This window comes from Globicephala melas, chromosome 5, assembly GCF_963455315.2.
Source record: "Globicephala melas chromosome 5, mGloMel1.2, whole genome shotgun sequence".
Lineage (NCBI taxonomy): Eukaryota > Metazoa > Chordata > Mammalia > Artiodactyla > Delphinidae > Globicephala > Globicephala melas.
Window position 1 is genome coordinate 30419076 of NC_083318.1, and position 538720 is coordinate 30957795.

General features: G+C 37.9%; 2 protein-coding genes and 2 non-coding genes across 6 annotated transcripts; all 4 read left to right on the top strand.

Annotated features, from left to right (window-relative positions):
• The first annotated feature begins 2040 nt into the window (after nt 1–2040).
• Nucleotides 2041–460482, top strand: COL25A1 (collagen type XXV alpha 1 chain). 2 transcript variants are annotated; one of them, XM_070045559.1, is made up of 39 exons: nt 2041–3003; nt 4083–4152; nt 252281–252325; nt 253904–253911; nt 284524–284541; nt 306999–307025; nt 307167–307193; nt 337678–337737; nt 339291–339398; nt 340946–340981; nt 356057–356083; nt 358701–358745; nt 379440–379493; nt 381446–381472; nt 384098–384142; nt 391433–391465; nt 391894–391929; nt 396661–396705; nt 410118–410180; nt 414419–414487; nt 415289–415333; nt 416813–416857; nt 417834–417911; nt 423754–423777; nt 424410–424454; nt 428659–428703; nt 431166–431246; nt 432100–432162; nt 432793–432843; nt 434897–434923; nt 438317–438397; nt 441059–441094; nt 442699–442752; nt 448198–448251; nt 449632–449658; nt 450630–450683; nt 453948–454025; nt 455853–455891; nt 459533–460482. In XM_070045559.1, the coding sequence occupies exons 1-39, from the start codon at nt 2707–2709 to the stop codon at nt 459533–459535; spliced, it is 2070 nt and encodes a 689-aa protein (XP_069901660.1). In that variant the 5' UTR covers nt 2041–2706; the 3' UTR covers nt 459536–460482. The 2 variants fall into 2 exon arrangements, with proteins under 2 accessions (XP_069901660.1, XP_069901659.1); XM_070045558.1 differs by lacking the exons at nt 2041–3003; nt 4083–4152; nt 252281–252325; ... (1 more) ...; nt 337678–337737; nt 438317–438397 and adding an exon at nt 338474–338545 and having other exon boundaries at nt 284530–284541.
• A 6775-nt stretch (nt 460483–467257) lies between these two features.
• Nucleotides 467258–467392, top strand: LOC115857376 (small nucleolar RNA SNORA70). The gene has a single exon (XR_004041242.1). It is a non-coding gene; the product is annotated as a small nucleolar RNA SNORA70 (small nucleolar RNA).
• Nucleotides 467393–495162: 27770 nt separating this feature from the next.
• Nucleotides 495163–495268, top strand: LOC115857368 (U6 spliceosomal RNA). The gene has a single exon (XR_004041236.1). It is a non-coding gene; the product is annotated as a U6 spliceosomal RNA (small nuclear RNA).
• A 6244-nt stretch (nt 495269–501512) lies between these two features.
• Nucleotides 501513–519942, top strand: ETNPPL (ethanolamine-phosphate phospho-lyase). Of its 2 annotated transcripts, XM_060299105.1 has the most exons (14): nt 501513–501734; nt 502616–502777; nt 504419–504537; nt 504804–504963; nt 506166–506240; nt 510041–510131; nt 511062–511178; nt 512728–512810; nt 513642–513867; nt 514773–514927; nt 515611–515700; nt 515910–516040; nt 517304–517371; nt 518707–519942. In XM_060299105.1, exons 3-14 carry the CDS (start codon nt 504483–504485, stop codon nt 518833–518835), a joined length of 1380 nt encoding a protein of 459 aa, XP_060155088.1. In that variant the 5' UTR covers nt 501513–501734; nt 502616–502777; nt 504419–504482; the 3' UTR covers nt 518836–519942. The 2 variants fall into 2 exon arrangements, with proteins under 2 accessions (XP_060155088.1, XP_030720189.1); XM_030864329.2 differs by lacking the exon at nt 502616–502777 and having other exon boundaries at nt 518707–519939.
• The last annotated feature ends 18778 nt before the right edge of the window (nt 519943–538720 follow it).

Here is a 538720-nt window from a genome sequence, read left to right on the forward strand (position 1 = left end):
TGGTCCCCAACCTTTTTGGCACCAGGGACTGGTTTCCTGGAAGACAATTTTTCCACAGACCGGAGGGGTGGGGTGGGTGGTGGGTGGGTGGGGGTAGGGATGGTTTCGGGATGATTCAAGCTCATTACATTTATTGTGCACTTTATTTCTATTATTATTACATCAGCTCCACCTCAGATCATCAGGCGTTAGATCCCGGTGGGGGTTGGGGGCCCCGGAAGAGAAAATGGCGTTAAGATAGAGTCCCGAGGAACACCAACATCTAGCGGATAGGCAGAGGAAAAGCCTGCAAAGAAGACTAAGAAATGGTTGGCGAGGTAATTGAAAAATCTGAAAGAGTTGACATGTTAAAAAATTTGTACCCACACCTTGGGTGCTATTATTGGAAACACATTTAATCACAATTAAATGTGACTTGAAAATTGTTTCTTTACGTATAAGATGGGGCCAGTAATTCCTTACTTGCATCACAGGATTATGAGGTTCAAATGAAAAAGTGTATTTGAAAATATTTTGTGAAGTGTTACTCCAGTGGTCTCAAACTTTAGTGTGCCTCAAAATCATTAGGCGGATGTGTTAAAATACAGATTGCTGTGTTTCTGATTCATTAGTAATAGTAGTAGTTTCTGAGTCAGTAGATGTTGGGTGGGGTCCTAGAATCTGAATTTTGCATAAATTCTCAGAAGATATGGATCTTGCCGGTCTGGGGCCCCTCTGTGTAATACAAGTGTACGGAATTAGGCTTCTGATTTTATAGCAAAATTCACTGTTTTCCTCTGATTTGTGTCTGTTTCATCCCCTAATGTTTTCAAGCTTGTATCCTCCATCAACAACGTTGTTCAAACATCTTTACCCTGCTTCCTACCTAGCAATACCCGTTTGCATTTATGAAAGATCAGTTTAGTGTAGTATTTTGTTGGTTTACAGTAGTGAGCAGCAACCTGAGGTTAACTTGATTAAGAAGGATATGAAAAATATACGGTATTTCTCATGAGGAGAAGGAGATAGGAGGAACTTTTTGGAGTAAGAAGCGGGATTTTTTTTTTTTTCTTCAAAGTCAATTAGAAGTAGAATGCTACTTGTTACCTACTTTCAAAAATCCCCTTAGGGGACTTGTAATTTGATCCAGAGGGAGCAGCATGAGGAGAGTCAGGTAAGAGGAAAAACGGACATCATTCTTCAGTTCTTTCCGAAATCCTGAGAAACGTGTGTACCTTAACACTCCCTTCTTCAATCCCACAAAACAGGGAATCAGGAAAATGCATTAGCACCCGCGTACGGACTAGGAACACAGGGCGGGAAGGAGTCACAGCCCCGTCAAGACAGAAGGATACTGGGGGAGGGGAGAGAAAACTTCCCCTAGTCGGAGACCGCAGCGCGGCCGTGGGAAGATAAGTGAAGTGGGGAAAGGTATTAATACTTCAGGCGTCAGCCAGACACTTGGCCTCTGGGCATGTGGGAAGGTGAGGGAGGAGGGAAGAAGGCTGCACCAGAACGGGAGCGCTAGAGCTCCCGCCGTTGATTTAGAGGGAAGACCTAGAGCGCTAGAGCTTTCTGCTTCCCCTCTTTCCTCCTGGAGGCCATTTCTCCATATTTAACCGGGATAAAGAAGGGGCGCGGAGCCGAGTCAGAAAAAGCCAGAGTTGCCGCCTCTCCCCGCAGCAGACCTCTCTTCGGCCCCCGGCCTAGGCGGGAGAAGTGGCCTTAGGGGAAGCTGAAGTAACTCCGTAGAGGGGGGAGGGGTCGCCAAGCTCCTCTCCAATCGCCGTGGCCGCTCCAGCTATTTGCATATATTATGGGGGCTCAGCTCCCAACCGAGCTCCCCGCCCGCCCCTCGGGGGTTCTCCCCGGCCCCACCCGCGGGTTGGGCGAAGGTGAATACATTATGCTAATGAGGCGGGCTTCTGCCCGGGCTTGGGAAGGGGGCGCACTGCAGTAGAAGCGGCGGGCTGGAGGCCCCGCGCCGGGAGGGGGTCGGGGGAGGGACGCCGCTGTCGGAGCGCGCGCGCACTTACACGCTCACACACACACTCACACACGAGCATCCCGAAGGGTATTTAAGGCTCGCAAACGCGAGGCTGCGGAGATACTTCGGGCAGCCGCGACTTCGGCCTCGCGACTCGCATTTTCTCCTTGGGAATTTCGTTTTCCTCTCTCCTCTCTCCCTTGGCCACCCCTTTTGCACTGCACTCTCGTGGTCTCTCTCAGCCCTTTCACCTGGAACTGAATCCAGGTGGGAAGCAGGTCGGCGTGAGGAAAGACACCGAATAGGTAGAAATAAGGCAAACTAACAGAGGCGCAACAGGTCCGGTGCTCTGCGGCGAGGGCGAGCGGCGGCCCCTCGCAGCGCCTTGGCCGCTGTCTCTTGGACCCCGCGCGGCCGCTCTCCTCAGAGGAGGACCCCGTCCTTTGAGGGGCCAGGAGGGACACCCGGGTGGGTTTCATTCCGGATTTTAGCTTATTGCCACCAGTCACCGGACTGAGGGTGCTTTTCACTCGCAGCTGGGAGGGGAGAAGAAAGCGGAGGATGGTCCACGTCTGCGGGTCTCGGCGCTGATCCATCGCCGCGCCCCGGCTCCGACTCCGCCAACTAGTTGTGCAGCCACCGGGACTGAACTTTGGAGGAAACGTCCTTTTTCTTTCTTTTACGATTATTGGAGGTGGTAGAGGGTGGGAGGCAAAGCCGAGACAGCCGACCCCGCCACGATGCTGGTGAAGAAGCAAGCAGGGAAAGGAGGGGGGCGGGAGCCGGGCTCTGAGGACCGGAGCCCAGCCGGGCAGCGTTGTGCCCGGACCGTGTCCCCGTGCGCCGCCCTGGCCGCCCTCCTGTCAGTAGTGGCCGTGATATCTTGTCTGTACCTGGGGGTGAAAACCAACGACCTCCAGGCGAGGATCGCCGCCCTCGAATCCGCCAAAGGAGACCCTTCCATCCGTCTGCTGCCTGATTGTCTGGATCAGCTCAAAGCAATGGTGCAAGAGAAAGTGGAGCGACTTCTGGCTCAGGTGTGAAAGGCTGGGGTGTTTTGCACGTGGATAACATCTTGCACAGGCGTGATTCTGTGTACATGACCAACCTCTGCCTTACTGTATGCAGACGTGGTATGGCTGTGTGTACACATATATGCTAGGCCACCATCTCTGCTCACTGTAGCATATATTTGTATATGCACACACTTTGATATCACCCTCTCTGTCTCTATCATCTTCTCTTACTCTTCTTAATGTTTGCATGCTAAACATATATGGAGGTCTAAAGGGGGGAAGGGTGGCCAGAAGGGCAGGGTGGCATTTCAGCTCTTTTTAGTTTCTGGAGTTGCATGTGGATCTTTTCCAATGTTGTGGAGAATATTCCTTGCAGAGATAACATCTGTTATATCCTTTTTAAGGTATAAGAAGGTTAGGGCCATAGGTGTTATTAATATGCAAAAGGGAATCACTCTTAAAAGTGAAATAATTCTACATATGATTTGAGATCAATTATTTCACACATTGAATGTTTTCATATTAAATGTTTAAAAAGAAAAAAAAATACTAGCTTGATTTTTTTGTAAAGGATGCAGTGCCATGGGTGTTTGTGAATGCAGAGCCATTGGAGTTGAGAGTTGAAAGGAATCTGTGTTATGTTTATCAAAACCAGGGGTGTTTTAACTACAGTTAGGGGGTTTTCTGGAACTTGCTCTTCCAACGGAGAGGCTGTTTGGCCGTAGTAGCAGGACAACATGATAAGCAGTTGACCTTTATGTGTAAAATACTGGTTGTTTTAAAACCCCTAGCTTACCTAGAACTGCAACATGTTAATGCTGGTTTTTTGCACTGACTGAATATGCCTGAGCTGAGAGAGAGGGTGATGGTAGTTGAAGAATGGAGAAAGATGTTACACAAATCCAACAGTCTTGATACCATGTGAATGGTCATTTTCTTTTTTTAGGACTTGGGTACTGTTACCTTTTGACTAAAGTCCAAGTACATATGTAAACGTTAGTTATGCAGGCTGGTAAATCAGGCATATGGCCAGAGTTCCTAAAGAATCCATTTTTCTACAATACTACTGATGATTGTTAATACCTCTTCTTTTCCTACAGAAATCCTATGAACATATGGCTAAAATAAGAATCGCAAGAGAAGCACCTTCAGAGTGCAACTGCCCAGCAGGTAAAATGGAACTTATTTCACAAAGTTTCCTCCATAGCAGAGCATTTTAAAACAAAGGTCCTGTGTCTGTCAAGTCTACCTGTAATAATAGTAAAGAAAGAATGCAGACTCAACTTACTTTAATAAAATCAACATGTCTGGGTAAAAGGATGGCAAATAAAGCCCCAGATATTATTTTAAGCAGCATACCAAGGTCTGTTAAGGGAAAGCAAAGAAGATAGAGATAATCACCAAAGAAAATACAGGCAAGATGATGTCTAAAGACAAAGTTCTTAGATTCAAAGATGGAAAATTATTCTTCAGTTTTATTCAATTTTAATATCTATGGTGAAAAGGACTGCAGAACACGTTAGATTTGAATTCCTTAGTGGCTAATGTTGCATTAGTACAGGTTTCTGTTTGACAAACGATTATGTTAGTAGACCTTGCCTGCTTTTATTTTCTATCAGAAAGGTTCTCTCGCCTATCCTATAGGAATGAGGACTGAAAGGAAATTAGTTCTTTATCTTGAGCTGTTCATTACAAACTATTGCATTCTCAATGACTTCTCAGAAAAGGATCTTATATTTTTACCATTTTTCTGTGTGGCTTTAGGGAACTATATTAATTTAATGACAGCATATTAGTAGAAGGATGAAGAAGAGAGACATTGATGAATAAAACCCCCTGGGTAATCATTCAATCTTCCTTCACAGACCTCTGAGGCTTGGTAGTCAGTCATCTGTAGACCTAAAATTTAGAAGCCCTTGGAATATATCCATTGGAAAATATCTAGTGGATTCAACTGATAAAAGTCGTGAAAAACTTCATGAGTCTTGAGAATTTTGTTTCAGATAAATGGTGTTAATGTATTTATGAATATTTTAGTTTCTTTGATCATCATGTATAGAAAAGTGAGTCTCTTACATTGTTTTTCATGTTTAGGAACATGATACTTAGATACTTACACTGTATGGAAAGGCTAGTTCCTGAATTTTTTTCACATTCTGAGGTTTTTTTGCCTCATGCTAATTTGTTTTGACACAGCTAAACCAGGCCCAATGTTTAGAAATTTCAAATGTCAACTCCTGATTGAACATCATAAAATTTTTACTATTTATGTTCTGCTATATTGTTGACCATAATGGAGCTGTATTTTTTAAAACTGAAGCCCTTTCAATTGAGAAGACATACACATTAGGTAACAGGAAAACAAAGAGTTAATGTTTTACATTGTAGGTTTCATTCTTAGTTGTTTTAAGTTGGGAAAGACCTCAGAAGTCAGAAATGCAAAGAAGGCACTTTTCTAGTGCAGGAATTAACTCCTAACAACCTCACCGGCCTGTAGGGATTATTTAAATTCCCAAGACAGTTGGTACAGGACTTCACTGATCATACCACTCAGAATCCACTGTTTTCTGTATACAGTACTCTTGCTAGCTGTGTGAAAAATAACTGGTATTTAATTAATTGGATTCTTAGTGAACTTGGTAAAAAGTAGAAAAGTGACAACCACAGCACTGAGGTTTTTTTCTGGGTATTTTAACTGCTTCATGATGTCTGATGTAAGCTGGTGGTTGAGGTCTAATCTGTAATCTGGAAGAAAGTCATTACATTTAGAGTTCACCTTATATTATCTTGGAAGATCATTTTGAACCATTTTTCTTCTTAACATTAATTTAACAATAAATGGTGATTTCACCATGGTAACAAATAAATAAATAATACATGGTGATTTCCTTGGCGTTTTTGTTGGCTCTCCCTAATGGCTGCTTTACTTTCTTGCCACCACTAGAGCTCCACATTACACCAGTTTTCACCAGGTTACTTGCGAGGTAAACTTTTGAAGGTGCATATTCCAACACACAGAATTAAACAGGTTTCTTGCTGACAAATCGCCGTTACAGAAACACTCTCTTCTGCTTGTGGAATAATTAGACATCATCAAAATAAAGGCATTATGTTGAAAATAGTATCCTGGGGAAAACCAGCTATTTTGAATTATGGTCAGTGAGGTATTGTTTTAGGGAATGAATGGGCTGGCCAAGAGGATTAGAAAGTAGATACAGTACTTCCCACCTGGTTTGGCTTTTACCTTCCTTTACAGTGACTAAGAGTTGTTACCCAGACATCTGTTCATAGGGCAGAGTGAGACAAGTCTGTGACCTCAGCTCAGTTCCTGTGGACAGATGCCCACCCCTTGAAGTTAACACTCTTGTTGACAGTCTCCGTCACAGAGCCAAGGACTGATAGCAAAGGACTAAAGCTGTGTTGTTTACGTTCACTTTTGATAGAATTCAGTCCCAGTGAAGTTTATCCAGGTAGGCTACAAGAAATTATAGAATTGAAAGCTTTTTTTTTTTTTTTTTTTAGCACAAGAAGGAACTTTTGTGGGAGAGGCATGATAAAGACTGTTACCGAATGGTTTTTCATTGAATGGTTTTTCATTGAATGGTTTTTCATTGAATGGTTTTTCAAGGATTCTCTCATTTAATCTTCACAACAACCCCGAGAGTTAAGTATTGGTAATCTCATTTTGCAGATGGAGAAGCTGAACTCAGAGAAAGTGACTAACTTAACATAGTAAAGGCAAGGTCAGGATTCATGCCCACATCTGACAGAATCAAAACCCAAAGTCTAATGAGGAATTGAGAATGAGTATAGGTTTTGGAACTGGACAGTTCTGGATTGGAATCTTGCTACCTTCCTCATAGGTTGATAATTTACCTGAAGTCTGGTGTATTATTGGCCATTCATTAGATGATAGCAGTTACTATTCTTTTTAATATATTGTGTGTTACTTGACTCTAATGTGTCCATGGGGACACATGATATAGGTGGGAAAACTGAGACCTGAAGATGTATAACTTGCTCAAAGCCTCATGGCTAGTTAATGGCAGCTTTTGGACTAGAACACCATATGCTTAATTAAACAAATATATCTGTAGATCATTCATTATTCAGATAATCAAATGAGTCAGTATCTCTTGGTGCTATATCAGTGAAGATATCATATTAGTCTACTAAATTATTTTTACCAAAATTATAGGAAAAACTTTTGACCTTGAGGTAAGCCATGATTGAAGTAGGTAGAACCCGGGCTTAAAAGAGTATGGGGATAAAGAATGTACTTACAGTCTTCGTACCACATGTTTACAAAAAGAAGCACTTTATCTGACTCATTTTCACACTTATTTTTTAACAGCTTTATTGAAATATATTTTATAATATTTAAGTGTATGACTTAAAGATTAAAAAAAATTATGGAGCTGGGCAGCCATTACCACAGTCCAATTTTAGATCACTTCATCATTCTCCAAAATTCACATTTACTTTTTTCATGTGCTCAGGAGAAGCTCTATTTCTTGAACATTTGCTTTAAAGAAACCTTGAAATAAAAATTTAAAAACCGTACAAATTAGAGTTCTGTTTAGCAGCATATTTGATTTAACAGTAGCTGAACCATGGAAATTCAGCTGTCATCTGTGGCTTGGCCTCTGTAAAACTTGACCTTCATAGGAGAGAATAAATCGGCTCTTTCCTGTGGCTGTACAATTCCATTCGGGGTTCTGTTCTTAGAGTCCTACATAAAGTATGTACAAATCAGGCATATTTATGGGAAGGTTTTAAGTTCCAACTGATAAAGAACACTGGGAACCAGGCAGCCAACCAAAAGATGTTTCGATCACAAAGGTTTCTGTACCTTACTCATTAGTTGTGTTGCCTGCCCAGGGTGTTAGATGAAAGAACCTCTGGGACATAATGGACAGAGAACGTGAGTGGGCAATAAAGAATCCAGTGTTCTAGTCTGGATGACCGATAGTGGGCTTTCTTCCATGACAACATTTCTGGAGGAGCAATCAGGATCTGCCAGTAGGACTGCTTTAATGATAGACCCTGCTATATTCAGATAAAGAACGTTTCCTGATCAAGGGGTTGCTTTAGTGTCATTGGGGTCATGGAATATAGATCTGTAAATTAGTTCAACAAAAAATTCTGAAGATATTATGTCTGACAAATGAGAGAAATTTGGGGGAGTCCTAAAGAGTATATTTAGGTATTCTTAAATCTTATTTTTGAATGAGGTATATTGATTTTCTCTCATACCAAATAAAATTTTGATAAAAGTATAGCAAAAGAAAGAAAGAAAAAAAAAAGAATCCAGAGTTCTAACCCTGGCTTTGCCATTAACATGTTGTACAATCTTGGGGAAATCACTTCCAAGAATGACTTACAGACTCTGTTTTCATATCTTCCAAATAGGAGTGTTGGATTAGAGTGATTTTGAAGGGCATTGTCAATTCTCCAGGTATGAAGACACTGTGTGTGCTAAATATATAGATACAGGAAAAATGCTGATGAACAAGGCAGACTTGGTATCTGCCCTCATGGCGCTTACATTTCAATGAGGATGACAGGCATTTAAAAATGACATGAATTTACAGGCATGACAAGTACAACCAAGAAAAAGTACAGTGTGCTTTGGAGCACATGACCAGAGTTTCTTCCATACTGTTAATACTATGGATTTTTTTTTTCTTTTCTTTGGGGGTGGGGTGGGAAAGAGAAATTCACAGTAGGAGAAAATCATAATATGAGAAAATCTGGCTTCTGATTACACATAAGAGCTCTAGCAATGGAAAAAAAGCTGGTTTGCATAGCCTCACCTGGCTTTTGGCTTTCCAAGAATTTATGGCCAGATGAAGGTGCACTGATAGCTGGTTTACGCTGATAGCCAACTGAAACAGAAAGTGGCTTTAATATATAAAAGGTTGCGGTAGATAGCATGGTGATCTGTTTGTCTACATTTCTCCTGAAAGCAGTGAGATTTGGGCTGAATAAGAGTTGAAACTTCCTGCCTGGTGGTACTGAACAGTTCCACTGGACCTGGCTCCTCTATGTTCACAGATAATGATGAAATAATGTAACACGTCTAGTCATCTACTCAGAGAGTTTAGCTAGAAATAAAAAAGATATATTCCATAATTTCCGAGGTTCTTCCACGTCCTCCAAGTCTATGAAAATGGTTGGATACAAAGTAAGATTAAATGTAGGCAAGTAGAAGTACCTCCGATTCACAAATATGAGTGATACAGCCTCTGGTGACTGCTTTTGTGTCATCGTCTCAATTTGGGGAGGAAATAAAGGTTAACTGTAGCTTTAAGGTTGTGCACCCTTTCCCATCATATGAGAAGACCTTTAAATTACCTTGCTAACGTAAATCTACTTTATCATATAAAACTGAATTTCCTACTAGCATGGTTTTTCACTCATGCTGTACATTTTTCTTAACCAGCTACAAGATGAATGGAAAGAGTGCATCAAGTAAGGACATAATAATGTATAGATTTTCAATTATGTAAGGTAAAGAATAGTCAGAAATGGATTTGTAGAAAGAAAGCAAATTAAAATGCCATAAATGTTAAAATGCCATAAATAACAGGCATTCCCTTCCTCTCCTAAGGCCAAACAATACAATGTGACATCTGAGTGCCTTAAAGTCTTCATGTTAAATGGTTTCAGTCCTAATGAGTACAGCAGTTTGGGTGTAACATTTTTAGTTGGTCAGTAGTGACAGCTGGCAAAATGCCTCGGTCACCTGAAGGACCGAGGTCAAATTGCCTCTTGAAGCGGTGTTCTTGTTTCTTAGTAGCTTCTCCTCTGTTTCTCTTGTCTAAAAGTCATTAAGAAGCAGATCCTTCAAATATTCTTTTCTCTTTCTTACTTTAGTAATTCTGTTTTTCCATGAGCCGGGAATTATTTAAGAGAAGGATATGCATTCTGCATAAGTGTTAGTTCTTTCTAGCTCACTTGAAGAATGTGTAGGTACAAATAACCTCTCAGGATCTTAATAACCTGTAGTGCTTCTGATTGGTTTGTAACTATGTAAAGTCAACCACGTGGCGTTTTAAAAAACAGTATTTGAATGTCAAGATTAGGTCTAGGAATGAAGGAGGAGGGCATCCTCTCATCGACAAGATTAGGTGAATGGAGAGCTGGTGGGGAAACGTGTCAGAATCTGGACCGTTTTACAGTTCAGGGAGGCATTGTCTGCTGCGGGGGGAACCTCACTAGACACTCATCAAAATGACATCAATCTATGTTATCCTGAGTGGAAACCATCCAAAACCTATTATGAAAAAGTGTTTTTATTCCATCCTTCCACATTATAGATGCTACTTGGTGGTTTGTTGGAAGCTGAGAATGGGAAAACAATGTATGTGTCAGTCTGGGCTGCAGGCAAAAGCCCAGGATGTGACTGCTAAACACAGAAGCATCCCCACCCTCCCTGTTGGCCAATATGGGTGAAGTTCCACACAGTGGTTTAATGCACCATGATATTTAACACTTATTTTTTAGAATTTGTGTTAAAAATGACTGTGGCACACCTGCATACTGAATTCTTAGACATGCGTAGTTAGTTTCATTTGGGATGTGTTTAGCAACGTTGCAATTAAAAAATGTTTTATGGTCAACTTTTAAAAAGGAAGAGATGCAGAAGAGTGGGAAGCAGAAGTAAGTGGAAAGCACTTACAAATTAAAATTGAGCACTTTTCATTGGTATCATATATTCCTTCACTGGAGTATTCTATGCCCTTTAAATGATAGGATACCTTGAAGAAATGCCACCAGATGGCAGGCACCTTCCTTTCGTGACCACAAGGAGGGAGAACTGAGCTGAATAGTGGGACTTCCTCTGTTCTGTCAGCTCCTTCTCACTTAAATTCCTAGCAGACTTCTGTTTGCTATGGAAAAGTATAATGGAAGGAGCAAGTAATTTCTTCCATCTATGTTTGAAGACTAGACTGTCCTATCAACTTTAAGATATTTAGAATAACCTAGTAAATTTCACATTTGTATTAGTCAAAACGTTCAGTTGTTTAGTAGATAAATTCACGTATATGAACTTGAGACTTGTATTCTAATAGCTAGAATAAATGAACTAAATGTAATTGAATTTACCAGTTGGAGATTTTGTGCTTATATTTTGTAATTTCTCAGAATCAAGAATCATTTGGAATCACTATCGTGATTTTGACGTCACTTCATCTGGAGTCTGCATTTCAACTTCAGTCACCACATAATGTGATAGTTGGGATGCGTTCTTTATTTTTCTCCTACTGTGTCCCTTAGTCTGATCACTTCGTCTGATTTGCCAGGAATGCCAAAAACTGTCTGTTTATTTGTATATTCATAATTTAGATTTTAGGAGCTCTAGGCTTCTGAATTATGTACACAGAGTTTTTATTCTTATATTTTACATGTAGTCAGCACATATTTAAATACAGTTTTCATGTTTAGGCTAAGTGGCTGAGTAAATTGGATGAATCGTAGGCAGCGCTAGCTTGTGCATTATGGTAATATCAAGAGTCAGAATATATCTAACTAGAAGTAGGCCTGGTCGTGTCAAAGGTAAAACCTACTTTCCTTTTTTTTTTTTTATCAAAGAGTTCACATGTAACGGAGAGTGAAAAGGGGGAGGAAAAAGCCACCCTTATCTTGTAATCTCTTGGAATCATATCTCTTTACCATCACATTTATCAAGCTTGGTACTTTAGAGTTCCTGTTATAATGTAAATCTGGACAATTGTTAGAGAGTTGGAGCAATTCTCCATTATAGCTCTGTCCCCAGCACCCTCTTTTGCTCTCGTAGCAGCTAATTGCAGGGAGAAATCTCATAGGAGTCTCTCCGTCCAGTCTATAACAGGGCCAGAATCGTAGTATTACTTTTGATCCTTGAGATGCTAGAATTAAATAGGCCTGGAAAGTTGGCACAGTTCTTTCCCAATATTCCTGTATCTTAGGTCAATTCTGACAGTTATTAAAGGTAAGTTGTTTGTATTACGCTTCTAGGAATTGTGAAACTCCAATTTCTGTCCCAGGGGATCCAAAATCCTGCTGGCATTTTAAAAATGTACATGATATGATCATAAGATAAAATATTTCCATGAACCATGCATAAAAATCAACCATTTGACTTTAAAGTCATGCTAGAATTGCTGTCAAATTCGAGGGCTTTGCCAGTGAACTTTGGAATACTAAAAGTCGTTTTTCTACTAAAAAAATAGGGCTCAAGGTCAGAGCAGACGAAGTTCGAATGAACACAGGCACCTTAAATAGCTGCCTTTCTGAGGATGGTTATTAACCTGGTTGGGGGTCAAGTGAGTTAAGTGTGTCAAGGACCAGGTGTCCCTGTGGGCAGACCCTGATGCTAACTGCTAAGTGGTCTCACAGGGTAATTGCCTTCTACTTCCTGAGGGAGTGGGTTGTGATTCCATTTCTACCAATCTCATTTATGAGCTCCATGGCTGGGGTTCTGGTTTGTATCTGTGTACCTCTAGGGCTTATTGTAGAGTTCTCTACAGAAAGTTAGCTATAAAAATTCGTAATGATTATAATGAAGATCTGTCAACTTGATTTGGTTGAGAACTTTTATTGTGGCTTATCTCTTTACATACACTAATATCCTTATCCCCATGCCTTTTAACATTTTCCCTGAGGTCTTTGTGAGCCAAAACATATTAAAAATAATACAAACCTTAGAGTTCAAGTGGTTCAGGTGTTTTCTAGCATTTCTCAAGGAGGCTGAACCTTTAGAAAATATCTTAGGAGGAAATCCAGTATATGAAATTGGATACAATGTCAGCTACACACACAATGATTGACCTTGGAGGTCAGAGGGGACAGAGGCCAAAACCCTATATGGTTTTTCTTTCCGTTGCCCACCCCACTCCCTGCCTGATGGCCCCTGAGGATCTCCAAAGAACCTTAGGAATCCATTGGATACTGTTAGAAAATGACTGGAAGTCCAATCTCCACTGTGATCCCAGCTCCTCTGTCTAGGGATACCATATGTTGGTCAACACATAACTCATCTCCAAATTCTGTAACTACAAACATTACAAGGAATGATGGAAGCAAGATTACTTATTAAAATGAATAGAATCCAGAAATGACTGTTAATATAATACCGTTCTTTAATGGGTTTTAGTAGTATAGCAAAGGAGATGTAATAATAGAGGTAGTGCTGGAAAGCTAGAAAAGTGCATTGTGTAATTGAGCGTGGGACTGTGCATCAGGAAAGCAGCATCTCACCTCACCCCTTGTCTTCAAGTCACTTATTTTTTTAAGCTTTCAAGTCATTACATTGTTCTTGTTTTTTATGACAGTTTTTTTGTGTGTGTTTTTTTCCCATTTCTTCCTTTGTATTTTTGCTTATTCTTTAATTTTGGTTATTAATATGGGGCTTTCTCACCAAGTTACAGCAATCTATTGCCTCTTCTGTATATTTATTTAAAGCAATTGATTTTTTTCAACTAATAGTGAATACTTGGTTTGCAAAGTAGTGTACATAAAGTAACTATTCCCAAATTATATTATTTATACAAAATTTATATTGTGAGAAAGTTGTTATTAAAGATACTTCCAAGATCTTTGAGACTTATTGATTTGATTCTTATTTGTGTTAAACTGATGATGTTTATGTATTAAAATTTAAATTGACAGTACAATGTGAATATATGAATTGTGCATCTGTGTTTAAATAATAATAGGAAAAATCTTCAGGAATTAACAACATTTTAGCCAATACTGAAGGGTTATATGTAGTATATTTCAGAAAGAAAGTGTAGATCTGGGCACAACCATTCTGTAACAAGTACTGCAAAAAGAAGTTTGAAAGACAAAACTCTTCCTCCCATTGAGGTGAACGTCCAGCGTCATCAGCAATGCTGTTTACTGTATGAGTAGCTAGCTGTGGACAGTAGTTTGGTCAAGTGCAACACCTTGATTTTCTTATTGGGCAGATAGTAGAATGACAACTGTACAAGTTATTAAGTTTTGGTGAGCAGTTTATTTTCTCCTTAATACACAGTCTTTTTTTTTTTAATTAATTAATTAATTTTTGGCTGCCTTGGGTCTACGTTGCTGCTCGCAGGCGTTCTCTAGTTGCGGTGAGCAGGGACTACTCTTCGTTGCAGTGCACAGGCTTCTCATTGCGGTGGCTTCTCTCGTTGTGGAGCGCAGGCTCTAGGCGTGAGCTTCAGTAGTTGTGGCTCACAGGCTTCCGTAGTTGTGGCTCGCGGGATCTAGAGCCCAGGCTCAGTAGTTTTGGCGCACGGACTTAGTTGCTTCGCATTACGTGGGATCTTCCTGGACCTGTGTCCCCTGCATTGGCAGGCGGATTCTTAACCACTGTGCCACCAGGGAAGTCCCACAGCCTTAAACTCTGGACTTCCAGGAATTCTGGAAGAGAAAAATGACTTTTCTTTTTTAAGTTCCTTTGCCTTTTGAGAGAAGACAATTATTAGTAAAGCAGCAAAGGTAGACTGACCAAGTACTAACGGCTGGAAAGACCAAGTATACCAGCCAAAGCTATTGTGAGCTGCAAAAAAGAGGTCTAACCAAACAAACTGTATTCCCTAAATTTACTGTCAAAACCCTACGGTTATACGGACAACTTCCCAGGAGTTTAAGCAGCAAGCTTGACAGCGTGGCTTAGTACTACTTTACATGTTATGCATCTGGAAGTTTTTAATAAAAGAAAAGCTCTAGCGTTGAGAAACTACATCCGTAAAGAAACCAGGGCCTTTATGTCCTTCTGTGTAGTTTCCTTCCCTGCATAGTTACTTAATGCTTTAGATTTCAGCTACTTCTGATACTCTCCTGAACATTACTTTGGTTCTGCAATCAAGTTCTGTATGAGGAATGCTATGTGTTGGTGGTCAACTTTACGTTACCATTTTTGGAATGTTAAAAAGAAAGTTAACTTATTTTTATGGCCAAAAGTATCCTTGAATTGAGAGGTCTGAGGTATATTTTCTGTTTTCTGTGTGTGACCCCATGACACATTAGACTCAGAATGTATTTTATTCTTTTAAGCCTTCATCTGTTTGAGTAGAAAACCCTTGCTTCCAGCCCCAATCCTCAAGAAGAAATCCCAGATAGAGGAATTTTGTAATCGGTCACATTTATCCCCTAGATATGTATATCATACATCATTTTTCTCCTCATTTTCAATTTTTTAGTCTCCATTTTTGTTTAACTGTAGTCATATACCACTAGCATTTTGAACATTCACATGGCTTTATAGTTATAAGTTGTGATGAGATTAATAATGTTCATTGAACTTCTGAAAACCAAGAATGAACACAACAAACACACCCAGAGACAGAGATGAACAAGCATTGTCCTAAAGTGAGCTGTTGTTGGCAAACAGAGTGGACAAGGTTGTCTTTGGGATGTAGCCATGTACTACCTAGGAGACTACAAAAATAGAGGGTCTTCTATACTCTTGAATGAGAACTCCCATTCTAGTCAGGCCTCTCTCCTTTCCACCCTCTCTTCCTCCCCTTCTCTAGCATGAATATAAACTCTATTTTTGTCTCCATTCAATGGATGACACTCTGCCTGGCCTACAGTCCACCTCTAATTTGACCATTCAGGGACTTTGTCACCCTTAGGTCCCCAAACCTCTAGGCTTTTCCTGGGCAATAGCTATACTTGTGATTAAATCCAGCAGTATAACTGAGAAAACATCAGTGGTAAATATCAATATTTCTCCCAAATTTCAAAAAGTAACTAATTGTTTCTCCAAAACTACTGTTAAAAAATTTTCAAAAAAGGTAAAACCATGACTTTCCTACAGATAGAAAATGAACGTGTTAATGACTTCACTTAAATCATGAAAGAAGTAGGTGGTGAGATGTGATAACCAGTTCAAAGGAGAATTTAAAGATAGACACATTTATAGTTGTAGAATATTGAAATTGATGTCTAAATGGAGGCAAAACTGGACTTTGCCACAGGGAGGGAGGCAAGTCAATTGCACTCAGCCAGAAAGAATTTGCATGTCTATAGACAAGATTTGGCTTTGTTGTTAGTTATCTACAACTTACAGAGTTTTAAAATAGCTCCCAAAGAATCAGAATGGCATAAGTAGGAAGGGTGTGCTCTAGGCAAGGCAGAGTTTTCTGCTGGAGTGTGTATTTCCCCCCTACATTACACTAAAGCAGCTTTACAGGAAAAAATTCTTTAGGTAAGCATTTTTTTTTTCTCTTTAGTGTAGTAAGGGTTATTTATTTTTTGTCTTTATCCGTGTTCGTATCTTGTGGTGCTCAATTTTCTTATTGTTGCTAAAAGTACTTAAAGGACAGTTCCTTTCAGTTAGGCTTTATGTACTAGACCCATGGGGGGGGGGAGTGCTGATCGCTGTGCCTATATTACTGGCATGATGTATGTAAGTAGTCTTTAAAATGGTAACACTGAAAATTTGTTTAAGGTAGAGACCACTTTGGAAGACTCAGCTTCCTGTATTTGGGTATCCGTGAGTAGTTTCACTCATGTAAAAGAAGGAATTGCTGACCTTGCTCTTGCATTTTGGTACACTAGGCCCAGGCAATTACATTTACATAGGCCGTATTTGCCTGGTGTGAGCATGTGGTTGCCTCTGGGATTCTGTGCTGCTATTTTGGGCATCCTGGCTTTGACTTCAGTTACCTACTAGTTTGGCTTTCCGTTGGACACTCCATCCAATTCCCTTCGTATTCATTCATGCGTTGCTACTTCAGACAGCTTGTCTTTAGTCCATACTCTAAGATTCATTTCCTGTTCTTGGCCAGTCACCTCTCCTGTTGTCCCTGCATTGTTTGATCTCCCTCCCCTTCTGCCACTACCTGCCCACACTGTCCACTTACCAGCATCCCAAACAGCTCAGCCCTCAGCTGCCCAGGTGTATGGATGCTCTTCTTTTTTCCTACCTGTTTCAGTTGCTGCCACCTTTTGGCTGAACCCACTGGAATTTTGGCAGAAGAATGGCTGAAGCTAGATAACGGCACTGTGTATACATTCTAGGAAGAAAGTATGTTAGGATAGGGGCTGGGTGAGGGCCGATACGTTGAAAGTACACGGTGAGCGGTGGTTTTTTTGGTAGGGAAATATTTAGCTTCGTCAGAAGCAGCTTATGTTCTGGTGGTCCCATATTACTAGATGGAGGAGAGAGTTGATTATAAATATTAAATATTTTGGATATTAGTATGTCAAATTTCTATATTGTGGGTAGTAACTGACCTTTGGTATTACCTCACTCCAATCACCTCTGGCAAAGGTGGAGGGGTCATGTGTATAGTAGTCTTTAAACAGTTTTTAATTCAATTAATAAAATATTTATTGCTATTAACTATGAATGAGACCCAGTGCCATATGCTTTACTATTTAAAGAAATAAGTAGGCTGCTAAGCTCTTATGAAGGAACAATGGTGTCAGATATGTAGACTGGACTATAAGAGAAGTAAAAGCTACAAAAGTATAGCCTGTAGCCAACTGTATCCAATTTTAATGGATTTAAAACTATAATGATAATTGGTATTTGAACTCATAATTCCACTTCATTTACTTTTCATAACTTCAAAAATAGCAACATGTTGTTAGAGGAGTTGATATTTGAATTTCTAAAAGACTTTTTTCTAGAAAATGGAAAAGTTCTCTAATGAGTACTGTGATACTTTGCAGAAATGACGGTGACATACCAATTAGATGGTTTTTCTGAATATAAATTATATATTATAATTTAATATACATTTGTTATATATTATTATTAATATATATTTATATATATATAACTTAATATATAGTTTCTGAATATAAATGATCTCTGTGAGTTGTTAGGTCAAGTGTAACATTTTTAACCCCTCTCCAGTGTACTTTCCATGGCAGTTATCTTTAAGGAGACTTGCAGGGTTTCTTAAATGTCAGTTCAGATTCTATGGCCATGTTTTCTAGTGAGGAGAGCATCTCTGGGTCTTGGCTAGCCTCTCTTGGCTTTTCAAGGACAGAGGTCCATTCAGGTGGCCTTAAGTAACAGTGGTGCAGGGCCTCTCAGCTTTGTTCCCGCTGACATCTTGGACTGGATAATTCTTTGTTGTGGGGGGTGGTCCTGTGCATTGTAGAATGTTTAGCAGCATCCCTAGCCTCTCCTGACTCGATACCAGTTGCACTCAATTTCCATAATGAAACAGTGTCTCACCGTTACCAGATGTCCCCCAGCGGTCGAAATCACTGCTAGCGATTTCAGGATACCCAGTGAGTAAGGAAGGCAGGAATATCAACTCTGCAGCTGGCTCCTCTAGAACAGGGGTCCCCAACCCCTGGGCCATGGACTGGTACCCGTCCGTGGCCTGTTAGGAACTGGGCCGCACAGCAGGAGGGGAGCAGCCGGTGAGTGAGTGAAGCTTCACCTGTGTTTACAGCCGTTCCCCATCGCCGCTCCCCATCGCTCGCATTACCATCTGAGCTCCACCTCCTGTCAGATAAGCAGCGGCATTAGATCCTCATAGGAGCAGGAACCCTACTGTGAATTGCGAATATGAGGGATCTAGGTTGCATAATCCTTGTGAGAATCGAATGCCTGATGATATGAGGTGGAGCTGAGGTGGTGATGCTAGTGCTGGGGAGCGGCTGCAAATATAGATCATCATTAGCAGAGAGGTTTGACTGCACAGAGACCATAATAAATCAATTGCTGGCAGACTCATATCAAAACCCTGTCAGTAACTGGCAAGTGAAAACAAGCTCAGGGGTCCCACTGATTCTGCATTATGGTGAGTTGTATAATTATTTTATTATATATTACAATGTAATAATAATAGAAATAAAGTGCACAATAAATGTAATGCACTTGAACCATTCCAAAACCATTCCCCCAGCCCCCTGCCCCCCGATCCATGGAAAAATTGTTTTCCATGAAACTGGTCCCTGGTGCCAAAAAGGTTGGGGACCGCTGCCCTAGAAGAATAGGAGATGGGAGGTGGTCAGGACAGTCAGGACGTATTATCATCCCCTCAGCAGGAGGCGTCCAGTGCAGTGTCCTCTGAGCTTAAGAATTTTATCTCTGCTTCTACTGCTTTTGTCAAGGCCACTTCTCTTTTCTCCCTGTGGCTGCTTCTCTCTTTTTACCTGGTGGTCAAAGTATTGCCCAAGGTCGACCTCTTTCTTTGTGTGTGATTACAGCATTGTTGTTATTATTATTAAAATAATACATGCATATGACAAAAAAGCAAACATTTGTATTAAAAATGGTACACTCCTCGCTAGAGGAGTCTACTGTTATTAGTTTGTTGTGTATCTTCCCAACACAAATTGATTTACATCATTCTTTCTAAAGGCTGTAATCTGTTGTATAAATGTACCACAGTGTATTCAATAAAAAGGCAGATCACTTTTGAAAGTTCAGATATTGCTTCCTAGTTCTGGTTTTCCTGTTTCCTGAGGAAGATTGCTTTGATTTGTACTTCTATTTCACACAGCCTAAAGCTGTATGTGTGGGAGCTTAATAAATAGTTGTTGATGAAAGGTACTACTGATGTGATGTGCTGATGATAAATATTTAACAACTGCTCTCAAAAAAAAAAAGCCCCGATTTGTAGCATTTGTAGATTTCCAAGGTGTGACTATCCTACCAGAGTCAGAATTGAATTCCCTCAATTGCAAGTTAACAAAGTGGCATTAGAAAGTGATAAGTTTGGGTGTTTATTAGCTTTGTTTTTAATATAATTTACTTCATTGTAAGTTTATATAATTTAACTTTTAACAATGACTGTTTAATGATGGGCTTGCAAAATCCTGCAAAATGACAACTGGATCTCCTGAGTCAGCTTCTGGTACCCGTTGGCACTGGTGTCCTTGATTCCATATAGAGTGTACTGCGTGGTTCTTGGTAATATCTCCAAGTGGTAATGCTGTCTCTGATAGTATTTTAGAATCTCAATGCGGGGAGGGTCTTTAAGGGTTATCCAGACTTACATTTGCACCTGGTACTTGAATTCCCTCCGTGACATTCTGGTTAAATGGTCATTAACTTCTGATTGTCTCTTGAATAGACCATTCAATCTTTAGACTGGTTTATTAAAAAGTTTCTTCTGTTTGTTAGGTTAAAATTCATCTTCTTGTGGGCATTCATTTGATTCTGTACACCATCCCCACCCTGCATCATAAAAAATAAATCAAATACCTCTGTCCTATGACAACTCTTCAAATATTTGAAATCACCTATTGTATTTCTTATTGAGGTTTTTATTTTTGGAATAAATGCCCTTGACTCATTCAGGCATTTCGGGTTGTCTACTTCTTTCTTAAAGTGTTGCACATTGATTTGAATAAAACTCCAGATGGCCTGGCGGGCATATATACCGGAGGGAGAGAGAAGAAAACTTCCCTAGTTCTGGATACTGTTACTGCTGATTAATGCAGCCTAATATTACAGTAATTTTCTTGCTTGTTCCATAATTCTATTAACTGTCACTGAGCTTAGCATTGGTGAAAACCCCTAATTATTTTTCATTTATGCTGCTGTTACATCCTGTCTTTCTCACTCTTAATTTTATAGTTTTGGTTTTTTTTAGGGGGAGGGGGAGGCAAATCAAGCCTTTATATTATATTTATTCACTAAATTCTCATCTATTTTTATAGAATCCAACTTCAGCCTTGTCAGAATTTGTTAGGATCATGATTCTTTCAATACATTTCCAACTCATCTTGGCTTCATATGATTTGGAAATTTGATGAACCGACCAACATTGTTTTCTTCGGATTCTGTGATGAAATGCCTGAGCTTAAGAGAGCTCAGGACAGAACCAAGTGGCTTTCTAGTAGTCTTTCCCTTAGGTTGCCATTAATCTATTTATGAGTACCTTTGGAATTGTCTTTCTACCAGTGATCCATGCACTCAGTTGTCTTGTCTTTTGTTTATTGCAATGTGTCCAGCTGTGTTCCTCAGAACACCATTTCCTTTTCTTGTTAACAAACATTCTGAGGAAGGAAGTTTCAAGACAAATTAGAGATGCACGGGGTTAAACAAATATAAGCAGATTTATTTACTGTAGGATTTGTGTATTGTGAATCTCCAAAATGGGGAATATAATATATCGTGTTTTAACTGTTTATGGTCATGGAACATTTTTTTTCTGTTTAGATAAAAAATATGTCTAAGAGCAAATTGTTTTGTGGGTTGATAAATGTTTACATTAAACTAGTGTATCCTATCATCAAATTGGAGTGTAAGACCTACCTAAAAGCATTCACATAGCTTAAAAAATTCTTTTTATTGAAGTATAGTTGCTGTACAATATTACATAGGTTACAGGTATACAAAATAGTGATTTCTAATAGTGATTTTTAAAGGTTATAGTCCATTTATAGTTGTTATAAAATATTGGCTATATTCCCCGTGTTGTATAATATATCCTTGTAGCTTATTTTATACCTAATAATTTGTACCGCTTACTCCCCTACCCCTATGTTGCCCCTTGCTCCTTCCCTTTCCCCATTAACAATTTCTCTCTTTTTGTGCCTTTTAATTATTTTAATGCTTTTATAAATAACTTCACAGTGAATAATCTGATATATAAGTCTTTGTGTGGATCACTGGTAATTACCTATAAGTGGAATTGGTGATTCAAATATTATAAACATTTCTACAGCCCATAATGCATACAAATTGCACATTAGAAAGTGAATAGAAGTGCTGATCTCTTGGCATCCTCCCTGGCATGGTAGGGAACTTTTGAAGGCAGGGGGTAATACAACCATAGGATAAAGAATTAGCAAATGGTATTTAAAAATATTTTAAACTGTTCTTGATTCTATAGTTAAGTGAAATATTCTCACAATTCCTTCCAAAGTCTGTTCATTTTTTCACCATTTAGCTCTGGTTTAGTTTTCATGCTATAGAGGGAAAAATATTCTAGTGTTCTAAGTACAAAAGAGTATTCTGATTATAATAATCATTTCTGAAGCACTTGACTGTTCTTGAAGTTTTGTCCTGAAGGCTTTGCAGAAACTTTGGTTTCTTTTGCTCTTATTCAATGGAAAGATGGATTTAAAATGCAGTCAGTAATCTATCAACATTCTACTGTACTTTTGGAGTAGCTGAAGAATTGCTTAATATGAACTTTATTATTCATATAAAAACACGATTTCATGGAGAGGTGAACTAGTTTCTCAAACGTACTTGAAGCAAAAACAGAATGTAACGGCGTGACTCATCAGTTTCCCCATTAAGTTGGTTTTCTGCTGCCTGCAGGATGGGATACTGACATATTCTGTAAACTCAGCAAGAATTCATGATTATATTGACAGTGCATTTGTCTATAACTTAGAAAGAACAGTCCCTGTTCTAGGGGTTTTCAAGGAAGGGAAGTGTTTTCAAGGAAGAAAGTTTAGTAGAGTGACTAGCAAATGGGCTTATATAGTCTTAAAAAGGAAAACACCCACTGTTGTTTTCTTTACTTCAGTGTTGCTCCTTATTAAATAGCTGGACAAAATCTTTTAAACCAGTATTTTGGGGAAAAAACAGACTAATAACTGTTACATAACCATGAAGAGCTTGGAAGTGGCTTTTCCTATTCTTGAATGCGTACTGTAAAAACAAGAAATAAATAAAGGCAGCTTAAGGTGTGGAGTGCTAGTCCTTCCTTGCAAAGTTAGAATCTCTTCTGTTTGATTAAAAAGGAAGCTAAAATGTCAAAATAACTGTTCTTTCCGTCCCTCTTTTTTTTTTTTTTTTTTGCGGTACGCGGGCCTCTCACTGCTGTGGCCTCTCCCGTTGCGGAGCACAGGCTCCGGACGTGCAGGCTCAACGGCCATGGCTCACGGGACCAGCCGCTCCGCGGCATGTGGGATCCTCCCGGCCCGGGGCACGAACCCGTGTCCCCTGCATCGGCAGGCGGACTCTCTACTACTGCACCACCAGGGAAGCCCCCGTCCCTCTAACTTTTAAAAATACCGTATTTATTTGGAATCTACGTTTTCTAATGTTTTTGGAAAAGAGAAGAATTTAAAAAAATATAATAAGCTGATGTCAGGGATTTGTTCAAGACTGCAATTTTCAGCTCATGATATAAAGTCATTTCATAGCAAACTCACACTCTAGTTGCTTGAGTGCATTCTTAATCACAAAAGAAAAATTAAGCAACGTCTTGAAACTTTTTAGGTTTCTTTTAGTAAGTCTGCTGGTGCTTAGCAAAGAGGCCTTCTGACTCTGTTGAGACTTTTAGTAAAGCCGACACAGAACAGATGAGGTAAATAACCATCACTAGCCTTGACATCAACATGAACTTCAATCATGGTCTACCGTTTTTTTTTTGACCATAGAGTACATTTTTCATAAGTAAGATCCATGCCACGGAAGTTAGTCATGCAGTTTTTTTACCTGAACATCCTCAGTAATTATCTCGAATTTTCTAAATGCAACTTTATCATTCTGCAGATCAGCAAGGCTCATTTCGAAAACATGACCCTTGAGGTCATCAGGTCAACATTGGTTTCTTGAGTTCTTGTGACTAGTGTTTTTCCTATAGTTCTCAGAGCTAGTGGTTTTACATCCTACCAATCTTATTTAGAAAATAGATCAACCACTTTCTTCTTGGCTCCCTTTTTGCTGCCTTGCATAAGGCTCTTGTTCTTGCCGACCACCGTGGTGCTGCTTTGAGAGCCAAAAGGGTGTGTTTCCTATAAAATTGATAAAATTCAGGTTAAGCATTTTTGGCAAGAATATTTTATAGGTGATACTGTCTCATCCTTTGTTGCTTTAATGGCTAAATAGGATTCAATTGAATGGATGTGTAATTGAAACAGTACTGTCAATGGATAAACATTTGGGTTGTTTCTCATTTTAAAACATCTTTTAAACAGATAGTAATGCACTTTGGTGAAGAGAAGGGAATGCTTAAAATTTGCTCATATTTTCATCTTCTTTGTTCAGGCCTGTTGAAGTGCTTAATATTTTTATATTTTCTTTGGTCCTAAAGCAGACCCAGAGAGTTAGCATTCACTTGTGTGAAAGACACCAGTTTCAGACCGAGGCAAATACTTGAATCTCAGTGTGATTATTCAAGCTGTTAAAAGGATCATCACCAAATAGTGAAGTGTTTTTGCATTGGCTGTGCTCTGAAGGCTTCTGTGAGAATATGCTTGCTCTGAAACTGGGGGTGCAGGTCAGTTTTTTGGAAGAGCTCTAGGAACCCTAGCTTCCCCATAAGATGATGCAGATCCTTTGCTAGCTGCTAGACCCTGCCCCATCTTTCAGTACTCTTAGAATCATAGATTGGGATTTCTTTACTAGAGCTGATTATTCATGTTTGTACCCTTAATTGTAGGATTTTCAGAAGTGGTCTGTTCTACAGAAAACATGTTTTATAAAATATCTTTTATATTAGATTATTTGCTTTTATACACTGTTTTACTTTTCAAGAACGGGTAGTTTGCTTCTATTTATGAGAGAGGTATATTTTAAAAAAAATCATAAAGTTCCCTTCTTAATGGCTAAACACTAGATCAGTTGCATTCCTTGGTCCTTGACTATGAAAGTCTTATAACTACAATTAAAGCAGAATTTGAACTTGAATATTAAACCAGTTGTAACAAATTGGAGGATTAGTTTACTTTCTTAAAAAAATCATTCGTCGAGAGAGTTCTTCAAGGGAGGTGAACCTCTTGTCCAAGTCACCAAATTCTTCGTGAACAGAATTGAAACTGAAAGGTATTCCGTGGGGAAAATATTCTTATTTTAACCACATCATTAGCAGAAGGCAATTTCTCACAACTAGCCAGACCTAAGTACTCAGTGTAGCATATAGTAAATTTTCATAAGAACTACATTTCTTATATATATGGTTGTATATTTAATTCTTCAGAATACTGTAAGAGTTAGTAAGTGGTCGTTCAGCTCTACAAAGTAACTTTCATGGGAAAAACATAAAAAACATTTCCCAAGGAATTACAGGACTAAATTTAAAAAAAACTTAATAGTTTAAGCCGTCCAGCCTTTTTCTTTGCTGGAGCTGCCAAATGATTTCTTATTTCAGTATACCATTTCAGCATATATGAAATATGAATGCTAGACAGAGGATATAATCATTGTACATTTATAAAGGTCCATAGTTGCATGCTGTCTAACTAGTAGATTATACTGGGTTTGAAATTATATAGATCAAGTTCTGTTACTGTGCTGCAGAGAGGTGGCCTGAACTGATGTGCTGGTTCATCTCAAGTTCATTAAAATAATAACGCATATTGAGTTGAGAAAATATTCACGTGCAAGTCATGGTGTCACATAATGATAATAAGATACGTTAATTGGCCAGAAAACTCTAATATTGGTCTGTAGAAGTAGTGTCAGATACATGGAAATAATCTAAGTTCTATGAAAGATTCCCAAGGTATTTACTATTGAGTGAAATTTCTCTGTGAACTGTGTTAATATTTTCAGTAGACTCTTATTTGTTGTTTGAAGTGTAGGAAAACAGATTTTCTTGGGACATTGTTCTGATATTTACTTATAGGAAAAAATCCAAATTGGTTGCTAGTTACTTTGAGAAGAGAAATTTTTAAAAATTTTTGTTTCAAAACTGAAGAAATTAGTAAGATTGTCCCTCCTTCCTCTCTTGCGCCACTCCTGCCTCTTGTATTTCAATCAGGCTAATTACTTGAAGCAACTGCTTATAATCTTGGGCTTTTAAGAAAAGTTCTAAATTAGTACGAATGTATGGATGATGATGGACTTTACACCTGTCTGTTTGGTTAAATATATTGTCATTGAGAAAACAGGTCCTAATTCCACTGAAGTTTTCAGTCATCCCTTTCAGAAGCACGGATGGAAGGACACCAAGGAGAAGGCAAAGGGGGACACATAATGTTGTATCAATAACAGTATTGTGCCTGGAGCAAGTAGGTAGTAGTTCTACTGGGTGATATGCAGTTTGAACCACGCACGTAGCGTTTTGTTTAGTTTTAAGGGAAATACTGTCACATTAGAGCAGTTCTAGAGGAAAGCAATGAGGATGAAAAACAGCTAAATTTTTTTTTTTAAAGCATCTAAAATTTATCTTGTAGGAATAACAGCAGCAGAAAATGGGAACGTTTAGCTTTAAAGAGACAAGAGCTAGAGACGGTGGTAGTGATGTTAAGGAAAGCAGGGTGGCTGTCATCAGATGTGTGGTGGACTATACCTGCTTAGACCTGCAGGGCAGAACTTGGATCCAGGTGGAAGTTAACAAGGAATAAATCTTGCTATGCACCCCCCACCCCCCAACAGCAAGGTTGTTTAAAAATGGCTTCCTTTGTAACACAACATTGTAAATCAACTACAATTAAAAAAAAAAAATCTAAAAAAAAATGTCTTCCTTCTCATGTGCTGGGCTGTCCATCATGGGGGAGATTTCAAGAATTACAGTACAGATAGTTATTAATTGCCTTCCATGTGTCAAGCACTGTCTTAAGGCGTACACAATAACATGACACAATCTTTATCCTTGAGAGCTTATCATCTAGTAAGAAGAGACATGTAATAAACATTATTAAATGTTATCAGTTCTATGAGAGCAGTATATGTGGAGTGAGCCAGGGAAGACTATAGAAGAGATTGTCTTTGAGTTTAACATTGAACGATCTGTCGTGTTTGCCCAGTGGAGGGAGGATGAGAGGAAGAAAACACTCACATGACTTCCTGTCCAAGATTTTGAAGAAAGGCTTCTACCGCTTTGTCCTCAGGGTGGTGGGTAGAGAACCCCTAGGGCCTGTTAGAATTCTACAGCTCTACCAAGTGATTGCCTTCTAAAGAAAACTTTACAGAGAGAAACCTAACTTTGCACTATATTCTTAGTTTTGCCTGAGGTTGGATAAAATTGTCATTTCTATTAATATTTCTTATACAAAGAGACAGAATTATTAAAACTCTTTGGGAAGATGCCTGTTGGCCTTAAAGATCACTTGTTTCTAAGTGAAGACAGATTCCCTCTCCAGTCCTCTTTTCTTCTCCCTCAGGCGCCTCTGCATATTCTATAGTTGACTACCTCCACTGTTCTCTGTTCTGTGTGGCAAGATGTTACAAAGAGCGTCACTCATATCTCTATCTTGCTTTGTGCCCAGACACACTAATCTTTTTGTTAGGCCATGGTTGGTCACCTCATACTAAACCCTATGAAACCTCTGGGGAAAAGTGGCTTGCGATGAACTTTTGTGGCAGACAGACATCAGTTCAAAGCCTATGCAGTGTTAGGGTTGACGGAAACTATAATGGTCCATGAGAAGAGGCTCACAGGGGGTCCTTTTTCAGGGCAAAAGGACAGATGGTTTTCTCCACTTGAGATCATACACAATGCACAATAACTCCAGTACTTGCCTCCAGCCATGTTACATGCCCACCTTCTTCATGATGGGAAGGGACAGTTTTTATAGACCCAGAAGGGGGACATTTACTCTTTGCTACTGTTCTTTTCAGCTGTTTTGTTGGTAGGCTAAGGCTGCTCTTTTGTAGAGTGACAAAAAGGGACTTAGTAAAACACTGGCTCCATAAAGAGGGCCATTGTATATACATGTACCTTCTGTGTGAAAACTAATTTTGTATTTTAAACACAATCAAAGGAAAGTTCAACAATCAATAACTCTGGGTCTCAATTATTTATGATAAAATATAATCAATGGTTTTTACTGTGCTAACACATGCTGAAAACTTTCATAAAGTTAATCATCTGTGTATTATATGATACACAGTATAATGTTTCTAGACAATTTATAAGTATCATAACCATATGTATTGCACCAGGCTACTTAAATATCCATTATACCAGTTTTACTTGCTGAGTTTAGTAATTATTTTCCAGTTATGTATAGAATATGATTTTTCCGTTTATATTTTCAAGAATCTTAAGTACTTAACTTTACAAAGAAAGAGGTAGTTTCTCTGAATTCTTAAACTCTTTGTTTTAACAGAATTAATTGGCAAGATATTTTTTAGCATTTTTATGCGATTGCCTCTTTCTCTTAGGGCTTGGCGTATTTCCCATATATTCAACAATATTGACAAATATTAGATGAAAGATCTTTATATGTATTCACTATATGGAAGATAATACTTTACTTTCCACAGCTGTCAACTAATCTATGGAAAAGATTTCTCCCTCTGTAAATCAGTCTAAAGCTAAAAAGAATAGCTGCTTAATTTATTAGAATCTTATTAAATTATGTATTTTTCTTTTCATCTCTTTTTGCTATACCCAGAATTGGAAATTTGAGATGAAAGTAATCTGTACGCAGAAAATTAGGGTATTTTTAATTACAGAATCAGAAAAGCAGATTTTTGGATTGAGTTTTGATTATCAACTCTTTTAAAATTGAAAAAATAAACAGAACATTTGATTGACAGGAAAATAAAAGATGCTTTGAAAAATTTGGGATTGTGTAATGAATATGCAAAGAAAGATCACATAATACATGATTGATTTTTAAGGTGATTGGTACTGATTGTGTATTCTCTTTAGAGGAAAGAGGATTCAGGTCTGTGTCAGGCAGTCCTGCTTTTTGCCATGTAAAGAAGAAATGTCCTTTAAAAATTCTTCATTTTTATAGTCATTTGATCTCTATAGCAACCTGGACAGCAAATATGACAGACATTACTATCACAATTTGCATGGAAGAAAACTGAGACCCAGAGGTAATGCCACTTGCCCAAGATGGAGGTGTCAGCCTTTTCTTTTTCTAATGACTAGGATGGGTCTCTTTCTGATGCACAGAGTGATAATTTCCTTAAAATAGGATTGCTGACACACTGAGAAAGGTGGCCATTAGTACTTTTGATAATATTGGAAACCATTGGGTCAAACATAATTGCTTTCAATCAACTAAATATATCTATTCAGAAGTAATAATCATATGAAAACATTATTTTGAAAACTTGGCATTTTGTTATCTTCTGGCAAGCAAGAAATGCGAAGGTTACATTAATTTTCTGGATATAAATGATTATTCAGCAGCCCAATTTGCTGATGTAGTTCAGTGCCAGTTTGGTTCTTCCACAGGACTATATAAGATTCTGTGTGACACTTGGCTAATTTGAGGCAAATTTAAAATTTCAATTATTAGCATTTAGTTTAATAAAAATCGGGAATTTATTTCTTATACAATCAATTCACTTTTAGTTTAAAAAACTCTCATTGTAAGTCAGAAAGAGCAAAACAAATACCGTATGCTAACACATATATATGGAATATAAGGGGAAAAAAAAAAGGTCATGAAGAACCTAGGGATAAGATGGGAATAAAGACACAGACCTACTAGAGCATGGACTTGAGGATATGGGGAGGGGGAAGGGTAAGCTGTGACAAAGTGAGAGAGTGGCATGGACATATATACACTACCAAACATAAGGTAGATAGCTAGTGGGAAGCAGCCGCACAGCACAGGGAGATCAGCTCGGTGCTCTGTGACCACCTAGAGGGGTGGGATAGGGAGGGTGGGAGGGAGGGAGGGAGATGCGAGAGGGAAGAGATATGGGAACATATGTATATGTATAACTGATTCACTTTGTTATAAAGCAGAAACTAACACACCATTGTAAAGCAATTATACTCCAATAAAGACGTTAAAAAAAACCCCAAAAAAACCCTCTCATTACCTTTTGTTGAAAGACTTCTGCTTAGTAATTCAGACAGTCACAACAATCTTTGTTCTTGTATATATTGAGACTGGCAAGCTTGGAGTATTTTAGTGGGCTGATGGGTGTGAGGGGTTACAAAGGAAGTAATCCAAGGTGGCATCTGGTTTCTCTTCCTCCTCTCTGTCACGGACTTAGCTCAGATATCAGCCTCTCCTCTACCATCCTCTCTCCCACAGGTGATTCTCCGCAAGGCCATATAGGGACATTCCCAAAGTGCAAATCTTATGTCATGCGTAAATATCTCCACTCGCTCACCATTGCTTTTAGGATGAAGCCCACTTGATACAGTGCTTAGTACTCCGACATAGGAAGCCTTCATTTCCTCAGGCATGCTGGGTTCCTACTTTGTGTCTTTACTTCCTTATCTTTGCCTGGAATGTTCTCTATTCTCCTTCTCTGCTTGCTCATCCTTCAAGACCCGCTCAAATGTCAGTCCACATGTTATGCCTCCCTGCAAATCTTCCAGGCATAGTTAAAAGCTCTGCTGAGGACTCGACATAATCACTCTCGATTATTTATTTTTGGGCCTGTTTAGCCTACACAGTGCCTCCTTCATACTCGGTGCATACTCAGTGTGCATTTGATGGAAAACCTCTGCTTTTCAAAGAGCTTTATGAAGAGTTGGGAAACACAAATATCAATGAACTCATGTTACAAGAGATTATTTGGCTAATCCTAGGTAATGTTCTCATAATTACCTTTGTTTCTATATCCTTTAAATAATGGAGTTGGATTAAATGATTTCCAAAGTATATTCTTATCTTAAAATTTGGCTATGTAAGGAGAGTAACAATTTGGTGTATTTTAATAATGGGGTGTAGAAAGTGGTGGTTCATTTGCACACTGCTGCACACATTAATAGACAAACTTCAGCCCCCCCCCCCATGATTTTATTGTGATACAACTGGAAAGAAACTTCTTGATTCTTAACTCAACTTTTCAAAAATTTGCAAATATGCACTGCATGCTGAGTGAGGACTTCCAGAAAAAAGTGTTTAAAATGAAAACACTGATAGAATTTTGAGAGGATATGGGCTTTTTACCCCTGCCAATTCTTTGAAAAAGTTTAGCATGAATGCTGTAAAAATTAGATACTTTCTCCCTCGGTTCTCAGCCCCATCTTAAAAAATTTGAAGTAAAAAGGAACCCATCAGTGTGAAAAATAACTGTGGTGTCCAGGGTTGAAGTTTTTTATGTAGAATACTCCCTGGAAAGGTGCTGGTCAAATTTCTCTTCTGCATAGTTCATAGCATGTAACTGGTACTCAATAATATTTAATATAATGAATTACAGAGGCTTTGAAAATGTAGGCCTCTGAAGACCAAATCCAACATGGTAGATGGGATTTTCACATTACTGTGAACACAAGGTAGAAGTTGATATAGTTGGTCTCCTGGGGGTGTTTCATCACACAAGTGAAAGAGCTATATTCACCTAATTTATTTTAGCTAAAGAAAGACTATTCTCTTTAATAGCCACTTATTTAAGGCCATAGAGTAAAGAAGGCCAGAGGAAATAATGTCATTTCAGCTAGGTAAAATAGAACGAAATACACTATAAAATTTGTCATTTTCTCTCCCAGCTTCCTTTAGCAGCCAACATTATTTTATCTGCCTTCATTAAATTTACATTTTAGCTTTGCTTTTCTATGTTATTAGGAATTTTGCATTTAAGTGTTTTTGAGTAAAAATAATAATGACAAAGAAAAATGACACTATATTCTAAATTAATACAAAAAGGAAAGTTGCTTATTTTCCACTGAGGCAGCAGTGGTGTAGCCATCTTAGGTGTAGGAGAGCTTAGGCTTGGGAACCAGAGAGAGCTGGCTCTAATTTTGACCTAGCTACTTACCAACTGTTTGACCTTGGGCAAATGACTGAAATCCATCCAGCCTCAGTTTCCTCATCCATAAAATAGAAATATTAATATCCATTAAAAATTAGGAACAATGTATTGTGGGTATCTAGCATAATGCTGGCATGTAGGAAGGTGTCAAATAAATGGAATATAATAATTGTGCTGGGTAAGTCTTAGATACCTCTGGTCTTTATTTATTTATTTAAAAAGATTATTGTGATGTGGACCATTTTTAAAGGCTTTATTGAACTTGTTACAATACTGCTTCTGTTTTATGTTTTGTTTTTTTGGCCACGAGGCATGTGGGATCTTAGTTCCCAGACCAGGGGTCAAACCCACACCCCCTGCATTGGAAAGCAAAGTCGTAACCACTGGACTGCCAGGGAAGTCCCCTGCCTCTGGTCTTTTTTAAAATTTATTTTATTTTATTTATTTAGTTTTGGCTGTGTTAGGTCTTTGTTGCAGTGCGCGGGCTTCTCATTGCCGTGGCTTCTCTTGTTGAGGAGCATGGGCTCTAGGCGCACGGGCTTCAGTAGTTGTGGTGCACGGGCTTCGTTGCTCCATGGTACATGGGATCTTCCCAGACCAGGGCTCGAACCCATGTCCCCTGCATTGGCAGGCGGATTCTTAACACTGCACCACCAGGGAAGCCCATGGTCTTTAAATTCTAGTTTTTATTGAAAGAATTACATGCCATAAATTTTTCAGTGCCTAACACATGGCCCGACACATGACAGAGTCTTGGTAAATATTTACTGAGTAAATGAACTAGTGTAATTTTGTGCAAAAAGGGCCTGCTCACATATACCATTAGTGTTATATAGTATAAATATGAAATAAGGATAACTGAGAAAAAGCTCAAGAGTGGAGAAGTAGCTCTAAATGCCTGAGCTGTCATGAAGCAGGGCTGGACTGCATCCTCCAGGGGAAGGTTCCAGGAGAGGGTCCTGCCCCTTAAGGCTCTACAGGTTTATGTGGATGGGTGAAGGGGCAGCAATGGTGAGTCACCATGAAGGAGGGAACAAAGAGGGGGGGTTCTCCTTAGCAAGGGGTGCCTTCGGACCTGAGACTGGGTATCCTGTCCTTCTGTTGGGCCAACTCACACCTGTGAGGCCAGCTTTGTGCTGAGACCCGAACATCCGGATTTGTGTCCCCTGAGCAGTGGAAGTAGTCCCATTTAGCAAATACCTTTTATGGTTCATACATATTAGGTTATCATGATTGGCTTGTAATCTTTTTCTGTTTCATAAACAACAGTATTAAATTTGTGCATGTCTTTGGCTCCATTTGTTTCATTTTAGAATATTTTATTAATTTTGAAGGAGTTACACAGATTCATTGTTCAAGAATATAAAGATAAAAGAAGTCTTTTTCCCTAAAAAACTGCTCCTCTATCCAGAAGAAATCACAGTAACCTACTTTTTGTGTATCTTTCCAGAGGTGGTTTATGCATGCAAGTATATATGTTCCATATGCTTTATTAACTTGGACAACAGTCACCACAGCAGCAGTAATTAGCAATGTAAAATATATACAAGCATCGTGATTAAATGTGCATAAGTATGTCACCTAATTGCAACAGTCCTTTGAAAAGAAAACAAAACAAAGGGCAAAAAAAGCTCAACTAACTGCAGACAAACATCCTTTGGTCACTGAAACCTCTTAATGTATATGCTATTACCTGTGGCGACAATAATTGAGCTTTTTTTTTTTTTTTGGCTGCTGCAAGGCATGCGGGGTCTTAGTTCCTTGACCAGGGATTGAACCCTTGCTCCCTGCAGTGGAAGCTCAGAGTCCCAACCACTGGAGTGCCAGGGAATTCTCTAATTGAGCCCTGTTAAAACAGGGTTCTCTTTGTAATGTATTGTAGATATTCACACCTTTAAAAAAAAAAAATATTCAAAGGTGAGTTTCAATCAGTGTGATGATTTATTTGCAGTCCGGATTTTATGGTAAATTAAATTCAGCATTTGAAAGTTTTAGATTTTCCCCCCAAATAATCTCTCCCACAATGCACGATTTTTCCATACTAACAAAATGATCTTCATGAGTGGGTGTCATAAGTAAGATAAGACAATATGTGCTAAATCGTAACCTCAGATGCAGTCAGATTTGATTAAAGCTCTTTTAGGCTGTTTTATACTGTGTTATCCATAAGGAACATATACAAAGCTGTACTGACTAAATTAAAACAAAAAAACGAAGAGTTAAAATTTCTTGTTTGGTTATTATGCTGAAAACTGGCAAAGGAATTTTGTTCCATTGAATGGGGACATTGAACATTTTTTTAAAAATTGGCTTATTTCCTAGTTTCTTTGTTTTTTTCTTTTTTAGGTCCCTGGATCCTTATAAACAGAGTTGAATAGGAAAGAACATTTAATGTTTTGAATGTGAAAATATTTTTGTTTATTATGAGTTTGGAAAACTTTCATTCATATAATGGGTAAATATGGGATTTAACCTGGTGTATTAAGCCTTCTTATTTTATCAGTTATAGGAATGAGAATTTGTGCTTGTATTTGCCACCAGTAGGGCTAGATAAATGGGGGTTTCTGATAGTGTATTTGGAAAGGTGACTAAAAGGACAATTTTTACAAACCCATCAAAAACTCTGTAGATTTTTCCCATATGATTTTAAGAGCTATAGCTCAGCATATGGGTGCATTAGCTTCTCCACCATGTGATTTAGGATGATTTCAGATTCAAGTGATGCAGTTTAATCTAATTAAGACATAATGCAGAGTAAGCTTGAAGTACAATAGTGAAGGCTCTCGGAGGACTCCCAAAAGGCTGACACAATGAAAGTCATGGGTTCAGTTTATAACTATAATTGCTACTGGGTTTTTGCTTGAAAGAAACATGTAATTCAACTATACAGAAAAAGTTTTGTGCCCACATTTTTATGTCATTTTTCCTATGGTTAAGAATAATCTTTATCTTCTCTTCTACAGTGAATACCCATTTATTTATTTACTTATTTGTCTATCTTGTTCCCCAGAGAATACCTTTAAAAAAATTTTTTTTAATTAATTTTTTTTATTGGAGTGTAGTTGCTTTACACTGCTGTGTCAGTTTCTGCTGTACAGCAAAGTGAATGGGCCATACGTATACATATATCCCCTCTTTTTTGGATTTCCTTTCCATTTAGGTCACCACAGAGCACCGAGTAGAGTTCCCTGTGCTATATAGTAGGTTCTCATTAGTTATCTATTTTATACATAGTAGTGTATATATGTCAATCCCAATCTCCCAGTTCATCCCCACTCCCCCTTCCACCTTGGTATCCATACGTTTGTTCTCTATCTCTAAGTCTGTGTCTCTATTTCTGCTTTGCAGATAAGATCATCTATACCATTTCTCTAGATCCCACATATATGTGTTAATATATGATATTCATTTTCTCTTTCTGGCTTACTTCATTCTGTATGACAGTCTCTAGGTCCATCCATGTCTCTGCAAATGACACAGTTTCGCTCCTTTTCATGGCTGAGTAATATTCCATTGTATATATGTACCACATCTTCTTTATCCATTCCTCTGTTGATGGACATTTAGGTTGCATCCATGTCCTGGCTATTGTAAATAGTGCTGCAATGAACATTGGGGTATCTGTGTCTTTTTGAATTATGGTTTTCTCTGGGTATATGCCTAGGAGTAGGATCACTGTATCATATGGTAGTTCTATGTTTAGTTTTTTAAGGAACCTCCAAACTGTTCTCCATAGTGGCTACACCAATTTACCTTCTCACCAACAGTGTAGGAGGGTTCCCTTTTCTCCACACCCTCTCCAGCATTTATTGTTTGTAGATTTTTTATGATGGCCATTCTGACCGGTGTGAGAATGATACCTCATTGTATCATTGATACCTCATTGTAGTTTTGTACAATGTATCGTGATACATTCACACACATGTACACTTACATGTGTGTACATACATGTACATGCATGTACACACATGTATGATACTTTTTGTACAATGATACATGTTTTGTATCACTGATACCTCATTGTAGTTTTGATTTGCATTTCTCTAATAATTAGTGATGTTGAGCATCTTTTCATGTGTTTGTTGGCCATCTGTATATCTTCTTTGGAAAAATGTCTATTTAGGTCTTCCACCCATTTTTTTGGGGGGGTCCATGCTGCGCGGCTGGGCCCATGGCAATGAAAGCGCTGAGTCCTAACCACTGGACCACCAGGGAATTCCTGAGAATGCCTTTTCATTTATTTATTTAAATTAAAAAAATTTTATTTTTTGCTGCATTGGGTCTTTGTTGCTGTGCGTGGGCTTTCTCTAGTTGTGGAGAGCAGGAGCTACTCTTTGTTGCAGTGCACGGGCTTCTCATTGCGGTGGCTTCTCTTGTTGTGGAGCATGGGCTCTAGGCGTGTGGGCTTCAGTAGTTGTGGTATGTTGGCTCAGTAGTTGTGGCTTGCAGACTCTAGAGCACAGGCTCAGTAGTTGTGGTGCATGGGCTTAGTTGCTCCGAGGCATGTGGGATCTTCCCGGACCAGGGCTCGAACCCGTGTCCCCTGCATTAGCAGGCAGATTCCCAACCACTGTGCCACCAGGGAAACCCCAGAGCATTCCTTTTTAGATGGTAGTAAATGGGTGTAAACTTTATGGGCTGAGGAGGTCATGCTGACTGGTCAGGAAGCAACCATTTATGAATGTTAGTCCTAGATTATTAATATATTCTCTCCTGGCCTCCTTATCTTGACAGATTTAGTGCCAACAACATTAACAATCTATAAAGTATATTTGGGGGTGTATGGAATGTTTTTAGGATATTGGAAGTTATGTTTAAGGCAAAAGCTTGATATTAGCATTCTTTCTTTGAAATACTCCATTGTCATGTGTGGATTTCTGAAGGTCATTTCTCTTCACCTCTTTATTTCCAGAGAATAATTGTAGCTTGTCCACTTCCTCAGCTAATCTTCCATAGCCTTCCACAAATAATAAAGGTAATAGTTGATACTCATTATACCAAGTACCAAGCATTAAGTCTTTTTCACATAATATCTCAGTTAATCCTTACAATAAACTATTGTCCCAATTTTATTTTTTATTTTTTAAAAAATATTTATTTACTTATTGTTTGGCTGTGTTGGGTCTTAGTCACATCACACAGGCTCTTTGTTGTGGCGTGAGGGCTCAGTTGCCCCGTGGCATGTGGGATCTTAATTCCCCTACCTGGGATCGAACCGGCATCCTTTGCATTGCAAGGCAGATTCCACTGGACCACCAGGGAAGTCCCTATCCCAATTTTCTAGATGGGATAAATGAGCCCCAAAGAGGTTAAATAACTTTCACATATCATATAACTTTTAAAGTGGAAGTTAGTTCTGTCTTATTCTGGAGTGCAAGCTTTTAGCTTTTATCTATTATACGTATTACTCCAAGATAAGAGACTATTAAAAAAAGCTTTATCAAAGGAGATGTTTGGAGGTACTCCTAGTAGCAGGAAGTATGGGTAGGGAACAGAAAAGTACCTGGGAGAAGAGAAGGACTGTGCTGTGGAAAAGCATTATGTTAATGAGAGGAATGCAGAAAAAAGGCTGTATTCAGTGATATGGCTTGTTTGTAGTTTCAAACAAGTATACAAGTAAAATTTGATACACCATTTAATTCTTTAATTTTTTTTAGGTTGACTTTCTGAGTACTTATCCTCTAATGCTGGCTGTTTTTAATAGCCATTTAGTGAGTAGATAATCAGAAAAATCAGATCAGTTATTCTGAAAGTAAAATTTAAGAAGGTCTGGTGGTATGTAGCAAAGGCCACAAAAATGGCTATTCTAGAGAAGAATCCTGACATTCATTCATATTCTGTTGTTGTATCTTTAATTCCTTGTATGGTTCAAATGATTTAAAAACAAACACTTCCTGCTCCTCTTTAGTATATACTGTTATTACATTAAGAAAATACATGTTGGAATAGGTATCTATTGCCCTAATTATAAGTAATTTTAATTAAAAACATTAAAAATTTATTTCACTATTAATTGAAAAGAAATACTAAAGAGAAAGCATAGTTGGTCTACTTAAAGAAAGTGATGTCCTTTGGACCTTCAGCTCAGTGTTTTCTGCAGATATGATCATTAGTCCAAAGTTTTAGCCCATGCTGAATACTTTGCAGTGTCTCAGTTCTCTAACTTTAGGTTAATAGATTTGAGCAGGAGGGTTGAACCGGTATTGGTTTGCCCTGAAAACCTGAGGATTTTCTAATTAAATACTGGATGATCAGTCGGTGCTGCTCAGCTTACTAAATCATGAATTTTTCCATCTTAGTGACATGGTTAAAATTGGAAATGTCAAAAATGCCTGAACAAGAATGTGATTCATGGACTTGAACCTGAACTTGCTTTCAATTTTCTTTATTAAAAGAAGACATTATAAATAGATTAACTAGAAATTATGGCGTATACCTGTCTTTTACCAGACCGTGTTTCTAAGTTGGAAAACATTTACTTCCTTCAACAAAGGTGATGTTGGTCTCTATAAAATATAATACAATTAATTAATTACTCAACATCAGAGGCAAAAACCATGTGTTGCTGGATTTCATTTGAAATCCCTTAAAGGGACTTGATCAGCCTGATCTCTGATTGGGCATCTCAAACTCAAAGTAGCTCGGACTGAATTTATTATTCCCTAATAAATAACAAATAAATAAAAACCTAATTTGCTCCTCCCTTTGCACCTCTCTCTGTGAATGGTGCACATTGTCCAAACCAGACACTTGAGAACTATTCTTGGGTCCCCCTACGCTCTTTGTAATTTTTCATTCACTGAGTCCTGTCTGTCCTCCTAAATGTCTCAGGTCTGTCTGTTCCTCTTTGCTCTTTCTGCTACTGCTGTCGTCCCACCTACCGATATCTTTCCTCGGGTGACGGTAATAGCTTATTGCCTCGTTTCCCCTACTCCAGTCTATTTTCCACACCGAAGCCAGAGTGCTCTTCTAAAATGAAATCTGGCAAATCCTGAAACAACTCCAAACATGTGAGCATGTTCAACAGGACCTTTGATGGGGCCTCCGTCAGCCTTCCAGCCTCATCTGTCGCCCTTCTGGTTGTCCTTGCGCCATATTGCACTATCTTCTGTTCTCTCCTATTATGTGCTCCTTTTCAACCTCTGCACCTTCACCCATGATGTCATGGGAGACTCTTCACCCTCCTCAGCCTTCAGGTCCAGCTTAAACTTCCCTTTCTTCCTGGAGCTTAAGTTCTCCTGCTTATGTCTGGATTCCGTAGAACTCTTAACGTACTTAATTTTTTTGCACTTATAATCCTCTTTAGTTATTGCTTGTTAGATGGTTTGTCTGTTCCATTTGACTCTAAGGTACATGTAGGAAGGGACTGTCTCTTGCCCAGCATTGTATGCGAAGAGTTTCTCATGGTGCCTGGCCCATAGAGGACACTTAGCAAATATTTTATTTAATGAATGAATGATTCAGGTGTGCTATTTTTTTTTTTTGATAGAGCGCAGTAGCTCTTATGTTACTCTGCAAAGTACATTCTCAAGGTAGCATGAAAGAAGAAAATTTAGAAAATATAAGTGGTAGAATGCACAGGGCTCAGTGACAGAAAATGAGGCAGGAGTATAATATAAAATTCCAGAGGCAGAGAGAGCTTTGTTTTAAACAGCGTTCAGATTATCAGTCTATCTATCAACCTCGAAACAATTTTCACTGGAACAGAATTTGTAGTTTTCCACAGTAATGGATTGTAGGAACCACCAAATCTCAAATTAGACAAGTCTTTTAATATCTAACCTAAACTTCTTTTTGCTGTAATATAAACTCATTTCTGATCTTTCCTGGGTGAAATTAAGAGCTTTATACACCTGCTTATGTTATTACAAAGTTTTTCTGTTTTCCTCCAATAACCAGGATTTCTTTTTTCCTCTTCCTTTCATATTGTATCTTATTTTCTGATCTTTTAATTATTTTTATTGCTAGTATTTGAACCTTTCTGCATATGCCATCCTTTATGTCATAAACCAGGATAATCAAAACCTCATTAGTACTGAATACAGTGAAAGGATTACTACTCTTAAGGCTCATTATTGTGTTCTTTTGAAATATATCTCCAGCACATCTCTGCATGATATATTATAAAGGATTTCATAATTTGTGATTAAAAGAAATTATTGCCCTTAGTCTGAAAGGTTTTGATGGACAAATTGCTAGTAACTCATTCCTTCTAATAAAATGCTATTGTGCATAAAGAGCTTAAAAATATATACCTTTCTCAGCATTTTGTCCAGATTGGGCTTAAGTATGACCTTTCTGTCAAAGAAACTCTAAAGAAAGGAATATGCACTTTCTAAGTGGGATGACACTTTTTAAGAAAAATAACTTTTGCTAATGAACTGAGAGGAGTGGCTCTTTCTGGCCCACAGTGGTTATAGGTATATAGAATGATGCTGCATTATATAGTATAATCTTCTTTTTCAATAGGTAAACTTGGTTATGGCTAGGATGGGAGAATTTTAGAGCTTGAATTATATCATGCATTTAAGAATAGAGGAGGTAAATGTATGGGAAAATTGGGGAAATCCTCTGAAAATGAAAATGTACAGGCCAGAAATCCAGATCAGGCTGACCATAAAGGCCTTGCACTGATCAGCAGTGCCTTGTTATAGGAGAACAAAAAGGAAATAACACGGGCCAAAGACATTTAAAATGACTGTACATCAATATATTAGATGACTATATTACTATTACATCAGCAGTGATTTGCTATGAGAGCACCTTGATAGATGCTTCAGAGATGCTCAGGTGGGCAGTGCCACCTGTCAGAGGGGAACACAGTTAATTTCTTTATACTTACACGCTGATTTCCATTCAAGAAATATTTGCTTAGCACTTATAATGTGTCTAGCATTAAACTGTATACTGTGAGGAGAGCTATTTAAAAAATTTTTTTTCTTGTGATGAGAACTTTTAAGATCTATTCTCTTAACAACTTTCAAATATACAGTATAGTATTGTTAACTCTAGTCACCATCCAGTTAGCATCTTTAAACTAGTTTGCCCAATGGTTCAATCACAGTTGACCCTCAGATCCTACTTTAACAAACACTGCTTATTTTCCCCTTTCCCACCTCCCGAACGAAGCATTCCTGACAGATCCTATAGCTGTACTGATTTCTCCAACTCTGCTGTGGTATATTGACTTCTGATGTAGCCCTGAATAGTTTATCTTCTTGCATTGTTTATTTCATGTCCTTGTATCATGAGGAACCCCATGTCTTAAACAATGGTATAGTAACCATTAAATGATATTGGCACTGAGGAATGCTATTTTTGACTTTATGAAGTTAAAGATACTTTGAAATACTATAATTTGGAATAAGGCTGATTAAACATTTTTATGGTTTTTATTACCTCCCAGTTTTCATAGTAAATATCCCTTGGTTGCTTTATTTTTAAAATGATAATAGCTATAACAACAGTTTGTATCATCCTTTATAAATTTAAAGATTCCGTTTAGATATAGAAATGAGCTGGGTTAGCACATTCTGCTTGAACTAAATTTTGAAAATCTTTTTCTTTTAGTGTTGATTTTCCCTCCACCCCAATTTTAAAGGTAATGCTCTAAGCTTGTTGGGGAAAATGTAGAATATAAGAACTCATAGAAAAGATAGTTCTACCAACTGAAGGCAATGACTGTTAATGTTTTAACATTTCTTTTTTTAAAAAATGTTAAATATGTTTTTACATAGTTGAGATCATATGCTGTAGATATTTTATTCTATTTTTCACTTAATATTATTCAATAAACATTTTCCGTGTTCTTTTTTTTCATATTCTCAGAAATCTTTATAAACATCATTCTCAATATTTACATGGCAAAGATATTCCATGACTTCTATAATATTTCTACCTATTTCATATACATTTTTTCTTATAATCAGACATTAAAAAATAGTATAGTGTCAAGGTAAGACTTTTTGAAGGGGGTAAGATATGTTCAAAGCAACACTGGTTATCCATATAAGTAGAAATACTTCCTGTTTAAGTTCTAAAAACATTTTTCCTTCTCTATTTTACCTAATTCTTTAAATTGGATTGACTGTTTTCCCTGTTCACTTTGCTAGGTATAGTTCTCCAAATTAAGGAATCAACTTGTTATGAAAATGTCTCTTCTCTTGTCCTCTGTTGCCCCACACTCATTGAATAAAAGGATATTTCAAAGAGTTTACAGAATGATATCCAGCAGTTCAAAGAAAACATCTTCAAAATGTTGATGTTGACAATGCAGGAATCTTTGTAAAAGGAACTGGGTTAAATGAAGGAGAGTTTTCTCACCTGTTGTTGCTTTGTACTTGATGCAGCTGCACTTTGAGTCATAAATTTAAATTCTACCTCTCCAAGTAAAAATTTCAGAAAGAGTTCATTCATCTCTTGTTAGTCACACGCCAAATCTTTTTTTATTTTCAAGACTTTCCTTACAGTGCAAGCAATGCATGAATGATAAGGCAGCCTCTGGCTGTATCACTTGTATCTTTTCCTTTCTGTTTTCTTTTGTCAGTTGCTTTGCAACTAGCATGACTTTAATGGGGTTAAATGGAGAAAGATGCTAGAGATAGTTACAAAAAAATGGAAATAGGTAGTAACTCTCTGCCTGTGCACACATCAAAGATTGTTTATATGAATGTAAACAACTTGGCAGTATAAATATAAATATGTCTTATATTTGAATTGAGGCTTTTTGTAATCCTAACTGCAGTCCTTGGGGAATTGTTCAAAATCATTTGAAAGACCCTTCTTTTGTAATTTAATGTGGCATTCTTACTGCATCAGAATTAGGGCAATGCCTTATGTAGTTGAAATTAATCAACATAACCTTTGGGCTTTATATATTAGGTCAAAATAAAGATGAAGGAAATTAAAATGCCATTAGTTTCAGACATAATTGTAGTTCCTGTCTACAGACTTTTCTTTTAGTCACTATGGCAATGAAGCCTCATTTTTCTGTTAATTAAGAAGCATCAACAGTATATTTGGAAGAAACAGATGACAGTTTGCAGCAATAGACATTTTAAATGAAAATTAATTATTTTGAAATTAGAAAGTTATTTCTTAAAGAAAGACAGGATTTAGTCTCTGAACACCTGGATTGATTTTTCTCATTGTGAAAATTCGTTTTTTTTCTTTTTTTTCGATCACTCTGCTGAAACTGCTTGCACTTGGGTAACCACTGACCCCACACAGATGTCTGCAGGGATGTCCTCTTTGTAAGGCCCTGTACTAGGGAATGCTGAAGTGAATCAGAAGTGTTAAGTCCCCATCCCTGCCCTCGAGGGCCTTAGCCAGGGAAATATAACAGAAGGAGTTGATGTGTTTAAAAGTGATTTATATACTTTCAAGTAATATGAAAATATAGTGTGTTATAATTATAACTTAAAATATAAGTAACAATGAATCAATGTGTTACAAAAAATAAAGATAAAAGTGCAAATGGAATTCAAAATTGGTAGACCATTACTTTTGGCCGGAAAGCTCAGAGAAGATGTCTGGAAAAACAGTTTTAATTGGACTGGATTTTTGATGATTATATTTAAGAATTTGATAATTTGAGAATGGGAGGATCCTTCAGATAAAGGAAATAGCAAGAACACAGGCTTGGAGGTATGTTTTATCTGATCATTTCTTCATGGCATTGTAGCGTAGTGGTTAAAGCATAACTCTAGAGCAAAATTATATGTGTTCAAATTTTGGTGTCTCCATTGCTATTGTTATTTTCATTAATGTTAATAATATTTATGTTGTGGTGTTGTACAATATTTGGCTGAAAAGGTAATAAAAACAATAATTTAAAATGACAATAACGATTGTTAATGTTTATTGAGCATTTACTGAGCAGTACAGCCACTGTTCCGTGTTTTACATACATTAATTCATTTTATTCTCAAAATAATTGTATGAGACAAGTACTATAATTTATCCCCATTTTACATATGGTAAACTGAGGCACAGATAGACTAACTTGCCCAAAGTCCAACAGCTAGTATAATGGTCACAGAACTCATAAGGTTGACTAGGGCTATACTGGGGAGCATTTTATATATTTATGTATTTATTTATTTTTTTGACTCTTAAAATTTTTTATTTTTTCCAGTTTTATTGAGATGTAATTGACATGAGTTTAAGATGTACAGTATAATTGGGAGCAGTTAAATAGAACATGCATATGGTTAATGGAAAAGACCATGAGGATGAATGTTGTATGGTTAGTGGAAAACCATTTTGATTTCTGCACAGAAGAGTAATATGGTCAGACGGTGTTTTAGGGAGATTAAGCTAGAAAGTATAAAGAACACAGACTGGAAGAGGCATGAGACCAAGCTGCTGCAGTTCTCATCTGAAATGATAAGGGCCTGAGTTGGGTGGGGACAGGAAGAATGGAAAGGAAGTGCCAGGAAGGAGGATTCAGCTGGGCTCTGTTACTACTTGGTGAGGGAGAGGAAAGCGTCAGTGATGATTTACAGCTGTTTTACTTAGGTTAACGGTGATGTCATTAGGAGGTAGTCTGTCCTCACGGTTAACCAACTTCCGAATGCTTAACATTTCAACCAACCTTCTTTTGAAATTCTCTTTCCTTCTTTATGCTGGTGACTGTTGTTAAATCTTGGTTCTCCTCTTACCTGATTCCTCCTTCAGAGTTCTTTCCTGTAGTGTACAGTCTTCAAAGTCTCAATCTGGAACTCATTTCTCTTTCTTTTATTATACGTGACCACTTCATGGTAGCGTGTGTATGCTGTCCAATTACCTTTAATCCGGAGGCAGCATAACCTCTTGGAGGCAGACAGAGCTGGGCCTGAACCCCAGCTACACATTATTAGCTGTGGAATAACAATGCCTTTGACCTTAATTTGCTCATTTATAAATGGGAACGATACCTACCTTATGAGATTATTATGAGCACTAAATGAGTCTAGGGAAAAGGCCCAAAACACAGTAGTCCCTTCCCAAATTTCATTTGCTCCTTTTGTTCTCCTTACTCCTATTCACATATTTCCCTTCAGTTCCAGTTGGTTTCCTGATGGAGGCTGTTCCTACATTAGGAGGAACAGTCGTGATTTTCTTTTGCTTGCCAGATGTTAAGCTGTACTTTATCATCTTTCATGGATAAATAGCACAGTGGTTGTCTTTCTGTTTTAAAACACGGAGTGAGTTAATACTCTAAAAATATAAGATATGAACTACAAAGAGATGTAATAATAAACTGGTTTTATGTGAAATTGCATTTCAGACTGGGGGTGAAAATTTATCTTCAAATTGGATTCTTAAGTGCAGTCTGAGACAAGCTGTGGAAACATGATATATGAAATATAAAATTTTCCACACCCCTTACATATCTAGAAATTTTATTTGTACAGATGTTATGAATGATACAATGATTGATCTTTTATGTAGCAATTAGAATAGGAATTTCATTTGACTGAAAATGCTATTGTGAAGAGAATGTGTCTCAGCAAGATGCTGACTCAGATTAGTAGGAAGCACTATCTTTGTAGATAGGTGAGCCTGAATAATATTTGCTGTGCGGAAACTAGTCAATGAGGTCAAGTTAGCTAAGGACTTATTAGGGATTTGGAAATGACCCACAGAAGACTTTTCCCTGGTTCAGTTAACTTTTGTGGAGACTTCAGTGTCTCAAGGGTAAAATATTAAAAAAATCTCAGAACATAGAGTGGGAAGAGGTTTTTGATATGATCTAGTACACACCCTTTGTTTTAGAGAGAAAGAAATGGAGGCCTAGAGATTGAAACGGACTTGCCTGACTCCTCATAATAATGGCAAGTCAGAGGTCAAACTTAGGTCTCTTAATTCCCAGTTTTCTTGCCACTCTGCCACAAAAACCCCATGAGCATTAACATTATTTCAGGCAAACGCTGGTCTAGAAATGAGGCTTCTGAGAAATCAGAAAAAAAATTTTTTGGCATATTTAGAGACTTGGAACTAAAACTTCAATTGTTATACTTGATTGCTTTTTCTATTCCGTGTTTCTTTAAAAATAAATCAAAAAACCTAAGATCACAAAAATTCAGCTGTTCCTCAAATATTCACATGAACTGGATGCTCCAGGAGTATCCGTCATGTTGGTACCCTGTGCACTGACATCCCAATGGGGGACATGAACTCCAGTTGGAGAAGATGCCTCAAAAGTTGCTTTTGGTTAAGCTAGTTGCAATTGTACACATTCACCCAAGGTGAATTTGATCTGCAAAAATTAATTTAAACTGTCTACACATTTTCTGAATGAAAAAATCTTGCAATTTAGCTGTTGATCAAATTTTATTTTATTTTGAAAATTATTGGAAATATAGTGCCAGAAGACCACTTTAAAACAATGTGGTAAAATCATTTGCTTTCCTCCCTAGGTTAAATCCATGTCAGCGTGAGCACACGCAGGCACACACACACACGACAATGATTAACATGTTCATATCTGTGCGTAGTTTCTCTGTGTGGCTCTTTTCCGAAAGGCTTCAGGTTCCTGTGAGATTAACATTGATGAACAGACAGTGTGGGAACTTAATATGCTCTGTTCTAAAGCCAATTTTCTTGCTAACAAATGTTTTGTAGATAGAGGACGGTAGAAATCTTATTGGGCCTGCTTTAATGAACATATAAGACTCAAGTGTAATTAACGTTCTAGAGTACTTAAAAACAGTTCACTCGGAAGTTTTAAGTAGGTCATGCATATTTACTTTGGTAATTTTTTTCTTTTTAATAAGTACTTTATTTAATAGATGCAAAGGTGAAGTTAAATCTTATCTTGACCAAAGTGTGATAGATTCAGTGTCATTGGCATTAAAGTTATGATTATTACTGTATTACATACATATATATGAAACCTTTTTTTTGTTTATGTTGCCTCTCTGTCTAGATTTTAAGATAGTTTCTGGTTGTAGAGAATAAGACAATGTTTTCTCCCCAGATATCTAATAATTTGTGTGGGCCAAGGTGGACAGCAGGTAGCTTATTAATATATTCATTGTGCAACGAACTGCATTATGCCCTGAGGAATAAGAAGATGGTGACGATGTTAGGATGACATGACTCTTGGCTTCGAGTTACTTATAGTCTATTAGGAGGTGACATGGAGAAATAATTACAATGGGGGTTATCATGTCCCATAAAAGAAGTCCAAACAGAGTGCTCTGAGAATTTAAAGAAAAGAGTTGTTACTTTTGCCTGGGAGCCTCAAGGAAACCTTCCTATAGGGGCTGGTATTTGAGCTGGACTCTTAAAGATGAGGCTGGATTTGAACAAAAGGAAGATATTTCTGAAAGTTTCCACCATGTATATGAATTAGTTAAGGTGGTTAAAATATCTAGTGCTTACTACACTGTTTGACACCCAGTAGGCATTCAGTAATTGAGGCTGAATAAGTGCACGAACCAGGTTAATTGTGTGCCACTAGCTGTCGTCCTTATATGAACGCTGTCAGAAAAGTAATTGGAAAATTTTTGCCCAGGTGCTGACTTGAGCAGTGCCTCTGTGCCTACCAAGGGCCTTAACTGCTTAGTTGCCCTACATTCATCTTCATTAACCATCACGCTCTGTCCCTGAAACATGATGCAGCTGCTGGGCGGCTATTTCATCCACCCCTCACTAATCAGCTGTTCACCGGAGAGCTGGATTGAGGTCTGACAAACAGATGATTGTCTGCAAGGAAGGAGGGGAGGAGTAGCCCAGCAGCTGGGAGGTGGCCGGTGCTCTGATTTGGCTTTATTGTCATCTCATGGGTGGAGATTGATGGGTGCTTATTTTCAAACCAGTTATGAAGACAGGGAGATGCTGATAATTTTTGCTTGGGACAGCTCTGAAATGCTGCGTTCATGGACGCAAGCAGAGTGTAGAACCTAGTACGAGGCAGTTCTAGATTCGTGTGTCTTCACTGCTGCGAATCAGATGGGTAGCTGGGCAGAGGTCTTGTTCAGCACAACCGCCTGGGTAACAGATGCAGATTTCAACCTCCATGTAGGATCACGATCTATTCTGGACACACATGTCAGCAAAATAAACCTTTGCCATAGCTGAATATATACATGTTTATTGATAAAAATGATGAGAGTCTAAAAAAGAGAAATATTAATCACCCTGGACTAATCATAACTCTGAACAAGCTAGACGAAGAATAAAAAGTTTCAAATTACCCTGGATAAGGAATAGAGAATAATAGTAGTTATAATCATAAGAATAAATTTATATAGGGCTGTGTAGAAGGTAAAACATTTTCACATATTATCTTGACTGTGAAACAAGATGACCCGTTCTCAGTTCTCATTCTTTTGAGCCCTTTTAGCATTTGCTTATATCTCCTTCTGTAAACTTTCTTTCCCTTGGTTTCTGTGACAGACAACTCTTTTGATTCTTTTCTTTCTCTGATCTCTCTGTTCTAGATTCACTTATTTCTTCTGCTGGCTAAAAGTACCTCATGATTTTTTACTTGGATCTTCTCTCTTATGGCTCTGTATTCTTTCTCATGGCATCATCTGTTCAGGTGAATCCCATACCTTTACTTTCAACTCTGATCTTTTGTGCTGAAGCCCCATGTTCTTACCTACCTGGCGGTTATCCACACAGAACGCCTTAGCTTTACCTCACACTTAGCATATCTAAGATTAACTTAATCTGCTAAATCTGTTCCTGCTGTTATTACCTACTAGTTTTTTATTACTGACAACATCTAGGTCTTACTTTCTTGTGATTCTCCTATTTATTAGTTTTAAAATCTCTGCAGTTGTATCTAAACAGTATTACATCTGCCCTAATTCAGGCTCTTTCAATAGTCTCTTAGTAGGACTTCCCTGGTGGTGCAGTGGTTAAGAATCCACCTGCCAATGCAGGGAACACGGGTTCGAGCCCTGGTCTGGGAAGATCCCACATGCCGTGGAGCAACTAGGCTCATGTGCCACAACTACTGAGCCTGTACTCTAGAGCCCATGAGCCACAACTACTGAGCCTGTGTGCCGCAACTACTGAAGCCTGCGAGCCTAGAGCCCGTGCTTCACAAGAGAAGCCACCACAATGAGAAGCCTGCTCATTGCAATGAAGAGTAGCCCTCGCTCGCTGCGACTAGAGAAAGCCCATGCACAGCAATGAAGACCCAACGCGCCCCCCCGCAAAAAAAAATCTCTTAGCTGGTTCTGATCATTGTCTGCTTTGCCATACAAAAACATTAACTTCCTTCCCTGCATCATTCGTTCCCTGACATTCGGAGCCTCCCATGATCCGGCTCCTTTCCACCTTTCCTGGCTTCTCTCTCTTTACTTCCTTTCCTCTGTACCGTATGCTTCAGCTGTTCTGGATAGTTAACATTTCTCAAACATACGAACATCAGACCTTCTCATTTTAGGGCTTTGATTATGTTCTCCTTTATTTCCATCTTTTAGAGCCCATTTCAAATGCAGGTCTCCTAATTTAGAAATAATTTCTTCATCATCTGAATCTTCAGAGCACCTATTCTGCTTCTTTTCTTAAATTAATTTTTTTAAAATTGAGGTAACATTGGTTTATAACATTATATAACTTTCATGTGTACAACATTGTATTTTAACTTCTGTATACACTACAGTGTGTTAACTACCAAAAGTTTAGCTTCCATCCGTCACCATATAGTTGATCCCCTTTACCCATTTCGCCCTCACTCTCTCTTCCCCTCTGGTAATCACTACTCTGTTCTCTGTATCTACATGTTTGTTTGGTTTGGTTTGTTCATTTATTTAGGTTTTCTTTTTGTTTCTGTTTCTTTTTAATGGCAGTGATTATAATATGCCTCGTACTCCAGTGCTTATGTGGATTTTTTCGTATAAGCTTCTTAAAGGTAAGACTCATATGTGATATCATTTTTGTATCCCTCACAAACTCCAGAACAGAGGCCTCTTCCCAGATGACTTAACAGGTTTGTAAAATGCATAAATACATTAATGAAGAAGTTTAATGAGAGAGAGAAAGAATGAATAGGAGAAAGAGGATAGATTCATACATGGAGAAAAATGAGCACAGTAGAGTCAACTCTATAGAACAATGAAATGTAATCCTAAATATTTTATCCAATTTAATCCTAAATATTTATAAAATTTTAAGATTTGTTGAGTATTCAGACATATTTTGATTGAGCTCTAATGATACAGATATGAAGATATACTAATTATAATAAATATGTTAAGAAAGTTCACACAGTACGATCTCAAATCACTTCTGAGAAACTGAGTGCCTCGAGATATGATGGGATACTCACTCACTGCCAGTTAGAACACTGTTTACTTTCCTTACATTGTTTGAATATCCAGTGATCAGAATTTCATTCATGTAAAATGTTGCTTCTGAGCGGACTTAGGGAATTCAAAATATCTGCCTGTGATAATGTGTATCTTCCTACTTAAAAGATAATTTCCTGCTACTTTAGATGTCTTTATTGCTCTTAGTATTTTCATTTTGTGTATTACTAATGCTTTTTCAGCAAACTATTTTTTGTTACTTAATAAAACACAACTAGAGGATCACCTATTAAAAAAAAAGGCCCCAGTAGCTCGGGCCCAGCCTCTGCTAACCTAACCGCTCCCCGCTTGGGCATAGCTCTTTATATAAGGCTTCTTTATATTTTTCTTTAAGATTTAATCCTTACTTCATGCTGCGGTTTTGGTAATTATCATCTGCTGTGTTTTTGCCCTATACCCTGTCTTGGTAACCACCACTGTGCTCTAGTCCCTCAGTCAGGATGAATCTAGTCCATGTTCATTTAATATCTGCACAGTGATTGATGAATGGATGCAGTTCTTGAATTCCAATCAAACCTGCTGCTTGCTGATTGTGTTCCCTGCTTGTCTTGTGTCTTTTCTGCCTTTTCTTTGCCCATCACTATGCTCTACACATATGGTAGAACATCTCTGTTATTTCAGAGATGTTATTTCACTTCTCTGGAGTGACCTTTCAATAGATGCTTTGACCTTTGAAATAAACTTTCTTTCCACTCCTTCATACCAGTTAATTATCTCCTGCACACCAGTCCCAACCCAGAGGGCCAAATCCCTGGGGACCTTGCAGCCGTCTGTCTTTGGTTATAACAAACAGGATCATGTTGGTCTAGGAGACGGGTGTCACTATTTCCTGGTTTGCCTAGGACAGTTCTGGTTTTTGCCTGTTTTTCTGGTTTAATTATTAATAGAACCCCCTTTACTCTAAAACGTAAATTATGTAATATGGTCACCTAACCTCTTCCTAAGATATGACAGTAGCTGAACTTTAAAATTTTGTCTTACCTGTTTCAACTTTCGTCCCATATTGAGAAACTTTGAGGTTTAGTTTTTTAAATCAGATAATGTAAGCTGTCTAGTTTATGAAGTGATTTTGAGTTTATAGCTATTTGAAAAGAGATTATAAAATACAAAGACATAAAATGGACAAATCAAGACACAAAAATTTTTTCCTCGAGGCCCACACATTTATTGTGTATTACATTATTGTAGGCTTAAGAATTCCTGGGAAGCCAATTTTAAAAGATTTGTTTCATTCCCCTTATCAAATGTTCTGGGAAGCAACACACTGTCCAAGACACTTAATTTTGAGTGCCTATAATTGTATATGTTTAGTTATGTAAGCTCTTTTGGGGACCATATAGCAAGTACTGCAGTTATTGAATCACTTAAGTGAGGAATGATAACAATTCTAAAAATATAGCATCTCGAGATATATGTTTTTTAAGAAGTGATAGCATGCCTTTCATGTGCAGTGTAGCAGAAATGACTAGGCCCTGGTAATTATTCTCAGGGCTGCCGTCTGTGAATTAAGGCTTAAATGCCTTGAATTGCAGATGTTTCAGTTCCTTTTTATTCACTTTGTAAATTCCCCTAAAATTATTGCAAATTACTGCAACAGAAAGGGAACAGTGGGATCTTATGAGCACATTTTAATGAAACAATCATCGGAAGGCCCACAAGGTGACACAGCACTTTCTCTGATAAATTCTGTGAACTTTACAGATATTATTATCCTGCTTTTCCTAATATTTCAATGGATACTAAGATATTGGAGAAAAAGAAAAAGGTAATCCACAGTATGGACACTATGCTTTTCCATTGCACATGCCTAATTTACCTTGACTTAGGGAGTTCAATGTCTATGTTTGGGCCATTTTTATGATGAGGAAACAAATCTGCTTCTGTTTCTTTTCGTCTTATATCCTTCTGCCTATTCCAGGATAGGTAAAGAGGATAATGTTTTAGTATGATTGTAAAGTCAAAAAAGGGAGTTTACTGTAGTCTGGGGCTACCTTGGGTAAGTTCTGAGAACTCTATGTAGGAAAGAGGTTTTGTCTCCCAGACCCCCTTTTTTTTTTTTAACATCTTTATTGGAGTATAATTGCTTTACAATGTTGTGTTAGTTTCTGCTGTATAACAAAATGAATCAGCTATACATATACATATATCCCCATATCCCCTCCCTCTTGCGTCTCCCTCCCACCCTTCCTATCCTACCCTCTAGGTGGTCACAAAGCACCGAGCTGATCTCCCTGTGCTATGCGGCTACTTCCCATTAGCTATCTATTTTACATTTGGTAGTGTATATATGTCCATGCCACTCTCTCACTTCGTCCCAGCTTACCCTTCCCCCTCCCCACGTCCTCAAGTCCATTCTCTACGTCTGCGTCTTTATTCCTGTCCTGCCCCTAGGTTCATCAGAACCATTTTTTTTTAGATTCCATATATATGTGTTAGCATACGAAATTTGTTTTTCTCTTTCTGACTTACTTCACTCTGTATGACAGACTCTAGGTCCATCCATCTCACTACAAATAACTCAATTTCCTTTCTTTTTATGGCTGATTCCAGACCTCTTTTGACTTTGATTTCTAACTTCACCGCCTCCAGTAATTTTTTACATAATTCATTGTGTATTAAAATAGACATAAGAGACATAAGAGAATAGACATAAGAGAATCTGACTCAAAATCACAGGTTTATAGGTATAGAAGGGACATGATAGGATTTATCCTCCTAACTTTCCATTAACACCACAACTCCTAACCCCAGAGAGGGTCATCTATGTCAGACCTGAAGACTTTTAGAGGTGATAGCCCATTCCAATATTAAACAACCCCACTCTCTGAGACATCTTTTTTAGATCTGACCTAAGTCCTTTATATTGGAATTTAAGGTTATTTCCTTTGGTTCTGCCCTCATTGTAGATAGAGAACAGCTGGCCACTGGAATAACCGATCAAATACCTTAAGAATGTTATTAAATCATCCATCAGTCTTCCCTTCACCAGGCGCAATAATCTCTGTTCCTTTAATCTTTCCCCATAGATATTACTTTCCAACCCTTTAATCATCTTTGTGGCTCTTCTCCACTTTAGTATAGAGTTAAATTTGAACCCTACAAATTGGGTACAGGTTTTAAAAAACTGTTCCTTTTAGAATAAACAGCAACTATCTGGTCTTACGAAGCTTTTGGCAGCGTTACAGCTGTACCCAGAGACCCCTTTCATCCCAGAGGCAGAGTTGGTTTCTAGACCTTTTCCTTGCAAGTTCACAAAACAATTTCTTCCATGTGTGTTGATGGCATGAAGACTCATGGGGTCAAAAAGAGATGAAGCCTTTATATTAAGGTGACCCTCCTTCTACTCCTAGTTTCTTCCCCCTCCTACACTGAAAAATTTTATTTAGTTTATGAATATAACATTAGTTGAAGGGATAGTTTAAGTAAGCTAGTTAATATTGAAAACTTAAAGTTTTTAAAGATACCAAAAACTACTTAGAGAAAACTTTTTTTGGTTTAACGAAAGAGATACAAATATATTTGCTAAGTTAACAGTGAATAATCGTGTAAAGAATTTCTCAAACTGTGGAAGTAAAAGAGTGAAGAAAGTTTTCATGAAATAAAAAATTCAATGACTTTTGTTTGTTTTTTTAAAATTGTGAGTGTCTAAATGCAAATAATGGCAACATCAAGGGAACTTTTACATAGAATGAGTTTTAAGTAACAAAGGAGAATAATTCAAATATAGTATGTGACTGCTGGTCTACTGGGTTTATACTATAAGCCTTGTCCAGTTCGAGCTCCTCTTATGAACACTAATATTGGCTAGTCTCCCAGACCATAAAGCTACCATTCTTAATTTGACCTTCAACCCTACCCCCTCACCTCTTGACAAGCTTTGACAAATTGTGTGTTGGTGTGTGTGTTTATTACAGGGAGTGAAGTGGAGTGCATATGGGTTAAGAACATTCATTATTCCAAGGTTAGGGTTTGCCTTTAAAAAATGATGCTAAAGTCTTTCAAGCAGAATAGACTACTAGAAAGATTTTCGGTGGAAAATGACTTGTTACACAAATGATATAAAGCTGAGGAAATGTGGCTGTGAAACAGCAGCTCTTGGAGTTTTTGTAGGAAAAGCTGGATGACAAGCATACGAGCATGTGTGAAGCAAGCAGTGTTCCACTTTAGAAAGGCTCAGGACACTGATGTCACATTTAGAGAATGTGGCCTCTCTGAAAGATGAAGCCCATCAGCCATTGATATTCCAGACCCAGGGCTCTCGGCCTTTGTATTCAGCTCCCATTACAAGCTTGACACAACTTAGGGACACAAGACGGAAAAAAGTCAAGACTTGATATGGTGTCTTTATGTCACCTTTGTTTTTTGAGTTTAAGTGTAACAGAACAGAAGTGTATTATACTTGTAATAAAAATGACTTATGAACACATCAGGAATCTGTACAAATGAATTAAAGTCATGGCGGTAGTTGTCTGGGGTAAGATTGGGGTTACTAGGTTCCACTAACTCTACTTCAACAACAAATTCTAAACGTTTCCTGTGTTGTAAATTAGAAACTACTTGTTTTTAATTAAGACCATCTGTGAGCTCAAAAGGACTTGAGGACTAAAGGAGTGCTAAGGTGAAAACTGGTGGTGTTTATTCCTCAGGCCAAATATTTTCTGCTAGGTAAATATTTCATAGATTTGAGTTAGCACATGACCTGTTTCCTCTAAAGATCTCACATTAAGTAGCTAACAGGTGATTTAATGTTGGTGTGTTCAGAAACCATCTAGAAGACAAGACTGCCATCCCTGGTGTATATATGACTTAATACAATTTTTAGCAATAGATCTTGATGATTAAAACAAAGTGTCTGTTGTTTTAGGGATTGGACAAAGAAGGTGAAAATGAAGAAACATGGTACTCTAGAAATATCAACCATATAGACGATGTTTTGGAAAGAAAGAGGGCATTTAAGTGGGAAGACAAAGAATGCTGGCAAAGCTAAAAAGGAGTAACTTCAACGTAGAACAAGAATGATTTGGCTCTAATGGATATTACAGGTTTCTAGAATGTGAGGATTGAAAGGCACCTTAGAGATTGTATAGCTCAATCCTTTAAATTTATAAACTGAAAACAAACAAACAAACACCCTGAGTTGCAGAAAGTTCTTCCTTTCTTTTGTCTCTGTATTCAGCTGAAAGTCTTGTGGGATGAATACTAAGGTAGTTCAGTTATTCAACAAATAAATGTGGGAGGCATTGTGTGGTGTTCTGGAAGAATTAATCTTCATTCACATTAACACATAATAAATTAATTTTAGGAAAAGCAATTAAGTACTCTCAAGGAATTATTTATACTCTGTATTGTTTCAGAAAAGATTTATAATTTTATATGAGATAAGAAGTGCAAGTGATCACAATTCAGTAGCAGTGGTTGAACTCAATGAACTGCCAAACTCCTAGGCAGACAAATGTATTATCTCATTTAATTCTTGCATTGACCTTATAAGGTCAATACTAATATTGTTATCCTTCCTATTTTACAGCTTAATAAACTGAACCATAGAGAGGTTAAGCCACTAGCTCAAGTGACAGTCTCAGGATTTGAACTCAAGTCTGTCTTTCTGCAGAGTCTATTCATAACTGACCCTACTGTGCCTTTGACTATACAAGGCACTGCAAGAAAGATGTATATGGACTTATATGTGGAACTGAAAGATTGGAGAAAATCACCTGGACCAAGGTGGAGGGCAGGGTTGGAGGTAGGTTTACAGGAGATGACGGCCCTTGTAATGGCCTTTGAAAGGTGGTAGATTTTAGATGGATATTAGTGAGAAGTATGTTCCTGAAAGTTTAAGAATGCCATATTTTCTTTTAGCAATGATGGGATGGATTCCAGAATAGTTGGTTCAAAGATTGCCATTAAACCATTCCTTTACCACTGTACATTCTGTGCATTAATATGAGTGGAAATTCACCAATCTTCGCTTTAAATAATCGAAGTTTACTCATATAATTTTTATTTCTCTTTTTACTGCCTTGGTTGAAGGTTTATACCCTTGTAAACTTGCATTTGAAAAGTTCCATCTTGGTGAAACCTAATTTCCCCCCAAATATGTTGGATTCTGAAAGAGAATTTTTCAAAATGCCTCAGGCATGAGATGTTTTATTCATCTCCATTGACAGATGAATTGCCCTTGCTTTCCATTTTCCTGGTTGTACCATTTATTTGAGCAGTCATGTCTCAGCACTTATTTTTTGTAATGTGTAGATCACATTAGAAATGTTTTTATATTTCCTTTCTGGTTATCCACGAAGGAGAGCGAAGAACTGCTACTGGGATGCTGGGATAATATTTAGCATTTTAATAAAATTGAGCATATTGTAAATTACATCTCTTGTACATAATTGATTCAGATCACAGTCACTTAGCTTCTTAGCATGTTCAACTGACCAATGTAGTATAGCTGCTAGCCAAAAAATTTCTTGATCTACTTTAATATTACATGTTTCTAACACTTTGAAGCCATTCCTTCATTTTCAGTGATCATTCTACATAATATAAAACTATATAACAATGTTCCTAGAAAATTTTCCTTCTATACTTCAGAAAATTTTTTTGGAGGCGCACAAAAGAGCCCACTGCAGTCTGATTATCTTCCATATCAATTCCTGTTGAGAAACAAATATAATAAAAAGGATTAATATCTAATATGTATAGCTTTTTTTAAAAAAATAAATTTATTTATTTATTTTTGGCTGCATTGGGTCTTCGTTGCTGCCTGCAGGCTTTCTATAGTTACAGCGAGTAGGGGCTACTCTTCGTTGTGGCACGTGGGCTTCTCATTGCAGTGGCTTCTCTTGTTGCGGAGCATGGGCTCTAGGTGTGCGGGCTTCAGTAGTTGTGGCACACGGGCTCTGTAGTTGTGGCTTACGGGCTGTAGAGCGCAGGCTCAGTAGTTGTGGTGCATGGGCTTAGTTGCTCTGTGGCATGTGTGATCTTCCCGGGCCAGGGCTTGAACCCGTGTCCCCTGCATTGGCAGGCGATTCTTAACCACTGCTCTACCAGGGAAGTCCCTGTATAGCTTTTAACATGGTCTATAAATTGATATTTAGAAAATATAAATCATTAGAAATATTAAATCAAAGAGTGTTCTCAAAACAAACAAGATCATTTTAAAGTGTTGTAAAACAATAAATAACGAGGCATTTCTAGAAAATAGTTATTCAGAGGAGACTCAGAGTTAAAAATGCCTTTCTTGGATTAGGATACCTTTTTTAATATAAACAATATTTAGCAATCAACTATATTTGGTGCCAGGCTTATGGACTGAACATGATTTATTCATTTCCTGAAGTATTGAATAGAGGAAGTGGCCATTTATGGTTGTACCCATAAGTTTTATGAGAGCTTTTAAGAATGAACTGGAGAAGTTACAGGTGTTTGGGGAATGGCTTTGGGTTTCCTCCAATTCAGGACTAATGTTCTCTGCTAGGTTCTATTGCTTCTGATGCCTGGCAAACGAGAACATTCAAAAGAGCTCTTGTGTACACAAAGTCTACCTTAGTTTCTTAAGTGTATCTTGCTTTATTCAACAGATGTATTCTTGAAAAATTTTGTGTAACAAAGTTTTAGAAATTAGATGTTTTAAATACATACTGTAACTTCTCATTTAACTGATATTACAAAAGTGAAGAAATGTTTGGCAAAATTTCTCCTAAGTTTTATATTCCAAATTTTTGTACCCTGGTGAACTTTTTGAGCTGTTATTATCTTACAATAGGCTATAATGTTTTATCTTCAAGCAATTTTATGAAGAATACAAATGAAATAACCACTAAGTGTAAGCAGTATACAGGAAATCAGTGTTACATATTTAAGCACAAAGAGAAATTTGTGCCAAGTAGCAGGTTATACTTAGACATAACTTTGCCATAAATAAATAATAAATACCCTTGCCATAGAGGATGTTACATCTGTACTCAACTGCAAAACCTGTGCTACACGAGAGGGTGACATGGGACCTAACTGCACAGTCTGAGGCATACATTGAGTTTCACCTATATCTTGTTTGTTTCATGATTTTACTGAATGAATTCTGTGAGGTCTGTACTCTTTGTCAGGTGCTGCCACTGAAGTCTCTGGTCAGTTAGCCTAATTGTCAGACAATGACTGAGCAGAGATTTCCTTAAATGCTTCGAACCAATAAGTCTCTATTTTGGGACAAGTTTCTCTCATGATCTAAGAAGGCTGCTGGCAGCACCTGGGACAGCACGTTCCCTGGGGTGGGAGGGTGGGGAGAGAGAACTAGCTTCTCTGAGCAAATCAAATTGACATAGACTAACTCTTCCCTGAAACTAATGTTCATTGCTGACAAAGGGGAGGAAATGATCATAGTGGGCTCAATTTAAACATTCAGAGGTGGAATCGATGTTGGAGAGCCAACCACACTGCTAGCAGTTACTTCTGGAGAATAACCTTCAGTAGGAGGAAGGCACAGTCTTAAAAGATAAAAACAGCTCAAAAAGGGGAAGACTGCGAACAATGATTGAGAATTCTTGTGCAAGCCTTGTCTTTTGCTCTTGCCTTCATCTTTATTTATACAAAGATGCATTTTGTTGTGGGAAGAATATTTACTTTAGTCACACTCAGGTTAATTTTAAAATCTGTCTGCATAGACTTCTACTCACTTTTTTTTTTTTTTTTTTTTTTTGCGTTACGCGGGCCTCTCACTGTTGAGGCCTCTCCCGTTGCGGAGCACAGGCTCCGGACGCGAAGGCTCAGCGGCCATGGCTGACGGGCCCAGCCGCTCCGCGGCATGTGGGATCTTCCCGGACCGGGGCACGAACTCGCGTCCCCTGCATCGGCAGGCGGACCCTCAACCACTGCGCCACCAGGGAAGCCCTTCTACTCACTTTTTAATTTTCTGTAATGGAGTAAGATTTGAATGAGGTTGCTTTAAGAAATAGTGTGGGGCAATGGATGGAACATTGAGAAAACGTTTGTAAGGCGTAAATAAGTAGGAAATCAGAAAATATTTGGAGCTGAGAAGTATTCTATTGAATTTCTGTTACTCAAGCCAGGGGCCATTGTTATCTTTGGAAGCAGTAGCTATGATCTTCAGAGCATGGAATTATTCAGTAGCTGGAGAAGGGTGACATAGTTGTACCTATCAAGTGGTATTAAGTATGGTACATTATGTTCTTTGGCCCCTAGAAGCTTCTAATTACCCACTGCAGAACACTGCAGCGAGTAATGGAGCTTCATGTTCTATATAGTAATGTCAGATGGCTCATTTATTAGTCATTCTTCACAATATCTTTGTGAAGTGGATCAGTGTTATTATAATCATTACTTGTTTCCTACATGATGAATACATTGAATCTCAAAAATGTGAATAATATTACTAAAGATCACGCCCATAGCTTATAAGTGTTTCAATTATTTCTTCCAGTGTTTGTTCAATGCTCATTAAATGAACTTCCTTTGATAAATCGCCTTAAATATTATTTCTTCCAATAGTCAGGAAAAGAAAAATATCTGCATACTGTCTTTTAATATTCTCTGATTCCTGATGTTCATGAGGTGAGATAGTTTTGTATTAGTTGAACCAGAATGAACATGGCAGTCAGGGTACTGCAGAAAGAGACCCAGTGTAATTAATATGGAGGGACAAAGAAAGAACAAGAGAAAGAGAATACGGTTTAGCAGCCTCAAAATAAAATTGTAAGTAATACATGTATTAAGTACTTAATTATGAGAGTGATTATATTTTCATTAGACAGCACATTCCTCTGTCTTACTAAATGAATTGGAATGCTATACAGCTGATTAGCATTAAAAAGCTGTGACTGCCTTAAAGAAATAAAAACAGCCGCAAGTCCTTCAATTCATAATATGTAGGTTAATTCCATATTTGGTAGGAAGGAGGGAGGCAAAATTCATTAAGTACCCAAAGATAGTTGTTGCTAATGTTTGGTCTGAGGCCAACATTTTGGACTTCCTCTTTTCCACTGAAGATAGCAATTATCACTTTTTAATGTGGCTTTGAAATTTTAGAACTGAATCCTTGTGAAGTGCATCAAACATTCTTGAACTGTTTTCAGAACATTCTTTTCATGGAGCCATGAAACCAGCTGCACTTCTGCCTTAGTCAGTTAGCGTTTTGTCATTGATGCTTTTAAGAATGCGTGTATAATAAAACAGAATCTGAGACATTGATCCTGCTGCAGCTATTTTAAGGAGGCAATTATAACAGAATGAGACACTGATTTATAATGTATTGTTCTCTGGTCTAGACGAAATTACGTGATTTGTCACAGAGGTTACCTATGCATATCACTCAGGAAAAAAAATGCTATGGATGAAACTGCAGAACAATTGAATGGACTGTTTTCGTGCTAAAGGAGAATGCAGTCTTACTTTAGGGAATTGTTATGGGCTAAGGTTCTTGATGTCTTTCTTGATAGCTTCACAAGGGCATTGAAATGATGACATAACGATTAGGATAATTCAGTGCGAAAATCTTTCTGTTGAAGACAAAGTTTTATTCACTCTGTGTGTGTAAAAAAGTGAATCAAAATTCCAGCCAAAATTACAGGAGTGTTGCTTAGCACCAACATTTTCTGATCCAATATCTAAAGTCAGCTTGTAATTTTTATTGACTGAAACGGTAATATTTAACCGTCTCGCTTCTTTCCATGTGTGCCATGTTAGAAAATCAGTTGGTGTGATGAATTCTGAGTATATTGTGCCAGAGACCCAAAGGGAAAAACTGTCAGCATGGATTATGATATGTTTTTCTCTTGCTCATGGTGTGGCTTATTGGCAAAGTATTGTTGCTTGTACTTATGAGTTGAAAGTACATTTCTCTTTTTTTATCCACTTACTCTACAAATTGATTGTGTATACAACTGGGTGACTTCTGAAATCAATAGTAATCGTATCTGGATTTTTCATAACATCTGGTTAACCTAAGACATTGAGGTGATGACCTCAGAATTCTTTGACATTAATTATCCTGTGCCAAAGAACTATCATGTGTTGAGTAATTGTATATAACTAAGTTCTATGTTAGATGCTGTTTATACTTTAGCCTGTGTAGTTTTCACAACACAACCATTTGGTGTAAGGATGTAATTTCCTTATTTTGTGCTCGAGGAAACAATCTCAGCAAGTTTCTCACTTGCCTAATTGCACACTTAAGTAACTGGGAGAGCTGAGGTTTGCACCAGATCTGTCTGAATTGCAGGGCCACGTTTTTTCATTCTGTCACGTTGCCTCTCAGCCAGAGAGACATTTATTTCAATAAGCACTAATAAAGCGGCTTAGAAAATGCCATTTTGTTTCATTCTTCAGGATACAATTCATGGTATAAAAAAATAAAGTAAGCATAGCCATAGTACCCATCCAAATAGACTTATCACATCCCTGACCACACACCTCATGTCATGTAAAAAGAGCCACTGTCTCCCTGCAGTTGTCTTTCCTGGACTTCCCTGTGAAATTTTGCCCTCTTTGATATATAATATCACACACCACAAACAAGAATGTGGTGCAGCTTGAGATTGGCTTAAGCCGAACTGGTAGTTACTAAAGTCTTATATGTAAAATGAGGAAGTTGAATGAAATAATAGCTATATCTTGAAACTTCTAACTTGTAGAATTCCAAGATGTGTAGATTAGTTTGTCACATAACGTGGGACTTGACTATGAGTATTCAGTAGTTTTTGAAGGCTGAAATGTAATCCATATGTATTGGGTTGGCCAAAAAGTTTGTTCGGGTTTTCTGTTAAGGTGTTATGGGAAACCTGAAAGAACAAACATTTTGGCCAACCCAATAATAGCAGTTGTTATATCGAGTAACTCTCACTGACCATGAATAATTTTACTAACTTTTAATTTTTTTTTGTTTGTTTTTTTTTGTAATTTTTAATTTTTAACAAAACTTTTGAGTTTATATTTTTGGTAGTAGAAATGTATTTCTGTTTCTATGTCACCTAACCTCCATTTCTTCTCTGTGCCACTGATTTAAGTAATCTGCTTGAATGTACTTTCCATCTTTTTAATTTTTTTTAAGTGCTTTTGAAATAGAACTTTTGATTGGCAAAGATGCTCCCCTTTCTGACAGTTTAAACAGCCTGTCTGTGGTTATTAATGTACCCTTGGTAAACTTTATGGCATCTTCTGGGTCCTTAAACAATGTTAAACACACTTGTAATTAAGACTGTTTTAGAAACTTCTAATTAAATGCCACAACTGTTGATTGTCCTGAGGCAGGAAAGAAAAATCATTGAAAATGTTACAAACAACACCACTTATGGTACAATAATATATTTTGTTACTCTATTATATCACTGACAAAGGACTTTAGAAATATTGCTGTGTGTGTACATATCAAACTTAAGATAAGGACTTTCACCTTTAGTGAAAGTACAGTAGATCCTAATTATTCATAGATTCCATATTTACAATTCACCTACTCGCAAAAATTTATTTGTAACCCCCAAATCAATACCTGTGGCACTTTTGCAGTTACTCATGGATGTGCACAGAGTGATGAAAAATTTGAGTCACCCAAAGCTCACTTTTCCAGCTGAAGTCCAACAAGGCAATGATTGGCTTTCTTGGTTTAGCTCTCAAACAGCAAACAAGTTTTCTTTTGCAGTCTATTTAGTGCCACATGTTTGTGTGTGTTTTTTTGTTGGTTGTTTCACTGTTTAATATGGCTTCCAGGTATAGTGCTGAAGTGCTATCTAGTGTTCCTAAGCACAAGAAGGCTATGATGTACCTTATGGACAAATTATGTGTTAGACAAGCTTTATTTAGTCTTGAGTGCTAGTGGTGTTGCCCATGTGTTCAACATTAATGAATCAAAAATATCTATTAAATAAGGTATCTTTAAATAGAAACACTCATAAAACAAGGTTATATATTGAGCAGTTGACTAACATGATGTGAATCAAAGGCTCACAGGAACCTAACCCTATATTTCCATTAAGAGCAATGGTTCAGAATTTGCTAATTTAACATTTGTGCTGACTGTATAAAACTTAACTAGTGTAAATAACAAGAATAGATTATATTTAGAGTCACAATAAAATGCCTCCAAAATTATTAGGAAAAATTTTCAAAGGTAGCTATTTTGAAATCGGTTTTTCTTAGGGGAGGGGGGCAACCCCACAACTTAAAGCTATTTTATGTTTTTGTCAGATGCTTCTCCTGGGATTTCTCTTAAGATATTAGTATTACTCTTGTACAATTTTGTTCATTCTCACTTTCAAATTTTACTACTTCTTTAGGTCTATGCTGTAAATTATTGTATAATTGTACAAAAATGACATTTTAGTTAGTTATGCAGTTGGGCTTTTAAAAGAGATTTTGTTTAAAGAATGATGCAAGTCACCCCAAGATAGGCTATTCCTAAACAGAGAGATAGAAAACGTCTTCCTTACAACTTATTCAACTACTGAACTATTCCAATGCAGTAAACTTTAGTGGACCCTGCACATAAAGGGATGATGGTCCTACCATTTTTGGTATCTGGTTAAGAAAGGGATCTTTAGAATGCTATAGCAACTTTTCACATTATAGGAAAAGCCTTGGTAGAATTCACTCTGAGGGCCTAAGAAAGGAGAGACATCTTGAGATCTTCCCTTTGGATTGATACGAGATGAGGCTGGATTAATATTGAACCTATGAGTTTAGTATGTTATGTAGGGATTGAATGGTGCTTTTCATAAATCTCTGCTGTTTTTCTGTGGACAAGTTAATATTTAACATTTATTTTACTGCAAATAGTTCTGTTAGATTAATTAAAACAAGGTGTCTCTGATGCCGTGGGCAGCCTATGAAAACAACCCAAAATCTAAGCCCATAAATGTCTCAAGGTTATGGAATCGAAATGTAAGGACAGCCCGTCACAAACAGCTAACTAGGCTTTAAGCTGTAGTCAGTCAATAACTTCCTTTCTTTATTTCTTCCTTTTCTCTGTAAGTCTCTCCCGAGCTCCTGTGGGTGGAACGTTCCTAACCACTTCCAGTTTGGTTCAATTGGAATCGAGTTTTGCTCAAATAAACTCTTAAAAATTTTAATATGCCTTAGCTTATCTTTTAACAGTTCTTTGTGGATTATTTTAGAAACAGTTGTCAGACACCTACTGATACGGTCATATTATTGGAGCATGTAACCTTCCTGAGATCTCATTGCTGTGTTCCTCAAAGTCTGGTTCCAGGGTCACCTGCACCATGATCAGCTGAGGGATTATGACGTTTTCAGGTTCCTCAGGGACCCACTCCAGATTGATTAAATCAGATTTTCTGGGAGTATTGCCCATGTATCTGTACTTTTTTTTTTTTTTTTGCGGTACACGGGCCTCTCACCGCCGTGGCCCCTCCCGTTGCGGAGCACAGGCCCCGGACGCGCAGGCCCAGCGGCCATGGCTCACGGGCCCAGCCGCTCCGCAGCACGTAGGATCCTCCCGGACCGGGGCATGAACCCCCGTCCCCTGGACCGGCAGGCGGATTCTCAACCACTGCGCCACCAGGGAAGCCCTGTATCTGTATTTTTTAACAAACATGCTGGGTACACTACAGTTTGAGAGAATCACTCTTCTACTGACTTGGTAGAAAGCCAGAGTTTCTATTATATTTTATTTAGTCAAGTAATTTACATTCTTTGCCTAAAATAGATTTGGCTTTTTTTAAATCTCTAAGGAGTACGGATATAGCCGAAATTAAGTAAACCTAATATGTGAAAATACAGATAAACTCTAAGGTGATATGTTAAATTAAGGTGACTATTATTTAAATCTATATGTCAAACTTAGAAGTATGAAGTCTTGTTACTTTCAGTGCAGTCACTCGAGGGACCTCCATATATGGGTCTCCCACATGTCCTTCCACACATGTTTTCCCCACATATTTTAGTGGGCAATTCCAATGAGTTTTCTTTTTTTTTTTTTTTTTGATATTTCAGTTTTAGAACCTGATTGATTCTAAAAAAAGTCTGATCACTTTTTTCTCCTCCTCCTCCTTTCTTTTTAAATACAAATGATATTATCCATCAGGTTCATCACTGTTTTCACAAGACCTGTCTCAGAATAACTGTGACCTTTCTTAAAGGATAAGAAAACACTGAGGATATTAAAAATTCCAAAACAGGAGTTCAGAATATGTTTAGAAAAATGAAATAAATATCAATATAATGCCTTAAGGAAGAGGATGATATAAATTCTGAGAAGTATATTTCAAAATTGGTAGATATAGGTGTACTTCCTAGTTAGGTACTCATATATCCTTATTGATATAAACATCTTATATTCAGCACTAGTCATAGACTAGTTTGTATGCTATGCCTGGCTGTAACAGACATTAGTAATAAATGTGGAGGGCATCATCATTTAATACCTTTACTGAGACCCTACTAGATATAAGACATTTTGTTAAGCAATGGACTGATGAATAAGACTTAACTAGTAAACACGGTAGATAAGACACAGTTTCCTGAGTTCCATGGAGTTTTGAGTCTACTAGGAGCTTACAGTGTTATAGGAAGAGAATCATCATCTTTACCCAAATAAAGATACAATTTAATTTCCCTATTAATTAAGATCAAGGTGGGGATGGGAGAGATGAGCCCCACTCCTTTTCTCTCAGAACTCTTTTCTGACTTGGTTTTGGGTTCCACTAACTCTCACCAGCCAACTCCCCCCACTCCTAAACTTTGGGGATTTAGGGTTTTAAAGTCAGTATTTAGGACACAGAATCATCATTAGTGCAGTTTTGTTGGTGAACTTGTAATAATAATGCCAATGTTTTCATATAAAAATGCACCCCAAATTTCTAAGGGAAAATTTAAGAATAAGATTGAGGCCTGCTTGGTTGCGATTGATGTATTAGAATAGTAATGTTTATTCTGGGGTAAGGTCTGCTATGGTGACCTGATTAATAGGCTGATACAGATTAGAAAGGTGCAAATATCTATAACAACATAACATTTATATTTCTATAGATATCATAAAATAAAAAATTACAGCATAAGGAGATGGAGGCTGGAAATAAAGAAGCATTTCCTGATCATGTATGGACTTAAAGCATCGTTAAGATACAGAAATATCACTCCAAGAATCAATCCTTGGTCTGTTTGAGTTGGTTTATGTGTAATATCAACTGAAGACAATAGGACCAGCTTCTGTGGTACCATTTAGTCCTCTGAATACAACATGTTTGTACCTACATGCTCATATACGTGCAACCATTCATTTTTTAATTAGTTTATTAGTGCTAATGATTTTTATTTAATTAATGAAACTAATCACATTTCTTTCCAGTTGTATCCAAGACAGAGTTATTGAACAATAAAGTGGATTTATAGAGACTCTGTTTAGGGAGTTATTTAGAACACTGCGAAACAAAAAACGGAAAGCCACAGTGAGTGCAGCTTTTCCATTCAGCAATGTAGATTCGCTTCATCCTGAGCCCAGGACTGACAGCCTCCTTTGGGAACATGTCTGGTTTATAGCTGTGAAGACAGTATGACCTTTTAAAACTCTCTTGGGTTACTGAGGCAATAGTTGACTAGGTGTGTGAAGTAAGGCTTCTAAATTCTACATTTAGCATTAATCTAAAATGAGATGGAATTTATAAGTTAACATATTAAGGTGTTTATCTGTGTAGTAATTATTAAATTATTAGATAGCTTAATATTAATTATTGGGACATAAATTCTTTTTTAAATAAATTTTATTTATTTTTTGGCTGTGTTGGGTCTTCACTGCTGCAGGTGGGCTTTCTCTAGTTGCAGAGAGCGGGGGCTACTCTTTGTTGTGGTGCGTGGGCTTCTCATTGCGGTGGCTTCCCTTGTTGCGGAGCACGGGCTCTGGTGCGGGCTTCAGTAGTTGTGGCTCGTGGGCTCTAGGGTGCAGGCTCAGAACTTGTGGTACAGGGGCTTAGTTGCTCCTCTGCATGTGGGATCTTCCCGGACCGAGGCTTGAACCCATGTCCCCTGCATTGGTAGGCAGATTCTTAACCACTGCTCTTTCTTAATCATTGTGCCACCAGGGAAGTCCCAAGAAATTAATTCTTATAAGCACTTAGTAGAGGCCCAAAGCTTATAGAGTTCAGTTTATCAAGTTTCTCCGAAAATCAGCTTTTAAAAAATATAATTGTTTCAAATGTTGAGAAGTATTAGAATTGAGGTTAAAGAATAAAAACTTGTTTGGAACACTATGCTTGAATTGTAAACCATGGTAATAAGTATAATTTTGAAAACATAATTTATAGCTGGTTTTATTTTTAGATTTTTTAAGGTTCTCTTGAAGCTTTTATGTCTGTATGCTGACATTTGCACCCACTTTATCCCCCTACCACCTCTTTTAGGGGTTATAACAGCAGCAACATTGGCCCATGACTGTGCCCTTATGAGGGTTTTTTTTTTTTTTTGACATACAAAATCCTTAAAATTTATACCACTGAAGAAGACTGACATAAAAGGGGTATTAAGATATAGTTATTGAATAATAAAGTCTTTACATTTCAGATATGATCATGAGCCCATACATGTAGTAGGTGATCAGTGAAAGGAAGGCCACGACAGGCAGGTGTGTAGCAACACTGGTGCGGAGCCCTTTATACAGAAGGTATGGGTTGGGTCTCCAAACTGTTAACAGCATTGCAGTACCCTCAATCTGATATTCAAAAACAATATTGCTTAAAATAATAGAAGTTTTAAAGAGAGTTATTTTGTATTTATGTCTCAATTGCCTTTTAACCCCACATTCTTGTTATAACGGGAATGAATATATGTTTTGGGGTATTAAAAATGAAGCACTTATGTAATGTGTTTTAAGGACAGAAGAAGCCTGTTGGGTTCAGATATATTTCTGCAAATTCTGGAAAACATTAGCTGAGATTTCATCCATTACTATTTGAAACAAGTTTAGTAATTTGCTATGATCCCTAGAGGAATGTGACTGTGGCTTCTAAAGACACAAGTAGGTTTTAATTTTGGTTTGGTTGTAAGGAGTCCACTTTCTAGTTCATTGAAAAGAGTAAGAGAAGAAAATGTGCTATCAATTTTTGTCATGTTTTCAAGTGTAGGTTTTCCTTTTAGTTGAATACCAGACCTTTCTTGTGTGTGTGTGTAATTCTAAAAGATTGTATAAAATTATTTTAAGGGAGATTTTTTTTAACATCTTTATTGGAGTATAATTACTTTACAATGGTGTGTTAGTTTCTGCTTTATAACAAAGTGAATCAGCTATACATTTACATATATCCCCATATCTCATCCCTCTTGCGTCTCCCTCCCACCCTCCCTATCCCACGCCTCTAGGTGGTCACAAAGCACCGAGCTGATCTCCCTGTGCTATGCAGCTGCTTCCCACTAGCTATCTATTTTGCATTTGGTAGTGTATATACGTCCATGCCACTCTCTCACTTCGTCCCAGCTTACCCTTCCCCCTCCCCGTGTCCTCAAGTCCATCCTCTACGTCTGCATCTTTATTCCTGTACTTCCCCTAGGTTCTTCAGAACCACTTTTTTTTTTTTTAGGGTTCCATATATATGTGTTAGCCTACGGTATTTGTTTTTCTTTCTGACTTACTTCACTCTGTATGACAGACTCTAGGTCCACCCACCTCACTACAAATAACTCACTTTCGTTCCTTTTTATGGCTGAGTAATATTCCATTGTGTATATGTGCCGCATCTTCTTTATCCATTCATCTGTCGATGGACACTTAGGTTGCTTCCATGTCCTGGTTATTGTAAATAGAGCTGCAATGAACATTGTGGTACATGACTCTTTTTGAATTATGGTTTTCTCAGGGTATGTGCCCAATAGTGGGATGGCTGGGTCATATGGTAGTTCTATTTGTAGTTTATTAAGGAGTTCTCCATAGTGGCTGTTCAATTTACATTCCCACCAACAGTGCAAGAGGGTTCCCTTTTCTCCACACCCTCTTCAGCATTTAGTGTTTGTAGATGTTTTGATGATGGCCATTCTGACTGGTGTGAGGTGATACCACATTGTAGTTTTGATTTGCATTTCTCTAATGATTAGTGATGTTGAGCATCCTTTCATGTGTTTGTTGGCAATCTGTATATCTTCTTTGGAGAAATGTCTATTTAGGCCTTCTGCCCATTTTTGGATTGGGTTGTTTGTTTGATATTGAGCTGCATGAGCTGCTTGTAAATTTTGCAGATTAATCCTTTGTTGCTTCATTTGCAAATATTTTCTCCCATTCTGAGGGTTGATTTTCATCTTGTTTATGGTTTCCTTTGCTGTGCAGAAGCTTTTACGTTTCATTAGGTCCCATTTGTTTATTTTTGTTTTTATTTCCATTTCTCTAGGAGGTGGGTCAAAAGGATCTTGCTGTGATTTATGTGATTGTGTTCTGCCTATGTTTTCCTCTAAGAGTTTGATAGTGTCTGGCCTTATATTTAGGTCTTTAATCCATTTTGAGTTTATTTTTGCATATGGTGTTAGGGAGTGTTCTAATTTCATTCTTTTATATGTGGCTGTTCATTTTTCCCTGCACCACTTATTGAAGAGGCTGTCTCTCCTCCATTGTATATTCTTGCCTCCTTTATCAAAAATAAGGTGACCATATGTGCGTGGGTTTATCTCCGGGCTTTCTATCCTTCTCCATTGATCTATATTTCTGTTTTTGTGCCAGTACCATACTGTCTTGATTACTGTAGCTTTGTAGTATAGTCTGAAGTCAGGGAGCCTGATTCCTCCAGCTCCATTTTTCTTTCTCAAGATTGCTTTGGCTATTCAGGGTCTTTTTTGTTTCCATACAAATTGTGAAATTTTTTATTCTAGTTGTGTGAAAAATGCCATTGGTAGTTTGATAGGGATTGCATTGAATCTGTAGATTGCTTTGGGTAGTATAGTCATTTTCACAATGTTGATTCTTCCAGTCCACCAATGTGGTATATCTCTTCAGCTGTTTGTATCATCTTTAATTTCTTTCCTCAGTGTTCTATAGTTTTCTGCATACAGGTCTTTTGTCTCCTTAGGAAGGTTTATTCCTAGGTATATTATTCTTTTTGTTGCAATGGTAAATGGGAGTGTTTCCTTAATTTCTCTTTCAGTGTTTTCGTCATTAGTGTATAGGAATGCCAGAGATTTCTGTGCATTAATTTTGTATCCTGCTACTTTACCAAATTCACTGATTATCTCTAGTAGTTTTCTGGTAGCATCTTTAGGATTCTCTATGTATAGTATCATGTCATCTGCAAACAGTGACAGTGTTACTTCTTCTTTTCCGATTAGGATTACTTTTATTTCTTTTCCTTCTCTGATTGCTGTGTCTAAAACTTCCAAAACTATGTTGAATAATAGTGGTGAGAGTGGGCAACCTTGTCTTGTTCCTGATCTTAGAGGAAATGCTTTCAGTTTTTCACCATTGAGGACAATGTTGGCTGTGGGTTTGTCATATATGGCCTTTATTATGTTGAGGAAAGTTCCCTCTATGCCTACTTTCTGCAGGGTTTTTATCATGAATGGGTGTTGAATTTTGTCAAAAGCTTTCTCTGCATCTATTGAGATGATCATATGGTTTTTCTCCTTCAGTTTGTTAATATGCTTTATCACATTGGTTGATTTGTGTATATTGAAGAATCCTTGCATTCCTGGAATAAACCCCACTTGATCATGGTGTATGATCCTTTTAATGTGCTGTTGGATTCTGTTTGCTAGTATTTTGTTGAGGATTTTTACATCTATGTTCATCAGTGATATTGGCCTGTAGTTTTCTTTCTTTGTGACATCTTTGTCTGCTTTTGGTATCAGGGTGATGGTGGCCTTGTAGAATGAGTTTGGGAGTGTTCCTCCCTCTGCTATAATTTGGAAGAGTTGGAGAAGGATAGGTGTTAGCTATGTTCTAAATGTTTGATAGAATTCACCTGTGAAGCCATCTGGTCCTGGGCTTTTGTTTGTTGGAAGATTTTTAATCACAGTCTCAATTTCAATGCTTGTGATTGGTTTGTTTATGTTTTCTGTTTATTTCTGGTTCAGTCCCGGAGGTTGTGCTTTTCTAAGAGTTTGTCCATTTCTTCCAAGTTGTCCATTTTTTTGGTATATAGTTGCTTGTAGTAATCTCTCATGATCCTTTGTATTTATGCAGTGTTAGTTGTTACTTCTCTTTTTTCATTTCTAATTCTATTAGTTTGAATCTTCTCCCTTTTTTTCCTGATGAGTCTGGCTAATGGTTTATCAATTTTGTTTATCTTCTCAAAGAACCAGCTTTTAGTTTTATTGATCTTTGCTATTGTTTCCTTCATTTCTTTTATTTCTGATCTGAGCTTTATGATTTCTTTCCTTCTGCTAACTTTAGGGCATTTTTCTGCTTCTTTCTCTAATTGCTTTAGGTGTAAGTTTAGGTTGTTTATTTGAGATGCTTCTTGAAGTAGGATTGTATTGCTATAAACTTCCTTCTTAGAACTGCTTTTGCTGCATCCCATAGGTTTTTGGTTGTTGTGTTTTCATTGTCATTTGTTTCTAGGTATTTTTTGATTTCCTCTTTGATTTCTTCAGCAATCTCTTGGTTATTTAGTATTGTATCGTTTAGCCTCCATGTGTTTTTATTGTTACTGATTTTTTCCTGTAATTGATATCTAGTCTCATAGCGTTGTGGTCAGAAAAGATACTGGATATGATTTCAGTTTTCCTAAATTTACCAAGGCTTGATTTGTGACCCAAGATATGATCTATCCTAGAGAATGTTCCATGAGCACTTGAGAAGAAAGTATATTCTCTTGTTTTTGTGTGGAACGTCCTGTAACTATCAATTAAGTCCATCTTGTTTAATGTGTCATTTAAAGTTTGTGTTTCCTTATTTATTTTCATTTTGGATGATCTGTCCATTGGAGAAAGTGGGGTGTTAAAGTCCCCTACTATGATTGTGTTACTGTTGATTTCCCCTTTATGGCTGTTAGCTTTTGCCTTATGTATTGAGGTGCACCTATGTTGAGTGCGTAAATATTTACAATTGTTATATCTTCTTCTTGGATTGATCCCTTGATCATTATGTAGTGTCCTTCTTTGTCTCTTGTACTAGTCTTTATTTTAAAGTCTATTTTGTCTGATATGAGAATTGCTACTCCAGCTTTCTTTTGATTTCCATTTGCACGGACTGTCTTTTTCCATCCTCTCACTTTCAGTCTGTATGTGTCCCTAGGTCTGAAGTGGGTCTCTTGTAGAAAGCATATATATGGGTCGTGTTTTTGTATCCATTCAGCCAGTCTGTGTCTTTTGGTTGGAGCATGTAATCTATTTACATTTAGGGTAGTTATCGATATGTAAGTTCCTATTACCATTTTCTTAATTGTTTTGGATTTGTTATTGTAGGTCTTTTCCTTCTCTTGTGTTTCCTACCTAGAGAAGTTTCTTTAGCATTTGTTGTAAAGCTGGTTTGGTGGTGTTGAATCTTCTTAGCTTTTGCTTGCTGTAAAGGATTTAATTTCTCCATCGGATCTGAATGAGATCTTTTGCTGGGTAGAGTAATCTTGGTTGTAGGTTTTTCCCTTTCATCACTTTAAGTATGTCCTGCCACTCCCTTCTGGCTTGCAGAGTTTCTGCTGAAAGATCAGCTGTTAACCTTATGGGGATCCCTTGTATGTTACTTGTTGTTTTTCCCTTGCAGCTTTTAATATTTTTTCTCTGTATTTAATTTTTGATAGTTTGATTAATATGTGTCTTGGCATGTTTTTCCTTGGATTTATCCTGTATCGGACTCTCTGTGCTTCCTGGACTTGATTGACTATTTCCTTTCCCATATTAGGGAGGTTTTCAACTATAATCTCTTCAGATATTTTCTCAGGCCCTTTCTTTTTCTCTTCTTCTTCTGGGACCCCTGTAATTCGAATGTTGGTGTGTTTAATGTTGTCCCAGAGGTCTCTAAGACTGTCCTCAAGTCTTTTCATTGTTTTTTCTTTATTCTGCTCTGTGGTAGTTATTTCCACTATTTTATCTTCCAGGTCACTTATCCGTTCTTTTGCCTCAGTTATTCTGCCATTGATTTCCTCTAAAGAATTTTAAATTTCATTTATTGTGTGGTTCATCATTGTTTGTTTGCTCTTTAGTTCTTCTAGGTATTGTTAAATGTTTCTTGTATTTTCTCCATTCATTATCCAAGATTTTGGATCATCTTTACTATCATTACTCTGATTTTTTTTTTTTTTTTCCAGGTAGACTGCCTATTTCCTCTTCTTTTGTTTGGTCGGGTGGGTTTTTACCTTGCTGCTTCATCTGATGTGTGTTTCTCTGTCTTCTCATTTTTCTTAACTTACTGTGTTTGGGGTCTCCTTTTCGCAGGCTGCAGGTTCGTAATTCCCGTTATTTTTGGTGTCTGCCCCCAGTGGCTAAGGTTGGTGCAGTGGGTTGTATAGGCTTCCTGGGGGAGGGGACTGGTGCCTGTGTTCTGGTGGATGAGGCTGGATCTTGTCTTTCTGGTGGGCAGGACCGCATCCGGTGGTGTGTTTTGGGATGTCTGTGACCTTATTATGATTTTGGGTAGCCTCTCTGCTAATGGGTGGGGTTGTGATCCTGTCTTGCTAGTTGTTTGGCACAGGGTGTGCAGCACTGTAGCTCGCTGGTTGTTTACTGGAGCTGTGTCTTGGCGTTGAGATAGAGATCTCTGAGAGAGCTTTTGCCTTTTGATATTACGTGGAGCTGGGAGGTCTCTGGTGGACCAGTGCCCTGAACTCGGCTCTCCCACCTCAGAGGCACATGCCTGACATCCGACCAGAGCACCAAGACCCTGTGAGCCACAAAGCTCAGAAGAAAAGGGAGAAAAAATGAAAGAAATAGAGAAATAAAATAGTTATTAAAATAAAAAAATTATTAAAAATTAAAAAGTAATAAAAAAAAAGAAAAGAAAGAAAGAATAGACCAACCAAACCAAGAAACAAATCCCCCAATGATAACAAGCACTAAAAGCTATACTAAAAAAAAGAAACGGACTGACAGAACCCGAAAACAAACGGTAAACACAAAGCTATACAGACAAAATCACACAAAGAAGCATACACATATACAGTCCCAAAAAGAGAAAAAGGAAAAAAAAATATATGTATATATAGAAAAAAAAGGAAGAGAGCAACCAAATCAATAAACAAATCTACCAATGATAATAAACTCTAGATACTAAACTAAGATAAACATAAAACCAGAAACAAATTAGATGCAGAAAGCAAACCGCATGTCTACAGTTGCTCCCAAAGTCCACCGCCTCAGCTTTGGGATGATTCGTTGTCTATTCAGGTATTCCAGAGATGCAGGTACATCAAGGTGATTGTGGAGATTTAATCCGCTGCTCCTGAGGCTGCTGGGAGAGATTTCCCTTTCTCTTCTCTCTTTGCACAGCTCCCGGGTTTCAGCTTTGGATTTGGTCCCGCCTCTGCATGTAGGTCACCTGAGGGCGTCTGTTTTTCCGCTCAGACAGGACGGGGTTAAAGGAGCCGCTGATTGGGGGGCTCTGGCTCACTCAGGCTGGGGGGAGGGAGGGGTATGGAATGCGGGGTGAGCCTGCTGTGGCAGAGGCCGACGTGACGTTGCACCAGCCTAAGGAGCACCGTGTGTTCTCCCGGGGAAGTTGTCCCTGGATCACGGGACCCTGGCAATGGCGGGCTGCACAGGCTCCCCGGAAGGGGGGTGTGGAGAGTGACGTGTGCTTGCACACAGGCTTCTTGGTGGCTACAGCAGCAGCCTTAGCGTTTCATGCCTGTCTCTGGTGTCTGCACTGATAGCCATGGCTTGTGCCCGTTTCTGGAGCTCGTTTAGGTGGTGTTCTGAATCCCCTCTCCTCGTGCCACCCTGAAACAATGGTCTCTTGCTTTTAGGCAGGTCCAGACTTTTTCGCAGACTCCCACCCGGCTAGCTGTGGTGCTCTAGTCCCTTCAGGCTGTGTTCACGCAGCCAACCCCAGTCCTTTCCCTGGGATCTGACCTCCGAAGCCCGAGCCTCAGCTCCCAGCCCCCACCCGTCCCAGTGGGTGAGCAGACAAGCCTCTCAGGCTGGTGAGTGCCGCTCGGCATCGATCCTCTGTGCGGGAATCTCTCCACATTGCCCTCTGCACCCCTGTTGCTGCGCTCTCCTCCCTGGCTCCGAAGCGTCCCCCCCCCACCCCCCCGCCTCTGCCAGTGAAGGGGCTTCCTAGTGTGTGGAAACTTTTCCTCCTTCACAGCTCCCTCCCAGAGGTGCAGGTCCTGTCCCTATTCTTTTGTCTCTGTTTTTTCTTTTTTCTTTTGCCCTACCCAGGTACGTGGGGAGTTTGTTGCCTTTTGGGAGGTCTGAGGTCTTCTGCCAGCGTTCAGTAGGTGTTCTGTAGGAGTTGTTCCACATGTAGATGTGTTTTTGACGTATTTGTGGGGAGGAAGGTGATCTCCACCTCTTACTCCTCTGCCATCTTGAATGTCTCCTTAAGGGAGATTTAATACTTAAGTTTTTTTTTTTTTTTTAAAGGTATTGATTTTAAAAGTTGGGTTGATGCTTTCAGAACTCATCAGAGAAATTCGCATCAATTTTCATTCTACTCTGATTTAATGGAGATTAGGCAAACTCGAAAAATTTTAAAACTACCTCAGTTTTCACTGAAAATATATTCACACAAAGGGTAATATGGGTTTTTTCCCCTATAGGGTTTTATCAGTCATTCACCCCAAATTATTTAGTCCTTGATATGGACAAGACACTATGCTAGGTTGGGAAACTCTTGTTTCCTAGGAATTTTGGCTCTAAAGACCTACCCTCACATTCAGTTTGCACATTGCTAAGTCTTGGTTCTATATTTCAGCCATAAAATTTTCTGGAAAAATATTCACACATTCTAGTAAGATATTTGTCTGTTCTATATTTTTTCAGAAGAATCATAAATGTAGCAACCTCCTAAATTAATGTGACACTGAAAACAGTGAAATAATGATATTACTGGAAATAAATCATATTGTGTTTGGTTACTAAAAAGAAAGAAAATTGTTTCCATGTGCTTAAAGGAATTTGAATTTAGTTTCCAAAATTTAGATTTTAATAATGTACTTTTGAACTTTTTTCTATTATTATAATCTTAGTGATGTTATTCCTGTTAGGTTTGATTTGATCTTAATAGCAAAACACATTTCTATGTACTTATGAAAAAAATTCTACTCATTATAGGCAGTGTATGATAGTATATGATATTAAAAATATTATTACCATACTTGAAACGTGGTACAATGTATTCAATATTCAAATCTTCATTAAAAAATAACATTAAAATTCTCTGCATTTCATTGGAGTAACCACAGGGTGCTTGGTGAAAAACCTTTTCTGTAGTCTTTGTGTCCGGTTTGAGTTGCTTTTGTTCATAAAAATCTGTGATGTAGAGTTACTCCTGAGTATCTCATGAGTTGAGAAAAACCACAAGTACCTAAAGTGAACTAGATGCCTGCTTAATCTCAAGGAATCTTCAGGTTCAGAAATATGGGTTCACTGAAGAGCAAAATCAGTTAATCTTAATAATAAAATATAATGAACCCATAAAAGATCTACAGTTCAAGTCACTGACATCATACTAAATGGCTTCCAGAAAACAGAGATTTTCTCATAGTATGATTTTGATGAATTTTTCCCTTGTAGAATATACAAAGACTCAATTGATTGAGAACTCAGAACCATTGATGGCCATGATATGGGTCTATTGCCTTTATTAGATTAGAAGTAAGTCTACAAATGACATATGGCACTTTCTATCCTGCTTTCTAGTTAGAAAACTAATAGATACAGATTTTCTATTGCATGAATGAGCACAGATACAAATCAGCATGACTTGTTTTTCAGGAGATTATAACAGTATAGAAACAATTAACATTCACCATTTTTATTCTAATATGACTTTTTCAAAACAGGGTATCAAAAGAAGTTGATTTATTGGAAGGTAAATTGATATTTTGTAATTTTATAATGTTATATGGAAGATGATCTCAAGAAGAAACTAAATTTATAGCTATAGCTTAGACATCAAGGAAGTATTAGCCTTTTCCTTCAGGCTAAGCTAAAGTAAACTCTCCAAAGTCATGGGTGGCTGCTTATACTAAGATGTACAAGGATTCTCTCAAGCTCATTGAGAATGATAGACAGGAATTGGTGAAAATAAAGGCATGGCATAGGAGAGGTAAAAAGAGTAACTAAAACCTCACACCCAGGTTTATGTTTCCTTTTTGTGGGGATGGCACAGAGGGTGATGTTGCGGGAGGTTAAGGGTGGAGGGAAGGAGAATAGGAGGAAGAGGCAGGTAATATGGAATGGTGATTGAGGTTAAAACCTGGTAATTAGAAGACTTAAATTATTTGTTCTCAGTCTTTCTTGTACCTTAAAACCCCAGAAAACAAAACCTCATTCTTTTTGTGACCATTGATAGAAACTACCTCAAAATACAGGCTTCTGAGAAGTGGGAAGCAGTGTATTTGGTGGGAACCTTTTTGGTGAAGGATGTTATAAAGGAGGAAGAATGATCACTTTGGTCTTATTTTTTAAAAAATTTTTCTTTCTTACTTTTTTTTTTTTTTGATGATCACTTTGGTCTTAAATCAAATCTATTTTTAGATTTAAATTGTAGAGATCAGTATAATCTCAGTAGATCAAAAACTCCCATGAAAATGCTACTAATTTGGTCAGTTTAAAAAAATTTGGTCATTTTTGCCAGATGGATCCAGGGCTTATATATTCAGAATATGTGTTTAAAGGGTAATTTTTTTGAAGTGAAGAAGATGAAAATTAATTTTATATATATATATATATATATATATATATTAGGTTCAAACCAATAAAAGTTCAAAAACATTTCAATGGGTAAGAATATGTACCCAGCATTTTCCCAAAGTTAGGAGACTTATGTGGTTTCTGGCCTAAGAGCTGAGAGAATACAGACTGCATAATTTGAACAAGGACATGGCAGAATGACAAATTATATCAAAATCTGAAATGAGTGGAGGCAAAATCTAGACAGAGGCTGGATTGTCCTGAGTTTGGATAAAGTTTGGAAACTTCATGGGGCTTCTCTTATTTAGCTGCCATAAAGTGTAAGTTTAGTTCAATAGCCAAAAAAAAAAAAAAAAAAGAGTAGCAATTGATTCTGCAGAACTTTAGTATTTAGTAACACTTTCCACGGTAGTACAATAATAAATCATGTCTCCTAATCTGCAAAGTATTGTGGAGCCTCCAAATCACATCTTGTCAAGCAGAATAACCCATGTTACAGGATTTATCCTAAAGATGAGTGTCATTTTCATCATTATTGCCAACTGAGAAATGATTTTACTGTACAACTTTTCCTTGATCTATGGTACAACTGTCAATTATCTATATGGGTAAGCCAACTTTGGGAAAAACACATATGTCCAGAAAGAATACATGAGCATAGAATAGTGCATAAAGGCATAAGCTCTGGAGCCAGGTCACCTAAGTACAAAGCTGGCTCCACCACTTGCTGGCTGTGGGGAGGTAGACAGATTGCATGTGACTTTCACATGATTAAATTTCTGGCTTGTCAGATCCTACCGATAACCAAGCTGACGTCCTTGAGACCCACTGCATTATACATTTCAAAGCTTCAGTATTTCTATCTGCTAAATTAGGATATTAATTGTATCTTTCTCTTAAGGTTGTTTTTGAGATTTAATAGTTTTCAAGTGTGTCTAAATGCTTAAAAATATTAGTTATTATATTATTATAGTTGTACGTTTTAAAGAACTATTACATTAGCGGTTAGATAGCCAAAGGAACAAACAGAATTAGCCTTAAAATGTGGCCAAACAAAGAAAATCTTACGTCTCATTTCAAAGAAATGTAAATAGGACTGATTGTTACAATTATTTTATGTACAAGCCATACCAAATATTACTTTTTAAAAAATCATGGTGGAAATTATAGCAAGGAAGGCTGCTTCCAAGCACAAGAGAGAACTCCATATCAACTGTGATTATGTTGCTTGAAAGTAAGCAGAATTCTTTTGGTAGTGAGCATCTTTTCATGTACTTACTGGTTATTTGTATAATGTCTTTGGAGAAATGTCTATTTAAATTCTTTGCCCATTTTTAAATTGGATTATCTTTTTTGGTAAAACTTTGTCTTTTTATTGTTGAGTTCTACAAGTTCTTTATTCTAGGTACAAGTCTCTTATCAGATGCACGATGTGCAAATATTTTCTCCCATTCTGTGGGTTGTCTTTTCATTTTCTTATGATGTTCTTTGAATCACAGGTTTTTCATTTTAATGATGTCTAATTAATCTATTTTTTCTTTTGTCTTTTTTGCTTTTGGTATCATATTTTTAAAAAAATTGTCTAATCTAAGGTCATGAAGATTCACTTCTTTTTTTTTTCTTCTAAGAGTTTTATAGTTATTAGCTCTTACATTTAAGTCTATGAGCCATTTTGAGGTAATTTTTGTATATGGTGTGAGGTAGAAGTTCAATGTCATTATTTTGTTTGTGGATATCCAGTTGTCCCAGCACCATTTATTGAAAAGACTGTCATTTCTCTAGTAAATCGTCTTGGCACCCATGGCAAAAATTAGTTGACTATAAATGTAAGTCCCATATCCTTTTTTTAATTACAATTTAAAAAATTAATTTTTATTGGAGTATAGTTGCTTTACAATGTTGTGTTTCCACTGTACAGCAAAATGAATCAGCCATACATATACATATATCCCCTCCTTTTTGGACTACCTTCCCATTCAGGTCACCACAGTGCATTAAGTAGAGTTCCCTGTGCTGTACAGTATGTTCTCATTAGTTATCTATTTTATACATAGTATCAATAGTGTATATGTGTCAATCCCAGTCTCCCAATTCCTCCCCCCCCTTCCCTTCCCCCCGGTATCCATACATTTGTTCTCTACATCTGTGTCTCTATTTCTGCTTCCATATCCTTTTAAAAATCTAAACTTTATCTAATTTGTTCCAGTTAAATGGAAAACTGAGTGTGATTTTTCTTAAAAATATTTAATAATGAAGTCTCCTTTCCTTTCATTCAGTTGATAAATCATTTTTATTGGCAGTTTCTTTGTTATTACTATACCAAAATTTTTATGACTCAGCTGAAACTAATTTTCTTTTATTTTAATTAATTTTTATTGGAGTATAGTTGATTTACAATTTTGTGTTAGTTTCTGCTGTACAGCAAAGGAATCAGTGATACAAAGCTAATTTTCTTTTATTTCGGTAAGGCAAATAACCTTGTCTTCCTTGCAATACTTTACTAAATTAACCTTCTATTTAGATGTTACTTATATTCAGAGGAAAAATATTAATCTGAATGGAAGTTGTTTGTGTCTAGCAAAAGAAAGAATTTGAATCACACATCCATTATATTTCTACTTCTTTGATTCAATTGTTGGTAAACCAACTTAAAATTTCCACAAGTATCATATTCATTTGAAGTAGTATAGTTTTTGTTAGTTTAAATTCCTGAATTTTTTCTTTACTTGACATCTTTTCATACAACGTATTTTTCTTTTCTGATTAATATTTTGGTTACATGGGTTACACCATAACCTCACTCTACAAATCCCAAGCTTTTAAAATTGAATAATTAACATAGAAGGGTGAAATATTTGCTTGTAGAGGATTAGACAATTAAGATGTTAAATTTTGTAAGAAACAAAAAAGAACAAATAAACATTCCCGCTCTAACAACCAGCAACAATAAACACCTGGTATATATACTAACATTAAGATAAAAACTAACAGATATCTTTAGTAGCCAAAAACTAACAGATATTCCACATGCATAACTAAAGAGACATGTGGAATAATTCTAATATTAACAAAATTTGAGAGAGATTGGGAGCTTTCATAGCTCTCAGAAGAAAATTTATTTAAAAATCTAGTATAATTTCCAAAAGAAAAGTAAAACTTACATAAAGAAATCCTCCATTGCCCTTTCTATAAACCCCAGTACACTCAAAATACAAATTTACTATTATTTCCCAGAATCTCCTTTTTATGAAACACTGTCTTGTCTGGATCCTGCACAATCTACGAAATAAGCCACATCTGTCTGATTAACTCAGTTGCCAAAATTTATGTATCACCTTTGCAGTCTCCCACCTTTTCCCCCTCTGTCTTTTAGGCTTACTAAGATCATAGTGTCAATTACAAACTCTAACTTAACCTCTGATACTTTCATGTCATGACATGCTAATGCTACTGGCAAAATTCCATCAGGCATTCAGATTTTGTGTGGACTTGGAAAACGTGAAAATGGAATGCAAAGGTAAGTTAACATTTTCCTATTAGAAACATCAGTGAAAAATATAAGTAAAACAAAATTTGCACACTGCGGTGTCCCCTTTGTTAGCAATATCTTGGAACTATTAGATTATATGGGATTTTATTAACTAAGTTCATTTCTCCAAACACCCTCAATGGATTTGAAGAAGCTGATGATAAAAGTAAACTCAAGGACCTCATCAGCTAGGGCTAAATGGGCCCAGAAGCCTGGTTCTCTAGTCTCTTATTCAGTCTGATTTTCTCTTCATGAGCTCGTGTTACCTCTTCCATCTGCGTAATGGGTCTGGTAAGGGCTAAGCGACTGGCTTGAACATGTGTCCATTTCATGTTTGTACCTTACCACATACAGTAGTGATATTCCTGAAAATTGCAAATTAAATTTTTATAAATAGAATAATTTAAAATACATCAGAGGAGTTTACCACTCAGAGATTACCATTCTAAAATGAATCATCTTTTATAAAGCTAACCACCTCCTGATTTACCTGTTTAAGTTTATATTTTAGCTTTTAAAAAAATTGAAAGTAGAGACCAAATATTTTTACCAGCTAAGTAGTTTGCAAAATGATATTTGAATTTATTGGGTTGGCCAAAAATTCGTTCGGGTTTTTCTGTAAGACGTTATGGAAAAACCCGAATGAACATTTTGGCCAGCCCTATATTAGGCTGGGAAAAGCTTTTTAATGATTTAATTAAAAAGAATTTTAATGAAATATAAAGTATCTCCAAATTAGGGGTATCTTCTTTGAAATATTTATAATAGCAATGTAGTGAAATTAACAAAATAATAAAAGTAGCAATAATTATATATCTGCAGTCTGAAAAGTTACATTTTGCCATCTGAAATAAAATATTGACTCATTGATAAATTCAACTTTCAGACTTTCTATTTCTTAAGATCTTAGGAACCCCACATAAAGCATTTGTGAGGCAAACATTTACAGTAAAAATTAGATTTTTTTAACTAAGAGATTAAGTTGGTAAACCAAGAAAAATAACTAATTTTCTAAAAGGAATAACCTACCCTTTGGTCTCAGAATTGACTTTTTAAAACTCCTAGTACGTATTTTATTAGTTTTGCTTCAGTATAAAGGCAAATGTCTTAGGTAGGCAAAGTTTGCCTTCAGTGTCTTCTACTTCTCTTTAATATACCCAGTTGTATTAGTTTCTCAGGGTTGCTGTAACATCGCACCGCAAACTGTGGCCTTAAAAAAACAGAAATTTATTCTCTCACAGTTCTTTAGGCTAGAAATCAGAAATCAAGATACTGGCAGGACCATGCTCCCCCTGAAGTCTCTAGGGAAGGATACTTCCTTGCCCTTTTCAGCTTTTGGCCCCAGGTGTTCCTTGACATGTGGCAGCATAACCCAGTCAAGTGCCTCTGTCTTTACATGGATGTCTTCCCTCTTTGTGTATCAGTGTCTCTTCTTTCCTTTTTATAAGGACAATAGTCATATTGGATTAGGCCTCACTCTAATCCAGTATGACCTCATCTTCACTTGATTATATTTGTAAATACCCCATCCCCAAATAAGATTACCTGCACAGGTACAAGTGATTAGGACGTGAACATCTCTTTTGGGAGGACACGATTCAACCCATAACATCCATGTATTATCTTTAATTTCCTAAGCTCTTCTATGGAAGCCCACTCAGTTTGTTATTTTCTGTTATCCTTGAATCTTGTTTGTTCCATCCATCCATCCATTCATCCAACAAATGAAATGAGATGTGCTGTGTGCCAGCCATTGTGGTGGACACTGGGAATACAGGGTAGAATGAAATAAAGTCCGTACCCTCATGCACTTACATTCTGTTAGGAGTTGACAGACAATCAAGCCATGAAAAATATAAAACATTTTTCATAATAACTTACAAAGATAAAGCATAGAAAGAGGATCAAGAAATATGGGGGTGATAGGCATGGCATGTGTGTGGCAGCTCCGTCTCAGACAGGATGGTCAGTGCCAGCTATCTTCTCTGCTAAACAAATATATCTGAACCTGTTGCTGTTATCAGTAAACCAATGTGTTGACTTACTCATGTAATATATTAAGAACATCTTCCTAGGAATAATTCCTTAAGGTAGAGGAGTGATCGAATATAGATTTGATTCTACAAGGTAGGCAAAATGGCTTTGAGGAGTGTCTCTTGCTGTATTCATTCAACTAATATGTGTATTCTGTGTGGCAAAAACCGTGCCAGGTGCAGGAGAAGCAAAATGGTGAGAAAGAAAACGGCAGCTTCTGCCCTTATGGAACTCTATGTTATAGGGCTGCCCCTCAAAATCCTGATATAATGTGGAAATTCTTGGATAATGAAGAACCAGCTGCTGATTGGTATATGAAGAGGAGTCAATTTGAATCTGATTTTACTTGTGTATTTCCTGCTGATCTCTAAGCAAAAGAATGGAATGTAATTTCATTAGTTGTTTAAAAGACATCTCCTAAATAATCATAGCTTATTGACTAAAGGCCATGTATCAACATTTTCTGGAGTAAGAAAATTTTTAGTATGAGTGCTGATCGCTGACCCCAGATAAACTATATTGTTTTCCTTGGTTTAATATGTTTTAGGGTTATTTTTGCAGAAATATTATAATGGAAAATATTGTTGTGAGCTGCATAGCTCAGCTGTGAAATATGAACACTGGTAGAGACCAGATTTTATTTGACGATTTGTTTATTGACTTTTAGAATATAAAATAAAAAGAAATCATGTACTTTCATTCAAGAAAACAAATCCTTACAATGAAATATTACTCAGCCATAAAAAGAAATGAAATTGAGCTATTTGTAATGAGGTGGATAGACCTGGAGTCTGTCATACAGAGTGAAGTAAGTCAGAAAGAGAAAGACAAATACTGTATGCTAACACCTATATATGGAATCTAAGAAAAAAAAATATCATGAAGAACCTAGGGGTAAGACAGGAATAAAGACCCAGACCTACTAGAGAATGGACTTGAGGATATGGGGAGGGGGAAGGGTAAGCTGTGACAAAGCGAGAGAGTGGCATTGACATATATACACTACCAAACGTAAAATAGATAGCTAGTGGGAAGCAGCCGCATAGCACAGGGAGATCAGCTCGGTGCTTTGTGACCACCTAGAGGGGTGGGATAGGGAGGGTGGGAGGGAGGGAGACACAAGAGGGAAGAGATATGGGAACATATGTATATGTATAACTGATTCACTTTGTTATAAAGCAGAAACTAACACACCATTGTAAAGCAATTATACCCCAATAAAGATGTTAAAAAAAAAAAAAGAAAACAAATCTTCATTTCATAGAGGACAAATCAGAGTTTGCTGAGTAGCTAACCTAAAAAAATGACACAAGTGGTTACCCTGATTTCCTGTAGACTGTATATCCGCCAGCTATTGTTTTGCTAAGATGAATGAATCTCTGCCAGAGGATTTAAAAGCTCTTTTAGAACTATAAAATTCCTTAGTGTACAGAAATCAAATTTGCTGAGCTAAATGTTCATCAAAAGGTAACGCGTCAAGGTAAAGGAAAAACCGCAGACACACAGGCAGATTGTACATGTAGATTTCCTTGTATATCGTGTTAAAAATTATAGAATACATCTGTTAGTAGTCTGAAAACTGGGTTAAACCAGAATGGAACCTGACAAGCTCTTTCTCACCGGTGTTATGCCAGCCACGCTAGGATCCAAGGGCAGCCATGGCATTCACTGAGCGCTTAGTAAGGGTCCTATGTGGCATCTTTGATAAACTAACATCGCCAGTTCTGATGCTCTCCAGCTTTAATGAAGCTGAGGGTAGATGTGTCCTTGCCTCCCTTTTATGGTGTGTTTTATCTCAAGTTGATACTTTTTTTTTTTTTCTCCACTTGGCCCTCCTCCAACATGTAAGTTGTTTTACAGATTTTTTTATATCCAAGCTGAGACTGTCGAAGTCCTCTTGTTAGGAAATAAAATATATACATTTTAATAATTATAAAACTACTGTTTTTGGTTTTTTCTAACAAAATTGATAATCCAGGACTTTTCTTGGTCTTAGTGGTTTTATACACAAACAATGTAGATTCATTTCCTTGCTACTCCCAGTTTCCTATAGACTAAGTATATGCATTGTTAATTATAAAGTCAGGGAATAATACTATCTATATTCCCTCTAGAATTTCTTGGTTTACTACAATGGAATCTCATTTTAATGCTATTGTATGAAGCAGTGTAAGCAATATTATGAAATTTACAATATATTTTGCTGTTTTTTTTGGCTTGTGGTTAGGTTGGTTAAAATCCCAAAGAAACAAATTTGGTCCTTCTGAATCTGAAGTTTTATTCTCTTTCATGACCACACACTGTCCCTTTAATCACAGATCAGCAATCTCACCAATATGTGTCTTTGATTGCACAGAGAATCCAGGCGAAAGGGTGAGATGGCTTGAGGCGAATCCATCCTGACTATGAACACCAGCTTCTCGTGTGTGGCAGTAGGGTTACTTTCAGGGTTGAAGGTTATTGTGTAGAGTACACAATCCTATCTATGGGATAGAATGTCATGGTATAGCAGAGTTCTGTTGCATTACTTGTCATAAAATAAGATGGTGGGTTCTCATGTTAGATGAAACTCATTATCTTTAATTTATTGAGGAGCAAAGGCAGTATTAAAGTAAGCTTACACTTTGGACAGCTAAGGTTAGGACATTGTTCTGGTTTTCTATTTTGGTGGAATAAGCCATCCCCAAAATAGCAACAATCATTTAATTTGCTCACAAACATGCAGTTTGGACTGAGCTTGTCTTTGTTCTATGCGGAGTCAACTGGGGTAGCTCAAATGGGGCTTCAGAATCCATTTCAAAGATGACTCATCGCATGGCTCACAAGTTGGTACTGATTGTTGGCTGGGAGTTTAACTGGGGCTGTTGACGGGGGTTCTCAGTTCCTTTCCACATGGGCCTCCGTTCTGGGCTGTTTGGGCTTCCTCAACAGCATGGCCACTGGATTCCCAGAGCAAGCATTCTAAAAGACAGGAAATAGAAGCTGTCAGCAAATCAGGACACGGGTCTAGAAACTGGCTCAGTATCTCTCGTGCTATATTCCATTGGTCAGTTAGTCAGAAAGCCCACTCAGATTTAAGGTGAGGGAACATAGGCCTCACCCCTTGGTGGGAGGAGTATCAGATAATTTGCAGTTGTCTATAATCTATCACGGCATTTCTTATAGCGAGTAGGGAAGACTATCACTGTCTCAGTAAAAATATAGGCACTTGGGCACTTCTGTAATCTTAGATTGGAATCTTTCAGTCACACCCCAAAACAATGGAATGCAATTTGTTTTGCTGATAATTCTATTAGAGGGCTTTCAGCTCTTCCAGTGATTTTTTTTTTTTGAGGCTTCTCTCCTTTATCTTGGCTCCCTCTCTTTTCCCTTCCTGAAATTGGTTCATCACCAAACTATAACAAAATTAATATATAACAAAACACAAATATTACATTTTTATAGTTATTCTTGAAAGTAAGTATTTGTGTTGAAGGATTAGTATTAGTAAAGAGTGGGAACATCATATCTTTTCAGTGAGATAGATACATTATGTAGAAATGCTTGTAGTTTGTGTTGTAAAGATAATTGTGTTTTACTTACCAAAGGTTGTTGAAAGAAAGCAAAGGAAATTTATTAATGTTATTACTGATAACATTTTCTGTTCTATTTTATGGATTTATAAATGAAGTATTTTCCCCAAAGACATTAAAATTTACTGCCACGTATCTGGAAAGAGCTTATCAGTTAATCTTTTCTGTTTTATTTTACATTTTAATGCTGCCTTTATTTTTATTGTAAAATACTCTTAATGATTTGGATCAGATTTTATCTGTGAAGGAGTTCACTGGATCATCCAGTCAGATGTGAACATATCAGGACCTCTCATTTTTTTCCGGCATAATCTCCGATCAGCTGTTTGGTATAATCAAAATGAAGTCTTTACCATTCAGTATTATTATGTGATTAGCTTCACCTGCTTTTGGAACCAGAAATAGATACTAGCTTATTCTGAATATGTGTGGAACAATTCACACTCCTTGCTTTCTGGCCTTTCTGGCATAGAACTCTCACTTAGGTTGTAAAATTTACTTGAAAATATTTATGTCATCTTGCTTTAACCACAGGTATCTAGAGGAAGAGGATCTGCAAAAAGGATGCCTCTATTTAATATTCTTGATCATAAAAATGGAAGACCTATTCACTGAATATGATCAATAGTACAATAATAAAGTATATCATTCAGTTAACTACTGTTTATTGTACACTACCTAGTTTCTCAGGGCAGTGCTAAGAGCAGGAAGTAGAAAAGTACAAGAAATAATCTGGTTTGTGTTTGCGTGCTTAAATGAGGAGACAGAAGGTGGAGAAGGAAACGATCGTGCTCAGGGCACCTTGTGTTCTGGGTGAGAAGATTTGTCATGCCCATAGCTTCGTATTCAGGAAATCCGATGGTGGTCCGATGAAGGAAAGCCATACAGTCTCATGATATATGTGTGCCTCCTTCTCTCCAAAATGGAAGCAAAAATATTTGACTTAACATTTTCCTCCGTAATATGATTCTTTGTAGTGTCTTCGATAAAATTAATAGTCTTTTTTTACAAAACAGTATATTGGATTAAAAAAACAAACATATTAAAATCACTATGCTGATTACATTTGAGAAAAATTCCTGTTTTTAAACTACCTGAATGAGATCTAAAAATGTCAGTTTTTCTTATTGACTAATATTTTTTTTCTAGGAAAAAAAATTTTTCCTTCTGGGGTCTGCAAGGTCTGCTGGGCAGAATGAAGTAAAAGCTGCAGCTTCAGGGTGTGGAGCAGTGTCTACTAAAAAGAAAGGCCTTGGTAGATGTTTGTTGAATGAATGCAGGTAGTCCACAAGAACACAGTATACTAAGTGATTTTATTATTTTTGGTGTAGTGGGTTGCCTGCGTTCAGAAGCATAAGAGTCAGCTCCAGTCAAAGCAGTTTTTCCCAGACTGATGCATGGTGAATGGAAGGTTCGCTTCAGACTTGTTACTTATATTTTAGCTCTTCCAGTCATATGATGTTCGTGTTATTGCACGTTAAACCCTAACTAGCTGAGGGCACACAGAAAGGGTACACATGTCTGTCTCTATAATGCTCTTTTAAACCACAAGACACCTCGTTTATGATTCCTGGGAAAAGTGGTGATTCCAACGGGCCTGCTTTAGAAAGACTAGGCAAGACCTTTCAGTGATGTTAGGAAATTTAAGAATGTCTTAGCAACTGGGGTCATGGTGTCCCGTTGGAAAGCTGTTCTTTAATAGAGCATGCCTGCTACTGTTCCTTGTAGCTCTGTGTAGGTGAGACTGCTCTGCAAAACATAACTCTCCAGGTCTATTTAGATGAATTGTCAATTAAATATTCACTTCCTTTTGTTTCTAAACTTCTTCAACATCCTGAAGATTCTCTTCAATGAACAATAACAAATATGGTTAGTAATCACTAACTCCATGTAAATAAAATTAGGAACATTTCTTGAGTTACGGGGCAATGTTTAGTGCTTATTTCAAAACAACAGTTAGCCTGGTTTTTCTGTTATCTGCGTTATCTAAACAGATAAGCTGCATTCTCTAAACAGATAAGCTGCTGTTTGCTCACTAACATTTGCTTAAGGAAAAACCATGCACTAGAAAAGTAGCATTCTGAGAAATTTCAGTGAAAAGTGACATTTAGCACCTAAGCTGTATCCTAAGTGTTTTGTCAGTGATGAAAGCCTCAGGGACAAGCCATTAGGAGTGAGAACAGAACTGTACTGAGGACCTTGAATGATTCTCTCACAATTCACTTGGACTCTGATATTAGCTTACATCACTATAACCATGCTCCAGGATGACTGCCAAGATGTCCAAACTTCCCTCTCCACCCCCCAGAGCTAATTGATGATCTGATCTGGGATGCCTTGACTCAGGCATATCACATATACCCAGAGAGCTCCAGAGGCAGCTGGCATACTCATCGCTGATTTCTTTGTTTGGCAGCTTCCTGAAGCAGCATAGGGCATGCAGAAACACTTGGTACTTCACTGAAAAGCAAAGAGGCCTGTTAGTGAACCCCAGTGTGAGGATAAATGGGGTATTAACTAGGGTCACTAATGTGTTGGATTTCAGGTTAAGGGCTGTAAGTTATGGGTTGTATTGATAAAATTCTGGCTTTTTTGTTTGCAGTCATACATTTTATTTCTAAATTCTCTGCAGAAATTAGGTACCTAAAGCAGATTTTTGTACACAGCTAAGGAATTTCAACTAAAAGAACCCCATTTGGTTGAGTTGGAGGCCAAGTTCAGCTGATTGGATGGGTCCTTGGGGGTCACTGATGTATTATACCAGACAGTAGACATGAGGGAGTTGTCAGACTGCCACTGGGGCTTTCCTTTTCCCACTTATCCCCTCGCTGGTTCTTGCCAAATCTGCTTTGCATTTGAAGTTGATTGAAATGGGTCTCACTGTTAACCTGTCAACTGAAACCCCTGTGATTTAGAAGGCTTCTTGTTCATTTCATTGGTGCAAGAAATTGGGGAAATCTGGATCTTTTTAGTGCAATGGAGATGACCAAACAGAACAGCATCTGGACTTACCCCCAATTAATGGAAAAGTGTTGTCAGGTGCAGAGATGAATTTTTTTTTTAGAAAGGTAGTCCTTTGGTTCCAAAAGTTTGTTGTGGGTAATGACCTCTCTGGAGTTGTTCAGAAAATCCCTGGAAAACATTATGAAGAATTATACCATCTTGAATTTAGGTGCATTTATTTTTCCTAAGAGCACAAAAAAATGCTTTCATATATAGGTTATCTCATTTATCTTCATAACATCAGCATGAAATAGTTTGTGGCAGTGTAATTATCCACTCTTATGTAGAGAGAAATAATAGGGTGGCCAGGGAAACCAGAGTCACAGAATGTTTATGTTTTGTAGTGTTTTTCTTTCCAAATAGATGAAAATACTCTAAAATACTCCTTATTACACGAGGAAGCTATTTATTATGGGTGACTTGTGTACAGTAGAAGGATGTTAACCATTTTGTGCCATATGATAACTTTAGGGAAAAGTCATAAGTTGCTACCTATTAAATCACTTTATATATTAAATCTATTTTTGGTGAATTGGAAGGACTATGAATGAAAATGAATTTGTCTGGAAAATGGGTTAAAATAATCTTGTTCTTCGTCCTTGGAAACTGGAAAGTTAACTTGCCCGGTAGTAATGAAACAGAACCAGATGTTGTCTTCCAGGGTGGAAAGCAGCCTGACATGAACACCTTGGTCATGGAGTCTGGAGGTTGAACCGGATTTAAGCATTGTTTTGTATTACATCAGAGATGCTGTGAAGAAACATGATGTAAAATTATGGCAAGTGAACTGGACTCTTTAGAAAAAATAATGCTGCTTGGTAAATTAAGTATGTTGTCAAGAGCCCCTGAAGTATATTTGAGGAAAGTGTTAGGTGGAACTTTATTAGATAGGATACAAGATTTTCTAAGGCAACAGAGAATCTAAAAATATAGTGAAAATCAAGATAGAAGTTTTTATCTTTTGTAAGTCTGGGTAAGTGGTCGGGGTGGTCTGGCAGCTTGACAGTATCAGGAAGCCAGAATCCCTCTTTTTTTTTTTTTTTTTTTTTTTTTTTTTTGCGGTACGCGGGCCTCTCACTGTTGTGGCCTCTCCCGTTGCGGAGCACAGGCTCTGGACGCGCAGGCTCAGCGGCCATGGCTCACGGGCCCAGCCGCTCCGCGGCATCTGGGATCTTCCCGGACCGGGGCACGAACCCGTGTCCCCTGCAACGGCAGATGGACTCTCAACCACTGCGCCACCAGGGAAGCCCCCCTCTGTCTTTTATATTCAATGGGGAGCGTTTCATTTTATGGTCTAAGATGACTTATTTTCCTTACCATGTCAGTATCTCAATCAATAGGGAGGGGTAAAGGGGCAGCGTACAAACCAAAGTCCTACATATCAGTGTTTATCCACTATCCATTGTACGCTTTTGAGCGTACAAACCAGAAGTCCTACGTATCAGAGTCTATCCACGATCCATTGGTCAAAACTTAGTCCTCTGGACACATCTAGCTTCAGGAGAGCCTGGGACGTGCAGTCCTTAGCTAGGCAGCCATATGCTTAGCTAGAATGTGAGGGGCTGATAATAAATCAAGAAATGGAGAATGCGTATTGAGGAAAACCCAGCCGTCTCCAGCACAGAAACATATTGTGGCAAATTTTTAATCTGTTTTAACATACATCAACTCTACAATTATTTTAGAGTTAAATGCTATCCAATGTGCTTTCTAGACAATATTGCTGATGAATACATGTACTCCAATAGATGGTCCTTAACTCAACTGAGACTCATGATGTAGCTAAATCATTAGGATAATGAATTATGTATTTCTTATGTTAAAAGGGCAAATGTAAAGTTGTTTTTTATGCCATGCTCCTTAGTACTTTGCATTGGAGTCACCATAGTTTGGTAAAGAAATTCCTTAACACTCCCCTCCACCTCCAACACACACACTAAGATAGTAAAGTTTGGAAGAAGTACTAACAATTTACTTACTTATCCACTCTATATTACAAAATCAAATTTATCAGTCATGGTAGAGTCAGAAATACCATTTAGCTACAAGAGAAGGTTATGAGCAAAATCCCACTGGGCCAGAGTGCTAGGATTAATTTTGTAGGGTGTAGGTATGTATTTTCCTCTTTTGGTCTCTTATAAGTATTGCAACACCTTTAAAAAAACTTTTCTTTCAACATGCCTTAGAAAAGGTTTTCATTCACTGAATAGAACTTATGAAAATATCAAGTCTATTTCTGTTTGGTGTTGTCAAAGAAGTAGCCATATTGTGTCTATAAGCAGTCTATCTTTCTATAAAACAAAAGTTCTCTTTGGTTTCAGTTTCCTTAAATTTCATAACCCGTTGTATAACCCTAATGCAATATTTATATTATTTTCTAATACTCTGTTGCTTGTGATAGTTGTTTTTGTTTTGTTAATTTCTTTTACTGCATTTTGCTTTTCTGGCCCTAATAAAAGTATGTTAGGCCATTTTTCCAAATTATTCCTAAGGTGTGAAGGAAAAGACTTTCTGGTTGTGGTATTTCTCTTATTCCTTGGTACAGAATCTTTCAGAATTATTATGTCAAATTATAATGCAAATATTAACCTTTGTCAAATTCCAACTGGGAAAGATCCAACCACTTTGGGATTTGCTTTGGAATCCTTTGGGATCGAATGTTTTTCTTTAAATTTTTAAATGACACTAATATAGGCATTTAGTTTAAGAAATCTTAATGCTTGTGATAAAATAGTTTTTTTCTGCCCCACTCTCTTTCTACCTTTAATTTCTATTCCACAAAAGCAACAACTTGAAACTATTTAGCTGTTGTTTCTGTTATTTATCTCCCTATTTCTAAATAAAATGCTCGCAGGACTATTTTTTTTAAGTCTCTTTAAAGTAAAAAGCACACATTTCCCATTGATATATAGCTTTTTAAGATGAAGATTTTATTCTATTATGCCTGCAACTGCATATCCCCGGAATATGCACAGATCTTCCTGCCACCTTTTCAATAGAGCTGTTTTATTATTTGTAGTTCAGTCATGATTCCGTGGTTATTATATTATGATTATATAGAAATTGGTCACAACTGAACCATGGAGGATGCTATGATTACATTTTCTTTTGGAATTAAACACTGTTTTGTTTTTGTTTACTTCCTTATTTTTCTATGTTCATCTCACTATTCACTTCACCTTAAAACACTGCCAAAGCTATCAAGTTCATCTCACTGTGGTAAAAAGAAAAAAACAAAAATAAAAACAACTCAGACAGCCTATAGGGTTCTTTTTGTTTGCTTCCTTGGTGACGTTCTTCTTAGAGCTGCCAGTCTTCCTCCCTTCTGGACTGGTGTTTTCTAGGCCTGAGAAGCTGTTGTTCAGCATCATCCTATGAACTTCTTTTTCCTCTTCCTCCTCTCTTGAGCCCATATCCTCTTCCTTGGGTGAGTTTCTGGGTTGAGTGGACTGTAGCAGGCATTAATTCCTGAGAAAGAGTATATGGAAAGTAAATTTTTGAACCCCTTTATGTCTGAAGATGTCTTTATTTGATATTTAGTTAGTAAAGAATTCTAAGTTGGAAATCATTTTAGCTCAAAAATTGGAAGGCGTGGCCCCATTTGTCTTCCAGTTACCATTATTATATTAGAGAATTCTAGTGCCTTCCTGATTTGCTGTCCTTCATATGTGTCCTGTTTTTCTATCTGTATTTTATGGAACTTTTATTTATCTACAATTTTAGTATGATACGCTTTTGTGTGAGTATTTTCAGTCATTAAGATGGATACTCATGGGGAGCATTTTCAATCTATAATATCCTTTAGTTCTGGGATTTTAGGAGGAGGGAGTATTATTTCTTTGATTGTTTTTGTCCCTCTATTGCCACTGTTCATTCTCATTCTTTCTTTCTCCATCCTCCTCCTCTATCTGTCTCTGTCTCTCACTCCATATATGTATGTGCATATATATATTTATAATCTATAAAAATATAGATATATATATGTGTAGATATATACTTATATATGTATATCTATCTGTCTGCACACATATGTATAAAGGTACAGGTATGGATGGATGGATAGATAGATAGACAGATAGATAATGTGTTTTGCAAATGTTTTCTCCCAGTCTGTGACTTGTCTTTTCATTCTCTTAACAATGTCTTTTGCAGATCAAAAGTTTTAAATTTTAATGGTCTATTTTATCAATTTCTTTTCTTTCATGGATTGTGCTTTTGGTGCTGTATCTGAAAAGTCACTGCCAAATCTAAAGTCACATAGATTTTCTCCTCTGTTATCACTAGGAGTTTTATAGTTTTCTTTTTACATTTAGGTCTGCAATCGATTTTGAGTTAATTTTTGTGAAAGGTACAAGGTCTGTGTTTAGATTCTTTTTTGCATGTGGATGTCCAGTTGTACTAGCACCATTTGTTGAAAAAACTGTCTTTTCTCCATTGTATTGCCTTTGCTTCTCGGTCAAAGATCAGTTGACTATATTTGTGTGGGTCTATTTCTGGCATCTCTATTCTGTTTCATTTATCTGTATGTTTTCACCAATATCGTACTGTCTTGATTACTGTAGCTTTGCAGTAAGTCTTGAAGTTAGGTAGTGTCAGTCCTCCAACTTTGTTCTTCAACACTGTGTTGGCTATTCTGAGTCTTTTGTCTTTCCATTTACACTTTAAAATCAGTTTGTCAATATCCAAAAAAGAACTTGCTGGAATCTTGATCGGTATTGTGTTGAATCTATAGATGAAGTTAGGAAGAAGTGCCATTCTAACAATATTGAGTCTTCCTATCCATGATTGTGGAATATCTCTTCATTAATTTTGTTCTTTGATTTCTTTCATTAGAGTTTTGTAGTTTTCCTCACATGGATCTTGTACATATTTTGTTAGATTTATACCTATTTTATTTTTTGTTTTGGTAAATGTAAATGGTGTTTGTTTTAAATTTCAAATTCCAATTGCTCATTGCTGGTATATAGGAAAGCAATTGTGTTTGTTTATTAACCTGGTATCCTGTAGTCTTGCTATAATTGCTTATTAGTTCCAGGAGGTTTTTTTTTTTTTCCCAATTCTTTGGGATTTTCTACCTTAACAACTTGCCATCTGTGGAAAAGATAGTTTTATTTATTTTTTCTCAATCTATATATTTTTAATATCCTTTTCTTGTCTTGTTGCATTACTAGAGCTTTCAGTATGATGTTGAATGGGAGTGGTAAGAGGGGATATCCTTATGTTGTCCTAGTATTGGAGAGAGCTTCTAGTTTCTCACCATTAAGTATGTTAGTTTGTTCTTAGATGTTCTTTGTCGAGTTGAGGAAGTTCTCCTTTCTTCCTAGTTTTCTGGGAACTTTTATGATGAATATGTTTTGGATTTTGCCAGATGCTTTTTCTGTATCTATTGATATGATCATAGGAATTTTCTTCCTTAGCCTGTTGGTGTGTGGATTACATTAATTGATTTTTGAATATTGAACCAGTCTTGCCCAACTGGAATAAATCCTACGTGGTTGTGGCATATAGTTATTTTTTATACATAATAGGATTCAATTTCTCTATAATGTTTACTCTGTTCTTTATGATAAATTACTGAACCAAGTTATACCAACAGAAAATGTAGCCTTTTTTTCATAGTAGCCTTGTGTTAAATTGTACTAAATACAGATAGGATTTAGAAACTGATTATGGTTGGTGAGGAAGAGGAAATGATTGACGACTACTCTAGACTGTTGAGATTTGTCGAGCATATTAGTGGAGACGGAAAAGACAAGAGGAGAAATATATTCAAAAATACAATACTTTGAAAGATATTAAAGAATATTTATTTTTGTGGTTCTAGTGGTATGGCCAGAATGAGGTATATATCTAAGTAACTGAATAAGCAGAAAACAAGTTGAAGATAGAGAATTTGGGGAATTATCTATATATTAGTGACAGTTGAAGCTGTGTAAGTGGATGATATTGTTAAGGGGAGACGGAAAAGAGATGATATATTTGAAATGAACACTAGGGAATACTTATACATAGATAAATAGAAGAGTAAAAGAAACAAAAAAAGAGACTGAGAAGATGCATATCAGGGGAGAACCAAAAATATATAATATCACAGAAGTAAAAGGAGGAATTGCAAGGACAAGGGTTGTAATCAACATTGAATATGAAAGAAAAGTTGAAAAGATGGGGACCAATTGAAGAGCCATGTATTTGATAATTATAAGTTCATTGATAGAATTTTTTCCTTTAAAGTGTAAATAAGTTAGAATGCTGTTGACAGTGAAAAGAAAAGAGAAGAGAAGTTAACTCAAAGGCATAGCAAGATTGAAGGAGGTATGTCATCAGCAGTAAGGTTTTAGCATGTCTGATTGCTGTGTCAAAGGAGCCACTGGGGAGAGAGATTGAAGTTTCAAGATGGAAAGGGAATATTAGATAGAATGAAGTTACCATTTAATATATTGCTGCCTCAAAATAAGCCAACATTTGTGTGATTGGTTACTGAATGATTTAGATGTCTTTTAGAAAGCTTTATACTTTAATATATAAAGGCGTATATCAGTTAGTTTAGGTGAGGTTGTTCTTCAATAATCCACAACCCCCAAATCTCAGCAGCTTAAAACAACTAAGGTGTATTTCTTGCTGACACTCCATGTGTGTCATGTGACAGATCAGCTGGGGATTTTGCTGCAGTTCATTCTTACTCTAGGATCCAGGCTAATAGAGCACCTCTCTTCCTGAGCATTGCTAGTCACTCTGGCACAGGAAAAAAGAGACATAGTAAATTCAACACTGGCTTTTTAAGCTTCCAACTGTAAGTGACTTTTGGTCACTTTCAATCACAGTTCATTGGCCATATCAAGTCATATGGCCATGCTGTCTTCCCAGGAATGGGGAAGTACAATCTTAATATATGCCAGGAAGGAGAGCTAACTGGAGTGTTTGCAAACAGCCCTAATGACTACCACAAGCAGTATACTTACCTGCAGGACTATATGAGTTATAGTTATCCAAAATCTAACATTTATGATCATTTCTATAAAAAGTTGGGCAGTAGACTTTTCTTCAGGAAAATAATCCTGTATTACAACTTTGCTCCTAATGGGAAAATACGATTGAATTATACCTCATTTACGGTTACAATGTCATTTTCAGAAATGACATTCCAGCTGTGTCCCAGAAGTACACAATATAGTGATAGAAACATAAAAGGAATACTTTGGATTTTACCAATTATAACTTTAAAAATTGAAATAATGAACTTTGTTAAATAAAATTAACAAAATGTTTCTTAGAACTTGTTGACTAAAGACCCTTTTCATTCTTTAAAAATTCTAGGTAATTCTTTCAAATAATGTCAAGTCCTATAAAGGAAGAAAATGGAAGATGAAACAAAGATCTGAGCAAATTCTCAGGCTAATAGTTCAGCTCCCTCTAACTATCCTGCTATCCCAACAGGAAACATTTTCTTTGTGCAAGTGATCACGCACATTTGGTTTAGCATAGATTCAGTTCCCAATTGCAACTTATAAATGCTGTACAGGGAAGTATTTGATGTTCAAACAAGAACTATACTTTATTACCTAGTTACGAGTACCTGAATAATCTCATGAATCTGACAGATTCTTCACAAATGTACTTACTAGAAGTCTTCAGGGAAGCATCCTAGACACTTGTAGCATTAATAAGGATTTACATTGTAAACCATTTTAAGTATGGGCATGGCAGGTATAGTAATTTTATGGATTTTGAAACATTTTTCTCATCACAGCTGAAACAGATTTATCTGCAACACTTAGCAGTGTCTGTTAAAAAGTGAGGCTCCAGCGCCAGCATAGAATGCAATCAGGGTGTTTTTACTGTTGAGTGACATCCACTTCCTTGATGTCCTGTACAGTCTTGCAGCAGTCCTGCAGGACTTGATTGTTCGATGAGTTTTACCTGGCTATCAGTGAATTTAAGAGAGTAAAAGGAGGCTCTCTCTACAGTACTAATGAAGTTCCTTTGGAACATTTAAAAAGAGTGAAATCAGATGTCAAGAAGCCTGCCAGGGAGATAAAATGCAATGTGTTTGGAACATTGCTTTTCTCCTGATTAAATGCATAGTGTTAATAGCTACATATCAGTTTTGTGTGTGTGTATGAATAGGTAGAATCTGATGTAGTTAAAAAAAAAAGTAGACTTTACTGTTCAGGGAGCTGAGAAGAGATGAGTTATTTCTGAAAAGGGCCTTTTTGCATGTTGTGTCGAGTTAAAGAGTCTACAAAAGAAGGAAGCATCGGCTAGGGTCCCATACTCATTTTTGAGACAACTGGAGTAAGAAAAAAATGGAAAAAATTCAAAGTAAAAGGAAAATGGTTAAAGTAAAAATACAAGGAAAAATTAATTTTGAGCCATATACAAGCTAAGAAAAATTTATAAATCTTAGTTTTAAGGATCAGAGCTTGTTTAAAATAGATTTTTATTAATGAGAAAATGTATTGCATGGATATAACACTGGGAACATGTTAAAGTTTCATGTGCATTATGAATAATTTTAGTTAATACTAGAGTGGCCTTCCACTGATACATGTTATTAAATTTAAGGAAATATAAAATATTTTGACAGGATGAGTAACTTATTCATCTGTTGATCCGTCACCTTGAATCTATAATAGTATTCAGCATACTGTCAGGTATTAAGTCAGAACTTATTAGTTGATTTCAAACATTCTGAATTAAGATGTTGGCCTGGAATTTTAAATGGAATCAATATTTAGAAACTTCCTGAATAATATCAGTTTTATGAAACTAAGATGTAGTCTTTTGAATTTAGGTGTTTCCTCTGAGTACTTACAAATTTTAATGTGAAATTTAAAAATATTGTCATGTGACTTTTAATATTTGATCATACAGTTTGACTCAATATATGTGTTTGTATGATTTACATATATCTGGTTAATAGGTTTTAAATGGACCACGAGTAATAAGAAATAGCAGTACTATTCATCTAAAAGTCTTTGCATTTTAACATTACATGATAATTAGATTAAAGACTAGCCTCTTTAAAATAACTCTGGCACCTATCAGTATTTGCACACTGATAAAATGTCTCAGCAATTGATTGATTTTCTGTGCTGCTCAGGAGCACCGTAGTTTTCTTGTTAATTTCACTACAGAGGTAGTCTAGTAGTTTTGATGTATGAGATTTATAAGATGAAGTACATTTGTCTGCTCTTAGTTCCTCATGCACAGAAGGATGCTTTGAATTAGCTTCACTTTACCCAGGAGCCACACTAAATTTTTAATAGACTCCGTATTTCTGAGGACAAATTTAAAAAAAACCACCTTCTTCTGAAAGATTTGAAGTGGAGAGTGCTGTCGTACTCATTGTATAGAATCCTGGTAGAGATGCAAGTAAGGATACACGGTATGTTCTGTGATTACAGCTGTATTAGGGTAAGCACATTTAACAAATACAAAATGTTTGTACAATAATATGTATATATATGTATACACACACTTACACATACACATATATACATATATTATGGTACATATACTACTTTTATATTTACATATTCCTAACTATGAGAGAAATCTCTTGCTCTTTTTTTTTCTTTGTTTAGATAGCTAAGTTTAAATAGCCATCGAGACTGTGTACCTATCATCAAATGTTACTTTGGACGTAAAGAGGAAAGAAGGCAGTCTGACTGCGTTTCCTTTCAGCACTGTGATAGTGATTTGCCAGAGGTCTCGTCTGCCTGGAATGAAGGTACCTTATCTTCTCTCGAGTGGATCCCAGCAACCTGTGTACAATACACAGAGAACATCTTTGTATTAGACGTGGAATATGAGTCCAAACCCACTACACTAGGAAAGATACCACATTTACTCCTCGGTGGATTGCTTCCTTCACTGCTGTTGCTATTTCAGAGGCAGGACAGAGAGCAACACAGGGCTCTCTGTAAATATGAAATTAAAAAAAAATAGCTGGAAGTCTCTATGCTGGGAGCCAAGTACACTATACCACATTCACTTCCTTTTCAGAATACCAGAAAATGAAAAACATACGGGGTGACTTGTTGAGTTGATTTTGTTCTCTACTCTGTTCTTGTTATGGATTCGTTTTCAGAATCAAACATTCTGAGTGCTTCTTGGTGGATGCATGTGGGTTTGCAAACATCACAGCATGTGGGACCCAGTGAAACGCGAATTTCATTTGTTTTCCTTGGCTTCTGCGTATCATGATCTGTTCAATATGACAGTCTAGGAAACAGTAAATTTTAGCAAGGTCTTAGGGCTGAGTCGTGAACTTCACTTTGGTTAGGATAAGAAATCTGGTAATGAGAAGTGGGCTGATTCTTCCATTTATGCAGTTCATATTATTGGATCTTAATTTCTCATTGTTGAGATTGGAACACTTAATTATATGTCCAGGCACATCTTACTAGATGTTTTTACTCTGTGTATGGTTCTTATTCTATCCTATCAGATGAACAGAGTATTAGGATCTACCAAGATAAGTATATATAAATTTGTATCACTCAGTTATTGTTTCAATAATGCTACATAACAAGGAGCCACACTATCTCAATGACATACAACAAAAAGCATTTATTAAGTTTGTATGTCTGTGGAGGCCAGCAGATCTAGACTGGGCTCATCTAGGGCAACTGGCTGGGGCTACTGTGTTTCACATGTTCCTCTTTCTCCTCCTGAGACAGCGGGTTACACCTGACATGTTCTTCTTATAGCAATGGTAGAAGTATAAGAGGGCAAGTTCAATCATGCGTGTGCACATCAGTGTTTTAAAGGGGGAGGTCACATTATACCCACTAGTGTTCTATTGGTCAGAGCATGTCATATGGACAAATCCAAAGTCAAGGAGCAGAGAAATATTTTCATTCTGTCTACTGAAGAAATTAAAAAGTACATGGATATAAGGAGTGGGAAAGTATTGAGACCATTAACACAGCCTACTGCAAGGGCTATTGCATATTTTCATACTCTTAAGGAGAACAGAGCATAAAGATAGAATGGATTGAAGGAATCAAAGGAAGAAGTTTACAAAGTAATTCATCCCAGTCTATTGCTTGATTAGGTATATAATTGCCTGATTATATACCTTTCTCCTGCCTCTATATGCTTCATGGAATAATGATGACATCTTCTTTATTCATCATTTTATGCCCAGGGTCTAGAATAGTCCTTGGAATGAAAGCTCAGAATATATTATTGCAATGAATTAGTGAACTTTATCTAAAGTTAGGCTTCTCCCAAAATCAATTGGGATAATAGATTGATTGATCTTTTAATTGAAATATAATTGACATATAACATTGTATTAGTTTTAGGCATACAACGTAATCATATAGATAGATAACAAATTTAGTTAGCACCCATTACTACACGTTGTTCCAAATGTTTTTTCCTGTGATGAAAACTCGTAAGATCTACTCTCTTAGCAACTTTCAAATATCCAGTACGGTATTGTTAACTATATCCGCCATGCTGTACATTACACCCCCAGGAATTATTTACAACAGGAAGTTTGTACTTTTTGATGAACTTCACCAATTTCATCCATACTCCGCTTCTGGGAACTACCAGTCTGTTCTCTGTAGCTATGATTTTTTTTTCTTTTTTAAGATTCCACATATAAATGAGATCATAGAGTATTTGTCTTTCCCTGTCTGACTTATTTCACTTAGCATAAGATGCTTTGAAGGTCCGTCCATGTGGTCTCAAATGGCAGAATATCATTCTTTTTATGGCTGAATAATACTCCATTGTATACGTATGCCACATTTTCTTTATTCATTCATCAATTGATGGACACTTAGGTTGTTTCCATGTCTTGGTTATTGTAAATAATGCTGCAGTGAATATGGGGGTGCAGATATCTTTTGGAGATAGTGCTTTGGTTTCATTTTCACTCTGTTGGACCCAAACATTAAGCTGATAAGGGGCTATTTTACAAGAGGGCCTGCAACACAGATGACACAAAGTTTTTCTTAAGATGTGTCATCCTTTGCCTCTCTATAGCGGTGCCCACAAATTACTATTCCTTGGGCCTTTTTTCATTCTGCATATAATAAATTTATTAACCACTTGTGTCCTCAACGCTACGTAGGCTTCCTGGAATAAACAGATGTATAGAACACAGTGCTTGGTATACAAAGATTTGCATGACAACTAGTTTATTGGAGAGTCACAACTTTATAGGAGTACCACCATGGGACTTTAAAAATGTTTCCAGTCACTGCCTTTAATCTTCAGTTGAACTCTCTTTTTCCATTTCTTAATGATATCTTAAAAGATATAATTTTCTGGTCATTTTCATTTATTGAAAATTCAGCCCAGGTCAGAACTTTAATCTAAAACTTGATTTAAATCTTACTTCCTCTCCTCTGCCTGTGGCTGACTTGACCAGCTGCTCCCAGGACCTGAAGTGGGTGGAGACTGTCATCTGCTTTTCACTTCTCATCCCACTTCTTCATTCTTGGGTGGTGGTGACAGGGTGTGGTCTAAACCTTACCAGCACCCCCCTTCCCTCTCCTGCGGGCCTGCATAGCTCTCATCCTCAGTTTGTTGGTGTCACTGTTTCTCTGACCAACGCTGACTGACATTTGATGGCTAGGATTCAAATGTTGACTATCTCCTGGGGCAGGTATGAGTTTGTCCCACCACCTCACCTTAAGATGAAGGATACAAATAAATCAACCTCCTCCATTCCTTTTTAGTTTTCACTATCACAGCTCCTTGATGTTAAGTCCCCATATTTTTTGTTGGTATTCCCACAATGTCATGACTCCCAATAAACTAGTTGTTCATGCAAATCCTTGTATGCCAAACACTGTGTTCTACGTATCTCTTTATTCCAGGAAGTTTGCATAGTGTTGAGGACATAATAAATGTTGAAAAAATTTATATGCAAAATGAAAAAAGGTCCAAAGGATGGATCCCCTCATCCAGTAGGTAGCTCTCTGGGGTGGGAACCAGCAAGGTAGTAGCTCAAGCCCAGCCACCTTCTTCAATGTCCGTTAAACCTTAGAAAACACACTTCCTTTCCACCCTAGACGGTGGGTAGTTCAGTTGCCTTACTGGCTGCCACTCTCTGCCCTATATTCTTACTCTAGATCTCTTCAATCCTGCTTGGACAGGCACAGGTGAGGAAAATGGTAAAGTTCACTGCCTGAGTGGCTATCCATGTGGCGAACAGAACACCAGTATCCTTTTCCTATGGCATTCCCAACTTTATCCTATGGTGTACTGAACGGGGTGGGCAGGGAAGTACCTTTTTGCTCTCACCGCAAACACTGCACTCCCTAACAAGGTGGGTGACTCAGCTCTTTCAAACCCCCTGTCTCCCCCTCATTCTCAGTTTTCAATTTTTATAAATAGGAGGCGTGTGTTGGGGGATGTCTGTTGGGTGTAGCAGGGCTGGTTCTACAAATTCTGAGTAACCCCCCAGGGAAGACATTTAGCTCCAATTGTGGCGACTGTGCAGTGTGGCATGCTGAGTGCTTCTGGGGCTCAACAGTGGGTCTCATCAGGAGTGCCTGGAATTCCCACTCAGCATCCTGTTACTCAGCAACATGTGAGCAAAGACACTGCAATATTACAGGTCTCTGATGGAAGTTTACATATCAAGAGAACAAAGTATGAGGTAGAAATGGTGATTGAGTCACTCCTGTATTTTGCAGCTGTAAGACCAGACGACTTCTATGATCTTTGACCACTTCTTTCTGTCATTCTTTGTCTCTTCATTTCGCCTGCAAGATTGAGGTCCTCCTCCAAGTCGTCTTGAGTTTTCTATTCTCATTCTTCATAATCTTATTGAACAATCTTATCTATTTCTATGGCCTCAACTTCCACTTGCATCCGGATGGCTCCAAAATTTAGCACTTTCCTGAGCCCTTTGGTTACATTGGCAATTACTTAATTTACACATTAACATGGATGTCTTGTCAGAATTCACACTTTACACTTTGCAAACTGAATTATCAGTTTTCCTCAAAGCAGCTTCTTCCAGTTTCCTGAATTTCTACTATTTCTTGTACTTCCTGGCTGCCTGAACTCACATCTTGTCAACTTTTAGTCCTCTCCCTTTCCTCCTTCTGGTTTTTCCCATTGCTCTGAATTAGTCCTTCCCTAAATCTCTCTTATCTATTGCTGCCTGTATTAGTTTGCTAAGTCTGTCATAATAAAGTACCTCAGATTTCTTGGCTTAAGCAACAGAAACTTATTTTTTCACAATTCTGAAGTCTAGCAGTCCGAGATCAAGAGGTCGTTAGGATTGCTTCCTCCTGAGGCCTCTTTCCTTTGCTTGTAGATGGCCATCTTCTTCCTGTGTCTTCACATGGTCTTCCCTCTGTACGTCTGTTTCCAAACTTCCTCCTTTTGTGAGGATACCAGTCACAATGGATTAGGGCCCATACTAATGACCTCATTTTAACTGAATTCCCTCTTTAAAGACTCTATCTCCACATACAGTGACATTCTGAGGTATTGGGGATTATGACATCAACATATGATTTGGGGGAGCCATGTTACTCAACCTGTAACACTGCCCATTCCCACTAATAACCTTTAGTCAACTTATTTCTTCTTGCCTAGGCTTTTGCAAAGTTTATTTTACTACACCCCTTCACCCCCAACATTTCCTGCCTTTATTCTTTTACCACTTTACTACACTTGATCTCTGGGTTAATCTCTCTCTAAAGCAAAGATCTTTTTCATCGGGGACATCGTGATCACTCTTAGCCTGACATATATGGTCATCCACCACATGGCCACGTCTGCCTTTCCAGGATTGGGTGCCACTGTTCCTCAACATACCCTCTGTTCTAGTCAAGCTAAATTACTGCTGCGTCCCAAGCAGATTCTGCATTTCCCTTGGCTGTCCCTCTCTAGTTCTCATCCTACACGCCCTTTGAGAATCAGCTTGGGCTTCCCTGGTGGCACAGTGGTTGAGAGTCCGCCTGCCGATGCAGGGGACACGGGTTCGTGCTCCGGTCCGGGAAGATCCCACATGCCGCGTAGCGGCTGGGCCCATCAGCCATGGCCGCTGAGCCTGCGCGTCCGGAGCCTGTGCTCCGCAACGGGAGAGGCCACAACAGTGAGAGGCCCGCGTACCGCCAAAAAAAAAAATCAGCTTAAATTGTTACTTAACTTAGGTGGCTCTCCCTGTTTTTGTAACTAACTTCTCTCTGAGCAGTATTCCTGTTGCACTTAATTTTATTTTTCTTAGAAAAGTTGCCACATTCACCTTTGATTATAGTAATTTATATGACTCTCCTCTTTGGTACCAGTGTGTAAATTCCTTTAGCATAGAGACTGAATCCTGTGTTTCCCTCAGTGCTTTCATATAGGTGGTAGAATAGAAACTCACACTTAGGGGGTACTCAGGTGCTTAGTGTGATATCTTAGAGATTCAACAATTTGGGGTATAATCTTTTATTTTTTAAATTAAAAAAAATTTTTATTGGAGTATAGTTGATTTACAATGTTGTGTTAGTTTCAGGTATACAGCAAAGTGAATCAGTTATACATGTACATATATCCACTCTTTTTTAGAGCCTTTTCCCATATAGGCCATTACAGAGTATTGAGTAGAGTTTCCTGTGCTATACAGTAGGTCCTTATGAGTTATCAATTTTATATATAGTTAGTATGTATATGTCAATCCTAATCTTCCAATTTATCTCTCCCCACCGCCCATCCCCTGGTATTCTACATATAAGGTTTGTCTTTCTCTCTCTGACATAGTTCACTCAGTATGACAATTTCTAGGTCCACATTTCTCCAAAGAAGACATACAGTTGGCTAAAAAGCACATGAAAAGATGCTCAACATCACTAATTATTAGAAAAACGCAAATCAAAACCATAATGAAGTATCACCTCACACCAGTCAGAATGACTGTCATAAAAAAAATCTACAAACAGTAAATGCTGGAGAGGGTGTGGAGAAAAGAGAACCCTCCTACACTGTTGGTGGAAATGTAAACTGGTACAGCCACTATGGAGAACAGTATGGACAGTATGGAGAACAGTAAAAAACTGAAAATACAGCTACCATATGATCCAGCAATCCCACTCCTGGGCATATAGCTGGAGAAAGCCATAATTCAAAAAGATACATGCACCCCAGTGTTCATTGCAGCACTATTTACAATAGCCAAGACATGGAAACAACCTAAATGTCCATCAATAGAGGGATATAATGTTTTAAAAGTCAGAGTAGTACTGCACGTGTAAGTGCTTTTCATAGTTCTTATTGTTACAACACTCAATAAATGATTTAAACTGTAATATCCAGTTTCTGGATGATAAATATTGGATCTATTAACCCAAAATGTGTGGAGACTCTTAAGGCAGAATGCATTCCTCGTGGAGAGCAGGGGAGCCCTCAAAGCTGAAGGTGGTTGGTCCCAGGGAGTGGCTTTCAGGAACGTGGCTAAATGCAAGCGGCCTACTAACCCCTCGATCTTTTTGAGCAGCTGCTGAGGTTTCTGTGTTTCGTGTGTCCCTTTCTTGTGGGTGACAAGTACCAAATCTCTAAGGCACGCAGGGGATGAAAATGAGAGTTTGGGGTTCATGGCCTCAGCTGTTTGAGTTTGTCAACCTGGTCAAATAGCACAAATTCTCTTCTCCCTTTTGCATTGTCTTTCTTGCTTTCCCACAAGAATGTATTTTCCCCAACCTGATGGGCAGATGCATAATTTACTTCATCACTGAATTTACTATGAAACCTATTGTTTTCCTAGTGTGTGGAACCAATGTAAACAAAACCAAGAAGCATGGTTTGTGGCTTATATAAAACACTGCTTTCTGTATATTATTCCAACAAACTGTCTGCTTCAGGATATAGTGATCTGGTATGTATTAGCAACCTTGCAGGAAAATGCTGAAGCAATTTGCCATCGTTTCTTAAAAATAACACTACTATAGCCCAGAGGATGATACGCTTTATGCAACAAATATAATTTCAGAACTCATAAATTAAGGCCTTCTCCAAGTCTTATTTTGTCTCACCATTGTGCTTCCTTATGTGAAACAGCAGATGAAAGATGCCTCTCTCCAGCAGTCAGTGTCAGTTTTGATGTGTGTACCTGATGTTATTAGTTAGCATTCATATCTATGGGCTACTAAAAAGAACAAGAAATACGGATTATGAAACAGTAATGAAAGGGTGAGGTTTAGAATATTTAGGCTCTCCTAAATAACTCATCAACCCCTATTAAATCCATCTATTTCATAGTTTCTTCAAGAAGACACTGAATCAACGGATCAGATAATTTCAGGCCTATAAAAACATTCCTTAAAAAATTTCCATTGTACCCCCAATATCATTGTGTTAATATCACACATGACTTTCTCTTAGACACTGACCAACCTACTGTCCTACTTACAACTTCAGTCTCTCACTGGCATCTGCCAGAGTTGCATTGTTTATGTTCCAGAGAGAATCAGGTGATCTCCACGTTGGAATTGCCTAGATTATAAGGGTGTGGATATATATGTGTGCTGTGTATATGATCTTCCTCCCTCCCTCCCTCCCTTCCTCTCTTCCTCCCTTCCTCTCTATTTGAATGCTTAGTGAATATTTTCCTTATTCTTGTGATTAAAATATTTGTCAATATGTTTCTTGGCATTGTCTCTTTCCATAGATTTTGCCGGAAGCATGATGAGCCCATTCATTTGAATATCTGTGATTTCTTTCAGTCTAAGGAAGTTTTTCTTTGATTTGTCTTTTAGTATTGTTTCCATTCCAATTGATTTGGTGAAATACCACAACCACAATGGTTGTCTCTCCATTCTTTTGTCTACAAACATGTATGTCATCTTCTCTCTCATTTTTTTATTTGCTTTTCTGCATTAATAGAGAACATCCGAAGTTTTCCTTTCATATCACTGATTGTATTTTATGAAGCATAAATTTTGCTCTTTTTTGCCTTTATGCTCAATTTATTTTACCCTTGCCTTGTTAGTTTTTTTTAAACATGATATTTTGAAACATCATTTCTTTTTAGAACATCACAAATAAAATGAAATGCAAAGGACAAATATTTGCTGGAAGAAGAAATTCCACCAATATTAAGGTTTATAAACTTAATGCAAAAAAGCTCTTTTAACTGAAAAGAATATCAACACCTGTTTTAAAAAACCTGCAGTTCTTCCCTCCTGTGTTTTTCTCCTGTGTGTCTCCTTTACTATCACACAGAACATTTCACTTCTGACACTTCCGGTCACCAAATGTGTGGAGGTTTTCCTCACACCACCAAGTACTTCTCTGCAACACCAGCTGATTGTCCTGCAGCTTAATTCACTTCTGACACTATCTACCTGAGGCTAAGGGCTCAGTCCCCTGAGGCTGTACCCCACTTCAGATGCCAATCACAAGTCCAGGTTGTCGCCTGTGCTTCTGATCAACTGTAAGTCTGCTTCCCACGACCCCCTCCTTAGGTTTGACTGATTTGCTAGAGCAGCTCACAGACTCAGGGAAACACTTACTTATGTTTACCAGTTTATTAAAGGATACGATAAAGTATACAGATGAACAGCCAGATGAAGAAATACATAGGGTGAGGTCTAGGAGGGTCCTGAGCACAGCTCTGTCCTGGTGTCGGCCTGCATTATCCTTCTGGTATATAAATTTACCAACCTGGAATCTCTCTGAACCCCAGGCTATTAGGATTTTTATGGAGGATTGCTCACATAGGCATGATCAATCATTAACTCCATTTTCAGTCCTCCCTTCTCAAGAGAACAGGGGGCGAGGCTGAGAATTTCAAGCTCCTAATCATGTCTTGTTCTTTCCGGTGACCAGCTCCCAGCCAGGAGCCCACCCAGAGTCGTCTCTTTAGAACAAAAGACACTCCTATCAACCAGGAAATTGCAAGTATTTCAGGAGTCCTGTGTCAGGAACTGGGGTCAGAGACCAAATATGAGAACAAAAGTTGCTTCTAATACCCTTATCACTTAGGATATCACAAAGACTTCAGGGGTCTGTGCCATGAACTGGGGGCAGAGACCAATATATATTTTTTCTGTATTTTCACAGCACTCTAAGAGAAAAACTAGCAAAGGCAATTGCAAGCAACTGATGGAAGATGACAAATAGACGAATTCAGGACAAGTACTAAACCTAATTAGTAAAAATTTTTAACCAACATAATACTTTTTAAATATAAAATTTTAAGATTAAAAAGTAGACACAATGCTGAAGTAGATTTGGTAAACGGATAATTACAAACCTTGCTGATAGGAGAGCAAACTTCAATAAACTTATTGAAGCCAATTTGTTGATATGTGGCAAGAAACTTAAAAAGGAAAAAAATCCACTGATCCAGCAATCTTACTTGTGGAAATTTATCTTAAAGAAATAATCAAAGATCTTATGAAAATTATAATTACAGGGATGCTCATTATGCTTTAAAACTGGAAAATAAAAAAAACTAAACATCCAACAGTAAGAGAATCATACATGTTAGAGCACATACATGGTGTAATATTATGCATCTTTTTAAAAACCTGTTTAAAAGAGAATTTATTGATGTGGCAACAACATTCATTTTAATGTTAACTGAAAAAGAAGAAAAATTGTGTATGATATTCATTAAATAACCTCCTCTTTTTCTTTCTACACACACACACACACACACACATTCAATCTTCATTTATTTATCATCATTACTATTTAATTCATCCTTTGTTTTTTTAGATTTGAATTTTATTTTATTTATTTTTATACAGCAGGTTCTTATTAGTTATCTATTTTATACATATTAGTGAATACATGTCAATTCCAATCTCCCAGTTCATCCCACCACCACTACCAACAACCCCCACCCCCCACCCCCCGGCCCGCTTTCTCCCCTTGGTGTCCACACGTTTGTTCTCTACATCTGTGTTTCCATTTCTGCCTTGCAAACTGGTTCATTAGTACCATTTTTCTAGATTCCACACATATGCGTTAATATACAATATTTGTTTTTCTCTTTCTGACTTACTTCACTCTGTATGGCAGTCTCTAGGTCCATCCACGTCTCTACAAATGACCCAATTTCATCCTTTTTATGGCTGATTAATATTCCATTGTATATATGTACCACATCTTCTTTATCCATTCGTCTGTCGATGGGCATTTAGGTTGCTTCTGTGACCTGGCTATTGTAAATAGAGCTGCAACCAACATTGGGGTGCATGTGTCTTTTTGAATCATGGTTTTCTCAGGGTATATGCCCAGTAGTGGAATTGCTGGGTCATATGGTAATTCTATTTTTAGCTTTTTAAGGAAACTCCATACTGTTCTCCATAGTGGCTGTATTAGTTTACATCCCCATCAACAGTGCAAGAGGGTTCCCTTTTCTCCACACCCTCTGCAGCATTTGTTGTTTGTAGATTTTCTGATGATGCCCATACTAACTGGTGTGAGGTGATACCTCATTGTAGTTTTGATTTGCGTTTCTCTAATAATTAGTAATGTTGAGCAGCTTTTCATGTGCCTCTTGGCCATCTGTATGTCTTCCTTGGTGAAATGTCTATTTAGGTCTTCCGCCCATTTTTTAACTGGATTTTTGTTTTTTTGTTATTGAGCTCCATGAGCTGTTTATATACTTTGGAGATTAATCCTTTGTCTTTTGTTTCATTTGCAAATATTTTTCCCATTCTGAGGGTTGTCTTTTTGTCTTGTTTATGGTTTCCTTTGCTGTGCAAAAGCTTTTAAGTTTAATTCAGTCCCATTTGTTTATTTTTGTTTTTATTTCTGTAACTCTAGGAGGTGGTTCAAAAAAGGTTTTGCTGTGGATTATGTCAAAGTGTGTTTTTCGTATGTTTTCCTCTAAGAGTTTTATAGTGTCTGGTGTTACATTTAGGTCTTTAATCCATTTGGAGTTTATTTTTGTGTATGGTGTTAGGTAGTGTTCTACTTTCATTGTTTTACATGTGGCTGTCCAGTTTTACCAACACCACTTATTGAAGAGGCTGTCTTTTCTCCATTGTATGTTCTTGCCTCCTTTGTAATAAATTAGGTGCCCATATGAGTGTGGGGTTATCTCTGTTCTGCCCATTTAAAAAAATTTTTTTTTAACATCTTTATTGGAGTATAATTGCTTTACAGTGGTGTGTTAGTTTCTGCTTTATAACACAGTGAATCAGCTATACATATACATATATCCCCATATCTCCTCCCTCTTGCGTCTTCCTCCCACCCCTCTAGGTGATCACAGAGCACCGAGCTGGTCTCCCTGTGCTCTGTGGCTGCTTCCCACTAGCTATCTATTTTACATTTGGTAGTGTATATATGTCCATGCCACTCTCTCACTTCGTCCCAGCTTACCCTTCCCCCTCCCCGTGTCCTCAAGTCCATTCTCTACGTCTGCATCTTTATTCCTTTCCTGCCCCTAGGTTTTTCAGAAGCTTTTTTTTTTTAGATTCCATATATATGTGTTAGCATACGGTTTTGTTTTTCTCTTTCTGACTTACTTCACTCTGTATGACAGACTCTAGGTCCATCCACCTCACTACAAATAACTCAGTTTCATTTCTTTTTATGGCTGAGTAATATTCCATTGTATATATGTGCCACATCTTCTTTATCCATTCATCTGTCGATGGACACTTAGGTTGCTTCCATGTCCTAGCTATTGTAGATAGTGTTGCAGTGAACATTGTGGTACATGACGCTTTTTGAATTATGGTTTTCTCAGGGTGTATGCCTAGTAGTGGGATTGCTAGGTCGTGTGGTACTTCTATTTGTAGTTTTTAAAGGAAATTCTATACTGTTCTCCATAGAGGCTGTATCAATTTACACTTCCACCAACAGTGCAAGAGGGTACCCTTTTCTCCACACCATCTCCAGCATTTATTGTTTGTAGATATTTTGATGATGGCCATTCTGACTGGTGTGAGGTGATACCTCATTGTGGTTTGATTTGCATTTCTCTAATGATTAGTGATGTTGAGCATCCTTTCATGTGTTTGTTGGCACTCTGTATATCTTCTTTTGGGAAATGTTAGGTCTTCTACCCATTTTGGGATTGGGTTGTTTGTTTTTTTGATATTGAGCTGCATGAGCTGCTTGTAAATTTTGGAGATTAATCCTTTGTCAGTTGCTTCATTTGCAAATATTTTCTCCCATTCTGAGGGTTGTCTTTTGGTCTTGTTTATGGTTTCCTTTGCTGTGCAAAAGCTTTTAAGTTTCATTAGGTCCCATTGGTTTATTTCTGTCTTTATTTCCACTTCTCTGGAGGTGGGTCAAAAAGGATCTTGCTGTGATTTATGTCATAGAGTGTGCTGCCTATGATTTCCACTAAGAGTTTTATAGTGTCCAGTCTTACATTTAGGTCTCTAATCCATTTTTAGTTTATTTTTGTGTATAGTGTTTGGGAGTGTTCTAATTTCATTTTTTACATGTAGTTGGCCTGTTTTCCCCAGGACCACTTATTGAAGAGACTGTCTTTTCTCCATTGTATATCCTTATCCTTCGATTTTTTTAAATCACACCCTATTGTCTTCTGGATTCCTTTTCTTTCATGGAGGGCTTGCCATCTTGCATCCAATGGAGAATTTCCTATGGTAAATATGTTTAGATGTCCTTACTTTGTTTTGCAGTACCTTTCTTCCTAGGTTACACATTGAACTTTTCTTTATGCAGTCTTGAGGTGAGAGATCAGCCTATGATTGATGATTGCCAGTGAGTTGCCTTTGGCCCCTTTCTTAGACCACTTGGGTGCAGTCCCATTCTCAAATCCACAACCCACTGGAAGTTTGATACATATATCTTCTTGTTCAATTTTTCACGTCTGATTGACTTTCATCTAGTATAGCTCAGCTGGGTTGAAATGGTGCCTTCTCTTGTGTTTTCTTCTCACTCCACACCTCCCTGACACTGTGAACAAATGGAAACATGAAAGACTACAATATGGAGGGCGTTGCTTTTAGAGACAGTGCACCACCACATTTTCCCAATCTTTTTTTTTTTTTTTTTGCGGTATGCGGGCCTCTCACTGTCGTGGCCTCTCCCGTTGCAGAGCACAGGCTCCGGACGCACAGGCTCAGCGGCCATGGCTCACGGGCCCAGCCGCTCCGCGGCATGTGGGATCTTCCCAGACTGGGGCACGAACCCGTGTCCCCTGCATCGGCAGGCGGACTCTCAACCACTGCGCCACCAGGGGAGCCCTTTTCCCAATCTTGATGCCCAATTATTTCTAGCTCAGTCTCTGCGGAAGGAGAGTTAGTAAGGAGAGAACAGGATAGGGCAGTATGCTAGCTGTCTTGAGAAGCAAGCAGGAGAAAGCGGAGCTGGCCAGTTTTGTTTGTGGTAGCCCTTGTGTTTGTGAACCAAAGAAGAGATGGTAGGGGAGGAACATGGAGTCTATAGGCCCATATTAGAGTTGAAACTGCAGCTATGACCTGTTGATTTTGATTCCTGATTTGTTTCATTGGCTTTGTAATTAGTGGCAAATTATTCCAGATTCTTGTCATAGGTTTCCTGTTACTCCCATTTTTGATTATGTGTCTTTTCTCCTTTTGGGAGGCTGTCTTCATACTTATGAAGTTAGAAACTTTATCATGAAGTTGGAAAAGATTGCTTCAGGGGCTCCTTAACAAAATATAATTTTAAATAGGAAGAAGGAAAAAAGATATTTTCAATCCTTAAATTATTTTTCTTCAGTTGATATACTTTACTTGCTATAGTATGAAAGAGAAGACATCATACCTCTGTAGTTGGGGCAAGCGGTATAGCTTATTTTAACAAAATGACCACATTTCTCCATTGCACTTGGCTTTGCCACATTATATCACTATAATCAAATGAAACTGCCAATCACAGAGGGTAGAAAGAAACATAATTATATGGAATTATACAGTGGCTTCATTTTGAAGCTATGCCATGATGTAAATGTATGAATTCATAATGCTAGCTACCGTAGCTCTTATAGTGTGCTATGTACTGTTTTAAATATTTTGTATATATTAACTCATTTAATTCTTCCACAACTCTGAGGTAAGTATTCTTTTCAGAATCTTACAGATAAGGAAACTGAGGCACAGAGAAGTCAAGTAACTTTCCCTAAGTTTTATAGGTGGTAAGTGTCAGTGGTTACATTCTGAACTTTTTAATCCTAAAATTCCAAATTCAGGTTTTTTGAATTTTATTAATAATCCAAATACAAGGAAAAATACCTGGAGAAGTCTTTCACTGAGAAGTCTTTAACTGGATGGAAAAGTTTGGTGAATATCTATAATCTATATCTAATCTATATCTATATCTGGAAGAGAGAATACACATACACACAGAAGCACACAACTTTGTATGTTACTATTAAAAAAGGGTAGTATTCCAGTACAATAATTTCTTTCTATAGTTTCTCTTTTCTTTCAAGTAATTTGAAATTAATTTTTATAAATTTGCCTTTTTGGTATATAGAAATAACACCAGTGATTTCCCAGGATCAGATGCTTGAGTTTTTCCCAGTAACAATGATAAAATTGCATTGGCTCATTCTTTATTTTCTCATAACACTTTCCATCAATAGTTTGAATTTGTGAGATGGATGGACACAGTTTTGAGTCTAGGTTTTGGCCACAGAAGAGAGCAAATCATACAGTGATGTTGAATTCATGACTTTGTATCTTTTCAGAAACGTTCTTTAATCAAATCAGCTCCTGAGAGCAGATTATTTACATCTGGAAGTCAAGCATTATGTAAATGCTTCTTCTTCCCACATTTGTTTAGAGGGACTCAGAATTATCCCCAGGTGGGGAAGTCTACATTTTATTGTCTCCTGGGTGTAGTAATCACGTGTCATTTGTCAGACTATGGAGTGAGCTACCCTTCTGGAGAGGACCACTTGAAACGGCTACCACAGAAGGGCCTCAGTTGTCTTTGGTGAGCTTTTTTGTTTGTTTTGCATTTTCAAGAATTCATGAATCTACTAGAACATTCTTGGGATGCTTCCCAAAAAATTGTTTTGGGTTGTTTTTGTAGACATCATGTAGTAATATAAAAGATGAGGTATGGCATGCATTCACAAATAAAATTAACTTTAAAGCCAGAGGTCCTTTTCTTCCCCCTGAATATTTCTACCATTTATATCAAGTATTTCTTCAAAATTTTTTACCTTAAAAATCCAAAGACATAAGATGTATTTGAGAAAAGAGGAAATGGAATAAATATGCAAAAATGATCTGGAAATGAACAGAGATTAAAAATTTTTTGCTTTCATACATATAAGATAATGGAGTGTTAGAACGGAGATCTTTGAGTTTACTGAGAAGACTGAATCACAAAGAACTGATTTCTCTAAAGTGACATAGACAGTAAGTGGGCCGTGGGAAGGAGACTTCAATGTAGTTCTCTTTCATTCTACCAGATCACAGTCACTTGAAGGTTGGGAGAAAAACCAAAGTTCTGGTGAGAAAGATGCCTCATTGCTGTTCTTCTCTCATATGTTTGGTAAATTATGGCAAATGGAAGAAAGACCCTGCATTAGTCTGCTTGGGCTGCCATAACTAAATTCTATAGACTGATTGGCTTAAACAACAGAAATTAGTTTTCTCACCATTTTGGAGGCTAGCAGTCTCAGATCAAGGTCTCGCAGGGTTGGTTTCTGCCGAGAGCTGTCTTCCTGGCTTGCAGATGGTCCCCTTCTTGCTGTGTCCTCACATGATGACAGAGAGAGAATAAGCTCTCTGGTGTCTCTTCTTATAAGGACACTAATACTATTAGATTAGGGCCCCACCCTTATGACCTCATTTAACCTTAATTGCTTCCTTAGAGGTCCTATCCCCAAATAAAGCCACACTGGGGGGTTAGAGCTTCATATGAACTCTGGGGGGACACAAACATTCAATCCATAACAGACGTTTAGTATTTCCTAATCATAGTGGGGAACACTATATAACTTTATCTAAACCATAGGCAAGAGTGAAGAAACTTTGATCTGGTATCAGACAGATCTGGATTTGAACCTGTAGCTCCTTTATGTAGTACCTATGTGACAGTGGATGAATAATTTAATCTTTCTGAGCCTTAGTTTTCTCATTTGTAAAATGGGAATGATATGCTTCAGGATTACTGCATAATGCACTTATCACAGTGTTGTTCATATGGTTAAGTGCTCAATAAGTGAAAATGATTATTATTATTAGCTCACAGATTTAATATAGCTCAAGGACTCAATTTGCCTTGTCCAAGGAAAATTATCATAAGCAAGTATTTCCTAGTCTTTAGACTAACTTATGATATGAATAGTCTTATGAGAAGTAAAGCTGTTATTATGAAGTGTGTAATCAGGGAAGAAGCAAAGCTATGTATAACTTTCAAAAGACAGCTTTAAAAATTATTTTCTTTGGCCTTAAGATCCTTGATTGTTTATAACACTTTCTTTTTCTCTACAAATCTTTGAATTTCAAATCAGTTTATACCAGTGAAGATTTTCCATTGACTCACCTTCTTCTGGGGGCCCCAGGGGGCAGAATCAGGACCAAGAGATGGGATTTTGCAGGAGAAAGATTTTTTTTAAACATGTTTATTGGAGTATAATTGCTTTACAATGTTATGTTAGTTTCTGCTGTATAACAAAGTGAATCAGTTATATGTATACATATAACCCCATATCCCCTCCCTCTTGTGCCTCCCTCCCACCCTCCCTATCCTACCCCTCTAGGTGGTCACAAAGCACCCGAGCTGATCTCCTGGTGCTATGTGGCTGTTTCCCACTAGCTATCTATTTTACATTTGGTAGTGTATATATGTCAGTGCTATTCTTTCACTTCATCCCAGCTTACCCTTCCTCCTCCCCGTGTCCTCAAGTCCATTCTCTATGTCTGCATCTTTATCCATGTCCTGTTCCTAGGTTCATCAGAACCATTTTTTTTTTTTTAGATTCCATATATATGTGTTAGCATAAGGTATTTGTTTTTCTCTTTCTGACTTACTTCACTCTGTATGACAGGCTCTAGGTCCATCCACCTCACTACAGATAACTTCATTTCTTTTTATGTCCACTAAGTAGTATTCCATTGTATATATGTACCACATCTTCTTTATCCATTCATCTCTCAGTGGACACTTAGGTTGCTTCCATGTCCTAGCTATTGTAAATAGTGCTGCAATGAACATTGTGGTACATGTCTCTTTTTGAATTATGGTTTTCTCAGGGTATATGCCCAGTAGTGGGATTGCTGGGTCATATGGTAGTTCTATTTTTAGTTTTTTAAGGAAACCCCATACTGTTCTCCATAGTGACTGTATCAATTTACATTCCCACCAACAGTGCAAGAGGGTTCCCTTTTCTCCATGCCGTCTCCAGCATTTATTGTTTGTAGATATTTTGATGATGGCCATTCTGACTGGTGTGAAGTGATACCTCATTGTGGTTTTGATTTGCATTTTTCTAGTGATTAGTGATGTTGAGCATCCTTTCATGTGTTTGTTGGCAACCTGTATATCTTCTGTGGAGAAATGTCTATTTAGGTCTTCTGCCTATTTTTGGGTTGGGTTGTTTGTTTTTTTGATATTGAGCTGCATGAGCTGCTTGTAAATTTTGGAGATTAATCCTTTGTCAGTTGCTTCATTTGCAAATATTTTCTCCCATTCTGAGGGTTGTCTTTTCATCTTGTTTATGGCTTCCTTTGCTGTGCAGAAGCTTTTAAGTTTCATTAGGTCCCATTTGTTTATTTTTGTTTTTATTTCCATTTCTCTAGGAGGTGGGTCAAAAGGATCTTGCTGTGATTTATGTCATAGAGTGTTCTGCGTAGGTTTTCCTCTAAGAGTTTTATAGTGTCTGGCTTTACATTTAGGTCTTTAATCCATTTTGAGTTTATTTTTGTGTATGATTTTAGGTAGTGTTCTAATTTCATTCTTCTGCATGTAGCTGTCCAGTTTTCCCAGCACCATTATTGAAGAGGCAGTCTTTGCTCCATTGTATATTCTTACCTCCTTTGTCAAAGATAAGTTGACCATAGGTGCGTGGGTTTATCTCTGGGCTTTCTATCCTTCTCTGTTGATCTATATTTCTGGTTTTGTGCCAGTACCATATTGTCTTGACTACTGTAGCTTTGTAGTATAGTCTGAAGTCAGGGAGCCTGATTCCTCCAGCTCCTTTTTTCTTTCTCAAGATTGCTTTGGCTCTTCGGGGTCTTTTATGTTTCCATACAAATTGTAAAATTTTCTGTTCTAGTTCTGTGAAAAACGCCATTGGTAGTTTGATAGGGATTGCACTGAATCTGTAGATTGCTTTGTGTAGTATAGTCATTTTCACAATATTGATTCTTCCAATCCAAGAACATGGTATATCTCTCCATCTGTTTGTATCATCTTTAATTTCTTTCATCAGTGTCTTACAGTTTTCTGCATACAGGTCTTTTCTCTCCTTAGGTAGGTTTATTCCTAGGTATTTTAACCTTTTTGTTGCAATGGTAAATGGGAGTGTTTCCTTAATTTCTCTTTCAGATTTTTCGTCATTAGTGTATAGGGATGCAAGAGATTTCTGTGCATTAATTTTGTGTCCTGCTACTTTACCTAATTCATTGATTAGCTCTAATAGTTTTCTGGTAGCATCTTTAGGATTCTCTATGTACAGTATCATGTCAGCTGCAAACAGTGACAGGTTTACTTCTTCTTTTCCAATGTGGATTCCTTTTATTTCTTTTTCTTCTCTGACTGCTGTGTCTAAAACTTCCAAAACTATGTTGAATAATAGCAGTGAGAGTGGGCAACCTTGTCTTTTTCCCGATCTTAGAGGAAATGGTTTCAGCTTTTCACCATTCAGAACGATTTTGGCTGTGGCTTTGTCATATATGGCCTTCATTATGTTGAGGTAGGTTCCGGGAGAAAGATTTAATCTCCACTAAAGAAAGAACTGCAGAACAGTTTGAGCTGTTTGAATAAGGAATGAGTTTTCTCATGTGGTGGTGAGTTCCTCATCTCTGAACAAGGACCACTTAGTAGGAATATTCTAGGGTTTCAAGAAGAGGACAGGAATCTGCTATATGTGACCTCAGAGACCTCTTCCACTTTGAAATTCTGTGATTACATTCTGATTACAGAATGTCACTTTCAAGAAGTCTCTCACTTTATAAAAGGACGTACAAATGGAAATTACCTCAGTGTCTGGCTTATAACTTAGAAATTAGAACTCTGATTGGCCTGTTCAGGCAGTGCTGGAATTGAAGTTCTTTCAGATTGTGCCTTATGTCTTAGGGCTACTGACCATGACTTTGGAGCTAAATATAGCCTAGAAAGTACCATTGTATCTGCCACTATGAGCCAGTGCAGCATACTTGCTTCTTACCTTGGTGTCTAACACTTCATTAGACTCTGGACACGATCCTTTTGTTAGATGCCAGCACAAGCATTGCATTACAGATTCAGGAAATGATGGAGAGATAAATGTTAAAAAGAATGTTTCCAAGGATGATATTAATGGAGTGTTAATGTATCTCACTCTCTTCCCAGAGTACCATTCTCTAGAGGGTTTTGGGTTTACGAGAGTGAGTGTTAATTCACGCCAATAGAATCCTTAGCTTCATTTAGCAACAAGGTAAATATGAATATTAATTAAAATACCCGCTTTAGCACTTCCTTGTAAGCAAAATTCCTTGAAAACTTCTCTCTGGAACAAAGCCATATGCTTGCTCAGTCGTGGAAACCTAGAGCCAAAAAAACTAATATCTGCTTTTCCTAGCTCTGAAGTGCAAGACAATAACAACATTGTATTCTCCAAGCTGAAGAATTTAGACAGCATTTTCATGAAACGAGCTTCAAAGGAAACTTGTGAAAGAAACTTTGAAAGAGTTTCCGGAGCTTAGTCATTTTTTAAAGCTGCTGTGTGTTTTAAAGGTATTAGTAATATAGGCTTCATGAATACTTTAAGTTTAAAAATCAATTTAGTCTTTACCATTTCAGCTTGGACACTGTAAATCACAAGGTTATTTTGAATGTTCTAGCTGTCTTATTAAAATCCAGGAAGGGAAATGTACGTACAGGCATATGTGTTGTGACCTCCTTGAAATTTTTTGCTTTTAAGTACCGCATTTATTTCTAAAGAATGCTTTAAAGTGCACAGCATTTTTTCACGTTAGAGTTTCAGATGTTTTCGAGATGCCCTAGAGAATCTGAAATGCCTCATATAGTTTGATCAATGTAAAGATGAAAACTTGTGCTTGCTGTATCTCTGAGTTGTCCTTAAAATGACCTGTTATATTTGAAATCACTTGGGGTAGGAGAAAAAGAGAAAAGCATAGAAAAGCGAGGCTTGTAAAATGAAATAAAATTTTTTGCCTTTCTCCCACTAATTACCAAACAAATGCTTGTTCTTTGCTTCTGGGACTTGAGATGAAGTTGATGAATGGAAACCTATGAACTTGATTTTTTTTCACCATTTGCTATGGGTACAAACTTCATCATCAGTTTTTCTCCCTCACTCTTGCTTTACATTCTCTTCTCTTTTTCTCCTTTCTAGATTTATGGCAGGTGGGTATGGGAGCAAAGGCCTTGATACTGTACAATCACGATGCTCTGGAATGGAGAACAATCTGGTTGTTTTATTTTATTTTATTTTAAAGTCTCCTGTCATATGATAATAGGCATGAGAGGGGTCAGGACCTTTTCTCTCTGTCACCATATTACTTAGGATAATGGTCCTACAGGATTAATACATGGTATTTTTAATAGTTGCATGTAATGAAAGTAACTAGGCCAACCCTTGTTTTAAATATTCCTGACACCAGGTAAAAAGGTTGCAGTATAAAGAACAGTGAAATGGGGACAAAAATGATTTTGATAAAGCTAGGCTGGTTCTGCCTTTTTTTTTTCTTTTTAATGCTGTGACCTCTATTGTTCTCAAAAAAGCAGCTTGAAGCTTGAAGGGCTAATAGGAAACCTTTTCTATACTATAGTACAAAAAGTTCTCAGGCTGCAAGTTTGCAATTTATCCTAACACCTGCTGTGGTAGGCCCCAGGGCTCTGAATCTGCCCCTGATTCCAACGGCCTTATGGTGTGTGTGTGACTTTAGTCCCTTGCCCATGAAGTGAGAGAACTTTAAATCTCTATAATCCAAGTTTTGCTTAATAGGAAAGATTTTTATAAATTTTATGTAGGGTTATCTAAATGAATTTTTGTTTTCAGCTATTACCTGGGCATTCTTAGTGCTTTAGCGCTCTGTTAGAACTGTTGAGAAATGCCAGCAGCACTTATGCACCAGAAAAATTGCCCAAACTTTTACCTTGTTTATCAGATGTTTTACTTTCAAACAGTTATATTGTTCTTTTTTAATGAAGACTATCTTATTCAAACACTATTATATATAGCTGTTGGAATCAATATAATTATGCCATAGTTCACCATTTTGGGTTCCTTTTACTTAATATTGAACAAAACCTACCCTCTTGCCCATACCTTCTGCTCTGTACTTTATACAAACAATTTAAAATAATAACAAACCACCTTGAAGTAGTACAGTATATCCTGTTGGGACAATTAGCAACTGGTCTCTACTTTCAAAAGATAGCAATATCTTTAATATAGATGATAATATAATCTCCTTCCATAGAAATTAAATTTATATTAATTAATTTCATCCATATTTCATTTGGGTAAGTGATGTTTTTATGAATTATTAAATTTATTTAATTTCAGGGTAAAATCAAATAGTCACCACTAGGAGTGGGGAGTTTTACAGACGGAACTCTGGTCTGTGAAGCCTCTGAAATTGAATGTAAAATGATAATGTGTATGTGAACTTTTTGGGGAGAAGGTCCATAATTTTTGTCACATTCTCATGGAGGTTCTGTCCCTCACCCCCCCCATCAAACACATATAAAATTCAAGAATCAGAGGATTAATGTAAAGTAGAAGAGGCTAGCAAAAACTTGGTGGGCTGGTGAAAAGATTTAAGGATTTATTTCCAAGATTGCTGTGATTTAATGACCTGGAGCTCAGTGAGGAAGTGCTTCTGGTGTACAGAGCTTGCTACCTTCAATACAGACTTTCCGAAGACCTTCACAGAAACTGCATTGTATAGATGATAGTGTTAAGAGTTAAGATATTATACGTTCAGTTCTCTTTCCTTCTGAAAAAAAAAAACCTCTAGAAGTGTTACAAATGTATATCAAAGTATTATTTTAGTAGCATATTTTACAAATACGAAAATAACCAATTTGTTCACTGAAAATTTAAGTAGTTTGCAAAAACTGCTTTTATTTTCTAAAATTGCTGCCCTTTATGACGTTATTTCAAAGGGATCTTTAAACTTCAAAAATACAGATTTGAAGTTAGTTTTACAAACTTCTAAGTGGAAACCTTTTTAATATAAGAGGTTTAAAAAAGAATCTCCGAATTCTGAAAGTCCTATGTATAATCCTCACCATTGCCATCTGTTCCAGGCACTGTTCTAAGTACTTTTCATGTATTAATTCATTTAATTATATTGTTATATATATACAATTAATAATTTTGGGTCGACCAAAAAGTTCCTTCGGTTTTAAAGGGAAATTAAAGACACATTTTTTCATTTTCACCAAGAACTTTATTGAACAACGTATGTACCCTTTAGTTCCATTACCTTCTGCCATTTTTCAGGCAACTTCATAATTCCATCTTCCCAGAATTTTTTATCTTTTTGAGCAAAGAACTGTTCCAGGTGCCTTTTACAGGCTTCCAGGGAATTGAAATTTTTTCCATTAAGAGAATTTTGTAAAGACCGAAATAAATGGAAATCCAAAGGCGCAATGTCTGGTGAATATGGTGGATGAATCAGAACTTCCCAGCCAAGCTGTAACAGTTTTTGCCTGGTCATCAAAGAAACATGCAGTCTTGCGTTACCCTGATGGAAGATTATGCGTTTTCTGTTGACTAATTCCAGACGCTTTTTATCAAGTGCCGCTTTCACTTGGTCCAACTGGGAACAGTACTTTTTGGAATGGATCGTTTGGTTTTCTGGAAGGAGCTCACAATAGAGGACTCCCTTCCAATCCCACCATATACACAACATCACCTTCTTTGGACGAAGACCGGCCTTTGGGGTGATTGGTGGTGGTTCATTTCGCTTGCCCCATGATCTCTTCCATTTCACATTATTGTACAGTATCCACTTTTCATCGCCTGTCATAATTTGTTTTAAAAACGGAATGTTTTCATCACGTTTAAGTAGAGAATCGCATGTGGAAATATAGTCAAGAAGTTATTTTTCACTTATGTGGAACCTAAACATCAAAGCGATTAACATAACCAGGCTGTGGCAGATGATTTTCAACACTTGATTTGGATATTATGAGTATGTCGGCTCTCTCCCGCGTGGTATAATGTTGATTGTTCTCAATTACTGTCTCGATTTGGTCGCTATCAACCTCAGCTGGTCTACCTGACCATGGAGCATCGTCCAGCGAGAAATCTCCATCACAGAATTTCACAAAGCACTTTTGACATGTTCGATCAGTCACAGCACCTTCTCCATACACTGCACAAATCCTTTTTTGCATTGCAGTTGTGTGTGTTTTTACCTTTCTTGAAATAATAAAGCATAATATGATGAAAATGTTGCTTTTTTCCTTCCATCTTCAATATTAAAATGGCTACACAAAAATTCACCAATTTTGATGAGGTTTTCTTTTAAATGCATGCTGGTATGACAGCTGTCACAATACAATCTAACAAAATTGTTTTGAATGAAGCTAAAGACAACTAAGTGCTACTAGAGCCATCGAACGGAAAACACCGAATTTGACCTACCCATTAATAATCCTATGCAGTAAGTACTACCCCATTATACAGATAAGAAAACTGAAGGAAAGAGAGGTTAAGGAACTTGCCCAGCGTGCTTTCTCCATGTAATTTAAATGTGTGAAAAAATGTGGTTATATTTCACTATCCTGGTTTTTCTTTATATCTGGTTATCAGAGCCGGAGTGTTAAAAGCCTGAATGCTTATGCATTTGACCCCTTATCTGGGCTTCAAAGTCAAATTTATTTCAGAATTTAGCTTTGTATTTTGAGGCCGCTTTGACAGTGTCGCCAAAGATCTTATATTATGGTCATTTGTGTGTATTTACTAATTAACTTGAGATCTACAAGCAATTTATCAACATTTTAGTCATCCTAAATTTCCCATTCTCTAAATAAATTTTGAGAGCAAGATATTAAACATTTGCACTAAAGTGAAGACCTCACTCTAACCAGGCATATTCCTATCTTAACATATTTATCCTTCTAACAATGTATACTAAGAGCAGAAAGTTCACATTTTACCAAAACCGCATGGTGCTTACCGCATTACAGTATCTGTTTGACAAAAGCCTTAGAACACAGTAATTAAAGTATGCAAATCTCTTCATAATGGGCTGATTTTACAGTCATTGCTCATAGAAAATCCCAATTGATTTCAGATGCTAAGCATTTTGTTTTATTTTAATTGTTGATTAAAAAACAAGAAACATACAGAGAACTCTCTAAACCTCTGTTTAAAAATAAAGCAACATTCTGATAAACTTTTCTAGTAGTCTCCAAGTTTCCAAACTGTAGAAGAGACAGCATTAACAAAAATACAACTTTAAAAACTTAAACTTTGTTTTGCGGACGATCTGAAAAAAAAAAATGTATATATATATGTTTATAACTCAGAAAGTAATCAATAAGACAAGTGTTGCTTAAGTGCTTTTGTGACTGGTTATCTCAAATAATGAGATTTGTGAAACAAACCGAGATAAGTGATTTCATACTCAACATGGACGCTACCTTTCTCTTCCCTAGCCTGCAAGTTTTCTAACAGGGAGTCTGGTTTCTGAAATTCAGAGAAATTGAAGTGAGGAGCAAATGTTTAGGATCATGAGCACGTATCTGGAGTCTCAGATGACTGTGGTGTCATAGGATGGGATGGACATGCATAGTTGGACTGGACTGGCTTTGAAATCAGCAGCTCTTGCGGGAGCTCCCCAAACAGTTGCTGTGTCAGGTGCAGTGGGGTGGGGGGGAGGTGAGGACCGTCCAGGCAGGTTGCTTGGAAGGCTGTCTGTGACTCAGTAGAGGATGTGTGGCTTTTGCCAGTTCAGAGGCATCTCAGAGATGTTGATTTAATAGAGTGGGACACAGGTGGTGACTGTCACCTTGAAGGTCCTCCTGTCATTAGTGACAGATGATTTGCTGTGCCTTCAGAATAGGAAGCGAGGATATGATTTCCTGAATTCTTGTCCTCGGTGGCAGGTGGAACTTGGAAAAACATTTTCGGATAACTTTTTTTTCTCTTTTTAAAAATGGAAATCTAATATTGCTCCAATGAGTGTATTCCTTCATGTTACCCACTTGAGTGATATCCTACTGTCCTATTAAAGCCTCCTGTTACAGAAAAACTGTAAAATATTCCATTAGATTTGAAGCTCAAAGGTTGGCTAGGTATTATGAAATCTATTTTTCAGTTGAAGAAACTGAGGCCCAGAGAGATTCGTTCTAGTTATTGTTATTTTCCCCTTAATTCTACAATATTTAGGCTAAAGGACCATGTTTTAAAAAACAACCTGTGGGCCCATAGTTAATAAACTCTTAGCTAACATAGTTAAGAATGTTTTGGAGTTTCCTTTCCTTAGGAGAAAGGCGCTTGACAATTCCCTCTTTTAAGGAATGTTTCACATATTTGAATTTGTTATATTGCATTGGAATCACTGGCCCAGGGTTTGTATAAAGGAGGGAAGATAAACTGCCGGAATGGTAAAAAGAAACTTATTTAGATAGATAACTGAATTAGGGCAAGAAATTAAAATCAGTTCCCCAGAAACTGTAAGATTAGTCTATATGAAGCCTACTATATGGGATGAAAATAGATATTTTGCTGGTGTTTCAGTCACTTATCCATTTTAGAGTACTACATTTGAAATACTACTCAGTTCTTCATGAAGCAGCAGTTTGTGATAGCTTAGGTCACCTTCACCTACACTGTCTTCCTCACAAGATTAACATGTCTCTGCTCTTTTGCATTATTTATATAGTTAATTTTGATAAAGGGCAGTTTGTAGTCACTGATGTTTGCCGTAGAGGCACCCACAGAAGCAGATTTAACTGAGGCCATAATGACACAATGAATCACATTATCGGGCAGATCATGCTCTAAAGTTTTAAATTATTCAAAACTGTTTTTGTTGTAAGCTCTGGTACATCCTCATTAGCATGGAGCTGGTCAGCCAGGCTGAATCAGTCATGCAGGGAGAATTCGTGTCCTGCCAGGCTTGTCACGTCCTGTTAGCTCAGAAGATCAACTTGGCCTGGGACTCATCTTGGCTGGGAAGAGTGTCAGCTGTATTGATAGCAGATGGTGCCCGCTCCATTTGCCCTAAAGGTTCAGCATCAAGATGAAAGAATAGGGTCTGGAGGTGGGGGAAAGTTCTAGGAGGGAACCTGTGGGAATAAAGTTTTATAACCAACTTTGGTCCCTGGATCCTCCGTTTTATGTTTTGGGTTTACATTTTTACCAGCAATCTCCAAGTGCTGGGATGGGTGGGTGGCTCTCTAGGCTGTTGTTCAAGTTTTGTTTGCACTATATTTTTCTGCCTTTAAAATTTCCTTCCTCCATCTCACTCACTCTACAGACAATGAAATTGAAACTCTGAGAGGAATGTGTCCAAGCGACACAGCAAGGCAGTGACAGATGGGGCCCCTGATGCAGGGCAATACAGACTCCTCTCCCTTCCAGCTCTTGTCATTATACAGGAGAAAGTTATTGTCCAATTTAGACACTTAATTTTGTTTGTATATTTGTTTCTGCTATTTGTCCCCAGACCAGGAAGTCCGTCTACAGATATCCAACTTATATTAATTTCCTAGGGCAGTTGCAACAAATTACCACAAACTTGGTAGCTGAAAACAGAAATGTATTCTCTCATGGCTCTGGAGGCCAGCAGTCCAAAATCAAGGTGTCAGCAGGGCCATGCTTCCTCTGAATTCTGGGGGAAAATCCTACCTTGACTCTTCCAACTTCTAGGCGTTTCTTGGCTTGCGGCAGCGTAACTCCAGTCTCTGCCTCTGTCTTCACGTGGCCTTCTCTGTGTTTCTCCTCCTCTGCCTGTGTCTATAAGGACATTTGTCGTTGAATTTAGGGCCCACCTGGTTAATGCAGGATGATCTCAAGACCCTTCATTAATTATAGCTGCAAAATCCCTTTTTCCAAACAACGTCTCATTCATGGGTACTGGGGATAGGACTAGGACATATCTTTTGGGGGGGCCACAGTTCAACCTGCTGTGCCATTCGCTTTTTTTTTTCCACTTCAACCTGTATTTGTTAACCCTTTTTAGTCTCTGGGAGAAGCACTTTCCCTGGATCCTCTACTCTGATGAGTCAAGTCCCCTCTCTAGATTCTCTGTGAATTCCTTGAGGACAGGGACTATATATTTTATCTTTGTAGCTTCAGTGGATGGCCTTGGTAGGTGTCTAATAAGTGTTGAATAGATGAATGGCTGTATGACAATTAATAGAACTTTTCAAATGTTCGTGATCTGTTATTCTCTAATGCAATTCTATCAAACAACATTTTCAACATAGGGATTGACTCTTACTGGAAAAGACACTTGGTAGGTCATGAAATATAAGCTAAAAATAATTTTAAATGAGCTAGAAAATACTGATACCAAGGGGTCTCTACAAGGATGTAGGAAAAACTTACTAGATGCAACTGTACATCTGTATGTCTTCATTAACCAGTATTTGACCTGAATTTTCAGCTCTATACCACGGCATTTTGTGTGAATTTAGATCTGCCTATTGAATGACTACAAGTTCAATAGATGTTGAAGCATTTGTCTTTTCAATTTTAGAAAAATTGAGACAAATTATTTGTAAAAATTAAGTATCTTAGTATAAATAAATAAGTAAAATTTGTGTATATTTGGGTGGATTGACTTTATGTACCAGCAGGGAAATATTTAATCTTAAAAAGTAGGAGGAGGAAAAAAGTCACATGTTTTAAAGATATAATCACAATTGTGTATTTTGTATGAAGAACTCTTATTGGAATAATGTATATTCACCAATCTTGTGGTTCAGTTAGAAAAGATTTCCCTAACCTACACTAATATAAACTAGTCAAAGTTGGTTAATAATGATTATTTCATGGAATATTCATTGAGTGGTAAAGATTCATTCTCAGGGTGTCAATTTTCAAATTAAAATGTATTAGCTGCAGAACTGCCGTGGTGGCGCAGTGGTTAAGAATCCTCCTGCCAATGCAGGGTACACAGGTTCAAGCCCTGGTCTGGGAAGACCCCACATGCAGAGGAGAAACTAAGCACGTGAGCCACAACTACTGAGCCCGTGTGCCACAACTCTGAAGCCCGTGCACCTAGACCCCATGCTCCGCAACAAGAGAAGCCACCACAGTGAGAAGCCTGCGCACCGCAACGCAGATTAGCCTCCATTCACTGCAACTATAGAAAGCCCGCATGCAGCAACGAAGATGCAACACAGCCAAAAATAAATAAATAAATTTAAAAAAAAAGCTAAAAATAATTTTAAAAAATTGGAAAAATAAAATAGCAAATTTATTGTTTGTTCTAATGCAAAACAACAGACTTGTCTTTTTTTTATACAGACCATCCTTTTAATTGAGTGCTAAGCTTTATTACCAGAAAAGGATATGGAAACTTCCAGGGGCTTCTACTCATGGTCAAGGTCATGCAAAATGACATCAGGTTTCTAGCATTACAAAGCAAATAGTTTGTACCATTTCCAAATCTGGGTTTTTATGCAGCTAATATATTTTATTTATTTATTTATATTGATTTATTTTTAACCTATTTTTGGCCATGTTGGGTCTTCATTGCTGCATGTGGGCTTTCTCTAGTCGCTGCGAGCTGGGGCTACTCTTCATTGAGTGTGCGGGCTTCTCACTGCAGTGGCTTCTCTTGCTGCGGAGCACGGGCTCTAGGTGTGCAGGCTTCAGTAGTTGTGGCTCGTGGGCTCTAGAGCGCAGGCTCAGTAGTTGTGGTGCATGGGCTTAGATGCTCTGTGGCATGTGGGATCTTCCTGGACCAGGGATCAAACCCTTGTCCCCTGCATTGGCAGGCAGATTTTTAACCACTGCAGCACCAGGGAAGTCCCTAAAGTTGCTATTTTAATTGCCTTCTTTTCACCCTATTGGTGGAGGAAGGATTCCTGCCCAAGAGTTATAGGGATGGCTGAACTCACAACACCTGACATTGGACAGATGAGATGGACAACAGTTTACTGGTCACATATTCACATATCTGGAGGAGGAGAACACCACATGACATGCAGGGTCACACAGGGTTTGCATAACAGAAGGCTGTGAGAGGCAGGCTTCATAATATCAAGAGGGTGAGGTGCCCCTGGTTCCCATGGGAGGATGTGATTGGCTTGCTTGAAAAATTCTATAGATTGACAGGGAGCTGAAACTCACTGCTCAGGGATAAGCAGGAACTGTGCCTTTTCCCCGTGATAAAAAGGATTGTTTGGCTAGAGGACCTGTGGGAGCAGGGTAGGGAGGAGAACTTGCAATTAGGCCATCTGAGGCCCTCCCAGTTTCACCAGATGTCAAGGCAGCACATAATATTGGGCCTTAATTTTTGTCCTTATGCCTCACTTGTTACTTGTGTTTCACAACGTTTTAATATTTTTAGGTACAGAATTGTATTCATTTCTCATAAACAGCATGGACTAGGGGTGGGGGGGTGATAAGTTTTTACTTGTAGTCTACGGACAGAATTTAGAAAGTGGCCTAAGGGTTATGTTTTACAAGTTCTAGCACCTCTCTCAGCATTTAGCTTTTAATCCTTATAAAATTAGAAAATATAGCATATTCAGTATATGCCAGAATTGTATCTGACAATAATTATATTTTGAGTTTATGAATGATTATTTTAGGTATACTGTAATTATTGTTTTTGTAACTAACTGAATTCTTACTCTATGAGAATGTCTATACAGGTGGTCCCTGACTTAATGATGGCTCAACTTATGATTTTTCGACTTTATGATGGTGCGAAAACAATACACATTGAGTAGAAACTAGACTTTGAATTTTGATTTTTTTCTGAGCTAGGCTAGTGATATACAGTATGATATCAAGAGGGTAAACTTTCGATAAACTTAGAACCATTCTATACCCACATAACCATTCTATTTTTCACTTTCAGTACAGAATTCAATAAATTACTTGAGATATTCAACACTTTATTATAAAATAGGCTTTGTGTTAGATGATCTTACCCAACTGTAAATGTTCTGGGCATGTTTAAGGTAGGTGAGGCTAAGCTATGATGTTTGGTCTGTTAGGTGTATTAAATGCATTTTCAACTTAATGATATTTTCCATTTAACATGATTTTAGTAGGATGTAACCCCATCATCATAAGTTGAGGAAGATCTGTAATTGAATTTTTTTACACTAGTATTTTTGCCAGTTCAGGCTTGCCATTTGGCTTATAGAACAGGTTCACAGAGAAACAATCACTTCAGCTTTCTTACTAAAGAAGAGTATAACTTTTCTCTTTAGAGTATTTAAGAGCATGTCCTTAAATACAGTAAAATTATATATTTCTCTAATGAAGTTTGTTAATACACTCAATATTTCCTGTAATATATCAGTTAGATAGGACTTTAACTGAAGGACACTTATTCTATCAAAAACTATCTCACATCTCACTACATGTTTTTTTTTGCGGTACGCGGGCCTCTCACTGTTGTGGCCTCTCCCGTTGCGGAGCACAGGCTCCGGACGCGCAGGCTCAGCGGCCATGGCTCACGGGCCCAGCCGCTCCGCGGCATGTGGGATCTTCCCGTACCGGGGCACGAACCTGTGTCCCCTGCATCGGCAGGCGGACTCTCAACCACTGTGTCACCAGGGAAGCCCACACTGCATGGTTTTTACAATGTTCAATTTTTAAGAACCCCAGCAACTTCTAGCAGTGCCTTCTTTTTTTTTTTTCTTTTCAATAGTAGAAGACTTTATTTTATTTATTTAATTTTAAACTTTATTTATTTATTTATTTTACTTTTGGCTGCGTTGGGTCTTTGTTGCTGCATGCGGGCTTTCTCTAGTTGCGGTGAACAGGGGCTACTCTTGGGCTTCTCATTACGGTGGCTTCTCTTGTTGTGGAGCACGGGCTCTAGGCGCACAGGCTTCAGTAGTTGTAGCATGCAGGGTCAGTAGTTGCGGCTTGTGGGCTCTAGAAAACAGGCTCAGTAGTTGTGGCTCACGGGCTTAGTTGCCCCGGGGCATGTGGGATCTTCCTGGACCAGGGCTCGAACCCGTGTCCCCTGCATTGGCAGGTGGATTCTTAACCACTGAACCACCAGGGAAGCCCCTAGCAGTGCCTTCTTATGGAATAAGCTTTTCTACATTGAAAGCTACTAGATAGAGTGTTCATTTACTCTTAACACATCTTAAATGTTTAGGTATGACTTTTTATTTTAAGTATTTTCATAATATCTTGTATCTATAGATTGTTGACCAATCATGTTTACCGTTCACCCCATAATGATCTTTCCATGGTGTAGATTTGATTTATTTTCCTATTCAATGTAGGTACAGTGAGTGCTTGACAGAAGGAGGGGTAACTGGTTTAAAGGCCCACAAAACATTGTAGTGCTACTCTCAGCCTTAAGAGATCCTAGGATGCTGTTTACTCCACTGAATTGCATTAAAAAAAACTTTGAAATGTTGGTCTCAGAGAGGGAGTCTGGATTTTAGTGTTCTAATAGGACCAAAAGGAGTCCAGTCATTAGTTGGAGAATTGAAAGAGTTTGTGGCAAAGTCGTATAATCAAGATGGATTGTAATCAAGATGGATTACTGTCTTGCAGGCAGGACACTTAGACCCACAGGAGGCAAGAAGGATCAGATTGTGGTCAGGACATGTATTTGTAGAAAGGCTTAAATCAATCAAATTCATCTTCAGGTCCCAACTTAGACATTACTGCCTCAGGGTTGCCTTTCCCACCCTTTCCTCCCACCCCTTGGGGCTGTGTCCTTGCCAAGTGCCTTATTCTTCCTCTATTCTATTTTATAACATTTTATTGCATTTGCTTCCTGAAATATCTGTTTCCCTTGCTAGACTGTGAACTCTGTGATGGCAAAGACTGTAACTATATTGTTTACTGTTTTTATCCCTATCCCTTCACACATGCCTCACAGAATAAATATGTGCTGAACAGTGAATGGACGGAGAAGCAAAGGGAGGTTTAAGTACCAGAGAATGTTCTCAGCCAACTCAGTAAGCAAATGGCTTAGTCCTGCATAGTCTTAGGCTTCAGCCCTGGTGGTTCAGGTGACCCTGCAGGACATATTAGGCCTGCAAATGCCTGGAGCTATTTTGTCAGGTTCTAACCCCTTGAGGGGAAACTATTTTTATTTTCATTACCTCTACATAGTTAAGTGTGTGGCTGTGTTGAGAGGATTTAATTTTAAGATCTATCCTCTTAGCAAATTACAAGTATACAATACAGTATTGTTTACTACGGTCATTATGCTGTACATCAGATCTCCAGAAATTATTCATTTTGTATAACCGAAACTTTGTACCCTTTGACCTACATCACCCCATTTCCCCTTCCCCCAAGTCCCTGGCAACAGCAAAAATTCTCACCAGCAAAAGTTCAATATGGGTATTGAAACACCTAAAAAAGATATGTGAATTGCATAGCCTGCATTAAACTGTAGTAAATTCAGCTTTCTGCTTGAACTAAACAAAAGAGCTCATAAAAACTGCTTATTACAGAACGTTTTTAGAAGGACCTGGTATGGATTTTTTATTTCAAGAACTACACTTTTTAGCATATAAGTAAAATTTTATCTTTTCTATCATGAAATTGTTTCTTCTCCCTAATGAATAAAAGGTCAGAAAAAAATATATAAGACACTGTTTAATTTCCTCCTTACTTGCATTTTTTCCTATGGAAAATAAAGTATTGATTTAGAAAATGTTATGGAGTACACCCTCTGTTTAGATTAGTTCTATGACATTTATTTTCCTTTGAACTAATGTTCATAGCTGGAAACACCAAACCCTTTATTTTAAAATTTATTTTATTGATTTGTACAATTAATATGGAGGTTAATTCAATTATTATGTAATACACATTTATAGAAATTAATATATGAAATTACATTTTCAAATAAGTCATGGAATTTAAAATATTGAATTCTGTAACTCTTGTGGCTAATTTGACTATATCAGTATAACAATATATTGCCAAGAGACATGCTCTGTAGTACGAAAATATAAAATGTTTTGATTTGTCTCTTTTGTTCCTTGCCCTTTTGGAAGGAAAAAATATTCATATGACTTTGGGTAAATTTTTAAATATAAATCCAAACAAATAAGTTGAAGAAAAGCTGTGCTTCATTCTGTTTTTTTTTTTTTTTTTTTTGCGGTTCGCGGGCCTCTCACTGTTGTGGCCTCTCCCGTTGCAGAGCACAGGCTCCGGACGCACAGGCTCAGCAGCCATGTCTCACGGGCCCAGCCGCTCCGCAGCATGTGGGATCCTCCTGGACCGGGGCACGAACCCGTGTCCCCCGCATCGGCAGGCGGACTCGCAACCACTGCGCCACCAGGGAAGCCCTATACTTCATTCTATTAGGATGGAAATAAGTTGTTAACGTTGATTAATTTGGACTATTTCGTCTTAATTAAAGTCCTAAGAGCTGGAGTAGAATCTGATCAACTTAACCAAAATGATACAACTCAGTCTAAATATGCATTTAGAAAATTCATTTATTCACCTGTCATTGAGTGCTTATATTAAGCATCAGGTAGGTGATAGTTAGCTATAGATGTATATGTACACACACTAAGATAATCAAGACGTGATCTTTTGCCCTCAAAGAGTATAAAGGCTACAGCAAGTGAATAGAGACAAGTATGAGTAAGTGTCATAACAGAGGTGAACAGATTCCTGTGACAACGTTGCTAATCATTCCTGGCTAAATTAGAGAAGGCCGAGAATGAAGGGAAAGAAAATTTTAAGCAAAGTAAACAGTATGTACAGGACAGGATTTACTGAGGAGCACACATGGACAGAAGTGAGGTGTTGCATCTAGCTGGACATGCTGAGTGAATGAAGTGGAAGAGTACCTGAGGCCGGAAAGGTAGCGTGGGAATAAATGTGAATAAGGACATTCATGCCACATTAAAGAATTAAGATGTATCCTGTAGAGAGTGGGGAGCATGTAGAGGATTTTAAAAAGGAGGATGACATTACCAGATTTTTAGCAAGATGATTTTTAGAGTGGTGTGAGCAGGGAGAATTTGGGGAGGGTAGCCTAAGACACATGCAATAGCACAGGTGAGAGGTGCCGAGAGAGGTGCTAAGCCCCTGGGCATGGGGATGGAGAAGGGCAAACTTGGACCTTCCAGTGAATTCTCATCAAGAGACTCTAAAGAGATTTAAAGAAATTTAGTTTAAACCTATTTGATTCTCTCCACTATGGTTGATATTTCATCAGTTTTAGAAGCTTGTAATATTTCTGAGTCAAATTTTGGAGTACAGGTTGAATCACAGCTTGGTTTAGTTTCGTCTGGTTCCAGATTAAACCCTTGGCACAGCGCTGAAGCAGCATCCCCCACAAGGAAACTTTAATATGATGTATAACAGCTCCTGAGAGCCATCTATGTCAACAGGAACTGTAACTTCATCCGTATACTTTGAGTTTAGCAAAGGACATACTATAAATAATAATATAAATTTGTGAATCTTTTATGACTGAGCCTTGTTTATGTGTACGTTTGTGTGTAAGATGCATGCAGTAAAATGCGTTGGCATGATATAGTAATTATCTCTTCCTATTTGTAAGAAAGAACCATAACTTATAGAGAAATTGCAAAGCCAGAGAACAATGTTGCATTTGCAAAGTGAACTAGCAAAAAGTTCCAGTCTCTTGCTGGTACTTGCTTTTGATCTTTAATATTTATTTGCTAGTATTTCTTTAGTCCTTGATGGTGAGAGTGCTGTAGTAAATTCACTTAAAATCATCAGCATTTTAAAGCCAGAAGAGAAAGCAAGAATGTGGGGGAAGAGTTCAGAGAGAGATATCACTGAAATGTCACATAACCTTGAACACAATCTTGGTCAAGGGACTGTCATGTTTCATTTAATTTTTCATCAAGATGCAGAGCCACCTTCAGAAGAACTGATGAGCCATTATGGTAGAGTTGGAGTCTCAATTCTTCATTCATCTTTCTTTCTTAGGACCTTTGGAAATGGCAATCTGAAGTCTCAACTAGTTGCTGTTATCCATGTTCTCTCTGCCCAAATTTACTGGATTAAGGATTTAAGGATATATATGAATGGAAGGCAAGATGAACAGTTTTGACTAAATTGTTACTCTAGTTCTAGAAATCATGAATCCATCAACCTTCCACCTCCATCTATCCAAAATTATTGATAAGTTGTGTCACTATAAATAGCTCCTCTGTTATTTGCTCCAGAATATCTCTGACTTCTTTCACTTTTACTCTTTCAATGATGGTCTTTTCTACTAGACTGTAAGAGCCTGTATCCATGTTGTCTTGGGGTGCCCAGCCCCAAACTAATGCACATTAAATATGTCTCAAAAGAAAGGGAGACGGAGGTTTGGAAGGAGAGAGAAAAGAAGGCAAGCTAGTCTCAGAAAGTAGAGGATAAGGTAAAGTCTCATCACTTTAATTACTGTTGCAAGTATAATTAATTATACTGACACTTTTCTGAAAATGCTAAAAACATTATGATGATACATTTCAAGAACAGTGCCTGGCACAATAAATATTTGTTTTTCTTGAATGTTCTCAAACTTGTTCTTCTTCCATTCAATAAGCTGTAGGCAAAAAGACTTTATTTTGTGCTCCATAGGTGGAATTAGTGCTCGAAAATATATAGGAGTTATGGGGCGTAACTCAGAAAAAACTTGGCTCAACTCTTGCTGTGTCCCTTGCCTCACTTTGCAGCCATATATTGCCTCGGATTTGCACACATGTTATCGTGAATGGGACTCTTGAGAGAGAAAGATGAGTTTTATAAAATGTACTTCTGGTTCAATTTCAAGGATTATTTAAACCTACGAAAGATGTTATACAAATTCCTATAGGGTTTTTTTGTTCCCCCTTACAAACTTTTGTCTAAAGGACAAAGTTTTCATTTTCCTTCAAGTTTATGAAACTGAAGAAGAGCATACTTGTTAAAAAATTACCAACAAATTTGTTAAAAAATTACTGATAAAATTATTGACAAATTCATTGAACATATCCATTTTCTAGAAACTTGATTAAAATTCATTTTCCAGGGACTTCCCTCGTGGTGCAGTGGTAAAGAATCTGCCTTCCAATGCAGAGGACGAAGGTTCGATCCCTGGGCAGGGAACTAAGATCCCACATGCCGTGGGGCAACTAAGCCAGCGTGCCACAACTATTGAGCTCACACATCTCAATGAGAGAGCCCTTGTGCCGCAAATTACAGAGCCCCTGTGCTCTGGAGCCCACGCACCACAACTAGAGAGAAGCCCAAGCACTGCAACAAAGAGACCGCACGCCGCAATGAAAGATCCCACATGCCTCAACAAAGATCCCGCGTGCCGCAACTAAGACCCGACACAGCCAAAAAAAGAAATAAAATAAATAAATAAAATAAGTAATAAAAAAATTCCTTTTCCAATTTCAGAGGCACATTATTTACATGATTCTTCTCCACTACCTATCAATAACTTTCTTCTTGCAGATTTCCCAAACACTAACTAGAATGAAAAAAAACTGTCAGATATATCAAATTCAGTAGAAATGTCTAATATCACTCAGCAATGAAAAAAGAAAGGAATTCAGAATTCTTGAAAAAGCCATTAGACACAAACTATAATTTACATATTTGATTTATATTAATGAGTTCATTATTTGGCATTAATTTCCAGAGACAAAAACAATGGCATAGTGCAACGAGAACCTTAATATGACTTGTGTTCTCACAGTGCCGGGAAATCTTTTCGTTGGAAACATGCTTCACTGTAACTGACTTGATAAAGATCAACAGAGTGCAGAGCGCATTTCACAAATATTTTGATGTTTAGGCCCCAGGAAGAAATGGCACCTGTTCCAACTCTGAATGCAGAACCCAAATAAACAACAGAGTCAGAGCATCACTGGAAGATGGCTTAATTGTTTTTATTTGTGAGCCAAAAGTAATAGGGAAGATTGGAATTCTACATACCAGATTTGTTGGAAAGCTGATTCAGTTGAATTCCCAGCCAAAATGAAAGCAGGGAAATGGCACTTATTTGGTTGAGGACATAAAGAGAAAGAAGGAAAAGTGACAGAATGATAGGTAGATTGGCAGAAAGGAGCTAATGAGTCCCAGCTGTATTTAAAAGAAAAGCTTTAAGGTTTTTAAAGCATAAATAGTCATGGAAGGAAGGAGATTGGGATAATTGATGTAACAGACACGGCAAATGAAATAAATTTGTTGTTCGGCGGAGAATCTGGAATATGCCACTGAATACCTTTAGCTCATAAGTTGTAACTAAAAATACACACACTTTCACATACTCATAGATAACTCACATTGATTTGAACTGCACTGATTTGAAATTCAAGTACTATGTGTAGCACTCTTATTAAATAGAAAATTCGAGCTAATTTCATTCATTTACCAAGTTTTTTAAAAAGTAAAAATGGAAATCTAAACTTAAAATGTCATCTTTTTAAGGTAAGGGCTCAAGAAATCAGAGATTTTTTTGTTTTGTTTTGTTTTGTTGTTGTTGTTGCGGAGCACAGGCTCCGGACGCGCAGGCTCAGCGGCCATGGCTCACGGGCCCAGCCGCTCTGCGACATGTGGGATCCTACCGGACCGGGGCACGAACCCGTGTGCTCTGCATCGGCAGGCGGACTCTCAACCACTGCGCCACCAGGGAAGCCCGAGAAGTCAGCGATTTTTAGTATTGAAATTCCAGGTGCTTTCGGATGCTTCAGCTCAAGAAACATTTATATTGGAACACCTGTTTATGTACAAGCCCTCTTCTGGAAATAAACCCTATATTACACAATATTTACATTACATTTAATTTATTTTAAAGTTTCTAATGTTATGGAAATAGCACACGCTTACCATGAGTTGTAATTTTTCTCACTAGTTTACACCATTATGACTATTAATCTTTATTTTTTAGCAATGTAAAGTGTCTGAAATTCCATCTAAAAATCTTTAAAATGAATATGCATGCATTAATTTTAATTTTTCTCCATGTTTTCTTTTTTCATGTTGATGGTTGAAAATTATTAGAGATGACACTGATATCTGATTTGGGGTCTTTCCTGTTGTTAGAGTTGACAAGTTTTTTCTGACTCAGCCTAATGCATAGGGACTTTGTGACAACTGTACATACTCTGCTTGAAAGTTATGAAACTTTATTTAAAATTTTTAAAATTGCCATTTCTTATTTATTTATTCAATATTTAACTATTGAAGTTAAGACCTAAACTTAAGCTAATGTATATAGCTGAATTCTTATTTTTGTTAACTCAGAGAATATACAATCTAGTTCTAGGTGCAGATGGTGTTACATGACTGTCATATGTTGTTTTTCTACTTGAGGGTAATAGCTTTTGTTGCAGACATTTGAAAGATGCCTCTCTGAGTTCAGGTATGGAGTCTAAATTAAGTGGAGCTAAAGGGTTCAGGGATCACATTTCTCCAAGTCATCCAACCAGGCTTAGTAAGAAATGAATAATTAAAAAGCAGGAAGATACTAGTATGTCAAACTAGACCTAATTGTGATTATTCAGATAGAGACTGGGCTGAAAGTTTCATATTGATAGTATCATAAACCAAGTTGTGAAAATGTTTCGAATATTTAAGAGAACAAAAAGCATCCACATATGACAGAACTATTTATAGAAATTGATTTGCATAATTATTCATTAACACATGATTCCTATGGACCTGCTGAATAGATGAATGAATAAGGTGAATAATCCTTGTTAAGTAGATGATTAAATGAATGTTGTTAACCTAGTCTGAATCACAAATCTAAAATTGAACTAATCAGAGTAGACTCACTGTTTTAACAATTCCCCCAAATCCAGTCTCTTAACATACAAACGTATTTACATTTCTTGCTCAGGTCTGCTCCAGCAAGCCGGGTGGAGGTGTGTGAGGTTTGTCTCTGCTCTTGCATTCATTGAAGGATCCAGGACCCTTTCACTGTGTCTCTGGGCTAACATCCCTTCAGGGCCTGGTCTTCCTTTCTTAAACTCAGTGGTTAGGCAAAGAGGAAAATCTTAGAGGATTTGCATAGAGGGCTTTTTGCCCAAGCCAGGGCTAAAAGTGGTCCGTAGTATTTCTGTTCACATTCTGTTAGGCGCCCAAGCAAAAAAGGAAACAGAGTTTGGTGAATACACAACATTCTCCTCCACAAGCATTTCCTTAGAAAACATCTTGCAATTCATAATTTTCACTAATTAAAACTGAGTCACACCACTCGTAAATCCATATTACTTAGGTTTTACTACTTGGACTAGTTAATTACTTAGCATAAGTGTTGAAGGAATTTGCAATTCTGTGTTCATCAACATAGACCAATTTTACATTGGTTCCAAGCTGAAGAGTCAGGAAATCCCATGAATTATTTATTTTACTTTTATAATTAGAAATGACTCTTTGGTGTATTGCAACAGATCAGAACCGGAAACTGGTAGGATTTGATGAGCAGAGACACAGGTGTCTTCTCATAATGAACCTGATATGAGGAATTTGGAGCATTTCAAGAGATGAGCTGGCTTCCAGGTGTTCCTGTTCCCAAAGTCAGACTTGGGTTACCTGCCAAGGAAGTAAAGTCTATTCATCAGAAAACACCTTTAGCCATTTATGCTGTTCAGGTTTCCAAAGGCTGCCATGCAACAATCATAGCAGAATTTCCTGCAAAGGGGAAATGGCTGATCTTCTGCAATCAGTCTACGTCAATTTCCCCACTGCTTCCCTTCTGTATATTGTTAGCCCACCTCTCTCTCACCCTCAGTTCTTTCATATCCCATCTTGCATATCCTTTAGTCATATAAACAATACACTCTGGAGTGTTGATTGCTACATGGCTGCAACAAAGGCACCAGTAACTAGTGGAAACAGTTTGGGGCTGATGAACTGGCAATTTAAAGTCGATGCCACCAATTTAACATTTTCTACAGCTCTAAACCTTGCTGGATTTACTCAGATAGATTGGAAATCAATACAGCTAAGTGCTTGGGTTGTATTTCATTTACTAGAGAGGATAGCTTTTGTCTTAGCCTGGGATGCCCAGGAAACAGAGCCTAAGAAGCTTACACATTAGCACTTTATTGGGAGTGCAGACCCAGGGAAGCAGAAGTGAGGGGAAAAGTAGAACAAGGCAGGGAGGGTGGAAAGTACGAGAGAGTGAGTTTCCAACCTGGCCACAGCTTCTAACAAGCTTCCTGAAGATTGCTCAGTCTCATAGGACATTGTCAGAGAGGACATATGAGCTACTGCATGTCAGAATAGTCTCTTAGGGAGAGGAAGAGAGAAGAATTTATCCACTGGCTCCCTCCTGTTAAAATTAGTTTAAATTCTTATGAGTTAAAATTCACTCTCCTAGAGAGGGGGGTACTAACTGCTCTTCCCTTTCAGGTTGTGTCACTTGCATTTCCAGGCAGTTGCCATGGTACCAGTTCCCTATGATTCTGGCCCAACCAGTCTCTGTCAGACAGGGCTCCCCAGGGCCACTGTACCTGAGCCGGTGCATCTGCTGTGGCAGCAGTCTGGCTCCAAGACCTCAGCAATTGTGGCTGCCTTGGCCAGAAAGCAATGTTCAGATTGGGTGGGTGGGAAGAGAGGATGAGAGCACGTAAACCGAGTGCAGTAAACTGTGATCCTTTCATCTGATTCTTTTTAGCCATGCCTATTCTGATTTCCATAGCTTTCATACTAGTCCAGTTCATGTTAAAATGGTCTCCTTGACTCTAGACATTCCTCATTGCAATCCAAACTCTTAGTGCATTGAACTTACATTGTAGTTAGGGAGACCAAGAAAAGTCAGGTAAACAAATAAATATGATAATTTCATAGAGTAATAAGTGCTAAGTAGGAGACAAAACAGGGTGTTATACAGTAATTGCAGGTACCCGGAGAATCCATACAGCTTGGCGCTTAGAGGCTTTTGCCCATTTTTTTTCCTTCTCTCCGTTGCCTTGCTAATCTCAACAAATTCCTCTCTGATTCTTCTCCAACATGGTCTTCGTGATACAGAAACTTAAAACTGTTTGCAGTCCTCCGCATTTGACTTGCTAATTTCTATTTCTGGGCTTTTGCTTGTACCAGTACTTGAATAAAAATGCCCTCCACCTCTTCCTAGTTAATTTTTCTCCTGTTTATCCTTCAAAATCTGATTAAAAACTCACCTTCTACAGGAAGCCTTTCCGGATCGACTTTTCCCTTGTTATATCTTCAGTTGCCTGTATTTAGGTCAAGTGCACCATATTATGCTAATTTGAACTGAATTCTATAGTATCTTAAACATTTTCTCAAGTCCCTTTCAAAGTTCTTTATTCAACATTGCTTTCCTGGCCCCACGTGCAGAGCCTTGGATGAAAGTGTTGGAATGACTGGCAGACGTTCCTCAGGAAACTTCAGGGCTCTGTAGAGAGAAGATTCACTACATGGTACCTGTTGCCTGAGGTTTGGCGTGAACCACTTCATACTTTAAACTAGCTCACATAAGACCCCTGGTTATGTCACTAACTGGTTCTGTGATCTCAGGCACTTATCTTAATTTTCACATCTAAAAATGAGTTTTATAAAGGAACTGCAATATCTTTTCTAGCTTCAGTATAACTTTAAAATATTAAAGTAGTAACTGGAGTAATACATTTTTTCCTGAATTGTGTAAGGAAACAGACCATAAATTCTGGAATTTAAGTGTGGAAAAGAAACACTTTATTATAGAAAATGAGGAAAATATTTGACTGTAAAATTCAGGAGAAGCAGTAGGGTCTGGGTATAAATGTAAATTCCCTTATCGCTTCCCTAACAACTGAGATTCAATGTCAAGGATTCATGAAGCTTATATTTAAACAATCAATCCAGGTAATTCTATTATAAGTATTATTACTTGATGTAGGTAGCTCAGGGTAAAGAAAAAGGAGTTGATTTACTAGGTTATAAGGCAAATCAGTGACAAGAACTAATGTGATTTTCAATCAACAAGAACAATGTTGACTTTATAGACATTTTGGACCCGGTAATTCTTTGTTTTGGAAGGCTGTCCTGTGCACGGTAAAATGTTTATCAGGAGTCCTTGGTCTTTACCCACTAGAAGCCAGTAATACCCTCCATTCATGATAATCAATGTTTCCAGAGTATGTCAAATGTCCCCTGAGGGCAGAATTGCCCTGGTTGAGAAACACAGAACTAGAACATGTTGAAATCCATATAAAGGAATTGAAATATGTAAAGTATTAAAATATTTCTTGCATTGATTGCATAAAATGTCCAGAGTCTAACAATATTCAAATTTATAAAATATTGTAATGAAAGGAAATAAGCCAATTATATAGTATGTAGAATGGTAAAAGGATTTGGGGGTATGCTTATTTTAAAACTTCATTTTTTGAATTTGAAAAACAGTGAATCCTAATGAGAATTTTTAGTTCTTTCCTCACTTACAGGTCAGGCCAACAGGTCACTGGCTGTCCCTTGGGGTCAGTGGTTGGGTCATACAGCTCTTCCTGCTGACCTCTGGCTCACTGACAGTCTGTTGGAGCAACAATAAGCCACTCTTGCAGTAACTAGAGAAAATGTGTTAAGTTGTGCAGATGGACAGAGCCTGGTCACAAGAGAACTTTTGGGTGGTAGTTACTTATCCACAATCAATTGAAGCAAGGCAAGCTTAGTCATAAAAATATAAAATAAGCAAAAGTCTCCTCTGCTTTTCTTTACCTTCAATTTAAATAAAATTTGGCTTCTACGTCCTTAAAATTGAATAACATAAACTCATGATAATACTTATTATTTGGGGTTGATTATGGCCAATTTCCAAGGCAGTTTTATTTTCTTCTAACAGTTTGCTCTATTTATAAGCATAACTTAAAATTTTTGTTTGACTTCATTTTACTAATTCAAACATTTCTAAAAATGAACCAAAGAGCTGTTCTTTTCTTCCCTTTAACTTTTCACATATGCTCAATTTTCAGGAAGCTCTTATATGAGCAATGGAATTATATTTTTACTTAGACCTTTACTTATTCATGGACACATCTTGACCCTAATTTAAGAAAAAAAAGTAAATTTCTGTAATAGAACATAAGTTAGAAAAAGCAACATGGATTTTGGCGCTTGTGTTTAAACTGCGGTCATGATTTTATTACACTGTTCCTACCCAAGCATGATGCCTTTTTGGTTCTTTTATTTACATATTCTAAGAGAAATTGATTCAGTCAGTTACAGTTTTTTGTTATTTTACACTTTGACCTCTTGGAAAGTGCGTGGTTTTAAATATTTATTTTTTTCTATTTATACTTTGGTAATCAGTTTTATTTCCTACCTTGCTACCAATCTCTTTGTTCTGATTGCCTTGTTGTTTTATGTAGATTATTCTGTTTGTTTCTAATGCCTTCCTTTCATACTTTTGACCTTCTCAGTTAGTTCACAAATATTTCTTCTGTTCCTGAGGATTCCACTCCTCACTTTCAAAATGCTACACTGGTTCCCAATGTTGATTATACACCAAACCTGTAATCATTCCAACCCCAAATTCAGAGCCCTGTCTTGTGAGTTCGGAGTACCTAAGTGTGGGGCCTTTTCCTGATCCTTTTCTTCACAATTAATGCTCCCCATAGCTCTTTCTCTTTCAGTCATCTATTCTGTACTGCACACCCTGCTTCATACTATCCAGTTATTTAACTATTAACCATTGTAGTTCTTTGGAAGAAAGCCTGAGGGAAGCTAGTGCAGTGGAGGGAAGAACCCAACAAAGGATGATGGTGCTGATGGTGAGAGAAGCAGAAGAGGGTTCTCCATCATACTTAGTGGTCTCATGATGTCTTCATTATGAAGAAAAGTGAGAACTGACTCATTGTATAAATTATATTTTTATTTCCTTAAAAAACTGTCACCAGAATCACCACTATTAGCATTGGAGGCATTTGGTTAGATCGTAGTAAGAGCCACTCGAGTAGTATATTCAGCTGAACTTGTGACAGTATCTTTAGGTTTAATTAAAGCCTCATGTACTAGAGAATACTTTTTATGACATTCTTGCCATTTTCTTTTTTCATGTAGAATGAATCTTATATTTTCTTTTATTTTGTTTCTGTTCATTAGCTCCTCTATTTTGGAGTACTATAAGAAATTTTAGCATGTAATAAAGCTTTTTACTTGACATTTTATAACATTGGAAGTCTGTTTTTATGGATTGTTCCACTTACTAGAGTTGCTTTTTTTTTCTTTCAGTTTTATTGAGGTACAGTCAACAAATAAAATTGTAAGATATTTAAAGAGTACATCGTGATGATGTGTTATCCATATATATCATTATGAACAGGTTTCCTCCTATCTAGTGAAAACAACTACAGTGCTACTTTTAATCATACAATAAAATGTATATTACATCAATACATAATAAAATGCAATAGACTTATGAGAGTGTTGTTGGTAGCCAAAGTCTTTATCAAGCAGAGAAACAGTATTTGGGTGTTATAAGAAACTCACATGTTAATATTGGATGTTTATAGGGAGAGCAACTAGGTGTGACAAGGAAAGTTTTCACCATTTGTTCCTTTTGAATTTTGAACCAGGTGATGATATTACCTATTAAAAAATCACATTCAAACTTTAGAACTTAAGGTATTCTCTTTAAAATTCTGAAGCTCTTTCCCTGTAAAGCCTTCCATAAATCACAGAAGCACAACACCATGTACATACCTCTGTGAATCCACTGATAACATTTAATTCCAGTAATTGTCCATCTTTCTGTCTCCTTCGTAGATAGTTTTGAGGGTAGGGCCATGACTCATTCTTCTTTTTATCTGGAGCCAGATTTGCTCCTAGAACATTGTACTTACTTAAATAGGTATTTGTTTAATGACTGAATAAACATCTTGTTTGATGGTCTTTTATGTTTATTCTACATTGCCCTATTACCATTGTGCTGTATATTCAACATGTTTTGAATAAAAGACTATACAGTATAGTGTAATGCAGCTTTTGGATAGTATTTCCTAGAAACTTTTAGTGAGAGTGGGGAGAGTTAGAGGTGTCACTGAAAAAATGCTGTATCTGTTTTTATCATTAGCTTTAAAACACTGCCAATCATAGGAAAGCACACAGATTGGTAAATAACAAGGGTCGTTCCCCATGCCTCTCCCCCACCTCACCCTGCCAGCTTTAAAACATTTTGATAAGCTGAAACTTTTAAAACTAGTTTTCTCTCTTTCTTTCTTTCTTATTTTAAATGGTCATGACTTTCCATAGGCTAGATACTGCAAAACATTTAAAATACAATATACGCATTGAAAAAAAATCAAAGAACAAATTTTATAGGAGCATATAGGGAAAAGTGATGCACAATTTATTTTTTTCTTTAGTCCAACAGGTGGTTTGTCAACATCCATGTAATATTATATAGGAGTATTCAGGGGCTTTAGCGCTGTAGATGATGGCATGCCAGTTATGTGCATGCCTTTGGTCCTGTGTGTGCTTTGGTGTCGGGCATGGCACGGCACTCCACGCCACTCGGCAGCAGTGGTCGTGGGACTGTGTACTCAATGCCAACAGGCTGGTTTCTTGTGTCAACAACCACTCCTTCTGGGCAGGAACAGGCAGCTGTACCTGAAAAAGGTGTATTTTTTATATACTACATGGTTGTCTTGTTACCAATAGCCTTCAAAATTCTTACAAGACAGGATTGGTGATTTTAAAATAAATATGAAATAAAATTGCAGCAGTGGTTTTATTTTGCTTCATTTGATTATAACTAATAGTATATATTAGGAGCAGCAAGGGTATTAAAATGCTTTTGAATTTATTGTCATCTTTCTTTAGGGAAGCTAAAACATATTGTATGTACTGTCTTCAATGTTCCCTTGAGGAGTTATGAAATAGTACAGGTGAATATATTGGGGAAACCCCACAGGAAGCACCAGAACTTATTTTGTTGACTAAATTATGGAACAACTTAACTCTCTGCACTAGACTCTGGAGGTCATCTGTCAAGGATAGTTTCCTAAGCTGAATTAATTGAAAATGGTCATGATCTTAGTGGAGTACACTCTTTGGATTTTAGTTGTCTTAATTCATGTTTTTCAGTTGAGACTTGAGCTTGAAGATATGAGCTTTTAAAAATCCCAGTAATTTTGGTTGAGTCAAAATTCATTTTGTGCACTTTCATCTCAATTTCTTCAAATTCAGGAGCTACACGTAAGGCAACTGACTATCAGTTAAAAACTTGAATGTTGGTATAGGATCTCGCACTAGGTCTCGTGCACTTGCCTGCTAGATGCTTTTGCATTCGTCAAGCCTAGGTTGAAAATGAAAGAGGGGCTCCAGATGTTATCCCAGGTAGCTAGAATCCACATGCAAAATCATATAAATTTAGAACAGTGACTCCTGACTTTTACTGGGTTGCAGACTGCTTTGAGAATCTAATGAAAGCTACGATGCCTGTACACAGAAAAAAGTACATATGCAAAATTTTTTGCTTGTAATCTTAGGAGGATCGAAGACTTGCTGGAGTCGAAGTAAGAACCCTTGATCTGTGGTTCACTGGCAACAAGAACTGGATGAAATAGGGAGAATTTTTGTTTTGTTTCATGCTATTTTCTTGTTTCTGTGTGATTTACAGTTGAAATCCTAAATTATCCTTTTTTTTTCCTTTACCCCTTATCCTCTTAAGTCCCCAAACAGGCCCTAGTTTTTGTATCTCTACAGATAAGTTTACTGTAGTTGATGTAACACCAACATAGTATAGATTTGAGGCAATTCCAAAAGGAATTGTCATTGATGGCAAATTTAGTTGGGAAGCCAAATTTAAAATCACTTATAGATGAATACTCTTCCTACCTTGCTGCTTGACCATTTAGAATTAAACATTTTTAACTAGCTAATTTTGCTAGAATATGACATATAGCTTGCTGTTGGACTCCTCATTTTTTTTTTTTTTTACAAAGCACACCAGTAGGCATGAAAATAAAAAAAACAAGCCAGCTTTCAGTATTTTAGTTGTCCTCATTCTAGTCCAGGGAGGCCTACTTCAAAAACTGGGTCTCAAAGATCCTTAGCTTTTATCTAGAACAGACAACATGCTTGAGAAAGTTCCTTTAGTTTTTTTGTTTCGGTTGACATTGACACACGGGGTCAGACTTGTCCCAAGGCACCATGTCTAAAATGGCTTCCTTTATGTGTTTCTAATTGGGATTCTTTCTCAGGAGGGTCAAATTAGAGCTCCTGAGATTGGAACTACAGCACCAGCAGTTGACAGCATCAGCTCAATTCTACCTCTTGAGACATGTAAGACAGCCACTTAAGAGTTTGTTCCTACAAACTTTTGACAAATGGCCCTACTCTGACTGTGTACCTAATAGACACTTTTTGTTTTTCTTCTGGAGCAGTGCCAAAACCATGGTTTTTCCTTAAGCATCTTATTTCTGTTCTGTTCTCTTTGCTTTTGCTTTTTGTTTGCCATGGTTCAGTTTGTTCAAAAGCATTTGCAAAGTTTCTTGTTTTTGTATCATTACCTAGCATACTTACGTAATGGTGCCTGGCTTAACCAACCTCCTGGATGTATTAACCTCATGAAAAATCATTCTGCTTGGGTGAACAAAACAGAACTTTGAACACCTAAATTGTTCTGTTGGTCTGTTCATGAAGATAATGCATGATAGATTAGGTGGTAATAATTTATATTCAGCATTATCACAACCAAAATTAATTGATTAGCAAAGACACCTTCAAAAGATTCACTGATTATCTACCAGGTACCAAGACGTTTTTAGAGATATGTTTAGTGCATTAATTTTAGCCTTATTTCTGTAGCATTTTAGTACACAGATTTTCTGATTCCATTTTGGGTAATTTTGAAACAGGAAGTTTTTATGAAGATTTTAAATTGCCTTATACATCTGAGTTTAGTTACCGGAATTTAAGTACCTTACGGTGTCCTTTTAGAATCCTGTTGTTTTAAAGTCTGAGAAGTAATTTATACCTGTGAAAATAGAAATGATATATTGAAGACAGAGGTATGTGTTGCTTTTCCCCAATAGCCTCAGGGATAACAGGGGAGGTCAGACAACTTAAGTCTGTTTCTCTTTCTTGGGTTCTGTAGTGTTCTTGTAGAAGAAGGAGAGGAATTGTTTCTGAAAAGTGGAAATAAGAGGGCCAAGTGAAAAAAAAATAAAAAAGAGTGCCAAGTGACTCTTTAAGTATTGTAGAGTTTGATTAGCTTTATGCTCCCTTGACCAGAGTTGCTTAAAAAGGGAAACTTTAATGTTATGAATATACTTAATATCATAAGCATCTTTCCTGCCTTGCTTTAAATACTCTGAGTGATATCAGAGCTTCCTTTGTGGTCAGCAAGCTCTAAGTATATGGAGAAGGTATCGAAGGATCATCTTTTTTCCCCTTGCTAATGATGTATTTGCCAGGCCCTTCTTCTTCCTGTCCACTAAAGAAAGACAGTCTCTAAATGTTAGAAAGGACTTCACCTGATTGAAATCTTGAGAGTAGGGAAGTTAAATTAAACGAGAAACTTTCTGTATGCTTTGCTTCAGTTGACACACTTTGGGATTTTAATTTATCACTTCCTTTTGATTAAAAAGACAAGCTTTCTCTTGAAATTACCTGTTCACATAGAGAACTGGTAAACCTGAAGTTGCTGTTCTTCTAAACACTTATGTTTCATCTAGGAACAGCATTAGGGAATACTGGGCTAGATCTAGTCAAGCATCCAATTAAGCAGAAGTCTAGCACCTAGCGTAGAATTTTCAGCACAGACAATTCATTATAGTGAATACCTTTTTATGCAGGTCAAGTTAACATTATTTACTGGATAATAACCATTTCTTTAGTCTTAGTTTATATTGCCTGATGTAATCAGATCAGATAAAAGCTTAGTCATATATCCAGAACATCTTTAGAAACATAAAAGATTTTTCTAAGAATCGGTGAGAGATTAACCAGTTTTGGAGTCATTGAAAGCTCAAATAATGGTGGTTTGTGTATACCAAGAGTGTGAGATTTTATTTCCGATGCTTCTAGGATTCCTAGGGATAACCTGGAGGACTTCTCGGAACCCGCTGATACTCATTAAATAATTTTTGGTGTTGCTCGATTTTGTTTTTCAGGAAAATTAAGAAATTTTAAAAAATTAGGTTACTGGAGAAAAAATTCTATATCTATCTTACATAAATTACTTCTCCACCAACAAACTTTTGTAAAACAGTAATGCTGAAACTCTAAAGGATATAAAATTTTTTTTCTGTGGTTACTCAGTAGTTAATGTCAGTTATATTATTATGAGAGAGCTGATGAAGCGAATGCCAGCTAAGTCTAGTGTGTCTTAGAAGAGACAAGAAATGGTCAGCAATTCTAGAAGGTTCTTTGTATTTAGGAAGACATCGTTGATTAGAACCTTTATTTATTTGTAGGTAAATTTCAGTGGGATAGATATGACCTCTATTAACAATCATACTTCTTTTATTGAGGGGAAATACACATAAGAAAAAATTAATCATTTTAATTGCATGCAATTCAGTGGTAATATGTACATTCACAATGTGAAAACAATACATTATTTTTTACTGAGTGCTAAATAAGAATATCTATACATTCTTAGAAACTACTTATGCCAAGTTAAAAGCCTCTTTAAAATATTTCAAATTTGTCTGTTTGCAGGTCATAGCTAATTAATTTTCAACCAACCAAAATAGAAGTCAGGAAAACAGGGATTGATATCTAATAATAACTTTCCCTTGCATTTGCAGAGCTGATACAATTGGAAATATTAAATTAATAAATGAATAGAGAGTATAATTTCCAACTTCAAAGCTTCAGTCAAGGAATATAATCTCAAGGGTAAAACAGCTGCATGATTTCACTTACGTGTGAAATCTAAAAAACAGAACAAATGAACAAATATAACAAAACAGAAACAGACTCATAGATACAGAGAACAAACTGGTGGTTGCCAGTGGGGGTGGGGATGGGTGAAATGTATAAAGGGGATTGAGAGGTACAAACTTACAGTTATAAAGTAAATAAGTCACGGGGATGTAATGTACAGCGTAGAAAATTTAGTCAAGAATATTGTAATAACTTTGTACGGTGACAGATTGTAACTAGACTTATAGTGATGGAATCTAGTGATTACAAACTAGACATTTGTAATTTATAAAAATATTGAGTCACTATGTTGTATACCTGAAACTAATATAATATTTTAAGTCAATTATACTTCAATTTTAAGAAAAGGGTAAACAGTTTCACAAGGAATTCAGTGACATTTTGATATGTAGATCATTTTCAGATCTAAAATTATTCAGACAGCAGAATGATGAAGAATATGAATGTATATATAATATATTCCAGTATTGAAATTTGTCACTAGACATAAATTGACACTGGTGGTCCCAGTGTCAATTTTAATTCCCATAGAACAGTTGTTTTTCCCACTTTCACTCTAGATGCAGTTTTCCTATCTTACATAACTGTTGATTCTATTAATGATAATAATTATTTTTGAAATATGCTGTTAAAATAAATTAGATAGCTGCAAGAAACTTTTCACCACATCTCTAGATTTCTCCTTTTTTTTACCCCCTAGACTGAAATAGAACTGCTTGCTATGTAACATCCCTGGGGTTTATCCAAAGTATAAATTCCCATTTTCTTGACAGTTTAGAAATTATGACCACAGTTTTTACTCATCTCATAAGTACCCTTAGGAGGAATTACTTGATTAACTAGACAGGAGAGAACTGCCAAAGACCTTAGAAACTTAAGAAGCCTAATAGATTCTCATTTTAAGAATTGCAATGGGGCTAGACAACTTTTAGAAAAATCACAGAAAAATAGATCAGAATGTGATCATTCATAGTATTGCAATGGCCTCTGTATGGCTTTACTTTCTTTATCTCAAAGTAATAGTAACCAATGTTTTGGAAGTAGCTTAGATAAATTAGAGACCGTGTGTGTGTGTGTGTGTGTGTGTTTATGTTACGTGTTCATTAGACATTCATATAAAATTATTTCCAGGAAACAATCAATCCAGAAACTTTCATTAAGTGTGAAAACCAGAAATGGCCTCTTGATCATTTCTATGTTTCTACATTATCGTCTATCTAATCCCATACAGCAGCCAGCTATTATATGCTTCACATCATTTTTCATAAATATATATATTATATCCATTTAAAAAATCCTAATTATTTAAGAAGGAAGCTGCAAATAAAATAAAATATATGTAGCGCCGAGCCAGGTGTTTCACAATGATCTCAAGTCAATGTCCGTATTGATGTCTGCTTTTCTGTGTTTTGTAGACTCATTTATATTCAGCAACTCCCAACCTCAATGGCATAACATATATTATCCTTATGGCTTACAGTCAGAACTGTGTATGTTGCCAGTGTCATAATTTTTAGATTGTAAATTCCCATGGGCAGAGATTATATTTTACTAATGTTATTTAAAATCACTCAGTGCATAGCACTGCCATGCACTTCAGTAGGCTCAATTAATATTAATTGATGAACATCTAAGAATAGTGTAGTTTTCCATGTATTTACTTAATTGCTGAAATTTAATATATATTAAATTATTGAATAATTTTCAACTTTTCTTTCTTTTTTAAAAAATTAATGAATGAATTAATTTATTTTTGACTGTGTTGGGCCTTCGTTGCTGCGCGCGGGCTTTCTCTAGTTATGGTGAGCAGGGGCTACTCTTCATTGCAGTGTGTGGACTTCTCACTGGGGTAGCTTCTCTTGTTGCAGAGCATGGGCTCTAGGCGCATGGACTTCAGTAGTTGTGGCACGTGGGCTCAGTAGTTGTGGCTCACGGGCTCTAGAGCGCAGGCTCAGTAGTTGTGGTGCACGGGCTTAGTTGCTCCGTGGCATGTGGGATCTTCCCGGACCAGGGCTCGAACCCATGTCCCCCTGCACTGGCAGGCATATTCTTAACCACTGCACCACCAGGGAAGTTCCTCAACTTTTCTTTAATGATGGTAAATGATCCAGTAGGAAATCATTTCTGAAATGACTCTTGACCATTGACAGTTAATGGATTCATTGCCAAAGTGACTAGATTCCACATTTATAGGATGCTTTCTGTATACAAGCACTCTGCTGGAAAGTATGGTTGTAAAACTAAATAGGCAGCTCACAAGTTTGGAGTGTATATGGAAGTTGAGATTAAAGGTATTTCAGAGAGGCAGATACGATGATATAATGTGCTGTGATAAGAAACTGTTGTGGAGGAGTAATCAATTGATTTATTTTGTGTGTTTTTGGAGAAAGATTTCAAAGAGGAGATGAAGTGAAGACGTAAGAAAATGTGCAAGATAGAGGAGGGGGAGAATAAAAGTGGGTGGGCCAAGAGACTGAGAAGCATAAACTAAGACATGGAGGCGTAATCTTGTGCAATGGTGAAGATGGGTGCAGGTCCACTCTAAAATGTGGGTGGAGGAGGGGCTGCAGAGGAAACTGGTCAGAGTGTGAAAAGTCATTGAATACCATGCTACAGGGGGATGATGGGGAGCCACCAGGGCTTGGAAAGCAAGGGAATGACAAGATCAAAACTGTGGAGGAGAAGTAATTATTGCAACAGTATGGAGGATGCATTGGAACTGAGTAAGACTGATGCAGGGAGATAGATGATGAGCTCCTGGGAAGAGCAGGGACCAGTGTGAATGGAGACCAAGTGACAGACTCAGGACACATTTTATTAGTGGTGACAGATGAATAGGCATCGATGAGACTTTCATTTTTTCTGACTTGGGCACCTGGCAAGATGGTAGAATGGATATTTGCTTTGAATAAATTGATTTTTGAAGTTCTTTTATGAAGGTAAGAATAAGCTATTCTTTTCACATGTTAAGTAATACTTGAAATTAATTGCAAAATATGTATAAGTAATATCAACCTCTGCTAGAATTTTAAAATATTGTTATTAAAGCTTATTTCTGTAAGTTTAATTCTTTATCTGGAAAATCATGTGGCTTGGGTTAAGAATTAAATGATCATTAATCAATTAATCATTAAGATTTGCTAAAGTTCTAAATTCTGTGACTATAAATTTCTGTTGGTCTAGTTTATTTGAACTGAAACATTCCCAGAGTAGGGCAATAATAGTAAGACACTAGTATGAAATTCAAGTTCTTTATGTTTCCTGATACCTTATCTCTATAATATTTATTTTCACTTTACACTCCCCAGACTCTTTTCAAACAGCCTAGGAAGTAAGGAAGCTTGTCCTAACAACCAGTGTAAAAAGGATTAATCTCTCCTGACCTCTGTTAAAGAAAAAATTATTCATGACACAGTTAAAGAACAGTAAGGCAGACTTTGTTCAGGGAACAATTGAGATATAGGTATAAGGACCACTACAGTGGAGTTTTGCAGTGGGGGAGAGAGATTGGAGTCAACTCTAAATACAACAAGGAAAAGTGGGGACTTGTAGCCAAGGAGTAGGCGGGGGGTCAGCAGATGGAAAGTACTAAGAGGAAACCTCAGGCTTAAGAGGAGTTCTGGCTAAACTGAACTAACAGAATTCTTGCTGAAAGGCGGGCTTGAGTGATCACACATCACCTGGTGGATCAGACATTGAAGGTGATCGGATACAGAGGACGGGGGATTCTGGCTAAACCAACTTAGCAAGACTCTCACTAAAATTGGACAATGCAGAGAAGAACATGGGAGCCCCAAAGTCGAGGGCTAGTTGAAACAGAGATCAGAAGAGCTTGACTTAAGTTTGGTCATGAAGAGAATCTTTGTCAACTCTTAGCTCAGAGATCTGTCACCTCTTAGCTCAGTAGGTCTGCTATCTACTACGATAAAAATAACTTCTCTCAACCTGGGTAATCTTTCAAGTGGTCCATTAATAAAGGCAACACATTCTCATTTTTAAGACTGACTTTTAAATATACAAATGGAAATACCATTGTATTTTCAGTGGGTTATCAGTACAGATACAAAATAGGATGAATTGGGCAGGGGAAGGGGCAGAATCCCTGATTGCAAATACTTTCTGCAAGAAAACATTTGACAAGCAGTTTCTCCTTAACCAGCTTTCCTGGCCCAGGGTTCAGAGGAGTGAGCAGTTCCCTTGGGGTCACTTACAGGCTCACAGTAAGCAAAGTGAAGCCTCTTTTTCTAGTGCTAGTGGGTCTTTGATGGGGAAGCCCTGAGCCTCAAGTCAGGTGTCCTTAGGTTGAAAAAGAGGACTGGATTTCACTGATTTAGTGTTAATCTGTGAGTATGTTTGCAATTTAAAAGTCTGCATCTAAATTCTGTTAATCATTGGGCATTTAAAACTGAATAACAAGGAGACATGTTGACTCGGATTACTATTAGGAAAATGCAGGCAAGAAATGCAAATGTTGCCAAGGATCTCTAAGTTATTTTACCGCTTCTCTTGCCATGGCCTACGCTAATAAGAGAATACTGTGATCCTGTCTAGGGCCACACAGTTTAGGGTTTAACACAACTTTCATGGTCCTCATTCTAATCTGTGTCAGGCCCCTGTGAAGTTCTTTGTTTCCGGTATATACACAGGTTTGGTCTGAAGACATTAACAGATTCCAGAGACACTTCGGCTCAAGCTTCTTAAGCCCAGTAGTTATACAAGTATAAAATTTGGAGGTCATTAATTGAAATGAAATAATGGGAAATGAGAAAAGGAAACTCCATATTCTGCAAGAGTGGAAACCCACTTCTCTGTGTTGAAGGGAAATTGCTGCAGGGGGACATGGACTGCATCAAGGCTGCCTCTTGACAGCTTCACCTTGGAGAGACACAAATTAAATCCTTTCAGTTGCTGTTTTGAAGCTAAAAGTGTTTGACCGGTTCAGCCCCTGAATGGTGTTTAAGGAATAAAGAGAAAAGAGCAGGAAGTTCTAATTGGCAAATTACTCCTTGTTATTTAGTTTGGCTTCCAAGTTGGAAATTCCAATAATGAGGAGCTTTGTGGGACTTGCCCTTGAGCAGAACCAGGGGGCTTTTTGTTCAATTACTATTTAATGTGAAGATACTCAGAAACATATTGTAACATTTAAGCCATCACTTTCTATTATACAAATATTGTCATATAATGATTTTTAAATCTCTCTCCATGGATGCTATTATGATTCTGAACCATCTATGCGAAGTGTAAATTGCAGATAAGACATAAATGGATTTTTCTTGTTATGTGGTATTTATAGGGGTGTTATTACTTATCTCAAAATGTTAGAAAATATATGTTTACTTACCAGTTGTCTTAACTTCTTCATCATGGTTATTCTAATCCTGATTAGAAAAAAAAACTCAAAAGATTTTTTTTAAGCATTCTCAACTGACTTTACAGCAAGGTAAACATAAAAATTTCTGAATATTAGTGAATAATTTATTTTGATTGCTTGCTTAAGTTACAGAAGATTTTTTGACATTAATTTTGACTTACACAATTAAATTTTTTTGAAAAGGGTTTCAATTTGCAGAATTAGCTTACAGACTAATTAGTACTACTGTAGAATGGAGGGCTATTTCATATTTGGAAGTATATCATAGTGGTTTAAAAGAATATTTTTCACTTTCTACCTTGATGGTACCTCTGAACTTCAATATTTGACCTTGTCAAAAGTTATAAAAGCAATGACTAATGATGATTAGAGTTTTGCTCAATGAAAGCGATTTTAAGAATAGATGATTATGTGTAATTTTTCAGTAAACTTCACAGAATATGGCTACATCATTTATATAAATAAAAGCTAAGAGTTTAGTTGAACACTTCTGTTTACTTTTATTGCATAGATAGGGTTGTTGGCTTTTAGAAAAGAAAGAGACCTTTCCTTTCTTGATTATTGGAATTTTCCATATTCACTTCACAGTTTTGTAACTTGGCTAAAGGATTTTATGACATCAATATTGCTTGAAACAGCCATACAGTTGAAATGACCGCGATTAATTATCAGTTTCCTTTTTACAATTAAATGTCTCACACAGGAACAATTCATATAATGCTTTTGGAAATGCTAATGGTTCCTGAGGTACTAATCTTGCTTTGTTTCTGAATACTTACAAAGTTGTGTCTCCCCGAGTGGGCCATGGACTTATCCTGTGTTGTGAAGTGCTACGCAGAGGTGTCAAGCTGGTAAATGGAATAGTTTTCTGATGAGATGTGAGTCTGAAATTTTTTTCCCAAATGTGTTTGGCTTCATTGATCAAAAAGAATGAAATTTTTTTTTCTTTCCAGTATTTTAATTTCTCTAAATTGGAGCGTATATTTGAAAGCTGTGAGAACAATTGAAAATGCTTCCACATGTGGCTCCATCTTTGAGATTCATGTAGGACAAACTTACCTACTGATTAATGGGTTCAGCTCTTTCAATCTGATGAAAAATTATACTAAGCACTCTACAGATTGTTTTGAGAGCCTATTAAATTTGGAGTAGTGTAACAACTTGCAATTTGGGAGCTGATGCAGAAGAGGAAGGTGCCATGTCACTGACGTGTACGTATGACTCGCAGAGCAGATCAAATTGTTTCCTATAATCTGATGGAATAGAATGTGATTAGCCTTCCCTTTTACAGTTCCTTTAGATGACCTGCTTTGTTGGTAGTTGGGAATGGATTGGAAGGGCATCAGACTTTAGGTGGGGAAATGATTAGGAGGGTATTGCCAGTGAACTAGGTTGGAGATGATAGAGGCCTAAATGAAGACAGTGAGCCAGTAGACCTGAAGAGGAAGGGGGAAGTTCTATAGTTTTTAAGAAATTAATCAGGTTGACTGTTGACATTAATTTGAGTAGTGAGGTGGAAGTTTTATATAGGATACTGAACTTTAGAACTAGAATTTTGTAGCAGAAATTGTTACTTGTTTAAATGTTTATTTTCGTGGATGGTTCTAGGTTATCCTTTCAGCCTTATTGTGACAGCTTACAGAATGTCTAAAATTGCAAATAGGGACATGTTTATTGTTCTTTCCTGCTTAAAACCCTTTGACATATTCTCATTCCATTAGGTTAATGCTCAACCCAATTTTTTTCATGGTATATTAGCTATCTACTGCTGTGTTAGCAAGTTACTCCAAAACTTTGTGAGAGATCATGAAGTCACTCCTTGACACCTGACCCAGAGAAACTGTGAGATAATAAATGTGTGTTCCTTCTGGCCACTAAGCTGCAGTCAAGGTGTCAGCTAGGGCTGCAGTCATCTCAAGGCGCAACTTGGGGAGAATTTGCTTCCAGACTCACTCATGTGAACCTCGAAGGACACGTGGGCCTCTCCAAAGGATTGCCTCATGACATGGCACTTGGCCTCCCCCAGAGTGAGAGATGGATGAGTGATCCAGAAGGAGAGGCAACACCTAAAACAGAAGCCACAGTGTTTTTATAACCTAGTCTTGGAAGTGGCAGCCCCTCACTTTTGCTGTTCAGGCATATCTCATTGTATTGTGCTTCAAGATATTTTGTTTTTCACAAACTGAAGGTTTGTGGCAACCCTGCATCAAGCAAGTCTATCAGCACCATTTTTCCAACAGCATTTGCTTACTTTGTGTCTCTGTGTCACATTTTGGTAATGCTTGCAATATTTCAAACCCTCCACCAGCAAAAAGATTACGACTCCCTGAAGGCCCAGATGATGGTTAGTGTTTTTTTAGAAATAAACTATTTTAAAATTAAGTTATATACATTGTTTTTTTGACGTAATGCTATTGCACACTTAATACACTACAGTTTAATGTAAACATAACTTTTACATATGCTGAGAAACCAAAATTTTGTGTGATTTGCTTTATTGTGTATTCGCTTTATTGAGGTGGTCTGGAACCGAACATGCAGTATCTTTGAGCTATGCCTGTATACTCTTCATTAGGAGTGAGGCAATAATCCAGCCCACGCCCCAGAACTAAAGGTTACACAAGCTGGGGATCTTTCTGGCTTTCTCAGAGGCCGCCTACAACACGTGGCTTACATCATCTGGACCCTAACTACCCAGCTCTCCAGTTTCATGCCTTGCCAGGTTTCCATTCACACGAGACTCCAGCCAAATCAAACTTCCTTCAGCTCCTGAAATGCTCCATGCTCTCTTTTGCCTGCAGACTTTCTTCTCTTCACTTGGCTAACTCACTTGTGTCCTGTAGATTCCAGCTCAAGTACACTTCCTCAGGAAACATTTCCTATTTATTCTCACTTCCCCAAATTAAACTAAAAATTCTTGCTCCTTCTTCAATTTTAGCATGTGTCAGACTTTAAGATTACTGCTTTACAAATTTTATTGCCTTTTATGCCAACTGTAAGCTATATCCCTAACACTAGGACTTCTGCTTGGCGCAATACTAGATGCTTATTAATATTTGTTGAGTGAATAGCTGAATGAATACCAAGATGCATAATGTATGGTCAATGTAATCAACAAGCTTATGGTGTCATATGTATGGATGTCTCAGAGAGCCACTATGTGTAACTTCCTATGAATATACTTTATTGAGGAACGTCTCAATTTTGTTGCTTAAAAAAAAAGCCAGTTTCTATTTTATATAACTTTATTCTATTTTCTCCTCTCATTTTTATAACCTACTATGTAGACCTATGCTGCAGATTAAATTTGGAGCTTAGAGGATAAGATTAAGGGGGAAAAAGCTTCATTTAAGCAAAACTTCAATTGTTTGGCAGAAACCAGTCCTTGTTTTGATTTAAACTGTCCTCACTTGTTTTCCAAGTTGATAGCCAGGTTATGCCAAGAATCGAGAAGATTTTAGTTGGAGTGTACTTGCTTTCAATCCAGATGGAGTCTTCTTAAGTGGTTTTAGAATTTTTGCATTGAAAAAGTGGACATAATAGTTTGTATTTCCTGGCTTCACAATTGGGGAAACTTTATGTGATTATGCATTTCTTTTCTAATTAAGAAAATGAGGTGTCTGTGAACTTAGTATGATTTTAGACAGCCTCTCTGCTAATGGGTGGAGTTGTGTTCCCGTCTTGCTAGTTGTTTGGTTATGGGGCGTCCAGCCCTGGAGCTTGCTTGTCATTGAGTGGAGCTGGGTCGTAGTGTTGAGATGGAGATCTCTGAGAGAGCTCTTGCTGACTGATATTTCATGGGGCCGGAAGGTCTCTGGTGGTCCAATATCCTAGCTCTGCCACCTCAGAGGCTCAGGTCTGACACCTGGCTGCAGCACCAAGACCCTGTCACCACACAGCTCTGATGATTTTGACAGCCTCAGTACTTTAATGCTTAATTCTTCTTTAAAAAATGACATTGCCTGGAGGATGGGCAAGTCAGAAAGGAATAAGGTTTCTGGCCCTTGGATGGTGGCCGACTGGGGATCGGGGCTCCACAGCTCTGACTCAGTGGTTGGTGTAGCCGCCCTGGGAGCTTTGGGGCATTGGTTCTGGAAGGAGAGAGATTTGTGGTCCGCACTTGCACAATTCACTGTGGGAACTATGAACCTGCAGCCTGCGAAAAGGAGACCCAAAACACAGTTAGTTAAGCAAAATGAGAAGACAGAGAAATACGCAGCAGATGAAGGAGCAAAGTAAAAACCCACCAGACCAAACAAATGAAGAGGAAATAGGCAGTCTACCTGAAAAAGAATTCAGAGTAATGATAATAAATATGATCCAAAATCTTGGAAATAGAATGGAGAAAATACAAGAAACGTTTAACAAGGACCTAGAAGAACAAAAGAGCAAACAAACAATGATGAATGACACAATAAATGAAATTAAAAATTCTCTAGAAGGAATCAATAGCAGAATAACTGAGGCAGAAGAATGGATAAGTGACCTGGAAGATAAAATAGTGGAAATAACGACCACAGAGCAGAATAAAGATAAAAGAATGAAAAGAATTGAGGACAGTCTCAGAGACCTCTGGGACAACATTAAACGCACTAACATTTGAATTATAGGGGTCCCAGAAAAGAAGGGAAAAAAAAAGGGACTGAGAAAATATTTGAAGATATTATAGTTGAAAACTTCCCTAATATGGGAAAGGAAATAGTCAAGTCCAGGAAGCACAGAGAGTCCCATACAGGATAAATGCAAGGAGAAACATGCAAGACACATATTAATTGAACTATGGAAAATTAAATATGAAGAAAAAAATATTAAAAGCAGCAAGGGAAAAGCAACAAATGATATACAAGGGAATCCCCATAAGATTAACAGCTGATCTTTTAGCAGAAACTCTGCAAGCCAGAAGAGAGTGGCGAGAAATATTTAAAGTGACAAAAGGGAAAAACCTACAACCAAGATTACTCTACCCAGCAAGGATCTCGTTCAGATTTGATGGAGAAATTAAAATCTTTCCAGACAAGCAAAAGCTAAGAGAATTCAGCACCACCAAACCAGATTTGCAACAAATGCTAAAGGAACTTCTCTAGGCAGGAAACACAAGAGAAGGAAAAGACCTGCAAAAACAAACCTAAAACAATAAAGAAAATGGAATAGGAACATACATATCCATAATTACCTTAAGTGTAAATGGATTAAATGCTCCAGCTAAAAGACATAGACTGGCTTAATAGATACAAAAACAAGACCCATATATATGCTGTCACTTCAGACCTAGGGGCACATACAGACTGAAAGTGAGGGGATGGAAAAAGATATTCCATGCACATGGAAATCAGAAGAAAGCTGGAGTAGCAATTCTCATATCAGACAACATAGACTTTAAAATACAGACTTTTAGAAGAGACAAAGAAGGACACTACATAATGATCAAGGGATCAATCCAAGAAGAAGATATAACAATTGTAAGTATTTATGGACCCAACATAAGAGCACCTCAATACACAAGGCAAATGCTAACAGCCATAAAAGGAGAAATCGACAGTAACACAATCATAGTAGGGGACTTTAAAAGCCCACTTTCACCAATGGACAGATTATCCAAAATGCAAATAAATAAGGAAACACAAGCTTTAAATGACACATTAAACAAAATGGACTTAATTGATATTTATAAGACATGCCATCCAAATACAACAGAATACACTTTCTTCTCAAGTGCTCATGGAACATTCTCCAGGATAGATCATATCTTGGGTCACAAATCAAGCCTCAGTAAATTTGAGAAAATTGAAATCATATCAAGTGTCTTTTCCGACCACAATGCTATGAGACTAGATATCAGTTACAGGGAAAAAAATACAAACACATGGAGGCTAAACAATACACTACTAAATAACCAAGTAATCACTGAAGAAATCAAAGAGGAAACCAAAAAAATACCTAGAAACAAATAACAATGAAAACATAATGACCCAAAACCTATGGGATGCAGTAAAAGCAGTTCTAAAGGGGAAGTTTATAGCAATACAATCCTACCTCAAGAAACAAGAAGCATCTCAAATAAACAATCTAACCTTACACCTAAAGCAATTAGGGAAAGAATAACAAAAAAACCCTCAGAGTTAGCAGAAGTAGAGAAATCATAAAAATCAGATCAGAAATAAAAGAAAAAGAAATGAAGGAAACAATAGCAAAGATCAATAAAACTAAAGCTGGTTCTTTGAGAAGATAAACAAAATTGATAAACCATTATCCAGATTCATCAACCAAAAATGGGAGAAGACTCAAATCAACAGAATTAGAAATGAAAAGGGAGAAGTAACAACTGACACTGTAGAATTACAAAGGATCATGAGAGATTACTGTAAGCAACTCTATGCCAATAAAATGGACAACCTGGAAGAAATGGACAAACTCTTAGAAAAGCACAACCTTCTGAGACTGAACCAGGAAGAAACAGAAAATATAAACAGACCAATCACAAACACTGAACTTGAAACTGTGATTAAAAATCTTCCAACAAACAAAAGCCCAGGACCAGATAGCTACACAGGTGAATTCTATCAAACATTTAGAGAAGAGCTAACACCTATCCTTCTCAAACTCTTCCAAACTATAGCAGAGGGAGGAACACTCCCAAAGTCATTCTATGAGGACACAAACTCCCTGATACCAAAACCAAACAAAGATGCCACAAATAAAGAAAACTACAGGCCAATATTGTTGATGAACATAGACGCAAAATTCCTCAACAAAATACTAGCAAACAGAATACAACAGCACAGGGATCATACACCATGGTCAAGTGGGGTTTATCCCAGGAATGCAAGGATTCTTCAATATATGCAAGTCAATCAATGTGATACACCATATTAACAAATTGAAGGATAAAAACCGTGTGATAATCTCAATAGATGCAGAAAAAGCTTTTAACAAAATTCAACACCGATTTATGATAAAAACCCTCCAGAAAGTAGGCATGGAGGGAACTTACCTCAACATAATAAAGGCCATATATGACAAACCCACAGCCAACATCGTTTTCAATGGTGAAAGACTGAAACCATTTCCACTAAAATCAGGAACAAGACAAGGTTGCCCACTCTTATTCAACATAGTTTTGGAAGTTTTAGCCACAGCAATCAGAGAAGAAAAAGAAATAAGAGGAATCCAAACTGGAAAAGAAAAAGTAAAACTGTCACTGTTTGCAGATGACATGATACTATACATAGAGAGTCCTAAAGATGCTACCAGAAAACTACTAGAGCTAAACAATGATTTGGTAAAGTAGCAGGATACAAAATTAATGTACAGAAATCTCTTGCATTCCTATATACTAATGATGAAACACTCCCATTTACCATTGCAACAAAAAGAATAATATACCTGGGAATAAACCTACCTAAGGAGACAAAGACCTGTATGCAGAAAAGTATAAGACACTGATGAAAGAAATTAAAGATGATACAAACAGATGGAGAGATATACCATGCTCTTGGACTGGAAGAATCAACATTGTGAAAATGACTATACTACCCAAAGCAATCTACAGATTCAATGCAATCCCTATCAAACTACGAATGGCATTTTTCACAGAACTAGAACAAGAAATTTTACAATTTGTATGGAAACACAAAGGACCCCAAATAGCCAAAGCAATCTTGAGAAAGAAAAACGGAGCTGGAGGAATCAGGCTGCCTGACTTCAGACTATACTACAAAGCTACAGTAATCAAGACAGTATGGTGCTGGCACAAAAACAGAAATATAGATCAATGGAACAGGATAGAAAGCCCAGAGATAAACCCACGCATATATGGTCACCTTATCTTTGATAAAGGAAGCTAGAATATACAATGGAGAAAAGACAGCATCTTCTCTAAGTGATGCTGAGAAAACTGGACAGCTACATATAAAAGAATGAAATTAGAACACTCCCTAACACCATACACAAAAATAAACTCCAAATGGATTAAAGATCTAAATGTAAGGCCAGACAGTATAAAACTCTTAGAGGAAAAGACAGGAAGAACACTCTATGACATAAATCACAGCAAGATCCTTTTTTGACCCACCTCCTAGAGAAGTGGAAATAGAAGCAAAAATAAACAAATGGGACCTAGTGAAATTTAAAATCTTTTGCATAGCAAAGGAGACCATAAACAAGAGAAAAAGACAAACCTCAGAATGGGACAAAATATTTGCAAACAAAGCAACTGACAAAGGATTAATCTCCAAAATATACATGCAGCTCATGCAGCTCAATATCAATCCAAAAATGGGCAGAAGACCTAAACAGACATTTCTCCAAAGAAGATATACAGATTGCCAACAAACGCATGAAAGGATGCTCAACATCACTAATCTTTAGAGAAATGTAAATGAAAACTACAATGAGGTATCACCTCACACCGGTCAGAATGGCCATCATTAAAAAAATCTACAAACAATCAATGCTGGAGATTGTGTTGAGAAAAGGGAACCCTCTTGCACTGGTGGTGGGAATGTAAATTGATACAGCCACTATGGAGAACAGCATGGAGGTTCCTAAAAAACTAAAAGTAGAACTACCATATGACCCAGCAATCCTACTACTGGCACATACCCTGAGAAAACCATAATTCAAAAAGAGTCATTGTACCACAATGCTCATTGCAGCTCTGTTTATAGTAGCCAGGACATGGAAGCAACCTAAGTGTCCATCGATGGAAGATGTGGCACATATATACAATGGAATATTACTCAACCATAAAGAGTAATGAAATTTAGTTATTTGTAGTGAGGTGGATGGAACTAGAGGTTGTCATACAGAGTGAAGTAAGTCAGAAAGAGAAAAACAAATATTGTATGCTAATATGTATATATGGAATCTGAAAAAAAAAATAAAAAGCGTTCTGAAGAACCTAGGGCCAGGACAGCAGTAAAGATGCAGACGTAGACAATGAACTTGAGGACGTGGGGTGGGGTAAGTTTAAGCTGGGTCAAAGTGAGAGTGTGACATTGACATATATACACTACGAAATTTAAAATAGGTAGCTAGTGGGAAGCAGCTGCATAGCACAGGGAGATCAGCTTGATGCTTTGTGACCATCTAGAGGGGTGGGATAGGGAGGGTGGGAGGGAGACGCAAGAGGGAGGGGATATGGGGATATATGTATATGTATAGCTGATTCACTTTGTTAAAGCAGAAACTAACACAACATTGTAAAGCAATTATACTCCAATAAAGATGTGAAAAAAATAAAAACAAAGAAAGAAAATGAGAACAATTTCTTTTTAGTGAGTAAACACAATAATGAAGCAGTGCAGCAAGAAAGAATTAATGTATTCTAACTTCTCAAAGAATAGGCTCTTTGTGCCTTAGTCATTTCCTCAATTCCTACTCGCTCCTCAGTCTCATATAACCTGTCTCTTACCTCTAAGTCTCCATGGAATTTCTTCTGGCAAAGCTCAGGATACCAGCTTACTGCCCAAAGCAGGGGACTCCAGATGCTTATCTAGTTGAACTATTCTACTGCATTGCACTCTTGATCACCACCATTCTTTTAAAATTCATTAATTAATTAATTATTTTTGGCTGTGTTAGGTCTTAGTTTCTGTGCGAGGACTTTCTCCAGTTGCGGCGAGCGGGGGCCACTCTTCATTGCGGTGCACGGGCCTCTCACCGTCGTGGCCTCTCATTGCGGAGCATAGGCTCCAGACGCACAGGCTCAGTAGTTGTGGCTCACGGGCCCAGTTGCTCCGCGGCATGTGGGATCCTCCCAGACCAGGGCTCGAACCCGTGTCCCCTGCATTGGCAGACAGACTGTCAACCACTGTGCCACCAGGGAAGCCCCTCACCACTTATTTTTGAAACTCTTCTTACTTGGTGGTTTCAGAAGAGCCCCTCCAGGTGACAGTGGTGGTCCTCTTCCTCCTTCTTTTTTTCCTTTTTCTTCTTCACTTTTTTTTTTCCCTTGCAATTTCCTGTTAGCTGTCTTCTGGAGCTCCTCATTGCCCACTCCCTAAGGAGGACTCTACAGGTTCTCTTGGGTCTATTTTGACCCTCCATTTCTTCTTGGTCTACAAGAAATTCCTTTACTTGTATTTTAGCTGTCATTTATATCCTGATGACTTCAAGTCTACAGCTGAGATTTTTTCCCCAGTTCTCAGACTGTTACTTCCAACCTCTGTTGACCTTTCTACCCAAATGTTCTGCAAGCACTTAAGACTAAACTTGCTTCTTCTTTGCACCCTCTTGCTTATCTCAGTTGATGGCTCTGTCATATGCATCCAGTTCACACAATGATTCTAGACTTTAGAGTCCACTCTTCCATGAACTTATTTAATTACTAAGTCCGGGTGATTTTACCTTCTAAATCGTTTATGGTTTTCAACGTTTTTCTTCTCCAAACACCTGAGAACTATGACACACTTATAGATGTCATTAATAATAGGTCATGATGTCAGTGATTCTCATTGGAAATAGGGGTGCACTCCTTAGGGAAAATCCTTAGAGGGAGTGGAGGGGCCATGGGTAGTTTGAAACAAGCCTCTACATGGTTCTAATAGACTCCAGAGATTGAGAATTGCTGTGCTAAGCATGGTGGGAATGAGATGCTCTCTTGCTAGAAGATGCTACTGTTTTAGTTGAAGCCCTTATCAGCTCTACTTGATGACTGGAATATCATTTCACCTTCAGTCTAATCTATCTTTTACATGGTTGCCAGAGTAATTATCTAATATAAAAACCTATTATCTTCACTTAAGACTTTTAAAGGCTCGCCATTATCCGTAAGAAAAAGTTCAAAAACAAGTTCTACCATCTGGCCTCTGTCTTCCTTTCCAGCTCTCTGCCTTTCATCTAATCCACAGCCCCATGGAACTTGTCCTTTCTGAGCATCGCCTTCTTTTTCTCATCTTCCTGCTTCCCTCTGTCTGAGGTATTCTTCTCTTTCTTTTTTATTTGGTTGACAGTTGTTCATCATTTAATACTCATTTCTTTCAAGAAACATTTCCTGACCCACATCTCTCTCCCCACAGTCCTCACAAGATCAATGTGTTCCGTGTGTTCAAAGTGTGCACGTAGAATTTCGTGAAAATTGAAATCATTGTGCATGCATGTATTTACTAGTATTATCTGTTTTTATTTTTTTTCCATTGACTGAGAGTTTTTTCGAGGTTGAGGACCATGTCTTATTCATCTTTATCTCTAGTGTCTATATGGTAAATATTTCTGTATGTTCATAAATGTTTGTTGAAGGAAAAGGTGAATTAATAGATTTAAGCTGTTTATCCATTCTTTCACTTAAAACTTTTTATTGCATACCTACTCTGTGCCAATCATCACTTTGTACACAGATTGCTACAGTAATAATTTTTTAAAAAGGTAAAAAATTCCTATTCCCATAGGTCTTATATTATTTTGCGAATACGGGTTGATATAATAGCCATTGATAGTTACATGAACATTTTGATAAGAAGACACTTTTTTGATAAACATTAAAGAAGTTAGACTCTTTCTTGGTGAATAACTGAATCTCTGCTTAGTATTTTCTTAATTTGTTCTTAGGGTATTTCTTCCTCCAACATTTCCTCATGGGCAAACATTTATTAGGTAGAGTTATGAAAAAAAAAACCCCTGTAAATCATAATAGTAAATACTAAAAAGTACTGGACAGTAGTAAAAAGTAATATTAAAATAGGATCTAGTGTTTCAGTTAAATTTTAACCTCTGTTACTTGGGTCACAGGAGCAAACCTTTCTTTAATGTCATATAATTACAAAATGTGTTATTTCTCCAACACCTGCACAAATTAAAATTGTAAAGTTAGTTTCCTTACAGATATTTCATACTAAATATCATGTCAATAAAGAGAGGAATTATATCTTGTCTTTGAAACTGGGAGTGTAGAATAGACCTGTTGATAGGTCCATGGCTCTGGTCTAATGGTAGTAGATGCTTTACTAATTAATATTATAAATGGGCTCTTTATTAAAAGTTGTCATTCTAAACCACAGTGAATATAGTCATTTTCAGGAGGAAAAAGTCAGGTTCACAAATGAAGTATTTAATTAGGACAAATGTAAATGAACATGTAACACTAATGCTCCTATTTTTGTGGCATGGTATATCACCATGAATGAATCCTCACAGCTCTAAATACTACTATGCAGTATTTTCAGCTGAAAAAGTGAAAACAGAATGTATTTCCACAAAGTAATGGCAGACCCTGGAAGGTTTAAATAATTATGTTATTAGAAGAGGATTTGAATGTTATTGTTTCAAATCTTATGTCTCCTAAAAATGAAAAAAACAAAACAAAACTGTACCATTGATTCCTTATTTTCAGAGGATAATGCATAACCCCCCAAAACACACTTGAATATATCAAAAACTTTATTTTGGCTCAATAGGTTTTCCTAATTGCTGAGCAAAATTTCTTCTTTTACTTTAAAAAATAGTTTCTAGGGTTAAATTAATGTTGCAATATAGTTTACTTAAAATGTGGTTATTGAATCAAATTACTAAACTTTTTGAGATCTTATTTAAATTAAAACTCTTTTACATATTGTCAAGAATGAAAGTGGGCTGGGAGTTCCCTGAGGGTCCAGTGGTTATGACTCGGCTCTTTCACTGCCAGGACCCGGGTTCAATCCCTGGTCGGAGGGGGCGGGGGGAAGAATGAAAGTGGGTAATAGCAAATCTGAGATAAGACCCTTATTTCATACCTACCCATCATGGCCGATCTGGCAGTATTAGGTTCCAAGAAGTTAGTTCTTCAAAGGGTGTTGCAAGTAGCCTTTTTGAAAACTTTTCTTGAGAATCTGGGAGCAAAATTGCAATAAGAAACTAAAACTATATATAGAGAGAGACTCTAGACTATTTAAAGTCTAAAGGCTTTTCCTGCCTGATGTACTGCTGCTCAAATAAGCACCAACCACTGTTTATCCCGCTACCACTGTTTACTGATGCATTTGTGAACTAGCCATCCCTCTATCCCCGTTCATTTTTCTTTTCAAATCTAATATTTTTAATCTTAAAACCTCACTGACACTCTTCAGCAACCTGAGTCTCCAAATCTAGTTCTGATCAACTTAGCGACCTTTATCTCGTTCAAAGGATACTGCTCCTCCCTATCTGACTCCATGACAGCTTGATAATAGGGGAAGCTGGAGGCATCACTCTGCCCCTCTGTCTTCCGTTGAATGATGTCATTGGTGAGTGTGCTGACATTGTCCAGCAGTGACACATGCTCCCCATCTGTCACTGCAGCGTGTCTGGTCTTATACTGGCACTATTCACGTGCACTGGCTGAGCTCCTGGTGAAGGTGGGGGTGAGGAGGGCTGGCTTCGGTGATGATTTTGCCTTAGTAGGTACTGTCTTGCCTTTTTCTGTTCACCCCACTCTTCATCTCCCAAATACAGATTATATCTGGATCATGATGTGTAAGAGGAAGGATTTTGCTGTCCTGGTTGGCTGTATCTTTCAACTCCCTGTACCATTCTCATAGACTCCCCTTGTCTCTTTTCCTTGTATATTCCCACTGAATATTCACAGAATTTGTGATATGAAAAAACAAAATATATGCCCAGTGAAAGATAATCTGATTAAATCAGGCAGTGAATACAACAGTATATTTAAAACTTTATTCAGAATAATCTTGCTTTCAATCACCATTCACATTTCAGCCACTTCAGTGTCTAGAGCAGTACAATGAAAATACAATGCTATCCACCTGTGCAATTTAAAATTTTCTAATAGCTACACTTTAAAAAGTAAGAAGAAACAGGTGAAATTAATTGTCATGGTATATTTTATTTAACCTAGTGTATCCAAAACATTCTTTCCAACAAACAGTCAACAAAAACATTACTGAGATGTTTTTTGTTCTTTCTTTCTAAGTCTTGAAAAATGGCACAGCTATTTCTTTATCCCCTCTTAAGAGCGCTTTGTCATATAAGGTTAAATGTTAGATGTTAAATTGTTAAATGTTAAAGGTTAAATGTTAAATTGTTAGAAATATGAACTTTCATCACTTCTCAGCCTTCTGGCTAAGATCAAGTGAAATAAGGACTTTTATTTACTACCGTTATGCTGCAATGCACTCCCAGTAGCTACTGTGCCTTGAGATATTAAGTAGTGATAGTATGAAACTGTCATGATTAGCAAGATATTTAAAATTATTTTTATGTTTTTTATATTCTTTTAAAATCTCAACTCTTTGTATATGAATTATAAATTAGTGGTTCACTAATATATAATTTATAAATAAATATAAATACATTATGAATGCAGGTTCAAAATTGAAAGGGGTACATGTTCAAAAATATTTGGTGATTACTGGTGGTATACAGGGTAAAGTTCAAATATTTCAATTAGTTTTTAAGGTCCTTCTTCTTTGCCCACATATTAATATCATTGAAACTACCATGCTTTCCCCTATGGTTCCTCTAAATTAAGGCCACCAATGAAAGCCAGATTTTCCTTCTTAACCTATATGCTTGAACCCAACATCTTATTTCTCGTATCTATAATTTTTCTCAATCTTATTTTCTTGTTTGCTTCTCTCTTTCATCTTTTCAGCTATAAAAATTCATCTTTCAGGATTCGGCACAATTTCGACTTCCTGAAAATCATACTTAAATGAACACTCCATCCTATATTACTGTCTTTCTGGCCTGAATTCTTATATTTTTTTACCATTTATTTTGACATCTATCTATAGACTATCTTTTATTATTATTTACCTTTTTTAGTGTATGCTCTGTTTTCTCAACTAAATTTTAAGTATTTTAAAGCAAGGATGGTGCATGTCTTTTGTGTGACCTTTTAGGGCCTATTACAGTGTACAGTACAACATAATATTATATAAATAAACACTAGGCTGAAACAGAATTAAGATTAAAATGCTCCTGTTTTTAACTTTAATCATCCTCATCATTATGGCCTATCTTAGTCTCTATGATCTAAAGGGATTTTATTTATAAACGTGTATGTTCTATGGAAATATGGGTTTAATAAATAATTGCTTTGTGAAGCCAAGGAATTTTCTGTTATCTCATCTCAGAACTCCACAGTTTTTTATCCTTAAACAACTTTGTCTTTTAAGAGATAAGGATAATTTAGAGACTTTCCCTGAAGGGCTTAGTAAACTTGGCCAACTCTGTAATCTCCCATAACTTGTCATTTTAGTATGACAGTCCAGCAGGAATGGAAATATGGTGTGGTTTATTAGCAGAAATGTTGTCACATGATGTAGGTGAGACGATAACATTTGACATCTTTCAAGGGAATGGGACAAATTTCACAAATCAAAACCCAGCTTGGCCCAGATTTCTGTGTCATCAAATCAGATAATCACCATCTAACTCATATGTCACCTATGTTAATCGTAAATTGTCCTCTCTGAACATTTTTGTGTTATCTCTCTAGAACATTTTATTTTTGAAGAAAATGAAAAGTTTTATAATATATGTTAGATTTGATCACAGAAATTGCGATGAGTAAAAATTACACAAAAATTATAGAGATTATTTGACAAAATAAGATACATACATCTAAATAAAGGAAGGGGAAGTTATTATTTAATGGGTACAGAGTTTCAGTTTTACAAGATGAAAAGAGATCTGGACATGGATGGTGGTGATGATTGCACAAAAATGTGAATGTATTTAATGCCACTGAACATACACTTAAAAATGGTTAAGATGTTATATGTATTTCATCACAATTCAAAATAAAATAAAACGGGGGCGGGGGAGATACAACTAAATAAAAACATGCTTTATTTCAGTTATTCCAAAACTTGATTGTACATCAAAATCACCTGAAGAGTTTTCATAAAATGCACATCTCCAAGCCCCCTTAGCCTTGGAATATGTGTATTATATGCTCCCCAGTTTGGGAATCCCCTACTCTCCCTGCTCCCGGTTTCACATGTAGTTATAGCACAACGTACTTCTTACTATGGCTTTAATGTTCTAAAAGTAGTACTGGTCCTGGGCAGATAAGCTGGAAGGGAACTTGGGTACCAGTTTCTCTGATCCTCTCTTCTCCACAGGAGGCTTTGGTGATTAGATAGCAGACAGTCCCCTGAACTCACCACTGTGAGGTTTCCTCCAGTGTACCGTGGGCCCTTGTTCTAGTCCTACACTAATATAAAGTCCCTGACCTACTCTGGGATGCACAGCAAGATAACAGCTTCATCATGCTCAGTCCCCAGGACTAGGTTAACTCTCAATCTAGAGTAGATGTTCCCTGGCCAAGGCTAAGCTTTTTTTTTACTATTTTTAAAGTCTTTATTGAATTTGTTACAGTATTGCTTCTGTTTTATGTTTTGGTTTTTTGGCCAAGAGGCATGTGGGATCTTAGCTCCCCAACCAGGGATCAAACCCGCACCCCCTGCATTGGAAGGCGAAGTCTTAACCACTGGGCCGCCAGGGAAGTCCCACAAGGCCAAACTCTTAACCATAGATATTCAAGCATGTTTCAGGCACAGAGAAGCCAAGCACCATTTGGCATACAGATGACTGCAAAGCTAAGTCCCTACCATGATTTACTGGCAGAGATATTCCTTGGAGAGGTGGGTGGAACTCAGTTGCTAGAATAGAATACAGCAAATCTTTAGATACCAAAGGAGGCATATAAGGGAGTAATTTTGTCATTTCTCATTATTTTTGACAATGTCAATTCTATTTAAGTTTCTTTTACACAAGATTTAAAATCACTTAAACTGAATAACATTCAGTATGAGTGTTGCCATACCTACCTTTTGTTACACAGGTGCCTGGGAATTGTGTTTAAGTTCGGGGTGTGTACAGGATCAATCTACACTGTTTCCCACTCAAATGCTGATCGTGGCCACCACACCATCATCACATTCAATAGTATTTCTTTACTAATTAGATCCATGTTGTATCAATATATAGGTACATAATATAAATACACAATATCTCAAATAAAAAGAACTAACACTTACTGTTTACTGAGTACTAAGTGACGTTTAATTCATTTAGTCCTCATACCAGCCCTCTGAGGTTGGTTTTACTGTCTTTTTTTTTTTCTTTTACTCAATGAGGAATCTAAGGCTTAGAGAGTAACTTACCTGAGGTCACCCAACTAATAAATGATGGAGCTGTATTTCTGTGCCACATACTTCTGGATCCAAAATCAATGACTTTTCTACTTTAGCACACTGTTTCAACTATAACTTATTTAGGCATCAATAACTAACCTTCTCTTTGAGTATTGGAAGGAATGGTGGACCAAATATGACTAAGCAATGTTGAGGTTTCATTGTGCCTTATAAATGTTTAATTTGAGCAGCACATACTCAGGAATGAAGAACTGGCCCTAATACTCAAATGTATCAAAGCACTGTAAAATATTTTATGGCTAGGAAATTATATGCTGTACCAGTGAAATGTTCTGACTGATCGTGAGTGATTCTCATTCAGTATTTTGAAGCTTTTCTCTCTTTCTCCATTTCTCTTATCATGTTCATCTAATTCTTTAATGAATGAAAACATGACTTCAGAAAGTGAGAATGTAAAGAGAAATGAAGAGAGAAGTATCCTGTGAGGTAGAATCCCATAGCTTTTAAAATGAAAATTATCAGGTTATTTGGAATAAATGCAATAGACTTTGTGTTAGACTGTAGCAGATATCTGGTATAATTTAGTTTCTTTTGTCCTTAAAACAAGAAGAGCTGCTGTACTTTGGAATATTATTAAAACATGCACTAACTTGAGTTTATATTACAATCGAATGCCATTATTGTGTTTTGTTTTTGCTGTCAGTACTGGACATGGTGATATGGTAATGATATATTCTTGAATTCTTTTCTCAAATCAGAGCAGACCAGGTTAGGAAATTTTGTTTTACCTTCTTGTTTCCAGAGATAAATTTAAAATGTGTTTGCAAATATGTTCTGATTCCTTGAAAGCCTCAATTTAAAAGAAGGTGTACACAAAATGAAAGAATTTGGCCTCTAATGAGTCAGCTTATCTTGATTTAGAAAGAATGTCAACATGTATCAAGAAAGTATGTTTTTCATTTGTGTGCTTTACTTTCTTGTTTATCACAAGACTTATGAAAAAATTCTAGAGTTTTAAAACTTCTTTTCATTTCAATTAGCAAAATAATGAAACTTTCCCATATATACATTTTCTTCCTAAAAAAGAATACTACAGCACAGCAAAGCACATAGGAATTAATTATAGAGCTTGGTGAATGAGAACAAGACTCTGTGTTGGAATATGAATTGGAGTTATTATGTGCATCCCTTCCCACCTTTTTGGTTTCCTTCAAAAGAGGAACCGTTAATAGGTAGTGTAGACTGAACGAAAAAAAATGCACACTAAAAGTTGAGAGTTATGTTTTATTCGGGGACCTTACTGAGGACTATAGGCTGGGATAAAGCCTCTCAGATAACACTGAGGGACTTTTCCAGAGAGGTAAGGGAAGAGCCAGGATATAGGAGTTTTTGCTGGGAAAAAACAAACATGTAGTTGAACATCAAAAGATGACTGCTAATCACAAGAAACGGACATCTCAAGTTAATGATTTTAGTGCCTTTCTATGTGCGGGAAGATGCAAGAGTCTGGAGTATTGAAATTATTCCTTTGATATTCATCATAACTGTTTAGGGCCAGTATCCTGGTTTTCTCCATCCTGAATTCCCCTCAGGGCAAACTCTCTGGCTGCAGTGGCTGATGGCTTGATAGTGAGCAACATTTTGTTGTCCACAGTAGTATTTTTTTAAATAAATTTATTTATTTATTTATAGCTGCGTTGGGTCTTTGTTGCTGCGCATGGGCTTTCTCTAGTTGCAGCGAGTGGGGTCTCCTCTTCCTTGCGGTGCATGCCATGGGCTTCTCATTGCGGTGGCTTCTCTTGTTGTGGCGCATGGGCTCTAGGCACGTGGGCTTCAGTAGTTGCAGCACGCGGGCTCAGTCATTGTGGCACGCGGGCTCTAGAGCACAGGCTCAGTAGTTGTGGCGCACGGGCTTAGTTGCTCCGTGGCATGTGGGATCTTCCCAGACCAGGGCTCAAACCCATGTCCCCTGCATTGGCAGGTGGATTCTCAATGACTGCACCACCAGGGAAGCCCAACAGTATTATTATTATTTTTTTAAATAAATTTATTTATTTATTTATTTATTTATGGCTGCGTTGGGTCTTCATTGCTGCATAAGGGCTTTCTCTAGTTGCAGCGAGCAGGGTCTACTCTTCTTTGTGGTGCACAGGCTTCTCATTGCGGCAGCTTCTCTTGCTGCAGAGCACGGGCTCTAGGCACAGAGGCTTCAGTAGTTGTGGCATGCGGGCTCAGTAGTTGTGGCACACGTGCTCAGTAGTTGTGGGTTGTGGGCTCTAGAGTGCAGGCTCAGTAGTTGTGGTGCATGGGCTTAGTTGTTCTGCGGCATGTGGGATTTTCCCGGACCAGAGCTCGAACCCATGTCCCCTGCACTGGCAGGTAGATTCTTAACCACTGAGCCACCAGGGAAGTCCCCACAGTAGTTTTTTTTTTTTTTTTTGCGGTACGCGGGCCTCTCACTGTTGTGGCCTCTCCCGTTGCGGAGCACAGGCTCCGGACGCGCAGGTTCAGCGGCCATGGCTCACGGGCCCAGCCGCTCCGCGGCATGTGGGATCTTCCCGGACCGGGGCACGAACCCATGTCCCCTGCATCGGCAGGCGGACTCTCAACCACTGCGCCACCAGGGGAGCACCAGTAGTATTTTTAAAGTCACAAAATATTGCTTACTTAATAATCTTACCAGAAAAATGGCAAAAGTTGTTTTTATATGATATTGAAATCATGTTCAGTTAGTCATTCTTTCTATGTTTGTATCTACTATCAATTGCAGTTTTCATCTTATCAGCCCTCTGGGGCTTCCAAAGTGGGGCAGCTGTCACCTTTTTCCTACCGGAGCTGTTCCATCTCCAGTTAACTCTTTAATGGACATAGATTACTGATTCCAAGTGCTGAAAATTGATAACCATGACAGCAATAATAATGATGTTGAAATACCTGTTCTAACAACTACTAGCCTTCTCAGCCGATGATCATGGGCACAAAACCCATACGATTAATAATTTCATAGAGAAATGAAGTGAAACATCGAGTTTTATACTCCAGAAACACTTTGTTTAAGATGTATTGAAATTGCCTATTTAGTCTCAATTTTTTGAAGATTCATTCAGGGCAGCTTCAGACTGAGCATGAAAATATACCCATTGAAAGAAATTGGGTGTTCAGCACCCTGCCAGCTGTACTTAGCACAAAGTTCTTGTAATTTAGAAGTGTTACTTCCTGAGGAAGCTATTTTCCCTTTCACTGCGGATAAATCTGTATATTGAATGGACTACCTAGATTATAGCAACTGCCTTGAAAAAAATCCTTGTAACCATTAGTGATGTCATATCATCAAGATTTTTCCCCTGAGGGATAGCAATCTGCTACCTGCCTTCCTTCCACACATTCATGTAGGAATAAAGTTTACGTTTAAACATCCCCTTGATAGCTGTTAAGGAAGCAGTCTCCTATCTGTTGACATTGGCTCTATTGGAGAGCAGAGTCCTGTTTGGTGGAATTACATGTCAGAATCCTTTTGCTTGATTTGTTGTTGTTATTATTCTAGGGGGAAAATGGGGGTTTTCTTTGTTTTTAGAAATTCTGTAAGTATTAAGCAAGCACGATAAACAAATAGGCTACTTCAAGCTTTCAGGTCACTCAACCAAGTATCAAACACAGTTAAGTGTATTTATCAAGAAATTCCCAGTTACAGTAAAAGGGGGAATAAAAACAGTATTTTTAATCTTTTGTTATGTTTTTCTATCCAAAGAAGATAATGAATTAGTAGAACTGAATTATCTGGTTATGTAAGTCTGTGTTTTGCTTGTTCTATTTTGGGTAGAATTCTGTCTCTTTAGAAATTAGAGCAATTCAAGTTGAGATGGGCTATGCAGTTATTGTTGTGTCTACAGTAGAAGGAAAACTTTATTACTTTTCAACTGTTAACACACCGGTTTTTTTTTTTTAAAGTATAATAACTATTCATTCTCCACTAGCAATAAAAGATTAGACTCTGGAAGGAAAATAAAGAAAAATTTTCAATTTTTCAATTTCAATTTTCAAGTCTTTCTTTGTGAATTTATGTGATATTCCTTTAAAAATTGTTTTTAGAACAGGAAAATAAAAAGTTTATGTATCATTAAGGAAAGGTTGTAGCCAGAATGGAAAATTTCACAAAATCATATATTTTAGACTTTTATTTTAGTGAATGATTATAGCTAATAATGTCTAGACTCCACTGAGTACGTTGCCCACATAATTGCATGGTGTAATTTAACATTACATTTTAGGATGTTAATTAAAACCTTCAATTTAAGTCAGGATAAAATGCTGAGAAATATATGGGGGATGGGAGCAGGAGTGGAAGCTGAGTAACTATCTTCCTGTATGAAATTAAACACTGATTAAATAGGGAGCAGAGATTTAAAAAAGAACACCATTCTTACACAAAGTAAAATACTAATATGATATGTTTTAAAGTTCATGTCGATGCCTGAAACAGCATGATAAAAATGATCATAGAACATAGTGTGTTACCTGTTGTATGTCTAGTTTTGCATTTTGTGAATTTCTTTTTCTTCTTGAATCGAACATAATCTGAACATTTAGTATAAGGTCATCATTGTAAACTCTGGGGCTGAGGAGAGTGGGTTGAAGGAGCGTGTAGATTTTATACATCCTTCCCTCAACTTGTATAAACTTACCTTCCTGTTTGTTTGCATTTGTGTGTCAGAGGCCATGAACAACGACCAGGAGGTGCAGGGGTTTAAAGATGAAGTTGAAATCCTAGGGAGACAGAAGTAATCCACGGTGGCTTTAGGGCCCAGGCCCAGGTCCAAGAACAAGAGCTGGACCCATCAAATGCTTTAGAATAATTATAAATATATCATGGTTCTTTACGCAAATGTGGAAATAATTTCAGTTTTCAATTTCAATGTCATCAATAGAATATTTTTTCTTTGTCATTGTGAGATGCCTTATTTCTTAATCTTTGGCCCCCCAATAAAGGTAGTACTACATACATATTTTGTTAGGGAGAAGTTCAATATATTTAATTGTTTGTATTTCCATTAATTTACCTAAGCCCTATTTTGCCATAATTTAACCATAGCATCTTAATCATTTATTCATCCATTCAACAAACGTTATTAATATAAGCTAGTAAATTATTTGTTGGTTTTATATAAATCAGATTATGAAAATAACAAAAAATGAATTTTCATTTAGAAGGACACAATTAATAGAATGATATGGTTTTGCTATGTTAAGCAAAGATCTCTAGATTTAAATTTAAGGCAAAAAGTTTGTGGTTTGGGTCAGTAAATCTGGTATCACTAACATTGGTTCCTTATTTTTCTAGCTCCCAATTATTTTTTGTTCCATCCTTATTAAAGTTCTTGTTAACAGAGAAAAGTTAAACACTCCACACATCAGGCATTATACTCTGCCCTACACATGAAAGGTGTCAAATAAATATCATTGGGATCTTTGAGAAGTTTTGCAGCCTCTAAATAGTGGGCTTAAGAATATTTGATTCCTCTTGCATAGCCTTAGGGGGTCTGCAATGCTCACTGCAGATAACTAACTTCATCACCTGAGTGTAATGAATATAAGTAGTGATGAACAGCACAATGTGCTATTGTTGGATAAAGTAGACATCCATGGATGTCAATTATATTAAGCTGATTGATGGTGCTGTTAAATTCAACCATTTCCTTACTGATTTTCTCCCTGCTGGATCTGTCCATTTCAGATAGAGGGGTGTTGAAGTCTCCAGTTATAATAGTGGATTCATCTATTTCTCCTTGCAGTGCTATCAATTTTTGCCTCACATGATTTGATGCTCTTTTGTTAGATGCGTACACCTAAGGGTTGTTATGTCCTCTTGGAGTATTTGCCCCTTTATCATTGTATAATGCCCCTCCTTGTCCCTGATCACGTTCCTTGCTCTGAAGTCTGCTCTGTCTGAAATAAATATAGGTATTCCCGCTTTTTTTGATTAGTGTTAACAAGGTGTATCTATATCTTTTTCCATCCACTTACTTTTAATCTATGTGTCTTTTTATTAAAAGTGGGTTTCTTATAGATAACATACATTAACATATATTTGAGCCTTGTTTTATTATATGATCATTGGTGTGACTATATCATTGAAATTTAAAGTGGGTATTGATATAGTTGGATTCATATCTATCATATTTGTTACTGTTTTTGATTTTGTCTCCCTTGTTGGTTTTTTTTTTGTCTTTTGCAATTTTTCTGCTCTTTAGATTCGAATTGAGCATTTTATGATTCCATTTTCTCTCCTTTCTTAACATATCAATTATACTTAGTTTTTTCACTTTTTTTTTTTTTTTTTTTTAGTGTTTGCTCTAGAGTTCACAATATACATTTACAACTAATCCAAGTCTTTTTTCAAAGAACACTATACCACTTCATGGGTAGTGTGAATATCTTACGTTAACAAAATAATCTTAATTCCTTTCTCCCATCCCTTGTATCTTTGCTGTCATTCAATTCAGTTATACATAAGCATACATACTGTACATTGTACATAATCGTACATCATTGAATATATTATTGTCATTATCAGACCAGCAATCTTTTTTTAAACTACTGTCAATTTCACCAGTGTGTCTCAGTTTTCTTTCTTATTTTAACTAAGCTGTTATCTGCTAGATCAGTTAAGCATAAGAAAAATAAGTTTTTATTTAATCTGCACTTATTCCTTCTCTGATGCTCTTCCTTTTCCAAACAATTTAATTTTCCTTCTCTCTGTAGAACTTATTTTGCCATTTCTTGCAAGACAGGTCTACTGGTAACAAATTCCCTTAATTTCTTTTTCTGAGATTAGTCTTTATTTCTCTATCACTTTTGAAGGATAATTTCACAAAGTACAGAATTCTAAGTTGGTGAATTCAATTCTGAAGCATAATTTCAAAGGGTACAGACTTTTCAATACTTTAAGTATTTCACTCCACTTTCTTCTTGCATGTTTTCTGAGAAGTTGGATTAATTCTTATCATTGCTCCTCTATAGGTATGGTGTTTTCCTCACTCCCACCCCTTGGCTTTTTCAAGATTTAAAAAAATCTTTGATTTTCTGAAGTTTGAATATGGTATGTCTAAGTTTAGTTTTTTCCGCCATTTATTGTTTGGTGTTCTCTGAGCTTCCTGGACCTGTGCTTTGATGTCTGACATTAATTTGAGGAAATTCTCAGTCCTTATTACTTTAAATATTGCCTCTTTTCCTTTCTCTCTTGCTTCTCCTTTTAGTATTCTCATTAAGCATATGTTACAATTTTTTGTAATTGTCACAAAGTTCTTGGATATTTTGATCTTTTTAAAAAGTCTTTTCTTGATTTGCTTTTTAGTTTTGGAAATTTCCATTGTCATATTCTCAAGCTCAGAGATTTTTTTCCCCTCAGCCATGTCCAGTCTACTAATGAGCCCATCGAGGGCATTCTTCACTTCTGTTACAGTGGTTTTGATTTCTAGCATTTCTTTTTGATTCTTTCTTAGAATTTCCATCTCTCTCCTTATATTATCCATCTGTTCTTGCATGTTGTATACTTTTTCCATTAAAGTCCTTAGCATGTTAGTCATAGTTTAAAAACAGATTGCTGGTCTGATAATGCCAGCATCCCTGCCATTTCTGACTCTGGCTCTGATGCTTGCTTATTCTCTTCAAACTGCATTTTTTTGCCTTTTAGTATGCCTTGTAATTTTTTGTTGGAAGGTGGACATGTTGTATTGGGAAAAGGGAAGTGTGGTATTTAGGCTCTTAGTAATGTGGTAGCAGGGTGTTGGGGGAGAGGAAGTGTTCTATAGCCCTGTGATTAGATCTCAGTCTTTAGTGAGCCTCTGCCCCTGGACTGTCAATTTCACCAGTGTGTCTCAGTTTTCTTTCTCCTCTTAGATGGGACAGGATGGCTAAAGGGGTCCGGAGTTGGGTGTTTTCCTTTCTCTAGTTAGGCTCTGTTGTAACCCCAACAGGTTTTGCTTTGGTAAAATTGTTTCTCCTGAAGGCAGGCCTTATTAAGAAGAACAGAATGCTCTGGTATATGTCAAAATGGTTCCTTTTCCTCTCCCACTGCCAGAAGCATGAGAGGATTTTTCTTCAATATTCACTGTGAGGAACTGGTAGAGCTCCTGGAGATAAAACAGAAATATGTGGGTGTCCATATAACAGATTCCCTGTGGAGTTTTTAACTCTCAGACTTGTCCATACGGAGTCTCCAGCAATTCTTCAATGATACTTTAAGTTTCCCTACGCTGGCACTAGTTCTGGGGGTGGTTTCTGCTTGTGGTTTTCTGCTTCAGTAAATTGTGAAAGTTGTGATTCTCTTTATCTGCCTGTCTATCTCTCTAATTTGGGGTAGCTGTTTGCCCTGTGACCTGACATCACTGAAAGATTTTTAGAGTTGTTGATTTTTCTGTTTGTTTAAAGCTTTTTTACTTGTTGTGAAGACAGAGAGATAACTTTTAAGCTTCTTTATATGCTGGACTGAAAACTTAAAGTTACTTGTGTGCCTTGAAAGAACAGATTATGTCTAAGTCATCTTTTATATATCCCCTTATGTAATTATCATAGTGCCTCCCATGTAGTTGGTTCTCAATAAATACTTTCAAATGAATGACTAGATATGTGTCTACACTTCCATAAATTTTTCTGTGATGTCTTTCTACTGTTGAAATTCTGTGTTGTTTTGTTTTTTTCTTCTCTTTCTTAACGTGTGGCATCTCCATTGTTGCAAGTCTGGACAATCTACAACAATTGAAATATGTAACTGGAACTTGTCCCAACTTCAGTCAGGGCAACTATCCCTTTTTATATGTAACCCAAAGGTCACCTTCTCTAAGATACATGTTAAGCAGAGGGGGTTTCTGGGGTACTGTTGAGACATCATCTTGGCAGCAGCTTCTCTAGACCTCCTTTTGCAGATCTAAGTGCTGCTGGGGCTTCTTCTCACATTGATACATTAGGAGCTGGAATTCCAGAACTACTGATTCCTTGATGCACCTGAGGCTGGCCTCAGCAGAGGGGTTTTGTAAGAAAAGCTACAATTCTTTTTATTACCTAGAATCTTACCCTTCTCCCTGCTGGACCCCCCTCACATCTCCACAGCCTTTCTACAGTTTTCATCAACATCACCCAAGGAACAGGAATGATTAATGGTAGTTAGAACAGAAAAGATAGATATTAAATTGATATTATGACTATCCTCCTACTTCAAATGAAAAGAACTAAAAATGTTAAGCTCCACCCACTTCATTTTCTAGTTTTGGTCTGTGACTTGAAGCCTACTTTTTTTTTTTTTTTGTGGTCCGCGGGCCCCTCACCGCTATGGCCTCTCCCGTTGCGGAGCAAAGGCTCCGGACGCGCAGGCTCAGCGGCCGTGGCTCGTGAGCCCAGCTGCTCCGCGGCATGTGGGATCCTCCCGGACCGGGGCACGAACCTGCGTCCCCTGCATCGGCAGGCGGACTCTCAACCACTGCGCCACCAGGGAAGCCCCTTGAAGCCTACGTTTTGACTTTTGACGGAACTCTACGAAAACCTACATTTTGAGACTCTGCCTGCCCTCGCCCAATCCCACCCCATAGAGTTTGGTCTCCTTAGGATTTGTCTTTCTTTCTACACAAGAAAGTCTTTGATATCGTGAATCCTACAGCAGTTCCCACAGCCTGAAATACTCAATTTAGTATGGGAGAGGAAGTACTATGTGAAGTGGTAAAGCTCCAGCGGAAGGGTCTAGGTGGGCTTTTCTACCTTAATTCGATATCCTTTTTAAGTCTCCCTGATAATACAAAGTATTGTTCTGCTCCTTCATTCTTTATGATTGTCAAGTGGCCAAATATTGGATCAAACACTCTCATGTGCCCATACACATCCACACGCAGACACCTTTCCCAAATATGAAAGTGTTAAAGAACAGTAGAGATTCATACTAACTAAATACATTTCCCTAAATATAACCTAACCTGCTGATTCCCATGCCTGTAACCCTCCTACTACCATTTCATACTCAGAGGTCAATAGTGCACAAGGAATGGGTCCATTACCATGCTTTTTTCAAAGTAACAGTCTTATGGATTACCTGCCACTTGATGGCTGTCTTGGCATGGTCTTGAAGTTACACTTTCCTGTAGCTTATTCCATCTCAGATTCGGAGTTTAATCTGTCACCTACAGTAATCTCTGGAAATGGAAAGGAGAAAAATAAAGAGATCTGTTTTGTTTCTGTTCAAGCAAATCCCCCAGAAGTCAGGATGTAGATGTTCTTTCAGTTGCTGTTTAAAATCTACTGGGTAAGATAATTTATAAGAAAGCTTCTGATGTATGATTTTATGTTTCTAAGTGTTACAGAAATGTTATACCTTATTTTGAATCTTATTTAAACATGTGAATTTGATTTTGGACCAAAGCCATTTCAATGCATTTTGTTTCTCTTTTACAAGTATTTCATTGGATGCTATATTCATAAATTTTTAATAACTTCTTAGTGTTCTAACAATTAGTGGTCTAGCTGTCTAATTTGAGTGCAGTTTGATTTTACCTGAACAAATACTTTATTGAAGTTGTTCTTTACTATGCTGGTAATTTTCTTATGTCTTAAATATATAGCCACTCCTTCCTTCAAAAGACCAAAAATTGGGTGGTCCTGATGATGTAGTACTGCCAATTTTAGCATTCAGATTGCCACTTTTATTTGCTACCAGTACTGCACATGCCTTGCATAAAGAACAGACCCTGTTACCTAGCATTGGCAACTTCCCACTCTAGTACCTGCCGGAAATGAAATTGCTATGCGTCACACTGATATTCCTTGTAAGTGTGTTTGAATCCTATGCTCCAGCCTTACTGAAGCGCTTTGCATTCCCAGGATACAGACTGCTTTCTTATGACTCCATGACTTTCACACATTGCTCGCTTAGCCTAGATGTCACATTCCACCTCTCAACCCCACTCTCCATCACCTTCTGCACCTGCATAACTCCTTATCCTTCAAAACTCAGCTCAGATGTCATATCCTTTGGGAAGTTTTTCAATTCTACTCTCTCCTTCAAGTCTGGATTGAGTGTCCATCCTGCAATCCTACTTACACGTAATTACATGCCTTTGCATGTTTACAGTTTTGTAAATCTCTCTCCTAATTTGTGAGCCTGATGATCTTAGGAATTAATGCCGTTTATGTCTATATTGCCAGCACATAGTAGATGACCAGTTAAAATTTAATGAACTGATGGGAATATTGCTTGTGGATACTTATCTGAGTATTCATTCTGGTTTTTTTGTCGTATCTGGATGATGTATGCAGAGCTTACTGTTATGCTAAGTTACCCACAAATTCTATAGAAAAGACTTTTTTATTTCTTAAAATATTTGCATCTTATTCTGGAACTATTATCATTGTTGTTGTTATACGTGTGCGAGGGATGGACATTGACAATTATTGGTCATCTGTTGTTTGCTAGATATTCTGCTAGGTGCTCAGTATATTTTCTCATTTAACGCTTATGATGATCCTTTAAGATTGGTTTTTATTGTCTTCATTTTATAATCGAGGACCTAGACACTAAAAGATATTAAGTAATTTTTTCAATTCCATATCTGCTAAGTGGCAGAGCCAGGATTTGGATTCTAGGTCTATCAATTATTTAGAGCTCCTACTTTTTTCACTATGCATGTTGTATTTATATAGATGCATGTGAAGTGCTCATGAATACTGTAAGAACATCTTCATGTATGGAAATAGCATTAAAAGAGTGATTCATAGAGTGGTTAGCTCAGTCACCAAGCCTTCTGTACTGCCCAGTTTACCTAAGTAGCTATTTAGTTTTAAATATATTTGGCTTTAAGCATGTCCATTAAACAATAACAGAGTGAGCATTTTCAAAAACTATACTGCTATAAAAATAAAGTCTCCCGGGTACTTTGAGAATTACAGCAAATTAATAACAACGCTTAAACTAAAAGTTACATTTGATATCACACACACAAAATCCATACATGTTAAACCATCAAGATAGAGCTTTGCTTTAAAAAAAAAAAACCTCTTGTGTTATTAAGGGATCACTTTGGAATTCTCTGAAAATATGATATTACATCTCTGCACAGTGTCCAAGATACAGGATCTGGTTTGCACATTTGTGACAAATCTCTTCCCAGAGCTGAAAAACAATTTGTTTCTGTCATCAGAGGGTTAAAGAAGCAGTTTTCTTCCTGTGCTGTTGGGAGAATTTTTTTTTTTTTCCTGAGAGATCAGGGAAATGCATCAGAAGAGAAGATTACTCGCATTTACCCCAGTGCTACTAAAACAGTTGTTTGTTTTTTCTCTCTCCAGTGTAGAAGCCTTTCCTATTCTTTACTTATCAAAGAAATTGAAGAAGTGCTTCTATGCCACCACTGCTGACTCAGTTCTCTGGTTTCCCCCATATTAATCAGATTTTAACTTGACTTTATGGGGGCCTTTAGTTCAAAACTCAGCTGAATTTGGTGGTCCTTCCTCAAGTCTTTGTGGACATTTGCCAATTTTGTAAAACTACTGCAGAGTTGAACAGACTTTTGCATTCTTGGCAAGATTCCACCTCTAAGAGATCTGGGATAAGAACAAAAATAACACTACATAGAGAATAGAAAAACGTTGGTGGAAATGGGACAGAGTAGTTTATATCATATACTTACTCATTTTTCTCTGCTCTGTAATTATATGAATTTTTCAGGTTATATTAAACATAAAATTTACCTTCTTTGGAACTACTATCATTTTTCTTTTTTTTGAGGGTAAGTATTTTTAATAAGGAGATATTTGTGTATTAGTTTTACTTAAAAATTTAATATAGACTGAGGAGGAATATTCAAGGGATAAAAATTAAATTTGCTTTTTTAATAGATAACATAGCAAAATAGAAATGTTGGCTTTTATAATTTATTCACCTATTTGGATAACCTTTGAAGGCATCAGGGAAGAAAAATTCTATAGAGTTTCATATTTAAATTCATTAATAGTAACAATGACAAAAATAATTATCATTTTTGAGCACTTTTTAAAAAATATTTGCTTTATTTTACTGATTGATTTTTTTTTTTTGGTTGCGCCGGGTCTTAGTTGCAGCCGGTGGGCTCCTTAGTTGTGGCATGCAAACTCTTAGTTGTGGCATGCGTGTGGGATCTAGTTCCATGACCAGGGAACGAACCCAGGCCCTCTGCATTGGGAGTGCGGAGTCTTTAGCCAGTGCACCACCAGGGAAGTCACCCGGATCCTTTTTTCTGATCTATTTCTTCCAGGGTCATAAACTCCTTTAGGTTGATGCTGTATGAGGCCTATTCTTTTGAGCTATCCTATTTTGTTTCTCTCGGCTGAGTTGTTGAGCACTTATTTAATTTTTTTTTGTTTTTTTTGTTTTTTTTGCGGTACGCGGGCCTCTCACTGTTGTGGCCTCTCCCATTGCGGAGCACAGGCTCCGGACGCGCAGGCTCAGCGGCCATGGCTCACGGGCCTAGCCGCTCCGCGGCATGTGGGATCTTCCCAGACCGGGACACGAACCTGTGTCCCCTACATCGGTAGGCGGACTCTCAACCACTGTGCCACCAGGGAAGCCCTAATTTTTATAAATGGAAACTTTTTTTAGTGTTTTACATATATCGTTTTATTTAATTGTCACAAGAATCCTATGAGGATTAATTAACTTATTTACTTTTTCCAAAAGAGGCAAATGAAGACCAGAGAAGTTAAGAAACTTTCCTAAGGCCACACAGTATTTCAGTTAGTATGCTTCTGATGACAAGAAAACAAAACGATAGGGGTATTTACTATCTTACCTAACTATATGTCCAGAGGTAGAGGTACTCTAGGGTTGATTAAGTCAATGACATCATCAAAGACCCATTTTCTTTCCATCCGTCTACTTTACTGTCTTTAGCAAATTGTCTTGCCCTCCTAGACCAGCTGCCTTTTAAGATGGTTGCTATATTTTCCTATATATGGTTGCCTATTTACCATAGGCAGAAAACTTTGTCACCAGACAGAAAGAAAAAGGGAAAAGCCCTTTTCTCCGCTCTCTTTTTAAGAAAGAGGAATCCCTTGCTGCAAACTCTACAGGCAGTCTTGTGCTGATGTCTCATTGGCTGGAATCGCATTATATGCTCAGGCCTAAACCAATCACCAGGAAAAGAGAAAAATCCCACAGGATTGGCCTACTCCAAAGACTCACTCCCTGGGGTGAAATGGAAATAGAAATAGACCCTCAGAGGAAAGTGAACAAAATAGGACTTTGTTGACAAGGAAGATTAACGGGCAGGGGGCTTTGGCCTCTGGAGAGGTGGCCAACAATGTCTGCCATGCGCAGCTAACAATTTGTGGCTTGAAATCCAAGTCCAGGCAGGCTGCTTCTTCTTAGCCTGTGCTCTTAGCCACCTTGCTGTGAAACGTTTGATGTTAGGTTCTAAAGCAGTTTTCTCTAATCTTCCATAAAAATCACATATTCTCAAAAAGCAAACGAGCATAATTTTCAAACAGAGGAATTTGGGGTAAAGGAAATTTTCACTCCATAATTCACCATATTTGTTATGGTCAGACAAGCTTTAGCTTGAAAAGGACATATGTGCCTTAATGTACCTTAAGAAAAGTAGACTGTGGTCACCATCTTGATTCCCATGATAAGAAGTAAATCACTAGAGAATGGGGTTGGAGAATAGGGAGGAGTCTCAGGCCTCATTTAAATATCCTGAAGATCTTCCATAAGCTCCAACACAGATTATTGCCCATGTTTATTCATAAGAAAATGGAAATATAGTGAGATGATTTAATGTTTACTACTAAATCAATGCAGTCATTTATTTACTATTTCTTTAATTCACTCAATAAATATTTATTTAGTGCAAATAAAAACAAGAAGATTAGGTAAAAGGGAGTAAGACAACAACAGGCAAACAGAAACTGGAGAGAATAAACAGAAACCTGGGGAAACCATAATCTTAATCTCAAAGATTAAATATGAGATTCTTCCAGCGTATTGAAACATGAATGTCTTTAGTCTTAAGGGAATATTCACTGTAGAAAAATGACACTGAAAAATATATTTTTTCAATCATTATGTGTTAAGCATTAAGCATCTACTGTATTCCTGACATTATTTGGTATCGATCATGTAAAATAAATGTCAGTAGTACATTCTTCCTTTAAAGAGCTTATAACCTAATGAAGGGGACAAGTAAACACTGTTACAACACTATGAAAGCTATATAACAGAATTTATTTAAAGCCTAAGAGTTACTGACACTGGGAAGATCAGGGATGGCTTCACAAAGGAGTATCATGTTTGAGCTGAGGCTGAAAGAATAATAAGAATTTTGCCAGGAGATCTAGCCATTACCCAACTGGCTGAGGCCAAATCTAGACTGGAAGCACTGGGCCGTACTCACCAAAGTGTATCCACCAGAGAAGTTCCAGAAGAAGGGTTCCAAAGCCAAGACAGAAAGGGCACATTACTGGCTTGTTACTGAGCCAGAAAACAGAAACGTAAAGTAGTCAATTCCTGCTGGATGCAGAGAAGTAGAAGGGAAGACATGCCACACAGAATGAACAGTAGGTGCAAAAATATAGCACAGTACATTAAGGAAACACAATTATGGCTGAATAAAGATGCCACATGTAGATGTACAAGGAGAGGTTGGATGAAAATAAGGAACAGCGGCCATGGAAAGATTTTTGAAGGGCCTACTGTGACATGCGGAAGTTCTGAACTGATCCTATACATGAGGAATCCTTGAAGGATAAATGTTCTCAGCTTTAAATTTTGGAAAGATCACTCTGGAGATGATTTGGAGGTAAATTTCAGGGAGATGGGATTGTAGTCATGGAGACCAGGTAGGATGCTGTTGCAGTAGTGCAGACAAGAGCAGATGAAGGGCCAAGCTGAGACAGTGGTAGTAGATATGGAAGGGGGGAAGAAGAACATATGTTATCCAGTCTTTACAGGTTTGGAAAACCTATTAGATGAGGTGACACTAAGAGTCAAGGGTATATCTCCGATTTCTTGATAGATATTGGTGCCATTACTCTTGATTGAAATTAGAGGATGAATAGGATAGGAGCAGGATAAGTTGGGGGAGTGTGAGTGTGAGTTTGAGGCGAGGAATGGGGAGGAGTGAAGGAATAATCTGAAAAGTTCAGTTTTGTGCAAATTGTATTTGAGGCATTTGGAGAATTTGGCCCTGTGAAATTGGTGATATTTACCTGGAGATCAGGAATGATATGTGGCTTAAAGCTACAAATTTGGGAGGCATAAATATTTAGATTGAGCCATAGAGGTAGGTAAGCTCCAGCAAGAAAAACAGCAGAGAAGCGTGTAAACGATATGAACTTTGAGAAACATTAACGTTCCAGGGACAGTGAGAAAAAGTGGAGTGAGTCTATAAATCACAAATGAGATTATGGAAACCAAGAGTTAAGAAATTTCAAGGTGATCACAAAAACATAAGCATGACAGAGAGTAAGTAAGGTTTCCTGGAAGAGCACCAGCTGCATATTAACCCTAGGGGACAGACCACAAATCACTGATTTGGTACTTTTTAGGAGAACATGGTTTCCTCCAGCCTTGTGATTCAAGAGTGTTAGGAAACACGGCCACTAGTTAATATCAGAAGAAACAATAATGAATACTATTTAATGCTTTATTTAAAATTATCTTAATGAAGGATAGAGGACTGAAGGGGAATTACTTATAATGTAACAGAAAGGTCCAAAGTGGGATGGTGCTAATAGTTCCTGGTCAACAGAAAGTAAGTAATGAATAGCTATAGGTTGACAAGAATAGAGAAGGGGGAAAATGCAATGGGTGCTTGCTTGAATCTCTGAGCGCTCCTGGAACGAAGCTTGCAGTGCCCCTGTCCTTTGTGGTGGGTGTCCTGAGCATTCTCAATAGCACACGCTCACCACTGAACGGTAGAACCAGGAGTTTCCTCGAATTTGTACCTTAAAGGAAGCAATGTGGTGTGGCTGGAAGGACAAGAAACACAAAAGACATGGACATATGTTGATATCTGACATAGAGTCTGCATAGAAATAAATATAACCTAAGCACAGTATTTCATTCTCTCTCCAAGGACAAAAGTTGGCAGTTTTTAACCTAAAGTGTAAAGTTAAAAAAAAATGTTTCCTACCAAATGCTATAAATAATTATCTATAGTCTCACATAAGATAGAAATTTTATGAAAATTAGTCATGTACATAAATAGGTTTTTATGGTATGTTGAACATTTATGTTGATACTTTTCAGATTTATATTTTAAAAACAAAAGGATGGAAGAGTTGATCAGGAAGAGTGAAAGTAATTTAAGAAAAAATGTTCTTATACGTTGATCCCTTTCTCTGATCAGTGGTAAGCTATATACCCATGAGAGACCCATAATGAGCAAAAGAACAAGGAGCTTGGATTTATTTTAAAGTATGTCTTTGTTTTAATAAGTCATTAGTAGTCATATTGATGGCCCGGTTTTATGTAAAGGCCATCAGTTTCTGATATTGTTACTATGACTTTAGAGATGTCAGCATTATTCTCTGAATAGGGGCTGGTATCACTCTCTGCTCCGTTTATTTTAGGTGAAGTGGCATGATGAAAGGGGAGGGATACCTGACCTTCAGCTCTTCTGTTTTCCTCTCCCCACACCTGACATTTCCATGTTTCACTTGGCAACAGTGGAAAAAAAAAATTATCTTGCTATATGAAAAATGGTTTGTTTTCTTCTCTCAGTAGAAATAGATGAAAAATTTTATATTAGCTCAAGGGAACTATAATACATATTACTCACTTCTGAATTGTTATGTTGAGGTATATACTTTAAAATATCTGGTCGTCTTTGAGGGTGAAATGGGGGTGAAATCTGTAAATAACAGACTTTGTGGAAAATAACTCTTGGAGTTCTCATTAAGACAAGAAACCTAGAAAAAAAATCTTTCCTTGGGAATTTCATGGAGGCAGGGGGAAAAGTGTTTTTAGTAACAGCTTCATTTTCTTTAATATCACTTTTTGTCTAAATTGTTTCATTGGGACTTATGGTAAGTACTGAATCTATCATTAGGTTTTACACTAAACTAAATTCAAAAAAAACTTTCGTTGGAGCACTTATTAAACTCTAAAAGGATATTGAGAATTATACATGCATATAGTCCCAAAATGAAATTTTGCTGCATTTAGGTGAGAACTTTTAACTCCTACTCTTTAATATATTCTGTCCACTGTTGATAAGACATAGGGCCAAATGCTTTTAGTTGTATCCTTCCTGTGTAACATTTTTTATTGATTTATTTTATTTTATTCTTTAAATTTATTTTATTTTTGGCTGCGTTGGGTCTTTGTTGCTGTACGCAGCCTTTCTCTAGTTGCAGCGAGCGGGGGCTACTCTTCGTTGCGGTGCTCAGGTTTCTCATTGCAGTGGCTTCTCTTGTTGTGGAGCACGGGCTCTAGGAGTGTGGGCTTCAGTAGTTGTGACACGTGGGCTCAGTAGTTGTGGCTCGTGGGCTCTAGAGCACAGGCTCAGTAGTTGTGATGCACAGGCTTAGCTGCTCTGTGGCATGTGGGATCTTCCTGGACCAGGGCTCGAACCCCTGTCCCCTAAATTGGCAGGCGGATTCTTAACCACTGCGCCACCAGCGAAGTCCTATTATTGATTTTCTATAGTTTCTGAAATAGCTGAATACCTCTTCAAGGTATTCATGTGTCATGAATAATACTATAAAGTAGCGGTGATGAAAAAGCATATCAGTCTTTAAGGCCAGTCTCTCATAAAATATAGTTTCAGAATTTCATAGATTTCCCTTTTTGGGGGACAAATTTTAAGGTAAAGAAAACTCTCAAAGTAAATATAAATGTCAATTTTTAAAATTTTAAGTAGGTGTCGTTTATGCAAAAGATGAGGCATGAAGAATTGAAGTAGAATTTCACTGCCCATCTTTCTCAAAATTTAAAAAATATGTCATATGTCACTGTAACAATAATCTGTAATATGATATTCTGGGATGGGACTGGGGGGGCATAGAAGAAAGAAAATATTGTATAATTCACTGCTGTGTTAAAAATTTATGTTTTTTTATAGAGAGGTTAAGAATGTCCCTTCTCCTGTATTTTCATTGCAATTGCATGAGAGATATCACTCACACTAAAAATGAAGAAGACCCAAGCAGTTCATTCATTAAATGCAATAAGGGATCATGTCTGCCATCCTGGGAAATAAAATATTCTTGAATAAAATTGGTAATTAGAATTGTTATAGAGTAAGGTAGTTTTGACAGAAAATTTCTTCTAGAAATTTCTTCTAGAATTAACCATATTCAATAAATGGAAATAAAATTGATAGGTTTTATGGAGGAAGCTGAAGTGTATTTAAAAGGAAAAGCCGCTGCTTGGTACATTAAAGTTTGCTGAAGAGGTTTTGGGGTTTTACTTAATATCTTTACCTTCTGTTTCCTTGAGAAAACCAGCCTTAAGGACAAGTATCAGAGCTCTTCCTAGGGTCATTTTATACTCTTTAAAACAAGGAAAATGGCATATTTCCAAGTAGAGGAGACTTATTTTCATAGGTCTTCATTTCACCTTTTCATACCTCTCCATTTTTCCTTTTGTTATGTATTGTGAGATTATCACAAAATTATTTGTTTCCTCCAATTTCTTTGTCATTTAGTTTGAATAAAATGAGCAGAATTTTACCTTTTTTAATAGAATTTTTTGTCATAGACAGTTACAAACAAATGCAAAAGTATAGAGAATAGCTTAATGAAATTAATTTCTCCTCAACCAGCCTGAACGATGATCCATATATGGTCTGTATTCCTACCTACTTCCTCCCAATGCCAGGATTATTTTGAAAAAATTCAAGATAAAATATTTCATATGCAGATAGTTCATTATTTATCTCTAAGAGTTTAGGACTCTTTCTCTGCTGTAATCACAATACTGTCATGGCATCCAATGATTAGCAATAATTTCTTAATATCACCGAATACTCAGAAGTATTTTCAATTCCTTGATTTTATATAAATTTTTAGCATTTCTTTTGTTTGAATCAGGATCCAAACTTTTTGCAATTGGTTGCTATGTCTCTTAAATTTTTTTTCATCTGTAGTTTGCCTCTCTATCTCTTGTTTTCTTTGTTCCTGTTGGTGAAGAAATTAGGTAATATCCCTGTAGTTTCCCACAGTCTGGATTTTGTTACTGCATTCCCAAAGGTGTTTGTTAATGTGTCCCTCTGTTCCCAGTATTTCCTTCAACTTGGTAGTTAGAGCTAGAGGCTTGATCAGAATTAAGTTCATGTTTTGGTAAGACTATATCATAATGGGAGTTTCGTGCTTCTGCTGGGAAATAAATAATATCTGATTTTTGCTCCCTCTAATCTGACTTAGATGAACATTCAGTGGAACTGTCAATTCTTTAGGGATTGCAAAGTTAAAGTGATTTTCTAATTTTAGTATTCTTTTTTCACTTATTAGTTGGAATATTTCTAGAAAGAAGAACTTCCTATCATCGTCTATTCAAGTTATGCTGAGCTACAATTTCTATAGAAAAGGAAGGATTCATGCCTAATTCTTTCCCTCTATTTATCAGTGTTCAAAATAATGAATTGTTTTCCTAGCATCTGCCCAAAGTGATCAATGTCTGTGTGTGTGTGTTTTAATATCATTAAAAACTCATAAATTTAATGTGTCAATACTTTGTAGTTATTATCTTTGTTAGTGCTTAATTCACCCCATCTTTTATCCATATTGGCTACTGAGCCCTTTCACAGAACTCTGATAACTTCCTTGCTACACAGTATGACAAAATTCTACAGGTTCCTCTTGACCATTTCCTATCCCAGACCTAAACTTAGACATTTATCCAAGGAATTCTAGTTCCTTTCAGTGGCAAGTGGTATTTCAATACCAACATTCTTGGGTTTTTGGTGTTTGGGGGAGAACAGTTACTTTGAAATTTGTTTGCTAATTTTAAAAAATGTAGATATGTGGTTATGTATGCAAATAAAATATTGGTGTTTTATAGCCTCATTGCATGACTTTAGATGTGATCCTAAAAGGTAGGTGACAAATAAATTTTTAGCACAGACTGTGAGTGCATAATGTAAGGTGAGGCAGAAAATAAAAGTATTTGGTAATGTTGCCAAAAGCAGTGTTCCCCAACCTTTTTGGTAACCAGGGACCAGTTTCGTGGAAGACAGTTTTTCCATGGACGGGGGTGGGGTGGGGGGGATGGTACAGGAGGTAATGCGAGTGATGGGGAGCAATGGGGAGCGGCAGATGAAGTTTTGCTCCCTTGCCCGCCGCTCACCTCCTGCTGTGTGGCCCTGTTACTAAGAGGCCGCGGACCAGTACTGGTCTGCGGCCTGGGGGTTGGGGACACCTGGCCAAAAGGAATGTAGGTTGCAAAGTCCTGCTGAATTTGTCTAGAGAGTTAACATTTTGTCATGCAGGTTTGATTGTGAAACCATCATTTAAAAAGTATAATTGTGTGCTAAGAAAAAGAATGAGCTTTTTATGAAAACAAATATTTAGATCATGATCTCTTGTTTTACATAGTTGATTGAAGTTAATGGAATTAGATGTCTTTGTAGTACCCTCTGGGGACAAGAATGAGAGTTTTAGAACATCAGTTTATTTCTATGGTTCTTTTTAAAATATTTATGTATTTATTTATTTTGGTTGTGCTGGGTCTTAGCTGCAGCACACAAGGATATTCGTTGCGCTATGCGGGATCTTTAGTTGTGGCATGTGGGTTCTTAGTTGTGACACGCATGCGGGCTCTAGTTCCCAGACCAGGGATCTAACCTGGGCCCCCTGCATTGGGAACACAGAATCTTGCCTGCTGGACCACCAGTGTAGTCCCTCTATGGTTCTTAATTAAAATTCTTTTGTTAAGGAATCTTTTGTTTCTTAAATGGTAGTGCTGTTACCAAGCCAGTGTGAAAGTTCAGTATTTACATGACTTGTAAGTATTTATTTAAATGCAGAGCAAAATGACAGATTTAAACCTAAACATAATGATAATTACATTAAATGTTAAATAGTCTGAACACCCCTAATTAAAAGGCAGATATTATCATACTGGATAAATAGCAAGACTCAACCATATATATTTTCAGAAATTCAGTAGAAATATAAAGAAAGCTGGAGTGGCTATTTTAATATTACACAACATAGATTTAAAAAAATTGAAGTATAGTTGATTTACAATGTTGTGTTAGTTTCTGGTGTACAGCAAAGTGATTCAGTAATCCATATATATATTCTTTTCCACTATGGTTTATTACAGGATACTGAATATAGTTCCTTGCGCTATGCAGCAGGACCTTGTTGTTTATCTATTTTATATATAGTAGTTTGTGTCTGCTAACCCCAAACTCCTAATTTATCCCTTCCCCCCTCCCCTTTCCTCTTTGGCAACCATGCGTTTGTTTTCTGTGTCTGTGGGTCTGTTTCTGTTTTGTAAATAAGCTCATTTGTATCATACTTTAGATTCCACATATAAGTGATATCGTATGGTATTTGTTTCTCTTTCTGGCTTTCTTCACTTAGTATGACAATCTCTAGGTCCATCCACGTTGCTGCAAATGGCATTATTTCATTCTTTTTTATGGCTGAGTAATAATCCATTGTATATATGTACCACATCTTCTTTATCCATTCATCTGTCAATGGACATTTAGGTTGCTTCCATGTCTTGGCTATTGTAAATAGTGCTACTATGAACATAGGGGCGCATGTATATATCTTTTCAAATTAGAGTTTTCTCTGGATATATGCCCAGGAGTGGAATTGCTGGATCCTATGGCAGCTCTGTTTTTAGTTTTTAAAGGAACCTCCATACTGTTCTCCATAGTGGCTGTACCAATTTACATTCCCACCAACAGTGTAGGAGGGCTCCCTTTTCTCCACACGCTCGCCATCATTTGTTATGTGTAGACTTTTTTTTTTAACCTGACTTGTTACTGTTTATTTTTTTTTTTTACTTTTTCATTTAATAGATTTACAATGTTGTGTTAGCTTCAGCACAGTACAGCAAATTGAATCAGTTATACATATACTTGCTTTTTTTTTTTTTCGATTCTTTTCCCATATAGGTCATTACAGAGTATTGAGTAGAGTTCCCTGTGCTATACAGCAGGTTCTTATCATTTATAGACTTTTTAATGATGACCATTCTGACCTGTGTGAGGTGATACCTCATTGTAGTTTTGATTTGCTTTTATCTAATAATTAGTGATGTTGAGCATCTTTTCATGTGCCTATGTCTTCTTTGGAGAAATGTCTATTTAGGTCTTCTGCCTATTTTTTGATTGGGTTGTTTGATTTTTTGTTACTGAGTTATATGAGCTGTTGGTATAGTTTGGAAATTAAATCCTTGTTGGCTGCATTGTTTGCAAATATTTTCTCCCATTACATAGGTTATCTTTTTGTTTTGTTGATGATTTCTTTTGCTGTGCAAAAGCATATAAGTTTAATTAGGTCCCATTTGTTTATTTTTACTTTTATTTCTATTGCCTTGGGAGACTGACCTAAGAAAGCATTGATACAATTTATGTCAGAGAATATTTTGCCTATGTTCTCTTCTAGGAGTTTTATGGTGACATGTCTTATATTTAAGTCATTTTGAGTTTATTTTTGTGTATGGTGTGAGGGAGTGCTCTAACTTCATTGATTTACATGCGGCTGTCCAACTTTCCCAACACCATTTGATGAAGAGACTTGTCTTTTCTCCATCGTATATTCTTGCCTCCTTTGTCGAAGATTAATTGACCATAGGTGTGTAGGTTTATTTCTGGGCTCTCTATTCTGTTCCATTGATCCATATAGGCAAAACAGATTTTGAAACAAGGAAGATTATCAGGGTTACAGACATATTTAATAATGATAAAAGTGTCAATTCATCAAAAGGACATAAAAATTCTAAAGTATGTGCAACTAGTAACATAACTTCTAAATATTTGAGGCAAAAATTGATAGAACTGCAAAGAGACAATAGAAAAATTTTACAGTTTCAGTTAAAGATTTTAACACTCCTTTCTCAGAAATTGATAGAACAGTTAGGCAGAAAATCAGTAAGGAAATAGAAGACCTGAAAAACACTCTCAACCAACTTGATTTTATTCATCTTTGTAGAACATTTCACCCAACAGAAGAACATTCACCAGCTAGACTATATTCTGAACCATTTAACAAGGTTCAATAAATATAAGAGGATTGAAACCATACAGAATATATTCTTTGACCATAATGGAATGAAGTCAGAAATTAATAAAAGAGAGATGTCTGAAAATTAGACAACACATTTCTAAATTGTACAGTTTAAGATAAAAATCACAAGATAATTAAATACATGTTTATCCACCTGTGTAAATGACTTTTATGCATTTATAGTTTTATATATCACATTCTACATATAAACACATATGTGCATGCATGCCTTTAAAGTTGAAAGTTTCATACGTGGTTGAGCTTATTTGAAATAAATGGAGTTAGAATAATTAAACGTGACTGATGGATTTCTATAGGGCAAACACAATAATCATGTTGTGATTCTGTATGATGGAAAGTGCTCCCCCTAAAGAAATTAATTCCCAAATGGATCAAAATATCACAAAAATAGAAATGCAGAGCATTTCATGTTACTCTTTAAGCTTTTAATAAAAATGATAGCCTAGATATATGTAATGAGTTGTTATTTATAGAATGAAGTTCACTGAACTCTTGGTTGTGGGTTTTTGCAGGGGATGCGGAAGAACATTTCAGCAGTAGCTCAATCAGTTCAGGGTGTGTAAAGGGGAAACCTAAGGAAAGTATTGAAAGGGTCTCAGCTTTGTGAAAGAGACAGCCAGATGTCAGCCTGAAGAGTAACCTCTGTTTGCTTTCCATGATGGGGAGAGTATGTCGTGAACGAGATGATAAACATATGGAATAAATTACTGGGAAAGGCAACTGGAGGAGAGCATAGATGAATTCAAGAAACACCTAGACTTGTTTCTAGGGAAAGGGAATTGATGAGTCTGGGCAAGCAGGAGGGTTGTATTGGCTTCTGCAAACAAAGTGGTTACATTGAGAAAGATGTGGTTTTTTCCTTTTGCACAATTTTTACATTTTTATGTACCTTCAATCTCTATTTTAAAGAATATCCTCCCCACCCCCAAGCCACTGTTTTTGACAAACAATTTCTTTCCAACTTTATCTTCCAAGAGGTCAGATTAGCTTAGGTTTGGAGCATCAAAAACTATTTACTTTAACTGTTTTAGCAAACTTTGCTGCTTACTGCGCTTTTATTCACTCACCTGGAATTATTGAGGGGTTGGCTTTACCTGTGCATTCCTCCTCAGCCTCTACCTTTCCAATTGTTATTACGGTTAAGTCACATAGTGTTTGACAAAATATGTTGAATGTGTATGGTTCTTCCTGACTCCCTTTGGATTCTATTTTGAAGTATTTCCAAATTGTGCAGGGCAATTTCATGATGTAAACAACATAGTCTCGTCACACTTTAAAAGGAAATTATGAGTTGTCTCCCATTCCTCTTATAGTCCAGTTAGATCTTCATTAAAGCCCCTCTGAAGTAGTCTAATTTCCCTGCAATGCTGACTCTAGAATTCTGAGACCAGAAATAGCTATACAGGGTATAGCATGCATTGTCATTCTTCAGTGTTACCTCTGAAACTCTGCACCTTATGAAATAAATCTTCCTAGAGTCATTTGTATGGAAGTTCATGATTAGCAGTAATGGTTAGAAGTTAACATTTTTCTCTGGAGAAGATAAGCTTGTTGTTAAAGGTGTCAAAGAGATTTTTATAGACATTTTCATTCTTTAGGTCTAAAAATGCTAGAGGGAAAATAAGCAGCCACCCTCATCTTGCAATATTGTTTTAAAGTTTCCTTAGTCAACTTTAAGGTGCTGCATATAATTTAAATCTAATTTAAACTTAAATTTTGCTGTAAATAGTCTTGCCCTCATAGATGTGATTATATAGGCTGCATTCCTGCCCCCTCCCAAAGATTCCTTTATTATCATGCAAGTTTCTTTTGTTCTCATAATCTCTTGAATTTTTTTCTCACCATTTATTTGTGACCTTATGTATAAATATGCCATTTGTAATATAGCCAAAGCGTCACATTCATGGAAGTTAAACAGGACTTTTGGTAAAAATAGAATACTGTATTTTTGCCTTCTCTTTTATATTAAAAAATAGCTGCATGTAACATTAATTATATGTTTGCCTCTTGTCTAGAAATTCAAATACTTCAGATGGAAATCTGCTTAATACTGGCTTTCCCAACATAACCTTTATGTTAACATAGATTTCTAGTTCCGTATTTATTGTTAAATCTTCCTTTCCCAAGCAAAGCAATTATTCTCCTGACTATCTCTCTGTAAGATTCTACAAAAGATACAGGTTAGAAGTTTTGACTAGACTATAGTTTTCCTACTGTATGTAAAACCTCTTAAAGGAAAGCATCTTATTAAAGATATTTAGATCATTAGAAAATAGTGTGAAATAATAATAGAGTTAATATTCATCCTGCATTTGTTGTGATCCGTGTAGACCCTGAATTCTTTATAGGGGCCACCTCCTTTGAAGTAGTTTATGTTATCACACCCATTTTACAGATAAGGAGACTGAGTTTTCATGGGTTGAGTAGCCTAACCAATATCACAAAACTGATAAGTAGTCGAGACAGAAATGACTCAAGACAGTATGATTCCAAAATCCATACTTTTAATCACTAGCTAATATGGCATCTACATTATTTCATTTGCATTTCTAATCTCTCAAATTTTGTGATTAACAGTGATTATATAAATGTCCTGTGCTTGAAGTAGGTTGGGAAGTAGGGGTCCTTTTTTTTTTTTAATCTTCTTGATGAATTATACTTCTTGCTATCAGTTGAAATCACCTGACCTAGACAATACAGTTATTTAAATTAGTGAAGAAAATGAATATAAATAGAGAAGAGTGATGAAGACGTCAGTGATCAAAGTTTTGTTTTATTTTTCTCTGAGAATAAGAGGGTTTAATTATTACTCAGAAAGTGAAAATGATTCATAATATCAAAGATGTTTGAATTATACTTAAAATAAATTGCATCTACCACACAGGAAAATATTTACTCAAATAAATAGGACATCATCTTATCCAAAATGTTATAACTGCATGGATTATGGGGCTTCTCACTTGAAGCAAGTGCTGGTATCACAAACAGAAACACCCACTTGTCCAGAGATATGGATTCTTGGTCCCTGGTCTCCCCGTGTTTTACAGCACCTCTGCTTAACCATCAGGTTCTGCATCAGGTTACTGGGGGCCTTCCTCTGGCTCATAGCTGCTTATCTGCAAGACAGCTTGGGTCTTAGAAACTAGGTATCAGCTTAAGCAATTTAACGCTTCCTTGTCTGCTTAAAGAAAAGTAGCGCACCATAAATCTAGGAAGATTTCAGGAGGTATATGATATTGATGAAGGGTCACAAAAGTGCTGTCTAGAGCAACGAAAAGACCTCCGTGTATCTGCATTCAGATAGCAATGGAAACAGTTTACTGAAGCAGAGACTTTCACAAAATTGATACGCCATCTGTGCCTGCTGAATGTTATTGCTTCATCATTCAAATAATTGTTATTTATATCTTAAAAAGTGAAATTTGTTGTTTATCTAAGATAATTTACTTTCAGTGAACATGGTTCTCCTGTCAGCCACTGCTCCCACAATCAGGCAGGGGAAAGAGCTCTTTACTGGGAGCTGTGCAGTTGAGTGTCATTCTGTGACAGGCCTCTTCTTTGGTTGGTGTGTTTACATAAAATTAAAAACAGGAGAAGCTGAACTTAGTTAACTAGTTGGCAAATGGAATTTTAAATCTATAGGACTGTTAGTAATAAAAATAACAATAATAATAAAGCAGGTCTCTTAGTAGTGAACTAGAAGAACAAGTTTTATTCTTTGCTGAGAAAATGATAATAGGGCAAAGTTTGTTTGCAGCCAATACTCTATTTTGCTATGCATGAAAAAAATAGGCATTAAATGTCAAGTGATAATGACAATGTCCATTTGCGATCATGTCACTAATTAATTGTTTTCTATAGCTGTCTAATTCTTCATTCCAATTCCAAACACTTTTACTCCATTTTAATTTCCTAAACCTCTGCTCAATTAATGAATTTATCTTCAACTTCCGGACAAATATAAATCTTTGGGTATGCAAAGAGCTAATGTCTACTTTTTCCTATTGCTATCTTTACATAATTAATTCTGTGCATGTAGACATGCCCATCAGGGGCTGCCAAGAATAATATGATAGCTTGATCTCCTTTCTCATTTTCTAGATAAAAGCCTCAGGTAAGTATGAGGGTTACCTTATTAAGTCCAGCTAGGCCTTGTTTTACAAATATCCTGGCCTCCCACCCCATCATGGTTCATTTTACTGTTGTCTTATCCAGAAACATACTTCAAAGGCCTTTTAGAAGGGCAGCTGATTTTCACAGTCTGGAGAGCTTTGGTTTAGGATCCTCCAAGCTTTCCCAAGAGAAGCTCATGCATTGTCTCTGTATGATCTCTTGGTATGAAGCCTTTGGGTTTGGACATATTGGCTGCACATGTGCTGCAGTCCAGTATTGTGTACTTGAGAAGATAAGTCAAAGAGAATCCACAGTCTCTATCCGTTTCCCAGCATTTTGGTTTTGCATTGTTATGCCCCCTTCCAATGAAGAATAATGGGATGAGTTTCTCTTGTTCCAGAAAGCATGTCTCAGCACCAAATTTTCACTCTTCCTAGGTTTAAAAAACCCACCAGCATATTTTTAGAAGAGAAATACATTATTCATCTATTTTGTTCTAATGGAAGCTGAGTCTTTAGAAAGTATGTATTTGATGTTCTGACGGACGTAAAATGGAATGGATTCTCAGTGCACGCTAGAATCATTTATGAGTTAGCATCTGTATAGTGATAGTATATCGATTCACTGTCATTTAAAGAATTAGGATTTGCAGAATATCAGAAATTTTAATTCATCACTTTGAGTATTTGAGTAAACTTTTGTTACATGTGCTTGAAATTTCCAGGTCTTACAAAAATATTCAAGCTAAAAATGTTTTTATTTGGGATAATGTTTGGCCGTATCAACAATGAATGGTGGCTGATTATATGGGCTGAGAATAAAGTGAATGGTATTCTTTTAAAAACCTAAAAAACTCAGACAAGAAAGATGGGCTGGTGATTCAAATGCATGATTAGCGTCTATTTAAGCTGACTTGTTCTTGTCTAGTCATTAGAAGTCTCTACCTTCTGTAGTTGTTGAAAAACCTGTTTTCAAATGTAGTCTTTGTAACTCATCAGATGACTTACAGGAAGGCTTATGTTGACTTTCAGGGGAGGATCTGCAAACTAATCATCAACAATCCACATTTCCACTGATGAACATCTGAAATCCTAAAGTTTTCAGGCATGTGGCATGAAGCGTATTGCCAAAATGTGGTATCTTAATGCTGTGTGATGTAAATGATTTGATTAAGTTGACAGTCAACTACCAAACATAAGAACCTTATGTCAAGTACTAGTTATGAATATGAATCAAGCTAAGTCCAAGAGAAAGTTGCAGTGACAAGTAAAAGAACTGAAGATTCTTAACTTACTAAAGCCACACATTATTTTTGAGGAATCATTTTTAAAACTTTTTTTTTACAAAAAGGAAGGAAAGTTAAAAAGAAAATCATGGCACAGAGTGAACTTGAATGTTCAAGAGGATTACGGTGATGTATTTAATGATTCTCTTCTGATGGAGTTCAGTGTCTGTGCCAAGCAAATGTAATGGAAATGAGGAAAACTAAATTCAAGTGTTTGCCTTATGAAACCTCAGTTCTTCTGGCAGGATCTGAATGGGGACTTGTTTGACTAGTCAACCCTAGATATTATCTCTTATCCAACATGTGCCTGTGGTTTGGATGGATTTCTTTCGTATTTTTATGCAGCTGTCAATGGAGAAAGGAAGAGCTCACTGTCCCCCACTAGAAATCTATATATGTAGAAAGATTTAAAAAACCCTGGAAGACAAACTTCAGTCATCATTCATTTACTCATTCATTATTTCATTCATTTATTGTTTCATTTATTCAACAAACAGTTATTGAAGCACTTCAAGGCAGTGTGCTGAATTTGACTAGACACATAATATTAACGAATAGGACTTCTAAAATGATGGCTTCTTTGATTTGTTACAGAAGTTTTCCGACTAAAGTTCCTTAAAAAGTTAAAAACATTTTTGCAGTGAGAAATACTAAAAAAAAATCAGTTAAAAGTTGCTATGGATTTGGAAAAAGCTGAAATCCTTTGATGATAATTTTGAAGTAACCAAAATATTATCATCTAGATTACATGAATAATTAATGCAAAAACATCCTATTAAAAATTTTGGTCCCAGTATGCTTTGCCTCAGATATTATTTAGCAGAATTGTCATTAGTTCTGGAAATTTTTCTTAGAACATAGCTCTTAGAAGACAGCTATGTATTTGTCTACGTATGTGCATGTTTGGCTGTGTGTATCTTTTAAGAAGAGGGTTAAATTAGTTATGTCAAAAGATTTTTAGTTGCAATCCACAAAAGGGTTGGAAACTCCATTTTACACTAATGGGGGGCATGGGGATGTGATTTTTAGTTTCAGGTTGTCTTTTTCAAAGCATTATTAAAGTTGTGTCTGATAGTTGCCTTTTAATTTATCATCCAAGCTCTGCATGTGCTTGGAAGATCACCTAAGTCCAAAGTTTCTTGTTTTGTTCAGGCCCAGAGTAGGAAATTTGACCAGTGTTCAGTGTAACTTTCCCCAGTAAGGACAAAAAAGTGACTGTGGTTTTACATTAGTAGTAGTCAGAGTTAAAATTTCTTTTCTAGTAAAATTTTTTCATTTAACTGACAACTTTCCGAACCTCCTGCGATCATAGTTGCTTGTCATCTCCATTCTGTAGATGAGCAGTCTGGGGCTCATACAGATTGAGTGAGTTGCTCAAGGTTCTCCAACTTCATTTTGGCAGAAACTCAAACTAAATCTTCTCATGCCAAGTTGTATGCTCTTTTTCATTACAACTTAGGTACCTCCAAGAGATCTTCGGGATTAATAAAAAATACTATGCGTGTAGAAGGAACTAGAAACATCATTACTTACCCATGCAGTTATCAAATTCACACCTTTGTTTTTGATTGACAGTAAGGGGAACAGGCTTTAGCAGTTTCGTTTTACCCATCATTTAATACCTTAAAATTCAAGACAACTTCTAAAAGAGTAAGAGGGTAGGGAATAAATCTTGGGCTTGCCCCAAAGGAAGTCTGTTCTTTGCTGAAAGCAATATTTATTCCACTCTGTGTGTGTGGTGTGTGTGTGTGTGTGTGTGTGTGTGTGTGTGTGTGTTGGCATGTGTTTGCAAGCATACGTGCGTATGTATGTTTTAACTTCCCTTAAGGCTGTGTGCCTTTGTCTCAGATCTCACTGTGGACCAGTGCTAGTGGCCCTTGTCTTACGGTCACTTTCCCTGGGTCACAAATAGCTTTCTTTATTGCATTAGAGGGCTATAAATTTTTCGTGATCCCAAGCTGAGTTTTAACCAGTCACCTCAAGGTGAAGAGCTCAGTATCATATTACTGTTTCCTTGGGCTGTCATCCATTGCCCCTGACCAACATGTCATAAATGTTTTAAGAGTCTGCAGCTCTTTCAGCTTGGTTCTAATCTGAGGTATACAGCTCGGGCTCACAGCTCAGTGAATCTTGGAAAACTCGCTCCTGCACTTGTGTGTTCATGCAGAGCAGCCAGACTCTTCAAAATAAATGGTGATGTGTCCTGGCCTATTTCAGATTAAAATGGATTCCCCGTGAGTCTAGAGTTAAGGACAACAGTATTGCACCAGGCTTTTTTCACCCAAAGAGCTATTAGTCAGACATATGAGCCATTTTGCAGGAAAGGGAAGAATTGTCCTGGAAGTGCTTTGGCTGACTTCTAAAAGAGCTCTCAGGAAGTGATGTATGCTCTCGAGCACTCTGTTGTGAACTCTGTTAAGTGTTGTGGATGTGTATTAAAGTACCGGACGGACACTCATACACACGCAAAGACCTTTTGGATTAAAATAAGTTCTAAGCAACCATCTAGGACACCTCAGAAAGAAATGCATGAGAATTGTATAGACAATGGCTCTAGGGTTTCGAGGGCGGAGGAAGTACTTTGTACTGAGGAAGACTTCCTTAGTGAAATAAGTTTGAGTTGCATATTAAAGAATGATGGGATTTGGAGGACCAAAAAGAAGAGAGAGAGTATTCATGAACAAAATGACAGAGAAAAAAGTGAAAGCCTTTTAGGGGAGTAAGGAAATGAGTCTAACTGTAGTTAAGGGTTTACAGGAAGGAGAATCAAAGCAAACAGAGTAGAAATTAAGACTGTGGGCCAGATTATAGAAGCCCTTAAGAGGGATCCGACCTTATCCTGAAACATTTCAAAAAATGCTTTCACCTACTTCCTATTCAACTATTTATATAATACTTTGTCTTCCATGGGGTGTTGCCAAATTTGTATTTTGCCCTTTATAAAAGTGGGGAAAAAAGGAAAGAACTCAGCAAATTTAGATTCTATTCCTGTACATAAAAAAATAATAGGGTTTGCTGAAGAGAGGACTTTCCTCAGATCATTTCATTCAAAAAAATTATCTCTTTGTTCAATCCCAGCTGTAAATATTAGCAGCCTTGATTTAACTTAGTGATGTGCATTCATCCTTTAAAGAGGTCAGTCTCTAAGGCTGAGTCCAAGAGACAGTTTCCTTCGTTGTTACTCACTACAGTTCTCAATGATATTAATTCAGAAAATAAACTTTCAAGTGGAATTTAAAACTGATATGTTCTACTTGGCATTCTGACCAAGAGTTAACTATATGGAAACTAAGGAGTAAAGAAAGTTTTGTTTTTTAAAAAATAACACTTACTTATAAGTATATTATCTTTAATAATACATTTAGACATAGCATAACTACATTTGCAAGCACTTGCAAGCAATTTGTTTAGTTCTGGTTGCTATAAATTCTAGAACTGTATATTTTTAATTTACGTTCTAAAAACATTTTCAGGGTTTCCTAACAGCTTCTTGAATTTTTGATAAATGTAATGAAATGACTGGTGATAGATATCTTCCTCTGTGTTTAATTAAGATGCAAAGTCATTTACCAAAGGAAGAAAATTATTATGTGAAGATAGAATGTAGAAGAAAAATAAAGAAAACCTGTTAACGAGGAAATAGTAGTAGATAAAGACTCAGATTAAACTTTCATGGATGAAAAATATCAAAGCCTTGTTACAGAGGAATTATGTAAAATGATCAGCTCCTTATACTTTTTGTAGTTCAAATGTACTAATAGGAACTTAAACTCTATTTAGAGAAAAAGAAATCTGCCTAAAGAATAACTTCACTTTATTCTGAAATAGAAACGTTTTATATTTATGTATCTACTTTATTCTGAAATAGAAATGTTTTCTATTTATATATAATGAGTTTTGTAAACTGAAACTTTGTGCAGAATATAGTGCTTCATATTTTTGTCAGTTCAATTGAATCTTTGGAAAAAATTGCCTATTCAGCAATTGAAGTTCTAAAATATATTCAGATAAGTCACATTGTAGATGTAACTGCAGTAAATGCCTCAGGTAGATCTGACCTCATTGTTTATGATCATTCATATAAGAATTAAGGTGAAGTTTACCTTTGCATTTTTTAATAGAGTAAATAAAATCGTACCATTATATATGAGAAATTATTTCTAAGCACTTCCAAATTCTCTACTTTGTAGAAAGGAAGAGAAGCTAATATTTATTAAAAAGACGTGCTGCCATGTACCTTCCCTACATCCTGTGAGGTAGGCATTCTAATGAATAAACTGAAGATCAGAAATAAAACTGACGTGCTCAAAATGGATTGCAGTTGTTTCATTGGAAGAACATTTATTTCCTGGTTTTTTTATAGGCATGACTCTGTTATCTTTTGTTATTGAAGTTCGCCATGGGGAAGGGTGAAGTCAGTCTGATTTTTTTTTTTTTCCCCTCTCTTAGTAATGACCTGATCTTTCTGTAAGGATGATTAAATGACTCTTTATTTGTAACTTTTGAAGGTTATGTCTCCAATTTGATTGCCCTGTGTCAAATTTTCCTGGGAGGTAATTCAGGCCTTCGTTTGTTTACGATTTCTTTGAACTACTGCTTCCGAGTTTCCCACTGTGCTTGTCCAGCCGTCTTCAGGTGCCAGGCTCAACTCCCTTTTCAGTCCTCTCTGAAACCTTCTATTAATAAAGAGTTGTTAAGTTTCATGAGACCAAGTTGAATGGAACAAGGTCCCTGCTCTCCAGAAGTTTACAGATTTATGGGGGAGACAGACAGATTAAATCAACCAGTTTAGTACATTATGACACTTGTGATAATAGTGGTACCCACTGGGTTCACTGTAAGAACAAACATCTCAAATCTGTTCCTTGAATATCCTGAGAATTTTTTTTTTAACCTGTTGATAGTCACTGCTGTTTTTATAGTAGATTTAATTTTCACGTCTTCAATGCAATTTAGATAAAAGAGAACTAGATTCTAGTCCTGGATCTGACCCCAAATTCTAGTGAGGAATTTATCCAGAAGTATTTACTCATCCTTAGCATGGGGAAAAGATACTTGGTCTGTTCTAATTTGTGGGATTATGGCAAAGTTAAAGTAAGTTACTTTAAAAATTGAGCAGTTCTCTTAAAATGTACCTTAATGCTTTCTTATCATTGGATTCATTTTTATTTCTGTTTCTAGTGGATAGGGAAGACTGAGTTGGCATACATTTTGTGACCTCTGTAGATAATGAATATGAAACTTAGCACAGTACTTGGAATATTATGAACAATAAGTATGAGCTATTACAAAATTTACTGAAAATAGTAGTGTTTTCATGAAATGGCAAAATTATTTACCATTGATGCCTTTTATTTTGATCCTCCCAATAGAATCCGACAATGCAAAGTTTTCTCATTTATGCAGTTTGAATGTTTTATTTTTGAATCAATGAAATTGGAAAAGCAAACTTTGGTCTTGTTTAATAATTTCTCCATTATGAATGATATTCATGGTGAAATATTTATTAGCAGGCTAGGAATTTTCTTATATTTATGGATTGAAAACAACCCAGTTCTCTTACTATTAGAAAGTTTTAAGAATTTATGGTTTCATGTGGACTTTTAAAATCTGAACTGGTTTTTCCAATGTGCATGTGGTTAAAATCTCAGAATCACTGACTTGAACCTCAGTTCCCTTTGGCCACAGTTGGCATTGGAACCTTAAATTGTGCCTTCATGCCTTACCCTCACTGTGGAGCCATAATTATTCCCATTCTTCACAAATTCAGAATTATTTTTGTCATCTAATAATATTAGAAACGTAGAATCACGAAGCTGAGAAAACAAAAGATGTCTTTCGTTTACTTTTCTTTACATTTAACTCTCATTTGGGACCTTCAACTTAACTTTATACCTAGGCAGATAAGGAAAAAAAAAATTTTTTAACAACGCATCCTGTTGCTTATTTTTGAAACCTAGAGAACGATGAGGTTACAAAATCTAGAAAACAAAATCATAGATATCAGCACTAACTTTGATAATTACGGATTACATAAAACACCTCTGATACATTAGCTAAACTGCGTGATATAGCTCATGGCCCCAAATGCCTTTTAATAGGTGTTTTTACGAATTAGTATCTCAGATGAAAAGTTTTTCTTTTAATGGTATCTTCTCTAGTTTACAAATCATCTTCTCTTTGTATCTGCAGAATGGTGTTTTGGTGAACACCTGTGCAGAGCACGGTGTAAGATACTTTTCAGAAATTAAACTCAACTGAGACAGGCCCTCAACTGTGTTAACTAACATCCTCAAGCATCAGACAAAATTGCTAAGATTAAAACTTACAAAGCACTTATCTAATACTCAGATGAGCAGCGTAAACTATGCCTTTCCATGTGTGTCGATTTTTAAAAATATTATTTCAAATTTTAAATAAGTTTTTCGTAAAAATGTATTTTCAGTTAAAAAAAAAAAGGAAACTTAGAGTCTATTCATTACCCCCAGAGGCTTCAGAGTATTAAATAACTCCTGTACTAACTTTTTTGGAGGCCAGTCAAGTTGTGTGTTGTTTTAAAAATATAATGATATGAATTAGTATATAGAATAAGGCTTAAATAATAATCAGAGAACAGTGTATATCTGAGTGCACTGCAGCTATTTGACCCAGTGTTTAACTATTATAGGAAGTCTAGTTATTCAAGAAAAAATACAGGTAAGACATACTATGCAGAGAGCAATAAATTTTTGAGGAATATAAATCCTAATGTACATGCTTGAGTACCTGTATTTAATAACAGAGTTTTAAAAATAAAGGCAGGAAAAAAGGTAACATACATTCCTAGAGGTGCAGCAGAAAGCTCAGTCAGTAATGGATTAAATGATCTTAAAGCTGAAGTGGTCAAAAAGAGCAGAGATCCACCGAATGTGAAACAGGGACCTTGAACTTTGAGTCTCTTTCCTGGTGTGCATTAGCGTCCACGTCTATCTTTCAGGCAAGGGTGATACATGAATCACTTCAGACTTCAAGGCATAGGTTAGGCAGTTTTGTTGCCATTTCGGTGTTAAGAGGAAGAGGCTGGGGATGGGGAGTGTGGTTAAATTTATGTTATGGGTGCAGAACCCCTTATTTGCTCTATCCAGTCCAAAGGCTTTATGAAACCTAAGGATCCTAAGATACTTACCATCTACATGATTTATGAGTGTTGATGTTAACCTTAATCATCCTGTATATGCTGTTTCCCTCAAAGAGAGTTTTTGTTTTTTGTTTTTACTAAAATAAAAAAAAATTGTCATAGCATGAATACTAACAGGAGCATTATTAGAGGCTGGGATTAAGCCATGACTCTTGGATTACTTGAATGTTGTGTCTCCACTGGCTTCTTGGAACATTTTGCTCAACTGAGACAGTCCCTCAACTGTGTTGACTAACATCCTCAAGCATCAGACAAAACCACCCACGGATGGTTGTTAGGCAGGTCCATATTCGTCCCTCATTGTACTCGCACTCACGTTCTGGAGAGGAGGGATTCCACACCAGCTAGGTGACAGCAAGATGTCCCATTATTCACTTTCTGTCAGACCCTTTTCTTGCCCTGCCTCCCCACCTCTTTGCCCTGCTGAACCCTATCATACAGCCCCCCTGTGTCAGAGGTCCTATCAGTGAACTTATTTCTGGTATTTTTGTTTAATTAATCGGCTTTATTTTTTTTTAATGGTTTTAGATTACAGAACAGTTAAGCATATAGTACAGAGAGTTTACATATACCCCATCCTTGCTTCGCAGTTTCCTCTATTGTTAACATCTTGCATGAGCATGGTACATTTGTTACAATTAATGAACAATACTGATACAGTAGTATTAACTAAAGTCCATACGTTTCTTACATTTCCTTAGTTTTTACCTAATGTCATTTTCCTATTCCAAGATCTCATCCATGATTACCATGTCACATTTAGTCATCATATCTCTTTAGACTCCCTTTGGCTGTGACAGTTTCTCAAACTTTCCTTGTTTTTCATAACCTTGACTGTTTTGAGGATTACTTACTCATTAGTTACTTTGTAGAATGTCCTTCAGTTGGGATTTTTCAGATGTTTTTAATAATTACATGGGTTATATATTTTGGGGAGGAAGACCACAGAGATAAAGTACTGTTTTCACCACATCTTATCAAGGGTAGTTACTATCTACATGATTTATGACTGCTGTTGACCTTAATCACCTGGCTAAAGCACTGGTTGTTCAGTTTCTCCATATTTGTGGTATTTTGATAATTCTTTGGACACTTTCAAGAGACATTCAACTAACTCCTTTAAATAAGGTGTGTAAAGTGATCCTGATGTTTTGAAAAAGCAACTGTCCTAGGCTCCTATGAGTAAGAGGGGACTCTTCCAAGAAGAGTTAACAAGAATAGTCAGGTGCGGATGATGAATAATTATTAATAGTCCAGAAATAATTCCAATGGTCAAGCATAGGGCAGGATATAACATTTCTTATTTAGAAATGGTAAGAGCTCTATTAATTATAAAGACAGAATCAAGATTGCTAATTAGAGAGGAGCCCACACAGCTTCTCTATGTATTTTTGAATATTTTCAGTGTTATATGGTTCAAATTCTATTACAAAGATCCCATCCCTAAATGTATCTCAAGGCATAGATAGGAGAGAGGTTATCTGGAATATAGTCATTTAAAGGCTAATCTACCCCCCCATTTTTCCAAATTTATCATCATTATTAGACAAATTGGCATCTATTCCTTCAGTTTTATGGATGTTGAGAGTCAAACATGCAACATATGTTTTAATTTACCAAGTAAGATTCTTTTTCCCCTTTTGGTACCAGAATGTTTCTGAGTTGAACATTCAGCATCCTTTGGCTAATATGTTAATTATGCATTATTCATAGTGAAAGGTTCAGATTCGTTATGCTGCAACTGTTCAGTCCTTGACAAATAACTCTTGTAGGTCACATCCATTTTTAAGTAAATAAAGAACAGCAAGAACTGAATTTCTTCTAAAAAATGTGTAGTACTGGGAGCTTCTTTGGCAAGTTACCATCTACCCTTTTGCTTTAAGTCTGGAAGACTCATGCGCTTTCCAACAAAGCTAATAATATTTTTAGGGGAGGGTCCTCCTGGGGCTTCCTTTTAGCTTCCACATCCATTACCCCTTTGGCTTACTCTACTCTCCACCATTTAGTAAAGTTTATGGTAGCTTCTACCTCATCCTTTTAAAATATCCTGGATATGTTTTCAGGGTAGAAGACTCTTATGTGTTCTCATTTATTCTCTTAACAATTTTTTATTGAGCACTTTTACGTGCTAAGCAATGTCCTTGGTGCTATCAGTGCAAGGATGAACATATTCACTTGGCATGCGCAAAGAAGATTTAGTAAGTCGGTTCTGCTGAAACGCTGAATACCTGAAAGGAACAGAGGAAGATAAGGTTGGGAAAATGGTAGATGTTGCACAGTACCCAGAATGTTAGACTAAAGTTTTTGCATTCTATCCCTGGATGGCATTTTATGCAGTGGAAATATATAATCAGAGATGTCCTTAAAGAAGATTAATTTAAGGGCAAAAGAAGCTAGTTTACTTGGAATTTTACAATTGTACAGGTAGATGGAATTGAAGATCTAAATTGAGGTGAAGTAAGTGGAATCAGAAGAAAGAATTAGTGCAAGATATATTGCAGAATGGACAAGAAAGAGAGTAGTCAAAGTTTATAAGTTTGGATCCTGAGAGAAAGGGATGTAGTATGGCTATTAACAGAAATGAAATCCAAGGAGTACATCTGAGGGGAAGATAAGTTCTGTTTCAAAAATTCTGTATTTGAGGAGTTTGAAAGTTATCTATGTAGACATATAAGACAATTAGAAATGCAGGCTTGTATCTTGTATAGGGCCTAGGGCTGGCCTTTTAAATGCAATAGAGGTGATGGAGCCCAGGATGCAGAGGTTGAGAGAATAGACCAAAATGTAGACAACAGGCAAACAGATATAAAAGATGACTGAAATGCACAGGTCAGAAAGGAATGGAATGAGAACCAGGATAACTGGTGTCATAGAAGCCAGAAGAAGTATCAAATGCTGTTGTGAAGTCTAAGGTTGGGGACTGAAAAAAGAAAAAGGTCACTGAGTTTGAAAAGTTATTGGTGAATATTGAGAAGCTCTTTTAGAATTGTAGGGGTAAAAATCAAAATCCAAGAAAGAACAAGGCATATATAAAAATGGTACTTAGGGGCTTCCCTGGTGGCGCAGTGGTTGAGAGTCCGCCTGCCGATGCAGGGGACATGGGTTCGTGCCCCGGTCCAGGAAGATCCCACATGCCGTGGAGCGACTGGGCTCATGAGCCATGGCCGCTGAGCCTGCGCGTCTGGAGCCTGTGCTCTGCAACGGGAGAGGCCACAAGAGTGAGACGCCTGCGTACCGCAAAAAAAAAAAAAAATGGTACTTAGGATTAATATTTGAGAAAACAGAGGAGCACCAAGCAATATGTCCCAGAAAACAAAACAAAACAAAACAAAATGAAACAAAACAATCTGAAAACCAACCAAGTAGCTCACAGATGTGAAAACTGCTGATTTATACAAAGTGAGAGATTGGTATAGCATTATAAATGAGTCATGCTGGGCCTACAGGACATAATAGAATATGGGTTTGGACAATGGGCATAAAAACCCAGTATGTGGTTCTTGGTATAGTGTTGCTTGTATAGCATCACACCAGAACAAATTCTCAAGGAATTCAATTTAATATAAAAAGTAGTTTAGGCTCCCCTGTAGTGTTAGAGAAATTAAGTATGTGATGTGAGAATAAACATGTTTCAACCATCTGAGTCGCCAGGAATGATCATATCTTGAGAATTTTCAGTGGATAATAGGTTTTTTTCTACTTTATATTGCTGACTTTTTTTCTTTTTAAGAGGTAATTTTAAGCAGTTTCCTTCATTACAGTTTTAGTTTTTAAATTTCAACTTTGCAAGAAAAATATTAATACTGCAGCCTATATTTGGGAAAGACATACCTATAATGTATTTCTTTTTTTCTTTCACATATTTTTTCCTTTCAACAAATGTCAATTAAGTCCCTTCCAAACCCTGTACCAGGCACCGAGGAATCAAAGGTGAATAAGATGTGTCCTTTGCCCTCAAGGAACTTGTATTCCTATCATGGAGACAGATGAAACAAATGAATGTTGCAGCCTCTAAGACAATGTACATGATTTCAAGAGGACACAAAGCAAGGGAACTCTGTTCTACTTGGGGGCAGGGTCATTAGGAAAAAGCTTTGGAAATTTTGTGACACTTAAGATGAGTCTTGAAATATGGGTAGGTGGATTGTTCTTGTCTCTTAGAAAAACATACTTGTAGTCTTTCCCCCTTCAATTTAAATGGTTTTTCTATTGCTGAATTTAAAAGAATGGATGAGAGGGAAAAGAGAAAAGGTGGACTTGAAAAACTGGGGAGATGACAGCTAGTTTTTTTGCCCCCTTATTTTATATCTTTCTGGGAGATCATTACAGAAACCTGTCTACTCTTGTAAAAGTCCTACATAAAACTGTTTTACTTTAATATGAAAATTATTGGCATTGCTATGTTTTGGTCATACTGAATATGTAGTTAAAGAAGAAATGGAGTGGTCTGGAGTATATGGAGTATTGCAAATTGTCATACTGCCCTTTAGAAGTTGTTTTTCGTTTTCTAGCTTTTGTCACAATCACATTTTTTACCTTTCAGAAGCGGTAACTAAACAAATTAACCTGTATCAGTCAGTCAAATAGATGTCTATTTTACAGTTAACAATATCAGAAATTCTTAGACTAGTTTTCTCAGGCAAATACTTGGATTTGTTTCTCAAAAGGTCCTGAAACAGATGAATGCCTCTTTGTTTGGAAGTCCTATTAAATTTTCATTACAATATCAGATTTTTTACACCGCTTGTTTCCTTTAGAAAGTTTTATTTTAGAAATGGTCGTATAAGACTTGTTTTATATACTACTGTTTTCATAAATTTCCTTCTCTCATCGTATTGTATTTCTCATCCAATAATATTCTGGGAGAGATTCTTTTCTTCAGGAAACAACATTGTTTTGTTTAAAATTTCAGTCCTGAAAATGTGGTAGAGTTAGATCTGTTTGGGTTCATTACTAACACTTACTAAATGTTGTAACAGTAATAATTGAAAACAAATGGAATTAATTTCTGTCTACCTTTCAAATCTAAACAGATTTGCTCAAATTTTTCCTTTTTTTCTGAAGAGATAATCCAGAACATATTTATTTGATATGAGGCAAAAAATTCCAGAGGGTGATAGAGTATTGAAAGCTAAGTCATAATGGAATAGTAGATTGGAAGGACTTTGTACATTTTTCCTATTATGCATCAAACTTATGTATTAATCAATTCATACATATGAGGCAGAGGAGCTGCCCAGTAAAATAAGATGGTGTCTTGGGAAAAATGTGGAACATACATGAAATGGTTTTGAATTCTCCCAGCTGTACTCCTCACCAGTCGTGTGACCTTGGGCAAGCTACTTAATCTCCATGAAACTTTTCCTCACCTGTTCAGTGTGGATACCACTACTCTGCTCAGAACTTTTATGAGGATCAAATGAGATAAATATATAATGCTTCTAGCACAGCGAATGGCATATAGTTAAGAGCTCAGTAATTTAAGGGAGTTTATTTCCCAAGTGAGAGATGAAACCTAAAAAGAGATCACTTTCATTGACGATGAGAAGGAAGGGATATATTTAGGAAATATTCATATAATTTAAGAGATAAAATCTAATAGTACAGTTGTGAAAGAATAATAATAAATAGGAGGGAATTTGAGATGTCTAAAGCACATAAAACATGTAGGAATCTCATGTGATACTCACTGGAACTCTGGGTTTAACATCTTTTGATAGTTACATAAAAAATATGACTGTTGGGCTTCCCTGGTGGCGCAGTGGTTGAGAGTCCGCCTGCCGATGCAGGGGACACGGGTTCGTGCCCCGGTCCGGGAAGATCCCACATGCCGCGGAGCGGCTGGGCCCGTGAGCCATGGCTGCTGAGCCTGTGCGTCCGCAGCCTGTGCTCCGCAACGGGAGAGGCCACAACAGTGAGAGGCCCGCGTACTGCTAAAAAAAAAAAAAAAAAAAAAAGACTGTTCATCACTGTCCTTAAGGTAAGTTTACTGAATAACATATTTAAAATTAATTCCCCAAATTGTGTTTAATTAGGTGAGAAAAATAGAGGAGCTTTTGGAAAAGAATTGATCATTTTTTTGCAGTGGGGTACATTTATGTAAGAGTATCACAGATTTACAGAGTCCCAGAGGTGATTTATCCCTTGCTTCTTGTGTACAAACATACATTTTTTTTCTATTAGGATTAATTCTCTTAGGTAAAATACTATATGACTGTATTTATTTTTATTGTACTTTAAAAATCTCTAAAGAAACAGTTTAGTTTAGTGGTTAAGAGCTAAGACTCTGGAGCCAGACTGCCTGGGTTCATTTCCCAGCTCTACTACTTACTAAGTAGTTAAGAAGTTACTTAACTTCCCTATGACTCAGTTTTCTGATCTGTAAAATGGGGATAACAATAGTACCTATCACACAAAGTTGAGGTGAGGATTAAGTGAGTTAATGTTTGTAATAGAACAGTGCGTAGCAGATTGGCTTGTGCTCTATATGTGTTAGTTGTTAATGTGGTGGTGATGACAACACAATTTTGTGATGATGATGTGCAAGCAGAAGCTGGCATGGTCCAGTTTTCTTGAGTAAAGCAAGCAGGCACCTGCTGTGAGTATAGACAGCTTTATACTGACTGGAAAGAAAGTCATTTGACTCACTTCCCATTTCTATCCCTTTCGTGATCTGAGTTTGAATTCCATATCGTTGATTCCTACTCCACATTGCCCCTGTTGTCTCTAGTTATTTCAGTACCTGTGATATGATCTCAAAACTACCAGCTTTAACTCACGTCAACTCTTGGAAATGTAAAATAAAACTTTTTCAGGAAGATTGGAAGCGTGTGACACAAAAATTGGTGTGTCAGCTCCAAAATGCAGAAAACTGCTCTAAATAAATCAATATCTTTTGTCTTCTTATGTTTTGCAGTGGAACGATATAGACTTTTCCCAGCCGCTGCCACAATAAGGCAGAAGTAACTCCTTTTATTGTGTGAACTATTTAGCTCTCTGAACTTGAATTCTTATGGTTTTTATCATCATCTTATCATCTTAGTTGTTTGTGCGTCTCCCTTTACATACTGGAATCCTCCTGTGGATAAGAGAATGTGTTATTTTTCAGCTTTTCACCACCCGTGCTTAGCACAGTACCTAGCCCAGAAGGTGCCAACATGTTTTGCTGTTGTTGAATGAATGTATTAGTCAATCCAAAAGGATTGCCCCAATGATTATAAAATTTTCAGTTTGTGTATACTAAACACTACTGCATACAGTTAAAATGGATTAATGGTGAATAATGGGGAATGTTCCCCTATAAAACAATTAGAGCATTCAACTGACTAGCAGGGGAATCTCTTTGGACACCAAGAACAAATGAAAATCTTACGTAGAAGAAAATCCACCTAAAAGATTGTGAGGCTTTGCTTTAATTCAATCTGAGTCTGGAGGTTATTATGAAACTACATTTCAGAATGATCTGTCTTATTTAACACCATTCTTTCATTCACCTCCTAAAAAAAAAAGAAGCACAATAACCTAGATCATCAATCTGTTTCCAAGGGCATCAGCAGAAATTGTAAGGTCCCTCTGACCACGAGGCTCTTGTAAGCTTGCCAGTGAAAACATGCATGTTTTTCTTCTTGCCTTTTGCATTTGGTGCACCATGCAGGAGCAGAAACAAAAATCAGGTTTCAAAAGCTCTGTGGGCTGTTATCCCACCAACACTCACCTTCAGAACTGTCCCTGGGAGCCAGCACGCTGAAGCTGCTGGGCACACCAGGGAGGTGTTCCAGACTTAACGACAGGGCCCATAGGAAGAACACCCTCAGGATTTCAGCACAGGGTTCCACACGAGGTGGCCTGTGATGCTGAGTTGCAGGCACTCTCCAGTGTCGCGCTGCTCCTATCACAACATAGTCCACACTACACTCCTGCCCTGTGATTCTGCTAGTTAAGTTTTTTCCTCTATGGATTTTAACACTTCACCTAGAAGTAGCTCTCCTACATGTTATAAGCCCTACTTACACATCTGAATGAGGTTAGGGCTAAACGGTGTCCTTTTTGCCAGAATCCACTTGAATCTTGATCTACTCTGTTTCAATAAATGTGTATTTTTAACCTGATGCTAGAAAGCTGTGATAAGCAGCTTTATGATAAATACTTAAAAAAAACATTCTTTATTAGTTTTTGTGGTTTTTGAGAAAAGCCTGTTTGACAGTTCTGATGATGCAAATGCTTCATGTCTTATTTTATTCAGTTAAAGAAAAATGCAGATTTGAGAGTGTCTGGCAATATATGATAAGTAGAGAATCTTAAAAAATACATAAAGTATGCTAAAATTCCTCAAACCAGCACGATTGGTTTAATTACACTGCGATAAACACTCCGAAGGGGAATCATAAATATCAAGTTACTTTTCAATAGTACTGCGATCCTTGATTCTTGTTTTAAAAGTAAAACAAAACAAGCATGTTCTAGGAAGCGAGTCATGGGTGATATTATTCTAATGTTTCTTTGAGTTCTGGGGGGTATCGAAAAATTCACAGAAAAATTAGTTTAATAAAGAAACTCAAACATTGCAAAGTGCTTCTTAGGAGACAAGTCAAGAGGCTCTCTGGACAGACCCTGGAAACAGAGGCTCTCTGGACAGACCCAGATCCTGATATTCCAGGATCGCCAAGAAGAAAAGACAAGAAAACACCCCACCCCCATGAGCTACAACCAGACCATGTCCATCCCCTCTCCCTCCCAGAATTGCCCTCTATGGGTGATAGCCAAAGAGTTGAATATATATCTACCAAACTACTCTAAATGTGAACATTTCAGTCACCTAACACACAATGAGTGGGGAGACTACCCTTGTCAGAGTAATAAATGACTTCCTTACGTGGCAGATTTTGCTTTCTCCTCCAATCTTATCCTTCGGCACTTGATCTCAGTGCAGCTTTCAGCACCATCGATTATGATATAGTTTAAAAATGCTTGAGGGAGTTTGCCTTTTTGTCTGTTTCCGTTTTAAAATGGCTTTATTCTTGCCCTTCAGACAGTTGACATCATGGATCAATGGCTGCTCATTGTTCTGGGGCTGAAGTGCTTGAGGCTGGTGTTCAGTGGGGTCCAATACTAATACGGGCCGATGGCTGTTTAAAATCCTCAGGCTGCCGTTAGGCCCAGTGACTGCTAGACACAGAAATGGCTGTCAGCATTAGCTGAGCTGTTTAAAGATAACGCTGCTGCTTTTTCTCCTTGGTGGCCAGTGGGGAAGAGGCAAGAAGTGGAAGGCTAGTTTTGTTTTTTAATGGAATTACAGAAATATAAATCTGGAAAGAAATTCCACAAGCTGATAGTCTATCCCATGCTCTCTAGAGCAGTGGCTTGGCCTTGTGCTGAAGCATTGCTATATATGTCTATTCCACCATCTTTTCTCTCTACTACATTTCTGTTCTAAAAATTTGTTGTTTTAAATTTTTTCCTTTACACGACTTTAATGCTTCCTGATTTGGTTTTCTATTTTCATTTAGCCCTTGTTCACTTATCAAACTGTTCACTATGTGGTACAGTATGTGGTACTATACCAATTAGCTTATCTTATGATTTACTTTAAACAGCATTAGCATCACTGCATATCCTCTGGCTCTACTTATTAGTGTAATAGATATTCTCATTAGGAATGGTATGCAAATTTGTTGGTCCTTTTCTCAATTAGGAGTCTATAGAACACCAGGGTTAGGCACATAATAAGCACTCAATAAATGCTTGTCAATTAATAAATGAACAAGTTACTAGGGTCAATGAAAGTGGACAGTGGGACAAGAGAGCAAGTTCTACTTAAAGAGAAAGTTATAATTTTACTGTGAAGTATAAAGGAAGTATTGTTTACATGGTTTAAACTCCTGAAAAATCATATCTACGTGACCCTTCCATCTAGGGAATTCTGCTAAATGCTAAGAATATAGACATATTTATTGAGAATGTTTAAACCTTCAGATTTTATATTGTCAGTCAGAACCCCCAGGAAGCACGTGATGTTTTGGCATTTATATGGGCTTTCAAGTGAACACATGAGATAATACAGGTTGTTGATTTGACTGAATCTGAATAGATTATGTGGAAAGTAAAATATACACAGAAAGTGCAATACACACTAAAATTCTTAATATATTTTTATTACATATTGTGTTAACTGTTTTCCCTTTGGGGCTATATATTTTCAATGTTAGTAAAAATTTTTGAGGAAAATATAAATGAAAATGTGTATACTCTCCCACAATTTTATGGAGAAGATCTAATACATTAAAAATGAGGTTTCAGTACTTTTATCTTTTGTCTATTTTTTTCATTCTGTCTTTTTCAGATCACATAACACTAGTTCTTATGACTATTTGCTCCTTCAAACATGATTCTGGTCATGTCTTGACTTTACTCCGAAATTTACAGACTAAAAATTTCTTCTTTATTTGTTAGTGTGTAAACTAACTCTATGTACATCTAGCATGTGCATCTAAAATGTTTCCCATTTTAACATATATATGGACAGCCAATCTAGTGATTCAGTATTTTATAATAATAGTATAGAAAATATCTATAAATCACTTGAAAATTAAATTTTAAAGAACAAAATAATAATGATATTCTGGTTATTAGGACTGCCATCATAGATACTAGCACTCAGTAAGTGTTGGTGTTTTCTGGATTTTGAATTGATATTTGACTATCATGTTCCCATCATAAAACTGTGAGATGATGTTGCCATGTGGAGAATATTACCAGCCTTTAGAGGATCCATCTGTTACTGAGAAACTCAATCACCTATTTTGGTGGGAAATTACATTTTCCTTGTCTTTTTGCTCTTTTGGTTAGGGATACATATAAGAAAAAGCTCACTTTACTTTACCATTTTGTCTGAGGGGAACTATTTTGGGTAGAAATGTATGAGTTGGGGTCACCAACTTTTTAGTCATGTGCATACTGCTTTCAGTCTTACTAAGAAAGAATTTTGTGTTTTACTAGGGCCTGAGTAGCATCCGTGGCATTCTAGTAACTTGATAAAGAATTTATAAAAATAAAACAAACACAGTTTTCTTAAATGAAATATCTGTGATTTTCTTGGACTATAAGGTTCCATTGAATGCCTAAATGATGGCAGTATTGTAGTGTAAATCACTTAATCATACTCTCATAATTAATGAGAATAATACACCGAACTCCCTTTGGATCTTATGTTAATTTCATTACTCGAACTAAGTCACGTCATCAGGAATCCATCTGCCTGTAAATTAGGTTTGGATGCAGTTAAAGCAGCTTGGAGAACACCTTGGATTTTATACGTTAGCTAAAACCCTGTTTAACATTTGGCACATCTGTGTTGTATGTTTTGCTCTATGACAGCAATAGAAAATTTTGAGAGTAGCTGTTTAATTCCTCTTCAAAGCAAAGCAAAGAAAAAAAAAAAAGCCAGTAGTACTGTGTGTATGGGGGGCGGGCGGCTAGAGTTCTGGTGGCTCTCTGGAGCCATTTTGATTCATTTTTCAACTAGTCCAAAGAGCTCTATAAATACTGACTGTTGACCTTGCCTGGATACTCTACATCTTACTTTTTTTGTGAGTCAAATGACTAGTGTCTCAGCAAAGCGGTATTGTTTTGGTTTTTCTTTCTATATATTAAAGTACTGTTTTTAGTTGTGGCTATTGTATCATGCAAAGAACACTAAAAAATTAGTAGAATCCAAAGGTGAACAACAAAGTAATAGAGGCTTGAAGATATGATCTATGAGAAGATATTAAAGAATTGAGTGTTTCCAGCCTTGATGGAAAGCAACCCAGAAAGATATGATAGCATCTTAAAGTATATAAGGTAATGCTAGAACAAACAGAAGAACATTGATTATCAGTAGACCACAAAAACAGGTAAAGCTGCAAGAGTCAAAGCATATATTTTGTTGTGATGCAGACCCAAACCTTAAATATCTAGCAATCAACAATAAAATGCTATGTTATGAAGCTAAAATTCCAGGGGACAATTACTACAGAAGATCTGCTGCAATTGTGTTATTCTTTTTGAATAAATACACACCAGGTGGAGGAGCCAGCCCAAAAGATGAAAATGGGTTTCGTCCTTCTGAAATCTTTGGTCTAATAAGTCTCAATATTCTCATGATGCACGTCACGGAGGTTATCTCTAGGGTCATTTCTAAACCCTAGAGGGATTTTAATAGAAGATTATTTGCAGCAACATGGATGGACCTAGAGATTGTCATACTGACTGAAATAAGTCAGACAAAGAAAGACAAATATCATATGATATTGCTTATATGTGGGATCTAAAAAAAAAAAAAGATACAAATGAACTCATTTCCAAAACAGAAACAGACTCACAGACCAAAGGGGGGAATGGTGGGGAGGAGGGATAGTTAGGGAGTTCAGAACTGACATGTACACACTGCTATATTTAAAATGGATAACCAACAAGGACCTACTGTATAGCACAGGGATCGCTGCTCAATATACTTAAAAAAAATTTTTTTTTGGCTGTGCCACGTGGGATCTAAGTTCCCTGACCAGGGATCGAACCCATGCCCTCTGCAGTGGAAGCATGGAGTCTTAGCCACTGGACCACCAGGGAAGTCCCTGGAAGGAGCTCTGCTCAATATTATGTAACAACCTAAATGGGAAAAGAACTTGAAAAAGAATAGGTACATGTATATGTATAACTGAATCACTTTGCTGTACACCTGAAACTAACACAGCATTGTTAATCAGCTATACTCCAATATAAAATAAAAAGTTAGAAAAATAGAAGATTGGCAGCAGAAATTATGTTCAGGAGTTAAAAGGTGTATAAGGAGTTTGTTTATTCTGAGGTAAGAGGCCCAGATCTTGGTTTCTCTTCTTCCTAAACCACTCCCCACTTCTGCCATGTACCCGACACACACACACACACACACACACACACACACACACTTTATCAGAGGTTCTCTGAGATAGCTCAGATTGTGTGTATAGCAATACAGTAATCCCATCTGGAATTATAGTGAATGATGTCCTCAGAGAAAAGCCCCAACCTGAAAAAACTGGATTGCAGGTATTAGGCTGAGCCCAGAACACAGTGCAGGAGTGGAATAAACCATTAAACCCTACACTGTGTTGCAGGGTCAGGGCTGCTCATGTTGGGGGTTGGAATGGGGTGGTGCTGAGGAGTGTAAAGTTTTATGTGGGCCCCCTATAGAGTTATGTAACAGTTATGTAACAGTTATGTGTTATTTAGCAATCTGGGCAAGGAATAACTTGGCAGCTATAGTGCTGATTGCAACATTTATTATTGAGAAATGCCATGTTGGTGAGGTTGGGGAGATCTGCAATGGTCATGGTGCTTGTCATTTCAGAGTAATCAGAAGGTTTCAGAAAGAAGACAGAAAACTTGCAGAGGGTTTTGCAAGCTGAGAATGTGGGTGAATCTGTATTACAGACTTCAGGGAGGAGAGAAATGGTGAAATCACTATCAATCACTAGATTTGAGAGACTCATATTGATCTTACAATTGCAGAAAGAACAAAGTTCCAAAATCTGGGATCCTTCTAATACGACTGGTTATGCTTTAGACTGGAAATAAAACTTCAGTGATAACAATAACAACCTCAAATACCCATTTTGAAAATGACACAAGGAACTCTCATTGTTTCGCTCTCTCTCAAAATTCACACATACAAAAGATGTAAACTGAGTTTATAAAAGAGGAGATATAACTAATAAGTAAGAAATGTTCACCCCAATTAGTAAAGAAAGAAATGAAGTAGCATCTTTCATCTATTAACTTAGAAATTGCAAAATTAATGGTATTATTTGGTGCCGGCACAGATATGAAGACCTGAGCTATCATATATTTCTAGTCAATTTCCACAAAAAGGATCTTTGACTACTTAGCTCAGGAGTCATATTTCTTTTTTTTTTTCTTCTTCTTTATTTTAGGAGTCATATTTCTGAGACTACATCCCAAGGAAATAATCCCTATTGAGAAAAAACAAACAAACAAAACAGCCCGTCTTGGTCTGTTCAGGCTGCCATAACAAAATACCATAGATTGAGTAGTTTATAAACAAAAAAAAATTATTTTTCACAATTATGGAGACTGAAAGTCCAAGATCATGGCATCAGCATGGGTGCATTCTGGTGAAGGCCCCCTTCCTGATTGCAGACTGCAGACTTCTCACTGTCCCCACATGGTGGAAGGGGCAAGGGATCTCTCTGGAGCCTCTTGTATAAAGGCGCTAATCCTATTCATGAAGGCTCTACCTCCCAAAATACCATCACCTTGCAGGTTAGGATTTCAACATATGAATTATAGTGGGATACAAACTTTCAAACCATCACAAACCATATGCACAAAGATATCATCATGATATGTTGTTAATAGTAGTCAAAATGTATGGGCAACCAAAATGTTCAAGAGGATAAAAGATTATGTAATTTACTCTAAAATGAGATGTTTACTTAACCAAATATGATTAAAGATTTAATCATATTTATTCATATTAAATTAAATTTCCATATTGTATCAGTACAATATGGAAAATGCTCATTATGTGAGATTCAGTTAAAAAAGATTAAAAATGCTATGTATGTAAAACATACATGGTCATGAAAATACTGAAGTCAAACAGTAGCTGTGTTAGGGAAGTGAGAGTGTTTTTAAACTGCTTTTTAAAATTTTCTAAATTGCCTGTTCTGTAGTTATCTTGCTTTTATTTTTTAAAAAATTACATCTTTTAAAAATTTAGCTATTTAAGGTAAGCAGCATTATGCCTATTTTATAAATGAATAAATAAAATGAGTTTTCAAGTGCTTAGAAGCCAGAAGCTTCCACATCTCCTAGACAACCCCAGTTCTCTTGTTTTTCTCCCAGGAAAGAAAACAGAGCCAGAGATAGATATAAGTACTTCATTTTTCATAGAACCCTTAAAGTGTGCTTGTTTTGGTTTACACTGAGTTCTCTGTTCCTCCCTACCTTCCGACCTTCCTTCTTTCCTTCCTTCTTCCCTCCCTCCGTCCCTCCCTTTTCATCTGGCTGTCAAAAGTGATAAATCTGTCGCATGTGCACCAGGCCCTTAGACTAAATATCCTATTTACCCATTACTAGTGTTTCTTCATTGCATTTATCTTTTCATTCAAATATAATGATCTAAATGCTGTGTTGAGTTTGGAGAGCCACTAATATGTCATTAGGAAGACCTTGATAAAAGAAGAGGGCAGGTGTCCCACCTGTGAAAAAGCAGTAATAGAGGGGATTAGTTTCCCAAGTCCAGCATGGGGCTTACTGCACTGGCCAGCTTCCAAGCTACCGAAGATATGCACAGCTGGCCTTGGAGGAGCCACCGAAAGAAACGGCACGTGCCCCGGTAGACTTCTGGGTATTTCATAGAATAGGACCGAAACTTAAAAGACAAGCTTTCAGTTTTGCGTAACTGTTGGACTCTTTGACATTCCTTTGGTGCATCAGGCTACAGAATACACAGTAGTGTTTACCTGATGAAGACGCTATCCCAGTGTCTTGGTTTTATTTAAGATCTGACCCGCCTCTCATTTTCCTAAGACGTTCTTTAATTACATTGGATTAGATGGGGAAAATTTTTCACCTCTCTAATCCCTTGGCTTCCATCTTCCATTCTCTTCTGTTTTGCTTCTTTCTCTCTTAAATCATTACCATAATCTTGGCCTCAGAAAGTCAGCCTCAGCCAAAGGCAGTCTCATGAGGGAGATATTACTTTCATGTGTGGCCTAAACATAGCACATAAACTACTCCCTGGAAAAGAAAACAAAAATTGTGCAGCAGGAGATGTAGAATATATTCTTCTCCAAAGAGAGTTTTTTTCCACTGTGCCTCCTAATATTCTAAATGCTCCCCATGTGATGAAGCAAAATGTGTGTTCCTCTCTGGCACTAAAGCATTAAAAAAACATTCTGTGACTCTTATTTTAAAGTGTCGTGAAGGCAAAAAACAATTTTCCGTATTTTTCCTCCGAACGTTAAAGAGTTACGCTGTGTTTAAATGATGAGGCTATCCATGAAAGCAGGGGAAGGGGGGCTTGCCGGGGGGCATGAAGGAGTCACTCAAAAAGTATGGATATTTGAAGAATGCCAGTTCTAAAGATGATTTCTGTATTGCGTTAGATAAAAAAGGTTTTTAAAACTTTTTTATATTTCTGTACTTATAGGATATCTCCTATAAACCTTACTCTATTTCCTGGAAAGTTGCAGAATTCAGATAAAAAGCACAACTAACTCAAGAGAGTTCTCTCGGGATTTTTAATTCATCACTGCTACCTCTCTATGTGAAAGTCAAAGAAAATTTAAAGGCCACAGTGTCTAAAGGAAACTCCTTGAAAGAAATCACAAATACTGTGTAAGAATGAGAATAATTTATCTGTAAACGTTAGTGCCATGATGAAATTTGATTTGGTAGCTCGTTCATTCATAGATTCACCAGACACTTACTAATACTGAATCTTTCTCTAAGGCGCTAGGGCTCAAAGATGAATTAGACTGATTCCCTGTCTTCAAGTACTTGAGAATAGTAGGTGGAAGCTAACTTATACAGGAGTAATCACAGTACAACATAATAAGTGCTATAAAGGTGATGGAGGTGGGCAAGGTGCTTTTCAAAATTTTCGATCCAGCAGTATGGTACAGGCACCATGAATCAGAACAGATACCAGCCTCAATGCTGGAGCAGAGTCTGAGAGATCTCCTTCTGGGCCAGGTCTTTCCTCCATTATGCATGGAGATTCAGGAGGCTTCAAAGAAGGGGCCAGGATGGCCAGGGCATTAAGAGAAGGGATACTTGGCAGGGGGTAGGGGGTGACTTCAAAACTGGCTAACTAACAGCGCATGTAGTAATGCTGATGTATATCAGCTGCAAATCAGCTCTGGCTTTGGAATGTTACAATTCATTTAAAAACGAATGTCCAGATAGTTGCAGCACTATTATTCTGGATTGCTGTCTATTTTAAATTCATTGAGTACATTTCTGCAGCTGTCACTAAGCTTTGCTTCAAATGATGTATGTATCACCCTAGGGCAGGTGGGACATGTAAAGACTTTGATGGGATTCTGCTCAGCTTGAGGTTCTGGATTTAAATGACTGATAGCATGTGTGGGTTCACCAAAGATATTACTATTACAAAAGGGTAGCTATGTACTACCTTTAATCTGACCATATTGCATTTCATCATTGGTTGCTGCAGTGAAATGAAAAACCTTGCCATACAGTGAATACTTTAATCTATCATCATAAAGAAAGCCTTGTCAATCTTAGCTCAAAAAGTCTAGGCTTAATGACCAAACTGGCGATAGTCTTTAAATAAAAATAGAGGTTATTTAGTAGTCCTCTTTGTATGGTTTCTTCTAAATTAATATTAGATTTTTTAGTTATTTCATCCAATAGAATAAAAGCAAGGAATAAAACTGAGAAGAAACATTCTTTAAACACACACACATCTATAAAGCATAAACAAGGTATTACAAGCCTTTTGGCATTATTTGGGTTACTGCATCCGTATTTTACATCATAACAAAATGTTTCTGTCAGGTAACTACAGAAGATGGTTTTCTACAATTCTTATGGAATATAGAACTTTGGGGGTTAGATTATAGTTGACAAAGCCGAAAAAAGACTGGCCATTGATTTATTACAACTTGTGATGCGATTGCCTGGACTTCCGAATACTTCTTCACGAGGGAGCCAGAGTGTGTAGCAAGATCAAACAACTGTGCTTCATGATTGTGTGTACTCAGGCAGAATGGTTAGGACTCCAGGGGGATTTCTGTGCCTGCATCATGCCCTGGGCACTTCCCGTCCTCAATCCCTGTGGAATTTCTCAGCTGCAGCCATCAGTCCTAGGGGATAGATGAGCCTGAAAGAAACAGACCATGTTGCTCTCATTCATTACCACTGCCTTGTTCTTGCCACAGGTCTGAAAAGCCAAAGAATTGTGGGCTCTGGCTGACCTCCCTTCCATTTCATTTGATACAGCCTCACTCTATTTCTACTTCTACCTCCTCAAGGCAGAAAACGATGGCAGTGGCTGCTGTTATGATACCCGCTTAATGATATGCTTGTCTGTTTGACATGAAGTCAATTGACTTGACTGGTATTCTTGTCCTTATTTTGGTGGACCTAGAGTTACCATGTTTGTAGGTACCAGAGAGCAGGTGTGGACATTAGTTAGGAAATGAATTGTTTTCTTTTGTTTTCCATAGAAGCATATTGCTAGAAGGTGCTCTAGGACAATCTTACTGTGTTACAGATAAGAAGTAAGATTCTGCAAAACTTCATGACAGCAGAGAACAGGAGGTCTCTCGTTCTCAATCCACTTATCCTGCTGTATCCTTATTTCAGGGATGATTCAAGTCAATAGTCACTGATGGAAATCCTGAGTTAACTCACAACTTGGGAGTAGAAATATTGGAAAAAATTTCACAGATTCTAAATGCAATCAGTAGAAGGATACAAATAACCCTAATAGGTTTGGCCTCAGTTTTGTGATTTGTTGTTACAGATGATGTAATATCATCATCAAATAATTATCTGTTTTGCTTTGGTGGAATTTCATAATTATGTCTGTGAAACTGACCTTGCATGATATCCATGTCCAAATACCAGAGCAATGTTTTCCAAGTTTGGGGACTTGCACCTTCAATTGTAAAGGTCTGTGTGTCACATCTTGAAAGAAGATAGAGTGACTCTGCAGAGAATCTAATTCATATTAACATGCTAATATTCTGATACTGTTTCCAAGGCCCAAGATTGCATCTGATTATTGTGTTAATTATAGAGGGATGTTTTGTTTTATCTACCCAACATATGTAAGTAATATACCATCAGGTTTTTATTCTGTAAGCCTTAAATCCTAGTAGCCATTTTTGACTTTCAGTCTTTCCTATTTATCCCTTATATCTCGTTAAGCCTCCAAGTTTGATTCTTCTTATCGAATTAATTTTAGTGTCTAACTTTGGCCCCATTGGCCCTCTATAACTTTATGCCACAGCTTTCATGAGAGATTCAAAATTGACTTTGCTAACTCCTGCCAGGCTAGTCTTCCCAAAGTATCTACCACTTTCTTCATGTCAGTATCTTACTACTCCATCTGTGATGACTTCCTACTATCTATTGGAGAATTTCCTAACTTCTTCTCCTGTCATTTGAGGCCTTCTATAATCTAGACTCACTTTACTTACCCAACTTTGTCTCAAACAAAAATTAATATTCCCGTGAATGTGGTTTCATGGTTAGTTGCAGTGCACGGGGCTAAGTGTATTTATTCATGTCTTACTCTAATATCCTGCCTTGTCCTTTTTTTAACTACTCTTTTTGTTTTGTTTTGTTTTGTTTTTGCTGTACGTGGGCCTCTCATTGTCGTTGGGTTTTTGTTTTAGGTCTTGTGTGTCTAACGAGATCGTGAGCTCTTTTCAGGAAGAAACCATACGTACACAGTGCTGATAGCATAAGGCATTCTTGCCTATTCTTTGACTTAAAATATTTTAAAAGTCAACAACTGTTTTAGATATGCGCACCTTTATCTCAGAATGAAATATTCAGAGGACAATCGAGCTCGATCAAGTATCCAGGGGATTTATTTTATTTATAGGACTCCTTTTACACCTTGAATAGTAACAACTAACTTTGAAGCTTTCTGGTAGAACTTAAGAATTTTTAATGATGATTGTGTAATGAGGAGGCTGAATATGGAGAATAATTAATGATGTATGAACTGATCAAGTCATACATATTCACAACTATGCACGTGGATGGAATATAGGGAGTGTCAAAACTGATTAAGATCCTAATTTCCTCATTTTTGTTCACATTCAAATACAGATATGGAGAATCACTATAAATGAAAACTTATTCGATTGAAGATTTTACACAAAGCTCTTTGTGTAAGAAATTATTTTAATCATACTGTACAATTGTCTTATTCAGGACACCTTCTTTTGTGTTTTGAAAGATATCTAATGAGCCCACTTATTGGCACATTAAAAATATGAGTCATTTTACTAAGGAGCATAAAATAGATTTCATGGTACCAGTTCCCTTTCTGAGCATCGTGGTTCCTTCTATATTTACTACAGTCAATATTTTCCTTGAAGGTATCATAATAAAATGCCATATTTTAAAACTGTTCTATTTTATGAAAAGCTCTTGTGGGAGCAAGTTGCAAAAGAAAAGAACTCAAATTCTTCTTTGAAATTACCCTCTTCCTCATAATCTAAAGTTGTAACTCTTGAACTTTCACCCTTGATAGTTCCAGAGTTCCTGGTCTACTTCATCAAGGGTCTTTCATAAGTCCTTTAAGGATAACTGGCACTTGTAGCTAGTCTTAGACATATTATTTATTGGCCTCTGACACACATCCAAACCTTGGTGTGCTTTGAGGTTCCCATCTTGATTAGAACAAAAGATGCTAGAAAGAAAGCCAATAAGATTTTAGTATATGCTTTCTTTGTTATTTAAGGCCCTAAGAGTGTGAGTCTACCAAAATAAAAGCCTTTCTATTTTTTTTAAACTTTATATTAGTTCATATACAGCGTAGAAAAGAAACTCAACTTCCAAAGTTAAAATCGTATGTCTTGGACTGGCCCTTCTGCAGTTTCATTGGAAAATGTTTGCTTGCTGTGTGATGGAAATAGCAGCAGTGAAGTACCAGAATTATTATGAAATCATATGGGGAAACATTTTATTCATAGAAATCTGCTCATAATGCTTTTGTATTCTAGGGAATTTGCCTGTCAGGATGAATCTGAGATTTAACTGTAAGGAAACTACTGTGTTTGTTTTGAAGGAGGCAATGAAACTCTGTGGGGTGGTTGAGAGATTTCAAGTATCTTTTTTAATGGCCAAATGGGACTTGATTTTCTGGTGAAGATTGCACTTCTATGAGAGACCAACCATTATCCTAACCTGCATTGAGTTTTGTTCCCAGTTAGTTTAACAAGATAATTTGACATTTTGTAGAGCACTTTTCATATGCATGACATCTCAAATACATCATAGCATTGAACAAATTAATTCCTTATATAGGCAAATAGCAGCTCCTCCTTCAACTATGGTGCGAGGTATGAAATGCCATTCCTATTGCTATTTAGGAAACCAAGAATAATGATAAAAGAATTGTGTGCTGTTACTTAACAACTCTGTTAAAATGATTATTAAGCTGGTAGTGATATTGCAAGAAGGCAGAATTTATATCACAACCGAATCAATTCATGGCTATGTTGGAAAAAAAGATTGGAGGAGAACAATGGGCCAAATATATGATAGGGAAAAAGGATAGTCCTATATTATGTCTTCTTGAAATTAAATTTAAGTAAGGAGATAACAAAAGTGATGAAAGACCAGAGATTAGGCAAAGGAGACTCTTATGCATGGATAGAGACTTGGGGTTGAGTAATAGTGGGACTAGGTTTTCCAGTGTTACTGAACAGAACTTGGATCTGCTCACCCACCGCATAGCAAAGCTGCTCTGTTGACACCGGGTTGTGGCGAAGGAAAGTATAACATTTATTGCAGGCTGCCAAGCAAGGAGAACAGGCAGCTCATGCTCAAAAGACCTGAACTTCCAGGTGGCTTTCAGGGAAGGTTTTTTTTGTTTGTTTGTTTTTGTTTGTTTGTTTGTTTTTGCGGTACGCAGGCCTCTCACAGTTGTGGCCTCTCCCGTTGCGGAGCACAGGCTCCGGACGCGCAGGCTCAGCGGCCATGGCTCACGGGCCTAGCTGCTCTGCGGCATGTGGGATCTTCTCGGACCAGGGCACGAACCCGTGTCCCCTGCATCGGCAGGCGGACTCTCAACCACTGCACCACCAGGGAAGCCCTCAGGGAAGGTTTTTAAAGGCAACATTTGGGATGAGAGTTGCAGCTTGTGGGCTTTCTTCTGATTGGTTGGTGGTGAGGTATCAGGGTGAAGTTTCAGGAATCTTAATCATCAACATGGTTCCAAGCAGTCTGGGGTCTAGTGCCTGTGGTCAGCATGCTGTCACCATCCTCTACCTGGGTGGGGGATGGGGGGTATCTTATTTTCTGCAGAACAACTCAAAGATATGTCAGATTGTTATGTATATCCCTTGAGGAGGAACTCAAGACTGTTTTATCACCGAACTATTTTCTTTTCCTTTTTTCTGCATTCCCTTCCTTCCCTAATTACTAACTGCTTGAGTCTGCTCTTTGGAAATCAGGGAAGGCCTAGGACGCTAAAGCCTTTTTTCTACAAACAAGAAGTGGGGGTCATGGAGGGGCTTTTGTACCCAGGAGGGCCCTGCAGGGTCCTGCTCGGTTTCACTGGTGGGAAAACCTGGTCTTTTGGGCCAGTATACTTCCTTCCATATTTATATGGAAGCTTATTGATCAGAAGAATTGCACAATGAAAATATATTAGAATAATTACCCCAGTACTTGTGTGCAGATGGATTTGATAGAGACCAATAAGAATTCAGAGCTGAAGAGCAAAGACCCAAGCTATCTGAGGTAGATATTCTCTACACTTTGTAGATGAAGAAACAGGTTGTATAAGGTTAATCTGTCTAAAGTCACAAAACTAGTGTGTTGCAGAGTCAGGTTCAAACATATGTCCCTATGGCTTATTAAAAACCAAAATCCAACCTAGTACATTTTAAAGATGTTTATTGACTTTATTCAACAATTCATGAATCAGGCAGCATCTCCTCTAGTAGATAGAAAGGAGCTCTGAGCAACTGTACAAAATGAAAGCTTTTATAGGCAGAAGGGAGTGGGAACAAGGAAGTTATACTAGACAAGAAAGTGGGTTGGTTATTGCAAGTTTACTTTCCTTTAGGGGATGGCAGGGGTCTATCAGGCAGATTACCTAACTAGTACTAATTAGACTATTCCTCATTGACTGGTTAAAGATTCCATTTCTGGGAGAGACTGAAACTGTACTTAAGTCTCGATGGGGGTTTAGCATAAGCAACTCCATTTTGGGCCCGTTGTCTTGTTTATAACAAGGCTGATTTTAAAAATTGTACTGTGCTGTTTTTTAACCAGAAGAAATATTACAAAACTGTTATTGTTATTTTATCTTTTAAAAAACATAGTCATCCGTTTAACTAACATTTAAATATGTGCCAGGTGCTGGGAACAAAATAGTGAACAAGACAGACACTATCCCTTATTTCTAAAAGATCAATATTTTTCTTATTTGTCTCATTCTACATACTCATATGTAAAAGACCTGTTACAATTGATGCGCGTGCTATAGTTAACAATACTGTATTGTACATTTAAAATTTTGTTAAGAGGATAGATCTCATGTTAAGTGTTCTTACTGTCAAAAAAAAAAAACTGTCATGCATTGTGTTAGAGTATATTAACTGAGCATATACATATATATGTGCTATCACATCCCACTAGGTTAACTGTGAATGTTTTCAGTGTATGGAGAGAGAACAGTTCCTTTTTAGTTTTATAAAATAAAAGTTTATCAGCTTTTGGCCAGTGATTTCTCATGGTTACTTTACATTTAAAATGAGAAGCCAAAAATAAGCTTATAAATTGGAATTCTAAACAGAGGCTTTCCGAAACACTCATGACCCTGTTCTTTCTGAGTTTATTTAAAGCTCCTAGTTTCCTTAATGGAAGCTGTCTGTGTTTATATCAGAAAATAGAGTGATCCATATAGTGTGCTTGGTAAATGAGCCTGTCTTTAGTTTTACAATTCACAATTTAGGAGTCGGACTTTCTGGGTATAAATGGCTAATCCACCACTTACTAGATGTGTGATGTTGAGAAAGTCACTTAACCTCTTTATATCATCACCTTCCAAAATTATATTGCGATCACACAATTAGTATAAATAAATGGAACAATGCATGGGCAGTGCCAGATGAGTGACGAACACTTTTCCTTTTTATTATGTCCAAGTATTCTGTGTCCCCCCCCCCCATGTGGTCATCAGGTTTGCTGACTTCCGTGGACAGCCTCTTATTCTCTCTCTCTTGTTCTCATTGCTTTAGTACACTGTGCCTTCATGCTTGTTTCATCAGGTGCAGACATCCATGTTGCCCTTTCCCTCTGAAGTACTCCTACTACTTCGGTGGTTTCATCTTGACTTTTTGTTTACTCACTCTCTATCACTAATTTTCAGTGTTAAGCCAGATCTGTTATGATTATTTTTCCTATTGGTGACTAATTTTGGCAATATACATCAATAATTAACTTAGCACCAGCTTGAAGACATGTGGGCCATTTACATGTGTGTATTGGTGTATGTGCTGCTGCTGTGTTTAAGTCATCCATCAGCTATTTGGCAAAAGTTTGCGACATTGCAAAGCCATTAGTGAAAACAGATCCCAGTTTCCATTAGTCCACTTTCTTTTCCAATTCCTGTAAGGAAGATTGTTTCAATCTCTGATAAGTTAAAAATTAACATTATTTAATTTATTGAGCATGTGACAAACAACATTCATCCATTGATCTTGTTATTTTTTTCTGTTAAAAGTTCTCTTTATCTCTTTATCTTTAAAAGATCTGTTTACCACTCTACATTCCATTAGAAACATGGAATCTAGAGAGCTCATTTAAATTTTTTTGCTAGCTTGGGAACTGAACTTTTTTTTCATGTTAATATATGACATTGTATATGTAATAATCACTCATAAAATCTCACGAAGAAACAACACATCTTTCCTATTTCCCAACCCCTACTCTCTGACAGCCCCCTCCCCTGCAAGTAGAAATTCTTTTTAAAAGCTGTCATGACAAATCCCCTGTAGGATCATAGGGTAAAACCTTCTAGTACCGTAATAATGAAACACTTTATGTGTGGGAGAAGAATGATAGAAATAACAGCTGTGCCACATCAGAGCTCATTAAAGTTCAACGAACTGCAACACTGGTTATTTGTAGTCTTGAACAGTTTCTATTGAATATTCTACTATATTTATTATCTAAATATTGAAAACAACAATAAAGACAATTCCTCATTTGCTGGAATTCTACTTCCGGAAACAAAGCATCTATGCAAAGCTCAGAAAACGTTTCACTGCACTCAGTTTGGAAATCCCTTCCTTTTATTGTTTAAGTGCAGTCGTTTTCCAGTATGTTCTTGTAAGAGTCTCTGATTATCTCATAAATATGGTCATTTCCCCCTACTTATAAAATTTACAAATATTCTTGGGTAAATTTGAAATGCTTCATTTAAGCCTAGCCCAAGCAAGAACTGAACTTACAGTGAGATGACTGGGAAGGAGAAAGTTTAGAAGGCAATTTTGGCCCATTGGCCTATCTTCACAGAGTAGAAACTCAACCATCTGAAAAATAACCCTAATGATCGAGCAATGTCAAGAGTTAGAGTCACCACAATTCTGATGTAAGTTACTTTGATTTATTTAAAATATTTTAATCACAATTGCTAAAATTTCTCTTTATTTAAAATTGGAAAAATATAGAAATAGGTAAAACAAGAGTCCTGCTCTCAATATATTTCATGAGAAAATAAAAACATACTCTGCCAGAAGAGTATGCCTTGCCGCTTAAGGACTTTCCTAATGAGCAGTATATTCTAGAATAACTAGTCCGTTTTCTTCTAAACTAGTGGCTATTAACCATTTTGGCTACTACGCCAAAGAATCACAGGCATACCTCAGAGATACTGTGGGTTCAGTTCCAGATCACCACAATAAAGCAAATATCACATAAAGCTAGTCACACGAATTTGTTGGTTTCCCAGTGCATATAAAAGTTATGTTTATACCATACTATAGTCTATTAAGTGTACAACAACATTATATCTAAAAAAAAGCATATACCTTAATTTAAAAACATCTTATTGCTAAAAATTGCTAACCATTATCTGAGCCTTCAAGGAACAAGTCATAGTAGTAATGTTAAAAATCACTGACCACAGGGGCTTCCCTGGTGGCGCAGTGGTTGAGAATCTGCCTGCTAATGCAGGGGACACGGGTTCGAGCCCTGGTCTGGGAGGATCCCACATGCCACGGAGCAACTGGGCCCGTGAGCCACAACTACTGAGCCTGCGCGTCTGAAGCCTGTGCTCCGCAACAAGAAAGGCTGCAATAGTGAGAGGCCCGCGCACCGCAATGAAGAGTGGCCCCCGCTTGCCGCGACTGGGGAAAGCCCTCGCACAGAAATGAAGACCCAACACGGCAAAAATAAATTAATTAAAAAAAAAAAATCACTGACCACAGATCGCCACAGCAAACATAATAATAATGAGAAAGTTTGGAATGTTGCAAGAATTACCAAAATGTGACACAGAGACGAAGTGAGCAAATGCTTTTGAAAAAAATAGCGCTGATAGACTTGCTTGACACAGGGTTGCCACAAAATTTTAATTTGTAAAAAATGTAGTATTTGTGAAGAACAATAAAATGAAGCACAATAAAACAAGGTATGCACATTTTGTATTTTACGTTTAAAGCAATGCACACATACCTATCCACCCATTTGGCTTTAGGTGGCCTAACATGTACACTGTTATTGTACTCAAACTTAGTAACCACTTTTTCTCTTTTTGTGCCTTCCATGAGTCACATTGTTTTATCCTCAGCTGAACACATTTTCTGCATATACTTTATGTTTTACAAGTTTTACTTGGAATTGTCAAAAAGTTCCTGGTATGAAAGCTAGAAAATAAACATGTTTATGAAAAGAATATTCATAGAGTTACCTTAAAGATTTGGTATCTTTATTTGATTTTTTAAAATCCCCTATAGAATTTGACAAAACAAATTTAATTACTAATCTTAGGGTGCCAGTACATTATAGATATTCATAGCCTATTAAAATTATGATATGGCCTGGTTAGGGTATGAAAATAAAAATTTTGCAACTTCATATTTGTTGTTTGTAACTAAGATACTAGTGAACTATTTTTGCTAACGAACTATTCATTGTTATATTTTTTATTACTCTGATAACTTGTAAGAATAGAATCCCTGAAAGATTTGTTAGTATGTCTCTTATGTTGTTTAAAAAAAAGGGAAATACTTCTACAGCTTTTCAGTTGAACTCATTGGCTTTAAAATAAGTACTGTATATCTGGAAAATACTCTGTAGTGAGAGTTATGGAGCTTGTCTATTGTAAACTTAAATTATTACCTATTATTTATTACGATCAACTTTCTTTTATAAACTGATATTGCACAGAGATTAAAAACTTGAGGAAATTTGAAACAAAAACACACATAAAAGATATTTAAAACAAACAAGTCCGTGTTATGTATAGTGGAATACCTGCTGATTTAAAGTATCTTGGGAAATGAAACTCCTGAATAAGAAAAATTATTTCTCTGAAAAATTAATGTGGTATGAAATAACGTTGGCATGCATCAAATAGCCCATAGGCCAAATTTCTTTAAAGGTTCAAGTGATAAGCCCTGTGCCAGTTGCTAGGGACATAAGGATGAACAAGGGAATCCCTACCTTCCAGAGCTTACAGCCTAGTGGGAGACTGTAACAAGTAATAACATATCTGTCTAAGTAGCCATGTTATAAGAATATGAGGCAGGCCATTGGTAAAATGAAGCAGTTTGGGAAGTTTGCACTGGCTGTGTCCAGTCTCTCAGGAACTCACATGCAGTGTGAGTTCAAAAAGGAGGGGCAATGTAGTGAGTCAAAGAGCACTGAGCTTGGAATCAGGAAGCTGGTGTCTGCTGTGTGGGACCTTCCGCAGGTTGTTTTCACCTCTCTTGGCTTTCATTTTACGTTTGCAAGAATATGATTTATAAACTCGTTTCAGCCAACAAATTTTCACTGCAAATGGTTGCAATTCAATATGGCAAATTGGAGCTACTCTGGTAGTCACTATGAAGTACAGGGTGAAAACCTTTGGGCTGTATCACCTCCTGGGGATGTTTTAGTACAGACATTTTATGAGTATGGAGAATATAAATTTTAGCTAATATTCTACTTCTACAAGGCATCTGCTGTTTAAACCTTTTACTTCTAGCTGTGGAATGCAAAGCTTTGGTCTATGCTGAAAGAATTTCAGGCATTAAGCAAGTAAGCAGGTGGGAGGACTTTGGGGAAGGCTCTGAAATTCAACTGTGCCTCCTTGTAAGGTTAATCCGGAAGATCTGAAGGTAAACCTGGCTTAGTCTTCTGAAGTAACTGGATGATGGGGGACGATGGATGGTTCAGAAAGGATGATCCGCAGTCTCCTCTGTGTCCAGACAGGTTCCTCCCTCCCCAGGGCCATCTGCAGCTGTTGGAGGCCTATTCCTGGGGTTGGTTGGGGTGGAGGGGCATGCTAGCTTTGTACACATTTCTCCTTTAGGCCTCCGTACCCCAGCATTTATTTTCCCCTGGGGTTTCTCTATCTGCTCATCGCTTCTTACTCGCTCTTTCCCTGCCTGACCACAAGCTGAGCCACTTGCTCTTTCTTTGCCTTAACATTTCCATTTTTCTGACTCCAGAATTGTGGATAAGAGTATGGTTGGCTCTTTGTATCCACAGGGTCTGTGGATTCAACCAATCACAGATGGAAAAGATTAGGAAAAAAATTCCAGAAACTCCCAAAAAGCGAAACTTGAAGTTGCTGCACACTGGCGACTATTTACATAGCATTTACATTGCATTACGTAGTGAAAGTGATCTAGAGTTGTTTTTTTTTTTTTGCTGTATGCGGGCCTCTCACTGCTGTGGCCTCTCCCGTTGCGGAGCACAGGCTCCGGACGCGCAGGCTCAGCGGCCATGGCTCACGGGCGCAGCCACTCCGCGGCATGTGGGATCTTCCCGGACCGGGGCACGAACCCGTGTCCCCTGCAGCGGCAGGCGTACGCTCAACCACTGCGCCACCAGGGAAGCCCAATCTAGAGCTGATTTAAAGTATGCAGGAGGATGTGCGTGGGTTATATGCAAATACTATACCATTTCATGTAGGGAGATTGAGAATTCAAAGATTTTGGTATCCAAGCAGGGTCCTGGAACCAATTCCCCCGTGGATACCAAGGTATGACTGTATTTGCTTTTTGTAATATTTACTGTTGTTTGAGGTATTTTATAGTATTTTCTCTGATGTCCTTAAAGAATCTCTCTGCTTCTGGAGATGAAACTTCTGATAAGAAGTTTTAGCCTTTTATTAAGGTATGTAGAATTGTTTAGAAGTCTTACTATTTTTATTGACAGTATGACAGTAATATAGCATAGAAATAGTTTATAAGCCTTGCTGCAATAATGAAAAATAAAGGAAATAGTCAGTTAACATAATGTATAAAGCACTTTACCATTTTCACCCTCAAGATAATCATATAAACGGGGTAGAGTTAGTACTATTTATCAGATTTTTTGGCACACCAAAATCAAAGAGGTTAATTGGAAGTTAGCTCAATTTACACATTAGTGAGAACTTATATCTTTTAACTCTTTGTTCCATATTCTTTTTATTATACTAAATTGCCTCTTTGAATATGACAATTGGAAGGTAATGTTAATCTCCCACAGTTTTTTCACATACATATTCAGCGTTTCTTATCAGATACTCAAATATATTATGATCACTTAATGACTAAATATAAAAAGAGAATCTAAATAAAACAAAAGGGGGAGCTAATATTTATTTTGCCCTTAGTTTGTGCGTTTACATGTGTTCATTACCTTCTTCATGGAAATTCAGTCAGGAATTAATTCCCCAATGACTTGTGTCATTAGTGACCATTAGGTCATTTGTGTAACAAGATGGCTACATTTCTCTCTGTTCTCAGGTTTTTATGACAATAGACCTAAGCACAGTCACCCAAGGCATGAGCCTTTCCTTTGTCTCTTCTTTTTTAAACTGTTGTACTGAAGTATGATTGACATGTAAAATAGTTGTATATGTGTGTGTGTGTGTATATATATATATATAAATAAATATATAAAATATATATATATATATAAAAATATATATATATAAATAAAACGAATACAACCTGATGAGCTTGGGATAAGTATACATCCATGAAACCATCACCATCATCAAGGCATAGACAATCCATCATCTCCCAAAATTTCTCCCATCCCCTCCATTATTATTATCATTTTGTGGTAAGAATACAACATAAGATGTACCCTTTTAGCAAATTTTAGCAATGTATTATTAGCTATAGGCACTATGCTGTATGGTGGATCTCCAGAATTTATTTATCTTGCATAATTAAAACTTTGTACTCCTTGACCATAACCTCTCCATTTGCCCCCAGTCCCTGGCAACAACCATTCTACTCTCTGCTTCTATGAGTTCGACTGTTTTAGATTCCACACATAAATACAGCTGTACAGTCTTTGTCTTTCTGTTTCTGGCTTATTTCACTTAGCATAATACCCTTCAGGTCCATCCATGTTGTTGCAAATGGCAGGATTTCCTTCTTTTTTAAGGATAAATAATTTTCCATTGCATGTGTGTATATACCATCATTTATCCATCATTCATCTGTTGATGGACATTTAAGTTGTTTCCATGTCTCAGTTATTGTGAAAAATGCTGCAGTGAACCTGGGACTGCAGGTATCTCTTTTAGATCCTGATTTCAATTTTTTTGGATAAATACCCAAAAGTGGGATTTCTGGATCATATGGTAGTTCTAGTTTTAATTTTCTGAGGAACCTCCATACTGTTTTCCATAGTGGCTGGCTGCACCAATCTATGTTCTCACCAACAGTGTAAGAGGGTTCTCTTTTCTCTAACCCTCACAAACACTTATCCTTTTTTTTTTTTTTAACTAATAGCCATCCTAACAGGTGTGAAGTGATACTTCACTGTGGTTTTGATTTGCATTTTTCTGATGATTAGTGATATTGAGCACCCTTTCACATATCTGTTGGCCGTGTGTACGTCTTTTTTGGAAAAATGTCTATTCAGGTCTTTTGCCCATTTTTTAATTGGATTATTTGTTTTTCTGCTATTGAGTTGTAGGGGTTCCTTATATATTTCAGAACGTAGGTTGAGATTTTTTAGTTTGATGTAATCCCACTTGTTTATTTTTGCTTTCGGTGTCATATCGAAAAAATCATTGTAAGGCCAATGTCAAGGAAATTTTCCCCTATGTTTTCTTCTAGGAGCTTTATGGTTTCAGCATTTATGTTTAAGTTTGTAATCCATTTTTAGTTGATTTCTTCCCTTTGTTTCTATCCATCTTATTTCTTCTCTCCAAAAAAGCAGACATAGCAGAAATGTGCATTGAAATAGAAAGCATAAGGTAAAACCAAAACAAAATACCCAGCCAATTATGAATCCTGAAACTTTTCTTGAATGCCTCGTGTGTGTTTAATTGCAAATGTTTTTAAGAGGTAAAAATATTTTTAAATACAAATAGAATTCCAGTAAAAAAAATCTCTTCTCAGAGTACCTAGAAAATTTATATTTAAGCTCAGCTTAAAATTCTACTAGGAGTGGAGAGGAATAAACAGACCCAAGTCATAGGGGAAATGACAGAATTTGGTAATTGGTCTGATAAACCAGAAAAGGCTATTCTAGGTACCTGCAATAACTACCCACCCCCAAGACCATGGGAAGACCCATATATAGGCATATGTTTATTTCTAGGCACATTTCTAACCTTAGAGAATAGCCTTATCACAGGTAGGTACACCATTAGTGAGAAGTAGAGTGTTCCAACATAATTACTTGTGGGTCAAAAGAACTGGCTTGGCTTAAGACACCTTGCTATGATGTGATTTGATGACCTTGATCTGTCTGCAATTGAGGTTGTTGACCCTGGTCTTTAAAGCATTGCTATTATGGCTCATTTTTACTAATTTCTATCTCAGGATGACAGTTTGCACCATCTTGCAAGCAAAAACTCTCTCTGAGGCTGCACAGTATCAGTTGTCGTGAATTCTCTTATCATGAAGATCAATCTGGTTTTATAGACTCCCTCTGTTTTCTATAATTTATTCTTTTTTTTTTAAACATCTTTATTGGAGTATAATTGCTTTGCAATAGTGTGTTAGTTTCTGCTTTATAACAAAGTGAATCAGTTATACATATACATATGTTCCCATATCTCTTCCCTCTTATATCTCCCTCCCTCCCTCCCTCCCTATCCCACCCCTCTAGGTGGTCACAAAGCGCCAAGCTGATCTCCCTGTGCTATACGGCTGCTTCCCACTAGCTAGCTATTTTATGTTTGGTAGTGTATATATGTCCATTGCCACTCTCTCCCTTTGTCACAGCTTACCCTTCCCCCTCCCCATATCCTCAAGTCCATTCTCTAGTAGGTCTGTGTCTTTATTCCTGTCTTGCCCCTAGGTTCTTCATGACATTTTTTTCCCTTAAATTCCATGTATATGTGTTAGCATACAGTATTTGTCTTTCTCTTTCTGACTTACTTCACTCTGTATGACAGACTCTAGGTCCATCCACCTCACTACAAATAACTCAATTTCATTTCTTTTTATGGCTGAGTAATATTCCATTGTATATATGTGCCACATCTTCTTTATCCATTCATCTGTTGATGGACACTTAGGTTGCTTCCATGTCCTGGCTATTGTAAATAGAGCTGCAATGAACATTTTGATCATGACTCTTTATGAATTATGGTTTTCTTAATTTCACTTTCAGATTTTTCATCATTAGTGTATAGGAATGCTAGAGATTTCTGTGCATTAATTTTGTATCCTGCTACTTTACCAAATTCATTGATTAGGTCTAGTACTTTTCTAGTAGCATCTTTAGGATTCTCTATGTGTAGTACCATGTTATCTGCAAACAATGAAAGCTTTAATTCTTCTTTTCCGATTAGGATTACTTTTATTTCTTTTCCTTCTCTGATTGCTGTGGCTAAAACTTCCAGAACTATGTTGAATAATAGTAGTGAGAGTGGGCAAACTTGTCTTGTTCCTGATCTTAGTGGAAATGGTATCAGTTTTTCACCATTGAGACGATGTTGGCTGTGGGTTTGTCATATATGGCCTTTATTATGTTGAGGAAAGTTCCCTCTATGCCTACTTTTTGGAGGGTTTTTATCATAAATGGGTGTTGAATTTTGTTGAAAGCTTTCTCTGCATCGATTGAGATGATCATATGGTTTTTCTCCTTCAATTTGTTAATATGGTGTATCACATCGATTTATTTGCATATATTGAAGAATCCTTGCATTCCTGGGATAAACTGCACTTGATCATGGTGTATGATCCTTTTAATGTGCTGTTGGATTCTGTTTGCTAGTAGTTTGTTATGGAGTTTTGCATCTATGTTCATCAGTGATATTGGCCTGTAGTTTTCTTTCTTTGTGACATCTTTGTTTGGTTTTGGTATCAGGGTGATGGTGGCCTCGTAGAATGAGTTTGGGAGTGTTCCTCCCTCTGCTATATTTTGGAAGAGTTTGAGAAGGATAGGTCTTAGCTCTTCTCTAAATGTTTTAGAGAACTCGCCTGTGAAACCATCTGGTCCTGGGCTTTGGTTTGTTGGAAGATTTTTTTTTTTTTCTTTTCGCGGTACGCGGGCCTTTAACTGTTGTGGCCTTTCCCGTTGCGGAGCACAGGCTCTGGACGTGCAGGCTCAGCAGCCATGGCTCATGGGCTCTGCCGCTCCGCAGCATGTGGGATCTTCCCGGACCGGGGCCTGAACCCGCGTCGCCTGCATCGGCAGGCGGGCTCCCAACCACTGCGCCACCAGGGAAGCCCTGTTGGAAGATTTTAAATCACAGTTTCAATTTCAGTGTTTCTGATTGGTTTGTTTATATTTTCTATTTCTTCCTGGTTCAATCTCAGAAGGTTGTGCATTTCTAAGAATTCGTTGGGCTTTCCTTGTGGCGCAGTGGTTGAGAGTCTGCCTGCCGATGCAGGGGACATGAGTTCATGCCCCGGTCCGGGAAGATCGCACATGCCGTGGAGTGGCTAGGCCCGTGAGCCATGGCCACGGAGCCTGTGCGTCCGGGGCCTGTGCTCTGCAACGGGAGAGGCCACAACAGTGAGAGGCCCGCATACCGCAAAAAAAAAAAAAAAAGAATTTGTCCATTTCTTCCAGGTTGTCCATTTTATAGGCATAGAGTTGCTTGTAGTAATCTCTCCGGATCCTTTGTAATTCTCCAGTGTCAGTTGTTGCTTCTCCTTTTTCATTTCTACTTCTGTTGATTTGAGTCTTCTCCCTTTTTTTCTTGATGAATCTGGATAATGGTTTATCAATTTTGTTTATCTTCTCAAAGAACCAGCTTTTAATTTTATTGATCTTTGCTATTGTTTCCTTCATTTCTTTTTCTTTTATTTCTGATCTGATATTTATGATTTCTTTCCTTCTGCTAACCTCGGGGATTTTTTGTTCTTCTTTCTCTAATTGCTTTAGGTGCAAGGTTAGGTTGTTTATTTGAGATGTTTGTTGTTTCTTGAGGTAGGATCGTATTGCTATAAACTTCCCTCTTAGAACCGCTTTTGCTGCATCCCATAGGTTTTGGGTCGTCGTGTTTTCATTGTCAGTTGTTTCTAGGTATTTTCTGATTTACTCTTTGATTTCTTCAGTGATCTCTTGGTTATTAAATAGTGTATTATTTAGCCTCCATTTGCTTGTATTTTTTACAGATTTTTTCCTGTAATTGATATCTAGTCTCACAGTGTTGTGGTTGGAAAATATACTTGATATGATTTCAATTTTCTTAAATTTACCAAGGCTTGATTTGTGACCCAAGATATGATCTATCCTGGAAAATGTTCCATGAGCACTTGAGAAGAATGTGTATTCTGTTGTTTTTGGATGGAATAGCCTATAAATATCAGTTAAGTCCATCTTGTTTAATGTGTCATTTAAAGCTTGTGTTTCCTTATTTATTTTCATTTTGGATGTTCTGTCCATTGGTGAAAGTGGGCTTTTAAAGTCCCCTACTATGATTGTGTTACTGTCGATTTCCCCTTTAATGGCTGTTAGTATTTGCCTTATTTATTGAGGTGCTCCTATGTTGGGTGCATAAATCTTTACAATTGTTATATCTTCTTCTTGCATTGATCCCTTGATCATTATGTAGTGTCCTTCTTTGTCTCTTGTACTAGTCTTTATTTTAAAGTCTATTTTGTCTGATATGAGAATTGCTACTCCAGCTTTCTTTTGATTTCCATTTGCATGGAATATCTTTTTCCATCCCCTCACTTTCAGTCTGTATGTGTCCCTAGGTCTGAAGTGGGTCTCTTGTAGACAGCATATATATGGGTCTTGTTTTTGTCTCCATTCAGCCAGCCTATGTCATTTGGTTGGAGCATTTACATTTCAGGTAATTATCGATATGTATGTTCCTATTTCCGTTTTCTGAATTGTTTTGGGTTTGTTATTGTAGGTCTTTTCCTTCTTTTGTGTTTCCTGCCTAGACAATTTCCGTTTTCTGAATTGTTTTGGGTTTGTTATTGTAGGTCTTTTCCTTCTTTTGTGTTTCCTGCCTAGACAATTTCCTTTAGCATTTGTTGTAAAGCTGGTTTAGTGGTGCTGAATTCTCTTAGCTTTTGCTTGTCTGTAAAGGTTGTAATTTCTCCATCAAATCTGAATGAGATCCTTGCTGGGTAGAGTAATCTTGGTTGTAGGTTTTTCTCCTTCATCACTTTAAATATGTCCTGCCAGTCCCTTCTGGCTTGCAGAGTTTCTGCTGAAAGATCAGCTGTTAACCTTTCGGGGATTCCCTTGTGTGTTATTTGTTGTTTTTCCCTTGCTGCTTTGAATATTTTTTCTTTGTATTTAATTTTTGATAGTTTGATTAATATGCGTCTGGGCATGTTTCTCCTTGGATTTATGCTGTATGGGACTCTCTGTGCTTCCTGGACTTGATTAACTATTTCCTTTCCCATATTAGGAAAGTTTTCAACTATAATCTCTTCTAATATTTTCTCAGTCCCTTTCTTTTTCTGTTCTTCTTCTGGGACCCCTATAATTCGAATGTTGGTGTGTTTAACATTGTCCCAGAGGTCTCTGAGACTGTGCTCAGTTCTTTTCATTCTTTTTTCTTCATTCTGCTCTGCAGTAGTTATTTCCACTACTTTATCTTCCAGGTCATTTATCCATTCTTCTGCCTCAGTTATTCTGCTATTGATCCATTCTAGAGAATTTTTAATTTCATTTATTGTGTTGTTCATCATTGTTTGTTTTGCTCTTTAGTTCTTTTAGGTCCTTGTTAAACATTTCTTGTATTTTCTCTATTCTATTTCCAAGATTTTGGATCAGTTTTACTATCATTACTCTGAATTCTTTTTTAGGTAGTCTGCCTATTTCCTCTTCATTTGTTAGGTCTGATGGGTTTTTACCTTGCTCCTTCATCTGCTGTGTGTTTTTCTGTTTTCTCATTTTGCTTAACTTTCTGTGTTTGGGGTCTCCTTATTGCAGGCTGCAGGTTCATAGTTCCCATTGTTTTTGGTGTCTGTCCCCAGTGGCTAAGGTTGGTTCAGTGGGTTGTGTAGGCTTCCTGGTGGAGGGGACTCTTGCCTGTGTTCTGGTGGATGAGCCTAGATCTTGTCTTTCTGGTGGGCAGGTCCACGTCTGGTGTTGTGTTTTGGTGTGTCTGTGGCCTTATTATGATTTTAGGCAGCCTCTATGCTAATGGATGGGGTTGTGTTCCTGTCTTGCTAATTGTTTGGCATAAGGTGTCCAGCACTGTAGCTTGCTGGTCATTGAGTGAAGCTGGGTCTTGGTGTTGAGATGGAGATCTCTGGGAAATTTTCGCTGTTTGATATTATGTGGAGCTGGGAGGTCTCTTGTAGACCAGTGTCTTGAAGTTGGCTCTCCCACCTTAGAGGCACAGCCCTGATGCCTGGCTGGAGCAACAAGAGCCTTTCATCCATGTGGGTCAGAATAAAAGGGAGAAAGAAAGAAAGAAAGGAAGGGAGGGAGGGAGGGAGGAAGGAAAGAAGGAAGGAAAGAAAGAAAAGAAAGAAGATAAAATGAAATAAAATAAAGTAAAATAAAATAAAGTTATTAAAATAAAAAATAATTATTAAGGAAAAAATTTTAAAAAGTAAAAAAAAAAAAAAACAAAAACAGACGGACAGAACCCTAGGGCAAATGGTCAAAGCAAAGCTATACAGACAGAATCAGACACAGAAGCATACACATACACACTCACAAAAAGAGAAAAAGGGAAAAAAGTATATATCTTTGCTCCCAAAGTCCACCTCCTCAATTTGGGATGATTCGTTGTCTATTCAGGTATTCCACAGATGCAGGATACATCACGTTGATTGTGGAGATTTAATCCGCTGCTCCTGAGGCTGCTGGGAGAGATTTCCCTTTCTCTTCTTTCTTCACACAGCTCCCAGGTTCAGCTTTGGATTTGGACCCGCCTCTGCGTGTAGGTTGCCAGAGGGCATCTGTTCTTCGCTCAGAAGAACGAAGGGGGCTCTGGCTCACTCAAGCCGGGGGGGGAGGGAGGAGTACGGATGCTGGGCGAGCCTGCGACGGCAGAGGCTGGTGTGACGTTGCACCAGCCTGAGGTGAGCCGTGCGTTCTCCCAGGGAAGTTGTCCCTGGATCCTGGGACCCTGGCAGTGGTGGGCTGCACAGGCTCCCAGGAGGGGAGGTGTGGATAGTGACCTGTGCTTGCACACAGGCTTCTTGGTGGCAGCAGCAGCAGCCTTAGCATTTCATGCCCGTCTCTGCTGTCCACGCTGATAGCCACGGCTCGCGCCTGTCCCTAGAGGTCGTTTAGGCGGTGCTCTGAATCCCCTCAACTCGCTCACCCCGAAACAATGGTCTCTTGCCTCTTCGGCAGCTCCAGACTTTTCCCCGGACTCCCTCCTGGCTAGCCGTGGTGCACTAGTCCCTTCAGGCTGTGTTCTCGCAGCCAACCCCATCCGACCAAAGCCCGAGCCTCAACTCCCAGCCCCCGCCCTGCCCGGCAGGTGAGCAGACAAGCCTCTTGGGCTGGTGAGTGCTGGTCGGCCCTGATCCTCTGTGGGGGAATCTCTCCGCTTTGCCCTCTGCACCCCTGTTGCTGTGCTCTCCTCCGCCGCGCCGAAGCTCCCGCCTCCGCCACCCGCAGTCTCCGCCCGCGAAGGGGCTTCCTAGTGTGTGGAAACCTTTCCTCCTTCACAGCTCCCTCCCAGAGGTGCAGGTCCCATCCCTATTCTTTTGTCTCTGTTTTTTCTTGTTTCTTTTGCCCTACCCAGGTACGTGGGGAGTTTGTTGCCTTTTGGGAGGTCTGAGGTCTTCTGCCAGCGTTCAGTAGGTGTTCTGTAGGAGTTGTTCCACATGTAGATGTATTTCTGATGTATTTGTGGAGAGAAAGGTGATCTCCGTGTCTTACTCTTCCGCCATCTTGAAGCTCCTCTATAATTTATTCTTTATTTCATAAATTCTCTGTTAGTTTTCACTTCCTCTGTTGCTGATAGCTTCTGCTTTTTCTCTTCCCATTCATATTCTTGAACGAGTTTCTTTTGCAGAGGCATGTCTTTCTGCTGAGAAAATTCACTTAGAATTTCTGCTGCACGGACCTGGCCAAATTCAGTGAATAAGAGTCAGGTTCCACCTTCTATATTTGTTCTTACAGCTCATGCCTGACTGACACTTCATCACTCAGTTTGGAATAGAAATGAGCACTATCTTTTTCTTTTACTTTCTTTTTTTTTAAAAAATAGATCTTTATTGGTGTATAATTGCTTCACAATACTGTGTTAGTTTGTGTTGTACAGCAAAGTGAATCAGCCACATGCATACATATGTCCCCATATCCCCTCCCTCCCATCCTCCCTATCCCACCCCTCTAGGTCATCACAAAGCACTGAGTTGCTCTCCCTGTGCTATGCTGCTGCTTCCCACTAGCTATTTTACATTCGGTAGTGTATATATGTCGACGCTACTCTCACTTCACCCCAGCTTCCCCCTCCCACCCTGTTTCCTCAAGTCCATTCTCTATGCCTACATCTTTATTCCTACCCTGCAACTAGGTTCATCAGTACCTTTTTTTTTTTTGATTCCATATATATGCGTTAGTATACGGTATTTGTTTTTCTCTTTCTGACTTACTTCACTCTGTATGACAGACTCTAGGTCCATCCACCTCACTTCAGGTAACTCAATTTCCTTTCTTTTTATGGCTGAGTAATATTCCATTGTATATATGGGAATATCTTTTTCAACTGTTAGCTATTGTTAACATCGGTTTTGTCTGGGAAATATCTATCATTTGTCTTTTCTTCTTTTTCACTCTGGTGATCCGCCAGCTGCCCATTGTCAAATTCATCCCATGTATACAATTTTTAAATTATTTTTGCCTTTAAATTCAGGAGTGATATCAAATTATCTCATCTGCAAAGTAGACTTTTTCAAAACTTCTATTTATTTTCTTTGTAAGCAAGATCTTTATGTGTTACTGCGAGTTTTGTATAATTTATTAGTTCACAAGCTCAATATAATGCTCACTTCAGTCTTCTGTTTCTTATAGCAATTATAACATGCTCTTCTCAAATCAAGTATTTTCTTGTAAATCCAATAGGGTTTGGATTCCCATCTTCTCATAACTTAGTTTAGCTTAATTTTTTCTCTCAAATATTATGAAATTCTGTGGAAAACCTTGTCATATTCAATAGATATCTGTCTTACCAAGTATCTTTTCAGTTTCCTTCGATTTTATTTTTCTCAACTCTCAATATAACGAGCAAATTTCCCACAGCATTTGATTCATTTCTTAAATTGAATATTTAAGGCAGACATGTTCCTTTTTTTTTTTTGACATGGCTTACGGGATCTTAGTTCCCTAACCAGGATCGAACCTGGGCCAACGGCAGTGGAAGGGCTGAGTCCTAACCACTGGACCACCAGGGAATCCCTTTAACTTTGTTTCTTGGTTTCTTCAAAAATATCATTGCTTCTCTGATCATTTTTTATAATCTGATATCTTTTAAATTTTTAAAAAGTTTATTTTAAATCATTTTTAAACATTTATGTAATCTATTGTTTTTACTTGATAGATTCTACTATTTGAAAGGAATATTCATCAGGAGGAAAGTGACAAGCTAATTCCAATAAACAAACATAATTATAGGTTTCTAAGGCTTTTCCTAAAAATCAGTTCTGGGCCCTCTGGCACCTTTGTTGTGGATGAGACAGCAGTCAGTTAGGTATCTTCCATTGTAATCTTCCCACTGGTAGTTCTTAACATTTTCTCTTTATCCATGAATATTTCTAAGTTTCTCCTTTGTGTTTAAGTGTGATTTATTTTTACTTGCCACTTGGAGTATAAGTTCAATCTTAGGTCTCCTAAGTTCAATTCTAGAATATTCTTATCTATTATCTCTTAAACAAAGTCTTCTCTATCATTTCTTTTGAGTTCTTTTATAAGTAAAAATTTTCTTCTTAACATAGATGGATAGATAGATACATAGATACATAGACAGACAGATAGATGATAGATAGATAGATAGATAGATAGATAGTAGATAGAGTCATTCTGTTTGGGCTGCTATAACAAAATACCACAGGCTGCATGGCTTATAAACAACAAAAATTTATTTCTCACAGTTCAGGAGGCTGGGACATCTAAGATCAAGGTTTCGGCATGGTCACCTTCAGGTAAGGGCCCTCTTCCTGGTTCGTAGCTGGAGTCTTTTCACTGTGTCCTCACATAGTGGAAGGGGCTAGGGGTCTCTGTGGGGTCTTTTTTATAAGCCCCATTCTTGAGGTCTCCAGCTTCATGATTTAAGCAACTCCCAAAGACCCCACTCCCCAAATTATCATCTTTGGGAGTTAGAATTTCAACCTGTGAATTTGCGGGACATGTACATTCAGACTACAGTGGATAGTCAGATACATAGATAGATACTCAATCTGTCTCTCTGGGCTGCATTCTACATCTTCCATGACTGTTCCTTCTTCAACCATATCCAGGCTAGCATTTAACTGATTTATCTTTTTTTTAAATTTCAATCACATTTTCAAGATTTCTAAAGGGTTCTCTTTCATATCCACTTGTTCTTTTTTTCCCTTGTTTACATTCAAAATCCCTTGCTCTTTAATGGGTATTACTTCTTCATTTATCTCTTAAAGCATAATTAACATACTAATCTTCGTCTGATGATTTCTTAAAATTAATTAATTTTACCTAGGAAGAATTCATGATCTTATTATTTAGTGCTACCTTTCTTAGCATTAGATTTCTTCATATGTTTTGGAACTTTGACTTCTATACTCATTGTGAGTAGGAGGTTTTTAGTGTGTGTGTGTGTGTGTGTGTGTGTGTGTGTAGTTTTCTCTCTGTGTGTGTCTGCCTTTCTTTCCTCTATACTCACCTTTTCTTACCTAATCATTTTATGTCTGTCTTTACCTGACCTCCCAGCTTTCTAGACCAGAGTTGTCTTAAAATGATATTTCAGGACTCCTGTCGCAGATTTATGTTTGGAATATCACAGAATCAGGCATCAAACCAGCAGATGCTTACTTCATTTTCTGATTGAGAGTTTATATCTATATTCTCCGGCCTTTAAGCCAGAGATCCAGATTTTTTTAAAGCTTCTCTTTAGCATTTATAAGCCCCCAGCTTTAAGAAGTGAGTCTGAATCTGATTAGAGAATTTTTGAGTATTTATTCTTCAGGGATAGAACCCATAGCCACCATTTCTACTTCTAGAACCAGAGCCAGGCAAGCTCGTAGTTTATCCCTGCTCTCCACTTTCCAGTTCTGGTACATTTCTGGCCTGTGGACATGCCCATGTCTTTTTTGAATGCAAATACTTTTAAATGTTTTTCTCTTTTTATAACTGACCATGTGTTTAGAGTAGAAGGAACAAATCAGAGCACAAACTCATTGTGCCGCCTTCACAACATATACTACTAACGAATTTTTCATGTGTGTTATTTTAGTCTTTTCAACTTCTTTGCTTCTTCAGAGCAGATATACATCTTGTACATGACCTATAGTCCCTACTGTGCAGACCACAGACATCATAAGTATCTAGTTGTTGCTAAACAATTCTTAAAGTAATTTTGTAATATAAAAAAATCTGATTCCTAATCCAAAGGACATTGTATATTATATATCAGAATTTGTCAATATATACCTGTGTCTGTGTATGTTTGAGCATATGTATAAATGTATATTTTTCATACCTATTAGGATTCCACTGGGTTTATTTACCTATTTATATGATTCTCCTTCTGCTCTCAGTCTGGCCAAGGATAACTTGAGTGTGATGAAAATCTCCCTTTATTTCAGGACACAGAAGGAAACCTGAAATTTCGAATGACAATTTTGGATTCTGCTACAAAGCCACTTCTCCTAATATTTTCAATTGATTTTATTGCTTGATTGTTTTTAACCTCTTACAAAACACAGATGGCCAGATTTACTCTGTGTAAGGGCTTGCAGGGAAACTAACCTGGCCCACTGATGTTTCTATTTCTCATGATAGTGTTTCCATATGGAAGTCGGTAGCTCAGGATCACATTAAGAGTCAACTGGGTGCCAACGCCTGTGCCTTGAACTTTCTAGAGTTTAGAAGTCATCAGTCCAACTTTGCAACTCATTCTTCAAAACCAAGCAGTTCTGTATTTTCCTTGGCCTCTTTCTCCCAGCAAATATTTTAAGACCTCAATTCTCACTGTGGGCTAATTATTCTCTTCTATTTGCTGGGATCATAATTCAGCGGGAGCTATTCCTAACCAAGGAAATGAGGGCAGAAATTATATAGTTGAGAATAATGGCTTGAAAACCATGAACGTCTAGAAACTTGTGCAAGTCTGACACATATTGGCTTGGTGGTCTTCATAGGGAACTTACTGAAAAAAAAAGGTTATTTCTTCACTTTTAAAATGAGATCACTGTAAAGACTCAACATTTATTGAATGACAATAATGAGCTAGCCCCTTAGAAAAATGAGACCAATACTTACTACCTAAACACTTTCCAATTAAAAGCGTTGTGATTTTAACTCAGCTGGTTCTTAATTAGAGAAATTCCAATAGATGAAAATTCACATTTAATAAAATAGAAATATTTGTAAAGATTATTTACATTATTAATATATATGTTTAATTAACTGCCAACTAAATATTTTCAAGAGAAGCATGAGGAACCTGACTAAAGAGAAACTGTAATCATTTGTACTTAGTACTTTTAATTATTAATATGCTGAAACCTTCAGAAAAGAAATTTTCCTAAGAAACATGAAATCTCAACACCACCAGTTTGCTTAGCGAACCCTTTCTTATTGATGATACCCGGGCAGGATGAACAAAAATTCTGAATCTTTAGTGTTTCTAAGTAACACTAGTTGGTTAGAGATCTAGGACAGCTTTTATAATTAAATGAAGCTTAACAGTTATGCTGAAATGTCAGAGGCAGAGTTGGCCTTTACAAATCTCTGGTCCTTTTCATGTTAGTTAAAAACAGTGACAAGATATATAGAAATCATTTACTAGCCATTTTGGAACCAAAAATTCCAAAAACTGTTCTTTTTATTTCAGGGCCTCCGGGGAAACGAGGTAAAAGGGGCCGAAGAGGAGAATCTGGTAAGTCTCTCTTTCAGCTGTTCTGTGTCATTCATGTTCTGGCTAGGTTCCCACATCTGTTCCTCCTAATTAGTAATTATATTGTTCTGTTGGCGGTTGTGTGCATGTGCGCATGCGTGTGTGTATGTGTGTTTGTGAGATGTTTATATCTTCTCTGCTACACATAGAATTTTTTTTTATCTTCTTATTTCCATCAAACAGTAGGAAGGAGAAGTTTGCAAAATATTATTAATTACAGTTTACTAACCCCTGGCACCCAATTTTGGCTTATTTACTGTGTCACGTTAAATCTGCCCTTTCAGTGTACAGCAGAGGGTTTCTTAGCCACATGCAGTATGACAGCATCACCCATCTTTCCACCTACATAGGTGGTCAGTCAATGCACACTCTCTGCGGAAACATCTGCCTTGGGACACTGGGGCACATGTCCTGGAAACCTGATTATGATTTTATCCAACTGGTAAAATTTTTTCATGCTTTAACTCTCATTCTTTTCACAATTTAAGAATTTTTATTCCTCTTGTATAACCATAGAATTTTAGTGATGACAGGAACTTTAGTAATCAATCCAGAGTTTTCATTTTATAGTTGAGGAAATGGCGACCCAGAGCAGTCAGGTGTTTCAGCCAAAGCCATGCAATTTGTTATGAGCAAAACTAGAAGCACAACCAGTTGTCCTGACACCCATTTTAGTGATTTTTGTTTTGTTTTGTTTTTTGCTTTCAGGCCAAATCCCTATATGCAAATTCAAATAAAAACTTTTTTTTTTCTGAAATCAAGATATTCAAATGAGTGTGTTCACTTATGGTTTTACTAGTTTTATAAAGTCTAAGCCTCCAAAAATGTAAATGTAAATGTGAAGTCTTAACAGGACATCAATTCTTCCTTGCAAGATAAGTTTTACAGAAAATATACAGTTTTACAGAAAATATAAAAATCAATTCCCAACTTCTGGGCTACTGAGAACTGGTGCTTTCATTGAACATATGGTGTGCGAGATATTGAAATTTTCTTAGACTTTGCCTGTGTTTTGATGAGAATACATAGTTTTAAAGAAACTTACATAAACATCAGGACTTAGTCTTTTATATACTGACAATACTACTGAAAGATAAACATTCTTAGAACAAATAGCAGGTATCTTTCTGATTTAGCCATTTTACCAAACTCAAGAAATTTATATATCAATTGTCTACAACTGGTCTATCATAAATGACTAACGCTCTTCCCAATTCATATTTTATCTAAATTTTTAGGTGTATAAATTAGACAGTCTTTTCTTAAAATATATGAACTTCTGAGTAATTCATAAACAGTCCTCAGGGAATATTCTGTGAAATTTTACATAAAATTTTGTGTGTACATAGATGTAAATACATTTTTCTGATATGGTCTCATAATAGGTTCATGATCTAAAAAATGACTGAGAGGCACTAAATTCTTAAGTGATTTCTATGCCTCTTGTATTGTGCTGATGATTATTATGATGTTCTAATCTTTTATTAAATCTTACTATTTGTATATTCACTAATTTGTCTCTCTCTTTTTCTTATTCTGTCTACTCTCCCCCCACCATAGGTCCTCCTGTAAGTATATTTGCTGCATTCTGGCTCCTCTACGTTAATCAAATCACGTATGTTAAAACTGTTAAAACATCAAAATATACTCTATATTTCGATTAGAAAAATATTGCTGACCTTTTTAAGAGTATTTAACTGTGGGACATTAGTTTTTAAGTATACTGTTTTGTGATCATGTGATATGTAGGAGTGCAATACGTGTCAATTAAAAAAAAAACTTTTATTTCTAATACGATCACAAACCAATTACTGTCTTGGGAATTTTGGAATAACTTATGAAGCTCCTGATATTAAATGCTTTTCCTGAAATACTGAGGTTTCTTTGCGAGCAAACCCTCAAGCTCTTTCACACTTCTTTTTTCATTCGTTTAAGCTTGTATCTGAAATATTTGCATTTGCCAGTTCACGAAATGTAGATGGCAACATGATCGTGGAAGTGATACCCCCGGTGGGCTTGGTTCAGCGCTCTTTCCATAAGCAACACTCCCTTTGAAGTGCCTTGGAGTTTTGCCTGCATAAAGAGCTTGAGTTGGAGCCCTTGGAGAGTTGCACTTTCTTTTTTCTTTCCTTGTGTAGGTCATGACTGCAGCATTCCAGCCTGCTTTGTACTCACAGGAACAGATTATCTTGTCAGCTTTGAGCTAGATGTGTTTTTGAGTAATATCCTGGATATCTGTCGTCTGACCCCGGTGCCGTACTGTGCTCTGTACGTTTACGGTAGCAATGATCATTGCCCTGGAGATATTTTCTCATCCCGAATAGTCGGTTTGCTCCAGGGTTCATAGACTCTGCATTGGCAACTTCTCTAACAGGCCAGCATGGTCCAGGGAGAGGGGCTTAGCATATATTCGTTTACTTTATTCACAGGAAGCATTGGCTTCCAAATATCTTTTGCAGTCTTCCTGCCACGTTCAAGGACGGAACATAAATCATGTTAGAAATGACTTTGCTTCTGTAACTGACTTCAGCTCTTGCTTAATGCTAGGCAGATGGCATGCCCCAGGTCTAGGAGCCTTATTCTTTGGCTTCATATTTGACTGTCTTTTAAAACTAGAAACAAACCACTGCTACCCAAAGGAAACTCTGGAGATTACATCCAGAATAGAGCGTTCAAGGCTTCTTTTTGTGGAGGTAAGTATTAGGCAGGCCAAGAGGCAGTTAAATCTCATTTCTGCCTTATGATATTGAGGATTCTAGTATTTCCTGTTTGGTCCTTCACAAGTTTAGACACCCATATTGGGCTCTTGCTTTCAGGGGGCCATCTATTAGTTCAGGTTCTCCACCTAGAACATTTCAATTGTTTTTTCCTTTTCTTATTATATACTAAAAAAGAGGACTAATATGTTTTAAGCCCCTGTGTATGGCAGGCAGTATTCTAGGCACTTTACATACATTTATTTTGTCTCTGATGCTACCATCCCCATTCATGTCTCTAAACATTACCATTGTCAACAAGGAAACTGAGGCTCATAGAGGTTAATTATCAATGGCTGTACAGCTAAAGAGGGTTTGCAAAGTTGGAATTCAGTTAGATATGTCTGACTGTAAATGCTTTCTGCTTACCACGTTATCCTTCTTCCTTGAAATTGTAAGTATATTATAATATGGCTCATTGTTGCACAGGTTTGGCTAGCCATGGGTCAAATTGTATTTCTTATTGAAATATAGTTGATTTACAATATTATATTAGTTTCAGGGGTACAACATAGTGATTCGATATCAAATTATATTTCTTGATATAAATAATTACATATAATAAAAGCATAACCAAAAAATGTAAAATGGCTAATCTATACAATAAGCATTAATACTATGGCATCTCAGATGGATTTTAAAGAAGTTATAATGTGTTTAGCAAATTGCATCAGATCCAAGAAATAAGGTATATGTAATTATGAGGTTTTCTTTTGTGTGTTATTTTCGTTTTGTTTTTAAATTTTTATTGGCGTATAGTTGATTTACAATGTTGTGTTAGTTTCTGCTGTACAGCAAAGTGAATCAGTTATACATATACATATATCCACACTTTTTTTATACTGACTAAAAGATAACTCGAGTTAAGTTGCTCACATTTGATAAGATAAAAAACCATTGAATATGAAAAAGAGAAAAAATATATATATTCATTGTGCTACCTTTGCTAATACAATGGAGTCTTACTGTAAGTACTTGGGACTCCGTATCATGGGAGCCCTTAAGGGTGAAATACCTTGTAATGAAATCCTCTTAAGCCTCCAATTTCTAAACCCCCATATATGATTTTCAAGGTATTGTATTTGCTTTTCATCAAATTTTCCTTTAGAGTAGGTGGCTTGATAAAATATTTCCATTATATTTCTTTTGTTGTTGTTGTTATACAGCAGGTTCTTATTAGTTATCCATTTTATACATATTAATGTATATATGTCAATCCCAATCTCTCAATTCATCACACCACCACCCGTACCCCCCCACTGTCCCCCCTTGGTATCCATACGTTTGTTCTCTACCTCTGTGTCTCTATTTCTTCCCTGCAAACTGGTTCATCTGTACCGTTCTTCTAGGTTCCACATGTATGCATTCATATACGATATATGTTTTTCTCTTTCTGACTTACTTCACTCTGTGTGACAGTCTCTAGATCCATCCAAGTCTCTACAAATGACCCAATTTCATTCTTTTTATGGCTGAGTAATATTCCCTTGTATATATGTACCACATCTTCTTTATCCATTCATCTGTCGATGGGCATTTAGGTTACTTCCATGACCTGGTTATTGTAAATAGGGCTGCAGTGAACATCGGGGTGCCTGTGTCTTTTTGAATTATGGTTTTATCTGGGTATATGCCAGTAGTGGGATTGCTGGGTCATATGGTAACTCTATTTTTAGTTTTTTAAGAAACCTCCATACTGTTCTGCATAGTGGCTGTATCAATTTACGTTCCCACCAACAGCGGAAGAGGGTCCCCTTTTCTCCACACCCTCTCCAGCACTGTTTGTAGATTTTCTGATGATGCCCATTCTAACTAGTGTGAGGTGATACCTCATGTAGTTTTGATTTGCATTTCTCTAATAATTAGTGATGTTGAGCAGCTTTTCATGTGCTTCTTGGCCATCTGTATGTCTTCTTTGGAGAAATGTCTATTTAGGTCTTCTGCCCATTTTTGGATTGGGTTGTTTGTTTTTTTAATATTGAGCTACATGAGCTGTTTATATATTTTGGAGATTAATCCTTTGTTGATTTGTTTGCAAATATTTTCTCCCATTCTGAGGGTTGTCTTTTCGTCTTGTTTATGGTTTCCTTTGCTGTGCAAATGGTTTTAAGTTTCATTAGGACCCATTTGTTTACTTTTGTTTTTATTTCCATTATTATAAGAGGTGGATCAAAAAAGATCTTGCTGTGATTTATGTCAAAGAATGTTCCTCCTATGTTTTCCTCTAAGAGTTTTATAGTGCCCAGTCTTACATTTAGGTCTCTAATCCATTTTGAGTTTATTTTTGTGTATGGTGTTAGGGAGTGCTCTAATTTCATTCTTTTACATGTAGCTGTCCAGTTTTCCCAGCACCACTTATTGCATAAACTGTCTTATCTCCATTGTCTATCCTTGCCTCTTTTGTCGTAGATTAGTTGACCATAGGTGCATGAGTTTATCTCTGGGATTTCTATCCTGTTCCATTGATCTATATTTCTGTTTTTGTGCCAGTACCATATTTTCTTGATTACTGTAGCTTTGTATTATAGTCTGAAGTCACGGAGTCTGATTCCTCCAGCTCCATTTTTTTCCCTCAAGACTGCTTTGGCTATTTGGGGTCTTTGTGTCTCCATACAAATTTTAAGATTTTTTGTTCTAGTTCTGTAAAAAACGCGATTGGTAATTTGATAGATATTGCATTGGATCTGTAGATGGCTTTCGGCAATATAGTCATTTTCACAATATTGATTCTTCCAATACAAGAACATGGTATATCTCTCCATCTGTTTGTATCATCTTTAATTTCTTTCACCAGTGTCTTACAGTTTTCTGCATACAGGTATTTTGTCTCCCTAGGTAGGTTTATTCCTAGGTATTTTATTCTTTTTGCTGCAGTTATAAATGGGAGTGTTTCCTTAATTTCTGTTTCCTTATTAATTTTCTGTTTGGATGATCTGTCCATTGGTGTAAGTGAGGTGTTAAAGTCCCCCACTATTATTGTGTTACTGTCAATTTCCTCTTTTATAGCTGTTAGCAGTTGCCTTATGTATTGAGGTGCTCCTATGTTGGGTGCATGTATATTTATAATTGTTGTCTCTTCTTCTTGGATTGATCCCTTGATCATTATGTAGTGTCCTTCCTTGTCTCTTGTAACATACTTCATTTTAAGGTCTATTTTATCTGATATGAGTATTGCTACTCCAGCTTTCTTTTGATTTCCTTTTGCATGGAGTATCTTTTTCCATCCCCTCACTTTCAGTCTGTATGTGTCCCTAGGTCTGAAATGAGTCTCTTGTAGACAGCATATATATGAGTCTTGTTTCTGTGTCCATTCAACGAGCCTGTGTCTTTTGGTTGGAGCATTGAATCCATTCACGTTTAAGGTAATTATCGATATTTTTGTTCCTATTACCATTTTCTTAATTGTTTTGGGTTTGTTTTTGTAGATCCTTTTCTTCTCTTGTGTTTCCCACTTAGGTTCCTTTAGCATTTGTTGTAAAGGTGGTTTGGTGGTGCTGAATTCTCTTAGCTTTCACTTGTCTGTAAAGCTTTTGATTTCTCTGTCAAATCTGAATGAGATCCTTTCTGGGTAGAGTAATCTTGGTTGTAGGTTCTTCCCTTTCATCACTTTAAATATCTGATGCCACTCCCTTCTGGCTTGTAGAGTTTCTGCTGAGAAATCAGCTGTCAACCTTATGGCAGTTCCCTTGTATGTTATTTGTTGTTTTTCCCTTGTCTTCAATAATTTTTCTTTGTCTTTAATTTTTGTCAATTGGATTACTATGTGTCTCAGCATGTTTCTCCTTTGGTTTATCCTGCCTGGGACTCTCTATGCTTCCTGGACTTGGGTGGCTATTTTCTTTCCCATGTTAGGGAAGTTTTTGACTATAATCTCTTCAGATATTTTCTTGGGTGCTTTCTCTCTCTCTTCTCCTTCTGGGACCCCTATAATGTGAATGTTGTTGTGTTTAATGTTGTCCCAGAGGTCTCTTAGGCTGTCTTCATTTCTCTTCATTCTTTTTCCTTTATTCTGTTCCGTGGCAATGAATTCCACCATTCTGTCTTCCAGATCACTTATCCATTTTTCTGCCTCAGTTATTCTGCTATTGATTCCTTCCAGTGTATTTTTCATTTCAGTTATTGTATTGTTCATCTCTCTTTTTTTTTCTCTCTCTTTTTTTGTTCTTTAATTCTTATAGGTGTTTGTTCTTTAATTCTTCTAGGTCTTTGTTAAACATTTCTTGCAACTTCTCTATCTTTTCCTACATTCTTTTTCTGAGGTCCTGGATCACCCTCACTATGATTATTCTGAGTTCTTTTTCTGGAAGGTTTCCTATCTCCACTTCATTTAGTTGATTTTCTGGGGTTTTATCCTATTCCTTCACCTGGTACATAGCCCTCTGCCTTTTCCTCTTGTCTGTCTTTCTGTGAATGTGGTTTTTGTTCCACAAGCTGCAGGATTGTAGTTCTTCTTGCTTCTGCTGTCTGTCCTCTGGTGGATGAGGCTACCTCTATCTTTCTTGCATCTGAAGAAAATGGATGAACAGTGGCATTATTATGATTAAATGGATTGATCAATTTTATATTTATTTAGATACAGTATCCAATGACTGACAATTGTAACTTGCAGTGACCATACTCCTCCTATTTTTAGCATCATTTAATGTTTTGCATATTTTTCCTTCCATTTCTTTTCCATAAACTGAAATCTGAATGTTTCTATAAAGTTATTTTTAGAACATTTTAGTTCACAAATTCTGTGTTCAATGAAAAATATTTATCTCAACAAATAAGAAATTGGATAAAATATCAAGACTTACGTGGCGAGTTTAATGGTAATTGCCCATGCCTCCATTCCATAAATTTAATGTAAATCACAAAGATAGTCAGAGAAGGTAAATCGCCTTGCTACTGATGAGCAATCCATGGCATAGAATCTATATGAAGTAAATCCCTCCAGCTTCCTTCTACCATGAGCCTCTGTGGTCCTGTGGTTTCACAAGTACAGGAAGATTGTGATGTGTAACCTTGTGTCCTGAAGTGTATTTTCTTTATTTTTTTAACATCTTTATTGGAGTATAATTGCTTTCCAATGGTGTGTTAGTTTCTGCTGTATAACAAAGTGAATCAGCTATACATATACATATATCCCCATATCTCCTCCCTGTTGCATCTCCTCCCCACCTTCCCTATGCCACCCATCTAGGTGGTCACAAAGCACCGAGCTGATCTCCCTGTGCTATGCGGCTGCTTCCCATTAGCTATCTATTTTACATTTGGTAGTGTATATATGTCCATGCCACTCTCTCACTTCATCCCAGCTTACCCTTCCCCCTCCCTGTGTCCTCAAGTCCATTCTCTATGTCTGCATCTTTATTCCTGTCTTGCCCCTAGGTTCTTTAGAACCTTTTTTTTTTTTTTTTTAGATTATATATATATGTTTTACTATACGGTATCTATTTTTCTCTTTCTGATGTACTTCACTCTGTATGACAGTCTCTAGGTCCATCCACCTCACTACAAATAACTCAATTTCGTTCATTTTTATGGCTGAATAATATTCCACTGTGTATATGTGCCACATCTTCTTTATCCATTCATCTGTTGATGGACACTTAGGTTGCTTCCATGTCCTGGCTATTGTAAATAGTGTTGCAATGAACATTGTGGAACATGACTCTTTTTGAATTATGGTTTTCTCAGGGTATATGCCCAGTAGTGGCATTGCTGAGTCATATGGTAGCTCTACTTTTAGTTTTTTAAGGAACCTCCATACTGTTGTTCACCATAGTGGCTCTATCAATTTACATTCCCACCAACAGAGCAAGAGGGTTCCCTTTTCTCCACACCCTCTCCAGCATTTACTGTAGACTTTTTGATGATGGCCATTCTGACTGGTGTGAGGTGACACCTCACTGTAGTTTTGATTTTCATTTCTCTAATGATTAGTGATGTTGAGCATCCTTTCATGTGTTTGTTGGCAATCTGAATATCTTCTTTGGAGAAATATCTATTTAGGTCTTCTGCCCATTTTGGAATTGGGTTGTTGGTTTTTTTGATATTGAACTGCATGTGTTGCTTATAAATGTTGGAGATTAATTCTTTGTCAGTTGCTTCATTTGCAAGTATTTTCTCCCGTTCTGCAGATTGACTTTTTGCCTTGTTTATCTTTTCATTTTCTGTGCAAAAGCTTTTAAGTTCCGTTAGGTCCCATTTGTTTATTTTTGTTTTTATTTCCATTTCTCTAGGAGGTGGGTAAAAACGGATCTTGCTGTGATTTATGTCATGGAGTGTTCTGCCTATGCTTTCCTCTAAGAGTTTTATAGTTTCTGGCCTTACATTTAGGTCTTTAGTCCATTTTGCATTAACTTTTGTGTATGGTGTTAGGGAGTGTTCTAATTTCATTCTTTCACGTGTAGCTGTCCAGTTTTCCCAGCACCACTTATTGAAGATGCTGGCTTTTTGCCATTGTATATTCTTGCCTCCTTTATCAAAAATAAGATGACCATATGTGCATGGGTTTATGTGTGGGCTTTCTATCTTGTTCCATTGATCTATATTTCTGTTTTTTGTGCCACTACCATACTGTCTTGATTAGTGTAGCTTTGAGTTATAGTCTGAAGTCCGGGAGCCTGATTCCTCCACCTCCTTATTTCTTTCTCAAGATTGCTTTGGCTATTTGGGGTCTTTTGTGTTTCCATACAAATTGTGAAATTTTTTGTTCTAGTTCTGTGAAAAATGCCATTTGTAGTTTGATAGGGATTGCATTGAATCTGTAGATTGCTTTGGGTAGTATAGTCATTTTCACAATGTTGATTCTTCCAATCCAAGAACATGGTATATCTCTCCATCTATTTGTATCATCTTTAATTTCCTTCATCAGTGTCTTATCATTTTCTGCATACAGGTCTTTTGTCTCCTTATGTAGGTTTATTCCTAGATATTTCTATTGTTTACATTGCAACAGCAATGGTAAATTGGAACGTTTTCTTCATTTCTCTTTCAGATTTTTAATCATTAGTGTATAGGAATGCAAGAGATTTCTGTGCATTAATTTTGTATCCTGCTACTTTATCAAATTCATTGATTAGCTCTAGTAGTTTTCTGGTAGCATCTTTAGGATTCTCTATGTATAGCATCATGTCATCTGCAAACAGTGACAGCTTTACTTGTTTTTTTCCAATTTGGATTCCTTTATTTGTTTTTCTTCTCTGATTGCTGTGGCTAAAACTTCCAAAACAATGTTGAGTAATAGTGGTGAGAGTGGGCAACCTTGTCTTGTTCCTGATCTTAGTGGAAATGGCTTCAGTTTTTCACCATTGACGGTGATGTTGGCTGTGGGTTTGTTATATATGGCCTTTATTATGTTGAGATAAGTTCCCTCTATGTCTACTTTCTGGAGGTTTTATTTGTTGTTGTTTGTTTGTTTGTTTTTTCTTTTTTCTGGAGGGTTTTTTCATAAATCAGTGTTGAATTTTGTTGAAAGCTTTTTCTGCATCTATTGAGATGATCATATGGTTTTTATTCTTCAATTTGTTAATATGATGTATCACATTGATTAGTTTGCATATATTAAAGAATCCTTGCATTCCTGGGATAAAGCCCACTTGATCATGGTGTATAATCCTTTAAATGTGCTGTTGGATTCTGTTTGCTAGTATTTTGTTGAGGAGTTTTTCATCTATGTTCATCAATGATATTGGCTTGTAGTTTTTTTCTTTGTGACATCTTTGTTTGGTTTTGGTATCAGGGTGATGGTGGCCTCCTAGAATGAGTTTGGGAGTGTTCTTCCCTCTGCTATATTTTGGAAGAGTTTGAGAAGGATAGATGTTAGCTCTTCTCTAAATGTTTGAGAGAATTCTCCTGTGAAGCCATCTGGTCCTGGACTTTTGTTTGTCGGAAGATTTTTAATCACAGTCTCAATTTCAGTGCTTGTGATTGTTCTGTTTATATTTTCTATTTCTTCCTGGTTCAGTCTCAGAAGGTCATGCTTTTCTAAGAGTTTGCCCATTTCTTCCAAGTTGTCCATTTTATTGGTATACAGTTGCTTGTAGTAATCTCTCATGATCCTTTGTATTTCTGCAGTGTCAGTTGTTACTTCTCCTTTTTCATTTCTAATTCTATTGATTTGAGTCCTCTCCCTTTTTTTCTTGATGAGTCTTGCTAATGGCTTATCAAATTAGTTTATTTTCTAGAAGAACCAGCTTTTAGTTTTATTGATCTTTGCTATCATTTCCTTTATTTCTTTTGCATTTATTTCTGATCTGTTGTTTCTGATTTCTTCTGCTAAGTTTGGGGTTTTTTTGTTCTTCTTTCTCTAATTGCTTTACGTGTAAGGTTAGGTTGTTTATTTCAGATGTTTCTTGAGGTAGGCTTGTATTGCTATAAACTTCCGTCTTTGAACTGCTTTTGCAGCATCCCATAAGTTTTGGGTCGTCGTGTTTTCATTGTCATTTTTTTCTAGGTATTTTTTAACTTCCTGTTTGATTGCTTCAGTGATCTCTTGGTTATTAAGTAGTGTATTGTTTAGCCTCTATGTGTTTGTATTTTTTACAGATTTTTTCCTGTAATTGATACTTAGTCTCATAGCATTGTGGTCGGAAAAGATACTTGATTCAATTTCAATTTTCTTAAGTTTACCAACACTTGATTTCTGACCCAAGATATGATCTATTCTGGAGAATGTTCCATGAACACTTGCTCAAGGGCTGATGTGTATTTTCTTGCCACTCACTTTGACTTTGTTGTGAAATGTGCTCATTGGTGCAAAGACAGGATTAGGGCACTCATCACAACAAACAAACAAATGAAAGATTGGTTTTCCTGGAGGGACATTGGCAGATCTCTTTTGTCACTAAGAGTAACGTTTTTTCATTGCCCTTCTTCAGTAGCACTCTCAAGTAACATTAAAGGGGTGGGGGGGGGGGAGAAACACTTCATAATAAAATTTAATTTAGACGCCTTACATTTACATCTTCATTTGATATATTTTGGAAAACTTGGCGGTATCACACTAGAATTATTTGTGGCTAGAGTGTTACTTTTGTCAGTTTCTGTATCTTGCATATTGAGATCATGTATAATTTAAAACTTGAAATACTACTTGAATTAGATCCCACATATCGATTTACTCTTTAGGAAGCTGTTCAGCTTGTTTCTCAGCCTTATCCATTTTGACAAAAAGATATTGCTACCACAGGATTCTTTGCTATAAACAGCCACAATGTAGCAATTTTATGATAATGTATGTAATTTATTTTGATGTGAATATCAGGTGCTTTTTTCTATTTTCTTTCTCATGAAAGTGATATGTATTAAAACACTGCTCTAAAGAAATCCATGCAAGTGCTTTGAGCGCCTAGCTTGGATTTTACAAATGTATTTGCTTGAGTGATTTGCCTGACCATTGTGTTACCTGATTCCAGATGGCGTGAAATTGTACCTTCTATTTTGGATATCTCAAAAACACATTCGTGTTTCAATAGGAAGCAAATAGTATGATCAACATTTACAAAATAACTTCAGCATTTTTAGTTGTAGCAAATTGTGCACTCATTTTGACCTTTTTTTAGAGTCAATAGGGGATGGCCTCTCTTTGTCCTTTCGTCCCCAAGGTAGGTGCCATTCTACTATTCACAGGTTACAGAATCAAACAAGTCCCGTAACCATATCCAGAACAGACTCAGGAGATCTGTTTTAACTGGCTTTTTTATTTGTATCAGTCTATCAACCCTATAATTGTGCTTGACTGACAGAGATATGATGTTATTGTTGGTAGCATAGAACCCTCTGAGGTGTGAAATACAACGCCATGGTGCAGCCTGTTCTGTTCTGTCCACCTTCAACAATTGTCAGCTCGATTTGAAGCCCAGAATCTTGTTGACAGATGAATGAAGCAGACTTAGCCAAGTTAAGCTTACAATGCTATTTCTGCCAATGTGGTAGATGAATTAGGAAAAGAAATATCTATAGAACTTTTAGATGAGAAACTCTGATATCTTTACTTTATACGGAAAAAAGACAATATGACTTTTAAGCCAATAGTAAATCTTTTCCAGATACTTTCATAACTACAATTTATAATAACTACCTAATATGCGTCACTTTACATACCAATTCTCATTCTAGCCCTGTGAACTAGAGATATATTCTACCCATCTACAGAGGAAGAAACCGAGGGTTAGGCAGATCAAGTAAATTAGCCCACCCAAGGATTCACATTTAGTAGGAGGCAGAATTGGAACTTGAACCCAGTTTTGTCTCTCTTCAAAACCCATTTTCCCCCCATATTTCTACAAGTTGTTCTTTAGGCAGGTAAGCTTGAAGTGTTACCAACTTCTTTGCAAGTATCTTCTTTGTTGTATCTTATCCTACCTATTATCTAAGGTTCATTTTAGGCTTTACTTAGCTAGCTAAGTTTAAGGATGAATCCTCTCTTCCAAAGAGCTAAAAGAGCGTTTCATTTTACACTAAAAAATAAAAAAAGCAAAACAGGTAGCACAAGGCAGTCAGAATTATTAAAAATGAATCTCTCAGTTTTAAAGTCTTTGCTTTTGGTTGCTGACTGGACACCTGCATATTTTTCTAATATCCAGTCTGTGAACAAATGGAGTGTCATGTCCCTTCTTCCTGTTTGACTTTCTTGTGACCGAATACTTAGTTGTGTGGCTGAATTCCTGGGGCGATCTGCTTATGCAGGCCTGTAATGCCTTATGGGACAAATTAGGGAAGTCATAATTATATGACTTTGTGGATTTGTGAGGCAATAACTAGCCGTAGTCAAGAAAGCCACACTAAAATGAAGTGCTATGAAAAAGCAGTTTGGACACATTTTTGAATGTAAATATTTTGAACAAAGTCAAATGAGTGACTTAAGGGTATATTATTGTTTCCTCATGAATGGCCAAGCATCTAGTAATCTTCGGCAGCATGTGATTGCAGAGAAGACCTCAATGTCCCCATCCTTCCAAACTAGTTATGTAAAATGCTATGGTTTCCTCTTACTCAAAGAGTGGCTCCTGCTTAATTTCTGCTCATTTAGACACCATGATGTTGGCCTACATTTGGCCTAAATTAACTAAGTATGAGTTGTTTGCTCTGAATTGAGTCCTGAACCATAATATAGAAAGAATTCCCTCCTTTAGTTATTAAATGAACTTTAGTTCTTGCTTTGGTGGAATTAAAAAGACATCAAGCCTTGGAATCTAAAGTGGCCCGGGTTACCTAAATGTTCTTATGGTTTTTTTTTTTTTTAGTCATCATGAATGATATTTTTAATGCACTTTTTATCTTCACAGCCCCCATGCTTTCTTAAGATTTACTTAGGATTAAAAAAAATAAAGCTTTTTCTTGTTTCCTTACTTGCTAATATTTTCAGTCTCAAAAATACACATATACATCTCTAGTTTGTATTTCTGCAGAATGTCTTATTAACAAGTATTTCTATATGCTCAAAGAAATGAATAAAGGATGGAATCATGGGATATAGAGGCAGGAGGGACTTAAAGTGTTATTAATAATTAGTTCATACAGTTATCTAAAATATAGTGCCCACTTATTCAATGATTCATTCATCAAACTCATATGGAATGCCTAATCTGTGCCATGCCCTCTGCTATACATGATGGGGATACAATAGCAAATAAACATAGCCCCTGTCTTCAAAGACCTTAGCGTCTACTAGGAGCAAAACAAAACAAAAACATAGCAATATCATGTGAGAAATATGCTCAGGATATGTCGAGGTACAACGGAAGAACTACAGCGGGGTTAATCACCCAGATTTTGGTGGGGAGGGGATCGGGTTGCCTCTGGATCTAAGTCACAGTGTTGTCAACGTGAAAAGTCTAAGTTGTGCAGTGTTTTCATGGAGGATAGTTGTTCAAAATCTTTGAGATACACGAAAGAATAGCATTTAAGAAAACTGCTTATTAAGGTTGAAATGTAAAGTTCAAGGAGGGGATGAGGAAGTAAATAGAAAGCAGGGATTGGGGTAGGATGTGTTGAAGGACCTTACATGCCATGCTAAGTAATTATCCTAAAAGTATACAATCTGAAGGATTTAAGAAGTGGGGTAGCATGGTCAGACAAACATTTTAGGAAGATCACTCTTGCTAAAGGATAGGAGGAAGACAAAGGGGAAGAGAGAGATGGTTAATATATTGTTGCAGTTACTTGGGTGAGAAATAAAATGACCTGGAGAGATATAGAGAATGGGATAGATTCAGGGTGTATTAATCAGGTAGAAATGGCAGAATGTGTTACTAGATGTAAGGATGGGGAGGATGGAGAAGTGGGGGTGATTCTCAGGCCTTGCTCTGGGGAATAACAGTGCAGACCATGGGATAGAGACTAAAGAAGGAAGAGCAGATTTGGGGAGGAGATGATGCTGAGGTTTGATTGGAGTCCACATCCAGACTGAGGAAAAGGACAAAATGGACTGTCCAGGGACTGAGGTGATCAGGAGTCAGGAGGTCCAGGGGGAGGGAGCCTGGGCTGCAGACCAAACCAGAGAGGCAAGGGGCTTGCTTTTCCTAATCCCAGCCCCCCTGCGCTCTCCCCTCCTCCTAGCTTTGAACCAGTTACATTTTACAGTGCTCTGTGGAAGGAGAGTAGAAATAGGAAAACTGAGGCATCTGTACAAAGCGTCTGAGTCACCACTTCCTTCCATTAATAAACAAATGAAATCCATATTTGTGTAGCTAACCCACAGAAAAGGAGGGAGAAGGTTTGGCAGGCACAGTAGAAATCCAATCTGGAAACTACAAATTTAAAAACAATTATTTTAAATTTTATATCACAAACTTCCTTTTGGAGGCTTCTGTTAGCTACATCTATGTTAAGATATTCTTCTGGGAGTAGAAATATAAGGGCTCCAGAGCTTTGCTGCCCAGAGCCATGGAGTTTAGAGGACACATGAAAGCATACTTTCGTCCTGTACTGCAGACACCGTCTTCTGTTCTGATATATCATTTCACTCAACAGGAGTAGACACACATAGTTTGTCTCTTGATTTGCAGTTTGGGGAACAATTTCAACTCGCTCCCTCCCAGGGCACATTATTAACAACCAACTGGCATACAGTTTCAGACTTTTTCGCAGGTGAGAGTGAAAACTGAAAGAGTGGATTAAAGGGTTCTCTGCAGGCACCCTGGATAATTTATCGCCCTTTTGCTGTAATGGCTGGATGGATATATCTTTCTCCATATGTAGCCTTTCATTTAGACTTCTAATCAGTGGTAAAGAATAAGAACTGGTTTTTAAAAACCATCCCTTGGAGTGGAACTAATCAGCTTGTGGTTTCCCTTCAGATAGTCTCACCATTATCCAATATACCCTCTATATCCTCACATAGGAAATGACCTAAACTTCCACTTCCAGTTGTGCGGATTATTTATCCTGTTGCCCCCCTCCATCTCCATCCAGCCCTCTACTTTGCATGTTAAAGTTAAGCCTCTAATCATTGAATCTTCATGTCTGGAAAGTTGATCTGGCATCGCCATTACATACAAACTTACTTTGTATCTTATACGGCGTGACTTGAAAAGAAACTATTTTGAATTCTTGTATTGTTTACCAGTTTGAAAGTTGTGTGAAAGATGAGGATTTATTCCTTTGCCTGACTGGATCCCCTGGGCTTTATTTGTTAAGAATGTTATTTTCCCATAGGCATTAACTCCCCTATTTAGAGGAAAAAAAAAATCCTTATTTAGCTTCAGTTTGGTGATGTTAATAGAGTTTAGAAGGAGAGACTTTGAAGGGTGTAAACAAACTGAAGGCGATTTCAGATCGTTGCAACATTTTAAACAAAATGAAAAATTGCTTGACCTTGTACCAAATATTATAAGAAACTCATACAGAAATTATATATTTCCTATAATATGAGGTTTCCTATATGCATATATTTAATCAAAACCACAAGGCAAATGAATTTGGATTGGGAAACCTCCTGCTATTCATCATTGTGAGGAGAAGAAGCTTTTATTTTGTTATTAAAAAGTATCATTAAAGGGTAGATAATTTCTTTCACTCCTATTCATTTCTGTAACTTCCAGTACTTTGTAAATACTCTAATAACTAGAGCACCCAGATCATTTTCTAGGCTTGTGTTCTGTTCAAAGTAAATTAAATAGGAAGCTTTCATTTTTTGTAAATTATTATTGGAAATTGACCCGAATCATCTATCGCAGTGGGAACTCAATCTATTGCCCTAAAGTACAGTGATTACCAAGATGTGACCTACTGTAGTACTTTCAGTGATTTATAATATCCTTTTATATTGTCAGTAAATTAGACTCCATAGACAATGTAAGAATTTCTTTTGGGAAGAGTTTTGATAACAGTCAAAGGGGATGGTTTATATTAGAATGTTTCTTATTTGGGGACTTGAAGTCAGCATCATTTCAGGTGTGAAATGTTTCCTTGCTATAGCCTGCTTTGCTCGTTGACAGTAGCTACAGCAGGTGGCTTACTATTAAAATCAGCATGATAAACCTCTTAGAAAATGACATCTCTTTTGTTACATATTTGTTCCCACCTTGTCTCACTCTGTGCTGGCTAGCCTTTTAAATACCTTTGCATACCAAGAATTGTATTTAAAAAGCATCCTAGATTACAGATCTTCCAACTTCTTACTTTTAAAACTATAACCAAAGCTAGTTGAATGTTTGGCTTTATCCACCAAGGGCATCATATGAAGCCCAGTAAATGAATGTGTGTACTTACGTAAAACTAGCTCCTTATCTAACGTCCAAATATATATGTAATGGGATACTAAAATAATAGTGAATTATTAAAGTTCTTATATTTGGCACTTATAGGCTTTTAATTTATTTCTAACTAGAAATAGTTCATCTGTACCAATTAACCAGGATATTGACTCTTCATTCAGAATGTTTTGTAGCTCAAATTTTTCTAAGTAAAAAAAATATATTTTTAGAAGAAGGATCTTTTCCTGAGATTTTTATCTTCAAATTATGGAAAGTTTCAGAGTGCATAAAATATGAAAGTTATAGAATTTTAGTTGGTGGGAACCTCAGAGATAGAGTCCAGATTTTCTCTTTACTTTTTAAATTAATTAACTAAAAGTGGATCCCAAACATGAATTTTAAGGAAGATGTTGTCACACTGACATAGCTGTTCTGCAGTGATGAAAATGGGCTTATGAATAATGGCATACAGTATGTTCTATCTAAGTTAGTTCATTTCCAGGAAGATGTCTTTTTTTTTTTTTTTTTTGCGGTACGCGGGCCTCTCACTGTTGTGGCCTCTCCCGTTGTGGAGCACAGGCTCCGGACACGCAGGCTCAGCAGCCATGGCTCACGGGCCCAGCCGCTCTGCGGCATGTGGGATCTTCCCGGACCGGGGCACAAACCCTCGTCCCCTGCATCAGCAGGTGGACTCCCAACCACTGCGCCACCAGGGAAGCCCTGAGAATGTCTTTTAAAATGCTCCATGTTTTAAAAAGTTCAACTCATCAAAGTCATCATGTCACATCTGTTACAAAGATTTGTCTGTTGCTGATCTACAGCTAACTAATTTTCCAGAAATGACACTTCTCATAGTTTATTGTGTTCTTATTATCATGGCACAAAACAACATCAAATGTGTTTCTTGAGTGATGCTTAAGATGAGGTAGCTATGTGCATTCTGTTTTTGCACATGGAGGTTTCGGTTTCTTAAGAGAAATAAGAACTTTTAGGTAAAGATGTCTTTCAGGTTTCAATCAGCCATAAACTTTTACATTTTTGTTTTTTAAATATTTGTGTGGTTAAGAAATAGAATAACACCATGAAGGAAATCTATTTCCTACTTCAATAATATTGTCTTCCAATGACTTGAATTAAACCTCAAAATTTTGTTAATCTTTAATTACTTGTGTTTTTATTTTAATTTAAATTAAAATAGGGTTAAGAGAAAGTTTGAGAATCTGCTTAGTATCAAGTTGAAGTATTTGAATTATTGGCATTATTTATAAACTTTTTTTTTTTGCTTTTTTGGATTCAGATCTTATTTAGACAAGATTCATGTTTATGCAAGTGAAAGAATAAAAACTTATTATGGAATGACATGAGACGGAACGAGATGTATGTTTGTTATAGAGGATATTGCTGCAAAAACAAATTCGTTTTCTTCCCTACAAAAGTTAGAAGAAAACATGATTCTACCCCATTGTTAAATGGGTTTGATATTTCTCATGATTCTTTATTACTGTGGGCTCTTCATGAAAGGGAGATGATGAAAAGAATTTAGAACTCTGGGAAATGTCTACACCAGGAAATAGGCAGGTGAAAACTGTATTCTCTAGGATCACAAAGAAAAGAGGTTTCAACCGTATTGTTTCCTTCAAAAATTTGAAAATGAATCATGGTTTGGTTGAACTGCTTGAGCTCTCTCTTCTGATGGGGACTGCCTTTAACTGTGCCTGCCTTCAGTCACAACATGACTGTACAAATAAGGGGGGCAGATTCCGTTGTAGTACAGATCGTGCATGTGGGAATAGACCCAGGAGCTAAAGGAACCCCAAACTGCACTACACCTGCCCTCTAACATCAGAGAAAAATCCTCCCTTTGGCTTAATGGCAGAACCAGGTCCCTTGACTTCCTTTGTGAATAAGGACAGTGCTACCTAACTCTCATGTCCTAGTTCATGCTTCATATACCTATACTGTGCATGTGCGTGTGCGTTTGTGTGAACTAAAACTTCTCCCTGAGCTCTCCTTTCAGTGAGAAAACAATACATGGCTAGGGTTTGCAGTTTGTCAAAAGCTTTGAAGAGATGGTTTTAGCAGACTTTATTTCTGCAGGTCTGTACCGCCTCTCTACCCCTTTAGGAAGGACCTGGTGGGTTAGCCTAATTTACTTCATTCACACCAATTATTAATGCAAGCGTCTACCTGGGCCTACTTCCTTTCATTTATACAATTTCAAGGATGGCCAGTCAGCATGATCCAGGGAGGACATAGAACCATTCATGCATGGGAACTCGTGCTTTATTCTCTCCCCAGTAGGCTCCTAGCATGCTGCGGCTACAGCCCATGGAACACCATCTTCTACCTGTCAGCAGTTATTTAGAATCATTCAGAAAGAACCTGCTAAGCCTCATCGATGGAGCTAATTTAGCCAGTGGCTCTAAAAATGCTGTTACATTCCCTGGCTCAACTGAGAACATTCATATTATAGAAGAGCTGAATGTATTCAGTATACGCTTGGTAACATTACAGTCTCTAATTTCGTCCCAGCATCACTAACTGTATAACGTTATCTGTTAAATTAAGGTAGTTTATTTTTCAATACAATCATTTTTATCACAGTGAGAAGAGAGAATTTTAACTAGTTTGCACAATTTAAGCCTTTGTCAGAAGGTCTTCCAGTTGCTTGGGGAGATAAAGCCCAATAAAATGTGGGAATCTGAAAATGTATGAATTTCTCTGTGTCACTTGTGACTGTGAGTTCCCCTGTTGAAGGGTCCATGCCTTATTTTTCCTTGTTCCTCTGTCACCACCACAGTGCCTGGCATTTAGTAGGTTGATTGAATAAAAATTCATATAAAGAAGAACTTTTAAAAATCAAATATTTAGTATATGCCTGCCACTGTCCAAGATGCAGTATAGCATAATAGTTAAAAAAGTATAGGCTCTGGAATCTGACAGACCTGAATTCATATCTCAGTATTTCCCCTTACTAGCTGTGTGATCTTGGGCAAGTCACTCACCCTCTCTGTCTCAGTTTCCACAACTGTATAATGGGGCTGATAATGGTACCTAGTGATGTCTGCAAAACAAAAGGCACAGGGCCTGGCTTATTGTATCAGCACCATAAGTGTTAGCTGTTCAAGGAGCATACCATTTAATAGGAGAGGTAAGATACCAATAGCCATAATTTAAGGCAGAATATAATGTCATAAAAGAATTAAGAAAATGATCTGTGGCTATTCAGAAGAAATAAAGTTCCTATCTGCTGTGGGAGAGCAGGCAGATCTTCTTTTTTTTTTTGCGGTACGCGGGCCTCTCACTGTTGTGGCCTCTCCTGTTGCGGAGCACAGGCTCCGGACACGCAAGCTCAGCGGCCATGGCTCACGGGCCCAGCCGCTCCGCGGCATGTGGGATCCTCGCGGACCGGGGCACAAACCCGCGTCCCCTGCATCGGCAGGCAGACTCTCAACCACTGCGCCACCAGGAAGCCCTCAGGCAGATCTTTGAAAGAGATGAAAGCCCTAAAGCCTGGATGGGATTTTGACAAGTGGAATGGGCGGGAGGGCACGCAGGCTGGGTGGATAGCAGGAACAAGGTGTTTGAGGGGCCAGGAGCCTGGAGCAATCGGGGGCCATGGGTCTCTCCAGAGGCTGAGCTGAGAGCTTTGACTGCCAGGTCTAACTAAGCCTTGATTTGGTCAGAATGAGATGTCATTACCTTTGATGGAGCAGAAGTGAAGTTTTGAAGCTGGGTCAGTTCCTGCTGGGACTGCCTGAGTCCTCCAAGTGCCATATTTCTCCCTCTGACATTTCAGCAGCACTTTGTTTACGTAGCCACTGTAACCCTTAAAGTTTTGTGACTTGCTTGGTAAAGTTTCTTTGGCCTTGTTACAGAAAATGTAGGAATGGGTGAGTCATGGAAATTCTATGGTAGCTCATCATGAACAATGTCTAGAAACAAGAATTATAGGTTAATTCAGTCTTTTAAGCAACATATTTTGCATAATTTCTCTATACTTCCAAAGATTTTTGAGTCCTTATTGAATAAATATAGATAATATTATCTTTATTATTGTTGGAGTGTATGTTATTGAAATTGTATTCCTGCAATTAAGCCTAAAGAGATAGGAACATAGCTAAAATAAATTAAAAGTATGGCTTAAAAAATTATTAAAACATCACTGGTTAAAAACTATAATAAAAGATTACACCAGACATTCTACTAATTGAACTTATTAAAGATAACCTACTGGGTATATCACAAACATAATATGGAATTCATCTGACACAAAAAAATGGAAAACACTCTTCCACAGACCTCCTATATCCCCACTTGCCTCCTTAACAGATTAGGTGTCTCATTCCATCATTATACTCATGCTCTTGTATATATACACCTGTAACTCCTCTCCCTCTGTCCTGGCCTGGGGAGACCTCAAACCTACTTAAATCCAACTCACCCTCTGCTCTGCACCTGCATCCACATAGCTGAATACAGATGGAGAAAAACAACTCTGCTAACTGGTCTCATTTTCAGCTCACAACCACTAATCTCAAGAGGATGTGTGGTGCTGTCCATGTCTGTAATCCAGTCCCTCTCTAACTTTCTTAGCTATTTCAAACATTTTTCTTGCTCCTGAATCCTCCAGCATCTCCTTCCCATTTAACTTTGTTGAAAGTATTGTTTGTTATTTCTCTGAGAAAATAGAAACCATCAGAATATAATTCTATACACTCCCACCACCAAATCTGATAATTTACTTAGATCTGTACCCGCCTTTCCTCCTGCCACAAGGGACGAACTGTCCCTGACCATTAATCTCTACCACTCTGCTGAAACATTCTTGTTAGGGTCACTGATTACATTCACCATGACAAATTCAGGGATCAGGGTTCCTTTTAAATTTTACTGGACCATATTCAGCACAGCCGATTGCCCCCTGCTTGTTGAAACCCTTTTCTTGCCTATCTCCTTGCTGGGTATCACTCTTTCAAGGTACTCCTCCTACCTCGCTCCTTCTCAGCCTTGCGAGTTCTTTTACTTCTTCATGGTCTCTAAATGTCGCGCTGGAAGGTTCGGTCCTTGAACCTTTTTTCCTCCTTATTTACATTCACTTGTTGCTAGGTGATTGCATATAATCGCATGGTTTTAAATATTATCTATATGTCAAAGGCTCCCAGATTTATATCTCCAAGCTGGACTTCTCCTATGAACTCTAGACTTGTATATCCAAGTATCTACTCAACATGCCCACATGGCTCTTTCACTCATCTCCCAAACATGTCCAAAACCAAATTCTCCAAAGCCGCTCCTGTTAGCCTTCAGCACAGCAGTAAATGACCTCTCCTTCCTTTAGTTGCTCCAGTCAAATCTTGGAGTCACTCCTGACTCCTTTTTTCTCACACCCGGCGTTCAATCTGTCTTCAAATCTGACACCACTTTCTTCACAATATATGCAGGATCTAACCATTTTGTCCTCTGCCGCTACTATCCTGGCCCATCCCATCATTTACATTTTACTTGGATTATTACAAAGCCTCTTAACTTCCCTCCATACTTACACTCTTGCCTTCTTACACTCTTTCCCCCACAGTGAACACTATCCTTTTCAAATATAATTCAGATTATGTCACTTCTCTGTACAAAAGCTCCTCTCGAAGGCTTTCTGTCTCACCCCAATTAAAAGCCAAGTTCTCATCATGACTTACAAAGTTCCACATGACCTGGATCTTCCACCTCTATGACTGCACACCTTGCCCCGTTCCCATCGCTCCCTCCACTCCAGACCCACTGTCAGTGACTGGAAGACTCTATCTCCTTATAGGGCATTCCTCTTGCTATTCCTTTTCCCTCTTTTCCTCTGTTCCTTCCATGACCACGCTATAAAATGGTACCCTCCTACTCTACTCTCCTTATCTTCATATATTTTTCTTCTTAGCCATTATGGCCACCTGCAGCATTATTTATAAACATTCTCTTACAGTCTGTTTCCCTGCACAAGCAGGTGGGACTTTGTTGGCAGGGACTCTCTTTTGTTTATTACATTTACCATATTCCTAGTACTTGAAGAATGGCTGGCACACTGGAGTGGCTTAACAAATATTGATTGAATGAATAAATAAATAATCAACCTTATTTTTCCCACCTCCAGCCCACACTCAGAAGACTTCTACTTGAGAGTGTCTTGAGGTTTAGGGCTAGGAATACTTCCATTTTCTGCCCCTGTACATCCAAATGTATCTGCATCTGTCTTCACTTTCTTTCTCCTCTTCTTAGACAAAAGGATACCCTTTCTCCTCACCCTGATTCTCTGCCACCACTTCTTTTTGTGTTCTCTTGTATATTGATTTTGCTCTACAAGCCATTTCTTTCCTCTCAGCTAATAGTTTTCTGTCAGTTTGCAAACATTTTCAAATCCTTCCCACCTACTGTGAAAACAAATAAACAAAAAACTTTTCTCCAACTCTATATCCCTTTTAGCTACTATCCTGTTTCTGTTCTTCCCTTTATACACAGATACTCAAAAGAACTGTCTACTGAGATTGGCAAAGAGTTGGTACACATGCTTTCCAATTTTTGCCTTCTGTAGACATTGCTGATTAATCCCAGTGCCATTTCCCAAACTGTATAACCCAACCTCAGAATCTTCTTTTAACACATTATTCCAGGTGGCCATTCGCAACCAGAGTTGCCACTTGGTATGACACCTGCTTGCCACCTCTGGAGCTTATTCTTGTCTTAATTTTCTCACCTCCCTGTTCAAACCATTATAATAAATATTCTGACTTCCTAATGGTTAAATGCAATAGACTCTTTCCAATCCTCATTTTAATTTCTCTTTTTGAAATTCTCTCCAGTATTGGCTTTACAAACTCGTGTTTGTTGTTACTGTTTTTAATTCTTTTCCTCCTCAGTGTCCTTTGGAGACGCTCTTCGTCTCTTTCCCCTAAAATGTTTATCTTTGTCTACCCAGGGATTCTTGACCTGGGATGAAGGATTTGCTAGAGAATCCATGGATGGACTTAAGGGGTTTGTTGTGTGTATACAAAATTAAGTTTTTCTTGTATGGATATTTCTAGCTAGAGCAGCTATAGCTCTTATCCAATTCAAAAGAGGATTAAGGATGACTGCTACCTGTTCCTCTGGGTAATCTTGCCCAAGCTCATGGCTTCAGCCGCCAGCATGATACAAGTGAGAGCACGAAAGGGTTCAAGTCAGAAAAACCCATGTCCATATTCCAGTTTCCCCTTTTTGAAGCTGTGTGACTGGGAATATTATCCAACCTCTCTGAAACTTGGTTTGTTCAACTATAAAATGATGGAAATGAGCCCTAATTTGTAGAGTTATTGTAACCGAGATGTCATTTGTAAAGCCCCTGGTGTCTTGTGGTAGTCAGTAAGTGATAGCTTTATGAGGCAGTCCTAAACACCTTGGTCTCTAAAGCACACAAGCTTCTCAGCTTGCAGAGCCGCTCTGCCCCAGTTTTGTGGTAGGTTTCCATTTTTAGGGTTCTGTTTCACTGGAGCAATAAGCATTATGCAACTCACACGTTATCAACTTGCTCTGCTTTTATTAATGCATTTATTAACACAAACATCTAAGACAGCCGCAGAGAGCACTAAATCCATTTTTTTTTGCACAAAATTTAGAAAATTGAAATTGGGCACTTATATACATTTTAATCAGACTGAGAGATATTTATAAATTGTCTTCCAGTATTTATCTGGTGCAATCAAAATAACACACTTTCAAAGATGTTAATAAATTATTCATTATATACAATTTAAGAAAAATTGGTTGGGCAATAAAAATGGATTTCGCATTCTTTAAAATATGTGTGTTTTCAAAACAGTGGAAGCTGAGCAGGTGTCTCTACTCATGTGTATTCCATGTATTTATTGTATCCTATTAAACATATGTTTTTAAACTTATTTATTTACACCTTCCTGATTCCATGCCACTTGGTGAAAAGGCTTGGAGATGTAGTATGTTTTAGAAGTTTGATACACATTTATATCCAAAAGCATAAGTCCTTTAAATCAGGGTCCCCCGGATCGGTACTGGTCCATGGCCTGTTAGGAACCAGGCTGCACAGCAGGAGGTGAGCGGCGGGAGAGCGAGAGAAGCTTCATCTGTATTTACAGCCGCTCCCCGTCGCTCGCATTACTGCCTGAGCTCCGCCTCCTGTCAGATCAGTGGTGGTATTAGATTCTCTTAGGAGTGCGAACCCTACTGATTAACTGTGCATGTGAGGGATCTAGGTTGCACGCTCCTTATGAGAATCTAATGCCTGATGATCTGAGGTGGAGCTGAGGCGGTGATGGTAGCGCTGGGGAGCGGCTGCAAATACAGATTATCATTAGCAGAGAGGTTTGACTGCAAAGAAACCATAATAAATCAATTGCTTGCAGACTTATGTCAGAACCCTATCAGTGAGTGACAAGTGAAAACAAGCTCAGGGCTCCCACTGATTCTGCATTATGGTGAGTTGTATAATTACTTCATTATATATTACAATGTAATAATAATAGAAATAAAGTGCACAATAAATGTAATGCACTTGAGTCATCCCAAACCCATCCCCCCACCCCGGTCTGTGGAAAAATTGTCTTCCACGAAACCAGTCCCTGGTGCCAAAAAGGTTGGGGACCACTGCTTTAAATGGCTTTATAAAATAATACAGCTAAATCCCAAAACCCAAATATTTTGCCCTGCAAAATTGCAAAGATTCCCAGCAAACTCAATTGAGCAGGGATCCCCAGTGTACATGGGGGATGCTTGACTCTAAAACTATAGGTGGTGCTTGACTCTAAAACTCTCCTGCCCCTGTCTCTACCCCAACCCTACTCCTAGAAATGATGTGGGGCATACACAGAAGGTGAATTTAAAAACCTTACTTATTGAATTTTAAAGAACAATTTAAGAATTTTTCAGATTCTTCCAAGTAACTAAAAACACCCTGAATTGGGAGAAAGTTTGAAAATGGAATTCAAAATCACTGACCTAGATCTTTGAGTGAATGAATCTAGTATGGAAAAAATTTGACTTAAGGTTCTGTTTAAAAGTTTTCTGCAGTGGATTAGGTATCGTGCTAATAAATATTTTTATAATCAAGACATGAGGCTAGTAAAATTTTGTGAAGTCTAGAAAACTCTAAAGATAGAAATAATTACTCATAATTCCACCACCCAGAGATAACCACTATTTTCATATATTTTTTGTCTCTTCCTCCCTCTCTCCCTTTCTGTTTCCTTTCTCCCTTCCTTCCTTCCCTCTCTTTCTTCCTTCTTTCTTTCTCTTTCTCTCTTCATATACATAGATTTACAAATATATGTCTGAATAAATACATATGTGTACACATGTAGAATTATATCCTAGAAAATATGTATAATCTGTATTTTATATACTACAATATCAATAAATAAAATGTATGAAGTTTATAATTGGAATAACAGTGCATTACCCATGTTGTATCATAAGGAATAATCATAATAGTCAAATATTTATATAGAAATATGTAAACACTCTTTATAATACCAAAAATCAACCTCAGTGGAATATTAGGCATCCAGTACAATTTAATATTGTAAATTAATGCATAAATGGAGTCTTTATCTTTCGTATGCTCTGTATGTGAAATTTTTAATGACAAAAAATGCACATGATAAAATTCTTTACTTTTCTTATGTTCCCATTATGAACATTTAATCATAAGAAAGCTAAAAATAGTATGGTGTTAGAAAATATAATAATGTTTTAAAATTATTGTGGGAAGGACTTAATTGGCTTAAATATGAGTAAATCTTTAAATAAGTCATGTTATTTATTTACAAAAGGCAAATATCATGGAAGAAATCTTCCAAGTTTTGAATGAATTTTTGTTTTCTTTACATTGAACCCCACAAAACCATCTCCACGTTTGCTCTCGCTCTCTTTCTCTTTCAAATTAAAAAAAAGACATCCACCAGGCTTGCGACTATAGCTATTTATTTTCCTCTTGAGTAGAATATGACTTTTCCTTCCCAGAATTAAAACCGCCAAGGATTAAGTATTTCTCGAAAGAAAACCTTAAATTGAAATAGTCTAAGTCATATTATGTGACCGTGGCTAAGGTCACATAATTCTTATTATATTAATAATAAGAATTATTAATATCTATCCTGTAGGGTAACACAACAGGCGATATAAATTATGAATGTTTGTCTCAGTCAAACGCGTAGGAGTCTTTGGAAGCATGAGCAGCTTATAGACGTTGAGAGATTATGCAGTCTTTGCAAAGACACTTTTTTTTTTTTTTTTTTTGCGGTACGCTGGCCTCTCACTGTTGTGGCCACTCCCATTGTGGAGCGCAGGCTCCAGACGCGCAGGCTCAGCGGCCATTCACGGGCCCAGCCGCTCCGCGGCAAGTGGGATCTTCCCGGACCGGGGCACGAACCTGTGTCCCCTGCATCGGCAGGCAGACTCTCAACCACTGCGCCCCCAGGGTAGCCCCTGCAAAGCCATTTTTTAATTAACACACATAAGCTGTAATGCTTTATTTCTTCAATTGCTTTCCTCTGTAGTTTAGCATTTGCATATTAATTTGTTTTTAAAATTAATAGACACTTTTTATCTAAATTTGCGTTAGTTGAATGACTTGTTGGTGTTGGTTTTATAGCCTACTTTAAATTGCCATGCTATAATTGTGGAGCATTTTATAATTTACAAAGTAATTTGATATAACATTCTCACATTAGTTAGATGTGGAGGTTTAATCAAACTAGGGAGTGATTTTTCTTCAAGATAGCACTCTCATGCTTTTTGTTCTGAGGCACATATGTAGGTATCTAAATCCTCCTCTGATGCCTCTGCAGGCTTCTGCCTTAGTTCCATCTCTATTATCTGAAGAAGATTCCACTGAGGGAGGAGACTTCCTCTTTGACATAGAAGTGTTTATTCTGCAGTGAGCAGAAGCCAAGAGATTAAGAAGCTACATTTTGGAAATACAACCCTGTAATGTAAGGATGGTCAGCTTTCTAATGGTTCTCTAAAAATATTGTAAATCATTTTTGGATCAGTCAAAATATTCTCACCTTTCAGTAATTCAGTGATTGTTTCTGAAGCACCTTATAACTTGGGCACTGGGGTATTGGGAATTAAATGTGAAGCGAGGATGAGCAAAATTCCTGCTTCCTGGCTGCAAGTGTAGAGTACATCTGTTCTATTTACTGGCACAGACTTTAGGTCAAACTGCGACTCTTGAAAGGTTAAGTGATCCCATTGAGATGGTTCCATGGTAGGATTCCTGTTGGTCCTCAGAACCGCTGCCACCAGAATAATCCCGTTGCCACTCAAAGTTCCTGTGATGTCATTCTAAAGCTTTACCTGGGTGCTTACTTCAGGTGTTATTTTCTTCTGAAAAGAAAAATAAGCTTGACATCTGAATATGTGAATTTGAGAATTTCAAGAGATAATAAAGTTATGGTAATCATTGTCAAATGATCTTTTTAGACAGGCAGGGTTCCAAAATGCAAAATCATAGACATTATTATTTTGAAGTATTTTTTCTTTCGATTCAAGACAATGAAATAAATCTGAATCTGAGGGTACTAAAAGCGGTTGTAAAGGTTGAGTTTCTTAACGGTGAGTTTCTAAGTTATTGAAGTGATTTCTTTCTAATTACCTTGAAGCAGAGGTAGCACCTTTTAGAGTTGCACGAACAATACTAATCAAGTTTCTGTAAGTGAAGGCAATTTTATTTAAAATGTATCACAGTAAAGTAAATGTATCACAGCCCTCAGTCACCAGGGAGTTGCTGAGATGCTCTTCTTGGGCTCTTGTCTACTCTCCCTCTATGCTCTGCTCTCCTGCGGGGGAAGCTAACACTTCTACACCCACTGAAACCACTCCTCCATCACTTCACTCATTTGGCCAGATGGCTCTACTACCATGACTACAAGACTCCAGCTGCTAGACTGTTTTCTTACAGGTATTCTGGGTGTCTCCTAGTGAATAGTTTGTTATATCACATGCAGTGAGAAGACTTGGTGTAGGCAGTCCTGGAATCCAGTGTACGATTTGTAAGTCTTACATTGTGTAATCCACATTTTAGGGAGCGTTGCCAGATTTGCCATGTTGTATGCATCGTTTTTCTTCAAAGCCTCTCTACCAACCCACTTCCATCTCTCTTTTTCACGTTCTCCACCCTGCACATACACACATACATGTACACACACCAAACACACCTGAAATTCATATCACATGTTAAGGTAATCTGAGTTCCCTGGTGCTACACACTTTCCAACGCCTATGTAAAAGTCAACTTTTTAATCTCACTGTCATTTACTACTTGTTCTCACTATCATTAACATAAAATTCATAATACAATGTATATTTGTATATAATAACATACAAATTTATACACACATTGTGCTAAAATCATTTGTTCAATGTAATGGCAGAAATGCCACGTTTTAAAGGCAGAGAGGAAAAGCCTATAATTTGTAAAACAACCATAGGAATAAAAAAATCTCAGCAATGATGCTAAAATATATTCCTTTGAAGAAATTCTTTCTGATTTTAGAGAATCCTATGTTTTAGTTTTTACAAAAAAACCCAAAAAACAAAAAAAACCTAAGACACGTAATGTATTCTGAGGTTCTTAAAAAGATGCATGTTCACATTTCTGAGTTTGCATTAGTTTAAAAGTTTGGAAAGATCAGAAGCTTAAAGTATCCGGAGAGAGAGTGAGAATGCAAGTGCGAGTGAGCACATACTATAATTTCATCCATTACATGGATCTGGGAAGATCCATATTTACATGGAGGTGAACAGCCCTGCACTTGTAGGTTCTCCATGTTTAGAGCTGATGTTAGGGCTGTCTGTTGCCCTCAAGAAGCTTTTTTTTTTTTTTAAATTTATTGTTGGCTGCATTGGGTCTTCGTTGCTGCACATGGGCTTTCTCTAGTTGCGGTGAGCGGGGGCTACTCTTTGTTGCGGTGCACGGGCTTCTCACTGCTGTAGCTTCTCTTGTTGCGGGGCACGGACTCTAGGTGCACAGGCTCAGTAGTTGTGGCTCATGGGCTCTAGAGCGCAGGCTCAGTAGTTGTGGTGCACGGGCTTAGTTGCTCTGCAGCATGTGGGATCTTCCCGGACGAGGGCTTGAAACCTGTGTCTCCTTCATTGGCAGGCGGATTCTTAACCACTGCGCCACCAGGGAAGCCCCCTCAAGAAGCTTTGCTGGCCTGGTTTCTGTACAGGTGTCAGTTGAGAGGCTGGGTGCCTGCTGGTCCTAGGTCTGCATCTGGAAGCAGAGATTCACACTGTGGCAGCCCGGGAGTGGCTGGGAAGTTTAGTATCCACTCACGCAAAGAGTGCCCTGGGAACACTGTTGATCTGAGCAAATCTGCATATAGCTGTGAGTTTAAACTTCCAGGGTGAAAGGCAAAATGGCCTGGTATGAACTTTGGAATCAGCTTTGGGTTTAAATTCTGGCTTTTCCAACTACAGGCTGTGTGATTTTTAGCTTATTTCTATGAGCTTCAGTTTCTTCATTTATAAAATGCAAGGCAGTTATAAGGAATAAATGGAGTAACATATCCAGAGTTGCCTGGGACTCAGTAAGGAGTGAATGAATGGTATTTTCTTTCTCTGTCCCCATCACTAAAGAGTCAGGAGTGGGGTGAGTAATATCCACAGTAACTTGGTGTAGCTCCCCTTCCTGGTTTGATCAGATAAAATCTAGCCAACCACATTTTCAGACAAAGCTCTTGGAAATCATCTGTTTTATCCCCAGTCAGTAAGAAGGCAAGTACCTAGAGAAATTCCAAGCCTGGAGAGGGACTGAGAGAGAAAGAGAGTCTGCTCTGGGAGTTGGATTAGGTCCGTGCTTTTTTGTGTAATACCCAGTGGCATACAGCTGATAGAATAAGATTATGCATCATTTTTTTTTTAAGATTCCCTAACTTGGTGTGAACTTTTTCTTTCATCTCATCTTACACAAAACCCAACTGCAGATTTTAAGAAGGTGATATGTAATCAATACTTTTATTCACAGGTGATTTTCCTTTAGTGAAAATCATTTGCAGTTATGCTGCTTGGAAATTTTTATCAGCTTAAGCAACAAAAAAGTAACATTCAAAGTAAATCCGATTGACCAGAGGTTACATAATCTATTGATTGTATGAAGAGTTATGATGCACTTTAATTGAGCCAAAGACCTCTCATATCTGTTTAAAAATGACCTTAGGCTAGGTTATGCAGAGCAAAAGATAGATGTTTATTTTTTTTAATTGACGTAAAATATTATTGAAACAATGAGAAATTTAAAGCGTCAGTGAATTCTAAAACTAAAATATCTGCCTCTTTTTCCTTCACTTTGTGCCATCTCTGAATATGCAGCTCATAAAAATAGTCTGTGCTAGAAGACCTTCCCTTTATGTAACCCACTCATTATTATAATGTGAAATGTATTTCACCTTTTGCCTTTTCTTTCTCTATTTTAATTCTAGAGCATACTAAAACTCTTGAGTCATTTTGGAATTACACAAAACAACCATAATATCAAGATTTTAGATAAATAGCATAGGGTGAAAATGTTAAGATATGACATAACTTTTTTAAAATCACAAATGAGATTTGTCAGTAGTTAGGTATTATCTTCAGAAATATTTTGAAAAGATATTCAGAACTAGTTTAAATTTTGGTACTGAAACTATTCACTTAAGAAACAATTTTGTAATTCTTTTTCTTTTTTTCTTCTTTTCAATTTCAGGGTCAGCCTGGTCCTGAGGTAAGTGAACTCTTTTTCTTCTAACAAATCAATTTCAATTAGGATTTTCCCAGCGTGGAGGTTTTTCTGCAATTCTTTTCAAAGGATATAAAAAAGTTATGAACCAGTAATCATGACACCACACAGTAGACCAAATATTTCCCAGGAGTAAAGCTTCAGGGCCTCTTGAGGGTTGTATGAGCCACATCAGCTGTTGGACCAGATGGCAAGTTTAACAATGTACTATCATATAAAGCAAAACTCTTAACTGATCTGAGACAGTGCCACAGGACTTTCATGTAAGATAAAATGATTTCGTAGTAGATGTCGGGTATGAACTTGTTTGCGTAAAGTACTGATTAATCATTACTATTAATGTAAATAAACACAGACTGATTATTTAGATTGTGATCCCACCAGCTACTTTTGATTCATTATAGACAGATATTGAATTCATTCTACAGTTCAATATAAACTAACTGCTGAAGATATGGTTTATAATTAAATGTGAATGCACTCAACAGACAGTCTTTCGGCCCTAAATCATAATGAAGAAAATGAGGAAATATCAGGGAGGGGAGGAATGTGTAAAAAGATGAAAGTACAAAAGAAGGGAGTTGTCAGAAATGAAGAGTCAGTAAAAAACAACAATCTCACTTATTGCACTCAGTAGGAATCTAGAGAGAAGGAAATGCCATTATTAATGTTTCACCTTTAACACTATAATACCTGTAAATAACATAGTTATTTATTGAGTTCCCTTTACGTCTCTTTCCCCTCGATATACTGAATGTTATTTCTGTCCTAGATTATTTCGTAAATAAATGATTTTCATGATATCTTTGTTAATCAATATCATAAATTGTCTATCGTGTGCTAATTCTCATACTAGACCATGATAATATTATTTATAGTTTTTATGAGCTCTGAATTTAAGGATGTCCAACGAAATAAACAAAAATGCCTTCAGGAGAACAGTCCTTTTCACACTACTCATGAGAAATATCTTGAAAAGTAATTAATTTATATTCACATCAGAGAATACTCTATTTATAATTTTCACTCTTATATTCTAAGTTATCTCAAGCTAATTATTGGAGGGAAAAAAACCCACAAAAGAAAGTTGTAGTTTATTCCCTAAATTTGAAACTGCTGCATGACAATGAGATGAAGACAACGTAAAAGGGGCTTTGCATGCTTTATTTTATTTAATGCTACAATAGCCCTGAAAGTATTATTATCCTAGATCTAGATCTAAGAGATATGTATTTTTAATCCCTTCTTATTTTGTATATATACATATCTATATATATCTGTGTGTGTGAACCTATAAGAATATATATATATATATATATATAAAATATACTCATATATAAAACATATGAGGAACCTGGGAGAAACAGTGTAGAGCTTGCCTCAGAATCTCCCCACTGAGGGTAGGGAAATTGATGCATTTATGCACTGATCTCCCATCCTTCATTGGTAAGAGTCGTGCCTGGGTGTTAACTCCCTGGAACTTCTGGCCTGCCCCAGAAGGTAGAGCACACTCCAGCTACTCGAGGATGCAGAAAGCAGTAGGAACATACGGGACATTTATTCTAGCACCGTCTTGGAGGGGGGCAGTGGTGTGTGTTGGCACCTACATCTGCTACAACATCCAAGTGCAAGTGTCCTATAGACAAAACAGAATGGAAAACTCAGATATGGATATAAAGACGGAAAACTGGACAAAAAACAGCATTAAAAGCATATTAAGTAACGAGACTTTAAAGAGGATAACTGTAAAAGGAAGGACATGGTCGTGATAAATCTTGACTACACAGCCACAGTGAATGAGCAGAAGAAAGATGATAAACCAGCACAGAAAGCCAAGAATGGTCAGAACCAGGAACACCTATGGATGGATCACTGTAGCTAAGATTTGAAAGTACATCATGGCACTTCAGAATACCTTCACAGCAAGGCTTTTTTTTTTTTTTTTTTTTTTTGCGATACGCGGGCCTCTCACCGCTGTGGCCTCCCCCGTTGCGGAGCACAGCCTCCGGATGCGCAGGCTCAGTGGCCATGGCTCACGGGCCCAGCCGCTCCGCGGCATGTGGGATCTTCCCGGACCGGGGCACGAACCCGTGTGGCCTGCATCGGCAGGCGGACTCTCAACCACTGTGCCACCAGGGAAGCCCACAAGTCTTATATTTACTATGGCTCTTCAGAAAAATAGTCTACCTAACTGCCTATAATTGAAAATTTGGGAAATTTTGAAGGAGGATAGGACTGGCATTTTCAAAAGGTGATCTGCTCTGGTTTTCCTTCATTTTGGCTACAATTTTGCTTTTAGTGGACACTCAAGTCACATGATCATTTCTTCCAAAATGCCTTCCTTGTGTCACAGCAAAAGGAAAGCAATGGATTCAGGAAGGATAGGTATGAAGGGAAATGAGAAGACAAGAGATACCCTCACACTGTCTTTCTATGCCATAAAAAATAGGCAGAGTTTTGTTGCTATGTCCCCAAGGAAAAGTCTGACCTACCTCTCATCCCTACATCATTATAGTATTTTTCAGAAGAAACTTCCAATTTTAGATTTTAAACTAGAGAATTCTTAATGAAGTTCTCATTTAGTACCAGATGATTGGTTAACTTTGTTCTGCTTGTTATTCGTATGCAAATGTTTATGTCAATGAGTGTTTTCTTGCATAGGTTGAACATCACCACCTCATCTTATTCACATTGTTATATGATGCAAAACTCTTAGACAGTGAAACTCAATTCTGCTTCTTCGATATCACACATCATTTAGTAAGGACTTCCAGATTAATAGGGTTTTATTTTGCAGACCAGTGGGAAAAAGGGAATATGTCTTATAATCAAGGAGTTCTGATCATCTTCCTAAAATTGAAGACAGCTTGGCTGGACTTAGCTTAAATTGCTAAAAAATTGCGAGGACTAGAAAGCTGAATAGCAGTGAACACTGTTACAGTGACAGTATGAAATTGAATACGAAAATAGGCCCTAAGGAAGAGAGGTAAATCTATGTGTTTACCTAAATGGGTGAGAAAATGGTTCTTGATGATGGAAATGAGATGGTGAAAGGATATTAGAAAGAAAAAAAGACAGTTCTAGCAGCTGTGGTTAAGATGGGAAAAGAGGCAGGGGAATGAATGGGGAGAATATTGCTGTGAACCCACTGAATCAGAGGAAACCAAATTCTTGGAGAGGAAAGGGGATGGGTTAGAGTAAATAATGTCACAGAGACTTGAAAAAATGATTGGGTAGAAAGAGAAAAAAGAACAAATGGCAACAGAGAGTAAGGAAGAGAAGAAAGAAGGGAAAGAAATTAGAAAAAAAGACAGATGAACATTTGTATTTCAACCTAGAGGTAATGGGAATTATTCAGGGGGTGGGGCAAAATTAATCTATTGACATGAAAGTCACCCTGATACTTTTTTCATAAATTCATATTAACATAATTCATTTCAATAACTCAAGTATCTATTTTGCCTCTATTAGGTACGAGGCACAAATGGTAAGGCTGTGAAATTGTGAACAAGACAGACCCAGTCTCTGTTCTTTTAATATTAATAGTCAAGTAGAGTGTCAAAGTTCTGTCAATTCTGCAGACCCACCATTCCAGGGATGACTTTAACCACATGTGCAAGACCTGCTCTGTGTCTGTACATCTGGTTCATCCCCAGGTTTCCTTGGGACCTTGGACATGAGGCATTTAAGGAGACCTTTTTCCAACATGCAGGTGACCCAGCGTCAATGCCATTGCTCTAAGTGTAGTCCTGGTGCCATGCCTTTGTTCTAATAATGGGGTTTCTGCCCAGATCTAGGCACCCCTCTTCTGATGACTGAGTCCTTTCCTGGTTCCTCGTGCCTACACTCCCTTTGTCCGTTACCGTCTTCATCCCAGGTCCTCCTTTTCCTTTCCTCTCTACTGCCGGGTATTACAGTCATGGTGTGCACGCTCTGTGCAGCCTTGCTAATGGCTGACCGAACAGTTAGCTGCCTCTAGCTCACTGCCTACCTGACAGGGACTCTCCATTTCTATTTCTCTTGACCATGACTTCTCCATTGCCATTCTGCCCACTGTGAACACATGCCTGTTGCCTGGCCAATCACTGCTGCAAGGGAGCTGAGTCAAGAAAGTGAACATTTAGCTTTTTCCTGTCTGTATAGTGGAGACATCAAGGGTTGGGACTGAGTGTAGCATCAACCAATATCATGTATGTCTTTTTCTATCACGGTTCTGATTATGTCATTCTTCTGACTCCCAAACTTTGAATCTCAATATGACTACCATTTAGTTCCTTACCTGACATTCAAATCCTTTGATGTGTCCTGTTTTTCCAGCACTATCTCCCACTGATTTGTCATTAAATTTCTTTCTGGATGTCAGTTTGCACAATGCTTCATCCAAACTGAATCAAAACATTTACTTTTTTCCCTTCAAATATGTTTTCCTTCATTTGTCTTTTCTTAAACCAGTCTTTTCTCCAGAACTGCTTCTCTCCTAGCCCCCAGATACACTTAGTTTCCACACATCCAAATATGATAACCCTTCATACTTGCATGTTACTTCTTCCATCAAGATGTCGTTACTCTACCTTAGCTGAATGTAATTTCTTCCTTTTGCTGAATCCCCACAGCATTTTATCTGTACACCTTTTTATATTACTTTACACTTAAAACAGAGGGGGCATAGACAGCAAAGCCAGACAACTCATAAATCAAACCCTGGCTCTTCCACTTAGAAGCTCTGTGATCTTGGACAAGTTACTCAATCACTCTGAGTCTCATTTCCCCCATCTATAAAGCAGAGGTGATCATGTCTTATCCCAACAAAGGGTGTGAGGATTGAAATAACACATGTATAACTTCTAATACAGTTTAGTACATGACAGGCACTCAGTAAACATTAATTCCCTCCCTCCCTTTTCCTCTTTCTATTGTATCGGAGTTATTTATAAACATCTTTTCTCTCTTTATTACTAGCTTTTATGATCTTCAAGAGTGGGATCTATGCTTTCTTCAATCTTTACTCTCCTCCACAACACCATAGTTCCTTGTATGTAGTAGAAGTTCAAGAAATCTTATTGAGTTTCAAATGGTATATACAAGAGCTTAAGGAAAAGGAAGCTGAGGAGGAGAGAAAACTATCAGCTTTTCATAATTCTAAATGCTCAGTCAATAGTACCATGAGTCATCAATAATACCATGTAAAACTGGCCTGAGGTTTCTAAGTTCTGAGATTTTTCTGAACAGGTATTAATGTTAATATCTCACACCCACATGGTTTGGATGCCTTCGTTTCCTTTCATGATAGTAGTTTATTCATGTTGATATTTAATCTTTGGTGAAAATAAACAAATAGCATTAGCCCAGGACTATACTTATGATGTATTACTTTATTTTGTAATAATTTATCTGTAGAGTTCAAAGCTTGGATTTGATTTTTAACAATCAAGACAGCTATAGAAAGTAGTTCATGGTGGTTGTAACACCACATTGCTTAAGCAATAATATTCTCCCACTAATAATTTAATACAAATTGTAGGAACTAGTTGTATTTTAAAAAAAAAAACCTGCTCAGGATTCTATCTTGCACACTTTATAAAATATATTGGCCTTCTCTTCACCCCAAATAACTCCATCAGTATATTCAATAGTGAAACCATTATATTAATGATTGGTACCATTATATTAATGATTGGTACTCCTTCTATACCAAGGGCGCTTCTTTTGCATAAAATTTTTAGAATTTTAAAGCCCTCCTCATAACTCCCCTTTGGAGTTGCATGTGAACATAAAGGAGATATAGTTCCCTTAGGAATTTGGAGGACTAAAGTTGCTTGCATGGTGTAATTCTGTATTACTCAGTGAGAAAAAAATGCAAGAGAAAACCACAAGCAAATACCACCAGACAACTGCACATGGAGGCGTGTGCCTCCCATTTGTACTTGTTCAGATGCACTTGAAAAGAAATGGAAGATGTCACTTTGCCTTTTTTCCCCAAATCCCTTTTTACTTTTTGTTGTTGTTGTTGTTCTGATGTTGTCATTGCCATTTCACAGCGTTTTACTAAAATTTACAAAATAAAGCTGTGTGTGCCTTGTAAGGAATTATTCCTGAAAAAAATTACTATATTTAGGGACAGTATTTAGCTTTCCATTCATATGTTTTTAATTATATATTATGCTCCTTCTAACCTAACACTTTAGCAATTCCCATATTTCATGTTTGTGTTCCAGCCTTTGTCAGATCCATATAACCTGACTTGGGAGCAGGGGGAGGACATATACATTCTCCAAGAAATTTAAAATGCAGGTGTCTGTGACTGTATGCATGCGTGCGTGCGTGCGTGCGTGTACATGTGCGTGTGCTCGTGTGTGTGTGTGTGTGTACAGAGAGTCTTTATTTTACTCACTACGTAATAGAACTGTCATATTAAATTAGTAATGTAGTCTATTCTGGATAAATCATGTTAGACCTGATAAAGTATTATCATGCCCCATTATCTGTACTTTATGTGGTGGTTATATGATAAAGAGAATGATTATAAAAGTCTTAATGTTTTAGTTTTTGTGGTATTTTGTCAAGTAAATGGTTAACGTGATATGAAAGGCTCCATTGTACTCCAAATAGCTTATACCATTAAGAGTACATACAATACAACAGCTTATTTATTTTACTATAACCATATCTCTTTATTTTTACATGGTCATTTGTGTATTGAATTGGTGTAACATTATCCCAAAGTTTAATTTTACCTTAGAATTCTTTCCTACTGAAATTAATTGAAGAACTTCTCTTGCCAACTTTATGCTTTGTTCTTTACCAAATATATTCCTTTTAATTCTATCTGAATAAAGGTGAGTAACACAAAGCCTTTCATGAATAATTAATCTGACATTGATTTGCATACATAGAAGCTGTTATCATTCCCCAAACTTACTCATTTTTATATCTCAACTTTTTAATACAGTGTTGATATATAGAAAAAGCACAATAATGTTTTGTTGAATAAATGTATATATTTAATAATTTAGATTTAAAGCTAAAATTTTATATTCATTTGATGATGAAATGACTGAAAGAACTGAAAATATCAGCTTTAACAGTCCACTTTTTAAATTTTATTTATTTATTTTTTATTTTGGCTGGCTGGGTCTTCGTTGCAGCACGTGGGCTTCTCTAGTTGTGATGCTCAGGCTTAGTTGCCCTGCGGCATGTGGGAATCTTAGTTCCCCAACCAGGGATCGAACCCACGTCCCCTGCCCTGGAAGGCGGATTCTTAACCACTGAAACACCAGGGAAGTCCCAACAATCCACTTTATAAGGAGCATATGGAATACATTGGATACGGTTAAGGAGATGGGCTCCATGGACAGACACCTGGGTTTACAGCCTGGTCTGCAACTTACAAGCTGCCTGACTTTGGACAAGTTATTTTTTTCCTTCAGTTTTTCAGTGTAAAATAAGGATGGTTGGTTTGACTTAATACATGATTTAATGAAGCACTTGGAACAGGGTATGGCACATATAAGTGTTATTATTAAATCTAAACACCCACATACATACCTTCTCACATAAGCATTCACACTGAGACAGAGCCATGAAGATATATTACCCTTATAGTGATACTTCTTCTGGATAAACATCCAACAGAATAATGGCCTCAAAAGATAGAGGTTTAGGATAAGTAGTTTAATCTTAAAATTAAGAAATTCATGAAAAATGATTATCACTGTTAGATATACTTATTGTATATATTCTGTATCTAAAACAAACATTTATGTGTCTAATTCTTTCTAAAGGTATCAAAAAGTTTTAGTTAGAAATATTGTTCTTCATAGTATTTTATGATATTAATTTTCCCCATCCAAGGGCAAGGCATATGCAAATGTAAGAATATCAGTTGTATCTCATAATACTATACAAATTTAATTCAATCCAAATCCAAAACCCAAGAGGACTTTTTAAAGGAATTTAGTAAGCTGGCTTTACAATTCATATGAAAGAGTAAGGGAGCCAAGTGGCCAAGAATGTTTTGAAATAAAAAGAAAAATGAGGGAAGACTTTCCCTACTAGATATTGGAACATTGAATCTACAGTATAAACTTAGTTTACTAACATACTGTAAGACTTCTGCTCCTAGAAAAAAATATGTAAAACAATAGTGTTAAGGCATTGGGCAACAGGCAGCACAGAGAAGGAAAACAAACAAGGTGAACCCTAAGATTACCCAAACCTACTGTCTGGAGAGAATTTCTCAGCTGTAGCACAGCAAGGAGCACCTAAACAGAGTGGTCTCTGACCCTTGAGGAGGTCAAGGCAGCTGGAATTTGTGAGGCAGGTGAGAGAGCAAAGAGCCACATGGAGAGAGCTCAGAAGGTCCGCAGAGAGTCCCCCTTGATAGCTCAGCACAGTACTCATCAGTACATGTGTGTCTTAGCTCAGGATGCTACAACAGAATGCCATAGACTGGGTGACTTAAACGACAAACCTTTATTTCTCTATAGCCATTATTTTGTAATAACTTTAAATGGAGTATAATCTATAAACATATTGAATTTATATGTTGTACACCTGAAACTAATATAATATTGTAAATTAACTACAATAAAAAGTTTTTTAAAAAAAGAAATATTTTCTTCAGTGAATTAAAAGTAATTCAGTTTGAAGTGTTTCAAACTTTAAAAATTTTATTTATAAATTTTCTCAAGTTTATTATATATGCACATGTAATTTCTCACATATGTTTTTATGGATTTCTTTGATAATTTTGATATCCTATGAGAATTCTTAATAGGCTAAAGTTATTTTCTCTCTAAATATCTCCAGTCATATTTCAATTGATATGATATTTTTCATACAAAATATATTCTTTGGATCGTGTAGAGATTACAATGGAAGAATGCTATTAGATAATAGGTAGAAAGATAGCTCCAGAAACGTTTTATTCTATCTTCTTTCTTTTGGATAGACCTCATTTAAACCTAGTTTAAACAATGGCTGAAGTGACTCAGTATTGAAAGTGTGGGGAGAGAGAAAATATATACTCTTTCTAAAAGCTTGGAGTCACAGGCAGGAGGGAGAAGACAGCCAAAACTATCTGCCCATGTTTGAGATGTGAGAAAAAAAGAAAATCTTTCATTGAACAGAGTTCATTTCGTCTTCAAGAGACTGTGCAAAGTTGTTTATTCCTTTTGCTGTTAACTCTTCTGGAACTAGTCATGAGTCCACAAATGAGAAATGGTAGTGACCTTGAAAGGCACAATTTCTAGCTGAAGTCAAACATATCCTTATAAGCATTCATTGGAAGCGTGTTGGACATACAGTTATCTGTGACTTTCTGATTGTCAACAGGCTATTCAGAGAATATTACTTTTGGCCCTGATGTCCTGTTAGAAACCTCTGTTGCAAGAAATTTGCTAATATATTTATTGGATACTTACCACGTATAAGGTACAAAACTACACATTTGAATTAGTAAGAGAGGAGGGGAAGGGAAATACTATTTACAGAAGACCGTATGTTCTTTTAATTACTTCCTACTACTCCCGTATGAGCTAACTATTGTTTGTTCCATCTTACAGATGCAGAAACTGAGGCTCAGAGAGGTTAAGTGACCTGCCAAAGGTCCTATGTTTGTATACATTGAAGCCTCCAAAGTTAGCATTTGTTACATTTCCCTCTCTTACATATTGATCTCTTCCTGCCCTCGAGGGCCCTGGTAGTTTAGCATGAAGCATACGTCTTATACCTAGTGAGCATGAGCTAAGTTTTATAAAAGAGTTACAAGTGCTTTAGGAGTTCAAAACTAGGGAAGGAACATATCCAAAAGAGGGTCAGGTAAAGCTCAGGGAAGAGAGATCACTGAGATGAGCCATCAATGACTGGCAATAATGATAGTGGGATTGTAGAGGAGGCAAAGATGAGACTTTTACTGCAAGGACTAATGTTTCCTTCAGAAACTCAGACTCCTACTGTGTTTTTTTCCAAGTAGCTCCATAGCTCAGACTGCCAGGTAAGAAGTTTCAAGAAAGTTGTGCTATCGTTATTCTAAGCAAAATGATAACTGATGACGTTTATTCAGCAGAAAGAATGGCATAAGCAAAGGTACAGAAAGTGAGGAGAGTGAGGGGCATTCTGACAACAGCTGGTATTCAAGGCTGACTGGCGGAGAGGATCCTTAAGGGAATAGAGGGAGAGGTGGCATGGGGGATAAAGCAGAAAAGGAAAGTTAGAAGCAGATAATAGAGGACTTTGGAATAAAGATGCAGACGTAGAGAATGGACTTGAGGACACGGGGAGGGGGAAGGGTAAGCTGGGACGAAGTGAGAGAGTGGCATGGACATATATACACTACCAAATGTAAAGTAGATAGCTAGTGGGAAGCAGCCACATAGCACAGGGAGATCAGCTCGGTGCTTTGTGTCCACCTAGAGGGGTGGGATAGGGAGGGTGGGAGGGAGACCCAAGAGGGAGGAGATATGGGGATGTATGTATATGTATAGCTGATTCACTTTGTTATAAAGCAGAAACTAACACACCATTGTAAAGCAATTGTACTCCAATAAAGAGTTTTTAAAAAAATAAAAAATAAATAAATAAAATAAAATGAGACAATAGAGGACTTTGGACACAAGCAGAAGCTAACACTTTATTTGGTAGGGATCAGAAGGGTGATCTAAACTAAATTTTTAATTATATAACTACTTCTTTGGGGAATTCTCAAGCTTATTTAAAAGGAAGAGAAAGTAGTGTCATAAACTGCCCTAGACCCCTCAACCAGCTTCAAGAATTATCCAAGACTAATCTTGTTTCATGAATCCCTTCCTCTCGTTTATTTTGTTTTGCTTTGTTTTTTTGATGATGTATATAAAAGCAAAACCTAGATATCATGTCATTGCATCTGCAAATACTGAAATATGAATCTCTAACTGATAAGACCTTTCTGTAACATACCCATCACTTCATTATTGATTCTAATAAAATTAATAATAACTCTTTAAATATCATCATACCCAGTCTGTATTCAAATTTCCCCAATTATCTCAAAAATGTCTCTATAGATGGTTTGAATCAAGATGTAAAGCCCACACTTGGAATTTAATTACTATAACTCTTCAGTCTCTTTTATTCTATAGTCATCTTCCTCCTCTTTTTATGTTTTCATGTCATCAGTTTTTTCAGGGCATTCATCCTATTTATAGAATGCCCCGCATTCTGGATTGGTCTGACTTCTTTATGGTGCTTTTGAACTTATTCTCTTATCTTCTGTTTTTCTTGTAAATATCTTTTGCAAGTTCTATTTAGAGGTTTGATTAGGTTCTGGTTCAATGTTCAGAAAGAGTCTCTTGTAAAGGTGTAATATGCCTCTTATTTCATCGTACCAAGAGGCATAAAATATTTGGTTGATTGGCAGGTCAGTGGTACTGGCCTGCTTTCCCAAAACCTGTCACCTAATAGCTTTTGCATCCATGGAGGCTCATTGCCTATATCAACTTTCTCAGAGTGGATTACAAATGAGCCATTGATGTTTTTTGAGCTGAGGAATATGTTTAGAAATGCACTTTAGAAAACATAGCCTGCCAAAAGAATGTAAGAGGAAGTAGAGTAAAGGAAGACCAAAGATGCTTAGAGACTATTCTTGTTTTCCAGGCACAAGGGAACTAGCAACAAACATGGAAAGCTATATTCAAGGGATTTGGGGGAGAATGAATATAGGACTTGTCAATAGATCCTATTTACTGAATCAAACGTAACACTGAGCTTTTAGACTCGCAGGAGTAGCAGTGTGTTAAACAAAAATAGGGAAGTCAGAAGTCATGATTGGCTTGCAGTAGAAACTGAGAAGTTTGGTTGGAAAATGTTGAGTTTGAGCTGATGATGGCCTCTCTTGGCTTAGACATCTGGTGAGCAGTTGAGAATGCAGGATTGCAGCTTGGAAAAGAATTTAGGACATAATTCAGGTAATAGGTAAAGCCAAATAGTATATTTGATAGCTGATGAAGGGAGTAAAGTGAAAAGACAAAAGGTTTAGAAACAAATCTGGGCAATCTTGACATTTATGGGCTTTGTCAACCCTCCCTCCTCAAAGCTGTGGTTTATTTAGTTTTAGTTTAGCCCAGGGTGACTCCCTTCCAGGGCCCCAGTGACTGGCTCAGCAGTTTCCCTTCCCATAGCTCAGCTTTCTTCTTCTTAATGGAAAGAAATGCCCTCAAGATCAATATGTATTTCAACTCATGTTACTTTATTTTTCCCAAACCTAGAATGTAAAAATATGCCTTCTACTCTGCTACTTACTTTCTCTTCCCTCAAGTTCAATTTCCTTTCTTTCTGTGACCAGTCTATTACTTAGGGAAGTTCAATGGAGATGGTAAGAAGTCACGACCTTAGAATGGGGGAATGGAGGGCAAAGGCAACTTTTCTTTCCTTTGACTTTAGGAGAGGGGGAATGAACATGTTTGGAGACCAAGGAGAAGAATCCAAGGGAACCGTAATGGGGTTTATTTTGTTTTATTTTATTACTCTTTATTGAAGTATACTTTATTTACAATGTTGTATTAATTTCTGCTGCACAGCAAAGCGATTCAGTTATACATATATATACAATTCTTTTATATATATATATTTTTTTCTTTTCCATTATGGTTTATCATAGGATACTGAATATAGTTCTCTGGGCTATACAGTAGGGCCTTGTTGTTTATGCATTCGATATATAATAGCTGACATCTGCTAACCCCAAACTCTCACTCCATCCCTCCCCCAACCCCCTCCCCGCTGGCAACCACAAGTCTGTTCTCTATGTCCGTAAGTCTGTTTCTGTTTCATAGACAGGTTCATTTGTATCATATTTTAGATTCCACATATAAGTGATATCATATGGTATTTGTCTTTCTCTTTCTGACTTACTTCACTTAGTATGATAATCTCTAGTTGCAACCATGTTGCTGCAAATGGCATTATTTTGTTCTTTTTTATGGCTGAATAGTATTCCATTGTATATATGTACCACGTCTTCTTTGTCCATTCACCTGTCGATGGACATTTATGTTGTTTCCATGTCTTGGCTATTGTGAATAGTGCTGCTATGACCATAGGGCTGCTTGTATCTTTTTGGATTAGAGTTTTGTCCGGATTTTTGCCTAGGAGTGGGATTGATGGATCATTATGGTAATTCTATTTTTAGTTTTCTGAGGAACCTCCATACTGTTTTCCATGATGACTGTACCAACTTACATTCCCACCAACAGTGTAGGAGGGTTCCCTTTTCTCTACATCCTCTCCAGCATTTGTTATTTGCAGAATTTTTAATGATGGCCGTTCTGACCAGTGTGAGGTGATACCTCATTGTAGTTTTGATTTGCATTTCTCTAATAATTAGTGATGTTGAGCAGCTTTTCATGTGCCTCTTGGCCATTTGTATTTCTTCTTTGAGGAAATGTTTGTTTAGGTCTTCTTCTGCCCATTTTTTGATTTTTTTTTTTTTTAACTGTTGAGTTGTATGAGCTATTTGTATATTTTGGAAATTAAGCTAAGAGAACTTGTTGAAGAGACAAGTGAGAACAGCAATGAAGAGCAGGGCGAGGGTGGGGAGAACAGGTATGATAGTCCCTTCACTCCCAGGAGAGAGGAGATGAAGATACAAGAAAATCTGGAGACGGAGAGTGTGGTAGATGTAGAAGCTTACATTAAAGCTTTTGCTCTGTTTAGTCATCAGCTGAGAATGAGGGAGATTGAGCTTCTAATTTACATAAGCAGCTCAGGAACCACAGAGGAACCCTGAGATTCAGGATCTCCCAGACTCATCTGACAGTTGTTTTTTCCATCCCTTCTGTGTATCTCGTTAGACTCAAAGGGGACATCCTACCCTCATCCCTGGATTGTATTCAGTTGCCCTGCACAAAATCAATATTGCTCTATGAGATACTACAAGTGAAGTCAAGAATCAAAGTGACCTTCAAACCAGGCTTTCTTAAATAGTCTGGGGAAAATTACTTGGGGACAGTATAGTAGGCAACATGAAGAAATAAATGATTGTAAATTAAACTCCAGGTTTAAAGATGGATGTTACCTCTGAATACCTTTGAATTATATTGAGGACACTAAGAGTATTATAGGGTAGTTTACACCATTAGCTGTAAAATCACAGGGGCTACTATGGGCATTTAGAGAGCAAGTTGATACTTTCTTTCCACAAAAGGAATGTTTAGGATTCCAAGTCTTTCACCATGGAGTTCATTTTATTTGACCTCTTAAAAATAAGTTTTAAAAAAAAAGCAAAGTTAAACAAATAAAAAGTTTTAGCAATCTTTTAAAATATTTAGATGTAAGGAATGATTCTAGAAAGAAGGAACCTCTTGGTTATGATTGGCAGAAGCAGTAATTTGGCTGTCTTTGGTTTGTATTGTGTTAGAAAAGAAAGCCAGAGTGAGCTTCCCTGATTCCTGCTGTTTTATAAGCCCTTAAGTCCATTGAGCTACATCAGCCTAACTTTCAAGAGTCCTTTTTTAATGTTTGGTTTTTCTAAATTTTCTTTTAGTGCTAGACCTCACTAATTGTTTCCTTATGACAGCTGCTTATGATTTAAGACTGATCTTGGGTACGTATAGTCCCTCGTTCAAGGCTCAGCTGACATCACAAAAGAACATATAGTTACCATCTTACTACAGAAAATGCCCAGAAAATAAGAGCTGTAAAAAGTAGCTTCTCAATAAGCGGGGCTGGTTTTGATATTTTAAATTTCTGTTTATACCGATCCCCTTTTCTGCTTGGTTTCTTTTAATCTTCAATGCAAAACAAAAGGTGTAAAGTCTGAAGCTATAAACCTGTTTATAGCTGTAATTCCCTTCCCTGGCTTAGCAGAGTTTGACACTATAATGAACACGGTTCTTCTGCAGCAACATTGAATCTGGTTCTTGTATATTTCTTTTATATGTTGCTGCTTTGAACACAGGAGAGTTTTATTGCATTCTTGTCTTTCTGGGTGTTTTGTTTCAGCGAGAATTGATTATCTACTGTATGCTAGGGGCGACTAGGTAGTTCCAGGGCCTAAAGTTTAGTCTTGTTTAGTCATTAAAGTAGTATGATTAAAACAACAATTAAGTGTTTTTGTTTTGCTTTGTTTCATTTGGTAATATTTCCTGTACATTGAAGTAAACTATATTAAACCCACATATTCTTGAAATGTTTTCAACCTTCCACCTAATACATTTCTCACTGCATTGCCTTTTGATTTTAGGAAATCAATATGTTTACTTTCTTCATCCTCAGGTCAAGTATCTGAAAAAGAAATTTAATTTTATGTTTAGCATGGTTAAAATATTTAAAATATTGAGTGTGTGCTTCAAAATCATTACCATTAGTAGATCAGGCATTCTGCAAGTTGCTTTGTGCACAGTGTTTCATTTAAGCAAAGAGTAAGCATTGTTTTCCCCATTTTTCAGATGAAGGAACTGAGGCTCAAATTAATCTGCTAAAGATCACACAGGTGATCACAACCAGGATTTCAGTCTGGATCTGTTTGATTCTAAACCTTGAGCTCTTAATCACCAAGATAATTTATGTATTTTATTTTAAAATAATTCCCCCAAATTATACTTTCCTTTTTATTTTTTACTCTTTTCTGTAGCATTTGAAAAGAAATTATACAGAAGCACACACACACACACACACACACACACACACACACACACACTGATCTATACTTATGTATAGGAACTCGTACATTTTCACGTTACGTTTTCCATAAAAAGCTTTAAATTTACACATTACTAGCTGAAGTTATTTGCAAAGTTGGAAGTCTGTGAAACAAACAAACAAAAAAATTGGTGATTTGAGAAAGAAATGTCCCTAAAAATATATTATGCCAGTAAAGCGGAAAATGATATATATGAGTTCAAGGTTGAGGCATACACTTGGAAGAACACGTGTTCACATTTTAGTCAGAGGTGAACCTATGCTAACTGCAATTTATTCAGAAGCAAGGTAGATTTATCCACATGTAAATAGCTAGGGTCCCTATTTTTCCACTAAGTAGTAGATTTTTCCATTGCTAATACTATTTGCAGTATGATTTTGTGCAGTTTCAGATACATGCTAAGAACCAAGGTACCAAATTCAGGTTCTTCGTGCCTATATGATTTGAGTATCTATCTCATTGGCACAATGGGCCAAGTTAATGATACAGTCAGGGACGTATCTTGCCATCAGTAGAACTGAGGCTTCTATCCTACTGTTCAAGGGAACATTGGATACTTTGTGTTTCCTTCCTCCCTGGGAGACTGTGAATATTGATAAAGTAATGTTTGCAAGGGTGCCTGAGCACACAGACATCAGACATGCAGTGGCTACTGAGGTTGTGCTGTGCTTCTAGAGAATGGCCATGCAGCAGACCCTGTCTTCTTTATCCTTAAAAGATTAAGGAAATTATGGCTTTTAAAATATAGTAATTCCATGTTAAGTTTACAGTTTAAAAAGTAGAGGAAAGGAATGTACTTTGTTCATAAATTAACATTAGAAGAAGGATGGCTTCTGCATGGTGGCAGCACAGTATGGCCGCCATATTATATTATCACCCATGCTCCTTTTACCTAACAGTGATGATAGAGAATTCTCTCTCTCTCAGCTATTTCTGATTAGGTCAGCCAAATCTGCTAATACTCTGCTTGGATTTGAAAAACATCCCTAAAACTAGATTTCACACTTTATATGGTTCACTTGGCTCTGGAGCTGCTGTGTTTATCAGGATTGAATCAGCTTAGGCCAGCACTTTTCTTCAAATGCACTAAATTGTGAACTTCAAGTGAACAGAACTTCTTCAACCATGTTGATGATCTGTCAATGGCCCCCATGTCCAATCAGTTAACTTTGCTGTTGGTTCTGCCTCAGAAATTTCTCGTAAATCTATAACTTCCTGTGTCCTGATTGTCGTGATCTTAATTCAGATCTTTGCCATCTCTCCCTTGGACCAAGGCAACAACTTCCTGAGAAGAATAGCATTCCATACTCTCTGAGTTCCATAAGGCACACTTGATCTCGGCACCCCCTTGTAAAATCGATGACAGAATCCAGCCCAGGGACCTGGGTATTGTTAGCCGGTCTTCCCAAATCTCTTTCTTGCTATTCCCCATCTCCACTCTCCACACCACATATGTTCTTACCACTCTGAACTCCTCATCCGATGGCAGGATGTCCTCTCACACGTCTGCACATTCATCCCTTCTGCCTGAACAGCCTCACTCCTCCCCAGTTCCCCTTATCCTGGCCAACTTTCAAGAGCCAGTTCCAATGTTATCTTTTTAATTCCTGCTCTCCTACCTTCATTCCTCTCTGTACTCCTACAACACAGCATTTATTTCACTAGTTATAATTATATTTACATGTCCATCCTCCAGACTCAGAGCACATTGTCTGGCTGATAGTTGGCCATAGATGCTTAGAATATGAAACTTGCATTTCCTCATAATTCTACAGGAATGCAGAGATTCATCAGAACAAGAATTGTTATATTTCAAAAATACAAATGACCTACACTTCTCTGGGATAGAAACCGTAACTTCATTCATATTTCAGCAGATCTGGCTGTCAGGACTTTCCAGGGTTTACTCCCTTTCCATTTTTCTGCCTTTAGCGGAATTTAATTTTGTTTTCATGATTGCCGTCTTGTAAAAATCATTCCCTTTTTAGCTGTTGCCAGTTCAAAGTAGACAAAATTTACAGTTCTAGTGAGTAAAAGTCCTTTATTGGGCCATCCAACCCCTATGACTATATCTGTCTTTTCCAGCTATATTTCAATTACTTTTATGTAGATTGAAATCCAGTATTTTCCTGAATCTCATTTATTGTTCCTCTTATTCCTGTGCTTTTAATTTGGTTTTTATCATTTAATTGAAATAGATAATAGTGCATGGAAAAAGAGCTAAAACCTTAGCTGTTTGGATAGAAATAGAATTCAGGAGACTAAAATTATTATAGGCCCACATTAAAGTCTTGATACAAATAGGTTGCTACTAAGTTCTGTATTTGAATAGGAGCTAATTTGAAGTTTGCCACTGAAATTTATAAATACTTTGGTAGTAAATTAATAACACTTTAACAACTCTCTAAAAGAAACTCTCCAACTACTAACAACACTAATAATAAAGATGTTGTTAGCACCTTTGAAATTTATGTAATTAGAGCTAATTATGTAAAACTAATTAGAAAGGTCATTTCAAGTATTCTTATTTATTTATTAAAGTGGACATTATAAAAGATCTGACTCCAACATACCAGACCAGACCAGAAGGACAGGAGTCCGAAAAGAAGCCTCATATGAGGCTGTGACTCACTATTCAGTTAATTGTGACCAGTAATTTTACCATATTTCCTTCCCATTGACCTCAACCTTGTTTTAGCAACAGGCTTTTACCTTCAAATAGTTAACAACCAGCCACTGATACTGATACCTGGACAACTTATATGTCCACTGAATATTAGATCGTTAACTTGGTGTAGTTGGAAGCAGCAAAATGCCAGTGGAAAATACTCTCTGATTCAAATAATTCATTAATTTGTATTGCTGCCTATCCTGTAGTTAATACCAGAGAGTTTTGTTTGGCTTTACTCTAAAGACAAAAGAAAAATAACTTCAATCATGCCCCAGCTTTAATTTTAAAAGTTAATAATCAAAGAAACCTTTCTTTCGATTGTAATGTTTTGACTTTAAAAAGAATCATGGCTCCAAAATTTTGAAATACTATCTGTGCTTAGTAAGGTAGCTCACGTTTTTCTACATATTTAACCCATGTTTGCAGTGAAAGGGTCCAGCCTAGAAATAAGAGTGGGATTTTACTCAGAGCAGAAGAAAACACCTGCCATTAAACCCGAGAGCACAAGTGGGGCCTGGAGTGTCCGAAGCAGCCGCCACAGCTGTGGATGGAGGTTGACCTCTGCTTCGGTTCTGCATTGAGCTGGCAGGTGCCAGGACGCCATTCTGTCTACTCAAAAATACCCCCTTTTGAAGCAGCAGTATTCATTACTCAATTGTAAATGCAAATTTTCATGTGTTCATGAATTAAGCATCCTTGCTTATGGCAAGCTGTCTAAAGAGCTCTAGAGGACACATGTGGCTTTAGCATTAGTAATTGGACTTTGGGGAAAAGACTCATCTCTGTTCCCCACTGTAAAATAATTTCACAAAAGTTTTGACCTCAAACATGCCGTATCACCTAACAAGGTCCCTTTGGGGAACTGGTACAATGAGAGCCTTGCCCTCTGAAATCTCACAAGCAAAAGCAAACTAAACTTTAAAGAGGAGAAGCTTTTGATGGGCGTAGGGGAGAGGGGCTGGGGACAAGTCCACAGTAATTGTAAGTGACCTTACAGTAGCTGGATTTTCTAGGGGTCATTTTTCTTAACACCAGTATAGGAGAAGTGTTTGACTTTGGCAACAGGCTATTTAGCTTTTCTAGAACAGCCTGTTAAGCTTTTCTAAATCAGCATGTCACACCATATCCTCTACCAGTGCTTAGAACATTGCCACACTCTTTATAGGCATCCACCAAATGTATATAAAGATCTAATTAGAGTTAAACATGCTACTTAATTAAATCAAGACCAGAATCTCCACTGCATTTCTTAACTTGATGGTAGGTGTCCTCTCATTCTTTTCTTTGGGTTGACTCTGCCCCACCAAAAATAAAATCCTACTTGTAGAGCATTAGTGAGCATTTTGTGCGTGTCAAGAATGACCAATAAATTTCTTAAACTTAATTTTACAGAGGTACACAGACTGTACTCATGACTCACTACTTGATTCGCTGAAAACATTAAGAAAAATGTTCTTAAAATAGCTCCCCTTTTTAGTGGCAAAATTATTTGGGGAGTTAAGAAAGAAAAGGATTTGTTTAGTTGATTCCATTATCTTGGCCCCCTCTCCCTCTCCCAGATGCTCTACAATTCCTCTTTCCTGCATTTTGAACTTGAGATGTTGAGGCCACTGTCCATGATACTATGAAAAAGGCAATTGGGGAAATTCCCTGGCGGTCCAGTGGTTAGAACTCCGTGCTTCCACAGCAGGGGGCATGTTTGATCCCTGGTTGGGGAAATAAGATCCTGCAAGCTGTGTCTCGGCCAAAAGAAAAAAAAAGAAAAGAAAGAAAGAAAAAAAAGAAAAAGGCAATTGGGAGGCATTCAAGAGGGCACCTGTTGAAAGCAGGCACCAGATACATGGCTGTCAGTCTTCCTGAGAATCTAGTTCTAGAGCTGTGCCCTAACACTTAGCATCTCGATCCACTGCATTTAAAGTCACACGGACTAGCTTAAAGTCCTGGCTAACTCACTTACAAGAGGCGTAACCTTGATAATCTTTGAGTTTTATTTCTGACATCTGTAAAAGAAATATCATAAAACTTTGCTCATTAGGTTGGGAGAAGATTAAATGCAGTAACAGGTCAAAGTTCTTTGTTGATGGTAAAATATACAAAATATAAGACATGATGTTCCTGTTATTGTTAATGTCATGATAACCTCACAGCTGTTAAAATTGCTGCAACTGAGAATGGGAATTTGGTACAGCTCCTCTGCAACTGGTGTTTAGCAGCAGGTATCTTGGTAGGTGGAGCATTCTTACATTCCCACCTGAATTGAGATAGCAGTCCCCACTGGGACCTCAGAAGGGGTACTTTGTTAGGACCTTGGCTTTACTCCTGTCTAGACTTGTCCTTGTCTCCCAACCCTGCTAAAAAGGAAGGTGAGAGATTGAAGGTAACTCTGAAATGCTCCACTTCTGCAGGTGGGCTGAGCCCTGAGACATGACTTCATCTTTAAGAGCTAGGAAAAAAAAATACTGATGCCTCTAGAATTCATGTTTCCTGCTAGTATTTTTGTTCAAAAGTAAAGAAAATCTCAGTGTGGCTTAAGAATAGACAACTGTCCAACAAAATAGAAATTTCCTAAAAGACCCACATATATATGGTCATCTGATTTATGACAAAGGTAACACTGTACTGTGATGGGGAAAAGAGGCATTTTCAATAAATGGTATTGGGTTAATTTGATATCCACACGGGGAAAAAAAGCATCTTGACTTTAACCTCACGTCATTCACAAAATCAGTTCTCCATGAATTCAGATCTAGATATGAAAGATAAAATAATAAAGCTTTTAGCTTTTAGAACAAACATAGAAGAACCTCTTTATGACCTTGAAGGGGGCAAAGATTTCTTAAGTGGAACAATAAAAGAGATAATCATAAAGAGAAAAAATGTTAAATTGAGTTTAAGAACTTCTATTCATCAAAAACATCTTTAAGAGAATGTAAACACAATATGCAGCGTGGGAGAATATGTTTGCAATAAATATATCCTTTTCTGACAAAAGACTCAAATTCAGAGTGTGTAAAGAACTCCTATCTGTCTATCTATCTGTCTATCTGTCAATACAATGTATAATATGTAAAGAACTCTAGCAAATAATAGGAGAACTCAATAGAAAATGATGTGAACAGACACTTTATGGGCTAGGATGCAAAATGGCCAATACATTTATTAAAAGGAGTTCAACTTAATTACTGGAGAAGTACAAATTAAAACACTGTGTGAAACTACCACACCTCCCACCGGAATGTCTAAAATGAAAAAGATGGAAAATATCAAGTATTGGTGATGATATAGAGGAACTGAAAATTCTCATACATTGCTGATGGAAGTATAATTGTTAACCACATTGAAAAACTATTTGGCAATATCTACTAACTAATAATCCAAATGTATGTATTGTCTAGAATGTAACAATTCCACTCCTAGATATACACCCAACAGAAATGTATTCAATTTTTCACCGAAAGACATATACTAGGATGTTTATTGCAGCACTATTTGTAATAACCAAGACCCAAAAACTCCTGGAAGCAAATGGACATTAACAGTAGGATAAATAAATAAATAATTGTTTATTCACACAGTGGAATATTATAAATCAGTAAAAAACAAACAATCTACAACTACACACAAAATTTTGCATGAATTTCACACACACTAAGAAAAGAGGCTAAACACATAATGGATGATTCTATTTATATAAGTACATTTATATAAAAAGCAGGTAAACTAATCTATTCTGCCAGAGGTCAGAATAGTGATTACTGTTGGTGGCAAGCAGTAACAAGGAACATCACAACAGGGGCTGCTGGGTTCCTTTAGCTGGGTTCTACTTTCAGCAGGTGTGTTTAGTTTATGAAAATTTACTCAGCATATTATATACTTATGATATGTATACTTTCCTGTTTATGTATATAATACCATTTTCACATTCTAACCATATTACAAGTATAGTTTAGAACCTAAAATTCCTTGAGAAACCTCACTGACAGGTACAACTCTGTGCCCTTTGCATGAATCTTGTGACTAACCCTAGCCTATCTATTTAAGCTACAATATATTTTGAAATTTATTTAAAGTATGGTTTTTTTCTCTTTATTTCAGGGCCCTCCTGGTCCAAAAGGTGATAAGGTAAGAAAATGTGTAGCAGGAACAAATTAACTTAGTGGAAATCCATACAGGCGTGACTTATACTATGTTACATTTAGATCTTTTTAATGAGCATCTACAGACTTTGTTCTAAAACTATCTTCTCATTTTCCTACTCTACAGGGAGAACAGGGTGATCAGGGACCTCGGGTAAGTTATACTCTTCCAATCCTGGGCAGAAAATTATTAATAGTTTTCAGCTCCAAACTCATTGAATTAAAGTAGCCCTGGCTTCATAACTGCCTTGTGTCATGTGGTTTAGTAACGGCTGACAAAAATACCATACCACTTACAACTGAAATAGCCTTAATTGTAACTAATGTTTGTATCTTGTTGCATTATCTTAACTTGATACCTGTAAATAGGACACTCTACAATAATGATTCCTACTGATTAAGGGCCAGAATCACTACTGAAAGTCAGCAACCACCACCCTTCCATTGACTATTGGGTCCTTCAGATTTGTATACGTTGTTTTGTAATATAGAGGCCATGTGGATTCCTATTGAATTTGGCCTTTTCTGCAGTTAAACTTTATGTAATATTGCATAAATATGTTGTATTAGAGATGAAAATATTAATGCATTTTCTATTTTTGTTCATCGTAAGTCTGAATAATACTTATTTGAATTTCTTATTCTTTATAGATTTTTAAGCAGATAAAAGGTGTAATATAAGTTAACATTCCAGGGAGGAGGGGCATTCTTTTATTCTTCTCAAATGTGGCTCCTTTAACCATTATAAGACAATGGTGAATGCTTTGTTGTTACCTTGGTAGTGCCAAGTCCTCTGCTTCACATCTGTGCCTTATTACCCAAATGTTCAGACATGCTGTTCCAATGATGTAGTGGCTCCGTGCAGACATACCTCTCGATTTTCTCGTGTCACTATGCACAAAAGCGAGTACTTGGTTGAAGAGAGTCATTTCTTACAGTGGAAAAGCACATTTCAAACTTTCAGGTTGAAAACAGACACTGTAGGTTTTTTGTAAAATGCAGTCTGTGAAGTTAATTATTGAATTCATTTTCACCGCAGTAGAGGTTTTATTGCAAAAGATGTAGTCAATGCAAACTTGAAAGGTTTGTAGTCTTGTCCCTCCTGTTTATTAAACTAGGTGAAAATTATGCCATGATTTACTTTCCTTCCTATTCTTCTGCCATTTCTTCATATAGAGATAATGACTATGTCTCAGCATAGTCACCATGGCAGTTATTCTACCTGATGACCAGCTCAAAGTTTATCTTAATGGTCAAGGAGATTAAACATCATGATATCTGTCATGGATGTGAATGGAATAAATTTCTCATAACCCTAAACGATTAGAATGTAGCCACTTGCTCCATATGTGGTGATTATTTCACATGGCATGTCTCCATGTATTGTGTATTCTTTCTTTCTACATGCAATATCAAAATCACTCAACTTGCCCTTTCCAGGTAAGAGGGAAACTGTTTCTATTCTGAGAAATCTTCTTTTGGCAAAGGAAGTGAAAGGGTGGTTCACAGCTTAGCTGTCATCAGTGTGCACACAGCCCTCAGTTTCAAGAAGGTGTGTTGGCTTTCATCGTTTCAAAAAGTGATGATTGATTATAAAGCTAGGCCAAATTTTCAGGAGGAAACCCGAAACCATGTGAAATTCACCTTGTTTCATGTTGCATTACAAACTAAGACTTGGACCAGGTTCCTTGCAAGTGTGGCCAAAGTTCATGAACTACTTCGACAACCCAGACGGCCTTTCATACAGATTGCAGCCAGTTTTCACACTGACTGGGGCCAAGTTTCACATGATTCAGGGGCCACTTAGCATTTTAGCTGGAAAGTGGTAAAAATTGATCCCATTTTCATTTGGATTTTGCTTTGTATTGAAGGAATTTGGATTGAATTCGTAATGTAGGATGAATCTCTATGGATAAAAATTTAAATGTCCTAGGAAGTATACATGAATGTGAACATGAGAACTTACCGAATTGCCTGTCTTTTCTCAGATTCCTAATTTAGAAACAAGGCAGGTCACATTCAGTGATCTTAGAATTTTAATATAAGTAGTGTCAGCTACCTATTAGGAAATTCACATATCAAGATGGCAAAATGAAGATTTTACATTTCCAGAAAAATCAAAAGTTAGTTAGAACTGGAAAAGTCTTCAATTTTAATGAAAATTAATTTTACCCACATCCTCTTTGGGCTCACTGTTCCAGCTGATGCTGACAGAGGCTCTCTTTTTTAAAATGTAGATCTTTGTATTTGAATACCATTTCCATTTTCATCCTATCATAGATTTTTGAAATCCACGTTTTACCATTTTTTCCAAGTAATTTATTTCTTTCCATAATTAACTTAACAATATGAACTTACATCACTTTAGTTCTTTGTTAACTGACTTTCCACTGGAATCTATGCTGTTTTCTTGAACGTGAGGTCCTTTTCTTTTCGTTTCTTTTTTGTTTTGTTTTTGGCTCACCAAGTGCCAGACAGGAATATATTAAGCCATATTATGTGAATCAAAGCAGGAAAAATTTGAAGATAAAATGCAAATTAAGAAGGTGAAACTATCTTGAAACACTTGGGCATATATTTATCAACATATATTGAGCGTCTACCATGTTCAAGGTACCCTACTTAATACTATAGAGACTATAAATGGGTCCACTTGCCTCTCTCCTCTACTATCAGCAAATTCAACCTATTCTCATCTCATGTTCTTGATCACTGCAGTAGTCTTCCAATTAATCTTGCTTCCACTCCTACCGTGTACAATCCATTGCCTAAACAGCAACCAGAGACCGTTTTATGCTGTAAATTAGATTATGTTTCTCCCTGTTTTAAACGTTAAGATGAAATCCAGATCACTTTGCTTGGCCTCCAAGATCTGGCCCTTGCTTACCTCTATAACCTCATCTCGAACTAGTCTTCCCCTCCACCCACTGTGCTCCAGCCACTCTGTCATCCACGTGTTCTTTAAACACAGCACACTCCCGACTTGATGACTTTCTATTTGCTCTTTTCTGGTCTTGTGATTGGGTTCTTCTTATCATTGAGATTTTTCTCTCAAATACCTCTTTGGGGAGAACTTCCCTAACTACCCAATCTAAATCTGAGATTATCCTATTTTGTTTATTTACTTAGTTGCTTCTTATCTGTAAAACATGCCTCTCCTTAAAACAAAAACTCCATGAGAGCAAGGACTTCTATCTGTCTTGTTCATACCTCCCGTCACCAGAACAGTAAGGACTTAATGAATATTTGTTCAATGTTAGAATAATATATTATCTCATCATTACTGCCCTCAAGCAGCTGATAATCTCATGGGTGCCTGAATAAGAAAACGATGTGGTTTTATGTTATATGCCTTAAATAGCCGTACTAAGAGATGCTAGATAATTGAACATTCTTCCATTTTAAAAAATAACTGCAGAAAAGGTGACACTTGAGCTAGGACTTGATACATGGGTAATCTTTAAAAGCTTAGATGAAGAGCAAGACATTAAATATTCCAGGAAGAAGAAATAGTTCATACAATATTATACAAGCAGGAAATGACAGGATTCATTTGAGGAAAAATAATATTCCATTTGCCAAGGGAATAGGTTAAATATGGAAAGATTGTATCATATAAGGCTGAAATTTTTTTATTGAAATTACATCATGGAGCATTTTGAATGTCTAGTGTGGTGGGCAATAAGGAACCACTGAAGAGTTTTGGGTATATCATTTGCTGTATATTACCACTAGACTATTTAGTGTGATTACCAATTTTTTGTTTTTCTTTTCCTGAATCCCAGAGAAGGGAGGAGCCTGGGATTCTGTTGGATTTTTTTTTTTTTTTTGGTTCTTTTTGCCTGCGCCTGTGTGGCATGTGGGATCTTAGTTCCCTGACCATGGATGGAACCTGTGTCCCCTGCATTGGGAGTGCAGAGTCTTAACCACTGGACTACCAAGGAAGTCCACCAGATGTTCTTTATGAAAATGTGTAAGGTAATAGTGTCCAGTATGGAAAGAAATTGGAAGAGACTGAAAGCATGGAGACCAAGTAGACCAGGAAACTATGTCAATCATCTAGACAAGGTCATAAAAGTCTGGACTATGCGAATAATGTCCAGTCCTCAGTGGAGAGATGAGCAGAGGGGATGGTCTGGCTCAGTCTGGAACATCAGGTATCATTGGAGGTACAGGGCCACACTGAGCAGAAAGTTCAGTATCAGAATGAGAAGCTCAATAGTGGAGAGGGGCTAAGTTGGTGAGCCAAAGCCAAAATTCCAAAGGGGTCACCAGAATATTGGAGAAAGCTGTATGTTTGCAATGGGATTCAAAAGGAAAGTTGCATCATGTCATCAATAGGGTTTGCCACAAGCACCAAGCAAAAACCTGGGCAGACAAAGAGGGAAAACCAGGGTTGATACTAGTAGAGGAGAAATGGATAAAAGTGAAGTCTTGAAGCAGAAGGTGAGAGATGAATTTGATCTACATTGGGTTTACATCCAAAATCTGTGACCATGGCTAAAGTTGTGATCATGTTAAACTTTTAACAAAAGAAGAAGAGAAGCAGTCAGGTAGTCAAATTAAAAGGTACTGAGGGGGCTTCCCTGGTGGCGCAGTGGTTGAGAGTCCGCCTGCCGATGCAGGGGACACGGGTTTGTGCCCTGGTCTGGGAAGATCCCACATGCCACGGAGCGGTTAGGCCCATGAGCCATGGCCGCTGAGCCTGCGCGTCCGGGGCCTGTGCTCCACAACGGGAGAGGCCACAACAGTGAGAGGCCCGCATACCACAAAAAAAACAAAAACAAAACAAAACAAAACAAAAAGGTACTGAGGTGAAAATTTAATACAAGTCTTATAGCTAATTGGATGTAAGGGCTGAAGTTGAAAGAGAAGGTAAAGCTAGAGGTGAGGTTTCTGGCTTGACTCCTTGATAACGTTGGCCTGAAAAGAGTCAGTAGGATAAATGATAAGTTGAATCGTAGTTATGCTGAATTTGCGATCTTGATGAATTATTCCATTGGAATAATGTAGCAAGCAGTTGGAAATATGAGACTAGAATTCTGAGGTGGTGTTGCAGCTGGAGGTAACAGCTACGTAGCCGAACACCCCCAGAGCAAGAATTGAGACCCCAGGGAGCAAAGTGGAGGGTGAAAGAGTGAACATAGAGGCACTTTAGAAATATCCACACTGGGGCTTCCCTGGTGGTACAGTGGTTGAGAATCCGACTGCCGATGCAGGGGATACGGGTTCAAGCCCTGGTCCGGGAAGATCCCACATGCCACGGAGCAACTAAGCCCGTGTGCCACAACTACTGAGCCTGCGCTCTAGAGCCCACGAGCCACAACTACTGAGCCCTCGAGGCACAACTACTGAAGCCCACACGCCAAGAGCCCGTGCTCCACACCAAGAGAATCCACCCCAATGAGAAGCACACGCTCCACAAGGAAGAGTAGCCCCCGCTTGCTGCAACTAGAGAAAGCCTTTGAGCAGCAACGAAGACCCAGTGCAGCCAAAAATAAATAAATCAAATAAATTAGTTTTTTTAAAAAAATCTTTGGGAAAAAAAAGGAAATATCCACCCTGAGGGAGTGGGCTGAAAAGGAGCATTGGAAGAAGAGAGTGAGCACTCAAAAGAAAAACCAGGACATGCAATGTTTGAACAGTAGGCAGAACTACTTTATTTATTTATTCATTTATTTTTGGCTGCATTGGGTCTTCATTGCTGCGTGCGGGCTTTCTCTAGTTGCGATGAGCGGGGGCTACTCTTCCTTGCGGTGCGCGGGCTTCTGATTTTGGTGGCTTCTCTTGTTGCGGAGCACGGGCTCTAGGTGCGTGGGCTTCAGTAGTTGTGGCACGCAGCCTCAGTAGTTGTGGAGCCCGGGCTTAGTTGCTCCGCGGCATGTGGGATCCTCCCGGGCCAGGGCTTGAACCCGTGTCCCCTGCACTGGCAGGCAGATTCCCAACCACTGCGCCACCAGGGAAGTCCCCTAGAACTACTTAAAAAAAAAAAAAAAGTGAGGGTGGCCCACAAAACATTCTTAATTAAAAGAAAGCCACAGGGATGAGATCTATAAAAAAAACTTTTGGATTTGGTGTTCTGGAATCTTGGGATTGTAAGAGGATGCATTTTGTTCAGTAGTGAGAGAGAAAGTCAGATTTCAAGAAGTTAAAAGTAAATAGTAGGAAAGTTGACTACCTTTGAATGCTGTTGATGGTATATGATTTAATGCAGAAGAAACGGCTAACTTTTTTGGCATGAGCTTTATGTCAGGATACATTGAACTAATTTCAAGCCTACAATTTTAGGTATAATACAATAACCATCGATATCATTTGGTTTTCTTCTACAAGACACTGAGGGTTAGATTTCCACAGATGGATGCATCCTGACATTAGAATTGCACTTCCCTCCTTGATTCCTGGGGAGACGTCATTACAGATTTGCTCTTAACCTTCAATTCATTTTTACAGTCAAACATTGCACCTCAGCAGTTAGGCCTTTCGGCTATATGGTTAGGAGGGTGCTTTTTCTGTGCTGTCAGCTACCATGCCCATGCTCAGTTTTCTTCATTTCATCGTCATAGGTTTGTATTACAGAGTTTTGAGGCTAAGCCTTTACTCTGTATTCAAGCAGAGATTGAAGACCCGCCGTAAGGGAGTTGTAGGGGGATTCCTAGACTGAACGAAAGTTGGACTGAGAAATGATACCTCATGAAATAATTACAGTTGCTCATTACTTAGAGTCGTACAGCTTGCAGGACACCTTTCTAGGCAAGATACACATATCCTCTCTAAGCCTTACTACAGTTCAGCAAAGTAGATTATCAGGGAAAAAAGTATAGGAAAAGTGAACACAATAGAGTGAGATGATTATATCCACATGGGCTGGAGTCAGGCTGGATAAGGATCAATTCTAACTGCCACTGTCTCCATGGTTATGAGAAGGATTAAATAAAATAATGTATGAAAAATCTATAATAAGCCCTCAACAGATCATAGTTGATTATTCTCCTCAAGTTTCACATGAAGAATCTGGGGTAAAGTAAATTGCCCAGTTCACATGATTTGTTAAGTGGTAGGAATGGGATTCAAACCCAGCTCTCTCAGCCTCTGGTTTGTGCTCCTCCCACTGGGTCACGCTGCTTCCCTATCAATAAAGTAGTTGGTATAGCCATCAACCTCAATGTGAAACAATAGAGTTTACCAAAATATCCATGGCTCAATTTATAACATCAATAATAATGATAAATAATTTTTATTGAGTTCTTAAAATATGCCAACCACTCTGTGAAGATATGTATTATTTCAACAACTCTATAAAATAGTTACTTTTATTATTTCCATTTAATAGATGAGGAAACCAAGATTCAGAAAGTTTAAATATTTCATCTAAGCAAACAGAGCCAGCCAGTGACAGAGCCAGGATTTAAGCCTCAGTACTCACAAACTACATTTTCCATGTATCCTCAAAAATAACTCAAAAGTGATTTAATAGCACAAATTTTAATATGACCTTTTTTTTTTTTCTGATGAGGATTGAGCTCACACAGATTAAGTGACTTGATCTAGTTCTTTCACACACATCTACCAAAAGACAGTGCTGGGACTCAAACACAAATGTCAATTTCTGCCCTCTTTCCACAATGCCAAGCTGCCTTCAAATGGTTGCTAGGACTCTTTTCAGCTTTAAGAGTCCATGCCTTTGTGAATCAGCTTGAAAATGTTGGGGAGCACAAATGAAAACAGGTGCATCTTTTTCCTTTGCAAGCATGACAGTCACAGTCTTTACAATTCATGCACTCACAACCTTCCAAAAACCAAAGAATGGACGAATGCCACTTAGCAACAGCCTAGAATCTCTCCTCATGGAGCATAGGGAGGCAGGGCAATGCTGACCCTTGTCCAAGGCACGTCAGGATACCCAGTAAGCTTGCTGTGATACAATTTCACTTCTCAGCTCAAGGGCACCATTTTGAAAATTGTATAATAGGAAGATCCCTGTGTATTTGCTCTTAGTGCCTTTTTTCTTCAGGATAACCAAATGAATGAAGTCTGTGTTCCTCAATTCATAATGCAGTGCTTACATGTTCTACAAGCTATTTTGTTGATTCTGGTTTTATTCTGAGCTTCTCTTTGCAAAAGAGATTGAGTTATATTTCTTGATCAGTAGCCGAACCTGAATGTCAAGTGTAAAAGACTCAGGACTCTCCAGGATTTTCCCATTGTCGTCTGCACACCCTACTACTACCCCTCTCTCCTTCATTATTAAAGAGGGCTTGTTGCCCAGTTCATTAGGGCCTCTGCCCTCATCATGAACCACAGCCCTGGGCTTTGATGTTAATGACTCATTTCTTTTCTCTATCTTAGTGACTTAAAAACATAGCCTTAAACATAAGCAAAGCTATTTTAATGTTTAATACTGTCTTTTTAAATTAAGGTATTATGTTGTTATGAAATTGTGGTAAATTTGTTAGCCCAACTTAGGCAATAAAATGAACAAGCATCATGAAGTTATCTTTTGACTATAAATTAATTTTCTAATCAGTTGGCTACCATCACCTTGCCAAATAGCACAGAGGCCTGATAACTAAAAGATTTAGTGGTTATTGGTCTCAATATCATCAGCCAGCAGCTGGTTTTAAATGATCCTGAGCTCTCACAGTTTCAATAAGCCACCCAGGAGCTCTGCTTAACTATTTTCATAAAATTCTTTTCTCTTCCCAGTGTATTGAAGTAAATTTTCATAACAGCTGGGACTATGCAAAACTGATAGCATCTTAAAAACATCTTCAGCAAGACAGATTAAGTTCCAGAAAAGGAAAGCATTTAGAAGTTTATTTTATTATCTTAACCTTTGTTGACTTGAATGATTAAACAGATTCTCTGGCTCTGCTAAAGCGTTTAGGCCTGGATATTAATTTGATGTTCTTATTTACTTAACCCTTGCCTTTCTCTTTAGCCCTAATGAATATACTACTCATTTGGTACTGAATGTATTGCCTGTGAAAAAGGAATGGATATAACACAATGGAAAGAAATAAATTGTGAGAAAATTATTTTAATGATTTCCAGATTTGGGAGAAGTTGGCATGGAAACAGCAAGCTCGTTAAAATTTGCAAACGTTCTTGTTATATTTTATAATCAGAGTTCTCTTTTAAGTGTTCTGTCATACTTCAAAGCGCTGAGAGCCCAGGAGCATTTGTAAATTTGTCCTAATGTGGGTTAATTTAAGGGATAAATTATTTTTGCAAACAACTGTTGATATAGACAATATTTCCCTTGGAATTCAGTGTTGCAAATTATATCTCAGTTATTGATTGTATAGCTGAGCCCATTAAGGAAAAAAAATAGATATTATGAAAAGTTGAGGAAGTGACTTTACCTATTTTATATCACTTTAAATCTTAAAATTTTTGTCTAATGTAAAGTATTATACAAAGAAATCTATATATATAGTAATCCAGTGGGATAAGTTTTTATACAGAATTTTGGAAGTTAAAGCAAGTATTTCACAAAACCCTTATAATTACACACACACACACACACACACACACGCGCGCGCGCGTGCGCGCGCACACTAGTCGAAAGCCTGAGGTTTGAGCCCTTAACTGAAAATCCTATTAATGACCATAGATGTATTACAGTAAAACCAAAATCCATTCCTAAGTATCTCCTCTGACAAGGAATTCTGGAGAATGATGCCAGCCAGTTTAAATAGCTGTTGGATTTCCATTTAGTCACTTTTAGCGCAGTGACCTTCATATTAAAATAGCTACTCATTATATTTCATGAAGTAAAGATTTCATTTGTCCACACTTGTACTCATTGCTCATATCAAATGCAATATTCTTCTTTTTACTTATCTTACTTTTTTTTCATGGTTTATGTATATGGACATATACCTTACAGTCTTTTCAGGCTAATGTGCACCATTTCATATTTTTCTTGAAAATTAGTGGAATGAAAGATTTTAGATGAAAAATATATGTATGTATATTTAATATTATTACATTTATATTTCTTTTGTTTGAATTTTGCAAGTGCTGCTTTCTGTGAAATGTTTTCTAAATAATTCAAGGAATTCCTTGATAAAAAAATGATCTTTTCTGAAACTCAAAACTATACAGATGATTTTATTCTCTTTGTCTTATATTTAAGCAAGATAGTTTTCACATGAATTCAAACAAAAGAGTATTAGGTTTATTAATCCATATACTATGGAGTTATGATTTGCATTAATGCCTGCAACTGAAGCATATAATAAAATGTGGAGGGAAAGACAGATTAGTGGTTGGTGACTTTCAATATTATATAAGAAAGAGAAAGTAAGCCTCTAGGTAAATATATTAAAATCTGTGTTTGAAATGGACAAAAAAACCTGAACATACTATAATTGGTAATATCTATAAATAAAAAGCATATTGCAAATAGGAAATACAGCAATTTATAAGCAATTTATACCAGCAAAATCCAACACAATTACCACTATTCCTTTTCTAGGACTCCCAAATGCAGAATTATAATTGCAACAGAATGTTAGAGGTGGATTAACTAAGTAGAAATCAAGAAAGTATGAAACAGCAGATTTTTAATGGTGCATCAGGATTCGCAGAAGGAACTAGAATGCAAGACTGTATTTTTGATTCATCCCTTCAGAATGGGTGGAATAATGGCTTATGCGTTGACAGATCATGTTCAGGGAGAACAGTTCCTGTAGGTCTGAATGAGATGGGTCTCTGGAAAGTCATTTAGTGCCAGACAGCAGCATCCTTTCATAAGCATACATGCACTAATGTGTCCAGCAGCTCCTTGTAGCAGACACAGCCTGTAAATCACAAGTGGCAAACAGGACTGGCTTTGTAGGAAAAAGATGTCAGTTGCAAGGTCCTACTTCACATACAATTCTAAAGCGACTTTGGAGGGAGTCAGGAAGCTTTGATTTTCATTGCTTGGAAGTCAGTTAAATTTTATTTGAAAAGTGTTGTTATTCAGAGGAAACTTTACTGACCACTATTATTTTTATTAGCACAAGTGAACTTTTGAATATTTTACACACAAATAATAATAATAATGACAACAATGCAACACTATTTGTTTTTATATTCCACATACCAAAGAAACTTCTGGGCCTTCTTATCATACTTTATTACCTTGTAAGTTTAGCATGAATCTGTTCATAAAGAAGCCTAAGTGACAGGTAAGGTGGCGTCCAAATCCTCCAATGTAGCATTAGAATACCAAAGAACTAGGAACATCTGACTCTCTTTCCAGGACAGGAACTACAGTTAGCTCCAGGCCTAAAGGAATTCATTAGAATTAAGAATTAAGATAGGGAAATGGTGGTGAGTAAACAAGAGAAATTGGCATGGCAGAGTGTCACTGCTTTTCTGGCTTGAAGCCTGTGTGATGTGATGTGAGACAGAAGGAACTAACTATAACCCTAGGAAGTACAAGGGGACAACAGGTGGTAATTCCTGCCTCATTCACCATGTCTTCAAAAGGACATGTCAGCCTGAACATTCCAAGTTTATTGGCAGGTGAGGAAAAAAGCTATAGGAGACACCACCAGATTTTTAATTAAGAATAATTCGATTGTTTTTAAAAATAGCTTTATTCCTTGGGCCTTTCATCAGCTTATTTTTAGAAGCTGAGTTAATCTAGTTATCTAGATTATTAAAATTGTGACCCGACTTTGAAATATCGCACCCAACTCTTGATCCCATCATGTCTTAGAGGAGGCCATCACCATGTGAGATTTCCGGAATTGCTGAAGAGAGATTCTTCCACTGGTGAAGTAGGAAGTACGGAATGAAGGATGTGACTGAGAAGGCTGTGCCCAAACACAGAACACACCAGAGACTCTTCTAAAACACACCTAGTTCTAAGTTACATATGCTGTGTTATTTTGCCTTTTTCAGGGTGTACAACTTGTTTCTCATATCAAACACTTGCTTTTTGCACCAACAATGGTTTAAAATATTATAGTGCATATCATTCTGTAGGTAGGTGTTAGTACATGTATCATTCTCATTAACAGGAATTATTCTATCTATAGAGATAGATAGATACACATATGTGTGTGTGGATATTTACTTATAATTGCACTGCCTATACTGTCTTAATGAAACAGAGTTCTCCATAAGCATAGATTATTATTCATGTATACAAGATCTAAACACATACAAATGTGAACCAACCTACTCTTGTTTATACTCTGATTCCAATTAAGAAAAGTAAGATAAATGTTCAAAGCAGTTTGTTAACTTTTTTTGGAAAAAATTGATACATCTTCCTTAACTGTCTTTTTAAAGAGTATTCTTGTGTTCAGTATGGCAATTCAGAATTGTCTAAAGAATTGTGTAAAGTTAATATAAATTAACTTTTAATAATTTCAAGCTTAATTTTTCTTTGTGCATGTCCTAGCCTGCAAGGAACACCATTCTCAATGTTCATTTGCAAAGTTAGATGGAAAGATCTCAGTGATGGTCCTTTGCCTATGACATCAGTTTGGCTCTGACCTCACAGTAGAGTCTATGACTGAGCTTTTTCATGATCATCTTTGAGGAACAAATACTTGCCTTGACTTCAATATTAGAGAAAAGTTTGAGAACTAATTCAGAACTCAGTTGCTATTTCTTAGCTACCTTATTTCTTTATATTTCTTAATGGTTGAGGAAGTCAGAAGTTTCTAGAATGCCAGCACCAGAATTTTCTTTTAGATTATAAACTTTTTCATATGGAAGGGACTCTTAACATGTTCCTTGAATTTAGTATAAGTTATAGCAGCACCTTGTAATTTTCCAGCCTTGATTCCTCCTTACTTTTAATTTTTTTAATTTTTTTTTTATCCTACTGAACTGTTCTTTGAGAAGTTAAACATTTGAAAGATTGTAAATCGTTAGTATAGTTTTATCAGATGTTTTGAAAATCGGAAACTATTCTGTCTTCATTAGCATGGCTGATGATTAACATGGCATATGATACATCATATGGGAAAAAGCCCCTAGCTACAATGTAACCATTTTTATTAATTTTTTAACATTTCTTTAATATTATGCCTTGTTGTTTAAAGAATTTACTATCTATATGACAATAATTTTGATAATGAAAACAATAGTAAGGAATTTTTTTAATTTAATTTTTATTTTATATTGAAGTATAGTTGATTTACAATGTTGTGTTGGTTTCAAGTGTACAGCAAAGTGATTCAGTTATACATATACATATCTCCACTCTTTTTCAGATTATTTTCCCATATAGGCCATTACAGAGTATTGAATATAGTTCCCTGTGCTATACAATGAGTCCTTGGGTTTTTTTTTTTTCTCAATTTTTTTTTTTTAATTGGGGTAGAGTTGTTTTACAATGCTGTGTTAGTTTCTACTGTACAGCTAAGTGAAGCAAAGTTCCCTGTGCTATACAGCAGGTTCTCATTATTTATCTATTTTATACATATTATTGTATATATACTTGTCCCAATCTTCCAATTCATCCCACCCCCCTTCTCCCCCCTTGTTATCCATACGTTTGTTCTCTACATCGGTGTCTCTATTTCTGCCTTGCAAACCGGTTCATCTGTACCATTTTGCTAGATTCCACAAATATTCATTAATATACAATATTTGTTTTTCTCTTTCTGACTTAATAGTAAGGAATATTCTACCTTTTCTATTATGTTATTTTTTTCTCTGCCAAGCAGATAACTGCTATGTTTAAATTAAGAACTTCACCCCTTACACACACCACTTTTATTTTTTGGCATAGATAAACATAAATTACTTCTACTTTGACAAAGTAAAGTTTCTAAAGAATCATCAGTGTTAGGAAATTCTAGAGTATAACATTATAAAGCCATTCTTTATAAAGCCTTTTTTGTTGCTTTTTTTGCTCAGTACAAAATTACTTTTGAGCCTTACAACTTTTTGTTTAATAGTCATTCACAATTATTCAATAATATTGTAAAAGGAAATGAATTTTGAGGAGTAACAGGAAGAAGGGAATATTTGGAGATGTGTTAGACATTTTGGATTTGTTCAGAAAATTAATGTAGAGATTTACAACTTCATCTTTCATTTTAGGCAGAAAAGTCAAACAAAATAGAAATAGAAAAAGCTTTCTATGTCACCAGTATAACGTTGAATGTTAATGCTGTAACTCTATACCGGTCTTTGGTATTACTTCCACTTTGGAGCCCTGTAGTTCTAATAAAATGTGTCAGAGAAGAATGCAAGGTTTGAGTCACAGTATCTACCAGGAATTTTATATAGTAACTGTTATAATCATTCAGGATTTTCAGAATGTGTCAAATGAAATGGCATGTGCCGATTGAGAAACTGTCACAATTTATATGGGATTTCCTTTTAGGGTGGAGAGTAACATCCTTGGTTGCAGTGGGGGAAAGGAATGCAATGTCTTTATTTTTCCTTATTTTTGAAATGTGATATACTATTTTGTACAATCTTCCCTCTATGTTTTATTTTGAATCAATAATTCTCATGAGGCAGATTAGAGGCTACAAGCTGGTAGCCTGTGGACAGATTCCAAGAGTAGATGCATTTTATTTGCCTTACCCAAATTACTTGCTAATATTTTAATATTGGGCAATTTCATACAAAATCTTGTTTTAAACTTCCTCTTGGAAAAGTAGAAGATCTGACACTATTGGGTACATGTTCTTTTATAATTTCAGTTGACTGTAGCTGGATGGAATCTCTCTGCTTTAGATGCATTCTGTGTTACACTCAGCCCACTTCAGTAATTTACATATGTGCACAGCCCCTGTTGGCACTGGAGTTTGTAATACCTGAATTAGAGATTAAGATAATTTTGCGTTTGATATTATGATGACAAAATCCATCAAAATATACAGACGCAGGTAACAAAACAACAAATGACAAATCGTTTATCTTCTAGGAAGAAGGCTACATTATTGCCTTTAATTGAATTTACATATAATTTGTTTTTAAATTACATAGAATTCTCCTTACCTTGGTGGTTGTCAATCTATGGTAGTGTAGACTTTTTTTATTAGTATACCAAGTCTGCTCAAAGGTCAAAATTAGGACTAGTTCAAACTTGGTAGTTTTATACCAAGATGTCAATATAATTTATGCCATCTTTCAAAATTTTGTGGAAATATGAATTGTAAATAACAGAATTTTTATTAAGTTACCTTTGTTGTATATAGAATAGTAATTAAATAACATGCAAATACTATTTAAAAGATATATTTTAGTCCTTTAATTATATATTTTTAAAATTAGAAACTATAGATGTTGAAGGCTTGCTCTTCAGAGTCACTCCTTTGAGGGAAAATGTAGCCCCTAATTACAGAATTTCCTCTAGGTTTTTCTTAGCCGTATATAGGATGTTTGTTTATTACTTAAAATGATCTAGCTTAGACATCTATGTAGGTTGTAGCCAAAGTTCATAGATATTTAAAATCATAATATAAATTTAGCTCCATATGTTTTTTACTGGACCCAAATAATTTCCTTTATAATACTAATCCGTATATTTCTAGAAGCGTTCATACTTTAAGGCACTATATATTTCTTCTGGGTTTTTGATGTTCTGGTTGTATAGTTAGATTAATGGAAACATTCCCCCTTGTAAACATTTCTAATGAAATTGCCCTTACAGGGCACCAATAAAAATTAAGTTAATAAATTGTTTAGAATTGCCCTTTATAGCTATGCTGACAAATCTTAAGAAAAAGAACTAATTTGAGTCAGTATCATTTGATCCTTTTTTCTCTGTATTCTTCTTGATGTAAAAATAAATTGAAACCTGATTTCTCTGAGTACAACAAATACAGAATTTGAGGGTGTGGTTCAAATGATTTAAAAAAGATAGCATAAAAAGGATCCTATGAAGTAGATCATATTTCCCTTTATGGGGAAAGGGAAAAGAGTTGTATACATTTGAAACATTTTTTTCTTATAGTGTTTTTAACTGTAGGATAATATAGGAACTAAAAATTTACTTTTTATTAGGATTATAAAATCTTTTGGTAATGTCAGAAAGCGTTTCTAGATAAATCTTGATTATCTTATTCTAAAAGGGTGCCGAGGGTAGGAGATAATGTGGGTAAGAGAAATTCACTTTCTGCTATGTCAAAGTTTCTCTTATAACTGCAAAATAAACCCATTTCTCAGCCAGCCAATTGACTAAAAATTCATATAGGGTATCCTAACCTTATGGTTCCTGAGTTTTATTCAAACACCTTTGGTGGCAAGGAGCTCACTCTGTTGAAAAGCAAGCTATTCTAATTATAGAAAGTTCTAAATATTACAGAGTAATTTAATCATTCATTCATTCGACAGATATTTATGGTTCCTTCTTTTGAATTAACATCTGTTGTTCTCTACTTCCTATCATTTAGTTTTAGTCCTGCCTTCTGAACTAATTCCTCTTCCACATGACAGCCCTTCAGGGATTTTGTAGAAACACTGAATGAAGTTCAGGGTTGCAGTGAACCCTAAAGCCTTGCTTGTCCAAACCCAACTTTCCTCAATAAGCAATGGCATAGCATAAAACTGACTACTTCCTGTGATGGTGACGGTGATGCTCCCAAGGCAGTTCTAAGCTTATTCAAAATAGCTCTCATATCCCAGCTCACTTTCTTCTGCTCCAGCTCCTTCATCCATTCCTCGTGTGACACCTCTGTATCTTCTTTCTCTCCTGGCTGTTCTCTATATGTGTTTCTGTCTACCCTTAAAGGGTAACACCCAAAAATTAAACACATTAATTCAGGTGGAGTCTGGCCTAAGTGGGACAGAACCTACCTGCTTATGCCTCTGTTTTTGTTAATATTGCAGGGAATTAGATTAGCTTTAAGCTACATTGACAATCATATCATATATTGATGTATACATTTATTATCAACGTAAATTCTAAAGTCTTTTTCTCACTGCTACTAGCCCTTAGCTCCTCAACTGTGTATCATTAGGGCTTGTTTATTGGATCCAAACACTGTTCTTTACTTTTATTCCCACACTATTAGTATTCTCTGCCCTGTTGAGATCCTCTCTTGGAGTCTGATTCTGCCATCCAGCAAATATTACATCTCTCTTCTGCCCCATTTTCTGGAGATCTGAGATATAGGTATAGAAACAGATATACAAACTGAGAGAGACCCAAATTTTAAGAAGACTAATCTAATCCATGACACAAATGTTGAATGGAGTTCAAACTGAGAACAGGAACTGTGGGACAATTTAAGCAGTATTACCGAGGTAAATTGTTCAACCAGTTATAAATCTACTTGTTTATTTGCTTTCAGTTCATATTTCTCAATTTAGTCTATAAGGATAATATGACATACCTCTTGCTGTAATCCAATTATATATGTACATCCATCTACTAATAAGCTTTTTTAAAAAGATCATATTTTTAAACTGCACTTCTTTTTCAGATTTTCACTAACAATGCTTTTAATAATCTAATCTTTAGTCAATAAAATTCTACCAATCTGTCTATATTTTGCACGATTTACCTTCTTCCTTGTTTTTTCTTCTATGACTTCTCTTACTTTCTACAGTTCCTGAAAAATAATTTGAATGGTTTGGTAATTTTTTTGGCAAATGCTTTGTATTTTAAAAGTCATTTCTTCAGACTAATTTAGACTCCCAAGGTTTTCGTTTATAGTCTCTTTACTTTTCTTGGCATTTTATACTACCAATGTTTGTGCCATTTTTTTTTTTTTTTTTTTTTTTGCGTGACGCGGGCCTCTCACTGCTGTGGCCTCTCCCATTGTGAAGCACAGGCTCCGGACGCGCAGGCTCAGCGGCCATGGCTCACGGGCCCAGCCGCTCCGTGACATGTGGGATCCTCCCGGACCGGGGCACGAACCCGCGTCCCCTGCATCGGCAGGCGGACCCCCAATCACTGCGCCACCAGGGAAGCCCTGTTTGTGCCATTTTTTAATCCGAGTATCTGTATTTGTCTTGTTTAACAGAGAATTAGAAACTAAATAGGAACTGGATGCTGTTGATTTCTTCTGTCAGTTATTAACAATTTACTCCCAGTTGGCCAAAGGGGGAAAAAAAGGCCTATCCTCTGATTCTCCTTCTCTTTCCGATTCTAACGGCAGATGTTCTTCTTGCTCTCAGTATTTTCCCCCAGATTCAGTGGGCCTTAGTGCTCCTGACCCAGACTTCACTGTTCCATGCCACTCTTCTATATTAATCCTTAGTTTGACTTTCACTTCCTTTTTCCTTTCCTTCCTTACATCTAATTATGATAGTCATAACAAAGGAAATCCAACAAAGAATAAGAGAGTGGAAGGGAAATTAAAGGCCTAATAATTCACAAATTGGTTAATGATTCCTTGTACAAAAGTTGACTCTAGCAATTCCTTTGAAAATAATTTTTTTCTCAATCATATTTGTTTCACGCCATTTCCCCAACATTTAATAATTTTCCCAAACATTTCACAAGTCGAGAAACATGGAGAATTGTACAAATGGACAAATGTTTATGAAGCTTCAACTCAACTGTAGGTAATGTAAGGAGCTGGAAAATGGTAAATTATTCTCCCTTACTTTGTGTTCCGTAATTGCTAATATTACACATCACCCAAGGAGAATAGTTGACAGTGCCTTATGTGTAAATAAGTAAGTAATTCAATTTCAATAATGATATGATAGGCATACATCTTGTAATTCTTTAGCCACATATGGGAATCATAAAAGTTGTAGCTGATGAGGTGGCAGAACTGGTAACTTATCTGAGTATACCAGATGCCACCTAGTTTTTAAAATGTAAACTCTGGTCCTTATGGGTACTGAAACTGTAGACTCATTGAATTAAAATAAGACCTATGAAATATGTTTTTATTTGGGAAACTGGGCTATTACTTTTATCTTTTAAGACACCAGAGAAATATTTTCCTTGGTTTTACTTATGTTTAATACCATCATTTCACGTGTTCAAACACAGAATACAGTTATTCACTGTTCATTCTTTTTTATTTTTATTTACCGGTAAATAAGGCAAACATTTCATTTAATGTTTACTAAGTTAAAAGGCGATGTTACACTTTGAAATAATTCTTGTAATCATAGGGAAAACAATCTTGCTTCTGTTATATGTGGCAAGTTCCTTTGATACATGAAATATTAAGTACTTTTAAATAAAGAGACAATCGACCCCATCAGAAACTGCAGCTACAGCTTATTTGAGCAGGCATTTTCAGTAACTCTCCAAGACAAGTTGATCTTTACTCTTAACATTTTTGGCTGGCTTATTATCATCTAAATATTTGAAATTAGAAGGTGTAAAAGGAAATTTGGGGTAAAAAAAAGAGTTTGAATATTATCAGTGTAGTTATTTCAAGTAAATTATAGGTGCACATAAATACCACTTTTAAAGAGTAGATGTAATAGGGCGGAGCCTGTGCTCCGCGGCGGGAGAGGCCACAGCAGTGAGAGGCCCACGTGACGCAAAAAAAAAAAAAAAAAAAAAAGTAGATATAATAAACATCATAGTATATCACAACTTAATGTTAAAACTGTATCACATTTCATTAAATAACATCATCACCAACTACAGCCGGGAAATGAAAACTAAAAGGGAGAAAGTTCATATTATGATTTCTAATATCCATATCATTAAAAAGTTTAGACTTAATTTCACAGAAGTCGGGAAATTCTGAGATTCCCAAAGAAACCATAACTATCGCATAGATTACAACAGCCTCTTTCATGAGGAGCTCAAATCATGGGACTCCTCCCAAACGGATCCATCACTGTGGGGTGTTATATCACTACAACAGTGTATCCATCACTTCCTTTTCAAAAAGGAATTACACCTTGTTCTCTTCTTCCTCCTAGAGGTCCTGTATATTTTGAAAGTTTTTTGATTTAAGAACCAGTGGTCTGAATTACAACATGTGATTGATACAATGAGAACATATAGCCCTTTCTTCAAATGTTAATACAACAAAATAAAGTTCCTGCAAGGGACTAACTGAATTACTTCCTTTCTGAAGCAAAGCCCTTCCACACTTGGCTCGTTTCTAATTCAACATTCAGAAACACTAGATCAGAGATCTTTAACTAGTACTCTGTGGCCCAGATCCTCCCCCCAAATGTATTTTTGTTTGGACTATAAAATGTTTTAAAGTAAATTTGAATTGGTAGCAAATGTTTAAAATCTGAAGCATTTGTTAAAAAAAAAAAAAAAGAAAAACCTCAGATTTCTGGCTTCTCTTGGAGCATGTGAAGATGTAGCAGTACTAGGTAGGCCTTCCCCCGTGGCAAAATCAGTTAAGTCCTCCTTATTTCCTTTTAGCCCCAGCGTGACTCCTATTCAGCCAAGCATCCCCACTTCCTTTTGTCTTAAACCTGCTCCCTTATTTATGTTATCTGCCTGGTCCTTAGAGCCATTTGCATTTACTCCGTGTTCAACAAGTAACATCAAATATAAATATAATTATAGAGCATTCAGATGTCCTAAATCGCATTCAGTATTTTAGGTGCATATGGAAACATGCAAATTTCAGGGATGCTTTCAAGACACAGACTATTTTAGTTTTGAGTAGTTGAACAGACCCTGGGGAAATACTAAAATTTAGGATGTAGACTAAAGGGGGATATTAGAGAATAGGACTAGTTAACTAGTAGAGGAACGTACCTCGAGTGATACTACTACAAGTAACAATACTCTCTGGTGAACTCCTCCAGCTACTCCATTATCCTTTTGTTGCTAAGGTCATTTATGAATAGTTCCATTATCCCAGAGGGCTATCAAGTGTTAGCTGTGGGCTCAAATTTATTTGTGGGGGAGGGTGAACTTCAGAGGTGGATTAGGAAATACAAGGATAGCTGTCCACTTGTTATAGCTGAGCCCCATGGGACTCTCACCAGCTCTTTTATACGCTGGTTTCTAGCCATCTACCTCTTCTGAGGGAAGAAGGAAAGAGGCTGCCATCCAGGAAGCATGCCCAAGGAATTTTAGAGTCAACTCAATTTAATATCATACAAAGGAAGTTTAGCAAATACCCATTAAGCCAGACACTAAATAGAGTCTCTAGGGAATAACAGAACACTTTTCCTTTTCTCCCAGAATGAAGAATGCAAAAAAAGTTGAGTTTTTCTCATAGGACAAATGCCGATTTTTCCTTCAGTGTAAGATGCCCTGTCAGCAAATGAACCTTCTATTTGCTTGGCACTGTTCTTTCCTGATCCTACTGTGCCTCCTCTCTCAAATGTAGACTGTTTTCTTCCAGAAAGTGGATAGGGTATATGCAAGTTGAGGTGAGCCCTTGACCTGGCAACCTCAGCTAGAAAGCACCCCTTGGTTTCAACAGAAGTATAGGTGCAGAATATTATTGTCTTGTACGTTATCATGATACTGTACCATCTTTGAGGGAAAATTCCTGGAGAATTAAAAGATTATTAATATTTTATTAAATAATTCAGAATTTTCATGCAAATTGCATGAAAATCAGATGGGTGGAATTAAAGCTTTTGCATGATTTATTTTTTAAAGGGGTGGGATTGTTAAGCAAATTATTATGCAGTGTTTGGTAATCAAATTGATGTTCTAAACAAGATCTCTGTATTTTTTTTTTTTAATTTCCTAAAAGATCAAAAATTTTCACGGGTCTGTTTTTGCATTTACTTGCAAAACCTATATGCTAACTATAATGTGCTTATTTATTCATTCAAGCAATTAATTAAAGATACTAGATAACAATTGATCAGGCTAGTTCTGATTAATATATGAAATTGAAATCATAGATGGAAATTTATTTTTAATTACTGTAAACTGGTATAAATTATAATATATAATTCAGATTACCATATATTTAGACAGGCTATTTGCCAGTCTAGACTATATTAACAAGTTGTATTTTTCAAAACTAAATTCATTGCCTTAACTTCAAAACTTCCTACTCTTCTTACAATCTTTAATTCTGTTAAATGGGTCTTTGTCATCAATTTTGGAACAAGCTTACAATCCTTCCTTGAAAGCCTCAGAGTCAAATGTGTTTCAGAATTTAGAGTTTTTAGGTATTAGAAAGTTCATATTGTTGATACACCAGGCATTGTCTGACACCCTTAAAGAGGGCTGAGGCACTCTGTAATTAAACCATTAATTTCTGCTGTGAAATACATGCATGTTCACACTAAGCAGGATTATTCATGAGCAGAAATAGCCTCACATCTGTTCAAATAAATGTTTGCCACCAAATGGGTTTGCTGCAAAGTTAGAAAAATCTTTAGTTAAACTTATGAAGAATTGTTTTGTTTTCAGGGACTTTCGATTTTGGCATTGCAGATAAAGGACCATGGACTACATCTTGATTTTTAATCTGTTCATCATAATTTGGCCAGGGTTGTCTTCCTCAAATGCACGTATGGCATGGCACGTTCATTTTATAAACACCTTCGTGGTTTCCCACAACTTCCCCCTTTAAAGCCTTTTTGAAGACTTCCCATATATATGTATACCCTATCAACTTTTCTAGGCTCTTACCTAAAAACTGCTTCACCCCAACTAAACTCAACTTACCAGCAGTTTCCAAGTATACCTTCCTCCTTTTTGCTCAGTATACTTCAGACTGGAATACCTTCTTCCAGAGGCCCCAAGTCCACACCGCACCTCAAATAGCATCGTCCTTTTCATCCTTCTTCACCCATCTCAAATCCCACCTCTACAGAGGCACAACTCCATTCCCCAGTCAGAATGTGCTTAAAAAGCATACTGCCTGCTCCCCTAACTAGCACTAATTTAGTATATTTTCCATTTGAATTGAAAATCATGTGATAACCTCCCTTCCCTACTAGATTTAAACACTTACAGCTTCTTTCACTATATTTGGCATATTTAAGAGTCACTTGTTAGATGAAGGAATGGATGTTTTAGTATAATCTCTCTTGATCTCATCCATCTAACCTCCTACAGGAATCCCACACCCATAGTCCTTGCCATTGCCCTTATCCTAACCTTCTCAAGTGGAGAACAGGGTCTAGATCTCAAGGGAATACCTAGAACACGACCTAATCTTTGTATTCTAAGTGTAGATTCAGCATATCTTTGGAAAAGAAAAATATGCTTTCTCTTCGGTTCCAATATTCATCTTGCTGATACTGTCAGGAAGGAAGGCAGCAGAGCCCTTGGAGAGTGGCCAGGCACTACAGGGTTCTTCATTATGCAGGTCTCAACTTAAACATCACTTCCCTGGGAAGTCCTCCCTGACCAGCTGACCTCAGTTAGGTCCCCTTTCTTTGCATTCTCATAGCTTTTGTTTTGCTAACAGTCATCATATTCACTTCGAGGGTATGATTCTCATCCAAAACCTCAGATGATTAAGAAATATTAATTTCTTAGTCATCTTAATGACTTAATTTTCTGTAACAATTTGATTTCTGAACCTACATCTCCTCCACTTGTTGGCTAAACAACAAACATCAGTCTTCTTGAGATGTCCACACTTTCTTCCTCCTTTTGGACAGACTCACTTTTCTGCGGTCTTATGGCATCAGAAGGTCTGGGGGTGAGAACTGAGAGGCACCTTGTCTTCTCCTGTCGGTCCACACAGTTTGCTGCTGAGAAGGCAGCATGGCCCAGCTAACCTGCAAGGCCCTTCAGAAACAGCGTGTCAGTGCTGCATCACTGGGGCATGGGGGACTCTGCTGTTTCTGTGCCATGCTTCAGACAGGGAAATCTTTTGCAAGGCTGCCCCTGGTCCTGTGCATCTAGATAAGTCACATAGCCATTTCTTCTTTGAGGTATTGTTGCCTTCCTGGAAGTGCTGTGGGGAAGCAGGGCTTAGGCCCCCTCTGCTCTTGAGGACCACAGCTCTCCTTCCTCTCTTCCAGTTTGGGGGAATATCTTCCTAGATATTTTTGGTTTCTAGCAATGTTGGCAAACAAGTTTTCTTTTCCACCCTGCCTCTTCGTACCTCTCCTGACGCAATAGCAGATGGCCAACCAAGAGCTTGATTGAGGGACAAAGGAAATGGAGAACTATAAGGGAAAAAGAGCATAGACACTTATATGAAAAGAGATCCCAGCCATATTCATAATTGCCCGTTTAATGTCTGCATGACTTCATTTTACTCTAAGCTCCATGAAGCCTGGGGAAAGGCTTTCTAATCTCAGTGTCCAAATATTGCCTTTTTTATAGTAAGCATAATTCTTATAGTAGTATAAATTCTTCTTGAATAAATGAATGAATAAATGGGAATGCAATTCAGAGACTGTGAAGGATTTATGGGACGTATAGTGGCTAAGAGGGTAGACTCTGCAGCAGATGGCTGGGGTGTGAATCTTGGCTCTGCTCCTATACTTAGGTGGGAAAACCCATAACCTCTTTGTGCCTCCAATTCCTCATCTGTCAAATGGTTGTTGTGAGGAGTAAAAGAGCTAAAGCTCTTAGAACTAATACCCGGCACATAGTAAGTATCATATGAGTATCCACTACTATCATTACCATCATCATCATCATTATTTATTATCTTATTATTATTAAGAAACCCTAACACAGGATTGATTCAATGATAGCAAAGTTTATATAAATAAAATTGACATAATTTTAATTTTGCACTGTTTTCCAGACTGTGAGGCTCTTTTGTTTTCTTCCCTGTTTCCCACATCTACACTGCATTCTCTGGTTCCCTTGGGCTGGGGCAGTCCTTCTTCGGGAATCCTACCTCTTTTCATGACATCTTATCTTTTGTTGGTGTTTCTTAGCCGTATGCCCTCGGGAAACACAACACCCCCTGGAATCCCTTCTTAGATCATAGCAAGGAGATCCTGTCTCAGTATGTGTACTTCAGGTGGTTTTGCTTATTCTTCACCTCTACCAGTGTTGAAGTTTTTCTGCCATCTTTCTGCTTGTTTATAAATCCTTTGCAGTTTGTCTTTGCTTACATAGCATTTCAGTGGCTATAGTATTTAATGACATGACTTTGTCAATGTAGAGATTGCATTGTTCTCTTTCTCTTCTAAGTAATTTGTAAATTCACATTTATCATATACATATAAAAGATAATTCCTGGAGTGACTAGGGTTAACATTTATGATAGAACACAATAGCATGGAACTTGGAGTATCTATAAAAAGGAAAAATTAACTTTTTGAGCCAAATATTTAATTTAACTACAGAAAGCTAGTTCTTTCCATAATTATCATAAGACAGTCTTTTTCAGCCAGCTATAAATACTGATTTTCACAGGCTCCAGGGCTCATATTATTTGGTTGTTCAAAGGATTCTTTTAGCTGTTTAGCTTCATATGGTTGATTTTTCTATTCAGACAGATTATGCCATCTACTGCAATATGGAATGATTTAGCAGCAAATTTCTTTCTTTTAATTTTTTTCCTTAGTTAGCCTTCTAAGAGTTCCTGCTGTTAAACTAAAGTTATTCTTTTACCTAAATATTTTTGCTATCTATTATAATATTTCCCCATCTGGTCTCTCTTAGCTAGAAATCATTTTATCAACTTCTAGGAATATTTGTCTTTATTTATGCTGCACACATACCCACTATAATGGTTGTGTCGCAATGCGTGATATGTTTTGGGTAAACAGAATTATGATGCTGTTTACATTATGGAGAAACTCAGGGATTCTCATTTCTCAGCATAACACATATCTTTTCTTCCAATATGATTTGCTATGGGGGCCCCTTGACCACCTTTATAATTAAAATAATTGTTTATTTTTTCCTCCAGACCTCTACAGCCTCACGGACACTCCCTTGTGCTTACTAGTAAGCATCCGTCATCAGTGATATTGGCCATTGTTAGCCTGTTCTTACTATGGGTCATTTATGTGCATTTATTCAGCATAATTAATGATGCAGTAAACAGTGAAGTCAAGTGTGTCTACCACTTTGAGTCATTTGCCTGTACAGAATCTTTGTTAGGAGAGTTCACATTCCTCCTGTTTCTACAACCACTTTTTATTAATCCTATTTGTAGTTACCTCTTCCTCTGCTCATCCCTTAAATCAAAGTCTTTCCAAGGGTTCCTTCCTAGGTCTGTTCTCTCTACAGCCTCCCGAGGTGACCCCACATAGCCCTATGACTTGTGATTCCCACCTCTCTCCTGACTATTTTATATGCACGTATAAAATAGTGTCTGCCCCTTGGCTGTCCATATACACCTCAAATTCAGCAAGCTACCTGAACTCATCATCTGAAACCACCTGCATGCCCCAGAAAACCCTCTTCCTTCTAGTGTTCCCTCTACCATGCTTCAGTTGCTCAACCTAGAGACCTAGGACCATTCTCTGCTCCCCTTTCTCCCTTATGTTCTCAGCCAAGCTACAAGTCCTATGGATTCTACTTCCTTAATATCACACGAAACTATCAGTTTTTCCTCTAGTTCTAGGACACAATCCCTCAACTAGACTACTGTGACATCTTCCTAAATGGTCATTCTGTCTTTGATTTTACTATTGCCTTGCCAACCCCCATCCCCTCTTTCACCTGGCTGGGGAGTCTTCCATGGCTGCCCAAACCTTGCATTAGGTGCACGTTTTATTTCTTTTGCAGCCCCTTCATTCCTCCATTGTAATGATTATTACTTCCTATCATTACTGGCTGCTTATTTTTTCCTATTTCCCCGCCACACATTAAACCCAGTGAGCTTAGGGTCCTTTCCATTCAATCCCCAGGGCCTAGCACAGTGAAGACTGCACAGAAGGGACTCAGTAAATACTTCTTAAATATTGTTGTATATTCGTCAATTTTTAAGCTTTCTAATACTTAAACTATAAAACAAGCAGAGAGAAATTATAAACACAAAACTTCATGATGACAAAGTCTGGAATCAGAATTCCTGGATTAAGTTTCTGGCTCTATCATTGCCTTATTGAATATTCTTGACAAAACCCAAAATTTTCTCACTATAATGTAATCATGTAACACTCATCATTTCTGAGTACACAATAAAAATGACAATAGTATCTTGAATTTATGGCTTCCAAGTAGTTAGCAGCATTTCTTATGAATTACTTATTTGTTCACCATCCCTTTGGGGTAGGCCAGCGTCTTTCCTTCTAGAAGGCAATGAAGGGAGATAGAGTTCCTCCTGTAATGGTGTCAAAACACCGGTCCTGGTTGGTTACCTACTTCACAGAATGTGGGGAAGATTCATGAAGGTATCTGAGTCTTTATGCTCAGGAAAATGTGTTCTATAAAGTAGTTTTACACGCTTGTATATCCAATTTCTTAAGAGCTCAAAATATTTGGGGGTGAAAATGTGTACAAATTATTTCAGTACTTCAGCTTATTCCTGGGCTCTTTCTCCATGTTTTTCTGGAGACAGTTTTTTTTTTCCCACACCCACTCAAACCATCTGTGTACCAGGCAAGTTTTCCAAGATGTAAAACCAAGTGAAATATGTCCATTCCAGTTATTTAGAAAGGACTGTGACTAATGATACTGTGGAAGAATGGCACGGGTGATGAAAAAGTACGCTGTCTGTGTGAACAGCTAGGGCAGCCTAGCAGTTAGAGTCACGCAAAGCCTAGCCATACAGACAAGCAGTCAGCACCAGTGCTTTTCAAACTTACCCTCCAAAGACCTTCTGCAGGAAGCAGAATCAGCTGAGTGTCTCTGTGACCTGGAGATATCCCCTGTGAGATGAGGTTCTCTACCACCGTCAAATGGTAACATTTTTAAAAATTTGTGCAAGTTTTACATTCTATCCCAAATATGTCAACGTTTGCTTTATATAAAAATGTCTCAAATTACTTACCATTGGGGATTCCCTGGCAGTGCAGTGGTTAGGACTCCGCCCTTCCACTGCAGGGGCACGGGTTCAATCCCTGGTTGGGAAACTAAGATCCTGCATACCACATGATGCGGCCCAATATACATATATATATATATATATACACGCCATTCATTGAAATGGACTCTTAAGGAAGAGGTACCATATTTATTATTGCCTTTAAACTCTCCCCAGGACACTGGCATGTGCTTTTTTTCAAACATTACCCCAGTTTGAAAAGCACAAAGTCCTAGGATATTGCAGCCCAGGCCATGGTTTTTTGTTAGAACTTAAGAGAATTTGCCCACTTGTCCCCTTTCTACTTTGCTACATGTAAACTCCTGAAGTCCTTTTGCCTAACTCGCTGATGAAATCTTTTACATGTTGCTCTAAGCACCTGAGTGGTAGCATGTCCACTGTTAAGATGATGGAGGAATATAAAATCAGCTTCCTCAGCAACCTAAGTGTCCATCAACAGATGAATGGATAAAGAAGATGTGGCACATATATACAGTGGAATATTACTCAGCCATAAAAAGAAACGAAATTGAGTTATTTGTAGTGAGGTGGATGGACCTAGAGTCTGTCATACAGAGTGAAGTAAGTCAGAAAGAGAAAAACAAATACCGTATGGTAACATATATATATGGAATCTAAGAACGAAAAAAGAAAAGGTCATGAAGAATCTAGGGGTAAGACAGGAATAAAGACACAGACCTACTAGAGAATAGACTTGAGGATATGGGGAGGGGGAAGGGTAAGCTGGGACGAAGTGAGAGAGTGGCATGGACACATATACACTACCAAATGTAAAATAGCTAGCTAGTGGGAAGCAGCCGCATAGCACAGGGAGACCAGCTTGGTGCTTTGTGACCACCTAGAGGGGTGGGACAGGGAGGGTGGGAGGGAGGGAGATATAAGAGGGAAGAGATATGGGAACATATGTATATGTATAACTGATTCACTTTGTTATAAAGCAGAAACTAACACACCAGTGTAAAGCAATTATACTCCAATAAAGATGTTAAGAAAAAAAATCAGCTTCCTCAAATAGAGATTTTCTGTTGGAGAAAAAGTATGTGTCTGAGATGGGAATTATCTAACTACTTCTCTCTTTAGATCTCATTAACACTGGAAACCAAACTAAGTTCCAAAACTGAATGCTTTTTTGTAAGCATTTAGAAAATATGATCAAACAGCAAACTGGTCATGCTCAGATATGAGTGCAAGAAGTGACTTATTTATACATGCAAATTTCAAAACATTTGTAAGGTCTACCATGTGTGCTGTTAAAAGGGTTTTAATTTTAAATTATTTTTGTTAGATAATCCCATTTAAAGTAACGCTATGATTTATCGCCACTAATCAAGATGCTGATCCCTCATAGACTTCTTGTTTGTATCTGTTTTTGTTCTTTGTTACATAAATACGAGGTTTATATATAAAATTCTGACTGTGTAACAGGGCTAATGAGTCTCAGATGGAAAGATGCTGGCGCATTACCATCTAATAACATTTTAAACTCATATTCCATAGTAAAACAAAAGCAAACTGTACACATCTGTTTTCCAACTTGTAGCATTTCTGAATTTGTGGAGAGTCTCTGTTTAAAGGACTTTTACTTGAGGAGAAGAAAAAGAGGATATAGGTCACCTCAAAACTACCCAGCCACTTAATAACCTTATCAGATAGGACTTGGCAAAAGGGATAAGATTTCCTCGGCCTTGCTTCCTGAGAAGTCCCAGCTCTAAAGAAGAAGGATCAGAGGCATTAGGGCTGAAGAGATGTCTCAGACTACAAACACAATTTTATTGTCTCTCTTAAGAAAAATATATCCCTAATAAGGAGGAAAGAAGGGGAAAAATATACCAAAACTAATAAAATTTAAAAACTAGAAAATGTCTGGCTTTTTCTAGAAATATCCTCGAAGTAGATTTGGGTGGGAAGAGGGGAAAGGCAGTGGGGAGGAGAAAACATAGGGAGGAATCCTGCAGACACTCGAGACCATATATTATCATGGTTGTTGTTTACTTTCTTGTATGGTAAAAGTATTCTTTATGGGAAAAAAATTGGAATACAAGGCTCTGATATCACATGTTGTCGGAAAAAGAACACAGGCAAAATTTCTCTCTCAGACCTACCCAATTGATAACGCCTGTGAACACAAGTTAGTACAAGCTAGTAAAGTACAGGCTTTTAAAATATCCTTTGCCCGTTTTCCTTGGTTAAGGAATTCAAAACCACTTTTCTGCTTCAAGGGGGTGTGTGAACTGTCAAGTTCTTTTGGAAAAGTTACGTGACAGAAGTGATTACTGCAGAGTGTGACCATAAATCCCCCTGACATGAAATACACATGTTATAAGAGACAGATTTCCATCCACCACCTCTGCAGGAATTCCTGAAACAGGAAAGACCTGAGAATCATTGTATGATTGGAGACAGAAATTTTGATATGTGGGTGGTAAGACTATATTTTTTGACGCGTACTGCATTTATTCTGAGGAATACATCTGATCTGACTGCAAAATTCTGTTCACTGTTGTCCAAAAAAGATTTGATACATGTATTGTATGTCCTGAGTTGTAAACAGAATATCAGTAGAGGGAAATTACAGTGTTGTGTTCATAACGGAGTCTGTAGTTATCTCCATTCTGTACTAACATTGTGTACGTAAGAGTCCAGAAATCTTAAGTGTATGTACACAGATCCCAGTGTACCTGAGTTCTCAAGCTGACCGTTCCCTTTAAGAAATGGTTGGCTTGGGGGCCTCACGTGTCTGATTTTGTTTACTGTGTCAAACAAGGCAAGACTTAGAGCCAGGACGGGGTGGCATTAGGTACATGCTTGTTGTGTTTGTCCACCAGTGGAATGTCTGTGTGACGTTTTGTGTCGTGTTGTTTTGGTGCTGTGCCCTGTCCATAGGGTCTGCCAGGCTTCTCCACAGTTGCCGCTCTGCACAGTAATCAGATCCTCACCGTCAAGGTTCGTGGTTGGCACCCATGCCCGCGCAGTCAGAGCCCTCAATCAGCATAAGAGCGAGCTACAACAGCTCAACTGGCTTTCCGAGTCCAGTCCTTTCCTCACACACACAGGTTATTGGGCACTTGGAACCTCACCTCCATCAGTGAGGTCAAACGTCCATTAAGAAGGAGAATCTTGAGCCTATAAGAGAAGAGCGTATTGAAGTCGAAGAGAGGCAGGCAAGCTCTGGGAGGCTGTGCCACGCCTCGGTGGTTTGATTGGCATGCGTCGCAATGCTCTGTGACAGTTTTCAGTGGATTGAACAATCCTAAGTACTCTGGACTTTGGGCATCCGTAAAATGACAGTCGAGTTCGTGCCGCGTTATGCTGGTTGAGGAGTCTGACAGAAATTGAACTGGCGCTTCGTCTCTGGACTTTCCGCTCAGCGTGCAGGATGCAGGTGGCCCCAGGTTACCTGCTTCTTGAATATACAACATTGAAAGAGGTCCAACGCCCACAGCAGAAAAAGATTCATTTCTAACTAAAAATCTGGTTTCCCTATCCCGTTTCAGGGTTCTGTTTCTTTCAAGAAGAGCCAGAGGGTCCGATGTCAGACACAAGCGCCAGTTCTGTTTTGTTTGATGGTTATTATGAGTCTAATGTGTGTATCTTTATTTCTTTCTTGGGGCCTTCTGATGCCTATTCTTCAACTCTCTCATCTCTGAACTCCAACCTTTGACCTCACCTGACTGATCAGATGGTGTTTCCTAAAATCAATCATGGGTTTCTCTCTGCTGATCAGCAGCTCATTAAACGCCGCCTGATTAAGGTAGTGCTCATTCTTGCTCAAGTCTGATTTCTCCTTTACATTCGATTTTTACTCTGTATACTGTTGCTTTACCATTTATCTCTCATAGGCAGAGTGTGGGTGGTGGGTATTTATTTTAAAATATCCTAGAGCAAAATTATGTTTAGTGAGCTGCCTTTGTTTGAAATGTATGTGAAAATACCAAAACCAAAAGGTATAGAAAGCCAATCTAAGTTCTTCTTAAATTAAAAAAAAAAAAGGAAGCTTAAAACTTACATGCAGTGATAGATCCAGTTTCTAAGCTCTCTAGCTTTGGTAATTTATAAATTATTACACAGCATGACAAGAGCCTTGTATGTTTAATTTTATAGCTTATGAAAAAGTAAATATTTGTCCAACTATAAATGCAGCCATTTTATTAAGCCAGGTGAATATAACTGATGCAGCATTGTCATGGATAAAGTTATGCAAAAGTTTTCTGCCAGCTCTGAGTATCATGATAACATATACACTATTTCCAAGAGCTGAGAGTGCTGGTTTCTGAGCTGCTTTGATTTCAACAACGTCTACTCAGCTCGCCCAGCATGAATATTTATTTGCTTCCTACTGGCAGGCAAATTGCCTACAGGCTTTACCATTTGTGGTTGTTCTGGGTCTTTTCACAGTATAAATGTGAATTAGATAATAGAAATTTAAAGTGTTGAAAAGAAGACCTGGGTCTTTATCTTTCACGGTTATTGTTGGTCTGTCCCCTTCTCCATTGTAGGGTGACCAAGGACAGGCTGGGCCTCCAGGCCCTCCAGGCCCTCCAGGCCCACGAGGGCCTCCTGGGGACACAGGGAAAGATGGCCCCCGCGGAATGCCAGGAGTGCCTGTGAGTTGCTTTTTGGATCAGTTGTTCTCACAGGTTTTGTTTCCTTTAAAGGGCTGAGAATTGGGTTGGAGTTGGGGACGGGGGTGGCAGAGGTCAAGTGAGTGGAGTGGGTTGAAGGAAGTGGGATGATAGGAAAGTCCCCGAGCAGAGAGGGCACTGCCAGCTGGAATCTGCTTTACCACTCAACCCTCGGGACACCCATGCAAACCACAGCGAGATGCCTGGAGACAGCAACTGACCTGGTCTTCAGGTAAGCCTCAAGAAGTCTGCGATTGGAGATGCCCGATCTCACTTGTGTCCTGACTGCCATAGAGTACCTCAATGCCTTTGGTTGAAACGGAAGACTAGCTTGAAAAACTAGGTGGGAGATTGATAACATTTTACAAAGGATCAAAATAGAGACAATAAAGTCCTATGCAATTTATGGAAAGTAAAAGAGGTATATCTTCCTAATATTTATCCCTTGCAAGTAACTTGACGCCCCCAATCACTAGTAAAATTAATGGTTAAAACATCAGTGGTTATGGTTTGAATATCATTTGTCCTTTGTATGTGAAGCTTATTAATAGAAATGACTTAACAGCGATCTCAACATTTAGATCTAAGTACTAATTTACTTAGTACTTAGCTACTAAGATTGGTCAAGTGTCAATAATAGAGTAGTAGCACAGGACACTAGATAAATGGTTTGGTTGGGTAGAGGCAACTCAGCAATTTAAAGAAATACATGGAAAAGGTCAAAAATTTGTACACTTATGACTTTAGGACCTGAAATTCAGGTTTATTGCTGAATTAAATTATTTATTTAATGTATTGCTTTAACTTAAATTATTTTCATCGGTGTTTTTGTAGTACAAAAGGAATAATAAAATATTTATCCACAAAGTAGAAAAATTTGAAAATAAAGGCAACCAAAAAAGAAAAAACAAATCGGCCATAGTCATTAATGTTTTGTAGATTTCATTTTTATATGTATATATTTATGTAATTTTTGAGTGACTATTTTTTTATTTTGAGTGACTCTTTCTTTAAGACTATAGGACAACCTTCTTATAAGCCTCATACCCCTCACCAAAAGTTGCTATAAATTTGTCATATGAAATAAGGAATTGACTTTCAGCATAATATGCTGGTTGTTAGGACTGCTTTCACTGGACCATCAGAGGTAGTGGTTTCATCCTAAAAGTGTCTTCTAATGTCTCACCTTTTCTTGGGATGAAACCCCAAAAGATAGAGAACCCATAGCTGCTTTACAGTATAATCACTCCTACTCTTTTTATTTAGAATACCTTCTTGGCATAATTCTTAAATCTCTGCTGTAATATAGATTCGTTGTATTAAATCCTAAAATGTTTATAAAATGCATTTGAAGAAAGAACGTCAGCGCTCTTTAAATGACTTTGTGTTTGCATTCCTTTCTTTAGCCTAAAAAGTATATATTTGACATTCAAGATCCCTAGTGGATATTGTGAAAAAGAAAAAAAGAAGATTGAAATTGGTTTTTACTGTCTACAGCATTAATAAAATTATCATTATTCTTTTTTAAGGGTGAACCAGGGAAACCGGGAGAGCAAGGCTTGATGGCAAGTATCTGAATTTATCTTTTTCGATACTGAAAAGAATGAAAAGACAAGTTACTCAAAACTGTGGTCCAGACTGTTTGTAACAAGTGTACCTGTTTTGTGATCTGTAACAAAGAGTGAGAATTAGTAAAAGTTAAAAAGTGATAGGGATAACTGAATCACTGTGCTGTACCCCTGCAGCTAACACAACATTGTAAATGAACTATACTTCAATTTTTTTTAATGGTAAAAGAAAAAAAATGTATTCCTTTAAAACGAACAACCAAAAAAGAAGTGATAGGGCCTGTCCATCACATGCTAAGGATCACATGACAACACATCTGCAGAACTGATACAGGAGGAAAAAAGAGGGAGATTCCAGGTGAAGCAAGTGACACAGGATGCTGAGGAAGACTCTGTTATAAGAGATTAAATTCAGGGATATGCCTATTAGCTTAAACAGAAATGAGATGTCAGAGGAACCAGGTGTTACTACCTGTGAACTAGTAGAGCAAACCTTCGACAGTGATTCCAGAGGTTTTTCTTTTGCCGAAGGGAGAGAACAGTTGTGCCTTCTTGATCCCTGAAACTGTTAATAAAACGGTAAGTTAGTGGTTAAAATGTCAGCAGTTATGGTTTGAATATCATTTGTCCTTCCACCCAGAGAGAAACAGTGGTGCATTCCTGATCTCTGTCATTAAAAAAGATCATGAAATGATTCCTCTTGGACTTGCCCGTAAACACGCAGGTCCCAGCTCCTCAAGTTTGTTTATGCTTTGCCAGTGAAAGAGAAGTTAGGGCAGCTTACTGAGCCCCAAAGAGTAGAATTCCTTCAAGCTACCTCTCCCTGTCACTTCCTCCCTGTCTCTGGAGCTACCTTTCTGACCTACTTTGTGACACGAACAATATTGGGGAACACAGGATGACGCTCTATAACTCAAATTCCAGAGGACAACTATGTCTCACACTTGCCCTGGATGCAGTGATGACGATCCCCTTGATCATGTCCATTTCACACGATGTGTGGCACGCAGCCTGCAGGCGCTCAGGATATAAAATGTATTTTAAAAAAAAATAGAAGCTAGGTCCTTGTGAAACGAATGCACAGGAACACGCTAGTTGGTCAAGAATTAAAACAAATGTCTGCATGGGCTAAAGGTCAAAGACGTCTCCCTGCACAGGATGCCTTCAACAGCCCTCCTGGGAGACATTCAGCAAGCTGTAGTCCTAGCTGTCATGTAACTGCCTTCAAAACATCACTGGTGAAATGGAAGCATCCTGGGACCACACCTGACCCACTGCCTGGAAATTCTCTGTTTCTGACCTACAGTATCAAGATAGATATTTGATACAGACAATCAGGCTGGGAGTGCTATAATGGATTGTTTTTAAAAAGAATAAAATGAAAGAAAAACAACAAAAGACCATATGTGAAAATTAAATAAAACATCTGTCATCCGTGGTAACTTTGCATACAAGGGCAGCATTAGCTCTCCAGGTTATAGGATCAGAGGGGGTGAAGAATTTTTGGAAAACTACCATATAAATTTTGAAATTGCTTTATGCAATTGAATGCACCTGTAATTTCTATCGTGGATAACGGTCAAAACATATTCCTCCCATACACTCTTACATCCAAGCCTACTTAGGATTCTTAAGAGCCCTTGTTTGTCCCCAGGTGTGCAGAGCACATGATTTTTATCATTGCCGCAGGCTTTCTACCCTGATGCCCAGTGCAGCACCGTAATATACAAAGTTCTAAAATAAAAATGGATGTTTAAAAAATTATAATCTTATCTTCCTTAAATTCATCACGCTCTAGAATACACGGTGTGGATAACAAATTAGTCCCATTTCCCTACCACTCCTAGCTTAATGTCATTAAATATAAATGTTCCACCTAGTCCTAAATGAATTATGTCATTGTCTTAGTTTGCTCTGGTTTCCCATTTCATATAGCAACTTTTCAGATAAAGATGATCCTGGGTATTTTTCTCTGAACCTCTCTTCTCTCTTTAAACTCCTCAGATACAGTTCATATTCTCATTTCAAAAAATGAAGCTGAGAAACTCAGTTGAAATCACAAATGTTCAAAGGATATGTCTAATGTAGTGATCTTCTAAAGTACAGCATTGTACTGTTCTTAAAGATGTAAAATTCTTTTCTAAAAGAAAACTTGTATAATATATATTTAATAAGTAGACAAATAAGTATATATCTCAGTGAATTTTCACAGTGAACATAGCTGTGCAACCACAAACCAGATCAAGAAATAGAAGGTTATCATATCCTAGAAACCCCCTTTACCCACCCCCCCCATCACCATCTCCCTCTTCTGCCAACACAGATTAATTTTGCCTGTGTTTGAATTTCATATTACTAGAATCATACAATATGTAACTTCTGTGTCTGGCTTCTTTCATCCAACAGTATATTTGTGAGATCATCCACCTCTGTTTTAATAGCCTTCACAGCTGGTTAAAAAAAAAAAATTAAGAGGAAGAACCTTACTTCCTTGACTACCCTGTTAAAACTACATCACTCAAATAGCAGTAAATGAATGGTCTGTCTGTCTGACCTTGGGCAAGTCACTTAACCTCTCAATTTTTCATCTGTAAAGAAAGGAAAATCATGCCCTCTCTGCCTCCCCTATAAGGTTGCCAAAGACAAGTGCAATAAATTAGGAGAAAGCCCTTTAAAATATATAATGAAGAATTGTATGAGTATGTTATTATTATTATCACTCAGTTGTTACCTCTACAGTAAATTACAGGTGAGCATGGATTTATATAACAGATGTATTCCTATAAAGTTCTATATGAATCAGATTTTCATAAATCAACATCGCTTAAATGTGCTGGGAAATTTTGCTATTGAAAGCAATCCCATTCAGAGTCTTTTCATAAAGCAATACAATCCCCTAATTCCTCTTCCCAGCAAACTGAATTTTTACATATTTGCTTAAAGTGAAATATTTCTATTATTTTTAAAAGTATCATTTAAAAAAAATCACTATGTTTACTAACTTAAATAGCACCTGTGTATTTTAACCCATCTCAGAGAGAGAAGATACCGGAAATATAATAGCAGCTTTCATGCGGAGAAAAATTTCCTTAGAAATTTTCTTTTTCCTTTCAAATATTATACGTATGTGTGCGTATGTGGGTGTGTGTGTTTCGACTCAAAGTCTGGTAGAAAGAAAAGTACATATTACTAGTAATTCTGGCCTCAGAACAACTTAGGAGTGTATGACTATCGTCTGTGATCCTTTTTACTGATCTATAAAATGTAGGCAATAATTCCTATTCCACCTATATCACTGGAATATGGTGAGAAGCAAGTGAAATAATAAAAATATGAAAATGCTTTATGGAACACAGACTTACATAAATGAGAAGTATTGCTGTTAAGACAAAAATGTCAAATGACATAACGTGGCATACAGAAAGACCACTCTATGAGACATAAGGGCTAACAACAGTGTGACTATAGCTGTCAATTAAATTAGAGTGTGTCAAATACTGTGATTGATAATGCAACTTATTCCTTTTGTCCTGTTTGTTGCCATCATTGTGTTTGGCCTTCTCCTATATATCACCTCTTCTTACCTCAACACCTTTTCATAACACACCCCTTCTCTTCCACCAGCTCAGACAAGGGAAGATAATATATACCACCGCTCTCATCTTTTCCACAGTACGCAAAACCCACTACCTCTGTTGGTTTGCGCCACGGAGAAGTGTTTGCTTACATGAGGATCTTGAGAGGCACTAGAGAACTTTTTAAAATGTAAAATGTCTCTAATGATGAAATGAAAAAACTAGGAATGGTCTAAAATTAGCTCTTTCAAAACTGTTTATGAGTGTGTCCGGTGGGGAATTAGTTTTCATAATCCACGCTATATATTTTATATCGCAAAAATAATCATCTGAAGATTAACAGCATCTCTAATAGAATAAAAAAGAAGTCCTGCCTCTCACGCAGTTCCACATTTGTTTAACCCTGCTGTGCACCTATTCCATAAACAAGACCTTCAGGTTTTGCGAGAAGTTCTAGAGGAGATTTTAAAAGGTAGAATCATGAGCTAAAACAAACTGGACTCCATCTAAATAAGGAGAGAATCTCTCTGGCTTATAAAATTAGACTCAAGAATCAAACCAAGAACTGACCACAGCTGGAAATGCTAAAGCGCTGAACCCCGGCACAAATGGTCTTTATTTTTCTGTTCTTCAAGAGTTTAAATAGTTGTTAGAATAGTATTTTTGAAGGTGTCTTTCCTTTTGATATCCTTACTGTTTCTTTCTTTGACAAATATAGTAGTTCTCAAAAACATAAAAGACAAATGATGTATATTCAATATACCAACTAGTCCCAGTTTCCTGCAAATTATTTTTTTGTCCAAAATGTCTATAACCAAGGTTTCATAGACCATATCACTTTCCCTCACTGAAACCCTTCCTTCCTCTCCTGCCCCCCAAATATATGCAAACTCCATAGCATATCCATTCATCTCTTTCTGAATTATAAGAGTACTTAAAATGTCATTCGTTGGGCCCTGGTGGTGTCTGAGAGTTCAAAACTCAGAAAAGTTTTTCTGTTATTGTTCCTTAAAGTGAAATTTGGATTGTATCCGAAGAAGTTATAGATACTTTTTAGTTTATTTTGATTTTGCCTGCAAACACATTTAATACATTTGTGTCAAGTGAATATAATGTATTTTATGGTAGCTAATAACATAAGCATAGATAATTGCTTCTGCTTCATTTAAAATAAAATTGAATTAACCAATATGTGAAGATTTACTTTAAACATATTTAGTTATAATGCACTGCTATCCCACAGATTTGATAAAACTTATCATTTTACTTAATTGTACTTTGCTGTCTCAACCATATTGATCAGCAGGGTGGCAGACATCGGACACAGTAGCAGGCTTCTCTTCATGATTTTTATCTGGTGAGGCAAACAAACCTTCAAATCACAAATAACCAAAATGACCAAAATCATCTTAGGATATTTAGTTGTTAGACTAGACATTAACGATGACATCTTTTTTGGTAAAACTGCATTACTTCAGTTGTGCACACTACGCTGCCTGCCGGGGTGCCTTAGCACCTGTTCTAATGCTTTATTATTCTCACTTAATCTGATTGTCCATGAAGTACATGTAAATGCCACACCGACAGAGTCCTTCCAACCCACCAGAGCCCGTAATACTTGGTTTTCCAAATGGGCCGAGGCCTGCTCCCCGGCTCTCCCACGGGTACCTAATATCCGCATCTCTATGAGACTGAGGCTCTCATATGTAGACATTTGGGTGCTCACAGGATCAAACTCCAACCACATGCCTCAAAATACCCACCTCTTTGCCCCATCCTCCAGTTTACTGTAGTGCACACCAGTGGTGTGGTTCACCTGCAGAAGAACAGACCTGGGAGAGAGACAATTCACAGTCCTTGACGGGAGCTCCAGTCATTGGGGCAGAGAATCCCAAGGTCCCAGGAACCCAAAGTACAGTCTAAGTTCAGGAGGTGGGCTACCACAGGAGGAGGTGTGCAGCCAGAAGGGATCTCTAAAGTGTGGATCCTGACACAGGAGCCCTCTTGCCCAGGGCTAAGGGCAGTACTGGGGCCATGTGTCTGAATGGACTCAAAAAAATAGACTTCTGCTCCGGTCATCTCCTTCGAGAAAACTTCACACACACTTCCTCATTCACAGACATTCACACTCCCCCAGGCTGTTAGAAGCTGCCTTCTCCTCTCCTCCACAGCATTTATCACATCACAAAATAATTGTGTCGGTGCTTAGTGTATTCAATAACCTGAATGACTGAATAATATGAATCAATGAATCGATAAATCAGGTGCTAATGCAAGGAAATCCTGTTTATATTTTTCTCTCATCCAGTATCATCGCATGCCAGGAGTAGGATTAAGCAGGCTAAGTCCAACAGGAAACTACTTTTTCTTTTGCATCTTCATATATTCATTCATGTATTATAGATAATTTGAAGTATATGTGTGTTCATGAATACGCATGGTGTAACTAAAGGACTGATTTTCATGAGGGAAAGTAACTGCAGCGATTTTTAGTCACACTCTATGACAGTTTTTTAACTAGAGTGTAAATGATCTAGAAGAAATCTTAGGAATCATCTAGTTAATCACTTCACAGATAAAGAAACAGCATCAGAGTGAACAAATAACTTGACCAAGCTCATAGAGTAGTCTGTGGCAGAACTAGGGTAGAATCCAGTTCACCCGATTGTCGTCTTACGCATCTTACAGTGTAGATCTGCTAGGTCTACACTTTCCAATATAGTAGCCGCTAGCCACATGTGGCCATTTAAACTGAAATTAAATAAAATTGAAAATCCAGTTTCTAAAAGTGGCGCTAGCCACATTTCAGGTGCCCAGTAGTCACATGTGGTTACTGGCTACCTACTGGATTGAGCAATGGAGACTATTTCCACTGTTCCAGAAAGTTCTGTTGTGTAAGGCTGGTCTAGATAGAAAACAGATCTGGACAGTAGATGAGTACATATTAGAGTTCTAAATTTAAGTCTTCCTTCTGCTGGTCGTAGGATATTTAAATTTTAACAGTTAGTGTTTCTTAGCATTGTTGATTTAAAATAGCAAAAGCACTTGCACTTTACTCAGTAGAACTATTTTTTACTGAGCATAGTATAGGGTGATAGGCCTTCATGAACCATAAATTTGTTTCCTTTATGGTACACTAGGGAAGTATGCTTAATCACAGAGGGCAGAGGAAGCCTGTTAATTTTTCTTTCTTTACGGGTCATTTCCATTTTGGATGCAGCAAGGAGAAACAGTTTATTAAATATTTAGAAGGGATGGAATGAGCTAATTTAGGCCTTGGATATTTGGTAAGAGGTGATAGAATCTCTGTTTGGGAACCTAATCAGAGCATAGATTCTCTAATACCTAGATCTGTCTTTCATCTGCTGGTGGTAGTTAATGTCCAATATTTAGTCTTGGGTCCTGGTTTCCTCAAGTGGTGAGAAAAATGTATGACTTCTTTAATTTCCTGAGCGTTTAAGAGACCTCCAATAAAGAGGTCAGAGCTTCATGATTTGGGGAAACACCAACAAACGAATCATCCAGGTTTAATATTTTCCCCAAAAAGTCAGCACATGAGGTAGAGAAGTCAAAAAGAATGTATTCTTTTAAAAAATTAATGACTGCATTTAAAACTTTTCATCAAATATTCATGAATTAATATAATAACATGTCATCGTATTGATAGGCTCTGAAGGAGACCTGTTTTAGAGGAACTTCTTCAAATAATAGAAATTATGGAATGATATTATTGAAACAGAAGAAAATCCCAGATACTTAAACAGAAACAACTGCCTCAAACCTGAGAACTTTAAGGAGAAAAATAGAATGATGTCTAACTTCCCATAAGAAGAGCTTGTCTGTGTATCTTCTGAATAGATGATGTTGGATGATTCACCCTAGTATTTTGATTCCATTAGGTACTACTGTGATGTAACCATTTTATTTCAAAATATCATTATTTGTATCGACTAGAAAAGTTTTGCTTTATATCTTTTTCAATTTGATTAAAAGTTTTAGATGGCCATCTGAAAAAAACCCAAAAAACAGAAAACTCTTTCCAGTGATTAGAAGTAAGATAGCTAGAGTTGCAAAACAATGGAGGAAATTCGGTAAATGGAATTTAATAATTTTCATATTTATGAATTCATTGTTTCAATGTAGTCAATAATGATTTATTTGCTAGGCACTGCTATGTAGGTGCTGAGGATGTAAACTATATGGCCCGAAGAATTTGCTGCCTAGTCAAGTAGATTTGATAAATATGTAAATATATTAAAATACAGCCAGTTAAAATGTGCTAGAGAAACATAGAGGACAAAAACAAGCTCTGTCTGGGTGCATTGGAGAAGGTTCACAAAGGAAGTGAGTTATGACTGCTGAGCCTCGAAGAATGATTAAGACCTTTACATGAAGGCTAATGGGAAACTGCTTGGGAAAGATGATTCAATGTGACTGAAGACAGAGTCCATGGAGGACTTGAAACAAGAGATGAGGCTCTCCCATCTCAGCTCTGTCCTGCTCTTTTCTTGTTTATGCTACGTTCCTTCATACCCAGTTCAGCTAAATCATTGGCCTTTACGCTGAAAACATATCAGCACACTCTCTTACATTCTAAACATTTCCCCAAAGTTTCTCGTTTGGCATTTCCACACACTTAAGCTATGGAGTCTGAATCTTGTAAAACATCATTTGAATTATACTCCAGACTCACGTATAATAGTGGCTAGAGTTTATGTTTCTTGACCCTCCCTCATCAAACATCCAAGGAAAATGTGGAATTTTATATAAGTACATCTTAAATGAATCCTTCTTAAGTAAGACAAATTTCCATTATTTATTTCAAATTTCCTCTTACCCTTTATAAACCAAGTTGTATTTTCTGATCTTGTGACCAGGTTAGTAGCTTTCAAAAGGTTATAATTAAAGTCTGCTGCACCAAACCCTTGAGAAAGTCTGATACTAACATTTTATGACTCCAATAAGTTAGATTATACGTGTTATCATTTTTCCCCGTGGGAACAGACTTTAAAAAGTATTTTCTTCATTTTACCTAACTTTTATTAAATCTTGGAAAAATTCTTAACTCAAAAAGGAAATAATTTTAAATGGCTTAATAGATTGGGGCTTTTATTCTCCCCTTCACAGAGGGACCACCTCTTTTTTGTTGCCTGCGTTTTTTATTACAGAAGCTGGTTGTATATTCTTGCATCCAGAAATGACCAGCAGCTTTTAGAGCTTTGAATTTTACTGTTAGCCATCAGGGACAGAACAGGAACTATGTCCGCCCCCTGCTCACACAGAACATCATTTCCTAATAGCAGGCAACCAGAACTTGCCTTAAAACACGTCCCAAGAGACATCCTAGAGCACATCATTTAGAAACTCTGCATTCTGTTTAAGTAATTAATACCTCAATCAAATTTGTGCTAACATCAGTAGTCAGAAAAATTCATTAATTTTTTTTCCATTCCATGATCTATCAAACAAAAGACTTTTTAATTAAAAATGTTATTTTTACAAGCTGGAAAGTGCAGCCAATGCATAATGGTTATAGAAACATCCATTTCTTAACTGCCTGCTTTGAAGATTAACATGGGTTGATAATTCTACTTACTGTTTGCATGATGGCTTTTGATATGCATTAGAGACCTTAGACCTACATCCACATCCATGACACTCTCCGTGTCAATGAGACCATGTAATCAAGATGATTTTTGCTTTGCGGTTTTAATATAGAAGGCATGAATTGAATTCCTCCACTCACTCTTGCACTTAGAGGTAATCTAGAGGCTGTAAGAATAGGGCAGGGACTTCCCTGGTGGTGCAGTGGTTAAGAATCCGCCTGCCGATGCAGGGGACACAGGTTTGATCCCTGGTCTGGAAGATCCCACATGCCGTGGAGCAACCAAGCCCGCATGCCACAACTACTGAAGCCCATGTGCCATAACTACTGAAGCCCGCATGCCTAGAGTCGGTGCTCCGCAAGAAGAGAAGCCACCGCAATGAGAAGCCCGTGCACCACAACAAAGAGGAGCCCCCGTTCGCCGCAACTAGAGAAAGCCCGCACGCAGCAACAAAGACCCAATGCAGCCAAAAATTTTTAAAAATTAAAAAAAAAATAGGCCAGTAGCATTAGAATGACTTGGGTGAACGTGAATGAAAAATCTTGTCATTCTTATCTTGAGATACTATTGTCTAAGGTATAAGGGAAAACTTGGTTTACTCTGTGTTCATCATTCATTGCTATAATTTTTTTTTTTTTGCGGTACGCGGGCCTCTCACTGTTGTGACCTCTCCCATTGCGGAGCACAGGCTCCGGTCGTGCCGGCTCAGTGGCCATGGCTCACGGGCCCAGCCGCTCCGCGGCATGTGGGAGTTTCCTGGACCGGGACACGAACCCGTGTCCCCTGCATCGACCGGCGGACTCTCAACCACTGCGCCACCAGGGAAGCCCATTCCTATAATTTTTATCAAATCAAAGTAAGCACCATTGTGCTTACAAGCACCTACAAGGCCATACACATGTGATCTCCCTCCTCCCCAGAGCCCCATCTTCTACTACCTACCTATTGCCTCCTCCGTGTTCTTTGAACACACTGAGCATATGCCCACCTCTTGGCCCTGTACTTGCTATTCCCTTGCCTGGAACGTTCTTCCTCCTTCTACGTGCATGACTGTCTTGCCTGACCTCTTTCAGGGCTCTATCCAAGAGTCACTTTATCCTAGGCCTTCACTGACCCCCAAGTTAAAATGCCTCCACATCCACTCCCCCCAATCGCTACCCCCTATTTGCTTTAACACTTACCCCCTGACACAACTTTATATTTTACTTGTTTATGTGTTTACTGTCTTTCTCCATTCACTACGCAGTCCAGGAGGGCATGCATTTTTATTAATTTTGTTCACTACTGTATCCCTAGTGCCTAGAACATTGCCTCGCACTCAATGGGCATTCAAAAAACTGCTAAGTGGATGAATTCATGAATGAACCCAAAAGGATTCACTGAGCAATTACTGTGCCAGCTTCTGTGTATGATAAAAGACATGTAGAGTGAAGAAAGAAGTAACCTGACAATCACAACATTGGGTAAATTCTGGGAAAGAAGTGCTGTCATAGGGGTGCTTTGGAAAACAAAAGAAGGCGACCTAGCCCCAAGGGTGGAGGCACTGAGCCCTGAATTATGGAATGAGCGGAAGAGACAGGACCAGAGAGAAGAAGCCCATTAAAGGACCAGACAACCAGAGGTGCAGAGGTGTAGAGATGAGGAAGCATGGCTTATGTGGCAAACTACAACTGTTACAAAAGCTTGAACTTTTCTCTCAAAATCCATGGAAAGCCATGGAAGGATTTTTCAGCTGAGGCAAGGTAGAAACCTGTAAGCCTTTTAGAAAGCTCCCTCGGGCAGCACTGTGTAGAAAGGGTTGAAGAAGACTGAAAACACAGTGGCTTTTAGATGCATGTCACAGTAGCTTAGGTGAGAGAGAAGCGGGTTGAATAAGAGCATGGTAATGCAGCTGAAGAAGAGGACAGACTGGAGAATGTTCCTGAGTAAGTATAGTATCTGGTGCACCCGGAGGCGGAGGAATAAACGATCACTCTCAGGCCCGAGTAACGCGCCTTTAGTAAAGGCAATCACCAAATGGGAACTATGGTATTTCTTTAACTTACTTGACTGCCATATTCTACATAATATTTTCCATAATCTTTAAAAATGGAATCTAGTGGGAGTGGGGAAAACAGGAAAGAAAATCAGTGCCCTGTGTAATTTCCTACCTGTTTAGAACTTTTAAGTTTTCATAGCTCTCCATAGTCTTTTCTGAAAGACCATGAAAATTAGGTGTAAACATTTATCTGCAGATAAGTGAGGTCGTTACTCCACACTTAGAACTTGTCGGGGGCTCATTTGGTTCTTATCTTTTGAATAAGGTTATGTCCATTGTGCGAAATCCTTTAATGAAAAAAGTTAATACATTCTACATCACCCAGAGCCTATACTGAAATGAGTACATTTTAAGGTTTAAATTATAGTTTAACGCTTCTGGAGTTAAACTTAAAGAAATATAGTTTAACATGTGAAGATTCTGTATATTACACAGTTTCCAATCTTGAGACATATACAAAGAAATGATTACAGAAAATAAAAGAGACCAGATTATTCTCATCTTAATTGGTCGTCTGCAAAGTATATGCAAATATAAAAGTGCCCGCCAAGAAAATACCTAAGAAAGGAGCAATTCATTGATTGATAAAAATGGACTAAAAAGATTGACTCTTTGGTTTGGAAGACTATTTGATTCAAACTTTTTAAGACATGGGGATAACAATAATGGAATTATTTTAGAAATCTTAGAATACTAGAACAACTAGTTTTAATTTTAGGAATAATAAGATACACTAGCTTGACAAGTGAATAATGAATATATGACATTCTTCATCCAAGTCATTATTCAGGCTGAGAATATAAGTAAGTTTAAGAAAGATTAGATAAGTCAGTCAGTGGTTCTATGACATTTACCCATTCCTTTATAAATTTGTATTTGTACTAGAAACTACAAAAGTACTCAAATGTAGACATCTTAACCAACTGGTAGTAGCATACCCTAACTTCAAAATCAATTTTTGATCAGTGAAGCTTTCATTTGTAAGCTTAAATTTATGACCACAATGTCACAGATATATAATGGGATTATTAATCAGAGAATGCTCAAAAAATATATACATGAGCAAAATATTGATCAAAATAGCTATTTGTGTGTGTGTGTACTTACTCGAATGTATGTCTGTGCCTTATATTCAACATTGCTTTTTCCCAGTTCCTCTCTAAAACAATGACACTATCTTTGGCTTGTTACCATGTTTCCTGCCAGCGAGATCAAAGGAGTATATGCACATTTTTGGTAGCTGAGGATATATCCTTGGCAACATAGTTATGAAAATTTATAAGATATGTATTCACAATTCAAAATTAATATTGTCTTTAAAACTGCTTTTATTTTTGGAGTTTAGCAAAAATGGCCGTAGTTTTCTAACAGTGAGAAAAATAATATATTTATTTTTTATAGCCATCCTTTGACTTTTATTAACTATTGTGTTAAAATATACGACTAATATAATTTCATAGATTTCAGAGTTGTGAGTAATCTTTCTAAATCTCTGACTTACTGTGATCATGCAGCAAAGACCAGATTAGAAAATACCAGATATGTTCATCTCTAGTTAAAACATTTGGTTTAAAATTTGCTCTTATTTTAATCTGAAATATTCCCTTCCAGGGTTATATATCAATGTAATGAAATGCCCAATTTTAGTGAACAATATTTTTTCAAGTGGCAGTTCGGTTTATAGTGGGAAACAAACCTGTTTGCATTGAACATATACATTCTCAGTCTAAACATTGAATTAATGTACTTTTTGTTATATGATTTCCTCTCTAACATCAACATTTTAAAAAGTGGAATACTCTGGAGACACTAGGAAAAATGGAATCATAGGCAATGATAAAACCCAAGTATTTTCTTCACTCTCAGATCTCCTATCACTACAGCTTCCAAATTCTGCCTTTACTTAGCATTAACATTCACTTCCCAAACAATTTACCCAAGTAAGGAAATGATTACACATGTTTATGTGCTAAGGGGAAGGAACCGGTGCAGAGTGGGAGGCTCTGGTACAGATGCAGGGATAATTGATTGAGAAAGAGCCCTGAGGGCGAAGGCAAGGATGGATTCCAGAGTCTACTGGATGCATTTGCCCAGTGGGAGGAGAGCATCTTCCTCCTCTGATATAGTAAGGAGGGCCACATGGGTTTGAGTTGATGAGAGACATGATGTTGGGGGAATTTATGCCTGACAGCCTCTGTGTTCTCTGCAAAATCTAAGACGGGGAGAATTTTAAATTGAAGGAGTGAGATAAGCGGAGAAAAGGTCAGACCACACAGATAGATGAGATAACAAGCTCATTAAGAAGGTTGAGTAAATTGAAAAGGAATATATATGGCAAAATCTTAACAATTGTTACATATAAGTGATGGATACATGGGTGTACATTATATTACTCTCCCTACTCTTTATTATGTTTTAAATTTTTTGTAATAAAAAGGGAAAAAGAAAAGAATTCACTTTCTTGCAGTTCCTAGGCTTGTAGGCCAGTATTAATTTTTTCATATGTCTAACATTCGATGTCCTTGCCTTCAGTGTCACCGAGTCAATAAAACTACATCCTACATTTTAAAAAAGGAATCTATAAAGGTGATATTGCACAGTGCACTTTCAGTAACCTAAAGCTGATTATATGAGGAAATTGTTAGTCTTCCTGTGAGGATTACAAAATAATTTATGAGGAACAGATTCTCTGAATGTTCCTAAACGTTGTGTATTTTTAATTAAAAAATTATGCATGACCAATTCTTCCTCTGATTACTCTAGTCCTTTTTTTATGTTATAGTCTGAATGTAAGATGCTGATTAACTGAAATGTCACACATTAAAAATAAGCTAGCCATTAGTTTAAAGTAATGGAATAAAGAGCTTTTTACATGGAATGATAGAGTACCTATAACTTTGTTAAAATATACTGAAATTAAAAGTATTTTTGAAAGAATTGGAAGAAAAGTGCTTAATATTTTTATTTAAAAAGAGACATCAAAAGTCAGAATTACAGCTCTCTTTGTGCTCTTTTCTACCCTCCCCAAAGCATGCCTCACTCTAAATAAAGCCAACAGAATTCCAACACTGACTTTGTGGTCAAAAAATTGCTAAATCTCAGAACTGCCACATTTCCATTTTATATGTAAATATTCCCATTCGTCTTCCTAAATATTATATTTCTTCTCCTCTCCTCCCCTGCCCCAGTGTCACAGTTTATGCAACAGCTGACAGCATCTTTTGTTCCCTTTTCTGGTGCACACTACATGCCACAACTGATCTTGGCATCGCCTAGTTTGTAAACAAGTTTTTGGGCAGGTCAGTTGGCCACATTTCATAAGAGGAAGAATAGAGCAAAACATGTTTCTTTGTAATGCCATTCAATGATTTCCTTTGCAAATCTGCTTCCTGAAGTTTTGCAGATGCAGAAGTCATAGAACGTGTCAGTGTGCTGAGAACTGTGTTGTATTTTAAGTGCTTCTAGTAGCAACATCTCCAGCCTTCTATATGAGACTGATGTGATAGATTTGCAGGTATCTGAAGAAACAGATGCGCTGGAATGGCAAAGATTCTTTCTGTTTCGTTTTAGTTGAAATATAGTTGATTTACAATGTTGTGACCCTTTTTTTTAAAGGAAAAAATCAGAATCCTACTGCATATGCTTAATATTCTTCAAAAGAGAACAAGAGAGAAGAGAAGACCCATTGTGCACTTCCAACCGAAAATTTTCATTTTCCTTGATGTACAAAACATCACCATATTTCAGCATGACAAATATCAATAGAACCTTACAGAATAGGACAGTTTTAATCAGTCATTTAAGTTTAAATGGTTGCAATATTATGTTTATTGAATTGTTTTTCTTTTCCTAGGGTCCTCTGGGGCCTCCAGGACAAAAGGTAGAGTATAAATAATACTGTGAAGGTAATTATACTCCCATCGCCTAATGGCTAGTCAGAGAAGTGAATGGAATTAGCTACTGTAAGTCATGCCAAAGCAGTCTGGTTTGTGCATTCTGCTTTCTAAAAATACAGTCATGTAATGTTAGCCATTCGATTTCTAATCGACTCCATTATAGAAAAGTCAATAAATCCAGAGCAGACTCTTTTTAAGCTGTTTGCCAAACTTGTAGGTTATTGAGGTTTTAATTCAAATCCTTGTAAAACATCATGAGAAAACTTAGACTGTGAAGGGTCATAAGGCATTGCAAATTAATTGCATGGTCTTGCACAAATATGTGATTGTTAAATGACTGTTAGACCAGAACAAAGGATATTCTTGTTGCTTGGTGGCTATATTTAAGTGGTCCACTAGTGTCTTCCTTTGCTGAGGTAGCCCAAAAACTGGCTTCCTGACTGTCATTTCAATGTTATCCAGAGCTGTCAGAATTGACCCTTTACGTTCTGATGGAGAAAGTCTAGCACTTCTAAAATTACATCAATACATCAGTAGCAGGTAGACGGCCCTTTGCCAATAAAATATCACTAAGTCCCCATTCCCCATCACACCTCCCACCCCATAAAGATGACAAAAAAGGATATTTAACCTGCAGAAAACTAAAGAAAATAATTGTATTACAACAGGTGGAAAAGTGATTATTCTTTATCTTTGGAATCCATCAAAGTTAGAGATGTTTCATCCCCCAAGCTTGGGCATGTGGCGTCTGTTGAAACATAATCCCACAAACCAAGTAAAAGCCAATGCGTTGTGAGACAACTTGTGTATAGGAACAATTTGTCCTTAGCAATAATGTCTCTATTAAGTATGGTGTGAAATTGTAAAGCTACCCTAATCCACATGCGACCAGGATGAAATTACTGCCTCAGGCTTCGGGAAGTCCTTTAATGAGCCACTCAAAATAATCACGAAGAAAGCACTAAGGAACTTGCTATCTCAATTTGTTTTGCATGTAATGACTATATTTTTAATAAACTTTATTTTTTAGAGCAGTTTTAGATTTATAATTACTATTTTAATTTTTTTCCATTATTCTTAAAGAAATTTAATATTATACAGCTACTAAGAAAAATCTGTTTTTCTAGTGCTAAACAAAAAATAAGCACATCCTATTTAAAAATGGTTTCTACAGAGCCTCAAAGGAAGGTGTGTGAAGGGAAATCACTATTTGAAAACATTTGTTAATGTTTCTTTATCCAGTTAAATGTCAGATTTTCTCAGGTAGTAATTAGCTTTCTGATTCCTAGTTCAACTACCTATGTCCAATCATTGTAATCACCCCAGTGCATGTGTGCACACTTCCAAGTGTGTGTGCACATACACACACACACACACACACACACACACACTTAGGATAATATTTTATGTGTAGAAGTTGTGTTGTTCCTAGCTGGTGTTTACCATTTGCAACATCCTTTCTAGTCTACTTTGAAAGATGTATTCACACTCATGTGGTTTAAACACACTCCCTGAGAGTCTCAGGGAAATGCTTTCAAATACAACAAATTTGAGTTTACAACATGGGTCCCTTGTTTGTCTAACTGTGGAGCAAGTGGGTGTTATTTTAATTACCTTTCATTTTATGTTATTTAATTTCATGAAATTCAGGAGTTACTGCTACTGCTAGGCTTTTTCCAGATGAAACTAAGCATATTTAATTCTTTTTTAAAAAATATTTATTTATTTGGTTGCGCTAGGTCTTAGCTGCAGCAGGTGGGCTCCTTAGTTGTGGCTCCAGGGCTCCTTAGTTGTGAAAGGCAGGCTCCTTAGTTGCAGCATGCAAACTCATAGTTGCAGCATGCATATGGGATCTAGTTCCCTGACCTGGGATCAAAGCCGGTCTCCCTGCATTGGAAGCGCAGAGTCTTATCCACTGCGCCACCAGTGAAGCCCCGGGCAAGTTTAATTCTTTTGTGTGTGTGTGTGTGTGTGTGTGTGTGTGTGTGTGTGTGTGTGTGTTTACATATTTATTTATTTATTTATAACATCTTTATTGGCGTATAATTGCTTTACAATGGTGTGTTAGTTTATGCTGTATAGCAAAGTGAATCAGCTATATGCATACATATATCCCCATATCCCCTCCCTCTTGTGTCTCCCTCCCTCCCACCCTCCCTATCCCACCCCTCTAGGTGGTCACAAAGCACCGAGCTGATCTCCCTGTGCTATGCAGCTGCTTCCCACTAGCTATCTATTTTACATTTGGTAGTGTATATATGTCCATGCCATGTTTATTAAAAGCACCCAAATTTAGAGCTATGTGGCCTTCTGATAGCTCTAAAACTCAATTTATGATGTGAATTTCTTTAAAATCTTATTAGCATTAAGTAGATATTTACAAACGTGGTTAAATTTAACTTAATGGTTTTTGGAAAAGCTTGATGAATCTGTTTACATTATTGTATATTTGAACACAGTAGATAAGATCTGAAAAACAGCCTCCCAGACATGTTTTTATCAAGGTAAAGTTATGGCTGACATATCTAATACAATATAAATTTAGAATTGAAATACTTTGTGATTATGATATCGATTTATTTCAATCATGTGTCTCCTTAGGGTTCTGTTGGAGCACCCGGAATTCCAGGGATGAATGGGCAAAAGGTGAGTTCTATAGAATATACTACTTTTGATCATTTGGGGAGGATTAAAATCACAAAGTTTTTCTAGTCAGTAATGTTGGTCATAAGTTTATGTGCTCATAAAAAGATTACATATACTTTTGAAATATAGGAATATTATGGGGCAAATGATCAAATTAGTTTAATTTTTAAACTAGTGCACTAAATAGCCAGAAACTCTTTTATTTTTATTTTATTTTATTTTGATATGTATGAGACACAACTCTATGTTTCTCATAAATATATTTGGAGTACAAAACATGCTGTGTTTAACATTAATTGTGATAAAATGCACTCTGGTTTATTCTTGTTATAGCAGGCTAATAGACATTATTTCTTTCATTAACAAAAGTTATTCCTACAGAGGGACCCTATTGGAATCTTGTGAATTCAGAAGCAAGCTGTTTTTACTGTTAAGCAAAATTAGGAGTTAGCCTTGCTAAGCTCTTTATTGTACTGTTAATAATGAAGGGAAAAAATGTAAGGAAAAAGGAACCCACAGCTCTACATAGACATATCTATGTGCCTGTGTACATTTATTCCTGCAACATACTTGCAGCTGGACAAAGCATCTAGCTGTATCCCACAGGTGAACCTGATATCCTGTGCTCCTCAACACTACTGAGTTTCTCTTCAGTCTGGAACCTCTACAGAGACCAGGAAAGCCATTGTGGTGGCTACCAAAGCCGCTATCTGGGCCCATCTACCAGGAGCCAAAGAGCTGAGCTAGGGACTTTCCTGTCTCCCTCAGAGCTTTGGGACTGGCCCTTTGAAATCCTGGGACTCATCAGCTTGTCTTCCCAGAGGACTTTAAATCCATGCACTCTGAATTGAGTTCTGAAATCATAAGGAGCCCAACCCTTACAGACTTCCTTGTGACCTCTCCCATGTTGTCCACATTTTCTTCTCCAATGAGACATAAACAATAACAATTTAAAACCTACTGAGTGGCTAAGAACATGGGTCTGCCACTTAGAGACTGTGTGAATTTTGGCAAAGTCCTTGAATTCTCTGGCCTCAGTTTCCTCATTTGTAAAAGGGAGACAGTAGCAATTCCTACCTAATAAGGTTAATGTGAGGCTTAATGAGGAAATAGACGTAAAGCCCTTATGACCGTGTTTGATATTACTATTAAACATCTCCTTCATCTCATTTTAGTGAAATTCTGGAAATTTGATTGACCTACGTTTTTGGTTTTTTTAATTTTTATTTATTTTTGGCTGCATTGAGTCTTCGTTGCTGCCCGCAGGCTTTCTCTAGTTGCGGCGAGCGGCGGCTACTCTTTGTTGCGGTGCGAGGGCTTCTCATTGCGGTGACTTCTCTTGTGGTGGAGCACAGGTTCTAGGCGCGCAGGCTCAGTAGTTGTGGCTCGCGGGCTCTAGAGCACAGGCTTAGTAGTTGTGGCACACAGGCTTTGTTGTTCTGCGGCATGTGGGATCTTCCTAGACCAGGGCTCGAACCCTGTGTCCCCTGCATTGGCAGGTGGATTCTTAACCACTGCGCCACCAGGGAAGTCCCTTGACCTATGTTTTAAGAGACTCTCTTTTTCCAGAATTTCTCGATTCCCAAGTGAAATTAGTGCTGTCAACCAAATCTTACGGTAGCCTGTGGTCCCCAAATCAAATATGGGCTCTCATCAGTAGTTAAATGCCCATGTCACAGCCCTATTTTCCACTTGGTAAAATGTATATCCATTTGCTTCACAAATCCTGGTAAAGACAGAAGATTAACTTTCTATTTAGAATATTGCAGCTTACAGAGGGAAACATAAGCAAAAATTTGAAAGTGTATTCATTCTATGAAGAATTTGAAAATTGTGTAACTCAAGATAATATTTAGAAAGGACAAAATATGCATATAACATAAATGCTGTTTTTAACATTTGGTGAAAAACAAAACTTGTATGCCTAAGGTTAATGTTTTGCTTTCTCTTTGTTTCTTTTCTTTTTCCAACTTTGAGACAATCGTGAAAATTCATAGAAACCTTTAGCCTGAAACAAAACAACTTTAAAACTGTCACATATATGCTTATGAAGACTGCATATTCTTTATTTTTGCAAAGGAAATATGCAATTTCCTTAGCAAGAGAAAGGAATGTGACATTTTCTTGTCCTACTCACCAAGTTTAACTTATATTTCAAGGAAATACACAGTTAATATTTGCAGTTTTATGTCTTATTATACATCTTTATAGCATTTTTAAAGTGTTTTCTGTAAAACCTAGGGAAGCTAAATGATTTCATACTTTTATGAAGGTATCAGCAAAGTGTAGTTCAAGATTTTTTTTTCCTACTCCATAGAACTTAACTAAAACTTTGTGTTAATCCTAGCCATTATCTAACATTTGTAATACTTGTTACATCATCTTTAGGACAATAAGGTGCAAAAACATGAGTCCACTGAAAAAGCAGATCATTTAGACAGTAAAAACAAAGTTGAAAGTGGAGTAATAATTCTATACTTAAAGCTATGAAATGTATCTTGGTTCTCTAGAATTTATTTTCCAGAAAGAGAGCTTACAATGACATTAATCATTTTTTAAAGCACCTCGATGTCCTTAAATTGTCTTAAGAAAAAAAATTTTTTGCACATCACAATTTCACTTTTTCCAAAGAAGTACTTTTGATGCTTAGAAGATCATTTTCAAGTAATGGTTAAGGATCAATATGATTTCTAAACCATCAGGAACATGGCACATAACAACTAGAAAATCAAAAGATTTCTCTCCTGTAAAAACAAAGAAACTGGTTTAAGCAAATATTTTGTTAGTCTACCCCTAAAATATTTCCCATCCATTCAGATTGACAAAATTGGTGATTGGCTTTGGCCAATAACTTGATGATGACATTTTGTTTTACATTATTTTTCTTTAAATTTTGGTCAACTTGATTGCTAATCTGAATATTTCTTATTTGTGTAATGGTCCTCCAGTTCTTCAGATCGTACTGGGAAAAAAGACTTACATAAGCAGTAACGTGGCATTCAACTCCAATCTAGCCCCTTCTGGCATCACAATCTATCAAGAGCTACTAAGCACCCTTCTCTGAAAAGTGGGAGGTGGTGTGGTATGTGGTCCTTGTAGTCCGAGAGAGAAGGCTTCAAGTCCTTGTCCTTCTTTGGGCAGGTTACTTAAATGTTTCTAAGGCTCCAGTGTAACATATTAATATAGACTTTGCAGTATTAACTAGATAATGTATCTAAGTGAACATAATGTAGGAGGGGCTCAATAAATATTATCAAGTATCTGTAGTAGTATCACACTTCAAGAATTTCAACAAATGAGCCCTAGGCTTACCCTCAAGAAGGAAGTGAAGCCAGTTGAATTTATGATGGGAAGAAAATGAAGATGCAAAGTCACACATGAAGATAAACTATTTCTGTCTCCCCTGACTCTTTCTCCACTGATGCACCCCATTCCCAGTAGTTGGAATACAAATACTATAGATAAGGGAAAGAGAAAGAGGAAGACACACCTCACATTATTTCGAAAGCTCAGTCACCGGTGTGGGGTCGTGTAGGAGCGCTGACCTGGAGATGAGATATTCTGTGCTCTTCCACTTTGAAAGTTCCTCTTCCTCTCTAGGCTCCAGGCGGCTCCATTTGCAGAATGAGAGAAGGGGCTGTACTAATTTATTTCTAAGTCTCTAAGAGATACTGTGCATCCACAAAAAGTCACCCAAGTCTCTTTTCCAATTCAACCAGCTTCTAGCATCGTCTGTCTCCAGTTCTGAAAGCAGTTGTTTCCATAATTTGGACTTCCTCCCAATAGCCAAAGCAGTTAGGGTAAATGTAATGCTAGGTCTCACCTAAAAAAGTAAACTGTTGCCTTCTTTGTTTCTGGCTAATTGCACTGGGCACAAAAATTTCTTAATTCTCATGAACAGATCTTGTTGGTTCGGAGATATTATAAACATTTTATTTGTGCCCCTTCATTCATTCTCTCTCTCTCTCTCTCTCTCTCTCTCTCTCACACACACACACATGTATATATGAAGAGATGTATATCTGAATATTTGTCAATTAAACCCTACTTAGATACTGGAGAAGTGGGCTTTAAAATTATTTTGTGGTAGAAGCATTTTTTAGACTAAAGAACCCTTTGACAAAATAAATTGCTGTCTGTAATTTTTGTTTCTCTATATATTTATATATGTATTATATATATAATTTGTGTTTGTGTATATATTTATATATTATATATATTTAAATATATATAGGTATATATATATATATCAACTCTTAATAGGTGTTATTAGAACACTGCTTTTTTTCTACTCTTTTCACATTTTCACTTTAATTGGCATACATAAGAATAAATCATCATTATGACAATATATTTGAATAGCAAGCAGTGCCCAGCACTGTGCAAATGCCATAGGAGAAAAGATCTGGGGGTAATGATAGGGCACATTAAAGGTCTACTTTGTGCAGCTCTCACATCCTTGTCTCTGTTACCATAAAATTAATGTTAAAGAGTTTCCGGATTAAAAGCAAATTATTTTGTCTAAGCAAGCTAGAATTTTTCTGAGGATCCAGAGTCATAGTTTGCTTCCAAAGCAAAAGATAAATATCACATGATCTTGTTTCCTGTATTTTTCAAATACTTTCTATAGTTTATTATATTTAAAACTTCAAAATACAATATAAATAAAATATTGATATTAGTGTATCATCTTGAATCTATCCCAGATAGCTGTATGATTTTTAACTAACATTAAAATTTAATTAGTTTATAGCTATGGTATTAAGAGTTCCTTTTCATCTCTTATCCATGAGTCTCACAGTTCTCCACTGACATTAATCCTCACAGCATACTTCTAATGGCATTTTTATTGTAAGTATATTTAGAGAACAGATAAATGGAAGCTCTCAGACTTCCAAAGGTCAAGCTGTTGATTCAAGTCTATACAGTGAGCTATATACAATGAACTCAATATTTTTTATCCCTTATTCACTTTCTGTAACCACTAAATGAACTCTTTTCTTTTGCTACCTTTGACTTTATCATTAAAATGTCTGAATTAAATTCCTGAAGGATTTAAGTATGTTGTAGTTCTGATTATATCCTGACTAGGTAGCATAAATTTACCCAGTGATCTATTACCCAATATATATATATATATATTTTTTTTTTTTTTTTTTTTTTTTTTTGCGGTACGCGGGCCTCTCACTGCTGTGGCCTCTCCCGTTGCAGAGCACAGGCTCCGGACGCGCAGGCTCAGCGGCCATGGCTCACGGGCCCAGCCGCTCCGCGGCATGTGGGATCTTCCCGGACCGGGGCACAAACCCGCGTCCCCTGCATCGGCAGGCGGACTCTCAACCACTGCGCCACCAGGGAAGCCCACCCAATATATTTATAACTTTCCAATTTTAGACTTTAAGAAAAGATATAGCGAGTAAATGAAGGGATTGATGTTTGATTCCAGATTAATTAATAGTTTAGGGAAATTGTCTTACAGTAATTTAATACTTTTCAGATTAAAGTTGAGAGTTAAATTATTTTTATTAATTTTTCTGCCTTTTGAAGTTAGTGACTATGTGCATTAGAATTCTAAGAATACATGACTGTGTTTTCTCTGGTAACTATGATAATAGGATGCTTTCTATCTTCTTGAAGAAACATCATCACTTTCCTATTACAGGATATTTCTCTTTTTTCCAGTTTTATTGAAATATAATTGGCATGTATCACTGTATGATTTTTAGGTATATAGCATAAAGGTTTGACTTACACATATAGTGATATGACTACCACAATAAGTTTAGTTAACATTCACCATCTCATATAGATAACAATAAAAAGAAATGGAAGAAAAAGAAAAAAGTTTCTCCTTATAATGAGAACTCTTAGGATTACTCTCTTAACTTTCATATACATCATATAACAATGGTAACTATAGTTATCATGTTGTACATTACATCTTTAGCATCATCCGAAGTTTGTACCTTTGGGGAAGGTCACCTTCCTGAAGTGGTCACCTTCTGTCAATTCCTACGCTACCCAAAACCTCCAAGCCCCAACCTCTGGGAACTACAAATCTGATCTTTTTCTGTGAGTTTGTTTTTTTGTTGTTTGTGTTTGTTTGTTTTTTTAGATTCCACATAGAGTTGAGATCAGAAAGTATTTTTGTCTTTCTCTGTCTGACTTATTTCACTTAACATAATGCCCTAAAGGTCCATCCATGTTGTCACAAATGGCAGTATTTCCTCATTTATTATGGCTGAACAATATTCCATTGTGTATGTATATACACCATAACTTCTTTATCCATTCATCTGTGGATGGACACTAGGGTTGTTTCCATGTTTTGGCTATTGTAAGTAATGTTGCTGTGAACATGGGGTGCAGGTATCTTTTTAATTTAGTGTTTTCATTTCCTTTGTATATATTCCCTGCAGTGAAATTGCTGAATCATGTGGTAGTTCTATTTTTAATTCTTTGAGGATCCTCCATACTGTTTTCCATAGTGGATGCACCAATTTACAGTCCCACCAACAGTGCACAAGTGTTCTCTTTTCTCCACATCCTCATGAGCTTTCGTTAGCTCGTGTCTTTTTTGAAGATGGCCATTCTGACAGGTGTGATGCGATATCTCATTGTGGTTTTGATTTGCATTTCCCTGATGATTGGTGATGTTGAGCATCTTTTCATGTGCCTGTTGGCAATTCGTATACAGGATCTTTCATATAGTAAAATCACATCATCCTTGAGTTCTATACATATACTCTCGGGCATTTTTTTATACGAGCTTACTCTTAAAGGGACTTTTCACTCAATTTTACTTGTTAAGTGAAACAAAAGCTATTTCTATTCTTTATATAATTAATTTTAAGTTCTTTTACAAGGGGATAAAAAGTTGGTTGAAAGAAGTACTGTAATGCTGGCTTCAAATAAAGCAATTATAGTAATTAAAAAAAAAAAAAACACTTTCCCCCGACTTCATTTAGGCGTGTTACTATAAAAGTTAATACTAGTTATCATTCTGCTAAAGGGTAATATTGGGAGAGGGAAGACTAAATAGTTGAGGAAATGGTATTGGTGGGGGAAGGGGTGTGAGAGGAAGGAAAGCTGATCACAGACTTGCAAAACAAAGCAACAACAAGGGAAATGTGTTTGAATGAATTATGACATCATCAAGTCCACTTATTTTCCATTTTAGTTGAAAAGACACTATATTTTATAGATGAGATCACCAAAATATTATTTACCAGATCTGATTAAACTGCATATATAATCTGGTGATTTTTTTAAAAAACTTACCTTAAACGTTTTCATTGATTTATTTACCAATTCCTTCAATCTTCCATTCAACAAATCTTTTTCAGCCTTTACTACTAAGTACAAGGCACCGTCTGAGCACGGACATTAATGCTGTCTCTGCCTCATGGAATTTCAGCCTATGGTGAATAAGGACATTATATGAAGTTATACTAAAGATCTGTTAAATGACAATGCTGTTAAGTACTACAGCGGAGGAGCACAGGACAGCCTGGCTTGGTGCAAAAGGATCAAGTAGTGCTTCCCTGAATAGGCGACTTTAGGTGCAACTCAAACAGTGAACAGCAGTTGGTAAAGGGAAGAGAAAATATCACTACGTTGCAGTACTTACAGTTCAAGTTAGACAACCTTGGTCTTAGAATTTTGTTCCTAAAACACCATATTATTAACCACTTTAGGGTTTTTGTATTCACCTTGGACTACTTTTTTTCCAAGTTTCTTACCACTAAAATAGTAAGTCAGTATAAATCACAGAGCCTGTTCTTGTATCATTAGATCTGATCTCTGAATGACATTCTTGATTTTGAAATTTGCATTAAAAATAAGGCTGCAATGAAATAACTTATTGTGACAATCGTAACAGCTTAACATTACCCAATTCCATCTCTTTGATACTAGGCCACATTGCCAAGGGCATAGGAACCATTACCCAATTATGAAACAGCATCAGTGGGGTTAATTTAGGAGAAATTGAATTTCTTTCAGGATCTTCTTCTCTGTCTTCTCTGCCCAATGCAGAGAATAGAAGAATGCAGTATGTAATACTAACATGTATTTAGCATTTACTAACTGCCGGGCACTGTCCTAAGTTTACCTCACTTATTCCTCACAGCAGTTCTATGAAGTGAATACTATTATTATCTCCATTTTATTAATGAGGAAACCAAGGCGCAGAAAGGATATCTTTCCCAGGGTCACTGAGGTGTTTGTGGTAGAGTTCAACTTCAAAGCCAGTTTGTTGGCTCCAGCTGTTAAGGGTGTGGATTTTAAATTCAGAAAATTCCATCTTTGCTGTTCAGTATATGTATGATCTTGGACAAGTTACTTTCCTCCTCTGAGCTTTAGTTTCTTCATTTGTCAAATGAAGATTGTCATGTTCACCTCAAAGTTTGTTTTTTTTTGTTTGTTTTTTCATCTCAAAATTTAATCGGACAAAATGAAGGAAGTATAGAATGTTAACTGTTTATTTTAAAACATTATTAAATAAGAGCAGACTATTTTCCACTTTGAATTGGGGGCATTAAGAACTCCATGACTCAAAAACCTCCTGGGTGTATAAGTGAATGTTGGTAAGAACTATTATCTCTTTCTGTTACTTTTCACTGATCTTTAGAGTTTTTTCCGTTAAGACATAACCACTTACCATTTCTATGAATAATTAGGCACATCTCTTCCAAGTGAAAAGAATAATTTATCTTTCAGACTATACATAGATTTATTATTAAGAACTATACTTTAGGAAAGAAGAAATTACCTGGGTTTTTAAACTTTAAAAAAGGGTATATTATCAAGGGCACGTTATGTTGCAAGTCATAGAATACTTAACAGAACTAGTTTTTAAAATAAAGGTATTTATTGATCATGTAACTTGGAGGTCCAGCACTCATGCAGGCTTCAGCGTTGCTTTGTCCTGGCACCTAAACCTCATCACTAAAAACCTATTTCTTCCATCTTGTCACTCTTTCTTTCACGTTGCTGCCTTCACTCTAATTCCTACTCTCCTCTTGGTTGGAAGGTGGCTGCCAATCATGCCTAGGGCTTCATTCTTTCCTATCTACATCCAGAGAGTGAATGAGAGTCTTTCCCCAAACATCCAACACCACTTCTGAGTTTCTTTGTCATTGGATACACAGAAGTCCCCGCCTCTTCCTCATTCCTGCACTAGGGGAATATCAGATGCTGATTAGCTGTTGCTACTGCAGTTCCTTTTCTAGCAGCCCTAGTCATGCACAAAGTTGCAATGAACACTAATTATCTAATTTAGAAGAGATTCGTGTAAGACACGAGAGCTGAACAAAGTGTGTTGTATCTGACTTATCCCAGTCCTAACAACCTCTTCCAGGTCACATACCCTCTTCATCCATTTTGATATTTTGTCTTCCTAAAACATGTCATTATTCTTAATCTTTCTTTTCCATAAGAGTACACGCAGAGAACAATGTCTCTGATACACGTAAAAGAGACCCCCACCCCACACTGTGACATCATGTTCCCAGGCTGGTTTTTGGTGACCTTTGCACCTTTTATAAGTTATTTAAAAGGGAATACTGCACAGTGTTTCCCTTAGACCCAGGCAGTGTTTCTCTTCACCCTCCTTTGTCCCTCTTATGTTGGGTCCGTCCCCACGGGGTGAAAAGTCCACAGGGCCAAGGAGACATGCCCACTCAAAGCCCAGATCCCTGCTTCTAGATCACAGCCCAGGTACCCAGGACTCAAGAATTCCTGCTTCTGTTGTGCTGAGTCTGCTTCCATTGCCCGTAGTGACCTCTTCCCCAGGTCCATTTTCCCAAGGGTGAACCACACAGCTGGCGTGTGCGCCTGTACACCTGTGAGGGGCCTAGAGCAGCTATTGGTGGGGAGCTTTGGGCAGAGCTTGCAGGCCGTGGTGTCCACACGCAGCCCAAAGTCCCTTCTTGATGAATAAGAGAACTGGGGCTGGGAAGAGAAGGGAAGACATTAGCAGGGAGGGTTGAGATGGGGGGTCACCCATGTGTACTTCTCCCTAGACCTTCACATTTTAGGGGTGTGCTCAAGGCAGATCATTCTTCTCCCCTGTAAATTTCATCCAGATAAACTCAACTTAGCTATTTTCTGTGACCCCTAAATTCTTAGCTATCTCTTTGCATTTGAATTTCTTTGTTCAAATTATATCTTGTACATTTCTGTCTACGTTAGCCGTACAAAAAACACAAATAAAAGTGTTAACCACAAACTTATTTCTGAAATAGTCCATACTGTAGCACTATTGATACAACTATCATGTTTTCTTATTTTAGACATTTGTACTTTTTTTAAAAGCATAATGATGGTTTGGTTATTAGGTTTAGTTTAGGTATTACTTTAATCAGTTTAGGACCCATTTCAGTAAATTATCTGAAATAGAATATTTTCATTAAGTTTCTGGCTGATAGAAGGGTCTACTTTTCTACTATTATTCATATTACCATGGTGGACAAAGAGATTTTAATTTTAGGGAGGGACTTTGCTGACTGGATAAACGAGACAAAACTCCCCTACAGGGATGCTGGTTCTTTGGTGCACAACCAACCCAACAAAAAGCTCAAAGAATTTTCTGTTTCTCTTTCACCAAGTAACAAAGCCTCTGCCTCCGGGAAAGAAACAGAAGAAGCATTAGGCATTGAGTACGCAAGTAGGAGCTAAAAACTACTGAATTGCTCCACATAAGAGAGGGTGAAGCTGAATTCCCAGGATGGTTGAGGAAGGAGGGAAGGAAGGAGGAAGGTGAGGTGGAAGGGGGAGAGAGGAGAAGGCAGAGAGATGAGGAAAGTCTGAGTGCTCTGTGATGGGACACCTTTCAGGAACCCCAGGTATTCAATCCTGAGCTCCCAAAAGACCTGAGGAGATGCAGACCTACTAGAGAATGGACTTGAGGACACGGGGAGGGGGAAGGGTAAGCTGGGACGAAGTGAGAGAGTGGCATGGACATATATATACACTACCAAACTTAAGGTAGATAGCTAGTGGGAAGCAGCCGCATAGCACAGGGAGATCAGCTCGGTGCTTTGTGACCACCTAGAGGGGTGGGATAGGGAGGGCGGGAGGGAGGGAGACACAAGAGGGAGGAGATATGGGGACATACGTATATGTATAACTGATTCACTTTTTTATACAGCAGAAACTAACACACCATTGTAAAGCAATTATACTCCAATAAAGATGCTAAAAAAAAATTTAATAAATAAATAAATAAAATAAAATGAGTCATGTCAAAAAAAAAAAAAAAAGACCTGAGGAGAGTGAATTTCTTGAGGCAACTGGTGAAGAACCAACTGACCCATCTGAATTGGTCTGGGGCAAAACAGAGATGACACATACAGATGTAAGGACTCAAGCAGAGTAGTGGGAAAGCAAATCCTAGACTTCCATAGCTGGTGAAATCGGGACTTGAGGCAAGTTTAATCAGATGTCTGAGGAATCTTTCTTTATGCCACCACTGACATGTTTAGTCCAACAACAACTAATAATAATAATAAAATAAAGTTTAATCCTTTAGATCTGGGAGAGGGTAAGCATTTAATCTCCCTCCACACACTGCATAGAATAAAAGCTGAGCCCCACAGAAGCTCAAGCAATTAGCCCTGTGTCCCAGGACCAGAAGTAGAAAACGTGGGATTAGACTGGAGGCTTCCTGAAGCAGCTTTCTCATTTTTTGCAAAAATTAAAGACAAAAGAAACATAATAAATATGAATGAGTTCTTTAGACACAAGTTACTCAGAAAGAGGAAACACAAGATGGGGAATCGGAAGACCTGGGTTCTAATCTCACATCTGCCTCTTTGCAGCTCTTTGCTTCTGGAAAAGGTACTTCCCCTTTCTGAATGTGTTTCTTCATCTATTAAGAATGGCTGGCTTGGTTCCTTTCAACTAAAATATTGCCCTTGGGACTTCCCTGGCAGTCCAGTGATTAAGACTCTGCACTTCCACTGCAGGGGGCATGGGTTCAGTCCCTGGTCGGGGAACTAAGATCCTGCGTACCACGCAGTGCAGCCAAAAAAAGAGAGAGAAAAAAAAAAATATATATATATATATATATATATATATTGCCCTATTTTGTGAGTGCTTCTGCTTAAGGAGAAGCATTTTGTTAGAATTTTGTTAGAATGAGTTCATGAGGTAAATGATGACACGTGTAAGTTTTCTGGGAAAGTTGAGATGACGTGATAATTTATACAACCAGCATTGCCCCAGCTACTACTTGCCCTTCACTGAGACACATGGGGCGAGGGAAGGAGCAGATGCAAGAGGGGAGATAACCGAATAGATAGAAATATTTCTAATGGCCTGGTCTCTGTACCCACAGGCACAACTGTTGGAGCCTTCAGTCCTCTAGGCGACCACTCTTGCCCTGCCAGAGTCCTGGAGGGGCTCAGGGCTTTTCCTTGGCAACAATGAAAGTTCTGCTTATTCCCGGCATCCTGCCCTTTACGGGACTCCTCCCCTCCACTAACTCCCGCTCTTCACTGACCCCAGGCTAGCCCTCTACTTTTCGATTCTGTTTCAGACTGACCTGCGGGACATGGACATGTCACTGCTGGGTTAACATCTCTCCCATCTTTTTCCTGGGTCCCTGTCTCTTTCCTCACCGCTGTCTTTCGCCGTAGTCCAGACAAAGAGCCAACTCTTGCCACCAGATTTATAGGTCTTTTCCAGTTTCCCAGCAGAAAAGTCTTGCTGTCTTCACCTCTTACTAGGCCTGTAAGGGCTTCACATTTTCATATAGGCTTTATGTATTCGCGTCTCCTGTGTTCATCCATTCCTCCAACGTGGATGTACTGAACAATTATTATGTGTTAAGGTACAGTTTCTAGGCAGTGTGGAAAGTTCGTATTCTAGTGGTGGAGAGCGGGTGGGAAATCCGGTCGCCAAGTAAAATACAGAAGGCTCAATCAAATTCGAATTTCAGATAAACAACCCATCATTTTTCATGTGATATGTCCATTCAATGTTTGGGATACACTTAATTAAAAATTATTTGTTGTTTATCCGAAATTAAATTTTAGCTGGGTGTCTTGTATTTTTGTTTGCCAAATCTGGCAATCCTGATGGGGGTGACAGAAGAGGAACCAAGAAATTCTCCCTTAGGTGGAAATTAGTGCAGTGGAGAAAGCAAAGTAAGATAATGGGTGGGCATAGGGAGTGGTGGTGTGTGGTGGTGGGTATTCCAGGCAACCCCTGTAATAAGGGGACAGTTGCTCCAAGGCTGAGAAGATGAGAGAGTAAATCCCTGGATATCAGAGGGAAGGTGGTCCACGGGAGAGAAGCCCAAATGCAAAGGCCGTGGGCCAACTCCTGCCTAGCATCTTGAAACAAAGAGTTCAATGTGGCTGGAGTGGCAGAAGGTGAGGTCAGAGAAGCAAGGACCAGACCTTGCAGGGGCCCTTATTCCGAGTGCGATGGGACAGCCTTGGAGAGAACTAAGTGAAGGAATTATCAGTTGACTTGTTGTTAGGAGAATGTTGGAGGCCGGTGGGTGGCATGGAGGTGGGTTAGGAGGTCCCTAGGGTCAGCCTCTACCCCCCGCACCAACTGTGGCTCCCCGGCCCCTCAGCAGCCTCTGCTCCACAGCAGTCCTCCGCTCTCAACCCCACACACACTACCTTCCTTGCAGAGTCCAGTGGTGGATTTTAACTCCACAATGGCGTCTCCATTCTGATGTCTCGCCGTACGTTGACTTGATTGAATACTGATGTGCTCCTTCCCTGCTTTTAAAGGTTTCTGGTTCATCGTGTCTTCTAATAATTATATAATTTTATGGTTTAAACTAATGCTGTTTGATAGAAACATAAAGCAACTCCAAATACAAGTCACATATGTAAATGTGAATTTTCTAGTAACCACATTTTTTAGGTGTTTAAAAAGCAGGTAATACTAATTTTACTAATATGTTTTACTTAACTGAATATATCTAAAACTACCATTTCAATGTCATATAAATTAATATTTTAAGGTTAATAGTATTCACATTATTAATGAGATATTTTACATTTTTTTTTTTACAACTGAGTCTTCAAAATCGTATTTTATGCTTACATCACATCTCAAAAACTAGCCTTATTTCCAGTGCTAGTGGTACCATATTGGACAACACGGGTTTAAACTCTGCTCATTTTCAAGGTTCATCCCATACCACAGTCTTTATGGCAGGGAAACGGGGCGGGGGGCGGTCAGAGAGAAGTGGGACAATTGCCTAGGGAGCAAATGGGATCAAATAATGTGGGATTGAGAACATTTTTCCATTGAAATTCTAAATACATTGGTGCTAGACATCTGTAAACAACAACAACAAATAAATTACCAAATTATGGTTTAGCTAGTATAAAAATCTAATACGGACTACTCTGATTTCATTATGGCTGTGTGGCTTCATTTTTGATGTTTGATTCCAACTTGTCCTTCTACTTTGTGCTATTTAATGCCAGGTTGTACAGTTCTAAATGTATTGAACTATAACATCATCAAAGATTTGCTTCTTGTTGGATGCAGTGATTGACAATCTCCAATATACAAGTGGGTTGTGTTTTAGATTTTACATATATACATATATATATATAGAGAGAGAGAGAGAGAGAGAGACAACATATATAGAAAAAAACTGATGCATTAGTTCAGTGGGTCAACCCACACAAACTTATGTAAAAAGGTGGAGCTAAACTGTAATATTATTAGAATAAACTGGATCTCCCTTAAATCAAATTTCTTAAACTAGGGGTGTGTACCCCTGGGAGTTCATGGAAGTGGGCTGGAGTACAAAAAGACAAAGGATTTATTTAGAGCGTTAATAACACTTGAGGTTTGGGGCAAGGATTTTTGTTTTATAGTTTTGTGTGGTAAAATGCTACATTTCTAGAAATTTCAAGGTAAAATACGTGGGTCATTTTCTACCTCCTACCTTCGTCCAAGTTTCTATTCATCTTCACTGGCATTAGGGGACTAGGGTGGAAGACTAAACTAAACTGAACTAGAGAGAGAGAAAATAAATATGAATGGAGAGCAGAAACTCCATTTTCCTGACTCTTCCCCAGATAGTTCTAACCGGAAGTCCCTGTGGGCACCTCACTGCCTTCAGAGAATCTTCCTCTACCAAGGGTCATCTACCCAATAGCTACCGAAGCCTCTGAGGCTCTGAAGCCTCGTACAGGGTCACCCGACTCCCCGCCAGGACTACCTGCAGGAGAGAAATGACTGGCAGCTAGTCCTGCTCACCACTTAGGCCACTGAGATCCTTCTATGCTCTGTCACTGTCAGGGAGAAAGGCCCAGTCCACCCAATGCTTTAGAGAGGCATCAGTGACCAATGCTGCCCGTTTTTAGTCTTTATTTTATTACACACAGGCACCAACCCCACCAGCTCCAGTGGTAGGAGAACAGCCTTAAGACTGATACCATGTTACGTTCAATATCATTCATTTCATCGGCTGCTGTTTCATGTTCCTTGTACAGTAGTCCCCAGCCTCATCCGCAGGGAATACGTTCTAAGACCCCCAGTGGATGCCTGAAACCGAGGAGGGTACTAAGCCCTATATGTACTACGCTTTTTCCTATATGTACCTACTTATGATGAAGTTTAATTTAGAAATTAGGGACAGTAAGAGAATGTCTGAATTGCCCATAGTTGGGGCCATTATTAAATAAAATAAGAATTACATAAACAGAAGCACTGTGATACCACGACAGTCGATCAAATAACTTAGTGGCTACTAAAGGACTAACGGGCAGGATACGCTGGACAAAGGGCTGATTCACGTCCTGGGTGGGATGCAGCAGAATGCACCAGATTTCATCACGCTACTTAAAACAGCACACAGTGTAGAACTTATGAATTGTTTGTTTCTGTAATTTTCCATTGATATTTTCAGACCTTGGTTGACCACGGGTAACTGAAACCAAGGAAAGCGAAACAGAGGATAAGGGGGGACAATTGTAGTTCTTCTGTTTAGATGAGTTCTTCCTGAAGATGGAGTGCTTAAAGGAAACAAATCTATATTGACAAGGTGAATGTAAAAGTATACTATGCTAAAAATTTAAAGCTGTAACCCTTTGTGATTGAAGTGACAGGGAGCAGTATTACTGCTAAATGGCCTGTTTCTCTTTAGCACTCAATTTTGTAGGAAAATGACATTCCTTTCTATTGTTAAGTATTCTTTCAAGTTGCCCCTGAATAGCAGTAACTAAACTAACTGTAAAAGCCTTGGGTGATGTTTTACATTAGAGTTCTAAAGAGCGTTTGGTTTAAAAAAGAAAGAAAGAAAGTAAGCAGCGTTGTCCTTCTTAAAAGTCAGTTCAACTTATTTTTAGCTTAAATACACTAGGAATAGCCCTAGAATTTAAAGCGTAAGAGAGGAAACTCTATCAATCTACCTGTAGTTAAGATGTTAGCTGCTCTTTCGCTTCATTGCTATCTTTGGAATGTCCTTAGTAGTTGTGAATATGAGATGCATTCAGAACTAGATGAATAGATTATCCGGTAAGCATGAGACTAGTTCTCACACGCACAAAACCCAATTCCCATTTTTTGGTCTATACTTCTCTGATATATTTCTCTGTATATGTACTTTTTTACTATATTACGTAGTAAAGTAATATCATCGTAACTTTATTTGAAGAGACCTCATGATATTTTGTCCTCATATAGCAGAAAATATTAATATGACATATGCTTCATTCTTCATTAAGACTTCCCTTTGATTTCTATTTATTATGCCTCTTTATGAAGTGCAAGAAAACTTTGCCCAAAGAAAAAAGTTCCATCTCAATTAGATGTCCTCTTAAGTTGTTTATGTAGATATCTCTTTTCTCACGCAAAGACAAGCTCTCTGGGCACAGGTACCTGTCATGTCTATTTCATCTTTATATCTCATGCAACACTCTGCTCAGAGTAAAACATATAGTAAATTTTCACTAAATGTTAGTTGAATGAATTAATGCCTTCCAGAATCCCACTGCTTGGTCTTGGTACTCAAAGTTGTACAACATTTCATCTGTAACGTTCCTTTAACACAACCTGGGAAACTAAATTTGAATAATAACAGAATGTTCCATAACCTCCTAATCTGAGTTTGAATATATTTCTCTTGTTATAACTTTTTACAAAGGTAAAATGCTACGAGCCATTTTTCCTTTTTATTTTCCCTTGATTCATTCAGGAAACAGCCTTATTCACTTTTTAGCTTTTTTTGTGTGTGGAGGGGGGTGGTACGCGGGCCTCTCACTTTTGTGACCTCTTCCGTTGCGGAGCACAGGCTCCAGACGCGCAGGCTCAGCGGCCATGGCTCACGGGCCCAGCCGCTCCGTGGCACGTGGGATCTTCCCAGACCGGTGCACGAACCCGTGTCCCCTGCATCGGCAGGCGGACTCTCAACCACTGCGCCACTAGGGAAGCCCCACTTTTTAGCTTTAAAATCTCACTACATACCTATTTAACCTTACAAGTGATAAACGTAAAACGGCCCCAGTAAATTCTCATTTGTGCTTATTAAAATGGCCACAGACACTTCCCTGTGGAAGTACCACAACTACTAAGCCCATGTACCACAACTACTGAGCCTGCGCGCCTAGAGCCCATGCTCCGCAACAAGCAAAGCCACTGCAGTGAGAAGCCACCGCAATGAGAAGCCCGCGCACCGCAACAAAGAGTAGCCCCCGCTCACCGCAACTAGAGACAGCCCGCGCGCAGCAACGAAGACCCAATGCAGCCAAAAATAAATAAATTTAAAAAAACAAAATAGCCACAAAAGTAATTAAAATTGTGATATCCAATGCTGATGAAGTTGTGAAAAAGTAAGAGAGTGGGTGCCTAGAAAAGCAGATAAATCTCAGATCCCTTTTGGAAAGCAACTTAGAAATATTTACATAGATGTTTATTTTAATTTACCTTTAATAGCAAAAATTGGAAACAACCTAAGTATTCAACAATTTGGGACAGCTTAAACAAATGATCACACCTGACTTTGATAGATGATAAACTATTCACAAGACAATCACAAATACTGTGTAAAAACAAACGTGTGGTATAAAATAATAAAAAATCGGAACGTCAAACTATGTAATAAGCTTACAATAGCTTGAAATATGTAAGCGTAAATTTAAATGACTAGAAGGAAACAGGACAAAATGAAAACAGTTATGATAGAGTGATGGGATTATGGGTGCAATTTTTTGTTTCCTTTTACATTAAAAGATTATTTTAACAAAATATAAAATCAAAGGGACAAAAAGGATCAAGTTTTAGTCCCTCGATGTTCATATTTTAAGAAGGATGTTGTACAGATACCTAAGCAATATTTGTCTTCCTTGCTTCAAAATCTCAGCATGTATTTTGTCTGGTTCCAGGGGCTTAACCATTTTTTTAAAAAAATAATTCTGGCTACCATAGTTATTCTTTGGAAGTCTAAACAAAGTTTGTATTGTTCCCTGGCAGCATCTCGTTTGCATTAAACCATGAGTTATGGTATTAGTGCCTCCTGGTGTAAGTTTTTTGAAGAAAGCAGACTCGATAACTCTTTTTCTGGTCGCATAGTAAATGACAGTCCTCTTTCAGGGTGTATTCAATTTCCATTGGAGTTCTTACCCTTGGTTATGTACAAATGGCTTATCAAAATTTTCTTATAATAGCCATCGTTATTGTAAGCCAACATTTTTGCTATTTTATCGAGGAAAGAGCAAATGATTATAGTGTAACTTTATATAGGAAGCAGAATTTCTTCCATGAGTTAAGACTTTAACAATTACAATAATCCAGTATAAGAGAAAAACATTTTTTGCTCTTCTAGAAAGACACTATTAACTTCACATTGCTTAGTTTATCTGGTAGGTGAACAAAAATCATCTTTATAGAAGTTACATTTAATTCAGGTCTGTATACATTCTGGAAGGTCATTTATAAACGGGGAGTATAAACCAAATGATAATAAGGATAGAAATATTCTTCATCAACTCTCCCAGTTTCGAGATGCATTCATTCATTCAGCAATGCATCATTGTACCAAAACCACAACCTCTTAAGGCAGAGTTGTGTAAATCTGGAAAAATTACTTTACCTCTCTGTGCCTTAGTTTCTCTATCTATTAAATGTAGATAAAGATAGTACTTACCTTATAGAAATTTGTGAGAATTAAGTGAGTTAATGAATATAAAGCTACTGGAACTTAAGAAATGTTGCTGTTTTACTAATGTAAGTGTTCTTGAAGGTGAGACCACAAATACTAAAATGGCACAATTTCTGCCCTCCAGACCACCTAGAAAACATTCTTAAAAAATCAACTTGGTTTGCCGTTAGCCTAAAACTGCTCTAAAAATTAAAGTCAATTTTTTTTAATCAACTAAGTAGCAACTTTTTTTTTTTTTTTTTTTTTTTTGCGGTACGCGGGCCTCTCACTGCCGTGTCCCCTCCCGCCGCGGAGCACAGGCTCCGGACGTGCAGGCCCAGCGGCCACGGCCCACGGAATCCTCCCGGACCGGGGCACGAACCCGCATCCCCTGCATTGGCAGGCGGACTCTCAACCACTACGCCACCAGGGAAGCCGCTAAGCAGCAACTTTTTAACCCTCAGGGGAAAGAAACTTGCCGAGAAGTTGAAGCGCATAATAAATGGCTTTGGGAATGTTTTTAAATGAAAATGAAATTCTAGTTGCTCTACGTTTGAGCTACACGGAAGTATTAAAAGCTACACTTTCTTTCTTCTCCCAGTTTTACTGAGATACATTGGACACATGACATAGAATTCGTTTTAGGTGTACAACATAATGGTTTGATACATGTATATACTGTGAAATGATTACCACAATAAGTTTGGTTAACATCCATCATCTCACATAGTTACACTTTTTTTTTTTCCTTGTGATAAGAACTTTTAAGATCTACTCTCTTAACAACTTTCAAATATACCATACAGTATTGTTAACTACAGTCGTCATGCAGAATATCTTTCCTTTGCTTCTGAGCGCAAGAGACTTCCGCTTTGGAAAACAATTGCTGGTTCAGAGTCTAGAAAGATTGATATATGTCATCATCTTTCTGAAATGGAAAATCCTTCTAGCTAATAGCCATCATCTTTTTCTCAAATGCCTATCACTCAATATGACAATGAAAACCACAACTCCTAATGTTTATTTTAATTATATTTACAGTGAAACTGGAAAGAGAAATCAAAGCCATTTTTACTTTTGTGTCAAATGTGTCTAAATGAGTTAAGTAGATGTTCAAAGGTGTGTATATTCTTCAAGATTTAGGTTTGGAGATGCTCATTTGCTTAAGTCTAATAAATAGAATGATTTAGTCTCTATTTTCCTGAGCTGATGAAGCACTTGAAAGTTCTCCATCAAGAAAGTCTTAAATTTTCAGATGTCTTTTACTCATTCAACAAATATTGTACCTAGCATATACCTAGCTATATGTACCTAGCATCATGCTAGATATTCATTTCCATTGGTAATTTGCTTTCACTGTCTCAGTGGAGAAAAGACTCAACACAAGGAAATTAGCCCTCTTGTATCCTCGGTCCCTAGCACATAGAATTTTGGACCAAACAAGCTAACTTGTGTAACTAGTCTAACATACTATGTACTTCTTGAGCATTACTGGATGGTTATATCCTCTAATGAGCTATATAATGTGTTGATTTTGTCTGTTTTATTTAGTAGTATCTATTTTATATTTTGAGGGTGAACCCGGGTTGCCTGGAGCAGTAGGACAGAATGGAATACCAGGGCCAAAGGTTAGTACAAAGAAAACCAAGCAGAATCACTTGAGGCATGAGTTTTCATGAGATTGTAAGCTGTTACACTTTTTTTATTGCCCACTGGTTTTACTTGGATGGAATTTTTTGCCAATAATATAATACACTATAGTATAAAACTTTGTGACTAAAGAATAAGTGATGTTTGTGATTAGCATTAAAAATGCAGAGAAACAGTGTACGATACGTCTAAATTTTTATTTCTGGGATACTTAAATAACATGAGAAAGCCTGTGTTTCAAATGTGAGTTTGTCATTCTACCACTTAATGAACATATGACAACATAGGCCATGTCCATACTGCCAACATTTGCATAATTTTTACAAGATGTACTAAAGATGTTCACAGTGCCACTGTGACTTTTCGTCAAGATTTGGCCACCTCCAAGGCTTACACAACCTAACCAGTTAATCAGATGAAGAGCATAATAAAAATGTGGCATGTTTGAAATTTAAAAATGGATGTAGTCTGAATTACTAAGTAGGGAAAAAATGTAATAGACTTTTTTTTGGGGGTTCCAAATTTCCTTTGTTTTTGAAGAACAAATTAATCTTAAATATAAAAAGATTGGTGACAGTTTAGTTTAAACCAAATAGGCAGACAAATCCCAAGTCCTTTGATGAGTGACCATCCCTTGAAGTACAAAACTAATGTCTAATCCCATCAGCTGTGCTGGTGTGTATCCATTGCCACAGATGCTTGTCAGCTGATTTTACAGATCACGTTGCTATTGACAGGAGCCTAGGACAGACCTAAAATTTATAGACCTGTCTTTTGTCCTGCAGGAGAGGAAAGAAAATATTCCTTCTGGGACGACAGCCATTTTCCTGTCTTCTTCCCTCTCTTGCTCCATGCTAAAAAGCCAAATGATAGGAGTTAATGCTTAATGTATGTTCTCGGTACTATTCTTCTGTTGCCTAGCGACCATCAGGATGGCTGCTGAGCAGTGAAAGGTAACCAGAAATTCAGAAAGCCAAAGGGTCAGGCGGAGTTTCAGGGAGTGAAAAGAGTGTTGCCTTCAAACAGACTTCTTGAGTGAATTATAATTTTAAAAAACACAATAACCACCTTAAAAATCATTTTTAAAGTAGTCTGATCTTATTGCAACACTTTCTCAAGCTTTTCTTAAGAGGAATATTATCATAATGTGTGTGATTTGCTTTAGATTTACTCTCTGACTCTGTCCCCTGTCCCTTCCTGGGTAAAGTGAAAATGAGATTCTTTTCAGAACACAATTTTGCATTTTAGTCCTTAGACTGTCATGGTCATCATTTTGAGTAAAGACATCTCTCCTAAACTCACTTAGAGTCTGCCCCAGTATAGTATCTTTTCTGAAAAAAACTAATGCCTCCTAAAGTACACCTAGCTTGGAACATAGTGGTTCACAACAGATTGAAGAGAGTTCATGACATTGTGAAGGGGTCCAAGTTCAGGCCTTAGTCACATCAGGGGAAGGCAGATTAGAGAACTACACTGGTACTCTGACCCCTGAAATAATCCGTGCACCAGGGCCTGCTTTGAATGGAAGATTTCATTGAAGGATGTAAGTAAATAAACTCACCGTACTGAGTCTGAGTTTGAGCAGAATAAAGTGTCATAATCTCAGGAGCCTCTTGAGACGTTGAATTGCCGCAACATTTTTCTCCTTAGTGCCCTAAAAGCCGGGTTTTGGCTGGTCATCTAAAATATCTTTCTTTAGTCCTCGAAAGCAAAGAATTAAAATTACATTTGCTATTGATATCCATACTCAGTGCTCCAGGAAACTTGTCTTAACCTTTGTTTTTATATAGCAACTATATATTGCCAAAATAGAAAATGTCATGTATAATTTATCTATTAATAGTATGTTCAATATCTGATTTTGTTTAGTGTTGATTGATTAGGTGTTTTATAATTTAACATGTCACTCAATCTTTGTTCTTTTGCCCAGGGACAACCTGGAGAACGAGGAGAAAAGGTGAGAATGATTCTGCTGATTTTTATTTTTTTTCCCCAGAGAGGTACCAAACTGAACTGTATTTATGTGTGGTTGGATAGACAGATACAGGTATACAAGCATACCTTGGAGATATTGCAGGCTCCGTTCCAGATCACTGCAATAAAGTGAATATTGCAATAAAACGAATCACACGAATTTTTCAGTTTCCCAGTGCATATAAAAGTTACGTTTACGCTATACTGTAGTCAGTTAAGTGTTCAATAGCATTATGTCTAAAACACAACGTGCCTGCCTTAATTGAAAAATGATGCTGGTTGCCACAAATCTTCAATCTGTAAAGAATGCAGTAGTATCTTTGAAGTACAATAAAGCAAAGCACAATAAGACAAGGTATGCTTAGTTATATAGATGTAGATAGATATAATGACCACTGTTTTTGCAAACTGCTAATTAGTGGAAGGAGAAAATAGTGTAATTCTTATATATGTATAGAAGTTTGGGTTAGAAAGATTTAAAGAAATGGAGGAGAAGGGTGCAAATTTAAACATTCTATGTCAGGCTTTTAAATGACTTTCAAAAATCCCTAGGCCTGCAAAATTTCTGTTCTACCTATTTGCTAATGCCACTCCAGTACTTTTCTAAGCATCCGTCTCTCTCTCTACTACTTCTTAGGTCAGTAGGTTAAAGGGATACAGATGTTTCCCTACAGCAAATACACTGAAAGTTGTCCCAAAAAGAATTCCCATAAAACCCAAAAAGAGAAGCAAAAGGAGAAGCAGAGTGCATATGTTAAATTTCTCTTAGACAAACATCCTTCCTTACTGCTTTGGGGGAGTTCTCATGCTATGTTCTTTACCAGTGTTTGAGAAGTATGCCATCTCTGCAGGCAACTACCAAGATACCACATAATGCCCTTCATAAGTGATACGATCTTTCTGACAAATCAGTATCATCACCACTAATCCCCAAAGAAGTACATCTACAGATCCAGCAAGCTTCATGAACATAACTGTATTTTTGAGCTGTATTTTACAACTGTATTCTTGTAAAACAAAAATAAAAAGACATTTATTTAAATGGAAGGAGAGCAGAGCAGAGAGGCAACTCAGTCAAACCCTTCACTTCATGGCCACTCTGAACCAGTTTTCCTAATAAGAAAGTTTGTTTTGTTATTTAATAAAGGGATTTCCAAGCAATTTTTAAAAGTGTGCTAATGAGCTGCCTATCAAAGATCCCCCATAACTTATGATCAGTATATTTATTTGGCTTCCAACCAGTTCATGGTAATTAACCTGAAATGAATTAGTCATCAGATGACTCTTTTGTGTAGAAATTAAGGAGGGAAAAGGAGCAGTGCCAGCACCATTCCAGGGACTCATCAGATAAAACTGCTCAGGCTCCCAGGCTGCTGTGCTGTCCCCGTCACCATAAAAGAATGCCTGAGCAGGATAGCCTCATGCTTATTTGAAACAAGAAAAGAAAGTGAAGAGAAAAGGTTAAACTCTCCCTTCTTCGCCACCCCTCCTTCTCCCAGGGAAACCATCATCAGTAGCTTCTCTCTTATTTTACGGAAAATTTTAAATGATAGAAGAGTGACCTCTTACGCAGCTGGACAGAAGGGTATTCCAGCTTACGGCATGTATGAACAATAATGCATTGTTATTGCTAATGATTATCATTAACAACTTATGATGTGTCAGATACTGTCCCAGTTGCTTTAGACACAGTAATTGTTTATTTCTTATAACCCCATAAAATATTCTTGCCCTTACGTTGCACATGAGAAATTTGATGTAAAGAGAACTTCATTTGCCCAGTAGGGCCTGGACCTGGGCTCCAACTCTCTGGCTCCAGAATTCATGATGTTTCCACTAGAGCATTCTATAAGACTTAAAGAATTTAGAATTTAAGAAAGCAAAGCATGGATAATAAACAAATGACTTTTTTCCTAAAGCACTGCTTGTGGGTAGAAAGATATCAGTGAGGGAATAGGCATAGGAGCTCTCAAAAATAACAAAGGAAGCATAAACTCCCCAATTTATTTTACTATAATTTTTAAAAATTTTCTAATAAGATATAAAACATTTATTTCTCAAATGCAAAACACTTAGGCCCAGATAACTCGATGCTCAGTGCAGCAGTTTTGAGGGCTGGGTCATGCACTTGGAGGGCCTGGAGATTTGAGATGCGTAGAATTCACAGATTGAAGGGAAAGGAGAAGGCAGGACTCCAGGTGGCAGGAGTGGGACAAGGAAGGAGACAGAAAGGGTAAGGCACACGGCATATTGAGGGAGTCAGGAGAAAGCCTTTGTTAGAGTGACTCTTTGAGCAGAGAAAAGAGAAAGAGTTAAGGTGGCCAGAATAGGCTATTAGGGCCAGAATAAGCTATTAGAAGTCAGAGAAATTACCTTCTGTTATTATCGTGGAGTAGTTTAAAACTATTTAGCCATGTTCATTGTAATAAAATTTATTTGGACTAGTTGATATCAGGCAGCTGGTCAAGTAAAGTACATTAGCTCTGTAGAACATTTACAACAGATTTTAATATATAGTGCCTATGAAAGGAAACTTAAAATAATGAAAAGTACTCTTTGCTCAATGTCACCAATATATTTTACATGTATTGCTTTTTTCCCCTCCTAGGGAGATGCTGGAGAGAATGGCCCCAAAGGTGATACAGGTGAAAAGGTACAGTGTTGTGAAATATGAAAGAGTATGTGTATGAGCAAGAATATTATTTCATGTACGTGAAAATGGGAGATCAGAGATAATTCTACACAATTAGAAAACTTTTAAATATTTAATGTATAAAAGGTGGTTATTCCACCAGCTCCTAGCTACAAATTTAAATATTTTAAAAGTAAAATGCTGTGTCAAAAATTCTAGAAAATGCGTAATTGGGTTTCTAGTAATATGACTTTCAAGACAAAAAGAAACACACCACTATTTATGTGTAAATGGAACACTCCCTTTATACACAGAGATATAAAAATAGAGTTCCTAAAGTGATTCCATTTGTCCCGATTTTAGGATAGAAGATTGCAGAGGATTCGGAGAGGATGTAAGAGTTTGATAATCAGCTAAAGTCAGTTGATTAGAGCCTCTCATGCAGCCTTGAAAATTTGCTTCAACTTGAAATCTACTAGATCCAGATATTTTGTCAGCCTTTGTATTCTCTCTTTTTTTTTTTTTTTCTTTTTTGGCCTTTAAACCATTATTAGCACTTATATTGCGGTGGTCTTTTGTTCATCTTCCTACCCCCTGTCTTTTTTTCCTCAGTCTATTGAAGTTTTTGCTTGGATTCTTACTTCACACACATCTCTGACATAGGAAGGACATTTTTATTTCATTTGTGCTATATGTTAAGAATTAAGAAAAAGATCTTTTAAGAAACTAAAAATGGAATAGTCAGATTTAATTTAAATCAGGCTAATTGATGAAACAAAGAAAGATTCATTTAGGCTTGTAGTTGAGAATAAGAATACTCTACTTTGAAAGTTATTATGGTACAGATGGACAGTTGTTAGTCATAAAAACATACCCATAAAGTAAAGAGAAATTTGTCTTCCTCATTCTTATAAATATTAATATAAATATGGCATGGGTGGTAGGGAGAAATTAATGGTAGGAATAAATGAATGTCACCGAGTAGCAACTGTGTTTGTATTCAAGAGGTAGTCTAGAAATTAGAGTGGACTCTCAGTTTCTTGTAGACCAGGGTTTCTCAGCCTCTGCACTACTGACATTTTGGGCTGGATAATCCTTCTTGAGGGAGATGTCAGATGTCTAGCCTCGTTCCTGGCCTCTGCCCAGCGGATGCCAGTAGCATCTCCGAGTTGTGACAACCAACACTCTCTCCAGAGGTTGCCAATTGTCCACTGGGGAACAAAATCATCCCTCACTGAGAACCACTGCTGTAAACCCATTTTATTTATCTGTCAGATTTAAGTATCATGCTGCAATCCACCATGACATGAGTATGTTTAATACTAATGGGACCAGTGATATACCTCTATGACTTCTTGAAGTCAAAATTAAAAACCCTAGGTATATAAACATAGATATTTTATTTACCTTTGTTGTGTTTGCTTAAAAGCAGGAGTCAGCAAACTTTTCCTGTAAAGGGCCAGAAAATAAATATTTTAGGTTTTGTGGGCCATATGGCGTCTGTCACAACTACTCAACTCTGTCATTGTAGCATGACAGCAGCCATAGACAATATGTATACATATGAGAGTGGCTCTATTCCAATAAAACTTTATTTCTGGACACTGAAATTTTAATTTCATGTGGTTTTCAAATGTCATGAAATATTATTCTTTTTATAATTTTGTTAACCGTTAAAAATGTGAAAACCACTCTTAGCTCTTGGGCCACACAAAAACAGGTGGCTAGCTGGATTTGGCCCTCGGGCCATAGTTGCCAACCTCTGTTTAAAGAAAGGAAATCTTCTAAACAGAGAGCAGTTTCTCCAAGTGAAAACCATTTATGCCAAGTCTGAGCTACGCCTGTGTGGATTTATGTAGAGAATTTTAATCTTTAGAATATGTATTTTTAGAGCTTAATTTTTGAATGTAGGCCAATAGTTTCTTTAATCACACGTTTTTAAAATTTAATATTGCAATAGTAAAGCAACTTTTTTTTCTTTGTAAAAGCTGAATTCATCTCAAAGGAATACGGTTCTTATTTTTTATATTAACACAAATCATTTACCATGCTGACTCCCACATAGTAAACTCTCAATAAATGTTAGCTTTCTTACCACATGGAAATGGAAATCAACCAGATTGGTTATTTTTCTTTTTTATCAAAAAGTTTTATTAGTCAACTGAAATTAAGTTTGAGAAATGCTTCAGTTAAAACAGAAATCATTTCTATAAATTTTCAGTGAGTCTAAACAGGGGATTGTAAATAGGAATCTGTAACATATAATACGTAATCTGACCTGTAGCATTCATCCCCAAGAATGCTGTAATTGGAATATAATTTTTGATGTGTTTTTTAAACATTTCCTGCTTCTGTCACATAATTTGTTTCCAGCATGTTAGAAACACTCTTCTCATGGCCTTTGGGTTCAGTATGTGAAACCCATTCATCATTTACCAAGTTTGAGATGTAAAATCAAAAAAATGCTTCTTTTCTGCCATTGATGTAGTAAATTACGTCATTGGCGATTCACTTTAATAGGATTTTTTTCCTTGTGATCCAACTAGGTGCTTTTGGATGGTAAAGCAATCTAAGCCTTTCCAGACTGGTCATCTGGAAATGCTGTGGGACTGTAAAAACCTCTGGGCTGGGTTTTCTCTGTGGCCAGAAGCTACGATGAACTCTAGAATTAAGAATGACCTGCCAAAGACTGATTTTAATCATGTGTGGAGTTACTACGGGAAGGTTATGTTCTGCTCTTTGGAGTGTTAATCCCACCAACTAATGTAGAAATGCATTTCTTATCTATTATCCCAGCACTTGAAAGTAAGTGTTGGTGCAGACCACTGAATGGTTCCATCATGCCACTCTATTATTCACAACCTTATCTGTTCGTTTAGAAATTTCACATTCTTTCTTTTTTTTTTCCTGAGCATTTTTTTAAAACTTTTTTATTTTATATTGCAGTATAACCAATTAACAATGTTGTGATAGTTTCAGGTACACAGCAAAGTGACTCAGCCATACTTATACATGTATCCATTCTCCCCCAGACTCCCCTCCCATCCAGGCTGCCACATAACATTGAACAGAGTTCCCTGTGCTCTACAGTAGGTCCTCGTTGGTTATCCGTTTTCAATATAGCAGGAAGCTTCACTTTCTTGGTATTGCCTGTCTGTGTCTTCATTTTTCTTTTCTCCCCCAATCTCCATTTCTATAAATAACCTGCCTTCTTACTTTACACCTGCAGAGCATCTTTGATTTGCATCCTCAGAGCCTTTTCAGAAGCGACACCCATATTTGGAGCCACCCACCAAATTGCCTTTTCTTAAGATCACATAGGAAGGCTTTTCTTTTGGGCCTAGGGCCTTCTCCAATTTAGCACATATGATGCTTCCCTTAGCTTAGAATACTCTTCTCTGTCCTCATGTTCTCATCCTATTCCTGTCTACTGAGACCTGGATTCATTAAGTCATTTCCCTGGGGCAGCCTTTCAGTCTCCCTGGACTGTCTCTATTACCCTCTATTTGCTCCCAGAGCACTCTCTATGATCCCTTTCATAACCCTTATCACAATTTATTGTAATTCCTTGTTTAATTGGGCATCCAGCTCACTGGAAAAGAAAAAACAAACAAATAAACAAACAAAAAACTGTAAGTTACCAAACTGTTCTGTTCCCAACACCAATCCAATTTCCTGGCATGTAATAGGAAGATAATAAATATTTATTGAATGAAAAACCTTAAAAAATTTTTTTTTTTTTTACTTTCATCTGCTTCTTATTTTCGTTGAATGGTAGAACTTTTTCCTGTACCATGCACTTGTTTATCATGTCTTCTGTGGTGACACAAAATTTCCCAACATGACAATTTCTTCCTATCCCAGACTTTTTTGTACGTGGAAAGAAAGAAAAGGAAAGTAGCTTTTATGCATTCAATCAATAATATTTTTGAATACATATATTTGTGTACATATATACTATATACATATATACAAATGATTACAGTAGTCCTTCGGTATCTCCAGGAGATTGGTTCCAGGATCCCTGCAAATACCAAAATCCTAGCTTGTCCCTTATATAAAACGGGCTAGTATTTGCATATAACCTATGCGCATGCTCCCATATTCAACTGACCCTTAAATAATGCGGGGCTTAGGAGTGCTGAGACTCTGCCAGTTGAAATCAGGGTATAATTTACAAACGGCCCTCCTTATACATGGTTCCTTCACATCCCTGTTTTCTCCATATCATGGTTCCCCATCCGCCGAATTCAACCAACTGCAGATCATCTGGTACTGTAATATTTACTGTTGAAAAAAAATCCACATATAAGTGGACCTTTGCAGTTCAAGCCTGTGTTGTTTAAGGGTCAGCTGTACTACAAAGCTTCTCTAGATTACTTATGATACCGAATACTATGTAAACAGTTGCCAGGCACACAGAAATTTAAGTTTTGCTCTTTGGAATTTTCAGGAATTTTTTTCTCAAAAGATTTTTAGTCCAAGGTTGGGTGAATCCGCAGATGCAGAACCCAGGGATACGGAAGGGTGACTCTATCATAAGCACAGGACAAGGGCAGGGTTTGAAACAGCATTGTTCGCTTTATCGCCCTAGCTCCTGGTATCCCTGCATCCAGAACGTGGTTGGCACATAATCGATGCTCAATAAATATTTATTGAATGAATTAATGACTGATAGAAATATCACCACATTCACTTTATTTCACATAGACTTTAGTAACACATACATATAATTACATACCAAATGTTGTGCTTGAAAATAATCACAGCCAAAACCAAAAACTCTGTACTTGAATGGTCAATAGCAAAGTCAAATTCATTTACCTCAAGTATCTTCTCAAAGTATTTTTTGCTTTACGATTTACCCTGTGGAAACTTTTATTTTCAAACCAACTGATTTGTGAAGCTAAGGGTATACTTAGAGAGACACAGTTGGGGTTTTTTTTCCTACTTTAATCCTGTATTCATTTTCACTTTTAGAGGAATGAGGATTATAAACACTGACTTTTATTTTCACTACTTGCAGCATTATCCTTTAAAATGTTTAACTTAGGAATGTCTTCCAGCAATTGCCTTGCCACTTAAAAGTTATAAAAATTCCTTGAGATTTCACAGTTCTAATTTTTGAAAAGAAAGTTGATATATCAGTCATAGTTGTCCATCAAATGAAACTGCTCCAGTTTCCACAAATAAATCAGGCTTCCTGGAAACTGTCCTTTCCTTCCCATCCACTTTCTCTGAGAACTAAATCTAGTCCTTTTTCTCGTTAGTGGATTATCCAGTCACTTTTCATTAAAACACTGGAAAAAAAAGTGTTTAAACTACAGTTAATACAAGCAACTTCCTTTTATTTATAAGTTTACTAGAACCATTGTGCCCTGTTGCCAGAATGAGATAAACCAATAATTCTTTTCTTATTCCAATAAAAAGAACATGGCAATAGAATTCAGGAAGTCCAAAATTCACTTAGGCTCAAGTTGCTTCAATTTCCTCATCTATTGAGTAAAAATAGTAATATCTGCCCTATCTCTTGGGAGTCTTGTGAGGTATAAATAAGATGAAAAAGGGGGCTTAGAAAAGTCAAAATTGCTTTTATGAATACAAAGGTCTCATTGTGCAAAATACTGATTCATTGGTGTTGATGGCTTTCAGACAGACTTGATTTAGTGGAAACAGAAATAAGTATTATTTTGTTAGCCACATTGATTTCGCTGCCCACTCGGAACTCAATTGATTATTAGTGATGGGGAAAAGAAACCAGTATCATTTTACAATAAGACAGTATTTGGTATCCTGTTCTCTATGTTTTGTCACGTTTTAATTTTTCCTTGAGTAGTAGCCATTACAGATGTCAAAGAAACTCGTATGTTTCCTCAAATGAGTTAATTTATTATTTCCTCCTCCTTCTTAAGCTTTGTTTTTCTTCCCAAAGGTTTTTTTTTTTTTTTTTTGATTCTTGACTGCTTGCTGAAAATATTCTTTCTGAGATTTGTTCATTTATTCACCATATACGTATCCAGCATATTTTATTCAGACACTGAATAAAAATAGACCCTGAACCTGCCCACAGGTGGCTGATCATCTAATGGAGGGACAAGAAAAGAATAGGCAGAAAACATATATACATAATCCATATGCAGTGAGCTTGCAGGACTTGAACAGATGCTGCAGAGTGAGACGTGGATGTGAGGGGCATGTGTCTAGGTTGTTCAGTGAGGGGTTGAGGCAAAGCCACTTAAGACCTGAACAAAGAGAACTGCCAGCTGTGGGGAGAAGAGAGAGAAACTGAGGGAGAGGGGCAAGTACCTCATGTGTAGAGGCCTGAGGTGTATCTCCATCTCTAAATGAGATTGATGAGCAGCTCTCTAAACCTAGAACGAGGAAGCAGACTCCTAGAGCTCTGTGAGCCCTTGCACAGATAGGACAGCTGAGGAAACCTCAGTATGTGCTGTCCTCCTTGTGACTGTTTCTGTTTTCTCAAATGACTACGTTTTCTCCCTTTTATTTTCCTTGTAGCATGTTTATGGGACAGAGGACTAGAAGGAACTGGAAAATCTAGGCCCTTGTCTGGCCTCGTATCAGAAATAAGCAGCCACCTGTGTATTTAGAGCACATTTGCCTTAAGAATGTAGTCACACTCGGTGAAATCCGGATGGAATACAATGCCTTTCAGAAAACCAGATTCTGTCTCAGGATTTTCTCTTAGATCTTCCTTGTGTCCCTGTCACCCACAAGTCATCCATCATCCTGTAACTTTCTGGTGACTGCCTTACAATGAAATAAGTGTAGAGCTAGAAAAAAACGTGCTGGTCATAACGGTGACGGTGCTTCATGAGGAAAACAAACTGACCGGCGGCATGGCTTTTTCCAACTCAACACCATTAACCCTTTGACTTCATCTGTTGAACCCTGACTTTCTGAAGACTGAAAGGGTCAGGGAACTCCTAGTAAATGATAGCCAGTGACATTAATAAATTCCTGAAATAGAGAAAACTGAAATTCCAGATCCACTAATATATTGCTTTAGAATACAATTTTAGCACTGTATCAAGGGAAGAGATCCATATTTATATTTATTTCAAGGAATGTAGTCCTTATGTATTTTGCAAAGTTTTATTTTTAGAAAGTATATTGTTTATCTTGGAAATTACTGACATCTTAGCCATATTGATACAAAATCTTAGGGAGCATAGTTCAGCCCATTAGTCATGGGATTTCCTTAGGCGCTTCTGTAGATAACAGCTCTCTATGTGTTTGTGTGTTTCCTATTCCCATCACTTGTAGAATAATCTCTCATGGGTTTCATTTTAGGGTGACCCTGGATCATCCGCTGCAGGAATTAAGGTAACTATAGCCTTGCAAGTGTTTGTACCCCAGGAGTTACAGCTTTGACTTTTATAAGTCTCTTGTTTCCCCTTCCCTTTTACCAACTTTGATGGTTCTAACTCTGTTCCTATATTACTGCAATAATCAGCTTCTAGACACAACACGGAGTATCTGCTAGAAATCTCTGATAAAGGCTTAAACAAGAGGTCTTGCCTTTTCTTCCCTTTCTGATTAGTTTTTATGGAAATGTGGATTTGTATGTGAGCTTTAGGTATATTTACAGCAAAAAAAAAAAAAAAGTTCATATGTCTGGTAGGATGTAGAACAACAGAATAAAGTGAATGAAATGCATGTGTCATCGGGGAGGCTGAAAGTGTCCAAGGGCCTAAGGCTTTTGGAAAATTCTTATAAGACTGCCCTTTTCATCTTTGATTTTCTTTGGCCAGGGAGAGCCCGGAGAATCTGGTCGTCCAGGGCAAAAGGTAAATCCCTATTCTGGTGTGTTCTTTCTGCTGTCTTATAGTCACCATTTGACTGTGTTTGCTATCACTGTGTAATATGAGAACAATTACTGAAAATGATGCCGTTTTCATGCCTTACACGCAGAGTGTTTTTGAGTGTTTTTCATTTTAAAAGGGTTGATGCTGACCATAGTAAAGGTACAAACATAATCTGGACGTGTAAAAGGATAAAGTCAGCATATACTGAGCTGCTTGAGACTAACAAAGATCTGCTGGGTTGGAATGCCAACAACCTATCTTGCATGTTTAAAGATACTCTGCATGTTTCTATCTTTTATGAGAAGAAATGAATATTTACTAAACTGTCTCAATAGGGCATAATGGACAGTTCTTTTAAAATTATATTCCTTTCCTCTCATGTCAAATACTTCCCTGCTGATAATTTTTTTATGTGAATAATATCTACCTAAGCAGTGAATGTTATGTTGTAAAAGAGGTTTGTTCATGAACTAAATTTTAATTGGAGACAGTAACCAAACCACTTTAACCAATCTAACGTTAATTTTTTTTATCATTTGTGCTTCACTTCAGTGATAAATTAGAGGACATGCAATGAATATGTTTATTCTCATTTGAGTCTGAAGCAGGAAACGACTGTTTGTAGTTTATCGTCTGAGCATCTGGATATCAATGCACAGTGCAGATTTTAGATTTTTAGATAACAGATGTGGCTAACAAGTAAACGTGAATTCCACATTATGATAAATCTCTGAGATCATGACCCTGCCTTTGCCTAGCAGCAGTTAATGTTATAGAAAAAATAATATGAATAGAAACATAGAATATACCTCATTAGTATAAAGAGAAAGACAGAATAAATTCCATTGTAGTAGTGTGGAACCTTAGAACATAACATAAAAATATATTCCCACATTCTTGAAGTTATTGAGAGGATCACTGCTTTGTTTAAACACTTCAGATTAAAGTGTTTTTTGAGAAGGTCTTTCACATTCTTTTAACATTTCCCTAATTGAAAAATAGATTTTCTTGAAATTAAGAATCTAAGAGTAATGATTCATTAGACCCAATTTCAGGTAAAGTTGAGACTTTTCCAAAGAGCCCAGCATAGCTCTGCAAATTTTGCTCTTCAGTGCCTAAGATTTCCTAATGATTCTTTATGTAAGAAATTGGAAGTTAGTGATATCACAGAGATCCATGGTCTGCTTTGGTTTGGAAGAGCATCTAATTTTCTCAGATGATCTCATTTTAAGTCCCTCAGTCTTTAAAAATTAAAAGCTAAATTTAAACTGCTCTCCAAAACTGTGATAAGTTAAAAGAATTGTCTGCAAAACTGTTATGTCTTTTTAAAAAACAAAACAAGTCTGCTATAATTTCATATAGGTTCCACTGTTTTCAGAGTGGAAGACGATTGGTTAATAAAATATTGCTTTATCATGATTATTTAAAAATACATTTTAGATTCATTTCTGGAAGTTTATAGGTTTACATATGGAAACATTGGCTTTTCTTTGTATTTCATTAAAAACCTGTTTTAAATTATATTGAGAGAAGTGGATTCTACCTGAACAAATACGTGCCTGAATGAATATGTGTATGAATATTACGACCCATCTGAATGAAAATGTGCCCTGAAAAGAACAGTATCTTTTTCATTAATATTTAGGCCAGATCCTACCCGTTGACGCAATCTCACTTTCCCACAATATTTATGACTTCCTTGTCTAATATCTGGATTTGGCAATACTTACCCCAACACTGATTTAAAAGTAGAGTGTTTCCATTCTTGCTGGTTGCTTAGATTGGAAAATGACAAACAGAACTGAGTGCAGAATCCATTCAAGGAATCTTCCACGACATTTTTCTCACCATTGCAGAACTTTGTTGTGGGTTCGTGGGTACTTAAGCTCCTGCATTAGGGACATTCCGAGAAAAGTAGAGGATATCCTGCTAGAATTAAAGTGCATTGATTAGCTCTCCACTGTCTGGTATTTTGCGGTATGAAAGTTTGTTATTTAGAGTAACATTCATAATAGGGAATGATTTAATTATAGTTTTTTTCTTTTATAGACTCAGCAGGAGAGTGTGTGATTGATATGTGAGTTAGGGTATATATGTTTGTAAAGTGAGTGTGTGTTTCATCACATAACTTTTTCCTTCCTAACTTCACATTCAATGGCATTGGTGGTATAGTGGTGAGCATAGCTGCCTTCCTAACTTCTCCACATCTTTTTAAAATATAGTTTTTAGTTTTAATGGGGTAAAAATACATTTTTGCCCATTGTAAGGGACTGGCACAGTTGAACTGTATCTAGAAACACAAGGCACTGTCACAGGGACATGGGGTGAAAGCAGAGAACTGACTTTTAACAGTAGACAAGGGTCTCCGATAATGGAGAATAAAGAGTGAAAGGTAAAGAAAAAAGAAAACCAGAAGCATAACGTATCAGTGTAAAGTGTAATCTACTTGGGCAAGAAGTCTTTGAATGGAATAACAAACCGATTCTTAATTATGACCTAGATCTGAACTTGGGCTGTGCGTGACCAAGAACTCAGCTCAGAGAAGCTCTGAGTCAAGAAATAGGCAAGAATGGAGAAATTAACTGAAAACTGTCTCTTAATTAAAAGATAAACATTCATGGTATAAGGACAGAGAATTTATATAGGAAGAAATATCTTCCTAAAAATGCTGAGATGTTGCACAAAGGGTAACATTAAATGTTTTATAATCCTTCATTTTGTCAACTTTTAAGTAAACATAAATTTGGAAAGGTCAAAATCCAAGAGTATGAAATATGAATTCCTGAAAGGTTTGTTCATTAAAAAGTACATTTATAACCTATATACTTACATATATGTGCATATGATATAGGGAAGAGCTAAGTGCTCAAACTCTCTGTAAGTATCCAATCTATGTTATAAAATAATCCATAATGTTTTATACATCTTTCTCATTGTGAGAAACATGAATGTGTCTATGTATGCATGTGTATATAAATATCTTACTTTAAAGTAGTCATCAGATCCTTTTAATTTGACCCTTCCCCTTGAGGGAAGGGTCTAGTAAAAACTCCTTTGAGGAAACAGTGTTACAACCTATATGTTTCCACACATGTCTTAAATAGGATGTCTTGAGTTTTGGGGGCTTTTCTGAAACAATACAAAACTATCAATATGTCACCAATATGTTTACTTTTATTGGTTGTATATTCTACTGCAACTTACTGTGTTTTCAAGGGCCTTATACTTTTTTCTTAGTAAAAGAGAATCTTCACTGAAATATGGATAAGCTCTTTTTACTAGAGCTTCCTAAAGTTATTGATTAAAGGGAAATGGGGGGGAGAAAAAGAAAATCAAATGTATAATGTTGTATCTATGTAAAGTTTACTCTACTTGGACAAGTTTCTTTGAATGAAATATCAAATTCTTAACAATCATTCTTTCTTCTCTGGCTTAATCTCATCTTAGTCTTTTTGTTCACAATGCAAACTTTCACTCAGGTAGTTTCAGAAAGAATAGCTTTTCTTTTGCATTCCTGAAGCACCTTTGACCTAAACCATCAGGAAAGTCATTTTCCTTTCTATGTCTAACCATACAGCTTAATAGAAACAGTATCTGAAGTCATTTTGTGATAATACCAGAGCAAATTATAGCCCTCCATAATTTGAAAGTAATAATATTAAAGATGAAACGTCTGGTTGTTCTTAGCAGATTTTCCTTGGAATAAGGGCTGTTCAAGCATTTAGATGAAAGTAGTGCCTTCTACCACTTTTATCTTTAGTTTGATGCTTCTGTCTCTTTTGGTATAGTTGTCATAACACTGACTCGCCATCATGAAATGATGTGACACTTTTACCTTCAAATGTTATTTTCCACAATATTTAGTCACCTCAGTCCAACACAGGATGGACTTGCATTTTCTCTAGCAATTCCTTTATGCTTCTTTAGTGGAATTCAGGAGATTTTCTAAGCAATATAACTTCTTGTCACTATACTTTGTGCTTAAAGTAATGTAAACAATTATGTGAAAATGAGAAGATTTAGCTTGACTCCAGTGTGCTCACCCAAAATGTACCACTTAATCTCAAACCTGTATTCAGAAGCAGCGGCATGGTACCATTAGCCCTCCATTGCTAAGCAGGGTTACCCAGACTCAACAATTGTCTGATATACGGGCTGGAGTTAAGTATAATCTTAACCATGCGTTTATCTTCTCATCATTCAGGAATGGAAAAGAAACCTTGTTATACTTTTAGGTGAATGAGACTTTTAATGTATATTGTTTTGATATGACCATCTGTTCATACAGCCAACTCTTGATTATCTGAGGTAAGAGAGCCTTGGAATAGGATGCATTATTTAAATGCACGTAATCCTCATTTCAGCAGATAGATTCAGCCTCCTCAACAAATCATTGACCAGGGAGTAATAAAACACAGGAATTCCTTTTCCTTTTATTTCTCTTTCTCACCTTCTGGTAGTGATGACAATGAGCAGTGAACTGGCAGCAACAGGGAAAATCCTAAAAAATCTGCAAAATGGTCAACGAATCCCTGAATCAAGAGTTGACTGAACTGTATAATCTCACCAAATATCTTGAAACTAGACAGTATATATATTAGACATATATATATACATACAGCACGAATTCAGCTGGAGCATTTGCCATGTTTTTCTCAGATACTGTGCCTGAGTGAATACTGTTCTATAATGCTGTGTGATTTTCCTATGTAGGGTGAACCAGGGCTTCCTGGGCTTCCTGGACTTCCGGGGATAAAGGTAAATACTGCACTGACAGTCTTGGCTTCGTAGAAATGTAATTGTGAGAGTCACAAAAATGAAAAAGTGGAAGCTAAAAATATAGTGCTGTTCTTTAAATACTCACCAGCCATTTCAACCAATTAAATTTTTTAATTAAAAATGAAGCACAGGTAACAGAAATAGACTTACAGGCATAGAAAACAAACTTAAGGTTACCAACGGGGAAAGGGGGGGAAAGGATAGATTAGGAGTTTGAGACTAACAGATACACACTACTACATATAAAATAGATAATCAACAAGGTCCTACTGTATAGCACAGGGAACTATACTCAATATCCTGTAATAAGCTATAATGGAAAAGAATCTGAAAAAGAATATATATATATATACACATGTATATGTATAATATATACATAAATATATATATATATATGAAACTGAATCACTCTGCTGTACACCTGAAACTAACACAACATTGTAAATCAACTAAACTTCAATAAAAAAAAAATGAAGCATGGGTATTTCTAAAGTTTGCCATGGCTATCTGGACTGTATATTCCACTATATAACCTACTATGCCCCTTAAATAAATGTAAAAGTCATTTCATTTGAAGTCATAGGAATTCTTTAAAGTCTACAATGTCTCCCTTCACATTTAAATTTTACTCTTAAGATCCTATCAGATTTTGACCAGAATTAAAATCTTAACATCCCCTTAAATCTAATATCCAGGCAGCTGTTTTTGTGATTCACCCATTATAATAATCTTGGCAAAGTTTTTTTTTTAAAATTAATTTATTTATTTGTGGCTGTGTTGCATCTTCGTTGCTGTGTGCAGGCTTTCTCTAGTTGCGGAGAGCAGAGGCTACTCTTCGTTGCGGTGTGCAGGCTTCTCACTGCAGTGGCTTCTCTTGTTGTGGAGCACAGGCTCTAGGCACGCAGGCTTCAGTATTTGTGGCACATGGGCTCAGTAGTTGTGGCTTGCGGGCTCTAGAGCTTAGGCTCAGTAGTTGTGGTGCACGGGCGCAGTTGCTCTGCGGCATGTGGGATCTTCCCAGACTAGAGCTCGAACCTGTGTCCCCTGCATTGGCAGGTGGATTCCCAACCACTGCGCCACCAGGGAAGTCCTTCCAATGTGTTTTGTGCTTCTACTTCCTGTTAATAATTCTCACTGCAAAGTATAAATATTACTAAGCTTTATTGACCTACATACTATTCCCATAAAATTTGTATGTCTTTTGAAATAACTGCTTAAAGCTTAGCTTGAAAACATTGTTTTACATGTTTTTAAATTGTCTAAAAATATTAACAAACATTTTTTTTAGTTGTTTAAAATTTTTTACATGGCAACTGTCAAGGCTTAAAAGTTCTAGTGTCTTAGCTGTAGTGCTCCCTTAAAATCAGCTTCTTATTTTAAAGTTTTTTCTTTTAATTCTAGAACTGTTTGATAAAATAACATAATGCAAGTAGATTTTCCTTTACATTGTTCTCATCTTATAGAATTTTGAAGTAATCTCTAGAGTACATTAGATGATTCTAAAATTAATATTCCTCATTTCAGTAAGAGGGCTGTATATGCTGCTTTATGAAGATTGTGTTTGAAATGTGTTACATGAATAATATGATTTTAGAATTAATATATTAAATTACTGAGTTCCCAGACATCATATGGTATCATATGTAACATTTTATGAGTATATTTGTTATAATCAACAGCCATGAAAGCTATGAATTCCAGGTTGGCACTCAGAAATTTTGGTTCTGCTTTTTGTTTGATGTTTCCAGATTAGTATCACAGATGTCCAGATATGTCCTTTTAATATATTTTTAGTCTTTGACTTCTTCACTGAAAAGTACACTCCATGACAACAGTTCACTAAAGAGTCAAAGTCATTTCCTTATCATTTGATATTTAGCAAAAATAACTTAATAAATTATATGTGATTTCATACTGCAGAGTTAATTTATGGCACAATGTTAATTTATGGCAGTTAATTTATGGCATTTATGGCAATAACTAATTTATTTATTAGTTCCTTAATAATCCCACACATTAAAAAAAGCTTTTTACTGATATTTGGAAAATCACAGATTTTTAAAACAAATTTAAGAACACTAAATTCAGCACTAAGTTAAAGAAGCCGGTAACATTATAAGTAAGGGGGGAGGCATTTAAAAGGAGGGGCATTTTGGAAGGACTGGGGCAGGGTTTCCTGCAGCGCTTGCTTGTAGGTTAGCTGGGCTGTGCTGCCAGCACCAGATCCTGAGGCAGGAATCTCAGTGCTGTGTAGAAATCCAGTTGTCCCTTCTCCTGAGGGTGAGCTTTCTTGTTGAGAGAGAGTATATAAGGGGGAAGGTATTGGGGTTTTTCCCTCCAAAACAAACAAACAAAACAATTACAATTACTACTATTTGTTCTCATTACCTTTCATTTATGTCCTTCACTGTGAAAAATACCCCAGCTCATTTCCCTAGTCCTCGGTGGACCAGTTTGAAGGTTTTGAACTTTTTCAAATTGGGAAAGATGTTGGTGATTTGCCACCTCCAGTAAACGTTTTTATTTCTAGGGTCATGGGATGTTGCCAGACAAATTTTGTCAAGATCTTATAGCTGATAAGATCAGCTATAAGATCTTGACAAAATTTCCTTTGTTTTTCTAACCTGACTAGTGACTATGGTGAGAAAAAGCCATCAACTGACAAAAATCTTTCTATCATTAACTAGAGATACGTTTCTATGTAATTATCGAGTGTTGTTGGGTAACTACCAGTATTCAGTTTAAATCACAGATTCTATTTGTGGATTAATAAGCTCTGTCTTCTCTCTCTCGTCCAGAATGTAAGTGATATGCTTGCCCTATAATGTCGTAGGTGCTCAGTGTAATTGAGTAATTTTGTAAAGGAGGCAATTTAAAAACACGTCATAGTCATGAGTAGTTATTGGATATTTTTAAATGTACAGTTAAAAGTTTATAAATTTATGATATAGCTTCATTAACTTGGGGTATTCTTTACTCCTTTAATATACCTTGCTTCTGTTAGGTAGTTAACCACAGGACAGTTAACCTTGATTTCATAGTTTGAATGAGTAATAATATTTAAAAGATGAAACCACCATATATGGATTTAGAATGTGTGGTAGCAAGAGCATTAGTCATAACTTTCCTAGACCTGTGTGTGTGTTTATGCTTTGGAGATACTTCCTTGCTGTCCACCTCCTTATCTGCTGGTACTACAGACAGCGTGCACATGCCATCCGTTATTTCCAAGATGTTGAGGAAACCAGCCATGACATACCAGGGAAGCTTTGATTTGCCACCTGTTGCTCTCGGGGAACGGTTGGAAGCTTAATGAGCATCCACATGCCTTCCACACTGCTCTCAGGAAATGAGCAAAGTGCCTAAATACAGACAGCAGACTCATCTATCTATCACCTCAGGGTCCCACTCAGAGATAAGTACTAATACCTTCGGCATACATAAAAGTCACTAAGAAGAGGCATCACTTAATTTCAAACTACTCTTAAGCTTCCCGAACAAGTATTGGAAAGTGCTCTGACCATGTGGAAGACATTTGGAATTCCTATTTCATGCATCCATGGTTCATATAGTGTTAAGATGTTCAGCTGGGAAGATTAAATTATTGTACGTTGTACATTGCACAGTGTGCCATGCAAACATTGGTCTTCTGGAATAAGGATTGAGCTCAGAAAAGTTTTTTGATTAACAAGCCTTTAAATATATGTTTCATGGGTAACACTTTATTGTGACTAGCTTTTCCAATATCACATAAAAGGGTGAGATTCAAAGTTCCTAGTTTTAAACATGTTTTTCTTTCCATACATGTTGAAAATTGCTTACCCCTTTCATGGTTACATCACCCTAGTAATTAAGTCATGAAGAGCAGTGATCTTTAGGACCAGACCACCAGTGTGTAGATCCCGGTTCTACCCCTTACCAGTTTATGAAGCTATATCATGATACTGGGCAAGTTACATAATCTCTCTATGCTGGGTTTCCTTATCAAATGGGAATTATTATTATACATAACTCAGAGGGTTGTTGTGAGGATTAAATGAATTAATATACATGCAGCTCCTAAAATATTGCCAAACATATAGTAAACGCTATATAAATTTTAGCTATTGTTATTTCTTTCTCTTGGAGCAGCTCAGAATGTTGGAAACATTGTTTATGCACCTGTTTTATAGAGTCTTTCCTCCTGTGAGTCATTTCAACCTAGAGATCATAAAGCCATTTACACCCTCCAGGTTCATAGATCTAAATTCTGAAAACTCCTTTGCGGTGATGGTTGAATGTTACCTTTAAAAGCAGTAAGATAACATATTTTCTCTTGAAACATGACATCACACTATTCCCCTTTTCCTATAACCCAATGTATTCCAGGGATAAAGGATGAGGAAACACAGTGTTCTGCGCATAAGACATGATACTGTCTTAGTTCTCCTTCCCGACACTCTTCACAGGAAAAGCAAAAGGAAAGCTTGACATGTAATAATGGAAATCTCTAGGCCCCATTCATCGTGTTGCCCAGCCCAAGACATTTTTTACAAATATGAATTTTCAATGCTTGTTTTTCTCCTTTCAGTGTTGACTACCAGTGTATCTCATCATATTTAGAAAGTAAATTGGGAAAAATGTACCTGATACATTAAAACGAGTACAATAGGGAGACATAATACAGTGAAAATTACATCAAATCAGAAAAACAAATCATTTAGGTGGCAAAGAAATTTTTACAATATTTTCCCTCAAAGCTTGATATTTTTGTTCTGGCTTCCACATTAGTGACCATTTGAGATTCAGATCAAGAACCTGAGGATCAGGAGACAGTAACTAACTGTTTACACTTCGTTATATAAAATCATCCTTGACACTAGATCATATAAGCACTAACTTTTACAGGTGGCAGAAACATTATTTTGTCATTCTTAGGATTAAGTATAGTGCCCAGTCATCTATAGAAACTTATCTTCTAAATACACTGGAGATGAGGTTTCTTCCTTAGAAACATCAAGTCACATTTTTAAAATAACAGAAGAAAGTTTTTGGAAGTGACATAGGATGTGAAATGAATCTGTAAAAGAAAAAAGAAAAAGAATACTGGTTAAAAGGATAGCAGTGTGTTATTGTTACTTATAATTACTTCCTGCTTGCACAAAGTGCGTCTGAGCAGTTGAATAGTTTAAGAGTCCAATTAGGAAACTCATACAACCAGAAATCAGAGATTTTTTAGCAGCCATAACGAAACCTTGACTAAATACACCAATTGTACTTTCGTGATGTAATCCTGTTTAAAAAAAAAAACCAGAAACTTATGTTTTCTGGATTTTAAATAAACTTGCTGTTGTAGTTCATTTTCATCATAGCCACCAAGATGTTTTAATTTATGCTCAAATGTGATCCTTCAGGGGAATAAGTGTTTGGGGGACAGACTCTACTTTCTCATCCTTTTTTTCCCCCTCAATAATTTTACAAATCAATCATTACCAAAACTGGCTGCCTGAAGGTTCTTATTACAACAAATGTTCTTGCTGTAATCCTCAAAAGTAGGTATCATGCTGACTTGAATTCTAATTAGCCCTTCAGCAAGAAGAATATTGTATGGTTAATGCATTCAGTGTCAAGATACATTAATCAAAATTATTGGTGATGCTTTTAGCACCCAGGCAAGTCAGCACATATTTTTCAAGCCCCGTTGTACTATTTTTTGGGCAATGAAAATTGGATCTGCTCGGGGTAATAAATATCATGGAAAGCATGACTTGATTTACACTGGTATATTAGAGGTTTTTTAGACAGGTTAAAAAAATAATATCTTTTACTCCTTTAATTGATAATGACTTATAAAACTAAAACAAATGGTATTAAATGAAAAACCAGAGATTTTTCTGTGGACAAGAGATAATCAGTTAGGACTTTCTGTTCACTATTCCATTTAACAGATGGTAGGTTCTGGAAGTTTATAGGGAAACACCTGGTGAGCCATTTCTGTATGAATGAAGCTGCCTCTTCATTCTTACCTTGACTAGCAATTCCATCTACATATTTGATGACTCTTCTCACCCATATGAAAGACATCCTTTATGTAGATTTGACAACAGAGTATTAAGTGAACTGTCCCGATGGCCATTTAAAAGATAAAGTAAGATCATCTAAAATACTTTCTTGCCATATATTAAATGTGAGTTTGAAGAAAAATCAGTCCAGATTTTATTATGGAATTCCAAGACTTAATGACTTAATGGTCATTGTTAGATTTCAGAAAGATCATGTTTTTAAAGAACTTCCTGGTTTTTCCTTGTGTTTTTATAATATAGAAGGCCAGGTTTTGTTGCCTTCCTTGTTGGTGAAGATAGTAATTGTTTGAGTTATTTGGAGGGTTTTTGTTTTGTTTTTTGGGGTTTGGGGCCAGAATACATAGAATTTAAACTATCTCAATAGGCTGTTTAAATTTTTTAAAAGTAATAGCAAATGAGTTGAGCAAAAGTGGCTTCAGTCAAAAATCTTACCTTTGCAGCATCTTCCTTTTATCCTTCCCACCTTCCCATAGCTAAATCTTCTTGTAGTTTACTTCATTTCTCTGTGTACATATTGCCAATTTATGAAAGAAAACAGAGAAGGAGAGAGAGGGATAAACTCTAATACTGACACTCTAATCATCAAGGGAACTTTTTGTTTGGTGCAAAAAACAGGATCATTTTTCAAATATAGCCCGTATTAGTTACTATGACTTATTTTAATTGAGCTTTATACTACAAGATCAAAGTTGTGGCTGCTGAAAGCATTAACTATAGTTGGAAAGATCAGTGTGAGACCATTAGGCCTTCCTGAATTGGTCATGTGTAAGTACACGTTTGATTTCAGCTATAGCTATTCTTTGTAGATTTGTTTCTGCATCTTTATGTGCCCTGGCTGTTTAAAGCTTTCATTCAAATTAGCAAAACCTGTGTCAGATTTTTCAACTAGGTCTGTTTGCTGCTGTTTCTCCCAACAGTTTATTACTAGACCTACTAATTATGCTTTATCCTGAATTAATAGCATTTATTCTTCCCAACGTGAATCCCGGTTTAGCTGCCAGAACCACAAACACTTCATTATTCATCTTTTCTACCAGCTCAACACAGGAAGATATGTTACTGTCTTGGAACTGAGACCTAGTTTTTTAACTCATGGGTGGTGAGCTAATTAATTGATGTTGAGAAGAAACAAAGGACATAACTCATGAAACAACTCAGGAAGAAATCAGATGTAATATTTAAGATAAGACCAGAAAGTTTTCATTTTGAAATTTGAAGCTGCACCAATGCCGTATTGCAGTAGCATGAACAGAGCTGAGATTTCTGTTTCTCTGACAACCATCTGATCACTGGTAGGCATGTGGTTTGGGTAGCAGAATTTGGTGCCAGCCATTACTTGTATTTTAGTGATTAAAACGTTGGATTGTTTTAAAGGTTCTGATGAAGAGTGTTGTATATTTTTTATTTCCAGGCTTTGGTTAAATCACAGCTCTGTATTTATTTTAAGAGTTAGATATTTCATTGTTTATATTTTTCCATTTGTCATAAGGGTAGATCTAGTTGGACATTGCCAGGACCGGTGAAGACAAAACAACAACAAAAATAGCAGATTATCCTGGGTTTAATTGTTCTCGTCATGGTAGAGGAACAGAACATTTTAAGATGCTTGTCCCTCTCCATTCTTCCTCTCCTCTTGTCTTGTCTCCCTGCTAGCTGGTTGCTTTCACACTTTTGCTTTCCTTCCACACAGGATCAACAACTCCAGTATGAATGGAATCCCAATTAACTTTGTAATCTTGTTCTCAATGATAAGAAAAGTAAAAACCTAAAATACTATCTCACTTGAGATAGTGAGTGAATAGGTAGAGAGGTGAAGGAAAATTTAGAATACATATATATATGAAATTATATATATATATATATATATATATGAGAAAAACAGATTAAAATAGCTGTGAAGTAATTAGTGCTCTTAACTTATTCTTATGCTATTGATTGGTGCCTTGGTATTCATGGCAAACCAATGTTTAATGCCTGTGCCTTTCCTTCATTTATCTTAGCCATTTTTTGGTTGTCACTTTTTAAAAAAGCACTAACACATCATACTGAAAAGATGAATATTGTTTCAGAAAAGGTCATATTTTAGTGTTTTCACTTTAATGGTAGAGCTATTTTACTTGCAGTTTACCTGTATAAATCCACGTTTCCCTAATTATGACAGCGAGCATCTGCCCTTTTCAAAGGATCCCTGCCTTACGTTCCCATGTTATTCCAACAGGGGCTCACTCAAATTATAATTGGGTTTTCTAATTTGGGTAATTGCCTTGTAAATAAGAAAAAGAAAAAAAACTCTACATTTAATTGTTCCTTCATTAAAAGTCTTATAAGAGCTTAGTTCCATCATAGTTCCAATTTCCTCGAGTGCATCTCTCCCCCACCTTGTCTATTCAGAAAATACGTGTGAATAACTTCCAATTTAGCAATCTCCTATTTCCCATTGATTATATGAGACTAGATACGTAAAAACGGCTCTGAGAAGCATCATACAGTCCAATAAAAATAGTTACTTCTCCTGTGTATTGTCCTGAAAAATTAGGTAACCTCATTTTGGTGTGGTTTGATTTACTTCAAAAAATGATTTTGCAAAAATGTCTTGTGTTTGAATCATATTTCAGCTGCTTTCCCCTACCTTCCTTTGACTCAGTCTCTTTCCTCTCTCCTGGTTAACTAGAACTGTGACTAAAGTGGGTTAACCACTTGCTTATTCTTTCAATCACATTAAAGTATTTGTAGAATCATAGGTTGTCATAGCCTTTCTCCTAGACATTTTAGGAAATTCTAGGACCTTTAAACTCTACATCAATCCTTGCCAAAGAGGCAAGTTTTTTTTTTTTAAGGATTACATTTATTTAGGGAAATTTAATAGGTATGACCATTTTTTCTCCTTTCCCTTTCTTACAGGAAGAAACTCATTCTTAGTAAACCTGTCATTTCTCTACCTTACACACGTTTCGTTTTGCAATCCTAAATGATCTGGCAGATGGATATCGTCTCATAAAACGATGATATAGTCACATGAGAAAATTTAGGGTTACTTCTTGAAAGGAGTTGAAGAGGTATTGAGTATAACCCCATACAGTTGTAAAGAATCAAGAAGTCACCATGTATATCACTAATTAGCTGCAGAGGTGTTATAATACTACTACCACTAATAAAATAATGATAGCTAGCATTTTTGAGGCTATAATATAAGAACAACAATAACATTTATTGTTTACTTACTTTGTTCTAGAGGTGGTGCTAAGTGCTTTGCTTGAATTATCCAATAAGTCTTGACTAAGTCACCCCTTAATGACACCAGAATCTTTCATTATTTGGCAACTCAGGATCACAGCCTGCAAAGCCAGGCTTTAACTCCATTCTGTACCTTTGTACCAACAGTTCTCAAAGATTTAGCCTCAAAACCCTTTTACACACTTAAAATTAGGAATGAAGGAGTTTTTATTTATGTAGGTTATACCTATTGATATGTCTGTATTAGATATTAAAACAGAAATTTAAACAACCCATTATATATTAATTAAATAACATTTTCATGAAACACAACTGAATTTTACAAAACAAACAAACAATCAGCAGGAAGAATGACATTGTTGTCTTTTTTTTTTTTTCCCCAAATATCTTCGATGTCTGGCTTAATAGAAGGCAGCTGGATTCTCATATCTGCTTCTACATTCAATCTGTTGCAATTTGTTGTCTTGGTTAAAGCATATGAAGAAAAACCAGCCTCATACAGATATGTAATTGGACATGGGAAGATTATTTTAATAGCCTTTCCATGAAATTGTGTTATTCTTTTCTTTGATACTACCCCAAACTCTACAAGTAGTAGTTTCAACTTAAAGGTTAGGTGCAATGTGAAATCTGAAACCATATCAATGAATCAATCTTTCCTACTCTGTACACTAAAAATGGTAAGTGAAAAGGCACTCTGAGAACCTCTGGTATAAGTCTAGGAAGGTAAGAAACAGTCCAACCAGCTCAAGACCATGCGTAGACATATTTATGCCCTATTTCAATAATTGTCTTTCAAGCCTGAGACAGAAAAGAGACAAATGATTATTTCCTCCCAATCCTGCCAAGATATAGACAGGATGGAGACAATGTCTCTAAAGTAATTGAGAGCTCTGGCATTAAATAAACATGAAGCTGTGATCCTAAAATTAAGTATGCTATTGTTCCCCTTGAATAAATTGAAATAAGAAACGAATCGAGATGGTAGATGCTTTCTTAGAGTGGCATGATAAAGTACCACTAATCATACTCAAAGCCTTTAAAATAAGCCAGTATTAATAATGCTAAAATTGTTGAGTGTCCAATGCATTGCTAATTTTATATCTTGAAATAAAAATTTTCACCCTGAACATTCTGTATAAAGGAAATTGCTATCCATTTAACTCAGGAGGACTTAAATACATTAATGTTTTTAAAAAGGAAGAAACAACACTTTGGTCACTTAGATCACAAAGCCTTATTTATTTATGTGTGACTTATGAAATTGCATGCTTCAACTTTTTATAAACTAAGCACTAAACTAAATAAGAAATACATTTTTGCAACATTTACTCTTTTTTCTTCTCTTTTATTAGTATGCTTTAATGGTGCTTCTATTTGCTTTGCTAACAGTGAAATCATTTTATTTCTACTTGAAGATTTGCAAGAGTCTTGTCTACCTGTAAACTTTCCACCTATTAACTTGCATTATATTTTCATTACAGTAAGTTGTTACTAATGATACACATGAACTTTAATACAGCTTTTTTCTTGAGGGTGGAGAGGGAATATTTATGTATTTATATAAATCATTTTATTGGGAGAAATGTCTTACTTGTAAGTAAGTATATTTCTTATGTTTTTTGTTTAAAATAACAAGTTAAATTTTTTTATAAGAAATAGAATGGTCATCATTGAGTTTTCTGAATATAGTTGATTGTCACTTTAGACGATTAAGAGATTGATCCAAAATTATTTGTTCAGATTTTCCTCTCCGTTATATGTAAAGATATAGAGACAGGTAGAACAGAGTTATAGAAATTTCACAAACAATAAACCTAAAGCATTCATTCCCCTACACTTTTTATTTTCTTAAAAGCAGTACCATGAGCATAAGAACTAGAGATAATCCATTTCAGTTATTTATCACTGTTCAGCAAATTTTGCGGTGCTGATATCCTTTTGTTCCCTGCCCAACACCAAGGTTTTATACAGCATATTTTAAAAAATCATTATTGCAGAAATATTTCATGACACTCTAACACTTCTTATCAAACATCCTCTCTGTATCTTCCTGCTCAGCTCCGAGAAACAAATGTTGAAATATAGCTACCTTAGAAAAAAATCAAATATGTCAAACAACATTAGCTACTGCTCCAGAAATAATCCAATGGGGGGAAACAAATGAACAAACAAATCCCAGAAAACATGGGAACAGAGGCATTATGTTTTTGTTTTGTTTTTCTTTGCTTTAAAACTTCGTTATAGATTTCAGGAAGTTAGACTTTTACATTTGAGCTCACGTTGTTAAGAAGAAAATAAAACTTTATAGTTTATATGTGAACACTGGTGTCGGGTGTTTTCTGATGCCAAATACCTGGTGTCTTTTCCAACACCAGTTGACACCAACTGCATGTCCTACAATTCAATCCTATTGTGACACTAACTACTCAAAGTTAGCATCAGATTCCATAGGTTTAAGGGTTCAGTCCCATAAGACTGCCCTCACTTCAGACCACAATTACAGGAGCACCCACCTCACCCTCTCCGCCTTACCTGGACTTATGTCTGACTTGGCTACAGATTCCAGGGTACTCACAGCCACCCTCTGCCACTCCCACTCAAGTTTGATAATTTGCTACAGTGACTCATGGAACTCAGGAAAATACCATACTTACCATCACAGTTTGTTATGAAAGATTAAAATGAGCAGCCAAATGGAGAGGTACAAAGGGTGAAATCAAAAGTGTCCTGAGGGCAGGAGCCTCTGTCCCTGTGGAGTTGGGGGGTGCCACCCTACCAGCACATGGATGTGTTCATCAGCTCAGAAGCTCTCTAGTCCCCACTGCTTTGGGAGTTTTATGAAAGTTCCATTATGTAGGCGTGATTGATTAAAGCATTGGTCATTGGTGGTTAAACTCAATCTCCATCTCCCTCTCTGGAGGTGGTGAGAGGAGGGGAAAGGTTGAAAGTTCCAACCTTCTTATCACAGCCCCGACCCTGAAGCTGTCTAGGGGCCCACCATAGTCACCCCATTAGCATAAACTCAGATATGTTTGAAAGGGGCTCGTTAAGAGTAACAAAACATGCTCCTGTTACTCTTATTACTCAGGAAATTCCAAAGGTTTTAGGAACCAGGAACAAGATGAAATATATATTTTTTATTATACCACAACTGGGTTTCCTCCAGGTGGTAGAGAAGAGATTTTGAGTCTGGGCAAGAAGAGATTTTTTGCTTTCCATCTGAACATTACCGAATCTCTTCCCTAGCCACACCCACTGTATCAGTTATCAATTGCTGCCTACCATACAAGCCCCCCAAATGGGAGTGGCTTAAAACAACAATCCTCTCACACTTCTGGAGGAACAAGAATTTGAGCATGGCTCAGCTGGGTACCTCTGTCTCAATGTCTCCCATGAGGATGCAGTCAAGCTGTCAGCCAGGGCTGTGATCTCATCTGAAGACTCTACTGGGGTGGAGCATCTGCTCCCAAGTTCACACATGCGGCTCTTGGCAGACCTTGGTCCTCACCATGGGGACCTCTCCATAGGGCTGCTCATGGCAGCTTGTTTTCCAGAAAGCAAGTTGATTCAAGTGAGAGAGAACAAGGAAGAGTCCCCAGGATGGAAGCCACTGTCTTTTTATAACTTAGTCTCAGAAGTGATATCCCATTACTTCTGCTATATTCTCTTCATTAGATATGAGTCAGTAAATCCAGTGCACACTCAAGCAGAGGGGTTACGCAAAGGCATTGAATACCAGGAGGTGGGATCATTGAGGCCCATCTTAGACGCTACCTACCACATCTACCCTAACATAATGGATCTTGATTTGGTAAATGATAAGAAGCACTGGACAACAGATGAGAAAGGAAATTGTAAAGACATTTGTCTTGTTTCTTTGTCACTTTTACTTTCTCAAGCTCCTCCAAAGCTTTGCTCAAAGTACTGTGGCTGATCAAAACCAGTTCTGATTAATTTTAGAGTTAGTAGCTGGATCTCAGCAAGAAGGCTATATACAATCAAAGGAGTAAAATCCCAGTAGAAGGAAATCAGTCTAACTTTACATATTTACTGTCAAATATGTAATAATCTCATATGCCCATTTTTTTAAAGGGAGAACCAGGTTTCATTGGTCCTCAAGGAGAACCAGGCTTACCAGGGTTACCAGGAACAAAGGTAAACGTAGTGTTTTTCCCTTCCTTCCTTTCTGAAATTTTTGATCGTATATTTTTAGTCCATTGTGTTCCTTAGGTGACCAGATATTTTTGCCTAATGGAGAACTAAAGCAGCTCAGCACCTATTCCTAACACTTCTAATGGGAATACCATGTTAAATAGAATAATAGGAAGTTAATTCCAGAAAGCCTTAGGCAAAACAACAGGATGGTGGAATACATTCATTGTTCCCGTTGTCCCCCAAATTGTACCTAAATTGATATGATGCTATTAGTCTCCTGGCCATATGGAAAAGTGAGGGAATTCTGAGGAGGAGAGGTAGAACTCATTCACTCCTGCCCCTCGTTACCCATTTTAAGACATACGCATAAATCAAACATTATTACTATTCCCCCATCACTCCCTAGATTGCAAAGGCAAGTACTGACGTCATATAGATTCCTAAGTGTCTCATCCCAAAAGGATCCATCCTGAATAACGTCTGCAGAAAGATTCTGTAATGAAAACCATCTCGTGATCTTCCACTTGGCAACCTGAGAGAGGGCCCTAAAAGCAAAATCTATATGCTGCCATAGAAAAAACTAGGTTGCTGTGGACACAGTCAGAGCCATAGTTCCCTTTTTATCTACCCAGTAAGACGTAAAAAGGTACAGCTCTGAGGATGGAACTTTATTCATGACAGACTCATGAATCAAAGAAGGAGCAAAATTAGATCAAACTACTTTCTTTTATTTTTAAACCATAGCAGTTTTGCCTCAATGTGTATTGCATTCAGCAGAAATAAGCCAGGATGATTTCCAAGAGCTCGAGAAATATGTTCATGGTTTGTTCTGACAGAGGAGTCCTCATTCCGCTGGTCAAGAGAAAATAACTCTAATCCTAGTCAATGGAAACTATGTGTGGCCTAAAGGGAGACTAAAACTCTGTCGAATTTATGTAAAATTACTGCTTGCTCAGCAATTTCTTTTTCACATAATGAGCTGTCAAGCTTATTAACAAAATATGAGGAAAGCCTGTTTTAGCCTGAACAGATGTACACACGAAATGCGCTTTCTGGAATAAAAAGAGCTAGAACAAAAGAATAATGAGCATTCTGTGTTCATGTCAGAACTCTCGTATTTATTCAGGCTTGCAGCCTCAGAACCAGGTAGAGAAAGAGGATTGCTTTGTGGATAAGCACAAAGAAACGGGAAACCTGGTCAGTGCTGGAGAGGACCGGGCGTGAACATGATCTCTAAATGTTTGTGGCATTTTGTTTGCTAAACAGGGGAAAATAGGAGAAGCACAGACTGTGGAGTGTAGAGTTCAGCCCTAAATATATTTTCTTTTGTTCACTTATTTTAAACTCTTCCACAGTCAAAAAAATCCAGATGTAGAGCCGTAAAATCAGCATTAATTACTGTTCATGAAGAACCCAGCCTGATTTTACAGAACAGATACTTTTATAACAGATACTACTCTGAACTCCCAATACAAGTAAAGACTGTACTGTAACTGTTTTGTATTTCCACAAGAGGGATGTGAATAAGAAATTCATTTAACAATATTCTGAAGTTAATTTTCAGCTGAATTACCTATCTAACATGAAATTGGTACCATAATGGAAAAGTCACGATTATTTAAAAATCTCTTTCAGCCGAACACTAGTCTTTTACCGGTTGCGTAGGCAGTCTGGATTTGTACCAGTAAATTCAGATTTTAAAAATAAACTAAGTCCTCATATTTTATCCCCAACACAGTGAAGAGAGATCATAATGAAGACATATGTATAATTGCATCTAAAAATCTGTTTTATGTACTGCTGTATTCTCAGCATCTGTATAGCGCCTGAGAGAAACCTCCATCGGTCTAAAGAAATAGGACTTTATTATGAATAATTTAGAATACTTTGTATAATATTGTTTAGTCATTAATTCAACACATTTTTTTTCCAGACATTTTTCTAGTATTTGAGAATGGGGAATAAATGCAACAAAAACAGTCTCTACTCTACTGAAGCTTCCACTGTAATATGTGTAAGAAAGGGGTGGAAGAAAAGAAAAAAGTACACAAATATGTAATGTAATTCTAGAGAGAGACTAATAAGCAACTGATTAGGGGCATGATGATAATAAGTGATTCTAGGTAAACATATATAGACTCCACTACTCCGGTAAATACTACAGAGAAATGATTTTCTAAAATTTTTGTTTTTCTCTAAAATAAGATTATAGTTACCATTTTAGAATTCTTCTGTAAAATATTAAGAGCAACACCAAACATGGTATATACATATTTAAATAAAAATTCCATATACCAGCAAAAGTGCTTCAGTCTCTAATCCCTGGAAAATCCCTTCTGGAGCACCTTTTCCATCTCCTGCATCCAATCAAGTCCCTTGTCGTTCTCTCAACCTCTCCATTGTCCCACCCCCTTTTGGTTCATGCTGAGAAACCTACTGAGTCTTCTTCATCCTGACCCTAATCTATCCCACCTCCCCTGCAAAACCACAAAGGTTTCCCACAGTGGGCATGATACAGACAAAGATCTTGGAATTTAAATCCCTACATCACCCATAACAGATCGAAATCCTACTTTCTTTTCCTTTCCAAGACGAATCAGTCCTTCAGTGAGAAGGGTGCCTCCCTCATCCATAAACATACCATCACCAGAAATCAAAACTTGTTTGATTATTGAAATTCTACCCATCGTGCAGGAAGCTGAACGCTCTCAAGTCTGTGTTCAGGGAGTGTAAAACAGCACCGTCTTCCTGCAGGGCGGTTAGCTAGCTTTTAAAATGTTTATACTTTTTGACACAGCCATTTGTCTAGTAGGAGTTTATCCTAAGAATATGACCAGAGATGTGCAAAAGATTTACATACAAAAACATGTATGCAAAAATTGCAGACTGACTACAGTGAGTTCTGTATTACAGCTCTCCCACGTTAAAGGCTTTGGGCAAGTTATTTAACCTCTCTGAGCTTCAGTTTCCTCATCTGTAGACTATGGATACTAACACCTTTCTCATTTGTCCTGGGGATTAGATAGGATAATGCATGTAAAGTGTTGTGTGCAGTTCCTGCACTCATCAATAGCACAGTTATAAACAGTGATAATTATAATATACACCCTACCCCATCCTTCAGGACATGACCCAAGTCTCACCAAAAGGAAGTCAATCTGGACCACTGAAAACCCTGTGGAGTTTCTTCTTCTCTCACATATGGCCTTACATTACTCCTTAACTCTTAACTATTTTGTTCATGTGGATCTTATCTAACTAGAGCACTAGCTCCCTGTGGGCAGTGACCATGCTCATCCTTCCCAGAGCTATAAATCTAGTAAAAGCTGTAACACCTCTGGATCTTGTACAATGCCAAGCACTTTCCGTTTCTAGGTTATGAAACCAGTACTCTAATTTTCTCCATTTTACAGAGGAAACTGAGGCTTTCAGAACTTAACTAACTTTCCCCAAAACACAAAACTGGTAAGTATTCCAGAGCCAGGAGTAAAGCCCAGAAAATCAAATTACAAAACTTGGCACTTAGCCATGTTGCCCTGCTTCGAAGATCTTAAAAAGTTGCTGCAGACTGAAAACTATGTCCATGCCTGTTGTGAGGTATTAATGATGGCCCTTATCAATTCCCTTTGAAGGTCTTTCTGGGACTTCCCTAGCAGTCCAGTGGTTAAGACTCCGAGCTTCTAATGCAGGGAGCACTGGTTCGATCCCTGGTCAGGGAACTATGATCCCACATAGGGTGCGGCCAAAAAAAAAAAAAAGTCTTTCCATTTACCAACATAGGCATCTGACAGGCATTTACCAAACCATTTCCTTGTCTATAAAACGGGAATGAAAAGGCAAACGTTGAATTTTTTTTTTTTTTTTGCGGTACACGGGCTTCTCACTGCTGTGGCCTCTCCCGTTGCGGAGCACAGGCTCCGGACTCGCAGGCTCAGCGGCCATGGCTCACGGGCCCAGCCGCTCCGCAGCATGTGGGATCTTCCCGGACCGGGGCACGAACCCGTGTGCCCTGCATCGGCAGGCGGACTCTCAACCACTGCGCCACCAGGGAAGCCCTGAATAATTATTTTGATTATTAAATGAGATAATCCATGTTGAGGTTAATACAATGCCGAGTATGTGGTAAATAAATAGTAACTTTCTGCTTTCTTTGATTTTATTCAACTCATTCATTAACCTACAGGGACTAGCTGGGGGTGATAGGGGGCGCCATTTACTTATTTTGCGATTTGTGACAGGGCGACCGTGGGGAAGCAGGGCATCCTGGAAGAGGGGATCGAGGGGAGCCTGGAGCCCCTGGGCCAAAGGTCAGTTATTCTCACACTGGAAAACAACATTCTCTGGTTTGGAAATGTGTGCCACTTACTTTAGAACACGCAACTAAAATAAAATTATTCAAGGGGTATTAAAACAGCCCAAATCACAAATAATTCATTGAAATTCACACCAATTCGTTATCTTCTAAAAAGGGTTTTACAATTCAACTTTTCCAGTTTACTCTGTTCTGTTCAGTCAACAAATTAATAACACATCCAAATATAAATCGGGAGGTACTGTCACACTAACACCTTACCACTCGATGGATATTAAAACCTACTGAGGAAAATGTGGAACCGTGTTGTGTTAGTTTCTATGGTAATTTGATGGTGTGTAACACCTTGAAAGTATGAGAGCTAAGGATTTATTTGACTGTTCAATCTATTCCTCTAAACTTCCTGCAAACTAGTATGGTAACACTTTATTTTAATAACCCATCCTAGAGACACAAGAAATGATTTACTCTTTGATGAAAAGGAAATTTATGCAAACACTGTTGAGACTAATGAGAATTAGTCACAGAATGCTTCCCATCCGCTGATGGGTGGGCAGTCTTCAGAATTATAATGGCATGAAGGTTGGTGGAGAGACCAGGGAGTGAACTAATGATACAGTGATAATACCTATGTTCAGTGTTGTAACAGCCTACATTATATGGAGTATATTGAGGCAGTTAAAATAAAGTGTTGCCATTTTTCTGTATTATCCTGAGTCACTGCTAATTTCTTTTTTTCTGTTCTTATCTCCCTCTGTCATGTTCTCTTTTTCATCTTCATATTCTTCTATAATAGGGGAAACAAGGTGAATCAGGAACTAGAGGCCCAAAGGGGTCAAAGGTCAGTAACTGGGTAACCATTTTAATGTAACATGAGGCCGTCATGTAACATGTGTCTCTTCCACAGAGAATCATGTTTTAGATTAAACTCTTTCACACACTAGGGTTGCAGTAATTTCATCCCTACGATGATATCTCAGAACAGTTGGTTTGTTTCATCTTGTTTGTTTTTGTGTTCTGTGCTTCAGACCATTCTTTATGAGAAATTGTATTTCCTGTTTCCTATGTGTAGCTTATTTGGAAAAAATTAAGTACTTTACTTCAATTATATACAGTATAATCTTATTTTTTATTTCCTGGCTATCTTTGTGATAAATGTTCAGATTATACTTTGCTTTCAAGTCAGTTGACTCCCTTCATTCCATTAAAATTTCACCACTAATTGAAATTCTCTCCTTTATCATGCTCTTTGTATAGTACCTGCAATAATCTATATACTACTAGCAGTATCATGTTATTAATCATGCTAATAATGTGGAAAATGGGGAAAACAGCAGAAATTAATAATTCCCCATTCATAGCAAAATTTTATTATCATGGTCAATGTTATTAGCATAATGTGGATAGAAAAATTATCCCTTTTCCTGCTCATCTTCGTTGGTCCTTATCCAGTTTATAAGAAAGACATATAGAAATGCTTTGAATTCTATTTAGGAAAAGGGCCCTGTAAATTTTAGGCTATTTTAAAGAAGCTTCAAATCTACCCAGGTTCAAATCTCTTCTCCAAAATTTCTGTTTCGACTTCTGAAAATTTTGAGTGTTCTCAGTGATGCATTTGCAGTTTGAGGTTTAGATGATTCCTGGTGTCTCTTGGCGGGGATGGGAGGTAGTCATCACACCATAAATGGACATTTAGAGACTTTTCATGTTGCACTGAAAAAAAGAGAAAGCTGTGTTTGCCCAGATCTTGACCTTCAGCCCCGCCAACCTGGTCCAGCTAGCTGCTGTCCACTTCAGCACTTTCTGAGGGCTAAGAGACCGACACCTCTAGAAAACTTTTCCTTAGATCTTCATCATCAGAGGGAGGCCCAGCTGGTGACCTTTCCCTCCTAAATCTCCCTAGAATGACTTCTCAGAAAACAGACAACCCAATTAATTGGTTGCCTCTTTTCCCCCTTGCCCCAAATCTCTTCATATACAGGCAGCAACATAGCTCAGTCTGAGAGGTAAAATCTTGCTCTGGGTGTCATAGAAACCACTTGCTTTGCTTTTCAAGATCCCTAGGAAGCAAGTTACCATATGTATTGTTGTTTCAAAATACTCTGTCATCTGAAGGGGGAAGTTTAAGTCACTTCGGGGGGCATCTTAAAAAGCATTTGCCATGTCAGTGGTTATTGTATTTCTAGTTGTTATTTTCCACTTCAGAAGTTCATATTAAAAGTGTTGCTGTATGGTGTTAAATACATCCTTAGATTTGAGATATTTCTGGACTGTTGACCTCACTACTAACTCGGTTTTCTTCTCTTTTCACTGGGGAAAGGGTGACCGTGGAGACAAAGGGGACTCTGGAGCCCTGGGACCAAGGGTGAGTGTGTCTCATCTACTCTTTTGACCTCCAACAAGCCTAGATTTGAAGTGTGTGTCTATGTGGCTTTTCAGAAGGCACTTGGACTAATAATACCCAACAATAGCGCTGGACGTAGACTACTGTGACTATTCCTGCTACTCCCCCCTTTCTTCTTATTTTTTATTGTAGTCACCAGGAGCACTGAGTATATAGACTGGAACACGTAAGATAAGCCCATAAGGAGAAGGTCTAAAGAACTCTTTCTATCTACTTCCCCTCTGCCAAATGAGCAATAGCAAGCCCATAGCCATCCACCTAATAGAACTTTCCACTTTTCAATTAACTCAATTAAAAAGAAAGCAATAGTCCATATTTTCAGAACCTTGTTAAAGCACAGGCAGGGAATTAGGACATGACTAATGGAAATTCAGTGGCAGAGCTACTGAGTAGGATAGACATCTTAAAAATATTTGTTCCCTCCTTATAGGTACTGTTCAAATATATATATATATTTGTTCCCTATTTGCTTCCATTTTAATGGAATTCTATTCCTGTTAGGAAAACCAAGCATTTCCTACAGTACAGTGTTCCATCTTCTTAAAAAATGAAGAAGCAATCTATGAGGTGTAGATGAGGAGAGAGAGGTCAGGAGTTGCTTTAATAAATGTGGATAAAGCCAACAAAATTTTGCAAGTCAAATCAGATTAGCCTACACGTTATAATTTTTAGGAAACAGCTTTTGAGATTGAATTGTATTTCTTTTTTATCCAATTTAATATATCTAACCTACCACAGACAGGAAGTTAGAAGTAGTTTGCCTCCTTTGAAATAAGGACAAACTTTGAACATGATTATTTATTCTAAAGTACATTTGGGCCTTAGTCGGGAATCGATGGTCAGAGAGAGCTGTTCGCTGCTATTTCTGTTTTCGCCACAGTCCCTTCTTCATCCTAGCCTAACGCCCGTGCTGTTCTCTTGGCTGATTTTTTCATAGGGTCCACCTGGTCAAAAGGGAGATCAAGGAGCCACCGAGATCATAGACTACAACGGCAACCTCCACGAAGCCTTGCAGGCAAGTGACTGCTCCCTGCCTTGATACAGACAATGACGCTGATGAGACCCTTGTAATGTGTGTAACTATCAGCTTCCACCCCACCCGCACCAGATCTCAGAGGGCTCCACCGCTCAAAGCACACCTTCTCCCTGATCTCCTGAACCCATCTTCTTCTCCCTGCCCCAGTTTATCCTCTTTATTTCCTAGCATTTTTCAATCTTTCCTTCTCTTTCCCTTCTACCTTCAGATGTGCTTTAGTCAGTCTCATCTTAAATCTTGTACTGGTTTTGCCAAGCTTTGTCTCCTTGCTTGATACATGAACCTAGCAAAGCCATTAAGAGCCCTGTGGCTCTGGAGTTTGAGCTGCCTGGGTTCACATCTCTTGCTTACTAAGTGCATGAGCCTAGGGTTGTCGTGAGTAGATGACTAAGTACATATTATACACTTAGAACAGTGCCTAGCACATAATAAGTCTCTTATAGGTATTTCTTGCTACCGCTCCTGTTCAATTCTTTTTCTTCTGTTAACAAAAGCCATAGACTGTGTGGCTTGTCTCCATCACCTTTGCTTCCTATTTATCCTCTTCATACTTAGACTCCGCGTTGTAGCTTGTACCATTATCTTGTTGAAATTTCTCTTATAAAGGTCAACAATAACCTCTAGGTCAAGCCCATTGTACTCATCACTCTTGACTTGTACGTGACATTATACTAAACCACCTTCCTTTTGAAACTCTTTCTTTCTGGTTTCTCCAACCTTCTACTCTCATTTCTTCCAGTTTTCTTCTTGGATGGATCCACTCTATTTTAGTATTTCCAATTTCTCTGTCCACCCCCTAATTCTGGGTATTCTCAAGTCTCTGATCTTTTCTTGGTATAATCACTCCCTTTGTGTTCTTTCCCATGATGCCTTCCAAGTCTTTCACCTCCAGGTCTGATCTGCATATACCTCTAGCTTCCCAGGAATATGTCCACTGTGGATGCAACACTGCCTTGTCAACTCTCACCAATACATACAATTATACTGGTTACCTTTCACACCTACCAAATGATTCCCTTTCCTAACTAACCAGTTTCTGTTCATGAATCCACAAGTTTTCTAATTTCTTGAGATGGAAACTTTAGTGTCATTTAAAAACTATTCTTTGTCCTTCATCCTTTATATCTCATCAGAAGCTACTGTTTCCTTTTTCAAAGTATCTCTTGAGGCTGCCCCACTCTCTCTGTTCCCGGCTAGGTCTACATGTTGTTTATATCAGATCTAACACCGCAATGAGCCCTTAACCAATTCCTCTACCCCTAGTGCCTCCTTGCTCTTCTAATCTTTTCCTATATATCACTCCAAGGTTAATTTTCCTAAACTATCACTATTTTGATGACTCTAATCTGTTCGGAAACCGAAGTGACCCTCTTGCCTACTCTATCAAGCCCAAACTCCTCCATCTGACTTTTAAGGCCCTATAACCCTGCTTTTCCTGTACAGAATTTTTTATTTCTCCACAACATATTTATCATATCTATAAAAATAACCATCTTTTTATTTGGTTCATCCATTTTCTTTCATTCATCCATCTAAATCCTATCCAACAATTCACTGCTGCCACCCAGGTGAATTTCTCCTCTGAATCCTTTTAAATATAAGCAGTCAGGACCCAGTAGTTTAACATTTAATTATTCTGAAATTCCACAATTTACTTTAGTTTTGCCTCTTACCAGATTGTAAATTACTTGTTGACAGGAAACTCATCTTATGCTTATTTTATCTCCCCCAATGTGTCTGACCCAGGTCTAGGCATGTAAATATTAAATAAACTTATTGGTTGAATTCGTAAGTATACTTCATTCATATGCACAATCCATGTTTTTGCTTGAAAGCCAAATTAGTTGTTTTAAATATTTTCCATTTTGTACTTGTTTGATTTTTTTTCCACCCATATGATTTCACTAACATTATCTAATTATGGTAGATCTGCATTTCTATGGGTCCTTTGTTACAACTATCATTTTTAAATAGTAAAGCATTTATTAAATAGTTTTTACAGAATCCATCTTCAGCCTTGTATTTTTCTGTTCTTTTTCTTCTTTTTCTTCTGGTAAAGCACATAGAGACACATACTTACTGCTTAGAGAAACATTACTTGGGCAGTGTGTTCGATCAACAGCTTGAATTAGGGTTCCTCAGTGCAAGTGGACTAGACTCAAGCAGTAGCCTCTGGGCTGTTGTCAAATTCTAGTTTGACAGTTTTTCTAAATTGTTCCCTTTTTCCCACAAGTTGATAACTGCATGTATAAAGAAAGAAAGAACAGGAAGTTTTTGTTACTTACTATGTTGTCAGAGTTCTTACTTCTAAAATATAGGGTCACATTTTTCATCTTTATTAGCAAGATTGTATATTTCCCTTAAACTGCTTCCAGTGGCACCATAATTCTTACAACTGCCTTTAAGAGGTATCCACTCTCTTATCTTTCAAGATATGCTCCTATGTTATTGGCCATGGCCATTTTCTGGAAAGACTGTGGAAGAGTTTTAAAGCCTTTACATGAACAGAGCCTGGCATGAAGCAAGCTACCCTCAGTCTAAAACTGAAATCTGCTTTGATTTCCCCTCTGTTACTAACTAGCTGAGTCACTTATAGGTTTTTTTTTTCACTTCAAAACTATTTGTTTTTCCAATATAGTACTCTAGTGAATTGAGTCGCTAATAAATAAACTAAATAGCCATTAGATTGAGAGGAAGGAATAGACATTTGTTCTTCTAGTTCTCTAACCAGTGATGGATATTCAGTTTTGCAAATTCCATTTCACTATTGCCTCCTCTAGAAAAAATCTGCCCCAAAATCTGGATACTTAGATAAATAAGTGCATGTTACAATTATAAAAATATCACTTAGAAATATAAAATTTTACTGTTGCCTCTACTGAAAATTGTTACAGGTATACCTCCTTTTATTGCACTTCACTTTATTGCAATTCGAAGATACTGCATTTTTTTTTACAAATGGAAAGTTTATGGCACCCCTGTGCCAAGCAAGTCTATTGGTTCCACTTTTCCAACCGCATTTGCTCACTTCATGTCTCTCTGCCACATTTTGGTAATTCTCACAACATGTCAAATTTGTTAATTTTGATTATATTTGTTATGGTGATCTGTGATCTTTTTTATTTTCCTGGCTGTGCCGCATGGCTTGCAGGATCTTAGTTCCCCAACTGGGGATCAAACCTGGGCCCATGGCAGTGAAAGGGCTGAGTCCTAACCACTGGACCACCAGGGAATTCCCTGTGATCAGCGATCTTTGATGTTACTATTGCAAAAAGACTATGACTCTCTGAAGGCTCAGATGATGGTTAGCATTTTTTTAGCAATAAAGTTTTTTTATTGAAGTGTAGTTGATGTACAATATTATGTAAGTTCCAGGTGAGCAATACATAAAGTGATTTACTGTTTTTAAAGGTTATATTTCATTTATAGTTATTATAAAATATTGGCTATATTCCCTGTGTTGTACAATATATCCTTGAGCAATAAAGTATTTTTCGATTAGGGTATGTACACTTTTTTTAGACATAATGCTATTGCACACTTAATAGACTACAGTACAGTTTAAACAAAACTTTTATATGCACTGGGAAACCAAAATTTGTGTGACTTGCTTTATTACGACATTCACTTTATTTCGGTGGTCTGAAACCCTAACCCGCATCTGAGGTATGCCCGTATTTACATGAGCATTTGTCATAAGCCGTTTATTTTGATTTTTATTTAAGGTGGTTATGTTTCCACAATTATTAGTAAAACCTTTCATTTCCTACCTCAAGCTTTTAAAATTTCTCAACACCATATAAACTAAACCTCTTCTCTAGTGTAAATCAGGGGTGATTTTAAGCTTGCATCATTATGAGACATGAAAGAAAATAATTTTTAATTCTACAGAGATTCACATAAGCATCTCAGAGAATAAATCACACAGCATCCTGCTAGCCTTCAACCAATTTACAGCTTCTTTAACTCATGCCTCCCATTTCACATCATGCCTCAGTAGAGAATGACATGTCTTTCTCCATCACTACCAAAAATTCTGGTTTTCAAGTCATTACTGAAGTTCAACAGAGAACCCTGCTGAGTTTATGTAGTTTTAAGCTATTGGAACCAGATACGAGAAATCCAAAGTGAGCCAACATGTATAGGACGTCTCTGAGTGTCTGCCCACTGGTTCTTCAAGATGGCAGTTAAAACTATGTTTTTGAGTAGTTAGCTTAGTTTTCTATCATTTGTTCTTCTGTTAACTGGGTGGAACCTGCCATGTATAATTTTTAGGTCTCACAAATATAGTTATTTAACAAGCTTATCTAAACCCCTTCTGTTATAGTTCAGTTTCCAATAATAATGTTCTTTTATTTAGGCAACTCATTTTAAAACATGTTGTTATCCTTGAACTTTAAAAAAGACAAGCTAGTTTTGTGCTTAGGTGGAAAATGAATCATACATGGCTCAGGTTGGAAAACCTCTGAGACTTTAAATTTTAAACTCCTTCCCTCTCCAAGGTTTTATGTTTTTACTGTCTAGTTAAAAGTGTTATTTATCATTGGAAAGTAATGATAAAGAAATTATTTCTACTCTCTACTTTTCTAATAGCCTTTTTTAAATGACTCATCTACCCATATAGGAGCAAAGAAGTAGCTTTCTCATAACCGTAAATTCAACTCTTGGTTTAGGTGAATCCCTTAAGAATAAAATAAGTAGTGCCTTATGTTACATAGATATGATGGTATAAAAATCTGGGCCTTAACTTTTTTATAACCTTGCCCCAGTTTGTGGCCGTTTTGCCTTCTATCTTAGAAGCACTGGTTATTTTTCCCTACCCTGTCTTCTCTGAAGCTGTAATGACCGTGATTGATCTTATCATGGAATACAAACTTGAACCATCTGTACACGGGCATAAATGTATTGTTTTCTAAGGAATGATGCACCATATCACTAAAAACTCAAGTGTTTGAAGTGAGATGGGTGGATGATGTTAAGATTATTTTTTACAACAACGACAATAAAAAACAGCACCAACACCTTGAATTAGAAATTGGAAGGGAGCAGTGGAAGGCAAAAAGATGGAGTTAAACCGATAGTCACAAGTTTACGTGTAATTGGACAGTGTTTGTCTAGGACCAGAGCTCCTAATGGAAAATGTTCTCTCCCCTAAAATCGCATAAAGTGGTACAGGCGTTACAGAACTTTTTGTACAGCACTTAGACTAGAAAATCTTAAAACAAAAATGGTTTGTGGATTGGGGATTGGTTGTTTTAGAAATTCATACTTTGAGAGAATATATTTTGGTACAGTATTCAAGCCCTTTACATTAAGAAACAAGGCGAATCCCATGTCAATTCCTGTCTTAGTCATGGCACACACACACAGACACACACAAACACACAGACACACACACGCTAATTATAATGCACCAATTGAGATATAAACTAAAAGAAAAAAATATTACTTATACAATGAGATATTTCCGTTTTCTCTAATCAAAGTACTCTAGAAATGGAGTTGTTATGAATAGGAAAGTTTCTCAGCTCCCAATTCTGCCACCAGTGTACACCATTTTACTTCATAATTTAAATCAGTGAATTAAAATGTTGACATTTCTTTTTTCTTTTTCCATAGATTTTTAAATAAAATTCTGAAAAGAATTTTTACAATCTATGGTATTCGTTTGAAAATAAGATATGTTTTTAGGATCTTGTCAATTCCTTATAAGACATCAGTCTTGCCAAAATATATTCAAAATCTTATTTCAGAAATGTATTACTGTACTTTGGCACACAAATTAGGTAACTCTGTCTTTATCAATACATTTTCCCAACAGAGGATTACCACCTTAACAGTCACGGTAACTCCTATTGCATGATTTCTGTGGTTTGTGACTTTGTATTCGGTGTTGATGCATGCCGGTCATAATAGTACTAATGTAGCCATTGTTTTTATCTAATATTTAATGTTATGTTTTCTTATATTAGTAACCTTTTACAACATTTGCCCCAGTTGAATCACTTTGTCTGCTTAGTAAAAAAGTCAAAAAAAAATTTTATTGTTATTTTTCTTAAAAGTCTTTGGCTTTATCTTAATCATATGGCTTTGTTCTTTAGTGTTTGGGAAATCAAAGCCTTTGTCGGGGGGCGGGGGGGGGAGGAGAGAAGTGTTTCTAGAAACACAGGATATATTAGGAAGTTAATTCAACCCCAAAAGATGTATGTGGGACATGGCAGCAATTTTACATTGTCTTACAAATCAACTCTAGAGCATTATTTTAACCTAAATGTGTTGATTTTTTTCTGCATATAAGTAGGTAGTTTTTATAATTCCGTAACCAGTGAAATGTTTCCTCTTTGCATATCAATACTGGAGGATATTTGATTATGATGGAAATTAGGGAGGTGTGGAGTGTACTTAGTATTTAAAGCATACAATTTATTACAGATACTATCTTTTAAAACTTTAAAACTTTGTCTTTTCTGGATTTAGGGTCCCCCTGGACCACCTGGACCTCAAGGACTACAAGGGCCAAAGGTTATTCTTTATTTTACTTGTTTCCGTTTACTACATATGGTACCGAGAATCCCATATTAAATATATGTATCTCTGAAAATCAATCTTACAAAATACTGGAGGAGCTGAGATCAACAATATTGCTTAAGAGAGCTGAGAATAGAAATAGAGCTGAGAATAGAAATTGAGGTCTGGGACTTCCCTGGTGGCGCAGTGGTTGAGAGTCCGCCTGCCAATGCAGGGGACACGGGTTCATGCCCCGGTCCGGGAAGATCCCACATGCCACGGAGCGGCTGGGCCCGTGAGCCATGGCCGCTGAGACTGCGCGTCCGGGGCCTGTGCTCCGCAACGGGAGAGGCCACAACAGTGAGAGGCCCGTGTACCGCAAAAAAAAAAACAAAAACAGAAATTGAGGTCTGGGCTGAAGGAAGAGGGATCAGAAAAAAGAAAAATTAGGAAAGAAGGGAGAGAAATAGAAATGGCATTAAATTTAGAAGGAGGATATTCAGATAAACAGAATATTAAACAAAGGAAAAACAAGTTTTACAGAAATTGTAAGTGTAAAGAAACACTAAATGTGGTGTATGGAAAAAGGCAAATATTTAAATTGAAGGAAAATTTACTCTGACACAAAATAAGTTCCTTTCCTTCAATCCTTTCATAATAAAAAGAACAAGAAAAGCTTCAGCATGACGCATTCACAAATGACAATTTTAGGAATCACTTTCAGTCATTTTATAACACATCCTGCTATATATATTCAAACATTCTGCCATTTAAATTTCATCTAATAGAACATACCAACTATGAACAGTAGAAAGCAAATTACTTGATTTATCTAAAATTTACTGGTAATGTTAGCATTTTCCCTCCAAACTTAAGCTTATGAAACCATGTTCGATCAATTAATACATGGCCAGCGATTCTGGCTTTTCAGAACTGAGTTACGCGTGTTGAAATACGACTTTCATCATTGGGTTTTTTGTAGGAGATTCAAGTGGTGTCAAAATCTATCTTTTGTTTATGCCTTTAGGCAGTTTATTTGCTAAATCTACCTCATACACACACATGCACACACACCACATACACACATATCAGCTTTTGTACTTTTTCAAGATACTTAAAAACTGAAAGCTAGCACATAGAAACAATTATTTTTCTATTATTAAAAGGAATATGCAGTAAAATATTACTGAGGTCCTTGGCTATGTGAGATATATTTAGAACATAGATGCTAATTTCAAACAGATTTCATGTATAACATTACTGTAAGTGTGGGGATTTTTTATTTTCTATTTCTCCACCACATTCTGCTCCCTAAGAGATATAACACAAAAAATGCTCCAATCATATGCAGTCTTTATCCCTGGTAAGCAAGTTGGCCTGGATCCCTATTCTTTAGTATCTTGGGGAGCTGGACTAGAAAACCTAGAAGGAAATCTGTAGATTCCTTTGTCCTCTGTGTAGCGTCAACCAAGGTCTAAGTTCCTTGCTTTATGCCCCCACTTGACTAAATCTCTGGAAGCAAAATTGTCCTCAATGCTAAATATGTACCTTATTCCATACAAACCTCAAAGCCTTCTGGGACTTGACTCTTCTTTATAGCCCAAAGGCCTACAGAAGCCCCAAAAGCACTTGACCCAAAGAAAGCTACCTAGCTACCTAGCCAAGAAAGCTATATCATTAAAACCTACATCCCCTGTGTTTTATAATCCAATTGCTATTCATTTATTAATTACATTAATCAACAATTAATTTGGGGCCTCTATTCCATGGTAACTACTGATATCTAGTAAAGATACTAGGATATAGCAAGGGGTTTTATTTTATTTATTTATTTTTGGCTACGTTGGTTCTATTGTTACTGCATGCAGGCTTTCTTTAGTTGCGGCGCGCAGGGGCTACTCTTCGTTGCAGTGCACAGGCTTCTCATTGCGGTGGCTTCTCTTGTTGTGGAGCACGGGCTCTAGGCGCACGGGCTCCAGTAGTTGTGGCTCGCGGGCTCTAGAGCACAGGCTCAGTAGTTGTGGCACACGGGCTTAGTTGCTCCGCGGCATGTGGGATCTTCCCGGACCAGGGCTCGAACCCGTGTCCCCTGCATTGACAGGAGGATTCTTAACCACTGCGCCACCAGCGAAGCCCAGCAAGGGGTTTTAACAAGGAACTTTTAGCCCAGGGATGGAGAAAGGCAAGTAAAGGCACAATTATTAATAAACAGAGTAAGTGCATTGGTTAAGATGTGTACAGGAAGGCTCCTCTCTGCCTTGGGGTCAAGGATGACTTCGAGCTGAAACTGAAAGGCAGGAAGAAATTGGCCAAGTGAATGTCTAGACAAGTAGGGTGGGGGAGGGTTGTTAGTCATACTCCCTTACCTCTTACCATGCCACCCTTCCCACTATGCCAGCACTCTGGCCCACCTCGTACACGCCACAATGATCTTGTAATTGAGATCTTGGCTTAGTTGATACAATCCTTCATGCTTTCCATTATCTCCCCTTGAGAAGGTTGGGATAATTGCCGGGAGTGGTGCCTATGACCAGGAGTCAACAAATTCAGCACGAGACAAACATAAAACCCATTCTCACTCAGGACACACAGCCTCAGACTGAATGGGAACCTATTCAAATTAGCATTCCTCCTTCCTTTATCAAACAAGGACTGTTTGACTTCTTACACATCAAACAACTCTTTACAAACTACTTTTGGTGGGTGCAGGATAAATGAATAACTCATGAATTATATTTTCCTTTAAACATTTGTGGGTCACATTTTGAAGGGGAAAGCATAGCAACCATTACTGGACCCAGAGTGCTGACAAGTATTCAGACTGCATGAAACTAGGGCTTAGCCAGTTGCATCCAACCTTAACAGACTTGTTGGTGGCAAAATAAATGTTGCCGCTACCACAAAGAGCAGGAAATCTGGAATTTTTGAAAAAAGGATTTTTTTCTTTTTTTCTTTTTTTTTTTTTTCATGTGTTTGTCATGCCTTCCTTTAACATTTGGAAGGCTCAGATTTCACACTATGACCAATAGCTCTTAAAGTTCTAACCAGGGAAAGCAGCTCTAACCATTTCAATATTGTGGTTTATAACATCACCAAACAAGCCTTTCTAGAAAAATACAGCCTCAAGTCAGTTCCCTTGGAAATCTGTCTGCGAGGCAGGCTACTCACACACTCCAAAGAATTGTTTTTACAAAGTTTCCGAGGTGTGGGCATCAGAGAGATTTATAATGGGGTCTACATAAATGACCCATTGATATAAAATAATACCTTGCCTTTCAAAGAATTTGTTCAGTACCTTTCCGATTGAAAAGTAACTAGACTTTTGTTGTTTGAATAAATCTCTAGCACATTGTTTAAATTTGTCTTTAATGGAACATCTTCAGTTAAGAAAAAATAAATCCATCTATTTTGGGTTTGTCAAGGGTTCTAATAAATCACAATATGAAGAGTAAATTCAGTTCGTTCCTAGCATAGTATAGGAAATTGAATTGATCCAAAAGTAATTTTCTGTGGATTAAGATATTATCTGATATATTATATCCTTCAGTGAGGCTTATCTGGAAATAGCACATTCACAATCATTATGAATTTGTATTCACGGTTCAAACAATGCCAGGTTAAATATTATAAACATATGGGGCCTTTCATTTTACTCTTTCTTGAGTTAACTACCATGTTTTTGCTTTTTTCTCAAATTGGAAAATAAGAGAAATCATACAGAATTTTAAGGAGGAAAAAATTAACTAGCTGAGACGTATAGGTTGTTCCTGGAGGATATGGTCAGCCATCAGATGATTTCAGTTTTCTTTCACCAAATTCTTATAGTCTGAATCCCACATGAGGGGAAAAAATAAAAACACTGAATCTTAGCGATATGTAAGTATTATTATACATAATATTCAAAAAAATGTTGTTTTGGAATTCCCCAGCGGTCCAGTGGTTAAGACTCTGGGCTTCCACTGCAGGGGGTCCGGGTTCGATCCCTGGTGGGGGAACTAAGATCCTGCATGCCACACAGTGTGGCCAAAAGAAAAAAAAACATTATTTCACTTTGTATAGTCATGTGGTATGATGTAATAACGTACTTGAATTATGATGCATTTGCTGAAAGTTAAATTGTACTGTTACCAACTAGCATCATTTTTTGCCTCATTTTTACTTAGTGTAGTATGCTACCAATAATAAATAAGAAGCTAGCCATCAATTTTTATCTTAACAGGGAGAGCCAGGATCTCCAGGAGTCCCAGGAGTTGATGGAGAGCAGGTAATTTTCAAAGACATATACTGTCATTTAAAGCATCATTATTGATGACCTTTTGTTATAGGTTTGAAGACCAAAAGGCATGAGTGTTGATTTATGATATTCTTTTTTTTTTCCTTACCTTCTGTTCTAGAGACTACATTAACTTTAAAAAGCAATTGGTTTTAAATGAGGCATTAGTTTTCTTTGTACAAACATGCAAGTTATATGATGCTTTAGATTTGCCTTAATAATCCCTATCAATCTACCGATGACATCTCTGTGAATTTTTATTAGACTTGTAAGATAATTACCAATTTAGTAAGAATTGCCTAATTCTTGTCAGTGAATACAAATAATTCAAGGTTTAAAGCTGTGACGGTAGTTTCCACAAAATTAGATATTGCTTACATGTGTAATTTTGACATTGTTGTCTTTTCCCAAATAAAGATTGTACCTAATTTTCTAGATCATTAGAAAAGACAGAAACAAGCAGGACACTTGTAGCTTTGTAGAATATGGCAGTATCTCCGAGGGTTTCCCCTAAAACAGAGGTTGACAAACATTTTCTATAAAGGACCAGATAGTAAATGTTTTAGGCTTTTCAGGCCATAGACATTCTCTATCAGATTTTTTGAATGCCACTTAAATTTTGTTTTAAACATTCAGCCTGTACAAAAACAATTCCTGGGCTGGAGTTGGCCTGTAAGCCATGGTTTGCCAACCCCTGGTAGAAATGAATCTGACTAGGAGAGTGTGGACAGTATTCAAAATTCAGAATCTAATCACAAGGATGAGTTTCAAGATTTTTGATGTTTTCTGGGCTTCCATTATTTACCTAAGAAATGGCTAAAATCAAGAAGATCATAAGAAATCAAAGACATTCTTGATACAGTTTGTGATATATCCCTCTCAGGAGATAGTATTAGATAAGAAAATTAAGAGAAGCGTTATTTTAATATCAGAGTTGTATATTGAAATCATATAACATCACACTAAATTAACATGTGGTAGTTATAAAAGAGACTTTAGATGATCTGCTATATCCATCAGAGATCACATTAGCATTTAAAAATCTGATGGTATTACCTCCCCCAGTTAGTCATTATAAATAATTTGACATACATAATGACATACTACATGGTATGTCATCCCTACAGATACAATAGCTGAATTTTTTTTCTGTAGGCTTCACAAGGTCTTCTTCTACTACTAGGTCCAGTGGGTTGGCTCTCCTGCTGCTCTCTTTTACTAGATTCCTGAAACCAACCAGGATCTGATTAACTATAAGATCCATCTATCTATTTAGGTACCTACCCACCCACCCACCCACCTAGTGGGTGACTCTGAAGTAGGTGCTATGAAACAGATATACGTAACAAGAAAAGACAAGTTCCTGTCCTTAAGTAGTTTTTGTTTTTTGGTTTTTGTTTTTTGTTTTTTTGCGGCACGCGGGCCTCTCACTGTTGTGGCCTCTCCCGTTGCGGAGCACAGGCCCCGGACGCGCAGGCTTAGCGGCCATGGCTCACGGGCCCAGCCGCTCCGCGGCATGTGGGATCTTCCCGGACCGGGGCACGAACCCGTGTCCCCTGCATCGGCAGGCGGACTCTCAACCACTGCGCCACCAGGGAAGCCCACTTAAGTAGTTTTTAGTATAGAAAATATGAACAGGTTAGTGCAACCAGGGATCCCTATAACCTTAACTAAAATAACTATGATCATCTCTGCTGAAGGATGGGCCATCTGGTCATACTGCAGTGAACCTCCTTAGATGAAAATGCTTAACGATATACATTAATTTCAGTATTAGTATCACAAAATTCCTATTTTTTTGCATTTAAAATACACATATATCTGTTTCCTCACTGTAAAAAGGGAATAAAAATCACATCTTGGATCACCTCATAGAGATGTCACGAGAACAAAATAATAACACTGGAAAAGTGGAAGTATTTCTAAGCATTAATTGAGCATTAGTATATACTGAATGATCTACCTGTCTGTAGATGGGACCATTGAAAACTGTTGGTGATTGGAACCTCTGCCTGCATTTAATGGGAATAGAGGGATATAATGAGTGGAGATGTGAAAAATTTATTTGGACCTTTGTTACTATAACACTAGGTCGTGCTTCAAAATGTATATTGTGCATTAAACCCATTAATTTGTTTTCAGGACTGGTGATATAGAATTAGCTGCCAGGTCAAAATGTGGAATCAGGAGAAATGATGTCAACACTTACATTCCTGCTTTTCATACTTAAATGGCCTAAGTAATAGAATTTAATCTCTTCCATTACAAGAGGAAATAGTATTGATTCAATGTAGAAGTTTGCTATAAGAGATAACTCTACCTAAAAATGAAAATCAGAATCATCTCAGCCTGAGGCCCATCTATTGGCAAAAGTAGTCTGGAATTCTATTTTCCCTATTATGTAACCATCCATGGTCAGTATGATTCTTAAGTGCAAACCATATCATTTGTAGGGACTCAAAGGTTCAAAGGGAGACATGGGGGACCCAGGTATGCCAGGTGAAAAAGGAGGAATTGGACTTCCTGGATTACCGGTATGTTTATATTTTTAAAGATGTATTCATATTAAGATAAATTAAATAATCAGAAAATAGTTGTATTATTAGCTGCAGTCTCATCTAATGGTTCATTTAATATTTTTATTATTAAATATTTGAGGTGTTTTTGGTTAATTACTACAACTAAGGCTCTAGAAGAAATTTTAAAGCATCTAACCAAATGAATTATAAAATAAACCTTTATGCTTTCCTGAATTATTTTCACTAGAAGATAGTAAATTAAATAGAGTTGGTCATTAATGTAGGATGTAACTGATCATTTTAAAATAAACAATAATAAAAAAACCTAAAAAATACAAAATAATTAAAAAAACAAATTACGCTGGAAGTGTTCTCCTTATGTTACAATATTATGGGATGGTGTTTTTATGGTTTCCCCCATAATTTTTACTGAGAATTTGGAGAGGGAAATGTAGAAAAATGTAGGGAAAAAAATATAGAAAACCTCACCGCCCTAGATCATTTTTTAAAACAAGGAAATGTGTAAATAAGTGTCAGTGAAAACGAAGTTAAAGGACTGCTATTTAAAGTCAGCACCACCATTAAAAATATAACAGTTATAATTGGATATATTCAGCAATGTATAAGTTTAACCAATCAAGCATAACTTAGTTTCATTTACTTTATAATTTATTTCACATATCATGCACAATCCTAGGGATTTGAGGAAGCTTGATGTTTAGCTTGAGGCCAAAATGCAAGGGGATAAATCCTTCTCTTACATTATCATGTGCATGATATTATAAAAATTTCAAGAGGATGATGGATTTGGGGAGAAAATTCAGCTGTTCCTTACTTGACCAGCTCAACTCTTAATGGTTATTTGTAGGGTGCCAATGGAATGAAAGGAGAAAAAGGAGACTCGGGATTGCCAGGTCCTCAGGGTCCTTCCGTAAGTGCATGGGGGCTGAACTTCCATGGTTCCCGAAAAACTCTGAAATGGGCCAATTATTCACCGACTTCAACCTGTGCCAGATGGCTTATCAACAGTAGAAAGGCCATGAACCTCTTGGTCTGTCAAACTGTAGAAGAAATATCCATCAGCCTTGTACAGCGAGAGACAAAAGTGTCTCAGAGGTCTGAGTTAGAAGCGATTTTTCAGAGGACTATCTAATCCCGAGGAGAAAATCAGTGGTTTTCCCAGAATGCTTTTGGATAGAGCTCTGTGAATGTAGAAGCTACGTTCTTTTTTTCTCCAGAGCCCTGTTGTTGCTTAGTGAAATATTTGAGAGTTTAATAGTAGTTGTAGCATTATAGCATTTCTTGGTAATCAGTTGCTTCCTTTTCTTTTAATGTACTTTTGATTTATTCTGGCTTCTGTAGAACAACTGTATTTTTTTTAAGTTTTTTTATTCTCACGAAGGAATTTCCAAATGTAGAGAATCAAATGCATCACTTCTTCCAGTATCCTTCTTCCTCTGCAACCATTAATGGCCTTAGCAGAAGCCCAGCATGAGATTCAAGCCCAACTGCCTTATCTAAATGAAGTAACCAAATTCATGTTTATTTTTCGGATATGCAGATCATAGGCCCACCAGGCCCACCAGGTCCCCATGGCCCACCAGGCCCCATGGTAAGTTTCCCTTCTCTCCAAAATATAATCATTTGTTTAAGAGCATGCTACCAGAGGAAACATGAACACACCCCTCAAAACAGCCAGCTTGTATGTTGTACTACTCTCTGTGGAATGGACAAAAAATAGGGGGTGCTTTTCTGATTGTAGAAGTGTTGTCTTTCACTCTCCCAGGCACATCTGTTGGAAAGAGATGGGGTAGTTTTGTGATAGGAAAGTTAAATAAACAGATTTGGCAAGCTTTACTCCACTCTTAGGGTATGAACATTGGAAAATCATTTTAACCAACCACTGTTCTAGGCCATTAATAGCATAACAAGGTTAATAATTGTAGCCATTAATGAATGTTTCTAACCAGCTTTGAGGATTGAGACCCTTTAATGAAATGTTCAGTAAGAACATTTAGAAAATAATATGATAAAAATTGTCTCACTTCCACAGATGATATATATTGTTGGATCTTTTTCTTTTCACTTTTAAATACTTCTGTAAATACAGTGTTTACTGCAAGTATCCCTCAGTGACCAGTGGAGGCAATGACTGTGTCCTCATAGAACTTATGTTCAGTGAGGAAGGTAGCCATTAAACCAGCATAATTCTCCAAATGTCTACCTAATGACAGTTTTGTTAAGGCTAGAACTAGAAGGCAGAATGCTTCAAATGCTTTTGACTAGGATGGGTTGGGAACAAGTCAGGCAGTCTCTAAGGTCACATTTGTCTCGACAGTGTCCCGATAAACCATATGTCTTCAATCATAGAGATTAAATAAACTGTCGGTCACTCTTTCCTCCGGTTGTGCTCCAAGAAAGAACATCGTTGGAATGATCTAAACCACAGAGCGTAGCCTCAGACCCAATCATCTATTTCTTACTAAGTGGCGTTTCTATTTCATACCACAAAACAATTATAATTAATCTGATTTTCTTAAAACTAAAGAGTGCTTTAAGAATCAAGCAAGTGGCATACTTTTGGCGTTTTTATACTCCCGCCACTTTAAGTTAGAAAATTACATTTTAAAATGCTATATCCATTCATATCATAAAATTAATTAGTTTAAAGGAATTTAAAACCATTTCTAAAATGAAATAAGAATACTTGATAAAATTGCCATTTCCTGAAAATGTTTATCCATAACATATCCAAAGGGAAAATATTATTCCAGTGTAGACATATGTAACAAATATCTATGTATTGCTTGCTTAAAAAAAAAAATCAAAACTTTTTCCTACTGTTGTATGATTTTGCTGATGAGTATTCAAATACTCCTGTCTCCAAATAGTTCATTTAAATGACTTGAAAGTTTAAAGCAATCCACAGTAATCTTTAGTTAATTTAGGCTGATTAATTCATCTCTATACTTAGATTTTCCACAAAATACAGGGGAAAAGCCCTGATTCATGAATGTGTTGTGACTTCCTTCCACTGGTAAATAATTGTTACAAGAGCCTTGAATAATTCATCTTTGGAAAAATGAATGCATTCTAAATAATAATGTTTAGCACTCCTGTACTAGAATCCTTTTCTTAGCCTTGAAGAAATAATGCAACAGGGTTCCAAACTTGACTGTCATCTCCTCATTTTCTTCCTCCTTTAGATTTCTTAAAACCTTGGGTCTAGAGCAGTTAGTAATTGAAAAGGTCTCCTCGTCACTGGTACTTAAAGTTCAAAAATTTTTTAGCAAATTTTAAACTCATAAGCTATCTCACATATTCCACCTAGATTTTTTTAAATAGGAATTTGAGAAAGAGAAGTAGTGTGGGTCCACAAACACTTTTTTTTTTCTTCCATATAACCCTGGCAGATTCCCCCCTCCCTCTCACAGGTATTTAGCAGAAAGAATTGCTGTTAATGAATTTCCTATTACAGAGGAATCCAAGAGCTAGAAGGAACTTTCACTAGGTATTAACATCCGCTGGCCTGCCTCTAGCTATAGCTCAAACAAAAAGATTCTTGTTATACATCTCTTTTGTTACTTTATATAATAGTTAATAGTCACTTCTGCTGGGAAAAAGTGAATCAATTCTTAATTCAAAGCTGTGTTTTCCATTTTCAGGGACCCCATGGACTTCCTGGACCAAAGGTAATCCAACAAATCCCTTGATTATTTGTTGGCTGTTTCATTGTTAATCGTGGGGAAGCATGACAGAAGCATGTCTGTCCTGTCTTATTTATTTGTCAAGTAATGTTGATAATCTTTAAGCCTTTAAGTATCCAGATGTTTAAATTTCACAACAACGAATGACTTATAACAAATTTAAGTGATATTACCTAGAGATGAATTAGTCCTCATTTTGCCTTTTTCCTTGTCACTATGTAAGTTTCTTAAGTTACTAATCATAATATACTCAAAATCAACATTCTAAAAGGAAAAAAAAAAAGTGAATCTGATGACATTCTCAGACTAGTCCAGATGCTCTTTCTTAGTATGGTATCTTTAGTTGTATATTCAGATGTTATTAGTTGATACTTCTTGCTTGTCATATAGCAGTACTGCATCTAAATGCTTTAATTATCCAGCATCTTAATGTTGTACTCCCCCAGAGGTCACTGGTCTAGAATGAGGTGAGGTATATCAAGTATGCTATACTGAGGAGAAGGTTACATCACATACACATATTCTGTACTCTGAATTAACAAGAGAACAATGGAGAATATCCCTTCCTTTTGAGAATTATTGCAGTTTGTATTGTGAAGATGGATGAAGGTGCATTCTTTGCCTTTGTGTAGACCGAGAAGACACCTTGGAGGATTAAAATGAGCCCTGAAAGACATGCTTCTTCTTTCAGTGAGCATATGTGATGAGGACGTATGTTCTGATCTCAACTTTGCCACTGACAGGCTGTGTCACCTTGGGGAGATTATATACCCTCTCTAATCCTTCATTTACTCAACTAGGTAACTTACCTCAGAGTGTTGTGATGATTTAATGAGGTATGATTATAGAACACTTCACAGAATATCCAGTGCAGCTGTTAATAAAGACCCAATTAACGTCAGTTGTTATTGTAATCTTGTGTTTTGATGCTTTGTTCTGAACAGAAGAATTGATCTAGTCCTCAAGGCTGCTTGAGAAAAGGTTCCATGACTCTTGCAACCTCCTCAGTAGTGAGCTGATGCCTTGAAATGGAGAGGGGGTGAGGGGACACATAAATGCAGTGTTGGCACTAAGAATCAGAAAGCCTAGAGGCGGCCCACCCTCTCCTCTGAGCACTCCCGCTGACCCCCCAGCTTTAGGGGTGGCAGAGGGATTGGTCTGACTCCAGAAACCTGAGTTTCCTTTTTGAGATGAAGCAGGTGACTTAGCCGAGAAAGGAAAGAGTTCGTGCCTCTTCATTCTTCTTAGAATGCCTTCCCTTCTGATAAGGCCAGTGATCGACAGCATCTCAGTGGCGTGGATTATAGTTTAGGGTAAGAACATTTTTGTTGGGGTCGAAAGAGAGCTTATCTATCAGCTCTGTGGTCTAGGTACTTATCTAGCCTTCTTGGGCCTCCTTCCCCACACTGGACTAAATAATAGTTCCTCTGTTGACTTCTGTTTGGATTTTAAGGTACCACTAAAAACCAGATTAATTGTAATGACTCAGGTCAAAGCCACCAAGATTGAGTTTCTAATTCTATGAGTGATTCAGTTACCCCGTCACCATTACATTAATAGATGCCCAAGATCCTTCTGATATCTACAGGGCAATGGTTCACTTTGCCTACACTTAACTTCCATTGTTATTTAAATCATAGATTTCAGAGAATTATAAAGTTGAAAACATCTCATAGCTTACCTGTGCTAGTTCCTTGATTTTATAGATAATAAACTGTAGGCTCAGGAGATTTAGGTTATTTGCTCTAAATTACTGTGCCAATTAAATGACAGATCTGGGACTAGAATTTAGGTTCAGAGTTGAAATTTGAAATTTTTGCCGCAGAATTTGATTGTTTAAACTTACCTTCTCAGTTAACGCCCATTCCTATCAATGCATGATTCCTCACCAAAGAACTTCATAGCCTACCAAGGCTGCCCTGCCTGTTCATCATCTTAAGATCACTTGCTGAATGAAAGTCCACACACATGCAAAGCCCTGAGTCTCAAGCTTAGACCAGTTAACTGCAGTTGACTACGGAGCCTTGGCTTTAATCTCACATTGACTCTAGCTCTGGGACATTCCCAGGATCACACTTTACCAACCATAGAATATTTGGCTTTCCTACAGTGGCAGCATTACAAACTCCCTCTCCTCAGAGCTGCCAAACTCCATTAGGTCATGCCAATGTGTTTATTATTTTGTGACCCCTTTGAAAGTTCCAATATATAGCATGGTTCCATGGATGACTCTAGCTCACTGTTTCCTAGAATTTCCTGATGAGAAGAATCACCTGGGAGACATTAAAAATACCATTCCTGTGCTGCTATGGTCCAGGTGGTGCCCTGGACTCTTTAACAAGTACTGCACTGATTTGCACCATCAAGCAAACGGGGGAAATACTGCCCAGATTAATAATAAATACTGCCCAGATTAATTAATAAATACTGCCCAGATTAATAATCCCTCCTGCCCCTCTCCCACCTCTACCACTCAGGACTCTATAGGGCATTTAAAACTGAAATCATCTTCCTTCCACAAGTCTTTCAAGATTTTCTTGATGAAATTAATATCTGTACTTAAAAGCTGAAAAGGGAACAGGTCAGAATTCTATTTCTAACATGCTGCTGCCGACAGAAAATAGTGTATTACATTCTTAGGTTTTTAAAAACAGAGTCAAGAGAATTTATCACTTATCGTGGCTTTTGTATCGTCACCTTAAGTTAAATTCAAACCTACTTTATTCTGAGATTGGACAGATAGACAGTTAGTAAAGCCACATGTAAGTTCTGTGATCTTCACATTCTCTCCTAGGATTGGCTCTTTGTTGTCTGTTCTATTGATTAATCCTTGTAGGGACCTGACTTGCAATGTCAGTGAATGAGGATTCACCAAATGGCATTACTTCAAAAGTCAGTTGCTACATTTTTAGCTCATTCCCCTGGGCAAAATGCTTAAAGGCTTAAAATATCCATATATATAACACTGTCCTGCATATTCCAGTTTTCCATTCCAGCAGAGTGAGTCTTTCCTGCTCAGCCTCCTTCAGTATCCTCCACTCCGATTGTCTTTGATTTACTTGGTCAGAACAATGTAGCATAACACCAATTACCTTGATGTAAAACTGAAAAATTCGAAGCTCAGACATATACATTTTGCTTGTAAGGAGCACACTTTCTCAGGAGTTCTGCTTCCTAGAATATTATTTAATTGTCAATTTCAGTTTGTTAATTCTTAAAATTTTTTAGATTATTTTTGAACTGATGCAAGACAAATCTAGCCTGACTCTGCTGTTACCTAAAACTGGAATCTGCAACCATTTCAGAGACTGGCTCTCTTCTCTCGAAGTTGAAACACCCATGATAGCAACCAAAATCGGCATTTGCTTTTGCATTTAGGGTGAACCAGGGTTAAATGGTGTTAAAGGATTGAAGGGTGAACCAGGTCAAAAGGGTGACAGAGGACCCCTTGGTCTTCCAGTAAGTAAAGAAAACTTTCCATTTCAGTGCAAATCTCAGACTTTTCTTTCTACCCTAAGTAAGAACTCTGGTTTACTCAGTGACCATCTTATGGTTGAGATTTCTGTAACTGGAAAACATACTGTGTTCGCACAGAGCTCGGCCCAGTTTTGTTTTCTCTGATGTCTGCTCTTGTGTCAGAGGAAGACCCCGTAACAAACAATACCATAAATGTTCTGTCGTTCAATTACATACATGCCAACCTTCCTCTTTTAACGCTGACAATTCTTCTCCCATCACCCTCCCCTTTAAAAAATTATTATTCAGATTATTTCATAATTTCTCCCAAATGTTTTTATTATTTAGTGTAGTGTCAAATCCTCCCTCAATTTTTATTTTTTCTTCTTCAATGCCAAAAACCATAGCCCCCTGTTAGTGGAAGGTATGCAATTGGCCATTGTTGAAGGCGTGGGGTCAGTGCCGTGGTTCCTTACATTAATCAATCATATTGTGGTCTAAATGTTGTATGTCGTTTGTGCTGGAAATGCCCTCTTATGAGGTTCTTGCGGCAATAATGGATAGTATGGAAGAAGTATTTTGCAGTTATTTAGAGATTTTGATTTTTAATGAAAAGGAGATTTCCAACTTTCATGCACTTTATGCTAGTCTTCTTACCACAACCACTAAAAAGATATTTTTAAATGATTATTAAATATGAGGGTTTTTCTGTTTGTTTGGTTTTTTTTGGCTGCACCGTGCAGCATGCAGGATCTTAGCTCCCTGACCAGGGATCGAACTTGTGTCCCCTGCAGTGGAAGCACAGAGTCCTAACCACTGGACCGCCAGGGAATTCCTAAATATAAGTTTTAGTTTCAAGCTTTTCATATGCTGTTTATTCAGTGAATGCAGATAAAAGTCAGTAAAGAACATTATAGATTACATTATTAAAATATGACATAAAATTGGTAATAGAAAATAGTTTATCCACGTCTCCATAAAAAAATTGGTGACTACTTATTTTATTTTTCCCACAAGTACTGTATTCTAAGTACTAAAGTATTCCTCTTGATAGCCGATGCCTTACATAGATCAGGCACTTCGTAGATGCTTAATATGTATTCATTTATTGAATGATGTAAGCCTTATATTAGAGTATAGGTTAAATCACACCAATTAGATCATGCCACAGGTATAAAACCTAAAACCTGTATAATATGTGAGTCATTAATTCACATAAATATAATGTTATATAATCAGTGCAAAAATTTTATCATCCCCCTATTTATTTTTAAATTTTAATAATGGTGACTCTGAAGAAAGTATCAAAAAGCAAAAGAAAATTTGGATTTCTATTTTATTTAAACCCTCAATCTGATTTCTTTAAAGTTTGCCCTAATTTCAAATCTAGGACTAGTGGTCATTTTTATGTAACATTTAGCCGAAAGCTCTACATATGCTAGCATTAAGCGAATGATAACACACGTATTTTTTTTAATTTTAATCATTGCTAAGTAAATTGAATTTTGCAGTTATAATCTGACTCACAATAGGATTGTACAGAAGGAATTGTAAAATAAAAAATGAAAAGTACCCCCCAAAATGTATGGCATAGCATCATTTGTAGAGTTTGCAGCTGGAATACATTTTTTTTCTTCCATTTTGTATTATTAACTACATCTGAAGCATAAAATGGGGAAATAGTTCTGCAACCTTGCCAAGAGATGTATAGAACTAGTGCATTGTCTTTCTTAAATACTCCTTGATCAAATCAACATTTTTAAAGGACTATAAATAAACATTGGAGTTTTGAGATACAAAAGCCATAGCAAAAAAGTAATTGCGCTTATAATTGAAAAAACAAGCATCGAAACTGTCATCTTTTGGTCATACGTTATGCATAGCCTAGAGTTGAAGGGAAAGAAAAGCATGCATTGCCTGAGAACAACATTCCATTTTTAAAGCATTTCCCATTCAGACTTTGATGCTTGATTACTTGAAGTGAGCTGAGGGACAATGTTGTTTGGGACAGTTATTTCTTTTTGGACTCATGAAGTTTTTCTGGCTTTTTCCTGTTCCTAGAAGTCCCTCTAGTGGTGACTAATGTGAACACAGTGAGAACAATCCAGAAAACAATGGGTATCGTCTGTGTAAAATCCAGAGTCACCCTGACATGTTAAAAGTCTGCATTTGTTATTCACAAATGCTATTTTAACAAGTAAAACGAGAGCTGTTTTCTTCTCCTCTGAAATTCTAACTTGACTGATTATTATAATGAGCCCTTTCCCAGAAAATCGGCCGTTATTTTTTTTTTCAGAACCAAAAGAAATATATTGTGAATGGCACAGTCTTTAGAAAATTAATTTCATACGGAAATTAGCAACCCAGACTGTTACTGGTAACTATTTTAAAGCCCACTTTATAAACCTCATTCACTTGATTTCTAAGTAAGAATTTATCAAATGGAAATGTCATAAAAATGCCATCATCTGTGGGGTGTTTATTGTCACATGGTTTTTTTTTTTTAACTAACAATTTGTAGCAATGTGATATTCATCCCAGAACCCTGTGACTGCGTATTATGTTGTTTGAAGTGTTACATTTGTTCATCAGTACCTCATACTAATCTCTGTTCTTGTCATTCGTGTTACACCCACCAACCCTGCTACCAACCAAATCACACAGGGAGCATCTGGCTTAGACGGAAAGCCAGGATCCCGGGTGAGTCAGCACCTCAACTTGCTCCAACAGGTTTTGTGACTAGGAGTTTTATGCTTCAGGACAGACTCCCATCAAATGATGAGGGGTACATAGGACTGGAGCAGAAGAAAGTGGACAAAGATAGGGCAGAAAAGGGAAAGGTAGACAAAGCCTGGGTTGCAGCCTTGTTTGTCATACAGCCTAAAGTGCAGAACATCTTTCTGAAGCCGGGGTTCAAGTCTGGATAACTTGTGACGTGGGAAGAATGACCAATCTAATTGGCTTCATTGTCGTAGAATCCCAGACAGATTTTTCCATAACCAATGAACACTTCCTGCAATTCCATGGGAGGGGCCCTCTGAAGGAATCAAAATCATGTGAATTTATTTTAACTTGCTTTTCCTTTTATGTTTATGTCCATTATTAGAAATGTAACTTCTTCTTTGGAACTAACTTTCAAATCTCTGTTCATTGAAATGACTTGTCTGTCTTCTGTCATTTTGTCTCTTTTCTATGGTTCTTAACAGCTCCATCTCTTAAATTTCAGCTACAGGTCCTCAATATTTAGAAGTCTTCTGAAGATGAACTTTGAGTTCAGGCAGTAAGAAAAAGATCAAACTGATGTTGATAATTCAGCAACATTAGAATGAGTTTAAAACCCTGAATTATTTCATATCACAAGACTCATAGAATAAACAAGAATAGTAAAACAGAAATAGGAATACTAAAAAAATTGTGCTAGAATAGTTTCTGTTTGCAAATATCATAATAAATTCATTGCAAATCTAAGCATAGTCTTCCTGAAAATGAGCAAATATACCTGAAGTCCTTGCTACATTTTTAAGAATCAAAAAGAATTCCAAGCTCTTCAATTCTAAAAACCTGTTTCAGGCAGTCATTATTTTCACTGGACCTCAGTGTTCCTATATTCATCCGAATATTATCTCATCTGCCACAGAAATCCTAATCCTGAACCAGGAGGCCAGAGGGCAATTATGCCATTAAATCATCCAGCTGCCTGGTTTGTGCCTTATAAGCCTAGTGACTTGAGCCACTGCAGCAGAACCTATAAGAATAATTCCTTCCTTCTAAGCCCCCTGCTGCTTCCAACAGAACTGAAGAAAGCTTGAAAAGTTAAACACTGTTCTCATTTATTTAAGTTTTTTTTTTTTCCTTGTATAACTATTCGAGCCTCTTAAACAGCTGAAGACAAGACTTCAGAGCATTTGTGGCCAAGAGGAGTAGGGGTAACTGTAGGAGCAGAGAATGGATGTGAAGAAGAGGTGATGTGAAGCAAAAGCAATTATTTTTTCTTAAGATTTTGGGGGCAAAGTGAAGATTTTCCATTTAGTCAGGGAGGAAATATATAATTAAATATGATATACAGTATTTTGTGTGAGCCTTTCATTGAAATAGGCAGTTATATAATTCATCCCTTTTGCATGAGTTTCTGGAAAACTAGTGGCCTGAAAGAATCAAGCATAAAGCAGTTTGAAAGGAGACGTGTTGTCTTACTGACATTCTAAGGCATCATTCACCCAGGAAAAGTCCAGGATAAATTATAACTGCTTTTCTTACAGCCCTTGGGATATGTCTCATATTATATTATTTTTATCTTTTTTTAGGGTACAGATGGCCCTATGGGACCCCATGGCCCTGCAGGTCCCAAAGGAGAAAGAGTAAGTTGCTCCTGAGGTTATTAAGCTGTGACCTAAGGAAAACACAGAGTGTGGCTTTTCCATTTTAGTTGATCTGAGCTGTTCATTTCCCAGAAGAAATAAAGGGCCATCCAATAGTAAATGGAAATAGATGCCATCTTAAGTTCTATTCAGAGTCGTCATGCTGAGAGAATGACAGAGTATTAGAATCTGCCTGCCTTAACAACAACAACAACAAAACCAATGCATACATTTTCATAGCTAAAGTAAATAGCTCAGACCATTCCTCCTTAACCCCTAAGGAAGATGTTTTCATTTGGCCTTAATCCAGAAAGTTGATGTCAATAGGTCTAAAATTTCCGGGACTATATATTCTGGTCGATAATCTTTTATATAAAGCTACTGTATTCATTCAGAATAAGTTATAACTTTTCTAAAGGGAACTTACAAAACCTAAGTATTCTCTGCACAGTTACACATGCTCCTCTTTTTAAGCAAAAGAATAGCCTTTCTTTAACCATAAGGAAATAATTTTAGTGCATTATAAAACAAAAACCTTCCACTAACCTTTCTATTGCTAAGCCATGTTTCCATATCTTTGGGGGGAAAAAAGACACTCAGAGCGGAAGATAAACATCTGATACAAAAAAATGTACTGCAGCATCAGCAGCTGGTCATCTGTCTGGAACTTCTCTCCCTCCTTCTCTGTTTTTCTTCTGCTTTTTCTTTTCCTCACCCTGAAAAACTTAGAAGGTTTTTTTTGTATCTGAGTAGAATTGTGTCATCAATTTCCCCACCATCCAGGATAGGATGTAAAGAAAGTATCGTAATGGTGAGGACTTCAAAATGTTGGAATGATTCATTGTGCAACTTTGTGGTCTTTTAAAACTAGATAGAGTTTCATCAGTCTGGGATAATTTGCTTTAAAATAGAGGGCCATATAGTGATTTCTTTGGCATACATCCCCATCCCATAATTCCATGTCCTATAAAGTGAATTCACTTATTCAGTAAGTAGATGTACAAAACACAATGTACTCCTAGTGTGGAATGAAAACGCTCTCCTCCCATTTATGAAGTCTATTTTGCTAATTGTTCTAATGAATTGCATAATAATAATTGATTCATCATCCTATAACCTTTTATTAATACACTGTATATACTTACTCAGTACTGTGAAGGAAGCAGCTATTTTCCATGATCTCGAAGAGTTTACAATCTAATTGCAGAGGAAAAAAATATCTGCAAGGAATAACTAGATAATGAGGCCTAAGTGAGTACAAATAGTACATGCTGTGCATTCAGCGATGAGGAAGGCTGGCTTTACCCAAGAATCCTTCTAGGAAGAGGTGAGTCCTAAAGGAAATAAGTCATCTGAATTTATTTCTAAGGTCAAACAAGAGACTTACGAAGATCATCTTAATTAAAAAGATTTAAAAGCTAAGAGCCTCATGCTGCTGGTGCCTTCAAGCATTGTATCAAGAAATCCAGTCCATGAACTAAAAATGGAGCAGCAAATCTCAAGTAGTCTAGTGGCAGGAGGCCCTGGAACTCAAGAGGGTTTACCGTTTGGTAAATCAGCTGTTACTTCCGAGAGCTCCACAGTGTCATAAGAGTATCGGGTCTCAGCGCCGGGGTAGAATTCGCCAGGAGAGCAAATGAAATGGCTAAGAATTTGTGAAGGCATAGTTTCAGTCAAATGGTGTGCAGTGTGAAGTGTTACACTTGTATTTACTCAGCATGTTAACTGTCTTAACTGGATCAGATATCAGTACTCTCTCCAAGTGCCCCTCTCCCTAAGTGCTAAACTGGAGTGTGATTCTCCAAGCGAATGGATGGAGGTGCCGTCTGGACTCTCTTGAAAAAGTTTCAAATTTTAAAGAGGCAGGAATCAAGAAAGGGGTTCATTCTAGAATAATTCCTCAGTGTAGGCATGCAAATTAAAGATCCTGAATGAAATGAGACCAGCCTAAAAGAAACCAGGCATTTGACAGACAGTGTTATTCAAGAATTGTCAAATACATGACTGGCAGCATGAGTAGTCAGCTTTTCAGAGCACCTATCGTCCTACCTGCAGCCGATTTCTTCATCTTGGCCTTGTAACCACTAAGGAACTCCGTAGAGTGTGTTAAATTTGAGAGGTTCAAAGTTCTTTTGGAATGAATTAATCCCGGAAAAGAAGTTGCACCTTCAAGGCCCTGTGGTAATATTTCATTCCTAAAAGTTTTCAAGCTGAAACCATTAAGCTGCTTTTGGCTCCAAGTGACAGAACCCCAACTCAAAATGGCTTAAACAATAAAGAAATTTATAGTTCTGTGTGGCACAATAGTCAAAGGAGGAACTCTAGGCTTTGCTTCTGTGCCCTTTCCAAGAGCTGGCTTTGTCTTCTGACCACAGGCAAGCTGGTTGCAGCGGTTCCAGACCCCGCCTCTGGCGAGGCATCAGCAGAGAGCAAACATAGGGACTGTCTTCTCCTGTATCCTCCTTAGCTGTGAGGAAACTGTCCCCAAAGCTTCCCAGCCACTTCCCCTGACACTTCATTGACCAGGATTGGGTCATATGTCCACTTCTGAAGCAGTCACTGGGAGTGAGGTGGAATTGTCATGATTAGCTTAAAGTAAGTATTTGGGGTGAGCAATTCTGCAAGAGGATCTCCACAGCTTTAGTGACAGCTGAATTCAAATCAGCCACAGTATATTCATTTTAAAAACAAAATAAACCTGAAGTACTCAATCAGAGGAGGAAGAAGGGAGTAGGTACATCAAAATAATCTGTGGAGATGTTTCAAACCACAGCTACTCTAATCCATTGAGTTTTTACGAATTAGACCAACTCCAGGTTACATGAACCTTCCTTCTAAATCCCCACCTCCCATTTACACACACACGCACGCACACACACACACACACCATTACCAACAGCACCACCACCACTTAAAAAATCATAAATAACACTGACAGATCAAACTGAAAGAACTTTATTTTGAATTAGTGCTCTTCGGGTTTTCAAGCCCTTTTCATTAAAAACAAGACCTCTAACTGTACGATAATAATGAGAGCTTCTTTTTATGGACATATTATTTGGCAACCTATAATTTCATATTTTATAATCACACTTAATCTTCAGAAAAATTCTTGCAGAATATGTATTACTCTCTTATTTTACAGCCAATGAAACACAGGCACAGAAAGGTTAAGAAAGTTACCCAAGGCCACACAACCAGTCAGTCCCAGAACTGGAATTCAAATTTAAATCTGTTTCATTTCAAAGCCTGGCCACTTTACTGAATGCAATTCCTGATCTTTCAGTAATAAACATAAAGTAATAATGAGTAAAAGTGCAATAAACTTTTATCATATTTATTGCCCAAAATCTCCCTATACTATATGTGCCTCTAAGTGACAGTGCTAATTAGCACCAACAACCCCTAAGTTTAAGTTAAAGAAGACTGTTGACAGTGACTTGAAATTTGCTCACATGGGAATTTGGAGTGTGGAGAAACACAGAATAATACTTAGGTCTGCATGCACAGTTATCAGCTGAACTTGACATTTTACCCTTGGAAGAGATTTGCTACCGTTAAACTTCTTCAGGGGTGTGATAAAAGAAGGTAACATTTTCTTTTGGCCCCTCACATAAACATCATCATTCTCCATATTATATACTGACAGTTTAATTTTGGAGATGGCAGCAGAAGAAAACACTACTTGAAATGCAGACATCTCTTTTTTTATTATCACAATTTCATATTCCTGGGGCCACCTCCAATTACACTTATTTTTTATAAGCATTCAAGATGATCGTTTAACGAATCAACTAACAAAGGATTAATCTCCAAAATATATAAACAGCTCATGCAGCTCAATATTAAAAAAACAAACAACCCAATCCAAAAATGGGCAGAAGACCTAAATAGACATTTCTCCAAAGAAGACATACAGATGGCCAAGAAGCACATGAAAAGCTGCTCAACATCACTAATTATTAGAGAAATGCAAATCAAAACTCCAATGAGGTATCACCTCACACCAGTTAGAATGGGCATCATCAGAAAATCTACAAACAACAAATGCTGGAGAGGGTGTGGAGAAAAGGGAACCCTCTTGCACTGTTGGTGGGAATGTAAATTGATACAGCCAGCCACTATGGAGAACAGTATGGAGGTTCCTTAAAAAACTAAAAATAGAATTACCATATGATCCAGCAAGCCCGCTACTGGGCATATACCCAGAGAAAACCATAGTTCAAAAAGACACGTGCACCCCAATGTTCATTGCAGCACTATTTACAATAGCCAGGTCATGGAAGGAACCTAAATGCCCATCAACAGATGAATGGATAAAGAAGATGTGGTACATATATACCATGGAATATTACTCAGCCATAAAAAGGAACAAAATTGGGTCATTTGTAGAGACGTGGATGGATCTAGAGACTGTCATACAGAGTGAAGTAAGTCAGAAAGAGAAAAACAAATATCGTATATTAATGCATATATGTGGAACCTAGAAAAATGGTACAGATGAACCAGTTTGCCGGGCAGAAATAGAGACACAGATGTAGAGAACAAATGTATGGACACCAAGGGGGGACAGTGGCGGGGGGGGTGGTGGTGGTGGGGTGATGAATTGGGAGATTGGGATTGACATATATACACTAATATGTATAAAATAGATAACTAATAAGAACATGCTGTATAATAAAATAAGTTAAAAAAAGATTATCATTTAAGCTGAGACAAGCTCTGCTACTTAAATAGGTACATGGAGAGAGAGTGATGAGGTAGTAAATTCCTACCTTATCAGGCACTGAGTAGAAAGCATAAATGTTTTTAAACCCTCTTTTCCCGAAAGGAAGCAAAACATACACGATTGTATTGATGTGACTTGATTCATGAATTATGCAAATATTTACTGATGTGCCGGACACTATTATAAGCTGTGGTGGGCATGCAGTAGGGAAAAAAACCAGGGCCCTGGCACCCTAATGTGCAGATTCTAGTGAGGGGCTCCGCAGAGAATAGACAAGTTATAACGTGGGTATGTCTCCTGGTGTATGAGCACCGTGAAGCTCATTTAAGGGCAGTGGCAGTCAAGGAAGAAGGGCTTGCTGAAGAGACATTTGGGGGAAAAAGAATTTTCTTATTACATTTTTGAAAAAATAGTAACTTAAAATAATTAGTAACAAACATTTCACGGTAAGGCCAAAGAAACCCAAGCACCACACCCTAGATATGCAAGTCCTTTTGCACCGCTGGGCAGACAGTCCTTCTTTCAAAGGTGATTCTGTAAGATATGCTAACATGGATTTCTTTTGCTCTGTCACTGGCAGCGGCCCTGAAAGAGCCTGACTCTTTGGAATTTTGATAGAATGATACTTCAAATAGAGGCTTTAGCCACAGGCCATCAGGGAAAGTGTGTGAATATAGGTGTTTGTTTATGATTTGCACTTTCATCTTTCATTATAGGGTGAAAAAGGAGCTATGGGAGAGCCGGGACCCCGAGGACCGTATGGTCTTCCCGTGAGTTCTCTTGTCTCGCGATGGTGTTTCCCTTCAGCATGTATAGATGACCTGTCCCTGGCGTGGTTAACTCTCCCCTCATGGGGAGACTAATCCCATTAGAGGAGCAAAGAACAATCCACTAAGTCTTTTCAACGCCAATGTAACTGTGTACTTCAGAGATAGGTCATATTTGTGTCGTATTCTTACACTCACATACAGACACCCACACACTTCACCAGTTTGAGAGGATCAGAGGTTGTCCATGAGATGGACAGTGCTAACCTGAAACGGGGCTTTTGACTGTCAGATAACCCCTCCTTGGGCCATCTGACCAGACCCATAATTGGCCCTTCCTTGGGAGGTCATTGTACCAGAAGTGGGTGTGGAAGCTTAATTTTAAAAACTCTCTTCAGACTTTATCTGTTCTCATATATCACTTACAAAAACTGCTCTTGCTAATAAAAGGTATTTCTCAGATTGATGTTTCTGATGACTTTGATGTTTCTGACCTTTCTAAATTACCGTGATGACAAGTGATCTTCAGAACAGAGAAGGTTGATAGTGTTCTATCTTCTGAAAATTCTCAATGACACCCACTTCAAATTGAGAGCCTCGGGTTTGCTTCAGAATATTATCTTTGGGATAATTGTAAATGATTTGATGGGGTAGGGTAGAACTACAGTAGAAGCATATACTGTTGTCTCAAGGTGTATAACCCCTATGTAGATTTCGAAATCTAACTGGTGGAATCAAAGCAACTTCTCAGCAACTTTTGGGTGGATTTGTTGTGTGATTTTCAATGCCCTGAAAATGTGCTCCACGGGGCTCAATGGATCATCCTTGCACAGCAGTATTATATTCCTTCTATAATAGGGGGTCATTAATTTACTAACAGTTTTTAATCTGTGATCTTCACACCCACAGTATTTATAGACAAGGTGTACATCTAGCCAAATTAAAACTGTATTTAACAATAAACAGTTTTCACATTCTTTACACACTTATGAGCTAACTACTAAGTTGTCAAACTACAGTAGCATAGATTTGCTTATAATGTTAGTGCTGGTGTGTTTTTAAATCAACTAAACAGTATTTTTGCTTTTGACTTACTCTTAGATTGATAACTTGAATACCAAGCATTAAACTTCAGCAAAATATCAGACTATTTAACCTGATATAGAATAAAAACATTTTCATGACACTTACCTGCAACATTAACAGTCACTTCACTTGATTTACTGAAAGAAATTTGTGTTACTAATCAATAGAGAATCTTTTTCACATTTCTGAATTAGTTGTTTTTATACTAGTGTTGCATGTCCAGGCAGCATTAAATAGAATAATAATGTATTCGTGAAACTTAGGAACACTAATGTAGCTACTGTGATTCTTTGGCAGGGGAAAGATGGAGAGCCTGGTCTTGATGTAAGTAATACCTACAATGAACATCTTCCCATTATAATAGATGCTGATGGTCTCCATCATCAATAACAGCAAGAATACTTCTAATATTTTTCTGTGCACATAGTTATGTGGACAGCATATATTGCTGTGTGTGTAGACAGCAATATGAAATAAACCACTCCACTAGGGTTGGCATGAGGTAGACATAAAAGCAAAAAGCATAATTATCTAGTATGAAATTAATAACTGACAGTTGATAGAGGCACTTCAAAATACTTTCCCAAATCAGACACTCAACATGAGTGGTTAAATTACTTATTTTAAAATATGCATAAAATCGAAGTATCTTTCACATGCCACCCTTAGGGAATGGTATGTTTATTCTCAAAGCTATTATGCAGTATTTTTCTTTTTAGCATAAAGTCTCTATATATCTTATAGCAACATAATTCTATAAAAATAGAGAATGTCGAAAGTCAATCCCTCCTAAAGTGATTACTGCTCATCCTGTATATATGTGAATAATAGCAGTAGCAAAAAGTAATAGTAGTTACTCTTTATTGGGCACCATTTGTATGCAGACATCATTCTGGTACTTTATATATATCATCAAATTTAATGCTCACACCAGCAGATGTGTAGTATTAATAGGTATTCACCTCGTTTTATGGTCAAAGGACTAAAACGGTGAAGTAAGTTCGCCCGCAGTCCCACAAATCAGAGAACTTGCCAGGATTCAAACTAGGATCCTGATATTCTCTCCACTATACATTTCTTTGGAGAAAAAGCAAGAAACCTTTTGTTTACAGATATTTGAGATGTTAGGAAACTGTTATTTCTAAGTGCCACTTTACCCATCTAAGTTTTGAGACTTGAGGGCATGCCATGTTTCTTTATTTGTGTTCAGAAACATGAATTCTTAAGGTTTTTTTCAATATGGTGTTGCCACAGTTATACCAATAGATCTTTTTGGTTTGCTTTTTATCCTATAGGGTTTCCCTGGTCCACGAGGCGAGAAGGGTGATCTAGGAGAAAAGGGGGAAAAGGTGACCTCTCCAGCCTAGCATGTGCCTGTTTGATTTTTCTGCTTCTGTCTACTTTGCTGTTCAACCTGTGTAATTCTTTCATACGTCTAATCTTTCTCCATCCTGTGCTCCAAAAACGCTCTGATGTCTGATCTGAGGAACCACATCTTCACAGAGGAATAAAGGCTACACTGCAAGAAATAAGGGCACTGTTAACACAGAAGAAAAGAATTATAATCCCCAGATATCTGGGCTACAATCTTTGGACTACCTGACACCAATTAATTGAAAGATGAAGTTTTCAGGGGTTTTTGAAAATGGGGGTGGGGGAGGCATTTATGACATTAAGTAAAATTAAATAGCACAAATCTGCAACAGTCTTCTGGCAGAGCTCAGCTAACCCTGTAAGTTCAGCATCTCATTCATCTTCACAACATTCCCAGTAGAGACAGAAGATATGTCCTGTATCTTGATTTTTTTTTTTTTTTTTTTTAATTGGAAAGTGGAAGGCAAGCAGTATGCCCGATAAACCCAGTGAATCCATTACGCAGGGACCAGGACTTGTTGCCTTCGGACGCTGTAGATACTCTTTTTTCTTTATTCTTTTTTTGCGGTACGCGGGCCTCTCACTGTTGTGGCCTCTCCCATTGTGGAGCACAGGCTCCGGACGCACAGGCTCAGCGGCCATGGCTCACGGGCCCAGCCGCTCCGCGGCATATGGGATCTTCCCGGACCGGGGCACGAACCCGCGTGCCCTGCATCGGCAGGCGGACTCAACCACTGCGCTGCCAGGGAAGCCCGTGAATACTTTTTGTATATCATTCTTTGACATGGGAGACAAAAATTAGCAAGAGCCTTTATGTGTTCATACCCACAAAGACAGATAGTTACAAAACTATGCTGATTAATAATAACACTGAGACATTATCCTCTGTAAAAGTGTCTGTTTTCCATAAAGCCTGAGGTTCACTAGAATATTACTGAAAAACGATTCCCAGAGCCTGTTAAAGTCAACATTCATATGACAACACTTTCCGTTGAGTGATTATTCTGAGTTGATTAACCAATCAAAAAATGAATTGAGTCCAAAATTAATAATACCCAACACATCTGGTGTCAGTCACACCTATATGAAGAAGAGTCCACTCCCTCCCAATGAAGTTTAAATCAATTTTACTTCACGGCAATGATGTTACTTGCTGAGGAAGAATGTCGATTCATCTTGCACGAGTGAGCAATTTACTCCCGAAAGCTCCTCCCATCTTACTTCTTATCACACCTGCTCTCATTTCATTTCACCCTGGCATCTCGGGTCTTTGTTTTTGATCATGATCAACTAAACCACACAGAAGTTCTCTCTTTCCCCGATATTAGAGAAACCCAAATGGCTTTGATTCTGAGCCTTCTGATGCAATGTTTTTGGCACACAGGAGATAAATGTGGAGCTTTCACTCACACAGAAAGGATGCATTAATTTGAGTGCATATCTCATCTATATCTGTTATGTATATGTCTTTGAATATTCATGTTGTTTCGCTTCTGAAATTATTCAGACTTATTGTATCTGCCATCCTGATTGCAGAATGAATACACTAATTTAAATATGTATTGCATAGTATTTTGTATTCTGTACTGCACCAGCTTCTTGTCTATAAATATGCAGAGATATTTGTTAATGTGAAACAGCTGAGGTGCATTCCTTACTTCTCCTCCTTTTGCCTCCTTTCCTTAATTCCTCCATCCCTATGAGCCATGCAGCTTTCCACAACCTTTACCTTGATTCCTAAATACTAATTTCCATGGCTACATTCCCACCATGTAATTATCCTGCCTACCTCATTTTTAGCATTAGCTCAACTGAATCCAAACTGCTTTTTCTCTTGAACAGAATTTTTTTGTTTTGTTTTTTTGGCTTTTGTTACCTTGTGAGCAAGCTGGAAACCCATTTACCATTGTGAACACCTGGCATGAGACCAATAACAGTGAATTAAAGAACATCTTTGAGTTTATAAACAAGTCTGTTTCTCCAAGTGGCATTGCTGAGAAATCTTAGCACTTTTCAAGTTTGTTTATCTGACTTACTAAGGAAAGTATTTGCTTTTAGTTTCCTTAAAAAGAATGTTAAAAGAAAGAGTATATTTTTAACACACTGAATATGTTTAAATGAGAACTAACTACAAAAAATAATGTCAGAAAGTTGGATTCATTTCAAAAAGATAGAAACTGCCAAGATTTTTTCCTTTTCCTCTGGCTCAATGTAGCTTTCATCTGTTATAGGATTAGAAAAAAAGCAAGTTGGCAGGTACTGAAAATTGGGTGAAGTCTCCATTATTCCTCTGAACTTCACTGCCACTGGCTGGATTCAATACACTTGGTATCTGTCATCTTCACCAAAGCGGTGGCGGGAACACCTCATTCACAAGGACCACGGCACTGGGGTCTAAGTCAGCACTGATCCTCCTTCCTGATGTGTCAGGCTTCAAGTTCTTTCATCTTGTTGAATCTTTTTAATAAAATCCTGTACATCACTGCCCAGAATCCATTGCCACTCTGGAAGTCTGTTATTTTTCATAATATCATGCCTTACCTAAACCAGAAAACAGTGGTAAATGCCCTTCCAGACTTTTATTGGCTAAACCATCTTTTGAATCACCGTTACTTCCCCCCGCCCCCCCAAAATAAAACCTGTCTTATTTAAACCCTTGTATCCACAGGGGGAAAAGGGAAAGAAAGGCAAAAAGGGGCCTAAAGGGGAGAAAGGAGAACAGGGTGCTCCTGGATTAGATGCACCCTGCCCGTTGGTATGTCTGACTCATGCAACCGTCTCCAGATGTCACATGCGGAGGCAAAGCTGGGAGAGGAGCAAACTGGAGGGACCGCACCAGCGGGGGTTCTGATTGGCATCTTTTAACGTAGACTTTAAGGTCCCAGAAGCATCGATAGCAGGCTGTCAGTGTGTTCCACCCCTTGTCTCTGGCCACCAGCTATGCCTGGTTTCTCAACACTCAAGTATTGATGTGCATCTGGGGCATGAATGCGGGATCGGAGGAGGAACCCGTGCTCCTCAGTCCTGCTCCGGAGAGCAGGTCCCCATTCCCAGAGAAGCGCTAGTTGTAGGACCACATCAAGCTCTGTTTTGTTTTGTCCAGCATCACTGGATGTTACCTTTCCCTTCAGAGTTGCTCCTCTCCCAGCCTTTTGTTATTGTGGTTATTTCATTAGCAGAAATTGTGCTTAAGTGATTTCTTCTGTTTAGTAACATTATGAGTTAATCTTTACAAACAGGGATTCCGTGGCGTTAAGGGGGAAAAAGGGGAGCCAGGCCAGCCTGGCCTGGATGGGCTGGATGCCCCTTGCCAATTGGTACAGTATTTCTCTTTCCTACCACCCTGCATGCAATTCCTTTGTTTATTACATATTCATCTCTCTCAGTGTAAAGTGGTACTTCTGGAGCAAGCTTTACATGATAAACACACTACATGCATGTGCATGAGTAGCTCCTTCAGTGACTGCAGAGTGAAAAGAGCATGCACGCATTTCAATCAGTGACTGCAAATTAATCTCCTGACATTGTTCTCACAACTGACACAGCTGCCACGTCTGTGTTCTGGGGAATGTCAATTTATCTAATAACCATTTCAAGATGACATTAAAAGTGCATAAAAATCTTCTATGTAAAGGTACAACTAGGCTATAACTTTGGGTTTTACCCCTAAAGTTATCTTTTTTTTTTTTCCTTAAAAGAAATAAAGGCATTTTTGCCTTTCACTAAATTTCTGTCAGGCTGTAAATAAAACCAAACCTACATAGTTGAGCTTCTGTGGTCAAGACTTAACCAATTCAAAGGAATGCTGTTAAGAGACCGTAGGGGAGAAAACCAAACTTCTCTGAGCTTCTAAAGATAATAGTCTGCAGCCCAAACCCTCTTCTTTGGCACATAACCTTTTCAGTTTAATGGTCCCTCCTTTTGAAACTCACTTTCCTAAAGTAGACAGATCTCCCCTACCTCCATTGGCATGTCAAAACCCTTATACTAAAATCTAAAATTCTACCGGGTGACCCTTCTCCTTGTACCAATCTGGCATTACCGATTTTTTTCCCAAATATCTTATAAAGTTATTTCAAGGTGTTTTTTTTTTTTTACATTTAAAAAGAAAGTGTATGCAAATTTTCTGAGGTGTAAAGGAAAACTTTTTATGACTGTGTTAATGGTTATACTTGGTCTGCATGTTCTTATATTATTCTTAAATACTAAGCATGATTCTTTAAAGATAAATTTGTTTCTCAAGTCTTTTAAGAGATTGTACTGTAGAAGAAAATGTTATTCAGTCAATAATTGCAACTAGAAAATGTCAATATGATATGCCCAGTCTTTTATTTTGTTTGCTTGGTATTGACAATAAATAATATTTTACAATCATTTTGTTGGGGGAAAACACAAGCATGCTTCATAATATATCAACTCTTCCTGCCTTATTTATATCATTTGTATCTGAAGAGTGCTTACCCTTTAAGTGAAAATAAATTTTGTGACATTTAAGAATCCTTTGTTTATTCAGAATTTGTTAATTGGCTTCTGAAGAATTTTAATTTAAAAATTGAGAAAGGCTGTGGATAACATTTTACCATAAAGATATAGACTGGCTGCCTCTCTTTTGATTCAATCAATTTAACGTTTTACTTTATCTGCTTTCAATATAGAAAAGTTGAAAGATGCTCCACGGGAAGAGCTATAAACTTCAGATAGAAATGGTTCATCACTGATTACTCATCATTATCGTGCATTCAGCCATAGAACATAGTGACCAGGAAGAGAAGTTATTTCCATTTATTGAATAAAGACAATTATAGAATGCGTTTTAATGAAATTAAGAGAAATAGTACAGTTATTATCTAAAGATATAACTAAGTAGACCACTAGGTTTTACAAATTATTACCCAAAGTTAAGTATAAATCTTTCTATATTTTATTTATTTGAAAAATATGTACTCACTTTGGAAAACATTCGAATTTTCTTCCTTTTAACTAATGTTGGGTAATATCTTGGGAGTTGATTATTAGTAAAAGATGCCTATGACTAATGCCACCTAACAGGTAGATATTCATTTTTAAGCCTCTGGGCATATTAATTATGAAGTATGATCACTTTCGTGGAACCTGAGGAATTCTTATTCTTCTTTTTAAAATAGGGGCCAGATGGATTACCCATGCCCGGCTGTTGGCAAAAGGTAGGCTTTACAGAATTATTTCTAAAAGAAGCACTGTCCCTTTCTCTTTACCTGGCCTAGGCTTTTCCATTTAGAACAGATTTTTTGAATTTGACATTGCTGAAAGGTGTTTGGGTATTAAGAAGCAAAAGATCCCGTCTCTAGAATATCTTCTAATGGTGTTTGCTCTGATCTCTTCCTAAACTGATGAGTAAAAATAATTCCTGGCAAACACTGTAATTTGGAACCTTCCCTATTTAATCTTTTCTTCAGAATGGAAAGGGGCAGTGCATCTTGACAATGGTTTGCTTGTCTCAAACTCCTTTTCCTCCTACTGTTTAAAATGATTCTTAATTGTGATTTTTTCTGTTTATACTCAGTTACTTAGGCAAATATGCAAATACATGGTAGAACCCTGTCAATATTAGTCACAAAGCTGAGAAAGCAGAAAATGTAAGCATCATTTTCTTTTCTTCGATGATGTCTTGATTTATTTAGGAGAATCTGATTATATTTACGTTGGTGTCCTTGATGATATCAGTTTGCTCTAGCCTCTACGTGTGGCCACCCATAGTCACTGTGTATGTATTCAGCAGAGAAGGGAGATTATTCTTCATAGAGAACCTTCTTGTACAAAAGCTGTGTGATAAGCCCTTTCATATAGGCGACATCACTTTATTTAATCCTCATAATAACCCTATAGTGTATTATTATCGTGAATGATGCCAGTGAGGAAAGTAAAATTCAGAGAAGTTAAGTAACTTCCAAGGACACAGAGATAGTATGCAACAGAACTAGAAGTAGACAATGGAAAGCAATGGCAGAACTTTAAGGAGGGAAGAGATCTGTATGTGCTGTGCCTTTCAGCGAATACCCAACCTTTACACAGTAACGGTGCGCGCCTAATTATAAAGGACTGTGCATATGCTACCTAAGGTTAAAGGAATTCTACTGATGTGAAAATGAGCCAGAGGGAAGTATACATACTCTTTCATCATTTTGAAATTTTTTTCTCTAACACCTGTAGCTTCTTTGGTCCTTTTTGGTAGGCTTTGCTTCGTTGGCAAACCTACAGCAAAACTATGTAGGATTGCAAAAAGATGAGGAGAGACTTATTTTCCTCTCATCTCATCAACTCCGTTTGTGACGAGATCCTGTGAAACTCACTCTCTTGCTTAACTACTTTTACCCCACTTGGTGAGGGAAAGAAAATCCTTCTCTCCCAGTAGCGTCATTTATTTAGTAGCTTCCCATACTCCACTTTCAGCCTGTCAGATCATTAGCTCCATCACAGCTGAGGTCAAGTGGTTCTTGGGAAGATGAGGCTATCATCATATTCTTCACCTGAGAAAACTATCCTTTTACCATCATAACCCCTGTTCTCAGAATTTTTAATACCTTCTTGAGCTGGAATTACCATTTGCTCTTTAACCTTTGCCCTGTAATCTAATACTATAATGATTCTTTAATGCAGTCATTGGCACACTTTACATGGAAAGAGATGTGAAAGGCTTGCTTTATCCACCCTCTGACACTACTCAGCACTTGGGTTCACATCATTTTCGGCCGCTTCTAAATCACTTCCATTTTTGTGAAGGCATAAAAATAAGGGCAGCAAGCAAAGGATTCATCACCTTTTTGGTTCATAAAATGGCCAAACCTAGTAATATGAGTAGCTCAGAAAATCAGAAATTTCCCTTTTAAGTACTTATTTTTCCGCAGAATATACACTATGCTCTACATAAGATTAAGGCTGTCTTAAATCCAGCCTCTTTTTATATAAAGACTAATGCACAACGTTGTAAATCAACTATACTTCAATAAAATTTTTTTAAATGGTAAAAAAAAGAATCATAACTCAATGATAAAGCTTCAGTATCGTTTACCACACTCCCCAACACAATCAAATGCAAACAGTAGTGATTATCCTCCCCCAACACCCCCTCCCCCCAAAAAAGAAGAAAGAAACAATTAGAAAAATGAAATGTTCTATTGAATATAATCTCTTATGTGGTCAACTTAGCTATCTCAAATACATTGTTGGTCAAATCAAATTAATTTTTAAATGATATTTCTAAAAGAAAGCCAGTAGATTACTCAGTCCTGTTTTAGTGGACCACTTTTTTAAACATTACGTTTAGTAGTCTCTAGAGCACAGTGGTAAATGTTTGACTGAAAATTCAGATTGTAGCCACAGTAGAAATCACTGTGAACAAGTCCTGTTAGTCATACTACTCTCAATAATAGTTTTTTCATGTAAAACTATTTGATCTTTGTTTAAATTACTTTTCTTTCTAGATATAGTTCAGTTTTCTAAATTTCGAAGAATAATGATATACTAATTCACATTGTAATTTGTACAGTGAGTAAATGGCAGAATTTATGGTTAAGAAAATACTTACAAGCTATTAAAGTTATCATCTGTCCTTATCCAGAGATTAAAAACTATTTAATAGGAAAAATACATATGACCTTCACATTTTTTAATGTTTCATGAAATTTCATTTTTCCAGATAGGGCTGACAGGTTTGCAACAGAATCTTCCTAAAGTAAGGTGACAGGTTTTTTAAATTAAGTTTTAAAGTCTGGGGAAAAAAAATAATCTTTAAAATTCTGGAGATTATTTACAAAACATTGGTTTGTCAAAAAAATGCATCTGTTTGAAATTTGAGATAAGTGGGAGTTTGGAGAAAGGAATATTTCCTGTAGACACATTCTCTGGCCTTGGCATGACGTGTGTAACATTGAGTGAACTTCATTTCTAAAGATCAGAAAGTACCCAGCCTCTTAAGCACACTTAATATAGCATCTATTTCTACTGGAGAGAGAAAAGCAAATATTTTTAATTATTGAACTGAAATATGACTCTGAGGACGAGTCACCATGGTGGTGGGGAGATGAAGAGATCTTTGTCATTCTCCTTCTCTGGACATTCTACTTTTCTCACTGATTTTTCTTTGAGTCAAAGTAAAGATTGTCACCAACATCTGCTCTATAAGTTATACCTCAAAGACCATTGTTCCTCTGTTCTCTCAGACTTAACTTCAGTTCTAGGAAAACCTTAGTAATTATGGCTGCTGAAAGCAAGGAACCAGACATTTCCAGATCCTTAGATCACAATAGAACCTGTAACACAGCTTGAAGACCTGACAGCAGAGAGGTCTGCCCTGCGCGCCCTTCACAGCAGGGCAGGACCAGATAAAGGAAAGGGGAAACCAGAACCCGAAGAGAGTAGAGTGTTATGGTTGGGCATTGATGACGTGAACAATGCCACTGAGGTCAGAACCCTCAACAGTTTCCACAGTTGTGTTTTAATGCTTGGAGAAGATTACATAAGCCATATATAGGACATGTTTTTAATTAGGGAACATCTGTGATAAAATCTCAATTTTCTGCTTTCCCAGAATAGTTACTGAGACAAACACTTCCCACGGACTTCTCAGTGGCAAAACAAAATGTGGGTTGAACCTAGGATAAAAATTTTGATGACTTTTAGAAAAGTAATGTATAGGACATATCAATTGGCTCATTGATTAAAAAAAAAACAACAACCCTCTATTCAGGGTTCTACCAGTTTTCTTAAAATAAATGTTAATTTGGAATTTTTATCCTAAACTACTAATTCTATACATTTGTCTTTTTTGTTGTTTGTTTTTCTGCAGTGATGAATCTAACCTTCCGAGCATGAAGTTGTGTATATAATGGTCCACTTTTTATATTTATAGTTGAAAATCGGATTGCAGATTTTACAAGTCTGAGATATGTTTACATATAGCTGCTTCTTCCTGTTTGCAGTAGTACACATATCCATTTTTTCTTCCCTTACATCTGAAATTGGGCAATATGTGAAACCAGTGAGAAGCCTGCAAAAAATATAGATCAGTATCTCTTTATCTTATGTGAAGATATGTATTTATATGGACATAGCGATAGAGATTGATTGTTCTTGCTATTTTCTTACTCTGGGCTTGTTAATTGCATGGACAAAAAGTGCCATGAGATAGTTTACATGAAATTGTGACCAAATATGAACTCGAAGCTATGAAAATGTACTATACTGACTGATTTTAGAGTTTATCGTCACATCCCTACTCACCTTTGCTATTCGTGGCCACACCACCCATTGAAACTGACTAAAAAAGCATGATGGTGTGCCAAGCCTGCTTGCTGTGCGAACTCACATGCTAGCATGCTGCATTATGAGTCCTTTGATCACATCTGAACTTTTATTTCTTTTGTCATCTCAAGGGGGTTACACCATGGCTCATTGCCAAAAAGTGATAAGGTGGCGGAGAGCATACACACACAAATGGTCTTGTATTTTGAAAGGAGTTGCGGTCCCAACTGCAGATCTTCAGCTTCCACTATTGTGGGCTCACGTGGCCTCTTTGGTTGAAATGTCCAGGGGCTGAGCTGGTTGCTGACACTAGTTTTCCTTGGGCTGCCCTTGGCAGTGAAGACAAAGAGAAAGGATTGGTTCAGCCTCCTGCGCTGTGTCTCTCATGTGACCAAGTAAGAAAGAGGTTTACAAAGGCAGGCACCCAAAATAGAGGACTTTTTTAAAAAAATAAACTGAATTCCAGCAAGTGTTAACATGGGTGCTTATGGAAAATGACAGAAGCATACTGCACTTCTTTTGGGCAGGAGATTCTTGGAATGGCAGCCCCTGTTCCTGAGGGCAAAAGGTGTGTACATCTCACCAAAACTCGGGTTGCTGAAGATACAACATGTCCCAAGAAGTGGTTGGCCGAAATAACCTTTCCTGAGGATGTAGGAGAGCTCATCCTACGATCTCTACTGAAGCTGATGAGAGCTTCCCTTCCTTCCAAGATCCAACCCATGTTAAACATTTTCTACAAACTTCTAGAAACAAAGATATTTTCCATTCTTTTAAATATTTTTTCTTTTCTCTTTTAGTCCCAGGAATATTCAGGAAAGATTTGTTTTCCAGCTTTTGTCACATTTATTTTGAACAATTTTTTAAAGGAAAGTCTTCAAATCCTAATAAGTTGGTACCAACAGTCAAGTTGACCATTTGCTAACTTCTCTACTGTTCTGAATGATTGCAGAGAATATAACAGAAGCTCCATTTTCAGTTCAGTCATTGTAAAGCATCAAAGTTAAACAATTTTTCAGTACTTTTTGACTTTTTTTTGTATGATGAATATAACATATATAGTGATTATCAGTTAAGATAAAGTCAAGATTTGGTCACATTTGATCGTATTAACTCATTTCTATTTCTTGTAGTTCTATTTAGTTCTAAGTTGTGTCTATATTTAGATTTCTTTATCTTTTTTACATTTCTCAATGTTTGTCTTATGCACAGACCAAATCTGAGATCTCAGAAAGCTGTGAAATATAGTTGCCATAAAGAGTATTTTTCAACTACTTGCTCAAAAGTTACCTAACTGTATTAGACTGAGCATTTCTTTGCACAGTAAAGAGTTGATAGCATGTTTTGAAATGACTTGTTCTAAGTGGAAGGGTTACATTAGGAGAAACGTCATCAGTGAGGAGTAGTCACTCTTTCAGCCCATTGGACAATATAATTTCTCATTTCATGCCATTTTGTGGGAAAATTTCTGGTTTCATATATAGGTTTTCACCAGCAGAGGGGAAATTATCTCATCATTGGCTTATGGTGACAACGGTTAACGTACGATTATAAGACAAGGATCCCAAGATCCTTATGATCTCTTTCATAATATATAACCAAATGCTCAGTTATACAAAATGCCTTCTTTTTGTTTCCATTATGTTTTCAAGAATGGAAAGATGTTTGAACTAATCTATCAATCAAATTGGTAACATCTCTAGTAACATTCCACACTCCGAAACCAGTTTAGCATTTTTAAAACAACAGAGGGCATTTTCTACCCATCTCTTGTATGAGCTGGTTAGGATAAGGTATTTTATTCAGTGTCTGAAACAATTTGTCTTAAATGCTTTGGAAAAATGAACTAAAGCGAGTAAAACCACAGTCTCTTTAGGAAAACAAACAGTAGTGTCTTGAGAAAAATCTGGTGGCTATATTTCTTCCCATTTATCTTTCTTTCTACTCCTCTAGTAGAAAGAGGAATTAAGATGGATCACTATTTAAAAGTTGCACAGTTTCAAAAGAGAATACCTTAACATCAAAAGAGAAACATTTCACGTACAAAAAATATATGTATTTTTTAAACACAGCCCTTTAAGAATACTGTTCTGTCCTATGTGTATATTGAGGTTTTACTCTATAACTGATTTGACAATATTGCCTTTTATTCCATGATTAAAGGAAGCTGTAAACTTTCAATACATTTCCTTGGGGAAAACAAAAGGACCATGGTCCTCCTCTTTGTTCCATGGAACTGCTAGGTCTTAACCAACATGCATAATCTTCAACTTTTGTTACTAAAATATTTTAAATCATCCATTTTTTTTACCAATATAGAGAATCCTCAAATAATTGCCTGATGAACTAATGAATGTGTCTGCCGATATATGTGTTGGCAGCTACATATTTTTCTTTAAGTTTGCTTTCTTTTAATTTCTATTATTGGATAGAAGATTAAGAAAAAATACATGAAAGACATTTGAAATAAGTCAAGATCAGATTCCATTTCTGATAAGCATCTTTTAAGGATGCCAAACTGGTACGTGTTTTAGCTTTAAACTTGTTTTCCGTTTATGTTGGTGCTGATGTATTTCTTTTCTTTTTCTTTATGGACAATGCAACTCTACTATGGATAATTTCATTTCTCTGTTTAATAGCATTCCTAAACTGTTAGTGCGTGATTTTATTTTTCAAGTTTATGGATTTACTATAATTATGGTTCAATGACCAGTCTTTCTTAATGTAAAAGAAAACAAAACAGTGTACCTATAGATGATATGTGTGTACTTGGATTGTGGATCCTTTTATTTCATGTTCATTTCATATACCATATGCCTTTCTCAACTTTTACTCTCATCTTTTAGCTTATAGAATTTGATTAAGCATGACAAAACCAACATTAGACAAGTCTGCACACATTCATAGAGTACCTGACCCATAAATATGCCAAAATTTTTCTTCTAGTTTTCATTTTCATTATGAAAAGCAGTCTTGAAAGGTTTTTCTTTCTTATTTGATTTCATAGGAAACATGAGAATATCTTGAATTTCTACCAAAAAAAAAGTCTGTTCTTGAATCCTGTGCATGATGTTCTGATGGAATAGTAAGAACTCTTATGCATCCAGTAGTTCATTCTATATGTCCTTTGTCTACTATATATTATATATATACACCTCTCTACTAGTTTAGAAATGGTCAAATCAGCATGTCAGTATCTGTGGAAAAATTAACTGGTATTATATTTTTATCACTTAGAAAACATGCTTAATTTTCCAAAGTTTTATTTTTAATGTTACTATTATAGCATAAAAAGTTAACACCACTTTTCATCTTTTTTTTTTTCTTTTTTGGCCACTATATATAATCTTGCCCAGAAATAAGCTATGCTTGTTAAGGTGGGTGATGTTTTCATATCTTCTAATAAATGATCTTAGGAACATGCAGATATTGATATTTGAAATCTTGTTTTTCTCTATTTCTTGATAATCAAGTAATATTAATAATTAACATTACCAAAAATGAACTTTTCTAATTTCTGCCAAAACACAAAAACAAAAACCTTGCTATCTCTAGAAAGTTAAGTCCATAACAGCGTAATCTTATATTCTCAAAACTAATGATTTAGAACAGTCACATGTGATTCTGGCTGTTAAAACAATTCATTCCTAGTGGAATTAACATACTTGACCAATTATGATTCTGCTAAGTTATTTTAGAGTATAAAGACCTTCAGTCCCTACTTTTCCCCATTTTTGTTGAAATAGCTTCATATCAGCTGGATTTACTATATAGCACAGCAGAGATACCCTTCCAACTTAAATTTTTAGTGGATTTTGTTTTTGCTAATTCAATACTGAAACATTTTAATGGCATTTCTGATTTTTTAAATGTATTTAAATGCATAAGTTTCCCTATGCTGCTTATTGACAGAACTGTCGTTCTGGGAATAAGACTTTTTCAACCTGACCTATTACGTTTGATTTATTGATAACAAAGTACCAACATTTCTCAAAATGCAGTGGATATTCTCACATATCTCAGAAATATTAATAAATTGGATTCACAAAAGAATGTCTTACATATTATTGACATTTATGTGAATATTCTTTATACTGTTGTAAATGTTTCATGCAATTTAATAACATTTTTAAAAGATGTATGTATCTGATTTTCCTTTAGAAAATATTATATTTTTATTTGTATTTTTTACATTTTAAAGTTCATCTCTATGTGCAGCTATTTTTATATTGCCAAAAAATCACATGAATACAAAGTAGGAGAAAAATGCAAAAAAAAAATATTTTGGCAAGCATTACACTGCATATTTTTCTTAATGTTTTGTGGGCCAGTCTCATGTAATTGATTATTCTAAGAATGTGTTGTGTCTTATTGCTGTAAATATGGCACAAACCTGTTTTTCTCAATAGTGTAAATAATTGAAAGATTGAATTCTCCCTGTTTGATTTCTTATTTCATTTCATTGTAATTTCTCCAGCTGAGATTACTGAATCAAAAGACGCATGTGGTTTTTTGATATGCAGCCTGGAGATAATTGCCTTGTGTTCAGTTTCTAATTTGTTTTTATTTGCTTTTTTAACTTGTTTTCAGGGTTCCTAGTTTGTGAGAAGTTGATCTTCAGAATTATTTTTACACTATTTATGACTTATTTTCATAATGTAAAAATTGTGTAATTATTACAATATTAATCCAAACAATGGTAATGAATTGTATTGTTATAAAGCTTTATTGATGTTCATGAACACCTTGGTCTATTTTCTCTGATTTAAACACAGTCCGTAAAGAATTTTAGTCTACTTTTCCGCAATATCGCAACACTGCCGTTCAACTTAGTGCCTAGCTCTAGTGATTTTCTAAAAAAGCCTAGTACTTTCTGTTTATTAGATAGTAAGAACTATACTGAGCCTCTCCTCCAAATTCACTTTTCTTCCAGAATTCCCTATCTTGATGAATTAAAATTCCTTGTGCTCAGTTGACTCTTATCTGCACCACATCAAATCAGTCATCATCATGTGATTAGAATGTACTACATAGTAATCATGTCAATGTATTGACTAATGAATGACAAAATGCCCCACTGAGGTCATCAATTATTTTTAGGTCCTAACTAAAAGAGCACACTTTTCAGCCCTCATCGTTTTTGCCTTTACCAATAACATTAGATGCGTGCGACCCTCTTAAACACTCCTTTAGCTCCCATGTCCCTTCACTCTTGTTTTCTCCTACTTTTCTTTTTTTTTTTTTTTACTTTTATTGAAGTATAGTTGATTTACAACGTTGCGTTAACTTCTGCTGTACAGCAAAGTGATTCAGTTATACACATATATATTCTTTTTCATAGTCTTTTCCATTACGGTTTATCACAGGATATTGAATATCCTGTGCTATACAGCAGGACCTTGTTGTTTATCTATTCTCTATATAATAGTTTGCATCTGCTCATCCCAAACTCCCAGTCCTTCCCCTCCCCACCCACCTCCCTCTTGGCAATCACAAGTCTGTTCTCTATGTCTGTGAGTCTGTTTCTGTTTCATAGATGTATGTTCATTTGTGTCATATTTTAGATTCTACATATAAGTGATATCATATGGTATTTGTCTTTTTCTGACTTACTTCACTTAGTATGATCATCTCTAGGTCCATCCATGTTGCTGCAAATGGCATCATTTCATTCTTTTTTATGGCTGAGTGGTATTCTATTGTATATATGTACCACATCTTCTTTATCCATTCATCTGTGGATAGACTTTTAGGTTGTTTTCATGCCTTGGCTATTGTGAATAGTGCTGCTATGAATATAGGGGTGCATGTATCTTTTCGAATTATAGTTTTGTCTGGATATGTGCCCAGGAGTGGGGTTGCTGGATCATATGGCAACTCTATTTTTAGTTTTTTGAAGAACCTCCATATTGTTTTCCATGGTGGTTGCACCAATTTACATTCCCACCAACAGTGTATCTTCTACTTTTCTTTCTCATTTTCCTTTGCCAGCTCTTTCTCCTCTACCTGACCATTAAATGATAATCCTCAGGACTCTGACCTACATGCTTCTTTTGCTTTTGCTCTTCTCCATCACACTTTTTCTCCAGGAAAACTCATTCACTCCCACAAAGACCAAGTTGCTATCTGCATTGCAGATTTTCTTCTACCTTCCAGACCAACTGTTACAGGCACATCTATCTGTATGTCCACAGGGAGCTCATCATCTTTACACCTGGTTCTCTTACAAACTTCCATATGACAGTGAACATACCATCCCCCACCTTGCATTCAAGCAAACATGATAGAAAAGTCAGAATCGTTCTGGACACCACCTGCCTCTCATCACCCACCCATTCCTTCTTACGTACAGCATCTAATTACCAAATCCCTTCAATTCTACCTCCTAAATATCTCGGAGATCCACCTCCCTTCTCCTCATCCATTGCCACTGCCTCAGCCTAGGCACCCCCCGGCTCTCTCTCGGGCTTTTAGAAGAGCCTCTGAGCTGGCCTCCCTGCCTCTAATAACCACCTCGCCTCCACCTTGTACCTGATACGACTCTGATGAGTCAGAGAAAGCAAATATGGCCGTGTCTTATTTATTTATGAATTTATCCTCCCATTTCATTTCATATAGCATTTGAGGCACATTAAACAAACACTTATAAAGAAATTAAATACATTTAAAAATAACCAAGAAAGCCATATTTAAACAAATTTCAAGGTCACAAAGAAAGCTGTATTGAAAAGATGTAAGACTTAAAATTGTATGGCTCTCAGCTTTTCGGTGTCCATAACAAAAAAAGAAATAAGTTTACATGTTTACATCATCCATAAAGTGAAACAGACTACTTCCTCAAAAGAACCAAAGCTGATTGTTAAGAAGTGTTGTGTGAGATTTCTTAGAGTGGGCACTGCCGTTTAGGGCACTTCTACAATGAACATTACAGCAGCTTTTCATAATGTTTCTCATTATAAGCCAAGTGCATGGGCCAAAACCAACTTCACTGAACACAGTTCTTCGGGGAAATTAACCATGCCATTCCCCTGCTTACAGTCCTCCGCAGTCCCCCATTATCACGCAGATACTTATTTTGGTATAAAGTACAGAGGCCTTTGTGATCCCACTCTGTCTAGCTTTATAGCATCATTGCTTGCTGGTCAGCAACCCTCACCCAAAGGTTTTCCCATGTTAAACTATTTGAGGATCCCTTTGGCTGTTTCCTAGGCCTGAAACAGTCTCCATCCCCATCACCACCATTCATCTCAAGAGTTCTTGCTCTCTTTCTTTGCAGCCAGTCAAGCCGAAGGTGCTCTTTTCCTCGTGGGGGCCTGGTGTGCAATGGCTGTGGACAGCAGCCTCCTCAGTAGTGCATGCAGCTTGTTGCCTGTGCGGGTTGCCCTGAGGGACCTTGGAGAGAGCCCTTTCCAGTGGGCCTTCATGATGGTCATGCTGTCCCCAGTCTAGGCTCCAGACGGGTATGTGCGGTGCCTTTGGAAAGCCCCAGGGCACAGTGGCCAGGGTCCACACAGGCCAAGTCCTAACGTTCATCTGTACCAAACTTTGAATAAAGGAGCATGTGATTGAGGCCCTCGGCAGGGCCAAGTTCAAGTTCCCTGGCCGCCAGAAGATCGGCATCTCCAAGAAGTGGGGATTTACTAAGTTTAATGCGGATGAATTTGAAAACATGGTGGCAGAAAAGCGGTTCTTCCCGGATGGCTGTGGGATCAAATACATCCCTAGTCGTGGCCCCTGGACCAATGGCGGGCCCCGCACTCGCGAGAGCCTTGGCGCTGTCCCCTCCTTACACCCACCCATAAATCCTACTTTCCTGTCAAAAAAAAAAAGCATTCTTGCTCTTTCAAGACCTAACCCATGCATCAACTTCCTAAACACCATTTCCTGCCAAGTTTAGATTCTCTGTCTTCTATGCTCCAATAATTGCTTTTACGTGTCACTGCTAAACCACTTATCCAGTTGTTGATAATTGTATGTTTATCTACCTCCTCTGCTAGATGGCGAACCAAGGATGAACTCAATTCACAGGTTCCCAGTAAATATTTTTAAATGAATAAATGAGTGACAAAAGTTACAACAACAACAAAACCCACTTGGAGTACCAATTTTGTTAATCTACATAATGGATAAAGCAACCCACACAGCTAGTTCCTAGCATTCTAGGTAATTCTTAAAGGAAAATGTGTTACGACCTTTTTCAAATCTAAATTAAGAATATGTTTTATATGAAATAGGGTGCAATGTCATCTAAGAGGTGGCCAGAGAGGATTAAAAGTTTATAAAAAGTAGAGAGAATTTGAGCTACCCCTATGGAGAATAGGATCAAACAGCAAAAAACACATCGTGATGGGAGGTTCAGGCCAAAGACAACTGAAAACCATGATTTTGTTTGGGACTCTCTGCACCTTTGCTCACTCTGCATGGTGCTGTCATCCATTTAAACATCAAATATTTATCTCCTGAAAATCTTCTTTCTCTCAATGTATGTTTCCTAGCTTTTCATTGCCCCTTTATATTAGGAAGCTAGATAAAGTCCAGGAATTCTCAAACTCCATCATTCATCAGAATCAACTGGAGTTTCTGAAAAAAACGCATTGCCGGGCCCCATCCCCTGAGTTTCTGATTCAGTAGGTCTGGGGTAGGACTTGAGGATTTATATTTCTAACAACCTCCTCATTGGTGAAAATGCATTTGGTCCAGGGTCCACTCTTGGAGAACCACTGCTGATCTAGTCTATCTTAATGGAATGTTTGTGGCATTCATATACTGATGGCAACCTTCCTTTTATTGTGAATCTCTCTGGGGAATTTTCTTTCATCATCACTGTTAATTAAAACTCTGAGCTCACCCTTGGACAACTCTCTCAAGTGGAAACTGCTAATTCTCCAACAGCCCTCACATACCTTAAGGATGGGGAGAAAGTTGAGCGTGCAATTGCCCCTCCATTGCTGGTTCCAGAAGATTAATTCTCCACCCGTATTCTACAAAGCCCTGCTTCTTTGAGGCTCATATTATTTGGTTATTACCACACTTTTCCCTTCCTCAGCAATCATCTCCTGGCCTCCCAGTCATTCTCCTTCATTCACTGGAGACTTTGGCCTTTGGCTTATGGTGATTTTCTTCACCCTAAGTGCTGCCATCACAGGTGACTTAAACATCAACATGGGCAATGCAAACAACACCTTAGTATGTTACCTTCTCAGACCTCGTTTCTAGTGACTTTTTGCGCCCTCCAATTCTACCACCCACTCCCCTCACACACTGATTTTGTCAACCCCTGGAACTGCTCCAACTCTGGAATAATACATTGAAACATCTCATTCTGAGCCCTCTCCCTATTTTGCCAGAACTTCACACCCAATAACTCCCACTATACTTGTTCTTGAACCTTATAATGGTTCCCATTCCCTTTGCTCTCTTAGCCTCTTTCCTATCAGGTCCCACACAACTCCACTTCCTCCCCTCTCCAACTTAGGTTACACGGTTCAAATTCTCATCTACACCAATGCCAATAAGTCTGTTATCCCATTGTTCTTCCATTTGTCCATTTGGAAAAAGCCAAATACTTTAATAGTCCATCTGTCCACCTTCTCTGCATCTTTACCTGGTCTAGTCCACCCAGCACCACAGGAGAAACTCTCATAATGGTACAGATTGGTCCCGCCATAAAGTCAGAGTCTTCAGATTCACCTGTGCATTTATCAACTCCTGACAACCAACAATCTTTCTGTGTTTCCTTAGCTAAGATGTCAAACTTTTTCCACTCTCCTTTCATCTTCACCTCTCTCACTCTCAGTAGCTGATCTTGCATTCAGAGAAGGAAAGAAATCCACAGAACAGATTCCCTCAAATCCCTCCAACCAAGACTGAAAATGGGCCCGCATCTACATCCTTGATTTCTTCCTTCCCTTCTAGTACAATAGAAAATGATGTCGCTCTTCCCCCTTAAGTCTAACCTCTGCCCAAATGCCCTACTTTCATCCCAGGCTTCTGGGGATCTTGTTCTGGTATGTCAACTTCTTTTCTTCAGACTATGCCCTAAAGGGATTTTAAAGTATTTGCATACCTTTCGTTTTCCTGCAAGCTTTTCCTCAATGCCGGGTACCCCTTCAGCTACTGCCTCCTCTCTTTCCTGCCTTGCCTTCAAAGACGAGCTTCCAGGAAACTAGTTATATACTGACCACACCCACTTCTTCACCTCCCATGCATTCCTCAGTCCGCCATTAAGCTCTGCCCCTACCACTCCACCAAATTAGATGGTCTCCACAGTGACCGCCTAAAGTCCTATGAATTAAGTTGCCACCAATATTTCCAGATCTCCAAACTTCAGTTTTTGTTGCAACTACATAATTTTGGATGTACAGCAGTAACCTCCAGCTCAGCGTGTGCAGAACTAAACTTGCCCTCTGTCCCCCAACCCTGTTCTCCCTCCCGTGCCCTATATCTCAGAGAATGGTATCACCACTCACACAGCTGGCAAAAACAAAACTTCCCCATGATACTCAACCCTCTACCTCATCATCCTCAATCACTGTCTATGACCAGCTAATTCTACTGGCTCAATATAGATTAGGCTTACCATCCTCATGGCATTTCCATGGCGACAATCTAAGGCCAGGTAACTTGTATCTCTTGACTGCATCACTATAGTAGCAGCTCTCACAAAGTTGGTTTTGCCCTCCATTGTAGCCAGAATGATCTTTCCCTTCTTAAAACTTTTTACACTGAAGCTCTTCAGTTCTCTCAGGATAAATTTCAAATTCCTCATTTTGGTTTACAAGCTCCTTCTTACTCAGTCCATAGCTATTTCTCTGGCCCAGCCTCTCATCAGTCTGTCCCCTGCACTTTATCTAGACAACCTGCCCTTGTTTTTCAGTTCTTCAGCAGGGTCTTCTCTGTCACGGGCAGAGCCCCAGTCTGTCACTTTCTCACCCCTTCTTCACCTAAAACCCCACTTTACCTCCCTAACTCCTACCTATCTTACATGTCTCAATTTAGACATTGCTACCTCTGTGCTCCCTTTGCATCTTGGATATCATTTCCCACAGCACTTTTTCACAGGACTGCTCCACAGAGAGGGATGTCTGTGTTGTTTGCTCTTAAGTCCTGAATGTCCAGCACAACACCTGGCAAAGGGCTGGCACTCATTAAATATTTGTTGAATAAATAAGTGAGTGAAAGCAATAACCCAAAGGGATACAGAACAAACCATCCAAGGATAATATGAGCAACCGTGCATGAAAATATGCAAGAGTGAGTTTATAATTCTTGTTAAAAATCGCATGACTGTTTCATTGACTCAGACATGATAACATAATTTTATAGGCATGTTCTTTTCTGTCTCTTGCAACATCAATATCAAATCAATATCAACATCAAAAAGCAAAAGCAAAAAAGACTTGGGGGAGCTATTCCTCATTTCTTTTGGACCAAGTAGTGTTCTCTAGAAAACAATGTCCTATGAAATAAATAAAATAAATAAATCATTAAATATAAGAACATGGACTTCCCTGGTGGCACAGTGGTTAAGAATCCGCCTGCCATTGCAGGGGACACAGGTTCTATCCCTGGTCCGGGGAGATCCCACATGCGGAGCAACTAAGCCCGTGCGCCACAACTACTGAGCCCGTGCACCACAACTACTGAAGCCCGCGTGCCTAGAGCCCGTGCTCCACAAGAGAAGCCACCACAACGAGAAGCCCGCACACGGCAATGAAGAGCAGCCCCAGCTCTCCACAACTACAGAAAGCCCACGCACAGCAATGAAGACCCAATGCAGCCAAAAATAACTAAATAAAATTTAAAAAAAAAAAGAATATGTACTGGAATGTCCATGAAAAAGATAAAGGATACAGTCTCCAGAGAACACAGCTTGGAAAATGCTGCTCTAGAGCATTATTTGATCTAAATCAACACTGCCAGAGCCCAGGCATGGCAGGCAGTCCGCGTGCCTTGTGTCTTATTGTTCAGTCAACATTCCTACCACAGGAGCTGCTCCAAGGAGTGACTGTATTCAAAGATGTCCTCGTTGGTAACACCTCACTCTTTGGCACGCCTTTCCATTCCTCTTTTTCATCTTCATTGCTGTCCTCAATCCCCTCTCACATCTCCACTCTAAAATGTATTAGGATTCACTTCTTTGCTTGAATAGGAACTTGATTTGAGTGTCGACTCAAATCCATCATTCAAGGCAATGGCAAAATCCAAGAGTAATAACGTCCCATGTGGGAAATGTGTTTCAGCAGAGCACATAATAGGCAGTCAACCAGAAACAGTTTTTCTGGTTAAATTATGAGTTTGTACTTGCAAATGGGAAGGGAGGTTGGAATATGAGACTAAGAAAAGCAGGTGAGCCACGTTTATATTGAGCTTGTATATCAAGTTGCAGACTGAGCCGATAGGCACACTGACATTGTCAGACTGTGGAAGAAAGAGTTGTTGACTCCACCTGTGGCCGAAATGATGGGTATACGGACAAAATATCAAATATCCTAGCCATACGGTGTTGAATAACCGTGGAGTTTCCTAGACTATTCTATCTCCCTTTCATAAAATATCAGTAAAAACAAACATAAACAAAGGCAAGTGATAATGGAAAAACTGGGTAAAAATGTTGGACAAGAGAATTTATCTTTAGATGGTTTTAGCCATATATTTTGCACTATTGCTACTCTAAACTTACTGCCCATAATTTAGTGTCCATAACATACTGTCATAAGTAGCTCGCACTTCTCTTTTTTAATTCATCTAACAACTTTAGTGCTGCTCTGAGAATGCCACAACAGTAAAGATGTCTTTTCTACTTTCAGGCCTAAAGGACTCATTTATTTTATTTATTATTTTTTTTTAATTTTATTATTTATTTTTGGCTGTGTTGGGTCTTCATTGCTGCGCGCGGGCTTTCTCTAGTTGTGGCAAGCGGGGGCTACTCTTCGTTGTGGTGTGCGGGCTTCTCTTGTTGCTTAGCACAGGCTCTAGGCCCATGGGCTTCAGTTTTTGTGGCTCGCGGGCTCTAGAGTGTAGGTTCAGTAGCTGTGGCGCACGGGATTATTTGCTCCGCCGCGTGTAGGATCTTCCCGGACCAGGGCTCGAACCCGTGTCCCCTGCATTGGCAGGTGGATTCTTAACCACTGCACCACCAGGGAAGTCCCTGACTCATTGATTTTAAAAGAGTGCTTTCCTCCCTGACTCATCACCCTTCCCAAAAATACAAGAAAGGGGAAAAAGCCTAATTATGTTATGCTCTTGATACCAAAAAAGGCGGGGCTGAGAGGAAATGTATAACACAAGAATGGGGAGGCTGAAATATAGCAGTTGATAAAAATCAATAGGTATTCCTGATAAAAATTGAAATAGAATCAAATTCCTTAACCAGATATAGGGATGAATATATTAACAACCTAGAGCAAACATCTTTTTTACTTTTTTACTTTATTTTTTTGGCAGCATGTGGGATCTTAGTTCCCCAACCAGGGATGCAACCCACACCCCCTGCACTGCAAGCACAAAGTCTTGACCACTGGGCCACCAGGGAAGTCTACATCTTTCTTTAAAAAAAAACAAAAAAAACACTTTATTGGGAATTCCCTGGCAGTCTAGTGGTTAGGACTCTGCACCTTCACTGCTGAGGGCCGAGGTTCAATCCCTGATTGGGTTACTAAGATCCTGCAAGCCATGCCGGGTGGCCAAAAAGAACAAAAACAACAACAACAATATTAACCACAATCTACAAACATCTTTCTTAACAGCAAAAAATTAGAAACGTTCCCTTTAAAATCAAAACCAAGAAATGGATATTTAATATCACTCCTGCTATTAAACATTGTATTGAAAGTCTCAGCCAATGCAATCAGAAAATAAAAAGTAAAGTGAAAGTGTTGGAAAGAAAGAAGCAGAACTGCCTGTGTTGGTTTTCTCTGGCTGCTGTAATAAATGAGCAAAATTTAGTGGCTTGAAACAACACAAATATATTATCTTACAGTTCCATAGTTTGGAAGTCCAAAGTGGGTCTCACTGTGGTAAAATCAAGGTGTTAGCAAGGCAGCACTCCTCTTTGGAGGCTCTAGAGGTAGAGAGAGAAGTAGCCTTGGCTTGTCCGGCTTCTAGTGGCTGCCTGCACCGCGTGGCTATGGCCTCCTTCGTCTGTCTTTAAAGCCAACGACATCAGGCCAAGTCTTGATGCTGCCATCTCTCTGGTTCGTCCTCTTCTGCCTCCCTCTTCCTCTTTTAAGGACCCTTGTGATTACACTTGCCTACTTGGATAATGTAGGATTCTCCCTATTGTAAGGTCAGCTGATTAGCTAACTTAATTTTTCTGCATCTTAATTCACCTTTAGCATAGAGCATAACATATTCATATATTCCGGGATTAAGACATGGACATCTTTGGGGGGTCATTATTCTGCCCACCACACTGCCATTGTACACAGATTATTTGATTGTGTATATAAACTTAAAGGAACTACAAATTATCAGATGTTGTAGTATTGGCATCTTCTAAAAATTATTAGTTAACGTAGCACTGATATTTTTTGTAAAATAAAGATGCTATTTACACCTCATGCCGTTCTCATGCTATACTAGTAAGAATACTTGAAACTCTTCTCAATGTGGTAATACTTAAAAATATTTATTGACTTCTATTTATCTTCAAAATATTAAGCTATTTAAGGATTTCCTGAAAGAGCATGTGATAGGATGTTACTTTACATACTGTCGCACTGAATCCTCACAACACTGAGAAGTAAATGTTATTCTCTCTCTTTTACAAATAAAAAAGCTGAGACTCAGAGAAGTTGGATCACTGGTTATCCAGAAATAAGTGACTGAGCGAGGATCTTAATGCAGGACAAATGTTACCGCTTTACAGCTCCACCCCTCTGCCCTCTGGGAGGTACTTGGTGCCTCTACCATTTCTTCCCTCTCTGAGATGCCATGATTCCACATGTGACTAGTGACAGTAAACAGCAATAATATCACTTTATATTTACTAGCATTTAGTATATTTAAACCATGTTTTATTAACTTATTTATTTGGTTGCTCTGGGTCTTAGTTGCGGCAGGTGGGCTCCTTAGTTATAGTATGTGAACTCTTAGTTGCGGCATGCATGTGGGATCTAGTTCCCTGACCAGGGATCGAAACTGGGCCCCCTGCAATGGGAGCAGGAAGTCTTTTTTATTTATTTATTTATTTAAATTTATTTATTTTTGGCTGTGTTGGGTCTTCGTTGCTGCACACGGGCTTTTTCTAGTTGCAGTGAGCGGGGGCTACTCTTTGTTGCGGTGCGCGGGCTTCTCATTGTGGTGACTTCTCTTGTTGCACAGCATGGGCTCTAGGCGTGAGGGCTTCAGTATTTGCAGCATGTGGGCTCTAGGGTGTGTGGGCTTCAGGAGTTGTGGCATGCAGGCTCAGTAGTTGTGGCTCGCGGGCTCTAGAGCACAGGCTCAGTAGTTGCGGAGCACGGGCTTAGTTGCTCTGCGGCATGTGGGATCTTCCCGGACTAGGACTCGAACCCGTGTCCCCTGCGCTGGCAGGTGGATTGTTAACCACTGTGCTGCCAGGGAAGCCCGGGAGCACGGAGTCTTAATCACTGCACCCTGAGGGAAGTCCCTAAATCATTTCCATATCAATTATATCTGACTCTCCAAATAACTATACAAGATGAGTAACAGTGTATTAACATTTCTTTTGAGAAAAGATTCAAAGAGGAAGGCTGGCCCAGATGACACAGCTTTTACTAGTGGAGCTGAGTACCAGAGTCTCCTAACTCTTAGGACATTGTCCTACACCAAGAAATAAAGCGTGAAAACCCCCAAAACACACAATGTTCCAAAGGCCTTTTTAGCATGTACTTCCATGAGATGTTTTGCACAGGAAATAATCTATTCTAAAGTCTCATCATTTTCTTCTGAGTTTCCTTTTGGGGGGTAAGAGCAAGAATAAATTATTTCTAGAATGTTCTTCATTGATGTTTGCAGTCTTCCTTGGCATTCAAAAGGCAAGTAGTTTAGTGCTTAAGAACTCAGTTGCTGGAGCCAAATGGCCTATATTTGAATCCCTGTTTGACCACCTACCGTGGCAACTTATCTCATCTCAGTGGGCCTCAGTGTCCTAGTCTGTAAAATGGGAATGCTTTCACTCCCTCAAGGTGGTGAGTTAACACATATATTTAGTGAGTTAATACATACCCATGCTTAGATCAGAGCCTGGCCCAGAGTTAGTACTCAGTAAACACGAGCTATTATTCTCTTCAGAACAGAAGCCCTGCATATCTACTATCTTAGTGGAAAGACTGCAGTGATTAGAAGGTTCCATTCTATATTAATAAAGTGAGATATCGGTTCTTAAAAGCCAAATGCTTTCTCTTGCATTTCAGTGATGGCTTTACTGTCACAAGAGCATCTGTATACACCTAAGCACCAATTCTGATGGGAGAGCTAATGAGAATGATAAGTAGCTTTCTTCTCCCCCTAACCCAGCTTTATTGAGATATAACTGACAATAAAAATTGTATATATTTAAAGTATACCATATGATGTTTTGATATATGTATATATTGTGAAATAATTGCCACAATCAAGCTAATTATCATATTCGTCACCCTATATGGTTACCATCTGTGTGCGTGGTGAGACTATAGTATTATTAACTATAGTCATTAGACTATACATTAGACTGTACACTAGACGTCCAGAACTTATGCACCTTACGTAACTGAAACTTTGGACACTTTACACCCATTCCCCCCACCATTCTACTCTCTGTTTTTATAAGCTCAACCTTTTTAGAGTCCACATATAAGTGAGATCACGCAGCATTTTGTCTTTCTTATATATACATCACATCTTCTTTATCAATTCATCTGTTGATGGACACTTAGGATGTTTCCATATCTTGACTATTGTAAATAACACTGCAGGTAGTTTTTCTCTAATAAACTGAGTTCAAAAATAATGAATATCACCATCTCTGAAGACACTTAGCAAGTTTCCTTGTGTAAAGATAGTTAACTATCTTTATTTACAGGAGAAAGATATGGAAGATATGGAACTCTCAGGAATGAACAATTAGAGGAAAGACCATCAAAGGCAGCTGCATTAAGAACCACTGAAGTAGAGGCATTTTGCTACGTTTTCACCCATGTTGCTTGTACAGTCTAGTCAAAGCACTGGACAAGCTAGAACTCCAAGTGTATTTCTTGAGCAGTTCCACATGCCAGAACATTTATATAACCCTGAACTTTTGTGTTCCAACCCTGGCACTGCACAATGTACTGTAATATCAACAAAGACAAAGAGATTATTAACACCTAGCTTAGGGTACTAGGTTTTCATGAACTAGTCTCTTCCTGTTTTTTTTTGTTTTTGTTTTTGTTTTTCGGTACGCAGGCCTCTCACTGCTGTGGCCTCTCCCGTTCTGGAGCACGAGTACCGGACGCTCAGGCCCAGCGGCCATGGCTCACGGGCCCAGCCGCTCCGCGGCACGTGGAATCTTCCCGGACCGGGTCACGAACCCGTGTCCCCTGCATCGGCAGGCGGACTCTCAACCACTGCGCCACCAGGGAAGCCCTAGTCTCTTCCTGTTTAAGTTAATAGTGCAGAATTTTATTGACACTCAGTAAACGTTAACGCATAAAACTCTTCTGTCATATAGAAATTCAGTGCATAGTTCTGTTCTCTTAAAGACATTTGCATTTTGACTAAAATCCAGCCAGCACTGAAGCTCAGCAAGAAGTCAGTAACTAACGATGTTTCCTCTGCAGAGGCGATGCCTCTCATTCACGTGCACCTGACTGTTTTCTAATAGCAGCAAGACGTTTGCAACAAACCAAGAAAATACTCTTGTTCAAGGTCCTTTGAGACCAGCAGCATGAATCTAAGCGATCCACCAACCCGTCTAAACCTAACTGGGTCCATAGCTCTATATCACGTGGGCATTGTGACCAAACTCTTCTCCATCAGTTCAGCTCAACAAGTAGTCACAGAAGGCTGCTGCCAAGGCCTGTGAAAATAAGACAAAAAGGAATTCTATGGGTAAAGCATAAATAGTAATAGATGTCATTTAATGAGTGTGTACCACATACCATTATGCTAAGGCATCACATACATTATCCCATTTATTCCTTATAAGCACCCTGTGAGTTACTTCTCAGTTACACATTACAAAACGGAAACCCTGGGCTTCCCTGGGGGTGCAGTGGTTAAGAATCCGCCTGCTAGTGCAGGGGACACGGGTTCGAGCCCTGCTCTGGGAAGATCCCCCGTGTCACGGAGCAACTAAGCCTGTGCACCACAACTACTGAGCCTGAGCTCTACAGCCCACAAGCCACAACTACTGAGCTTGCAAGCCGCAACTACTGAAGCCTGTGTGCCTAGAGCCTGTGTTCCGCAACAAGAGAAGCCACCATAATGAGAAGGCTGTGCACTGCAACGAAGTGTAGCCCCTGCTCGCCGCAACTAGAGAAAGCCCATGCACAGCAAAGAAGTCCAATGCAGCCAAAAATAAATAAATTAAATAAATATATATTTTTTAAGTTAAAGAAAAAAAAAACAGAGATTGGCTCAAGATGGCGGAGTAGAAGGACGTGCGCTTACTCCCTCATGCGAGCGCACTGTAATCACAACTAACTGCTGAGCAATCATCAACAGGAAGACACTGGAACTCACCAAAAAAGATACCCCACATCCAAAGACAAAGGAGAATCTGCAATGAGACGGTGGGAGGGGTGCAATCACAATCAAATCAAATCCCATAACTGGTGGGTGGGTGACTCACAGACTGGAGAACACTTATACCACAGAAGTGCACCAACTGGAGTGAAGATTCTGAGTCCCACGTCAGGCTTCCCAACCTGGGGGTCTGGCAACTGGAGGAGGAATTCCTAGAGAATCAGACTTTGAAGGCTAGCAGGATTTGATTGCAGGACTTGGACAGGACTGGGGTAAACAGAGACTCCACTCTTGGAGGGCACACATAAAGTAGTGTGCACATCGGGACCCAGGGGAAGGAGCAGTGACCCCATAGGAGACTGAACCAGACCTACCTGCCAGTGGGTGTGGTTCAGTCTCCTATGGGGTATCTGAACCACAGATATTGCAACAAACCAAGAAAATACTCTTGTTCAAGGTTCTTTGAGACCAGCAGCATGAATCTAAGTGATCCACCAACCCGTCCAAACCTAACTGGGTCCTTAGCTCTATATCACGTGGGCACTGTGACCAAACTCTTCTCCGTCAGTTCAGCTCAACAAGTAGTCACAGAGTATTGCTGCCAAGGTCTGTGAAAATAAGACAAAAAGGAATTCTATGGGTAAATTGGAGGGTATCCTGCAGAGGCGGGGGGTGGCTGTGGCTCACGCTGGGGACAAGGACACTGGCAGCAGAAGTTCTGGGAAGTACTCCTTGGCATGAGCCTTCCCAGAGTCTGCCATTAGCCCCACCAAAGAGCCAGGTAGGCTCCAGTGTTGGGCTACCTCAAGCCAAACAATCTACAGAGTGGGAACCCAGCCCCACCCATCAGCAGACAAGCGGATTAAAATTGTACTGAGCTCTGCCCACCAGAGCAACATCCAGCTCTACCCACCACAAGTCCCTCCCATCAGGAAGCTTGCACAAGCCTCTTAGATAGCCTCTTCCACCAGAGGGCAGACAGCAGAAGCAAGAAGAACTACAATCTGCAGCCTGTGGAAGGATAACCACATTCACAAAAAGACAGACAAAATGAAAAGGCAGAGACTTTGTACCAGATGAAGGAACAAGATAAAACCCCAGAAAAGCAACTAAATGAAGTGGAGATAGGCAACCTTTCAGAAAAAGAATTCAGAATAATGTTAGTGAAGATGATCCAGGACCTCAGAAAAAGAATGGAGGCAAAGATCGAGAAGACACAAGAAATGCTTAACAAAGACCTAAGGAATTAAAGAACAAACACCTATAAGAATTAAAGAACAGGGCTTCCCTTGTGGTGTGGTGGTTGAGAGCCCGCCTGCCAATGCAGGGGATGTGGGATTGAGCCCTGGTCCGGGAAGATCCCACATGCTGCAAAGCAGCTGAGCCCATGCGCCACAGCTGCTGAGCCTGTGCTCTAAAGCCCCTGAGCCACAACTACTGAGCCCGAGTGCTACAATTACTGAAGCCCTTGTGCCTAGAGCCTGTGCTCTGCAACAAGAGAAGCCACCTCAATGAGAGGCCCGCCCACTGCAACAAAAAGTTGCCCCTGCTCACCGTAACTAGAGGCAGCCTGCGAAGAGCAATGAAGACCCAATGCAGCCAAAAATAAATAGACAAATTTAAAAAAAGAATTAAAAAACAAACAAACAGAGATGAACAATATAATAACTGAAATGAAAAATACATTAGAAGGAATCAATAGCAGAATAACTGAGGCAGAAGAACGGATAAGTGACCTGGAAGACAGAATGGTGGAATTCACTGCTGCAGAACAGAATAAAGAAAAAAGAATGAAAAGAAATGAAGACAGCCTCAGAGACCTCTGGGACAACATTAAACACAACAACATTCGCATTATAGAGGTCCCAGAAGGAGAAGAGACAGAAAAAGGACCTGAGAAAATATTTGAAGAGATTATAGTCGAAAACTTCCCTAAAATGGGAAAGGAAATAGCCACCGAAGTCCAGGAAGCACAGAGAGTTCCAGTAGAAAACTACTAGAGCTAATCAATGAATTTGCTAAAGTTGCAGGGTACAGATTTAATGCACAGAAATCTCTTGCATTTCTATACACTAACAACAAAAGATCAGAAAGAGAAATTAAGGAAACTCTCCCATTCACCATTGGAACAAAAAGAATAAAATACCTAAGAATAAACCCACCTAAGGAGATAAAAGGCCTGTACTCAGAAAACTATAAGCCACTGATGAAAGAAATCAAAGATGACACAAACAGATGGAGAGATATACCATGTTCTTGGATTGGAAGAATAAATATTGTGAAAATGACTGTACTACCCAAAGCAATCCACAGATTCAATGCAATCCCTATCAAACTACGAATGGCATTTATCACAGAACTAGAACAGAAAATTTCACAATTTGTATGGAAACACAAAAGACCCCAAATAGCCAAAGCAATCTTGAGGGAAAAAAACGGAGCTGGAAGAATCAGAGTCCCTGACTTCAGACTATACTATAAAGCTACAGTAATCAAGACAATATGGTGCTGGCACAAAAAGAGAAATATAGATCAATGGAACAGGATAGAAAGCCCAGACATAAACCCATGCACCTATGGTCAACTAATCTATGACAAAGGAGGCAAAGATATACAGTGGAGAAAAGACAGTCTCTTCAATAAGTGGTGCTGGGAAAACTGAACAGCTACATGTAAACGAATTAAATTAGAACACTCCCTAACATCGTACATAAAAAATAAACTCAAAATGGATTAGAGACCTAAATGTAATACTGGACACTATAAAACTCTTAGGGGAAAACATAGGAAGAACACTCTTTGACATAAATCACAGCAAGATTCTTTTTGATCCACCTCCTAGAGTAATGGAAATAAAAACAAAAATAAATGGGACTTAATGAAACTTAAAACCTTTTGCAAAGCAAAGAAAACTACAAATAAGATGAAAAGACAATGCTTAGAATGAGAGAAAATATTTGCAAATGAATCAACAGATAAAGGATTAATCTCCAAAGTATGTAAACAGCTCATGCAGCTCAATATTAAAAAAAAACAAAGAACCCAATCCAAAATGGGCAGAAGACCTAAATAGACATTTCTCCAAAGAAGACATACAGATGGCCAAGAAGCACATGAAAAGCTGCTCAACATCACTAATTACTAGAGAAATGCAAATCAAAACTCCAATGAGGTATCACCTCACACCAGTTAGAACGGGTATCATCAGAAAATCTACAAACAATAAATACTGGAGAGAGTGTGGAGAAAACGGAACCCTCTTGCACTGTTGCTGGGAATGTAAATTGATACAGCCACTATGGAGAACAGTATGGAGGTTCCTTAAAAAACTAAAAAAAGAGCTACCATATGACCCAGCAATCCCACTACTGGGCACATACCCAGAAAAAAACATAATTCAAAAAGACACATGCACCCCAATGTTCATTGCAACACTATTTACAATAGCCAGGTCATGCCCATAAACAAACGAATGTATAAAGAATATGTGGTACATACCTACAATGGAATATTACTCAGCCATAAAAAGGAACGAAATTGGGTCATTTGTAGACACGTGGGTGGATCTAGAGACTGTCATACAGAGTGAAGTAAGTCAGAAAGAGAAAAACAAATATCGTATATTAATCCATATATGTGAAACCTAGAAAAATGGTACAGATGAACCAGTTTGCAGGGAAGAAATAGAGACACAGATGTAGAGAAGAAACATATGGACACCAAGGGGGGAAAGCGGCGGGGGTGGGTGGTGCTGGTGGGATGAACTGGGAGATTAGGATTGACATATATACACTAATATGTATAAAATGGATAACTAATAAGAACCTGCCGTATAGAAAATAAATAATATAAAATTCAAAAATTAAAAAAAAAGTGTCAATGCCAAGAAACATGAGAGAGGCCAAGGAACTGCTCCAGATTAAAGAGAAAATCAATAGCAAAATGCAATTCATGATACCAGAATGAATCCCAGACTGGGGTGGGATGAGGAGGATGCTATAAGGACATATTGGGGGAAGACATAAAGTTTGGATATGGACTGTGGATTAGATAATAGTATTATACCAATATTAAATTTTCTGATTTTGAAAATTAAAAAAATAATAAAATAAAATTCAAAATTTAAAAAAAAAAATAGAGTGCTGAAATGGGATGTAGCTGAATTCATGGGAGGAGGCTACAGATACCTGCTCCTAACAACTGGGAGCTGGAGGGGTAATCATCCCCCTCCTCTCTAAGACCAGAACCAAAATTAGGAATCACTCTACTTGCTAAAAAGGTTTTCTGTCCTTCCATCACACATAACAAATTCCAGAGTAAATTGGGTCACTATCTCTTGATGAGTTTCCCATTTGCAAAAGCTAGTCCAACATGCCTCTCCTTTTATATAATATAATCTATTTCTTTGCCAGAGTAAATCTGAGAGCAGGAAGAAGCCAATTATAGTGGCTAAACTGACACAAACTTCAAATGCAACTATGGACCCAGACATCAAGGCACACATATATATAAGTATAAATGTAAATGTCGTATGTAAATATGTATGTGTGTGCTTTAGGGTCTCAGGACAGCAGAAATCACAAGAACCAACCCTGTGGTATAGAAGCAGCTGATTCATATCCCAAAATATACAAGGATCAAATTAAGACAGAAAAAAACGAGCAAACCTCATTACGTGTTTAAGGTTCTGTTTTTGTTATACTTACTATACTCTGAGAAAATGCAGCTATTTTATACTAAAATCGCTAATGAGAGACATGAATCAGATAATGAAAAAACTGACAGAATAAAGTTAGTTAATGCTTAACATATTCTGAATTAGAACATTTTTTAGTGGAATGACTCTAAGATTCTCCTCAATTCATCAGGCTTTTCCCAGTGAAGGAAGAGATAAGAATCAAAGTATATATGTACTACCATGTATCATGTGAGGTTGGTAATTATAATAAAAGCTTCCATTTAACAATCCTCACTGTATAGTGTCTTCTAAGAATAACTACATTTGGATTTTATACAGTACATGTTTTCTGAAGTGCTGAGGAAACCTTCACATATAAAATGTAAGCAAGTAGAAGCTACCTGGGGAAAAGCAATACAGTGTCAGTGAAATGTAAGGAAGAATGATTTTCAGTGTATTCCAGGACACTAATGAAGGTAACATTCAGACTTTCAGAAAACCAAAATCAAACTCATAAAAAAGTGGGGAAACAGGAGGTAAAGGATGTGAATGGATGCTGGGGTACATAGGGAACCACAAAGTAAACATACAAAATAGAAAACTGGCATCTTTAAAAAAATTTTTTTTATTTAATTTTATTTATTTTTTTATACAGCATGTTCTTATTAGTTATCTACTTTATATATATTAGTGTATATATGTCAATCCCAGTCTCCCAATTCATCCCACCACCACCACCCACCCCTGCCGCTTTCCCCCCTTGGTGTCCATACGAGAAAACTGGCATCTTGATGGTTTCAAAGGGTTCCTAGTTTCTGGTATCCTTGGATGTTCCTTGGCTGGTAGGTGCCATTCTCCGTGTGTCTTCACATGGTCTTCCCTCTCTAGGCATCTGTCTCTCTGTGTAAATTTCCCCTTTTTATAAGGACTCAATCATATTAGATTAGGGTCCACCCTAAGGACCTCATCTTAACTTGATCATCTGCAAACACCCTATTTCCAAATAAGATCACACTCACAAGTACTGAGGGTTAGAATGCAATATCTTTAGGGGTACATAATTCTTCAACCCATCCATCCAAGAGGACAGAACAAAGAAGAAGAAGGAAGAGGAAGAGGAGAAGGGGAAGTTGAATACAGGGATAATAGGTATCACCCTGGGAGCTTTGTTTTTCTCCCCCAGAAATCATGGTATCCAGAAACTGCTGTGAACTTAATTTTCTGGGAGTGGTGCTGATACTCTAAAAATAAAGGGGTTGGAATATAGCACATTGTTTCTGCTGGATGGTTTTTTTTTAAAGAGAGAGCTTCATAATAAAGAAACTTTGGTTTGGGTATTCTTTGAAGTTGCTTATTAATTATTGACCAGGGAATTTTTGCAGAATCTAACACCTGTGGCCATAATACGTCTCTGGTTAAAAATGTGTTAATAACAGGTTTTTATGTAGCTAACACAGGAATTTACTTATACTTCAGACTGCACCAAAGTCTACAAGCTAAGCAACTAGGACAAAGGGGTAAATAACTCACAACTTTGAATAGTAATTACCAAAGAGAGTTTTTCCATTATGAAAATGTCAATCTGTAAACCCAGTTAAGTTCCAGAACCCACTCATGTAGCATTTATTCCATAGGTGTAATATATTAAACTGTGTTTTCCTTCTCCAAGACTTCTCAAGTATAGTAACTTTTTAATGCAAAAGACCACATAAGATATAAATACAAAATAGCAGAAAATCTTATTTTTGTGTGTAATGATCCATTAAACTTTAATATTTCAATGAAGTTATATTGTAACTTTGTTTCACAAAGTTAAACTTCGTTGTAACTTAGAAACCCTTAAATTGATGGTATTCTGCAATGAACTAAAAACTTTTGTGTCTCAAAATATTTAGAGTCTCATTCATAACTAACAAGAGCACTGGGTTTACTATTAGGGAGTAACTGGTACATAAAAAGGATCAAGACATATTTATGTAAAATGAAATACTGTATTGGGTACATGGATGAAAATGAAGAGGACATTTCTCCTACTTCAGTAAAGGTGTCCAATTCTTCACGCAATTCAAGATTTCAAAGTAAATATTCTTCTATATGTGAAACTGAAAATTGTCCTTAACTTGTCTATTTTCTTTTGCATTCCCCCAATCCTTCTTGCCGCATTAACAGCAAGTCCCAGATTAAGAAAAAATTTTAAGTGTGTAAAGTGTTCTCTACTTTATTCATACCTGACTTCCCGTAAACACTATGTCTAATTGATAAAACTTATTTCAACCTAGTGCAGAATTCTGAGGGATAGAGGCTTTTTTTAATAGCGTATCTCACCAATAGAGGGCAGACCCTGAATGCCCAGAAAACTTCTGTATCCTTAAATGCCCTTGGGCCCAGTTTTCTTAAAAGCTCACATGTGATAAAGAATTATAGCTGCCAGTCCTTCTGGTTATGTTAGTGACCCCAAATTTATTTCACTTATTTGAAATAATGTCTTCTTGCTTCTAAGAAAACAGTATCAAAAAGCAAACAAGTAAGCAAACTACATGTTTCTACAAGTCCCAAATCCAAATAACACAAGGATTAGGACAAAACTTATGTATACAACTAGCAGGTTTTTCCAGTAAACCCAAGGAAAGATGTATATTTGATAAAACCCAGAAATCTGAGAACTAATTAACATAAAGATTTATATTTCAGTTAAAATAAATAAACTGTAACAAAATATATGCCCCAAAAAGTCTCAACTATTTGAAAACTGGCAGAAAGAACTTGCCTGAGTGCTAATAAATTCTTGATTTTTAAAAGTTAAATGAATTATGTAAGTACTTTTTAGAACAGTAACATTACTTTTATAAAACTACCTTGATTGAATATACAGTGGAGAAAAGACAGCCTCTTCAATAAGTGGTGCTGGGAAAACTGGACAGCTGCATGTAAAAGAATGACATTAGAACACTCCCTAACACCATACACAAAAATAAACTCCAAATGGATTAGAGATCTAAATGTAAGGCCAGATACTCTAAAACTCTTAGAGGAAAACATAGACAGAACACTCTATGACATAAATCACAGCAAGATTCTTTTTGACCCACCTCCTAGAGAAATGGAAATAAAAACAAAAATAAACAAATGAGACCTAATGAAACTTCAAAGCTTTTGCACAGCAAAGGAAACCATAAACAAGACCAAAAGACAACCCTCAGAAAATATTTGCAAACGAAGCAACTGACAAAGGATTAATCTCCAAAATATACAAGCAGCTCATGCAGCTCAATATTAAAAAAACAAACCACCCAATCCAAAAATGGGCAGAAGACCTAAACAGACATTTCTCCATAGAAGATACACAGATTGCCAACAAACACATGAAAGAATGCTCAACATCACTAATCATTAGAGAAATGCAAATCAAAACTACAATGAGGTATCACCTCGCACCAGCCAGAATGGCCATCACCAAAATATCTACAAACAATAAATGCTGGAGAGGGTGTGGAGAAAAGGGAACCCTCTTACACTGTTGGTGGGCATGTAAGTTGATAAAACCACTATGGAGAACAGTATGTAGGTTCCTGAAAAAACTAAAAATAGGGGCTTCCCTGGTGGTGCAGTGGTTGAGAGTCCGCCTGCCGATGCAGGGGACATGGGTTCGTGCCCCGGTCCGGGAAGATCCCACATGCCGCAGAGCGGCTGGGCCTGTGAGCCACGGCCGCTGAGACTGCGCGTCCGGAGCCTGTGCTCCACAATGGGAAAGGCTCGCAAAAAAAAAAAAAAAAACTAAAAATAGAGCTACCATACGACCCAGCAATCCCCCTACTGGCCATACACCCTGAGAAAACCATAATTCAAAAAGAGTCATGTACCACAATGCTTGTGGCAGCACTATTTACAATAGCCAGGACATTGAACCAAACTAAGTGTCCATCGACAGATGAATGGATAAAGAAGATGTGGCACTTATATACAATGGAATATTAGTCAGCCATAAAAAGAAACGAAATTGAGTTATTTGTAGTGCGGTGGATGGACCTAGAGACTGTCATACAGGGTGAGGTCAGAAAGAGGAAAACAAATACTGTATGCTAACACATATATATGGGATCTAAAGAAAAAAAATAAGGTTCTGAAGAACCTAGGGGCAGGACAGGAATGAAGACGCAGACATAGAGAATGGACTTGAGGACACAGGGAGGGGGAAGGGTAAGCTGGGACGAAGTGAGAGAGTGGCATGGCCATATATACACTACCAAATGTAAAATAGATAGCTAGTGGGAAGCAGCCACATAGCACAGGGAGGTCAGCTCGGTGCTTTGTGACCACCTAGAGGGGTGGAACAGGGAGGGTGGGAGGGAGGGAGACACAAGAGGGAGGGGATATGGGGATATATGTATGCATATAGCTGATTCACTTTGCTATACAGCATAAACTAACACACCATTGTAAAGCAATTATACGCCAACAAAGATGTTTAAAAAAAAAACTACCTTGACTGATGTGATAGCAAGTTCTAAAAATTTAATTAATATAAAATCATTCAATTTATGTTCAAAAAGTGAAAATTGTTTAATATTTTTCTCTTTCAATCTTTCTCAAGCTACCTTCCCCACCCCACACTTTATTCAAGTCAAAAACACTTTAGGGCTTCCCTGGTGGCGCAGTGGTTGGGGGTCCGCCTGCTGATACAGGGGACACGGGTTCATGCCCTGGTCCAGGAGGATCCCACATGCCGTGGAGCGGCTGGGCCAGTGAGCAATGGCCGCTGAGCCTGCGCGTCCGGAGCCTGTGCTCCGCAACGGGAGAGGCCACAACAGTGAGAGGCCCGCGTACCGCAAAAAAAATAAATAAATAAAAATAAAACACTTTAGCACACAACACAGACAAAGCCCCAGAATAAGACGAGCAAAAGAAGGCCCCTGCCCTCAAGGTATCTGCTATCTCTACAGACAAAATCAACCCACTGGAAGGCCCCGGGGAAACATATAGTAAATTCGATAATGGTAGCACGGAGAAAGTGTTGTAAGGGAAACCAAGAGAAATATTAAATAGATCTTGAACTCATAGTTTTTAGAAGAAAAGTGCTTTTATATGTTGGTCATGGTTTTTAAGCCCTGATTCAGGTTTTTCTTAGCAAATGAGGACATTTTGACTGGAGTGGAACAGAGGTCCTGGTACACTTGCAAATGAGTTTGTGTCTGCGTATGGGCCTTTTATATAAAATCTCTTCTGTGCGTAAGGGTAGAAGCACTCCCATTACTGCTGGACACTGCACAGGCAGAGCAGAATCCTGTCCGGGAGGGCACCAGAGTCCTGGGGGCGGGGGTGGCTTTGGGCTGTGGTGACCCTCAAAGTCAGAGGAATTGGAAATGGGGTTTCTCAGCATATAGAGCAGCTGGTGGTCCTGCCCAAATTTATAAACATTTCAGTAAAGAGCACAGTTAGACTAAGGTGGACAGTGTGTACTTTCTCCTTCAACCTCTACTAAAGACTAGGCGTGTTTACTAAGGGACAAATGAGAAAGTAGATTGAGGATTCCAAAAAGAACAGCCATTTGGAAATAAAGGAAAGTGCATTTCCATTCGTTTCTGAGCTTGAAATCGACAATCTATAACAGAATGCCTCAAAATAAGCCCCTTCTACACTCTCCAAAGTTATCCAAATTTAAAGCACATGTGGAAAGTTTAACTCCACTCAGTAATCTCCCCAAAATCTCTGTCTTCCTCCTTCAAATCATATACTGTGGCTAATAATTAGCAAAATTTGACTAACATGCATTTCACAACCTTTCTCGGATATAGAACCTTGCTCAACATTACCACCACTGCAAAAGGAGATCCCCAGCATTATGACTAAAAGAAGAAAAAACAAGCTTCAGAAAAGCCTGGGTATTTATTACAATAACCATTATTATCAACTTATTACAAAATAACATATTTTTCTAACATTTCCCCATTTAAAAATCATTTCACACCGATTTTATCATCTGAATCTTACAGAATCTATAAAAACCAGCTGGGGAAAGTGAAATGGCCTGGCTGTTAAGTCACCCAGAGAAGCCGACGTGAGTGAATCCCGCCCCAGGCAGGACAGGGTGCGCTGGTCTAAGAAGATCTCTCGAGTGGGGAGGCTGCCACAGGTAATGAGAAGGCAGGGTGCTACCTCAGGACACTCAGAACCATTATATTCAAGATTACGATAGTGTGCAGGGCTGGGGAATACGACCAACCACCAACAGCAAACCCTTCCTGGCATTTCAGCACTACTAGATTTCATTCCTTGCTGAGCGGGGATGGGAAAGAGTCTGGTCTGGGGCCTGAAATAATTTACTAAATTATCCTAACCATTAACAGTAAGAACCAGCACTTGTGGAGCATTAACCGTATCTCAGGACTATAGAGATAATTTATTTCCTCTCCCTCCCTGCAGAGTCAGCTATCCTTTTTTACCTGAGGAAACTAAAGAAGAGAAAACGTAAATGATTTGACCAAGATCACATACCTAAGCTCAGAGCCAGGCCCTGAACTCAGGCCCTCTATCCGCCAAGCTATGCTTATCCCAGGAGGGACCATCACAACCAGAGCACTAAAAAGTATTGTTCCACAGTGACAGGGCCTGGAAAGCTTCCCTTTCCAGAACTTGCTTTTGAAAACCCTTTATTTAGAACGGCTTTCACAACCTTGGCATGTAGATGCTGCAAATACAATGGAAAGTTGGTAACAATCAACCTAAAGCAATAACAGGAATTTAAATGTAAGAAAGTAGAAGAGCATCAAAGGCAGAGCAGACTCTCCACAGTGAGAGCATGAGGCCTTGGTGATTCAAATTACAAGGAGATTGTTGAAGGGCAAAGAAAAACATAGGGTATATTTCTTAGAACTGACAGCATTTTTTTTTCCAAATAAAAATAGTTCTGTATCAACAACATTTTAAACCCCTTAGCCAGAGGTCTTTATAAAGGATAAAGTGAGGAGAGAAATGACTAAAGCTTCTATGCACCATAACTGATGAATGTGATCAGTTGGTTCTCTTTTAGTTAATTCCTCTGGGAAGAAGAGCTGTCAGTAGCATGGGAGTTCTCAGATCTTGTATTCCTATAAAATTAAAGAGCAAAAGTCATTAATTAATGAACTATCAAGACCAGACATTTTACATATATAATAATAGTAACAACAACAATGATGGCTAACACTTATTAAACGCTAGCTGTAATGCCAGGCACTGTTCTAAGCGCTTTACTATATTATCTCATTTGATCTTCCCAACAATCTAATTTTTGCCTTATTTTTCATAAAAGGAAGTTGAATAGCTTGCTGAGAAATTATACCGCCGGCCAACGGTGGACCCAGGATTTGAATTAAGCCGTCTGACACCAAGACCTAAACTCTTAACCCATGTATGATATGTCATTTAATTTAAATCTCCTCGTAATCCTGTCCTGTGAGATGCTTTTTTTTTTTTTTTTGAAATCAGTAAAAAATTTATTATGTTAGAAGGTGATAAGTTCTACAGAGAAAAGTAAAGCAGGGAAGAGGCATAGGGAGTGCCTGCAGGGATAGTTGCAAAATTTTTTGAGTTGCTTTTTATAGCTAACAAAATTGTCGTTCAACTGGGTTAAACAGTTGAAACAGAGCTCAGTTTCAAATTCAGGTCAGTCTGTCTCCAAAACTCCTGTTCCTTGTACCACGGTTTCCCTATAAAAGAAAAAGAGATGCCAAAGATGAAGTTGAGAGACAAGTCTGGGAAAGGAACTCTCTACAGACGCAAACCAGATGTCAGCTGGGGTCTCCCTGCCCCTGGAAATCTAGGAAACGGTGTCTGCAAACTCCTTTGTGCATTTTGGGTGAAGTCCCAGGAGGGGTCAAGGTGCTGTTTGTTCTCGTCCAGCTCTGCCTCCAGGTTCCGCCTCTGCTGAATCATGGTTCCCACTCTGCACTGTGGACCCCTTTATAGAATTCAACCCCGGTCCCTTGATTTCCACAGCAGGCCCCAAGGGTATGTACTGGACAACCCTGCTCTTTAAAACGAAGTTTCCTTGACCATTTCCTTCCACACACAAGCTCCAGCTTCCCCCTTATAACCCTCCTCTCTCTCTCCTTCCCCCTCCTCTCTTGAGCCCGCATCTCCCGAACAAGAATTTCTCCCACATTCCCAGGCACAGCAGTTCAGGCTCATGACCCCTCTGCTACAAGACCCTCCCTGCTGCCTGCGATTTCCCATCCAGAAAGCTCCTCAAGGCGTTTTACTTTCCATGGTAGGTCTCGCTCCCAGAGGAGGCATGACTCTGGCTTTTACAGGAGCAAATGGCCACCACACAACCTACCACGGGTCTTTCTGTCAGGCAAACTGTGGGCTGGGGAGGAAATTCAAGGAACAAAAACTGAATGTCGGACTTCCCTGGTGTCGCAATGGTTAATAATCTGCCTGGCGATGCAGGAGACACAGGTTGAGCCGTGGTCCGGGAAGATCCCACATGCTGTGGAGCAGCTAAGTCCGTGCACCACAACTACTGTGCCCGTGCGCCACAACTACTGACGCCTGTGCGCCTAGAGCCCGTGCTCCGCAACAAGAGAAGCCACCGCAACGAGGAGCCCGCGCACTGCAACAAAGAGTAGCCCCCGCTCACCACAACTAGAGAAAGCCCGCGCGCAGCAACGAAGACCCAATGCAGCCAAAAATAAATAAATAAATTTTATTTAAAAAAAAAAACTGAACGCCATGAAAACCTCAGCATACTTATTTTTTTAAAAAACTTTACAGTATCAAACTAGACAACACTTTACTTCCATTTTAAAAAATAGAACATACATGTTATATAACCTTGGCTGCCCCTGGCCTGCCTCTCTTCATCCTTCAGTCTCAGTGGCAAGCAGGGGAGAAAGGAATCTTGTTGGCCAAGTCCCTTCGGCAGCCACGCGGCTCCTAAGACCTGCCAGTTCCCAGGAGGCTGCTTGCTGGCAGCCGGCCTGGGGGCCCTGGCACTCCCATGTCCCCTGTGTATTCTTGCAGTGTCATCTGTTAGTTCTGTACTTAGTCACCTAAAGAGACTTACATTTCGGAACTTTTTCGCTTTAAAGAACACTAAGGCACCTGCCTAATGCTGCTGCATTGATAGCTTTTTTTTTTTTTTCCCATTTGACTGTAAGCCTCAAACAGACTTTCTCCTGGAAAAGCAGCTATCTGTTTCAGCCAAACCTGCAAGAAGCTGTCTCTGTTAGCAGAGACTAGCTTGGCAGCGTCAAGAAGAGAATAAACAGGAAATTCCTAAGAGAGGAGTTTTAAGAAGGCAGGTAACTACAGTGTACCAGGAAGCACCTCAGCAGTCAGGCAGAATGGAAGGGGCATGGACTTTAGATATTGTCCTAGCTTGACCCCAGAGCAGCTCTGTGACCTGGAGGAAAGCATGCAGCCTTCTGAGTCTCAATTCCCTTCTCTGAAAATGGAGACAATAACAACCACATGCTGGTATGAAGACTGGAGAGATAGAAGTCAAAGCACCCAGCATATGCCAACCACATGGGCGGAAGTAGCTATGACTGTTATTATACTGGTTACTAAATTTGATGTTTACTTGTGGAACATTTTTGAGTACCTACTACGTGCCGGGCCATGGACCAGACACTGGGGAAACAGTGGGAAAATGTCAGACCCAATTTCTGGCCCAGGGAATTTTAATTCTTGAGAGGAAAAACTAGGCTTTAAACACAGCTAATTTATTCATTAATAACAGCGGTGCCAAGTGCTACCAGTGTGGGATGCTATGAAAATACTGAAAAAAGACAGGTTGGTTGGTGTTGGCTTCCTAAGTGGGGAGTGGGGAGGGTGATGGGGGTTGAAGCCACCAGGAGCAAGCATGGTGGATGCCGAGACCTGAGTCGAGCGGGGAGAGGTGTGTGTAGGGTGAGTGCCAGGAGGGCAGCTCCGAGGAGGGCCAGTGCACCTGGTCATGAGCCTAAAAGAGGGAGTGATCAAGAGGCAAGGCTGGGGGACACAGGGCTAGCAGGCCTTGCTCGGGATTGGGGGCTGTATTCCGAAGTAGAGTGGGAAATCATGAAGAAATATTTGCAGGGACGTGGAATGACCCAGCTTTCGTGTTAAATGTGTCACTCTGGCTGCTCTGAAGACGAGGCACTGGAGGGGACCCACGATGAAACCTGGAGCTGTAATAAGAGGATGTTGGTATAATCCAGGAAAGAGATAGTGAGATCTTAGACTGGGAATAGCAGAGATGTGTCGAAATGGCTTCGTGGCTCTAGCCTCTCTCCTATTAAAATGTTTCTCAAACTTGCCTGATGATAAAAATCTATGACGTCTGGTAAAAATACAGGTTCCCAGAGTCCCATGCTGGGATGGGGCGGGGGTCTGGGAATCTGTTCTTTAAACAAAATTCCTGGGCTTCCCTGGTGGCGCAGTGGTTAAGAATCCGCCTGCCAGTGCAGGAGACACAGGTTCGAGCCCTGGTCCGGGAAGATCCCACATGCTGCGGAGCAACTAAACCCGCAAGCCACAACTACTGAGCCTGCGCTCTATAGCCCGTGAGCACAACTACTGAGCCTGCACTCTAGAGCCCGCAAGCCACAGTGCTGAAGCCTCTGCGCCCTGGAGCCCATGCTCCACAACAAGAGAAGCCACCGCAATGAGAAGCCCGCGTAACACAGCGAAGAGTAGCCCCCTGCTCACCGCAACTAGAGAAAGCCCGTGCACAGCAACAAAGACCCAACGCAACCAAAAATTAATTAATTTAAAAAAAAAAAAACTTCCTGAGGGATTCCTTTCACTAGGCAAGTTTGTCCCGTGTTACCCCGCAGTGTACACTGAGAAACAGACCTTCCTTTCCCATGTAAAATAATTCAGTCTTTCTAGAGCTGATGCTTTTCATGACCCCAACCAGTGGAGGATCCAGGTGTAAACTCACAGGTCACAGAATGCTTTCCCTACTTAGAACTAAAAGAACTTCAACTGTAACAGCTCCAACGTTTAGATTATCTACATCCATGTTTTTTAAGTGTGTTCCTTGATATATGAGGGGTTTTTTGTTTGTTTGTTTTGTTTGTTTGCAGTATTAATAGATGTACAGCTGTCAAGAGAGGCCAGAAGGAGGTACTCCAGCAAGATCTGCTGGGAACAACAGGAGTGCAGAGCAATGTATGGAGCAAGAGTCTAGCTCGATCTACATTCTATAAACGTCCTGCGGAGCTCAGCGCACCTCCCCAGCCCATCAGTTGCTGACCCGGGGACTTTATTACTTGCCCCCAACCTCTGCCAGCTCCTGCAGAGGAAAACATCAAGACCTTATATGGATTACATCCTTGGAAAATACATTTCCATAATTGGCCTAATTGCGTGTGATCCAGTTGGAGCAAGAAGGACACTCTTTGCCCTCTATCCAGTTATCTTCTTTATCAATTCATCCACACAGAGAGCATGCACAATAGGTAGGAGGACAAGTCTAGGTATCAGTTTACCAACGTTCAAATCCTGGCTCTTTCATTTATTAATTGGAGAAGTTACTTAATCTCTTTGCTCTTCAGTTTTCTCATCTGAAAAATACAACGATTATGGTGTACTAGTTTGCTAGGGCTGTCATAGCAAAGTACTACAGATCGAATTGAGACAGGAAGGAAGGGGGCATGGCACAACCTTTTCTTTTTTTTTTTTTTTTTTTTGCCATGCTGGGTGGCTTGTGGAATCTCAGCTCTCCAACCAGGGATCGAACCCTCGCCCCCTGCGTTGGCAGCTCAGGGTCTTAACCACTGGACCGCCAGGGAAGTCCCAAGGGCACAACCTTTAAAAGAATGACAGCCTTTGAGGATATGACAAAAACTGGTTACCACCATGTGCTTGCTTTGGCAGCACATATACGAAAATTGGAACGACAGGAGAAGATTAGCATGTTCCCTGCGCAAGGATGACACACAAATTTGTAAAGCATTCCATATTTTTGTTTAAAAAAAATTCTGGTTACAACCAATTAGGCCCAAGATGGAGGAAGATTCAATTTCCAGTAGACCTTGAGCCTTCCTATACACTCATTGTAATATATTAGCATATGCTAAATGACTCACTCACAGGTGCCTTGACAGTTCCCAGGCTGACCATAAAAGGCCAAAAAGTGGGTGATGGCCCAGTTCCTGGAAATTCCTGCCCCTTCTTCAACATAGTTAGAATATTCTTCCCACTTGTTAGCGTATGAAATTACCCAGCCAATAAAAACTAACCACCCCACAACCCAGGGCCACTCTCACGTTCTGAGACAGACTACATTCTGCCTATAGGATGTGTATCTCTTTAAATAAACTTGCTTTCCCTTTACTATGGCTCACGCTTGAATGCTTCCCTGGGCAAAGTCAAGGACCCTCACTTGGTGGCCTGTCCCAAGGAGTTGGCTGAGACCTGAGATGTGACCATTTTCTTGTGCCCCATTCTCCTGCAATAGAATAGCTTAGACAACAGAAATTTATTGTCTCACAATTCTGGAGGCTAGGAGTCTGAAATCAAGCTGTCAGCAGGGTTGGTTTGTTCTGAGGCCTCTCTCCTTGGCTTGCAGATGGCCATCTTCTCCCTATGTCTTTACATGGTCTTCCCTCTGTGTATGTCTATGCCCTCATCTTGAAACAAAACACAACTCTGTGAGGGCCTCCCAGGTACAAATCGTTTCTCTGCATTGCTCCCTCCTCCCCCAATTTCTTGTTTGTAAGAAACAGAGTTCATTCAGCCTCCTTAACTTTCCCTGAATTCCAAAGGGCAGATTCAAAGAGTTGCTAATCAGGGAAGAGAGGGAATGTAGAAATAGGGGAGGAGCAGTCAAGAAATGAGGTGGGGCAGGGTCCTGCTTCCTCCCCAGGGAATATCCATAACAATGTATCTTTGAGTTCTTCCTCAGGAACTAAGGCCCCCCCACCCAGGTGGAAGATGGTAACTTCAGGCTGAGCCTAAGATTCCTGGACCACTCCCCTGTTACCTCACCACCAACCAATCATTAGAAAGTCACACACACTGCAGCCCCCACCCCAAATTTTGCCTATAAAAACTCTTCCCTGAAAACCATCAGGGATTTAGGGTTTTCTGAGAACCAACCACCCGTTATCCTTGCTTGGTCCTGCAATAAACCTTTCCCTGCTCCAAACTCTGACATTTCAATTTTCTTTGCCTCACTGTGTGTTGGGCACATAAACTTGGGTTTGGCAACAGCTGGAAACCCTCTGTTGCTGGGGACATACGCTGCATTCGCCTTTGCATGTTTCTCACTGACTTAAAAATTAAAACCTGCCATTCAGACTCTTCTCACATCAGTCTATTGAGTGGAATTCTTTAAGTCCCAAACTCATGTGAGCTGTGCTTTCTCATTTCAGTCATGCACCAGTATGGTTTGGTTGACCAAGCCTAGATGGTTGAGAAATCTGTGACGTTCAGGTCAGAACCCACTCAACAGGGTGAGCCAATCAATAGGGTCAGGACCCAAACTGAGGAAACATCAACTTCGGGGAGGAAAGGCACTCCAGCACCCACTCCTACCAAATAGTCATAGGATGGAGAAGCACATGAGAAAATATATCAAGAATACCTTTGTTTTTTGACAACGTATTTCATAGGGTGATCTGTTGACTTTCTCCATCTTTATTTTGGTGCTATTATGTGTCTGTCTTTTATTTAAACACCATTCGTGGTACTTAGTTAATATTATATATTCCACATTGTGAAATAAGTTAAACAATGGGGAAATGATCTTTTATGTAACAGTTAACTTGCTTTCCCATAAAAGATAATGAGTCTAAATATCTCTCACCTAAAGAAATAGTTAAAAATGTAAGTTGGCAGTCAACACACAAGGGCTAAATGGCTGTAAGAACTTTCATCTTCAAAACAAGGTACTAAGTCTTTAAATGGATTTTCCCTTTCAGTCAGTCCGTCAACAAATATTTATCAGTCTACCATATGCCAAGGGCTGTGCTAGTGCTGGGGTACAATGATGAACAAGATAGATAAAGACCAAAGAGGAAATTAAGACAGAGGAACAGGGGAGAGATTAGTTTTTTTTAATTCATTAAGAACTATTTGAGACAGAATAGTCAAGAATGACCTCTCTGAGGCTGACTGTTTAAACTGATGTTTAAACTGAAACTGAAGCAAATGCAGTCTTTGAAGTGATGAAGGACAAGGGAGACGGGTGTGTTGTGTGTGTTCGGTGGTGGAGGGTGTCCAAAATGAGCCTGGAGAAGAACGCTGGAAGACATTGATGGGTTTTAAGGAGGGAAGGAACATGATCTCGCTGCATAGGGTGGGAAGGGGAAGCAAGGAAATGAGTTAACAGAGCATATTTGCATAGTCTTGCAAGATGCAGAAGGCTTACACAGGGTGGTAGTTGATAGGGTGATAGCACATAGATTTACGATGTATTTTGAAGTGGAGGCAACAGGACTTAAAAATAATTTGACGTGGGGATGGAGTTGAGAAAAAGACTATCCAGGACTCCCAGGCTTCTGGCTGAGGATCATTTCCCTCAGTTTATTTCCTTCAAGTCACTTACCACAATTAAAGCAACTTAAGCCATTATCTTGTTATTTTATTTGTTTAGTTGTTTACTCTGTCCATCAAGAATAATGCTGTCTAATTGAAAAGTAATGCATGATCCAGTAATCCCACTCCTGGGCATATATTCAAAGAAAACCATAATTCAAGAAGATACATGCACCCCAGTGTTTACAGCAACACTATTTACAATAGCCAAGACATGGAAGCAACCTAAATGTCCACGGACAGATGAAAGGATAAAGAAGATGTGGTACATATATACAATGGACATTTTTAAAAAAATGAAATAATGCCATTTGCAGCAAGAGGGATGGACATAGAGATCATCATATTAAATGAAATAAGCGGGAAAGAAAAAGACAAATATCATATGATATCGCTTATATGTTAAAAAAAAGATGCAAATGAAATTATACACAAAACAGAAATAAATAGACCCACAGACATAGAAAACAAACTTATGGTTACCAAAGGGGAAAGGGAGGGGAGGGATAAATTAGGAGTTTCAGATTCACATATACACACTACTATATATAAAAGAGATAACCAACAAGGACCAACTGTATAGCACAGGGAACTATACTCAATATTTTGTAATAACCTATAATGGAAAAGAATCTGAAAAAGAATATATAGATATATATATAAAGAATATATATATGTATAACTGAATCACTTTGCTGTACAACTGAAATTAACACAGAATTACAACTGAAATTAACACAGAATTGTAAATCAACTCTACTTCCACTTAAAAATTTTTTTAAAAGTAATGCAAAACACATAGGTAACTTAAAATTTGCTAGTAGTCACATTTAAAAAGATGTGAAATTAGTTTTCATGATATATTTTACTTAAACCGATATATCCATAATATTATTTCAATAAGCAAATAAAATAAGAAATAATGGGAGGGGCTTCCCTGGTGGCACACTGGTTAAGAATCCACCTGCCAATGCATGGGACATGGGTTCGAGTCCTGGTCCAGGAAGATCCCACATGCTGCAGAGCAAACTAAGTCCGTGTACCACAACTACTGAGCCTGCGCTTTAGAGCCCGTACTCTAGAGCCCACGAGCCACAACTACTGAAGCCCATGCTCCTACAGCCCATGCTCTGCAACAAGAGAAGCCATCGCAATGAGAAGCCCACACACTGCATTGAAGAGTAGCCCCCGCTCGCCGCAACTAGAGAAAGCCCGGGCGCAGCAATGAAGACACAGTGCAGCCAGAAATAAATAAGTAAATTTGTAAAAAAAAATAATGAGAGATCTTACTGTTCTTTTTGTACTGAGTCTTCAAAATACAGTGTGTATTTTACACTGACAGTGCACCTCAGTTCCGACTAGCCACATTTCAAGTCCTTAATAATCGCCTGTGGCTAGTGGCTATGTACTGGACAGTGCAGAGCTGGAGCAAGAGCCACTGAAGGCAGGCACATTCAGTCTAGTTCACTGTTTCTCTCCAGCAGCTGAAACGCTCATTGGCACACTGAGAATTTGATATGTTTTGAATGAATGAATAAATGCCTGGCGATGGAGGGTTTGTTGGAAGCTGTAGTTTTGGGAGTGGGTTCAAAGCTTCCATTTTGGACTCATTAGGTATGAAGTGTCTACAAAACCTCACAGTGGAGATGTCAAGAAAGGAAGTGGAGATGAGAATCTGGGACTGAGAAGAGAAATCTAGGTAGAGGTGTAATTTTGGCATCTTGATGGGTTCTGAATCCAAGGGAATTATTTCTGGGGTGCCTTGGGAAAGAGTACAAGAGAAAAGGAAAAGCCCAGGATCCTACTCGCAGAGATACCAAGTTAAATGTTGAGAACGTTGAGTGAGAGAAAAAGAAAATCAAGAAAGTGTGGTCATGTCAAGAAATCAAAAGGGGAAGCGTTTCAAGGAGAAAGGAGTAGTCAACCCTACTGAAAGGTCTGGTTAAAAAATAATAAAAGAACAAAGAAGACAAGAGCAATGAGATCTTAATAATCCTGACACTCGTTCCACAGTCATGGTCTCTTTTTAGCCTTCCTTATAATGTTGTTAGTCAGAGAATGATTGGGGTTTCTTTTTAACACAAAATTTGAACATTTTAAAGAAGTTTGGCCTCCAAAAGATCAAGAAACCCAGCTAGTTTATGGAAGAACCAGCTCAAGAATCCAAGACCCTTAGTCCAGCATTATTTAAAGAACATACTTTAAAGCACTGGAAATAACAAGGGACCATGGAGTTTATGGAGGGAGCATGGCTGTCTGTGACTTCATCAGGTCTAGGTGGTTTGAGAGCAGGTGTATACTTCTTTCAAGTATGGAACTAGACCAAGGTTACGTGATTGGGATTTGTTGCAAGTTTCCTAAGTGCCTTCTGCCCTTCACTGATAACAGTTAGAATTCTTAACACACTGTTCGTCATAGAACTCCATTTCTCAACCTGTCTTAGGCAATGTTATTCTACTACTCCTGCAGGGCATTAATATTAATTAAAAACAACTTTATTCAAGAAAAAGGTCAGTTACAAACATTTAGCAAGTGTGTTCTTATGGGTAAATCAGGCTTTCTCTGCTGTCTTTCAAAACACAAGGAATGAAATGATCTCATCTAAACTCTATGGCTAAGTAGTTGCGTGACCCTGAGCGAGATTTTACCTTTCCTGTACCTAGCTGTTCTTATCTACAAAACAGAGGGGTTAAAAATATAAAAATATTTCTACTTCGTCAAATAATTTATGATTTAACGTTATAGTTAATTAGGTTTCCTTCTGTCCACATGTTTAACTTCAAATTTGATCAGTGTGAAAAGATCATCCTAAAGGAGTCAAGAAACCTAGGAATGAATTCCAAGTTCACCATCAGGTAGATCCGCAATCACTGTCCCCGTGTGTTAAAGGGGATGGTGACTCTCAGGCTCATCTCCCACGCGGCTGTTTTGAGGACTGAACCAGATAAGTCAAGTGAATGTTTTGTAATCTGTATAGTTTCAGAGAAATTAGAAGTGCAATTATTGTTAAAGCAGGTGTCTGAAACACGGTATATATTATCCCTCCCAACAAATAACAGGCTGAGTCCCTGTTATTTATCCTTAGGGCATAAGGCTTGTTACTTTTGTTGAGTAGATTATGGTATTGGTATATGCTCAAAACGAGAATGGAGATGAACCTCCTGATGTCTCCAGAGAGTGCCTCCCTTTGAATGTTTACAAGAAAATAATGGGAGAAAGAAAGAGGGAAGGAAGGAAGGGAGGGAGGAAGGAAAGAAGAAAGAAAGAAAGAAGAAAGGGAGAGAGAAAGGAAGGAAGGAAGGAAGAGAGAGAGAGAGAAAGAAAGGAAAGGAAGGAAGGAAGAAAGAAAGAAAGAGAAAGAAAGAAAGAAAAAAAGAAAGGGAGAGAGAAAGTGGGAAGGAGGGAATTCACAGGCAGAGGAGGAAGAAAGGCCATGGCAAGGCAAATTTAAGGAAATAAAAGGCGAGTTAGGAGAAGTAGCAGGGGTGGGGAGGCGAAGTGGGCAGCAGGGCAGGAACAGGAGCCAGTTAGCCCGGGGGCGGGGGGCTGGGGTGGGTGGCGACTCAGTGGCTAGTCCAGCCACTTGCCAGGCAGGCACCAGGCGGAGGAGGAGGGTGAGGGTGGGGCTTGGCGAAGGGCAAAGGCCGGGCAAGACTTAAAAGGGAGATGACCCTGGCTAGTTGGTGCCGCCTTTGACCTCCGACGCCCGGGGCAAGGGGACCCAACGGGGGAAAACGAGAGAAAAGGGCCACCGCTGAGACAGTCCCGCGGGCTCGCGAGGGAGGCGAACGGACCGGAGAGGGGAGACCCCTGGGAGCGCCCGGCACCCCGCCAGCATGTGCGAGCTATACAGCAAGCAAGACACCCTGGCGCTGAGGAGAAAGCACATCGCGTGAGCGCTCCCCAGCCCCGAGGAAAGGCGCAGAGAGGGGAATCACCGGCGCGGGGGGTCGGAGAGCCGCAGCCGGGCAGGGAGCGGGCCAGCGGGCTGCTGCCGGCGGGGTGCGGGACCGCCACCCGCCCGCCGCACCTGCGCACGCGCGCCGCCGCCCGCCCGGAGCGCCCCGCCTCGCCTCCGCCCGAGGGGGCTGCCGACCAGCCGGCTCCAGAGCGGTCCCCGCGCTCTGCAGCCCGCCAAGGGGGTGAGGGCTGCTGGCCGGCCGGCTGGGGGAATTGACCGTGAAGGTTGAGAGCCATTGAAGTAGAACGCCGTTCCAGCGATGGGCTCTGGGAGGGCGACGGGTAGCTCTCCGCCGCTCCCACCACCTCGAAAGTTTTAGAAAACTGAACTCCGAAATATTTTTGACGATGGCAATGAAAACTCATTATGACAACTTTTGTTTAAAGTGAACTTTTTCTTCTTGCACGCTTGGTTAAGAAGTAAAAGGTTAATCCAGCCAGTAAAAAAACTTTGAAACCACTTTCTTAAGAGTAAGATACCACTTACTCACCTTGGTCTCCCCAGCTGTGCCCTCATTACAATTTAAAGATGCAGTGTTTTCTCCGGTCTACTTTTGTTTTACTCGTGTTATAGACAACTTGGTGAGCGTACAGGACCGAACTTTAGGTCAGACCTGGACTCTGGTCCTAGTAGTGTCAAGTTACCTTGTGATCTGATTTGAGATTTGATCTGCTCTCAACCCAGGAGGTTTCTAGGTGGTTTAGGAGACTAGTTAAATCTCTCTCAACCCCCGCAATAGGGTCAAAATAGTCAGATACCTCATTACCAGATCACCTCCTTCCCTTTTTCTAATCAGCACTCCTTTCTGTTAGTTTTCAATCCTATATAGTTAGATTCCAATGAAAACCTAATGATTTCTGACGTGAGCAGAACAAAGTCTGTGAAAGGAGGAATGGTAGCCATGGAATGACTGAGAAAGAATTTCACCTGAAGTCTGAGTGAGAAGATGGGAAGTACATTAACAAGGAGGCAAGGTGAAGTCCGAAGTTTTCAGCCCACATTCATAACGAAGGGTTTTTCTGAATTTTAACTTGTAGGTATAAACTAACAGCTGAATTTGAACCAAGAAGAAATTCTCATTAAATATTAGTTTCATCTTAGCTGATGATGCTTAATCTTAGGCAATTTTAAAATTTAATTACCTATTCACAATAATCACAATACTTTCTAAACAGTTGCATATCCATTTAATATGTATCTAATTACCCTCTAAACTACCTCCAATGCATGTGGTATTTTTTTTGTGCATGCAAAATCACCAAAATAAAAATAATATTTTGTTTAATTTCTAAATGTCCATAGAACCAAGTTCAGAAATCTTTGTGATGTTTCTATGTTGCTAAAATCTGTACTCCAGCCAGCCATCCAAATAACCAAAAATATGGGTGACTTTTTATTATGCTGAAAAGAGTGGGTTAAAGGGTTAGAATAATAATTGGATTTTATTATTTAAGAAAGGGAAATCCATTTGATGCAGGACAAATACCAATCAAAAGACATGAAAATGATCTGTAAAATCTCCTGCATAGTATTTAACACTAAGTTATTTGTATTTAGCTTTTAGCGCTATTCATTTCTCTACAAATTAGATTAGAGGGAGAGATTAGATTAGCAAGCAAGCCCTGTTTTGGGCTATGGCATAAGACAGTCCACCTTTTTTTTTTCTTCCAATTTTATTGATATATAATTGACATACAGCACTGTATAAGTTTGAGTTGCACAGCATAATGATTTGACTTACATTATGAAGTCATTATCCCAATAAGTTTAGTGAATATCCATTTCATATTGATACAAAATTAAAGAAATCGAAAAAAAAATTTTTTACCTTGTGATGAGAACTCTTAGGATTTGCTTTCTTAACAACTTTCGTGTATAACATACAGCAGTGTTAATTATCTTTATCATGTTGTACATATAAATTATATCCCTAGTATGAGTTTTTCTATGAGTTTATTTTTGAAGTATAATTGACCTACAACACTATGTTAGTAACTATCACACAACATAGTGATTCAATATTTCTGTACATTTCAAAATGTTCACCATGATAAATCTAGTTACGATCAAGACAGTCTACTTTCAAATTCTGGTTTTCTCACTGGCTGTGTAACCTTGAACCAAGCTTCTTAATTTTTCGGTGTCTGTTTCCTCAACTATAAAAATGAGAATGATAATAACTCATATTATTGTTGGGAGGATTAAATGAGATAATATTTGTAATAGCTGTCAGTTCCTGACCCATAGGAAGCCTCAAAAAAAAAAAGTTTGTTTTTTTTTCCTGGTTGAACAAAGTTTCTCAAAGGAAAATTAGTTACTGGTTTGTGTAATTAGAGCTGTCAGAGCTGATCCTTGTGCTTCTAAATAGAGTTGTCAGATCATGGCAAATTTAATATAACAAGCATAAGAAATGTGAGCAGTATCACGGATGGGGGATTAAGGTAAAAGGTCCCAGGCTAAAATGAAATGAAAAAAAAAAAAACAGTATGTCACCCAGGTTGTGTTTTCCCTTTCTTTTACGTAATTGTAATTTTCCACTGATCGTGACCTTCATTGAGAAGGAAAAACACTGAGCAGTCCTACCAGACCAAAATGTTTCCTTTCATTATTTCTAGGCCCTCCTGCAAAGTTTTCTTTGCTGCGGATCCCATCAAAATAGTGCGAGCCCGGGGGCAGTACATGTTTGACGAGAAAGGTGAACAGTACTTGGATTGCATCAACAACGTAGCCCACGGTAATGTGCTGTCTTTGTCATGCCTTGAAGGATACGCTTCTGGAGTAAGGCAGACTTGGCACCGTTGATATTTGTCCCAGGAATTGCAGTAGCTGCAGTTCCTCGGCTGAACAGGGCCAGTAGTCCTAGGCGGGGAAGAGCTAGAACAAAATGTGGGAGAGGAACAGAATCAACCTTTTTTTTTTTGCTTGTTTCAGAATGCCCCTCACTTCCCAGGCATTTAGATTTGTAACTCATTTTGGGGACTTTTGTCTTCTAAATTTTAGTGGGACACTGCCACCCAGAAGTGGTCAAAGCTGCCCAGAAACAGATGGAACTACTAAATACAAATTCTCGATTCCTCCACGACAACATTGTTGAGTATGCCAAGCGCCTGTCAGCAACCCTGCCGGACAGACTCTCTGTGTGCTATTTTACAAATTCAGGGTATGTTCTGAGGTTTTCCACCCATCCCCATTCCCACCAATCTCTTTGTTTCCTCTCTTTTCTGTTTGATTGCTGGTGGAGCACAAATATCTAAAAAGGTTTCCCAAGATTCTTGCCGTTTACTAATGACCCCACATGGGGGACCTGACCATTCTGGTTCTTTTGCTTTGACCCACCAGCCCTTTGTAGATAAGATACCTGACAGCATGTTCCAGGACTCCTGACACAGCCTATAACAACAGTCCCATGATTAACAAGTGCATGCCACTCAGCTTTTTATTACCACAGCTTCCTTGGTGAAAGATGGGGAAAGCATACCCTTAAGTATCCCTAAAGGATGGATTACTTGCGTTGTAACAAAATATTGGCAAAAATATCCAAGTCTGGTGTTCGTGTGAGAAAACCTAACTAGTCAAACGGCACCCACTTCTTTGGGCAATAGAGTAAGTAGCTAAAGAAGCTAGATGAACCTAGATAGTTCTTTCAAAGCATGAATAAGGAATTTTGGCAAAAAAAGAACTACTAAACAAGTTATATAAGTATTATAAGATTTTTGATTGATTTGTTTCCTTAGGCAGTAAGCATTTCCCCAACACAAAGAAGGAATGAGTCAATTCAAGTGAATAGATATGTCCATTCTATGGAATATTATGCAGACATTAAAAAGTATGTTTTTGAAAATACATGTTTAATGACAGGAGAAAAGCTCACCTGTACAATGTTATAGTGGGAGGAAATCTGTCTATACAGCATAAATTTAAAATGATATATATGAGTTAAAACTATTAGAAATCCTGTGAATGTTCTATTATGATTCTGTGATCCATTTTCTCTTTTCAGTGAGACACCTTAAAATCAAATAACCAGAAGATTGGTTTATAAGCAGAAGATTTTTCTTTTTTCTTTGTAAAGAATTAGGACATTTTCGGATCTAATTTGTTGTTCTAAGGCATTCTTGCCTTCAATAAATTAAATATAATATTTGACTTTCACTTATGAAGAATCCTATACTGTCAAAGAGTGATTAGCCTTAGAGAGAGAGCAGTGTCACCAAAGACTGGAGGTGACAGGACCTGGAGTAGTACAAAGAATAATCTCGAAGTTAAACAGACTTTGGAATCCTCAACTTTGTAAACAATGGTTTGAAAGATTTTTAAAAGGGCTTATGTCACATTGTCCCTTTCTCTCTGCTCTCTTAATAGATCTGAAGCCAATGACTTAGCCTTACGCCTGGCTCGGCAGTTCAGAGGCCACCAAGACGTGATCACTCTTGACCAGTAAGTCCTGAACACAAGACTTCTAAGCAGGAAATGCCTTCAGAGACAAAATTATATCGATCCTCTCCATACTAATACCATAAGCATGTATAGAGGAGGCTGGATATATGGCGCAAGGATTTTCTTTTTTGTTATGCATAGGTTTCAAGGCCAGCTCAGGCCTGAAGGACACTTAATTCCTTCCAAGTACTTGGAGGCTCTTTTGGGTGCTGTGGTCATGGTCTCATGGGCTTTGCATGAATCAGGGTTTACTTTTCACACATTTAACTGTTAACTGAGCCACTGCAATGTGTGTGTAACTCCATCTTTTTCAGAATAAAAATATAATTTCTTAAAAATCCAAGCATTCATGTCACAATTGTGATTATTCACCTAATTAATTTAAAAGATAACAATTTAGAGCATATATTTTTTTCTTTTTTTGGCCACACCATGCAGCTCGTGGGATCTTAGTTCCTCGACCAGGGATTGAACCCGGGCCCTTGGCAGTGAGAGTGTGGAGTCCTAACCACTGGACCGCCAGGGAATTCCCTAGAGCAAATTTTAAAGACAACAGATAGCCAAGTAAAAATAGTTCTTTCTCATTAATTTGTGATTTTTAATAGTCACTACTTAGTTTTACTTCTCAAAAATGAATTCATTATATTTTAAACAAGAAATTTGATAACTTCCATCTTCAGTGAGATTTAAAATTTTTTTCTACCTCTCCACCCCACTAATCTCAGACACAAAGGGTTGAATTGAACATGCACCTCATTTCTTACCCTTCTATAGGCTTCTCTTGTTTTATGTGTTGGTTGGTGTATTCATTTTCTATTGTTGCTACAGCACATTATCATAAACATAGTGGCTTAAGCAACATAAATATATTCTCTTATAGTTCTAGAGGTCAGGTGTCCAAAATGGGTCTCACTGGGCTAAACTCAAGGTTCAACAGGGCTGCACTCCTTCTGAAGACACTAGGGAAGAATCTGTTTCCTTGCCTCCATCTTCTAGAGGCTGCCTGCATTCCTTGGCTTGTGGTCCCCTCCTTCATCTTCAGAGCCAGACATTACATCACTCCAGCCTCTGCTTCCATCCTCACATCACCTCGTCTATCTCTGACCACCATCCTCCTGCTGCCTTCTTTCACTTATAAAGGTTCTTGTGATAACATTTGACCCTCCAGGATTATCGCTCCATTTCATGATCCTTAATTTAATCACATCTGCAAGGTCCCCTTTACCATGTAACATTCTTAGGTTCTGAGGCTTAGGACATGGGCATCTTTAGGGAGGGGAGGCGTGATTCTGCCTGCCTGCCACAGAATAGATACTGTGACTGCCGTTTACTCCCAGCTACCACAAGCAACACTGCAATGAGTGCCCTTGTACATGTGCCTTTATGGACCTTTCTGAGAATTTCTTGGGGATAAAGCACCCAGTAAAAAGATTACTAGGCCATAGGGGTACAGGGTACGGTAAACATTGTCAATTTGACCAAATCCTGCCAGATCAGTCTCCAAAGTGGTTGCACGCTCTTCCCAGTGCGTGAAATGTCCAATTTTCACGTATCCTCACCAAAAACTAAGAATATCCTACCTTGTTTTTTTTTTTCTTAATTTTTGCCATCTAATAGGTATAAAATGATATCAGGGTTGTTGGGTTTTTTTTTTTTAATTTTCAGGATATTTTTTCCCTTTTCATAAATTTACTTATTTGTTTGTTTGTTTATTCTTGGCTGCGCTGGGTCCTTGGTGCTGCGCCCAGGCCCTCTCCAGTTGCAGCAAGTGGGGGCGACTCCCCACTGCAGTGCGAGGGCTTCTCATTGCAGTGGCTTCTCTTTGTTGCAGAGCACGGGCTTTAGGCATGCAGGCTTCAGTAGTTGTGGCTTGGGCTCTGGAGCACAGGCTCAGTAGTTGTGGCACACGGGCCTAGTTGCTCTGCGGCATGTGGGAGCCTCCCAGACCAGGGATTGATCCCGTGTTCCCCGCACTGGCAGGCAGACCCTCAACAACTGTGCCACCAGGGAAGTCCCTATCAGTGTTGTTTTTATTTGCAATTTCTAATTATGAGTTTGAGTATCTATTCATATGCTTATGATGCATTTGTGACTTCCTTTCTGAGAATTACCTGTTTATATTCTTTGCCCATTTTTCTGTTGGGATTTCCATCCTTGCTTTTGCATGCATAGTTTAGATGAGAGGATCTCAGCCTTGATTGTGTTTTAGAATTACCTGGGGAAATTTTCTTTTCTTAATGCCAGCGCCCAGGTCCCACTCCAGACCAATTAAAGTGAATCTCTAGGGACTTCTCTGGCAGTCCAGTGGTTAAGACTCTGAGTTCTCAACACAGGGATTGCTGGTTTGATTCCTGGTCGGGGAACTAAGATCCTGCATGCAGCACGGCTCAGCCAAAAAAATTTAAAAATTAAAAAAAGAGAGAGGGCTTCCCTGGTGGCGCAGTGGTTGAGAGTCCGCCTGCCGATGCAGGGGACGCGGGTTCGTGCCCCGGTCCGGGAGGATCCCACATGCCGCGGAGCGGCTGGCCCCGTGAGCCATGGCCGCTGAGCCTGCGCGTCCGGAGCCTGTGCTCCGCAACGGGAGAGGCCACAGCAGTGAGAGGCCCACGTACCGCAAAAAAAAAAAAAAAAGAGAGTGAGAGAAAATCTCTAGAGGTGGATTCCAGGAAACGGTATAGATTTTAAAGTTTCCCAAGTGAAGCTAATATGCAGATAGACTTAAGAACCACCATTTGAACATTAATCTCTTTTAGTTTGAGACATTTCAAATGTTTTTTCCCAATCTATCATCTGTCTTTTAACTTTGTCCATGGTATCGTCCAACCTCCAAAAATTTGATTAAATCAAATAGTTGACATTTTCATCCTATGGTTTGGTTTTCTAAGTTTTGTTAATATCTCTCCCCCCACACACACCCATCCCCACCCCTCAGATCACAAAGATGCCCTTCTTTATTTTCTTCTACTACCTCTATAACTGCTCTTCATATTGACTCCACCAAGAGGCCGCTGTGTTACCATTTATGTATGGCTGTGTCTCTGAGCTCACTTCTGTCCCAGTCGTGACTTTGTTCTTCTTCCAATACCATACTAATTTCATTACTATGGCTTTGTAGCATGTTTTAATCTACGGTAGGGGAAGTCCTCCCTCTTTGCTTTATCTATTCATGGGCCTTTTATAATTTCTTTTCCAGGCCTCCCAATTATAAAGCTCTGGGCAAGAAACATAAAAGGGAATAGCATAGCCATCTGTATTTTAAGTGAAAGAAAGGAATTTCATAGCCACTTGATTACCTCTTAATCTTAGTTCTCTTAGAAAAGACCTCCTGTTCCTTACCAACTTTCATTTGAGCAATTGGATATCCCTTTGAAACCATCCCAGACAGAAACACAGCCCATTCTGTGATATAAAGTTGTTTTTAAAATTTACTAAAATGTAACTAGCAAATACATTTAAAGAATATATACATCTGAAATTTCTCATGAAGCTATAGAAATTAATGTTTTACATTTAGATAATCTAATTTAGCAGAGTTAATGCAATCCAAAGAAATTAAGTTTTTTCCTGCTAAAAATAACTGTCTATGAGGTTACATACTTGGCTTTCTATGTGTTTTATTACCTGGATCAGGAGAGTGGGACAAATTAATGGCCAGTCCTACCGTGAAAAATTAGATGCCATATAGTTAAATCTGGCACCAATGTTGAGATTCTCCCTGGATGATGTGCAGTACTATTTTTCATACACTAGAAAAGCGTCCTTCTTTGAGTGATTTTGGTTACCGTCCTTTTTCTTTTCAGTGCTTACCATGGTCACCTATCATCTTTAATTGAGATCAGTCCATATAAATTTCAAAAGGGCAAAGATGTCAAGAAAGAATTTGTGCATGTGGTAAGTATCTTGGAATCCAAGAATCAGAATGTTACTACTGGAAGAGTGCCCAGTGATAACCCAGTCCAATCCTTGCATTGAAATGAAACCATGAAAAAGGAAACTAAGATCTAGAGCAGTTACAGATCTTTAGCAAAGATCTGTTTGCTAAAGTCAAAGAGCTAGTTAATGACAAGATGTGGTTTCAAATCCATGGATGAGTACCATACAAATTAGTATAGAGGTAGTGGTAGCTCTTATTCACAGCTCTCATTTTATTTTTCTTGCCCCTTGATGTTTAAATTACTTTTTCTATCGCTGAAGCCTATTTGAAACTCAGAGTTGCATCAAGTGTGTATGACTGTCTTAAAATTACTCTATGCTAAATTATTATGTAAATTTATTAAGTAAAATAAATATCATTTAATAAAGAAAATAAAGAAACCAAGCTGTTGAAACAGTAAAACTCATTTGGCTTAATTAAGGATCAGTAGACTTTTTTAAGAGAATCATTAATACATTCTTTCAAAATTTTAAGATCTGAAATTAGTGCTAAGGCACTCTAGCTTTCTGAATGATTACAGTTTGCTATATAGTTGGTAAGTGTTGGTTTATTTTCAATATAGAATTGTTAATACAGTTTCCATTCATTGAAATTTTCAAATAACATAATCACACTTGTTGTTTGAATTTGTCCCTTATGTGACTAGAGATGCAATCTTGACTTCTAAGGGCCTAGGAGCAAATCCAAGTTCCTGTTCACAATGCAAAGATTTCAAGTCTCACAGAATTCAGAAATGTTAAGGAAAAAGAGCAAAAGAACCTAGACTCACTTAAGTCCATGAGTCACCTTTCTACAATATTATGCTCCTCGAGGGAAAGGCCCTTTCTTAAAAGCTCATTTGTCCAGGAGACAAATCATGAGAAACTCTTATCTTTTGATGTTTTCAGGCACCAGCTCCAGATACTTACAGAGGAAAATACAGAGAAGACCATACAGACCCGGCCAGTGCTTATGCCGACGAAGTGAAGAAAATTATTGACGAAACTCATAACAGTGGAAGGAAGGTTTGTATTTATAGCTTTGGAAACACTTTAATATCTTTTATAAAATAGATTGAAATCACTGTGATACATTGGAGAGGTGGGAAAGGATTAGATCTCAAATCGCTTTCTGTTCTTCTCTAGTTACGTTTTTACTTAGTTCCTATTTCAAAAAGTACATTATTATAGTCATGCCTCTAAGACTATTTTTATTTATCCTGGAAATGTAATTACTATACCTGTTTCAGAACTGGTGGGCTAATTCTGACTTTCCCACTGGGATGCAGACTCTGGTCCAAAGTGATAGGAGGAGAAAATTAAGAAAGGTGATAGCTCACGGACAGAACATTCCAACTGAGAGTAGCACGAGGGGCTAATATAAGGTGAAGGGAGGGAAGAGGCAGGGTGGCCCTGGGGCCTTGGGGCCACTGCAGACTCCTGGACCCGGGGAGCCTTGGCTCTTCCCTAGAACTGGGTCAACTTTCCTGAAACCGAAGAGCCTGCGTAAGACAAGGCAGGGACATGTTCTTCCAATATGGGTCTGAACTTCTAAAACAAACCAGAATCCTCCCAACTAGGAAAAAAAGAGTTTCCATTTTCTCAGTCTTCACCCTACTGTCTTTAGCTGAACGGTATTTCTCAGCCCCTTCAGGGGTTACTTACATGGAGTTACTTACATGATTTGACACATGCTTTGCCTTTCAATTGGCTTATGGCATCAACATGGCAATAAAAAAAGCTTTTTAATTGAGATAAAAATGAAGCCTGTGTGTTTTCCAGTTCAAGTATTTTTATCTTAATGACTGGAAAGTCATTTGCCTTTCTTAACTATTTCTTCTTTTCTTCCCATTCGTTTTTCATATCTTAAAAGACGTAGTCTGGACTAGAACGTTAGTTCCCCCCTCCTTTTTTTCTTAATTGAAGTATAGTTGATTGCTTGACTTCTTATCTCATACTATTTCTATGCTTTCTCTTAATTTAGTGTTACCTGTTTTTACTTCTCCTTTCTTAGCCTCTAGAACACATCCTCTTTAGTTCCTTTGTGAACTGCCTAATTTTGTTAAGTTGTAAGCCTGGTTCAGGGCAAGAACCAGAAATACAGCACAATAACTAAGGTTCGTGGCCACCAGTCACCCTCTCATCTCCTTAGTGCAAATTCCAGGTTCGGGCAGTCCTAATTTACCAAGCTGAGCAAACAGGCACCCCAGTGATGTGTTTGGAACCTGGGTAAATTTTTAGAGGTTCATATTAAAGACTAATCAAAACATCAGTCTTATTCAGTTGTTCCTAATGAAAACACTGCATTTAAATTAATAATGGAGAACTGGAAGGCACCCTCTCCACCATTTTCTCGTGATGGTTTCATTGGTACCCTAAAATTTCAGAAACTAATGCTTCAGAATTCTTGCATTTCCAGCGTGGACATCTTTTTAATCAAATGGCCAATTTGTCTCTTGCCATGGGTCCATTCCCAACCATTTTTTAAGTCACCTTCTCCATAAGAAGTCCTCTTTTTTTAGGGGGTAACGGGAGGAGGACCTAATGGACTTTGACCCCATCTTCTCTTGTATAGATTGCTGCCTTTATTGCTGAATCCATGCAGAGTTGTGGCGGACAAATAATTCCTCCAGCAGGCTACTTCCAGAAAGTGGCAGAGTATGTACTTGGGCATCCTTGGTCAAACTGAAGGCACTGTGACAATTCTGTAGGGCCATCCTGGTTGTTAAGATATTGAAATACTTCCAGACTAGCTGGTAAATAGCCACTTGGGAGTGCCTGCCACCCAGGACTCCTGGAACTCCTCCACCTTCCCAAGATCCAGCAAATAAAGGGTTTACACAAGGTCCAGCAGGGCAGCCTCCACTGCTGTGCTCCCACTACCCACCTGGCCTCTTCTCTGATTAGTTGGTGTCCAAGCTTTACTAATTAGTAAAAATTTGACGATTAAACCTGCTGAACACTACTTCTTGTTCACTTCTTTTTCTTCCCTATTAAAATACTGCAGTAGGGCTTCCCTGGTGGCACAGTGGTTGAGAGTCCGCCTGCCGATGCAGGGGACGCGGGTTCGTGCCCCGGTCCGGGAAGATCCCACATGCCGCAGAGCGGCTAGGCCCGTGAGCCATGGCCGCTGAGCCTGCGCGTCCGGAGCCTGTGCTCCGCAACGGGAGAGGCCCCAACAGTGAGAGGCCCGCGTACCGCAAAAAAAAAAAAAAAAAAAAAAAAAAAAAAACGGCAGTAGAGCTTACTTTAAGTAGCACAAACCCAAACAATATAGAATATATCTAATCTGGAAATTATGTGATTATGTTTCAAAGTCAATGATATCACATAGATGTCATTGGGGATTTGAACACTGAAATGTTTTTAACAAAGACTACAGACTTCAGGTTAACAACATTTTTAAAGTTTTCAATAGTCTGTATCTTATGGGAGGGTTTGGGGACTCTCAGTGACCTGAAGGCATCAGGCTGCCCTTTTGCTTTTCAGATATGTACACGGAGCAGGAGGTGTGTTTATAGCTGATGAAGTTCAAGTAGGCTTTGGCCGAGTTGGGACACATTTCTGGAGCTTCCAAATGTTTGGTGAAGATTTCGTTCCAGACATCGTCACAATGGGAAAACCAATGGGCAATGGCCACCCAGTGGCATGCGTGGTAACAACCAAAGAAATTGCAGAAGCCTTCAGCAGCTCTGGGATGGAATATTTCAATACGGTAAAATTTGACCTCCCCACTTTAGTGCTAAGAGGGAAAAATAATGCACGTTCTTATGTTTCTTTCCAATGTAATAAAGAATAAATCTCACTGTTGCCAGCTAACCACGCCAGGACCCTAGCCAAATTTTGATCTAACCATATTTCATTCTATCTGACACAATCCTCCTTGTATTTTTTTCTTGTGTATCTTTCCCCTTCCTAAAATGTTTCTATTAATTGTTCCAATGACAGATGGCTGCCCTGCTAAACTCTAGAGGTTATGATATTTCATTAACAGATAATATGATCTTTTTTGTTTTGTATCACATTTAAATTCCCAAAACACTTCACTAAGATGATTCACTACTATAAATGTTACAGGGCTGTCAGAGGAGATACTAACTAAAATTCTATCTTTGGGAAATTTTATTTCCTTGATTTTACCCCTAAAAGTTATAAGCTTTAAGTTTGGAAAGGTTATTCTAGTTTGTGCAGTATGTATAATAGGACTTGTTACAGCTAAAAGTTAGAGTCAAATCTAAGAACATAAATTATTTGGAGAAAATGTCATTGCTTAGCTTTTTTCACACAGATATTCAAGCACTGAAACCCACATCCCCCTAACTAAACCACACTCTAAAATCCTTAATTCCCAACACAATGTCTGTTTTTCATTTGGACGAACTTATAAATTCCCCAATAATCCTTCATACCAGTTTTGCAGCTATATATAATTTAGAATTTTATTCTCAATCTTAAATGAATAGAATCATGTTCTATTCTAAATCTAAGAAACTAATATCACAGGGGAAATTTTTATTGAAATTATATCTTTACTTGCTTATGTATGAGCCAAATTTCTCATAGATGAAGCAATACCACAAATTCAACTCTTCTATTTTCTCATTTATCATTTTTCCACAGTATGGAGGAAATCCAGTATCCTCTGCTGTTGGTTTGGCCATCCTGGATGTAATTGAAAATGAAGACCTTCAGGGAAATGCCACAAGAGTAGGGAATTATCTTACCAAATTACTGAACAAGCAGAAGGCTAAACATACTTTGATAGGAGATATCAGGTATATTTATCGTAAAGTTGTCGTGCAGTTATTCATTTGTCCAAATGAAAATTTGTTATATTTTATCTTATAAATCTAAAACAAGTTAACACAAAAGCAGATCTAGAAACACTGAAAAAACAAAACTCATTTTTCCATCCAGAACCCAGATATCATCACTGTTAACTTTTGGGTATATATCTTTCCTGATTTTTATACTTTTTTGAAAAAAATTAAGCCAGGATCATTTCAGCAGGCAAAAGATGAAAAGAAGGAACTTAAGGTAACTCTAAATGATCTATTAAAAATATTAAAAATGACATCCAAGAAAACTCACTATTTTTCATATATATATGAAAACATTTTCATATATATATGTAAAGATTAAAGATTTGTCATAGTTGATGTCTTGAGAAGTTAAATAGCATGACAAGGTTGTTTTTAAGCCTTATCATTTTTTTTTTTTTTTACAATTAAGAGAAGAAAGAAAAACTGGTTGACAAAAACTAACTTGATTCAAAAACTAGGAAGTCCTGTGGACACTAGATTTGTATCTTGGATTAATTAGAACTAATAACAACTACCCTTTAAAGAGAATCACATTCAGCTTCAAATCAAACTGAAGTTTGAGGACAGTGTTAATTTTTTGTGACCATGCAATGCTTAATAAAGTGTGTCAAGTTCCCTTTCTTTACCCCCCTCAGGGGCGTTGGCCTTTTTATTGGAATTGACTTAGTGAAGGACCATCAGGAAAGGACCCCCGCTACAGCTGAAGCTCAGCACATCATCTACAAGTAAACACACCCCTCATCGTTTGGTATCTTGGCTTGAATGCTTTTTTTTACTTCCTCTCATCTCCCCAAATGAGACAAGCTTAAGACTCATGCAATTACAAATGTGGGCTTCTTGCATGCGAATATGAAAGTGCTCTCTGTTCACATCCTTCTGAAATAATCTTAGTTATCACTTATATGCACTCGCATGTATTTCCTGCACTCATTAGGATGAAAGAAAAGCGAGTGCTTCTCAGTGCCGATGGACCTCACAGGAATGTGCTTAAAATAAAACCACCTATGTGCTTCACTGAAGAAGATGCCAAGTTTATGGTGGACCAGCTGGATGAGATTCTAACAGGTCTGTCCACAGATCTTTAAATAAGATGCCCTCACCCACACTCTGGTCAGACATGACAGTGCAACTTGCACTGGCAGAAGTGAAGGAGGGTGGAAATGATTGTATACACTTATATTATCATTTATTTTCACTTGTTAAAAATAATTGCATGTCTTCATTGTACCATGCACCACAGATGCTGCAGTGTAAGAGTCTTTGAGCTTTGTACTATGAAAATATGGGAAATGCTGTTAATAAAAATTGTAAGCTAGGGACCTCCCTGGCAGTCTAATGGTTAAGACTTCGCCTTCCAATGCAGGTGGTACAGGTTCGATCCCTGGTCAGGGAGCTAAGATCCCACATGGCTCAGGGCCAAAACACCAAAACATAAAACAGAGGAATATTGTAACAAATTCAATAAAGACTTTAAAAATGGTCCATATCAAAAAATCTTAAAAATATATATATATATATATAAAGGTTATAGGTTAATATAGTTATATAGTTATCATTTGACTTTGTATTTCACTTATTACAATTTAATTTTTGAAGACTTATGTTTGTCATTCAGAATTATAGCCTGTCATAGGAATTCATCTTTTGTTTACCTCTGTTAAATAATTAGGTTAATTTATTTTTCTGTTATGAGCATAAATTGAGATTAACAAGTAAGGTAACAACATAAAACCATATTGAAACACATAAAGTACTGTCAAATGTTAGAGCTTTTAGTCATATTTTTAAGATTCTACTTCTCTGCTCCCTCTCAGCCTCTTGGGGTTGGGATAAGGCTAAGCCAGGAATCAGTACAGCATACAAAATAGATCATTATTATTTGGAAAGTTGAGAGTCAGCCCCAAGTTATTCATAATACGGTCACTGTCTTTGGACCAAAAGACACCCAAACTTGGCCAACAGTCCTGATGCCTCTGGTTTCTTGAAGGGACAGGTGGAAGAGACTATAGGTTGGGGCAAATCCGTCACTATTACTTAAAATTCAGCTCAGAGCTTGAGGCATTTTTAGTGGTGTGGCTAAAGAATTCTTTTTTAACAAAGTGAGCAAGGCAGAGCTAACATAGGCTCAGCGCCGCTTGTAACGATGAAATGCTACAATAAAAGTTTAAAAGCAGCTATTGTAACAGTGACACTTTTTAAAAGCATGTACCTCTCTAGTTTTCTTTCAGGGTGTCCCTCTAGTTACCAAAATAGGGTAGGGTGGTTTTTTTTTTTTTTTAAGGACTTTTATGTTCTTCTGTCTTGTCCGTTGTATCTTCCTTGACATAGGTTTAGAAGAAGCTGTTGGAACCAAAACTGAGAGTGTGATCTCTGAGAATACTCCGTGCAGAACCAAGGTAAGAGGCAGTTACTTCATATTTAGGGCAAAAGTTTAAAATGGGGGGAATTTAAGAAAAAGGAGTGCAAATTTAAAAAAATTGCACAATGACCTCTAGAATAAAACCCACCTTTGCTAGAGTTGGCTTTACTGTTACAATTCTGAGTGTACAGTTAAGGCAAGCGCCTCACCACTTGACAAGAATAAAGCCAAAGAACCATTCTTACAGGATCATTCCTACACTCCGCCCCCCGCCAGAAAAAGTCCAAAAACCCCCTCAGGCTTACAAAGAGGGCCTTCAAAATATAGAGAGAGATAACAGATGTCCTAAGCTCCTTCCTGTTTGTCTGAGGGATGTCTGACACTGACTCAAAGTCCCACACACCGCTCTTTAGTCAGCAAAAGCATCAGCAGTGTGACTCCAAAATGTCAGAGTTTGGTCCTCAAGTGAACTAAAGAAGAAACTTCGACTGGCGGCGGGGCCTGGGAACCATTTGGCATGGAGTGGCCTAGTTTCTGCATTTGATGTGCTTCCAGCAGAGGGCTTCCCCATTCTCTCCCTGAGCTGCCCAGGGTGTGAGAAAGCGCTCCCTTGGTCGGGAAACAGAAAGGCAAAAACTTGACAGGCTTTGTTGCATAATTAATTATTTGTTTATGACTTCGATGCATAAAGGAACACTCAAGCCCGCCTGCACATCCAGGGTAGTCAGCAAAGTCCTTTTCCTGAGTGAAAAACATGAGGCCCTTTGAATGAGAGAGCAAGTGATTTGCTAACAGGACGCTTCTGTCTCTTGGTGCAAACACAAACCAATGCTAGAAATCACTGCCTCTCTGCTGTCTGAGAGTGGCTTATTGAGTCTGGGACAGAATCACAGCTGTCAGGACCAAGCAAGCATTGAAAAGGAGCTTACAGGGACTTGGTCAGGGAACTAGATCCCACATGCCGCAGCTAAGAGGTCGCATGCTGCAACAAAGATCCCACATGCCGGCACAGCCCAATAAATAAATATATAAAAAAAAAAAAAAAGAAGAAGAAAGAAAGAAAAGGAGCTTACAAAAAACGGAGTTCCCACCAGAAATCCCACTTTGAAGTTAGCACGCGTTTCTGAAATTTTGGCTTGCAGTCCCAGATTTTAGGTTGACATCACATTTCAGATGTCTGTGGAAAATAGTAGTAATCAGAGTTAGGGAGGAACAAGGGGCATTGCTGTGTTGTGTCGTGTTGTGTTGTGTTGTGTTGTATTCTCCCACGTGCCGTGTTGCCTGTTGGCCTGTGGAGTCAGCCCTGCGGAGCCTGGAGGCTGGGCGGGTTAGAGGCAGGCTGCCTGCTGGAGTTTCCATGTCTGTCTTGCAGATGCCTGAGGAAGCCCACTCGGAATTGCTCAGTGACGGCAGCCCGGACCCCAAAGAAAATCCCAGCCTAAAAAGAAATGGATTGTGCACAGATAAACATTCACTGCTCAGTAAGAGGCTCAAGACATGAGAGACGAGCATTTTACAGCAAGATAAATGTCCGGAGTTACACACAATGAATGGAAGTGTCCCTTCTGTTAAAGCTCTATTATACCCGCCAAAGGAAGACTCTGCATTCCATTCAGAGGTATAAATAAAGTAAATGAGTAATAAGAATAATCCAAGTGATAATCAAACTTGTCAAGATTTAGCCTCTAGCCTGTTAGTTCCTTACTTGAGATTTCTGAAAGTACTTCATTTATTCTACTCAATTTCAGCTTCAAATGGAATATTTATTAAGTTGGAAGTTTTACGTCTCATGTTTTAATATTTGACACGACAGAGCAAAGTACAGTAGTAGGTTCCTGAACTTTGGAGACTCTGACTTCTTTAATGATTTAATTTGTATATATTTATGGACTATAATAAAATAAAAGATGATGTAAACCAAAAAAGTTTGACCAGAAAAATGTTTACCGTTCCTTTGCGGAGAACACTGGGGCAGTAAAATCAACGCTACTTGGAAAAAAATCACATACAGCAAATGTGAAGAAGTGAATGAATAATTTGGACTTTTGTTGGGGAACTAGGTTAATCATGGTCCTGTGGGGACGAGGGTGGAGGTGAAGAGGCCAAACAAGGAGTACATCTAGAAACACTCCTAAACATGCTGTTGGGAGACCTCAGCTCTGACTACTCAGACTGTCACCTTGGCAAGTCACTTACCTGTTAGGTGAGAAATTAACTTTCCACCAATCATCTTCCTCTTCTCATCCAGCTTATCACCTTTGCACAACCCCTGACACATAGAGATACACACATTTCTAACCAGAGATTGACAAAGGGAAGTGAGGAAACCCAGAACCTCAAGAATCTCTTCCTTAAAAGTCCTGGTGCCGGGCTTCCCTGGTGGCGCAGTGGTTGGGGGTCCGCTTGCCGATGCAGGGGACGAGGGGTTCGTGCCCCGGTCCGGGAGGATCCCGCGTGCCGCGGAGCAGCTGGGCCCGTGAGCCATGGCCGCTGAGCCTGCGCGTCCGGAGCCTGTGCTCCGCAACGGGAGAGGCCACGACAGTGAGAGGCCCGCGTACCGCAAAAAAGAAAGAAAGAAAAATAAAAAGTGCTTGTGCCATGAGACAGCCACTTGGAGGCTCACGTACTGACCTGGAAGAAATGTGACTTTTAGCCTTGACTTCCCAGTATCTTATTGCCCTCCTAACAGTTACTAAGTTTTGTTTGTTGGTTTCTGTTCTGTAGAGAAGAGATCATAATTTTGCTAGGGCTGTTACATGAGAGCTGAGAAATAAATTAAATGTGAAAAAGCTTCCTTTCTGAGTTCATCATAAGGTAAAATGCTGTCAAAATGCAAAGTCTCATTATTAAATAGTTTTTCCTCCTAAACATATAACTGACTGCGGATCCAAGCTGGATAGCGCTGAGATGGGTTCCCAGGAGCTGGCGGAGAGGAGAGAATATAGAGGTCTCTGTAGTTTGCCTCTAGGAAACGAGATTAATTCCAGGACAATCAGACTTTTCACAGCGCAGATCAGCACTCCTGTGGGCACTCGTGTACTCAGAAAGCGCTTGTCTCCTTCAAAGGAGCTGCTGCCACCTCGGCCACTGTGGCCATTCTGCTCGTGTGCCATTGTGCCTTTTGTGAGCTGGCTAATGTCAAAGGCTGGGCTGATGTCAACCGGCCAAGTTATTTTGCCCTCTTGGCTGTTCAGTGCCTCTTCTGGGGTGGATGCTTTTTGGTGGACATTAACATGGGATAGAGAAAATCTTAACATGTGGTCTTTATTCCATATATTCATGCATATGCCCTTGCCCAATATCTCCTTTTGCCACAGACCTTCTAATTCTTTCAGGCTCCTGACCAGCTATGCAGCCATTCACCATTCTAGTTGTCATCCAGTTTGTAGAACCCAAGTTGGCCAATTAAGAGAAGAGATGATAGGGAGGACAGCGACCCCTGCATTCTTTAGATTCTTAGGAGTGGCTAATCAAGGCCCAGAATGTTCTATTGTCCTTTTTTTTTTAACATTTTTTATTTCTTTAATGTGTATCTATTTTATTTGTTTATTTTTGACTGCATTGGGTCTTCGTTGCTGCACATGGGCTTTCTCTAGTTGGGGCGAGCAGGGGCTACTCTTCGTTGTGGTGCATGGGCTTCTCATTGCGGTGGCTTCTCTTGTTGCGGAGCACAGGCTCTAGGCACACTGGTTTCAGTAGTTGTGGCTCATGGACTCTGGAGCGCAGGCTCAATAGTTGTGGCGCACGGGCTTAGTTGCTCCACGGCATGTGGGATCTTCCCGGACCAGGGCTCCAACCCGTGTCCCCTGCATTGGCAGGCAGACTCTTAACCACTGCGCCACCAGGGAAGCCCTGTTCTATTGTTTTTTACTTATCATCTTGGTTGGAGACAGTGGGGGCAGGTGTGTGGAAGGGAAGTTTCAGAGGCTTCCATGGGGCCATCTCCATTATAACAGTTTTTACTCCACAGGCCAGGGACCCATTCTAGGGGTGACTCCAACTGCCAAGTATGTCCATCCCAATCATACTTTTGGGGACTGAAGAAACAACCACAGGTGGCCTTTTTAAAAAAATATATATATTTATTTATTTTGAATTTATTATTACTTTTTTGGCTGCATCGGGTCTTAGTTGTGGCACGCAGCATCTTTCATTGCGGCGCACAGGCTTAGTTGTCCCACAGCATGTGGGATCTTTGTTCCCTGACCAGGGATTGAACCGGCATCCCCTTCATTGCAAGGCAGATTCTTAACCACTGGGCCACCAGGGAAGTCCAGGTGGCCTTTTCTAGTGAAGCCTTGACGAGCACTGAGTTTCTTGCCGACATCCTTCTGAGAAGGGTTGGCACTCACCTGACTGAATGGGAAGACCTCATTTGGGGCAGTACAGGTGAGCAGGTATAGAGGCTTTACCCTGGGCTCACTGTGAATAGAGGGTGGAGGGGTGCTCCTCAGGGAGAGCAAGGGGAAAGCTCTATTTCCAAGACAGAACAACAAGCTAAAGTAGAAAAGAAAATTCAAGACTTTCTCCTCATTGTTCTGAAATAAGGCATCTATGCCTTGTTGAATTCCAAGTCTACATCTTGTTAGGTTTATTCAGAGGCATTTGATGTATTTTGGTGCCACTGTAAATAGCATCTTTTTAAATTTTTGTTTTCCAACTGTTCTTGGTGTTTGGAAGTTCAGTTGATTTTTGCATAATTGACTGATTTCAGTAAACTAGCTAAACCCACTTGCAAATTCCAAAAATTGTCCATTCTTTTGGATTTGTATATATATAATTACATCGTCTGAGAATGATGACAGTTTTATTTATTCTTTTGTCATCCCTATATCTTTTGTTTTTTCTTTTGCTTTACTCCACTGGCTAGGACATCTAATACGATCATCACCAAAATTGGTGATGGTAGACACCCTTGTCTGGTTGCATCTCAGAAAGTGTTCAACATTTTACCTCTAAGCCTGGTGTTTCTCCCCCTTGGCGCTCCGTACAGTGGAAGCGTAGGGTCTTAACCACTGGACCACCAGGGAAGGCCCCACCCAGCATTTTAAATCGTTCCCTTGTGCTGTCAGAAAAAAAGAAAAAAAAGTCTTTAAAAAAATTCTAAAAAGAAAGTAATCATGGAATGGCAACCACAAGAAACATGTCTACATAAGACACACATCTACTCTTAGGCAGGAAACGATGAAGTGCGCTCCGAGGTGTCAACTTGAAAACACCCACACATCCCACCCAGATGCTGAACAACTGTGGATTCCTTCCCCTCAGAGACTGCGGTTGAAGAAACTATGGTGAGAAAATGGAGGAAACAGACCTCCCTGGATGGGAGTGTTTTGAATTTGGTGTCAGACTTTGGGGCTAGGGTGGTCCAGGAAGGAGGCCGTCCAGCTCAGTGTGGAAAGGAGAAAATAGGAGGGGATATGGTCGGGCTCTGCCCTGGCTCCACCCTCGCCAGTGCCCTGGGACACCCAGTGCCTTCGGACCTCAGCTCCAGGTGTCCCCAACAGTAATAGCACAGTTTAAAAGGTCAGGATGAGAAAGGTAGGTGGGGACTAACTGACCTCAGGCAGTTACTTTCCCACCACTCCTCCATTTCCAAGTTCTTGTGGCAAGGAATGACATCCAATCTCCCTCTTAAAGCTGCTTCTCCCTCGGGGGGTAAAGCCTGGAGGAGTTATCCTGTGGAGGGCGAGTGCCTGACTGGGTTTCTGAAGGCTGCTGCTCTCCACCTCAGGGCTCTTCCACCCCCAGCCCAGCCCAGCCCCATTCCCTGAGCTTGAGGGTTCTGAACTTTTCCCAAATACATTGCCCCACTGCTTTGGCTGTTCTTTTCTACATCTCTATTGCACATTGCACTAATTTCTGTGGAGTGTGTGCTTAGGACTGAATTGCCGAGTGCTTAGGGTATGTGCGTGTTCAACTTTAGTAGGCAATGCCAAACTATTAGCAAAGTCGTTACCCCGATTTATATTCTTACCAGGAATTTATAAGCGATCCTGCAGATCCCTGTCTTCTCCGGTATTTCATGTTGTCAGCAGGGCCGTTCATAACAGGAAAAACCTGATAACACAAATGCCCCTCAGTGGTGAAGTAGATTAACAAACTATGGAAGATCGACAGCACACCATTGAAAAATTATGAACTGCGGTGCCACACAGCAATATGGATAAATCTTATCAATATAATAATAAGTGAAAGATAAGTCCAAAAGGTCACATACAGCAGGATACCCCCTTTTATAAAGTTGAAAACTGTACATGTTACCTGAAAAACTGGGTTCACCTCTTGGGGGGTGTTGAGCCAAAAGGTACAACCAAGCCAAAGACTGGGAGAAGGGAGAGAACCATATTTTCACTAACACTGGCTTAAAGGTGTGAAACAAGAGGGGTGCTCATGTAGCTAAGGAAGTTGCCATTGAGGGGTCAGTGATGGAGCGATTAAGAGCCAATTTTACTGTGGACAGATTAAACCTTATAAATTATAAGTCAATTAGGGAAAGGAATTTCTTCCTTTTTATGTGTTTGGTACGTATTATTTCTGAGAATTTATATTGGTCCTTGGGAGATGCATATAGGTGTGTGTGTGTGTGTGTGTGCATGCATGTGTGTGTGTGTGTGTGTTTATTTTCCAACAGGTACCTCATGGACACTTAAAAGAATAACGTGTATCTGCATAAATCATCCTGGCAAGAAATCCTTAAAAATGATTGGACTCCAGTGGACCGATAACCACCCTATGTGCATCTTCTGGAATTGGCATGACAAAGCCCACTGCACACTATCCTGATGCCAACTAAACTACTCATGGTTGAATCTAAGTTTTTCCCTTTTTACAAAATATAATGGTGCAGAGTGACCCTTAAGGTGGAGGGGAAAACTGGCATTAAGGTTTCCAACATTATGAAAGTACTCCCAAATTTATCTTCTCTAAATTAAATAAACCCATTTATTTCAGACTTTCCTCATAGAAACCTGTTTCCCAAGCACTGATTTATTTTTTTAATAAATCAAGTTTAATTAAATTCAAGTTTAATTACATATGAATTTAATTAAATTCAAGTTTAATTACATATGAAGTATAATTTATACATAGTAAAATTTACTATTTTAGGGTATATAGATGGATAACAGTATATTCATATTTGACAAACATGTAAGAAGAGTGCAGAAGCAGACTAAACTCCTTCTTTCTGATCTATGTCAATGTGTTTGATTCCAGGAGCCATGGTTGCACCCATAGAGTGGCTCAGCTTCAGACCTAAAATGGATTTGAGAAGGTAGGGGTAGAGAATCTCCTGTTTCTACAGAAACACTCAGAGACAGTCTTCACTTATAATCAAGTCTTTTTTTATTATGATTCAATTATTTATTTATTTATGGCTGTGTTGTGTCTTCCTTGCTGTGTGCGGGCTTTTCTCTATTTGCGGCAAGCGGGGGCTACTCCTTGTTGCGGTGCGTAGACTTCTCACTGCGGTGGCTTCTCTTGCCGAGGAGCACGGGCTCTAGATGCACGGGCTCAGTAGCTGTGGCTCACGGGCTTAGTTGCTCCACGGCATGTGGGATCTTACTGGACCAGGAATCAAACCCGCGTCCCCTGCATTAGCAGGCGGATTCTTAACCACTGCGCCACCAGGGAAGTTCCTATATCAAGTCTTGATAAGGAAATGTGAGGGTCAATTGTTTCTGTGGACAACACATGAGCTGGGTGTTTTCTTAATACCATTCAGGTTCAAGAGTGCCAGGTTGAGACTCCACACTACACTTGAGTCAAGAACCAAAGTTCAATTCTTCGGAAAATCTGGGCCTTCCTAGCTCTTGGAGTCCACAGTCAGATGCATGACAACTCAGGGTTAATTTAGTCTTCTTTATTCTAACCATTGAGGTCCTGATGCACCTGCTTTAAAAGGAGCAAGGTGATGAATTTTCTCTGATATTCAAAGTTATAAAAACAAGGACTTCCCTGATGGTCCAGTGGCTAAGACTCCATGCTCCCAATGCAGGGGGCCCAGCTTTGATCCCTGGTCAGGGAACTAGATCCCACATGCCGCAACTAAGGGTCTGCATGCCGCAACTAAAGATCCCACACTTGGCAATGAGGATCCCGCATGCTGCAACGAAGACCCGGCACAGCCAAATAAATAAATATATATTTTTTAAGTTATAAAAATAAAAATCTGAAAAGTCAAGATGGCTCTGATGCATTTGAATAAAAAATGAAACCTCTACAGTTGGTCCTTTACATGGAGTTGGCCTTTCCATGAAAATGTGAAAAGTTATCATTGTTACCAAGAACTGCTTTGGGATCCTCAGACAATAGAATCAATTTATATATTCAATGGGAAAAATCTTCAGTGAATAATTCAAAATTATAACTGAAACCTCAAACTGAGTCACTTTATTTCTACATCATCATCATCATCAATTATTAAATAAGAAATCTATAGCTCTGAGAATAAAACTAAGAGTTTCTCTAAAATCCTGTAATGTGATGGGATCCAAATATAAAGGTATTTTGAATAAATAAGCTTTGTTCCAAAAATGCATGAAATCTTTTCATTGTGATTGTTTCCATGTGTCTATTTGAAAGCTTCACAGGTCAAGTCCAAGAGTGATAGAAAACAGTCTTTATTTTTTTAATGGCATGTTTGCATTAGATAGTCCTACATTAGTGTTATATCTGATCTGGCTTGATTCTGGGTGTTATAACTTGGGAGTGCAGGCTGACATGGCCCCTCAAGAGGGAGTTGTTGCCAGTCGGGGGAAAGAGAAGCAGCGTATCCTCAGAGTTGCCAGATGATTAGAATAGGTGAGACTCTAAAATGAAAGGGCAGGAACATTTTCTTAGCTCCATCCCCATAAATTAAATCATAAAGTCTTGGCTTTCACCAATGTGTAACCATGTGGCTTTACACAATGCCTTACCTTGCGTTTTCCTAAAAATAGATGCTGAGACAAGAACCAGGGGGCAGATGGTTTGTTTGGGGGTAATCCCAGGAAGCAGACATGAGGAAGTGGGGAACATGAGCCTGGGATGCGTGAGAAAAAATAATCACCACCTTCATGTGGTTGGGTTTTTTTTCAAAGTGCTTTGAAATCATTAGTTAAAGGTTAAAGGTTGATTTTAACTTCCCATGATTTGGAATTCTTATCTATCTTTTCTTCTAAAAATATTCCCATGCTGGGCCTGCTCTTCCTGTGTTTGTGTCCATATGTACGAGGGTTGCGCTCAAACTAAAAACATCCATTGACCCGGCCTCCCACCCCAGCCTCTCCTGGAGCATTTCTCTGGCTTGAAAGCCTATGATTCAACGGCTATGGAAGGCTATGAAGATGTAGGTCTGTTTGGTAAATGTCAAGGAACCATTGAAAAACCCATCTGCATTATGCTCAAGGAGGAAAAGAGATATGGCGCTGCTCACTGGAGACCCAGAGGCAAGATGGGTGACACAGGCACGATCATTGATGCCTTTGGCAAGGATTTATCAGGCTCTTCTGGTGTTCCTGCCTAGGATCGGCGCCTGCCAGGAGAAGCAGGTGTAAACAGCCCAGTGACAACACAGGGTGGTATGTGCTATGTATCACCAAGGTGCATAGAAAGTGTGATGGGAACGTTGAGAGGAGAGCAATCAACTCTGTTTAGGGCAGTCCTAATGTCTTCGTAGTCTAGGAGATGTTGAAAGAAACAAATTTACCGGACTGAGACAGGTAGACACCCTCTTCCAGAAGGAGGAACAGCATTGCAAAAGCCCAGGGTCTAGAGTGAGAACCAGTGAAAGGAAAGAGAAAGGGTAGCCAAGAGGAGGGAGAGAAGGTAAGGGCAGTGAAGGGAGATGAAGGCAACTTGCAAAGGAATTTGGACGTAATCTTCTAAACAATGAGGAACCAGTGAAAAACTTTAAGCAAACAGGTTTGCATTATATAAGGTCACTCGAAGGTGGCTGCAGGGTAGAGAGCAAAGGGGTGAGTTTGGAAGCAGGGGAAGAGGTACTATGTTAGTTTCCTTTGCTGATGTAACAAATTATCACAAACTTAGTGGCTTAAAACACAAATTTATTCTCTTAGAGTTCTGGAGGTCAGAAATCCAAAATGAATCCTAAGGGGTTAAAAAGCAAGGTATTGGCAGGGTTGGTTCCTTCTGCAGGCTCCAGGGGAGAGTCTGTTTCCTTGTCTTCTCCAACTTTTAGAGACCACCTGCCTTGCTTGGCTCCTGGCCCACTTCCTCCACCTTCAAAGTGCATCACTCCAGCTTCTATATCTGTCATCCCATCTCCTCCTTCTTTGACCTTCTTGCTTCCCTTTTATTAGGACCCTTGTGATTACATCAGACCCAGTTGGATCATCCAGGATAATCTCTCCGTCTCAAAATCCTTAATTTAGTCACATCTGCAAAGTCCCTTTGGATATAAGGTAACGTTCACAGTTCCAGGGATTTGGACAGAACATCTCTTGGGGGCCATTATTCAGTCTACTACAGTGATAGTTTCCAAATGAGAGTCAAGTCACATGAACCCCTAAAATACATGGGAATATCCTAAAATAAGGGAGGTCTAGGAAGGAAGAATATAATGTTTCATTTTTTCTCCAATGCAGAATGAGAAACTTGTTACAAACAGAACAAATACACTTAAACAAAAGAAATTAGTATCTAGATGTTCTAGCTTTTTTCTCTTGCTTTCCAATGCTTTCTTTATATATATATATATTGTGTGTGTGTGTGTGTGTTTTCATTATGTAAGTGCTGTGGCCTGCCAATAAGTCATGCAAAACGTAACATTGTTCTCTCTCTTGGGACTTTGATAACAGCATCAAAGTTAGGTAATACTGTATTGAAAACACATTGATGTGTAGTTATTCAGGGAATATATCTTACCTCAACTAGTTCCCTTTGAGGTCTTGGAGAGCACTAGTTGCTTTGATTCATAGTTTTATCTCCCATGGAGTGGAACACACTTTCTACACTAGATGTTTGCTGTCTGCTGTCCCAGCATGGCTTCTTCCTTCCCTCATCTTTACAGTGCTAGATTTTCAAATCAATGTCCAACACACACACACACACACACACACACACACACACACACACACGCTTGTTGGTGTAGTCACCATTTTCCATTCCTTGGAGCACAGTCCATGGACCATTGGCCTAAGCTGTTCCCAGTGGAGTGAATGCTGGAATGGAAGAGCTCTCCTATTTGAGGATGTGAATCTAAAACTTCTATAGACACTTAGCCATCCTGAGGATAAAAGTAATACCTCTTTGGAGAGAAGCACACTGTTGAACCACTGAAAAAAATCAACCCTAAAGCCTGCTCTTCCTCTGGACATTCCAGTTAAATGAGCCAGTAAATCCTTTTGCTCATTAAGCTAATTTGAATTGGTTTTCTACTTTTGCAAGCTAACATTTCCTAACAGGAAGATATTTATTCCTTGGTGATTGAATGCGGATAAATAAATGAATAACAAGAAAAATACTTTCATTACAACATTCTTCTTAATGCTGCTCAGAACATTTTTAGTGTTGATCTCATCAAAATATCTGCTTTTCTTCCCTGGGCATTGGCATAATTAGGAAAATATGGTCACATAATTTAAAATTATATATATCAAACAGAGATACAGAGACGTGGTTTTCTAGGTACAGGGTTTAAGGGGCAGCAATTCTAATGAGATTGCTGAGAATTAGGATCCTGGTCTTGGAGAAGTTTCTGCAAGGTAAGCACTTTGTTTGCCTTAGCTTATTGGAGTTTGGGGTTGTCTTTGGGGGACTCATGGAGATTATGAAGCTGACAAAGCCACTCCTGTTGCCTTTACTGGCTTAAAGATTGCTGCACAGGGTTTCCCTGCTGACGCAGTGGTTAAGAATCTGCCTTTCAATGTAGGGGACACGGGTTCCAGCCCTGGTCTGGGAAGATCCCACATACCGCGGAACAACTAAGCCAGTGCACCACAACTACTGAGCCTGCGCTCTAGAGCCCGTGAGTCACAACTACTGAAGCCCGTGAGCCACAGCTACTGAAGCCCGCGTGCCTAGAGCCCATGCTGAGCAACAAGAGAAGCCAGGGCAATGAGAAGCCCGTGCACCGCAAGGAAGAGTAGCCCCAGCTCGCCGCAACTAGAAAAAGCCCGTGTGCAGCAATGAAGACCCAACGCAGCCAAAAATAATAAATAAATAAATAAAGTAAATAAATTTATTTTTTAAAAAAAAGATTGCTCCTCACTCCTTTCCCAAAAATCATTTAGTGTAATTAAATATTAAATAAAGAAATGGTAAAATCAATTGTAGAACTGAAAAGCAATCCAGTCCCCGGGCTAATTATAATTATAATGTTTATAGGCAACTAAGGAAAAATATCTTAAATGAAGGAAAATGTAAGGGATAGAGTGTTTCACCCTCTTACATCACCAATTCAATTGAATTCTCTCCATTTCTATGAACACCCGTCTGGGGCAGAGAGCTGAGGAGTTCTCTGCCTGGGAAGTCTTGAGGATCTCCCACCCCCTCTGTAGCCCCAACCCAGCTGCCACCTCTAGCTACCTGCGAGTCCTCGGGCAGGGGGTCTTCACACAGGAAAGCTCTCCTTCATTTGACAGGAAGAGTTTGAGAAAATTAGAAGACAAGGGGGGGTACTTCCCTGGTGGCGCAGTGGTTAAGAATCCGCCTGCCAATGCAGGGGACACGGGTTTGAGCCCTGGCCCAGGAAGATCCCACATGCCGCGTAGCAACTAAGCCCATGCGCCACAACTACTGAGCCCACGTGCCACAACTACTGCAGGCCATGTGCCTAGAGCCTGTGCTCCGCAACAAAGAGTAGCCCCCGCTTGCCGCAACTAGAGAAAGCCCACGCACAGCAATGAAGACCCAATGCAACCAAAAAATAAATAAATAAATTTATTTGAAAAAAAAAAAGAAGACGAGGGGGTGGAAAGAGGAAGTAGGTATGGCATTGTTATTATTATTATTAACAACAGTTGCAACGACATGGGGCTTGGAAATTGGATCTATGTTCACCCATTCACGCCAGGGTGGGTTCTCTGACAGTCCCAGAGCCCAGGAACCCTGGGGAAAATACTGGAATGCAGCAATGGGTAGCTTTCTGATGTAGAAAGCCAGCAGTGGCTGCACTTGCCTATATTCCCTGAGGAGAAAGAAGCTGATGTTAGAGGTGGGAGGAGCCTGGGGTGGCACACGGATCCGGGGTGGGTGGAGCCATTAGAGGAAGTGGGAGGGGTTCCAGTGCCCCACCCACTTCTCCAAGCATGACAGGGGGAGCTGTTGTCTTGGAGCTGCACCAGGGTGCGAGCAGCCCCACGTGTGATGTGACTTGGACGTGACCAGCGTTCGAGAACAATCTGACGTACATTAGGGCGTATAAGTAGATAACTGACGCGTCTGGGAGCAGAGAGAGAGGTCAACTGAGGAAAAGGTTATTTATTCACTTTCTACCTGCTGCTATTATCTAGGGTCAAGTTCAGAGTTAAAGCAGGTGAGCCATCTGGCAGGAAGAGATACGTTGCAGGGAAGGGACGAAGCTAACCAGTAAGTACCGTGCATCCAGTTCTAATCATCCGCCTGCCTTCTACACGATGTCTGCCGTCTCTCTTCCTTCCAGGGCTTGAAAGAGACAGAAGGGCTCCATCCGGGTTGCCTGGCCTGCCCTGCCCCTGAGCCACCTTCGTAGTTCCCCTAGTCTGCTCCCAATTTCCAGAAGGAAAATAATGCAGACCAGTTGGAAAGGAAAGGGAATTTTGGCTAAAAGGTGGCAGCTCTTCTGTAAAATGTCCCCCTCATAGTTAAAGAAAATGGTTGTTGGGCTCTAGAAAATGTCACAGAATGTGAAAAGGAGAGGCTCTGAGTTTATAGGTGTTCAAATTGAAGCTGGAGTTGACCACAAAAAGTGTTTAGTCCCAATCCTTTTTATTTTTTTTCTGGCCTCGCCCTGCAGCATGCAGGATCTTAGTTCCCAGATCAGGAATCGATCCCGTGTCCCCTGCAAATGGAAGCGCAGAGTCTTAACCACTGGACCACCAGGGAAGCCCGGCAGCCCTTCTTTTTATTTGGGAAGAAACAGAGAGCTAGGAAGGTTAAGGGTTGTTCCCATGGTCATCTAGTCCCCCTCTCAGGTAGACATCTTTAAGTGGATCTGTCAAGCGCATAAGCTAATGACCTCCCTCCACCTTCTCTGGGAATTTTGCTTAATACAGGTAAATCCCTAATAGCCACGTGGGTGCTCTGAGAACTTAGCCCACCTGCTGTAACTGATCAGATCAGGGGTGTATACCCAGCTGTGTCCGTCATTCATCTTTCAATATTTGAAACCACAAAAAAAGAAATAAGAAAAAAAATTGAAACCATTAGTGGTTCAAAACTCTTTCTGTGGCTGGAAATATAGCTTGTAGATTCAGGAAATATAACACATATATGTTAATGACCCATACTCCCCTGTCGTGTACCTGTGCACAAAGGAGCAAAGAAACAGGTCAGCAGAGTGAAGCAATTGCGCAGAAAATGGCAGAAAAATGTGAACAGAGTGTGAACCCTAGGGCCTTCTAGTTCCTTTTCCGAGTCACTCACTGAGCTTAGCTGCATTCCTGCTCTTGGGTTCCATGACACATCCCTGCCAACCCCACCCCTTTTCTCCTTGTGTTAGTTCAACTTACTTGCTTCTATTACTTGCAACCAAAGAACACTAATATCCCCTCACAGTAAGTGTGAGTAGGCGTGGGAGCCAGCAGGACTCTCTCTGCTTGCACTCCGGGCCATCAAGCAGGGAGCCTACCTTATCCTTCCTTTTCCCACTGGACGCTGAGGAAACACTGGCAGTAGGACCACTGGGAACTGCTTTTCCGAACCCAGAAGGATGTAGCACGGAAGGGACACTGCTAAGAGCATCAAGATGCCCACGTGATAGGGACGCATATAAAAAGGGAAGAGATCACAGCTGAGCTGTCTGACCATCTGAATTACTGCCCCAAATCCTCCCTGGGACAGCCCAGCTGTGGCTTTCTCCTTTTCTCTGTCTGAGATCCAGTCATGACTACTTGCTGTCACAGTCTCTGTATGGTGTTGGATCAGTCCTTGTGGCCATTTCTGCAAGCCTAGCTGAGTCTGGGTCTCCTCCTTGGAAGCAAATATTCTCTAACTGCAGTTCCTCTGCTGTCCTCTCACAGCCAGGATTACAGACCTCTAGTCCCTGGTTCTACATTTCTTGGGACAGTCATCTGCGTTCTTTTGCCTGGGCCCAATCCCCAGGGTATCCCCACCCTCCCCTGTCTTAGGTTGGGCTCCTCAGGAATAGAACCTGGGAAAAGCATTTGTGCAAGTAGTTTATCTCAAGGAGTGCCGGCAGGGAAATGGGAGGTGACAGAGGGAAGGGAAGGCAGCTGATCAAGTGTGTATTAGAGGGCAGGTTGCCACTCTGGGCAACTGGGGTGCAATCCTGTCTTGGGGACTTGGGGAGACAGTGAGAAAATGTCTCAGAGTTTCCCACCCTAAGGCACAAGGAAGCTAAAGTCTATTTATCTTCCAATTCCCAAGCAACATTGATGCCGAAATCTCAGCTTCTCTGTACACCGGTGCCGAATTGAATCTCTGAGACAGAGTTTTGGGTGAAGTAGAAAAGAATAGCTTTATTGCTTTGCCAGGCAAGGGGGGCCACAGCGGCTAATGCCCTCAAAACCGTGTCTCCCAACTTGGAGAAGTTAGTGAGGAGTTTTATAGTAATGGTTCAAAGAGGGCGTGATCAGCTCGTGGACATTCTTCAGATGGGTTCGTGGTGAAGTAAGTAGGAGTCAGCGTCATCAACCTTCAGGTTCCAACGGGTCTGGAGTCTACATGCTTGTGGGCAGAATACCATTGTTAATCATTAACTTCTCCCACCTGGAGGGGGTTTCAGTATCTGCAAAACAGCTCAAAGATATTGATGGGGAACGAGGACCTTGTCCCAAGGCTGCACTATTGTTTCTCTTGACTGTTTCTCCCTGGTCTCGCATCCCCTCCCTTCCCTAATTAACAACTGCTTGAATCTGCCCGTTGGAACTCAGGGAAGTCACGGAGGCTGAAAGAAGCCTATTTCCTGTAATCAAAGGATTTGTGCCCAGGAGCCCCACAGGGCTGCCCGGTATCAACATTAACTGATGGCTGTTCCTGGAAGATAAACTTGCCAATACCGCCACCTGATCCCACGCTGGGACCGAGAACAAGCCAGCAGGCAGAGATGTAGGTCCTTGCAGTAGGACACCTTCCACACATGTCCCCTGGTGAGGTACCAGGGGACGTGGGCAGAGCACAGTAGTGTCCACTACAGTCCACTTGTCCCGACTGCACCTAGGCTTTGGTGCATGGTTACACGAGCATGGCATGGTCCAACATGAACTAAAGTCTAAGACAAATCATTCAGCTATGAGGACCCTAGAGCCCTGCATCCAGCAGAGACAAGCTCTAGAACTTTAACCTCATGCCAATGATCATCCCCACTCAGCTTTAACCGCCAGGGAGCAGAATTAAATCCTTTGAACACTGGAAATGTTATTTTGTGGAGTGAGTCACATATGTATAAAGTCGATGGTGTTTGTTTTTAAGGAAAAGCCTTATTCTCAAGGCTGTTCCAGGTTTTTATCAAGTCTTTCTTTCCCTCTTTTCTTCCATGAATGTAAATGCAGGATCAAGGAATGCCACGGGACAGAGATTTTGTTCCCTTGCTAAGTCATATCACAGTCGAAAGAGCATGGACTTTGGAACCTATCAAGCTAGTTCTATTTCTACTTTTGTGTCTTAAAAAAATCCTTCCCAACCCTGAAGTCAGGACGATATACTTCAATATATTTTCTAAAGTCTTTGTAGCCTTTCACATTTAAATATTTAATCCAATTAGAATTGATTTTCATATATGGATTTGCTTTTTTTGTCCATATAGATAACCCAATTGTCCAAGAAATGTTAAGGGAACCACTGGCCGAAACTGCCCCCCCTTGGCCAGACAAGATGGTAGCCACTTGCGTGAGTTATCTTACAACAGGAGGTCCTGGTAAGGAACGAGGAACTAACAAGCTACCACCAACCGGAAGAATTCGGGAAAGGTCAAAAGGAGAGAGGAGACGCCAGCCCATATGTCCGACCAATCTCCCAGAATCCTTCTCGCTGGAATCCATCTTGGCTGAGTGATGCACGTGCCACTAGGATGGACCCTGAGTCAGAGTGATTGGCCAGGGACAACCCGGAAGCTAACCCAATTACCATAAAACCCCAGACCGCGAGCCACATGGCAGAGCAGTTCTCCTGGGTTCCCTTACCCTGCTGCTCTCCGCCCGGGGGGCCCCTTCCCGATAGTCTCTTGCTTTGTTAGCACGTGTGTCTCCTCGGACAATTCATTTCTGATTGTTAAACAAGAGCCCACTCTCAGGCCCTGGAAGGGATTCCCCTTCTTGCAACAGAAACATTTATTGAAAAGACCATCATTTCTCCACTGGATCACAGTATCACCTTTTCATATATCAAGTGCCCATATGAGTGTAAGTTTGTTCCAGGCTCTATTCTGTTCCATGTGTCTATTTGTCCATCCCTGGAGCAACACCACACTGTCTTAATCACTATGGCTTACAAGTTTTCTATTTATTTATTTATTTATTTATATTTTAGGCCGCACCATGCGGCATGCGGGACCTTAGTTCCCTGACCAGGGATAGAAGCCACACCCACTGCGATGGAAGCAGGGGTCTTAACCACTGGACTGCCAGGGAAGTCCTGGCTTACAAGTTTTTATATCTGGTAGAATAGGTTCTCCTACCTTATTTTTCTTGTAGACTGCCTCACCAATTCTTGGCCCTTTTGTATTTCAGTATAAACTATAGAATCAGCTTGTCAAAGTAATTGATGGAATTTTGATTGGGATTGCTGAATCTACAAATCAATTTGGGGAGAATTAACATACATATAGTATGCTTCCTTCCATCTATATAAAGTTAAAAGCTTGGAAAAACTAATCTAAGGTGTTTAGAGATGGATAAATTTAAAATATAACAAGGAATCAATAACACAAAAGTCAGTGGAGTGGTTACCTCCAAGAGGAAAGTAAAGGGCCATGATTTCGAAGGGATACACAAGGAGCCTTTGTTTTATTTCTTGACCTGATGGTAGTTATATGGGTGTCTGCCTTATAATTATTTATGAAAATGTGTATTTATGATTTGTTTAATTTTTGTCATATAGTTCATAATAAAATATTTTCAAAATTCTAACTCTGCCTTCTTACTAGTTATTACATTAATTTTTGTTACAATAGTCTCTCTCTGAGCCCCAGTTTTCCCATTTGTAAACTGGAGCTCATACCTACATCACAGGTTTATCTCTTCTTACAACATTGCAAACAGCACATAGTACTGCGCTTAGCACATGCTAGATCATCAGAAAAATGCTGATTTCCTTTCCCCTCCCAGGCAATCTCTAGTCAAATCAGTCAGAGATGAAAGGACAACCTCTAGGACGATTATGTATTCGGGAGTCCCCTGCATGCGGCCTTGGACTTGCACTCTGTCCTGTACTAAAGGAGTGTTGACTGGACAGTGAGTTTATCTCCTGCTCTTTCTGGAAATCATGACATCTGTCAGTTTCATCACTTTAGGTGTAGGGCAAAGTGAAGTTCGTTCAATAATGCTTATCTCTAAACCAGCCTTCTGCGGAGTCACCAATTGGCAATGGGCTTTCTCTCCACCCCTTTCACTCTGTCCTTGGCTCTAGAGAAAGTGAACCTGTAGCCTTTGACCCCTACTGGTAAGCACTGTCAGATTGCAAATGGTGGTGGAGTTTTTAAAATAATTCATGCTTAATTGAAATCCCTTTAAAATAATGCCATGGGTGCTGGGGAGAGCACTGCGTGATTGATATCTATATCTACATCTACATCTATATCTATATATAGATGTAGATATATATATCCTTTGCAGCTGTTACAAGCTAGGTACCAAATTTAGTCCCTTAATAATAAAAATTAAAACAATAATGGTTAAGATATTTTGAATGACTGCAAAATATGCCAATCACTTTGTTTGCACTTCAGGTGTATTATTTTATTTAATCTTCTCATGATAATAAGTATAATTTTTATCCCTCACTTTACAGATTAGTAAACTGGGTCTTAGAGAAGTTATGACTTGCCCAGTGTCTCACAACTAGTAAATTGTGGAGACCTTAGCTGTGTATCTAAATTTGTGGAACGGCAAGTTAAGAACTGAAGTGGTGGATATACACACATTCTCAGGCACACAAACTGGCTCATATGCCATGTCTTCTATATATTTCTTCAATGAATGACTATCACAAAAATGGTGTGTTCTCCAACCTGTGACATTTCTCCATGACTGGTGGACACGTATCAGAGCACTAACAAATAACCACGACGAGCCTCCTGCTCAGACCGTCTCAGTGAGCATTAGTTCATCATGATAAAAATGAGATGATGGAGGAATAAAAGCACACACCTTATAACCCCACTTATCACAAGTGCATTTTATAGCCAAAATGTTCCACATCTGAAGGAAATAAAATTTTCAACTGCACACAAAATCGGCTGCTGGTTGGGCCTCAGAGAAAGTAATTGTCTGTGGTCGAAAGAAATACCTCATCCAAGACACACAAGACCCACTGCTGCAAAATTTGGAATTGGAACAAAGAGTGTCTTAAGTCTCGTTGTTTAGCCAGAAATATAACACATAAACTTGAGGGCTGTGAGGGAGCAATATTCCCTGTGCCCAAAGTAGCAGAGAAATCAGTCCACTAGAGAAAGAGCATGCCCAGAGTGAAACATGGTACAGAAAGAAACAGAAAAACAAGGTTAAGAGAAAGAGCTCTGAGGGCTTGGTGTGTCCGCATTCCAGGCCCCTGGAGCTCCCTGCACACCTGTCCTGGAAGTCCCTGAAATGTCCTGTATCCTTTTCATTCATGTCCATGTGGGTTGGTTGGTTTGTTTTTGTCTTAAAGTAGTTTGAGTGTGAAAGAGGGGTGTAAAAGGAAAGGTTCCCCCCTTTCCCTACAGTGAAGCTTCGAGAATTTTCATGTGCCAATCCTTCTAGCAGAGCTTCCTAGCTTCCCTCAGTGTCTGTCCCTATTACAGCAGCTCTTCATGCTCTACCCAAGGCTTCCGTTTCACGTTCCACCCTTGCGCTTTGGAGGTTGCTTAATAACAGGTCTCCCAGCGCTGCCGTGTGCCCCTAATCAAGGACTTACCATATGGTGCCCATTTTTACAATAAACAGGATAGACATCAGAACCTGCCCCTTTTAAAAACAACCAAAAAAGTACAGTCCTCTCAGTCACTAGAGGTGGCATGATGTGGCCACAAGCTATCATCCAAAAAAGAACTAGAGGGCTCAAGAGTGCCCCTGGACATAAAGAAAGGGTGGAGAATGAAGGGAATGTAGACCAGATACACACTGGAATCGCCTGGGGAATTTAAAAAAATCATGACACCGTGATCCCACCTCCAAGAGATTTTAATGAAATTGGTTTGGGGCCCTAGCATCAGGACTTAAAAAACTCCCCATCATCCCAAGGGGTTCTAATGAGAGCCAAGGCTGATAACCACTGATGTAGATGAGAAACATAATTGATACGAAGTTGGGCAGATTTTAGGAAAAGACAAAGGTGAAGAGAACTACGTTGACTAAACTTTTTATCCCAGGGATCCCCAACTCCCCGGCCATCGACCTGTACTGCTCTGGCCTGTTAGGAAGCGGGCCGCACAGCAGGAGGTGAGCGGCAGGCGAGTGAGCGAAGCTTCTTCTGTATTTACAGCCGCTTCCCATCGCTCGCATTAGCGCCTGAGCTCCGCCTCCTGTCAGCATTATGGTGAGTTGTATAATTATTTTATTATATATTACAATGTAATAATAATAGAAATAAAGTGCACAATAAATGTAATGCGATTGAATCATCCCCAAACGATCCCCCCCACCCCCAAATCCGTGGAAAAATTGTCTTCCACGAAACCGGTCCCTGGTGCCAAAATGGTTGGGGATCGCCATTTTATCCTCCAAGGCACCTTGTTTTATGTAATGACCATCTATTCAGCACCCACTGTGTGCCAGGAACTGTATCTTACATTCATTATCTGCATTCCTCATAGTGACCCTGGAGTTTTTTAGCTGAGGAAGCTGAAAGTCAGGTGAAGAAACTCCACTAAGGACAAACAACTCCTAAGTTGCAGAGTTTTTGTCTTTCCTTTACACCAGTTGTTCTGACTTTAGTGTGCGTCAAGGCCACTAGGGCGCTTGCTAGCCACACCCTATCACACAGGTATGAAATGAAATAGGATTAGATGGGCTCGTGTCTTTCTCCCAAACTCCCCAGGTTAGTCTGATACATGTGGTTCACAGACAAATTTTGAGAGTTTCCCAACT

Coding starts and splice junctions, on each gene's coding strand:
- COL25A1 (XM_070045559.1), top strand. CDS start 2,707: ATGCTGGTGAAGAAGCAAGCAGGGAAAGGAGGGGGGCGGGAGCCGGGC. Junction 434,924..438,316: donor ATGGACTTCCTGGACCAAAG/GTAATCCAACAA, acceptor TTTTGCATTTAG/GGTGAACCAGGGTTAAATGG. Junction 441,095..442,698: donor ACGGAAAGCCAGGATCCCGG/GTGAGTCAGCAC, acceptor ATCTTTTTTTAG/GGTACAGATGGCCCTATGGG.
- ETNPPL (XM_030864329.2), top strand. CDS start 501,679: ATGTGCGAGCTATACAGCAAGCAAGACACCCTGGCGCTGAGGAGAAAG. Junction 504,964..506,165: donor TGCTATTTTACAAATTCAGG/GTATGTTCTGAG, acceptor CTCTCTTAATAG/ATCTGAAGCCAATGACTTAG. Junction 514,928..515,610: donor ACTTTGATAGGAGATATCAG/GTATATTTATCG, acceptor TACCCCCCTCAG/GGGCGTTGGCCTTTTTATTG.